Source organism: Natator depressus, chromosome 2 (genome assembly GCF_965152275.1).
Source record: "Natator depressus isolate rNatDep1 chromosome 2, rNatDep2.hap1, whole genome shotgun sequence".
Taxonomy (NCBI): Eukaryota; Metazoa; Chordata; order Testudines; family Cheloniidae; genus Natator; species Natator depressus.
The window spans coordinates 221,099,536-221,669,106 of NC_134235.1; the positions used below are offsets into that span (position 1 = coordinate 221,099,536).

General features: G+C 41.6%; 1 protein-coding gene and 1 long non-coding RNA gene across 6 annotated transcripts; one reads left to right on the forward strand and one right to left on the reverse strand.

Moving 5' to 3' along the window:
* The first annotated feature begins 3,815 nt into the window (after positions 1-3,815).
* On the forward strand, positions 3,816-78,620 carry LOC141981750 (uncharacterized). 2 transcript variants are annotated; one of them, XR_012637898.1, is made up of 4 exons: positions 3,816-3,891; positions 71,425-71,528; positions 72,009-72,092; positions 78,421-78,620. It is a non-coding gene; the product is annotated as an uncharacterized LOC141981750 (long non-coding RNA). The 2 variants fall into 2 exon arrangements; XR_012637897.1 differs by lacking the exon at positions 3,816-3,891 and adding an exon at positions 54,254-54,390.
* Positions 78,621-95,098: 16,478 nt separating this feature from the next.
* Positions 95,099-437,052, reverse strand: ZNF804B (zinc finger protein 804B). 4 transcript variants are annotated; one of them, XM_074945960.1, is made up of 6 exons: positions 436,611-436,728; positions 264,766-264,866; positions 264,408-264,640; positions 145,345-145,488; positions 107,482-107,612; positions 95,099-103,386 (listed from the first exon to the last, which is right to left on the reverse strand). In XM_074945960.1, the coding sequence occupies exons 3-6, from the start codon at positions 264,558-264,560 to the stop codon at positions 99,774-99,776; spliced, it is 4,041 nt and encodes a 1,346-aa protein (XP_074802061.1). In that variant the 5' UTR covers positions 264,561-264,640; positions 264,766-264,866; positions 436,611-436,728; the 3' UTR covers positions 95,099-99,773. The 4 variants fall into 4 exon arrangements, with proteins under 4 accessions (XP_074802061.1, XP_074802062.1, XP_074802063.1 ...); XM_074945961.1 differs by lacking the exon at positions 436,611-436,728 and adding an exon at positions 314,742-314,849; XM_074945962.1 differs by lacking the exons at positions 264,408-264,640; positions 264,766-264,866 and having other exon boundaries at positions 436,611-437,052.
* Between the last annotated feature and the right edge of the window lie 132,519 nt (positions 437,053-569,571).

Genomic DNA, 569,571 nt, shown 5'->3' on the forward strand with positions numbered 1-569,571 from the left:
TGGCATGGCAGCAAACCCCTGCTCCAACTGTCAGCCTTGGTTGACACCAATTTGTTATATGGATGAAAGAAACCGGGCTTCCTCAGCTGTTGGGCATTAACTAACCAGGTTGCATGTTAATGCTATACTGCAGAGTAACCCATGCAGGCAAGGAACACAGACCAAAGGCATTTCCCTGCTGCGCTTGAATAGTATCTGTGTCCTGAGTCAGCAATATGGTTCCCACAGCTTGCAATTTTACAGGATTTAAATACAGGATACATTTAAAGCATGGCAAACACACTTCAACTTATTTTATGGAGCTTGCATTGCACTCATAACTAACAGTCTGCCCTGAGGTGTATGGTAATAGGGTGCTGAGGCATTTGAACCCACAAACCAAGAGATATTTCTTAAAGTTGCCACCAGAAAGTTGGAGACCTGGGAGGTGAGAGAGGGGAATGCAGGGCAGCTCACAGGTAGGGATTAGCAACATGATCACTGTAGCCCTGTTCAAACTTGGAGTTGTTGGAGCCTGTCAGGCTAATCAGCAGCAGACAGTCCTCTACTCTGCAGGGGCCCTGATTGAGACTTGTTTCCTGTGAGATAGATGGAATTATCCTGTTATCAGAAAGCCAGGGTCCTGTTCCCACTTTCACAGAGCTACAGTTTCACCAGTGTTACGAACTCTCAATTATTTTTATCATGAGTCTCACATTTTGTTTTTCTTAAAACTCCTGGAGACCCGTTATTATGTAAAAATCTCAGTTTTCATTAAAAATAAAGTTAAGTTTCTAGTCCTCATGCTTGTGAAAAAAATCTTGAAAATGTGAAACTTAAAGGCTCAAAAACCAGCTGGCAAATAAAAATAGCCCAACATTTATTATTTTCTAAAATCTTGTGATATTTTAAGTTCATCTCATTATTTTTTTCAGGCTTAATTTTTTTTGTGTGTTTAATGTCTTAAGTTGGCAGTCCTGCTGTCCAGATACAGCATATGTTTCAGTGGAAAAGCAGATACAGGCTGCTGATTTGGAGCTGCTGATAATTTTGCTGAAAGGGAAGCATGTGCCCAAAGCACAGGGCAAATAAAAATCAATGTTACTTTTTAAAAATTAAAATAAATCTTATTTAAATTGGATTTTTCAGTTTTGTTTTAAAAAATAAAAATTAAGTTTGTTAAAAGTTAAATTTGAATTTACAACTCTGTCTGAAAGGTTAAATTCACCATAACTTACTTTAAATAAATTGGGGAAAAAATAGAAATGAATTTATGTCAGCCATATCTATGTACTTTTCAAGCTACAGGAAATGTAGACCATTGTTTAGATTTGTTGAGTGAGGACCAGGGCATGGGCAGTCAGGCCTTGTGGTCAGGAGCCAGAAATCAGAGCCAGGGGGCAGCGCCAGAGACAGAGTTAGGAGTCAAGCCAAGGGTCAAAGCTGGAGTCGGAGTCAGAGTCAGGGGACAAGCTGAGGTTGAAGCCAGAGTCAGCAGTCAAGCCCTGGGTCAAGCCAGAGGTCAAGCCAGAGTTGGAGTCAGATTAGGACAGAGGAGCAGGGACCTGGAGTGAGGTTGGAAAGCAGGAACTGGGAGTGGAGGAAGATCTGAGATAAGGAGGGCAGAACCAGGGAGGGCTCTGGATTCTGGTAAGCAGGCAGGGTCTGAAGTGGCACCCAGCCAGAGATTCACCTATTTGTGTAGACAGCTTCAAAAAGAATTTTAGTTCATGGAGAATAGGTCCATCAATGGCTATTAGTAAGGCTACAATTTGGGCTCACAGTCATGGATTTCATAACTTTACTGGACCTTTGTGACTTCTTCAGCTTTAGCTGGCAGCAGCTGAAGCCATGGCTGGAGCCGTGGCTGGGGCTGGGGCGCAGACTGTTCTCACTTTTGAGCCCTGGGCCTCTTACACTGTGGTGTGGTTGAGAGGTATATCTTCTCTTCTGTTCCACAGTGTAGATTCCTAAGGAGTGTAGTGTGGTCCGAGAATCCTTGAGGATGTGGAGAGAAAATCTGTCTTCTCCACAAAGAGTTTGGCCCTTCAAATTGGAAGTCTGTAGCTCTTTGGGCAATCTAGAGAGGTGTAGCGAACAAACAAACAAAAAAACCACAACCCACCTCAGTACCACTGTCATGGAGACTGGGCAGGCAGCTGTTACAGCTACATCCAGTGGTGTCTCTAGGACTGGTCTGGCTATTAACTGACCTTCTCTAAGAATGGTTTGAATCTGTTCTTTTTGTGTTTCCAGTAATGTTTCAGAAACATCCTGGGTTTCCCAAGATTAACAAAATTGTTTTGGCCATGACAGTTTGGTAATTTATGACTTTAAACAGTAATGTTGTTGATGAATACACCATCTTGCGAAGCCTGATCGTATGGAGTTGACTTGGCATTATGTTACTTGCTTCATGCATTAACCACATCCACTATGATGGAGTTGGGTTGCGGATGTTGAAAACAAAGTCTGCCTCTTTGGGTAGAGATGTAGGGTTGTTTTTGTTTACACACTGTTGCTGGTTGGTGTGATGGAGGCTGGCTCTGCCAGATGATTTTGGTAGGATCTAGAATCAGCTCATTAATTGGGAGGACAGTTCTAGATGAAAGGGTAGTGTGCAAGAATTTCTACCAACTTGTGATGTGTATCTGACACCTCCTGTAAGGGAATCTGCAGTTTGTCTGCCACCCTCTTGGTAAGATCCAGAAAGTTATTAAATCTTCACCTAGTGATGAGGGATGGGCAGCACAGTCTCATCTGGGAGAGATGAGGAGAAGTGTGCTGAAGAGGTAGCTTCCTCTTCAGGTTTTTTTTTTCTCCTTCCCCCTTCTTTCCTGTTCTAAAAAAGCTTTTTCCTGGCTCAGGTGCTCTCCTACCATCGCTCAGGTGCCAGGCTGTAGCAAACCATCTGGTGGACTCTCCCTGAGAGACACCAGAGACAGTCGCACCATGTGTGTGTCTATACCCGAAGAGTTACAATATGGCCTTGGGAGGGAGAGGCAGGAAGGCAGGCACGGGCAGTTGGCATGATGGAAGATGGATGACCCTTGTAGTGTGGGCCACCTTGAGGGGCCAGGGAATGATCTCCTCCTGGCCAGTGTCAGATTCATCAGTGAGTAAGGGTGCCGCTGACTGGGGTATTGGCAGTATACAGCCCAGTGCTAAGAGCGATTCTGGGTGCCGGGATGTGTTCGATACCGGGGTCCTGGTACTAAGTAATGGGGATTGTGGTTCTTCCCCAATCATCAGGTCTCCAGGGTATCAGAGCTCGTGTAGCACCATGGGTTCATTTGGTACCACAGAGGGGGGTCCGTGGTACACTGTCAGTACCGATAGTTGGAAGGAGCACTCCCTAAATGAGAATTTTGCCCAGTACAAAAAGTTTGTTGGTGCCACTTTTTTAGAGACGGTATGGTAATTGCCTCTCCCTGGGTACTGAGGCCACAGGGCTCCAGAGTATCTGAGCACCTGTGTTATCATGGGCTCATCCGGAACCCCAGAGGAGTGTCTGTAGTTGGTACCTGTCATAAATATAAAGGGAAGGGTAACCACCTTTTTGGATACAGAACTATAAAATCCCTCCTGGCCAGAGGCAAAACCCTTTCACCTGTAAAGGGTTAAGAAGCTAAGATGATATGTGTGTCCCTATGGGTGCTCCACAACCCGCCCTCCTCCCCTGTACTTCGGAGTTCTCTATAGGGCTCTGTGGTAGAGAAGGAAGTGAGGGGGGTTCGCCCGTGCAGTGCTAAATAGCCTCGGGGCAGACCACGAGGGAGGGAGAGCACATGCGCAGGCTCAACGGGACACTGCTACCAAAAATCTCCGATTAGAGGTGCAGGGGCACACAGACACCTAAAGTGGAGCACCCACAGGGGGACACACCTCGAAGAACCATCGTTACTGCACAAGGTGAGTAACTTCCTCATCTAGTCGCTCCTCTTTGGATTGGTCTCCAGTGACAAACCTGTGTTGTGCCACAGTTTTGTTTTGCTTTGCAGAGCAATAGCTCCCCAGGGCTTCTAGCACAAAGTTGTGTGGTGGTCTTTAGCCCGCCAGGGTTGAGAACATATCATGTGCTGTTTAAATGTCATGTTTTATCTTTTTTGTGAAGATTCAAATGCATTGAATTCAAAAAGTGAAACAGGGTGAGGAAATTCAGTAGCTACAGAAAGTCCTGTCATTCAAGGGTATTTCCTGCAACCCCTGCTTGTTGGCTGGGGCCTGAGTGTGTCGTCTTACTTCTGCAGATTTTCAACTGTTACTATATAACCCGTTGGTCTAGCACTCACAGCTTTTCAGCCACATCTTTCAGTCCACTAGAAAACTCCTCCAGGACAAAGTGCAGACAGGAACGGAAAGATTTTTTTCTCATTATTATAGTAGGATCTGTGTAATTTCTTCCACATTTCTGTCTGCCAAGCTGGCTTTTGTTGCCCCAGTGGTGCTTGTGTTTGAGGAATTCCTGCTGCTGCTGTTGCTAAAACCATTTTGTTTCTTCTCTGTGCTGGGAGACTGCTGCTTCTCCTTCTGTTTTTGTGCTTAACTAAGTCCCAGATTTTTTTTTTTTTTTTTAAAACAGAAATGAGACCAGAGATGTTTCTGCCATTGTAATCCTATTGTTGAGTATCCTGCTGTTTAAGATGGTGATTTTATGGGGAAAGGGAGCCAGAGCTCAGTGTAAATATAGCTGCTAGCTAGGTCTGCATGCACAAAAAACTTCACTGTGCAACAATTTAAGGTTTCTACACAAATAACATAAAAATAGGAAAAGTTAGGGCACCTAATTATATAAACACCATATTCTCTCACTCACAGACATACACCTTACCACTAATACAATTATTATATACCACAGACCACACACTTTGCCCTTAAATCTGCCCTTTCTTGGGATGGCAGTTTTCTAGCATCCTCCCACTACCTATACCAACTTGATAGCCACCTTCTTGGCTGACATGCTGGGAACTGAACTGGAGACCTCCAGAGCTAAAAGTATGAGCGGCTCAAGCTTGAACTAAAAAAAGCCAATATTCTGTACCTGAGGTCTGCAACAGCTCAGATCCTCTGTGGGGGACAGACTCACCAATGGGTTGCATAATTCCTTTGATTAAAGGAAGCTCTTGAACAGCAGTTCAAATACCAGGTGAGCCCCCATTTATGTGATAGCCACCATTTTGGTTGAACTGATTGACTGAGTGACTACAGCTTGAGTTAAAGCTCTGAGGCTGTAACAACTCATATCCTTGGTGGACTGGCATAGAGGAGGACCTGTGAAACACTCACCAGTGGGTTACACCAACATTATTAGTTTTGGATATTTGGTGTACCAACTGAGTCAACTGAAGATGTATACAGGAGATTCACCACGAAAGTGCATGTTTTGTACTATGGGTGAATAATGCAAAAATATTAATTTTCATGTTTAAATGGATTGATTTAATCTGTAATTGTGTGTATTTCAGAGTTACTTTACCATGACAATTCAGCAATCCCTTTCCCTGAGCTAAAAGTTTGTGAAATCATACTTTGTCCAGCATACCAGTGAGAGTAGGGGCTGCTGGAAGGAGGGCATGCCTAGGAGGACAGAGTTAAGGCTGGGGAGCATGGTCTGTGATGAACAGCAGCTGTGGTAAGGTGTGTGTATGTGAGTGAAGGAGGAGACTACATGAACTGTTCAGTCCCCTGTTTTTATGCAGGGATGTTATGTGAATAGCAACATAAACTATTGCACAACTAAGTCTTTGTGTATGAATACCGTAGGTTTTTTTAATGTCTAAGCTGAAAGCCATACCTATATGGAAATGTAGACAACCCGCACTTTTCTCCTTATTTCCAGCTTCCTCCAGTAGTTAGTGGTAGTCTTGGGCCAATCAACTTCCCTGTGGTTAACCACTGGTGATTGTCAGATCCATGGGATAACTCAGTAATTGATCTTGGAGATCTGCCTGCCAGTTTTCATCTTTTACTTCACCTTTTAAGGACTTGAATATGGGGGAAGAGGGGACAGAGACATGGGAAAAGTGGCATACAAATTCCTCTGATAAACAGACCTTTATTGGGCTAGCTCACTCAAGGGTCTGACAAACTTCCCAAGAATATATATTGAAAACATTTAATTGCTGCTTATTAAGTGAGTACCATTTATCCTGTGCACTGAATGAGATAGGGGTCCTGGGTATAGCCAAGGATAAAAGATATCAGGTTTATTTAGGATATAGAGGTGATTAATATTAATATAAGTATTAATTAAGGCAGTAACTCAAAAAATTACAGATCACAAGCCTGTAAGACAATATTTTAACTAAAGTAAATGAGGCCTAAAGCCTAAAGACTTAATATAAACAAGTAACCAGTAAGTGACCCTGTATCACAAGATAGCATGCTACATTAAGTAAGTGTTGCTAAACTGACTACATGTAACTACAAAATCCCTGTTTATATCAGCTTCTGATATTTTAAGTTAGGCCTATCAGCAGATGTTTAACCACAAAAATGTCATGGTAACTAATTGATGTATATGCTAATATGCTTGAAGTAAATGGCCTAATTACCTATGGGAGAAGAGCACCTCATCATTAGTGGAGTGTGAAAGTGTAGACAACGAGAAGGGGGTTGAAACCTTCATAAATATGTATGAACCCCAGTGGGCATCAGCATAATACATTATAAAAACTGTATCCTGGCTTGTGTGCTGTGGGAGGTGCCAGGATAACCCCCACTGGTAGTGGTGATGAAGATGAGGATGAAGATAATGACTGAAACTCTGGGGTTCCCTATTAGCAGAGGTAAGTGAGGGCTGAACACTTTGTCCTCTCTCTTGCTTTGTACTATCACTCTACCTGCTGTTGTATTTCACTGTTTGTGGAATTGTTCATCTGCTCCGTGGGTTGGTTAATAAGGGGACTTGTGATAAATTACAATTTTTTTCTTGTGTGTTCCTCAGATCTCTTTCTAACAATATTGGAAACAATCTCCCTGGTGCTGTGGCTGCTCAGGAGACTTAACCCTTATCGACTACTGTGGTCCAAGAGATTGATCAATATGCCAATCCATCAGTTAGGCTATATGTGGAAAAATAGTATTTGATTATGTAATTGAAGATCTATGTCATAATGCATCTACACAGGCAACCTTAATTCTGACATTTCCTGCCTTTTAAATGCTTGTCTTTGCAACCTTAATAATGTTCTTTTTGTAGTTATCTAGTGTGTGTAATTCCCTAGGTTGTTCAAAAAGCAGACTGAACCCTGCACCAAATTCTATCATGTGGCATCGTATTGACAACAACGTGGGTCATCAGAAGGGAAGAACCTTTAGATCTACTGCAGAGACTTCTACCACTTGAGCTAACTGAGTAACCGAGAGCAATAGTACATTGTCACTCTTTATGTTGGCCAGCACTAGAGGGAGAAGGAACACTTTGCCTGTTGGTTGCACAGATATTTGTTGATAGCCAAGAAATGGTGAGGCTCAGGAAACTTGGTTTCTATTCCAGGTTCTGGAACGGAGTGTACTCTAGTGGGCACAGTATCTCTGTACATTTCCCCCCGCACCCTATGTTGAGCCCCTTCTGCCTCATTCCCTCCAATCTATCCCTGTCCCAGTTCTATCACATTCTCCTTGCCTAGTTGGTCACAATCACTACTATTCAGGCTTCTTATCCCTGTGGCAATTTTATTGCCCAGCATGTACTGATCTCTCCCCACAGGACTCTCTCTCTCTCTCACACACACTCCCAATCCCCAGTCTCTTTGCCCAACCAGTCCCAGTTTCCTCTGTCCCGTCTCGTCATCTGATCTGCGTTTCTCCTGTGAGCCCTGACCTCCATCCTGCAAAATCTCAGTCCCAGTTTCATTCTCCCACCCCACCCCCCTAGTCCCAGGTTCTCCTTACAGGCTCTTTGTCACAATCTACTCTTTTGTCCCTTTTGCATTCAAATTAGGCAGCTTTCTTCTCTACACTGCCACAGGCAAGCAGAGATCATTGAGAGCACAGGAGAGGCAGGCTTCCGGCTCTCAGATCCATTGCCTTCTCCCACTCCTGCCCAGAGCTGCAACTGCATGGAAAATCCTGTTCATTACTGAGTTGGAGCATGCCCAGTGAAGATGGAATCTTCGGGGAATTTAGTGGCTGAAGCTCTAGTTAGCCTCTACTGTGCATGTGCAAACTGTGATTTTTTTTAAAAGGCTTATAACTTGGGCAAATTTGGATGGATTTTCATGGGAACAACTAAAAGTTACCTCCCTGATAAATTTCAAATTCCTGCTCCAAATCATGGAGGCAGTAGAATTTCTTGAAAAAAAAAATCACCAGGATTTTTAATATACACAAAACAACATATTTTCTCCTAGCCTAATTTTCAGAAGTGACTGAATCACTTTGACTGAAATCTTCCAGAAACATTCATCCTGAGGCAGACAGAGAGAATGGAAAACTTCTGCCCAAAGGCAAAGTTATAACCAACTGACAGCAAGGTCCTATAATGGGAAAATGTCAGAAACCTTAATAATAAGCAGTTCTCCCAGCCCCACATATAATAATGATATGGTGTTGCCCCTTCTTTCTGACACTGGTGTTCTATTCTGATATCAGTGATGTCTCTCTGCCATGTGGTAGCAGAATGTTGGGGGTCCTGCCAGATAGCTTTGCAATGGAGGAGAAATTAGTGATGTAGAGTTTGGATATATTCTAAGTGTAGGTGGTTGTATCTGCACATATACAATGAGCCTGGAACAAGAGGTGGTCAGATGGTATGCATATGCAGGCAATGCCTTCTTGCACAAATCTCAGCCCAATACTAGTGTTTGGCTCCAAAAGAGCAACTCTGCCTCAAGGATCAGAGACCAAGGCAGACACCAAACTCTCTTGCTGCTCTCATAGCTTTCTCTATCCTGAATGTGGGTTAACCAAAACCAACAGCATGCAACATGTCTTCCCAAGACTGATCATTGGTTCAAACACTACATCTACACTATAAAAGTAGGTCGATTTTATAGAAGTCAATTTTTCTGAAGCGATTTTATACAGTCGATTGTGTGTGTCCCCACTAAGCGCATTAAGTCGGCCAAGTGCGTCCACAGTACCATGGCTAGCATCGACTTTCAGAGCAGTGCACTGTGGATAGCTATCCCACAGTTCCCGCAGTCTCCGCTGCCCACTGGAATTCTGGATTGAGCTCCCAATGCCTGATTGGGCAAAAACATTGTCATGGGTGGTTTTGGGTACATGTCGTCAGTCGCCCCTCCCTCTGTGAAAGCAATGGCAGACAATCGTTTCGCAGCTTTTTTCCTGGGTTAACCGCGCAGACGCCATAGCACTGCTAGCCGTCCTCATCAATGGTGTTTTGCTCTCTCCACCGTTTCCACTGCAACTCTGCTATCCTGAGAGCTGGAGGCTTCTGCCTCAGGCTACTCTCCCAGCTGGCAGCACCATGTGGTTGCACCTACCCCCACCTACCCCTTGCTCCCATGGCTCATGAAGCCTGGACAGAAGAAAGGAGCAGTTCAACTATAGGCTGAGCAAGTGCAGAATGTGCCTTTGGACGTTTAAAAGCTCGCTGGTGCTGTTGGTCAGACCTCAGCGCAACCAGCATTGCCATTGTTATTGCTGCTTGCTGTGTGCTCCATAATATCTGTGAGAGTAAGGGGGAGATATTTATGGCGGGGTGAGAGGTTGAGGCAAATTACCTGGTGTCCGATTTTGAGCAGCCAGACACCAGGGTGATTAGAAGAGCACAGCAAGGCGTGCTGCATGTCACAGAGACTTTGAAAACCAGTTTAATGACTGGCCAGGCTACGGAGTGACAGTTGTGTGTGTTTCTCCTTACTGCAAACCCGCCCCCTTTGTTAATTTTAATTCCCTCTAAGCCAACCACCCTCCCCCCTTTGAAGTAAAGTAACTATTGTTTTGAAACCATGCATTCTTTCTTTATTAATTAAAAAAATTGAGATAACAGACAAGGTAGCCGCTGGTGGTTTTGGGTATATTTTGTCAGTGACCCACCTCTCCCTCCATGAAAGCAATGGCAGACAATCATTTCTCACCCTTTTTCCTGGATTGCCCGCGCATACGCCATACCACTGCAAGCGGGAGCCCGCTCTGATCACCGCTGCAGTTGTGAGCATTGTAAACACCTCACATTTGCCCTTGGAGATTTTGGCATATGTATTGGCATTACGTCTTTTGGAACGGAGTTCTGATAGCACGGATTCATCTCCCCATACAGTGATCAGATACAGTTCCTCCCGTTCGGTCCATGCTGTAGCTCTTCTGTGCTTCTGGGACTGCCTGGTCCCCTGCGCTGATGAGCTTGCCATGCTGGCCAAACAGGAAATTAAATTCAAAAGCTCCCGGGGCTTTTCCTGTGTACCTGACTAGTGCATCTGAGTTGAAAGTGTTGTCCAGAGTAGTCACAATGGAGCACTCTGGGATAGCTCCTGGAGGCCAATACCATCAAATTGCACCCACACTACCCCAAATTCGACCTAGGGATGTCGATTTTAGTGCTAATACCCTTGTTGGGGAGGAGTACAAAAATCGATTTTAAGAGCCCTTTAAGTCGACCAAAATGGCTTCGTCATGTGGACAGGTGCAGGGTTAAATCGACCTAATGCTGCTAAATTCGATCTAAACTCGTAGTGTAGACCAGGGCTAAGAAAAAGACCTTGGAACACTTTACATACTGCGCTCTCTGCAACCACCTGCCCTAACAATATAATGCACATATGCACAGTCTTCTTTAGAGAAAATAATACATTAATTTGTCTAAAGCTCCTATATATAGTGTGTGAATTTGATTCGGTGCTTGATCAAATTTGCACCTTTTCCAATTCACCGGATGTTATATTGAATTAAGTTTAACAAAAATAATGAGTTATATTAGTTATTTTTTGTTAAATCATGCTACAGCATTATCTGGCACTGACTATACACACAACATGATTCATTGCAGTATGGCAAGTCATCAGGAAAATGGAAAAAATCTATATCCCTCTCTGGAAAATGTGCTTAAACAAAACAGTTGTTTTTATTGTGATGAAAGGTGTCAAAATTGTAGAAGAGTATTACAAGTTATCTTTATGAGAAAGAACAGCCATTGTCCAGAGAATTGGCATATAGCGAGATAAGCCTGCCCTGAGCTGCATAATCATGCTACTGACTCAGAAGCAATCAAGGTTGCCAGCTAAACTGTTTGACAAGTCTGCTAGTGAATCAGATCCTGCTGCTAAGAAAATATCTTTCAAAGCCCAGAATCTAGGTCCTTTATTGACATCCAAGTAAAAACAACAATGACTTTTTGGTTGGAGTGTGGTTGGCACAGGCTTAAGCCATTACTGGATTGTTTGATTTGCCACTGTCATTGTCTTTTTTTCAGGTAGGTCATTTCCTCTGGGTTGCTTATTTAAGTGGGTTTTTTTCTTTGTGATTTTTTTCTGTAAAGCTTGTTTTTGATGGCACTGTATATAATAGGGGTGGGCTGTCCTGCGCAACATATTGGGTGTAGGCCTTCCCTCTGTGTGCAAATGGAATCCACCAGTCAGCATGTGTTGTGTCCCCCTCCATGCCCCATCCACACAGGAGGTGAGTTTTTTTACAGCCCCGGATAGAGAGACTGGTTCTTTAGCTCAAGCTACAGCAATTTAGGTGGTCAGCAGTGGTTAATCCCCAGTGCTGACCAAGATGGTGGCTGTCACCCACAGGGTATGTAGAATTTCTTAAAATGAAACATATAATGGAAGAGCACAGTCCATATCTGTGCTAGTTTATGAAACAGAAGCTAGGGGAATACTTTGCAGCTGTGATGCAAATGTGTTAGAGTGCAGTAAACCTGATTGGGTATATGGTAGTTCTTGCTGGCATCACTTAGGGCCAGACTCTGATTTACTTATTCCTGTTGAGAAGTACCTTAGTCCCATGCTGATGGAATAATGGGTTCCTCAGCATGAGGAAAGGGATCAGAATAGTAGGGGATTCATCTCCATATAGGGGCTAAATTGTGGCTTAAAGTTCAGTCTATGGGCACAGGTGACACATTGGCTATGTGGAAATTGGCACAGGTCTAGTACCTCCAGGAAGCACAATGACACCTGAGATGAAGCCACCATGTATGTCCTCTGAGAGGATGCTATGTGCATATTCCCCCTTTGGTGAAACCAGCTCTGCTGGGTGGAGTGCAGAGAGGGGGACTGTTCTTCTCTACCTCATTTGTGGGGACTAGTGACTGTTGCCTTGAGCTCAGGAAAGTGCAAGGATTGTGATGGTGCCTAGTTCCTGTCTTATGAGGTTCCTTGTGCTTTCTTTTCCACTTCCCTTTAACAGGGCTGGACATAACCTAGTCTAAGCTTTTTGTGACTCTGTGTTAAAGGCCTTCTATGAAATGTTATGTTTTTTTAATTATACGTAAGGACATTGTGTCTAAGTGTACCCCTTTTGCCAGACAGAGTCAGCAGTGACAAGGGCTGGGTTCAATATCTAGGGGTTCCTCTTAACAGCCCAAAACAGAAATGGCTTGAGCCCCCACCCAGTAATCTGGGAAAATTAAACACTACCCCTGGGTGCCTCTAAGAGGCAACACTTGCCCACTCTCAAGCACTGTGTCTATGTTTAACAAAAGAAAACTTTTATTAAAAATGGGAAAGCATTAATTTGGGAAAACCACAACAACCACTTTCAAAAGCATGTAACCACAATTCATAGAATCATAGAATATCAGGGTTGGAAGGGACCTCAGGAGGTCATCTAGTCCAACCCCCTGCTCAAAGCAGGACCAATCCCCAATTAAATCATCCCAGCCAGGGCTTTGTCAAGCCTGACCTTAAAAACTTCTAAGGAAGGAGATTCTACCACCTCCCTAGGTAACGCATTCCAGTGTTTCACCACCCTCCTAGTGAAAAAGTTTTTCCTAATATCCAACCTAAACCTCCCCCACTGCAACTTGAGACCATTACTCCTTGTCCTGTCATCTTCTACCACTGAGAATAGTCTAGAACCATCCTCTTTGGAACCACCTCTCAGGTAGTTGAAAGCAGCTATCAAATCCCCCCTCATTCTTCTCTTCCGCAGACTAAACAATCCCAGTTCCCTCAGCCTCTCCTCATAAGTCATGTGTTCCAGACCCCTAATCATTTTTGTTGCCCTTCGCTGGACTCTCTCCAATTTATCCACATCCTTCTTGTAGTGTGGGGCCCAAAACTGGACACAGTACTCCAGGTGAGGCCTCATCAATGTCGAATAGAGGGGAACGATCACGTCCCTCGATCTGCTCGCTATGCCCCTACTTATACATCCCAAAATGCCATTGGCCTTCTTGGCAACAAGGGCACACTGCTGACTCATATCCAGCTTCTCGTCCACTGTAACCCCTAGGTCCTTTTCCGCAGAACTGCTGCCTAGCCATTCGGTCCCTAGTCTGTAGCTGTGCATTGGGTTCTTCCGTCCTAAGTGCAGGACCCTGCACTTATCCTTATTGAACCTCATCAGGTTTCTTTTGGCCCAATCCTCCAATTTGTCTAGGTCCCTCTGTATCCTATCTCTGCCCTCCAACGTATCTACCACTCCTCCCAGTTTAGTATCATCCGCAAATTTGCTGAGAGTGCAATCCACACCATCCTCCAGATCATTTATGAAGATATTGAACAAAACCGGCCCCAGGACCGACCCCTGGGGCACTCCACTTGACACCAGCTGCCAACTAGACATGGAGCCATTGATCACTACCCGTTGAGCCCGACAATCTAGCCAACTTTCTACCCACCTTATAGTACATTCATCCAGCCCATACTTCTTTAACTTGCTGACAAGAATACTGTGGGAGACAGTGTCAAAAGCTTTAAACACCCCCCTCTCCCCAAGTATGTTGGACAGTGTCCTTTGCCTCAGTTTCCCACCTTGCCATGCAAAAGTCCTCACAACTGTCCCTTTTACATGCCAATCCCCTTTTCCTCTGCTGCACATCACATCACTCACAGTTGGTTGTCCTTAGCGAAGACCCAGAATTCAGAGGTGCCTTCACATGGGTCCATCTCCCATCCCGGGAAGGGGGCTTGTCAAATAATGTCTCCACGGCTACTGCCATTGTTACCTCTTTCACTGCTTGCCTCCGCTGCTGCTTGCCACTTGCTGCCACTTCTGCAATTCCATGTTCTGAGGTTCCCCCACTGAGCCCAGCTCTTTGAGATTTCCGCTGTTAGTGATTTCACTGGGTAGTGCAGAACCTCTGTGCTGCTGCCGCTTCTTTATCTTTCACTGCAGCACTGTCCTCATCCCAGCTCTCAGCCCCGAGACCTGCTCATCAATGGTTTTGGCTCTTTTAATCACTGAATAGCAACAAGCTCCAGCTGAAATAACCCCAGAGGCCCACACTTTCACTAGGCACCCAGATAGTAAAAGAGGCAACAGTATTCAGGTTCTTTGGCATGCCCATGTGCTTATTGTCACCCCAACAGCTTTTAATACAGAAAATGGTGTCCTGTAGGGGTCTCTCGTGCCATGAACTTTGTCTGTGTGCCAAATCCCTTCAAGATTCTGTTCTTTGTTTGGATAGACATTTTTTTCTTGGTTTTCCTTGACTGTTTACAAAATATTTAGAAGATGGATGGCTCTCAGCGGACCTTATCTTAATTTATCTTAACTAAACTGAATTAAGACCACTTTAATTCTGAATAACAGCATCCACACCGTGATTTAATGTGGTTTAATGAATCCATTTTATATTCACATCTTTAGTTAATTCAGATTAATTTTTCTTTGTAACAAACCCTTCTATCATTATTTTGCTATGACCGTAAAAGGCAAAAGTTCAGACGGAACTATGAGGTCTCAGGGCAAAGGTGGGTGAGGCCCATGCACCAGGAATCAAAGTGGAGAGCTGCATAGGAGTTGGCCATTATAGAGACTAGGACATTCTTCTTTCTTAACAGTGAAAAAATTCTTTCTGAAATAACATCCCTCATTCACTTCTGGGGCAGCTGTGCGGAAACAGAAAATAATTAAAAGCAGCCAATCCCTTGGCAGCTAAAAGCAATGAGTTGGTAGTAAAATGTTTGCCCATACTTTATTGAAGGCTGCTTCTCCATTGTTCAGAGAGATTTGAACTGTGGAATGGCCAATCTCCTGATTTCTAATTAGTTAAAGTTGCAGGAGTAGTTATTGAGGCTTTCTTTCTTTCTTTCTTTCTTTGGTCCCCTCTCTCTTTGGCATTTAAATTCTTTTAGTTAAATGTAAGCAATGTGCCAGTAAATGTTCCTTCCTTAAAATATTCTCTTGTTCTGACTCTCTTGATTATGTGAAGAGTAGCACTTGTGTTTCTCAACACTTTATAGCACTCTTCATTTTGAGTACTAGTAGGTGGATATTTCAAACTTTTTGATTAGAAGAGTGTCAGTGATATATTATTTTCTCATCTCCATATAATCTACCCATTACAGTAATAGTGAGTGGTAATTGAGTATCTTCTCCTTTTGGGTGTCCATTGCATACGTACCGTGCAGCTCCCAGAAAATGCTGATTGGTATTTGCAAATGGTCTGTTCTCCATCTGAGAGCTGTAACTACTGGATGCAGCTGCTCGCTGCTTGCCACATTTGTAAATATTTTAAAATATGCATGGTTATCTCTGGTAGATTGCTTTACTTGCAAGATTTACATGTTTTCTGTTCTCCTTTTCATATAATAATTTGCCGCTGTAGTTTCTTCTGTTACTTTATAATGGATTGGAAGAGCCAGAATTTTAGGAACTGAGAATATGAAATTATTGAAATGACTTTAATTCTGATGTTTAGAATTTGAATAATCTCACCCCTGGAGAACTTTTTTCTACTCAATGAGTCAAATTAAAACTCAACACCATTGTGCTCATACGTGTAAACTAGATAAGGGGATTAAAACCTAAACTAATCCATCTAGTATTGCTGAGTGATGTGCAAAAGGTAAATGAAAAATGGAAATAATAAATGATGAAAAGTATTTTTATGAATTCTTTTAGTTTTAATAATCCAATATGTTATAACACATTTTAACAATTATTTTTACTTTAACAATATCCTTGTGAGGGGGTTTATAAAACCCACACTAGAACTGATGGAGTTAAGGAGCAGCTCTGGGCCAGTTGATTCCACCCCCTGCTCCTGCAGAGTCTGTTCCAGCTGGAGGACTAGCTTAAAAGGGAGTCAGACAGTTCAGAAGGGGGCAGACAGGGGAGGGAGAGAAACCTACTCTGAGAGCACCTGAAGAAGGGCACTGCAGACTCCTCTTGCTGGGAGGGATGGACTGCCTCCTGAGCCATGCGGAGCTTAAAGTTCATTTATTTTCTCCCCTTTGTTATCTTGTTAACAGACTTTGAGACTTGGTCTCAAGTTGCAATGGGGGAGGTTTAGATTGGATATTAGGAAAAACTTTTTCACTAAGAGGGTGGTGAAACACTGGAATGCGTTACCTAGGGAGGTGGTAGAATCTCCTTCCTTAGAGGTTTTTAAGGTCAGGCTTGACAAAGCCCTGGCTGGGATGATTTAACTGGGAATTGGTCCTGCTTCGAGCAGGGGGTTGGACTAGATGACCTTCTGGGGTCCCTTCCAACCCTGATATTCTATGATTCTATGATTCTATGAAGTCTTTGGTGGGAAGGTGAATGTTAGGAAGTGGTCTAGGGAGGCAGCCTCAAGGCATTTCAGCGTACTTTAACCTGTTGCCTTTTACAGGCCCTGGGCTGGAGCACAGTGGAGTGGGAGGACCTGACCTCCTCTACCAACCACCTTTGTTATGGGGAGGACAAAGATCCTCACTTCCACCCCGTCCCTCAGAAGTAAGGAGAGGGTGGAGCTGTGATATTCAGACTGCAGTGTGTGAGCCACAAGCGGCTCTTTAATGTGTCTCCTATGGCTCTTTGCAGCACATGAAATTAAAACACTGTGTGATTTAATTATTAGCCAATCTCATAGACTCATAGATATTAAGGTCAGAAGGGATTATTATGATCATCTAGTCTGACCTCCTGCACAATGCAAGCCACCAAATCTCACCCACCCACTCCTGCAATAAACCTCTCACCTATATCTGAGCTATTGAAGTCCTCAAATCATGGTTTAAAGACTTCAAGGTGCAGAGAATCCTCCAGCAAGTGACCAGTGCCCCATGCTGCAGAGGAAGGCAAAAACCCCCCAGGGCCTCTTCCAATCTGCCCTGGAGGAAAATTCCTTCCCAACCCCAAATATGGCAGTCAGCTGAACCCTGAGCATGTGGGCAAGATTCACCAGCCAGATACCCAGGAAAGAATTCTCTGTAGTAACTCAGATCCCACCCCATCTAACATCCCATCACAGGCCATTGGGCATATCTACCGCTAATAGTTGAAGATAAATTAGGCTATCCCATCATATCATTCCTTCCATAAACTTATCAAGCTTAGTCTTGAAGCCAGATAGGTCTTTTGCCCCACTGCTTCCCTTGGAAGGCTGTTCCAGAACTTCACTCCTCTGATGGTTAGAAACCTTCGTCTAATTTCAAGTCTAAACTTCCTGATGACCAGTTTATATACATTTGTTCCTGTGTCCACATTGGTACTGAGCTTAAATAATTCCTCTCCCTCTCTGGTGTTTATCCCTCTGATATATTTATAGAGAGCAATCATATCTCCTCTCAGCCTTCTTTTGGTTAGGCTAAACAACCCATTCTTGAGTCTCCTTTCATAAGACAGGTTTTCCATTCCTCAGATCATCCTAGTAGCCCTTCACTGTACCTGTTCCAGTTTGAATTCATCCTTCTTAAACATGGGAGACCAGAACTGCACAGAGTATTTCAGATGAGGTCTCACCAGTGCCTTGTATAACGGTACTAACACTTCCTTATCTCTACTGGAAATAACTCGCCTGATGCCTCCCAAGAGCACATTAGCTTTTTTCATGGCCATATCACATTGGCAGCTCATAGTCATCCTGTGGTCAACCAATACTCCAATGTCCTTTTCCTCCTCCGTTACTTCTAATTGATGCGTCCCCAGCTTATAACTAAAATTCTTGTTATTAATCCCTAACTGCATGACCTTACACCTCTCACTATGAAGTGAGCTGTAGCTCACGAAAGCTTATGCTCAAATAAATTTGTTAGTCTCTAAGGTGCCACAAGAACTCCTTTTCTTTTTGCGAATACAGACTAATAGGGCTGCTACTCTGAAACCCATCCTATTACTATTACTCCAGTTTACAAGGTCATCCAGATCCTCTGTATGATATCCTGGCCCTTCTCTGTATTGGCAATACCTCCCAGCTTTGTATCATCTGCAAACTTTATTAGCACACTCCCACTTTTTGTGCTGAGGTCAGTAATAAAAAGACTGGTCCCAAAACCGATCCATGAGGAACTCCACTGGTAACCTCCCTCCAGCCTGACAGTTCACCTTTCAGTATGACCCGCTTTAGTCTCCCCTTTAACCAATTCCTTATCCACCTTTCAATTTTTATATTGATCCCCATCTTTTCCAATTTAACTAATAATGCCCCATGTGGCACGGTATCAAACGCCTTACTGAAATCTAGGTAAATTAGATCCACTGCTTTTCCTTTGTCTAAAAAATCTGTTACTTTCTCAAAGAAGGAGATCAGGTTGGTTTGGCACGATTTGCCTTTTGTAAAACCATGTTGTATTTTGTCCCATTTTCCATTGACCTCAATGTCCTTAACTACTTTCTCCTTCAAAATTTTTTCCAAGACCTTGCATACTAACAAACTAACAAGCCTGTAGTTACCCGGATCACTTTTTTTTCCTTTCTTAAAAATAGGAACTATGTTAGCAATTCTCCAGTCATACGGTACAACCCCTGAGTTTACAGATTCATTAAAAATTCTTGCTAATGGGCTTGCAATTTCATGTGCCAATTCCTTTAATATTCTTGGATGAAGATTATCTGGGCCCCCTGATTTAGTCCCATTAAGCTGTTCGAGTTTCACTTCTACCTCATATATGGTAATATCTACCTCCATATCCTCATGCTACATTATCCCTAAGATCCTCATGAGCCTCATTAAAGACTGAGGCAAAGTATTTGTTTAGATATTGGGCCATGCCTAGATTATCCTTAACCTCCACTCCATCCTCAGTGTTTAGCGGTCCCATTTCTTCTTTCTTTGTTTTCTTCTTATTTATCTGGCTATAGAACCTTTTACTATTGGTTTTAATTCCCTTTGCAAGGTCCAACTCTATTTGACTTTTAGCTTTTCTCACTTTATCCCTACATGTTCTGACCTCAATAAGGTAGCTTTCCTTGCTGATCCCTCCCATCTTCCACTCCTTGTAGGCTTTCTGCTTTTTCATAATCATCTCTCTGAGATGCGTGCTCATCCAGCTTGGTCTACAACTCCTGCCTATGAATTTTTTCCCCCTTACTTGGGATGCAGGCTTCCGATAGCTTCTGCACCTTTGACTTCAAGTAATCCCAGGCCTCCTCTGCCTTTAGATCCATAAATTCTTCAGTCCAATCCACTTCCCTAACTAACTTCCTTAATTTTTGAGGATACTTTTACTATGTTATTAACCAATTGTAGTTGATCAATAATAATAATATTTGGTCAGTTGTTTTGCTGTGAGAATAATATATATATAATAGTAAACGGAACAATGAATTCACACTCCTGTGGCTCTTTTGGGTAATGCTGATTGCTAATTTGACTCCTGAACCACTAAGGTCTAAGTATCACTGGGGCGGGGACTCTAAAAATGTTGGCTATTGCCAACTTTCTAACTGCTGAAAACTGAACACCCTTGCCCCGCCCCCTGCTCCGCTTCTTCCCCGAAGCCCTACCACCTGCACACTCCTCTCCCCCCTCTCTCCGTTGCTCACTCTCCAGCTCCCCTCCCCCCCGTGCATGCCCCCTTCTCCTGGGACTCACCTCCTGCCTACAAAGCCAGGCTGGGAGGAGCTGATGTGGAGCCTACCTGCCTGTCCAGTCGGGGTACAGTGAGGCAGAAAGGGGGGCTGGGGCACAGTGGGACATGGTGGGGGTTGGTCCCCAGAGCAAGGGGGTGAGGAGGCGTTGGTCTCTGGAGTGAGGGACCAGGGCAATGGGGACACGGGTTGGGAGAGCAGACAGGAGCCTCCCCCTCCGCCCAGCCGGCAACATCTATTCTTGGAGCCCGAATCGGAAGCCAGCTACTGCTCTTCATCAGGCTTCAGCAGCTGAGCAGAGAGAAGCTTCTCTGTGTGGCTCCAGGCACAGCTGCTGCTCTTCCTATCCCCACAGTGGCAAAGGCCAGTTACTGTGGCCAAGCAGCCTTTTCGTGCCCGGTCAGCTGTGCTGACTGGACGCTGCCGGGTTCCCTTTTCGACCTAACGTTCCAGTGAAAAACTGGACACCTGGCAACACTAACCCATGCTCTGCCCCCAGGCGCCCCCTCCTGCTTCCCACTCTGCGTGCGGCTCCAGTCTCCCCGTGTGGTGGCCCCAGTTGGAGCTGAGGCGCACCGTCTGCCCTCCCGGAGCTCTGGGGCTCTGTGACCACACGCCGCTGGCACTCTGGGGCTGGGGGGAGCTTGCGTAGGGCAGGGGCCAGTGGCCACAGTGTTGGGGGCTCTGGGCCTTGGGCAGAAGGGGCGGGGCTGGGGGCTAGCCTGCCCCAGCTGGCAGTTCATGTGCCGTCTATGGGAGGGAAGTAAACAGGCATTAATTTGGGAAAATGCCACAAACAAGATTCACAAACATAAAACAATGAGCAAAACACCAATTCCAGTGTCTTCTGCCTCAGGTTCTTGAGCCCAACAAACAAAAGTTCCTTTAATGTGTCCCTCCCTTCTCCCTCCACCCCACCCCACTCACAATTGTTGTCCTTGGTCAGTGAAGACTCAAGTTCAGAGGTGCATCTGCATGAGTTCACCTCCCACTGTGGTCGGGGGAGGGGAAGAGAGGAAGGCACCTTGCTTGCCCTACCACATGGGCACTTGCTCAGGCATAGGTTGCCTGCTGCCCTGATGGCCGCTTGCTGCTCCACCAGCTGCCCTGCCAAACTGCTTACTGCTCTTCTGTGCTGCTCTGCTCCGCTGGCTCTCTTACCAACCACTCTGCCAGCCGCCCTGCTGTCTGTCAGCGATGCACATTGTCACTTTCTGCTGCCACCTGCCTCTTTACTGTGATCTGTGTTGGTCAGTCACTTGAGGTTCCACACAGCTCTCAGTGATTTTCAGCTCTTAGTGGGGGAATCTCACTGCTGAGGCAGGCTGGGCAGAAACGCTGTCACACAGCATTTGAGGATTTCAGCTCTAGTGATCACTTCAACAAATGGAGCCTTAATTAGCTCTGCCTTTGAACAGCAGGGAAGGGCAGGTTAAACAATGCCTAGGGCTCTGCCTAAGAGCCCACCCCCTCTCACCCTTCACAGGGGTCTGACCGAGTCCCCTGCCTTGCAAGTTCAGTTCAGTTGAGGATGACCGCCTCAATCAGGACAGGCTAAGTACAGTTCTGCTGCCCTTTACTCATTCAATAAGAATAACAACATTTCATTACCCCTGCATTAAAATTTAATTTTTTTATTAAACTCATGTTAAAACTATCTAATACACAGGCTAAGGAAAGAGTGGCTGTACATCTGGGTATTAAATTATACAAAAGTACAAAGTTTGGTTTAAAAATCATAAAATACATATAGTACATAATCTGCATATCCCAAATTAGGGTTAATAAATTCAGTGATACAGTTAAAAGTGTTAGCATCCAAATATTCAGGCTCATCACTCATAAAAGGTTATACTAAGAGTAGGTTGTGGAAAGTAAATATAGCAATGAGTGCAGATTGTCCATCAGTAACTGAGAATTTAGGATAGGTTGTCCCTCAGTAAATACAATCCATCAGAGAAGTATTTCAGTTACTTTCCTGACTTCACTTCTCAATGGCACTCCAGCACATCTCTCCTAGTATTGCTGATGTCCGGTGATGTGTTCTAAATAGATGTCCCTCAACCACCTGATGGTGTCCGACACCAGGAGTTGCCGTATCAGCTGAGCGTAGCACTGACTGATTCTGCATTCCCGCAACACTCATTTGTTACTGGGGTACCATGCGCCGAGAGCGCCGACTAAAGTGATTAGTAATTCAACACCAGCCAAAACTGGTCACTTTGGCAACACAGCACTGTCTGCTCATACCTAGACAGAGTGGGAGTGTTCATGTAAATACAGATTGGTTCTGAAGCCTTTTCCATCTCTAGCTGTCTCACTAACTCATCACTCGCTGTCAGGGGAGAGCTCATTCAGAGCCTGCTTAAACTTGTGATTCCAATCATCTGATGATTTTAAAAAAATAAAAATAAAATCAGTTGTCCTGGACTGCTGCACAACCTGTACCTTATTGGTTGGATGATTTTCTGTAGTTATCACAGCAGAAGTTCATCTTGATAGATTTGCAGAAGGAATGGGTTGTGGATTTAACAATGACAAATCCATTTGTTTTCTAAAGGACTGTCTGCTATCCAGATAAAAAATTTAGTTAGAACCTATAGATATGAGCACATACACTTCATTTTAGTAAGGAAAATATATATATATATAATACACAGACAGAGTATAGAGCTAAAAGACAGCAAAATATTATCATTATTTTACCCTACCCCAAAGATTTTCACAGCCCACTTACTACCTAATCTGTATTCACTGCTAAAAACATCAAAGCAAAAATATAATTCTTGAACACTGAAAACTAGAGTTGGATTTTGATGTCTCTCAAAATTGCTCATCATTCTGAGGCTTACCCCATTGTTTAGGATGTTGTATAATTGACTTTCATAGGGAAAATAAGACAAGTTAATTCATATCTTAAATGGATTTCGAGGTTATCTTTTCCTGGACTACCCATAATCCTCTATGAAAAATATATTTCAACTTCTTCTGTCTCTCTGCCTTCAGGAACTGGAATCAATCTTATATTTCTTAATCTGAATTTATTTCCAGGTCATCAGTTTGGTTTCTCAGTGCTTTACAGTGCTTAGTATTCTTTGGATAACATCATGTCCATCAACTGTTATCTCCATTTTTTTCAATTTACCTCTAAGCCACTTGCAATCTTAAAGTGAAGATTTCAAACTTTTTATCCACTGTAGCCTGAATTACATCTAACCTTCTACTTTTGTCTCCCAAGTTTTCTTCTATACCTGTTATCATTATTTTAAAAATGTAACTAAGATGTTAAATTGTGAAATAAAAGTCATCTATTATCTTGTACCATTACTTAGAATATAGAATATCAGGGTTGGAAGGGACCTCAGGAGGTCATCTAGTCCAACCCCCTGCTCAAAGCAGGACCAATCCCCAATTTTTACCCCAGATCCCTAAATGGCCCCACTCACAACCCAGATTTAGCAGGCCAGTGCTCAAACCACTGAGCTATCCCTCCCCCTAAAGACAGGCCTCGCTGTGAGCAGGCCTCCCTCAATTTTCTTTTTTGGCATGTGCAATGAAATTTGACATCTCAGATTAAAGTATTTCATCAATGCCTTCCAGAAACACATATCCATAGTATCTTACTTACTAAGCATATTCTGGCTTCTAACAAGGTATGCCACTCTGCTAAACCCCAAATATTCTACACCTCCATCTCACTCAAACCTGGTGTGTTAACTCACTTGGTTTGCCTGCAAATTTACTGACATAAGAGGTCATGAACCTGAGATTTTTAGCAAACAATATCTCTGCTGAATAACCCCACATCACCATAAGCTTCAACTTTCTTGTTATTTTTTTGTTGTAGTGTAACTCATATGGAAGTCTTGTGAGATATTAAAGTAAGGGACAGAGAGTCAGGATGTGTGTTTTCTAATGGATTTGTTGTGTAACTGTGATGCTGGCAGGCCAAATGCCAGTTCTTGCTCAGGCTGCAGGCCTTAGTTAAGAACTGACAACCTCATAGCTAGAGACCAGACCAGGTCACCTGTATGTTAGTTTTGCTCAAAATAGGTATTAGCCTTATAAGAATGTATTTAGTGTTTAGACTCTATGAAATCCTTGAAAGTTGCTGCATGAATCTCACTTGTAATGTCTGTATTCCATGCTATTAGAAAATATGTAAGGTTTGCTTTATAACTTTGAACATGTTTGCCCTAAACCTGTGAACTCAGGCTCTTGACTTTAATGAGACTTCTTGTGCTTAAAGTTAAGCATGTCATGTTCACCTCCAATCCCCAGTGAACATTCCTGGCTCCGACCTTGCCCTCAGATTTCTGACCTGACTGCAGCTTGACCCTTGGCTTTGGCATTTGGCATCTGACCTTGGCTATGACTCTCACCTTCGATTCCTGATCCTGATGCTGGCTTACTGGCAGTTGACTCTGGCGCTGACCCTTGGCTTTGTTCCCCAGCCTAGATGCCTGCTCCACCCACTAGACCTATCTCCTGCTCTGACTATTAGACCAGACCATCTATAACAACTATTTCAAATAACAAAATGAAAAAGAGTTGAACTGTTTCACAGCAAAATACTATCAGAAGTTTTTTCTTCTTCTTCTCGTAGCTTTAATGTTAAGTTAGGAAAAAATCAACATTAGAACTTACAGTTTGGTTGCAAGACATTCTGTGACTGATTCATGACTGATATTAACCGAGCAGTTGAAATTATGGAAGTCATATCATAGCAGACCATGATTATCCAACTTATTTTTTTATGGTACCCAAATGCATGCAGATAGTGTCACTATTTATTATGTGTACTGTGTTAGTGTCTACAAGCTCCAGCCACAGATCAGTATCACATCTTACTAGGTGCTGTACAAATACAGAATAAAAAGACAGGTTCTGCCCCAAAGAGATTACAATCTAAGTACAAGGCAAGAGACAATGGGTGCATACAAATAGATGGAGAGTACAAGAAAACAATGAGACAATATTGGTCAGCATGACAGGCAGCAGTCACACTTCAGCAGTTGTGTAACTGTTGTAAAAAATTGTGGGGGGTTTTTTTTGGAGAGTTTTAAGGAGGAACTTTGAGGACAATGAGGTAGCATTGCAGATATTTATGGGGAACTCCTATCAAGAGTGAGAGGCAGAATGGGAGAAAGCACAAAGGTACTTGTTTTGAGATTTAACAATTGGCCATTGAGGCTGGCATCATTGGACAATCAGAGGCAGAAGTCAACTTCTTAATAGCATGTGAGAGATGGTAGGTAGGGTGGGGATAGGCTTTGAAAAGACAAATTGCTTATATTTGATGTGATGGAGAACGGAGAGCCAATGAGGGGATGTAAATGTACGTGTGACCTGGTCACAGTAATGAGCTAGGAAAATAATCCCTGCAGCAGCATTTTGACTGGATATGAGTTGGGCCAGATTGCATTTGTCAGGGTTGGAAGAAAGGATGTTGCAATAATGGAGACATGAGATGATGATAGCCTGGGTGAGAGTTTTATCTGTGCAGATAAAGATGAAAGGGCATACCTTAGAGATGTTATGCAGAAAGAATTATCAAGATTTAGACACAGTCAGGATGTGAGGATCTAGAGAGAGGCCCGAGTCAAAGATGATGCCCAGATTACAGGCCTACATGAAAGGGAGGATGATGGAGTTGTCCTCAATGACTAAGAATGGAGGACTTGTGGAAAAGAAATGAGGAATTCTCATGTTGAGCTTGAGCTCATGACTAGGTATCCACAACGAGATGTCATGAAGACAGGCTGAGATTTTAGTTTGGATGGAAGGAGACAGGTCTGGAATATAGAGGTAGGTCTGTGAGTCATCAGCATAGAGATGGTAATTCAATTTGTGTTTGTGGATGAGATTACCCAGAAATAAGGTGTCGACGGTGAAGAGAAGGGGACCAAGGATTGAGCCTTATTGAACCACCACAGAAAGTTTGCGGGGGGGTGAGGAGAATCCTCTGAAGGACATGCTGAAGGAGTATTTGAGAAGTAAGAGACCCAGGAGAGGACTGAATCACAGGTGCCATGGGAGGACAAGGTGTGAAGAAGGAAAAGAAGAAGAGTGTGGTAATCAGTGTTGAAGGTGGGGACATAATGAGGATGTAATTTTATTAAGATAATGTTGAAATAAGAAACGGTACAGAGTTCAAGCATAGAAGTTTCTGGTTGTCAGGGGATAAGGTACAGATTATCAAGGGGTGCGAAATTCGATTTAGGAGCTGGTGGAGTAAGGATTACATAATAATCTGCAATCTCCCCGGCTGGGGGTAAAAGTTTAACCGGTCAGAGTACAGACAATGAGATATGGGGGTAAGTTATCCACATAACGGCTATGTTCAGGTGCGGAGTATAGTGAGTGGATACGATGATGGGGATGGGTCTACCCTCATTTGGTGGGATTTAATGTTCAGTGGGTTTATGGTTCCCATTCATACGGTCCAATGGAGAAAGCCTCTCAGTCCCTTTCCCACAGTGGGTGCACAATGTCGTACCGGCTCACCCCTCCTGGTACTGTCGGTGGCCGGTGATGTGCTCGATGTAGATGTCCCTGGACCATCGGATGGTGTCCGAGACCATGAGGCGCCGCATGAGCCGTGCGTAGCGTTGACCGATCCCGCAGGTCCGCAGCACACGCTCGTTGCAGGGGTCTCAAGCACCCAGGGCTCCGACGATCAGGGCGTCCAGCTGCACCTCGTAGCCCTTCGCTCTCAGGGTGTCGGCCAGAGGGGCGTATTTTTCCAGTTTCCGAGCTCGGACTTCTCGGAAGGCCGGGATCCTGTTCTCGAAGGGGACCGTGATGTCAACAAGGATGATCTTTTTCTGGGCCTCGTCGGTGACAACCACGTCGGGTCGCAGTGGGCTGTCGGTACCGGGGATGGCGCAGTTCACGGCGACCTCCCCTAGGCGCGGGGCGATGGCTTTCACCAGGTGGTTCTGGATGGCGTTGTGGCGCAGCTGCCAGGCTCTGGAGTGGGGCTTGCAGCTGCACAGGACGTGGAGCAGGGTCTCGTTGGAGTAGCCGCACTTCCTGCAACGCTTGTCTCGGTTCCCGTGGCGGACGGCTCCATTGAGCGGGACGCAGTTGAGCCGGGCGTTGTGGATGAACCGCCAGTCGGCGAAGCGGGTGAAGCCGCCCCCAGCGAGGAAGTGGTTGCTGGCGTCCCACTTGCTGGTCAGTTCGAAGGCTTTTCCCTGGTCTGGCTTACGCTTCAGGGCTTCTATGTACAGCGAATGGATGAATGCCTTCAGGGTCCTCTCCAGCAGGCCCCTGGCGCTCGGGGTGACGATGGTGTTGTCCTCAGACCTGATCTGTGGCACCAGGACTCCCAGCTCCTGGCGCTCCTCGCACCACTCCCAGCGGCAGCCGATGCGCTTCCCCAGGCGGCGCGTGGCATTGCGGGCGCAGGACCACAGTGAAGAGATGTCGCCCCCGTCTCGGCCGAATTCGCCATCCAGGGAACCGCTCAGGAAGCTGGCGGTGTCTTGGTTGGAGGGGGCTCTACCAGTCCGTTTTTGTGTTGCGTCATGGAGGGCTTTTTGCTGCGATGCTCCTTACCCTGGCATCGGGACACGTCAGGAGGCGGAAGGCATGGGTGATCACCGCGGTGTCACACAGGTCACCCATGCGGGGGACATTGGCACCGCCATGCCTGTGGGTGATATAGACCAGCTCGTTGCTGGCTCTCTGGGGAAGGAATAACCACTTCTTCACCAGCTGCCGGATGATCCTGTCTGCCTTGTTGAGGGGTACCTTTGCCACGGTGGATCCCCTTAGGACGAACGAGATGCGGGGGATCAGGAAGGTGTTCAGGGCATTTATCTTTTGCCATGGTGCTAGCAGTGAGGTGTTGATCTTGGCGGCATCCTGTAGGATCTCTTGGATGGTGTCCTCGGGTGTCTGTCGGACATGGAAACCCGTCGGTGTGCCGAGGTGTCGGTAGGCCTGCCCCTCTGCCAGGGGGATGATGGGCTCGCCCTGGATCTGGAATTCTGTCGCTTGCACCGAGTCCCTTTTGCTGCCATCTATGTGGAGGGATGCGCACTTCTTTGCATTGAAGCGGAGCCCCATCCAATCGGCAGCTCGACTGGTGGCATCTAGCATACGCTGGAGGTTCTCTGGGTCGTCTGTAGTCAGGACCAGGTCATCCACGTAAGCCAGGACGCTCACCCTCTCACCATGGAGGTTGAAGCCATCTGCGCCCTTGGAGATAGCTCACAGCAACGGCTCCATGGCGAGGTTAAAGATGATGGGGCTGAGAGGACAGCCCTGCTTAACTCCGCTCCGGATCGGGATCTCGGTGGTCTCCCCTTCGACCGAGCGAATGGTGGTGCTGCGTCCTTCGTACATCTCTTGGATCACATGGAGGAAGTTCTCTGGCATCCCAAGCTCCTGGAGCGTGGCAAAGATGTGGTGGTGGGGCATGGACCCAAAGGCGTTGGCCAGGTCGAGCCATGCTACCGTACACTGCCTCCGCGCCCTTCTGGCCATTTTGATAATGGTTTGGAGGACAAAGTTGTGTTCATAGCAGCCCTCACAGGACATGAAGCCTTTCTGGGTGGAGCTGATGGCCCCCCCCGCACACCGACTACTCTGTGATCCTTGATGCCAGGCAGCTGGCATAGAGCTTGTACATTGTGGAGCAGAGGGAGATGGGCCTCCAGCTGCTGGGGTCATCCCGCTCACCCTTGTACACCAGAACCATCATAGCCTTCTTCCAGGAGCTGGGAGTCCGGCAGAATCGCTTGCACTGGTTGAAGAGCGTGGCGAGGACCAGGCAGCCGGGATCTCGCTTTTTCAGGAGGCTGTAACGGATGCCATCTTTCCTGGGAGCTGTGTTTTTTGTTTTTGAGAGTCTGGCCAACACTTCCTTGGGCGTGAAGTCAGTTTCCAGGGCACCTGCTTCGTCGATACGGGGCAGGGGGCGGAGGCACTCTGGGCGCAGCGCGCCATACTGGGCTGTGTGGTCGAATGCATCCTTGAAGTAGCTGTAGAGGCGCTCAGATGGGATTGTGCAGTAGGGCGAGGGCCCATCGAGGATCTCTCTCATGGCTCTCTTTGGAGCGGTTTGCCCGGTACAGCTTTTGGATCCTTGAAGCCACTGCTGGATCGTAGCGGCGGTTGGCACCTCTCCTTCTGGCTCCCCTGGTGGTGGTGTTGAGGTTTGGAACAGGCGTTCTGTGGGCAGGCAGGGCGTTCTCCTGGCTGGGATGTCTCCTGGGAGCGGTTTCCGCAGACAGTTCTTGGGTGAGCCTGTCTATGAGGAGGTTGAAGTCGTCAAAGGAAGCTGTCGCTTGTAGCTCCTCGGTCCTGGCAGTCTGCCACGGAGTGGCAGCCCTCTCCACCGGCTGCTGGCCCTCATGGTCCTCGACCTCGTCTGATGCACACTCAACGCCTGCGCAGTCGACCTGCTGTCTATCTCGTGAGTCACCGTTCCCTTCGGTTGGGTGCTGGGGCGGGATCTCTGGCGGGATGCTGGCATTACTAGTGGTCGGAGAGACACGGTCCGGCTCGGGGGTTGCTGGGACACCGCTGGTCCTTCTAGGAGTGGCTGCTGCCTGGGCGGTTGCTGCTGGAGCATGAGATCTGCCGTTGGCAGCGTCCCGCAGGATGGACTCGGGGGCCTCATCTGGTGATGAGGGCCCGGTGGTTTTCTGTGGCTCCGGGGTTGGTTCCTTCAGTAATATCTGGAGCTTGCGGAGCAGTCTGAGGCTTGGCACTGGCTCCCTCGGCTGCTGGAGTTTGCAGGGCAGTTTGAGGTGTGGCTCTGGCTCCTCCGGCGGTTGGGGTTCGCAGGGCGGTCTGAGGTGTGGCTCTGGCTCCTCCGGCGGTTGGAGTTCGTGGGGTGGTCTGAGGGGCGGCGCTGACTCTTCCAGCGACAGGATCTTGAACAGCTATGCGCGATGGGGCACTGATCCTTCTGGGGATGGGGACGTGCTGGGCAGGGGGCAAGGTAGTACCGAGTCGTCTCAGTATGGAGATTTGCTTGGCGACGTGAGAGGGTGAGACGGGTCTCCTGCTGGCGAGGACCTGGGTGGTGTTCCCTTCGGCAGCAGGTACCTTCTCGATCGCAGCACCCCGTTGCGCTGGTCTGGCGATGGGGGCAGGCTTCTTGACGGCAGCTTGCACAATTGCTGTTCTTTGTTGAGGCTCAGGAGCTGCGGGCCGGCGCGCAGCAGCAGGGCTGGGAGCCGGGGCAGGAGGCTGTGTGGTTCCCTTGGGGCATTTCCTGCAGGTGACTTGGTGCATTTTGCATTGCTTCTGCGTCTCGAAGGGCAGGCTGCAGAGGGCACAGCTGAAGGTGACCCGCTTGCCGTGGCATCTCTTCAGGTGCCTGGTGACGCCACCAAGGAGGTGGAAGCTTCGGGGAGGGAAGCAGATGGGGCAGATGAGCACTTCCGCCGCGAGGGGGTACTGCAGGTAGATGGTGTCCTCATTACCTTGCAGCGGGGGGTGCCAGCAGCACCAGCGGTATTGCTGGCTGGTTCATCCTGGTGTGGGCGGGTGGGGTCGAGAGGTCCGGCTGGGCGGGCATCTGGCAGGGGCCTGCGGTCTCTTTGGGTGGTTTCGGAGGCTGGGCAGGCATCTGGCAAGGCGCTGGTGACCCTCTGGGTGGTCTCTGGAGAGATGCTGGTCCCATCAATGGCGATTCCTCTCTTGACGGTGTGTAGAGCAGTGAGAGCACCATCAGCGCCAGGGACCTGGGCAGCTGCGGGGGTGGGAGGTTGTCGCCTGAGAGCCTCTTGCAGCGGCAGAGCAGGGGTGCTCTCCAGTGGTGGCTGGTGCTGCTGGGGAGCGGGGGGGATGTTCCTTCTGGCTGTGATGTCCCGACAGGCTGGCCTCCAAGTGCAGGATCTGTCTGGAACAGCATCTCGGAGGGGGTCCTTCGGGCAGCCACCGGTCTTCCTCTTCGTGCTGCTGGTCTGTAATGTCCTGGAGGCACCGAGGACCTTCTTTGTAGTCACTGCTTGAGAGGCCTTCTGTGGAGCAACAGCAGCGGCGGTACACGGAGCAGCTGAGGGTTTCTCAGGAGCAGAAGGAGAATTTTCTTCCAAGGCAGCAGTGGTAGAATACACCTTCAAAGCAGCATCGATTTTTTCAAAGATGGCAGCCGGAGAATCCATCAAGTGCTCAGCATATTTTGATATAGATAGATCTAGATCTTCCTTCGCTTCTCTCAAAACCCTCTATTTATCCTTTCGTCAGCACTCTGATATTTACTGTGAAGTTTCCCAAAACTGATGGAGGGAAGCCAAAACAAATGTATCCTCCTCAAGATCCGCTCGACTCAAGTCCATAAGATGATCGCCTGCAAGCTCAGGCACGTGAAACGTGGATGGCTCATGAAGCAGAAAGCGGCGTGCGCACCCAGGGGTCATGTAGTTGTTCCTCCTTCACCTGGAGAACCCCCTCACAGAACTCAGGTTACAGCTCCTGTTTTCTAGCTCCGGCTTTGTCCAGGAAGGTCATTAGAGACTTCGGTGAGAGCCAATTCAGTGGACTGCATGGGGTGGAAGCTGGATTGGAGAGGACCTATCATGAAGTTGGAGGAGAAGAATTACAGGCAGTGATTGCAGACAGTACATTTAATGAGCTTGGAAATGAAAAGGAGATGAAGCAGTAGGGGCCAAGGGTGGATATTTTAAGATGGGATTGACTAAAGTTTGCTTGTATTATTTGCTTGTGAGGGGAAGAGCCAGGGGAGAGTGAGCTTTAAGGTGAAGGGTAAGGGAGAGGATGAGAGTGGGCACAAGAGAGATCAGGAGATAGGATTGGGATGAGGTCACTGGATCAAGCAGACAAGTGAGAGGAGGAGAGTAGATGAGAAACTTCTGTGTCCATGGCAGGGGAGGAGGAGCCAGTTGTAGGAGAGGACAGGAAGCAGAGGGGATGGGGAAGGTAACATATTTTGTCAATTTTTACTTTGGAGCAATTGGTGAGATCCTATGGAGAGAAAAGTGGAGGCAGGAGGGTGAAAGGTTTGAAGAAGGAATCAAAACTGTTGAAAATACAGCTGGGATTGCAAGGACAGGATTCACTTAGGGTTGAAAAGTATTACTGTTCAGCTAAGAACACAGCAGAACTTGAGGAGAGAAGAAAATTTGTAATGGAGGAAGTCAGTCTAGCAATGGTGTTTCCACCACAGATGTTCAGCTGTGTTAGAACAGGAGTGGAGGAAGTGGATGTTGGGGATGAACAAAGACTGGGAGTTTGTAGGATGGACCTTTTAATCAGGGGGAAAGAGTCAAAGGTAGAAGAGAGAGAAACATGGAGATAATCAAGAACCATCAATGGAGCAAAGGGAAGAGAGGGCGAGAGCAGAAGAGAAGTCATTAGGCATTGATGGACTGGAAGTTATGGAAGGACTGAGTGCAGGAAGGAGGATGCTGATGGGTGAAAAAAGATCTGATGCTGGTCAGATGAGGGAACTCAGCAACAGATTGTTCAGAAACAGCATGGTTTGGGAAAGACCAAAACAAGTGAATCACCCTTTTGTTGAGTGGCTGAGTTGAACTAGCTCTGCAGCTTGAATGAGAAGATGAGGATGATGAAAGGTGAAGTTAATGAGCAGATGGATCACACACATGGAAGCTGCATTCACCAAGGAATTGGACGATTGTGGCAATTTGTCAGGAAAGGGAGAAAGAGAGCCAGGAGTTGAAGTCAGAAGAAAGGCTGATAAGGAAGGAGCTTGGGTGGATGGTATATGACAGCTACGTGGAGGGTGAGAGGAAAGAAGAGTCACATATAGTGCTGTTCAAAAGAAGAGAAAGCATAGCAATGGGGAGCTGGAGGAACTGGAAGCACATGAGAAATCTAATCCTCACCTCCCCGCACTTTCTGCCATGGTCTTATCTAGGGCAGGGAGTGTGAGTGAAGGAGAGGACTCTGTAAGAGTACAGAGGGCCTGTCAGATGCAGGGATCTGTGGCTCGGTGAGAGCCAAGAACTGAAGGGAGAGAGATGAAGAGATTGTGTCTGGCTATGATATTTTTTAGTGCTGGAGTGAGTCATTCCAGAGACAGCAAGAGAAGGGGAGGAGGGGAATGTTCATGAGATTAAGAATGATGATACGAGAGGGATGGAGCGGTGAGATGGAGAAGGTTGTGGATGCGGGGTCTGGATTCATGTTGGTGAGAGAAACAGGGGATTGAGATGGTGAGGGGAAAAGGAGCAGGTAGAGCTTGTGGGAACTGTAGAGGGGTAAGGGTAACTGGGAAGAGAAAATGGAGCAAGTGGGGAGAGAGGTGAGGGATGGAAGGAGGAGGAAGGTAGATGTTATGCTGCAGAAGAAGGTTGTGGAGAGAGTCCTGGGTGAATGGCAGATAGATGTGATTGCAAACAAATTCAGCAAGGGATCAATGAATGGGAGCCAATAAGATCAATAGCAATGACTCAGCAATTAATCAATCAACTGAGATACATGATCATTTATTTCAGCAGACAATCCCCCAGTGAGTGGAGGTACAGTAAGCAAGGCCATAGCAGCACTGAGTAGTTAGTGTGAGAAGCTCAGGGACAGAGCTGTTGCCAAATTTTTCAGTGAAACATTTTTCCAGTGGAAAATACTGATTTCTCTGAAAGGTTTCTCAAGTACAGGATGAAATTTCTGGTAGAAACCAGAGAGAGAAAGAAATAAGCATTCTGTTTCACAAAAAATGTTGAGATTTTGACATTTGTTTTGGTCCTCACCAGAACAGAGTTTTAAAAAAAAATTGAGAGAGAGAGAAAGTGCATATTTAATGGTTAGACCCAGGTTCAAGTCTTTGTTCTGCCTTATTCACTCTTTCTCTTTGTCAGTTGCTGCCATTGGAGTTGTTCTACTTTGTATAAATAAATACATATTTATTGGGTCAGCAAGAGTGATTGACTCTATAGTCTAGTAGTTAGTGGGAGATGTAGGGATTTGAATCTGGGTTCTCTCTTTCTGCATATTAGGTTCAAATCACTGCATCTCCCACATCAGAGATCAGTGCGTGACCACTGGGCTGTTGGTTATTCTGGAAGTTAGAGGCGTCTGTCTTTTTTGTTGTTGTTTGTTTGTTTAAAAAATATTCATTAGGTCTTGGTTTCACACCACTGCGGAACAGGATTGAAATCTCAAAAATTTTTATGGGATGAGAAAACTCTGTCCCCCGCAGCTCTATTCCCTGAAGCGACAGAGCTGGGGACTCAGGAGCAGGGTGCAGAGGAAAATGGCGGTTGGTCAGTGAGCAAAATTTAGAAAGTAAGTGAATGCATAAATCCTACTAAGGAAGTTTCATTTGGATACAATTCGAAAGTTACAACTTTGTACTTCAGACAAATTTCAAGGAAAAAACTAAAGGAGTACTTGTGGCACCTTAGAGACTAACAAATTTATTTGAGCATAAGCTTTCGTGAGCTACAGCTCAAACTGTCATTAATGTGAGAATTTTCAACATCAATATAATTTCCTCTTTCTACATATTATGAGCAAATATGAAAACATTAACAAATGCAACATGAGCCCTTTGTTGGTGAGAGAATAACAATTAAGGTGTCATAAGGATACCTTAACAGAAAATCTTTCCCTCGTTTCACTGTTCCTTTGAGACTGAAGACAGGGATCCGCCTTTTCACATTTGTATTTTGAGGCAGATAATTCGTTCCTTGGGCACTTTGAACACCACCTGTCTCTACTGAAAAATCATTTTGAAAAAATTATTAGTGTTCTGTTGTGCTTCCTTTTAAAATAAAGAGGTTGAAAAGTTTAATTGACAAGGTAGTAATCATTACATATTCACAGGCATCCTTCATTCTTCACAACTGCCACAATCGAGTAACAATAATTCAGGCCTGCTGTGGGAAGTAATTTTAAATCCATGATGTTTCTCATTTTTCTTCTCTTTTGTTCCCCTTCTCATGTCTTAATGATCTCAAATGAAAACTTATCAGAACACATGTCCACAAAATTGCTATCTTCTTTTCAACTAGTGGGATACACAATGAAGCACACATAGCCCCATGTTTTCTATGCTTGATAGATAGACATTTCCCTTAATTGCCTGCCGTCAGAGATGTTATCTTCTCTTTTTAATAACAAATTATGGATTTTTCCAATAGATGTTTGGTTATATTTTTAACTGTTCACTTATAAGCAAAGCATGTGTTTAAAGCAGATGTCAGTATTTTGTATGATGACTTACCTACTGATAAAGTCACCTCCCATAATTCCAACCCCTTCTTCATGAAGTATGGTGGTGAGCTTTGCTCTCTGGGCTGCTACGGTAACCAGGAAGGCTTACAGGGATTTACTTCAAAACATCCTGGTTATCAGGGCTCCAGCTGTACAGAATAGGCTGATTATCCTGGGTAACTGAGCGACTGGTCTAAGAGAAGGTTACTCTGAAAATAAATGTGCAGCCAGCAAGTCCTTAGTTGTCTTGGTTTATCTTGACACTGGAAATGGTCTTGTTGGCCAAGAGAGTGTGTGTGAGTTGTTGTGCAACTGCTCATCCACTTGAAACAAATTCTCCACAGCCACCAACAATCTAACAAGTCCTGTGGCAATGGGGGACCAGCAAAAGTGACAGGTGATGGGCATTGATAGGAATCTTAGTCGTGATCCTGCACATGAGTGGGTCAGGATTTTGGTTGCGTTGACCTGGGATGATATCGTAGTCCGGCAGCATCTTGACTGACTCGGCTACTCTATTCAGGGACATCACAGTCAACCTCAATCTGAGGAGGGGCCTAGAAAAGGTGCCCTAAAAATTGCTCATTCCGAACATCCCTGACCAGCTTCCTTGCAGCTAGAGGATGTCCCATTATGTGGTCAAAATTCAAACAAGCCTCAAAGTTTATTTTTGTCTCAATGTTGTGACATTGAATGTCCGTACGTTCCTTGATCATCCAAACCAAACTGATCATCCTGTCAATAGACTGCTGTAGTTGCTTGAGAATTTGAAAGATACTGTATTGACACTGAGGTGCTGAGTGAGATACATCTTGCTGAAGAAGGACAACTGATTGAGGAGAGTGCTGGGTATTCTTTTTTCTGGAAGGGATGCCCACAAAATAAATGAGCCATGCTATTCAGGAGTCGGCTTTGCAAAAGAATATTGTATAAATGCTAAACTGATGAATCTCTGACTGCTTCTGAGAGCTGGACGTTACAGTGTACTGATCACAGCTTTTGCACTGACAGTTACTAACTCTAATGAGGGTGAAGAGGACTTTTATTCCGAACTAAATGACCTGATCTGATTGACTCCCCATGAAGACAAGTTGATTGTTTTAGGTGACTTTAACATTTATGTTGGCCATGATGATGCTACATGGCATGGCATACTTGGCAAACATGACGTTGGCAAGATGAACAGCAATGACCTATTTCTGCTGATGTTCTATGCCAAGCATCATCTAGTTATTACAAACACTGTCTTCTGACTCACCAAAAAATACAAAACGACTTGGATGCACCCTTGCTCACATCATTGGTATCTGACTGACTATGTGTTGGTCCAACAGCAGGACCTATGAGATGTGCTCATAAATCGGGTATTAGGCGAAGCTGATTGTTGGACTGACCACCGTTTTATTCAATCAAAGCTTTCCCTGTCTATTTGGCCAACAATGAGTAAAACCCCATCAATTAAGCATGTAAATATTGTCCAGATGAATGATCTGTCAATTGCCAAACAATATTAAACAGAGCTAACTACTGTTTAGAAATTTTCCCAATGATCAGTGATGACATATCTGCTGAATGGGTATCCTTGTGTGACGCAGTCTATAACATCGTTGTGGTTTGTGTTGTATATATGAAATGCCATCATGCAGACTGTTCAATGATAATGATCCTGAAATATTGAATCTCCTTGATGTCACGCGACAAGCACATGCCGCACTCTTAGCTGACCTGCTCTGTGGACTGAAAGAGATCAGATATAGTTTGATAATTTCCATTTGTGACACGTACAACAATTGCTGGATTGCAAATGGAAGGACTGGGTTTTCATCACTGACATCCTGGTGAAAGCTGGTTCGATCAGCATCAAATCATCTGTGCCCATGTTGAGATGCACTGGCCAGATCATTCAAATGCCTGAGACCTGTCAATCAAAACAAGTCTTGTATTCTGAATTACACTCTGGCAATGGTAAGCATGGAAGGGAGATGAAATGCTTCGAAGACACTCTGAAACAAAATCTGTGCAAAGCAAACATTTCGGACTCAACCTTTGAGTAGCTACTGATTGATCATATTGCATGCTACTGCACTGTAAGGCTGGGTGTCCATGATTTTGAAAAGAATCGCATGGAGCAGCTGGAAGCACAGCACCAAGCACAGAAACAACGTGCAGCTCAGTCAACACAACTAGGCAAATGGTTCTGTGGCCAGTGAGGTAAACATTCCTCTTCCCAAATTGGTGTACGGAGTCACACAAAGACCCATTAGTACACACTATGACTGTCAACAACATCAACGTGATCAGCATCATCATCAGTGATATAGTCCCTTTATAGTTTGAAAAATAACATCTTATTCCCAGAATTTCACATCTACATTTGTATGTTCATTTGCTCCAGTTTCACAAGCCAATGAATCTCTAAGGGTACGTCTACACTACAATTAGAAGTCTGACTGTAGCACATGTAGACGTACCTGAGCTAAGGCCTTGTCTACACTACAGAGTTTTGTTAGCAAAAGGCAGCTTTTGACTGCAAAACAGTGGATGTGTACACACTGCAATGCCACTTTTCACAACCAAACACTTCAGTTTTGGTGACAATAGAAAACCACCTTGACAAGAGACATAAGGTTTTTTGCAGCGAAGTTAAAAAGACAAGGCATCAATGTAGACGCTGCCATTCGTTATATCGCCAGAACTGGAATTGGCAGATGTGATTGCAGAGCCATTGGCCGTTATCTTTGAAAACTCGTGGTGATCGGGGGAGGTCCCGGATGATAGGAAAGGAGCAAATATAGTGCCCATCTTTAAAAAAGGGAAGAAGGAGAATATGGGGAGCTACAGACTGGTCAGCCTCATCTCAGTCCCTGGAAAAATCCTGGAGCAGGTCCTCAAGGAATCCATTTTGAAGCACTTGGAGGAGAGGAAGGTGATCAGGAACAGTCAACATGGATTCACCAAGGGCAAGTCATGCCTAACCAACGTGATTGCTTTCTATGATGAGATAACTGGCTCTGTGGATATGGGGAAAGCAGTGGACGTGATATATCTTGACTTTAGCAAAGCTTTTGATACGGTCTCCCACAGTATTCTTGCCAGCAAGTTAAAAAAGTATAGATTGGATGAATGGACTATAAGGTGGATAGAGAGCTGGCTAGATTGTCGGGCTCAATGGGTAGTGATCAACAGCTCGATGTCTAGTTGGCAGCCAGTATCAAGCAAAGAACCCCAGGGGTCTGTCCTGGGGCCGGTTTTGTTCAACATCTTTATAAATTATCTGGACAATGGGATAGATTGCACACCTCAGCAAGTTCGCAGATGACACTAAGCTGGGGGGAGAGGTAGATATGCTGGAGGGTAGGGGTAGGGTCCAGAGTGACCTAGACAAATTAGAGGATTGGGCCAAAAGAAATCTGATGAGGTTCAACAAGGACTAGTGCAGAGTCCTGCACTTAGGATGGAAGAATCCCATGTACTGCTACAGGCTGGGGACCAACTGGCTAAGTGGCAGTTCTGCAGAAAAGGATCTGGGGATTACAGTGGATGAGAAGCTGGATATAAGTCAGCAGTGTGCCCTTGTTGCCAAGAAGGCTAGTGGCATATTGGACTGCATTAGTAGGAGCACTGCCAGCAGATCGAGAGAAGTGATTATTCCCCTCTATTCGGCACTGGTGAAGCCATATCTGGAGTATTGTATCCAGTTTTGGGCCCCCAACTTCATAAAGCATGTGAACAAATTGGAGAGAGCCCAGCGCAGGGCAACAAAAATGATCGGGGGTTGGGGCACATGACTTATGAGGAGAGGCTGAAGGAACTGGGCTTATTTAGTCTGCAGAAGAGAAGAGTGAGGGGGGGATTTGACAGCAGCCTTCAACTATCTGACGTGGGGTTCCAAAGAGGATGGAGCTAGGCTGTTCTCAGTGGTGACGGATGACAGAACAAGGAGCAGTCGTCTCAAGTTGCAGTGGGGGAGGTCTAGATTGGATATTAGAAAAAAACTATTTCACTAGGAGGGTGGTGAAGCACTGAAATGGGTTACCTAGGGGGGTGATGGAATCTCCATCCTTAGAGGTTTTTAAGGCCCAGCTTTGACAATGGGATGGGCTGGCTTTGAGCAGGGGGTTGGACTAGATGACCTGTTGAGGTCTCTTCCAAACCTAATCTTCTATGATTCTGTGAACTGGCCTCCGCCAGTATCCCACAATGCCTGCCACAACTGTTTTGAACTCGGCTGCCCTGCAGGCATGTGCCCCTCCCATTTCAAAGCTCCATGAAGTTCTGACAGCTCAGCCTACTACTCTGCTCCGGGAACAAAGAGCAAATCATTAATGTGGAATGTGGTTGTCTCCCGCATGACAACATGACAAACACAGAGGCAGGCAGGGGCAGATGTGTGTGCATGTGTGCGTGAGACAGAGAGAGGAGCTGCTGTGCAGAGCCAGGGAGGGAGGCAGGGGCTGATGTTGGGGGTGTCCCCCTCCTCCTGCCTCAGGACTGGTTGCTTTTGCTGGCTGTCTGAACTTAGAGACAGCATGCTGACACACTCACTCTCCCCCAACACACACTCTGTCTCTCTCACATACACCTTGCCCATTCTCTCACACACTCCCCCCCACACACACTCTGTCCCTCCCCCCTCCACACACACACTCCCTGTCACACACTCCCCTTCCTTCCCCCCAAACACTTCAGTTGAAAAGCAGCTGGCAATCTAGTAGGATGCCCATGGAATGATGGGATTGAGAAACCTGCATGATGTGGTGCTGTACCTGCACCATGAGGCATTGCAAACCCTTCCCAAAGCACCCTGCTGCCAGTTGCACAGTGGAATAGCTACCCAGAGTGCACTGCTCTCTGTGTCGAAGCAAGAGCTGCGAGTGTGGATGTGCTCTGCTGACACAAGGAGCATAGTATGGACATGCAACAGTGGTTTAATTAAAGCGTAGTGGCATAACTTTTGGCGACAAAACTCTGCAGTGTAGACATATCCTAACTTTGACATAGCTTGTTCGAATAACAATAGTGGTGAAGCTATCCTGGCACGGATGGTGTCATGGCTAGCTGCCTGAATACAACCCTGCCCAGGCCCTGAGTAAGTATTCTGACAGCTAGCCCATGGTGCCATGGTTTCACTGCTGTTGTTATTTGAGCTAGGTATTACTCGCTAGGTATATCTACATGTGCTGCAATCAAATTTCCCAATTGCTATGTAGACATATCCTGAATTTCTAGGCATCTGGAGGTAGGTACCATTTTGCGTTCGGTTCAGATACAGCCCATTACAGGGGAGACACACACACTATACTCCCTCATGGAGATTTCACTTATGTTCTTTCTTCTTTTGAGGTTTTCCCTTAACCTAAAATAAGTCATTTAGACTGGAAGCATACGAGTGCTCTTTGTGTGTGTAAAACATAGCACAAAACATTTTTCTTTGCTATTTAAAATTCCTCTAGTAGCACTGAGGTCAAATGTTTCTGCAACCTTTTGTTGGGCTAGACTTATTTTTCTTCTCTTTCTTAATGAGAATTTATGCTCAGATTCCTTGGGAGGCACAGACTTCTCGGAGGCAGCTGCAGTATGTGATGATATTAATCCAGCTGTACTATTCTAGTCTCAGCAGTGTGGGCAGTAGATTGGCTGCTGGGATTTCAGCATGAGAAGTAGTGACATGTGCTACCTTTTGTATTTGCAGTCACCCAGTGAGCAATAACAAAAGGATTTTCCAGCTACACGTGTTTACTGTATTTCAATTTGCAAAAGTAATTTAGGGAAAGTAGTAGCTGGTTAATTGAGCTATTTTAGTATGTTATGAGGGAGCTGACAAGCTCATTTTTATTAATAGGTTTGATGTAACGTGATATTAAAGTACATAATATTCTGTTTCATTTGATACACTGCATGAAATCACCCTGACATTAGTAGGAAACGTATTTCACCTTTCATCTTATATAAAATATCAAATGAAATTATAAAAAATATTCTATAAAAATATTCTGCAATTGTTGATAGTTTTAAAATATATGGCATGGCAAAATATATCTCTTCTCCTGCCTCCTAGCAAGCCCCTGGTGTCATTACTTAGGTCCCATCCCTCTCTCCCCCTCTTTTCTCTCTCCTTCAATCTCCCCTCTCTGTGCAATGATCAAAGTTTAGTTAATGACCAAACAAATCATACATTTTCCAGAAATCCCATCTGGCATCCTCTTGTGGTGCTGGAAATGATTCCCAAATGCTGAAGTAGACGAAATGCATACCATTTGGGGACCACATCCTTGTATTGCCTGGCACAAGATAGCACATAGGTTCAATTTTCCTTCTCTTCTTGTCCTGACGGATCATCAGGATCCTCAAGTAATTTAGACTGCACAAAATTTGGGTGTAGATCAAATATCCTTGGGGAGAGAAAATACCCATAGAGGGGGTTTAAAACACCATGTGTTTCAACTTGTGGCATTCCTTACTGATCCCATCATGAGGTTTCCCTCTTGGTGATTTTTCTGAGCAAATGGCCTCAAATGATCATTGTAAAGAGAGGGGGAGCCATCATTTGGGGGATCAGCAGGTTATCTCAAGTGCTTATATACAAATGCACAAAGCCTTGGAAACAAGCAGGGAGAACTGGAGGTCCTGGTGATGTCAAGGAATTATGACGTGATTGGAATAACAGAGACTTGGTGGGATAATTCAAATGACTGCAGTACTGTCATGGATGGTTATAAACTGTTCAGGAAGGACAGGCAGGGCAGAAAAGGTGGGGGAGTAGCACTGTATGTAAGGGAGCAGTATGACTGCTCAGAGTTCCGGTATGAAACTGCAGAAAAACCTGAGTGTCTCTGGATTAAGTTTAGAAGCGTGAGCAACAAGGGTGATGTAGTGGTGGGAGTCTGCTATAGACCACCGGACCAGGGGGATGAGGTGGATGAGGCTTTCTTCCGGCAACTCGCAGAAGCTACTAGATCGCACGCCCTGGTTCTCATGGGCGACTTTAATCTTCCTGATATCTGCTGGGAGAGCACTACAGCGGTGCATAGACAATCCAGGAAGTTTTTGGAAAATGTAGGGGACAATTTCCTGGTGCAAGTGCTAGAGGAGCCAACTACGGGGGGAGCTTTTCTTGACCTGCTGCTCACAAACTGGGAAGAATTAGTGGGGGAAGCAAAAGTGGATGGGAATCTGGGAGGCAGTGACCATGAGTTGGTTGAGTTCAGGATCCTGACACAGGGAAGAAAGGTAAGCAGCAGAATACGGACCCTGGAATTCAGGAAAGCAGACTTCGACTCCCTCAGGGAACTGATGAGTAGGATCCCCTGGGGGAATAACATGAAGGGGAAAGGAGTCCAGGAGAGCTGGCTGTATTTCAAGGAATCCCTATTGAGGTTACAGGGACAAACCATCCCGATGTGTTGAAAGAATAGTAAATATGGCAGGCGACCAGCTTGGCCTAACGGTGAAATCCTTGCGGATCTTAAACATAAAAAAGAAGCTTACAAGAAGTGGAAGATTGGACAAATGACCAGGGAAGAGTATAAAAATATTGCTCGGGCATGTAGGAATGAAATCAGGAGGGCCAAATCGCACCTGGAGCTGCAGCTAGCAAGAGATATTAAGAGTAACAAGAAGGGTTTCTTCAGGTATGTTGGCAACAAGAAGAAAGCCAAGGAAAGTGTGGGCCCCTTACTGAATGAGGGAGGCAACCTAGTGACAGAGGATGTGGAAAAAGCTAATGTACTCAATGCTTTTTTTGCCTCTGTCTTCACAAACAAGTTCAGCTCCCAGACTGCTGCGCTGGGCATCACAGCATGGGGAGTAGGTGGCCAGCCCTCTGTGGAAAAAGAGGTGGTTAGGGACTATTTAGAAAAGCTGGACGTGCACAAGTCCATGGGGCCGGACGCGTTGCATCCGAGAGTGCTAAAGGAATTGGCGGCTGTGATTGCAGAGCCATTGGCCATTATCTTTGAAAACTCATGGCGAATGGGGGAACTCCCAGATGACTGGAAAAAGGCTAATGTAGTGCCCATCTTTAAAAAAGGGAAGAAGGAGGATCCTGGGAACTACAGGCCAGTCAGTCTCACCTCAGTCCCCGGAAAAATCATGGAGCAGGTCCTCAAGGAATCAATCCTGAAGCACTTACACAAGAGGAAAGTGATCAGGAACAGTCAGCATGGATTCACCAAGGGAAGGTCATGCCTGACTAATCTAATCGCCTTTTATGATGAGATTACTGGTTCTGTGGATGAAGGGAAAGCAGTGGATGTATTGTTTCTTGACTTTTTCAAAGCTTTTGACACAGTCTCCCACAGTATTCTTGTCAGCAAGTTAAAGAAGTATGGGCTGGATGAATGCACTATAAAGTGGGTAGAAAATTGGCTAGATTGTCGGGCTCAACGGGTAGTGATCAATGGCTCCATGTCTAGTTGGCAGCCGGTATCAAGTGGAGTGCCCCAAGGGTCGGTTCTGGGGCCGGTTTTGTTCAATATCTTCATAAATGATCTGGAGGATGGTGTGGATTGCACTCTCAGCAAATTTGCGGATGATACTAAACTAGGAGGAGTGGTAGATACGCTGGAGGGCAGGGAAAGGATACAGAGGGACCTAGACAAATTGGAGGATTGGGCCAAAAGAATTCTGATGAGGTTCAACAAGGATAAGTGCAAGGTCCTGCACTTAGGATGGAAGAACCCAATGCATCGCTACAGACTAGGGACCGAATGGCTAGGCAGCAGTTCTGCGGAAAAGGACCTAGGGGTGACAGTGGACGAGAAGCTGGATATGAGTCAACAGTGTGCCCTTGTTGCCAAGAAGGCCAATGGCATTTTGGGATGTATAAGTAGGGGCATAGCCAGCAGATCGAGGGACGTGATCGTTCCCCTCTATTTGACATTGGTGAGGCCTCATCTGGAGTACTGTGTCCAGTTTTGGGCCCCGCACTATAAGAAGGATGTGGATAAATTGGAGAGAGTCCAGCGAAGGGCAACAAAAATGATTAGGGGTCCGGAACACATGACTTATGAGGAGAGGCTGAGGGAACTGGGATTATTTAGTCTGCAAAAGAGAAGAATGAGGGGGGATTTGATAGCTGCTTTCAACTACCTGAGAGGTGGTTCAGAGAAGATGGTTCTAGACTATTCTCAGTGGTAGAAGAGGACAGAACAAGGAGTAATGGTCTCAAGTTGCAGTGGGGGAGATTTAGGTTGGATATTAGGAAAAACTTTTTCATTAGGAGGGTGGTGAAACACTGGAATGAGTTACCTAGGGAGGTGGTAGAATCTCCTTCCTTAGAAGTTTTTAAGGTCAGGCTTGCTAAAGCCCTGGCTGGGATGATTTAATTGGGGATTGGTCCTGCTTTGAGCAGGGGGTTGGACTAGATGACCTCCTGAGGTCCCTTCCAACCCTGATATTCTATGATTCTATGATTTGGAAGAGTCTGCCCTGGCTCACCTGGATACAGTGATGTTACAGCTCCCTGAGGACACCTGTATTCACTGCCATTCATCTCCGTTCACTTTAGCTGGGTTTCCACCATGCAGAAGGACTCTTTTAAAGAGAAATTGTAAATTTCAACCTGTTTTGGGGGGAAATGATGCCGTGGAGAGTCTCCTGTCCTTCATTTCTTTGGTACTAATGGACTTTATATGCTTCTCCCTGGCAATATGACATGTAGCTATTGAGTTATGCATTCATTCTTAGTCTGATTACATATTTCATCCATCACGTAGTCCACTACAGTAGATTTCATTTGCATTTACCAAAGTGCCGTGTTATTATGAAAATACAAGATGGTTAAAAGCATCTTGATTGTATGCATGGCAGTATTCAGATGAGCAAAGCACAGATCCAGTCTCCTTGAGAGTACTTGCACTGTAGGTAATCTCTTGCTGTTATAAAGGTAATTGTGTCTAGGTCCCCTGTGTTCAGATAACACTGTGGCATAAAATGCAACTATTTTTACATTTGTTTCACATTACAGTTTATAAAATGTGGAGGCCTTCGGTGAGAACAAGTTGACAGACTTTGAAAATAACAGGCGAGATCCTTGGCTTCTGTAAATCAGTTAATGGAGCTACACCATTTTACTCCTGGACCAACTGCTCTGAAGAACTAATTCGCAGCTACCAATAAAGTATATTGAAAGCTACATTTCTGTTTTCTAGACATTTCATAAAACTCTTTCCTGAATGTGGGACTTTTGGAAATTTTTTGCTGTCATAAATTACAGGGCTAAATTTCCGAAAGACTCTCAATGAAGTTTCTATTTTTGTATCTATAATTCTAAAGGCATTATTGTTTTGATGAGAAGGATAGGAGTTGTTACTGCGGCTGCCTACTATGTGAAAAAGATGCCCCACCCCCTTTTTCTTCCTAGTACAGTTTGGTTTAACTATGTCTATTAAGTAGTCCAAACCCATTGAGATTTATTATATGAAATGCATGAGCTAATGAGACCTTGTTTTCTACTATTTCATAATATAATTTTGCAATAAATAAATAAAATAAAACAAAACTTCTTGGATATACTTTTCCAAGAACTAGCTGTGGGATTGGCAAATTGAAACAAACAGTCCCCAAGAAAATAATATCATGTGGAAGTCTGTGCAACAAAAAGGCTCAACAAAACATAAAAACAGACAGTGCAAGTGATGCATAACTGGCAGGAGTTAATCTCAAAGGGCAATAAATATGCTTGTAGAAAAGGCAAACTGTATATTACAGGTCAGTTGTTGTTTGTTTATGTTTTATTAAACTTTTATACCCAGTTCATACCAGAGATAGGGCCAACCTTCAAACCTTCCTACAGCTCAGATGTGGGAGGCATTGTTCATATCTGGAGTTTTGGCTCAGCCCTTGTAAAGAGAGAAGTCAATCACAAAGTTTGGATCTGATCTTTCCCAAAGTTTTGGAAATATTAGATCTAGAGCTGGATGAAAAAAAAATCTGCAGAAAATTTAAAATTTTGGGGAGAAATTTTAATACTGAAAAACTTCATCTGAAAACCAAAATATTTTAGTTTTCAAATGCTGCCATGGTGCTTCATCAGAGTTGTCGTTTGGTTGCCTCATGTTTCCATTCTCTATAGGCCAGGCTCCTAAGCCGGGCTCCCCAGCTGGACTTCATCTCCTATGATGCCCTGTGGTCTTCCCTTTTAAAGGCAGTCCATGGCCATGGTGCACGAAAGGGGATGTAGGCTAGCTGGGGACAAGGGGGACAAGAGGCAACAGAACTATAACTCTCATGATGCCCCATGGTAGCATTTGCAAATTGAAATATTTTGTTTTTCAGACATTTGGGTTTTTAAGAAGATATTGATGTTTTCTGTAGAAAGCAGACACTCTTCATGAAAAAAATTAATTGAGTTGAAAACCCAATTTACCTTCAAAAACAGCTTTGACAGAAAATTTTTGACCAGTCCTAGTGAGCGCTGTCATCTTGATTTGGGCCACTCTCTAGTTCTTATTACCAGGCCTGCCCAGAAAATGGAATATCAGTCCCACAAATTTCAGAGTATTTGAGATTTTGATTTGTTCTGAATTGGAACCTTGAACCTAGGAAATTTCCAGGAAAAGTAATATTATGATTCAGAAACATACTTGTTCTGATGCCTGTCCCAGGTCTCCCTCTCCACCAGCACAGCACCAAGGGGAGGGAAACCCCAAGGCTAATGATGAGAGGGAGCAAGAACCCCCTCAGGCTGATGGCAGGAGTGGGAGGGGGAATCCCTGGGCTGATGACAGGAGGACAGCCTCCCTTTGGCCTTTGGGGATCCAGGCAGCCTTCCAGGATGGCTGCCAGGGAGGCAGAAATCCTGGGAGTGTTGGCTCGAGAGCTCCCCACCAGGCAGGCTGTGGAGTTTGAGAAACAGGGAGTCTGAAAGCCCTGGGACTGCCAGCTAACTGAAAGCCAGGGCTTCCAAGCTCTTGGCTGCCAGTCAGCTAGCCCAGGAGGACTGCTGAGGAGCCAAGTGGGCAAGCTGGCAGGAATCCAGACAGGTTTCCATTGGAATGTAATTGATGTTGGCATGTTCCCATGAAACATTTCAATTTCAACAAATCAGCGTTTTGCACAGGAAAATTTTCAACCAGCTGCACTTATTACACTGATCTTTGCAGTTTTCCCAATGATACCAATAAAGAAAGCGTATCCAGAGAAAAGCATAGGGACTCGTAGAAGAAATTATACAAAGATTGCATTTTCTCAGACCAGTAGTGAATCTTTCCCATTATGATAAGGTCCTACCTGGTTCAGACATGCACAAATACATTTCTTTTTCTACAGGGGAGCTTATTTACAGAAGAAATGTTCCAGTGAGCCAGGCACTTGTGGATATGACATCAGTGAATAAAATCTTGTTTCCTCTACTGCTGTGCATATCTGTTCTCTAATGATGAATATTACGGACTATGAGAGGTTTGAGAGCTAAAGCAGAAGAGCATTTAGACCATGAGAAACAGGAGGCAGAGTCAAGTCTAAATTAAGATTCTAGTTGTTGCTTTGTTTTGTAATTGCTTTCCTCTTTTGAGAATAATCTTGGACACTGGGGGAAAAAAACTAATCTAAAGAAGGTTGCAGCTCAAAAGCAAAATAAAAAAATGCTATTTTAACGGTGGGCCCAATCCGGCAAACCCTCACACAGACCCACATCAATAGTGCCAGTAATCTTAATGGGACTATTCACCTGAACAAAGTTGCTCACGTACACAAGTGTGCAGGATCGAGCACCGACTGTGTATTCGGAAGTGATTTCTAAGGTTCTAGTGGGTAGAAAAGGGAAAATGAGTGAGACAGAAAAAATAAATATGGGGCATCTCTTTGCCACTACTGATGGTATATTTTTCCCAGTTGAAAGGGAAGAAGCCTCAGGGGACTCAACAGTATGGAGGGGCAAACAGAATTGTGTTCAATAATTTATTCTGCTCCTCTCTATACATGTGTGTGTGTGTGTTGGGGGCGGGGGCTAGGAATCAGGCAGAGAAATGCTAGCCCCACTCCTAGCTCGCACCCCCGACATTGCTTTCTCCTGATCATGCCAAAACTGTGGAGCCATCGCTTCTCCAAAATGTCCATCCCCCGCCACATTCTACAGCTCCCAAGAGTAGATCTGCAGTCTCCTCTCCATGCACCAATGCCCAGGGGAACACTGGGCTGTAATATTTGCAACAAAATGCACAAAAATGATTCTGCTAAAGCACTACAAGGAACATGAGAGTTTGTCAATCACAAGAGATCTGTGAAAGGAGCTTAAATTGTTATAAAGTGGGAAGTAATGTTACAGAGAATGGAAAATAGCTGAAGGATTAAATTAAAACAGTCAAGACTGGAGTAATTGGATGCTCAGTATAGCAGATCCATGTATCTAGGTAGCCAAAAACCATATGTAGCAATCAGCATTACTACTATTCCCCACAGCTTTGCCAACTTGAATTTATTTCTTAAACCAGCTGAAATAGTTTGTAAACTGATTCAGATTACCCAAGTGTGACTGACCTCTTGAAATTTACAGTAACTATTCTTATACATGAGGGGGTTGGTGGAGGAGACAAAGAATTGGCGACTGCTAGTGGCTGTTTTGTCTAATCCTTTATCCCATCAGGTTTTAAACTCAGTGAGGCGGAGGATTTATCCTGAATTGTTTAGCATATTTAAAAGAAAGAAATTATAACATTAGGACTAAAACCATGGAGAAGTCCCTGTATTCAATGGGGGTTTCAAAAAGTTGGAAATCAAGTGAAATATCTCTAATAGGGTAATGGTTGTATAGAACCCACCAATTATTTAGTGCCTATACATCATCAATATGGACAGTGCAATTGACAGAAGGGGACTATCTGTGTGTGCTCTACTTCTGGCTTTATAAATGAGAAACAAGGTGGGTGAGGTAATAACTTTCATTGGACTAACTTCTCTTGGAGAAAGAGACAAGCTTTTGAACTATACAGAGCTCTACACCAGCGCTACAAATGTCTTTGTCCGTGACATAATTAACCCAGCTGAAAAGGAATAGTTCAGAACGAGAGATGCTGTTGCTAGCATATTTAAAATTTTACTTTAATAATAATAATAATAATTAATATAATAATAAAAATAAAAAAACCTTACCTGTAATGTACAGTTAGATAGAAAACCGATTTGAAAAGCAGAGCACACAGATTAGCCGTAGGTGGAAACTTTTCAAATTGAAAAGTGGTTGAAAACATTCTGTAAGGATTAGATTATTTAGAACTTTTGTAGCTCACAAGTATTTGGATTTGTGTATTGAAAATAAAATAATACAACATGTTTTCAGATGACCAGCTGTGATAGGTTATATAAAATAAGCAAACATTAGAAAGTCTGGAAATTAAGTATTTGGCCTATTCCACTCTTCCATATAATTTTTCATCATTCATTCTGACTGCACCTGACCAACATCTACCAGGCAATCTTACTCTTTGTCTTTTTTTCCCTTCCAATATGGAAATAGGGTATTGGATGCACACCATTGACATTATGTACTATCAAATGTGTATTAAATATTTCACAAGGGATTTAGTCCTTGGGTACCTTAAGATATTTCAGCTTCCTGCCTGTTTTCTCATAGTGTTGTGGACTACAGAAATATTTCTATGAATACAATTGGAAAAATTGATCTGTTTGATGTTGCAGGTTTATGTAAGCATATGTAGTCCTTGCAAATTTGTATTTGTAACTGTATTACTAAAAAGCAACTCAACCATGTTGTTGTTAGTGAGGAAGGTACTGTGATTCAGTTTTTATAATATATTGTGAATGGATCCTTGAATAAGAAATAGTCTTTTGTAATTAATATTTTCTTATTTTGACTTTGGCACTTTTTTTGCAAAAATAAGGGGGTAATCTTTCAGTTGGTTGGGTGTTGTAAATTGGGCAAGCTAGTAATGGATGATGAAGGATTATATGGGGCTGGTGAAGTGGATGGATCCATTAGCTGTTCATTTGCAAATATTTTCCAATTCAGGATTTTTAAACCATGTCAAATTTTTGTAAAGTGGTTGTTGGGTTTTTTTTGTTTGTTTGGTTTTGGTTTTTAGTGATAGCTGGATTCCACTGAAACATACTTTCAACTTTAATTCCTCAGCAAGTCCATGTGGTATTGTACCAGGGTGCATGTGTGTGTGTGAGACCAGTGTTCTTCCCAAGCTGGATATAAGGTAGGGAGTGTCAGAAGGATATGCAAGAGTTTCGGAGGCTTCTATACACAATGAAAACTTTAAGTAGTTGAAGTTTTGTACCTTCAAAATTATAATCATTTAAAATATCAACATGATGAAAGGCTCTGCCTTTCCTCCCCCCTACACCTTCCTATCTCTCCCATTTCCCTTCATGTTCCCCAATCTCCTGTGTCCCCTTCATGCCTTATTAGTCTCCTGCTCATCACTGCGTGCCTCTCCTCCTGTCTCCCCTGAAGCACCACCATTCTGAGAATGGGAGCACATTTTCATGTTTGTACCACTCAGTGTGGTCCCCAACCCACTGCCCGCATAGACCATGTCCCTCCTGGTCATCTCCCTCACTCTCCATGCCCCACTTCCAGGCAGCAGAGAATTCAGGCACTAAAACAGATTGGATTTATGCATAGAAGAATTATTATAAGCAAGGCTAATAGCTCGGCCTATTATTAAGGTTGCCATTATAAAACACTATTTTCAGTTGCTTATAACTTTGCGAAACTTTAACCATGCAGTTTGAAATTTTTCATGCCAGGTGTCTGCCTCAGGCTGTTTTTTTTTTTATTTTTTTTGGCAAACTTCAGCCAAAATAGTTCATCCATTTTCATCCAGGCAGTGGTGGTGTTCTTCACAGCTAGCAAATAGTACTGCATGCAAACTTTTCAGCCTGGCCTCCTTGTGCAATAGATAAATTTTTAAAGAGAGCCCAGCTAAGTGCCTCACAGAATGAAAGAGTGAAGAAGGTGACGTGCAGAAATTACGACTGCAGCTATTTAACGTGCGGTTTTACAGCAATCAAAAATAAACCTCATTGTGTTGTGTGTGGTGAAGTGCTAAGTGCTGAAAGCATGAAAGCTTCGAAATTAAACGTCCACAGTCAAAGAACAAGCCTCTTGAATTCTTCAAGAGACGACTGAACAGCTTGAATAGCCAGCAAAAACTGATGTGGAATACAAGTAATGTCAATAAGAATGCTCTTGAAGCTTCAGATCTCATGTTACATGTCAGGCACGTACAATAGCTGAAAATCTCATACTTCCTGCGGCATTAGATACGGTTACAAGCGGGCTCGGCCATGAAGAGGCAAATAAGCTTAAAGCTATTCCTTTATCAAATGATATAGTTTCGTGACATATTAATGAAATGGCATTCATGAGCAAGTGAAAGAAAAGTTAAAATGGTGTGAATTCCTAGCTCTTCAGTTTGATAAATCAACGGATGTTTCAAGCTCAGCACAGTTCTTAGCTTTTGTTGGATATAATTCAGATGATTCTGTGGAGGAAAACATGGTCTTCTGTAAAGCTGGTTAGCCACACAACCAGTGAATGTCTATTTAACATGTTTGTTGAAGCTACCAAATATTTTGAAATTTATTGAAAAAAATGTATTGTTATATGCAGTGACAGTGCCAAAGCAATGATTGGCAAGAACAGTGGACTTGTGGCAAGATTAAAAACAATTATGCTACATGCAATTTGGACCCGTTGCTTCTTATATTGGTTAGCACTTGATGCAAAAGGAATGTTTTGTGAGTTGCATCAGGTAATCGATGAGTCTGTAAAAGTTGTGAATTTCATAAAAGGCTGGCCTCTATCAGCTCGTCTGTTTGCAGCTTTATGTGATGAAATAGGTGCACTGCATAAAAGTCTTCTCTTGCACACTGAAATGAGGTGACTTTCACAGGGAAAAGTGTTCACCAGACTTTTGAATTGTGAGCTGAAGTACTTATGTTCCTACAGCATCAAGTGTCTCCTTTTGCTATATCATTCAGTGATCCATCTTGGCTTCTTCAGTTGGCTTACTTAGCAGATGTCTTCAGTCATCTGAATGAGCTGAATATGAGTTTTCAAGGATGACACAAAAACATAATTGTGTTGGGAGACAAAGTGAGAGCCTTTGGAAAAAAGCTTGGAGCCTGGTCTGTTCAGCTTCAGAATGAAACTTTGTGTCATTTCCTCTGAGAAGCGAGTTCATGAAATTTATTGGCAATGACAAGAGTGTAGACATTAAACAATTAAAAAACATTACGATTGAGCATATACTTAACCTTAAAAAGCTGCTCCAGGTTTATTTCCTTCCTGACAACAAAGAACTTGGCAAGAGATGGATAATTAATCTGTTCAATAAAAGAGTAGTCGAGTCTGCCAAATTTACAGGAAGTCTGCAAGCAAGATAAACTGATCGAGCTTTCATCTGATAAAACACTTCAGTGTTCATTTCCCTCTAAGACGTGTGCACAGAAACATGACTATTCCGAACTTGTAACTGAATCTTTGAAAGTTTTAATCCCGTTCGCAACATCATACTTATGTGAATTGGGATTCTCATCGATGACTGCAATAAAAACAAAGCAACAAAATAAATTATCTGTGGAAAATGACCTGCTGCTAAGTGTTTTTTCAGTTCAACCCAGCATAAAATAATTAGCTGGTACAAAACAAGCACAAGTTTCTTGTTGAATGACTCTGTAAGACTTGTAGCTTGTAAAAAATGAATTCATAGTTTGTTTCTGTGTAAAAATAAACTTTGATTTGGCACACAGATGTTTTTGCTTACCTACAATTGCATTATTCATAATCTACTTAATGATATTTAAGGTGGGGGGGGGTCACAATTTTTTCAAGTCTTTGTAGTGGGGGGGTCACTGTCAGAGTGATAGACTCAAATTACTGAATCTGTTTAGTTTAACAAAGAGGTTAAGGGGTAACTTGATTACAGTCTGTAAGTATCCACATGGTGAATAAATATTTAGTAATGGGCTCTTCAATCTAGCAGAGAAAGGTATAGCACAATTCAATGGCTGAAGGTTGAACCTAGTCAAATTCAGATTGTAAATAAGGCATACATTTTTGACAGTGAAAGTAATTAATCACTGGAACAATTTACCAAGGGTTGTGGTGGATTCTCCATCCCTGACAATTTTAAATCAAGATATGGCTGTTTTTTAAAAAAAGATATATTCTACAAATTATTTTGGGGAAGTTCTATGGCCTGTGTTATATAGTAGGTCAGACCAGCTGATCACAATGGTCCCTTCTGGCCTTAGAATCTATGAATCTATGAATATGAATACTCAGTCTATATGTACTCAGTCTGAGACCTTTCCATTTGCTTATCCAGGACACCTCATCCAGTTCTGGGATAACACTTCATCCAGTCCTCTGGGATCCAAAACACTCAGTTTGACTTCAGCTTGTCACTCACGTTACTTTAATAGGCATGTAACAGCTTGGATGCAAGAAGCTGATACCACAATTTCAATTTACGTCACACACAGCACAGTTTATATATATCTTTTCTAGCTACTAACATCTATCTTTCTTGCATATAATGACCAATCGCTTATCAGTTCAGGTGTTTCTGCCTACCTTGTTTATTATAAATCTACTCACAAAAGTTAGTAGGGTTGTCAACCCTGCAGGATTCTCCTAGAGTCTACAGGAATTAAAGATTATGTCGTGTAACGAAATCTCCAGGAATTCATCCAGCCAAGGTTGGTAATCCTAATAGTTAGTTTAGTTAGTTTCTGCCTCCCTTACTACAACCATACCCACAATAGTGAATTGTTTCAGCAATTACTTGTTTGGGCTTGTGCAGCAGTTACTTGTTCAAGCTTGTCTTATCCCAACCTGGCCCTGATCATGTCAGCCAAGCCAGTCCTGAAGTAATTATGTAATTAAAGATTGTAATAATGCATATGCACAAGGGGACCAAATGAAGGTTTCACAGATATTCTGGCAGTTCCTAACTTCTGAGTGCTTAACTTCATAACATTAATGTTTTTAATGTAGTTTTTGTGAGTGTAAATATAAATACAATATATAAAATATTATAAATATAAATAAATATTGCTAATGAGTTACTGTAAAAGTAATCCTTGGATCTGTTCTATAGGCAAAAGGTCTTCATAAATTAAAACTGTTGACCCGGTGCAGAACTGTTGGGGCCATAAAGCCCTGGATGAAATAAAACCAATATGATACAAATATTTATATCTGCCTGATATAATCTTTGACATTATATGCAGACTCAGGCATTTGTGTCAATTCTCCTTCCTCAGATAATGGGTCTTGGAAATCTCTGGCCCATTGGGAGCATCTAGTTAGCGGGAGAAGAGGTGCAGCATCCAGGCTCTGACAGCAAGTGGATATGAATTATTTCTGCTGCCTGCATGTTAATAGCAATCTCCCAGCAGGTGAGGAGGAATTGTTTCATATCTAGATGATATGTTTGTGATGGGTTGGACTCCCCTTTCCTGGGTTCCACCTGATGTGCTGGGGTCCCACTGAGCCTGCCTGTCCCACCAGCCTGGGTCCGCCGCACTCTGTGCTGCTGTGTCAGGCTCTCAAGACCGCTTTCCAGCATACACACAGGTAGGGACACACCCAGCTGTAGAATCACACAGAATCTGCAATCAGTTCTGTGTGGGAGGGCTCAGGTCGGGGAATTGCCCATCACTCTGGGGCATGTACCCTCTGGAGTGTAAACCCAAAATTATATTGTCTTTCATTGTATTGAGATTTATACAGTGTATGCTCATGAAATTCGCCCCCTCCCTCAATGTGGCAGAAGATATGTACAGCTTTTGGCAGCCCCCCCCCCCGTTAGGAATTGGACAAACTAGGTTTAGAATAAACAAAAAAACAAGTTTATTAACTACAAAAGGTAAATTTTAAGTGATTATAAGGGATAGTAAACAGAACAAAGCAGATTACTGAGCAAATAAAACAAAATATGCAAACTAAGCTGAATACACTAAGGAAAACTGGCTACAAATAATAATTTCTCATCCTAAATGTTGTTTCAAGAAGGTTGCAGAGTTTCTTGGGGTAAACTGCACTGCTTGCAGCTTAAATCTCCAGGGATTCCTTTTACAGGCTGATCTGTCTCGGCTGGACTCAGCCCCCACCTCCCCCAGCTTAGTTCCTTTGTTTCTTCGGGTGTTTTCAGCAGTCTTCCTTCTTGGGTGGGAAGGCAGTGGAGAAGAGCCATTATTAACTCACTCCCTAGCCTTAAATGGGATTTGCATATGGCGGGAATCTTTTGTTTCCCAGTTTTGACCCCCCCCCACCCCCGTTCCTGTGGAAAAGTAACAGAATTTCAAGATGGTATTCTGTACCAGATGACACGATGACATGACCCTGCCATGTCAAAGCAGCATCCCAGGAAACTTCTCAGGAAGGAGGGTGATCAGTATCTTCAAAGCCCTATTGTCCTTCCTAATGGCCTATCCAGGCTGATTGCATATTGTCTGGTGGGTGTTCCCCAAGCACACACACAGTTGTAATTATTACATAGTCAATATTTCTAACTTCAGATACAGAAATGATTCATGAATACAAATTGGATAATCACATTCAGTAACTCATAATCTTTCCAATGATGCCTCACATGACCCATCTTGCATAAAACATATCTTCCTTATGCCATATTCATATCATAATATTTCTATGAAGAATATGGGGCGTAATGTCACAGTGTTCTTTAACAAAAAGTCTGTAATGTGGAGATAGTAAAAGAAGGAACTTGGAAGTTTACAGTGTGTTCTACCACCATCCTCTGTTAGATGCAATTTCATTTCTGCCTATGTGTTTGCAGAAAGACAAGGTAGGTGAGGTAATATGTTTTATTGGACCAACTTCTGTTGGAAGCTTTCAAACTTCACACAGCTCTTCCTCAGGATTGGGGAAGGAAATCAGTGTGTTTGCAGTTATTCCACCTTACAGTTCCTGCCCTGAAAAGAAGATAAAGTCCTCCATTCTGACCACGAATGGAGATTTCCACTTTAGTTCATTGGGGTGGAGACTGTGTTTCTGGTGCAAAAGTTCACCTGCTTGACATTGCTGTGTGTGATTTAGCTGATGACTGTAACAGTGTATATAGCTATGAATCATTATAGAGCAGCATTTGACTTCTGTAGTAAACTCTTGTGAATCCCAGATGCTCATGAATTATCTCTGCTGGGAGGTATGTACAGTACTGACCGGTGTGTACGTGAACTATTGCCCTCTTATCTGATAGACTCAGACCTGCTTGGGACAGTGTGTATGTACTTATCTTACCCTATAGCAATTAACTTATAAAATAAAAGGATTTCTCTAATGATAGATAACAGTCATACTCTGTTAGCTCAAGGGATGAAGGTCTGTGGTGTTGGAGTTTTAATCACCATAAACACTAATGGGGTTTTTAGTCAATGCCCATTTAAGGGGCTTCAGGTTATTACAAGTGGCCTATTAGAAGTTTTAAAAAACACATAAAGGAACTTGTAAGGCTAAGAAACAATGGTTTTATATATCTATAGTACAGCTGGTGAGAAATGACATTTCTGTTTCGCATGAAATTCTAACATTTTGAAATTTGTTTTTGTCACGAATCAGGACAACAAATTGAAATGTCAACACTTTTCATGGATGGAAATTTGTGATTCAGAAACATCAAAATGACCTTGTCAAAATGTTTAGATAATGTAAAATATTATAATGTTAAATATTAAATATTTTATATAGTATAATATAATTTAATGTTAGAATTTAATAGAATATAAAAATCAGAATGAAATCAGAATTTGGAACAAAATACTCCAAATTATTTTGAAAGTTTTCCATCAAAAATTTATCAAAAGCTATACGTTCCCAGAAAATATTTTGATTTGATGAAACTGAAATTTGTTCAACCAACTCCATCCTAAAAGTTTTGAAAACTATGGGAGATTACCCCTTCCCAACCCACCCAAAATTAAGGAAAGAAGAAGATAAAGTATATAAATAAGCCTTCACTGATTCTTATTTATAACCATGGCCCTGTGCCTAGCACACTTCTGGGTGCTGTAAAAATAATTGATGATGATAACAATGAATAATGGCCAAACAATTGAAAAGTTTGTCTGAGCTTCTGTAAATAAATCTCTTTTATACAACCTGATTCAAGATGGGTTAAATGAACAGATGCTTCAGAATCAGACTGTTAAATGCAAATTTGTTTGAGCTGGATGGATCCAAATTCATTGTTTAGTTTCTGTTCTCACTTGACAGAACCTTGATTCAGAATTTAGTATTTGCTAAATATAACCCTGTGGGTGTACATTCTGTCCGTTTATCCCAATAAACCAATGGGGAATGCTAATCAGAATGAATCAGGAAGACTCTTTGACAGTGGGCTATTTTTTATATTGAACTGTTAGTTGGGGTGGAGAGGAAGAGGGCGGAGAACAAAAAGATCCTTTAATGGCTTAAAATTGGGGCTATTGATTAATCGCAGTTAACTCACACAATTAACTCAAAAATGAATTGTGATTAAAAAAATTAATCATGATTAATCACAGTTTTAATCGCTATGTTAAACAATAGAATACCAATTGAAATTTATTAAATATTTTGGATGTTTTTCTACATTTTCATATAGTATTCTGTGTTGTAAATGAAATTAAAGTGTATATTGTTTATTACAAATATTTGCACTGTAAAAATGATAAACCAAAGAAATAGTATTTTTCAATTCATCTCATACAAGTACAGTAGTGCAATCTCTTTGTTGTGAAAGTCCAACTTAAAAATGTAGAATTTTTTTGTTACATAACTGCACTCAAAAACAGAACAATGTAAACTTTCAGAGCCTACCAGTCCACTCAGTCCTACTTCATATTCAGCCAATCGCTAAGACAAACAAATTTGTTCACATTTATGGGAGATAATGCTGCCCACTTCTTATTTAAAATGTCACCAGAAAGTGAGAACTGGCATTTGCATGGCACTTTTGTAGCGGCATTGCAAGGTATTTATGTGCCAGATATGCTAAACATTCGTAGGCCCCTTCATGATTTGGCCACTATTCCAGAGGACATGCTTCCATGCTGATGACGCTTGTTAAAAAAATAATGTGTTAATTAAATTTGTGACTTAACTCCTCGGGGAAGATTGTATATCCCCTGCTCTGTTTTACCAGCATTCTGCTATATATTTCATGTTATAGCAGTCTCGGATGATGACCCAGCACATGTTCGTTTTAAGAACACTTTCACTGCAGATTTGACAAAATGCAAAGAAGGTACCAATATGAGATTTCTAAAGATAGCTGTAGCACTCGACCCAAGGTTTAAGAATCTGAAGTGCCTTCCAAAATCTGAGAGGGATGAGGTGTGGCTCATGCTTTCAGAAGTCTTAAAAGAGCAACACACAGAAGCAGAAACTACAGAACTCGAACCACCAAAAAAGAAAATTAACCTTCTGCTTGTGGCATCTGACTTAGATAATGAAAATGAACATGTGTCGGTACACACTGCTTTGGATTGTTATCAAGAAGAACCCGTTATCAGCATGGACCCATGTCCTTTGGAATGGTGGTTGAAGGATGAAGGGACATAGGAATCTTTAGCGCATCTGGCACATAAATATCTTGTGGCATTGGCTACAACAGTGCCATGCAAACGCCTTTTCTCACTTTCATTGTAAACATTGCAACATTATCTTCTGCAAATGTAAACAAACTTGTTTGTCTGAGTGATTGGCTGAACAAGAAGTAGGACTGAGTGGACTTGTAGGCGTAAAATTTTACATTGTTTTATTTTTGAATGTAGGTTTTTTTACATAATTCTACATTTCTAAGTTCAACTTTCATGATAAAGAGATTGCACTACAGTACTTATATTAAATGAATTGAAAAATACTATTTATTTTGTTTTTATACAGTGCAAGTACTTGTAATCAAAAATAAATATAAAATGAGCACTGTACACTTTGTATTCTGTATTGTAATTGAAATCAGTATATTTGAAAATGTAGAAAACATCTAAAATATTTAAATAAATGTATTCTATTGTTTAACAGTGCAATTAATCACGAATAATTTTTTTATTGTACATTTAATTGCAATTAATTTTGTTAATCGCTTGACAGCCCTACTTAAAATGTAACTAGAATTCACTGTTCTTCTGCCAATTTATAGTTTGCAAATAGCTTCCAGAAACTCATTCCCTTTGGTCTAATTCCATTGCTTCGCTACCTTATAAAAATGTTTGCTGAAACAGTGGGAGTTGTAATATCTGTATTCCTTGTTCTTCTCTTGATTCAGCCTGTTATAGTTCCTGATAATTGCAATTATAGCAGGGATGTTTGAGTCCATATACTTAAAGATCCATTATTGTAGTTTCCATGGCACAGACCTATTTTCTGAGATGTATAATTTGACCATAAACCTTTTCTCAAATCTGAACCTTGACTGACATATTTTTTATCCTGCAAAACAATCTTGGGTTTTTATTTTATTTTGTATTATGGATTATAACTAGCTGATCTTGTGCTGTTAATATAATCCTCCATGCACTTTTTATCTTCATCTGTATAATTTAAAGGGGGGAAATGTAATCTATTCATAGGGCTGAATCCTCTGCTGTTCTGGAGAAGGGACGAGAAGGTGACTATAAACTGCTTTATGAACTATAAAGTGCATACTGGCAGTCCATAGGGATTGCTATGCTGAATGAGATTTGGGAAGAGCACTGTTTTCTCAGACCACATGCCTCCTGCCCCCAGCCTATGTCTCTCTTGGTCCCATCCAGAGGGAGTGGAGAGCAGAGGGCATAGAGCCCACTACTCCAGTTTTACACCACCCAAGAATTTTGTTACATCAGTTTCCCTAATCTTGACTGCCCCTTTAGGGCAGCTTCCGGTCTGCATTGAACTGCCTGAGTAATGCAACACAGAAGTTCCCCAAGCCTTATCTTTGAGACCAGGGTTTCTGGCCCAGGGTTCTCTTTGAATATGGTGCTTAGTTAGTCTCTGTCCTCTCCCAGCATTGAGAGCCTTAGATCTAAGTTGATTTTTCTAAATTGTCTGATATTTCTTTTTGCTGTGTAGGAATTCAATTGTCCCAACTTGCAAGTGAGGATTTCTAGTTTGCTCATTTTTTCCCTGCATTTGTCAAGAGATCAATTTTGCTTTCTAAATTGGACATCTTCATTTGTCCATATCTTAATATTATTGTCGATAACATTGTCTTCATGCTCAACTTTACAGCTTCTGTCTTGTGTTGCTCTTGTGGGTAGTACGGCGCTACTCAACAATTCTGTATCTGATGGATATGGACAAGACATCAGGAATGTGGTTTAACTAGCTGCAGCTTTATTAATTTAACACATCTGGGAACTATCCCACAATAACTTGTCCAGGTCAGCTCAACCTTCCTTCCATCAGCCAGACCACCTGGGTAAGGGCTGCCCTCTACCTAGCCCTCTTTAACCTTTAATTTTGCCCCATCACTGTTGCTGGGCCCCCACTGTCCACTCCTCCTATGAAGATTGAGAATATGGGGAAAAGGTGTTGGCCCCCCACTGTACCAGATATTAGTAGTCCCAATGCCATTCCCCACCTTGTTTAAGGGCCTCCCTTAATCCTGCTTTCAGTTACAGATGCACTGGGCACCAGCCAAGCTGCAACAACATGAATACTTTATAACCTACCCTGTCCACTGGGTCTCTGGGCTACTGAGGAGAAGGTGAAAAACCCATCCTGCCTGGCCCTGTCTGACAGTGAGTGAAGCATTCCCTCCCAGACCTAAAAAAGACAAGTCGCATGGTGGCCAGAGCAAAGACCCCAAAGCAGGTCCTACTCTAATCCTGAATGGACTTGGGTGCAGGAAGAGAGAAAGGCAACAGCTGTAACCCATCAGTGCAGAATAGCACTCACTGGCAGAGGAAAGGTTCCTCCCCTTGGGCTCAATGGGCATCCATTACATTTTTCAAACCAGCCATTCAGCTAGGAAGCTCCCCTTTCTCTGCTGTGGCCCTGCCCCAAAGCTCACGAGGAAACTGAGCACCCCGAGAAGGTGGGTAGACGCATGGGGGCAATCCTTATAGGGGTTCTCTTTCCTCTACTGGCCCAGAGAAAACCTCCCCAGTAAACTCAAAGTCTTTAATCTGAGGTGAGAGGCACGTGGCAGTTAAAATGGTACAAAATGGTGACAGCTGTTTTTGGTAGCAGCTCAGTTGAGTCACACTCCTTCAGTACTTTCCCCTGAATGGCCATTGGTTTCTTCAGTTGTTTCATTTGCTTCTTGTTTCAACATTACTACACTCTGTAGAGGGTTACATTCATTAGCCAAGAAGAGTAATGTCAGGGTATGCATTTCTCCATCACCTGAGTGTGACTTAGATAAAAATGGGGATATCCTTTTGTTTCAATCAGCTTTACTCAGTGTTCCTGCTTGGTTTTTCTTTCTCTCTTTTATGGAGCCATCCAGTGGTTATTTTTAAATTAAGCCATCTTTTTTCCCTGAAGACACTTGCGTTATTATGTGGAATGGGGGCTCCACTATAGTTACAGCTGCAACCAGCTTTTGAGCTTTCTACGTTCTCTGAGAGCAACATGCTTAGTCTGATTCTCTTGAAATGTAGTGTGCCTCATGAGGATGCAGGGTGGGTTTAGTCATGCTGGGGTCACTTGACCAGAGATTCCCAAGATACCCCCCAAAAGCCTCGATATTTGTTTAAAGTTTTTACCTTCTCCCCTCCACCCCCACACCCTGAATTAGGGCTCTGATCGGGCTCAAGGTGGCTTCCATTGCTTGAGTTTCACTCCATCTAGTGCATGGCATCTGCTAACTCTATGGGAGACCCAAACTGTGAATGGTGTTCCAGAAAAAGTTCTTCTTTTCGGCTCACCTAACTACTCTGTCTGCAATATGTGTACCTGTTAGCAGATGGTGTCAGAGAGCAAGGGAGATTATTTAGAATGTTATTGCCTTTCCAAGTTCCAAGAGAATGTAGGTGGAAAGGGAGAGAACCTGGAAATGTGGGGAGAAAGGGGCATGCGTGGTAGGGGAGGGAAAAGGTGAGAGAGACGGCAATATTTTTCTCACCAACCTTGTCAGCAGCTCCACACTCCAAATATTTCAAAAGCATGACCAACCCTCCGATCCAATTACTCCATAGTTCACAGGACTGGGGAGGGGGGCACATCTGGAAATCACGTATGTGGCCCAATGGAGAGAACACTGGACTGGGACTCAGAAGACCTAACCTCTCTTCCTGGCTCTGTTGCTGGCACTGGTGTATGACCTTAATCAGATCACTTCAGCTTTCTGTGCTTCAGTTTCCCTACCTAAATGAAATTACACCAGTAATGTTTCTGGGTTTTTTTTTTAATAAAAAACTAGGAAATTAAAGTTCAAAACCTTTGTTAACTCAGAGTTAAGGTTGCCCGGGGAATGTTGCCCTCTTGCAGAATGCTGATTTCAGCAAAATTTCTGAAAACAAGGAAATGCACAGTTAAGGTTGCTCACATAACCTTAACTCTGCCTTCTTTCAGCAATGTCCCAATATGGACCATTAACACATATACTTTTACTCTGCCAAGTTCACAGTTGCTGAAATGTACAAGCTTTTCACCTTCTTTTGCAACCCATTCATAGGATTCTATATAATGCTATCCTTTCACTTATTCACCATTAAAGGCATTGAGAACTCTCATCTCCCACCTCGCAGTTGGCAATCTCCATGCCAAGAAGACCCCATGTGCACTGCTGCTGCCTCAGCCTAGAGAACTGACTAAAGAAACTGGGTGTAATGGTTCCCTACAGGTACACATGAACTCCTTTCTTTGAACATATACATGGGAGAAGGGAGTTAGATCAACCCACAGATTTCCTTGTATCACAGTCACAGCTCTGGCATGCTCCTCAAGCTACTCTGTGCTATACTTCACCAAGCTGCTGCAAGAAATCCCTCCTCCACTAAATACAACTACACCTAACACAATGAAGGCAGCTGGAGCGCGCACTAGCAGTTCCAAGTGGCTATTGCTAGCTCCCCAGAATTAACAAGGAGCTACACCTAACACACTGAACATTGTGAGACTTAGTATGTACCTGTTTCTCCAGCAAACAGCACATTAACTATAGATGAAATACTATTACCAGTATTGTGGTAGTAGCTGGATCAACCTGGTCCAAGCACTAGGGGCTTGATTCTGCACACACTGAGGTCAGTGTACCAGCTCCCGCTGACTTTTCAATGGTACAGGAGCAGGCTTTCTATCCATGGAGCTACCTAATCTAGCTAATCGATCTGTCATATTTATGTGACCCCCATCACCATAGTATCTGAGCGCCTCACCATCTTTAATGTATTTGTATTCACACGACACCCCTGGGAGGTAAGGAAATATTACTGTTCCCATTTTTTTACAGAATAGTCACTGTACACTTGGTCAGTGACAATCCCTGACCTAAAGTGTGTACAGTCCAAAAACATTGGTGAAATAGACAAGTGGGTGAGGTAGGGGGAAGGCAGGGTAACAGTAAGAAACACTTGTTTGATAAAAAGAAAAGGAGGACTTGTGGCACCTTAAAGACTAACAAATTTATTTGAGCATAAGCTTTCGTGAGCTACAGCTCACTTCATCGGACTCATTCAGTGGAAAATACAGTGGGGAGATTTATATATACAGAGAACATGAAACAATGGGTGTTACCATACACACTGTAACGAGAGCGATCAGGTAAGGTGAGCTATTACCAGCAGGAGAGCGGGCGGGGGGTAACCTTTTGTAGTGATAATCAAGGTGGGCCATTTCCAGCAGTTGACAAGAACGTGTGAGGAACAGTGGGGAGAGGGGGGGAATAAACATGGGGGAATAGTTTTACTTTGTGTAATGACACATCCATTCCCAGTCTTTATTCAAGCCTAAGTTAATTGTATCCAGTTTGCAAATTAATTCCAATTCAGCAGTCTCTCATTGGAGTCTGTTTCTGAAGTTTTTTTGTTGAAGAATTGCCACTTTTAGGTCTGTAATCGAGTGACCAAAGAGATTGAAGTGTTCTCTGACTGGTTTTTGAATGTTATAATTCTTGATGTCTGATTTGTGTCCATTTATTCTTTTACATAGAGACTGTCCAGTTTGGCCAATGTACATGGCAGAGGGGCATAGCTGGCATGTGATGGCATATATCACATTGGTAGATGTGTAGGTGAATGAGCCTCTGATAGTGTGGCTGATGTGATTAGGCCCTATGATGGTGTCCCCTGAATAGGTATATGGACACAGTTGGCAACGGACTTTGTTGCAAGGATAGGTTCCTGGGTTAGTGGTTCAGTTGTGTGGTGTGTGGTTGCTGGTGAGTATTTGCTTCAGGTTGAGGGGCTGTCTGTAAGCAAGGACTTGCCTGTCTCCCAAGATCTGTGAGAGTGATGGGTCATCCTTCAGGATAGGTTGTAGCTCCTTGATGATGCATTGGAAAGGTTTTAGTTGGGGGCTGAAGGTGATGGCTAGTTGCGTTCTGTTATTTTCTTTGTTGGGCATGGGGGCGTCATTTGAGCTCCTCGCCTCAGGTGCCAAAATGTTGTGGGCTGGCCCTGCTTCTTGGTGTGTTGTCCATCGCCCTGTGGTGTCTGGGAAGTTGAGCTATCCTATTCAAAATTCATAAATGCCTATTTTTACTGCACTTTGTAGCAAATCTTTAATGGTTTCCTCTTTGTTCCCACCAAATGATTATTTGGCTGGCTGTCTTCTAATCTCAGTCCACACAGAGCTTTTAAAACAAGAAAAAGATCACTCAACTTGTGTAGATCAGTCATGAGGAAAATGTTTATCTAATTGGCATTAATTCACAATACATATTGCACGTCCTTACTAATTCTCACATTTATTTAGAAGCATGATTTAGCACCGTGCTGTGGTGGTAATCTGACTGAATTCAAACAACGCTTCATCAATCTATAGAAGAAAGTGACATAAGCCAATTTAGCCATGTGTACAATAGATAAAACTAACCTTCTCTGGAGGTTTCTATTCTGGGAAAACAATTATGTACCCTGAAAAACCCCATACCTCCATCAGACCTCTAGAGAAAACTTGTTGTTCGTTTGGAGGACAGGCTCTGTGAAGGCTACTGCCATTGAATTTGGCTTGTCACTGTATTGATTAAAGGGAGATTATTTTTGTGCTTGATGTTGTGCCAGTTTTTCATGTTATTAAATACCTTCAGTACAGCCTGTATCTCCTGTAAAAATCAATGATTATTTTCCCCTCACTATTTCCATCCAGTTCACAGAAGGGAATGGTCTGTACTCTCCTTGCATTTTTAAAGAAAATTAACATAATTAGAAATAAGTCTATATTTAAATATATAACATAGCTGAGGAGGGTGATTGCTAACAAACAAAGGCACTGCAGATAACAGCTTAGCTTGCAATTGTATGTGTGAGTTAGGTCTTTGGTATTATCCAGAATGATTACCTTACTTACTAATTAGCATTTAAGAAGATTTGGGGCTAATTTTGAGGTAATATAAATCGATTATCGCTCCACTGACCATAATGATAATACACCCATTTATATCACCTGAATATCTGGCCCTTTTCATTCTTTGTATTTACTGTTGCTTGCCATAAATACACATGGGGCAGGGGTGTGGGGGGAACAGAGTAAAGCACTTAATAATCAGGAAAAATGCTTTTAAACTGTGATAAGAACGTGTCTCTTATCCTCTATCTCAATCAATAAGCTTACTAGCAGTGTTACAGGGAACTTGGTGGAACAGGGAGAATAGAGTTGTCCATCTCTGGCCTGCAGGTATTTGAGTATTCCATAGTTGGACAGCAGCATCTAGACCAGTGGTTCTCAATCAAGGGTACATGTTGAGGTCTTCCAGGGGGTATGTCAACTCATCTAGATATTTGTCTAGTTTGACAACAGGCTACATAAAAAGCACTAGCAAAGTCAGTACAAACTAAAATTTCATACAGACAATGACGTGTTTATACTGCTCCATATACTATACAGTGAATGTAAGTACAATCTTTATATTCCACTTGATTTATTTTAGAATTATGTGGTAAAAATGAGAAAGTAAGCAATTTTTCAGTAATAGTGCGATGTGACACTTTTGAATTTTTATGTCTGATTTTGTAAGCAAGTAGTTTTTAAGTGAGGTGAAACTGGGGGTACTCAAGGCAAATCAGACGCCTGAAAGAGATACAGAAGTCTGGAAAGGTTGAGAACCACTGATCGAGAATCTAGGTAATGATTCCTAGTTGTGCCACAGAAAGTGTTGTCCATCCAAAATAGTTTGTGTGCTTTGAGCCTCAATATCATCAGTTCATTTCTGACTCTGTCGCTAGATTTTAATTTTCTCCACCATTTGCTGTCAGATGCCTTCTGTGTTACCCATTTAATTCCAGCCTAAGATATCAACTACTATAAGTTGTTTGGCTGTTCACAGCACTACAATAGGCCTTGGTTCCCGACCTCTTAACAGGTTGTTTTGGGAAGAAAGAGAGAGATGCAGTGAGAACTGACATGGGTGGTTTTCAGTAGTTTAATTGTTGCTTGCATAGCAATGGGGATTGGAAAATGATATTATGCTATGTGACAGCAACCCAGCAGCACAGGGGACAGAGCACCAATACCAGGAGCAATTGCAAAAGCTTGTCTTTCTAACTGAGGTTTGATTGTTTTTGCAGACGCCCATCAAAACAAATGAGTGTTGTCCCTATATTGAGTGCGGTCACTCGACAGTGTATTGCCATTGTGCTTTTACATCTTTGCCACAGAAACCTATAAAGCAGCAGCGGCAAAACATTGTGAGCCTGATGGCTACAAATTGCCAGGTGCTCAAGGGCCAAATTTAATTTGCGAAAATGTGTACAGTTGACATGAATTTATACGTAGCATTGTGTATGTTATTTGTCCATGGACACTATCTGTATCCAAACAGTACCCCAAATGTCAATGTGTGACAGTAAAAAAACCACAAAACAGTATCAGTATTACCCAACAAGACAGTCCTTCACAGCATCCTTCCTACAAAAGTCCTGAGTAGAACTGGGGTGGGCTGGAATGGGTTTTCCCATTCTGTGAAAATGTTCAAGGTGTCAAAAATTTTCCCAGTTGCATCAGGATGAAGCCAAGTCCTTTTTACAGAGAGAGCAAGAGCGAGACCAATAGCCTGGTTCGAGCACTCCTCTAGTATGGAAGCAACTAAGGTTCAAGTCCCTGCTTTCCATCAGGTGAATGAGCTGATTAATGGGCCATGGGTTATTCTGAGGTGCACATGCCCTCTATTCTGTCAACTCAGTATTTTCTGACAAAAAAAAACTATTTTGTCAAAAAATTCCCTACAAGCTCTAGCCCTGAACAAAAGATGGGTCATTACTTTTTGCTCCAAATGTCAACACATTCAAGAGACCAGGTGGGTGAGGTAATATATTTTATTGGTCTGAAGAAGAGCTCTGTGTAGCTTGAAAGCTTGTCTCTCTCACCAATAGGAGTTGGTCCAATAAAAGATATCTCCTAACCCACCTTGTCTAATATCCTGCGACCACCATGGCTACAACAACACTGCATACATCAAATTCAAGCTCAGTTGAATCAAAAAAAGGAAAATGAGTTCCAAAAGCTGAGGACCCTGCACACAGTCCTCCTAAAGTTTTGGTATGCAGGGATTGTTACCAGAAGTGCTTTAGATTACAAGCACTGGCACAGGAGAACATAGTGAAATATGATCTGTTGGGTACCCAAACTGTGTAGGGCTGTAAAGATCTCAGAAGCAGCTAAAAAATTTGTGCTGTATACAGTGGACTAGTATAACATATTTCTTGGCTGCCCACCAGCTGTATTCTAAATTAGCGTGACACTTCCAGGTGATCTTCAAGGGTCAGGGTCCGTCCTATTTCTGATGTTCACATTCATGTGGGGCAGATAGTGCCCCATAAATCCTTAGTGTGAGCATCCCAAAGCATTTTGGGGCCATGGGGGGTGGGCAGTGTGAAGGTGTGGCACTATTCCTTGCACAAATGCATGATCTTTCCTTTCTAACAGCCCTTAACATATTTGAAAGCTGGTATCAAGTCCCCTCTCAGTCTTCTTTTATCAAGACTAAACATGCCCAATTTTTTAAATCTTTCTTTTATCATTTGTTTGCTCTCTGGGCTCTCTCCAATTTGTCCATATCTTTCCTAAAGTGTGGCACCCAGAACTGGACAGAGTGCTCTAGCTGATGCCTCACCAGTGCCAAGGAGAGTGGGACAATTATTGTCTTACATGTGACACTCCTGTTAATACATCTCAGAATGATATTAGCCTTTTTGCAACTGCATCAGATTGTTGATTCATATTCAATTTGTGATCCACTATAACCTCCAGATTCTTTTCAGCCAGCAATTTCCCATTTTGTAAGGAAAGGTTACTCACCTTGTGCAGTGAGTAATAGACTCTGATCGAGCTTATCGTTAAGCCAGTGCTTTTCAGCTCCAATAGGTATTCTAAGATTAATGGTAGTGGTGCTGAATCACTCATCAAGTGTCTTCCTTGACACCAGGCGGAGAACCTCTTCCCGCTTTGAAGGTAGGTATTTCTCGTAGTCAGTTTCCTGCTGTTTAGTAACATGTGTTTAACTTGTTCTGAGTAGGTTATTTCGACATGGTGGAACCATTCAGGAGCCACGCTTGTAGGTGGAGTATTTCCAGGTTCTGGTGGAGAGTCTGACCGTTGTGTTGAGACAGCAGATCCGGCTGGCAAGGGAGAGCACACAGGGGGCTCCTCCTTGCCTGTTGATGTAGAACATACAGACGATATTATCAGTCATAATTCAAATGGATTTGTTCCATATGAGGTAGGAAATGTCTGCAGGCATTGTGGACTGTGCACAGCTCTAGCAAATTGATGTGCAGTTGAGTCTCTCCTGGAGACCATTTTCCCTGTATCGTGTGTTGACACATGTGAGCACCCCAGCCTATAGGTGAGGCATCTGTGGTGATCACTGTTGTCGGGGGTTCCTGTTGGAAAAGGATACCCATACAGACTTTTGTGGTCTTATCCACTATTGTAATGATTTCAGGACATTTGGTGGAACTGTGGAACTGTGTAGGTTGTTTTTGCTTGGTATGTACACCGTGCTTAGCCAAACTTGTAGGCATCGCATATGTAGTCTTGCATGTCGTACCACGAATGTTGTGGCTGCCGAATGTCCTAGTAATTGTAGGACAGTGCGAGCCCAAACTTGAGGACTGACTTATACCTCTGAGATGAGGTTTGTGGGGTTTGTAAATCCGGTAAGGGGTAATGACGCCTTGGCTTCTATGGCGTCGAGGTGTGCCCCTATAAAGTCTAGTTACTGGATCGGGTTTATGGTTGATTTCCGTTATTTATTTGTAGACCCAGCTCCCGGAATAGTGTGATAGTGGACTGGACTGCATCCATTGTGTCTTGTAGGGTTAGGCATTTGATAAGGCAATTGTCAGGTAGATGGAAATCATTACTCCATGTTTGTGTAGATGTGCCGCTACCAATGCTAGAGTTTTGGTGAAGACTCTTGGTGCCGTGGATAGGCCGAATGGTAGCACTCTGTATTGGAAGTGTTCTCATGCTACCGTGAATCGTAGAAATTTCCTGTGAGCAGAATGGTGATATGGAAATAAGCATCTTGGAGGTTGAGGGCTGAAAACCAGTCCCCTGTTGCAGCACTGGGAGTATCATACCCAATGGACATCTTGAACTTTTGGGATCTGACGAACTTGTTGAGCTTCCACAGATCCAGGATGGGTCTCCATCCCTTGCTCTTCTTCTGGGTCAGGAAGTAATGGGAGTAGAATCTCTTCCCTCTCAATTGTAGTGGTACTTGTTCCACAGCACCTAGTTGTAGAAGATGATCAACTTTTTGTTGTAGTGGGTGCTTGTGAGAAGGGGCCCTGAAGAGGGATAGGGAAGGGGATAGCTTAGGTGGGCGGGAGGTAAAGGGGATAGTGTAACTTCCAGCACCCACTGGTCTGATGTTATAGTGGCCCAGATGTGGTAAAAGGGATGGAGTCGACAGCAAAAATTGGGGATGCGTCAAGCCTGAGCGTTGTTTCGTGAGGGAGGTCATTCAGACCCTCAACCAACTTTTCAAAATTGCGGTTTTGGAGGTGCTGACTGAGAAGTCGGTACCTGAGATTGAGGTTGTGATGGTGCCCCCCATAAAGCTTTATGGAAATATGCTTATGAATGTATATATATGACATAATTGGAATATGTTTTATGCTACATATGCCATGTAACATATCTTTGTAGAGGTTATGATCTACTGAATCTATTAATCCTATTTGTATGCATGTATCATTTTTGTGTTTGAAGTTATGAATATTGGCTGTATACTTGTCTGATTCTAAGTAGGTTTTAGTGAAGCAGTTGGTCAGCTTCCTGAGAAAAGACTATTCTCAGTAAGTGCCCAATCAAGAAGCCCTTAAGCCAACAATAAATTTGGAGATGCCAATCCACATCTGAGCTTTCCCAGGAATGTGACTTGGCTGGTAAGGAACTCAGTCATGCATAGACATGTGACTTGCCCAGGTGACCCAAAACTCCATTTTGTTGCTGGACTTTGCATAGGAGAGAGGAGGGGTCTCCACCCACAAATGAAAGTCTCTTTAAACCCCTGGGAGACTCTTCCATTTTGTCTTCAGCTGGCTAAAGAGAGAGCCTCTCCACCCCCAAGGATACCTGAAAGAAACTGGAACAAAGGACAGTAACTACAGAAGGTGTGAGCGATTGCTGGACCCAGACTAGACGGTGACTAGTCTGTAAAAGGAAGCTTACTGGAACTGGTGAGGTTTTATCTGTATTCAGTTTGATTAGACATAGACTTGCGTGTTTTATTTTATTTTTTTTGGTAATTCACTTTGTTCTGTCTGTCACTACTTGGAACCACTTAAATCCTACTTTCTGTATTTAATAAAATCACTTTTTACTTATTAATTAACCCAGAGTATTATTAATACCTGGGGGGGGCAAACAGCTGTGCATATCTCTCTATCAGTGTTATAGAGGGTGAACAATTTATGAGTTTACACTGTATAAGCTTTAGACAGGATAAAACAGATTTATTTAGGGTTTGGACCCCATTGGGAGTTGGGCATCTGAGTGTTAAAGCCAGGAGCACTTCTTAAGTTGCTTTCAATTAAGCCTGCAGCTGTTAAGGGACATAGTTCAGACCTGGGTCTGAGTTTGCAGCAGGCTAGCGGGTCTGGCTCAAACCAGGAAGGGCACTGAAGTCCTAAGCTGACGGGGCAGGAAAGCAGGAGCAGAAGTAGTCTTGGCACATCATGTGGCAGTCCCAAGGGGGTTTCTGTGATCCAACCCATCACAGAGGTGTCCGCCGGCATTGTGATCGTTGACGCCGGTGTTGGTTATCATATGGTCGCTGTTGATTGAGGAGTCTCTAGGTCTCTGATATGGTTGGTATCTCCTTCTTTTTGCAGGGTGTGTGTGTAAATCCCCAAAGTGCAGAGCGTGGCCTGAGAGTCCTTCACTGAATGAAGCACCTCGTCCGTCTTCTGAGAGAAAAGTTGTTCCCAGTTGAAAGGTAAGTCCTCTACTTTTGTCTGGAGTTTTTTTGGTATCCCCGCGGCCTGAAGCCATGAGGCTCGGTGAATTACTACAGGTGTGGCTGTCATTCTGGCTGCCGTGTCTGCTGTGACTAATGTCACCTGAAGGGCTGTTTGGATATGAGCTGGCCCTCAGTGACAATGGCCTAGAATTGTGTCTGTTTTTCCTCTGGGAGCTCAGATGTGAACTGGGCAAGTTTCCCATAGTTGTTGTAGTCGTATTTGGCCAGTAGTGCTGAATAATTGGCCACTCAAAACTGAAGGGTGCCGGAGGAATATACTTTGTGTCCAAAAAAGTCAAGTCTTTTGTGTTGTTTGTCATGGGGTGTAATCCAAATTGTGGCTGTTTGTTACAGTGATTTACTGCCTCAGCAACTAGGGAGTTGGGAGGTGGGTGTGCAAATAAAAAGTCTGTCTCTTTGGATGGTAAGTAATATTGTCTATCCGCTCTTTTGCAGGTGGGCGGAATAGAGGCAGGCATCTGCCAGGCTGTCTCCGCAGGATCCAAGATGGCCTTGTTGATGGGAAGGGCAATCTTGGAGGTAGATGTGGGTTGCAGTATTTGTACCAGCTTGGGCTGGTTTGTCTTTACCTCCTCTAGTGAGATGTCTTGGCTTTCTGCGACTCTCTTGAACAGTTCTTGAAACTGTTTAAAGTCATCTGCCGAAGCTGATGGTGGAGGCATAATCCCCCCATCTGAGGAGGAAGATGAATTGTGTACAGGAGATGTGTCATGGTCGGTGCCTAGCTCTGTGTCCTCTCCCCCTTCCTGTGTCTCCGAGGGTTGTGGTGTGGGAGACGCTGGGCTAGAGCGCAGTTCACGTCTATGTGCGGTTAAGCACTGGAATAAATTGCCTAGGAAGGTTGTAGAATCTCCATCATTGGGGATTTTTAAGAACAGGTTGGACAAACACCTGTCACGGATGGTCTAGATAATACTTAGTCCTGCCTTCAGTGCAGGGGACTGGACAAGATGACCTCTTGAGGTCCCTTCGAGTTCTATGATTCTATGATTATATTTTAAATTCTTAAGTGAAGGACTTTGCGCTTGTCTTTATTGAATTTCATCTTGTTCATTTCAATCCAATTCTTCCATTTGTAAAGGATATTTTGAATCCATATTCTGTCTGACAAAGTGCTTGCAACACCACCGAATTTGGTGTCATCTGCACATTTTATAAGCATACTCTCCACTCCATTACCCAAAACATTAATGAAGATACTGAATAGTAGCAGACCCAGGGCAGACATCTTTGGGACCCCACTGGATATGTTCCCCCCCCCCAGTTTGACAATGAACCATGGATAACTACTCTTTGAGTAAGGTCTTACAATCAGTTGTGCATTCACCTTGTAGTAATTTAATTTAGACCACATTTCCCTAGTATGCTTATGAGAATGTAATGTGGGATTGTGTCAAAGGTCTTATTAAAATCTAGATATATCATGTCTACTGCTTTCCACCCATCCATGAGGCTAGCAACCCTGTAAAAGAAGGCAATTAGGTTGGTTTGGTGTCCTTTGTTTTTGATAAATCCATGATGGCTACTCCTTATAATCCTGTTATTTTCTAGGATTTTACAAATTGTTTAATAATTTGTTCCAGTATCTCTCCAGGCATCAAAGTAAGGTTGATTGGTCTATAATTCCCCAGCTCCCTTTTGTTCTGCTTTGTAAAGATAAGTACTATGTTTGCCCTTCTCCAGCCCTCTGGGACCTCACGTGTCCTCCATGAGTTCTCTAAGATAATTGCTAATGGTTCCAAGATTGCTTCAGCTATCTAAAACTTGAACTAAATAAACCCCTTCCTGTCTTGCATTGTTAGAGTTAGTGTGACAGAATGTAAGGTTCTAGTACCTGGCAGGGGAATGCAGAGCTACATAGCTGACTCTTCCTGACAGCCAGAGTAGCTGGGTCTCACTAGCATCAATTCAGGAGGATAAAAGTTAGAGAAAAGGGCTGACATAGGATTTTTGCGGGAAAGTTCTGGCTAATGTTTATATTTGTGTTTTAACTTAAAACAAAGAATATTTCAAGGAAGGGGCAGAATTTTGGGCATGTAACCCAATGTGTGTGTGGTGATGGGACCACTGTGGAGACTGACCTCCTCCACAGATGATGAAATGGGCTTTTACCAAGCTACAGTTGAAAAAAAAAAACACGAGGCATTGAAATCGCAAGCTTTTTTTGGTACTGGGTTCTTAAGGTACAGTAGATTTTGCTTGGCTTCATGTTGTGCTGAGTTGATGAGGTGTTACTGAGCTTATTCTGCTGCAGTGAAACAAAATGTGTGTCAAAATGTAACTAAATATTCAAAGTTTTTAAACAGCACTAGTTTTTCTTCTCTTCTTGAGCTTGTCTCCTCTGCTGTATTTACTAATTTAAATACACAACTTTGCTGTCAGGAAGGGCAACGAAAATGAAATTGGCAACTGTGCTCCCCAATGTACCTATCCTATAGCTTTCTCATTAACGTTTCAGTCTCCGGATTTGGAAGAATCACTGCAGTTGTAAATGCTCTGGGAAATGAACAATTCTTGGCCACCTACTACAAAGAGGGAGAATGCAAATAGTGCTTTGCAGTTACTTGCTGCTTTCGGCTATTAGCTGAAACATGTACAGTTGCTCAGACATAGCCAAGAAAGGCCACCAAATCTAGAGGATTTGGAAACAAAAGATGTGAAAAATGTGTCATATTTTTTATTTTATTTTATTTTTAGTGCCCCACCATCGTTACAAAGGAAGCATTGAGAATCCTATAAATTAGATCTGGGGAAAACAGATTAGGTCATCAGTCTTTCCTGCTGCTGCCAAAGCAAAAAAATGATCTCTGCAGTATGTTCTGAAATGCTTTGTTCATTCTTCCGCCTCTCTTGGGAGATTATTCTACATTCCACACACCTCACAGTTAGAACATATTTCTTAACACTCAGTTTTATTTTTTTTCTCTTCAGTTTAAACCTGTTACTTCTAGTTATAGCGAGAGGTCAAAATGGGCAAGCTTAATGTATGAACGGCCAAACTGGGTCCATCTAGCCCAGTATCCTGTATTCTGATCATGGCCAGATGCTTCAGAGGGAATGAACAGAGCAGGTAATCATCAAGTGATCCATGCCTTGTCACCCATTTCCAGCTTTTGGCAAACAGAGGCTTAGGGACACCTAGTTGCATCTCTGACCATCTTGGCTAAGCCATTGATGGACCTATCCTCCATGAACGTGGCTAATTCTTTTTTGAACCCAGTTATACTTTTGGCCTTCGCAACAACCCCTGGCAATGAATTCCCAGGTTAACTGTGCTTTGTGTGAAGAAGTACTTCCTTAGACCTGCTGCCTATTAATTTCATTGGGTGACCCCTGGTTCTTGTGTTATGTGAAGGGGCAAATAACGCTTCCCTATTCACCTTCTCCAGGCCATTCATGATTTTAGAGACCTCTATCCTATTCCCCCTTAGTCGTCTCTTTTCCAAGCCGGGCACTCCCAGTCTTTTTCATCTCTCCTCATACGGAAGCTGTTCCATCTCCCTAATCATTTTTGTTGTCCTTCTCTGTGCCTTTTCCAGTTCTAATGTTTCTTTTGTGAGATGGGGTGATCAGATCTGCACACAGTATTCCAAGTGTGAGTGGGTGTATGATGGATTTATATAGTGGCATTACGATATTTTTTGTTTTAATATCTATCCTAAAATTCTGTTAGCTTTTTTCACTGCCGCTGCACATTTAGCAGATGTTTTCAGGGAACTATCCATGATGACTCCAAGATCTTTCTTAAGTAGAAACAGCTAACTTAGAGCTCATCATTTTATAAGTATAATTGGGGTTATTTTTTCCAATGTTCATTATTTTGCATTTATCAACAATGAATTTCATCTGCCATTTTGTTGCTCAGGAACCAGTTCCGTCCTGAAGTGACATATACCCAGTCAATGTGGACAGGGCCAGCCCTAGACCAAGTGACGCCCCAGGCGAGGAGCATCTTCTGCATCCCCCTTCATTTGTTAAACTTTGAATACCTTACAGCACCCTGAGCCCAGCACCCTCCAGGCCTGGCACCCCAGGTGGTCACCTGGGTCATCTTCCCCTAAGTCCAGCTCTGAATGTGGGAATGGTCCCCCATTATTATTGGGTTTTCTATTTTTATAGCCTCTCCAATCTCCCTGTGCATTTCACAAGCATGTCACCATCCTGGTCAGATGGCTGTTACTATATTCCTTCTGCTATGCTCTTATTACTCAAGCGTGGAATTTCTATCCATAAAGATTCTACGGGACAGTTTGATTCATTTATGATTTTTATTATATTTGATTCTATGCTTTCTTTCACATACAGTTCCACTCCCCCACCAGCATGACCTACACTGTCATTCTTATGTATTTTGTATCCTGGTATTACCATGTCCCATTGATTATCATTGTTCTACCAAGTTTCTGTAATGCCTATTATATCAGTATCCTCATTTAATACCAGCCACTCAAGTTCATCCATCTTAGTAATTAGACTTTTGGCATCTTAGCAAGCCTGTACACTTTTCTCAAGGTTATCTTGTACGTTGGAATTAGAGCCTTCCTTAAAAAAAAAAAAAAGAAAAAGAAAAAAAGAAAAAGGACTGATTTTCTAAACACCCACAGTTCCCATTGAAGTTAATGGGAGCTGTGGGTAGTTACCGCACTGGAAACTAGCCCTTATAAAAATCATAAAGAAGTGAATTGAGTGTAAACTAACGCAGTGCTGCAGAATTTGTTTGGTTTGTTATAAGACAAAAATTGAAAAAGTTTAATAAATAAAGTGTTTATTAAGTTCTACCAACAAAAGCAGATTATTGGCATTAGAAGTGGCACCTATAACTAGCAAGGTTTACTGGTATAGCTTTCCTAGCGTTGACTTAGGGTATGTCTACATAGCAAAGAAAAACCCACAGCTGGTCCTAGCGCCTGGGTTCCAGCCCAAGCCCAGAAGTCTACACAGCATGGGCCAGTCGCAGCTTTTCTTTGCTACTGAGCTCTGTCCTTCAGCTCCAGTGACAGTGTTTCACAGCCCTAGATGCGAAGGTACAGGGCTCAAACCCATCTCACAGTTCAGATGGCATCAGTTCTACATCCTTTACTCAGGAAAGGGGGCCAGAGCTTTCTCTTCCTGTGCGTCAGGCTCTGGCCAGCCCCTGCTCAGAAGTGCAGGGGTTGGGGAGGACTCAAGGAGCATCTCCGCTTTCGCACCTCTTTGCAGTAATTGGCCAGAAGCCAAAGGGAGCACAGTTGTCCTGCCCTCCTAGCTCCACACAAGCCCTAAGTGTCCAAAAGTGGGAGGAGGTGGGTTGAAAGCAGGCAATAGCACTCTCCTTTTCTCCACATTGTCGTGCAGAGCTGGCCAGGCACAGAGCCTGTCCTCCATGGCAGCCCCACAAGAGGAATTCTTGCTGACTCCTCCAGAATTTCTTCTGTGGGATCTAGCTGAGGTTCAGCTAGTGTGACCAGACAGCAAATGTGAAAAATTGGGACTGGGGTGGGGGGTTATAGGAGCCTATATAAGAAAAAGAGCCAAAAATCGGGACTGTCCCTATAAAATTAGGATATCTGGTCACCCTAGGTTCAGCCCCCATTCAGCTCACCTTGCGAGCAGAGGGCTGCAGCTTGCTCTATTCACTTAAAAACTGCAAAATGCTAAAAGTGTCCATCTGAACTGGTAAGAGACACACATCAGCAATACCTTAGATGTGATAAACGACCCCTTTCCTGGCCACCTGTACTGCTGCACCACATATGCTTCAGGCTTAAATATCATGTGACTACAGTACACTGTCTGAAATACTAGCAATGAGCCTAAATAAAAGTGTCACATTGAATCATGTTATGAGGGGCCATCCTCCAGAAACATCACACTAGGACATGACACAGAACATCTCAATCCAATTCTTTAGCAGTTAAATAAGATTATTTCAGTGTCCTATCATTTCAGACAGGAAAATGATATATTCCTTATTATTTTTTCTCTCTTCTTCTCAGCAACTATCTCTTCCACTCACCCTCTATCCTCCTTCTCCTTTGTGGATTATCCCGTTGTTTATAGACTGCAACCAGTGAGGTTTACTGGGAGGCAGGGGGAGATATTGGAATAGACAAACAGTTCTGAAACCATGGGTCGGGATCCCAAAGTGTGTAGCATTTTTAGACTTGCTACATTTTTAGACTTGCTGCAGCCTGTTTTTAGACTTGCTGCAGCCTGGGGCCAAAGCCCTCAGGCTTCAGCCCTGGGTGGCAGGGCTCAGGTTACAGGCCCCCCAACCTGGGGCTGAGCCCTTGGGCTTTGGGCCCCCATCCTGGAGCAGCTGGGCTCAAGCGGGCTCAGGCTTCAATCCCCACTCCTGGGGTCGTGTAGTAATTTTTGTTGTCAGAAGGGGGTTGCAGTGCAATGAAGTTTGAGAACCCCTGGAATAGACTAATGCAGAATCAGAGATATTGCAAACTGTGTGCGTGAGGTGGCAATTCAGCAGAAGCACCAGTTTGGGTGGTTCTAGGAACACACCCTCTGGAATCCCTGGGGAAGTTCAGCCTATGGTATTGCATGGTAGGGTTACTATTTTGGTGGGGAAGAAAGGAAGATGAAGAAAACAAAATGAAGGGGAGAAGTAGAGTAGGAGAGACCAGAGGAAGGGAAGGATGGATATGAAGGGAGAGGAGAAGGGCACTCAGAGCAAGAGAGGGAAATAAAGAATATTGTTGAATATTTGAGACAGAATTTGGACTCCTACACAGTGATGGCACTTTTCTAGCCTAAAGGCAGCTTTGAGCAGTCATGGAGTCTTGGTACTGTTTCTCATCTGCAGAGAGTCCTCACAAATTTTTTCTTGTCTTTGTTTCCCTGATTTTCCATCCAGTCTTCAAATGGCTACTATCAGGACACTGTCCTCCTCAATTGTTCATCAAGTCTTCCTTCAGTCTCCTGAATATGAGCTTTTCTGTGGGAGCAGTAGACAAGGTCCAACAGCTACCTTTGATAGAGCTGCATGAGGGACTGCGGCTTGCAACTGGCAGTCATCCGCCATTTTGAATCTGTTGTTGCTAACACCGGAGAAGAGAAAATGTTGGAATGGAGCTAAGAAAATATTTGGGGTACATTTCAAAAAGAAATGTGTGTGTATATATATATATATTTATATTTATTATATATAAGCTTAGACAGTTTTAGCCTGTTAATAAATAACAAGAAACCTTTGTAAAGAAGCTAGTTTAAAATATTCTCTCTACCTATTAATTTCAAATCTGAAGATTTTTTTAAAATACTCATTAAAAAATTCATGGAAAGCTTTCATTTGTTTTTTATTGTTGTCTTTTGTTCTGCTCTTCTGCAGTGTGCAATCAATTCTGTAGCCAGTAGTAAAAGAGGACTCAAAAAGGTTAACGTTTTTGTACAATTAACACCTGGACCAGGAATAGCCAATTTATATTTGTCTTTTGGCAATGTGCTCTGCATAAAATGGCACAAATCTACACATTCACTAAGTTCATAACTGTTTTACATATCATGCATCCTGCATTCAGTCACTTAATTCTTCATTTGTGGCAGAATCAAAGTAACAGCATTCAGTCTCTTTTAAGAAGTTGCCTCATTTGAAATTTTTCTGCTTAGAAAGAAACCTGAATGATCACCTATAGAAGTCAGTAAGATTGTTTCCCCCCCCTTTAAATCAAAACTCTTAAGTCAAGAGTGCCTAGTACATTTTGTTTAATGCCAGTGAACAGCAAGGCCTCCTTCCTCCTTATAATATTTCCATGCATTAGTACTAGGTAAGTGCCTTTTTCCATCTGTGTCATCCTCTTTAGCACAAATGCCAAAGAACATGTAATTTAGAATAACCTGATTACTGGAGCACTACTAAATCCCTCAGTCATAATAAGGATGGGCATGATTAATCTGTGTTTGAGACTGAAAATGGAAGCAAAAAGTTCTGAAAGCATTCTGTTCCACTGGCAACCTATAAAACATACTATTTCTGTCATAGCACACATGTATTGGCTAGTCTATTGTTAATCTGATAAAAAATTGTATGTTTGTGTATATCTGTGAGCACATATGCCCCTAGGCCCCTATCCTGCAGCAAGCTCTGAATTCGTGCAAGGATCCATCTGCACAGATCAGGGTCAAAGGCTGTAATGCACCCATCTGACCATGTGTACTAGTAAATAACTGGTTGCTGCATGCACATTGCATCTTAGTGGTGCGCATTAATTAGGTATAATCAAATATACATGCCTGAGTGCCTGGTTTGAAAACCTGGCCTAGTGTGGAAAGGCAAAACATAATTTTTGTTGCCCTCCACTGGACTCTGTCCAATTTGTCTGCATCCTTTCTGTGGTGGGGGGGCCCAAAACTGGATACAATACTCCAGATGTGGCCTCCCCAGTGCTGAATAGAGGGGAATAATCAGTTCCCTTGATCTGGTGGCAATGCTCCTACTAATGCAGCCCACTATGCTGTTAGCCTTCTTGGCACCAAGGGCACGCTGTTGACTCATATCCAGCTTCTCGTCCACTGTAATCCCCAGGTCCTTTTCTGCAGAACTGCTGCTTAGCTAGTCGGTCCCCAGCCTGTAGCACTTGGATCTAGTTTCAGATTTTGGACATTCCAAGGTTCTGGGATGCTTGGACTGAGTTTTTGGGTTGGCCCATCTCTAATGACGGGAAAAGCAAGCTAAACTGCCACCAGAATTATTCAGAGCAGTAATATTCAGACCTCAGTGGTTCAGGAGCCAAATTAGCAATCAGCATTACCCAAAAGAGCCACAGGAGTGTGAATAACAGGGGAAATATTGTGTGTGTGTGTGTGTGTGTGTGTGTGTAATATATATATATTTATATTGTGAAAGGGTCAGGCCAGATGACTACAGGAGAGTGTTAGAAGGCAGATATATTAGTCCCAGATTAAGCAGGTCCATTTTCCCTGGATAAGGTAACGGGCAGTTCCAGAACAAGAAGGAACTTGCTGGAACAAATTCAGGCAGGCAGGCTAATTAGGACACCTGGAGCCAATTAAGAAGCTGCTAGAATCAATTAGGGCAGGCTGGCTAATCAGGGCACCTGAGTTTAAAAATGACCTAACTTCAGTTTGTGGTGTGTGTGTGTGCGAGGAGCTGTGAGTGGGAAGGCGTACTGCTGGAGGACTGAGGAGTACAAGCATTATCAGACACCAGGAGGAAGATCTTGTGATGAGGATAAAGAAGGTGTTGAGAGGAGGCCATGGGGAAGTAGCCCAGGGAGTTGTAGGTGTCGTGCAGCTGTTCCAGGAGGCACTCTAGACAGCTGCAGTCCACAGGGCACTGGGCTGGAACCCGGAATAGAGGGTGGGCCCAGGTTCCCCCCAAACCTCCCAACTCCTGGTCAGACACAGGAGGAGCTGACCTGAACTGTGGGTTCCACCAGAGGGGAAGGTCTCTGGGCTGTTCCCCGACCTACATGGTGGATCAGCAGAGACTGCGGGGATTATTCTCCTTCCTTTTTCCCGTGCTGGCCAGTGATGAGGTTAGCTGAGTGAAGGGCGGGTTTGAGCAACTAGCAAAAGCGGCCAAACTGAGGGCTGCCGTGAATCTCTGAGGCAAGCAAATCTGCCAATAAGTGCAGGACCCACCAAGGCAGAGGAGGAACTTTGTCACAATATATATAATTCTCACAGCAAATAAGTTAATAACTTAGTGCAAGTTGATAACTTAATTGGTTAATAACATAGCAAAAGTGTCCTGATTGGTTAATAACTCAGCTGGGTTAATAATTAAATCACACAGTGTTTTAATGTCATGTGCTGCAAAGAGTCGCGGGAGACACAGTAAATAACTACTTGTAGCTTGAGAGCCACCGTCTGAGGATCACTGATTTAGATGATTGTCTTGAGGAAATGTTCTATATACAGTTACACGGCCTGTAGAGTTACATTTCTGGGCTACCTGGGCACCAATACATCATATAAGTATTATGGGGGTACCTACTTCGCTCCATTGTCTCAGATAAATTAGTTCTTTTAAAATTATTAACGAAAGGTCTGCAAGGGTGGCAGAACACATGGAGCCTTTCCACTCCATGTACAATAGCAGCTCTTGTGCTCCCTGAAGTGCCTGGACTGCTAGTGGCTGGCACCGCTAGGGCTGTGTGAATTATAGATTTCTTGGTTTGCTGGCAGTTCCGAAATATTAAACAAGCACTTAGTTTCAGGTTGACCTGAAAATTGATTTGTTTGACATTTTCAGCAAATGAAAAAGTACACAAAAGCTTCAGTTTTTGAGTCAAACAAAACGTTTTGTTCCACCCCAAGTGAAACATTGCATTTGGATTTTGCACATTGTATTTGCGGTTAGTGCATTTTTAAACAAAATTGAAGAAAGTTTGGAAAGGAAAAGTCATCTTGACCCTCAAAAATGAAACATTTCATTTTGAGTACTTCAAAGTGAAATGTTGCAACTCTTTTGGAATTTTGTGTCTTGTGGGGTTTTTTTTTTGTATGAGCAATTCGGCAAAACCAGCATGAATTTTCAGAACGTTTTGGTGTTCCTGAATCTGCATTTTTTTTAAAATTAAGTTTGGGCTCAGATTTTTGTCTGTCTCTACAACAGTGATGTCAGAGGGTGCAATCAGGTGCCAGAATCTGCAAAGGGAAGAACACATTGTACTGCTTTAGGAGTGTTGTAGCAGGTACTTTTCTCCCATTCACTGGTGAGCTCCTGAAACATTTCCATTCATGCTGGGTTCATACTTGGGGCAGCTAGACCCTCCCACCACTTACACCACGGCAGCTACACTCTGTGTTTAGCATACTAGCTCAATCAGAGCTAGCGTGGGTATGGCTCCTCGAGCTGGATTTTACACTTCCAGGTCCAGTGTAGACACAACCTTAGTTAGGAAGCCTGAGTTCTGTCCCTTGCTTTTCCGCAGTTTTCCTGTGTGATCTAAGGGGTGTCACTTAAAATCTGATTTCATAATTAAGTGCATGTGCCTGATATGCACACACAATTATCACAGTATTGTACACCAGCTGCATAATTACACAAACATGGGACTAGCCTGGTAGTAACTGTGTGAAAATTAAGTGCACGTTGTCACACACATTTCTGCATGCACGTAACTTTTAAAATGAGCCTGTTTATGTCACCCTGCCTTATATTCTGCATCTGTAACCTGGGAATAATAATACTTACCTTCTTTCAGGGGTGATGTGAAATTAAATTCTTTAAAGAGCTTGGATGGAAGGGTTTAGATAAATTAAATATATTACTATATTCCCTCCCTAGATTTATTACTTAGAATTGGGAAGTGCTGGGAAGCCTGGTACTGGGCCGTCATCAATTGTTCTGAGGCCTGCAATATACAATGTTGGCAAAAGGCAATTTCACATAAAATGAATCTCATGTACTTTCTCTTTCCATTCTGCAGCAGTTTATTTGCTTATTTGGAGTGATTTAGCTAGCACATGTAGTGTAATATGTGCTCTGAGCACTTTGTAATTAAGGTTTTGGGTATGATGGGAGCTATCTGAGACATTTTAATCTTCAGACAGTTCTGTAGCAGCTTGCAGTAGTTACTTTGAGGGAAAATGTAGCTAACTGTCACATTTGACCACTGGTTCCATTCTTCCAAGACATCAGTAATGAGCTCCACACGGTCTCCTCTGTACTGCGTACAAAAAAGCCTCTCCATCTTGGAATTAGCTCTCTTTATTTTAGCTGCACTCAGTTTAGTAGCAGCTATTTTGGAGCTTGTTTAGGTGGTTTTCTAAAAACACTGATGTCATAATTGAAATGATGATTTTAGAGCTTTTAGGTATTTGACTCTTTAAATGAACTTTTCAGGGCAGATTTTTGAGATGATGGAACCCAGGCTGCAAGGTCTCAGCTGTAGAAAGGCATGGCATGGCACCTCCTATGGCATGGCACAGCCCATAGGGTGACTGACCTGGATTTCACAAGCATTCTCCACCAGAAGAATTCCTTTGGAGCCCAAACTAGATTTTAAAGCTTCCCTGCCATGAGGTGATATCACTATCTGCCCACTCTGAATGAATGTCCTCATTGTCTCAGCGGCTCATGTTAATGCTAAGCAGTTTCAATACACACACCCCTGTGTATTTGTGGGTTTTTAAATTTTGTATCTAGTCTGATGTCTAGCAACAAGGCAACAGAGGTGGACCACTGGGTCCAAGAAGAGTCCTGTGTGAACTAAGATACCTGTAACAGAGCTTCTAGTGCATTGACTGCTTGGGGAAGATCATGATGCATCCTCACGTTAAGTCTACTTAAGGCAGTCACTTTCAGCTATAATATCCTCGAACTTCTCTTGCTGAGGGATTATAGCAGATGCTTTAGTTTTATTCTGTAAGTGAAGGTCATGACATGAAGAATATAATTTTCTTTTGTAATTCCAACTCATTTTAAAAAGAATTGTTCAATTCCAGCTTCTTTGGCCTCGCATTTTATTTTTCTGTTCTTATTGTTTTAGCTCTACTTGTTACTATAGATGTTGTTTTGGTGGCCCAGACCAGAGATATTCACACATATTCCTTTGATGAAACATTCCATTTGTGCATCACTCATTCTTAGTTTCTTTTCATGCTACTAAAGTTTATCAAAAGGAGACATTCTCTACAGAATCTATCTGGCATATAGAACATTAATGAAATGGTTTCATATTAGCTATGAGCAAAATAGAACTGAAAGCGTAACTGTTTGATAACAAAAAAGGTTCACCTATCTGCCTGGAGAAATGGAAGGTGAGAAATTAATCTGTCATACATTTTGGTAGTGTGTACAGATGCATGTAAGCACCTAACTGAATTATAATTAAAACTGAGAAAATAATTTGCAGCTAATAGTCTATTTGAATTTAGCCTTTTCTTGTTGATGAATTGTTCATTAAATGCTTTTTGAATGCATTTATGGTTATACATTATTAACTGAATAATTTTGGCAAATAATTCTTGCTCATTACAATTCTGTAAGCATTTTGGATCTGAACTGCCCCTGCTGAAAGGTCAGAATTTCCATTGACTTCAATGACAGCAGGAGTACGCTCATTTGTTCAAAATAATAAAATATGATTCAAAATAACAAGTTGTAGTAATTAGAGTTGACGAAAACTTGGAATTACCAGTGTGACAGGATCCCCCCAGGGTATCGCCTGGGACTGTGGGACCGCTGTGCCCCCTTAACTCTCTCCAGCCTGGGCTGTCTCTCACAATACCTTGCTAGTGACCAGCAGCCATCCTCTCCCGGTGCTGTGATCACTCAGCATAACAGCATGTGGAGCCCCACACACAGCTAGATTGCATGAATGATCCCAGAGCCACTCATGAATCATGTAGAGAAAGGCACCAGAGCCAAATCCCCCCAGCTCCAAGCACTGTACCTCAGGAATATACCGTCTTGCACTGCTCAAGATGGGCAGTGCACATTTATTAATTGGGTCACCACTTCATCAATGGAAAGTGGATATGCACCAGCCTTTGTCAAACCTGAGCAGATTTGCCCCACAATTCATACAAACTCACTGATAAAAATAAACAATTAAACAAATTTATTGACTATAAAAGGTAGATTTTAAGTGATATTAAGTGATAGGCAAAAAGTCAGAGTTAGTTACCAAAAGAAATAAAATATAAGCACACAGTCTGAACTCTCAACCCTATTAGACTGGACAGCAACTAGATTAAGCAGTTTTTTCTCACCCCACTAGATATTGCAGTCCTTAATATACAGGTTTGTTTCTTAAACCAAGGCCAATCTCCTCTCTTGGAGTGTTGTCTTCTTCTCAGTGTCTTGGTTGATTGCAGCGTAGGTGGGAGCAGGAGAAGGGCCAAGCATGGGGCCCCTGTGGTCTCTTTTATACCCTCAGTGCCGTGTGCTTGGAGAATGCAAGTCCAGGCATGTCTGGGGGCATAGCTGAGTCTCCAGGCAAAGTTGAGCAATTCCCCTGGTGTGGCCTCATGCAGGTGAGTCACTGAATTGTAGCTCCCTTGCTGGACTATGGCTGCTGACACCCCACCCGGGCATTGGTTACTCTCCTTGCTGTTGTCTCTGGGAAGCTAATATCTGGCTGATTCCCCAATTTACATCATACTTTAGTGACAACCATACAACACATTCACATAACTTCATATGCATTGATGATATACATTTATGGATAGAAAAATGACTTTCGGCAGATCATAACCTTTCCCCTGATACCTTACAAGGCATGCTTTATATGTAAGATCATGATTATATAAAAATGAGGAATATGGGGCTACAGGGGGTTCTGCCAAGATATAGAATGTCACAACCAGTCTGTGACATTTAGATATTTGAGTTTGTTCGTTTGGACCAAAATCATTTTTTTCCAAATTTCCTGTGAACTAGACATTCCAAAAAAATTTCAGTTCGGTAGTACTGACATATGAGGTCTTCAAAACGAAAAAAGGTTCCCTAGGAGTCCAGCAGCGGCTGTGTGAAATTGACATAATTCTTATCAGTCTCACTGCTGCTCAACCCTGTGTATCAGGGCTGAAACTGACAAAAATCATGTCAATCTCATGTACAGCTGGTAGGGCTTCCAAGGAAGCAGCCACGCCATGTGGACTGCTGTGGACTGGTGACCCTAAGGCTTTCAGGCCAGCTGGCTGCCTGAAAGTTGGCCACACCTGTGGCCCCTTCCCCGGGTACCTGGCAGCCCTGGATATCATGGGAACCTGGTTCAAGATGGGGCTCTCTCAGAGTCCCTGGTCCCTGTTAGGAAACCAAACATGCAGGGTTCCATCGGAGCCCTGCCTTTGGTTTGACAAAAATTAGTGAAACCCAGTATATTTCTACCAAATGTTTAAGCTTTAATGAATCTGTTTCATCAGAAATTTCCCAACGAACTGCAGTCCTAATCTGTACTACCTCTCTATAGCGGGTCTCTTCTGCTCTTTAAGATGACTAGTATAGTTAATGGACCAGATCTTCAGCTGGTATGGATCAGTGTAGCTCCAGTGATTTCAGTTTGGATTTCAATAAGAGCAGGTTTGAGTCAAAATGATTAATGATTCAGACACAATACAGATAGCATTGCATAGGCACATACTGAATAAATCCAATGAACTGTTCAGCCACACTCTGCACAGCAAGAGAGACTTTTTGGCAGCCCAAGCATTGCAATAAGTCAAGCAGCTCTGTAAATCCATTCCTTTGTCTGCATTAGAATCAGCCATACTTAGGATCATTTGGGTTTGGTCCATAGTTATCGTAACATGGCAATAATGGGGTACTATGCCTCTTATAACCACACACCACATTGTCAGGCCAGGATTTGGCTGAAAGTGAATATTGAGAGGGACTCTGTACTGATTACTTAAGTTGTACTCTCAGAAATTACTAGATCTGTAAATCTTGTAATGGAAGGGACACACAGTAAAATACTCTCAGTTCTAGAATACAGAAGATATTTTAAGAAAAAGTGTAGTTAAGTTTTGCAAATAGGCAATAATTGAATAAATAAAAACTATGAGGTTACAGAATGTCAGAAACTTGCATATTGCTTTTAATTTTCCAGGCTGCCAAAAGAAACTTTCCTAGGGAATGAGTTGGGGCATGTGTGTATCTGCTTGAAGCCTTTAATGCTACCTTCCTGCAAGATCCCCCAGAGAGCTTTAAAAACAGTGATGGTACATATTAACCCATATATTTTAAACATAAGATGTACATACTCTTGAATTCTGTTGACCTTAATTGGAATCATGTGGCTAAAACTCATAGCTCAGCATTGAAAATGTACCCCTAGCAACAATCTGCTGAGAATATTTTCTGTTTCCAACCCCAGATGAATAACCTTTAGAAAGAAAAGAGCACAACACATTTAATCCAAATAGTTATTGAATGATCAGTTGGGTAAAAGTGCACGGTGATTCTGTACATTCATTTTATAGTGATTGCACAGCCACACCATCATGATAACAGAGAGAGAGGATTTGTGTTATATGGGGATTAGAAGTTTTACAATATGATTAAAGTGTTTATATATTATACAGCGCTAAAAGGATTTTTCAGGTTAACATTAATATATATGTGCTCTGCCCAGCTGTAATAAGAAGTTTGAAACTAAACTTTTAAAATTAAAGTGACACTGTTGGTTTTAAATCCACCATGTTTTTTTCAAACGTACATGTTCTTTTTGGAAAATGGTCAAAATACAGCCACCTATGATTGGAGTGTTGTCATACTATCAGCTCAGTATTGTTACATTATTTGTCTCTTTGGTGTTGATGATAATCTTTACAGTAAAAAAATGATTATTTCCTCTCTCCATTCTGAAAACTAGCCATTTATTCCTACCCTTTGTTTCATTACGTTTAACTAGTTTCTGATCCAGGAGAGGATCTTCCCTCTGATCCATGACTGCCTATTTTGCTTAAGAGCCTTTGGTGAGGGACTTTGTCAAAGGCTTGCTGAAAGTCCAAGTACACTCTACCAACTGGACCACTCTTGTCCACATGCTTGTTGACACCCTTGAAGAATTCTAATACATCTGTTATGTGAATGTCATCTGGTCCTGGTCACTTACTAGTGTTTAATTTACTGATTTGTTCCAAAACCTCTTCTTATTGACATCTCAGACTGGGACAGTTCCTCAGATTTGTCACCTAAAAAGAATGTCTCAGGTGTGTGAATCCCCCTTACATCTTCTGCAGTAAAGAGTGATGCAAAGAATTCCTTTAGCGTCTCTTCAATGGTCTTGTCTTCCTTGAGAGCTCCTTTAGCACTTCAATTGTCCAGTGGCCCCACTCACTGGTTGGCAGGCTTCCTGCTTCTGATGTACTTTAAAAAATGCTGTTTGTTTTTATGTCTTTTGCTAGTTGCTCTTCAAATTCTTTTTTGGCCTGCCTAATTATACTTTTATACTTGAATTGCCAGAGTTTATCTTCCTTTCTATTTTCCTCAGTAGGATTAAACTTCCAAATTTTAAAAGATGTCTTTTTGTTTCTATCCGCCTCTTTTACTCTGTTAGTCATGGTGGCAGTTTTTTTGGTCCTATTACTGTTTTTTTGTGGGGCTGAGGGTACACTTATGGCTTGAGCTTTTCTTATGGTGTTTTTAAAATGTTTCCATGCAGCTTGCAGGCATTTCACTCTTGTGGGTGTTCCTTTTAATTTCTGTTTAACATTTTTGTGTCATTCTTCTTTTTGAAGTTAAATGCTGCTGTGGTGGATTTCCATGCACAACATTTCATTATTTTACATTATTCCCTGTTCTTCTATGTCTCAGGTTCTGGCTTCGTCTGGATTTAAAAAAAAAATCAGAGTGGGTGATTTTGCAATATTGACAGTCTTCTATGATCAGGAAGAACCATAAATCTTCAAAAAGCCTGCTTAGAAATTTCCAGCACAATTTTATAGACACTAATGGTTGGAATAGTTCAGATGAGGTTTGAACTGAACTCCCTAGTTTTACCCATCTTTAATCTTTCCTCCATGTTCTCTGAACCCCTTTCCCACCTCTCTCAGGAGTCACTGTGCCTTTTTCATCAGTTATCACAATTGTCTGGCTATACTGAAAGAAGGACAGGAGACATTTGACATGGGTTTAATTAGGCCGCAACTTTATTATTAAATGCCTGGGACTACCCGGAAGATAAAAATGTACAGTGCAGGTAATCCCATGTTCATTCTGTAATTACCCAGAGGGCTTTAATCAGCTCCCACTCTTTTTCATCCAGGTCCCTACAGCAAATGTATTGCTGGGACCTTACCATACCCAGGGGGCTTCCACCAGCTCCTCCTCTTTTCCCATACAGGTCCCTCCAGGAAATCCATTGCCAGGACCTTACCATTAACCCCCCTTGTAGGAGGGTTAAGGTGGGCTATAAGAATTGGGGGTTAGCTCCCTGCCGTACCAATCATAGGAGTCCCCAACCACCCCCCATTCATTCCTTTAAAAACCACCTCTTTTAAAGTCCTTTTCCAAGCCATTTATCCGGTCACTGTATACCGTTCCTATGGAGTACCTGCCCTGGACATCCACCCCACACTTAAATAATGAGTTTTGACGTATAGCTTACCTCCCTTCATGCCATGCACGAACAAAGCCCTTCCTGAACCCGCCGTGGGGAAGGCAAAAAAACCCCAACTGCACCCAAGCCAATACGGTGGTAAGGGAAAAATTCCTTCCCAGCCACCCTAAAAGGGGCGGCTAGCGTAATGCCCACAGCAGGTCTTGACCAAACCTGGTATTTTACCACATAAAGGGGAGGAAGGGTGCGTCCTTGTTCAGCGTGCTCCATGTAAAGGGAGGCTTCAGGCACAGGGCTGCCCCTTTTAAACCCTGAATTCCTAGGGGATGAGTCAGCGACCATGCTGACCCCTTTTGCAGCAGTTTTCATCTTCCCCGCCCCCCAGCCATAAAGCACAGTTCCCTTCATTCAGCCAGCCAGCCAAATACTGCCCTGCTTAAAGGTGCAGGGCGGTCAATCTCACCTGTTCTTCAGACCTTTGCACACACCCCTATACTAGTTTAATCATTTGTAAATAGCCTTCGCCTGTCTTTACTCCATTTCTTCACCCTGCTTTTTTCCATTCAGGTCCCCCTACTCACTCTTGGCATTTCAGTGTCTCTCTAGCTCTTCTTATTATTTAAAAAAAAAAAGTTGGTGGGTCTGGCAGGTTTGAGTTAAAAGGCAAAATTGTTTCCTCCAACTTGCAAGCTCTGATCATAAACCCACAATAAGATGAATCATTTCCAGTGAAAGTCATATGAAAAATAATTATCCCACAAATTATTTAAGAAAAATAATTCTACATATGAAAAAATTATAATTTCTTTAAGGAATTATACGCATATATTTATATTATACTCCTAGAAGGGAAGCTCATAGTTAAGGATTAAACTTCTAATATCTACATAGGGTAGGACACAGTAGAATAAACATCCTCAGTTCTTTAATTACAGATGGTATTAATAAAAGCATTAAGGATTGTAAGTCACATGGATCTTTTAAAAAAAATTACTGGTAAACTAAAAAGTAGACTAGGGATCAACTTTTTTAATTATGTCAGTGTTCTTCACAGGCAGCTATATTAAATTTCTCAGAAAGTGGAGACGTATACAAAAGAGGTCTGCAAATCTTCCCATATATTTCAGGACTTGTTTCTTTTTTTTAATATGGGTAGGGCTTAAAAAATCCACGTGACAATGGTGAGTAAAAAGATTTCCCCAGAAGATGACCTGGGAATGATGTACAATTTAAGCTTTTGTGTGTTTGTAAAAACAATTTTAAGGTCAAAATTTACAAATGTGGGTATCTAAATTTAGGCACCTACAGAAGTTTAGTCCAAATTTCAGAGGTGCTGCCCATCTGCAATAGATGCTAAAAGTGTTCTGCACCACTTCACAAGAAGCAAACACATACAAGGATGAAAAGGATATTGTTATTATGGGTTTCCAGCAAAGCACACGCTTTTAAATTGTCCACCTTGATATTTCTGTATAAAGTTAAAAGAAAAGGAGTACTCGTGGCACCTTAGAGACTAACAAATTTATTTGAGGATAAGCTTTCGTGAGCTACTTCTCACTTCATCGGATGCATGTAGTGGAAAATACAGTGGGGAGATTTTATATACACAGAGAACATGAAACAATGGCTGTTACCACACACACTGTAACGAGAGTGATCAGGTAAGGTGACCTATTACCAGCGGGGGGGGGGGGAATGGGAGGGAAAGGGAACCTTTTGTAGTGATAATCAAGGTGGGACATTTCCAGCAGTTGACAAGAGAGTGCGAGGAACAGTGTGGGGGGTGGGGGGAAATCCCCATGTTAATTCCCCCCCTACTGTTCCTCACGCGCTCTTGTCAACTGCTGGAAATGGCCCACCTTGATTATCATTACAAAAGGTTCCCTCCCTGCTCCGCTCTCCTGCTGGAAACAGCTCACCTTACCTGATCACTCTCCTTACAGTGTGTATGGTAACACCCATTGTTTCATGTTCTCTGTGTTTATAAAATCTCCCCACTTTATTTTCCACTACAAGCATCTGATAAAGTGAGCTGTAGCTCACGAAAGCTTATGCTCAAATAAATTTGCTAGTCTCTAAGGTGCCACAAGCCCACCTATTCTTTTTGCGGATACAGACTAACACAGCTACTACTCTGAAATCTGTATAAAGTTAGGTAATGTTCCCCTAACAGTAGCTGAGGGTTCCATCTAGCAAACAGTAAAGGAGATTTCCATGTTTCAAGAGAACAGACAGGATGCTGTTCTTTTGTTTTATTGCTTATTTTACCATACATGTGGGATCTCTGCTTTACTGAGATTTAAGTAGTCGAAAACCCTGCTCTGCGGAGTTTAACAATCTACATAGACTATGTTTTTGTGCTTTCACTTTCACTTTGAGCTCTGTAGGCCTGAGGTACGGTAGATTATATAGCTGGTTCAGTCAGATGTGTAAATACAGCCTAAACCATTATCTGAGCATCCTGAGTCCTATGTGACTTATTCTGGGGTCAACAAGGCACAATAGTGAGTATTCCTAACCTTTTCGACCTCCCAGATAGGACATATTTTTTTCCTTTTTGTAACAATCCTATAGAATATGATGCCAGGGATATAATTTTCTATTGAATTCTATAGGGTGGTCTAAAAATATTCTGCAGATGTCATCTATTTCCATTAAATTCTGCAGATTTTTTTCCATAGGGGTTTACAGAAATCAGTTGTCTCATGAATGCTTTGCAAATAATTAATGGAATATGTGTACGTTTTACTCTATTTGACCAGCTATAGGATTATGGAAGATTGGTCGCTATTTGGAAACTCATTGGTTTGTTCAATTAACAATGATTTATTTATAAATCATACTGATTTGCATACAGTGGTTAGTACATACAGAACTGGTTTATATGCAAAATTGATAAGTACATTTGATATATTGGTTTGCAAGTGCTAGATTTATTTTGTCTGAAAAATTTAGTTGCTTATAGGAATGAAATATTGATTTTTATGTGTGATATAGTTTGATGTTTGCACATAGAGCAGGGGCTGCTTGCATTGCTAGTTTAGAGTCTATCAACCTCTTCATCTTGATCTCTGATTTGATGGATTTATAGGGAAGGTCATTAAAAATGACTCTGGGCTGAGTATTCTTCTAAGATGTCTATTTAGGAGCCCTTCTAAACGTATTTAGAAAATAGTTTGGCTATTGTTAAAAGTAGCAGATGTTGAAAATAAAGACCCATTAGTGCTGTCAGGAGGTTTATTTCTGTCTATAATTGCTGCAATTCATTTTTTTCCAAAGAAAGAAACATCTGAATCAGAAGGTATAATGAAAAGTACCGACAAAGTGCTAGGTCTTTTCTAAACAAGTACAGTGCAGCTCTTCCAGAGCCCAGTCCAGTGCTAACTGAAGTCAACAGCTTATGCTCAAATAAATTGGTTAGTCTCCAAGGTGCCACAAGTACTCCTTTTCTTTTTGCGAATACAGACTGACACGGCTGCTGCTCTGAAACCTGAAGTCAACAGGAGTCTTTCCATTGACTTCAGTGGACTTTGGCTGGGCCTCTGACACCCTGATTCAGCAAAGCATTGAATTACGTTCCAAAATTCATCCTCATTCCTGAAAGCACTTAAGCACATTAAAGGCAATGGATCTGAAGCATGTGATTAAAGTTATACATGTGTTTAAGTGCTTTGCTGATTGAGGATGCTTTACTGAATTAGGGCTCTAGAGAGCAGTTTAGTGCCTCATGGCAAACTATGAAAAACCTATCGGGAAGCAATTCTTGTTGCTATTGCACATAGGACCTTAATTATCTCAGCTGTTCTTGCACTTCTCCCCCACCCCAGTAGTCACTCTATTGACCAGTAAAATAATTTCCAGCTAGCTCAGAAATGCTTTGCCAGTTCCCACATATCCCCTGTGTGCAATAAGGTAGGACGGTATCCTGTGCCTTCCTTCAGTAGCTTGAAGAGATACTTGCCTGAGGAAGGGAAGCAGTGTGAAGGACAGGGAGCTGCAGGAAGGGGCCATAATTGTTGGGAAAAGTCACAGTTCTGGAGATTTTCTCAACATTTGCCATTATGCCTCGGTATGACTTCTTTTTTCATGTTTAAAAAATGTTTTTCATGACAAACTCACTGTCCTTTCAGTAAACAAAGATCTAGTATGAACAGAAGCGGAATTGTTTCTAAATGATGCTATGGATGAACGGAGAAGAATGTTTGGATCCAAGTTAGGCTTAAGCTAGGCATGAAAAAGGAAACAGATCTAGGATTCAGGTTTGGCATATGAACAGTATTTATTGCATATGTTTAATGTGCCAGTACTCTGAAATAAACCATGCCTACTTGCTGAAGAATTGCAGTATGTGGTGTCCTCTTCTGCTTATTTGAATTAGTATATGCAAGCTCCATTGATGAACACCAGCGAGTTCTTCCAAGAGTAAGAAGCAACGTACAACCTCATATCCATGCATGTGTTAGGTGCTGTGCTCGGATAGCACTTACTCAATGGGCCCTGATCTCAGTCGAAAGCCTCTTTGGTAATATAAATAATAATATATAAACAGTTTTCCATTTCAAGCCAGTTATAACATTCAGGGACTGCATATTTTTAGTGGAACTGGTCAAAAATTTCTGAATTTTGATTTTTCAATTTTTTTTGGTTAAAATATCAGATTTCAATGGAAAAAAGGGGAAAAAATGCAAAAATGTTCATACTCTGATTTAAAGTTTTTCTTGAACATATTGAGCTAAATACATCCCTGCTGAGACAATTAAGCCAAAGGAGTGACATAAGGAATTCATTTGGGCCGGTTCTTCTCAAATATATAGACAGATCTCATAGTCTATAGCCTGCAGCCATGTATACACACCCAGAGCAGAATTCAATTCATTGCATTCAAGCCTGTGGTACAGCAAACTTTTCTCTATTTTTTGGACTATGCTATGGATCTACCAAAATCCAGCCCTTTGCAAACAACCTGGAAAATGATGTGCTGAAACAGATTACAGATAGTTATTATCATTGTTTTGTTGTTATTTGTACTGTGATAGTGCTAAGAGGCTTCAACCCCATTGTGCTAGGCATTGTACAAACACGTAACAAAAAGGGAGGTCGTGCATCAAAGCATAAGATGAGACACAACAAGTGGATACAATAAACAGTTTTGGGAAGCACAAGGCAAAAATGAGACTCTTGTGATTAGTGTAATAAACTGCAGTCACAGAATAACAGCTGGCCTAACCACGGTAGGCATCTAGAAAGAGGCAAGTTTTAGGGAGGCTTGAAAGAGAATAACGTAGTGGCCTTTTAGATTTTTATGAGGAGCTATTTGCACGCATTAGGGATGGCCTGGGTCAAAGCACAAAGGTGTTGGCAAATCTGACAAATGGGTTACCAGAATAATTCTAAAAAACCCTAATTATTTCAGTGGGCAAACAAATTCCCCTAGTACATTGCTCTATTAAAAGTGTTTGCAAAGAACACATCAGTAGAATAATTTTTTAAGGAATATTTATTTTCAGTTCCATTTAAACAACCCACTTTTGTAACACATACTAAAATCTTTACGAAACATTTTAAGAAATGTCAGCATTATAGCTACAGGGATAAATTCAACATATTTCAGTTCTATAGATTAAAATACAGAATATGTTCACATAATTCTGCATTTTACTTTGTTGCTGCCTTATGCTTTACATTAAAAATACATGACTGACACTTTTGATACCATCAAGCCTTTTTATTGAAAAAAAATATTATTGCATTAAACTACATTCCCAGGAATTCATTGATTAAACTAAAAAAAACAAACAAAACAAAAACCAGCTGCATTGCATGTACAATAGTGCAATTCACTTAGCTACTGTATAATATAAAACACTTTATACAGAGAATACAAAACAAAATTACTAGTTTACATATTATACTAGTCAGAGTATTAGTCAGTTTTAATATAAACTAAACACTTTTAAAATCAATCAGGTCAAATGGCATGTTTATGCAAAACTGCACACCAAATGTACACGTTAGGTATTTTACAGAAATGCCTCAGTTACCAAAAAAATAGACGTTTCATCATTGTGGATCAGGGGGCTCAGTTTTGTTATTGGAATTGATGTTTATTGTACAGAATGGATGACACATATCTCTTTGACTAAGGGCCAAAGAATATATAATTATGCTAAAATACGTATTGATTTTGAGTGCAGATATCACACTTTCCCATGAGATAACATCCCAGCACCACCCACGTACTGTAACTTTCTTTAAAATAATTCTGAGTAAAGTCGGAACAGGAGCTTTCCTGCACACATCAGACCTAAGAATGCTGGTATTAACAAGGTGTATATGGTTTTAAAAATAAGATACTGAAAACCAAAGTGTGGGAATAAATTCAGCAAAAAAGTCATATTGAACTACAACGGTACCAAACATTTTCAAGAAAATCCACCTAAATGCATCAAGGAATCAATTTTAGCCTCCCTTTAAATGCAGCACATAGTGACTATTTTACTTTCATTCCGTTTCTGTTCCTTTTTATCTCTACTTTTCCCATCAATAGCTTTACTTCTGTTTTTCACAGTTCTACTTACTAGGTTTTATTGTTTTAATTTGGGTTTTTGGCTATTTGTTTCACAAGCTTGTCCATATTTATCTGAAGGAATGCCTTTTTCTTGATTTTTTTCTTAATTTGATTCTGTTTCAATTATTTCATTTACTTTACACAAACAGGTGATGTGTATAACTAATTTTTTAGATTTTTATAAGCAATCTGATACTTTGTGGACTACCTTTTTTTGTTTGGTCGATTTTTTTGCTATCATAAATATTTCTTAATTAGTATTGTTGCCTTTAAAAAGTGAAGACTCTGATCCTGAAAAGACTTGTGCATATATGCTTAACTTTACAGAAGTGAACAGTCCCACTGAACTCAGTAGGAGTACTCAAGTGTGCAGAGATAAACATGTGCCTCAGTCTTTGAAGTAAGACCTTGAGGTTCATATGTAAAAATGTATGTGCATTTGCACATATACCTTTGTGCAAACAGTTACTGCGGTTGCATGCACAGTTGAGTATTTAGGCATCTATCCATTTGCAGGTACAATTGCTCAGCATACGCATGCAACTGTGGTAACTACACACGCACACTTTTGCTCGTGAACCTTAGCCAGAGACAACCCATGCCTGCCGATGTGGAGAAGGGGGCACAGTGAGGGCAGCTGGCTTCGGCATTGTTACTGAGCATGCTCAGTCTGTGCGAGCATGCTCAGTACAAGCCACACAGCAAATCTGGGGGGGCACATGACCCCTCATTCCCTCCCCCTCACGCGTTGCCGCCTCATGACATATATTTGTAAAATTTAGCCCAAGTCATTTTAAGTGGCTTGAAAGGTAGTGCATTCCTGAAGAATCCATAATCTAGTTCCCCTCCTTTTTAATTCGCAAACAGAGTTGAAATAGATACTGAGAATTAAGAATTATTAAGAGCCTGCTAATATGTGTTTATACTTACATGGGCGGGGGGAGGCTGATAGACATATTAACTTCTGCACCTTCTTGAATAAGTTTAATTCATGTTTAAAACCCTTATATATCACTGATTATTATTGGTGGTGAGGTGTTTTTATACCTTGTCTGTTTTTCACAAAAAATGATGTTCCGGTTGAAATGGGTATCATTTGAAAAAACCACAGTTGGTTTACTTTAAATTTTTTTGATTGATTTTAAATTGACTAGTCAGTAAAGCCCTAATTCAGCCACGCACCTAAGCACACGTTTAAGCCCAGCCTTGTTAACAAAGCACTTAGCACATTTTAACTGCATAGCTACTTTACTAAAGAGAAATAGACTTAAACACAGGCATTGCTGGATCAGGGCCTAAAATGTCAACATTTGCCAATAGTAACCACAGTGACATGTGAGATATCACACTAATTTCCAGTTTAGTGATTGTATAGTAAATGAATGTGGTTTCTCAGATATCACTGGATGTGGTCACTTAAAATGCTTGCCTTTTTAATAGCTGTGCACTGTCCTTCCCTGATAATCCATATGCTGTGAGCTTTTCCTAGACCCAGTTTGACGTCATCCCTAAGTCACTCTATAACTACCATTCTTAAAGGAGTTTTATAACCAATAGCCCATCTACCTCCCTTGTTTTGGAGATTATGGAATTTTAAAAATTAAACAAAACTATTGTTGAGCCCCTCCCACTCAGTCACTCAGACTGTCATTTCTCCCCTTCCCCTCCTCCTTTTGTCAGTGTGTTGTCTACATAAGTCCCAAACTAACTCTGAAAGAATGGAATCACTTGCATTGACATTAATGGATGCTGGATTGGCCCCTTAAATTGTAATCTCTTTGGGGCAGGAAACTTGTGTTATTAGGCTGTAAAATGCCCACTGAACTGTGGTAGCTATAGAATTAGTCCAAAAGTTTCAGATGTGTCTACTAATTTTGGGTACCCATTCAGAGTCACTAAAGACAGGATTTCAAAGGGGATCAGCTCCCTGGAAAGTGGCTCTCAACATCTCTGAAAATCAAGCATTAGTTGGGTCAAGTTGAGCATCCAGAAATAGTGGCCACACTTGAATGTTGTGGTCTAATAACACCAGGCCACTCTGGAAAATTCATCTGAAGCTGCAGTTTTACTTGATTGTGACTAGATTATTTTCATTCCAGGTTGATTAAAACCAAGTTAAAAAATTCAGCTATAGATTTTGCTTTAAAAACTTGCTTTCTTCTAACCACAGCTACTTTCCTCTCTTTCTACAGCTAACCGAATATCATGAAAAAAAATTCCCCAAAAGTTTGCTATTATATATATTGGGAATTAATTCTGGGAGTGTAGATTATCAACTCTGTACTAAATCCTTTCAAATTCATTATCTTTTTATCCAAATTAACAGGTGTAATCTGTCAGCTGTTTTGTTGGCCAGTGATATTGACAGGCATAGTTGTACTCTAACTATAACCAAGAACTTTATTTAATACAGAGTATCCAGTGATGAGTATTAGACCACCATAAAATATAATCGGTTGAGGCTCCGTTGAAGCACATAGATAACTCTAGGTATTTGAGTACTCCCACTGATGTCACTAGAATTACTAATGTGTGAAGGTTGGGCACTTGGTTCACTGCCTTGCTGAATCACAGCCTTAACTTTGAGAATTTTGGAAATTATGTTAGGAACTTCATTGCATGTTCATTGTTTACCAATTGTTTTTTTCAGTCCAGTTTTATTTCACACTGCTGAGAGTCTTCCACTACAGTTGTCAATTCTGCTCTGCATTATACACATTCATCACTATTCGCTTCAGTGGGGCTGCATAGGACAGAGGTAGAATCTGGCCCTTCTGGTGAAATTCTGGTTCCCTAACCAAAGACCACATACAGAGAATTATTTGCAAAAGGTAACCGTGTTGATGTTGGGCCTAGCTGAGACCAGTACAACATAATTTCCAGCAAACATTTTCTGAGAAGGGGTGCACATTTTTTTGAGAAAAGTATATATAGATTCTTTGGGCACGATTCTCTAGAGCTCTGTTTGGCAGGGGAGAAAACAAAGCATCAGGGTGTCAGGTACGGTTCCCCACATCTCAAGGCCAGCTCCAGCCCCATTGAAACTTAGAGCTACTGAGTTCTGCCAATATTCCAGAGTGAATTAGTCTCTGCAGAACTAAGTTAGCATTACTGCATCTTTCTAGTTTTAGTTTTCACTTGGTGCTTGTCTCCACTACGGGGAGATTGACACTGCTGCAATCAATGCAGCAGGGACTGATTTAGCAGGTCTAGTGAAGACCTGCTAAATCGATGGCAGAGTGCTCTCCAGTCGACCCCGGTACTCCAGCTTTCAGAGAAAAGTAAAGGAAGTTGACCAGAGAGCATCCCTCATTGATGCAACTCAGTGAAGACACTGGGGTAAGTCGACCTAAGCCACATTGACTCCAGCTACGTTATATGTGAATAACGTAGTTGGAGTAGCGTAACTTAGATCGACTTACCCTGGTAGTGAAGACAAGCCTTTGGTGGTGTGAAAACTAAATCAACATTCATATTCTGTCAGCCATACCCTTGACTTTTAAATATTGCTGATGTGCCCCTACCACTTCCCTCCGGATGTGTGATTGATTATGAAATATCAGTTTTCTTCAGATTTTTTTTTGGAGCAAAGGAGTAATAGTTTTGCTAATTTAAATAACTAGAAACCTTGAAAATGTCTCTCAGTCCAGGTAACTGCTGGGTCTAGCTAGAGCAAGAATGGTGGTGAAGATCTTGTCCTTGGAACAATGGATGAATTAAAGGATTCAGATGGAGGGCAGCAGCTGCAGCTGCATTCAGGTGTGGAGTGAATAAAGTAGGGATAAATGCAGTATGTGGCAATGATGGGAGGGTCAGACAGGAAGGGTGGATGGGTGTGGTGGAGACCAAATGCAGTGGGCGTCCTGTCAGTAGAGTAGGGTGGGAAGGAATGATGGTTGGAGCTAATGGGGAAAGTGATATGGGAGTGAAATATGATTCAGAGAGTGGGTGCATGTTGGTCAAGGAAAGATGGCTGCTATGGGGATGTACAGAAGTGGAGACCGCAAAGCGTTGCAGAAGGGTATGGTGGATTGAGGTGACAGAAGCATGATGCTGACTGGGAACAGAATGAACTGCTGGTGTTGCAGAGAAGGCAGATGGTCCTGTGGCAGGCAAAACTTTAAGGTGCTTTGCCAGGAGTTGTTTCTGCATATGCTGCTGGGCTTGCAGCTGAAGTAACCTGTACTTGTCTATTTCATCCGGTGAAAATGTGATAGGCTGTTGAGTTAAAGGAGGGGAGATGGATTTCCTGTACATTTCTAGCTCATTTTCTGTCTCATCACACTTATGCATAGCACTGTCACAATAAGTGTTTACATTTCCTTCCACTCTATGCAAGTTCACGCTTACATCATGTACTTCTTCTTTGGTCTCTGCTGAATTAACAACAGAATATCTATTAGAAGGAAAAGCACCAGGGAAATCATTTGGTACTGGGTCACAGCTTTGTATAGAGGGTTGTACTTCACTAATTAAGAGATTTGATTGTTCCTTTATTGCTGTGTTCCTTTTTATGCTGGGAGCCTGATAGCCTATTCCTATTTGAATTATGTCTTTAAAAAGACAATTATCATAATCAGTGCCTGTTGTACGAATAATATTATTTGTCTGTGAAGCTTCAAAATTGTCTTTCTTTGCACTGCTTTCTAACAAACTGGTTTCATCATTCCTTAAAACATTTTCACTTATATCTAGGGCTTTTTCAGGCATAAGTAACATTGCTACGTCACCTACTGATGATGAAAATTTACTAGCAAAGTGACTTTGTGAGTGATCCTCCAATTCCATTCCACAATTGTTTGAAAATCCCTCTGAACCATGTGCTTGTTCTTGGCTTTTCTTGGATTGCACTCTTTCTAAAAGTAGCCTGGCTGTCAATGACGTTCTCTCTCCCACTGTGTCTTTTGCTGAGTTTTCGGAAGAGCCAACATGAAATTTTTTTGATTGACAATTTACATTCTGCAGATCAAAATGTGTAGATTCTGTTTTTCCTGGTTCAGTGCTGTAACAGCCTTCTGTCTCTTCCTTGCTTTTATTCAAATAATATACTGTTTCTTTTGAGAAGGATCCTGAACTACTGACTGTTGATCTTCTGCAACTAGATGATCTTCCACTGCTTCTTGAATGTCTGGTGGAAGAACTTTTGGAGCGGTGGTATCTTCTATTTCTGCTGTATTTTCTGCCAGAATGTCGGTGTGTATTTCTGCTTTGCTTTGATCTGTCTCTATGGTGTAAACCTCTACGTCTTGAATGTCGTTGATATTTAATTGTATCCCTCTGTGTACAGTTTCTAGTTCTTTGACTTTTACTGTAGAAAAGGTAATCCTCATCTGCATCATCAGAAGAGGAAATAAAGTTGTGCTTTCCGTGTTTACATTTGTGCCTTTCATCTGTCTTGTTTTTTCTTTTACAACAAAAGAGCAAGTGACTTCTCAAGTGATCACTTGATCTGTGACTAGAGGAGCTACTTACATAGCTAGTTGAACTGCTAATGGAAGTGTTGGAATAGCTAGAATGTCTGTCAGAAGATGACTTTTGGGAGGATGCAAATCTCCAGTATCTTGTATAAGCTCCACACCCTTCATTTTCTGAATACCTGCTTTGAGAACTTGATTTATAACTAAGGAAACTTCCAATAGAATCTTTTCCACTGTCACTTACATCACTGCTGCACCTAGGCCAGTTTTGAATGGATTTGCAGTTGTTTTGGTTTTCATGTATTTCTTCAGAATAACTTAAATCACATTTTGCAGCTTTATGCTTTTTAGTCCTAGACACACAAGGCAAAAAGGAAATGCTTTCATTTCCACCACTGTGTGTTCTTTCACAGCTATGCAAATGGTGCTTTAAAGATCTCCTAGATGTTCTGGCATGGAGACTTCTTTCTCTTGTATAATCCTTTTGTGAGACATCAAGGAAAGCAGGCACTTTGGGTATGTTTTCATTCGAATAATGTGAAATGTACTTTTGACCACTTCCATTCATTTCTTTCTCTGTGTCTGAAACAGCTTTTTGCTGGGCCTTGTTATGGGTTTTGGAACCTTTTGTCTTCTTTGGTTTCAGTGACTGAGTATCTTGTTCCGTTGACATTTGCTTGTCTTCTATTAAACCTGAGGTTTCATTTTCATCTGCATTCAGATTTGTAGGGGGCTCACTACAGTTTTCTGAGTTTGTTTCACGCTCTTTACGATCTCTATGGTTTAGAGAAAGTCGAAAGTCAAAATATAATGGATTACAGCCATAGGAAATACAGGGTGCAGTTTTTGTAAACAAAAGAAGTTCTGTGGGCCACTGAAGGGCAGTGCTCCCATCTTTGCTCAGTACATGAAGAAATGGCAGTGCTTTGGGCTTCATCTCATTAACCACTGTCTCACTCGGCAGCATTTCTGTGTTTCCATTCACAGTTCCTGAACTCTCGAAAAATGTCTCTGTCTTGACCACATTGGGATTATAATGCAGCTCACTTGCATATCCCTGCTCAGCTGGGTGTTGTGGTGGGAACGCCGTTAAGAGGTCACTTAGCATGGTATCACTGTGCTTGTAAGGGTTCTGCTGGGTACAAAGATTGCTAGTTTGGCTTGGAGGTGAAATGAGAGTTTCCAACAATTTCTCAGTCTCATTCAACTCACCTTCTTGCGAGCCAGTCAAATCCAAATTTGAAAGCTGCATTTTGGTTTTGCAGAATGAAGGATGAGCGCTGACAATTTCTTCTAATTCTTTATTGCTGTTTTTCTCATTTTCTTTTAGCGTTTTAGTTTTTGCTGCTGAATTGCTTGATGCAATGATATCCATTTGACCTTGTGGGATATTTAATCCTCTATCCACACTTGCTTTTGTATCCTCACGCAAAACTGTGCAAGACTGACAGCCGTCAGGAGTTTGTTTTGTTTTATGGTTAGGTGATTCACTACCATCATACACTTCTTCAGTGTTCTCACTGAAAACTGATGCTGATGACTCTAACTTTAAATGGGCTTTTTTAGAGAAAGAAAAAGAAACTCCTGTCCTGTGACTAATATTGGTGCCATCTGAGAATGCTTGTGAGGCTTGATTTCCAAGCGAACAGGGTCTCTCGGTATGTGATTGGTGCCTGCTTAGTGTAAGCGCCTGTTGTTTCTCTAACATGCTTCTGGAGCGACTTTGTCCTTCACACACAACCATGCTCTTGGTACCTGCTGTGATTCTGCCATTTTTATCTATGAAAATTCCTTCCTGCAGTTGTTGCTTTTCCACCACCAGTCTGGGAGCTTTAAACACTGGTCTGCTGCCTGTGATGCTATAAATAAAGAAATAAAATGAATGGATTAATTAAATAATTGAAATAAGAAATTATTAACATTTCTCATGCTCAGTCTGTTGAAGGAGGGGGTCATTAATGCTGTTGAAAGTGAAAGCTATTAGATTGTTTCTATATTCTATAAATGCAATTCACCCCAGCCTAGGCCACCTCTAAAAAAGCAAGAAAGTCTTTATTCTCAAAAAGAAAAGGAGGACTTGTGGCATCTTAGAGACTAACAAATTTATTTGAGCATAAGCTTTCATGAGCTACAGCTCACTTCATTGGATGCATGCAGTGGAAAATACAGTGGGGAGATTTATATACACAGAGAACATGAAACAATGGGTGTTACCATACACACTGTAACCAGAGTGATCAGGTAAGGTGAGCTATTACCAGCAGGAGAGCGGGGTGGGGAAAAAAACTTTTTGTAGTGATAAACAAAGTCCCCCCCACACACACACACACACTCTCCTGCTGGTAATAGCTCACCTTACCTGATCACTCTGGTTACAGTGTGTATGGTAACACCCATTGTTTCATGTTCTCTGTGTATATAAATCTCCCCACTGTATTTTCCACTGAATGCATCCGATGAAGTGTCTGTCCTTCTAATAAGTGACTGTCATAAATATAAAGGGAAGGGTAAACACCTTTAAATCCCTCCTGGCCAGAGGAAAAACCCTTTCACCTGTAAAGGTTTAAGAAGCTAGGATAACCTCGCTGGCACCTGACCAAAATGACCAATGAGGAGACAAGATACTTTCAAAGCTGGAGTGGGGAGAAACAAAGGTTCTCTCTGTCTGTGTGTTGCTTTTGCCAGGAGCAGAGCAGGAATGCAGGTTAGAACTCCTGTAAAGGGCTAATAAGCAATCTAGTTAGATATGCGTTAGATTCTGTTTTGTTTAAATGGCTGATAAAATAAGTTGTGCTGAATGGAATGTATATTCCTGTTTTTGTGTCTTTTTTGTAACTTAAGGTTTTGCCTAGAGGGATTCTCTATGTTTGGAATCTGATTACCCTGTAAGGTATTTACCATCCTGATTTTACAGAGGTGATTCTTTTACTTTTTCTTCAATTAAAATTCTTCTTTTAAGAACCTGATTGCTTTTCCATTGTTCTTAAGATCCAAGGGTTTGGGTCTGTGTTCACCTATGTGAGGATTTTTATCAAGCCTTTGCCAGGAAAGGGGGTGTAGGGTTTGGGAGGATTTGGGGGGGGGGAAAGACGTTTCCAAGTGGGCTCTTTCCCTGTTATATATTTGTTAGACGCTTGGTGGTGGCAGCAATAAAGTCCAAGGGCAAAAGGTAAAATAATTTGTACCTTGGGGAAGTTTTAACCTAAGCTGGTAAAAATAAGCTTAGGGGGTTTTTCATGCAGGTCCCCACATCTGTACCCTAGAGTTCAGAGTCGGGAAGGAACCCTGACAGTGACCAACTGGGAACAAGAATGACTGCACCTTGTTGTTTTGCATTCGAGATCGGACTTATATGATTATTGGACTAATGGTCTCTTTACTTATGCTTTAAAAATGAGTTTTGCTAGACAAATATCTGTTCTTGCAATCAATACAGTGTAGAAGAACTAGTACATAATACATCCATGCCAAGCATTGTGGACAGGAAATCAGAGTTTGAGTGAAACTGGAAAATATTTTAACTCAGTACAGGGAAAAATTCTACCTGTGTCTAAAAGTATGAGGAGAGGAAGCATGGGGGGAGTCCATTTATTTGCTTTGCTTCTGACACCACTTAAAACCCACAGAGAGGTGGCTCTGCAGGCCTTCAGCAGTGGGAGCCAATAAGGAACGTTCTGGGTTAGCATTAGAGGCATGTTCCAGCGCTGTGGGTGCACATGCCCCTCATTTAGCAAAGGGAGCTCCTATGCCATCCCCATGCCATTTGTTGTGTGTCATGCAAGAATAATCTCTTAGGGGGTGCAGTGAGTGGCGGTGTTCTTTTCAGGGTGCCGTTCTGGTCAGAGCAGAGGTGCCTGCTAATGCTGGTGTGTCAGTATGTATCCATGCATGTGCTAGCAGTAACTTTGAGTCGGCCAGCATTTAGACCCATAGGGAGCTCAGCTCTTGTGGAACTTGCAATACATTACAAAGCACTAGCTGGCGACAGCAGGGTCTCTGTTTATGGCCACCTTTCCCCAGAGCAATTGAGAGCTGGCAATACCACACCTAACCTGGGGGCAGCAAGGCAGCACTGTCCTACCACTCTCTGCACCCACTATTCCAGCCACTGTGGATAGAAATGGCAACTGTTTTTCTTTGCTCCCTATCAAGAGTTAGGGGTAGCAGGATCTTTCTAAAAGCCAATGTATTGTGTCCTTCCCAGCCCAGCCTTGGCCTTACCTCCCTACTTTATCAGTGCGTCTGGGGACGGCACACAGTTTATCCCTCTGCCGTAGAAGGGCATAAAGAGCCTTTTCACAGATAAGTGTATTTCATTTAATTAAGTTGTATGAAAACCCAACTTTACCCGAAGTCTATTCCCCTGCAGTCATTCTTAGTAGAGCAGGCCAGGAATTTTTTCAACTTAATGTTTTTTGACGGAAAATGCTGATTCATTGAAGCCTGATTTGCAGCAGGGTCTTGAAGCTGGGTCTCTCATATCCCACATGAATGCTCTAACCACCAGGCTGTGGCGTCAATGTCTCTCACTCTGTGTCTATGCATTGAGAGGAGGTGTCATTTCCAGCTGGAGCTCACATACACACTCTAGCTTTGACTGGGCTAGCACGTTAAACACAGACGTGTCGCTGCAGCGGCTCAAGCAGTGGGAAGGGCAGGCTGCCTAGCGTACTATCCCATCTGAGACACGAGGCACGTACTTGAGTAACCCCAGTGCTCAGGCCATTTTTAACTATTTTTAACACTCGAGTTTGATCAGTGGGTGTGTCTCCTCAAACTGCAAATTACAGCTTCCGCTCAACGTGTAGATGTGCCCTAAAACTCTCCTGTTGGAGCTGCTCCACTTTGTATAAGTCACTGAATATTTATGGGCCAAAGAAAGAGAGAGAGATTGATGCCATAGCCTGGTTCAGAGCAGGGGCCTGAAATCTGCATCATCTATATCCCATGTGAGTGCCCTACCTACTGGAGTATTGGTTATTGTGGGCTCTTGCACTCATGTTTTTTCATGAGGAATTTCAAAAGGTCTCATTTTTGTTCTCCATCGGAAAGAAAACAGATTCTGAAACCCTGAAGTTTGTCATGAAACAGAACTCTTCTTTTTCCATCCAGCCCTAATGCACAGTGCTAAAGTGACATACCTCAACCTTTTACTCCAAAAAGGTTACATTGGCCTGGAATCGTTGCATAGTACACCATGAATGTTGTTATTTCCACTGTACTGAAAGCTTGGTTTGTTTTTAACATAAGAATGACAGTTTAATTAACCCATTATGGTCATAGATTAACATCTGTTGGAGGTCTGGGAACAACCTACTCTGTTGAAGCATTTAGTGTATGTAAGTGTCATTAAACAAAAAAGAGATTTGTCAGACATAAAGGTTTATTAGTATAAACATTGTACTATACATCTATTATTATCATCAGTTTAACTAACAGTACTGGGTAAATGTAACTGAGCTAATTACATCTGTTTTTCATTCACACAATGATACTGTCATTTACTCTAGGGAGAAAGTACCTGAATAGCCTAAATCTACTAGAAGTAATGAAAGAGGATTTACAGGCTAAACACAGAGACATTAAGGTCTGTTTAGCCTCTTCCTTTCACTCTCTACAAACTACTAAGAGTTATACTAATCTATTCAGGTCAATTTTAATAAGATAAAATGCTGATATTGTAAAATCATCTTCAACTCACTCAATTCAGAGGCGATTAGATTAACAAGCTGCAGGGGAGAAAACACAAAACCTTCAGATGCCAAGTAATTAATTCAAGGACTTTCAATTTTATAGTTTTCACAAAAGGAACATTTGGAGTCAGTGATAACTGAAAATGGGTTACAGTATATGTGATCTCTGTACATTATAGAAAGCAGGACTAAAAGTTAGAGATTTCTTCTGCGAATGAGGAAAGAGAGTGTTAAAATGTAACATAAATTTCAAATACTTGCCATTCAGACTGCTTCCGTAACTCGGCAAGCTGGTGGAGCCGCTTGAGTGCTTTTTCCTGTTTCTTCTCATCTTTCCATGACTTTGAAGCCACATTTCGAGCAAATTCCCTTTGTTTTAAATCTTTCAGTCGCTGTGTGAAAGGAGTAAAAGGGAAAGGATTAAATATGTACGGCGCAAATGCATTTCTTCTTACTACGTTCCCGTGCTCCTGCTGAAGGTAATGTGCAACAGGAGATAATAAAAATGAGCTTAAAATAGTGTCTTAAGTGAAGATTCAAAATACTATTTTCATATGATGTGACAAAATAACGAAACTGTTTATGGCTGGTCTCATACAGGCTTACATTAGATGCAGATACACACATGCACATCCACTTATGGATGGTATGGGTGGATGTACATCATATATATGAACATTATGCACACACATGCATAGTGAAATCCTTGCCCAATTGAATTCAGTGGAAGTTTTGCCATTGGCTTCAAACAGATCAGGATTTCCTCCATCATATGTATAAATCTACTTGTGTAAACTCATATGTGTTTGTATATAATATAATATGTGGCATAGAGATATTTGTGTGGGAATGCATACTCACATGTGAATAGGTGTGTGTGCATGAATGTGTAGTATTTAAAACTCCAGTTGTAATTGAAGGGGGGAAACGGGTGGCCAAAATATTTAATCAGGTTTCTTAAATCTCTTATGATCAAATTCACAACATTTCTGTATACCTGATATGCCTAGATTTCAGAGAACTAATGCTGAGAAATTTATAATGAAGCCATATTATGTGGGGTCTTTGAATTCTTTAGTTCCCCGGTGTTAATATTTTAATTACAAAGTTTTGCACAGGTGATACTGTAGGAAAAAAAGAAAGAAGCACTCAGCACAAGAAAATGATGACTGCATTCTTAGGGAATCTGATGATTGTCTAGCTTAGAACTAATAAAAATCTTTAAAACTCATAGGCTGCAGTGCCCATTTATAAGTAGCTCTGAGATGAAGCCAAGTAGCCCATCTAAATAATAGGTGATAAGGCCTTTGACTGATGGGTTCCATTACTGTATACACAGTATTTTACTGGTTGCCAACAACTGTCAAGTTCAACTGGCAGTGAAGTATATTTGAACCAAACGTTGGGGAGGACAGAGACTGCAAGACCACCTCCCGTGACTGACTGGAAAAAAATTCTAATACAAATTACTTTCTCCCTGGCTGCCTTCAGGAAAACATAATGGCAAGTTTCACCCTGTCTTTAAATGCCCCAATTTTCCTTCTCCACCCAGACCTCTCTCTATGTGATATCACCCCCCAGTTCTTCTACTTCCCACAACTCCTCCATTGTCTCCAGCAAGCCCCCTCACTGAAGACTACCCTCAAATCTCCATCTGCCTCTGAACCCATAACACACTTTCACTCCCCTGTCTGTCTGTTACCAGCAGGTAGAGCGCCAAGGGACACAGGCCTGAGCACTGCTGCTGAAAGCAGCCTCAGACCGTCTTCATCCTCCGCTCTTATGATTCCCCTCCTTCTTCTCTACAGCCCACCAAAAGTTGGTGGATTACACGTTGTCATCTGCCAAGCCTGAAAGTTGGGAGGAAGTGTCCCTTGTCTCTCCTTATATTTATGCCCCAGGATCAGCTGGGCTAAGGAAGAAGTGGAATGCAGTAACTGTGTAGCAGATACTTAATGACGCTATAGTCAATGGCATTAATAGATTTGAGGAATGGAGATAGGGGCTGTCACATCATGATGCTCTAAGGACAAAAGCAGAATAACTATGGAATTGATGGTGGCTGCTGACATCCCACTGCCAGGAGAGGTAACAGAGCTGGCTTACCAAGTAGTATCAGAAGCACTGGTCATGGAAGCAGGGATAACTGTCTTCTAAACCCATTGTGCCAAATCCATCCTTGGAGGTCTTTAATTAAGTTATACCTAGAATGAATGTGGCTAACTGGGTTTCATTCAAAAGCCCTAAGTGTTCTGTGGAAAGTACTCAGAGCTATATTTGAGGGCCACCACTAGGAGTTTCAGACTTAATATTGTAGCATCAGGGTAACTGAATGGAGACTGCAACACCACATAGTCTAAAACAGAGTTTCTCAACCTTTTTGATACCAGGGCCTGGCTTGATACCTTCCTAAACTGTGTCAGGGAAAGCTCAGAGACTCGTGCCAGTGCATGGAATGGTCATTGAGAAACACTGGTCTAAAATAGCCAACACTTTAATGCAATCACAGTCCTCACACAGCAGTGTCTGCCTCCCTATAGCTGGCAATATGTGTTTCAATCCTATTCCCCCTTCTCTCTCCAAACCACACTCACAGTTAACCAAGCTATTGGGGAGGAGGAAGCCCATTACAATATTTATCCCTTTCATATGAAGGGCAAATCTAAAGTAAAAAGGTGCTGAACATCCAGGATCCCATCTGCGTTTTGTAAAATAATAATTAGTATATATTGTTCAATGATAGATCATATATAGAACCTTTAAAAACAAAGTTAGCCCCTCTCCTTACCAAAAAAAATGGGTAAAGGGAAAGCCAAGTGGCATTAGTATGGTCTTACTTGAAGCCTATTAGCAAAGTAACCATGTTAGTCTTTCCCTTCAGAGCGTCAAGGCTAAAAACTGAGTACAGGGCAATTAAATCTAGTTTTATAGGAAAAATTAGTATTAGTAATAATCTGTTTGATATCGTTTCCCCTTTGCTGAGCAACAGCAAATATCTGAGCCTTGCGGTTCAATTTTCCATTGGAGGAGACAGCAGTGACATAGAGTCTGGATATTGTTTTAATTACAGATCTCCATGAGTTCTGGAATGGAGGTGGTCACAAACAGCATGCAGGAAAACCTTTTTCCCCCACAGAAAGCTCATCCAACAGGCAGCAACTCTTCCTTAAGAATTTATACTAATCAGAGACCAAGTACGACTCTTCTGTTTCTCACATAGTTCCCTCTACCCAGAACCTTTCATGACTAAAAGTAACAACACATAGCATGTCTTCTCAAGACTGAGCATTTGCTCACGTGCTAAGAAAGAGAGCTTGGAAGAATATATGTAAAAGCACCACCTGGAGACATCTGACATAAGGTGGGGAAAATATAGTAGCACTCCTCCAACCTCCACCCACAAATCAAGCCCCACCTACTTGAGACACCAATGTCTCAAAAAATCCCTCCATGGCTTATTCATGAGCAGCTAACATGTTTTTAAATACAAGTTTACCTTGTCCATACTAAGGGCAAACTAGTGATTAACATTGTGTTAGTTGATTAACACATTTTCCAACATGATGCATTTTTTCTGTGGACACCAGCCAGCCCTCACAGTAGGTTGTGCACATTCTCATAATATGATCTTTCCTTTCCTTTCCTACCTGCTTTGAACAGAAATGAATTAGTTAACAATGTTGACATTTAAATTATTGTAACTGAATAAACACTACATAAAGAAAAATGGGGCAATTCACACCTTTCAGAGCTATCATTCCACCCTCTCTGCATTCTTGGACAGATGTCACTGCAGTGGTCACATTTGGGTCCAGATTTTTAAAAGCATTTGGTCATTGCTCCACTCAGCATTGCAAGGCCTAAGTGCCCTAGCTAACTAAATACCTTTTTCAGAAGTGACGTCAGGGACTTAACTGACTTTCTAGGACGTGTCTGTCTCTATGAGATGTCAAGTTTAGTAGAACTTGAAGGTGCTCAGTTGAGCTGCCTGGAAAATGGTATTTCCTTCCCACAGAAAATTTGGATGTTTTTGGATAAACATTTCATTCCAAAATGGGCAGAAATAGCAAAAAATTGAATTTTTTCACGGGAAGAAACATTCCAGAAAATTCCCTTTTGGGTGAACCAAAATGGAAACTGTCAGCTTGCTTCCAGCTGCACGACTCTCCAGGCAGCTGCCTTCCTGTGCTGCTCAATTTTCAAGGGATCTGGGTGCCTGGGCAGTTGGGCAGCCCTAAGAGGCAGCTGCCACGGGAGTTGGGGCATCGAGGGTGCCGGGTGTCCATTAAAAGTTTTGACAGAATCGACACATTCACACAGAACATTTCTATTCTGTGAGATCAGAATCTTCCATTGGAAAAGTGTTCCCCTGGAAATTGTTTGACCAGTTCTAGTGCTCAGTACCTCAGAGGACTGGATATTGAAGTTGCACATCTGCTAATCCCTATTTAAAAAATCAATCCAGCTTTCAATTCCTTGAAAACTAACTGTGCACTTTTCACCCACTTTCTTAGATTTCCCCTTTCCCCCATGCTCGTTCCCCATTTCCCACTGCAGTTTGGCACAAGTATCCTGTGGTGCCCTTCTCTTCTGAACACTTCTCACTCTCTGCAATTTATGATAATACAAATTAATGTGTAAAACAAGATTTTGTTTAACCCAAGAAAGAAACTTCCATTTTAAGAATACTTTAGAGACCAAACTGTAGAATAGATTAGAAAAAAAATAAAAACCACATTTTTCTGACATCTCTCCAAACTTAACAAGAACATAAAGTTACTCAAACAATGAAGATCTCATTCTCCACAGAACAATGCAAGTAGCCCTTATTCTTATTAACCTGTTCTACTTGAAGAAAGGGCAAAGAAACACCTTTCAAAAATGTCCTTTGGTGACACTTGCTGTGTTTTAGCTGTCACCATGAGCTGCTCAGTGGCACACACACAGTATTCATGAGGAGAAACAGAAACAGTTTCTACCTGTCAAGGAAACAAAGAACAATGTGAAAGCTAGTACTGTGGAAGCAGGTACTGAAGAGTGGTGCCATTTCACTTCTTTGACAGTCAGGATTATAATCAACAAAGCAAATGGACCAGCACTAAGAATAGAACACCTAACTGTATTTTTGCTCTCTAATGGCATACAGCAAGTGTCAATGAAATAGGAAAAAGAACACAAAGAATATAGCTACAGTAGACAGGTAATTGAGAACTCATTCATGAGAGATGATATCCAAAACTTAGAACAGGTGGACAGAGTCTTTCTCAGCTCATCCACTCCTCAAAATAAAAACTTGCAGTGGCACAGCAGCCATTATATGGTCATCTCAATTCAGTGTGTGGGCTATATTTGTAAAACAATGGGCCTGCATATTGCAATTGCTGCTGTAACCTACTGATGTTAATGACACGTAAAACCATACTGACATGCACTTGAACAACATAAAAATCATTGTGTACCTAAGTGAGAGCACTGAACCAAACAGGCAAACCTGGCAATTAATATCTATTTAAATGTATAGTCGCATTTTTCATGTAATTAGGTGCTTAACTGGGCATCTAAATTGAGATATGTGTAATAAATTATGATTCAGTTAATAGCACTCTAGTGCTTTGTCTTACACCTCCTACAAGTAGCATTACCAAGGAATTATCGATTTTTAAAAAATCTATGTATCATTTTTTTCTAATTTAAAATTTTCCTTTGTGTTGAACGTTTACAACATTGAAAAGATGGCTGCCATAATGAACGTTACTCTTGTTATATAAGCATGGAATATTAAAAACAAAAAATATTCACCATTATGGAAAAATATGAATGATAACACATCTTTGTTATGTTGCAGCCTATATCTAATACTCTTCCTCTTAGAAGCTGATGTGTACTGATTCGCCTCTTACTGTGTCTAATAGCTGGTGTAATAGCTCCATTTATGCCAATGGAATTACACAGGTGTATGTGAATGAGGAATCAGACCCATAGACTAACATTCCAATTATATCTCACAGTCCAAGTGAAAACAAAAAGTCTCCCAAGCCTGTCTTGAGGACCTTTTTATTCTGTAAGACACTGGGCACAGTGCAATGATCTTGCCGTAAAGTTACATAGACCTGATTGTATAAAACCTTAACTGGAATTTTACCATTCTTATGTGCAGTGCATCAAGCCAGACAGTGCAAAGCTCTGGCTAGATGTATGTGCTTCAGTGCCTCTGTCCAACCTGCACAAGTGTTTGTGATTGTTGCTGTCTAGTGGCTCATCTGAAGAAAAGATAGAAGTCCTAATGTTGCAAACAGCTAGTGCCAGTTCTCCTTTAGCGACAATAATAGGGGGCCTGTCTTGTCAGAGTTAAAGTCCTGAGTTTTATTCCTCAAACTGCAGATGAGTGGTTTAACTTCTGTCTGTACATTTGCAGCCCTATATTGATTACAACAGCACCACAAAGAAGTAAAATGTATGATTGTATGTTTTTGGCACGTGTCATGGAAAAAAATGAGGAGATAGAGAGAGAGAGAGAGAGAGAGAGAGAGAGAGAGAGAGAGAGAGAGATCTCTTTTACCCTGTTCATATAGTATCCAGAAGACAGGCTAGTTTTTCAAAGTATATTTTCAGAATCAGCATTTCAAGGGTATAAATATGACAAATGATATTAGCTGTTAAAAATGAAAGGCTGTCTTAAACTCCTGCAAGAATACCCTGCATCACAAGGTGCGGGGAAGATCTGATCTCCTGATCCCTACCCTAGCCCTCTCTCTGCCCCTGGGGGTGGATCTCTGACCTTCAGTATTCACTCTCTCTGGAGGTTCAGGGAGCACAATGCTGGGGAGGCAGCTGACTATCTCTTTGACTACACTGCTAGGGGTGATCTTTGGATCATGTTCCAAACAGGTTTGATTGAGCCCCTGCATACAACTGTCCTGGAGATGTCAGGCCAAATCAATCCAGAAGAGGCATAAATGGTGATGTAAGTTATTCAGCGAGGACTAAATTCAGTTCCCCATTTACACTGATGTAAATCTGAGGTAACTCTATTGACATTGGAGTTACAGTGATGCAAAGAGGAGGTAAAACAGGAGATTTGGTTCCACTTTCCATACCCACTTAATACTAAATGGCAAATTAGTGCAAGTTATATTACTTTGTCACTTACATTCTGTTTTTTATCAGTTTACACCCAATCTATACTAGTAATATTTATCATTTTATAATCCGCTGCTAGCCCAGAAATAAACCTGGGAAGTGCTTCCACTTTCTTCAGCAGTTCACTGAATTTGGCCTGTCATGTACAATGAGATTATCATGTTCGAAAATGAATCCACAAATTCGTGGGTTTTATACAAAGCCATATATGTTTTTACTTTTTAGCATACTGATTACTTTGCTCAAAAGCTGGGTCAGTGTCTTCTAAACAAGGTCATAGTACAAGGGTTAAACATTGAAACTAAAAAGACAAGATGCTTTTCAATAATTTTATTCCTTTTAATGGCCCTAAACTATAAGAAGAATATATTGGAACCAATAACATTATTTGCAAATTAACTTCAAACTACAAACCATCAAATGAATATGATAAAGTTACTACAGAACATAATTAGGCTCTATGTCTGAAGCTTACAGTATTAGCTGTCTAAGCAGTGGGGGTGGGGGGGTGGGGGAGAAACAGCAATGAGGGAATTTGCTTTCACCATGGCAACTGACATTCTAAAAATAAAATTGAAAGGCTATTATGTACAGGAATTAACCATGAGAAATGTAACTTAAAAATTAATGCATAATTTTTCATTTGTTTTAATTATAACAAAGTACTACCACAGATTACTTTAAATGTATGGTGGTGACATTTTGTGTGGTAGACTGTAGTACAGTCAACCTTAGCAGATAGGCAATTGTTACACGGAAAGTTTAAAAGAAAGCATGTATTCTCACAAAAGAAATGTTCCAGTTATAGTACTAAGTGATAGGAGAAGGAAGAAGAACTCAATTATCAACCATGGCCTGGAGAACCTATCCTGCTGAATGAGATGAGGACCACAGAACCAAAGTGGCTGCCTTGCATATTTCTTCCATAGTCTCTTTGTCACTCCTGACCTCTTATTATGGGGCTAGATCCCAGAAGGCATGAGAATACACAACTTACTATGTTTCTTTAGTGCAGGAACTTATCCACTTAATTATGGTGGCCTTCAGAGTCTCCTTGCATCTGAACCTTGGATGAAGGGAGATAAATGTATCCTTAATCTTCCTTAGCACTTGTATATTTCATATAAATTATGAGTTTCATCCTAATGTCTAGCTTATGCCATTTCACCTCCAGATATTCTGCTACAGGACAAGGAGGAAGGTAAAACTACATCATGAGATTGACAGGGCATTAGATTCAATTTGAGAATAAATTCCAAAGATGTTTGAAGAACCACATTATCACGGTGGATGGTGCAGAATTGCTTTGTTACTAACAAAAGTGCACACTCGGGTATATGCCTTGCCAATACAATGCCCACTAAGAAAGCAATCATTGTTGACAGGGAATAATACATTACTAAGAGGTTCATATGGATGCTCACACAGATGTTCAGCCCTGGAATTCATTCTGGAATTCTGGAATTTCCTGAACAATGGTTCCCATGAGTCTTAGAGAGAGAGAGAGAGAATATGTCTTTATACAAGACCCATGGTAGCTATTGAACCTTAATGGAGATATCCATACCTCCCCCGCCTTGGTTAGCTTCTGCATCTGACCATTGATTCATTTACTGACTATCACCAGCAAGGAGTTTGGAGTTGTGGTGCTTTTCAAGCAGGAAGATTGACGATGAGGTAAACTGGCCAAAAGTGTGTTGGTTTGAACTGATAAGCTTGAGAGGTTGTTTTAATATTTAACAGTGTAGGCCAAATCTTGGCCCCGTGCAGAGTTTAAGTAAACAGACATTGTGCCAGAGAGTTCCCTGAGGGTTGGGGGTTAAAGAGCCCACTTTGCAGCCACTCTCTGTCTGCTGGAGGCTTTTGTAATTTGTGGATTTAACATAATGATGGAACTACTTTCTCACACTCCTGCCTCTCTTTCTCCCTGGTCCAAACCTAGGGAATGTTTTACATTCATGGAGCACTGCTCTGCACTGTGAGTCCACTTGTTCCAGTAGCAGTTGAAACGTTGCCAAACATACAGGTAATATAACCCTCCTTTCTTCTACTTGATATTTCCTCGTTTATTCATCCAAGGATTGCATTAGCCCATTTGGCCACAGCATTGCACTGGGAGGGAGCTCATGTTCAGCTGATTATCCACCTAAAGCCCCAACTCCTTTTCAGAGTCAACTGTAAGTATGGCCTACATTCTTTGTCTGACTTTATGTTTGGCTGTATTAAAATACATGTTTGCTTGTGCCCAGCTTACCAATTCATCTAGATCTCTCTATATTAGTGACCTGTCCTCTGTATTATTTACCACTCTCTAATATTTGTGTACTCTGTAAACTTTATCTGTAATGATTTTACATTTTCTTTAAGGTCATTGATAAAAATGTTAATTAGGATAAGGTTAAGACCCAACCCCTGCAGGACCCCACTAGAAATACACCCACTCGATTATTCCCCATTTACAATTACATTTTGAGACCAATCCATCAGCCAGTTTTTAATCAATTGAATGTGTGTCATGTTGATTTTGTATTGTTATATATTCTTAATCTAAATGTCATGTGGTAAGTCTTACAGAAGTCTCAGTACATTTCACCAACACTATCGTCTTATCAACAAAACATATCACCTTTGCCCTCCTTTAATTCTTTATTAATTCAATCCATATCAGCCATTCTATTATTTTGCCCAGTATTGTCGTCAGGCTGACAAGCCTATAATTAACGAGGGCATCCTGTTTATCCTTTTAACATATGGGCATGTTAACTTTTTTTCAGTCCTCTGGAACATCTCCAGTGTTCTAAAACTTATTGAAAACCAACAGTAACAGCCTGACTAGTTCTTGACCAGCTCTTTTAAAACTCTTGAATGCAAGTTATCTGGGCCTGATGATTTTAAAAATGTTTTGCTTTAGTAGATGCTATTTAACATCTTCCTTAATTACTGGTTAAATGAAAAGTATTTAATCTTTATATGATATAGCTACATCATCTGGCTTTCCTCAAATATAGAACATAAATATTTATTGAACACTTCTGCCTTTTCTGTATTATTATTGCCATTTCTGCCATTTACATCTAGTAATGAACCAGTACCATTGTTAGGCTTCCTTTTGTTCTTTAATATACCTACAAACTTCTTATAATCCTTAACTCTGCTGGCCACAGAGTTTGATTTGTGTCCTTTTGCTTCCCTTATCAATTTTTTCATAGCTCCTGATTTATGTTCATTACTGTCAACTTCCCCTTTGTTGGTTTTATACATATATTATTTTTATAACTACTTTCACTTCATAAGCCACACTGGTATTTTTTTAAACAGTGTGGCCTCTCTTGATTGTAGTTTTTTAGGGCATCTAGTAAAATATTCTTAAACAGTTCCAAATTATCATTCACATTTTTTGTCCATATTCTGTCTCTCAAGTGATTTTGCTCATAATTGTTTTCAGCTTTGTGAAATTGGCCTTTTTAAAATACAAGGTGAATAGCTGTTTGGAGTTTATTCTGTTTATACATAACAAAGGTAATCAAGTCATGATCAGTTGTGCTACTGTTGTGTTTAGGTACATCACTACTGTAATAATAATGTATATTTTAAAAATCAGCTTCTAGGAGTTCAGCAACTGTGAATGAGTTCTGACTTATTTATCTACAGCTCTTTTCTATCATCTGATCTAATGAATGTACTCGGCTTGACACAGGGAAGGTACACATGGGGCAGCAAGTTTAGCGTGATAATCTGTTAATTTTAATCTTGATATGTACATAATTGGGGCAACAATTTACATTCCAATCTTTGGCTTGATTTCAGAAAAAGATGAACAGATGTCCCAATCTTGCAAGGAAAATTCAGTAATGACGTAGTCTTCCAATGCCCTGATTTGACCTTTTGACCAACCTTCCAAGCATTCTCCTCAGTATATTGCACTGATTAAAAAAAATGCTGGTTTCATTTATGGATTAATTTTTCAAAAACTTCATTCAGCTCCCACTCCTCACCTTTCCTCCGTTGCTTTCTGTGCTCCACTGTTCAATAGCCCTTCCCTCTTTTTGCCCCATTCCCTCCCACCCATCTTGCTCCTCAATTCAGGAGTGTCGCCCTTTGAAAAAAACATAGACAATAGGATTCTTCCTGCACAGTGAACAATGTATTAATTAAACGAACCCCTTTCATTTTTGTGAAGGTAAACACATTTTAACCCATGGATTGCTCATTTACTGCAAATATCACTTAGGGTACTGGTTTTCTGCAATTTGGACTCATAGGTCACATGGTATTGTTTTTGTTGCCTGATGGAGTGACTGAAGGTTTTATTGAGTGAGGGAGAGATTTCTCTGGTGTGTTTTTTTTTTCCACATGAGTTGCAGCCAGGACACTCACAATACACAGAAACCCTTTAAGTACAGGTGTACACACAGGCACCAACTTTCTGATTTCTGCAGGGTGCTGAACCCCTGCTCTGCCCCAGGCCCTGACCCCACTCCACCCCGTCCCCTATGGCCCCACACCTGCCCTGCCTCTTCCCTCCCCTGATCTGCTCCTGCCCCGCCTCTTCCCACCCCTTTCTGCCCTCTCCCCCAAGCGCACCCCATCCTCGCTCCGCCTCTTCCTGCCTCCGCTCCTCCCCCGCTCTTCCAGTGCCTCCTGCCCGCCACTGAACAGCTGATCACTGGTGAGCAGGAGGCATGGAGGTAGAGGGGGAGGAGCTTATCAGCAGGGTCAACCAGTGAGTGCTGAACACCCGCTATTTTTTTTCCATGGGTGCTCCAGCCCCAGAGCACCCACAGTCGGCGCCTATGGGTGTACATACACATTAAGTTAGACTGTAAAGTGCAATATGCAAATCCTGCCCAGAGCCAGGTCTTTGCCTATACATCTGCCAAAAAAGAGAAAGAAGCCCCCCCATTTTCCTGTGTCAGGGCAGCTCAGGAAAGCACAGAGACTGTACTAAGCTGATCCTCCATCACCAACACCCTAGGAGCAACTCACTGGAAAGCAGATGGCCAGCAGAGAGCAAGCTGCACCCTTTAAAACCCCGTAGAAAATGATTCCTCCCATACTCCCACTTCATGCTGTGGAACTAGCATGGGCCTCTGGGAGGCAACGTCTCTCTCTGTGACAGAATGTTTCCCAGTATTCCCCCAAAAGTGTGTCTCTGCACAACTTCATCATCAAACGAGTGGTGCCTTAAAGGCACATCTAGCCCCTAACATACACACCAATATCTTTAATATTACAAGAGAGAACTGTTTAGTAGCTCTGCAATATGTTTTGCCTCTTCTTAAATTCTTTGCCTTTCACTTGACATAAACATCTTATTAGACAAGTGTTATTCGATTATTGTGTTACAGAGCAACATGGGGTTTTTTTGTAACATTTAAAGTTGATCTTTTGTTTATACAGTGGCATGATATTTTTGAAGTCTTGTTAACTTGCTTCTTAGCCCTGAATTTGAATCCTTTATCATTAAAAGGAAAGATTGTGAGTTTATATACTCAGAGCCACAATCCCCTTAAAATATGCACCAGCACAGATTCAACATGGTGACAGTGACTTTATAGCCTTTTGACTAAGTGAGACAGAATGATATAAGTTCTTCATAGATAAGGAGAAACAGGGCAGGTGATTCCTATTCATCTTACCATTGTATTTTCTGAAATAATATGCCATTGCTACTCTATGTATTATTGGTCTAACTCTTTACAATAACCTTGTGCAGCTCTGTGAACTCTGGAAGTGATGAAGTATTGCATGAAAAATACTCTTGGCCTCTTAGAAGATTTTGCTAAAATAATTCTTATGTGTTTCACTTGGCTAGTAGGCCAATGTAGATTGACTGTAATGAGACTTGCGATTTTGCATACCTGTTCTGAGGCATGGTTAATGTTTGTTATCAGTTTCCAGGACAATTTGTTTTACTTTTAAGTGGAAGACAAAGTATTCTCAGTGTGCACATACAGGATCAGATTCTGATTACTTAAACTTAAATGGTGTTACTCCTGCTTTATTTTCACAGTGGTGGAAATCAGAATCTGGCCCATGCCATCTATTGATCTGGAGAAGCTGAATGTCTGACATAACTCATGCTCAAATAGTATGAGTGAAAGTAACTACAAAGCCAGAAAAGAAAAGAGGATCACAGGACCTGCTGAGAGAACTGAGTTTTGCTGAGAGGCAGGAGTGAAAGTAGGCCGGCAAGGGCCACTAAGGCATACTGGCAAGAATCCTAGAATCATAGAATATCAGGTTTGGAAGGGACCTCAGGAGGTCATCTAGTCCAACCCCCTGCTCAAAGCAGGACCAATCTCCAACTAAATCATCCCAGCCAGTGCTTTGTCAAGCCTGACCTTAAAAACCTCAAAGGAAGGAGATTCCACCACCTCCCTAGGTAACGCATTCCAGTGCTTCACCACCCTCCTAGTGAAAAAGGTTTTCCTAATATCCAACCTAAACCTCCCCCACTGCAACTTGAGACCATTACTCCTTGTTCTGTCATCTGCTACCACTGAGAACAGTCTAGATTCATCCTCTTCGGAACCCCCTTTCAGGTAGCTGAAAGCAGCTATCAAATCCCCCCTCATTCTTCTCTTCTGCAGACTAAACAATCCCAGTTCCCTCAGCTTCTCCTCATAAGTCATGTGTTCCAGTCCCCTAATCATTTTTGTTGCCCTCCGCTAGACGCTTTCCAGTTTTTCCACATCCTTCTTGTAGTGTGGGGCCCAAAACTGGACACAGTACTCCAGATGAGGCCTCAACAATGTCAAATAGAGGGGAACGATCACGTCCCTCGATTTCCTGGCAATGCCCCTACTTATACATCCCCAAATGCCATTGGCCTTCTTGGCAACAAGGGCACACTGTTGACTCATATCAGCTTCTCGTCCACTGTAACCCCTAGGTCCTTTTCTGCAGAACTGCTGCCGAGCCATTCGGTCCCTAGTCTGTAGCAGTGCATGGGATTCTTCCATCCTAAGTGCAGGACAATGCACTTGTCCTTGTTGAACCTCATCAAATTTCTTTTGGCCCAATCCTCAAATTTGTCTAGGTCCCTCTGTATCCTATCCCTACCCTCCAGCATATCTACCTCTCCCCCCAACTTAGTGTCATCTGTGAACTTGCTGATGGAGCAATCCATCCCATCGTCCAGATAATTAATGAAGATATTGAACAAAACCGGCCCCAGGACTGACCCTTGGGGCACTCCGCTTGATACTGGCTGCCAATTAGACATGGAGCCATTGATCACTATCCACTGATCTAGCCAGCTTTCTATCCACCTTATGGTCCATTCATCCAGCCCATACTTCTTTAACTTGCTGGCAAGAATACTGTGGGAGACCGTATCAAAAGCTTCGCTAAAGTCAAGGAATAACACATCCACCACTTTCCCCTCATCCACAGAGCCAGTATCAGCTCATTCGCAGCCGATGTTAAAGCGCTGCTGCGGCAAAGGCCCCTCCTTAAAGCGCTGCCATGGCAGTGCTTTAACATCGCTGCCCCTTTTGCCCCCCCCCCCCCGCCCCCTATCTGTGGCCCTGTCAATAGGGACCTTACCGACAGGAGAGGGCAAAAGGAGCAGCTGCCCGGGGGCCAGTGATTTAAAAGGGCCAGCGGCAGCAGCTGGAGCCCCAGGCCCTTTTAAATCGCTGCCAGAACCCCAGCGGTGCAGGCCAGGCAGCATGGATGGGCTGGTGGGGGAGGCTGATCCCCCCCAGCCCCACCCCTTCCACCCGAGGCTCCGCCCTTTCCAGGGGGCCCAGAGCCAGGCCCCCGTACCGGTAAGTGTTTAATATTACTTTCACCCCTGCTCAGAGGCAAGAGCAATCTGAGACTTAGGCTATATCTATACTACAGAGTTAAGTGACTTAAGTTTCATCGACGATCATAAATCGCTGTAATTACATCACTTCTGCATGTTCACACAATGCTCCTTGTGTCGGCGGAGCACATCCACAGTTAGTGCTCTAGCACTGACAGAGAGAGCAGTGTAACGTGGGTAGCTATTCCACTGTGCAAATTGCCACCTTCTCCTACTAGGAGTTCTGGGAATGGATCGCAGTGCATCATGGGGGTGGGATCACCGCTCCAGGATGCACTTTTCTCCAGCCCATAATTCCAAGGGCTTCTGACTGTGTTTTGCACCATTTTTTGACTGCCCCTGTAAACTTTGCGTCCACCATTTCTGCCTGAAAGTGTGGATCCTGCACTGCTCATCAGTCTTGTGATAAGCGTAATGAACACAACACAGCTGATCCTGCAGTATTTCATGAACCGCGAATCTGAACAGGAATCTGTATTGCCTGCCCTGCTGTGTGCCATGGAAAGAAACAATTCAAGATTGATGCTGGCATTCACAGAGCAGCTGCGGACCATCTCTATTGGGCTCGGGAGACAAGCATTGGGTGGTGGGATTGGATTGTGGTGCAGCTATGGGATGATGAGCAGTGGCTGCTGAACTTTTGTATGCGCAAACCCACCTTCCTCAAACTCTGTGTGGAGCTCGTCCTCACTCTCTGGTGCAAAGACACCAAAATTAGAGCTGCCCCAACAGTGGAAAAGCATGTGATCGCTTTAAGCTGGCAACTCCAGACTGCAAATCAGTTTGGAGTTGGGAAGTCCACCGTGGGGGTTGCAGTGATGCGAGTATGCAGGGCCATTAATCACCTCCTGCTACGTAGCAATTGGATTCTCTAACAGCGGCAGGGCGATAGGTGACACACACATCCCAATTTTGGCCCCAGACCATCTTGTGGTAGAGTACATCTGCAGAAAGGGCAACTTCTCTATGGTATTGCAGGCTCTGGTGGATCACCAGAGTTGTTTCACTGACATCAGTGCGTGATGGTCAGGGAACATGCATGATGCACACATCTTCAGGAACACTGGCCTGTATAGAAAGCTGCATGCAGGGACTTTCTTTCCAGGCCAGAAGATTCCAATGGCGATCTGGACATGCCCATCGTGATCCTGGGAGACCCAGCCTACCCCTCACTCCCATAGCTCATGAAACTGTACACCTTGACAGCAGCAAGGAGCACTCCAACAACAGGCTCAGCAGGTGCAGAATGACTGTAGAATGTGCGTTTGGCAGATTAAAGGGTCCCTGATGCTGCCTTTGTGGCAGATTAAACCTCAATGAGGAAAATATTCCCATGGTCATAGCAGCCTGCATAACAATTGTGAAGTCAAGGGGGAAAAGTTTCCACAGAGGATCTCACAGCTCCTGCTGTGTGTAAATCCTGCTGTCATTATGGTGAGTTCCAGGGGGAAATCATTATGGAAAATGTCTCTAGGGGTGGAGTGCAAGGGTTACTGCGACAGGCTGGGAATGTGAAAGGAATGTATGGTGGGAGATTGGGGAGGGCAAGGAAGTCAGTCAAGCACACTTGCAGTACAGTCAGGGACCTCAGCATCTCTGTTTGGTCCTCCATGGATATCTGCTCTCAATCCTCTATTATCTAATCCTGGCCCTGTCTCCTCTCCTGGCTATCCATATCTAGTTTTTCATTTATTGTCTCTCTCCAGGCTCTGTGCTCACTATTGGCCTGATCTGACGATTGCAGTGCTTCACGAAACATGCCCTCCTAATGCCTCCTTGTTCGCCTCCTTATCTGACAGAGGCGCTCCGCTGGTGTATAGGAGCTGGCCCTCAAGGGCACAGCTGCAGAAACAAAAGAAACAATCCACAGAGTCAGCATTGTGTATGCACTCACAGTCTTGAATCATTAAAGTTACAAACATCTCTTTCTCACTTTCCCTTGGGAAGAACACAGCCTGGCTAGAGCACTAAACATGATGAGTTCTTATTTGAGGGTGGGGTGGGATGCAAGACAGGACAAAGTGTCTGGGTGGTTTCAGAAGGGGATCAGTACAAGTGCCTAGGGACGCTATTCTGAATACTGGTACCATTTTCCACAGATGGGGTGATCAAAGCTGAAATTATACTACTGAGGGTAGCTGAAGGTGTAAGGGTGCATCTCCTGCATGCGTGTGGCTTCAGACTGGGTCGGTATGATTAGGGTTAGGGTTGCTTTGGTTCCTCCAGAAGTAATTGCTGAGTGGCGAGCAAAGTTTCTTACAATGGAGGAAGAAACAAAGCAGCTCTGCCAAGGAATCTTCAGCAGAGGATTGCAGAGTATCTGCAGAAAAGTTCCCTAGAGATCTCTATGGAGGATTTCTTGAGGACTGTGGGATCTCTATGGAGGATTGTGCATTAACAAACCTTTCTGCAGGTCCCTACTGTGCAGTTGCACAGGGCAGCTGCAAACTGTACCTAATGTTAATTTTGAGCCCTTCTCCCACGTGCACCATGTAACAAAACAAAGGACATCTCTATCTCATGTAACCGTGCGCAATTGAAGCAAAATGATTTCTTACTGGAGCACCCCTCTCCTGCTTCAGGCATGCCAGAGCTAGACTGCTGGGACTGGCTAGACCCCTCTAGAGTAAAAAAGAGGTCCTGGCTTGCCAGGCCACTGGATGAGCCTGTCAGCTGTGCCACATCCTTCTCCAACTCGACTTTCTTGTCCACCACTTCGTCCTTGGGGTTGACTCCACTGGCCGCTGGCTTCAGTCCCCCTGTGTATCCACAGGTCTCTTGGTGATGGAGGTGGGGTCGCCGCTAAAGATGGCATGCAGCTTCTTGTAAAAGTGGCATATTTTTGGTGCCACACCAGAGCGATGGTTGGCCTCCCTTGCTTCTGGTATGCCTGCCTCATCTGCTTGATCTTATCACAGCACTGCTGCGTGTCCCTTTCGTGCCCCTTCTCATCCATACCACGAGCAATCTGCTTATAGGTGTCAAAGTTCCTATGGCTGAATTGGAGTTGCAACTGCACAGTCTCCTCTCCCCACAGACCCAACAGATCCTGCAACTCTGATGTACTTCAGGAGGGAGAACCTTTGCTGCAGAAAGCTGGCATGGTCAGCTGGGAAGTTGCAATGTGAACTGTCCATGCTGAGCAAACAGGCAGTGGAATTAAAAAAAAAATTCACAGGACTTTAAAAGGAGAGGTACCTGGCTGCGGAGTAGGACAGCGGAGTAGAAAGTGCTTACCAGAGCAGTCATGATGGGCATTGTGGGACACCTCCTGAAGGCCACTTCGGGTGACATAAGCAAGCACACTGTCTGTACTGACATTATGTCACTCTAACTTTATCGCAAAAATCTCTATGCTGCTCGTTGAGGTGGTTTTATTATGTCAGCACAGCAGGAGAGTTAAATCAGTGGGAGGAGCATTGTTGTATGTACGCCTCAACCATTTTGTCGACGACACCTGACTTTTGTTGACAAAACTTTTTAGTGTAGACAGGGCCGTATTTCAGTATTGTGGTTACCTTGCAAAGGCAGAAATGATGATGTAACCTTTAGAAATATTTTCAGTAGAAAAATACAGTTGTTGATAACTATATGCAGTAGTAAGTGATATTTTCTTACCCCGTCATCATGAGATTATATCTCCGAGCCATGTTTGTAAAGTGCCTAGCACAATGGGGTACTGGTTCATATCTGGGGTTCCTAGGCAGTACCACAATTCAAATAATATATAAAAATAAGTGCTTCTGGTGGGTATTACTTCCTACCCATTTGAACAGCACAAATCTGCAATTGCAGGTACAGGTAGAGAGTAAAGAGAATGAAAATGAATTTTCCACAAGAGTCATTAACATGTAAGTGAAAGCACATTTATAAATGGAGGGTGGGATGAGACGCCTTTCACCTTTTAAGTCCCTGCTCCAAAGCCCATTGCAGTTCAGTGGAAATCCCTGATTTCCAGGGACTTTGGATCAGGCCCTGTATATTTAGTTATTAGTACAGCAGGTCAGGAACCAGAATTTCTGATCTGTGGGAAAATGAGACATTTCAAATTAATATTAATATTAATAATTTCAATTATTAATTGGAATTTCTCATTTAAATTAAAATTTTGAAAGATTTTAATTTGAGATCATCCAAACATTTTGTTTCACTAAGTCATTTTGATTAATTTTGTTTTGACTTTTATATTATATTTACATATAAAATATTATATATGTAAAATATTATATATAACATAGTATTAATATTAATATTTAAATAATATACATGTCAAAAGGAAATAATACTAGCTCAACAAAAAGTTTCAACCTTGTTTAAATAAAACATTTTGGCACCATCAAAACTAAACGCTTTGTCTTCTTCCTAACACAAACTTCATTTAAATCAACACATTCCTGCAGAACATTTACGGTATGTCTACACTACGAAATTAGGTAGAATTTATAGAAGTCCGTTTTTTAGAAATCGTTTTTATATATTCGAGTGTGTGTGTCCCCACAGAAAATGCTCTAAGTGCATTAAGTGCATTAACTCGGCGGAGTGCTTCCACAGTACTGAGGCAAGCGTCGACTTCCGGAGTGTTGCACTGTGGGTAGCTATCCCACAGTTCCTGCAGTCTCCGGAAATGAGATTCAAAAGTTTGCGGTTCTTTTCCTGTCTACCTGGCCAGTGCATCTGAGTTGAGAGTGCTGTCCAGAGCGGTCACAATGGAGCTCTCTGGGATAGCTCCCGGAGGCCAATACCGTCGAATTGTGTCCACAGTACCCCAAATTCGACCCGGCAAGACCGATTTAAGCGCTAATCCACTTATCAGGGGTGGTGTAAGGAAATCGATTTTAAGAGCCTTTTAAGTCGAAAAAAAGGGCTTCATCGTGTGGATGGGTGCAGGTTTACATCGATTTAACGCTGCTAAATTCGACCCAAAGTCCTAGTGTAGACCAGGGCTTAGATTTCAACAAAGCTGCATTTTTCGACAGAAACTGTTCCACTGAAATTTTTTTGATGAGCTCTAGTCCTTAGGCTTTTATGTGGTATTCACGGGAACAGCATCAGACATACTAGATTCAATGGGTATTTACATGAATGTCATCTTCATTTCCTTAGGTATTTCCCTGTAATTTAGTATTCATTAGAGACACTTAAAGAGTCATCATTTTCTTTGACGACTAATGGTGACGTCCAAGTCTCAAGAAATTGCTATGGCAGTGAAATGAAAATTAGTCTTTTTTATTTTTCCCTTGGAGAGGTATGAAAGGATGTTAATTAATATTTCTAACTCACTTTGTCTAATAAATTACTAATTCCACCATTTTATTGAAATCATTGTGATACAGAGACATGGTTTGGTTTTTAAATATTTGTTTCTTCTATAAGTGTCCCTTAAAGACACACTGCACATTTCCTCAAACACAAGAACAGTTGATTAGCATCGCTTTAAAGCTCCACAGGATTCAATTATGCAGCTATGTTATGTATGTTAATCACGACATGGAAGTTACAGATAGTCAAAGTTGGCAAAATATGTCTTACATGCAGATGCTAGGCAGGTGTTCATTGGGCCAGATCCACCTTTGTGTGTGCAAATTGGATTAGAGGAAGGGATTCATCACGCAGAGGCAGGGAAGCCACTGGAGAAGGGAGGCCAGCTTTAAAGTTCTGCAAGCATTTGTGCCAGTAAAACTCAATTGCCCACCAAAAAGCTAACCTAATTGAGGCACAAAATTGACCAAAGGAAAAATCTTGTTTGGATCTAAACTAATAGTCACTGAAGACCTAGTTCTGATACCGTCCTCAGGTTGGGTAACCTTGCTCCACAAGTAACTCCATCAGCATGAATGTGGTTGTTAGATAATGATAACCAATGTGCATCCGATGAAGTGAGCTGTAGCTCATGAAAGCCTCTGCTCAAATAAACTGGTTAGTCTCTAAGGTGCCACTAGTACTCCTTTTCAATGTGCATAAGGTATCATGCCCTCTTTCATTAGTGTTTGCTCAGCTCTACGGAGAACTCTTGTAAAGCCAAATTCAGTGGAGTTGTGCTAATTTACATCAGCAGAGTATTTGGCCCATAAGTGCTTATTTATCCCTCTACTTGGTGCTTTGCCAGGGTCAGTCTGTAAAGCAGTGGTGCAAGAGAAGTGATACTATATGTCTGTTTTCAGACCTGTAAATGCATGTGTTTGACTTTCACACACCACTTATTCACTTAAAATAGTGCACTTTGGATGGATATTTTTATAGGAGCAGTAGCATTCTACATGAGAGTAGTTTGAGGGTATGTTGTACCTCTTTGTTTATTTGTTACCTACGTTAAGAACCATTGGTTTAAAAAAAAAGGCATTTTTGGCATGTACTTTTTTAAAGGGCAGCAAAGCCTATGTGATTCAGCAGCTTAAATAATACCAGTGTGTTGCTAATAAAACTACCCCAAAGGTTTATTGAAAACAAGGACATTAATCTAAACCTAAACGTTTTCTTAGGTCCTTAATGCTTATCCGTCTTCTGGCAGCATTTATGTCCTGTATATATTAGCATGTCAGAATTGAAAATCATAGGGTGAATGCAGACTGCATGCTCAGGCTCAGATTCAAATGTGAAATATTCCAGGTGGTTTTCCTACTGCAAAATATGATCTCCATTTTACAAGATGCTGGGCACTCTGGCCAAAATACAGCAAAGTACTTAAGCAGGTGCTGATCTTTAAGCATTTGAGCAGTCCAATTGATTTCAGTAGGACCTGGGTATTTAAAATTAAGTATGTGCTGTAAGCATTATGACAGGTTTCAGAGTAGCAGCCGTGTTAGTCTGTATTCGCAAAAAGAAAAGGAGTACTTGTGGCACCTTAGAGACTAACCAATTTATTTGAGCATAAGCTTTCGTGAGCTACAGCTCACTTCATCGGATGCTTCATCTGTAAGCATTATGTTGGATTGCAGTCAGAGTGCTTATCACCTTGCACGTCAAACCCTATATCAAATGCATACTGTGTATATTTTATGTTATCCAGGAGACTTTATTATAATTACAATTAACATTAGCATGTGCACCTTATTCAGGAAAGCAACTGGGAGAGTGATATTTTAACTACTGATTTTTAATACTTTATTATTTTTCATTTTGTAAATATTTAGTACATGAAGGTGGACGAACAGGGCTAGCTAATTACGCTGTTATTTTAAGTGGTCTCAAAGTTAACTTCCATGCTATCTTTCTGCAGATTTTCTAATCTGGCTTCCATACTGATCACTCATGGAACAGAAGGTTCTTGAATTTTTATGTCTGCATCACTGAAATACATGTAATCTATCTAATGTCCAATGCCTTTCAGCTTGTGTAGTTCCTTACATCTGTGTGGGTTGAGTGCAAAGCAGGGGTAAAGCACTACATCAAATGTCCTTTAGAGCTTCAATCTGTACATGCCAGCTGAGTAAGCAGTGCTTGCAGATATAGAAGAACTGACTATGCTGAATTTCATTATTTCTTCTTTCATAATTTATGGAAGCAACAGGGCTGGAGACTGCTGAAGTCAGTGTTTGATTATTTAGGTTAAACAAACATATTGCATTTAAGTCTGTGTAGCTGCAGTGAAACCTGTTAATTAGAGCCGGTCAAAAATGTTCTGCAGAAATGATTTGCTGTTGGAAAATGCTGTTTTATTTAAATTGGAACCTTTTGTGGGACTGTGCTGCTGACATTTTATTTAGAAAATAAACTGAAAAAAGTGTTTCAATAAGGTCAAAACATTCCTTTTTCCCTTACTGGATTTGGAATGAAAGGCAATTTTGAAATGCCAGAATTTTGTACAGAATAGAAATTCCAAATTTCCACCAGCTTCACTGTTCATAATGTCAAAATCTGTGGTCAGTGTGCATGTGTTTCTTCATACTGTTCACTGTATATCAGGTGGGGAATTATGAAACTAAACTCAAATCCAAAACAATTGCAACTTTTCAAACCCCAGAACAAGTATTCCTAATCAGACTATCTAGGTTAGGGATGCTTGGTTTGGGGTTTGATTGGTTGCAGTTGTGTTAAATTTGAATTTAGCTTCATAATGATTATAGGTGGTGCAGCTTCACCACTGGGGCTATGCTCCATTGTATGTGTGTAAGAATTAGAATCAAGCATCATCTAACCAAACTGGAAGGGTTTGTTTTGGCTGAACTCAAACCAGACACCACGGGTGCAAGTTCAGTGGTCACCTTTGTTGTCATATTGTGGTATAATGCCATAATAATGTTACCTCAGAAGATCCCTGTGCCATGGGATACCATCCCCAAAATGCAGAAAGAAGCCCCCTACTGGTCCCCATGTGGCTGGCCATTTCCTACTACTTGCATTTCTTCTTTGAAAGGGGAGCTTTATAAAGCCATTGTTGTGATGCTAAGGCTCTGTATATTGTGATGTATTGCTCTATACACATCATCACATTAAGGGTGGAGTTTACCAAACTGTGCAGCTGAACCTTAACCGCCTCAGATCTGCTTATCTTGAGTAAAAGTAAAACCTAGCCATGTCATGAAGGCCCTACTCTGGGTGAGATTTTCAACAGGTGATCTAATCCTGCTCCCATTGAAGTAGCTGGTAAAATTGCCATTGACTTCAGTGTGAGCAGAGTTAGGCCAACACTAAGTGCTTTTGAAACTCCCGAACTCTTAGTTACTATGAGGTGCTTGAAGTCAATAGGAGTTTAGCCTAAGGTTATCAGAATTTGTTTCTTGCATTTCGAATTAAGAAGTTAGAATTCCAAGTTGATTTGCAGGACTTTAACTATAACACTCTTATTAGTTGGAATAGGATTTATGCATTTAAAGATTTGTGCAAACAGTTGAAAAATATAGCCCTTCAGATGCTTCATTTATTTAAGTAACCAATGCACTAGACTGGACGATTTTGTCCATTCTTCCTGCTTGCAAGACAAGTAATACATTTTCAGTAATTAAAAAGTGTACCCTCAGAGAAGACTGGAAAGGAAAATAACACAAACATTAATGTAGAGAACTTCCTCTGACAGACACATCTGATTATTGCTATGCTTTAAATGCAAAATCTGATAATATACTTCTGTAATTCCTTGTATAATGAAATACTTAAGAAATATATTACAGTCATTGGACCATCATTAACAACTATGAAATTAAGTGTCCCGTGGGTTTTTTCCAATTTAAAGAGGGTTAAATTGCTAATTTTCATGTTAATTAGCATTCATTCTGAAGAGAAGCAAATGTAATTCCATAGCATCTAGCATTTAACAATTTAGCTTATCTAGACATTAAATTTAAAGGAAGCTCTGCATTATTTGCTAGAGATTTCTTAAGTACTAATGATTAAGGGAATCTCATTATTCTAACAACATGCAATTTCCAAGGATGAATATTGCTAATTTATATACTTTATCTCTGCATAATAAAAAAAGTAACACAGCACTTACAGTGTGGCAGGTGCATCGGTTCTTATTAAAGAACATTGGACTTCATAGATTTGTGTGTTTAAAATAAAATAATTTTGTATGCTGACATTTAGAATTGGAATTGTTGCCTCAAGACCTACACCTTCACTGAGCTGTGCTCAGGGGCATTTGATCATTCCATTTCTGCTACCCAAGTACATGCATTCACAGTTATAGAATCATAGAATATCAGGGTTGGAAGGGACCTCAGGAGGTCATCTAGTCCAACCCCCTGCTCAAAGCAGGACCAATCCCCAATTTTTGCCCCAGATCCCAAATGGCCCCCTCAAGGATTGAACTCACAACCCTGGGTTTGGCAGGCCAATGCTCAAACCACTGAGCTATTGAAACATCTTCATATAACACAAAAATTAATGCCTCCTTTCTTAATGTTTAAAAAATGAATCCATTGTATTAGTAACTCAAACTGTAGATATTAATTATAAAATTAATTTGAATTGAGGCAAATAAAAGTTATAGTTCAATTTAGTGTTATGCATACTGCTCTCTCTTATAGCATTAGCTGCATACCACCTCTTTTTTTAAAAAAAAAAATGCTGATGTAATTCAGTGAGCGTTTTCCCTTTAGTTACATCAGGGTTTGTGATGTGTCAGAACCTGATGGCTTGTTTCACTACATCATAAATTCATCACTGCTGGATTGCAGTAGGTAGACGATAAGATGCACCATGCAACCCTTCTGGAGCATAGCAGCCGTGGTGTAGAGATGATTTGGGAAACGTAGGGACTCTAAACATGCTAATTGAAATAAGTCAAATGAGAGCTCATAGCATGAAGATAGGATGGTGATTAGGTCAATATAGTATCCAGGAGAAAGAACATACAGAGAGCTAGAAGGCAGCAATGGTACTATATATGTCATTTTTTTCGGGTCCTTATTGAGGGCTCTTGGTGTTTACTATATTAAAAACATACAATTTTGAGCCAATATAAAATCTGTAGTACACTTGCTAACTGACCTGTTTGCCCAAAAATGCAGTTCATCACTGAAATTTAAGGTGCATTTGAATCTCAGGTCAGGAAAATCTGGTGTTCATCTCCAAGTTTCAAAAAACTGTGACATAACCTGGAAGTATTCTAATGCCAGAATAAATTGGATGCCTTTCCTCTTTTCTTCTCCTTTGATTTTTATTTTCTAGCTTCCGTAGCTTAGGTTTGGTGATTTGGGTTTTCCCTTTCATCCAATGCCTTACTAGTTTGACAAACTGACCTTCCTGTCCATAGCTGACAATACAAGCTCTTTCTGACAGGACCTCTTCTCCTATGCTTTCTTCCTGTCTTTCTCTTGTATTCTTGGCCTCCTCTTCTGTTTTCTCTAGGTCTTTCCTTTTTCACATCTCCTTGTTTTTCTTTTCTTCTTCTAGCAACCTCTTTCTCAGACCCAGTTTCTCTCTCATTCTCTCTTTTTCTTTCTCTTTGCTAACTCCCTGCCATTCTCCTTGCTGCCTTTTGTCCCCTCCCTCTCTGGTCCACCACCTTGCTCCTATCCCCATGATCTCTTCATAACCCCATACCTTTCCTTTTCCATACTCTATATCCTTCTCCTCCTATAGTTTCCTGCATTTTACTTCAACTTTTCTTCTGTAGACAAAAGCCTCATTCACTCCACAACTCTGATTCAGTCCCTGAGTAATGTCTACCCAATGAGGCAGTGGTGCTGTTGAAGAAAATGTTATGTGGTCATGTAATTAAAGAATCTATCATAATGCATAAACACTAGAGGGATGAATTAAGATTGCACAGGCAATCTTAATACTGGAATTTCCTAACTTTTGAGTGCTTGACTTTGCAACCTTCATGGTCTTTTAATGAAATTTTTAATGTAATTTCCTATTTGTTTTTTAAAAAAGCAAACCCCCCCAAAATAAAAATTTTATTATGTGGAGCCATACTGATTTCCACATATGTCATCAGCCAGGCTGGAACATTTAGATCCACAGCACAGATAGCTACCTCTTAAATTATTGGAGTAACTGGTAGCTGTAATAGGTTGTTATCTTCTGTATGGACCAGACATTAGAGGGAGATGAAACATAGTGCCAGTGGGTTTCAAAGTTATTTGCCAGGGATTAGAGGAATGTTGAGACTCAGGAATCCTGGGTTCTGGCCATAAAGCTTCTCAACAAAACTTGGAAGAATTTTTTAACATGCATGGGTAAAATGATGTGGTTTTCCCAACTTCATTCTGAAAAGTAACTAAACCATTTTTGCTAAAAATTTCCTAAATAGTCAGCCTGCGGCAAAGAGCTGGCAAGGAACATTTCAGCCCAAACTCTTAAAGTATGGCAAAGTTATAAGCAATTGAAAACAAGATCTTATAATAGATAGCGTTAGGCCACCTTAACTATAGGTGCACTGCCAGCTCTGCCTCTAAAAAACCAATACGAACCATGCACTAATCAAGTTGTAGTTAAATCTAATTTGAGAACAAATAGGAAGAGTATAAATAATGAATTTCACTTCAGCAACTTCTGGAAGAATGAGAACAATTTTGAGTAGCTTTCACTGTGATAAAGCAATTATGGGAAAGGTAGAGTGAGGAAGTGGAAAGTATTCAACAAGAAATTACTATATGTCCCAAGGATCATGCATGTGTGCTACTTAGTCATTATTACATTAGGAGCAGAAGTAGCCTCAGTGAGGATGAACAAGAAAAGGCAAATTGTAAGAAAGAAAAAAAGCAAATGAACAAAATATCAAACACACCAGTGGAAAAGGGGGATTGCAGAGTCAATGTCTGATATAAAGTAAAGACAGGTTTCAGAGTAGCAGCCGTGTTAGTCTGTATTCGCAAAAAGAAAAGGAGTACTTGTGGCACCTTAGAGACTAACCAATTTATTTGAGCATAAGCTGCATCCGATGAAGTGAGCTGTAGCTCACGAAAGCTTATGCTCAAATAAATTGGTTAGTCTCTAAGGTGCCACAAGTACTCCTTTTCTTTTTATAAAGTAAAGAGAGTATGAAAATTAAGCAGAGAATATAATGGAGGGCATAAGAACAAGCTACGATAAGAAATGCATCACTTTTACAGTGAGTGAGAGATCAGTGAGTCAGTGATAGCAGAGGTACTGGAATGGTAGACAAATTAGCTTCTACAAACAGTATAAATGAATTCGAAACTTTGGTTTTCACATGGATGAAAACAAGACTGATGCCAGAAACATAAAGAGTATACCATTTCTACGGGAAGAAAAATACATGCTTAAAACAAGGAGCAGAAATATTGAATTGCAGTGTAAGAAAACAAAATGAATGAAGACTGAGTTTTTTTTAAAAAATCCCTCAAGGATACAACACAATAGCATTTAAAGAAATAAAGGTATGTTGATGAAGTAGCATTGTCTAGCAAGGCCAGGTATCCAGATCATAATCCTAAAGCATCTTCTAGCAGTTATTTTAAATATCATTGGAAATAAATGAGGTGTCAAAAGGCTAAAATAAGCTGATGTTGCACTCAAATGGAATAACAGGCCAAAGTTTCCATATTTTGATTTATGTCTTAGAGGTATCTAGCATGTCTAAGTAGGTGACTATTGTTAATTTTTGTAATCTGAAATAATAAATAAACAAACACAAATAAATAAATAAAGTGTCCTCTAAAGCCCTAATCCTGCTAAAGCAATGCACGTTCTTAACTTTATGCATGTGAATAGTTCCATTAAAGTAAGTGGGACTGCCTATGTACTTAAAGTTAAGCAAGTTCGTACATTTTTTATTGTTCAAGACTGGGGATTATTTTGCATACTTACCATTGCACATGTTATCATTGTACATACATAAAAAGTATTTGCATATAAAAATCTAGTGACTGCTCAAATTGTGTACTTAAATATGTGGTTCGAATGTAAAAATTGGTGCAAATGTAAAATTTGCATTCATCTACTTATGTGCTGCCTACACACCACTATACACACCTACTTATAAACCAGCTGTTTCAATCTATCTTTCCTATCCCTTACAACTGTATTCGCTATATAACTGCTGTAATAGGAAAGCATTAGTATAACAATGGTTCAGTCTTAGCTTCATAAATGGGATATGAAGAATGGGGGAGAATATTATGTGGGTCTCTATTGATTTCAGTCCAGTTGTGCTGTCTGCTACATGGGTGCAAAAAGTTAATTCAGTCCTGGATAGTTTTTGCACATCTGAAGGAACCAAAACTCAATGTCTTTTAAACAGCCCCAATCATTGGTGCTCAACTCACTATACAGGTTGTGACCCCTTTGTGCCAACTAGCATAGGCAAACCCAACACACTGATGTCAGAATATTTAGCCAAACAGCAACTTGTAGGCTATTATATAAAAACTGGAAATATGATGATCATGAATATCATCATATGGTGCATGTACAGGCTTTTTTATAAAGAGTTATGTATGTGAGCTGTATTATGTTCTTGAAATGTATTTTGGAGGCTGCCCTAGACAAAGGCATGTTGTTTTCCCTGTTTGCCTCTGCCTCCAATGCAAATCGATAAAGGTGAGGCCAGAGATTCATAGACTTTAAGGTCAAAAGGGACCATCGTGAACATCTAGTCTGACCTCCTGCACATTGCAGGCCACAGAACCTCACCCACTCCTGTAACAGACCCCTTACCTCTGGCTGAGTTACTGAAGTCCTCAAATCATGATTTAAAGACTTCAAGTTACAGAGAATTCACCATGTACACTAGTTTAAACCTGCAAGTGATCCGTGCCCCATGCTGCAGAGGAAGGGGGAAAAAAAACAAAATAAAAAAACACCCCAGGATCTCAGCCAGTCTGACCCACGGGGAAAATTCCTTCCTGACCCCAAATATGGCGGTTAGACCCACAGCATATGGGGAAGATCTGCCAGTCAGATACCTGGGAAAAAATTCTCTGTAGTAACTCATGGCCTTCCCCATTTTGTGTCCCCTCTCTAGCCATTGGGGATTTTTGCTACTGGCAGTCGCTTATGGGCCACACGCCATTGTTAGCAGTCTCATCATACCATCCCCTCCATAAACTTATCAAGCTCAGTCTTGAAGCCAGTTAGGTTTTTTTGCCCCCACTGCACCCCTTTGGAAGGCTGTTCCAGAACTTCTCTCCTGTGATTATGAGGCAGCAATCCCAGGAAACACGGTTGGTAAATGGGTAGCCTGGACACCCAGTGTAAAAATGGGGTGAATTGCAGGATTCCACTCTGAGAGATGTGCATACCTGTCACTTGGAAGGGATGCCCACAGACAGGGAGACGTTAAAGGTAAAGCTAACCCTGTTACAGCAACAGAGATCATCAGCTGTTGTGCTTGGGCAGCCATGCACAGTAATTGGTTTTAAAGCAGAAAGGCAATCAGCCCCCTTGATAGAAAGGATTTAATCCAAGCTTTTTAGTGTGCCTTTCATGTTCATGAATGGTTAAATTTTCAGGCAGGGCATTACCTGGCCTCCACCTGATGTTGCACGTACTTAAATTTGCATTTTCTAGTTACAGACGGCATCTAATCTTTAAATACATCTGCTTAGCCTTTAAAGAGTGTAGCAGCTGCACAACTTCCAGTACTGGAGTTTTCACCAACAAGTCCCACTGACATTAATAGGAGCCAGCGGTCAAAAAGTGCACAGTTGTATGTGCCTAGGTGACAGATTATGCATGGCATGCACACAAGTGTTAGCATGCATCTACGTGTTTCGATCAGGGCCAGCTCTAGGATTTTTGCTGCCCCAAGGAAAAAAATTTTTGGCCGCCCCCACTTTTTTTTCATGCCCCCGGCTCCACCCCAACTCTGCCCCTTCCCACCCCTTCCCCAAATTCCTAGCCCCACCTCCTCCCCCGGCGTGCCGCATTTCCCCTCCCCCATTGCTTCCTGCGGCTCCCCCCCGCCGCAACCCCTTGCCCTAGCTCACCTCCGCTCCGCCTGCTCCCCTGAACATGCCGCTGCTCTGCTTCTCCCCCCTCCCTCTCAGGCGAGGGAGAGGCAGCGTGTTCAGGGGAGCAGGCGGAGCAGAGGTGAGCGAGGGGGAGCGCAGAAAGTAAGGGGAGGGGTAGAGGAACCGCTCCCCGCCCCAGCTCGCCTCCGCTCCACCACCGCTGCCTCCCCCGAGCGCGCCGCAGCTCAGCTTCTCCTCCCTCCCTCCCAGGCTTGCTGCGCCAAACAGCTGTTTCATGCACAGCAAGCCTGGGAGGGAGGGGGAGATGCGGAGCGGTGGTGGCGCGCTCAGGGGAGCAGGCGGAGGTGAGCTGGAGCAGTGGGGGCACAGTTCTAGGGGCAGCATGGCCGGCGCCAGAATGCCGCCCCTAGAAATGTGCCGCCCCGAGCACCTGCTTGTTTTGCTGGTGCCTAGAGCCGGCCCTGGTTTAGATACAAGCATGTGCACAGGTGTAGACTGAAAGATCCTGCCCAAATAACACAAACGTATTGTTAGATTCCAAACATACTAAGAACTGACTGCATTTTCATTAGGGTGATCATCACCAGCTTTAGTATCTCAAAAATTGCAAATAAATACCTGTGATGTCACCAGAAGCCCCAAGATGGCAATACAGCCTTGTTTTTCTTAGTGGCTTATTTGTATTATTATGGTTATTATTATATAATATATGGATCAGATTTATATTTTACAACTTTCTCTTGCTGGTTTCTAAGGAGGCCTTGTTGTTTGCCAAGAATTATATATACAAAATTGGAACTCTCCAACTACTACAGTACTACAATAAATGAATGGATGAATGTTGTGAATGACCTAGAGCAGTGGTTGTCAACTCTGGTCCACCGCTTGTTCAGGGAAAGACCCTGGCGGGCTGGGCCAGTTTGTTTATCTGCCACATCTGCAGGTTTGGCCGATCGCGGCTCCGACTGGCCGTGGTTCGCTGCTCCAGGCCAATGGGGGCTACAGAAAGCGGCGTGGGCCGAGGGACGTGCTGGCCGCCCTTCCCGCAGGCCCCATTGGCCTGGAGTGGCAAACCGCAGATGAAGCAGGTAAACAAACCATCCCAGCACGCCAGAAGCTTTCCCTGAGCAAGCGGTGGACCAGAGTTGAGAACCACTGACCTAGAGGCATTGAAAGATTTCATTTGATGCCACCAATAAAATGGATATCTCTAACCAAATTTGGTCTCTTTTCTATTGACATATGTATGTAACTAAGGAACTCCCTTTAAGGAAATATGCTGCCTTACATTATTTTCCATTTTACTTATAATGATTTTATATAAATGTGCATGCTATATTTTCAAACAATAGCTTGTATTGCCTTCCATACTAATCCCTTCTTTGAACCAAACTAAGGGTATTTGACCCCTCCAGTATTGGTATACTTTCTATAGCTCCAGTGAAATGGCTTCTAATTCAGTCAATCTTCTTTGCAAAGAATAATGAGAACTCCTTGCAGCAGGGATCATTCACCTCAGATGCTTGGTAGGGAGGCATTGTGGTTTTGTCAAATGGGACACTGCCCAAGCAATTCTGTTGCCCAGGATTCACAGATTTCATAGCACAGGGAAAAAAAGAAATTGCTAGACTTCAAGAATGCCACATACAACTGCAAAAACTCCCTATTGCATAGCTGGTCAGAATTTTGCCACCAATGCTGTAATAATCTTCCTTTTCTCTTTGTTACAGGTAATCATTAAAACATGGTGACCTATAGGTTGCTTTGTTTAGGAGCCAGGGAATCAATATTTGCATAAAGCTGGTCATTTTAATGCGCTAGCAGAGAATTCAAATCCTGCTCTGGAGACACATATGCTTTCCCCCCCAGAAGCTTCTAGAAAATAGTTGGATCCATTAGTTGCTGAGAGTGGACCATCATCACAGATCCTTTGCTTCTGCTGGGAGAGTGAAAAGGCCCTGACGCAGTCTGTAAAAGTGGTGATTATTTAGTCCGTGATAGAATGGTATTCAATATGGGATGAATCCTGAGGTTGTTATTCTGGCAAACCCCTATTGAACTCAATGGGATTTTGCCTAAGAAAGATATGAATTAAAACTGAATAAAGACTTGATAATTTGATAACTGTGTTTTCAACCCCAACCTCCAGGCCAAAGTCCAAAATGTACCCACTTGTATGTGTCAGGCCAGAGAGATCAGCTACTTCTAAACATATGGTTGTTATGATGGTCAAAGGTCCAGGGACCATGAATTCAAGCTCTCAAGAGTACATATTGGAGCCCCTCTGCCCTCCTCTCAGAACAATACCAAACTTGATACCAAGTTTAAGAGCAGATAGCTCACGTAGAGAAGCCTTCGGAGAGATGGGAAGGTCTGCACACAACCAGAATTTCCACACTCACTTTATACTAGTATTTGCAGTCAAAGAACTTAATCTTCAGAAAGGGGATCTTCTCCATGTAGGCATAGCACAGTATATCTGGACTATGTAATAGGTAAGACATTGGTGATATGAACTAACAATAAGATAAAAGAGCTATAGAAATAAGAATGGCTAAAAACTAGTCATAATTACTGAATTATGTATAAATCATATTTGCCTATGCTAGATGGATTTTTGTTAGAAGATACTGCAAAAACAGACATTGGGGGAGAACTTGTATTTGATAAAGCTTTTGATAAAGTACTATACGGTTAACTAATGTATAAGGTTAGGATAGCACACGAGTACAAATTAGTTAAGTGAACAAGGCCAAGCTGTTATGGTTAAACCTTAGAAGCCTTCAGGGATGAGGAAGGTAATGAGTACCATACTAAGTATTAGGGCCAAGACTTTGCACTTTAATGAATGGATGAAATCATAAATGGAAAAATAGCTCATGAATTTCATTTTAGAAAAGTATAATGTTTGGAGATTTTGAGTCAGTAATGATCCAACAAAATCAGTGTTCTGCAGAACACAGCAGAGGAGAAGAACAGTAGGATGTATGGCATAATGCTCCATTAAACCATCAACACCTCTGCTTTTAATCACTCCTGTGCTAAAAATACCCTTCTGTATTTTATTTCTCAATTACTGGATATTACCACAAGCTGTGAAACTGAATCAGATTTGCTGGGTTCCCTAGCTCGAATGTCTCACATTATGTTTCCATATCTGGTGTATAGTAGCTGATCCAGTTCGCAAAGGTTGGCCCATGTCTAAGAGACACATTGCCTTGCCTTGATAGGTACTATATACAGTATGTGGACAAACAATACAATTTTCTTTCCTTCGGCTTAGCAGACAGTCTTTCAAGGTAAAAAGCATCTGCAGTATAATGGGCATCCTCGTACACAACAATACTGTAATAGCCTATCTTTTAGTGGTGGAGTAATGTAGAAGTAGTTTGTCTTCTCTATTATTTTCTGAATGGGGCTACTTTGAAAGTTCAGACCCAAATTAATCAGGGATCAGGGTCCTGGTCAGGATCTTTCATACTCTAACTCTGTGCAGCATCAAGTTTATGGCTTCTTGAGAAATTAATTCCATTTGTTGCTTTCTCATTCGAGTGAATGATGAGCCCCATAACATTTGGGGCAAGGACTATTGTTGAAAGAGTGAGTAGCAACCTACAGATGAGAGGTAAGGGAGCAGCAGGGAATGACTTTTTTGTTCATAAACTATCCCTTTGGTCAATTGTAGAGATTTCTAATGAGCTCTGAAGGGTCACTCTTTAATTCAGCCCCAATTAAAGAAGACTGTTGGCTGTGACAAAAGTCTTTGCAGGTGATGGTGTGAGATACACGAAGTGATGGGGAATCTTCCTTTTTATGATAGAGAAACAGAGGATCTGCTCTATGGGAAGGAAATTAATTTGACATATCAGAAACTTTTCATGTTTAGTGACCTACTATAGAAGTTGAAGCAGAGGGGTGTCCTTGTCCCAGTTCTTCTGCAAACTAATGTTACTGGCCTCTTAGCATAGGGGTGAAGAAGTGAATGGGCCTGCAGGACTAAATTACCCTTTTCCCAAAGTGAGTAGTTACTTCTGAGCTTATTGAAACACTACTGCTTCTGAGCTATATTTGAAAGGGCAGGGTGGAGGAAACTTGCACTGACACTTGATGTACTATACATGTTGTGCATTTAAGTACAGGCTGTTAGTCTTGAGTACTGTCAATCTGGCAGCTTTCAGAGCACTAAATTTAACTTTAAAATTAAAAAGAGTTTTATTGCTTAAACATTATCTTTTATGATGGAAAGCAGCCAAAAAAAACTGGTCGGTGCATCAAAACGGCAGTTTTATTTTGCATAAATCACAGGGAGAGAGTAGTGTTGGGGGATGTGGGGAGGTTGTTGCTATGTGCTGGGACTGGATCGGTTTGAGTTCAGATACAATCCTGACAAGTGGAAAAACACCGAAGGGGGGATATTTATATTAGCTTCACAGGTTTGAGATCTGAAAATGTTTTTGTTGTATATTATTACATATGTTTGTGTGGATGAATTGAGTGGTGATGTGAAGAACTGCTATTGTGTCCCTAGCCTCTATTTGTCAGAAGCTGGGAATGGGCTGGGAGCCCAGCTGTGCCCCCACTCAGGCTCTCAGCTCCCCACTCCCGGATGCAGCTGGGTTCCCAGGGGGGAGCTCTCAGTGGCTCCCAGTGTGTAGTGGGGAGCGGGAGTCCAAGGCGCAGCCCAGCTCGGAGCTGAGAGTGGGGAGCTGGGCAGGTGCAGCCTGGCAGCTGTCTGGAGACTTCCCACTCACTGAAGGGAGCCTGGCAGCTGCACCGGGACTCCAGGCTCCCTGCTGTGAGCTGCGGGGGCATTTGGGCTCCCAGTGATGGGGAGTGGGGAGCCCAGGAATCAGCTGGGCTCCTGTCAAGGAGCTGCCTGTGGATCTGAGAGCCCAGGCTCTTGGCCTCCCACATTGCCCCTCTTAAGTCACTTTTGGTGAGGACAAGCACCACTGACAGAAGGAGGGTAATGTGGACATAAACCACTGCAGTAATTACTAACATAGGTCAACTTCCATTTCAAGTATAGGCATGCCCTTAGTCAACTACATCGTAAACTAGACTCTGACCCAAAAAGTACTGAGCATGCACCATAAATTAATGGGTTAATTTGGTGAGTATTCAGCCCCTCTCAGATTAGTCCCTTTGTCAATAATGTGTCTGCCTTGTAGTTAGAAAGTTGTGAGCTAAAATTCTCTTGAGGTTTTGTCTTGATTAAATATTCTGAATATCTCTCTTCTCTGTTAGATACGGATGACTAAATACTTACCCCTTAATTATCTTTATCACCACAACATTTTCTGCATTTGACTAAATCATTTCAACAAACCTTTTTGTTGCAGAAATAAAACCACATCAGTTACATCAGAAATTCTGAATGCTCACAGATCTTGGCATGACTTTTCGGGGAACCACTTTGTCTGAACTCTGAAATCTTGGTATGAAATAATAGCACTTTTCCTCTTTGCTGCCATTTTAAATTTACATCCAGTTAAAATCAGTAGCAAAGCAAGATGTCAACGGCACATCTAGCAAGACAGCAGGCACCAGCTATGGATGTAGCTAGCATATATAGCAGTGATTAACTTATTACAAAACAAATGATAATAAGCAATTAGAAAGTATTATCTGTTTCCTTAAATGACAAGCTGTGTTGTTCCATAACATCAATTATGGTCTGCATGCAATGCTGTAAGAGCTCCACCCTGAGAAATCATAGAATCATAGAGGTGTAGGAATGGAAGGCACCTCAGTAGGTCATCTAGTCCAGTCCCTTGCACTCAAGGCAGGACTACGTAATAACTAGATCATTCCTGACAAGTTTTTGTCTAACTTGTTCTTAAAAACCTTCAATGACTCAGATTCCACAACAACTCTAGGCAATTTGTTCCAGTGCTTAACCGCCCTGACTGTTAGGAAGTTTTTCCTAATGTCCAACCTAAACCACCCTTGCAGCAATTTAAGCCTATGGCTTCTTGCCCTACTCTCAGAGGTTAAGGAGAACAATTTTTCACTCTCCTCCTCGTAACAACATCTTATTACAGAAAACTGTTATCATGTCCCCACTCAGTCTTTTCTTCTCCAGACTTAACAAACCCAGTTTTTTCAATGTTTCCTCATAGGTCATGTTTTCTAGACCTTTAATTATTTTTGTCACTCTGATTTCTCAGATTTGTTCACCTCTTCCTGAAATTTGGCTCCCAGAACTGAACATGATATTCCAGCTGATGCCTTATCAGGGCAGAGTAAAGCAGAAGAATTCTTGCATCTTGCTTACAACACTTCTGCTGATACATCCCAGAATGATATTCACTTTTTTTTTGCAACAACTTTACATTTATATTCAGCTTGTGATCCACTATAACCCCCAGATCCATTTCTGCAGTACTCTTTCCTAGGCAGTCATTTCCCATATTGTATGTGTGCAACTGATTGTTCCTTCCTAAGTACAGTACTTTGCATTTGTCTTTATTGAATTTCATCCTGTTTACCTCAGACCATTTCTCCAGTTTGTCCATCTCATTTTGAATTTTAAACCTATCCTCCAAAGCAGTTACAACTCCTCCCAACTTGATATCATCTGCAAACTTCATAAGTGTACTCTCTATGCCATTATCTAAGTCATTGATGAAGCTATTGAACAGAATCAGATCCAGTACCATTCCTTGCAGGACCCCATTCGATATGCTCTTCCAGCTTGACTATGAACCACCAATAACTACTCTCTGGGAATGAATGGTTTTCCAACCATTTATGCACCCACCTAAGAGTAGCATCAGCTAGGCTGTATTTCTCTAGTTTGTTTATGAGATGGTCATACGAGATAAAAGCCTTACTAAAGTCAAGATATAACACATCTACCACTCCCCCCCACCACACACACATCCACCAGGCTGGTTACCCTGTCAAAGAAAGCTATTGGGTTGGTTTGACATGATTTGTTCTTGACAAATCCATGTTGACTGTTACTTATCACCTTATTATCTCCTAGATGTTTGCAAATTGATTGCTTGATTATTTGCTCTGTTATTTTTCTGGGTACTGAAGTTAATCTGACTAGTCTGTAATCCCCCAGGTTGTCCTTATTCCCCTTTTCATAGAGGTTATAAGACACATATTTCTGAAGTTGAATCAAAATGTATGCTTTTATTTTTAAAACAAAATGTCTTCTGCTCTTGGTACAGCATGATCAGACTGTACATTGACCATCTGAATCTAAAGGAGGGACACTGGATGTTTGAGAAAGCGCTCCTTCTTTTGGCTGGTAATCCGACAATTAGAGATATCATTATCACTACCCATACTCACCCCTTATCTTACACTGATGGCAATGATCCTTCGGCTCAACTGGTTAACCCTTGAGAATGCTTAAAACTCAAAAATATGTCACATCTGATTTTTATGAAAAATATTAATTTAAAAATTAGCTCTGTGTTGCATTTGATCATTCCCAGGCTAGCTAGTCTCTAATTTGAGTTAATTTAGATCCTGTCCCTTTAAAAGTATCAACCAGCAAAACGGGGAATCATTGAGTCCTTTCAGGAGCCTGGTCTAAATCTGTTATCATCATAGAACCTCGTCTGTGTTAGATATTGAATAAGAACATTAACATGGGAGGCTTGTTTTCCATGGGTCTGATCGAAAATCCATTGAAGTCAATCTAAAAATTCCCATTGATTTCAATGGACTCCGGATCAGAATCAATGTGAGTGGGTCTGGGACACATGAAAAGTTACTACAAACAATATTTCTAACCATGCCATTCAAGGTTATTTCCAATCACTTTGTGCTGTATTCTTCCTTTATGATGGAATACCAATCACATGCATGACTTTCCAAGTTTACCTGCTTGTGAGCATGGTCATAGGAATTGATGTGGTTGTCAAATTCCTGGTGTTTGTGATACTGCTTGTCACATAATTCACAGTAGAAGTTAGCCTTCACATCCTCCAGACCCTTTGCTGTGGCCTTCTCCTTCTCAGCATAACCCTACAAAGGCAGAGGGAAAGGGTAGCATTCTGTTACTAGTAGTATTGCAGATTCCTGAGCTCACACTGAATTAGCCACATTTTATGTTATGCAGTAAGGAACATTTAAAATGTTAGGTCTGCTCCTAACAGACCGAACTGATGATTCACAAAAATCCGCAAAGATATGAAAATACATTTTGATCTAAAGTTACTGACCTCAGACTTTACTGGACATAATTTTTTTCCCAGACAGATTAAGGAAACATTTACTCTCTGGACTAATTACTCTTTCAGCCTGACTTAAATATTATACCGAACGAAGTGCAATAGTACAAGGATGAGGAAAGAGCAAAAAATAATGAGTGGGCCCTTAATCCCCTTACTGTGAAGTAGAATAGTTAAGAGGTTACAAACGAATGTGTGGCTACACACTGGATGATAAACCTATTTGTTCCAATATCTTTAGTTTGCCCCTTCAGGTGTCTGTTTTTTCATATTATTGCTTAGAGGAAGCAAATTTGTACTATATAGTTGCATACTGGGTCAGATTCTCATTTGTGTTCTGCCCTCTTTACACCACATGAGTGGCTCAGAAGGGCCAGAAAGCAGCTGGATATGGCCAGCAGAGAATTCTCCTGGGGTAGGGGAACTCTCGTCTTGAGCAGATCCTGCACTACTCCTTACTGCGCTCAGCTTCAGCATGAATGAGCTTGCCAGGTGGCTGGAGTACACTGCACTGCAAGTAAACTCAGCTGGCATTCAATCCCATAGGGACCCTAGCCTGTCAGTTTAAATGAACAGCCCCTTGGCTGTGTTGATCTGTGACCAGCACTCCGGACAGCAGAGATCCACCCTGAGAATCAACCAGCCATCACTGGCTCTCTAATGGTCCCCTGCTGTGCTGGGAGGAAGCACAGGAAAGCAGGGGTTGTGATCCATTGTTTTTAACATTTGTTGTGTGTATATAGATGGGCCAAGGCCTTCAGAAACAGTGGCCTACAGTTAATCTCCTGAAGCCATATTCAGGCACCTAAACAAATGGCCTGATTTCTAAAGTAGCAGCAGCTCCCAGTATTGGTCATTTTAAAAGTATTTTATAATATATTATTTTCTACACTATTTTATTTAGGAGCTTTAAAAGCAAACTTCCAACAGGAAACAATTATTTGTAAAAAGTTTTCAAAATATCAATTTGATCTCCATTGTTACATTCACAATGACCTATTTGATGCTATTCATATGCATGTAATACATTGCCATGTGAGTCATGTAATTAAGCACTTACTGTAATTTTTATACCCATTTTTGGATGGGAATGTGGCACATTACTTTTTATAATGAGGCTTCCACAACTGCACAGAACTGCTGTCCGGTTTCTATGTGCCCTCACCTGGAATGCAAATTTTGAAATCTACATGACAGGCTTCCAAGGCTTTACTCCATGAAGGTCAGACTTTGCAAGCTTTGAGACTTGAATGTGCATTTTTTTCATAGTAACATGGACATGACCTCTTAGGGCTAGATTCACAAAGGGACTAAGGCACCTAACTGCCACTTTAGGCACCTAAATCACAGAATCAGACCCCAGTGGGATTCATAAAACCCCAGATCAGCTGCCCCAAACTCTGTAGAAAGCTCTATTCACTCAATGCCTAAATTTTTGCAATGAAAGTTCCCTAGGCATCTATATTTCTGCTGGTGCACATGTGCACTCTAGCCCCAGACAAGGTATCTGGATGCCTGAGCCCCCACGTGGTGCATGAAGTGAACCTAGGAAAGATAGGTATTCCTCCATCTAATCTGCCTGTGGGACCTGATTTGGTAGGGGTGTGCTGAGCTTGCCTAGTGGATCAGACTGCTATGGGGAGCTTACACAAAACTGGGAAAAGGGGTTGAGCTCCCATGTAATTTTTAGCCCAGTCATTAAGGTATTCACCTGGGATGTGGGAGATCCCCAGTTGAATTCCTTTGAGAGGAAGGATGGATTTGAATAGGGGTCTCCACACTCTCAGGTGAGTGCTGAACTATGGAATAGTCTGATGTGCAGGATCCCTCAATCTTTCCCGTGGAAGCTGTTCCACTGTGGATAAATAAATATAGCATCATTGGCTGAGAGAGAGAGCAAGCACAAGAATGACCCTGTAGCTTGATGATTAGCCCACTCACCTGGGATGGAGAGACCTAAGATCCAGTCCCCCGGCACCAATTATTTTTTAAATTATTTATGCAGGTAGAACAGTGATATTGAGGGAGCCCCACATCAGAATTTAGAGTGTTTAGAGTGCTCTTCTGAGAGGTGGCCGACACCTGCTCAAATCCTTTCTTCCCTTCTGGGGGCAGGGAGGGGAGGAGTGGGTGGACTTCAGCTGGGGGGTCTCCCACATCCTAGGTAAGTGCCCTAGCCACACGGCAAAAAGTTCTGAAGGTGGTCACCTTCCTCCTCCTTCCCACCCCCAGCCTCTTGCAAAAAACAGCATAGATGCCTAACTCCAAGATGGGTTTGCAGCTGGGAAGCCCAATCAGAGGCAGACACCTCCATACAGCCCAAACTAAGGCATGGAACTCCCTGAGAGAGGTGGAGCTTAGGACACACCCCTCTCCTATGCATCTCCCATTGGTTATCTGAGGTGGGGATCTGCCTAGCATCCTGGTTTTTATGAATCTCCAGCCTTAGGTGCCTGTCTCCTTATCTCCCACAGTTCATTGTGTAGGCATCAAACTCATCCTTTGTGAATCCCAGGGATTTTCTGGGTGCCTAAAAGTTAGGTGTGACAACGCTGAGTGTTATGCATCAACTCCTGGAGAAGTCTCTTTCCTGAGTTTGTCTACTCTTCATCTGGCCTGGATGGGCTCACTGGGTCAATCTCACCTAATAGGTTTGAGGTCACCATTTAGTTTCCTTTTATTCTCCTATAGGAGCTTTTATCTCTCAGCAGGATAGGGTTCAAATGCCCACGTGGGAATGCTGCTCTGTGACTAGCAGTAAGTTTGAAGGTGCGGGTGTGTAGTGGGAAATCTCACTTCTAAACTTTGGCATTCCCATCTCACGTGCCCTATGGATGGCAACCCCCAGCCCTTCCTATGAACTTGGACATCCAAGCATCACCAGTGAGACATAGCTGAGTTCCTGTGGCTCAGGTGGCTGAAAAAATTAGGAAGCTCACATGATCTCCCTAATTAATTCTCAGCACTTGACTGTAAAGCTATTGTAGGAAAATATTCTTGCACTCAAATAGTTAAACTGTTTCATTAGTTATGTGAAATCCACAAAGACCATTAAAAAGCATTTCAGTGATACTTTTTAGCTTTATGTTTCAGACCTATTGTTTTCCTAACATTAATTATTCACTGGGCCGTTGGTATAATTAAAATGCATAAATTAGAATGTGCATGCAATAGCGCTAATTATGCAGAGATGCTTTCCCTGGAAGTCAAGTATTGGGGACAACATATTCTTATTGTAAATTTGTAAAAAATACAAGTTTCTGACTCATTGGCAACCAGCCAGAGCATAATTGTTTTTTTTTCTGGTTATGAACTGTCAATTAAATGTTCACAGCTTCATCATTGCGTGCATAGAAGAAGCAGCCTAATTGTTTGAGGTGGGCTACATTATTCTCTCTGAAACACAACTGAAACTGCTGTTCATGAGCATTCTAAACTGTCAACTTCATCTTCTCAGCAGAAATTAATACACAGTTCCCTTACCATTAAGATGTTTTTAAAAAAGCAACAAGGCAGCTTCCAGGTGCATCCAAAGATAATCACAACTACCTCCATTGCCTTCTTCCTTAATTATGCTTCTCCGGCGTGGAAAAAGATATAATTTCCTGCCTGCTTATCGATCAGATGCAGGGAAATTGAATGCTACAGCACATACTTTATAAAGGTCATGGATTTTCTTTCCTCACAAAGGAGTTAGAACTTCCAGCGCAACACTAAATTGTGTATAGTCAAATGAATTTACACTTCCAGACCACTAATACTATTTCCTCTGTTCTGCAAAAACAATGCTCATGCTTGGGTGCAATAAAAGAATCGTGTGAAGGAAGGCATGCAGAATCATATCTGACATTTTATCTGCTAATATAAAGCCTGATTCCTTCTTAGATCTCTCCTAGGTAGCTCAAGAAAATAGCTCAAGAAAAAGCTTTATATTATGTGTCTGAGGAGCATCAGATTCACTGGAAATGTGTGTTACAACCTAATGAACTTCATTCTGGGTCACAGGGTACATCTTGGTGAGACGTAGGCGTGATAAAAAAAAGCATAAAGGTGAAACTATGCAAGTTAGTGATGCTTGACACATGGACAGTCTGCAGCTAGCAGTAAGTACAGGAGGTATGATGATGATGCAATCATTATAAGTAGAAACTCTTAGACCCAAAGGGTTAATTACCTAATGTATTGCTGAAAGGCAGATAATATGCTGTATAAGGCTATTGGAATGTGTAAAATATATGTGAATGATTTTCTTGGTAGAAACCTGCAGCGCTGTTCCATTTGTAAAGAGAGTAATTACATTCACATCAATTTAGCTCACAGATGCATATTACTGTAATAAATGTTGATATATTGTATTCATTTACAGTGAATCCATCCATTGTGCATTAGACTGGAAGTGCTATCACTTAGCAGTTTCTTTAGCTGTTGCTCTTTATTGTGAAAATGCAATTAATGGTATCTGACATTTCATTTTCTAATATAAGGAAAATCAATGAAAAATACTGTGTAACTGAGTTTTCTAGAATGTTCCTGATGACACCTAGTCAATTAGAAATCATTTATTAAATGCAGAGTTTGTAAGAGATATTTAATAGACTTGCATGGCCATTAAAGAATGCTGACCTAGACAATTCTACAAGTTGTTTCTGAAATTGATCACAAATATCTCTGCTCTATCCAAGTGGACTAAGGTGATGAGCAGGTCGGTTCATACAGTGAAACTTGCAAAGGCAGTTTTTTGTATTAGTCTGGGCATTACTGTAAATATGTTCTGGTGGAATAAATACAAATTAATGGCAAACTGAAAAAACAGAACAAACAATAAAGCCTTAGGCCTTTTTTGTCTAAACATTTCTGAAATTAAATGTAAAAATAGTAGACATCCTGCTTTCAAATTAGCGTTTGTTATTTGCGGTCAGCAATTCGGATGAATGTTGCTTAAATGGAGAGCTAAACAAGTGAGGGATTGCTCTTTCTTGAGGGATGGTGTCTGGTTTGAAGAGCTGTTACAGCTTGCTGGTTTAAAGGTAGGTATATGTACCACATCAGAGACAAGGGCACTATTGAAGCCATTGAGTTGCTGGGTTATCTTCATGGAGTTGTTCCAATGTTTCATTAAGGAGCAAATCCTCCACCTACTGACCAGTAGGACTAGCAAGGAGGCACACTGGGCAGGTGCATAAGGGTCCTGGGAGGAAGTCTCCACCAAAGTTGTCTGAGCTGCACAGAAACTGCTTTAGCCAATGGTTCTGCTGCCCTGTCCCCACAAAGGAAAAGTTCAGTGACCAGAGGATCACCCCCATCCTGATCATGTCTTTTCCCCAAGTGCCTCCATTGCATGCTGTGCCGGCATCTTCTTGAAGCCGTATTGTATAAGGGGTGTGCATAGAAACATGCCCCACCCCCTTTTACAGTAGAACAACGCCAGTTCTGTAAGTAAGACCATCTCTGTGGAGGCCTGAAGTTGGGTTTGCCCCTAGTTATTTACATTATGGTTCATATTTTCAAGGAATCTTGCATGTGCAGAGGAGCTTGTAGATGGCCAAGGTCTGAACAAGGACATGGATTTAGGCAGCATGCCCCAAACTTCAATTTTGAATAAGGTGCTTCTGTGTATCATCCAGCTCTAATGCTCATACCTTCACCTATTCCCAGGACAGCTGCAGCTCCGATTGTCTCCTTTCCACGCTTCCCCCCCCCCCGCCCCACAAGCTACTGAAAAGTATGTTGAAATGGGGTCCAGACAGCTCATTAACTGGGCACAAGTGGAAGAATCCCAGAAGTAATACTCATATATTTGGATAACTGTATGTTCTAGAACTAGGCAAATGCTGCAAGTATTGGAATACACAGGAGATGATCAGGCGGGCTGTGTCGGTGTCTTATCATGGACATATCTTTTCTGTGAATTTTCATGGTTTTCCCTGATAAGACCCTCAATTTTTAACCAAAGAGCTTCATATGGTCGCAGCACAGGGAATTCTTGATTATAGTTCATCATAATATGGTAAATATGATTTTGATGATTTTAATAAGAATTGCTGGGGAGGCTTACTGGTGTAGATGAGGCAAATAAGCAAGACTGATTCATTAGAAAAAAGAAAAGGAGTACTTGTGACACCTTAGAGACTAACAAATTTATTTGAGCAGAAGCTTTCATGAGCGTGAGCTGTAGCTCACGAAAGCTTCTGCTCAAATAAATTTGCTAGTCTCTAAGGTACCACAAGTACTCCTTTTCTTTTTGTGGATACAGACTAACACGACTGCTACTCTGAAACCATTGATTCATTAGAGAGTTTCATTTGCTGGCCCTTTACAGCGGTACTAAATGGCCCAGTAGCCATTTGAAATCATCTCCACTTGCACCACCTCACTTGCAGCTTCCTAACCAATGACTTGCTTATGTCTGAGCACACTGGGTTACGTCCTAAGGCTGGAGTGGAATATGCCTAAAGCATCGTGGGAATCTGAAAATGCCTGAATCTCATTTGAAAATGGGACTAAGACTCAGAACTTCAAAGGTATTCAGGCATCTGACTCCCAGTGGAAGTTAAGGCAAATATAGGAGTTAGGTGCCGATAAGAGCTAGGTGACTAAATGCCTTTGAAGATCTGGGCCTAAGTTTCTTTTGGTATTTTTTTGAAAATTTTACCCCAAATCTTGAAGTCCTAACTCAATTCTTACTCCAGCAAAACTTCCATTGGCTTCAGTGAAAATTTTACTTGAGTAAGAACTAAGTAAGGACTTCAGGTCTTAGGAATTCATTGTATTGAAAGTATCTACACCTATTGCTTTTTTGAAACTGACCAAATGCTATTGCACATTTCTTTAAATGTAGAACTTCATAGAATCTGTGACTCCCTCCCCTCAGGATATTCTAATTTTCATTTCGTTTCACTGCATCTCTCTTCCTTGGAATATCACTTTATTATTGTAGCTTCTGCTCAGCTCATTTCTCCAAGCTTGCTCACAGTCATTTAATGGTGAAAATTTATTGTCTGCACTCTGAATCTATATTACATATTCTACGCTTGTGAGAATCCTCCACGAGAACAAGTATAGAAAGCAATGGTTAGCATTTATTTGACTCCTCCAAACCAAAGTTTTTCTCTACATTAACTATTTGCATGGACAGCTGGTGGAACCCCCCTCTGGGGCGGTAAGCCCCCAGCTCTGCCCCTTCCACCTGCACCCGCCCTATGCCGGAGCCCCAAGAACCCCTACCACCTCCGCCCCCCTGCAGCTGGAGAGTGCCCCCCCTGACCACAGGAGCCCCAGGCTGGCGAAAGCCCCAAGCCTTCACCCAGAGGAACCCGGGCTGGCCGCACCTCCCCTCCTCAGACCCAACCCACCCAGGGGAAATCGGAAATGCATCTGTGATACAAGACACTTTTAGTATGCCCCCTGCAGGTTCCAGGGCAGCTGAGAAGGTGGTATGTGCCTCCTCAGCTGCCCTGGAACCTGCATGGGGCATAATAAAGCAAAAACTTTGCCACAAAACCTGCAACCAGGGATTCGGCGGCCGTGGCAGCACAGGGGAAGGTAGAGACTCCCCTGGCCTATAATACCCACCACCCATGACTATTTGCACTTCACAATGCTCATACAAGGGTGGCAGATACCACTGCAATTTTATAATCAGAGACACAAAGCCAAAGTGCGCCTCATGTTGCCAAAACCAGGATAAAACTTTAGGGGCCAAAGTAAATCCTGGTCTAACTCTTTTGAAAGAAATTGTATTATTATTAATTATTATTATTATTTATTTTATTTATTATGTAGCAAACAACTATGTTTAAAATGTTGCGAAATCTAGCACTCAAACGTTAGGAGATGCCAGAAGACCCTGTGGAGCTTCCAGCCCCCTATGGACATATTGCTTCATAAGGGCAAGATCTTTGCCCTCACTTTGGTATCAGTCTCAAGAACTGGCTTTGGCTTCAGTGAATTACTTCAGATCTGCAACAGTGTGACTAAGCTCTGGTCTACACTGGGGGCAGGGGTCGACCTAAGATATAAAATTTCAGCTATGCAAATAGTGTAGCTGAAATCGGCATATCTTAGGTCGACTTACCTGGCCCTGAGGATGGCGGCGAGTTGACCGCTGCCACTCCCCCGTCAACTCCACTTCTGCCTCTCACAAGCTGTAGTTCCAGAGTTGACGGGGAGCGCATTCGGGGATCGATTTATCGTGTCTAGACGAGATGCGATAAATCGATCCCTGATAGATCGATCACTACCCGCCGATCCGGTAGGTAGTGAAGACCTGCCCTAACTAAGAATATGGTCCAATATGACTACTCCCTCAAGTCAGGGCAACTCGCATGGGCAGAGATTTGCAGAAGTGAGCTCCTACCTGTTATGCAAAAAGTGCAAACTAAAAAAAAAAAAAAAAAGAATGACTGCAAACAGTAGTGACATCATTCACTTTTTCTTTAGAGTCCTGCTTTTGTGCACACTGTCGATCATGACATTATCATCAGGGGTTACCCAGGGTTTTCAGAACCCAAAGCAGTGGTAAGCAGTGGAGTTTCACTCCAGGCAGTGTCAGGAATAAATCAATAGGAACACATTTCTGTCTAATGAAAGATGAAAACAAGTAAGCGTGCTCTTATCTAAAACTACAATTTATTAGATTTAAGCACACAGAGACATAAGCAATAGGTTTAGAACATCCCAAATAATTACCTAGAATCTGAGATGGTATTGAATAATTATGGTAGGTCCGTGATGGCTGGTCACTTCCCTGCCAGGGAGTAAGGTGTCAGGAAAAAGCTCTCTGAGGATAGCTTCAGAGGTCTGGGCCAAAGTACACTCTGTTATCTAGTCTTATAGCTAACTTTTACAAAACACACAGCTCATAGTGACCCCTACCTGGTCATCACCTGTCCTAACTCCAATAAGCTACTTAACAACAAACATTCCTAATAATCTCAGTCATAATAAGCTTCTATATCAAAGGCGCCCAAAACTTCAGGTTTCCATCCACTTATTTTCTTTCAGTCTCAAATTGTTGACTCTTTTCTTCCTTCCTCCTATTCTGATTAGCAGAAACTGCAAACCTCCAAATGCATTTGACCTTGCCTCCGAAGCCCTGCTTGTTCAAATTAACCCTTTACTATGTGGTGATCTATTTTATTAATTCATGGCAGCTGAATACACATAATATGGTTGCAATTAGCTTGATCAAAATCTGGGGTACACATAACCCTCAAATCCAGGGCAACATAATTTTCCATTTAAAGTCAATTCCTTCAATTTGTTCCCCATTTAATCCTCTCTCTCTTCCTCTTCAGTGATCTTTTTTTAAACTTTTTCTCTGATAAGTCCAGCATTATCAGTTAACCTGAAGAGAGTCAGTCCTTCTCCATTTATCTCTTAGCATTCTAGTTCTTCCAACTGCAATTCTTAAGTACAATACACATTTCAGCACAGCATTTAATAGCCTGAGTGATATTGTATCTCATTGGCTGATACCTGTTTTTGAGCTGAAAACCTACTTGACATAATCTTAAGGTCCTCATACATTTCAACCCAACAATTTGTTCTATGAAAAGAACATAATGAATTTTCCCTTATATGTAGTGTCTTTCATACTCAAGTTAGTGCAAAAGTACTTTACTATAATGAGCTAGATACTGTGAAGTAACTGTGTCGGCAAATGCAGCATCCATTATGCTCTGAGCAATAGTTAGCACACAGCCCTTTTTTTAAGTGCCTTCCTCATAAACTGTAGGCTAATCATGTCAAATAGCTTTTTATAGTCCTTAAACATCAATAACTTAAAACATTTACATTCTCTTCCCTTTAAAATAGTTTGATTCAGACATTGCAGATACTGTAATATTAAAGCCAATTCAAATTGGCCAATTCAATGCCATAATGGACACTGCCTTGTATCTAATGTCTGTGGGATTTCATTGCTCTGAGCCATGGTGGACAACTTGCACATTTGTGATAAAAGACTTGTCAGCTATTAATAAAGCCATTTTCTTTTTGAATAATATGTCTAATATATTTTCACTCTACTTTGGAAACTTACCTTTAGTCTTAGCATCTCATGTTATAAATTATCATCTCATTTAATTAAATATATGTAGTCCATCTTCTCTTGCACCTTTCCTTTGTAAGGCTGACTTGTCTGCATGTTGTACTAAATTTGATGAAAAACTTTTTTATGAAAACCCAGTATAACTTGTGTATTAGCTTTACACTGCTGCTTACAGAACTTTCTCCAAAAGAAGTGGCCCAAGTAGGGCCCGAAATCTACACTTCCCCTAAGTTCCCCATATAAAAAGGCCCATTTCTAATTTGCGGTCACGAAAAGCTCAAAATGGGTGTGGTAAAGTAATTGAGAAAAGTACTCAATTCTGCAGTCCTTTAGGTGGGCAAAATTCTCAGAGGTCAACCAGAGAAATAACATTATTCCTTCCCAAAATTAAAGCATAAGATTTGTTGGAGATCTGATAAAAACTGTAATAGTATTTAAAATGTAATGGAAAGAAAGGGATCTATCCTGGTCTTTTAAACCAAACCGTATCACCAGCTGACATCACCGGCACCTCAGTCAATTAACTTGAATCTGAGTTGCAATCTCATTTCGGCCCTGGAATTGCTGATTAACTGCACCATTCTGGTGGTGACAGAATAGATCTCTGTGAAACCCTCTGTTCAAGAGCCCTTAAGCGGAGGAATAATTACCCAATATTGGAGGAAAAGAAAAGACCAACTCTGTCTATCCCTGACAGGATGTGCAGGCATCAAGAAAAACTTATGGTCAAAAGTAGCAATAACAGCTGACAGATTTAAAGGAATCATCATGGACCCTTAATCTTCACCCACTGCCTGGAGAAGATCATTGATCGAGATAACCAAATCAGTCTTTCTGACATACTCAGGCCTAAAGTGTAATTGACAGTGATCAAGTAAATCTGAGAACTCCACTTATTGTCTGAGTTTTCTTCACTACCTCCTCCTCAGTAACTTTCCTCTAACAGGGAGATTTAGAGATATGGTGATAACTGAGATTCACAGCTTCAAGAGATGGTTTCTTCAGTGAGGACTGAGAGATAACTTCTTTAAGATGTGCTGGCATTAAGATGTGCTGGCATCCTGAAAGGAGGTACTTACAATCGACTCCAATATTAGACTAGATTTATATTGTTTTTTGTTTTTTTCCAGATGCTGCCTTCACATCCAGTGTGAAAAAGGGGGCTGGGCTTTACAATGAAATAGACAGCAGAAGAATACAAAGAGTTTTGAGTTGATAGGGAGTGTCTGAACTGCTATGTTGCACTCTATCATAGGTTAATGGTGCTTCTTCTTAGAATGATTGGCCATATGGATTGCACTCTTGGTGCACATGCTCCCCATCCATGCAAGATTGGATTCCTCTGGCCAGTGGTGTCTGCTGGGTCTGGCTCTGCACCCAACCTGACATGGTCTCACGCTCCTCATCCAAGAGCAGAGTGGGCCCAATCAGCCTTCAGGTCCTTCTTACTGCACCTGGCAACAAGACAAAACCTTTGTAGTGTTCACCAGACACCTCTGAACGCTGTGCTAGCTTTTTAGTGGTAGTTAGTTGTGTTAGTCATTTTACCCCATTGGAGAACAAAAAACAAAATGTTGGTCAGCTTTTATTTTAAAGACACACTCTCCCTGTATAGGGACTCTAGCAATATGGCTAGAAGGGTTCAAAATCTGCCTCTAAAGTGAAGCTTCAGTGGCACATCATGATGAACATTCCAGGTGCCTCTTCTGCCTCAGAAAGGAACATATTCCTGAATGATGTTCCTACATTGCTCCTTCTCTAAGCAAAACTCAGAAAGCTAGAGAAGAGTGACTAAAATTATTCCTCATGGGGCAAGCCTCCTCAGACAAAGACAAAGCTAGACCTCAGTCTTCTGGTCTGTCCCTCTTCACGAGCGCCCTGGTGAGCCAAGATACCACCCCAAGCTCCTGAGCTACGTTGACCAACAGGGCCAAGTCACCTGCTTCCATTCCATCACCCATCACGATCTGTGACAGGAAGGAAAGAGCACCTCTCCAGAAATGAGCCAATGCTATGACTGAAGTCAACGGGAGTTTCAAAGTCAGCCATAATTATGAGAAGGCAAATAAATAAAAAAATAAATGCTAAGGCACAGGCCAACAATTCAGGTGAAGGAAGCATTGTGAAGATTATTAATAATGAGAAAAATGATGAGGGTTTGCTTGATGGGGCAGAGTTACAAGAAATATTTTAAGGGAGGAAAGAATTTTTTTTTAATCAGTGACAAATTTCCTTCTCCTTTCTGCTATACTTTAAGCAATACAATAATATGGTATCAAAATAAAGGCAGACTTTGGCTGCACTCTTGAATTCATTGGTGCACAGTCGTTGGTTTTAGGATTAACATTGCAAAACACAATTTATAATTTAAGTATCTGCCAGTGTCTGGGGCACAAAGATCCTAAATAAATATTTTGTTGACCAAGTAAAACATATTCCATCCTCATCTGCCCTCAGATGACTAAACTATAAAATGTGGAGGAGCTAATACTATTATAAATACTTGGTTCGGAATATATTATCCAGACAGTAATGAGCACCGCTAGTGGTGCCATAGAGATCTGTGGCTTTGTGAAATGATTCAAGCAGCTGCTTACAGTTTGAAACTGTTTCATGAGGCCTCCTGGGGCAACAATTAGTCCTGTGAACTCATTCCGTCCCACATTTATTTACCAAAAGGACTTGGAATGAATGGCAATGTAGGTTCTTGGTCTCAGAAAGATGATCTATCCTTGCTTCTCTCTCTTGAAAAAGGTGTTTCAGGCTCTACCGTCAGGTGTTATAAATATATTTGGAAGTCTCAAGTCCGAGGTTACAAGTATTTAACTTCATACCTTTATATAGAAACTGTCTGCAGAGGCTTTCATTGGTCTTAAATATCAACTGATTTTAAATCTAGCAGTTCTTTTCTGTTTTTTTTTCATTTATTTTTAAAATGTGATTCTCTAGTGAATATTAAATACTTTTTTTATTATGGCAGTCAGCAGAAGAGCTTTATAGATTTGATTTTAAATCAGAATTTTCTACCACATACAATCTCCAATAAGTACAGGTGTTATAGATCAGTGTACAATTTTATTAGGTAATACATTCTAGAGCACATGCCCTTAATGAATATAAGTGTGTAGGCTCTCTAACTGGTAAATTAATTAAATAAAACTTTCAATGAATTAACAATGAGCAGATATTTCCTTTCAAGATTTAAAACCCCTATAGTAAACTGCCCATTCTTGAGTAACGCGTAAAACAACAAAACTCTAGTTGTACACTGGCATAATGCCACTGGCTTCACTTGAGTTACTCCTGATTTACATCAGTGTAAATTAAAGCAGAATCTGGCTTAATAGTAACATCCCCTAAACCTAGTTTTATTACTTACCTATTTATACTCATTGTTTGAATTCGGAGTTGGTGTAAGTAAGTTGAGATCTCAGAGAAATGTTGGGGCCATACTCAGTACATGGTGGTGTACATAACATGTTGGGCTGTGCTGGTTAAAAATGTGCATAATTTGTAAAATGCAGTAGTATAACTTGTACTGGTTTGGTATTCAGAAGGTGGGCAAAACAAGCGTAACAGGAAAGGAGTTGATGAGGCCGTGCAGAAGGAAAAGCTTTATCAGATGATGTATAGCAAATAAATGTCTTTCTGGAGGAGAGCTGTTTTATAATGCACTCTGCTGTGAGTTGTTTTTCCTGCTTTGTACTCCCCCACCATGTAAGTTGTCCTGATTTTGCACACCCACTGAATTCCTTATGCAGATTACACACTTTACTGTTTACATCTTTTTTATAAACTAACTTAAACTAGTATTTATATCACCACTGAATTTGGTCCATTATATTTAACTCTCATTTCTGAATAGCCTTCTCCTGTACTAAATATAAATAGCTCATATGACAAAAAGGCATAGACCCATAGATTCCAAGTGACCACTGGATCATCTAGTCTAACCTCCTGTGTAACACAGACATAAGGACATAGAATTTCCCTGAAAAATTCGTAGAGTATATGTAACACCAACAGACCCCTGTTGTCGGCAGGCGGGATCGAACCTGGGACCTCTGGAGCTTAGTGCATGAGCCTCTACCGCATGAGCTAAAAGCTAACTTGCTGTTAGTTAAGGCTGTAGAGCAGATTCTTTTTAGCTCTGTCTTAAGTGGTCTTGGTGCCACTAGATGGGACAGAACACCACACCCAGAAGGTGTGTGGGTTACACATATATTTTAGAAAAACATTCAATCTTGATTTAAAAATTGATGGTGATGGAGAATCCACCATGACCCTTGGTAAACTGTTCTAGTGGTTAATTACCCTCACTGTTAAACACCTACGCCTTATTTCCAGGCTGAATTAGTCTAGCTTCAACTTCCAGCAAATGGATCAGATTATATCTTTCTCGGCTAGATTGAAGAGCCTTTATCTAATATTTTCCCTAAAATTTTATCTAATATTTTATAGATTGTAATCACATTACCCCTTATCCTTCTCTTTGTAAAGCTAAATAGACTGAGCTCCCTGTGTCTATCACTATAAAGCATGTTTTCTAATACTTTAATCATGTTCATGACTCTTCTCTGAGCCCTCTTTAACACTCCTCTTGAATTGTGGACAGCAGAACTGGACAAGCATTCCAGCAGGAGTTGCTCCAATGCCAAATGCAGAGGTTAAATTACCTGTCTCTCAGAGGCATGCACAAGAATAAAAATGTGGCTGCTTTTGGAGGGGCACTTTCTGTGGCCCCTGCAGCCAGAGGAGCTGGTTCTTCCTGGCTCTTCCTTCCCACCCTCACAGGCGGAGGAGTTGCCTCTCCTCCCCACCTGCAGCCGGAGGAGCTCACTCTTCCCACCTCAGCCCCAAAGGAGTTCTGTGCCCCTGCTGACTGGTAAATTTGGGATAATTAGCTCGTACAAATTCTACTCTGAACCAAATATAGAGCTCAAATACACATACATGATTCGAGGTGGAAATAATGGACATTGCCATCACAAAATCTAAGAGCAGACTTTGCACCTAACATAATCCAATGTTGTAAGTACTGTGCATTTTGGAAGGAGACATAATGTTATACTGTTTGCTGTGAACCTGATGGCTAATGAATTGCATTTTCATTAATCACTTCAATTATAAATGTATGGCTACTTAATCCAGGATATTAATAAATTGGAATGTAGCAAAGTGCTGCTTTTATTCAGATAAATACTGCAGATTAGTATGAATGCTTAGAGCTCTTGTTTTTAAAGATTTTTTGCTTTTATTGTTACTGCTGAAAAACATCTTTTTGCAGTTTCTTTAGTTTTTATTTAAGCTGTCATAAAAGAGGCTACTTATAATAATATGTGACTTTATGACAAGTTGTATAATTTAACGATCACCACTTTTGTCCCTCATTTTTCAGTTTTAGCGTCTATCCCTGTCGAATAATGAATATCATAATTTGTGGTCGTACCCAAGATAAAATGTGCAGAGGTCAATGAACTGAAGTAATTTTTATCGTAGTTACTTTTTTTTAATTCTCTTCATAAAGATCATACTTTAATTCTGGCAAACCTTATCACCACTGTTCAAGATGTACTGTACTAAACCATCACAGCAACAAGCACATACTGGCTTTGCAGGCATAATAAACTGTTGCTCTTCCTGAATTTGCTGCGCTCCTCTCCATTTCTTCACTGGCAAATGTATCACATTCTTGCATGCCAAATAGGATAATGAAATTAATTTTATGCTGATATTTCCAACAAAAAAAAGATGAACTATACAATAAAATTATCGAAAACTAAAATGACATAGCAAACAAGATAGCCATACAACAGACACAAAAATGACTCATTTCATGAAAAGAAAAGGCATACTTGTGGCACCTTAGAGACTAACAAATTTATTTGAGCATAAGCTTTCGGAATAAATTTGTTAGTCTCTAACACAAGTACTCCTTTTCTTTTTGCGAATACAGACTAACACGGCTGCTACTCTGAAACCTCTCATTTCATGAAGTAATTTGCAATTACTCTATTTGGAAACACTCCTCCTGCCCACAAATATATTGTATATACAACCCCAAGATCTTTTTTATTAAATAATTCACCAACGTATACTGTAAAGCACGTTGGCTGCAATATTGGAGAGTTAATTCTATTTCCCAATAATAAGATAGAGTGACAGTAGCAGCTTGTTAAGGGTGAAATTACCCCAGTGTAGATGACCTGTACAAGGCCCTGTGCACCACACATTAAAAGTATAAATAGTGCAGAGGGTCTTCTACATTGGGGTGAATTTCATTCATAGTTAGTGTCTGTATGGGACAGATTTGCAAAGTTACTGTAGGGATATATTCCTGAAATAAAGACTGTATATTGTCTGTATATGGTCTGGATTGGATCATTAGGCTTATTAAGCTTATTGTCCCTTTGTCTTCAAACCCTTACAAAATAACCAGAGTAGAATTCTGGATTAGTATTGCAACATGTAGGAATTTTCCCTATTGGTTGGCTTTTATTTTGCTTTCATTGAATTGGGTCTTAGGCATTCTAGTGTGGCGAGTTAGACTGCCTTTGTAAGAGGTCTCCACAACCCTGCAGGGCTGCTGAACTGAATCATTCTCTTATCAGGTACTTGAAACTTGCATGCAAATGCAATGCAATTATTGCTGGATCATTCCAGCCACGGTAGCCAATAGTCTCAGCCAGGTATGTAGTGAGAGAGGCTGGAGCGTCTTAAGGCACAAGGAACTAAGGTCTGGCACATAGAGCTCCTGCAGGGCAAAGCCTAGGAACAGCCAAATCTGGGGAGAAAGTATAGGCTGAAGTTTACGCTGTGGTTGTGTTTAAGTTACTAACGTAGCCAAGCTCCGGGAGGAGATTAAACTTGGATATTACATAGTATGTATGTATTCTGTTCAGCGCAGGGTAGATATTCCACTGGCTCATAACCTCTTTTATCAAACTCCATTCCAAATTCGGTCCTGACTGACACCTCAAGCAACTATATTGCCTTTCAAAGACAATCATTATGAACTTGGTGTGCATCCTGTCTCACACATCACTTTTCCAGGAGACATCTTAGTTGCTGGGTTGCTCTGTAGTTTGTTTAATGGGGAAAGGGTGAGTTTAGCCTTTTTCAGGTTAACTGTTTATACCAATTCCACTTCACAGCCCCATATGACTCAATTCACTCTGTCACCCTGGAGCTGGGGGCTACACGCACAGGGTCACCCTGGGCAGGAGTAAAGAAGCATGTCCATTAACAGCCTGTAGTTTTAAAGCAGTAAAAAAGGTCAGCTCTCAGAATGGGAGTGCTAGTTCTGACAATATAAGAACATGTGCCTTGTGTCACCAGAGCATTAAGGTGACTAAGCTCAGAGATTGATTTTTTTCAAGCAGTCATCAAATGTAGTTTAGGTGCTATAAGCTGTACATTTTGATAACACTGCTGTTAAGTCAATTCAAGCAGAACTGGGACAGAAACACTATCAAGCATCATTTCAATAGTCTGTGGCTGTCTTCCAGAGGTGCAAATGTCATTATGCTGTAGCAAAGCAGTCTATGAACTGGGTTAGGTGAACAGCTGTTATCTACACTCAGGAAAATGAGATCAGTGACAATGACTTCACCTGCCTGGCTAGTTAAATGCCCTGCCTTTCCACACTGATAACACTTGGCATAATTTGTACAGGGAAAGAAGCACGACTTTGTTTGATCCAATTATAGAACCATAAAAATTTCAGAGCTAGAAGCCACACAGTATAGGGCATCCAGTCCATCTTGCAAATGTAGGACTGTTTGGTGTTTAGATACATGGTGCATACTGGAGTAAGTAGTATTGTTCTTTTACTATGCTCTTTTCTGTGAGTGTGGCTGGAAGGTTAAGTTGACCAGGGTGTCATATGGATATTAGGGTCTCTAGGACAAAAGATGGCCTAGAGACAAGATCATCAGCTGCAGCTACCCTTTGCTGCAAAGACTGTTTCCTGTCCAAACCATCCCGATGAGTCGAAAGAATAGTAAACATGGCAAGTGACCAGCTTGGCTTAATGGTGAAATCCTAGCGGATCTTAAACATAAAAAAGAAGCTTACAGGAAGTGGAAGGTTGGACATATGACCAGGGAAGAGTATAAAAATATTGCTCGGGCATGTAGGAAAGATATAAGGAGGGCCAAATCGCACCTGGAGCTGCAGCTAGCAAGAGATGTCAAGAGTAACAAGAAGGGTTTCTTCAGGTATGTTGGCAACAAGAAGAAAGCCAAGGAAAGTGTGGGCCCCTTACTGAATGAGGGAGGCAACCTAGTGACAGAGGATGTGGAAAAAGCTAATGTACTCAATGCTTTTTTTGCCTCTGTTTTCACTAGCAAGGTCAGCTCCCAGACTGCTGCGCTGGGCATCACAGAATGGGGAAGAGATGGCCAGCCCTCTGTGGAGATAGAGGTGGTTAGGGACTATTTAGAAAAGCTGGACGTGCACAAGTCCATGGGGCCGGACGAGTTACATCCGAGAGTGCTGAAGGAATTGGCGGCTGTGATTGCAGAGCCCTTGGCCATTATCTTTGAAAACTCGTGGTGAACGGGGGAAGTCCCGGATGACTGGAAAAAGGCTAATGTAGTGCCAATCTTTAAAAAAGGGAAGAAGGAGGATCCTGGGAACTACAGGCCAGTCAGCCTCACCTCAGTCCCTGGAAAAATCATGGAGCAGGTCCTCAAAGAATCAATCCTGAAGCACTTACATGAGAGGAAAGTGATCAGGAACAGTCAGCATGGATTCACCAAGGGAAGGTCATGCCTGACTAATCTAATCGCCTTTTATGATGAGATTACTGGTTCTGTGGATGAAGGGAAAGCAGTGGATGTATTGTTTCTTGACTTTAGCAAAGCTTTTGACACGGTCTCCCACAGTATTCTTGTCAGCAAGTTAAGGAAGTATGGGCTAGATGAATGCACTATAAGGTGGCTAGAAAGCTGGCTAGATTGTCGGGCTCAACGGGTAGTGATCAATGGCTCCATGTCTAGTTGGCAGCCGGTGTCAAGTGGAGTGCCCCAGGGGTCGGTCCTGGGGCCGGTTTTGTTCAATATCTTCATAAATGATCTGGAGGATGGTGTGGATTGCACTCTCAGCAAATTTGCAGATGATACTAAACTGGGAGGAGTGGTAGATACGCTGGAGGGGAGGGATAGGATACAGAAGGACCTAGACAAATTGGAGGATTGGGCCAAAAGAAATCTGATGAGGTTCAATAAGGATAAGTGCAGGGTCCTGCACTTAGGATGGAAGAATCCAATGCACCGCTACAGACTAGGGACCGAATGGCTAGGCAGCAGTTCTGCGGAAAAGGACCTAGGGGTGACAGTGGACGAGAAGCTGGATATGAGTCAACAGTGTGCCCTTGTTGCCAAGAAGGCCAATGGCATTTTGGGATGTATAAGTAGGGGCATAGCGAGCAGATCGAGGGATGTGATCGTTCCCCTCTATTCGACACTGGTGAGGCCTCATCTGGAGTACTGTGTCCAGTTTTGGGCCCCACACTACAAGAAGGATGTGGATAAATTGGAGAGAGTCCAGCGAAGGGCAACAAAAATGATTAGGGGTCTAGAGCACATGACTTATGAAGAGAGGCTGAGGGAGCTGGGATTGTTTAGTCTGCAGAAGAGAAGAATGAGGGGGGATTTGATAGCTGCTTTCAACTACCTGAAAGGGGGTTCCAAAGAGGATGGCTCTAGACTGTTCTCAATGGTAGCAGATGACAGAACGAGGAGTAATGGTCTCAAGTTGCAATGGGGGAGGTTTAGATTGGATATTAGGAAAAACTTTTTCACTAAGAGGGTGGTGAAACACTGGAATGCGTTACCTAGGGAGGTGGTAGAATCTCCTTCCTTAGAGGTTTTTAAGGTCAGGCTTGACAAAGCCCTGGCTGGGATGATTTAACTGGGAATTGGTCCTGCTTCGAGCAGGGGGTTGGACTAGATGACCTTCTGGGGTCCCTTCCAACCCTGATATTCTATGATTCCTCTTAGCTTGTTTTTGGCTGATGATATGTATTTATTGAATAAAGTTTCAGCTTTTGTGTCATTAAAACTCTATGAGAGAATAAGGTATCTTTTTCGAACGATCCCCTCCTCTGAGCAGTGCAGTGTTACTGAAATAATTGCCTGAATATGGCACATTATTTTCATCTCTGTTACATCTGTTACAGTAGATTCATTCTGACTAGTTATAACTATCTGTAGGGTAAGTTCTGGTGTAAGCAATACTGTGCTGTATACATAGCATGGGTATTTGGTAAGGTATTGCTGTTTTGTTTATGATCTCATCATTTGATACCAGTACCAGTGTGTAGTAAGTTCCCACAATATAGTAACTCATTAGTCAGTAGATTCACCCATTGTGTGTGCACATTGGTGGAGTCTGCATTATTGTAATACCTCACTCACTTTAGGCACAAAAAGGTTCATTAAAGATTAAACTGCAGTAGCGTATTAATTACTGGGGAAAGGAAGTATAGAACCTAGACACTGACCTTCACTACTCAGCCAAGGTATCAACAAACTCCACTTTACATCATCTATTAATAGCTGCAATTTAGTTTTCAAACCCACAAAACTAGTTTATAAAAGGCAGCACAGGCTCATCATTGCAGGGTAGTAATTCAAAAGGAGGTGTAAGTGGGAGTTTCCGTCATTGTCACCAAAATGTTATATTCCAGGCAAATAACTACTTTTAGATAATGTTAGGGTTGCAAAGTTGAGCACTTAGTAATTGAGTGCAGAAGTTGATGGCTGATTGCACAGCCTTAAGCCTGGCCACGTGTATAGGTATACTGTAGTAGTCTTTAACAGCAAGGCCACATGCTATTCCTCACGGGGGGGAAAATCACATACAATATTTTCTACAGCCATCTATGGCTGACTAGGGTACTGAGCCCCTCTTGTTCAAAAAGAGTTCATAAGATTTTTTTTTAAAATGAGACAAGTCTTTTTTTTAACTCTCCACTCACCAAAACATTGTTAAACCAATTTTGGTCCAACTTTCAACAAAACATTCCTCTTGGGGCAGAGACCAAACCTGGACAATTTCAGCATAAAAAGGTCAATGCTTCTGAAAGTAAGGAATGACTGAAAATGGGAAGGGGTAATGGTAACTCGTCTCAGAGTAGCAGCCGTGTTAGTCTGTATCCGCCAAAAGGAAAGGAGGACTTGTGGCACCTTAGAGACTAACAAATTTATTTGAGCATAAGCTTTCGTGAGCTACAGCTCACTTCATCGGATGCAAGCTTATGCTCAAATAAATTTGTTAGTCTCTAAGGTGCCACAAGTCCTTCTTTTCTTTTTGCGGTAACTCGTCTGTTTCTCAACCTTTGTGATAGGGGACATTATGTGCTGTATCTGTTTTCTTTCGTGTCCTCTTGTATAGGAACTTAGCATTATGCTGTTCTGTGATTAGAATAGATCAGTTCAATAGTCCCTCTTTTCCTGAAGCTTCTAATCAAGAGCAAAGATTGTATTCCAAACAGTAATATTAGTATAGCAAGATATAAGAATGCTCTAGCATCATCCAGCTAACTCTCAGCAACTACATTTATTAGACACTACTGTAAAGTTTTAAAAAGTACCTAAGTCCTGTAGGGCCCAGATTCTCAACATATTTAAGTTCCTAACTCCTATTGAAATAGGAGCCTAAGTCCCAATTCATAGATTCCAAGGCCAGAAGGGATCTAGTCTGACCTCCTGTATAAACACAGGCCATGGAACATCCTCCAAAACAGTCCAGATCCAGATCTTTTAGAAAACCAGCCAATCTTGATTTAAAAATTGTCAGTGATGCAGTACCCACCACAACATTCAACAGTGCCTGAGGGGCTTTTGGAAATTGGATTTGGGCTCCTAAGTCACTTAAATGCTTTTGTAAATTTTACTAACACAGCTGAGAACAAGTAAAATAATAAGAGCTTAGTTTTGTACCCACTGAAGTGACATTGACTTTAGTGCATACAGGTTTAGGTCCCTAAAGAGACATTAAACAATGGCAAAACTTTTGTTTGAATTAGAGTGTCTATGATTTATGGTAAATACAATTCTCACAACTTTTTACAACTAATGGTCAGCTATGCTAATTTACACCAGCTGGGGATCTGGCCAAATATCTTTTCTCATAGCAATATCAGTATTGTGTGGCCACATTCACAGAATGTTGGACCATTCAGTGCAAATATCAATTATGAAATACACCAAAAATTAATGCCAGTAGGGAAGAGCTAAAGTTCAATGCAAAAATTCTACCAGAAGAAAAAGCACTCATTCTCTCAGAGATGCAAATGCAAAATCAAAAAGGGGGAAAGGTACAGTTAGAACATTTAATGTAACTCAGTAACAAAAGAACAAGAGAAACAGAAAATCTGGAAAGAATAAAAATAATCTTATTGGGAAAAAGTAGGATGAAGTGCATGATTTATGCCACGAGGACCAAAGGAAACAAATTGCAGTAGACTCAGCTATTTCATCAAACTTCTGAGCATTGACGTGACTCTTTTCTCCAGTCCTTGTGGCACTGGCACTGTAGAGCATTTGTGTATCTCTATTTTTCATACATTTTTTTCTCAGATTTGTTCACATACAGTAATATTTTGTCACTACCCTGCAACTGGAAGTCTTTCTCAAGGGCTTTTTCTGGGACAATTTTTCATTTTACTTTTCCTACATTTTATTCCTTCCTCATATTTTGTTGCTTTCTTTTTATTTGTTCTTGAATTATGTTAACTTTATACCAGGCAGATGTACTTGAGAAGGCATGTTACAAGTTGGGAATTAGCTTTATGGGTAGAAAGTATGAGGAAGATTGCACAGTACCAATCTGCACTGGCTGACTCACAAATTCCTGAGCACTAACAATACACAACATTAATTTTAAAAATGTGTGTATGAGACTACGATGAAATTCATCACACCCTGGCTATGAAGTCAAAACTATACCCTTGCCACAAACCCTACCCTTCTTCATCCCTCACTCTCCAGATGCCTGGTAATAGATGAGATGCTACTATACGATAATCAGGTCAGTCTGAAAGGGGAAGAAAGTTATAAATAAATAAATGTTCTGTCTCCAGAAAAATATTATATGCCTGACAGTCATCTCTTTGTTGAGTGGAATGTGGTGTCGTTGTAACTGCATGCAATGCCTTTCAGTATTGTGACTTCTGCTTCACCACTCATGAGGCTGATGCATGAGACAGACAAGATCAGAATTCATGAAGAAATAGGATCAATATACTGAATGCTTCTCTGTGGTTTTATATATTTCATTTTATAAAGTCCATGTCTTGTGAAAAACTATTTTTTTCCATTGGTTTACAATATCATTCATTAAAGTGCCTAGCTCCTGCTATGGTTGTATACCTATATGCCCTCACAAAATACTGATAACACCTAAATCAGCAATCTGTGACAAAGCTCTGTCCTTGCCTCCGTGGGTCCCGTGTTTCCTGGCGGATTTTGCTAGCCTCAGAGGCTCACTGTGACCCTCCACGTAACCCTTCTCTCTCTAGAGACAAAGGTCACAGTCTACTGAGCCATTTTCATCATAAGTGAGCAAGGGAGGTGAGGAGAAGTTATCCTTCCTTGCACAGTCTCTTGTCTCCCAGTCTCAGTGATTAATTGGGGGGGGGGGTAAAGGGGGGAGCCCAGGCCCACCCTCTACTCCAGGCTCCAGCCCAGGGACCCTAATAGTATCAGCTATGGTAGCTGACCTTTTAGAAACATGACGTACAATTCCCTGGGCTACTTCCCCCACAGCAGCACTCACTTCCTCAAGCTCCACTTCACCCTTACCTCAGGGCCTCCTTCCTTGTGCCTGATATGGTGTGCACTACTCAGCCTCTCCAACAGCGCAACTTCCTCCCACAGCTCCTGACATCCACACCCACCTGACTGACTGGGAGGCTTTTAACTAGTTTCAGCCAGCCCCTGATTGGCTTCAGGTGTCCCAATCAACCTAGCATTCTCCCTGCCTTCTGGAAAGTTCTTAATTGGCCCCAGGTGTCTTAATTGACCTGGAGCAGCTTCGATTTCACTTAACCTGGTACCAGGGATTTGTTTAGCTCAGAGTTAATATATCTATCTCCCACTACTTTTCTATAGCCATCTGGCCTTGCCCCGTCACAGCTCATACAATGGTACTGAAGTAAATATTGAATCTGTGACACTCAGGAGATTAGATTATCAAATTTTCAGGGACTAAACATTGCAAAATTTCTAAGGGATTAAGCAAATTATTTCCCCCCTTGTATATTCCACAATACTCACCAACTCTATAAAGGGCCTAACCTTGGGCACCTGAGCAAAGCCTTTTACCTTTAGGAATTACAAAGAAGTTGGACATGGGAGAAAGATTCCCCATTTCCAACCAGACGTACAGCCCAGTCACCTGCAAGACTAGGCCACATCCACCTGTTGCTATGCACATCTGGGGAGCAGCACAGAATTTGTTACAGTGTTTTTTCTTGTGCCATTTCTTTACATTTGCCCAGATGTTGTGTTATAATGTGATGCATCATGGGTGAAATTCTGCTTCTATTGAAGTCAATGGGAGTTTTGCCATTGAGTTCAGGGGGCCAGGATTTTACCTCATGTTTCATTCCATCAGTGAGATGGAATATATTGTGACATGGCTGACATCATTCCACCTGATGCCTTACAAAGGAACACTTTATCTACGAAATATTATGCAAATGTCTGAGAACTACAGTCTAACCCCCCCCCTCCAATTCCTTAAAGTAGTAGATTTTAAAGGTTGGTCTTATATACTACTCTGTGTATTTTTAAACTGTAGATAATGATTACAATCCCTCTATAGTGGTTGCTGAAAAGCCTTTCCATAGTTGATTAGTTAGTCAGATATGAACTACTGCACAAAATTCTGATCTGCATCCAAACTCACTTCTCAACAGTACCAGAATTTCAGGGTTGTTATGATCCAGAATTTGGGAGCTGTTGGCTCCACATATTGGAGAGGTAAGTAGTAGGCACGAAGTTTGGAACTGGATATGAAATTCTCCACAATTCAGAGGCGTCTAAATCTTCAGTGTTGGTTCAGGCCCATCCCTTTTATGGACACACCTGTGTTGCCAAAAGGCATGCTGGAAATCCCTGTTACTTTAAAAATATTTAGCAGTGAATATCAAACAGCATTGTATGAAGTGCATATACAAGATATGGCATCTCCATAGCAATAGTAAAATACCATGTGAAAGAAAGCTCCTCAGTCAGGACAAAGGCGTGTGACATACAGGGTTAGGATGAAGCACCTGATACTGCAGCGCTAGTGATAGTAGAAAGTTATGATAGATAGTTCAGAGCAGCACTTCACTTATGTTTGGAAATTTGAACACCAGATCTTTGAACAAATGGCAAAAGGATTTGTAAATTTTTAATCATCAACAGCCTTTACAGGCCATTACGCAGGTTCCCTCTTCCTCTCCCCACACTCCTGAGAGAATCCACATAGCAGTGAATCTTCTAACTGCATAGCCCACTGATGGCACAGATGGGCCAAACATCATTGCGCAGAGAGCTGATCCGTGGCACACTGCATAGGGGAAGGGGAGTGAACCTTTTGCTTGGCTCCTCAGAACACAGTTGGGTGGTGGAACTGCTCTACGTCCACTGCCAAGTGTCCCTCTGTGGCCTCAGAACTGTCTGGATTTGCCCCCACATGAAATGTAGCCATTTTATCCAAACCAGAATAGAGCATTTGAGCTATTGCTCAGTTCCATTTCCTCACAATCCAATGTTTAAAGGTGATCATTAAATTGTATTGAGTGACAATTGCTAATCATAATGGCTAGAATACTCAGGATCATGTCTAAAGGCACAGTTTAGCCCATTATGATTAACAATTGCCACTCCTATGAGGCACAATCCACCCTTGCTGCCCTCTTGAACTGGGGGAATTAAATTACTTCAGGTCTTGAGAGGGTGCTGCTTACTCCTACCTAATGACTACCCAGCAATTCTTGCCAGAGAGTAGAAGGATGGCACCAAGATCTTAGTCCCTCTCAGCCCCCTGGCCCATAAGCTCAGAGATGAGTGTGCCAGGAATCAGATCCATACCAGATCAAAGATCCACGTAGGTTTTAATCAGTTGTGCAGGGGTTGAAGGACCTTACACTGTCATCCTCCACTGCCCAGTGTTAATTTGATTTGCTTTTCAGTTTAAAGTAAGGCTAAATATTAGCTCAAACAAATCCCAACACTTTCACTATTTGGGCCGCTGTAGATAATGCCAGTGAAAGACAAGTCATGCATTAGCCTTAAAGAACGTGGCATTTCATTTTTATTAATCAGGCAGTTTTAATTAAATCGCATGTCATCATTCATTTCATTCGGCTGCATACAGGATGATTACAAAAAAGCACAGTGGGGAAGCAGATAGATTAAGATGGTGGTGACCTACACAGTGGACATTGCTGTTTGAGCCATTGTCTGATTCATTTGTCAGTTAACATGGTCTTTTGGTGATTGTTTTAAAAGTTAATGAGCATTATGAACACACGACCCAATTTTTACTCCACTCTACAATAAATAAATAAATGTAGAATCTGCGTATCTTTGGCTATTCCCTTTGCTGGACATATTCCTGAGGAATACAAAACCCACAGACAGCAAGGAAAAACCAGACTTGGATAAGCACCTTTGTGTATAATGTGACTGAGAAGAAAGAGGCTCTCAGGTGTACTGAGTTCTTTGATAATGAAGCAAGTAACTACTTATGTAACACTCAGTATTATGTATTTTACACAGTGCTGTTAATACAGAACTTTACGCAAACAGGTGAGACCATGTGCCTGCCTTGAAGATCAGTGCTATCTATTACAGGCCACATTTTTGCTAGAATCCCCAACTCACCGTCCTTATGTGCATATACAACTTTGTGTGTACATATACTTTCATAAATAAAGTCGCACAAGCACACATAAAGGCCATATTTTGAAAATTCGGCCCACAATTTTAACGCTTCAGGTCCCCTTATCTAACAGCATTCAATTATTTGTGTCAGTGGTGCTGCAGAATGGTCTTGAGGATATAACTGATTAAATGGCACACCATCTAGCAGTGACAGAGCAAGTGGCGCCTTCAAAGCCAAGGTCGTTAGAAGAACTGTCTGGTTTCCTGAAGAAACTGAAGCCAGAAGCAGCCTTTAAGTTTGCATGGAAATGGATTTAATGTATGAGCACTTGTACTTTAATTAACATATTGAAGAAGACCCAGCCAATGATCTTTCACTTTTATAACTATTCCTGCAAAATGGAGTTTCTGAGTACTGTGTCTGCTGATCTTGCTAATCAGGATTTTTTTTTAATTTAAATCAGTTGCTGTTGCCTGTTAACACATTAGAAAAAGATATTTAAGTTTACTTTTTGCTAATTGAAAGAGAAGAAATCATTATGATGTGCAACTTAGATTTTTGGGGGTCAACAGGGCCAAAGTATTTCCTGTAATTCTGCTCAATAGAATGAAGGTCCTGCAACAGCTGTCTCACAGTTCCCCATGGTTGAAATCATGGCCCCACTAAAGTCAACAGGACATAAGCACAGGCTGAAAGTGAAGTATGTATGTATGTGCTGGCCTGATGTTCTGAGGAGGGATGGACTTCAGCTCATGATCAAGTACTTTCCTTACTCAAGGCCCTTGTTCAGTGCAAGGCAGACAAGGTTAGCCACTATTGTATATCTAAAACTAGATGATGAAAATTGAGTTTGGAGTTAGCCTTGCTTTACAGTGAACTTTGATCAGTCCTTCAGTATTTCACCATTTGCTCTGCGGGAAGGGTGGCCTATGCAAGGCCATGTGAAAATACAAGCAATGTGCCAGTATTTCAATATTTATCCCTAAATGTTTTATTGTGAGGATCGTTTGTTGTTTACCATCCCATGACCAGGAGGCAGGGATTTAGAGCCAGTTATCCATCCTACTTTCTTAGTTATTTTTTTAAACCTTGGAGGTGTTTTTAATTGTGTCTTATCCCCAGAGTTCAATAAACTGTCATATTCTAATACTTTTGCAACCAGATCCAAAGTCTAACATGTACTTTATTTTGTTCCACAGTGAGGGATTATATCATCTTCTGTCTAATTCCTAAATGAAAAATTTGTACTTTTCCCCGATAGCTACAAATCTTTTGGGTATGGTTAAATAAGAAAACATATCAAGATGTTTATGAATGTTAGCTGTCATAAATGCAAAAATACTCCTAAGGGATGGTAATTTAGTGTTTCTTTCTTAGGGGATAATGAGTTTAAACACCATTTGGTAAGTCAATAAATGATCTCATTATTTGGAGATGGATACAGAGCCTGCTGAAGATCCCTGTTTATTTTGGTATAATGGCTTCATAGCAGGGCTAGCACATTATAGAGCTAAGTAAGGAAGAAGCAACATTCTGGTTCTTACGGTTTTGGTGTGATGGGTAAGAGATCAGGGAATGCACTGCAATGGGTCAGAGAATTTCACTTATCTCTATGTTAATTTGTTCTCAAATAACTCAGATGAAAGGATTATTTATTATTTTGGGAATTCACTATGAGTGCTGGTGCCTTGGTGAAATGGTAAAGGGAACACAAATAAAGAATATTGGACTACAACTATACATCAAGTATACAGTCAATCTCACTGGAGAAATTTGCATGTTAGAAAGCCATGATAAGATAGATTGCTAGGTTACTTTTTGTTTCTTATAACCATCTGACCTCCCATACCAGGTTGGGTGGGTGGAATACTGTTAATACCTCCATCTCATCTGCAGACTCTAAATTTCCGAGTCATAAATTTAACTTCATTTATAATGTGCCTGCCATCAGAGAATCATAGAATCTCAGGGTTGGAAGGGACCTCAGGAGGTCATCTAGTCCAACACTCTGCTCAAAGCAGGACCAATCACCAACTAAATCATCCCAGCCAGGGCTTTGTCAAGCCTGACCTTAAAAACTTCTAAGGAAGGAGATTCCACCACCTCCCTAGGTAACCCATTCCAGTGCTTCACCACTCTCCTAGTGAAAAAGTTTTTCCTAATATCCAACCTACTCCCCCACTGCAACTTGAGACCATTACTCCTTGTTCTGTCATGGTGTCTAGTCCCCCGTTGTCTATGCAGATGGCTATTTCCACACCCCCAAAAGAGCCTATGCAAACATATGAAACTGTTGTTGAGGTTGGCTGAAAATGTTGCCTCCAATATTTTAGCAATAAAGAATTTAACTAGCAAGATAATTATTTAATCTGAAACCTATTAGAAGTTCTTACAACAATTCAGTAGCAGCTTGTGATGTAGTGAAAACTGTGCTAAAACTATAACCTGTCACTTAAATTTCAAGAGTTTTCTTCTCGTCCTGCTTGTGAACTCGGTAAGGAAATGTGATCTGGGCCCAGCAGCAGTCAGTCGGCAGCCAGCCAGTCTTTAGTAATGTGTGGTGTTCTAGGGAGCAGCTTGCTTTATCTCTCTCTGTTTTGGGGTTATTGTTCTGAATTCTAAGAAATAAAGTGGTGTTACATTGCAACCTTCCAGCAAGAGTATTTATGTTTTTAGCTAACTTCTCTTTGTGTGCCATGAACATAACACAGCTCACCTTCACTGGTGTTTGGGAGAAAATCTGGGGATACATTCAAGAAAGGGACAAGTAAAACATTTTTTAGTTAATATTTTATTATTGGTATTACTTTGGAGATATTGCCTCCCTAGGAATCATAACTCCTCAATGGGAAAAATGTTTCAGTTTAGTTTTTTCTTAGAATTATATTTGTAGCTTATTTTCTCACCACTTACAGTTTATTGTTGTTACAATAATCTGTTTGTGTATATATCTGTTGTTGTTTTAATAGTGTTTTACATCACATTTGTCATTATTGTGTTAACATTTTAAAACCTCTCATTAAAAGTTTTTATTAAAATGGCAACATCTCTCTAAGTTTCTGCTACCTTATATATGCTGTACTGTATGCAACTGTCATATCAAATTAGCTGAGAAAACCTTTTGATTGTAAGTAGCAAATGACACATTGAAGAGCAAGTCAAATAGTAAATAAAATATTTTTGACAATCTGCGGGGCCAGTTTTTACAACATGACATTCCCTTTACTCGTACTGCAGGAGGCTGTCATATGAAAAATTGTTAGCATCATAAAAGTGGGCATTTTGAGGTCTGTTTCCAAACTAGAGCAGGGATAATGAAAAATCACAAGCTATTTTGCCAAAGGAATAGCAATGATTAGGGTTATCATTGTGTCATTGTTTCCAGCAGCCGGATTGATAATTAGATCAATTGTAATTTGGATACCTAGCCTGCCTTCCTATGTACTCAAAACTTCTATTAATTATTATAGTTTTAGTTAATTAACCATTCACATTCCAGCAGCACCTGAGGGGTCCAGTCAAGATCTGGGCTCTGTTGCAGTTGCCAGTGCACAAACACAGATGAAGAGACAGGTAGGAAAGTTTACAGGAGTTTTGTTTCAAGGAAGAGTGGGCCATTAGAAAACTGTTGCTGATCAGGAACATATATAGTTTGTTGGAATTATAGGGCTAAATAGTGAACGTTGAGGGCTTCCAATGAGCTCTGCATGGGCACAGGGTTCTGCCTGTGTGGATTTTATTATAAATTCAACCTAAATTAGCATCTCAAAACATGTGTTTGTGTAAACACCTAGTTGTGCCACAGGCGTGGTTAAAACTACAGGTTCAAATGTCAAGATTAAGTTGAGAAGCTTTTGAAAATTTGGTCCCCACAACAGATCAAAGACCTCTGTATCTTAAATTCATGAGAGCAGGGATTTAACACACTTGAAAACTTTCCCGAAAAGTTGAATGTGGTTTTAAAGCTAAATCTGGATATATATATATATATATATATATATAAAATTGTTAGGAAGGCATGATTAGAGAGTTTTTTAAGATACTTTTTAGTTCTCAAAGTGCTTCACACCTGACTCCTATATCATGCTGGGGTGGGCAGAAGACAGTTAAAGCCTCCATCTCATCTGCAGTCTCAAAATTTACAAGAGTTTTTAATCTTCATTTATAATGTGTCTATCACCATGGTGTCTAGTCACCAGCTATCTATGCAGATGGCTATTTCCAAACGATAAAAAGGTCTGTGGACCTTAAAACCTATTGTTGAAGTTGGCTGAAAATGTGGCCTCCAATATGTACATTCTGCAGATAATTATGACTACTGTAATGTGAATAATTCCTTAAGGAAATAATAAAAATTATGAACGGTTCCACTGCCAGCCTTATAGTATTGGAAAGCTTGTTAAGAAAAGAAATGGAATAAAGATAAATAAGTGTTCTATAAATGAAGATGGAGTACTCATAAAAAGGAAATTGCATTATCAAGTTTGTGCATTGAAATCCTTCCTGTAACAGAGACGGAGCCACAAATATTGCTTGCTACTGTATATCAGGATAGACCAAGATTGCATCTTGGTGTCCATTCTAATGAATTACATCTCTTTGTTTGCACAGAGGCTGTACAAATTTACAAAGTCATTTCATTGTAGTTTGCAAGAGCTCATACTGCATTGTAATTGTAGGTATGTGCTCTGCATAAAGCATAAAAAGTCAAAATACTATACAAGAGCATAGCATAAGGTAGTAATAAGATACTACAGTCTCTTTAAAAATGCCTCTTGCTGTGGTTCTCACTAGCACTGTGACCATTTGGGGTATGTTCATTAATCCTCTTGCTTAATATCAGAGAGGAATATTACTTACATTGTATATTAGCAACAGTGCTGAATTACTCTGGATGCCTGCACTCTCATCCCTGTACATGGTGTTCTGTAGCTTAAATCAAGAGCATTCTGCTCTGAGTTGATGTGAAAAGGCTCATCTGGTATTACCTGTATGACAATGAAATGGATTGTATTGTTAATGTACAAGGCATAACCTTACCTGATGACCACTTTTGTAGACCATTAAAGCAATGGTGTAAGGTTGTTGGGTTTTTGTGGGGAGGGGAGAGGAGTTGGTTGGTTTGGTTTTTGGTTTGATTTTTCCCATCTAACTTTTGGGTGAGTCCAACATAAACCTTGTAACTGGAATTGCAAAGTACTGTAACAAATAATCCTAGAAGATACAGCACACATCAAAAGAGGAAAAAATTCTATCCCTGAGAACTGTGGGAGTAGTTATTGAAATATACATCAAAACAGTCTATTCAGCCACTAAGCTACCACAGTTCTCCCGAATGGTGGAATCTTAGCTGATGATGCTACTAGAATTGATAAATGTACAAGAATCTATACTCTGCAAGGATTGTATTTATTACTTAGTATTGTGAAACCAAACCATTAATAATAGCTAGTATCCAATTATGTAGTACTACTGCAGTCAATAAAGGTACAATTTTAAAAGTATATAGATTGTGTCTATACATTCTATACAAGATTTTAAATACCTATTCATATGCACAGCTACAGAGAGATTATGTAAATGATGGGAAAAGAGGAAACAGTTCATTGCTCCTTTTTGCTTTTTCATTATTAAAAAAAAAAGGTGTGTTTGAAATTGCTCAGAGGTTTGAAATGCTGTTAGTGGTCTCTGCAAAGATGGCGTGGTGGACAGAGTGCAGATTAAACAACCAAAGATGATTTAGAAATGAAATGTATCATATGTGTTTGCAATTTAGTACACAGTTATTACCGCATTTTGGGGGAATTTGTGTATGATGGCCAAAAATCTGAGGGTGAAATGTGGGTCAAACTAGACATTTCAAATGAAAAGTTTTTGAATTTTTTGCAGGCAAATTTTGAAATTACACAAAGCTAAATGTTCTATTCAATTTGATTCAACTCAAAAAATGTAATTCCATTTGGTTTTTGAAAAGCAAAAAATCTGATCACAGTTGGACCCTAGCTCAACATGCTAACAACTCAATGCGCTTACGAGAAGGGACTGCCCATTCGCACCCTTAGAAGGGTCACTCCAGACCGGAGTTAAAGCACATTAACAGGGAGGAATAAGAAAGTTTCTACTGCCACTACCTGTACAATGCCCATTCTGTCAGCAGAGATTTCATTTCCAGATGATCAGTTTAGCAGCTTTCACAAGCATGATATTTTCTAAAAATTAGAAAAAGTGACAAACACTCCTCCTAGTAATGCCACTATTTACTACTTGTGTCTAAAATCTCTCCCTTTTACATTATGCATTCTTAATTTAAAAATGATAGACTCATAGGACTTGCCTCATTGCTACCTCAGGGCATGGGTGGCTTTGTATTGTTAGCTAACACAGCTGTGGTATTAAGCAGATTTATTACATTGATTTAATTATTATCTGAGCTTTTTATATATACTTAATAATATATTATTTAAACACATATGACAATCTTCAAAGAAAAACTCACGTGAAAGAAACTGAGGTCTTTATTGTAGGCCATGCTACCAGCTAATGACCGGCACAGTAAGTGCAGCCTAGGGCTGTCAATCAAGGTGTCCATTGTGTGACCTTTGTGGGTCTGCACATGTGCAAAGGGGACCCCTGGCCAGAGCTAAGAAAGCCTCCGAAGCTTGCTTATGATTATTATTCATATGAAAAGTAGCTGTCTGTCTAACAACAGCTCTTGATTAGTTACTTTGTTACTCAACAACAGTTCGCTCTGTATTGATTGGTTACTTTGTTAATATATATACTGTATATTGTTACAAGTTCTTTGGACTTATCTGTTTGCTGGGTTGCCCCACTGTGACTCTGCCTGACCAACAGAGATTCAGTGTTAATGATTTCATTTCTATAATAAAAGCTGTTGTTTAAAATACTTACCAAAGACTCTGGAACTGGATATTTCGAACCAGGCTGGTAGCAGGAGGAAACTGCAAAGGAGCACTATTGCCTGAGGAGGGAATGGCTCAGCAGTGCCCAGCATTTCTATTTAAACAGTTAGGAACATGAACGATCCTTTTAAACTACTTGGTAGTCAAAATAAATAGACTTTCCTAATAATTGAGGTTGTATGTCAGAGACATTCTTGGTAGGCATCAGGGGCCAAATATATCATTAATGTGACTCCATTGGGGTCAAAAGAGATGAATTTATCCTTTTTGTGTATATTATCTGTTGTTTTAGTAAAGACTCATACAAATTGTTCTCAACAATGCTTAGTTTTATAGGCATGTTACTTTCAAACAATGTTACTATATGTCATTCTGTACCATATTTTCATTAACAAATAATACATAACAATATCAGAAATATACTGGGTCACATTCAGCCAAATGCTGAGTCAAATTAAGCAGAGGCATAAACAGATTTATTAAAAAAGATGACTATGGAGATGGGCATGGTATAAGTATCTGAACACAATAGAGTAGGTATATGTTCCTCAGAAAATATCTGACAATCGATAGATGTGGAAAAATGTATCACATTTATATGCCAAAGAGGATTTGTAGTAACAGGTACAAAATAAAGAATTCCATCTCTAATACTATGAGCACCCAGTTCAGTCCTTTTGTAAAATGGACACAAATCCTATTGGCTTGAAGGTGTCACCAATGCATTTGGCCTATTGTATGCAGCTTAGAGTCAGGGCCTGATTTTTCAAAGGTTCCTTAACTCAGCTTCAGCCTGCGTCTGTGCAACTTAGTGCATGTGCAGATCTGTGCCTGCACTTTTGGTGCATGAAAATCTGTGCTCACAAGTGATAGACTCCAGCATTTGCATACATGGATGATGCAATTTCTTTAATCAAAAACCAGCATCTGCATGTGAAAGCACATCAAGCGTTTGTGTTGCAAGGTGTGTGCAGTCCAGTGTTGTGGGTGGATAACTGGAGGCTGCTTGATGGTAATCAGGATCTAAAAATGTAAAAGAAGTGTACAATAATATAACAAAATTCAGAAAGAACTCATCTTACCTAGGTTTTGCCAGTTCATTTATGCTATATAGTACATAGATCTAGCAGATGCTACACATTTTCTAAAAATCATAAAGCAAAGACACAGATTGCATCAGAATTAATCTTCCATATGGCTTGTATAGTATGTACAGTACTGTGCCCAGTACCATGCAATGTTTAAAATATTCAATCACATAACCTTTTCTAGGGCAGTCAGTGATCCTTGAGCAGCTCCATGACTCCAGCAAGAAAAGAAAATATGACCTAATCGAATGTGGCCTTAAAAATCAGTTTAATCAGGCTTCCCAAGCACTCGTATGTATTAATTATAATTGTATGGTTATTGCAGGGTATTTCTGCAGGGCAGAATTAAGGTTGCCTTAGCTGTGTATTTCCATACCTTAACTGGTTTTGATTTCTTTGAAACTTAACCTTAACTACAGATTTCCTGGTTACATAATGCTTTGCTTTTTTAAATAATTACAACACCACTGTAATGTTTTTGCTGTAGATTACTGACATGTATTTCAATCTTAACTCCATCTAAACCTAGGTTTTGTCTGGAAATTTAAATTCTGCTCTTTCATTTAAATTATTTGAAAAGCTGAGCAGAAGTTATTGTAGCAGAATATTGGTTTTAAACATTTGCTTGCAAACAGAAGAATGTAAGAGAGCAATATGCATTTAATAAAAATGCAAAATTCACCTCAGATGCATCTACCTTAAAAACTAACCTGATTACATTTGTATGATGGGGTACATACTGTACTGAAAAGCAGTATATTGACTGCAGAGCACTGCTATTGAAGGAAGACAATGTACTCTGTTATCATGAATGCAGATGGCAGTGATTGTGAGAGGACAAGAAACTTTTTACTGATTCCGTTTATTCTAGATGTATTAACAAAAGGAAACTAAACACAGAACTTTTCTCTGGAGTTGCTCTCAGTGTTCTTATTTGTAATGACTTTTCATTTAAAGAAATACAGCCTGTAGTGGGGTACTGTTGACCTGAGCCTGGAATGGCAACACTACATAAAACACTGTCAAATATTCTGTCTATTTCACAATAGGGCTATTTTGGTATTGGTTTTAAACATTTTTTTTAAAATGTGATTGGTCCTATTTTTCATGTCTGTGTAAAGCCAACTACACTCACTATCCTACACAGAAATGGAGGTAAAGGTCTCTTATCACTGACCTCCAAAAGTTTATCTAAAATAGCTTTTCTGTGCTCTGTTTCCTATATAATGTCATGACCCTAACACCCAATATCTTAAGACTTACAAGTGCTGAAAATTAAGAATTTCCCCTTCCTCACATTTATTTCTCTGATTAGACACCTTAATTCTGCCTCTAATGCAGCAGTGAATGTCAACTCTTCAGCACTTTAGATCATAGTATACAGCATGGTTAAGAGTGTAGCATTTGCCTAGAACTCTTAACTGGGACTCAAGAGACCCGAGTCATGTTCATGAGTCTGCTACTCTCTTGCTTTGTCACCTCAGAGAAGTTTTCCCTCTGTTTTCCCTTTCTATAATACGATCTTTACCTACTTTGGAACTTAGGGCTCAGTTCTGAAAATACCACCATGAATAGTCCAATTGACTATGCCTCATTGTGGCTCATTTTTAGGATTGGGACTTCTGTCCTACAGTGCAATGTGACTCCACATCGGTCCTACATTGTTTGTTTCTCATCCTCTCTCCAGAATGGGGAAACATGTGCAGTAGAGTGTTCTGTTTTGATGAGTGTGTTGGGGGGGTTAGTTTCGGATTTTTTGGCGGGGGGTGGATAGGGATTAATATTGCTTGTTTTTTTAAAGATATCCTTCATTTGGACCGGCTACTAACGCTTCCCACAGTATGCCAAGCAGTGTCTTAATAAGTGCCTTATGAGGTAGTTTATCACCTGATTTGTTTTATATTCTATCCCTCTGCTAATACAACCCATTACTTTGTTCACACTCTTTACTGGTGTTGTGCATTGTGCAAATGGTTTCAATAATCTTTCCACAATACCCCTCACATCATTTTCCTAATCAGTATGCTGGGTAACAGTTCAATTTAGCATATATTCTGTAGTTTGCTTCCGTGCTCCCAGGCTAATTATTTCACATTTTTCTACATTTAATTCCATTTTCTGTCAGTTGGCCCTGTCACCTACACTCTGGTTGCATTGAGCCTCATTATTTCTTCTGCCTCCAATTTAGTATTATCTGCAAACCTGGAAATTTGCTTTCAATGCCTTCATCTAAATCAATTATATAAACATTATTATGAATAACACGGGTCCCCAAACTGACCTCTGCATTGATTGCAGAAGAATAAGCTGTCAGTTGAATCAAAGCTAACAAATATGTAAGATGATGAGAGAAAAGGTGAGGCAGACTGTGGATAACTTGGAAATAACCATTCCTCATTGTGGGGGTGGAGGCTGGTTGGGGTGGAGAGTGTTTTTATACAGGTGCACACACACACACAGACACTCACATAGAATCCCTCTTATACATATCTAGCAATCATCTTTGCTTCTGCGTCTGGCAAACTTGTTCTTCCCTTCAAACCAGTTAGGTCTTTTCCACTTTTGGTTAGTCTAATTCTGACTTCTGCTGGGTGTTAAAGGTACCTTGCTGTGTCCGCCTGCAGCCATCTGTTACTGGGGATGGGGAAGGCCTGAGAAGGCTCACTGAGCATCGTCCACACTAAACACGCAGAGCCTACAGGCCAAGCCAACTCACTGTGTAACTATAACATCACTGCTCTTAAGTTTCCACAGGTAACATTTTCAAAAGTGCCTAAGTGTCTTATGCATCTAGGAGCCTAAATCCCATAGTAAGTCAGTGGGACACAGGCTTCTTAATCCCGAGAGCACTTTTGAAAATTTTACCCCACGTCTCTAAAAAGAACATTTTTGCTTCCCTTGTTTGTAAACTGTACTGAGCTGTGCACATGGATATACAAGTCCTAAGCATTATTATATGGCACATGGGGCTTGCAGCCACTATTTCTGCCCACAGCCTGGAATAACAGCAGCTGGGGGCTGCAATGAGGTGAAAGTTGCATTCTGGACCACTTCCTGCCCTCCTCAGTTTGACGCCAATCCCATCGATTTCCATGAGAGTTACACATGGAAAAGAATGGCAAATGCTATTTTGTTGTTGTTGAGATATTTAGATCAGGAGAAGAATCATTTAAACAGCAATACTGTAAACAAAATCCACCATTCTCATACCAAAGCCTGCTCTGGAGGGCAACAGTGCAAACTGATCACCAGAGATCAAATCGTGGTACCCTTCCTCAGGCCAAACAGTAACCAATCCTGAACTAGTGTCATTGAAATCAAAGGGTCTTTTTGAGGACCAAGGTGCTATTGTAGATGAATAAGGGTACCATCATAGGATTTATGAGTCCAGTTCTGTCAACCTTGAATTATTTAAGTGGGATTACTCAATGTTTCTAGGACTTTCAAGGTGAATACAGTGTAGGCATGTCAGGTGCAGGGAGAGATCTCTGAATATGATAAATAGTACAATTAAAATGAGATCTATGAAAATCAAACCCTTACGCTTCTCAGAGACTTTTCCTTGGGTCATGTCAGATGCTCCAAGATTCAGCATACTATAGAACAGCTGTCGTATATTTAACTTGGGCTGTTTGGCCATTTAGATCAAGATGGATATTAGTCTGTACTTCAGGAGGGAGCAGATGCTATTGACCATGTGAGAACTTACAACATTTAGATGCTGTCTGAAAAACTGAGATTTTGCCCCTACTATTTTTGATCAAGTGGGATGTTTGCGTACAACTTGGACAATCATCAAAGAAGGCCAGTAGGGAGGTCAATTTCATGCTCTGAGTTAAGAATGGAATCTCTGGAAGTGAAGTAATCTCTATTACCACACTACAGTTGCAGCACTGCATACAAGCTAAAGTCTTGCATCTGAACCTGGGACGTTTATGCTGAGAGGTGAGAGTGCTAATATAACCTTTGGGTGGGCTAGAGTTCACTTCATTGCCCTTCTCCAGTGCCTAAAACCTCTCCAACTCCCATAGAAAAGTAGCTGGAGACCCAGAGTTCAGTCTCTAAGGATTTTCAGCAAGGATTGCACAGAGGCAACCTCCCCACACTCAAGTCCCAAAAGGAACTAAAGAAATGAATGCAATTAAATAACTTTATAAAATCTGATGAAGAAACAAATAATAATCTAATTTTTCAGCATAACATTTTATAATCCACAGACATTATCTTCACAGTTATACATAAACATAAATAAAGAAAACTAATTAAAATCTGAACAGTTCAGTCCCCACAGAAACATAGTGAGAAGAAACTGAGAGTTCCCAAAAGCCTAGGCTTAGTTCACCTAAGTCTCAGTTAGAATCTTGGATCACCAAATCTATACAGTTTTCTGAGTCTAAAACGACATCTTCCCTCCACTTGCTTGTAGGAATCTTCAGCTGGAATCCACGCAGACTCTTCCTCTGCTGCAATTACTGTTACCCAGTCAGCTAACTGACTAACCAACCACTCAGTTAAGTCACAAGTGTATAGATTTAAAGAAAACCCTGCTGCAAAATGCTTCAGAGTTAGGGACAACAGCCTGCTTTCTGCTCCTGGGCTCAGCTTCTCCCAAGTCACACAAGGCACATGGACCTTTGTAAAGCATCTGCCCTGGCTGCTCACACTCCTGGAGTCTGACCCCAGCAACAGGGAACCTATGGGAGCATACCCAAAACTACCACTCCCAATTCCAGAAGCTTCTGGATGTGAAGGGCTAAATCTGCCTAGCAACAATGACCCAGACACAACTCACGCCTATCTCCCCCCAGTGGGTCTCTTAAAGAGCTATCTCCCTATTAGGCACAAACACGTTAGTTGTACTGGGACACTGCGAAGTGGTAGCCTGAGTTCCACAAAACATTCATTCAAGCCTTTGTAGCTCAAACAGAAATTCATCAAAACCCTTAAAAACCTCAACATAGGAATTAAGGATGTTTCAATGGGATGACACTTTAGTTGCACCAAATGATTTTTAAATTGTTATGGTCCTATTTGTTCATATATCCTGTCTTTTGGGGGGCCAGATATACAAGCAGTATTGATTTCCTTCTCATCTCCTACTAAAAATGTATAACATTTACCAACTGATTATATGAAACAGTATGGCAGGGAGCCACTAGAACATTCCGTATCAATTGCAGCTAGAGCTGGCTGCCTGCTCGTCATTGAAAACATTATTCAGCAAACTTTCCCAGTTTTCAGTGAATAATTTATTGAATTTTATTGCTGTCTTTGACCAGTTTTAATTGTAGCCTGTCATGCAGTGCTAGTGTAGCCTAGAAATGAAACTGATAATCCCACCTTTTGCTAGGATATCTAGAGATCTAAGGCATCAAACATCACTGGGTCTAGGTTGAAGTTATGAATCCTGCTGTTTTGAGCTTACAATTACTTTACCATATTTATGTATGTTCTTCTCTATTCCTTCCTTTCATATTTTCTTTTCTCTTCCTTTACCTTTTTCCTCTCTTCTTGTTCTTTGTCAACTTTCTGTTACCTAGCAGCTCTGTGTTCTTGGGGAACCAGGGCACAGTACCCAGACTGCTGATTCACGAAAGACCTGCCCCCACAGCCTCTGCTTGAACCAAATCTGCATCAGAAAAAGACTTACAAAAAGCAATGAAAAGGCAGTGGGAGACACACCTAAACCCCTGGAATAAGGATGACAGAATTAAGGAAACTTCCCTAGCCTCATTTGCATCTAAGATGGGACAAGGAGGCATCTCCCTTAGCATAGAGACTGGAGAACAGAGATTCCAAGGCAAGAACTGCATGGAACTCTGGGAACAGAAAAGCAGGGAAGCACTGCATGATGGGGGATCTCTGCTCCAGAAGTTAATGAGCCCACGCCTGCACACACCCAGCTCAGTAGTTATCAGACCAATTCTAGTAATAAATCCTTTATTGGTATCCAAAATACTGAAGCTCCCTAACTGTACTGTGAGTGCCCTCCAAGAAACACTGCCCAAAGCCAGGAATGATCAGCTCCCATGTCTAGCCTGAACAAAACAACTTAAGTATTTTCCCTTGTTTAGTCATAAACAAATCTAGCGTTCTCCCTTGAACCATTGTTGTTTCTCTACAAAAACCCCTACCCATGCTCAAGTAAGCGTTCTGATGCCTGGATCCAAAATCTGCATCAGTTCCATTGGGACTTCATCTTCTCCTGACTGATCATGCTGGAGGCTCTGCCTGTCTCCAGCACTCTAGACTCTCAGCTACCACCACCATCTAGGACCCCCGATGGACTCAAGCTTCACAGAGTGGTGAGAACCCAACTCTCTCTCTCTCTCTCAGTATAGCCTTCTGGCCCTGACTTGTGTGATCAGTTATAGTTTTCTAAACCTGACTTTTATAATCAAGTTTAAGTTTGATTTAATGTTATAACTGTTTTGTTTGTTTGGCTCCCCTATGGTTATTAACTGGCAATAAATAACTTTAATGATTAAGCTGGTTGCTTCTCTCTCTCTCCCCCCGCATGGGTGTTTTTTGGTTTCCGCATTCACTCTGCAGCAACACTCCTCATATCTAAGCTAAAAGATCCCTGCAGTGACCAAAAATCCTGTGGGGTTTGCTCATCAAGTGGGTTACTACCAGAACAATTGTAACGTAAAAGTGGGAATAGAGACGTGCTGAACCTGGGACATATGAGAGTGGCAGCTTGGAAGTGCTGCCTGACCCAGCCTGCTTGGGTGTACTCTATTCCGGTGCGGTGCCCAAGCTATATGAGGGTGGCAGCTTGGAGGTGCTGTTGGACCCAGCCTGCTGAGTCCAGGGACATATAAGGGGTCAGCTTGGGAGTGCTGATTAACCCATTCCTCTAAGATGCACTCTGTTAATGTGTGTGTTCATCTGATTCTGAGGCTGGAAGAACCCAGCCCTGGAGAACCTAGGGCCTGCAGGATAGCTCCACTGGGAGAGAACTTGCAGCAGGGATAATTAGAGCCCCGTATGAGAACACAAGTGACACAAGCAGTACATTGATAGAAGACAGAATCGCTCCCCCTGCCACCTCCCCCAAGAGTAATCCTAATAAATGAGCATACTCCAAAGTAACAGGCAAAGCTGGTAACACTTTCCGTGGTCCCATCTTTAATGTCTTTTCAATGCCCATTTTTCTCTTGCCTGTGCACTGTATATTTTCCCCTCCCTACCATATTTTCCTACCCTTTATTTATTAATATTATCGGCCAATCAACGTTTTCTCTGTGAATAGGTCCTTCAGCAAACACTTTTAAATGGATGAATTTCCCCTGTGCTGATGCAGCTCAATGGAGTAAATGCACATTTAAAGAGAGAGTTTCTCTGAGCCATTTGAATTCCCTGTAGGTTATGGGTAAATATTAGTGGTTATATGACTCTGATAGTGTAATGGGTCCCTTATGATAGCGTGATTTTCTGTAGCCTCTTCCCATTAGAATTTTAGATTTAGATTTTAGATTAGATTTTCTGCAGCCTCTTCCCTGCCCGGCCTAGAAAAATATGTGTAGATAGATATACAGAGTATGTATCATAACATCGATGAATGCAAAATAAATGGTACCAACTGGAGGAGGAAGAGAAAACTGAATCAATCAATACCTCCATGCCAAGCTGCATCAGCCCATAGTAAGTCATAAAGACAGCTAACCTATCCAAGTGTAGAAAAAACAGATACAAACCCTGATCCTGTTCCTGGAGGAGTCAGAGTCAAAACAGCCATTCACTTAAACTGGGCAGAAGTGGGATCCTTACATACAAAACTGTCTTGGAATGAGGGTGGAGGGTTTTTTTTTTTTTTAAAAGAAAAAAGTAAAGAAATAATGTATGCTAATGAGCTTTGAGCACCACACCCACCCACGCCTTATGTGTCCTTCTGTGCAATACAGTTGCCCATGATGTGGGTTACATGCCTATCAAAAAACAAGATGAAAAAATAGATGGCAAAGCCCGTGGCCTCACAGTAAATCCTGTAACGAAAGAGAGTAGTTGGAATTATCAAATATTCTTGTCACAATGTTGAAGATGTCGGAGGAACTGTCTCAGATTGAGGTGTCAATAAGATGAGGTTTTGGACCAAACTGATAAATTAAACAGCAATAAATCACCAGAATCAGATGCTATTCACCCAAGAGTTCTGAAGGAACTGAAATATGAAACTACTATTACTAACTGAACTACTAACTGTAGCATGTAAACTATTGCTTAAATCAGCCTCTGTACCAGATGATGGAACGTGGCTAATGTAATGCTGATTTTTTAATAAGGCTCTAGAAGCAATCCTGGCAATTACAGTCTGATAAGCCTAACTTCAGTACCAGGCAAATTGGTTGGAACTATAGTAAAGACCAGAATTATCAGAGCTAACATGGCTTTTGTAAAGGGAAATCATGTCACATCAATCTAGCAGCAATCTTGGAGTACCTGGACAAAGGTGATCCCCTTGATGTAGTGAACTTAGACTTTCAGAAACCCTTTGAAAAGGTCTCTCTCGAAAGGTTCTTAAGCAAACTAAGTGGTCATGGGATAAGCGTGAAAGTCCTATGATGGATCAGTAACTGGTTAAAAAATAGAAAACAAAGGGTAGGAACAAACAGTTAGTTTTCACAATGGAAGGCAATAAATAGCAGGGTCCCTCAAGGATCTGCACAGGGACCTCTGTTGTTCAACATAGTCAGAAATGATCTGAAAAAGGAGGTGAACAGTGAGGTGGCAAAATTTGCAGATGGTACAAAATTACTCAAGAGAGTTAAGTCCAAAACTAACTGTGAAGCATTACAAAGCGATCTCACAAAACTGGGTGACTGGGCAACAAAATGGCAGATGAAAGTCATTAGAAAACATAAACCCAATTATACATACAAAATGATGGGTGCTAAATTAGCTGTTACTTCTCAAGAAATAAATCTTGGCATCATCATGGATAGTTCTCTGAAAACATCTGTTCAATGTACAGCAACAGTCAAAAAAGCTAACAGAACGTTAATACTCATTGGAAAGATAATAAAATAGAAAATATCATAATGCCAGTATATGAATCCATGGTATGCCTCGAATCCATGCCCTCACCTTGAATACTGAATACAGTTCTGGTCACCCCCATCTCAAAAAGAATATATTAGAATTGGAAATTTTATAGAGAAGAACAACATAAATGATTAGGGGTATGGAACAGCTTCCATATGAAAAGAGATTAAGAAGACTGGGACTGTAAAACTTAGAAAAGATACGACTAAGGGGGAATATGATAGAGGTCTATACAATGATGAATGATCTGAAGAAAGTGAATAACCAACAGTTATTTACTTCCTCCTGTAATAGAAGAACTAAGGGTCACCTGATAAAATTAATAGACAGGAGGTTTAAAACAAACAAAAGGAATATTTCTTCACACAGCGCATGGTCAATGTGGGGAATTTGTTGCCAGGGAATGTTGTGAAAGCCAAAAGTATAACTGGGTTCAAAAAAGGTTTAGATATATTCATAGAGGATAGGTCCATCAATGGCTTAGCCAAGATGGTAAGAAATGCAACCCAATGCTCTGGGAGTCCCTAAACATGCAACTGTCAGAAGCTGGGACTGGGGAACAGGGAATGCATCACTTGCTAATTGCCCTGTTCTGTTCTTTCCCTCAGAAGCATCTGGCCACAGTCAGAAGACAGGACACTGGGCTAGATGGACCATTGGTCTGACTCAGTACGGCCGTTATGTCTTTATGCAGAGAATCCATATTAAAAAGCCTTTTTTGAATATACAAATGGATAAAAAATATAGCTTCAGTAAACCCATCAACCCAATTTCAACAGACTTCCATCTTTGAGTTAATGTCTGTCGTAGGCTGATTTCCTGTCCAAATTCCTCACCACCATTTTAGAATAACAAGAGTATATACTTCCCTCAGAGAATCCGCTGCATATTTTACATCAAACCCAGTTCATTCTAGGACAGGACTTTAGGAATCGCGCTGTCTACAAACATGTTAGAACTGTTATGCTTTTGTATTGTTCTGTGTTTGTACAGTATCCAGGATGTTAGGATCCTGGTCCGTGACAGGGGCTACTACTTACGGTATCACAAATAATAATGAATAATGATATAATAACTAGATATAATAACAAAGAAGTAGTTTTCAAAAAATTATATGATGGTTCAAGGGAAAGTAATCATATTTGATAAAGATTATTTTGGTGTCTATACATCTGTATTCAATGAAAAAATTATTCAGCCAATAAATAAAAGCTCTACTATTCTTACTGTGAAAACATGATGAATGAAGCTCACACTCATGTACCTCAGTATAGTAGTGATTCTTAATTCTCTGATTTTAGGAGACCCCTGGTAATAAAGTATATGAATATACCCCTTGTTGAAGTATCTGATTGAGTTAAATGGACTGCAAATTTTCTACACACACACACACACTCACACACACACACACACAATTTCACTTCTAGAGAAAGCACATAAAAATTCAAATTAGATGTTTCACCAAACACATACTAGTACATACTTCTCGGTGAACACCATTAAACCCTCTCCCCCGCCCCAAACTCAGATTTAATACAACCATTGCCAGACATTTGTTTTCTATGATTCATTGTTAAGATTTGCTGTATTTGCAGTTCTGATATTTATATTCGTGGAAATGCATCCATCTAATCTTTCTATCATATGGTACATAAATAATACCTTTCTGCGTCACTAGTGCAGCTTTAAAACAATAAATACATCTGCTGTAACATGAAAATTGCACATAGTTTTAGGTTTCAGAGTAGCAGCCGTGTTAGTCTGTATCTGCAAAAAGAACAGGAGGACTTATGCTTATGCTCAAATAAATCTGTTCGTCTCTAAGGTGTCACTCTTGTTCTTTTTACATAGTTTTAGAGAATCTCTTCAGAGTAAAATTAGAGCATTGCACCAGTACCAGCTTATATTAAGACAAATGCTTGTTAAACTGTATTGCTGTATTGCTCATATACAACTCATTATCCGACTCTTGGGCAAATTAACTCATTGGTATAAACATACAATAAAGTATACTCTAGCAAACTGTGAAGAAACAGCTCATATAATGCTATAATTCTGTTCCGTAGCTAAGTATTGTATACCCTAACGTCGCGCAACATGGTTGAATGTCACAGCTGGACAACACATCACAAAAACAACAAGGAGTCCGGTGGCACCTTAAAGACTAACAGATTTATTTGAGCATAAGCTTTCATAGGTAAAAACCCCACTTCTTCAGATGGACAGCTGGACAACACATCACAGACATTCTCACCAACATTTCTTATACTGTAGTAAATGACACCCTACAATAGTTCATTCTCTGAACCTCAAAAGGACACGCTCTTCATCATCCAAATATTATTTATGTATAACCAGTTTAATCTTTACAGTACCTAATTGAAACAATAATCGTGAGGTGTCTAACATATATTCTATGGTTATTTAACAAGGCTTTTATACTGGATGACATTAGCTTCAAAATTATAACCAATTTATCGTACTTCTCTATAATATGGAAAAAAAAGTACAGTACCGGAAAACTACGTAAAATAAATAAATAAAATAAAATAAATAAATAAATACGTATACAGGCCTCAAACCCACACATACTTCTGCTGTACATCTACTGTGAAGAACACAATAGAGAAACAAATCCAGTATAACCATAAGGTCAGAAGACCTCAGGTAAGTTTCTGAATAACTTTCAGGTACCTTTATCATCTGTTAAAAGGACGGCACTGCAGGTATGTAGTTTTTAAACAGAAAGTCAAAATCACAGCTGAAGAGCAGCCCAGAAAATGATAACAGAGCTTTTGCTAGCTCCCTTGCCAAATGTCTGTTGCATTTTTTTGGTAGATTAAGTCATGGGAGATTAAGACAGAAGCTTTGCTCAGGGTACCTACCAGGCAAGAGAAAGCAAAATACTCCACTAAATTTGCAATAATGTACCATGTAAAAGCAGAAAAGCTGATTGGCAAAGCAATCATCTTAAAAATGTCCCTGAAGTCTATAAATATAAAACTATTATATTTTATCCTGGATCTCCATGGTATGAAGACACCCCATTAACTCAATCAGAATAAGGACACCAGGGCCATCCGGATGATAAAGCCGTTTTAATGAAATGCAGACAAAGATTAAAAAGAATTAAAAGTGACAAGTAAAATCCATTAAAGGACAGCCTTTAGCTACTGTAATCAAAGGATTATTATTTACCTTGTCAATGAACAGCTGTGTGCCTATTTTTTCATGCAATACAAAAGACCGTGCCAAGTGTCAAAAAGTCATTATTAATAAGAGGCCTCTATTTTTAATTTATTTGGCTTGTGCATATACATAGATCTCCAAATGAATCATGTACATAATTTTAGAAGCCAAAACGCTGGGTGCTATTAACCAACAGAATTAGCCATAGCACTGTGTGCTATTATTGCACTTACAATTGAGCATTATTAGAGAAAGAAAGGACTCATAGATGGAATTAATTGCAATTTTATTTATCAATGCCTGTAACTTGTGTTGTGTCCAACAGTAGAAAGCACGGGCATATGCAAAAATGTTGTATGTATCACAACGTGGCTTCACTATTTTATCTCTAATTGGCAGCTGTAGTTGATGTAACACAAGATTCCATCAATAGTTCCAGGTTGCATCCTGGGAAATACTGTGACAAAGAAACTTCCAGCTCAGTATCCTTGCAATTAATTGTTTGAAAATGGAAACTAACATTTAAGAAAACCCACAGAAAATAAAACTTAACTTCTCAAATATAATAGAAAAACTTTTGCCCTTACTTATTTGAAGTTAAAGAGGACTTGTATGGCAGCGTAAGTCAGTGCAGAATTAGTCCCCAGACTAATACTTTGCACTCGCACAGATCCTTTCATTTCTGGATTTCAAAGTGCTTTACAAATATTACCAATTAACGTGGAGTAGGCCTTTCAAATGCGGTGGTAAAAATATCAGAGTGGGGTTCCTGATTTGTATCACCTCCTTGACTTTCAAATAAAATTGGCTCAATTTATAAGTAAAACCATGGGGGGCAGGTATAGAGGGGCGCATGCAATGGAGCTAGTTATGTCTCCCTGGTCCTTAGGGCTAGATGCAGTCATGATGCCACTTAGCGCTGCTGCTATAAGAGCTTGTCCATCTGGGAACATTTACTGTTATAATTATGCCTCTATGGGTATGGATATAATTTCCAGCTTGAGGAGACTTACCAGCGCTAGCTCCGATCCAGCTGCTGTGCTAAAAATGGAAGTGTAGCTGTGGTGACATGAGCAGCAGGAGGGGCTAGCTGCCCCTCATACATACCAATCCAGGATGGTAGATATGTACTCGGACAGCTAGCCTCTCCCATCACTCACACTGCCAGGGCCTATGCTTCTATTTTCTTACCAAGCTAGCCGGATTAGAGCTAGCATGAATATCTCTCCTCGGGCTCCAGCACAGACATACCCAACATTTACATTCTTACAACTCCCCATGTGGTACTCTGATTCTGGAATAAGAGTGCATTTTTCCAGTATAGGTTATACTTAATAGGAATACTTTAGCTTTTACTGACCATTCATATTTATTCAGCCCTCTGTGCAAAAACACTTGTCAAATAGAGTTCAGATTGCTATTAACATTCCAGTTCTGGAATAAATAAAGCTGTTTGGCCAAACAACATGCACCATTCCTGGGGGTGACGAGGAGCTAAAGCTGAGACAAGAGCATTCTCAAATAAATAAAGTTGCCAGCCTGTCTTTCTGAACCTGTTCAGCTAAAATAAGGATCAGCTTGGACCTTTGTTTAAAACATCAACCAAATCCACATCTGAAATTGTCCAGAGAAAAGTTGAGCTAATTTGTTCACTTGTTGTTTTTCATCTCCCTATCTGTGCAGTCCCTAATTCCAGACAGCCAAAATCGAAAGTACTGAAAACCATAGAAAAGACTATTCTTGGAGTATTTCTGGCCATCTGGGAGTAAGAAGTGGTAGTACATTTCTTGAGAGCTCTTGTTCTCAGATTGTAAGCAGAAATACCAAGAACCAAAGAGTTAAACTGAAGAAAACTTGAGCTTCATGTTAGATGGTAAAAATGGGATATGTTATGGCGTGAAATTAAAACTAGCTTAATAAACATAAAGCACAAACAAATTTTTGTCAGTGCTTAACATACATTATTACAAGAACTCTCCAAACAATAGATCTAGTGAGAAAGTAGTAAGTGTTTTGTATTAAATTTTTCGAAAGATATAAAAAAAAATGTTCACTTGTCCCCCCCGAGTTTTAAAGGAAAATTCTCTGTTTTCTGATGAAAAAACAAAAACTGGATTTTTTTCAATTTTTGAAAACCAAAACATTTTTGGGTTTTCATGGGAACACTAGAACATTTTTCTACAAAAAATTGTTTTGAAAAAAGGCCATTTTTCTTTGGAAAAAAAAAGTGAAAGAAATGTTTTGACCACTTCTACCATATACTTATTGGGTTTAAGCCTCAGCTGTCAAAGATATAAGACCCAGAACTTGCATCTGTTGTGTGTTTGTCTGAAACAAAAAAGTTTTAGCATATAGCATCAAAACAATACCCAAAGTAATACAGCCATCCCCTTGTGCCCCAGGGTTTGTGTCCTATTGGAATAATGTCAGGACTAATAGAAAATATATGTCAAATACAGTGTGTCCCAGATAGTAATTTTATTGTCCTTTCAAAATACAGAATTATTTCGTTCTCGAAATCGTCACACCCTTTGTCAGCAAAACAATGGTGTCACAAGAGATATGATATTATTCAGTTGGAAGGGGCCTGTTAATCTGGGATTATCCCAAGTGCACACAAATGCAACATATTTCTGGATGACTGATGAACTGTGTACAGCATTATCTGTAAGTGGAACAGTCACAATATTCATTATAAAGGTAATATAATATACTTCACCAGGCTTATGGTCAGAAAAGCAGTCATCATAAAACTATGGGCTAGATTTTTAGCTGGTGTACTCCAGCTTAATGAAGTCATTGGAGCCATGCCATTTACACCAGCTGAGGATCTGTCACAATAAAAGCAGAGGGAATTTTTTAAAATTTCAAATGGCACCCTTCCCGTGGCTTGCCATGCAAATCCGAGTATCGGTTCCTGTTGTTAAACTGCACTTCTGAAAGCCAGTGCAGATGAGAGTGCTAATATTTTTGCCCATAAAAAACTCCACAATATGCAGTGACACATCGAGCATGACATTATTTTTTTTGGTAAATAAACATTTCATAGGGACTCATGCTGAAACTTGTTTGCTGGGTATGGTGGCAGTCATTACCAGCTGCATTATTGAAGGGGATGTGCTTTATAGCTTGGCAAATTGCATTGGAATATACTTCCCATTTTCACCATATGGAATTGCTGACTGAAATCAGGACATCACCAATACCACAGAGAGCAATTCTGAAATCAGACCAAGAGCATGACATTGATGATCTGATATTAGTGCTAAGCAGCCCAAGATGCAACAACATTGGGGATTTATTTATTTATTTATTTTGTTGATGCTTCTGCTAAATTGTGGTTTACTGGTAACATCAGTTTTAATAAACAATCATTCAAGTGTTTCCGTTCTTTTTCTCATCTATATTCCTTGTCAGCAATATAAAATGTCCATGACCAGATTAAACTGTGTTAATACTGGATTTATCTGATGCATAAAGTATGTGTATTTATAGGTGCTGGAACTAGTGGTCCTAGGGATGCTGCCGCACCCCCTGGCTTGAAATGGTTTCCATTCTCTACAGGGTTTACAGTTCGGTTCAATGGCTCTTAGCACCCCATTACACAAATTATTCAAGCCCCCCTGTGTGTACTGCGCCTATACAAGAAGAATGGAGTGATTGATAAAGCACAGCTTGTTTACTGAACTGTGTACTTGCCATGAGCCTGTAAGGTAAATGTGACATACCTGTAGTGCATACCAGCAGAGGCGCAGAGGAAGCAAAATGAGAACACAGAACTAGAAGGCAATCCAAAATCCTCCTATTCATTCTGTATCTTTATATACTCTTTAAATTCAGGGTTTGTCACTTGAGAAGTTTAGAAAAAGAATCTGCAGGCCACTGGAAATAACCTTGTTTTCACCAAAGCACATTATAGAACCAATGTTTTCTATAATCTCTCTCCAGTTTAGGAGCTCTCTGTGCTCATATTTTGTCCTCACTGCAATCATTGCTCCAGTGAGTCACAACCTACCATTCCAGTGAATTATTTTCTTCACCATCTGCCTCAGGAGTGGCTGCAGCAGTAGCTGGAAGATCTTCAAGAAAGACTCTTGGGGGAATTCTCTCTTTTGTTCTCACTTCAATTACTTGTTCTGTGTCTACTGCTATCACTAGGTAAGTGCTATGTTCTTTCCTGTTCCCCATATCTCCCTAACTCTCCATTCCCTGCATTGTGTTTCAAAGCACTCCACTCAATTTGCGCTGGGGTAGAAGAGTTCCTTTTTTTTGGTTCACTTATCCCACCCTAGAATGACATGCCCATGGAAGGATTTCCCCCCCCCCCTGTTTTGAGTTTATCCTCACAATAGCTTTCTGGAGGTCTGTGCATAGTCTTTTCAGAGTGCCTAGAGGAGCTTTCTCATCAGCATTCAAATCTCTGGAGAACAGCTCACTGCAGCGCTAGTTTTTAGTAAGACACATATCCCTTGGCTGTTTGTTGAGGCTCATGCAGTATGTTACACAGGCAGATGTTACAGAGAGCTTCCCACTGATTATGTAGAGTACTAGATCGGAGAGTACTGGTTTAACAAAGCTGTAGATTTTGACAGCTTCTGGACGTACTTTTGTAAAATCAAAAAATCTCTGTAGCTTCTCCATCTTATGTCTACATCTGTCAGCTTTCCCAAGCAGCTCTGCCCTTCCTCTTTAAAGCAGTAGCAATGCCCAGGAATTATTCACTAAAACCCAAATAGTGTGTATTTATAATAAATAGTGGGGAAAATGTGCAGTTGTGGGAATTTTTGTTGTGCGGGGAGAGATTTTTTTGCATACATTTTTTTACCATAAGTCTTACAGCAGCCATTAAGTCTGCTACACCTACTCAGTTGTCTACGTTAATCTTATTTTTTATAAACATTAGCTGGAAATGTCTGCAGACCATCTCACTGAGGTTGTTACAGGACGGTACAAACTAGAACTTTGTGCACCACAAGCTAAATCCAATGCCCACTATAATAAATGAGAATATCTCCACTGACTTTAGCAGACGTTGGATCAGTCTCCAGCATAGCCCACTGGCTGTTATTTTCTGCAACAGCCTGATGAAATGCCTGACAGCACTTCTTCATATGACTGTTCTCTGACTGGGTTTCACTTAAAGATAATGCTGCTGCAGCTTTCCATGAAATAACTCAGAACCTTCAGTCTAGGGTTTCAAAAGTCATCAGTGATTTTGGGTGTCACGAGGTTTAAGTGCCAAACCTGAGTCATTTCAAGGAGCATTGCTATCAGAAACTTCTGAACACACATCCTGTCAAAACCATTCCCCCTCAGCCCTTTAAACCAGTCCTTTCAAAGTGGGCATCCAAAAATCACTAGTCACTTTTGAAAATGTAGGTCTTTATTTTTAATTCTTCTTGTAATTGACCATTTTATATTTAAAAAGCTACTTTCAACCAAATGACTTTAGCCCCCATTTCTTCAAACAAATTAATAAGCATATGCCTAACTTTAAGCATGTGAGTAATAAATAGGTCTATTCACATGATTAAAGTTAGGCACATATTTAAATACCTTGCTGAATCCAGGCATATACTAACTCATTTCTAATAATAGCAAAGCAAAATGCAACTTCCTGTGCTGGTTAATGGCAAAATTAGACTCTAAACTTAAAAGTAAATAATCTAATGAAAGAGAGGGCCCAGGCAATACAAAGTTAAAGAAATAATGAACCAATATGTGGCAAAATAAAAATAATCAACATTGATTGCAAGTTTTTTAAAACATGTCTTAGCATATTCTTTTTATGTTAATAACACCAGTATAAAATTATATTGTGCCATAGTAAAATTGATGCTGCATTTTTTTTTGTTCATGCAAAAATGTTATATTTTATGATCTTTAAAACAATTAGAGAACTATAAAGGAAGAAAAATCATTATAAAAGAAAGTGAACTTGCTAACCCACACTGTGCCTATAAGTTTTTTTAAAATGTCAGTCTTTAAACCTTCAGCAAATATCTTCAATCACATACAATAATGTGATAGGAACATTGCCCAGCCTGAAGCCACAGTTAGAGGGAAAATCCTGCTCAGTCTTCTGTAGCCCTGTGCTGCCGCGTGCTCAGTGTGGACAGAATCTTGGGAATTTGGTTGTGAGGTTTTAGCAAGTCTTCACTGAGCACACGAAACTGCAGTTTTTCAAAGGCTTATAACTTGGGCAAATTCAGGTAGGTTTTCACAGGGATGGCAAAGCCCACCTACCTGCCAAATTTCACATCCTTGCTCCAAACCATGAGGGAGCTAGAGCTTCTGAAGAAAAGGTCACTAGATTTTACTAGCACATGCAAAACAATGTATTTTATCTTAGCCTTGTTCTTGGAAATGGCTGGACAATTTTGACTGAATTGAATATATTTATAGTTAAGTGAAAGCAAGCCAAGGTCTCTCAAGTTTTAGTAAGACGAATAAACTGGATTTTTGTAAAGCACTCCTAGTTTTCTGTGCGTGTAAATGATGTCCTGGCAGCAGTGGCCTTAAAGGGTCAGTAGTATGTCATTTTTCTCTCTTCAGATGGAAGCTGTCCACTGCATTCGTGCCTCACACATTGTGGTGTTGGCACATCTCTGAGTGCCAGCATTTGCCTTTGTAACTAGCTGTTATTAATAATGTTGGACCTCTTAGAAGGGAATGGGGAGTCTTTCCATTGACTTCAATGGGTATTGGAGCCAGAAGCAAGATTTGGCTGGGTTTGTATCATCCTTGTTATATACTGGCTTTTCTTAAATACCTTATTTTTTTAATATTGTTAATAAACATCACCCAGTATGGATGGGATGGCTGAATTTCTGTCACATCACCATTTATTCACAGAAATGTAATGTGCTGTTTTGACAGAGTTGCATGGCATTTTTCTCCCCTAAGGAGAGTGACTAGTGTCCATAAAAGATATTTTTAGATGTATTGTGCCAACTGTTTCTTGACAGACAATTTGCTCACAGTCTTTATTTTACTCTGAAAGGGTCAGAGGTTCTATTTACAGTAAGTTAGATAGTGTGTGTTTTTATTGATTGAGTCTGGATAAGACCCAATTGGTCAGATACTTTTCTGGACCTTATCTGAACTCGCTGAGACTCATGGGTCTCCACAGTGATGGTGTGTCAATTAACCCAAATGTATGCAGGCACCACCACTCCATTACAATTGTGAGACTGCCTCTCTCTCATTGTATCTCAGCATATCACTCTCTGGAATGAGGAGCTGCAAAGACATGCAACAGCAGAAAGTAATGAGAAAGTTTTACTTGATCATTTTTTAACCTACAAAATGTTTCACTTGTTCATTTCAAGTTTGGGCTTAAAATTTGGGTTAACGCTTATGTTATCCAAACCTGACTGTCCATTCCTCCTTGACATTCAAATATATCTGTTATAAAACAAACAAACAAGCCATGACATTGACTTTCTTGAGCAGTTATAATGCACAGAAGATCCCTCTTAGTCTGCCCAGCATGATGCACAACCTACCTGAAAATAAGTGGCATCTTATTCTGAACCCTATTTGTGAACAGCCCTCATGCACGCGAGCAGAGAAGTGTGTGGGCAAGAAATCTCTCCAGTTCTTGAGTAGCCTGCAAAAGGGCTGATCACACTAGCAGTCCCTTGCAGTCCTCTTGCTTTCTTCAAGGCAAAAGTCACCCAGGGAGGAAGCAGGGCCATGTTCCTGCCATGCCCCTACTCTCCTTTTGCACTGGCCCAAGGAGAAGGGCTATTGCCCCACAGGAAGTGCAAACTGAACAATTTTAATAGATGGTGCAGCGCGTGTACATCTCATGTGCACTCAACAGCTCTGGCTGTCCAGAGCACAATCTCTCCTGATGCTCTCGCAGGGGCTGGGGAGCTCTGTACCCCGATACAACTCTCGCAGGGGCTGTGTGCAACTGAACAATATAGGAAAAAATATGTTTTCAGACTTGAACTAGAGGCACAAGTTGCCTTTTAGTTCCCTGAATGAGCTCCAATGAGCACTGACGATTTTACGGTTGAAAAAATAGAGAGACACTCACCAGTTTCCAGCTGTTGGGCTTCAGATGGCAGTTCCAACACAGGAAAAACTCCCAGTTAGTCAATGGCAGTTTGGCATGCATGGGGACTGTGGGATTAGCTCTTCCCATTCCCCCCCCCCCCCACATTGCTCCAAACTAATCTGATACGCGGTTAATAATAATTCACAATTCACAGACCCTTTTCTTTCCTTCTCATGCAAAATGTCAGCTTGCTTTATAAAAGCAGAAGAAAACAATCTACAATTAATTTTCTTGCATGAATTCCAGCATTTTCTGATTTTGAATGGAATTTCTTCCAGTATATTGCCATCTCCACTTTCAACCAATACCAAGGAGAGCAGGTGTGTCTTAGTCCGTTTCTGTAGCTGTTTGTTAGTTACCTGTGGTAGGAGGTTGCTATGGAATGGAATTTGTCTGTATTGGCTATACTGTCAGATTCATGATCAAAGGAACACGATTATTTGTATTATTTATACTACAAAAAAGCTCAAAATTTCGCTAAGTGTTGTGGAAATGTAGGATTATAAAGTCTCTGCCCCCAAAAGATTACAATCTAAAACCTCTATTACATAAAAGTTATTTATACTGACAAAGAAACTGCACTGAATATGGAGAACAGCCATTCCTCAACATTTCTGTTTGCATGAATGCTTGCAAATATTGCAAATATGATTATGGTGTAACTAAGTGGCCATTTGGCATTTGAGAACAATATTTGCAAACACTGGTTTTGCAGTATTCATCAAGCTATAATAGTGACCTCTTTTAAAAATGAAAGGATTGTATGTCTGAGCATGTTAAAAACATCTGTCATTTCCCCTGGCAGTAGGGTAAAGACATTTTATGTCATCAGATGCAGTTTTAGCCAGACAAAATCATGACGATATAGAAACATATATAGTACAGTGCCTGACACAGCTTTATAAAGGAGACATTTACATCATGATGCCATATGGTGTAATTATACAACATATTAATATTAGAACTGGACAGGAACTGGATTTTCTATTTCATGGGAAATTCTGTGATTTTTGAATTTTTTTCCATTCCAAAATGGAACACAGCCAAGAATTTTTGAAACTTCTTGTGGAAAAAAAAAAAATCTGAAAAAACATTAATTTTGGGTTGATCAAAATGTTTGTTTGATACAATCTAAATGTTTCATTCTGATTTTGTCTTTTTTAATTATATATTACATTGTATAATATACAATTTAAAACCTTGAAACAAACAGCTGTTTTGATACAGAAAATTGAAATGTTCTGTTCCAAAAAAGCTAGATTTTATTGGAATACTACATTCTGTTTTGTTTTGTTTTTTGTTTGTGTTAGGGCTGAGTTCTTGGCCCTACACTATCAATGACCTAGAAGAAAACATAAAATCATCACTGATCAAATTTGCAGATGACCTAAAAATTGGAGGAGTGGTAAATAATGGAGAGGACAGGTAACTGATAGTTACTGGATCTCTTGGTTAACTTGGAGCAAGCAAACAATATGCATTTTAATACAGGCAAATGTTAAGATATACATCTAGGATCAAAGAATGCAGGCCATACTTACAGGATGAGGGACTCTATCCTGGAAAACAGTAATGCTTAAAAAGATTTGCAGGTCATGGTCATGGTGGATAATCAGCTAAACATGAGTGCCCAGTGCAATGCTGTGGCCCAAAGGGGTAATGTAATCCTTGGATTCATATTCAGGGGTATCCTGAGAAGTTGCAGAGAGGTTATTTTACCTCTATATTTGCCACTAGTGTGACCACTACTGGAATACTGCATCCAGTTCAACTGTTGATAACTGGAGGGGATTCAGAGAAGAGCCATGAGAATGATTAAAGGATTGGAAAACATGCTTTATAGCGACAGAATCAAGGAGCTCAATCTATTTAGCTTACCAAAAAGATGGGTAAGGGGTGATTTGATCACAGTCTATAGGAACCTACATGGGGAACAAATATTTGATTTAGTGGGTTTTTCAGTCTAGCAGATAAAGGTATAACATGATTCAGTGGCTGGAAGTTAAAGCTAGACAAATTCAGTCTGGAAATAAGACATACATTTTTAACAGTGAGGGTAAATAACTTTTGTAACAGTTAACCCAGGGTCATGGTGCCTTCTCCATCACTGGCAATTTTAAAACCAAGACTGGATGTTTTTCTAAAAGAGATACTCTAGTTCAAGAGGATTTGGGGGTGAGTGGGAGGGAAGGGTGAGAGTTCTATAGCTTGTGTTTATACAGGAGGTCAGACTAGATTATCCATATCCTGTGGAAAAGGATATAATGAAAATTTTATATATATTTTGTATATTTTAATCTATGCGTTATTTTAATATAGATTAATAAAATACATTCTGCCCCACTGTGGCCCAATCCTTTTAATGGTTAATAATAACTGTATTGATTGCCAATTGATATTAATTAATGGACTGCGGGTAATAGGGTGCCTGTCCCAGAATCAGGCTCCACAGAATTAAAACTGACAAATTCAATATCTTGTAGGGAACCACAGAGTGTACGGCAAAGACCCTCACGCTGAGGGCAAAGCAAAGCTATTTTTATTAAAACAATCAGTAAAGACAGAAACGCTCAAAAGCACATAACCAGATAGCAGTAATACGGTATTAGGGATATCTTTGGTGTCATTCCCTGCATATGCTCAGGTACTTATATATTCACATCCTTCTTTGGGGACCTGGTGGTGAGAGACACAGCACCAGTCCTGTCTCTGGCATGCCAAATGAGTCTGATGATCCAGGTTCCCCAATGCCCAAAGATTGATGGCAGATAATGAAGATTTGAACTCTATGTTTAGGTATGTGACCTACCCTGGGAATAGACTGATAAACTCAGATAAATATGAACATTTAAAAGGTTGAAAAAGTGTCAAGGAAATAAGTGTCAGTACAATAATTTCAGGCTGAAAGTGAAGTTTTTTGTAAAAAATTGAGGTATTTTTAACAAAAAAAGATCAATCTTGTAGAAGTTGTCAGAAGAGAAAGGGAAAAAAGAAATAAAATGGTCTGACCCTGGTCAGGCTGAGTTTTTAAGATTGAATTTTTTAAATAAAAGTACTTTCAGCTTCTGATAGTTTCTTCTATATGTTGCTCCCAATTGTCATTTATTCTGCAGCTGTTTTACAATACTCTAGCAGTGTAAGGTCCATAAAATGGGTATACATTAGAGTGGTGTAAAAGGGCCCTTACTGAGACTCAGGACCTTAATTCTCTTTTACTGATGAGAAAAAAAGCCTAAAAGGAATTTGTTTGTATTTATAACTGGAAAACAAATTTCAAAACAAAACAAATACTTATTAACATATGATCAACATTGCCTGATACAATTAACAAGCCACCGATTCTTAACTTTTACATTAGTATTAACTTGAATAATAAACCCATTTGTATGGGGCACTTTATGGAAACACACAGCATTTTAAAAAAAATCTACTAATAAAAAGGTCAAGAAATAATTTTTCTCCAATCTCAGGGAAAAAGTATCCACAGAGATGAAACCAAAGAAATATCTTCCTGAAGTACTTGATCAAACATGGAAGACAACTAATAGACCTCAGGTTTCAGAGTGGTAGCCGCGTTAGTCTGATTACCACAATGATCCCTTCGGGCCATGGAATTTATGGCTATGTCTACATTTGAGCTGGGAGGTGTGATTCCCAGCTTGAGTAGATGAACCTGCACTAGCTCTGCTCATGGTAGTGTGCTAAAAATAGCAGTGTAGCTGAGGTATCATGGGCATACTCACTGGGCCCAAGTATGCACCCAGTGGGCCCAGTGAGTATGTACTTGGTCAGCTAGCTAGAGCCACCACCTGTGCTACCAATGCTACACTGCTATTTTTAGCATGTTAGCTCAAGCAGAGCTAGTGTGGGTTCATCTACATAACCTAGGAGTCACACCTCCCAGATCAAACATAGACGATCTATTTATTTGCTGAATCTATACCAGCAAATCAGTGCTTTATCTCAGTATAGTACATCCCACCCCCATAGCAAAACAGACTATGTCAATGAAGGCACACTTCTGAGGTATCTGACCTCTCACGCCCCTGACTGACATAGCGATGCCAGCAGATGTCTGTTATGTAGACCTTGCCTAAATTTGGAAATAAGATATGGAAGGGTTACAGAAAACATAAGAACCTAAATTCTTTATCTAAAGCAGTGGTGGCAGCCCTGAATGACTTTGGAGAAGCGTACAAGGGACACAGCCAGACTAATATGCCCCTCTGCAGAGAGACGAAGGTGGGGGGTGTCTGGTATGATAATGAGCCAGGCACATGAAAGGAACCTGAAAAGAAGAATAGTGCTGTGAGTCAGGTAGAAGAGGAGGAACGATGACAGGAGACTCCCGAGACTACAAGCGGTGTAACTGATCAGCTGCCTGCAAAGGATCAGAGGGGACAAATGTAAGAGGCGGCTGGCTTTCCTGTAATGACACACAGAGGATCTCTCCAGACTAGATTTTGTAGCATTAAAGACCAGATATGTTATGCAGTTTATTCTTTTCGTTTTCTTTTAAGTTGATCTCTCTCAGTTTTTAATACAGCTTTTCCTACAATCCCTGTGGTTTTCAGCTGTTATTGGGAATGGACAGTTTTGAAGAAGTGAAACAAGCTTTAGCCTGCTGGGGATTCTTGGTCAAAAGGGTCCAAACTTAGGAGTCCTCTGAGGTGTGCTGCTTGCAGGACCATAGTCCACCCAGTGCTGAGGAAACACCTAATGATCACAGATGAAAACCAAGCTGAGATTGGGGAGGGTGACAGTTTCTCATAGCAGAAGTTAAACTTGTAGGTCTACAGTGATTGTTATTATTATGTATATTTCCGTAGAAACTCTAGTCTTAGACCAGGACCCTGTTCTGCTAGGAGCTGTACAGGCTCAGAACAAAAGCTCTTTCCCAAAGACAAGAGACAATGGATGGATTCAGACAGAGAGTTATGTTGGTCACTCCCAAAATGTCAGGAATATATTCTATGTCCAACCTCCAGTACAGCAAAGTGCTTAAGTGGGAGCTTTGCTTTGATCATGTGACTTCAACAGGACTATTCACACACTTCAAGTTAGGCATGTGCTTAAGTACCTTGCTGAATCAGAGCCCTAGCAAACAATACTGATGCTATAGCATTTTGGAGCAATACTGTAAAATAGTGTAGTATTAAGGTTAAAAACCACATTAATACATGGTTATGATATATGGTCTCTAACATTCTTTACTAGCTATAGTAGGGGTGGGCAAACTTTTTGGCCTGAGGGCCACATCTGGGTATAGAAATTGTATGCTGGGCCATAAATGCTCATGAAATTGGGGTTGGGGTGTGGGAGCAGATGAGGGCTCTGGGGTGGGGCCAGAAATTAGGAGTTCAGGGTGTGGGAGGGAGCTCCATGCTGGGGTAGGAGGGTTGGGGTGCGGGGGCGAGGAGGAGGGCTCCAGCTGGGGGTGCAGGCTGTGGGGTGGGGCTGCGGATGAGGAGTTTGGGGCGTAGGAGGGTGCTCCGGGCTGGGACCCAGGGGTTTGGAGGGTAGGAGAGGGATCAGGGCTGGGACAGGGGCGTGGAGGGAGGCTTGGGGTGCAGGCTCTGGCCAGCGCTTACCTCAAGAGGCTCCCAGATGCAGCGGCATAGCCCCCCTCTAGCTCCTATGCAGAGGCGTGGCCATGTGGCTCTGATGCGCACTGCCCCATCTACAGCCACTGCCCCTGAAGCTCCCATTGGCCATGGTTCCTGGCCAATTGGAGCTGTGGGGGCGATGCTTGGGGTGGGGGCAGTGTGTGGAGTGGAGCCCCCTGGCTGCCCCTACACGTAAGAGCCAGAGAGGGGGCCATGCCACTGCTTCTGGGAGCCACATAGAGTGGCCCCTGACCCTGCTCCCCGGCTGGGGTGCCAGACCTGGGCAAGCCCTAGACCTTGCTCTCCAGTGGGAGCTTGAGGGCCAGATAAAATGGCTGGCGGGCTGGATCCAGCTTGTGGGCCGGATCCAGCTTGTGGGCCGCAGTTTGCCCACTACTGAGCTGTTTGTCATCTGTGATTTGCTCTTTTATTTCTCAGACTTTTGGTAGCAGAGTCCTTTTCAGGAAAATGAAACCAAGCAGAAACCCCTTCAAGCGTGTCATGTGTGTTAAAGGTCAACACAGCTGAATATATATATATATATCTTCTGTGCTACCCAGGTAGTCCTTCATGTCCTACTGGATGCCATGCCCTATACCTAGGGAAACACTGTTATACTATTGTAAGACATACAGGTTTAGGCAGACTGTAACAGTGAGCCAAGGGTTAACATAGAAAAAGCAATGAGGAATTGTATAATTATTATTTGCGTAAGGACAGTATCTATAGACTCAGTGACAATGTATGTCTTGAGGTGTTTGATGACATTATAAATCATTTTCACCCCACAGTTTAATGGTTTTGATGAAATTGTGCTACCTAATAATTTCTGATTGCCTACAAATTATTCTATGTATTTTGATGTAATATGAGAAAAAAATATTAAAACAGGGAACATTTTACAGTGGGTAGAAAACATGTCCGAAATGTTCCAGCTATAATTTCTTGGGCTTCCAGTAGTTCTCTCCACACTGTTTGACATCACTCCTTGATTTGTATGTTTCTGACCTATTCACTATTCTTTATTAGTATCAGCTTTTAAAATATTGAATACTTTTCTACTTTTAAGAATCAACATTCCTCCCTGTGCACTACAAGACCAGGGAGACCACTGAGTGGAATATTTTTAACTGTAGACTGGAGGAATCAAAATATTGTATTGAATCTCTTTAAATAATGCAGTTTTAAAAGTATATTCAATTTATTAGTAATAAAAATATCTAGTTCTAATATAGTAGTTTTCTTCTGTAGATCTCAAAGTGCTTTACAGAGATCAATATTATTAGCTCCAATTTACAGATGGGAAAGCGGAGGCCCAGAGAGATTAAGTGACTTGCCAGCAGGTTGGGGCAGATCTGGGAATTGGACCCAGGTCTCCTGAGTCCTGGACTACTGTGCTATCCACTAGAATCCTGGAGTATCATTTTATAACCAGAAAAGTAACAAGCTACTGACTTTGCTGTACTATGTAAAGAATCTCATTTTATTTTCTTATACAGTTACACCACTTAAGTTCCACAGTAGAAGTGTTGGCAACAGGAAGAGAAGGGTGACAAGAAATAACTATGAGTTCAGCAACGACACTTCAAATGCCCATCAAATCAGCAATTATGAATAGCAGTTCTAAAAAAAGGCTCAGGAATTAAATGCAGGAGGGGCATATTTTTGACTAAAGCAATGTCAACAAAATGAGAAGGCGACAGGCAGTGATTCTGACAGCTTGTTGTTAAAGAAAACACTGACTTTGATGCCTTATAGAAAGTGTTTATAGAATCATCCCTACCATGATATACCGGACAGGCTAGTAAATTGTATGCAGTGTAGTTGTAACCATGTTGGTCCCAGGATATTAGAGATAGAAGATGGGTGAGGTATTATCTTTTATTGGCCCAACTTCTGTTGGTGAGAGAGATAACATTACAAGCCACACAGAGCTCTTCTTCAGGCTAGTACATTGGTAGTTTAGTACCTACATGTTAGTTGGCTGTCAGTATATCTGTAGAGACACGTAACGAGGTCCCTGCAGGGCCCTCCTGGCTCCTGCCCCCACTGGGATGAGAAAGTCACACAGAGACCTTAGCGCAGTGCTCACCTGGTGCTTTTATTTACAGGCTGTGCTCCCACCACCTTTCCATCATACACATAGTCCCCTTCTTACAGTCCACTGGCAGGAGAGAGGGGGCACACCATCTCGCTCTGCTTCCCCTGACTGCCTTTCCTCTACCGCAGCTTCCCTCTTTCCAGCTCCTCTCCCTGGCTTCTTTCCCCTGGGGCTTTTATCCAGCCCCACCTGATGAGACAGCAGCTGTTCCAGCTTCCCCAATCAGGGCCAGGTGATCTACCCAGCTCCAATTCACCTCCCTTAATTGGAGCTGGAGTGACAGAGGGTTGGCTAAGCAGTTTTCTGCTTAGCACCCTGTCACAAGACGCTATGGAATCTTGTACAGTTTCCTGATGCAAACTAAGTATGCAAGCATTTTAAATGTTTACCTTGTCTAAAAACTGAACTCTTACTCTAAAATTACATACTGAAAAACAGTATTGGGACCAGATCAGTTAGGTGCTGGGAACATAAGAGGTTTGAAACTTCCTCTATTCTCAGTGGTTTCAGTGGGAGTACAGCACACAGAGAATCTGGTGCTGGGGAGCAATGAAATAAACACAGATGTTTAAAAATTAAAAGTGCAGTGGGACTGTTGAACAGTCCTTTCCAGAAAAGAAGGAGGGGCAGAAAATATGTGCTTTAAATTCAAGGTCTTCCTTCCTCAGTAGAAGACTGCAATGCATATTCAAGCCATTATTATTCCTGAACTGGACTACTACTACTTCATACCACATTTGATATCTGATCACCTCACTCTAAGTTGAAAGCAACTTAATTGTCTTAAAGTCAAGAAGCATTGGGATTTTAGTTAAACTGCTCTGTTTTAAAGGCATTGCACAGTCTTGCTCAGAGCTGCCTAGAAAAATTGTTTCCCTGTGAAATTCAGTGCTGTTTTTGCAACTATGCTCCTATACCACAGTGATTAGCAATAGTATAAAACCTTTAGATAAACTGAGGTCTATTAGTTGTCTTCCATGTTTGATCAAGTACTTCAGGAAGATATTTCTTTGGTTTCATGTTTCATCTCTGTGGACCCTTTTTCCCTGGGAATGGAGAAAAATTATTTCTTGACCTGTTTATTAGTAGATTTTTTTAAAATGCTGTTTGTTTCTATAAAGTGCCCCATACAAATGGGTTTATTATTAAAGTTAATACTAATGTAAAAGTTAAGAATCAGTGGCTTGTTAATGTATCAGGAAATGTTGATCATATGTTAATAAGTATTTGTTTTGAAGTTTGTTTTCCAGTTATAGATACAAACAAATTCCTTTTAAGCTCTTTTTCTCATCAATAAAAGAGAATTGAGGTCCTGAGTCTCAGACCATTTTATTTCTTTTTCCTTTTCTTTTCTGGCAACTTCTACAAGATTGAATGATTTTTTTTTGTTAAAAATACTCAATTTTTTACAAAAACCTTCGCTTTCAGCCTGAAATTATTGTACTGACACTTATTTCCTTGACACTTTTTCAACCTTTTAAATGTTCATATTTGAGGTTATCAGTCTATTCCCAGGGTAGGTCACATACTGAAACAAACTCTATGTTTGGGTATTAGACTTTAACCTATTTTGAGGGGGACTGATTCCCACCCCACACAACTCTCTTCTTTTTCAACCTTCTTCCAGACCTCCCTTGTCCATGAATACCCACACTGAGCAGATCCCTGTGGCATTTGTCCTCTCCTCTTCCAACTCCCCTCTCAAGTCCCACCTCTTCAGTGATGCCTACAAGAAATCACCCACCTAATAATAGCTATAGAGTTAGCTTAGCCTTTTATTTCACTCAGCTGTACCGCAAGGAACCTACAGGCCCATATCCTGTAAGACATCTGCTTAATCAAGTTAGCATAAGTAAATTAGGCCTATGAACTTTAGCATAGATAAAATGGCCCAACAGTTACTCTAGATTTTGGAGACCTGGGAATATAGCTTGCTCAACAGAGGGAGCTGGTACATAATGGTACCAGGCAACTGCAGGAACATTGAACTGATACTGGGCCTGGATATTTCAGGATAGAATCACTGGCAGATGTCTAACCACAAACTTGCTTGAGCAATAGGTGACATATATGATAATGAGTTAAAAGGTATTAATATGTTAACCTATAGGATAAGTGCACCCTGATATGATGAGGGTAATGCAGTTAAATTCGGACATGGAAGGCTGGACATCAGAATGAATATTCATGATAGTTCCAGGCCCTAAAATAGGCCAAGCAACGTAGCAGAGGCTAGCTTTCCATCACTGACCTTTCAGGTCTTCATTATCTACCATCAATCTTTGGGCATTGGGGAACCTGGATCATCAGACTCATTTGGCATGCCAGAGACAGGACTGGTGCTGTGTCTCTCACCACCAGGTCCCCAAGGAAGGATGTGAGTATATAAGTATCTGAGCATATGCAGGGAATGGCATCAAATATATCCCTAATACTGTATTACTGCTATCTGGTTATGTGCTTTTGAGCATTTTTGTCTTTACTGATTGTTTTAATAAAAATAGCTTTGCTTTGCCCTCAGTGTGAGGGTCTTTGCCGTACACCCTGTGGTTCCCTACAAGATACTGAATTTGTCAGTTTTAATTCTGTGGAGCCTGATTCTGGGACAGGCACCCTATTACCCGCAGTCCATTAATTAATATCAATTGGCAATCAATACAGTTATTATTAACCATTAAAAGGATTGGGCCACAGTGGGGCAGAATGTATTTTATTAATCTATATTAAGATAATGCATAGATTAAAAAGTATATAAAATTGTATATATTTTCATCATATCCTTTTCCACATCCTTAATCATATTGCATGCCTTTGATTGCAAGCTCTTAGGGGCAGGAACTACATATTGCTACATATTACTAGATATTGCTGTGCATGAGCATACAAACAACAACAAAAAATAGTATCCAGCCACTCATTCAGGTCACCACACAAGAAGGTTCTCAATTTCCATCTCCACATGGAAATGTCATTGTGTCTCATTAGGAAAGATTGCTTAGAGAATGCAATGCATCATAATAAAACATATCACTCTTGTAAGTGACATATCATTGAATCATTAATAGAAATCATAAGGAAATTTCTTAATAGGTCTCTCAAAGAAGCCATACAAACATCATCTGGTGGCGATCCATAAATGGAGAAAGTAGGCACATTTTCCCTATTGATGGTTTGTAGAGCAGCCACTTATTGGCCTATCACAATCTAGGCCATAGAAGAGATTAATATAATAAAATGGTCAGTAATTTTGAGCAATTTTAAGAACTATTACTTGATCTTCACTGGAACATTGCAACATTTTGGCTTCTCAATCAAACCTTTGAGCTTAACTTCTAAAGCTGGATGAAATTTTATTGACAAAACAGTTTTCTGTCAGAAAATGCAGAGTACTTGAAATCAAAAATGTTTCTGGGAACATGTCGCTTTCAGCAAGAAAGCACTAAAATTAATCATTTCTACTTTCACATTTTGTTTTGATAATATTGAAATGTTTAGTTCTGATAATATCAATGTTTCATTTCAGTAAGGTAAAATGTTTTAGTGTCAACTTTTATATATTAAAGTATTTTATAATATAGATGTTTTGACATTATTTGTATGAGATGTGTTCATCTTATAGGAACAAAGTGATTCAACATTATCAAAACTAAATATTTTCATAGCTACAAATTCAAGTTTTTGGGGATTTGCATTTTGCAAGAAATTTTATAAGAAATTTAGTAAGAATTACTAGACTTCTTAAAAGATCCAAGGATTTAAATTACTATTTCTTTAAAGATCCTAAATCCTAATAAACTTTTTTCCCCTTTAAACTTCTGACCTTGGACTTACATATCCTCGATACTACAAAAGAAAGAATCTTAGATCCAAATGAGTCTGAGCATCATTAAGAAAGGGATAGATAATAAGATAGAAAATACTACATTGCCTCAATATAAATATATGGTACACCCACATCTTGAACACTGCATGCAGATGTCCCATCTCAAAAAGAGATATGGGAATTGGAAAAGGTTCAGAAATGGGCAACAAAAATGATTAGGGGTATGGAACAGCTTCTGTATGAGGAGAGATTAATAAGACTGGGACTTTTCAGCTTGGAAGAGAGACGACTAAGGGGGGATATGATTGCGGTCTATAAAATCATGACTGGTGTGGAGAAAGTAAATAAGGAAGAACTAAGGGTCACCAAATTAAATTAATAGGCAGCAGGTTTAAAACAAACAAAATGAAGGTATTTCTTCACACAACGCATAGTCAACCTGTAGAACAATTTGCCAGAGGATGTTGTGAAGGCCAAGACTATAACAGGGTTCAAAAAAGAACTAGATCAATTCATGGAGGATAGGTCCATCAATTGCTATTTGCCAGAAGCTGGGAATAAGTGACAGGGGATGGATCACTTGATGATTACCTGTTCTGTTCATTCCCTCTAGGGCACCTGGCATTAGCCACTATCAGAAGACAGGATACTCGGCTAGATGGACCTTTGGCCTGACCCAGTATGGCCGTTCTTTTGTTCTTATGATGTTCAGCTGGCACTGGTGCTCTGTCAGCAGGGTTCATTCCTCCTAGATCTTCAAGAGATGCTCTCATATACCCACACTCCCTTACCCTGATCTCTTGAGGAAGCAGTATGAACTCTCACCTTGCCTTGCCTAACCCTTGGGCACTTAGAGTATGGTGTTTGGGTGAGTATGACTCCTTTGAGACTGAAGAGCAACTATTGACTGTGTGGCAGTTTTGGGGGAAGAGGAAAACAGCTGGAGATTTTCATACAAGAACATGGTATGACTTCTGCAAATTCTTCTTTCACAGACATATGGCTCTTGATTTACGTTCCAACCCCAGGTTCTATGAGTTGCATATATTAGTGGCTAAGACTCCTCTATGCAGATCTTTAAAATGACCCTCATTTTACTTCGAGATATTCAATTGTGTTTTTTTTCCTATTAGTATGCCCAGGTGACCACTGGCATGCATCAGTAGTAATGTCAGATGAAACTGAGCATTCCTTTAAAAAGTCATTTTTATATATTAAAAATAAAAGCGAGAGAGAGAGAACTTCTATAGCTCTAGCTTTCTTCAATTTGTCCTCAGTTTATGTTACAGTTGTCTTTGATTTCCATTTCATGAGTTTTAAACCTTTTATTAGAAAAGTGTAGCTATATGTAAGTGTAGAAACACAAACCCTCCCCACACTTTATTTTTTAATCCTCCTTTAAGTAATTAATAAAAGTACTGTTCTTTCAGACCAGAAATCTGAGTATACAATCAAAAGTGGCTTACTCCATGTACACACTATAATTTTGTTAATTAGCTTCCCTCTGGCACCTCAGAACAAAAATCAATTTTTCACTGGATTTTTTTTTCCTCTTTATTGTAATAAATAACATTTAGTATTTGCTGGTACTTTTTAAAAAATGTATTCTGAGGTATTTTTATGGAGTACCAAATTAAATGTTTCAATTAGAGCTGTAGTGAGCTGTTTAGCAAAGATCTGAATGAAACCCTATGGGCTAACCTTAAAAAAGAATTCTTCAGGCCTCTATTTGCATGCACTCTATGAAGATGTGTCAGACTCACAATTTAAATAATCTTTTTTTCTCCAAATGAGCTGAGAGTGATCACATCTCTTTTGCTCAATTACCCCTGTTTCTTCTCATTTCTCTTCTTCCTATTGCATTCTTCTGCCCAGGCCTCTCTGGAGCAACAGATCTTGATCTAGGATCCGTAAGTCCAAGGTCAGAAGTTTAAAAGGAAAAAAGTTTATTTTGGAAATCTTTTCTAATGCTCTTAGTTTTTCCTTTAGTATCCATCACCATATTATCTATCTAGGCCAGGGGTGGGCAAACTATGGCCTGCATCCATCCCTCCAGATGTTTTAATCCGTCCCTTGAGCTCCCCCCGGGGAGAGGGGTCGGGGGCTTGCCCCGCTCCCTGTGGCTCCCAGAAGCAGGGGCATGTCTCCCCTCCGGCTCCTATGCATAGGGGCAGCCAAGGGGCTCTGCATGCTGCCCACTCCCCAAGTGCTGTCCCCGCAGCTCCCATTGTCTGGGAACCATGGCCAATGGGAGCTGCAGGGGCAGCGCCTGCAGATAGGGCAGCACACTGAGCCACCTGGCTGTGCCGCAGCATAGGAGCTGGAGGAGGGACATGCCGCTGCTTCTGGGAGCTGTTTGAGGTACGCGCCACCCAGAGCCTGCATCCCTGACACCTTCCTGCCCCCCAACCTCCTTCGCCAGCCCTGATCCCCCTCCTGCCCTCTGAATCTCTCAATCCCAGCCCTGAGCACCCACCACCCCTCATCCCCAGCCCCACCCCAGATCCCGCATCCCCAGCCAGAGCCCTAACCCCCTCGCTGCACCCCCAAGCCTTCCTGCACCCTGAACTCATTTCTGGCCCCACCCCAGAGCCTGCACCTCCAGCTGGAGCCCTCACCCCTTCCTGTACCCCAACCCCCAATTTTGTGAGCAGTCAGGACCCAGCATACAATTTCTATACACAGATGTGGTCCTTGGGCCAAAAAATTTGTCCACCCCTGATCTAGGCACTATCAGGCCCTCTCACGTTTCATGTTGTTTCATGGATAAAGTAAGTAAATTCATCACACCATGAGATTGTTCCCCACTCACCCACCCAAGAGCATTTCCCTGTTTGCCCAATCTCCTGCCTCTGTTCTTGTTACCTTATCCTCCTCAGACTTGGTTCTCATATATGGTCATTAGGTAGTCTCTTTGTCTGTCAGACTGAAGCCCTGTGAGTGACAAATTTTAGGAGAGGATGTGACAGGGTACTGTTAGCAGCTATAAATAGAGCCTTTGGGAAACCAACACATTGGTCACTTAGAGCACCCAGGTTACTGGGTGTGGTTGGAGTAGGAGGAGATTAGGTAGTTTGAATTGGATTGAAAGATTAGAAGGGATCACTTGCACCTGCAGAGAACATAGTGAGCTAATTAGCTCACTAGCTGGATAGCTGGGAAAAGAAGGCAAGCCCTATAAAATGCTGAGCCAATTCAAACTGGCCCTGTCAACTCTGGTTCTCCACTTGTGAGGTAACTCCCTTCTCTTCATGTGTCAGTATATAATGCCTGCATCTGTAATTTTCATTCCATGCATCTGAAGAAGTGGGGTTTTTACCCATGAAATCTTATGCCCAAATAAATCTGCTAGTCTCTAAGGTGCCACCGGACTTCTTGTTGTTTTTGTGGATACAGACTAACATGGCTACCCCCTGATATTAGACAAGTTAGATGTCTTCAAGTCACCAGGGCCTGATGAAATACATCCTAGAATACTCAAGGAGCTGACATCTGAGCCATTAGCAATTATCTTCAAAAAGTCCTGGAAGACAGGAGATATTCCAGAGAACTGGAAAAGGGCAAATATAGTGCCCATCTATAAAAAGGGAAATAAGGACAGTCTTGGGAATTACAGACCAGAGAGCTTACCTTCAATACTTAGAAAGATAAAGGAGCAAATAAATTAAGCAATCAATTTGCAAACACCTAGACGATACAAGTTGATAAGTAACAGTCAGCATGTATTTGTCAAGAACAAATCATGTCAAACTAACCTAATAGCTCTCTTCGATCAGGAAACAAGCCTTGTGGATAGGGAGGAAATGGTAGATGTGGAATATCTTGACTTTAGTAAGGCTTTTGATACTGTCTCGAATAACCTTTTCATAAGCAAACTAGGGAAATACATCCTAGATGGAGCTACTATAAGATGGGTGCATAACTGGTTGGAAAACCATTCCCAGACAGTAGTTATCGGTGGTTCACAGTCAAGTTGGAAGGGCATATCAAGCAGGGTATTGCAGGGATCGGTCATGGGTCTGGTTCTGTTCAATATCTTCATCAATGATTTAGATAATGGCATAGAGAGTAAACTTATAAAAAGTTTCGGATGATATCGAGCTGGGAGGGGTTGCAAGTGCTTTGGAGGATAGGGTTAAAATTCAAACTGGAGAAATGGTCTGAAGTAAATAGGATGAAATTCAATAAGGACAAAGGCAAAGTACTCGATATAGGAAGGAATAATCAATTGCACACATACAAAATATGAAATGACTGCTTGAGAACGAGTACTGTGGAAAGGATCTGGGAGTCATAGTGGATCACAAGCTAAATATGAGTCAACAGTTTTGCCAAAAAAGCAGACATCATTCTGGGATGTATTAGAAGGACTGTTGTAAGCAATACACAAGTAGTAATTCCTCTGCTCTACTCTGAGCTGATTAGGCCTCAACTGGAGAACTGCATCCAGTTCTAGGTATCACATTTCAGGAAAGATATAGACAATTTGGAGAAATTCCAGAAAGGAGCAACAAAATTGATTAAAGGTTTGGAAAACATGACCTATGAGGGAAGACTGAAAAAACTAGATTTACTTTGTCCAGAAAAGAGAAGACTGTGGGGACACATAACAGTTTGCAAATACATAAAAGGTTGTTACAAGGAGGAGGGAGAAAAATTGTTCACTTTAACCTCTGAAGATAGGAAAAGAAGCAATGGGCTTAAATTGCAGCAAGGGCAGTTTAGGTTGGACATTAGGAAAAAACTTCCTAACTGTCAGGTAGTTAAGCGCTGGAACAAATTGCTTAGGTAGGTTGTGGAATCTTTATCACTGGACATTTTTAAGAGCAGGATAGACAAACACCTGTCAAGGATGGTCTAGATCAGTGGTCTCCAACCTTTTTAAGAACAAGATCACTTTTTAAATTTAAGTGCAACCTAGGATCTACCTCAAAGAAAATGTAGAAATTACAGTAATCACACAAACCCAAACACCCTTGCCCTGCCCCGCCCCGAGGCCATGCCCCTGCCCCACCTCTTCTCTGAGGCCCTTTCCCGCTCACTCCATCCACCCTCTCTCCATCACTTATTCTCTCCCACCCTCGCTCACTTTCACCAGGCTGGGGCAGGGGAAGGGGTGCAGGAGGGATTCAGGGCTGGGGCAGGTGGTTGGGGTTGAGGAGGGGATTGGGGTGTGGGAGCAGGTGCAGAAGGGGGCTCAGGGCTGGGGCCTGGGGTTGGGGTAAAGGAGGGGGTGCGGGCTCTGGGAGGGAGTTTGGGTGCAGGTGGGGGCCCAGGGCTGGGGCAGGGAGTTAGGGAGGTGTTTGGGGTGTGGGCTCCGTCCTGGTGCCGCTTACCTCAGGCAGCTCCTGGCGGTGGTGCAGTGGGGCTAAGGTAGGCTCCCTGCCTGCCCTGGCCCCGCCCCACTCCCAGAAGCAGCCGGCACGTCCAGCAGCAGTTCCTGGAGGGGAGGGGCAAGTGTCTTTGCATGCTGCCACCATCCATAAGCACCACCCCCGCAGCTCCCATTGGCCACAGTTCCCCATTCCCAGCCAATGGGAGCTGCGGGGGTGGTGCCTGCGGATTCGGGCAACGCACAGAGAGCCCTGACCCTCACCCTGTTATTTCTACATGAAGCCCATAACTTCTGTTGGGAGCATTAATATTTCAGAATTCATCAGTTTTTTTTTAAGCCTTACTCACGTTAGCCCCAGTTTAGCTAAGCAGTGACACCTGCAAATCCCACAGAAGTCAGCGGGACTTAAGCACGTGCATATGTGCTTCAGTTCTTCCAGAACGATCCAAATATGAGAGCAAAGAAAAAAGGCTGATTAGAATGTACATTTATTATTTAATAATGTACTTTTTAAACTAAGAAAAAAATGGCAGACATCACTCTAAAATTGAATATGTCTCTGCAGTCAATGGGCAAGGATGGCACAAATGACACTGTTGTAGGATCTCTCACAGATAATAGATGATTTCAGGGAATTCAGTAGCATGAGAAAGAAAACTGTCCAAATGATCTTCTCTGAGATCCTTCCTTACCCATGAGCTAAAGAAGACAGAAGATTCTAGAAGTAAATTACTGGCTAGGTGAGTGGTGTAGGGTGGAGGGCTTTAATTTTGTGGACATTGGTTCACTTTCTACTGAGATGGAAGCCATTTAAACCCTACAGCCTCCTCTCCCCACAAAAGATCTCCTTGGGGACAGGCTGGCTAGAGTAGTCAGGAGGGCATTAAGCTCACAACAAAAGGGGGAGTAGAAAGAGGGAAGATATGAACACAGCACAAAATCGAGATCTTGGGAACAAAATTAATCAAGGAACCGAAGGACATGAAGAGCAGAAATTCTATATGCCAATGCTAGGAGCCCGGGTAACAAACAAGCGCGACTGGAATTGCTCATTTATTAGCATGAATTTTATCTAGCTGGCATTACTGAAACCTGGTGGGATGATTCCTAGGATTGGAATGTGAAAACGGATGTTTATAAATCATTTAGGAAGGATCGAGTGGGCAAAAGGGGAGTGGGAGTGGCACTCTAGAGGGTGCCACTCCCTAGGGGAAAAAAAGGCATTACCTGTTTCTGAGTCACTAACAACTCAGAAGAAAGTGATCCTGAATACTTATGGATCAATATCCTAACCGATGAAGCAGTAGATGGGTTACTAGTTACTGACTGCTACAGATCACCAAATCAAACTTGGGAACAGATGACAAATCACACTAGGGAATAGATGACTAGCTCCTTAAGCCCCTCTCTCAAATGTGCAGCTCTGTGATCATGGGGGTCTTCAGTTTGAGTGACATATGCTGGAAGTCTCATGCTGCCTGTCCTAACAATTCCTACAAAATTTATTATAGATGACAATTTCCTAAATCAAGAAGTATTGCACCCATAAGGGAATTCTATATTAGACCCTGTCTTGAAAAATAAACGGGAACTGATTACAGGAGTAAAATTTAGTGGTACAAATTAAGTACAAGTAATCACAACTTGATCATATTTATGATCTGCAAACGGATCAAAATTAAAACCAGTAATATATACATGGTGCGTTAAAAGGGCCAATTTTAAAAAGCTGAAATCATTTATGATTCAAATCAGCTAGGAGGAAGAATTTAATGAGAAAAATTTGAATGAAATTGGGAATTGTATAAGAACACTTTACTAGGTGTCCAAACAGCCACAATCAAGAAAGAAGACTGTACTGGTTAAAAAACCAACATGGTTTAGAGTGGAAGTGAAGGCAGCTATAAAAATAAGGCAAGTCAACAGTAATGGATATAAATGAGAAGCATAGGCATAGGAATTTTAGAAAATTGATGAGGGAGCAAAGAGACACAAAAAAGACCTATGGTCAACACAGTTAAGGACAATAAGGTGTTTAAGTACACAAAGAACAAAAAGTTTCAGAGTAGCAGCCGTGTTAGTCTGTATCCGTAAAAAGAAAAGGAGGACTTGTGGCACCTTAGAGACTAACAAATTTATTAGAGCATAAGCTTTCGTGAGCTACAGCTCACTTCATCAGATGCATACAGTGGAAAATATAGTGGGGAGATTTTATATACACAGAGAACATGAAACAATGGGTGTTAACATACAGACTGTAAGAAGAGTGATCAGGAAAGGTGAGCTATTACCAGCAGGAGAGCGGGGGGGGTGGGGGGGGGAGGGAGAACCTTTTGTAGTGATAATCAAGGTGGGCCATTTCCAGCAGCTTACAAGAACAGTAGGAGGGGAAATAAACAAGGGGAAATAGTTTTACTTTGTGTAATGACACATCCACTCCCAGTCTTTATTCAAGCCTAAGTAAATTGTATACAGTTTGCAAATTAATTCCAATTCAGCAGTCTCATCTGATTTGTGTCCATTTATTCTTTTATGTAGAGAATGTCCAGTTTGGCCAATGTACATGGCAGAGGGCCATTGCTGGCACATGATGGCATATATCACATTGGTAGATGCACAGGTGAACGAGCCTCTGATAGTGTGGCTGATGTGATTAGGCCCTATGATGGTGTCCCCTGAATAGATATGTGGACACAACTGGCAATGGGATTTGTTGCAAGGATAGGTTCCTGGGTTAGTGGTTCTGTTGTGTGGTGTGTGGTTGCTGGTGAGTATTTGCTTCAGGTTGGGGGGCCTGTCTGTAAGCAAGGACTGGCCTGTCTCCCAAGATCTGTGAGAGTGATGGGTCGTCCTTCAGGATAGGTTGTAGATCCTTGATGATGCGTTGGAGGGGTTTTAGTTGGGGGCTGAAGGTGATGGCTAGTGGCATTCTGTTATTTTCTTTGTTGGGCCTGTCCTGTAGTAGGTAACTTGAATCCTAACAGTGGTATTGGTCCATTACTAGATGGAAATGATGCTATTGTCAATAATGATGCAGAAAAAGCAGAAGTGTTTAATATATATATTTCTAAAAAAAAAAAATTGTGGGTCACAGTGGATAATCAGCTGAACATGAGCGCCCAGTGCATCTCTGGATCCAAAAGGGCTAATGTGATCCTTGAATGCATAGACAAGAAAATCTTGAGTAGGACTAGAGAGGTTATTTTACCTCTGTATTTGGTTTTGGTGTGACTGCAGCTGGAATACTATGTCCAGTTCTAGTGTCCACAGTTCAAGAAGGATGTTTATAAATTGGAGAAGGTTCAAATAAGAGCCATGAGAATGATGAAAGAATTAGAAAATGTTTTTTGTGACAGACTCAAGGAGCTCACTCCATTTAGTTTACCAAAGAGAAGGTTGAGGGGTGACTTGATCACATTCTTAAGTACCTACATGGGGAACAAATATTTGATAATGGGCTTTTCATTGTAGCAGAGAAAGATATAACACGATCTAATGGCTGTAAGTTCAAACTAGACAAATTCCATCTGGATATAAGGTGTAAATTTAACAGTGAGGGTAATTAATTGGAAGAATTTACCAAGGGTCATGGTTGATTCTTCTGTAGCAATTTTTAAGACTGGACATTTTTCTAAAATATGTGCTCTAGTTCAAAAGGAATTATTTTGGGGAAGTCCTGATGATCAGTGGTCCCTTATGGCCTTGGAATCTACAAGATCAAACTGGCTATATATCCAGTAATGCCGTACTGCAATGTTAACTTGGCCCTGTTGCACATACATATGATTCATGATGTTTTCTTTGTAGCATGTAAACATTAATGTGCTACTTTGCTGTATAACACACACATTGGGGCCGAGTTAAAATGTTGATGGAAATCTCGGGACCAATTCACCTGTACTGTAACTCCACTGAAATCATGGGAATTACTCGTGGGCTGAATTTGACCCTCTAACTTTTGGAATGTCCTCATGACTTCTGAGTATACGCTGATAGAAAGTGGTAGCTTTTTTCTAAAGCATTGTTATATCTTTCTAAATTTCAGTATAATAAGATGAGGAATGTAAAATGGCTAAAATCCTAGTTAAGTGTTAATGGAACCAAAACTGTGCCACAAGGTTAGAAACACTAATGAACTATGTTTCATATCAAACACCACATTGAATATGCTTCTAGGCTTTCATTCTGATAACTTAGTTGTCGCTTGACTTATATCTTCTATCACAAAGTATAGATCTGCATACATCTTCCAGCTTATAATCATAATAAAAAGTGAATATTGCTGCTAAAAATACAGGATTTTGTTGTGCTAATAGCACAGTTGGTTCCTGTGGCAGGAAATTAGACATCACACCCAGAGGAGTATTTTGAGCTATAATAAAATGAAATAAAAAAAACTCTCTTCATCGCTATTGGCAGAGCCTAATAAAATGGTTCATACTAAATTGCCTTTGATGCATCTGTACATAGAATTAATTATGCAAGTAATATAATACCTTATCTTTATGGATAATTACAAGAGTAATCATGTTTGCGTCTTTTTCGTGTGTGAACATTTCCAGCATATGTCATTCTATTAAGCAAAATATCAAAAAGTGATTAAAATGTTCAGGATCAAACTTTCCTCTCATTACCTTATGTATGTCCAGGTTCAATTAATCGGAAAAGGGATGACTGTAGAAAGTTAAAGGTCCACAAAGATCTTACAAATTCCTACTCACACAATTAGCCTTCTCCACTATGGAGCTCTGACCAGTTGAGAATTTGCCCCAAAATGCCTGGAATAGCCCGCTGGACCATGTGCACAACACATCCTTACTTTCCTCCTTCAACTCCTTCTTCAAAAATCACTTCTTGTGATTAGCCTTCCATTGCTGGCTATAGCCCAGTGGCCACTTACTGCCTCTTGGTCCCTCCTGGTAGCTGGGGGTGTTTCTGTGGCCATTCCACCTCTATTTCCCCTTCAGCCAGGCCCCTTTTTAAAAAATTCAGTCTCCAGTGGTCTTCTAAGCCCAAATTATTTAATTCACTCTTCACAATTCTCCTCAGGCTGCCAACAGATAGTCAAAAACAGAACACAAAAATCCAAAACAAGCCAAGTTTTTCATCAGTTCTTTAAACTGGATGCAGTCCCTCCTTCCACCAGGCCCAGAACATAGTTATCCACTTCCTGCTTCTGGCAGTCTCAACTACTCTCTCAACCACACTCTTTTCTGCAGCTTCCTGCTGCTTTTAGAGTGGTATCACCTGATTCCTCTCAGGTGGGGCTGATCTTGTAATCAGGGCTGGCTTAGCCCCAGACTCTCCAGACCTCAGGCAAGCCACCCTGTTGCACTCACAATCCTTCATTCCAGACACTGCCCCCACGCTTTAATAGATCTTTTTAACCAATTTTAACCAAAAACAAAATCAGAACTAATACAGTATGTACCAAACAAAAGGCAATTTTCTCACGTTTGCCCTCCACATTCTCCCACCTCCTCCCTTTGTTTATTGTCATCCCTTGCTGTGCTAATTTAGATGGCAAGCTCCTTGAAGTAAGGAGCTGTCATTTTTTATCTGTCTGTAGAACACCATGCACACCTATGGCACTATATAAGTAATGATAATGAGCACACACAGTGACACAGAGTACACTGTAACATAGCTTCGCATGTTGCATATATTGATTCAGAAATATATGCCAGTTTTCTAAGACAGTTAGAATGATATGTTTTTTTTCTTGTTGGTTGACCTCTTACTACGTTCTTTATATAAAGACAAAATATACTATTGTTACCTTCTTGATGCATAACTCAGATTTACACATGCTGCTCTTTAGAAATGAGAAGCTAGTTTTGCAGTCAAATAACATCACTAATTATATATATATATTTAAATTTTACTTTAGCCAATGTAACTTAGGTGAATGGGGAAGCCAGGAAGTGGGAAATCCTAAATCCCTATTCTGCTGGAATTTCCCTGAAGTCAGTGGGAGTTATTAATTTCCTCCGCCAGGAGAACAGGACCCTTTGCATCTAAGGAGGTTAGATAAATTCCAATGACCTACATGTCATTAGCTTACATATATACAAGTTCAATTAATTGAAAAGGGAATGATTTTAGAAAGTTAAGGATCCACAAAAGTCTTACCAATCCTGACTCATGCAATTAGCCTTATTCATGTGTAATCCCATTGAAGTCTATGAGACTATTAATGTAAATAATGATCACTCATGTCAGTAGAGTTTGCAAGACTGGGTTTGATATCACTAGTTAGTATATTTGGTTGAAGAACCTTAACATTTTCAACAAAAAACTATTCAACATTTTGAAGGGATTTTTCCCCAATCAAAAATAATTTTTTAAAGAAAAGATTCATCAAAAATTCAACATTCAGCAATGTTACCCAGCTCACCTAGTAAGTGAGCATCCTGAAACTCTTTGGAGTGTATTGCATATGTGTGGGAGGTGAAGCGACAAATATTGTCCATATACAATCTGATATACTTATTATTATCATGTACTTTTATTAAAACAAAGGGAATAATGTTTACTAGACCTGGCCAAAGTATTAGCTGAGAACTACGTTTTAAGGAAATTTAGCTTTTTCTCTCTGTGAATTGTTTGCAAACAGATCACCATTCTTTTATGAACTTGTTATTTGAAACTGTATAATAACTAGCTTGCTGGAATGTATATGAAGTATGGAATGATAGTTGTGAATATTCAGCTGATTATTCAAGTCAAAATTCACAACACAAATTTGTCACAAGTCACCTAAATCACATGGTACTTGATTTCCTTGATTCAATGTCCTAACACTAGCACAGTTGGTCCAAAGATAGGTTTGGAACCTCTATGCTCTATTGTAGTACAAATAAGGATTAATAATAATTACCTTTATGAAGTACTTCTACTTCACATTGACGTTTATTTAGTCATAAAAATAATTTTGTATGTTGTTTTAGATGTCTTTTGGCTATGGACCCAAAATTCCCTGTTTGTGAATATTCTGGTACAAGTTTTCTTGTGCAATTTTGGTGGGATGAGTTTACCACAGGCAGAATCAAAATCTAAATGGTCACATCGTCACAAAGAGGTTTGCACACTTTATGGACAACTTCTGTAGCTATTGTTGAATCTTTGATTCTGTTGCTTTTCAAGGTGGTTGCAATATGAGCCCCAAATCCAAAAGAGTGGAAAAAGTGATGATAAAGCTCCATGGAAGTAGAAATCCGCAGGGAGAGCCAGAGGGCGAACAGTTGTCCTACTATGTGGACCAGATTTTTCTTTAAAGAAACTTGAACCCCTGCATCTGACTAAGTAGGAACCACAAGCTTTATTTATCAGGACTTTTTCAAATATGCATTTTTTATAACAGCTAAAATCAGACATTTCCATTCTTTGCAGTCTTGATATTACAGTTTGACATGCTATTTCCAAATTGAAAAGTGTGATAGTTTTCTGTAAATGTTTTAAAAGATTAGTTTAGTCTTATCGTATTCAGCAGCTTAGGGTTTCTTTCAAATAAGAATTGTTTTATGTGCTGACTCTATGCCAGAGAAGCTAGCTAGTGTTTTATTAATGTTTCGCAGAGAAGACTCAGTTCAAAAGTGAGACATAAGATGTAGATGGCTCTAAGCGCTGAGTACAAACTGCATGAATACAAAAGATATATAAGCACGTAAACACCACAAAAATGCCTGCTTATTGAGCCAGGTTTGTTTATGACTCATTCCTGAATGGATGGGAATGTACAATGTCCCAAGAACAAAAGTTTGAATGAAAGCATAATAAGTATAAATGTGCAATGTGGCCTAGACACAAGAAATGTCAGAGTAAGAAAGGAGCTTTCTCTGAAGGAGATACAACTGATATATTCAAAATGATATTTACAGCAGTTTATTAATAATATTATTAATAAAAGCAACAACTATATCTTATATTTATAAAACATATAAATGAAAGGGCTTTACAAATGTTAATCAATTCTCCCAGCCCAGAAATGCAGCCACCTCTAGGGAAATCAAGACAGATGTTCAACCGTGCACAATAACTCTAGTCAACTGTTTAAGGAAGGAAGTGAACAATTCCTTATTCAATTAAATCTGGGGGAAAGGGAGGAACTTAAGTAGGAAGAATGTGGTCTTTAAGCATTTGTTTGAAAATTTTCAGGACCTCAGTCTGGGTGGGAGTGAAATTTCACTTCTTTTAGATCTAGGAGTAAATATAATATTTACACCAATGGCAAACAGACAACACAATTGGAATATTGGGATTGTCAGATATGGAATAGTGAGAAGGATATATGAATAGAGTTGACCAACACTCAGGGTTCTCAGTGCATGAAAAGTTTTGCTGGAAAATTTCCAACCAGTTCTAGACATGAAAGAATGCATAAGGAGTTACTGGGAGACTACAGTACGTGCACAGCCCATTTGAATTATTGTTGGCTAAATTAATAGTTATTTAAATAATTATTTAACAAAGGTGCTTTGCACGATATGTGAGGTATTGGGAATTGCAATGCCCATAGGCCTGAATCCCATTTACACTAGGGTCCTTTTATGCCACTCTGTCAATGTAAAGGGCCTTAAACTGGATGCAGATTATGCTGACTTTAAGATCTAGAACAGTGTGAAGTAGGGCCGGCCAGAAAAAAGGATTTCTGTTTTGTGAAAAATCCCAATGTTTTGATATATGTTTCCATTCTGATGAGGAATGAACCCATGACCTTTAGAAATTTTTCATGAAAAAAGCGAGAGAGAGAGAGACCTTAAGATATTCAATAAGCTGGTGGTTAGCAAAGTCACCTGAGATGTGGGAGACTCAGGTTCAAGTCCTTGCTCTGCCTGGGTCAGACCAGGTGAATGCCCTAACTGCCAGGCTATTGGTTATCCTGTGCACTCGCTTGCTCTGGTTTAGACCAGATATTCCATCCTAGACTTGAGAAACCTTCCCAATGAAAGTTTAATCAAAACTGGTATATTTCCATGAAAAGTTTTGGTTTAGATTAATCAGTATTTTCCAATGAACAAACATTTTGTTGAAAATTTCCCAAGCAGCTCTAGTGTAAAGCTACCTTAGTGTACCTGAGAATTGGGCCTTGTGTGTGATTACTGCATCTTTAAGGTCTGGAACATTCTGGCCTGTCAGAGTTCAAAAGATTTGCCAAGTGGAAGATGCAGTTGGTGACACATGGATACTGAACTTAAGAAAAAAATGATGCTGAGGATAACTAACAAATTAGTTTTTGTTTAAAGCCATATGGGAATACATATTGTTGCATGGTTTTATTCCTTTTTACGATAACTATTTTCTTCTAAACTTAATGCAAACATCAAAGAGATTTTATTGACTGGTTGTTACAGATGTATTTGAGCTCTCTCTATTTGACACTCACCAGACTACTGTGAGGGGATCCAAATACTGAATTCTTGAGTGCTTTAAGCTTCCAGAGTCTGAACAAAGTCCAGGCACTACCCTTTTCTGGGCACACTCTCAGGATACAGATCCTCTGTCTACCTTCCTCCTAAAAGCTGACACCTTGATGTCAACTGCCCATCCCCTGGGACCAGTGCTGACCCCTCACACTCACCAGTAGCTTGAATATGCCCTCTCTCTGATTTCCAGCCATGAAAGTGCTTTGGATTTACAGTTTCCCTCTTCCAGGGCATGTGATGTGGTAACACAGAACATACAAACAAACGGACTTTGCACAAGACTGTAAACCCCCATTGTTCTTTACTTAATAACACAAGAAATACCCAGAGCTCATTTCCCTGCTTCAGTTTCCTCACTACTGAGTTGGAGTTTAGGTCTTCTAGGAGGTGTCCAGAATCCTTCTGCTTCAGCTCATGGCTAGACTTCTAACCTCTCTCTCTTTCTCTCTCTCTCCTGGATCAGTTTGCTTTCTCTGACCTTGGTTAGTACAGCAGCTAAACTGGCCTCCCCACTACAGAAGTGTTCCTCTCTCTCCTCAAAACTTGTGTCCTGTGTGTCTCCAAAGCCTTCCCCAAGTTCTTAAATCCATGCCTTGTCCTGTTTGGGAATTTTCCACTCTCCAAGTAGCAGCCCCCTATTGAGGGGTGGGAGAAAACTCATTCTCCTATCTTCAGCCAACCTCAGATTCCCTAAATTGTCACAATGGTACATTTCTATATCAGGTTTTAGAACTTTGGCAGAGGCAGAGTTTAGCCTTTTTGAAGACCTGCCTACAAAATGGAAAATTGTGTAGCTGTCTGAATGGCACAAGGGAAAAGGATCTTAATTCCACTGTCTAGTTTTTCAAAGGACTGCAGTGGGAGATCCCCCTAGGGACAGAGTTTTGCTATCAACATTTTGATAGAACAAATACAATGGTGTTTAAACATACATTAGCCACTTACACAGGCTTTGATCCTACAGTTCTTGCACATCTGGGGTGAACACATGGTCCCAATTGAAGTCAATGGGGCCAGGATTTCATTCCTTGAAGAGCTGCAGGATTGAGCCTGTAGTTTCATACTCATACATTTTTATACCCACAATGTGCTTCATTCTAACTTTTAAATACAAAATTACCTACAGTAACATTCCCCATTGCATTCACTCTTCCTATGTACAGCAGCATTAGAAGCGTAAGCATCAAGGTTCTGATAAGAGTGACAGTGTCCATACAACTAAACCTGAGCCACATTGCTTGACAGAGAATCCTGGTAAAATAAAAATTGCATTTTGGATGCAGTTAGAGACTATGTAAATCAGAGTTCTGTTGATTAATATTCTTTAGGATTAGCTTTTGGAATTCCTGGCATTTCAATAGAACATTTTTTATTCATCTGCTAATGCTAGCTGCTAGCCACAGTTAGTAAGACAGTGCTGTAAAATTTCTCAGCCTGAAATATGTGACAGCCAACACATACTCTTTGTTTTAATGTAATATTTCATTTTTGATGAACTACGGAAAAGACCAATGTGATCCACAATTGCCCCAAATCTCTTTGAAACCCAGATGTATTTTTACTACAAAGTATGTGTTTATATAAAATGTTATAATAAAATTAGAAATATGAAATAGATGTTAGAGACATCCCTATAAACATAGGGAACCTAAGCTTGTGTGGTGAGATATAAAGATGGTGTTGGCATTAATTTTGGAAGGTTGCATTACTCACAAGTGGTGAAGTCATGAGTGGACTGTGGAGTTAAAAAATAATATACCACACTACATCATCATGTATCTTGTATACATCACATATGTTACAGAAATGATACTTCTGGAATGTTTTACAGAGGTTTTAAAACATTTTATTGGGACTATTTCTTGGTTGCCAGTGCCTTGGAACCAGATACTGGAGAGCCTGTCCACATGGGGATTATACTGACATAGAGATAGCAGTATAATTATACAACTATAGTTTTGCCAGTCAGTGTTCCCATGTAGACAAGTCCTTAATTAATATGACTAAAATTTTCAAAGGGGGCTAAGGCATGAGATGCCCAATTACTATCGAAATGTAATGGTAGTTTGTCACCTGATGTCCTCGGGCTCCTTTTAACATCTCAGCCCATAAGTCTAACATGCACAGGGTTCAGAGGGAGAGGAAAAATCAAACCCAATTAACATAAAACCTCCCCAAATGGCCTAAACAACTTTTTCTAGACACAAAAAGACACACTGGTATCTTGAGCAGACTAGACACAAATGGTGGTCTGATTAGAGAGCTGCGAATTCCAAAGGGGATAACACTCCTGTGAATAGCCCTATAGAAATACAAGATACCAGACATTAGAGATATGACATTTTAACATGTAGAAAACCTGTCACTGGTCTGGAGCTAGATCTTCTCTGTCTTGGGCCTCAGGCAGGGTAGTTTGGGGTAAAAAAATTCACATTTGTGGGGTGAATGAGTAGCTATTTCAAACAGAGGTTGAATGAGAAAAAGCATATTGGCAGCTATTTGAGGCTGCTCAGGGGGTTGAAACATCAGAGAAAGTCCCAAGAATATGGATTATGGACAGGTGATAAAGTCATAGGCATATGATTACATTGTTACCACCTGCACATGTATGATGTAGTCTATTTATCTGTAGGTATATAATGCATATGTATATTTTATACCTCTGTATCTAAATATAGGTACAATCAGAGTTTATGTTCTAACTGTATTAAAGTCTAACCAAAAATCAATGTACCTTAGGACTTGGTTCCTTCCTTTCCTCACCAGTGGAAAGTCTACCTAGATTATGGGTGTAGTAATGCAAATTTTCCACAAGACCTGCTCCACAGAGGGGCCCAGAACCATCCAGTTCAGCACACAAAGCGGGCAGGGCCAAGGCACATGAGACGCACTAATTCATAGCTCTCCGGGGCAGCCTCTGCCAGCAGAAGTCACATGAACTCATAGCCAGAGTTCAAAGATTGCCAGGGTCTGGTGGAGGATGGCAGTGACACCACTGCCTGCTCTTCATCTCAAGGGCAGCTTTGATTCCCAGTGCGAAGTGCATCACCCTGGGCTTATGGGGGTGAATCAAGCCTGGTAACCCACAGCTGTTTTAGATTGAAAACTTCTCTATAAGTAATTTTTATTCTGATGTGTCTCTCAAAACATTGTATTCTTACAATATTACGGAAAATTAAAATGCCGGGATAAGATGACATCTTTCTCAGACTGATTGTTGATCATTAGTAGAATATTTAGTGTACTGTGCAGTGTATGGCATGTATCAGGAAATGAAATCTGGACTCTCAATCCTCCAGGGATGTCATGTGTCTGAGTCCAAGGATTTGCAATTAGATCAGTTATGGCAAAAAGCTAGTACAACATTCTGTCATAGCAGCATGGTTATCTTTAGTTTACAACAATATAGTGAATCCATGATGTCGGGGACTCGAACCCCAGACAGCACGGTTCGTTGTCTGACCGCAGAGAGACAGGCAACACCAGCAAAGTCCAAGTATAAGCTCTTTATTGAAGAGTGCACACAACAATAGAGAGCAGCCCGTCTCCAAAGAGAACCACCTACCTCTTAGGCAAAACTAACAGGTTTTTATAGACAGGTCTGTCGCGTCACAGATTATTCATGAAGTAGCCCAAACCCCCCGTTTGTTATTTAAAAGTTCTCTATTATGCATGCATACCTATCCCCTATTGTATATAACTTTTAGCAAGTCGGTATGCCTCCCCAACTTTCTTATCAATCCAATTGTTGAGCAGGAGACGAGGAGTTAAGAACATACATGAAACAGAAACAGGGAGTGGAGACAGTGTGTCTCCTTCTCTAAACAACCCGTTCACAGAACATCTGGTACGAAAATGAAGGAATGCAGGCCTCCCCTTTTTTCTTACTCCCTGCAACTTAAACAAGTGTTCTTTTATTTTATTTATCTCGTTCAGGGACTTTCCCAGCAACCTTTATTGGCCTGACTTTGGTTCGGTTGGCTTAACTGCTTCATATTTAATTTTTCTCACCTAACAATGAGACTAACAACACTGTATCTTTCACATATGAATGCGTTGTCACATTTTGTTATGTTGCATAGCGACTTATTGGCTGGAGAGGAAATGGTCCATGTAAAGGGCATTTGCTGATTTTTGCATTTCCTCTTTCTACATCTAAACAAAGATTGATATGCAAATAGTTGTCATAACAAGAAATCTCATCCAGTAAGGTATACATCTGAAGGGTCATGGGCCAAGAGATTTAAAATACAAGCCTCTTCTTAACTAATAGCCTGTGAAGACTAAGAAAGGTAAATTACTTCATTCAAAATCAACTGCAATATCTATGTATGAAATTGTCTGAATCCAATTGAGAGACTGTAGCATAGCCTTCAGTGATGCATACATACTTCAGAAGCATTCTTCAATGATGGAAGGTTGTTTTCCTAAAATAACAGTAGTTAACATTTTCTCTGTTAGAGACCAATAGTAGCCATTAGTAATACTATCAATGGGAGAGATCCTGCAAGTCCTTAACCAGTTTTTGTTCAGTCTTTCTTTGGGCAGAATTCTCTTTAAAGTCAATTAGAGGTGGGCCTGATTAAGAGTTGAGTAAAAGCTAGGTTAAGGATTTTAAGGTACTTGTATAATTAGGCTTGTGTTTAAAAGAAAGTGATTACTAATACTCTCTGGCCAAATTATGCCCCTAGTTACCCGAAGTTCAAATCCAGAGTAACTCTGGGGACTTTAGTGGAGATAGTTGAGCTTTCATAGAATCATAGAATATCAGGGTTGGAAGGGACCTCAGGACGTCATCTAGTCCAACCCCCTGCTCAAAGCAGGACCAATCCCCAACTAAATCATCCCAGCCAGGGCTTTGTCAAGCGTGACCTTAAAAACCTCTAAGGAAGGAGATTCCACCACCTCCCTGCGTAATGCATTCCAGTGCTTCACCACTCTCCTAGCGAAAAAGGTTTTCCTAATATCCAACCTAAACCTCCCCCACTGCAACTTGAGACCTTTACTCCTCGTTCTGTCATCTGGTACCACTGAGAACAGTCGAGCTCCATCCTCTTTGGAACCCCCTTTCAGGTAGTTGAAAGCAGCTATCAAATCCCTCCTCATTCTTCTCTTCTGCAGACTAAATAATCCCAGTTCCTCAGCCTCTCCTCTTAAGTTATGTGCTCCAGCCCCCTAATCATTTTTGTTGCCCTTCGCTGGACTCTTTCCAATTTTTTCACATCCTTCTTGTAGTGTGGGGCCCAAAACTGGACACAGTACTCCAAATGAGGCCTCAACAATGCCGAATAGAGGGGAATGATCACGTCCCTCGATCTGCACGAGTATAGCTGAAAACAGAATATGATTTGCACCAGTTTTGCTGAAAACAGAATATGGCTCTTACACAGGTAAGTAAGTAAGTAAATAAATAAATAAATATTTACTAGGGGCCTATAGAGAGGTCCTTCCTTAACCAATTACCTATGAAGTTAATGGGAGTTCACTTGAGTTTAAGACTTTGCAAAACAGGAGTATAAACCAGATCAACTGACCCATTCTTGTATAAATATTTGTCACTGTTTTGTTATCCGTAGTCAGTCTTTACTCAGTTTTTACTCAGTCCTTACTCAGGTAAAACACCCAATAAAGTCTAAATAAAGACTAAAAAAAAACTGTAAGAAATTCAGGATATGACCCTGAGTGAATAATGTAATAGGGTCTGTCATCTTCATGATATTTCCCAACATGGATTAAAGTTTAATGACTTAATGTAGGACTGACAATAACAAGCCAGATCTTCAGCTAGTGAAAAATGGCATGTCTCTATTAATTTCAATGGAGTTACTCCAATTTACATCTGCTGAGAATTTTTCCCATCCGAAAGCCTAGAAAATCAGAATGTTTCAAAGTTGTTTTGACATAATTTATTTGAATTCTATTAATATGTTTATAAAGCACTGATTAGATTAGAAATAATACTGAATTGGAATAATACAGGTGTGGATTTCTTGGAAAATAAATTTGTCACTTGGATCTGCTCTGTGGTTTTTCCAAATTATCATAGCTAATAGGAGCAGAGAATTGACACCATTCTGATATTTAGCCTGTACGTAACACTAAGTTTCCTAAAATTGATGCTTTTCAAAATACAATGCAACTCACAAAAAAATAGAAGCTTGTTAACAAGAAAAAAATATATATAAATGACAATTTGCAGAGAGCCATTTATTCAACCTAGGAGTCTAACTCTCTAGATCAAAGTGATAGAAAAGCAATTCTGTGGTGGGAAATTAATAGATCTGAATGAACTTTCCAAGGATCAGTTCATGTGGTTTCTGTGGCTTCTGCCCACTGCAAGTTCATTTGTAAGTGTGATTTCTGTAGAACTGTGCCTCATTTGAAGAACTCCAACCACTTCCTCCATGGAGAACATCTGCTCTCTTACAGGCCTTACGGATGCCCTTCTTCCCCCCACCTCTCAACCTTACTGGAAGAGGATGGATGCCTAAGACTTGTGGCCTTTCTCTTTCCAGAGAGCAGGTATATAGTCATTCCCCCTCTCAGGTTCAGGAAAGAAGGGACCAGAAAGGGTCTTCCATGGGAACAGGAAGTACCTCCTTTAGAGGTTAGCTGTAACTGACCATGTCTCCTGTGTCTCCTTGCAACAGCTGGTAGCCTGAACAGAATGGGTCAAGCATGGGAAATTGGCAACTCACTGATTGACAGATCCTGAGATGGAGGGATAGAGACATGAACTTCAACAGCCTATCCACAGTTAAACCTTGTGGACCTGGATTGTTTGTTCATGGGATTGGCTCGATCCCAAACCTATCATGACTTTGTGTGAGTTACTCTTCTAGACAAACTTTTGCACATCCCTAAAAATGAATCATTCTCTAAATGAATCTCTGAGCCCAGGGTACCAGTACCTAACTAACCTGGAAGGTGAGCTATTAGGTCTATCTCTAGGAAGCATCTGACAGGAGGCCAAGATTTACATGGCCACTTTAAGGCCTGCATGATTATCCATAACTTTCTTTACACTGTATACGTAGAGAGGATTGTATTCATAAGTCTGTTTGCCTCTCCAAACCGTTGACTGATCTTCCACCTGTCTTTCCTAATTAAATATGAAATGTTGCTGGCAAAAAATTCAAATATGTATGCAATGTGTTGTTCCCACAAAAAGGCCTGCAAAATCCTAGCTGAGCAGGCACAATTGCGTATTCATACTTGCACCTCAGGGCAGCTGTGTGGCTAACTGCTCACTTACAGATGCAATTGCTCCATCTGTGAACATGGAATCATGGAGCTGTAGGGTTGGTAGGGATCTCAGGAGGTCACGTAGTCCATCCTCCACATGCTGAGGTAGGATTAAGAACTCAATGAGGACACAACTGCTTTGAAAACACTGGATCTAGCAATCTACCTTCTGCTAACAAAGTCTGATATTGTCCATCCTAGCAACAAAATCTGGCACGTTTGAGACAAAGGAGAAAACCTGGCAAAAATAAATCCATTGTCACTACTGGAATATTTACAGTGTAATTAGAAAAGAGAGAATTGTGTGGCTAAAAATGGATATGTGCATATGGTTTTTTGTTTGTTTGTTTTTGTCACTTAGCATAATAAGAATAATGCGCCAGTGGCAGAAATGATGGGAGTAGGCTGTACTGATTCCCAAGCCGGTGCTCGTTTCTCTAGACCACATTTCCTCAGTCCAGACAGCTGCTCTATTGTATGTCTAGCATCCTAAATGGGCCTTTTTGGTGGGCAGAGACTGCCAGGCTGTAGGGACTCTGTAATCAACTCCTCTCCACCCAGGGGGCGTTCTTAGGGGATAGGAGTTTGAAAGCCACTATGGCAGATCCAGACCATCTGTTGTGCAAACCCTCCTGGGGCCAGTTCTGCTAGCTTCACAGCTGCTTTCCACAAGTAGAGCTGCACAAATCAGCCAGAGAAGGGTCAATGCATCTGTGACTCTTCAGAGTGACATAAATCTCAGAGTAGTGAAAAGAGAACACAACAGTATGCTTAACTCGCTGTATGAACCCAGTAATAAACTGGGGCATTGTGATTAGGAAAAGCCACAGGAGTGGCACACCATCTTCAATGGCTTAATGCTTACCATGCATCTCTAAGTGAAGCATCAGTGTTTCAGTACAGACAAATCCCTTCTCTGTGTTTATTATGCAGATGGACATGCATGTCTCGTGTAATCATCTTGGCCATCTTCCTAACATTGGGCCAAAGCCTGAAATGTTGAGTCAGTCTTTAACAAAGTCCTAAATTAGACAAAATTGACTGTGAATTTGGGGGGGGGTTGCTTGAATAAAGACAACATTTCAGGATCTGGCCCTGAACTTTTAGGGTAAATTCTACCCCAATACATAGCTCAAATAGCTAGGCTCTTGAGGGAGCCATCCTGAGTAAAGGAATCCTGCCTTCCAATCCTTCTCTGGCCGGGGAGGCAAAGGGGAAAGTAATAATGGGATGGGGGAAGATATAATTAAGTGAAGAGTTTAAAGAGAATTAATAGGGAGTCAATTATAGAGGAGGAGAGAGAATTAAGTTAGGTGCGAGTTAAAGAAAAAAACAACCAAGAAGAATCAAAGACTTAAAGAGAGAGTTCAGAGGGAACTCACAGAGAACCAGGGATGAAGGAAGTAAAGACACAAAGAGAAAAAAGATAAGGGTTGCCATGGGGGGAGAAGATTTATAATTATGGGGAGAGTCAAGGTGGAAGAGAGGGAAATAAAGAAGGGGAGACAGAGAGAAAAGAAAGACAGTTCAGCAGGAGGCTGGAGAGAATTAAAGGTGAGGTAATTAGTGAACAGAGAGACAAAATGTAAGGGGGAAAGATAGGATGTACTAGAAAAAAAATAAAGGAAATCTGGGAAGAGGGACAAACAAGGAAAGGCATAAAATTGAGGCATTTAGAGAGGGGAGAAAGTGGATTCGGAAAGAGAGAGTATAGAAGGCAGGAAGAAAGAGAGATCGGCATAAAACCTGAAAATTGAGCTTAGAGTGAGGGAGGACAGATAGTAACACTTTGGATGGGAAAGAAAAAAAATGTGAAAACTCGGGAGAGTATAGTGACAATGGGAAGGGGAGAAGAGATAGGTTGCCTAGGGGCATATGGGGAACCAAAGTGGGAGGGGAAGAGGGAAAAAATAAAATACTAAAAGGTAGATAGGTCGATCGAAAGAAAGGCAAAATAACATGGAGATGAAGGTGAGAAGTGAGAGGAGGGGAAAAGAATGGAGTGATAAAATGGAAGTAAAATTACACTCAGCTTTAAGATTAGGGGTTTGATTCTTTTCATTCATCTTCCTACCCATTCTTGTCTCCATTATCTGGTAGAACGGGGGAGCTGAAAGGAGATAGGAAGAAAGTACTTTAAGCCTTAAACCTAAGAAGGTACTTAAGAAGGAGTGAGGATATCTTCGAATTGGTTACGGCCTGGCAGGTATTGGGCACAATAACTTTTCAGCCAGTCAAGCCCAGGGGGCAGAGGTTAAGATTGTTTGTGGCCCAATGGTTGGGGAGCCTGCACATTAGCCTGAACATAGTATTAACCAGCAATTTATTCTCCCCCTTCTTTTGAGCACTGATTAAAATATTAGTGAGAGAACAGACTGCAAGGAAACAAAATGTGACTTTAAAAGAAAAGCATCAAAGCTAAAAACTGCACTCATAAGCAATCAATCAGAAAGCAATCCTATCTCTGCAGAGTGTGAGCGGAATAGAAAATTCTATATGTAAAGCTAGTTTGAGCTTCATGTCATACTGCATACGCGCTTGTTGTCAGTAGTCATAAACATCGATAAGCAGAGCTGAGATAGTTCTAGTATATTTAGTATCTCATTTTTGTATTTACCCATACAGCGAAGCTTTATAACCATTTTATAGTCAGCAGCAGCAATCTCCTAATTCCCTGGAGTCTGTTCTCAGTTAATTGCACTCATGAGTACAGCTAGTTTAGAATTACTATTCTCCAACAAATCCTCACAACTCCATGGCCAGGCTGTTGCTGGTATGAGTTAGATAATATAAGTTACATTATCACCTTAAAATTCTCATCTAATATCTTAATGGATTTTAACATTAATCTGCTGAAACACCTTGAATCTCGCATACAAAGGAAGAAATAGTAAAAATATATTTTAAGGAAAGTTCAAAAAATAGGACGTGAAACTTTGCAGGGGAGTTGCCGGTGATAATCGATGAGCTCTGTTTCTTTTTAAGGCAATGTATTATCTCGACCTGTTGGAGATGGCTGATTCTATTAACCACTGGTTTTATGGATTCTTTCTTAATAACAAGACTAAAAAAAAAAATGTTTCAAAGTGTCCAGGGCCAGATTCTTAGTTCTGTTGGCTTCAGTGAAAGAATGCTGATCTACACCTGCTGAGGATCCTGCCGTAGTTGTTTTGAAGGAAGTGGTAGAAGTCTAGATATCTTGAAGTCTGTTCTGTCAGAGATTCTGTTGCTAACTGCCTGAGCTTGAAAACTCTCTTTTTTCGTATACCCTACCAGTTTCTGTGAGGATGTGTATACCATTTCTTCAAATCTGTAGCAGGAAACCAGACAGTAGAAGGTTGTGGGAGGCAAAGTTGTTAGTGTTAATATTGTTTCCTTATTCTAACAAAGTCCCGACTACTAGATGATCACTCTTGTATTCCGCCTTACTGAGTCCAAATGCTCTGCTGTTTGCTATAGAGCCTGCATAAAGGTTTCCACTCTTAATCCAGGTCTGGGCCAGTGCACCCTTTGGTATAAGATTGTGACTGCCCCTCATGTGCAGGAGAGCGGGCCATGCAAGAACCACTCACAAACGGATCCCCTTGGCTCAGAATGCACATCACTCTGAAGAGGGAAAATAGAGGAGGAGGCTGGGCCACGATCTTGTCTAACGCACAAACTTACCAGCCAGTGAAGCAGGCCAATGACACTGAGGGAAGCAGGCTGCCCATCAGTGTTCCCCAAAGTATTCCCTCCTGGAGCAGGGCTGCTCTGATCTGCCCTCAATGCAGAGCAGTGGCTAAATGCCATAATTTGGTCCCTAATTAATTACAATTGCAAACCATGCTAAAAGAAATCCTTGGTATTTATATGGGAAATGTGTGTGTTGTCTTTTTTAGTATCATCGCAAATGCTCTCATTTTAACAAGACTGTAACAGTTCACAAATAATAATTGTAATACAATAATGCTTAGATGCTCCCCTCAAGACTACGGCCCTGTTGTGCTAGGCGTTGTTGGTAAATACAGAAAGAGGCAGACCCTGCCCTGAAGAACTTGCAGTGTAAGTAGATGTGACAAAGTGTGGAGAAAAGGACAAAACATACAGGCAATGTGAACAGTGTGGTAGTTTGCAAATGTCATATTTGTTCCGTTATGCGTGGTTTTGTTTATAGGTAAACACTTAAGAAGTACAGGCTAAGCATATCTTGATGCACATAGTCTTTTCTCTTACCTTACAAGACAATTTTCATCTCTCTCACTGCTACTTTGCTGTGTCTCTCTTCTTCACCAACCCTACATCCCTTATGGAGTGCCCAGGTTGTCCTATCCTCTTTCCCCCTATTATATCCTACCAACCTGGTAGCACCACACTGCTGTCCCCATTCTTCCATGTTCGGTCAACGGGCTAGGACTCCCTACTTGACCCCATGTGATGGAAAACATTCACTTTATTGATTAAGGCCTGATCCACAGCCCATTAAATCAATGGAAAGACTTCCAAATGACTTCAGTGGGCTTTACATTGGGCCCTTAAAAGATAAAGGGCCCTACTCTTCTCCCATTTAAATCAATGGAAGATTTGCAGTTGACTTCATTGGGAGCAGGAGTGAGCTTTAACTGACAGAGTCTCAAAGGCGCTCCCTTTTCAGTTTAATGCTCTCAGCACTTTTCAGGGGGTGCTCACCACCTCACAGGGTCAAGCTCAAAGTGAGGGGGTGATGTCTAGAAGTGATCACTCAGTTTCATCAGCTTTTAACAGGTGTAGTAGCACTGTCACCTCTAAGTCAGATAATTTTCGCTTTTCCCTCTAGCCTCTTTTCATACTCAATAGCACAGCCTAAAATTAAGGGGACAGTGGACAATTCTGAGTGATTCTCTATTAGAGGAGACTTTTATATTTTAAGGATTTCTTACTTTAAAAATATAATCTAATGTAACCACTAAAAATATTCACAGCTGCATAAAAAAGCAAGTAGATTGAACAATAGTAGTAGCCATGGTTACATGCATACCATCACTACGCTGTGACCCTACAATTCATTCCTGTGAATAACACAATTATAGTCTAACATAATACAAAATAATCTCAACCAAAATAAGAAAAAAACATAGCATTGTAACAATTTAAATCAACGAGGCGTCTAGCTTCATAATAAAACCAGCACACCCTGCATGACTAATTCAAGTACTTCACATGTACACCTTCAATTTTAGAATCACATTCCAAGCAACAAAATGAATAAGCAGATTTTTTGAAGTAGGAAGTTTACAAATCATTGTAAAAATGGCAAAGAACAGCCTATTTAGGGGGGAAACCCCCACAAAATTAGATTTTCAGCACCAGATATTTCCATGAAAGAGGATGGCTAAGTAATTATAATTGGAGTCCCTAATTTGCATTGAACCTTCTTGACTAGTACATATTTCATATTATAACCGTGGTGTACCATTGCTCTCTAGCATCCATTGACTATATAAAGCCTGTGGAATTTTCCCAAACCAAATTTTGGCTTTTTATAACTTACATTGTGTACCAGCAAGTTTACAATATTGTCTTTTATACAGTGTCTTTCAAAAACTGCAGCCCAAAATGCCCTGTAGAGTTAAATATAGCAGAGGGAAAGAGGCATTGTCAAGGGAGAGAAGATGTTTTGAGACTTAAAAGCCAGAGATAGTCAAGGAAGGAGAAATAGACAGGCAGTTGCTTCAAAATGGCAGGAGGGGCAAAGAAGAGAGTTTTACAGCAACACTGCTAAGTTTGTATGAAGGGAAAGAGAGGGGCCTAGCACTCGGGAGAATGGTAGTGAGGCTGGACTATAGAGAGGTAAAGTCCAGGAGATAAGAGAGAAAATATATAGAGAAGTTTTTGAAAATGAGGGCCACAAGCCTGCAATGACCATCACATGGACAGCTATGTGTGATCTGAAGAAGAACAGTCCTGTGATTAGGACACTAGCTAGGATTTAGGAGACCTGGGTTCAAGTCTCTATCCTTCCACAAATTGCCTGTGTGATCTAGAGCAAACCACCTAGCCTCTCCGTGCTTCAGTTCCCAATCACCAACATAGGAAAGTGCTCTTCTCCCTAGCTCACTGGGGTGTTACATGGATAAATACATTAAACAGTGCAAGGCGCTCAGACATTATGGCAACCCGGGCTTCCTAAAATAAGACTGCTGGATCAGCACCTGGAAGAGTGATTTTTGAAAGCATCCCAAATTGAATGCCAAGAGCCCGTGAAGGTGTCTGAGTCCAGGGATGATGGAGTTGTGTTGTTTTGTATATGCGAAAAAGGCAGGCAACAGCATTCACAGTGGAACTGTCCACTGAAGGCAAAAGGAATTCTTCCATTGACTCCTCTGGGCTTTGAATCAGGTGCAAGAAGCTTACTTGTAAAATGCACTTAAAAAACCCCTTGGTCTTGTACACAAAAGCATGGTTCTCTCTCTAAACACAACACTGCATATTGCAATCTCTGCACACCTAACAGCACAGCTCATAATACATTTTTCCTACTGTAATTTCTTAGAGCAGCTGAGACGTGTTTATAAGTGAAAAAATAACATCGGGGTACCAATTATGCTCTGAGAGTGTTATCTTCTGTGTGGACCCAGAGAAAGAGCCACAAAGCAAAGATGAAGGCATTTGGTTTACATAGCGTAAGGAAGATGACACATCATAAGAGGCTCCTGGGATGATAATACTTTATTAGAAATAATGATTTTTCGTAAACATAGATGCCATTCTCTCCATGTTTTTGTTTACAGCACTTTTTGAAATGGAGTCCACCCCTTGGAATCTACCAGGAGGAAAGCTAACATCCTTATCGGCTAGTCAGGATTCTTCCCTGATGTGTCTGTGAGCTGGTGACAGACATTAAGTTGAATTTACCCAATTAGTGGAATCCTGCTGCTGAAGTCATAGGGCCAAATTCAGAAGTGATGTATAAAATTGGATGCAAGGGAATCTAAGGGATAATAAGTTGGTTTAACTTACACATAAAAAGGAATGGAATTGAAGGTATAACGCAAGAAAAGCAACCTCAGGAAGCCGTAAGAAGATGTATATTAATATAGCCTCTTCTCCCCCCTTTGCCTCCCCACTTAAATACTTACTTCTGGCTCCTTGGTGGGCGAATTACAGCATTTTAGAGTCCCATACACCCACTTACTGATAGGTAACTCACCTCTGAATTTGGGCCATTGTGTTTGTGAATCTTCCCACACTGAATATTGCCACGGTCACAACTAGAGCTGGTCAGAAAACAGAATTTCCATTTCATGGGAAATATTTCAAAACTTCTTTTTTTGTTCCAAATAGGGACAAAAAGTTGAAATTTTGACATTTCTCACTGAACAGAAATTAAAATAAAAAAATCTGAAAACATTTTGTTTTGAAAATGTCACCAGTTCAGTGCGATAACATTGAAACATTTTGTTTCAATAAGATAAAACATTTCATTTCAACGATTTCAAAACATTATAGTATAAAATATTAAATATAGATGTTAAAATTAATAATACAAAAGTCAAAACAAAATGCAACAATAAAATAAAAAGGACTCATAATGAAATGATTTTCTTATTGAAATAATACAGTTTGCCATTTCTGAAATGCACTGAGAAAGTCTAAATGATTTGTTTTGACATTTTCCCTTCAAATTTTGTCAAAATCACCATGTTTCTGCAAAACATTTAGATTTGAAACTGCATTTTTCTTGACAGAAAATTGTCCCACTGAAAATTTGACCAGCTCTAATTACATCTCAAACCAGAACCAGTTGTAGTGCTGGGTGCACAAAAAGGGAACCCTCCTTTTGCCCCTCCTTGTGGAATATTGCTAATGCCATCTCAATTAGACGTTTGTCGTTGCGTATCTTGCAATTTTTCATTGATTCCAGGAGTTGCACATGACAGCTGACCCCGTTCCCTTTGCTGACTATTGTATCTGCCTAAATTGGAATTCAGTTTTTGCATATCATACACCCTTGTTTGTGAGTTGCCCAGGACAAGACTTGTACTGAAATAACATTACATTTTAAAAAGTCCTGGATGTAGCTTGACTAGTTGGGAGGTAAAGCTTTAAAACTGTCCTGAAACAGCCTCAGAAAATGTTCAGTGCCAAAATCTGGATCTGCTGAAGTGAACAGAACTTGCACTTGTAACTGACATTGGAACTTGGCCCTTCAGTCTTAATTTTAACACATCTGTTTACTTGGCCTATGGTCCAGTCATATTCCCATGGAGTTTTTCCACTGACTTCAGTGGGAGCAGATTCATCCAGAGGTCCTTATAATTGTGGATGCTTCTGTAGTGCTTATTTTATGTGCACAAATGAGAATAAGAATGAGACTCCAAAACTCACTTGTTACCTAAGCCAAGATTTAAGCCTAAATATGATTCAATTTAATATAGTATTATGAAAGAGTTGTTTAATGATGACTTCTACTTGTAGGTCACTGCCATATCACTTACAATAGCTTTTGTATCTTACTTTTAACAAGCGCATTCTGAATTAGCATTTTGATTTTTGTCTTGAATTATTCCCACATATTACATTTTTGTCCCAAAATACAGCTGCAGCCATTTGTGCCAGGCAAAAAGGCATTCAAAGATAAATGAATACTTTAGTGGCTCAAGTGAAAGGCAGTACAAAAAGATCCTAGAGAGAGTATAAAATTGTTTAATGAATAAACACTTCTGCCTTTATGTATTACTCTAACATTTAAGGGCTACAGCTGTCATGGCTCAATTCCGCGGGATGAATGGGAAGAAATGTTAATTCTTTTGGCAATATTCACAGGCTTGTTAATCCTAGCTGAGACATTTCCTCTTATAAAAAGTAACCTCTTTAATCAGTCTGGTGGTCTGGGAAGAAGTACAGATATACTTCTGAACCTCTGGGATGCAACTCTGGCCAGTAGACCTTGCTTAACATGCATTCTCCAGACAACTGTGTGATCCAATAAAAACATGTTTCCCAAATCAAAGCTAACATCTGAGGGCTTCTTTTGTCACTTAAGCCATGCAGAACATCTGGTTCTGACTTGTGAACTTGTAGAATGTTGATATGGGAGTGAATGAGGGCTGGTTTATGACTAGAGGCACCACCCTGAATTGAGAAGATTTTGGGAGACTCAGAACAGCCAAGCTGCAGCAGGAATGCGAAAGGGGATTCTAGTCTACTCATCGTTGTTACTCCTGGGTCTCTCCAGGACAATACACAATGGATGCACTCTGCATTCCCACCTGTGCCCAGCTACCTCGCTGTGAAGTGGGGCCAGACTTCGGCCCTCACCCTGCCCCTTCCTGTTAGGGCGGGTAGCACTGGCTGCAGCACTAGTAGAGAGCAGTGGCTCTGTTCCACAGCCTGAAATGTCTGGTCACTGTGCAGGGCCACATGCTGGGATGGTTCCTCTCATCCTCTCCCCACTTTCATGCACACCTGCCCAGGCTGAGCCACAAGCTGGCCCTAAACCTGGAGAGACCAAATGCCATTTTCACAAGTTTAGATAAATTAATATGAGTGAAAATGCTTCGAGCCGGGATCCTAGGGGGAGCCTGCTCCTACTGTGAAATACATGGACATGCATTACTGTGGCTTTTGCTATAAGAATCTTCACATTTATTTACAAATATATTGATGAGTCTGCTTTTCAGGCTGCCGAGTCGAGCTGATATAAAAATGTTGGGTTATTTTTAACCATGAAAAATTTTGATTTTTTTTTCTGCAAGAATTTCAATACTGTTGTGAGCTGGGTTAAAACTGATCTGTGAACAAACACACCCTTCATTTAAGACAGCTGGGAAGGACAGTTAAGGGGAGACACCTTAAACGAGGCATAATGGAGTGTTCCCATTCACTAGCACCGCGTGGGCAGGGGGTTCCACTGGATATTGTTCTGACTGGGGGTGAGCCTGTCTGTGGGTATGTGGGAGGGGGTGTTTAATGGGGAGGGGAAAGAGAGTCAGTGGCCAGAAAAAATCCAAGCCACAGCCTGTAACCTCACTGTAACCCTGGAAGAAGCTTAGCAGAAAGTTCTGGATTGAGGGTGCTGGATAAAGAAGCTTGGGCTGTAAGCAAAACAAGCTATCCCCTGGTTTTGGTTCATCCTGCATTTGGAGAAGCAGGACTTTGCACTTTCCTTGTAAGTAAACAAGACTGCATCAAATAAAATACCAGGCTCCATCATCAATTTCTACTCCCATCTGGAATATCCCCAGGGCCCTGAACTTATAGGGCGACTATATTTCCCTATGCTGAATATGGGACACTTGGTAAAATTACTCGTATTCAAGTGAGTTCAATGGCAATCAATCAGAACTATGCAGTACAAATGTTCAAATTAACATCAAGTTGACTGAGCCCCCGTTAAAAAGAAATACTATGTAGTTGGATTCTTTTTATTTACTTTCTTATCCTTAAGGCTTTAGAGTTCACACAGGGAGAGGTGACACACACATAGTCCCAGACATGGGGGTGACTGACTGACCTGAACCTCCCTGCCCAGCACTCTCTGCCTTCCATGCCTGGCTGGGCCTCCAAGACGGACCCGCCTCTCCTGGTACCTGGTGCTGTGTCTTCCCAAGGCAACATGTGGCGGGGCCGGGGGCATGCCAGGTCACATGCTCCTCCCCCAGAATTTTGCCAGGTTTCACACTAGAATGGGGCCAGCAGCAGCCTTTTGGCACTGTGCAGGAGGGAAGGGACAGAAGCTACTTCCAGCCACGGTGGGGGGGGGAGGCAAAGGGGCACATGACCTGGCCCATGATTTGCAGAGCTCATCTCTTCCGCTTCCCTCCCTCCCCCCACCCCTGGCTAGAAGCAGTTTGTCCCTTCCTGCCCGCACAACGTCAAAAGGCAGCTAACATCTCCAGGCTGCTGTTGGCCATTGACATAAGGGCTCAGAGAGGGCTTGCAGGCTAAGATGAGATCCCGGTTGGAGCAACAACTACAAAATGTCTGGACAGATTGGGAAATCCAGCCGAAATGGCAAAATAGATTGAGGTGACCAACAATCTGATTGCCATTGACCAGAAGTTTTCCACAAGATAATGGAGACCAGCAAACTGAGGGGTGGGAGTGCAAACTGGGAACTTGCTAACAGAGATGAACTGCAACAAGGACATAAGGAGCTGAAAATACAGCTGCAGAAGGAAATCAAAGAGTCACAGATCACAGTGGAAGGCAGCCCCCTGGACAAGGAATTGAGGACTTGGTTAAGTGTAGATATTTACAACTGATTTCTATCCTGTTTGTAAACCTCAGAGGCCCAGAAGGGAGAATTTGAGCAGTCTGAGCTCAAATGATGCAAAAGCCCACTGTCTTTGAGGGAAAAGTCTGAGAGGCTTATTTGGCCCAATTCAGCATCAGATGAATGGCTGGCCCAGCTCTGACTGCGCTGCAGAACTTACCTCCACAAAAGAGATTGATGCAAACCCTTCACATGTGGCTTGGAGCTACCATCAATCTCAGCTTGCCAAGGCACAGCTAAAAGCAAGGAGAGGGAAAGAAGAAACCATAGCTGAACTGGCAGAGGACCTGTGGAAATTTGTGTTCCTGGAATACCCAAATATCACAGAGTACATAAGAAACATAAACATAAGAATGGCCCTACTGGGTCAGAACAAAGGTGCCTATAACCCAATATCCTGTCTTCTGACAGTGGCCAATGCCAGGTGCCCCAGATGGAATGAACAGAACAGGTAATAATCAAGTGATCCATCCCCTGCCACCCATTCCCAGCTTCTGGCTTACAGAGGCTAGGGACATTATCCCTGCCCATCCAGGATAAATTGTCAGTGAACCCAATTTACAAATGCACATCCCAACTTAGACCTGTAGATCAAGATCAATGAAAAGAGACCAAAGATACTCCAGAAGGCTGTGGAATTTGCCACAGAACTTGAATCTTTCCTTGCAGCAGTGCACCAGAAGAGGAAGCTGCCACTAGTGAGGAAGATGGAGTCTGAATGCCATGAGTCCTGTAAGTACAACTCTGTATCTAATGTGTATAGGGAAAGGGGGATTCTGATCTAGTTCATGACCTTATTGATTAATTAGAAAAACTGGTAAGTTTGGTTTTTAAAGGGGAAACTAGCAAATTTTAAAAGAAACAGTTCAGTTACATGCAGTTCAGTTGCATCACTTGAGCTGACAAAACTGGCCACAAAAAGGATTGTTATAAATGTAAGGCAGGCCAAGACAAAGTGTTACAAGTATATAGGGAAAAGCCTCTCTCCAAGTTCAAGAGATGGGAGAACACCAAGCTGAAGGGGCAAAGCTTGATGGTACAAGGATCATCAACACCACTGTTTTTGTTTAGAGCTGGGCAGTTGAACAACAACAATGGGAGTTTGGCTACTGAGTGTGTAACAGAATCTGTGAAATGCACAGCAATGTTTGACACTGGCTGAAACAACAGATATTAGACCAGATATGCTAAAACAGCTAGAGAATCAGGGATCCAAAACTGAACAACCTAAAACTGTTTTGTGGGACTACTGACAAAAACCCAAGGGGCCTGTGGAGTTGGCGGGGTGGGGGTGGTGGCTACTCTCAGCAAAGTCTAAGTTCTCCTAAGAGATTTGAGTGGAAGTAAATTCTTTTGGGTTGGGGACGTGAAGACATTCTGACATGTATATCGATGTAAATAGTTAAACTTGCACCATTTGTAAATTGTTATTTCTTTTGTTTCTGTTTGGGCTTGGTTATTGGGTCACCATTTTAGGCCTCATCAAGGTGGTAAGTGAAGCAAAGGTTGGGATGTTGTTACAAGCTGGGTTAAAACCTCATTGAAACTGATGTCTGAGTGCACCCTTCATTAAAGATTGCTGTAAGGGATGTTAAGAGATGACACTTAAAACAAGGCATAATTTATGCCCAGAAATTAGCAGCATGTGGGAAGATGATCCGACTGGTATTGTTCGGAGTGCGTGTGTGCATGCGTGTGTGTGTGCGTGCGAACGTGCATGTGCAAAAAAGTCTGCCTGGGGGAATCGGAGACAGACAAGAAACATAGACTCAGAGACTGCAAGAAAGCCACGCAGCAGCCTGTAAGCAGGGTGTGATTCTAGAAGCCTAGAGAAAGGTTTTGGGTCAGTGTGCTAGCTGAAAGAGCTTCTTTGTTTACAGCCCAAGTTTATCTCCTGGGTTGGGTTCCTCCTGTGTTGGAGAAGGAAGGCTTTGTACATTCCTTGTAAATAAATAAGAGTGCGCCAAAGAAAATACCAAACTCTATCATCAATATCTACTTCTTGTCTGGAAATCCCCAGGGCCCTGAATTCTGACTAGCTGCTCGGGTCTAAAAGGGGTAACAATACTGAAATATTTTGGCTGAGAACCAATTTTGATTTGGAAATGCTGCCACAGTGTCTCCTAGGTGTTTTAGTTTGGATGTTTCACATTCCCATTCTTTACTATGGGCCAGGCTTCCTGGTTGTACTGCATCTCCCATGAAGTACCACAGACAATGCATCCTGGGAATCCCTGACCATGGTGCATCATGGATGATGTAGTCTGGCTGGGGACCCCACTCTATGGAGAAGAATGAGGACACAAAGCAACTACAACTCCCATGAAGCATCATGGGAAGCATTTCCAGATCAAAATATTTTGGGATTTTTGTTGTTGTTGTTAGTTTTTTTTGTTTTTGTTTGTTTGTTTTTGACTGTTTTAGTCTTTGAACATTCAGTTTTTCATTGCAAAAATTATTTTTTCCATGGAAAGAAGACACTTTTTGTAAAAAATTGTTTTGTTGAAAACCAAATGGTCTATCAAAAATGTACACGTAAATTTGACTAACCTTACTTCTGAGCACCCACTGCTCACATTGACTTCACTGAGAATTGTGGATGCTTAGCAACTCTGCAAATCTGGGTGCTCAAACTGATTTATAAGTTATAAAGCAAATATGTATTCCCAGGATTGAGCTCTATTCTAAAAATGATACCAAAGAGAGAATTCAATAGTCTGCAGCTTGTTTGATGCATCTTGTTGTGTGATCTAAACACTGTACTAAGGCATTATAGACGAAGGTTCTTAGTGATTTTGTAAATTTACATAATCCTTTGATATCTTGGTGACCTCAATCCCCTACTGCAGCTACAGAGCTGATGGTCTGCAATAACATTCTGTGTATTGTAAGCTCTTGTCAGGTCTCATACGTACTTTGCATTCTGCACAGTTCTTATGAGTGCTAACTGGTAATTGATATGACTCAGACACTTGAAAACAAAAAGGGACTATCCACTGCCTCTCAGCAAAGATGATGTTTTTTAGGCTTAGCTCAATTGTGAATTATATTGTTGTGGCATACCATTACCTTTCTGTACGTTGGCAGAAAGCATTGACTTTGGGGGTTGAGCAAAGGAGGCTCAACAAAAATACAACTGGCCCTGATTTTCAGATGGTACATATTTTCACATTTTCAGATGGTAAGTGTGGGTTACTACTAAGTCTTATTTAACTTTTCATGCATTTTATACCTTTTAAATTAGTGGCCCCTGATATATACAAGATATAATATCACTAGAGAGGTAAGTTGTGTTTTATTTTATCTATCTGTGTTCTTACATTATTACCATATGGCTAGAGAGAGGTTGAATTTGAATTTGAAGCTAGGCCCTAGAGGTGCAGGACTCTGTGTGCTCTATAGAGACCAGAGCCAACCAATCTCTTCTAATTACAGATAAGTCTTTTTAAAATGCTCTGTGCCAATTCTGCTCTGTTTCTGTGAAATCATTGGAGATCCTGGTGTATAACTGAGGATGGAATCTGGCCCTCTGTTTTTAGAAAATATTTCAAGGAAACACATTTCCATTACTTTGTTCTTGGTGTATGTTTACACCTCAACAAAACATATTCACTGACATCCATTTTTTAAAAATCTCGTTTGTTTTATGCTGCACTAAAACATGTCTGCTATGCATTGAAACATCAGGAACATTATATGAGAGGGCATGACATCACAAGTCAATGACAATAATTCACCGTGGAAATTTGCATGGGAAAAGAACAGGACTCTCAGAACTGCAGTATGTGCTTTGCCAGCTTGTTATCGTCTCTGTTGTCACAAAAGTGTTGTACGCAGCAGTAATCGAAACATTTGAATTTACTGATTCCTTTGTCTATACAGATTGCTGTAAAAGTGCTATTTTCATCTGAGTTTGCATACAGCTATATTTTCCCTTCATGTAAGGAAGAGGAAGGATGGTTCAGTGGTTAGGGCAGTAGCCTGGGAGTTGGTAGACCTGGCTTCAACTCCCTGTTACATCCCAGACTTCCCGTGTGACCTTACATAACTCACTTAGTCTCTCTGTGCCTCCTTTTCCCATCTGTAAAGTAGGGGTAATAGCACTTCTCTTCCTCACTGGGCTGTTGTGAGGATACATTAATGATTGTGAGGTACTCAAGTACTACAGTAATAGGGGCCATGTAAGTATCGTGGATAGAGTATCAACTCTAGGTAGAATAGAATAATAAAACCTCTTTGATTACATGCACTTACTATTTCATTGGATGGATTAAATGGACCAACACATTCCATTTTGGAGATTAAAAAATAAAGCTCAAAGCAGCAGAAATCACACAGCATTTTATAGAAATTCTCTTGAACACAGGTCGGCCCATTTACACTCACTTGTGTTTCTACTATCCAATTTTCTCATAGAAATACTGAAACAACCTAATCAAAAATGACAAATTAGTGAACCACAGGACCCTTTTCATGCTTTGACAGCCACACTGGTAGGGCAAAACACGATATGTGCTGCTCTATCACTTTATTGAATGTAGAGACACAAAATGCTGATCCTAACACTATACAAAATAAGCCATTCACCCCTTACAAGCTGTCACTCTATTTATGCATTTCCACTTTTGGATGAAACTTCTCAGTATGTAACTGGCTAAGTGTGACCCCCCCTTAAAAACAGCTACTTAACACTACTAAACTTAACTTGGGCTGTACTCTCTGAAATTTGGAAATACTGGGAGCTCTAGGCTTTAATTAGTTTGAAACTGTCTCTAAGAATTCTATATTCATTTCCATTTGTAGTTAGTACATTTAAGGCCTCAACAGATGTCAGAATACAGCTGGCCAAGTTATTTGTTGTGAACAGAGCTGGCAAGGAACTGGAACTCCTATTCCATGGGAAATTCCAAAATTTAACAACAACAAAATTGCTCCAAAACCGATACAAGACATGAATTTTTGAAATTTCGCACAGAACAGGAATTCCAATTTCCATCTTAAAAGAGTCAAAATGACATTTCATTTCAACTTTTTCTAAATGATTCCAAGCTCCTTGAGTTGCCCAGAGCACTGGCAGCCCAGCAGGCACGGAGCAGGACAGCTCGGGGAGCCTGCAAGCCCTGGGAGACCCAGTGCTACCCCCAACAGCAGGGGACCCCAGAAGCCTTTGAAGTCTCTGCTCAGAGGCAGTTTGCCTGGTGGGCTCCCATGGCATTGAAAAGCCTTGGAAATCTGAGGAGTCAGGTGGTCAAACTGGCAGGAAACGAGGCAGGAATCTGATGGAATTTCATTAAAGTCACCACATTCCCGCATAATGTTTCAGTTTGAACACTTGTGGCCAAAAAGTTCCAGGGGAAAAATTTTGACCATCTCTAGATAGGAATAATATTTGTTATGAATTTAGCCCATTTTATGGTTAGTGAGTCATTCATACACCAATCCTGATTTTCTTTGAATATGTTTATTTGTAAGTATTCTTCAAATAGTTTGGATGTATATTTTTCAAATTCCAGATTGCCACAAACTGCTTCAGCTATTGATTATTTGTTATTATTTGTGATTGGTTACTGAAGTCATGTGTACTGTTTCTGATCCCTGATTAGATTAGATTAGTTAAATGTTCTATGTATGGGAATAACAAAGAGCAAATGGTGAATAGTACAGTTTATAGAAACACAGGGATAGACCATCATAGGCCTAAATAGGGTAACTGGGGGACAAGAAAGCCACATTTATTCCCTTGTTTTCTCCTGCTCAGATTTTGACTCAATCCACAGGAGAACAGTGGCTACTTGCCTGATACACCCACCCGGCAAGTGAGTGTGGAGACTGAGAAGAGCCCCCATTCATCCCACCCATGCAATCCCTGCCATTCACCAGCCAGGCACACCAAGGGGAGAAAGCTGCTCCTTGAAAAGGGGTTAAATCACAGCTTCCCCTACCAGACCAAGAAGGGAGGACAGGAGGAATTGTGACTGAGTCATAACTGGAGTTGTGTCAATAATTGATTTTCTTGGTTCACTAGCCAAACAAAAAATAAACATTTTTTTTAATTTTTAGGCAAACCAAAAAAATTGATTTTATTTTATGTTGAAAAATAGTTAGTTTTCAAGGTTTTTTTAAAGATTTTTAAAAAAATAAAATTGAGATAAAATTTGAAATGAAAAGTTGTCTCAAATCAAAATATTTTGATTTTTTTCCCAAACTGTGTTTTTTTAGAAAAACAAGCTGGTGAATTTGACACAAATTTGCAGAGTGTTTTGGTTGACTCAAATCTGTCTTTTTCAGTCATAATTTGTCCTCTGGTATGCTCTTTGAGCAGTACAGCTATGTGTTCCCCCTGACTCAGGGCACATTGTTTAGCCTGAACTGAATAACAAACTTAATAGATGGTTTATTAAGCCTCACGGATCCACAGTGATCCCAAGGAGACCAGGGCCATCTGCACAAAGGCTCTCTGCCTGGGTGTTGGCTCTAGGGTACCCTGCTACTCTCTCATGTGTTCCCTGGCATCACAATTGCAGTATCATGGACTCCCCTGCTGACCTTTGCTCCAAACCATGGGAATGCCCCACTTAGAAGCACCTGAAATAATTAATGCTGCATTAACTGTTGACCCGTATTCCTAACAGTGTCCAGGAGCTGCAAAGGAGAAGGTCCTCACACCAACATGATAAGATTGTGCGAAGGGACTGAAAAAAAGCAAGATTAAAACAGAGTTCACTTAACAACTGAAGAGGAGGCAATGGGAGGAGATGTGTTACAGAGTGACCTCATACAAGCAAAGGAAGAAATGAGTTTTGCTGAATCAGTCCATTAATTCATCTAGCATTTTCCTAACTGTGGCACCAACATGCTGTCAATGGTTTAAATAACTAGTTGACTATGGAACATTGTGAATGGGAGAAAATGCCTTCTTAACAAACACAGGCTTAAATTCCTAAGACAGAGGTTTGATAACCTACATCATTATGTTTGCTTATATGGCTGCATATATTGTTAATCATCACAAAATGATCCAGGCCTTTTTAAAATCAATCAGTATTTGTCTCAATGGTAGTGAAGTCTACAGGTTGGCTACACCATGAATAAAGTAGTATTTCCTTTTGCTGGTTATAAGTTTAGTACATTTCAGTTCATTGACTATCTCCTTTATAACAATTCAAAATATGTAACTGACATTCCAGGTTGATGCATTTGGAAGGTGAGCTGTGATATGTTGACTCTTCAGTTTTCCTTTCCTCCAGTAAAGAATAATGAGCCAAATTCTTCAAATTGACAATTAGGAAATATTTTTCCTCTTGCATTGTCAACCAAAACTAGCACTCCTAACCATTGCTTATTGAGACTTAGGTTTTAATTATAACTTCTAGTGATAATTATTGACCTTCTAAACATACTGTAAACAGACACCACCTTTCTGTGTTCATCAAAATCCAGGAGATATGTGAAGAACATATCTTTAATATTTATGAACTGCTGTGTTTAGCTAAATGATAAAGGTACATTTTAGTGTTGTAACATTTCTTACTGCACACTATGCTACTTTTAAACACCTGCACTAAGTTACACAATTAAAGCTGAGAATTCAGAACAACGTTGGCACTTCAGACTTCTTCATGTAAATGACCCTGATGTGATACTTTTGTTAAAGAAAAACAGTCAAAATAATAACAGAAATAAGAGATAGAAAATCCCTGCTGTATAAGATCATGTCCATCCCCCTATAAGGCTAATGTAGTGCCAATCTTTAAAAAAGGGAAGAAGGAGGATCCTGGGAACTACAGGCCAGTCAGCCTCACCTCAGTCCCTGGAAAAATCATGGAGCAGGTCCTCAAAGAATCAATCCTGAAGCACTTACATGAGAGGAAAGTGATCAGGAACAGTCAGCATGGGTTCACCAAGGGAAGGTCATGCCTGACTAATCTAATCGCCTTTTATGATGAGATTACTGGTTCTGTGGATGAAGGGAAAGCAGTGGATGTATTGTTTCTTGACTTTAGCAAAGCTTTTGACACGGTCTCCCACAGTATTCTTGTCAGCAAGTTAAGGAAGTATGGGCTGGATGAATGCACTATAAGGTGGGTAGAAAGCTGGCTAGATTGTCGGGCTCAACGGGTAGTGATCAATGGCTCCATGTCTAGTTGGCAGCCGGTGTCAAGTGGTGTGCCCCAGGGGTCGGTCCTGGGGCCGGTTTTGTTCAATATCTTCATAAATGATCTGGAGGATGGTGTGGATTGCACTCTCAGCAAATTTGCGGATGATACTAAACTGGGAGGAGTGGTAGATACGCTGGAGGGGAGGGATAGGATACAGAAGGACCTAGACAAATTGGAGGATTGGGCCAAAAGAAATCTGATGAGGTTCAATAAGGATAAGTGCAGGGTCCTGCACTTAGGATGGAAGAATCCAATGCACCGCTACAGACTAGGAACCGAATGGCTAGGCAGCAGTTCTGCAGAAAAGGACCTAGGGGTGACAGTGGACGAGAAGCTGGATATGAGTCAACAGTGTGCCCTTGTTGCCAAGAAGGCCAATGGCATTTTGGGATGTATAAGTAGGGGCATAGCGAGCAGATCGAGGGACGTGATCGTTCCCCTCTATTCGACACTGGTGAGGCCTCATCTGGAGTACTGTGTCCAGTTTTGGGCCCCACATTACAAGAAGGATGTGGATAAATTGGAGAGAGTCCAGCGAAGGGCAACAAAAATGATTAGGGGTCTAGAGCACATGACTTATGAGGAGAGGCTGAGGGAGCTGGGATTGTTTAGTCTGCAGAAGAGAAGAATGAGGGGGGATTTGATAGCTGCTTTCAACTACCTGAAAGGGGGTTCCAAAGAGGATGGCTCTAGACTGTTCTCAATGGTAGCAGATGACAGAACGAGGACTAATGGTCTCAAGTTGCAATGGGGGAGGTTTAGATTGGATATTAGGAAAAACTTTTTCACTAAGAGGGTGGTGAAACACTGGAATGCGTTACCTAGGGAGGTGGTAGAATCTCCTTCCTTAGAGGTTTTTAAGGTCAGGCTTGACAAAGCCCTGGCTGGGATGATTTAACTGGGAATTGGTCCTGCTTCGAGCAGGGGGTTGGACTAGATGACCTTCTGGGGTCCCTTCCAACCCTGATATTCTATGATTCTATGATTCTATGATAAGTGCAGGGATGTTTCCTATAATACATTTCTAATATGATGCTGGGGCTAGTGTTAAATATCTCCAGGCCCAAACCAGTGAGAGTTTATTCTGGTTGCATTAACTCCCCATGTAAAGGGAGTAGAGCACAGATCAGTTTTAGGTAGAAGACGCCTGGCTACCCAAGAAGCTCTGCTGCTATGGAAGAGAGAGGTTCTGGAGAGAAGCATAGAAGTGGCCTTCTTTGGTGGCTGAAGCTTCCATGGCTCACAGATGCCCAAGGTCTTTGAAGGGAGCAATTTTCCGGTACTCTGTGAGATAAACCAGTTTTTTTGTTGCTGTGCTGTGGGTTTTAACAATATGGCCCTTTATAGTTAGTTATTGTCAAGGAATATGCTCAGATAGAAGCTTTCGCAGCTTTTAAGGCAAGAAGGGGACAATTAGGATCATCTAGTTTGACCTGTTGCATAATACAAGCCATAGAACATCATCCACATCAAGTCCAATTACAACTGGTTGAACTGGAGCCCATCTTTTAGACTGACATAGAATCTTGATTTAAGGATTCCAAGTTATGGTGAATCTATTTCACCACTTGGCAGCCTGTTCATACATAAGAAGGCCCTACTGGGTCAGACCAAAGGTCCATCTAGCCCAGTATCCTGTCTTCCGACAGTGGCCAGTGCCAGGTGCTCCAGAGGGAATGAACAGAACAGGTAATCATCAAGTGATCCATCCCCTGTCCCAGCTTCTGGCATACAGAGGCTAAGGACACCATTTCAATGGTTAATTATTCTCAGTGATAGAAATATGTGTTTTATTTCCAATTCAAAATAATCTAGCTTCAACTTCCAGCCTTTGGATCTTGTTATGTTTTTGTCTACTGGATTAAAGAGCCCTCTAGTATCTTCTCATCATGCAGGTGCTTATAGACGATGAACAAGTCACCTCTTCTTCATCTCTTTGATCCCCTCGGTTCATTGAGCTCCTTAAGTCTCACTGAAAGACCTCTTTTCTAGACCTCTGACTGTTCTTGGGACTCTTCTCTGAATGCTCTCCAGTGTTTCAGCATTCTTTTTAAAGGAGGGATGCCAGATCTTGCCAGACACAGTATTCTAATAATGATCTCACCCATGCCTTACATAGCAGTAAAACTAACTCCCTCCTTCCATTTAATATCCTGTTTATACAGCTAAGAATCACATTGTACCAGCATTGTACTAGCAGCTTATTGGATAGTCCACTGTGTCCCCTAGTTTGATGTGTGCTATAGGGTAACCAGATATCCCGATTTTATAGGGACAGTCTCAATATTCAAGACTTGTTCTTATATAGCACCTGTTACCCTCTGCCTTGTCCCAATTTTTCACCCTAGTGTGCTGAAACCTTCTTCTCAGGGTCCAGCTTTTGACTACCATTCAGCCTAGCTCCTCTGACATCCAAGCCCCAACCCCAGTCTATTGGGAGATCAGAACTTCACTTTGGCAAATCTTCAGAGGTTTGCCAGACAGAGAAGCTGCCTCGATAGTAAAACAGTGAGCTCTACTTCACAGACTACTTTGGCTCCAGCTCTCCTCAGAGACGTCTGTTGCTGATGGGCCTAAGGCATGGTAGGAGGGGTCAGAGAGAAGTGAAGATTTGCAGGCAAATTTGTCTGAGAAGCACAGCTTCCAGGTCTGTAATGGAGGCAGATTTTCTATCTGGTAAATGGTTCACCAGAGTGAGATCCCAATCTGATTTAATCTTATCTCATCCATCAGACCAGGACTTAAAACTCCCGAAGACTGTCATGTAGCAGAGGTGGGTAGGGGAAGGACTAGAGCAGCGAGTCAGGATGGACAGCGTAGTGAGCCAGGCACACAGCTTAAGAAAATGGAAGAAGCTGGCACTTCTAGGCTATCTGTCAGCTTTTCTTTGCAGAGCTAAATTAGTTTGTGATGAACAAGGGAAATAACTCTTTTTGTGGTAAACTGAAACATTGGAGAGCTGGCCTATGTCTGAGAGTTTGTGAGGATGGACGTGTGGTAAAGTTTAGAGTTTTAGTGACTTGTCCTTTTTCTTGAAGAAAGAAGAGAGTGGCTGTAAGGACCAAAATTTCAAAACTGATTGTTAAATGTTATTTGAAATGTTAGGGACTAATTTATCCAGATGTCATGGAAAATCTAAACTATATTCTGGTCATTAATTATAGTAGATTCAGACACTAAATTCAATCACTGAATTGTGAAAGGGACTTTAATCTTACTTCCAGAGAAAACTACCTTAACTATGCATTTACTACCACCACTTTCAAAATGAAACCTACCCATTCCACTCTTTGGACTTTGCTTAGTTTAAGATGTTCACACCTTGCTGAGCATTTTGTGTAGATAACACATTATGTCTGTGGTATTAGTAATAAAGTATTTATACTGTACACATACTATGCACATGCTGCCACCTATTTACTCTTTTCAGCTGGATGTGTGTGTGTGAATTACTAACAGTGGTATCCAATGCCATTCTTTGGTAATGAGAATTGTAAACAACATCTCCCTTGTCTTAGAAAATATCAACCAACAAAAAAGATACTATTATGCATGGTATTGTAGTTTCCGGGTCAGCTTTGATCTGTGTCTTGTGTTATTTTGATTTCATCCTGATTCATCTATTTTGAGTGCTACTTGATTCTATGCTTTCATGATCAATAGTCTTGCTTGTTTTCTTGTTCTTCCCCTCCCTGCCTTGTCTAGGTTCCTAATGAGCAGTTATACATTTCAGACTTGTAAAGACTGCAAGTTAGTATTGTGAGAAAGAACAATTCTGATAACAAAACAAGTTATGAGAATGAAGCAACTTGCAAAGCCTTCTGAAGAATGTCAATGACTCATCATCTAAATTATGGAACACTTCAAGACAAAATGTGTCATTACTTTGTGTTGAGGCACAGTGCACATTAAGTTCAATCCATTTAGAAGAACATGAGGCTCTTCACTAGTGCCAGAGCATGCATATACTATGGCAACACTTTTGTATGGAATGTCCATCCAACTGTGTGGGTCCTATGGGGAAAAAACAAGTCTGGAATCAGACCTGCTGCTGCAAGCACTTTTGAATATCTGCCCTAAATGCAAACACATTTACTGGATTTCCTGAGCAAGCAATCTGATGTAATACAGTGCAGAAGAGGTTAACAAACTGAATTTAGACTATTAGATTTTGAATAAAATATTTAGACTTTGTTAGTTTGAAGTAAAGAATTTACAACAGCAGAAGGACAGTTTGATGAGTCTAGTTTCACAGAAGTTTATCATTTGAGTGAAGGTTTGCTAGTTTCGATACCTTGAAATATGTGCACTGATGTTGCTGCCTATATTCTATTCAATGCCAAAAAAGCCTCCACCAACCCCAAACAAAACCTATGTTAGTGATAAAATCAAGGCTAGGGTTCAGAGCCACAAAAGCAAAGAGCTTTAGAACTCAGACCCCAATCCTGTATGTGGGTTGTGCCCTGCCCTGCATGATTCTCAGTGCAAGAGTAGACCCTATGTTTGTTCATTCTCTCTCTCCATCTCACCCCACTCATTCTGGAATCAGCCCAACTCCTGGATGTCCACATCAGGCACCCTCCCACATTTCCCTGCCCTACATTTCTATGACTCTATGTGCCAGCCAGTTTCAGACTTCCTGGTGGAGCCAGGATTGTGGGAAGCTGGCACTGTTGCATCCTGCTCCAGACAGACTTTCCACTGCCAGGAACCCACAGCCTGACAGCAGTGCATTTAGCTGATAATGTTGAAGTAGTGCAATGAAAATTGCTCTAAGACAGCAGTTCTCAAACTAAGGGGAAGGTCTCCCGAGGGAGGCATGGGAATGTGTCAAGGGAGGTGCGAGCTGGGGAGGGTTGTTTTTTTTTTTTTTTTTAAGAGTTCTGGCTCTGAGCCCTGGGTAGCTGGGGCTCATGCAGAAGGGCCATGCACACCCGGGAGGTGGAAATAAAGGGGTCAGCGGGAGCCCCATCACCTGGGCTCAGGATCTCCTTCCCCTGCGTCCAATCCCTCACCTGGAGGCAGTGGTGCTCCAGTTGGCAGCCCCGGGGTGGCAGCGGCAGGGCAGAAACACGAGTGGCGATGGGACAGTAAGTTTGCTGTGAAAAGTGATGACGAATATCATTTTTCACATTGCCTCCCTCACTGCTGCACTGCTGCTGGCACATCCCTGCCTTCAGAGCTGGGTGCCCAGCCAGCAGCCGCTACTCTCTGCTCTGCCTTCAGAGCTGGGTGCCAGTATGTGTAATTGGGAGGGAAGGGATGTAAACAACTATAGACACAAAGACGGGGGGGCCTGATCAACTAAGTTTGAGAACCACCACTCTAAGAAACACACATCCAGTAGCATCCCCTCTCTAAATCACATGTATAGCATATATGTTTTACTTACATAATACAAAATGCTGCAAGGTAAGGTTGTAGTTCTTGCATTTTATTGCTCTATGAAGTATGCAAGTGAAATGAACTTGAGCCATGTGCCCAGCAATTTATTGTTAGCTGCAATATTTTCTCCTCCGTGCTGCTTCTTAGTTTGCCTTCATTTGTCTTAAAAGGGAAGATAAAGAGAAGTGCCACTTTAAAGCCAGTAATTGTTTCTTAATGGCAGACACTGTCAAATTAGCCTTAGCACCCATCTAACAGAAACCTTTGATGCGATTTGCCCAACTATTAAGGCTATTAGTTGAAACTTGAAATTGATTAATTTTGCCCATTGCATTAACCTTCTCTTGCACGTTCATCAGTTTCTTATATAAAGCAAAGTAAATGCACCTTGCTGTTTAAACATTTTAAAAACCTGAACACATGTAATCTTGTTATAAGTAGAACGGTACTAATAAGTGGGTGACTAAGACTGCCCAAGAATCTTCATCACTGGCAACTAAAGAAGCTTTTGTAATAGACCATATTAGAAAATTAATTTGATACTATATAGCAAATGTAATTAGTAGCAAGCAAGTTTCATATTGCAGATATATGGGGATCTGTGGCCTATAAAGCAAAGATAAGGGGGAAAAATGTAAAGTACTAGTACCAGTGAGGCAATATAGGATTTCTGCTTTAACAAAAACTTAATTTATCTAAAGCTCAGTAGACTGACATGCCAGTAGAGAAAACTCATAACTGGAAAGTAGAAGGATACTACTACAGAAGGGAACTGGAAAACCTGGGACTATATCCTGCCATTATTTTGTAATATGGAATTTATTTGAAACCAATAGTAGCTCTGCATAAAAACCTAATGGCAGGGTATGGGTAAAACCTTGAACCTAATGAAGCTGTACAGATCAGTGTTCTGCACCAGAAAAAAAGGTACAGCTTGGATTTCCATATGAGAGCCATCTGTTCAGTTCCTTATGTGCAGATCAGGAAGACATTTCAGTGTAACACACACAAGATATCTTATCCTGAATTCAAAATTTATGTTCTTTATATTTCTTCTGCGTACACAGAAAGTTGTTTGAGATAAAGATGCTTGAAATGTCATCTCATCTGCCTGCTACAATCTCCCCAAGTTACATAGCAAAAAATAAAATGCAGATTTTAGTTTTATAAATTAAGCCTGTAGGACCAAATGTCTGTTTCATCTCGGTAATATTCAACTGGACCGTATATGCAGTGCAAGTGTTCAGGTACTGGGGTCATGAGGGGCATATAAGTACTTGATCTGCAACCCAACTATCCATCCAAACAACAGTTTGAGTTGGGTGTTGAGCCTGTTCATAGTCCAATAATGGAAACAAATTCTCTATTAAGAAATAGAAAAACTGTTCCCTATCAGGCATCACTCACAGACGGTATTTCCAAGATTTCAGCCTGATACATGTTATCCTTTACAGAAAGAGGATGTATCGTAATCACTGTACCATTCACAATCACAAAATGTCACCTTCTTAGCACCCTTTTCTCTGCTTCCTCCACTCTCTTCCTTGCTGCAATCTGTGATTAACACTTGGTGTTTCAAGAGAATACACAACCAGGTCTTGCAGTTTTGCTTTCATATTTTTCTTGTTGTTTATCTTGGTTTTTCTCTGAAATTGCTTTTGCTTCTTGGGGACTTGAGAGAAGATCTGTTTTTTAGACAGCATTTTAAAAACAACTTAGTTGGGCTTTCTGGCACTTCTGTTTGGCAGAGGCAGAGAAATAAGCCAACTAATTTTTACTATCCAGTGACCCACTGCATGTAGTTGAGTAGTAACCTGTAAAAATTAATAGAGTCACGGGGTTTAAACTATCAGCTGTCCCTGGTTCCAGCATAGAACTCCAGGATAAAATAAGGGGTAAGGAGGAAGTGTCTTCTGAGTTGTGCTCCTAACAGGGTTTGTTGGACAGGGAGAATTCCCAGCAAAGACTGGCATGCTATGATGGTGAGTTTGAATCCTGCATTAGATGGGGGAGGTCACAGCAGAGGGTGTGCAGAATCAGGGTGGAGACAAATCCTGCAAGCAGCTGCATGGCTGCTGTTGCAGGAGTTCCATGTTAGCCAGTAGGGGAAGCTGCTAGCAAGGAACTCCAGTAAATATTGTCACAGCTGTGAATACTGAAAAGAACCATCCCTGAATATTTGTGTGCCCTAGGGTGGGGGACAAGACCTTTTTCTGCTGATCACTTGTTTTACTTGTTCAAAGACAAACTGTACAAAGGAGTACCTGACTTACACATGAACATGCTAGTTATGAGCTGAAACTGTGACGAACTTATGACTATAGGAAGAACCTGGGGGGGGGGCCTAAAAGCCTAATCACCAACTACAGCCCTTGTCAGAATGAGGGGTTAATCTCTGGTAAGCTTATTAGCATGCACGTACATTCTTTTATTGTTCTTAATATGTTTTCCTCTGTAATTCTTTTACCTTAAGAATAAATGTGCTTGCTTGGAAAGAGCTGTATGGTAGTTTAACTGTAACAATTGCACTGTTTACCATCGCTGAGGAGAAAAGAAAACCCTGACTTTGCTGGGAAGGTCACAGTACAGGCAGGGAGCTGTGCACTCTGGAAATATTCTGTTCAGGAGGAAGAGAGACATGACAGAGGAGGAGCAGACTGCCTCAAGTGGGTGCCCTTGCTGGACCACGGAAGGTGGAATATAGATGCAGTTGCCCAGAACTGTGACACTTATGGCTTAGTTTTGTGGAAGGATCATAGGATTTCACTTCATATTTAAGTTTCCTTTAGGAATCCCTTTCAGGATTCTATTGTCAAGAAGTGGTGGTTTTTAGTAACAAAATGCATTAGTGGCTCTGTACATATCACACTGGGAATGATTTTGAAGCAGTCCTGAGGGAGTCATAAGGGATTGTTTTTAGCAAATGATAGTCATAAGGGAGTCCCTTGTGCTATCACTCAAGTGTTTTAGTACTCAGTAGCAGAGAATGTAGAGGTAAAAAAAGCATTTTGGCATCAGATGTGGTACTAGCGGGAGCATAAGTAGCTGTTGGATGTGTTAAGGTAGGTGATCTACTGATTCCTTGTTCACTTTATGCTAAATGAATTTGTCAATGTGAAATAAATCTATTAACCTGCAGACTTTCACTGTTCCTTTATACAGCCCTCTGAAAAGAACGTGTATGTGAGGATACAGCTATTTATTAGAGCTGCTTTAGTACGTATGACACCAGTTCTGCTGTATAGAAGATCCAGAAGAGGTTTTGAGGGGGAAGTACTGAGTATCTTGAGGAATGTCAGCAGGAAACATGCTGTTGCTACCAAAACACCAAGCCTCTATGGCACATGCACACTGGTATTTCCCAACCCCACTGTGTTCCCAAATAGTTGGAAGTGCCCAAATATTCGCAAAGACATCCCGTTGTTTTAAACTGATTGGGTTGTGCTCTCTGACACTGGGTTCACACCAAGTGACTGATATTTTACAAGATATACAGCAATGCTGACCTCCTGTCTATATGGTGAAAGTCACCCTTGTGCAGAGTGCCATCTCAAGGCCTAGGCAATATGAAGTCTCACTTAAATGGCACGTAGGCCTGGTGATGGCCAGAGGTGAACTCCACCATGTAGAGGTGGAATGATCCTTTGAATAGTTATCTTCTGTAAAGTTTAAACACAACTAATTGGGGGCGGAAGGAGTCAACTTTTTATAATACAGGTCTAGGAGGCCTTTAGAAGAGAGGTATCTTGTTTGAGAAGGATGAAACCTTTTTGCAGTCAGTAGAATATAAACATCACACTAAATGCCGAATACTTCTTTCTGAAGCTTTCTGAAGCAAAATGTAAAGAACAGTATTCTCCTGAAAAATTTACTGTTTGGTATTCCCTAAGTGCCTGTGAAGTCCCCTTTTCACAGGAGATATAGCTCAGAAAAGATTTATGAAAAGTGGCAGGGCAACATCAAGGCCTTAAAACCATTAATTTAAAGTGACTTTCTCCGTCATTCTCTAGTATAAAGTGCTGAGCAATCATGATTTCTTTTTACTGCTTGCTCGCAGTAATATAGTTTGTGTCATTGTACAATCACAGTTGCTTGACATTAATTATACACAACTAAGATACACTCTTTTTTTTTTTATCTCAACCCCATGAGGGAAAATTGTGTGAAGAGGTACAAGATGCACTGAACAGACTAGCTGTTCTTACTGATTTTCATTTCAGCTGTGCACTTTTTTTAAACCCTGCTTTGAAAGCTTTTTCATTTTCAAAGCTGTAAAGGGCTCACTGCTACATTCAGAGCTGCTTACTGTTGGGTGTCTTAAAATATAGGATGATAATGTAGAAAGAGAGTCCCTCAGGACTGTTTACTTCTGTGTAACTACACTTAAATGACATGGCAAGGATAACAATCTGATCTTAACCTAAAACCACAGTAATAATAAAATAGAACCATATAATGTAATGTTGTGTCTCTGGAACAGGCATAATGCAGCAATTTTAAAGCTAGTTGCAGCTACATTCTATTGTTAGCACACTAGCTCAATCAGAGCTAGCACAGATATGTCTCCTCAAGCTGGGAATTACACCCCCAGCTTGAAGTGTTGACAGGCGCTGTGTGTATCGAATGTGAGTTGGTGTAAAAATTCCAGTTTGTATAACATTATATATTGTACAGGATATAATGCCTGATTCAAAGCCCACTAAAGGCAACAGAAAGACTCCTTCTGAATTTAGTGGCCTTTTGATCAGGCCGGTACAGAATATACTTAAATTCATATTAAGGCACCTATATCAGTGGCTTGATTTTCAGAGGTGCAATATTTAGACGAGTGTAGAGGTACTAATACTTTAAGGTACATTGAATCTTGATGTTTGCAATTTTATTTGATTAAAGTGTATTACAATTATTTTCTGCAAAAATATAAAGATAAAACAGTAACTTAGTTTAGTATTAGTAATCAGCTGGGTGATTATGCTACAATATTGTATCTTATATTGTGCCAATGTGTGTTGTGTTCTTCCATAGGTAAGTTCTTGCTGACAATTCATGCTTATTTATTAGTTCCTTATATGCTTTATGATTCTAGCATACATGATAAAACTATCCATTTCTAAAAGTTTTAAAAAATAGACAAATTCATCACTTACCATCTTGAATGCACTAATTCCCACTTTGGACAAAAGTACTTCAAAAATAGTCATACACTTCCTTAAATTCTTCAGTTGTTTAGCTAGTGGGGTTTGTTTTCTGTTTTGAGGTATCCAAGTTGCTGCCATGGGGTTGCTTGACTTCCTGTTCATGCTCAGACATTCCAAAATTCAATAACCTGGGGATGTTAGTATCACCGCTGATCAGTGATGGAGGAGGGAGTTTAGTCTGCCTAAAAGAAAAACGTAAGTCAGCTGTTCTTCAACATTGAGTGGATCTATACCTACAGGATACAAAATAAGAATATTAAATAAAACAAACAGAGACCCGCTCAGTATTGAAGAAAAGCTGACTTACCATTTCCTCACAGGTAGACTCATGCTGTAGTGGTGCTAATGATGTCACTAGTCCATTGCATGCTGGGAAGTCCAAAAAGCCCAAGCAACAACTTCAGTAACCTAAAGCAGAAAAAAATGCAAAGTAATAAACTGAAGCATTTCAGAATTTCATGATTTTGGGGAATTTAGGGTACTAAAATAAATTAATAGATTTCAGTATGAGAAAGGACCATTGCAATCTGATCATCTAGTCTGACATCCTGCATAGCACAAACTATAAAATTGTACCAAGTGATTCCTACATCCGCCCCTTACTTTTGGTTGAACTAGAAGATATTTTCATGGAGAATCCACCACATCCCTTGGTAAAAAGAAAAGGAGGACTTGTGGCACCTTAGAGACTAACAACTTTATTTGAGCATAAGCTTTCATGAGCTACAGCTCACTTCATCAGATGCATTCAGTGGAAAATACAGTGGGGAGATTTATATACACAGAGAACATGAAACAATGGGTGTTACCATACACACTGTAACGAGAGTGATCAGGTAAGGTGAGCTATTACCAGCAGGAGAGCGGGGCTGCGGGAAACCTTTTGTAGTGATAATCAAGGTGGGCCATTTCCAGCAGTTGACAAGAACGTCTGAGGAAAAAGTGGGGGTGGAGGGGGGGAATAAACATGGGGAAATAGTTTTACTTTGTGTAATGACCCATCCACTCCCAGTCTTTATTCAAGCTTAAGTTAATTGTACAATACCCACCTGCTGAAGTGAAGAAACAGATTGACAGAGCCAGAAGAGTACCCAGAAGTTACCTACAACAGGACAGGCCCAACAAAGAAAATAACAGAATGCCACTAGCCATCATCTTCAGTCCCCAACTAAAACCCATCACTCTCACAGATCTTGGGAGACAGGCCAGTCCTTGCTTACAGACAGCCCCCCAATCTGAAGCAAATACTCACCAGCAACCACACACCACACAACAGAACCACTAACTCAGGAACCTATCCTTGCAACAAAGCCCGTTGCCAACTGTGTCCACATATCTATTCAGAGGACACCATCATAGGGCCTAATCACATCAGCCACACTATCAGAGGCTCGTTCACCTGCACATCTATCAGTGTGATAGATGCCATCATGTGCCAGCAGTGCCCCTCTGCCATGTACATTGGCCAAACTGGACAGTCTCTACGTAAAAGAATAAATGGACACAAATCAGACGTCAAGAATTATAACATTCAAAAACCAGTTGGAGAACACTTCAATCTCTTTGGTCACTCGATTACAGACCTAAAAGTGGCAATTCTTCAACAAAAAAACTTCAAAAACAGACTCCAATGAGAGACTGCTGAATTGGAATTAATTTGCAAACTGGATACAATTAACTTAGGCTTGAATAAAGACTGGGAGTGGATGGGTCATTACACAAAGTAAAACTATTTCCCCATGTTTATTCCTCCCCCACCCCGCGCTGTTCCTCAGACGTTCTTGTCAACTGCTGGAAATGGTCTACCTTGATTATCACTACAAAAGGTTTCCCGCACCTCAGCTCTCCTGCTGGTAATATCTCACCTTAAGTGATCACTCTCATTACAGTGTGTACGGTAACACCCATTGTTTCATGTTCTCTGTGTATATAAATTTCCCCACTGTATTTTCCACTGAATGCATCTGATAAAGTCAACTGTAGCTCACAAACGCTTATGCTCAAATATATTTGTTAGTCTCTAAGGTGCCACAGATCCTCCTTTTCTTTTTGCAGAGACAGACTAACGCGGCTGCTACTCTGAAACCTGTCATCCCTTGGTAAGTTGCTCCAACATTTAGTTATCTTGACTGTTAAATATGTGTACTTTATTTACAGTTCGGATTTGTCAAGCTTCAGCTCCAGCCACTGGATCTTTCTATACTTTTGTCTGAGAGATTAAAGACCCCCTCTACTAGCCAATAAATAGGCAGGGCTATATTGCGTGAGTGTAAAACATCATTTCCATTCTCTTTTAGATTAAGATAATTTTGTTACTTGTCAAAATATAGGTTAGAAAGCTCTAAAAATTCAGGGGGGTTCTATATGATTCCCATTTCCTCCCATAAATAATGTAACAACATATAGAAACTGCCTTTATGCCATCAATAGACTATTAAACCAAATTTCCTTCTTTCAAGCGTTTGTTGCCTAGGAGGAAAAACTTAGCGCCAGCCTTCTACAGGTAAAATTTGCAAGGCATTGCAGAACAAGCACATGTTTCTGAGTAAAGCAGGATTCATATATATGGAACCACTTCACCTTCTTCATCCTGCCCTGAAACTTTGACTAATAGTAATGAAAAGGTTTATTCCCATAAATAAGCCTATTGCTGTGACTGTTAATCCACAGATTTCTTGAGTACAAAAATATGAAACAGTTATTAATGTATAACACTGAAAACTTTTGCTTGGGTGTCAAGACGTGGCATCAAATACAGACTTCAAAAGAGACGCATGCAAATTATAGTCATTAGTGTTTGAATCTTTTGCAACCAAGATGTTGCAAAAGAAAAATCTCATTAATATGTGGGGTAACAGGAAGACGCACTGTACATGCTCTTTGTCTCCAAAACAGATTAGTTGTTGAACAGCTGAGAAAAATAGAGCCACATCGGCATAGTTCTTAGTATAAGCTAAAAGTTGATTGTGTAGAAGTCCTTTCTCATCTTGGCTGATTTTTCACAAAGAATCAGATTATTTGCTGTTTGTACAATCTGGCTTCATGAATTGGACTTTTAACAGGCTGATTGATTTTAAAGGTGAAATCCTAATTTTTATCACCTTTGCCAAGGGTATTCAAGTAAAATAAATGCCCAAACCCGTACCCTTACCTCTCATTGTTCTCAAACATGGCTTTTGTGTAGCAACTCAGTTGTCATAAAGAGCGCCGCTGCAAAGTGACCCTAAAGCCACCATAGGCAGTTATGTGAGTTTCACCCCAGTAGGGACTTGTCCCATGGCATAGAGCCAATGTAGAGTTCCTAAAAGGGTTTGAATGTTTTCTTTGTTAACAACGCATAGCAACAGTATATTTGTTTCCCATGTCCTTTCACGAAGAGGTTATGAATGTCATTAACAGTATCAAGTGTAAAGGGAGACCACTCTCCATTTTTAAAAATGCCTCACAGGTTCGAGAGGGAGTAACTTCGATTACATGAGAGAAATCTTCAAGGAAAACATCAAGAGGATATTTTTATTTTGAGCTTTCCCCTGACTCGAGATAAAACCACCGAATTGCTTTTCATCCTTTATTGAATGGGTGAATAGTTGGGAATTGGTGAGCTTTTCCAAGTCAGTCTAAAGGGCATTGTTCCCCAGTGTTAGAGAACAGCACTATGATCTGATCTATTTAATATATTGTAGGAGTCTAGTTTACTGAACTTCAATTGGTTTAACAGTAATGTAATAATACACAAAGGGCGGAAAGGGTGGCAAACCAAAACAATTCACATAATTATTTCAGATGAAATGGCAAATAGCTTCTGTCAGGCTCTGCCAGCCATTCCTGCTAGAAAAATCAATTTTCATTCCCTTTTATAAGGTAGTTAGTTTGAAATTAAAAGCAAATAATTAAACTAGTAAATTCAGCATTCTCTACATTTTAGAATGAATAAAAGGTTAAACATTTCTAGGGAACATGTACTGTTCATGGTCAGTTGTGACAGGCCTCTTTGGGTCTCTTTTTTTTTCTTTTTACTCTCTCTCTCTCTCTCCTGGTAACTTGCATGCATGCGGTGTTTGACTCTATAAGTGGACTGCTGTAGTGCGTGCCATATAACACAACTAAAGTATCTGCTCGATTGCCCAAAGTAGGTGAAGAACATGGCAGTGGCAAATGTTGTCAGGAGAGGGCAGAAAAGATGCCGCTTATCTGCTGCTTCATGCTCTGGGCTAGTTGTTGGTTGATGCACAGACTGAATTCAAACTCCTTATTTTAACATTAAGATTTTAAATGGGTTCCAAGGATCCTGGTTGGTTTCTCATGACCCATCTTCCATTTCTGCCTCTGTATTTATAGGGAGTGAGATTTTTAGTCAGAGTTTTGAAGCAGATAGTCTAGTATTCTGGATACATGATTGGCAGGCAAGAACTTGGAGTTTGAATCTTAGCACTGATACTGAACCTATGGGCACTTAAGCAACTTGCCTAAGTATTCTCCCTATCAGTAATCTCAATTATTTGAAACTTTGTTATCTGAAACATGGGCATGTTGCCCGATATCTCTGAAAGTATCCAGAATTTTATTATAATCCATACTTTTTATTCGGTGTCTCCCATGATTATTTGGATAATCAAGGTCTCATTGCATGTATGTGTTAGGTGATGTTATTGCACAGATAGACTAGGTAATGCTCTTACTTTTGCATTTGCAGGCTCAGGTTTTTATGGAAGATCACCCTTCCATAACTGAGACTACCAAAGACTGTTTCTTCTCAAAGTGGCATTAAGCCTGATCTTTCTCTGTAGAAGTGTCTACAGAAAGGCCCAAGAATTTAGTGGACAATAATACGGAAGGATCTGGTCCCATACTTACTGATATAACCAGTGTTGCACTCACTCACTACTTACTTATATAGCACCCATTACAGAAGTATGTGAGCAGCTCACAAACAATAATTAACGTATTACAACACCTGGATTTACTTTCCCCATTTTATAAGTGACGAACTGAGGCACAAAGAGACTAAGGACCTGATTCAGCTCCTGCTGGACTAAGTGATTTGTCTAACTGCGCTCAGATCTCCTGAGTCCAGTCAGTGTCTTAACCACTGAACCACCAATCCTCTCCATTGGGCAAGGTTCTGGGAGACCACTTTGCTTTAAGTTATTGAAGATAGACAGACAGAAATGGGCATACCTCCAAACACAAAGCATTTTGGATAGTCTGGCTATTCTGCTACCAGTGCCACTGCATATTTTCAGAAGGGACATCATATCCAAAGAGACAATCATGCTAAGGCTGGGGAATATCTGCCAGTTACTTCTAAAAATGAGACTTTAGTCCTTGGCACACTGTTCTGTTGAAGCTGAGATATTATTCCTTAAAAACCACTCCTGGTCAGAGTGTACTTACAAGTGTAATTATAAGTTAGTTTTAATGATGTGCCTGCATAGTTTGGTTTGGTTTTTTGTTATTGTCCAAGCAGGTATTAAAGATCCTGGACAGATTTCCTGGACAGACGTCAGGATATGCTTCTACGGGCACAATGTTCTGAAGATTCAGAGCAGGCCGTGCAGCGGGGACAGGAGGACGGTGAAGAAATTTGGCAGCATGTGACCTCCAGAAGAAGAAAGGGGAGCGTCCATGTACCAGCAGCGCAGATACAGGTAAGCAACCATTTCCATGTTCTCTCCACAGGTACTAATGTGGAGAGTGGACTAGATGATACATCTGAGGGAAGGGAACAGAAGGAGACTCCGCCGATTGGAAGGCATGAGATGCACTGTCCTAGGGATGGGGGTTCCACGACCACCGCTCCCAAGAGGAGGAGGCAGCGGGTGGTGGTGGTCGGGGACTCTCTACTCAGGGGGACTGAGTCATCTGTCTGCCGCCCCGACCGGGAAAACCAAGAAGTCTGCTGCTTGCCAGGAGCTAGGATTCACGATGTGACGGAGAGACTGCCGAGACTCATCAAGCCCTCGGATCGCTACCCCTTCCTGCTTCTCCATGTGGGCACCAATGAAACTGCCAAGAATGACCTTGAGTGGATCACTGAGGACTATGTGGCTCTGGGAAGAAGGATAAAGGAGTTTGAGGCGCAAGTGGTGTTCTCGTCCATCCTCCCCGTGGATGGAGAAGGCCTGGGTAGAGACCGTCGATTCATGGAAGTCAATGAATGGCTACTCAGGTGGTGTCGGAGAGAAGGCTTTGGATTCTTTGACCATGGGATGGTGTTCCAAGAAGGAGGAGTGCTAGGCAGAGATGGGCTCCACCTAACGAAGAGAGGAAAGAGCATCTTCACAAGCAGGCTGGCTAACCTAGTGAGGAGGGCTTTAAACTAGGTTCACCGGGGGAAGGAGACCAAAGCCCCGAGGTAAGTGGGGACGTGGGATACCGGGAGGAAGCATGAGCAGGAGAGCGCGAAAGGGGAGGGCTCCTGCCTCATACTAAGAAAGCAGGACAAACAGCAAGTTATCTCAAGTGCCTATATACAAATGCAAGAAGCCTGGGAAACAAGTAGGGAGAACTGGAAATCCTGGCACAGACAAGGAATTATGATGTGATTGGAATAACAGAGACTTGGTGGGATAACTCACATGACTGGAGTACTGTCATGGATGGATATAAACTGTTCAGGAAGGACGGGCAGGGCAGAAAAGGTGGGGAAGTTGCATTGTATGTAAGAGAGCAGTACGACTGCTCAGAGCTCCGGTATGAAACTGTAGAAAAACCTGAGTGTCTCTGGATTAAGTTTAGAAGCGTGAGCAACAAGGGTGATGTTGTGGTGGAAGTCTGCTATAGACCACCGGACCAGGGGGATGAGGTGGATGAGGCTTTCTTCCGGCAACTAATGGAAGTTACTAGATCGCAGGCCCTGGTTCTCCTGGGAGACTTCAATCACCCTGATATCTGCTGGGAGATCAGTACAGCACTGCACAGACAATCCAGGAAGTTTTTGGAAACTGTAGGGGACAATTTCCTGGTGCAAGTGCTGGAGGAACCAACGAGGGGCAGAGCTCTTCTTGACCTGCTGCTCACAAACCGGGAAGAATTAATAGGGGAAGCAAAAGTGGATGGGAACCTGGGAGGCAGTGACCATGAGATGGTCGAGTTCAGGATCCTGACACAGGGAAGAAAGGAGAGCAGCAGAATATGGACCCTGAACTTCAGAAAAGCAGACTTTGACAACCTCAGGGAACTGATGGGCAGGATCCCCTGGGAGAACAACATGAGGGGGAAGGAGTCCAGGAGAGCTGGCTGTATTTTAAAGAACCCTTATTGAGGTTACAGGGACAAACCATCCTGATGTATAGAAAGAATAGTAAATATGGCAGGCGACCAGCTTGGCCTTAACAATGAAATCCTTGCTGATCTTAAACACAAAAAAGAAGCTTACAAGAAGTGGAAGATTGGACAAATGACCAGGGAAGAGTATAAAAATATTGCTTGGGCATGCAGGAGTGAAATCAGGAAGGCCAAATCACACCTGGAATTGCAGCTAGCAAGAGATGTTAAGAGTAACAAGAAGGGTTTCTTCAGGTATGTTAGCAACAAGAAGAAAGTCAAGGAAAGTGTGGGCCCCTTACTGAATGAGGGAAGCAACCTAGTGACAGAGGATGTGGAAAAAGCTAATGTACTCAATGCTTTTTTTGCCTCTGTCTTCACTAACAAGGTCAGCTCCCAGACTGCTGCACTGGGCAACACAGCATGGGGAGGAGGTGACCAGCCCTCTGTGAAGAAAGAAGTGGTTTGGGAGTATTTATAAAAGCTGGACGAGCACAAGTCCATGGGGCTGGATGCGCTGCATCCGAGAGTGTGAAAGGAATGGGCGGATGTGATTGCAGAGCCATTGGCTATTATCTTTGAAATCTCATGGCGATTGGGGGAGGTCCCGGATGACTGGAAAAAGGCTAATGTAGTGCCCATCTTTAAAAAAGGGAAGAAGGAGGATCACCTCAGTCCCTGGAAAAATCATGGAGCAGTCCTCAAGGAATCAATTCTGAAGCACTTAGAGGAGAGGAAAGTGATCAGGAACAGTCAGCATGGATTCACCAAGGGCAAGTCATGCCTGACTAATCTAATTGCCTTCTATGACGAGATAACTGGCTCTGTGGATGAGGGGAAAGCAGTGGATGTTTTGTTCCTTGACTTTAGCAAAGCTTTTGACACGGTCTCCCACAGTATTCTTGCCAGTAAGTTAAAGAAGTATGGGCTGGATGAATGGACTATAAGGTGGATAGAAAGCCAGCTAGATTGTCGGGCTCAACGGGTAGTGATCAATGGCTCCATGTCTAGTTGGCAGCTGGTATCAAGTAGAGTGCCCCAAGGGTCGGTCCTCGGGCCAGTTTTGTTCAATATCTTCATTAATGATCTGGAGGATGGTGTGGATTGCACCCTCAGCAAGTTTGCAGATGACACTAAACTGGGAGGAGAGACAGATACACTGGAGGGTAGGGATAGGATACAGAGGGACCTAGACAAATTAGAGGATTGGGCTAAAAATAAATCTGATAATGTTCAACAAGGACAAGTGCAGAGTCCTGCACTTAGGACGGAAGAATCCCATGCACTGCTACAGACTAGGGACCGAATGGCTAGGCAGCGGTTCTGCAGAAAAGGACCTAGGGGTTACAGTGGATGAGAAGCTGGATATGAGTCAACAGTGTGCCCTTGTTGCCAAGAAGACCAATGGCATTTTGGGGTGTATAAGTAGGGGCATTGCCAGCAGATCGAGGGACGTGATCGTTCCCCTCTATTTGACACTGGTGAGGCCTCATCTGGAGTACTGTGTCCAGTTTTGGGCCCCACACTACAAGAAGGATGTGGGAAAATTGGAAAATGTCCAGCGGAGGGCAACAAAAATGATTAGGGGACTGGAACACATGAGTTATGAGTAGAGGCTGAGGAAACTGGGATTGTTTAGTCTACGGAAGAGAAGAATGGCGGGGGGGGGGGTGGCATTTGATAGCTGCTTTCAACTACCTGAAAGGGGGTTCCAAAGAGGATGGATCTAGACCGTTCTCAGTGGTAGCAGATGACAGAACAAGGAGTAATGGTCTCAAGTTGCAGTGGGGAAGGTTTAAGTTGGATATTAGGAAAACCTTTTTCACTAGGAGGGTGGTGAAGCACTGGAATGCATTACCTAGAGACTAGGTGGAATCTCCTTCCTTAAAAGTTTTTAAGGTCAGGCTTGACAAAGCCCTGGCTGGGATGATTTAGTTGGGGATTGGTCCTGCTTTGAGCAGGGGGTTGGACTAGATGATCTCCTGAGGTCCCTTCCAACCCTGATATTCTATGATTCTATGATCCAATGAATTGTCAATATTTGCATTAATTGGCATTTATATAACTTTTGACAGTTAAACACAGATGGTGAGTGCTGAAGGCTGTTTTGCTTATGTACATATGCCAGCACTGCTATATAAGTCATTGGTCTCAAACTCTTGGAAAAACAAAGCAGTGAAAAGTATCATCTAAATGCAGCACAATTACCTTTACAAGAAACAAGTTCCTTTCAATATGACAATTGCAAAGCACAAAAAATTACTTTAATATGTTATCCAGCAGCAATCACTAGCTACCTAAATAGAACAAACAGCATAAAATAAAAGAGGGTGTCAGGTCCAATTCCTATGAGCAAGTAACCACATGAAAAAAACCACCACCCCTTCTGGTAGTAATTGGAAGCCCTACTAGGAGGGTTGGAAGAAAGGTTATTGTTCAGATGAGCCTGGACACTGAATAAGATTGGATGTCTTTCTACAAGTTATGATCTAGCTCAGCCAGAAGCGATGGACTTGTTGCAGGGATTACTGTGTGAAATTCCATGGCCTCTATTATGGAGGAGATCAGACTCCGGGATCATAACAATCCCACCTGGCCTTCAAACAGAGGAACAACTCTCTTCGTTCTAGATAGGAGAAGTGCTGGTGCCTGTGCTGCACCTGTGGCTAACGTGGACTTCGGGCTCCAGCCGTGTAAATCCAGCGCCTTTCACCACTTCTAACATTACGTATTTTTTAAAATTATTTTAAAAAGTGAAAATAGCAACTAGCTAAAGCAAGACTGGATAAATATTATCATCTGCGTTCGCAAAACCAGTGCCATTATGCTCATCAATTTAAATAACTATATGAAGCAATTAATGTGGCCACCCACAATATTCCAAAGTGGATAACAAAGTTAATCAGTCACGCTAGGTAAAATATGCATGTTACAATCCTCCACATCTCTTTATCACCTGTGCAGCAGCTGACATGCCATAAATTAGCCTCCATACAATAGGACACCATGAATGATTCAGACAGTATATTGCAAAAGTCTAGACACACATCCCCACAAATGTGATGTCAGCTGCCTGAGAATTTGCTGTTGAAGTCAGTTACATATTTCCGGTAGGCACGATGGCCCATATGTCTGTCTAGCATAAACACCTCCCGGAAGCAAGTCATCTCTGACAACACCAAATGCTCCTGGCAGCTTGCTAATCTCCCTTTGTCACTTACAGGGATTTTAGTTGTTTTTTCCTTCACCTCATTCAAATCCTTCCCTAAAACTAAAAGTCTTCTGATATTTTGCAGAAGGGGAGGGAAAGTCAGAAATGAAGTGAGGGGAAAGAGCGGTGATAAGAAAACAGTGGGACCATCAAATCTCTCCATGAAATCACATTTTCTTTTTATTGTCCCCCTGGTCCTTCCTCTCTCTTTTGACATTCATCATTGTTTTGTGGCCCTTATTTTTTGTGTCAGGTTGCATTTAGATTGCAAATTCCTTGGAATGGGACCTGTGTTTTACAAAGTGCCCAGTAAAGTTCTGGGCCCTCAAGAGATGCCTTGTCTCACAGTTTTTTAATTAAAAGATTCTTTTAACAAAATATTTTCTACGCAGTATTTTTATTTTTGTTTATTGTGTTTTTCACTGGTCCACTAGTGCTGGCACCCTACAGTTTATTTTCAATAATTTTGTAATTATTATTATTATTATTATTATAGGAGAGTCCAGAGGCCTTGATATCAGAGCCACGTTCATTGCTATCAGCACAGGAAAAGTGTGAGCATTGTTATGCCTAAAGCATTAATCAAATGTAAGTTACCATCTGAAAACTTTATTCATGATGCATGTAACTCAAATTTTCCTATCATTTGCTCTGAATCCTTAATTATTAAATTTGATTTCCATGAAAGTGACCGGCTAATAGCACAGGCTCAAGTCGGCTATAATGTCAATAGGGGTAGTAAGTCAAGATTCAACCAGACTCATATGATGTCCCCAAATACTGCTGAAAATAATTGTGACTGATTAGTATTGAGTACTAAGTATGAACCAAATTCAAGTTACTTATTCTAAAATTATACCCTGCTTCCCTATCCAGGCTCCAGTTCATCAAAGCATTTAAGCATATGCTTAAGCACTGTGTTGAACTGCTGGGAATTAAGCTTTATGCTAAGCTTTAAGCATACACTTAAGTGCTTTGCTTGAGTCAGGGCCTAATTGGCTGTGTTTGTGCAGTGTGGAGACTGGGTCCCTGCTCCTGAGGAGGATTTCTTGAAGCTTCTGTAATCTGAATAGTGTGACATTAGGGGTAACCAAAGGAATGAGGTGAGACACATTGTCTAAAAGTTCAACAGATTTGAATGCAGCCAGAGCCCTCACTCAACAGTGCCTGCCTTTCCTAAACCAGAGAACACCACCTATCATAGAAACACTTCGCGCCATTATCCTGTTCCTGGGGAATATATCAATATCTCCCTTATCCTGGGGAAATCCTGTTCCCTCACATTCTTTCAAATACCACCCACCAGCTAAGGGAGCGGAGATACGCTAATAATTATGGTAGATTACTGAGGACTAGCAACACAAGGTCTGAAAAAAAATGGAAGCACCAAGTGTTCTCATGTTTTGAGAGCAGACAGGGTAGAAAGCAGCGGAACTGGGAACAGAATGTGGAAAGAGGGGTATCCCACAGGGATTGGACTCCATGGTGGTGATGGTGGGGTGGGCATTTGCTTTCCACAGACTTGTCCTGGGCTGGTGGAAAATGTTTCATCAACAAACTGTTTTTGACAGAAAATTTGGTTTTCAATCAATTTTTTTTAAAGTGCTACTTTCCATGGGAAATGTTGGTTTGTCATAAAAAAACCCAACCCCCACAAAACTGAAAAGAAATATCACTGTGGCATATTGTGTGAGTTGTAATGTGGCTGCCTAGAGGACCCATTCTCCTCTAAGGGGCAAGCTGGATTGCATCTCCAGTGATGAACCATGGCAGCTCAGCAAGTGGGGAAATCAGGAGCTGTAGATGTACATGGGAGATGCAGTCTGCCCAGGAAGTCTAGCCCAGAAAGGAGAATGGGCACATGGGGTAACTGAACTATAGGTTCCATGAGGCCCTGCAATTTTTTGTTCCAGCTGAAAGTTTTGATTTGCCCCTGAAAGTCATTTTTTTACAGAAGAAAAATTCCAAGCAGTTGTACTGTCCTCCTTCAAATTTGGAACTAGTAAGAACATAACTTAAAGCTGCTCCCAGTGGCATTCATTTACACAGGTTCCACATCTTACATCAGAAACATCAGGCAGGAGCCTGTGAAGCCCTGTGCTCAGGCCCTAGTCTTCCTTAGCTCTCAGACCAACAGACTAGACATCCTACCCCCTCTGTGTAGGGAAGAGAGATGGGCAAACCACAGTGGAAAAATCAGGTGCAAATTCAGGAAGTCCAAACTCTCTGGGTTAAAGTCCCCCATGCAGGAATAGCACATGTGGTAGTCTGTCACAGAGTGGGCTAGCCCTTTAAAGGGACTTGGGCTCAGCCTCACCTCTAGGGCCGAAATTCGGGGCAGGCGACCCAGGCGTCTGCCTGGGGTGCTGGGCTTAGGGGCACCAGGCTTGGGGTGCTCTTTTTGTTGTTAGTGACAAAAGACAAAATAGAATGTTTGAAGTATGTTTCAGGTATTCCATATGTGGATTCATTTTTCACTAACCTCCTGGAATGTTCGGGGCCTTTGCAGAATCTCATGGAACCTTCCAGACTTTCTGAGAACTACATTTTCCTTAAACCTTCTAGAATGTTGTCAGCCACGCCCTCACACATATATAAGGGGCGGGACATTGCCAGTCAGTCAGTGAGATATAAGAACTAAGTGAATGAAGTGAGAGCCCAGCTGAAATATTGTGAACCTTGTTTTATTGTGTAATTGTGAAAGTGTACCTGTGTTTTAAGAACTGAAGAGTGTAAATAGTGATTAATAAAGGACATATTTAATGAGACATCAGAGATATCTATCGAACCCCTATCTACATAACAATATAAAAGAAATACTGTTACTACTTTTGCCATGCTTAACCTGTAATGTTTGATGACTTTCTAAAACTGCGGAACATAGTCTTTTGCTCTCCCTAATACTGTCTGTTTTCCCCCATAGAAAATAAAAGATGCCCCCAAAGAAGCCTTCAGGAGCTCCGTATAGGAAGCAAAAAGCTCAATTGCAATCTAGTTTGCAGCAAGGGGCAAATTTGATGGGAAAATATCTGAAACAGAACAACATAGACCGGGCTTAGGCAGTAGCAATTGTCCCAGTGCAGAAGAAACTGAGGAGCAAAGGGTAAATGATTGAAGTCCTATTACTAAGGAATTAGCCGATTTACTTGAAGATAAGAAATGGAAATGCGAGGAAGCTGATGGAGAAATGTCCAGTTTTCTTGGCAGCATGAAGGAGAATGCTGATAAAGAAAAAAATGGTTCACATAAAAGAAGAGAAACGATAAAGAAGAATCAGCCTTGCATGATGACAGAAACAGCAGTGAGAAAAATTGCACACCACAGATAGATACATCAGATCCTGCTTTATGGCTGGCCAGCCTAAATTCTGCCAATATTGATTGGACAATTTTGAATGGGCTGGGCAAAATCGAGGTTAGAACATTTCCAGTAAATGAGCAGAAGAGCCATGTCTCAAAGTCACACTGCGAAAGAGTGCTAGAGAATGGTGAGAAACTGAATCAACATTGGCTAGTTTACTCAAAATCAACTGACCAAGTGTTCTGTTTTTGTTGCAAAATATTTGTCAAGAATGACAAATTGTTGTTTGCACTTGCCGGATACAATTACTGGCATAACTTAGCTGACGCTCTGAAGCAACATGAAAAGTCACCAAGCCATTTTACAGCCTACAGCAAATGGATGGAGGTCAAATCCAGGCTCAAGCTGAACAAATGCACAGTTGCAGAAAACCAGCGCATTATTAATGTAGAAACCGAGCATTGGAGGAACGTGCTCGAGCGTCTGATCTCAATTACTCTCTTCCTTGCAAAGAATAATTTGGCTTTCCAGGGCTAGCTGGATAAGTTGGTCACTGAACATAATGGTAATTTCCTTGGTTTGATAGAGTTCCTTGGGAAATAGGATGTCATGCATAAGCACCTATGTCGAGTAGTTCGTAAAGAAGCTACGGACCATTACCGCAGCAAAACAACTTAAAATGAATTGATTGACCTTATGGCAAGGAAAGTGCTTGACAACATATTGATGTGGCTCGGTAAAGTGAAGTACTATGCCATAATAATGGACTGCACTCCCAACATTAGTCACAGTGAAAAGATGTCATTTACAGTAAGATTTGTTGACAACGAGGATGACTGTATCCAAGGAACACTTTATCTGTTTCTGGACTGTGGAAAAGGCCTAACAGAACTCTTTATGAATGTTTTGAGTAAGAATAAAATAAAGCTTCAGGACTGTCATGTTCAAGACTATGACAATGGCGTGAACCTGAAGGAAGAAATGGTGATGTTCAGGCAAAAATCCATGCACTGAATCCAAGAGCTTTCTTAGTGCCTTGTGGCCACCATTCCCTCAGCCAGGTTGTATCAGATGCAGCAGCATCTTCTTTAGATTCAGAGTCTCTCTTCAGAGTACTGCAAAGGATGTACGTCCCGTTTTCAGCATCAACTATCAGGTGGAAAATCCTCATAGACAATGTTACAAATCTGACCATGAAGCCACTAAGTAACACTCACTGGGAGAGCCATACTGACAATGTAAGGCCAGTGAGGTAGCAAGTGACTGAGGTTTACGATGCCCTGATGGAACTGATGCAATTGAGTAAAGCCAAGGTCAGAATCTAAAACGAGGCACAAAGCCTGGCAAACTGGATCACTGACTTCAAATTTCTCGTCTCAGTTATGATTTGGCACCTGTTCTAAGTAAACGTTGGAAGCAAGGCCTTACAAACTCAGTCAATGGACATCACAACCACTACTACTTTGATAAGAAGCTGCCTTGATTTTATTGTGGCCTACAGAGACAATGGATTTGAAGATGCCATCACTGCTGCCAAAGAAATGTCAGAAAACTTAGGAGTTGACCTTGTCTTCAAGGAAACTGATATTCATCGGAAGAAGAGACAATTTGGTTATGAGGGGAGAGATGAAGCTTGGGAAAAAATCAAGAGGCTTGTATGATCTTAGTAAGCTGCTGGTGGATGGGAAAAGACTCTTGAACCATTGAACGGATCTTCACCAGATGCTGGCACATGGACATCAATGATAAAGACCTCTATGTCGAATTGGACGTCATCCATCACATTTAACAACACAGGAAGCACTCTCCACTCCAAGTTCTCCAATTCATTCATGATGCAGAGCTGAAGGACACTTTTCTTAATGTGTAGATAGCTTTGAGGATTCTGCTCACACTGCCAGTCACAGTCGTGAGTGGTGAGTGCAGCTTTTCGAAGTTCAGGCTCATTAAAACATATCTTCGATCGACGATGGCCGACGAGACACTGACATCACTTGCTATTTTATCGCTTGAAAATGCCATTGGCCAGTCTTTGGATCTCTCTGACGCTGTGCTTCAGTTCACAAGGGCAAAGGCAAGAAAAGCGACCTTTTGAACTAAAGGACTAGGGTTAACATTCTAAGGCTGGTCCACCCAATATTGGTGCACAGTTCAATTTCTTAATGTTAGTACATTTCAGTTATTCTTAAAATTAAAAAGTATCTATAAGCTTAGAGGAAAAAAATATTTGCTTATATATGGCATGAATAAATACAGATGTACAGATCCTTGTGTGCAAATTTATCATCTTATGACAGGGATAAATCATGCATGCAAATTGTGCATCAGAGTCATGAAATGGACTACAAAACAATAAAAACTAAGGTATTCAAAAGTTTAACAAATGGAGGGGTGGGGTAGCGCCGAAGATGCTCCTCACCTGGAGCACCATTTGGTCTAGGGACAGCCCTGATCATCTCTGCCTAGTTATCTGCATCCCAAGAGAGGGATACGGGTTGGTGGTTGGGTGAGAGGATCAGGCATCACATGACGAAGCTGGAGGTAGTGCTTCCTGCAGAGAGAGAGAGACCTATAGGGAGTAGGTAGGATCTCCTGCAATAAAGTCAGGTGGGTGACAGGTGTACTTGGGTGGTTCTCTATACTGGTTTAGGAAGCCCAAAGCTGGATCCCTGATAGAAGTGATCAGTCAGACTTGTGAGGCCCTGGCATAAAGGTGATTGAGTTGGCCTGGGAAAGGGTCAAAAGAATGTGGGAATCCTGCGCTGAAGGTGAATCACTGAGATGAATTTGTTTTGTTGGACTTCTTGTTTACTGCCACAAGGGAGGATAAGCTTTGCAATTTGGTTGGAGGACTAAATCATTCAGAAGGACTGGAACTGGCCCATCCAAGAACAGGAGATTGAGGTGTCTGAAGCTGGAAGAGGGAAAACTGAGGCACAGAGCACTGGCTACAAAGAGGGTGTAAAGTGACCTTATCACATGGACAATTATGAAATCTGTTGAGAAAGTAAAACAGTTTTAATGAGAATCGAATTTTTGTTTTTGAAAAACAGCCCCATTTAATCTAAAAAAACTTTGAATGAAAAATATTGACTAGGTCTAGATAATCTTGACATTGGACAATGGACCTTCACAATTCCAAAGAGCGTGCGGAAGCAACAAAAGCAGACGACGTCAGCTTTCTGGTCATTTGAAATGACAGCACCTGAATAGTAGTTGAGTTACATTGCACAGAGTCAGTTCAAAGATGCATCTCCTACACATATGAATGAGGCTTCAAATCTGTTAGACTATTTGGTATCTAATAAATACAATGGGAATTCCAATGACCACCCTTATTTCTCAAAACTATATGTTCACATCAGAAATAATTTATATCTTCACATTTATTTAGACTTAGTACTAGATTCTAAGTTATTCCTTTCCCACAGCGTCAACCTACATTACTTTTTAACTGCATGGAAGTATACCTGGCTTACAGTGGAACTATTATTTCATTAATAAACAATGTTACCATTTGGGGAATTAAAAGGGATTAGTTCTGTCCTGATATTTCCATATTCAGGTATTAGTGCATTAGATACATTTGGCCAGGTGAAACTTAACTTGCTGTGCTTTTTTTCAAACTGAAACAAGATCTCTGCCTTTCCACATTACTATATTTGTTTTCTGTGCAAGCGGTAAGATAAATGAAAGTCACAGCGGTGTCAATTAAAAGTAACTCAAATGTCAAGAAGAGGTATCCATTACAATTGAAGTAAATAATGGAACATAAAATATGCCTGCTTGAAATAGAACAGGTGATCACCAGAAGAAATGAATCAGCTAAATAGTAATTGCTGTGGAGATGATTGTGATATTACAAGCAGAGACAAGGACTTCAGGTAAGCAATAAGCAGCAGGGTAGATGAACTCTTGAGAAACAAATTTCCTATTCATGCAAGTTTCTCTAGAGGCTTAAAGTTTGGTAAGAACCCCCTCCCTCTGACAGAAAATATATATTGTATACATAGAATTGTTTCTTGACTGGATCTTACTTTGAAAGTTTAATAAAACACTATTATGTAAGTAAGTAAATTCATGTTTCTCACTCTCCACCACCAAGTTTTGATTGATGTTCTGAGATCCACAGTTCACAGTCTGAATTTTCTGCCAAGGACTATATTGCCAATAGGCCCCTCTAGAATGCACCGTGGCTTTTGTTTATTTATAATATTAAACAGTTTGGGGGGAAACATATGGTACAAACATATAACAGCATTATTCAACCCAAATAGCAATAATTTGTGTTGAGAGAGGAATCTTCTCTAAAATAACTAAACTGTATCCACCATTTCTGTCTACCAGCCTGATGCTTTTATGCAGCTTTCGTGCTTGGGTTTTTGTTAATATAAAGTATAATATAGTGAATGAAAGATAATATACCACCAATTTTCCCCCACACTGATACATTTTGTTAAAATCAGCCTAATTTAAAGGAAGTGTGTTTCACATTGACTTCAATGGGAGTTCACCCACACATGCCAGAGTTAAATTTAGTCCATTCTTCTTTAAATGTAAATGCGAACTTATTATTTAATTTGAAAAGAAAGGGATAAGTGTAGAGCATAACACAACTATAAAGAAACTCTTCTGCCAAGGAATACTTCATCCTGTATATGCAGCTTACACACTAAAGGACTGCAATTCAACTGACTTGTTGAAAAAAAATACAAGTCAAACCTGGCTGATATAGTGGCTGAACACACAGGCAGCAACATAGACTCTACTGAATTATAAATGTCATGGTTCAATTCCCATGTCACTGACCAGACTGGGAAGAGTAAAGCAATGGCTAGCAATAGCAGAATATTATCTATCAAAGCATCCTGCATTAATGTCACTGCCTTTCAGTAAAGAGAAATCTGTTCATTAACCTGCAAAACATTCTGCCCTCAGTTATACCACTGCAAATTCGTTATAGTTAGTGAGGTTGTATGAATATGACTGAAGGCAGAATTTGGCTCTGACTTCCACAAAACTAGCAATTATTTTTACTTGAAATAATTAAACTATTATCAACCGTTATGCAGATTCTTCTGTTCCATAAGCATAGGCCACTATCAGTTCAGTTACAGGAGCATGGCTAGTAGCTGTTACAGTATAGCCCCTATGACACACAGAGCTGAGCTGGTCTAAAGCTATCCTGGAGAGGGCAGTGATAAACTAGCCAATTACTTACCATATATTGACCAACAATTATATAACCTCTTTTGGAGCTAAACCAGTGGTCCCCGTTTGTGGGGCACGCCCCCCTAGGGGGCTGTGAAGGAATGTTCAGGGGCATGACAGGGCCCGGACCAGCCCCCAAAAGAGGCAGGGAGGGAGCGCCACACAGCCCTGCTCTGCCCCCAGCCATGGCCCCAGCTCACGGCCCCAGCCCTGCCCCCAGCCTTGGACCCCAGCTGTGACTTCACTCCTGGCCCCAGCCCTGCCCCCAGCCCCACTCCTGGCCCCGGCCCTGCTCCCAGCCCCAGACTTGCCCCCAGCTTCAGCCCCAATCTTGGCCCCCTTGCTCCTGTCCATGCCCTCCCAGCCGCAGCCCCACTCCTGGCCCAGGCTCATGGGGGGTCTGAAAGGGGTAAGGGGAGGTGTGATGTGAAAAGTTTGATGACCACTGAGCTCAACAAATCTGGTACCCTTATGCATTTTCCAAGGCTTAGGTACCCACACCAATAAACCTCCTGTGTAAAATTCTGGAGAATGGTCAATTCTCAGCTGTTTAATCTAATGGGACTCGTTGTTTTGTCCCTACTGAGTACTGTTGACAGAATCTAAGGTTCTGTTTCAATTTATAAAAAAATCAACCTGCTACTTTAAAGCTCACCAGAAAGTGCTGGTAAAGCTGAAGACTTGAAAACTGATGAGAGCAATGAACAGTCATACTCAACAGTGAGTGAAAATGACATACAAAGAAAAATTTAGAATAAACATGATTAGACTTAACAGAAGTTTTGTTATCCGGGGACAGATCACTCCATCTCACCGAAACCCGCAGAAAGCAAGGTTCCTACATGGAGTTTTCTGTAAAATCTCCTCCTCCAGGAAGAGGGGCTAAGACAAAAAAAAAAAAAAAGGTTTGAGGGAAAGAGAAGAGGTCCCAGGGAACTATAGACCAGTCAGCTTAACTTTGATACATGGAAAGATACTGGAACAAATTACTAAACAATCAATTTGTAAGAAGTGAGGATAATAAGGTGATAAGTAATAGCCAACATAGATTTGTCAAGTACAAAGCATGCCAAATCAAGATAATTTCCTTCTTGGACAGAATTACAGGCTTAGTGGGTAGAGGTGGGAAAGCTATATCTTGATTTTAGTAAGGCTTTTGAGAGTGTTCACGTGACATTCTCATAAGCAAACGAGGCAAATGGGGGTCTCAATGAAATTATCGTGAGGTGGGTGCAAAATTGGTTGAAAGACCCACTCAAAGAGTAGTTATCCATGGTTTGCTGTCAAACTGGGGCCCTGCAGGGATCTGTCTTAGGTCTGGTATGAGTCAATATTCTCCATTAATAATTTAGATAATGGAGTGGAGGGTGTGTTTATAAAATTTTTGAACAACAACAAAGTGGGAGGGGTTGCTAGCACTGTGGAGGACAGGATTAGAATTCAAAAGACTTTGACAAACTGGAGAATTGGTCTGCAATCAACAAGATGAAATTCAATAAAGACAAGTGCAAAGTACTGTACTTTGGAAGGAAAAAACAAAAGCACAAATACAAACTGGAGAATAACTGGCTATGTGGTAGTGCTGCATAAAAGGATCTGTGGGTTATAGTGGATCACAGATTGAATGTATAAACAATGTGATGCAGTTGAGAAAAAGCCTAATATCATTCTGGGGTGTGTTAACAAGAGTGTAAGACACAGGAGGCAACTGCCCCACTCTCCTCAGCACTGGTAAGGCCTCAGATGGATACTGTGTCCAGTTCCTGGTGCCATGCTTAGGGATGATGTGGACAAATTGGAGAGAATCCAGAGCAAAGCAACAAAAATGACAAAAGGTTTAGAAAACCTGACCTAGAAGGGAAGGTTAAAAAAACTTGGCATGTTTACTCTTGGGAAAAAAAGAGGGGGTGCAGGGAACCTGATATCCTTGAAATATGTTAAGGGCTTTTATAAAGAAGAGGTAATCAATTGTTCTCCATGTCCACTTCAGGTAAAACAAGAAGTCATGTGCTTAATCTGCAGCAAGGGAGAGCTAGATTAGATATTAGAAGAAAAGTTCTATTTATAAGGAGATTTCCAAGGGAGGTTGTGGAAACCCTGTTGTGGAGGTTTTACAAACAGGTTAGACACACACCTGTCAGGGATGGTCTAGGTATACTTCAGGGTGGATAAAAATCAATGATTTTTTTAAAAATAAAAAAAATTGGATTTTTTTAAATTTAAATTGGATTTTTTTGATAAAATGTTTTTGAGAAAAAAGCGATCTAAAGATCATTTTAATTAAGATACATTATAGCACAAAGATATCTCATCATGGAATAGGGATTATAAATTCTAATTCTATAGTATGAAACAATATATTCATGTAATGTTTAAGAAAAGTTTTGTAAATGAGTTCCAATAGTTCATGGATTAGGGACCCAATCTTATGGGGTTCCACAGGCTTCTGTATAGATTATTTAGGTTAATCATTCTATCTACCCAGTGGGACTCAGTGCTCAGTCTAGAAGATACCATCAGAGATGTTTAGTTTTGCAGTTCTCAAATTGTGGATTTGTGTCTCTAGAGGTAACATGCTTGTTAACAGCAAAAATGTTTTAAATAAATAAATACATAATATATAGAGGTGAGAAATAACAGACCTCAACTCTATTGTCCCTCTGCAAATTTGTGTACACAGAGTCAATCCCTTACCTCTCTCTAAAAGTGCAAAGTTTCAGAAAGTTCAATGAATAGAAGATTGCTGTGGGCGGAATAGATCTGGACAAGGAGAAGAAGTCTGGAGATAAATGTGTGAAGTGATGGACAGATGCTTTTTTGTCTAAATTTTCTATGTTTGCTGTTGAAGAAAAAAAATCCAGAATACTTAACGTTGTTGTTTTAGTTAAATAAAACAATTTAAATGTCTGTCTGGTGATGTTCTCTTCCTAATACAGCATGGCAAGAAAATCCTCCAAATATTAATGATTAACCTATTGAATTGGAGATAGTTCACCTCCCAATGACTTCATAAATATCTGCTTCAATTACCTTTGGTAAATGAAATAACCAATCATTCATTTTCTGATATAGCTGTAAAACTAATCTGAAAGATTTCAAAATAAATCACTGTTTAAAAATGTATAATGTGTATCTTCTAAAAATGAAACCTACATCTATCTCTGAGTTGTGAAGAATATGTATTAAGGTTATAACAACCAACAAGAATGCACTTTTATGTGGAAAACCATGAGTAAATCAAGTCTTCCTGACTAGTGATTTAAATCATGATTTAAATCAAATCCACCCTGGTATACTTGGTTCTGCTTCAATGCAGGGCACTGTACTAAGACCCCTGGAAGCCCCTTCCAACCCTAAATTTCTATACTCTAATTGCAGGAGGAAAGGGATCTTTGGTGAAGGCTGTCCCTGATTTCTATGACCCCGGAGCTGACCTGTACAGACTGCTATGCTTTTCTGGAGCTTTGCCGAGTCATCGTCCCCCTGACAACTCTGCTCCTCCAGAAGCTGCAAAGCTATCGGCAGCCTCATCTGGATGCTCAATAGCAGCTGCAGTGAGAGTCAAAGGTCCCGCGGTCACTCAGAAAAGAGGCACAGTTTCAACATGTGTTAACAGCCTAGTTTAGATAAAGCACACAGCAACTTCAATACATGTTAGCTGGCTGAGATAAACCCTAGCGAGGAACCTAGACCAGCAATGTGTTAAAACGACAAGTCTTATCTACACTAGGATGATAACATGTGTTAGCTGACATGTTAAAAATGCACCTTTCCCCCTAGCATAGATGTGGCCAGAGGGAGTTACATAGTTCTAAGCTGTATTAAGATTTCCATGCAGTATACAGCCAGCCTCTTCCCACCCTCTAAACTGTGTGTACCCCTGTGCTCCCTGAGCACCCTCTGAATGACAGCTGCAGGGTTCCAGCGAGGGAGAGGAATCACAGGAACTTCACTCCTTTCACAGTTGTGAAAGGTCTCTCCATACATGGAAGAGCCTTTCCAGATCCAAACGATTAGCTAGGGATGGTCCTGAACCAAAAGCCCAGATCTGAAAAAAAAAATCCCCAAATTTTGGAGGTGTTAAAAATCTGGATGCAGCGTCAAATTTTGTGGTGTGAGCCAATTTCTGTAACAGCATTCACCATTAGAAAATCAGCCTTCACCACACAGTGGAATCTGAGATGCTGTACTTTGAATAGGAAGTACTGGTATTTTGAAAATTGGTATCCTGTGAATTAATCTCAAGCAAAAAAATCCTCCCAAGATATTTTCTCCTAACTCCTGTATTAATTCAGCGGGAAGACCTCTCTTTTTTCTGCATCACTTTCTTGACAGATGGTCTCTCTAGTTTTATTTCACCTGTAGAATTTAACCCATAGACCAAAGTGCTTTTTCATTATTTTATTCCTATCTGTTTTCAAAAAAGATGCTGTACACTGAAACTGCCATTTGTCTGAGACTACTAGAAGAAAATATTTTACACTGCATTACACAGATCTCCAATAATTTTTTTCAAACTTTTGGGTGCCTAAAACTTAGGCTCCTTAATCTATATTTAGTTACCAAAATAAAAGTGATCTGAAAACAAACCCACACTATAAATAGGGGTCAGGAGTTCTCACTACCTCTGAAAATCAAGCTACTTTTATTTAGATACCTCTATAGGGATTTAGGAACCTAACTTTAGGCGCCCAATTTTGAAAATGCTGATTTCATGCTCTAGGGTAGGAGTCTCAAAAAAGCTCATTGTTGGCCTAATTCTGCTCCCATTAAAGTCAATACTAAAACTCCAGTTGAATTCCATTGGTACAGAGAGATCAGCATTGAGTGCTTTTGAGAATCCCATCTCTAGTAGGTTTGTATTATTGCCCAACTGAATACGTGGTAATATTTGGTAAACAGAAATGTCCAAATTCTATTTTCAGTCATACTGCTTGTAATGGTGGAATAATTTCACTGAAGCTAATGACGTTACTCTGGAATTCTAGAGGTGAAAGTGAGAACAAAATTTGTTCCAAGAATTCCAGCAGGTTTGTATGCATATCTCCCTTTAATATTAATAGGGGTTAATTATTCTGTCCAGAACACAGAGGCTGCACATACAGTGTGCAGGCTTATAGATCAAACCACTTAAAGTTTTTTAAGAGAGAGTGCACTACAAAAAGAATAGAAGCTAGATTCTGATAGGACATCATCAAATCAGAAGCAGGATATTGTCCCCTCTTGTCCTATTGTTCCTGTGATTGCCAGGCTGTAGCCTAGCTTAATTGAACGACCCTTACAAATTCCAATTTATAGTACAAGATTAGCTGTTGTGGCTCTCACTTTAATGGTATGCCAACAATCATTATTGCTGTGATTTATAAATGACTCTCACAGGGGCAAGGAGTGCTGTATTAAAAGTTTTATTCCACAAAATGGAATTTAGTGAGCAAGAGCACTGGGTTTTTTTTGGTAATTCTGCTTTGCAAAAGTCTTTCTTTTTACCAGCTTTCTATTATGTTCTAAGTCAGGGGTGGGCAAACTTTTTGGCTTGAGGGCCACATCTGGGTATGAAAATTAATGGCGGGCCATGAATGCTCATGAAATTGGGGGTTGGGGTGTGGGACGGGGTGAGGGCTCAGGCTGGAGGTGCAGGCTCTGGGATAGGGCCAGAATGAGTTCAGGGTGCAGGAGGGGGCTCCGGGTTGGGGCAGGTGGTTGGGGTGCAGGGGGGGGGTGAGGGCTCTGGGGTGGGGCTGGGGATGAGAGGTTGGGGGTGCAGGAGGGTGCTCCGGGCTGGGACCAAGGAGTTCGGAGGGCAGGAGGGGGATCAGGGAGAGGGAAAGGGGTTCAGGTGCAGGAGAGAGTCAGGGATGCAGGCTCCGGGCGGTGCTTACCTCAAGCAGCTCCCAGAAGCAGTGGCATGTCACCTCTCCAGCTCCTATACGGAGGCGCAACCAGGCGGCTCTGCGCACTGCCCTGTCCACAGGCATTGCACCTGCAGCTCCCATTGGCTGAGGTTCCCGGACAATGGGAGCTGTGGGGGCGGCGCTTGGGGCGGGGGCAGCGTGAGGTGACCCTTGGCTGCCCCTACATGTAGGAGCCGGAGGGGGGACATGCCACTGCTTCTGGGAGTCATGTGGAGCAGGGCAAGCCCCTGACCCCGTTCCCCAGCTGGAGTGCTGCAGTGGGGCAAGCCCCGGACCCTGCTCCTCTGCGGGAGCTCGAGGGCCAAATTAAAATGTCTGGAGGGCCGGATGCAGCCCCTGGGCCATAGTTTGCCCACCCCTGTTCTAAGTGAACCAGTTGTCCTGGAATAAATATTTATCTATTTTAGGGTTTTCTATTGTACCACAGTATCTAAGCGCTTGGCCATTTTCTTAGCAAAACTGTAAATAGACTTCAAAAAATAGATCCAGCAATACCTAACCTATTTCACCATTTCCAATTGCTTCGGGTCAGGCTCTCACAGAGTAAGATACTAATTAACACAAGTAAGAGTGCCCAGAGCAGGCTCTAAATGATTAGAAATGGTTATACAGGGATTGATCAAGATATGTTCATTTTGGTTTATTTACAGCTTCCCTATTACGGTATAATGAATAAGAATGAGAATGAGAAACTTTAACATAGAAACGGAAGTAAACCCACACCCAGTAAGTCAGTACATAAGTAGTAGAGTTTATTCTAGTTTATGTTACTGCCTATACATTTCAATTCAGAAAATATAGGGCCTCTATCAAATGGATTCTGCCACCCTTTCTCACCCTTACTCCTGCCAGTGGTCCCAGTGAGTTCTGTGGCAGAAAGAGACTACTGAATGAGATTAACGTAAGCGAGAAAGTGCTAGTCAGACGTGAGTACGGATAACAGAGTTGGGCCCATTGTGATGAACGACACTAGTTACAGTTACTATAGTATGTATTTGCGCAGTCAGTGGTAAATGCTGCACTATCGCAGACATTGCACTGCACTGGTGAATCCAAGTGTGTCAGAGCTGTATTGCATGCAGTGGTGCAGCTGAGGCTCACTCCACGGAAGCTAGAGCTTTGCCATGTGAACTCAGTGAGAGCACCACTGTGTTCACAGTTCTACAGAACCAAGTGCGCTCCTGCAGCTCCCACTGACTTGCTAGGCTCCAGCGCTTCCATTTCATTTTGATCTTTAAATGCATTTTCGACCAGCAGCAACCCCTCATTACGGATATAGCCATCAGTTTTAACATTTTTAGACAATCGTTTTTAACTGACTATATTTAAAAAAAAAAATCAATTCACTACTGAGTGTAATTAGAGATCTCCCAGGACAGCAACAACCACTCTGAAATGTAACCTAACAGGTGTCCTGTGTATAAATAAGCAAAAATGACTGAATTTTGCCTTTACAGTAAAAGAGAAAAACCCAAACGCACCTGAGCAAAAGTTGGAAGAAAAATAGTTTGTGAAAGAGAAGAAAAACAACTCTATTATTTTATATACTACTTTTTTTTTCTTGCCACTGTTGTACTTTTTCTTACCAACTCATCCTGTGTTTTCTCTGTCTCTCAAAATATTCATGAGTCAATATGTGGCACATCCATTGGTAGGAGAACTCTTAAGACTTATTTTTATAAAAACCTTGCTTTAACACACTTGAATTTAGAAGCAATTCTTTTAGAAATAGAAATTAACCACAACTGATGCAATGACTTTCATACCCATTGAAATTACACTCTTTAAACATCCTTTAAAGTCTAATTGTGAACAAAAAAACAACTTGTGTTTTCTCTGGACCAAATTCAGCCCTGCCCAAAACAGGTTTAACTCCCAATGAAGAGAAGGGGAGTTGCTCCTGTGTCAGTCAGAGTTTGGCCTTAATTTGCCCATGGGCTTAATTTGGCCCTCTGACCTTTCACTTTTAGGGTCCTTCCAGTCAACGACATTTAGAGGCATTGCAGATGTGTGCAGAGGCAGAGGGGCTATGTGTACAGAAATTCAGATAAAGACAGAAATATTTATTAAGCTTACTGACAAAGGCAATTCAAAGTCAGCTCTTCAGTCTGGGAGCCCAAGTCTCCACCCTCAAGAAACTCCAGGAACCCCTAAGGTTTAGTCTTCTGTTCACAAGTGTGGCAGTAGGCAGTATCAGATGTTTCAGAGAGAGATGTAAGAACCCAGTGGGGGACAGTTATGGAAGAATTTGCCGATAGATAAATGTCTTCCTAGCTGACATCATTTAGTGGTTGTTATTATTACCATAGCATGTAGGCACTCCAGTCTGGCACCAGGACCCCACTGTGCTAGGCACTGTACAAACACAAAACAAAAAGAAAGTCCCTGCCCCAAAGAGTGTACAATCAGCTTAACTCTGATGCTGCAGGGCACTATATTTTTAATGTTATTCTTTCCAATGTAATTTTAGAGGTCCTCATTATCCATATCAATATCTATTTATTTTTGGAATCTGACCAAGCTCTTCCCTCCAATGACATATAGTGACAATGAGTTCCATAGGTTAATTAGGCTCTCTTGAGAAGAATATTTCTCTTTATCAATTTTAACCCTTTTTCCCCCCCTTTTTCCTGTCAGTTTCAATGTTCTCTTGTTCTTGTCCTGGAGGAAAGGGTAAGTGGGAGCACCCAGCTTACGTTCTCTGTTTCATTCAATAGCTGGTTTTAATTGTCTTGAACTTCTGTAACCAGGTGTTGCAGCATATGCAGCACCTTATGTGAAAGAAAGACAAACCACATATTGACCCGAAGGACCAGAAACACTAGGCGCTAGAAGGTGAATTAAGAATGATCTGTAAGCTTCTAGAATCACATTTTATAAAAGTAACAGAAAGGCCGGAGGGTAATAAAAGGCAGTCAAACAAAAGATCCTGCAGAAGGTGAATGACATGAGGCAGCAGTCTGACCACTGTTCATTGCCTGCTGGCTAAATAAAATGGGACGTAACTTATTGCCCGATGGCTTTTCTGCCAGTTTGATAACATGCACCACAAAACCAATGATATACCTGAGATAGGATGAAAATATAATTGACCTCTGGGCAGACGACTTAAACTCCCTCATAGAGTTCCACCACAACTTCAACAACCACCATCCGTCCACTAAACTCTCTCTGGAACACTCCCACACCAGCATCAACTTCCTGGACAATATGGAATACCCACATATCACCACACCTACATTCATTCTCACACACACACACTCTCTCTCTCTCTCTTTTGGCCACTGGATGTTGTTCTTGGCTCACTGTAGCCCTTGGTGTGTCTGGAACATAGGTACACAGGGCACTATTATCCATTATCACAACATGTACAAGTATAAATATTGGATACCAGTACTATTTTCCCAGTAATATAAATCTCCCTAGTAGTTAACTAGTTACAAATGTATTTACTAGTATGTTGGTTAAGACTGCAAGAATCATTCATGACACAACCTTAGATAAGATGCTACTACAGCTTAATACTGTATTTGGCATCATAGACAATTTACTTATTCTTGGAACTGAATGATCTGCGGTTGCAATAGATTATCTCATTGTAAGCTGCTTTCATGATGGAAATGTGTGTACAGTGTCAAAAAACTAACTCATTATTTGCTGTTGGTTCTGTGTTTTTCTTGAGAAACAAAAATGTTTAACTACTCCTTGATACAGCTGAATAGTTCTCTTCAAAGTAGCACAATCTGTATTTTAAATATCATATCATGTGATAAAATAATAAAACCGTGGCCACATAGGAACTTCAGTCATAGTGGAAACAGAATTCTGATCCTTTTCCAAACTGAGGCTGCTAACGTGAACTAAATAAGAATGGCAGTTAGTTGTTAGGCCTGTAGGCCTGACCCTAATATGGACTATACTCATTCTATCCAGCAGAGGGCAGTAATATACACACACACACGCACACATATGTAGCAGTGTGGATGTTGCTGCTTGGGTGGCAGCTGGGACTCTCATGCCAACCTGACCTCCTGGGTCTGAACTCGGGTGGCTAGCCTGGGTGTTCGCCAGAGCTGCAATATCCACACTACTATTTTTAGTGCATTAGATTGGCCCCAACAGCGCGAGTCTGTCTACCCGGGCTGGGAGGCTCACTCCCAGCTGCAATAGAGACACATCCTGACAGTTCACAGAAGTTCAAATTTTGCTTCTGACACCAATGTAACAAATCCATGTCTACCTAAGTACCCTGTGGTTCTTACTGTGGCTGTTTAGATCTTACTGGAAGCAATGAAGATAGAACAGATTCTCCTGCACAGACCGAGTGGATGGCAGTATATAGCACATGCCACAGTCCAGCCATTCTGATTCCTTTCAGTAGGCAGAAGTGGTATGCCTACACACTAGCCAGTTCATTACAATATTATTAGGATTCTCTTGTGGAAAATATCTGTTAAAACGTCTCTTGCTTTTCATTGTGGGACTGTACTTATAAATGCAATTTTTATACATGCTGCATGGGTGTAATTCACTAAAAAGTCCTGTCCCAAAAGTTAATTAAATATTTAATACATACTACACTTTTCATCCATTAGTATTCATTTCCAAAAGCACAGGACACCTCACCCATTAAGTCTAGATACATATAATTTATTCTTAATGTGCGCTCATTATTTTCTGTGAGAATATGAGTGTCTACACAAAGCTTTTGTTCAATATCATTCCATGCATAGGCAAATAGGTTTTATAAATAGCACTGCTTCTGTATTTAAAATGTTACATCACGCGGGTTCAGGTTCCAAGCACCTGCATTGTTAGATTGCAAGTTTAAAATCTGTGCCATCATAAGCTGATTCATGAGCATCCATTCAGATGATAAGCTGTCACATAGGAGCCAAGTGCTGTTTTAAAAATAACTTCCTCAGGCACAGTCCAAATCTACAGAACTGTCTCATATCTGCGCTTTTCCAAACCTGACTTTCAACAACCCTTTATTACCTAAGAGTTAACTATTTTATTGACTAGGTTAATGAAAATATTTGCTTATGAAATTTCATAAATATCATCTTTATATAATGATGGTAATTTATACAGGGCAGATAAACTATTCCTATCTGTAAATTTTTGAGATTTAGGTAGAATTGTTATGCCAGGAAGTAAAGCCTCCTCTCAGCTGATCCTACATTCTATCTCCAGTCAATAATTCCCTAGTGCTAAACATTGGCTAACTATCCTGTGCTAAGAACAAATCAATAAAACTCCTCAATTAATCAATAAAGCGCAGCAAGATGGGATTTCTAAATGTGTAGATTTGACTCACATATTCAGAGTAATGGCAAGAGAACTAGCTCTCTTGTCCTTAAAAGCAGTCCCATTGAAAAAGGAGTAAAACACATAATCTCCCATATCTCCTGAACGCACTGCACTATCACTAGCCTACTGGGGTGGTCCACACATACATTTTCCACAGCATTGTTGTACAGTCTACGGACCCCAGCATTTCATGAAATGGGTAACGCAATTTATGGAACCGGAAAGCTGGATGACTTTCCCTTCACTAGATGAGAAGTCACAAATTCCAATCCCTGAAAAGACACTCCAGATTTATCAATATAGAAAGCTTTGTCTAATTTAACTTTCCTTATTACTTTGGGCAGCAGAGGCAGAAGGGGGGAAAGTACACAAACTAGCATCTTTGATCCCTTTTTAAAAAGACAGAATTGGCTACATTTAGCTAATGTAGAACCATTTTCCAATGTGTACCTTTTCACAGTCTGAATAGTGTATCAGTGGAAGTATGACTATCTAAAGTATTATTTTCAAAGGAAAATCAATTGGCTGGTTATGGAAATTCTCAAACTGTCCACTGAGGCATCATATAAAAGCTAGCAGTTAATCAAATACCTTTCTATGTTTCTTGGAGTCTTTTCTCCTGTATGTTTGAAGTGAATGCAGCTATCAAGAAAGGTGCTAAACTGACAGCCCTGGATGCTGAAGTTCTTTATTTGTCTGAAGACTGGATGCAGCACAAGGAGTGCAATTATCTCTACACATGGAGAGTCCAGGGTGAGAGACCTAGTCAGTCTCACCTTGGTCTATCATATGCTGACACTTCATAAACTAGTGTAGGCTAGTGCTATTTATAATAGTATTATTGGGACACAGACAACTGATGCATTGGCAAGTGAGTTACTAACTTATTTTATATTAAGGGCCATCAATAGGACTACTTGTCCAGTACAGTGCCACTCAGCAGGACAGAGCTGTCACAGGCTGGTGCTAAATGAATAGTCATGAGAGGGCCCTACTGAGCTGCATTGGATTCAGCCACTAATCTAATAGTAAAAGGTTCTATATCGTATTATCAGTCCCGAAGCCATGTAGTTCCCCTTCTGAATCCTTTCTGTGAAAAGTCTTGTTCTGCAAAGTAGGAAAGAGAAGTGTGTTCAGAATGGGAGAAGGACTTTTCAGTGCTCGGGCCTATGAAGGTACAGGCTTTATGGAGCAGGGATACCTCAATCCAAATTGATAATCTGGTCACTGGCAAATAATCAGTTGTTTAAAACCACAAATTATGTACCTCATCTCATGAGAATTGAAGGGTATTTCTAACGGATATGAAATTGTTTGCCAGAGTTGTGCAGGATGCCAGGCAGTCTTCCCTGGCTGCATGTAACCACTCCACTTGACTTCAGCTGGAAAGTGCTTTCTTCCAGCTGCTGTGTGTGTTCTGTGTTTGTGAGTGAGAGCTACCACAAATTATGAGTTCACACATGTCAAATGAAAGGCTAAAATTTGTCATACTAAGAGAATGACAGGAGAGAGTCGAGTGAAAGGTCACAAATCAAATGCTGTCAGAAGTTAAATGTAGATGAGTGAATCAGCCACACACAGTTAAATGTAGATGAGTGAATCAGCCACAAACAGATATGCCTTACCAATATCCATTGCAATATCCACACTCAAACATCCCCCACTGAAATATTCTAGACCCATTAACATGATTCCTTTCACAGTGCAAACATGTTCTTTATGCAGTGGTGCCTCCAGAGAAATTACAACCGGAGGGATTTTCTTTCTTCTCAGTAGCACTGTCAGAGGAAATTATGCTAATAAGTCTGCACAGAACCCTTCAAAAACAGGAAGAATGCTCCTTCTTGGGAGGAGACGAATGAGAACTCAAGGAGATTTTGGTTCTGGCTATTTGTTTTTGCTTCTTGCTTGAAGCACTCTGAGATTATGTTAGGAGAATTTAAACGGTAGAACCAAAAGACATTTTCCATTTATATTTCTGGCAATTTAGTGTTTGTCAAACTGGAAAACATCCAGATTAATAGAGCTGCTAAACTCCGAAGCATCCGGTTTAACAAATTAGTCTGGATCAAAGACAGAGAGGTCTGTAGTGCCCTCCGCAACTTTTTCCTGCCTCCTGGGCTGCACACCAACTCACCTGTCTAGTAGGGCTTTAGGGCCTGATCCCAAACCCAATATGAGGCTTTCCATTGACTTCAGTGGGCTTTAGATCAGACCCTAGGGTCTTGGTCCTGTAAATAGGAATGTTGCCATTGAATTTAATGGGAGTAGGATCCCTTGGTGAGGGAAAGCTTGGCCAAGATACCTGGAGTCCAAAATAGGCTGAGGGGGGGAGACCAGTGGCACAGAATCTGGCGGGAGGAAATTGGTCTTGGGGGCTGAGGGCAGGAAACAGATGTCCTTCTTGAGACCTGCTTTACCATGGCATTTCAAAGAACATTCTGGAAAGTCTATTTTTAAAGTTAAGAAGGTAACAAGCCCATCAATGTCATCTGAAATCCGGATCTGCAGCAGGGCCTGAGATAAAGGGAGACGGCAGGACCCAGATAGACTCCGGTGGGCACAGTAGTTCTACCGAGCACACACTATAGATTCCCTACTGATTTCTATACTTACTTGCACTCCATCTTTTTTGAATACATGGGGCACATTTAGGGCAGATTGGTTTAAATCAGCAATTTAAATCACCAGCTGGAAAGTCTCAATTGAAATAATAGATTTTAATCAACTTTTCCATTTGTCCTTGAGTTCATTTTCTAAGAAAGGTGCATTCTCATTGGTTGATATAACCATTTAAAACATGTTGATTTACAGCCAAATACAACCTTTACACTAGATTTGGTACACCTTTTTGCTACCTAGGAGATACATTATAACTGTATACATTCAAGGTTTATATTTTCAGATTCTTATTGATAGTACATTTTATTATCACAGGAAATTGTGAATGATATTGCTTATTTACTAGATAATTAACTTTTTACTCATAATTTGTGTCAAGCTGCAGTTGGATGGTAACTGCAATTTAATTAAACACACAAACCAGCATATACGTTTATTTTTATTAGACAAAATAACCTTCAATGTTGTGGCTATATAACTTCTCTTATCAAAACATGTTTCACATGTACAACTAAATCAGTTAGTGACTTAATTTGATTATTTCAAGTCAGCCTGGGAAAATTTTCAAATATGCCTACATAAAAGTGACTGGAGCTTACGTTCCGACTTGCCTAAATCTCTTTAAAAAAAGGGACAACAGGTTCCTAAGTTATGTAGGCAGTCCTTCAAACTTTTAAAACTACTAGATCTCATTCCCTCCCTCTTCAGTTTTCATTCGTAGACTGGAAGAGAAAGACAAGATTTTCTGCCTTTTTAACTCCCAATCAATTTCTTAACTTTGAATGAATTAGTCCAAATGAAGAACATATTCTTTCTGTGCCTGCAGAAGAGATTACTGCTGTCAAAAGCTGGTTTAGCACTTCAACTAACTCTGGTTACAGATGCTTAGCTAGTGACTTCCAACAGTTTAGCGATCTGACTTTCTTTAAATCATCCTCAGCAAACATGAACTGCTTAAATTGTTCACCTCCAGCCCTGAAATTTATTATGGCTGGCATGACTGATGGGTGATTATTAGATGCCCATGTCATAGCTGCATCTCCTTCTTCAGCAGTAAGTCATCTACCCTGGTACTTTGGTTTGAGAATATTGTCAAGAAAATGAGGTAGAGTAAGTGCTTGATCTATCTGCTTCTTTACTGCCTGAACTGTAATGTTGTGGTTTGATATTTCTTTCTAAAATGTCACTTGAAGTTCTTTCGAAACTTTCACAGCATCAGCAATACATCAGCAATCTTTCTGCAGTTTGTCCAAGGCGATGTCCAGGGGAGGTTGTGAAGCCAAAAGTATAACTGGGTTCAAAACAAGAATTTGATAAGTTCATGGAGGATAGGTCCATCAATGGCTTTTATTCCAGATTGTCAGGGACTCATTCCTATGCTCTGACAACTAAACCTCTGACTGCTAGCAAATGGCACTGATGACAGGATAGCTCACTCAATAAATTGCCCTGTCTTGCTTGCTCCCTCTGAAGCAACTGGCCCTGGCCACTATTGGAAGAGAGGCTACTACTGGGCTAGATGGACCATATTGGCTTGATCCAGTATGGCCACTGTTATATTTTTATGGAAATAGGTTCAGTATAGTCAGCATATCTTCTACACTTCTCTTTAGTCCAATGCTGAGTACTTTGGCTGCGATAGTTCCATCTATTTTGTCATGATTTGCTTCACAAAGTGTCATAAGAATAGATCAGAGTTCTTAATAATAGCTTAAAATAATCAACCACTGAATTCCATCATACATCTTTGGGGAGAGTTAATTTGGATCCTCCTGCTCTCTTCAGTGCAGCTGAAGCAAAGTGGGTGTTACAGAACTGTTTTGCCATTTCAACAACATTTTTCTTTATTCCTGGAGTGGTATTTAAATCTTTGGCTAAAAGGAGTATCAAATGAGCACCGCACCTGCATTTTATAAGCTTCAAGTTCCCTTCATTATCTTCTTCTAGATTTCCTCTCACCCTTGCTACATTTGCAGCACTGTCTGTAACAAAGCTATGCATTTGATATTAAAATTTTTGTTCACAGTTTGTTATAATTTTTACTGCTACTTCTTTTGAGTATTCTACTGTATGGGCATTTCCTGATGTATCTATTTTTCATGTAAGATATATAACCCCATCTTCTGTTGTCACACAAGCCCATATTACTGAATAATTGTGTACAATACTCCACCCAACAATGAATTTCCAGTCCATGTTTTTTGCACACTGTTCAATTTCCTTCTCATACACTGTATCTAGCAGCCTTCCAGCAATGTCTGTTCTGCTGCGTGGAATGTAGTCAGGTCGTAATGACTGAACCACACCAGTGAAATGTTTGTTCTGAACAAGATGAAAGGGACAATTTGTTGCATAAATTAAATGAGCAATCTACGCAGTCCTGTTGGAATTTGCTGGTCCTGATTATCAACTCATCCATGGTTTAACTAGATGATGAAGAAAGTCTTTTTTTCCCAAATACAGATAATTTTCCATCTGATGTACTAAACAGAATGAAAAAAAACAGTTTGAAATCTTAAATATTCATAAATTCCCGCTAAAACTTTACCTTTAAACAAGAACTTTTCACCTGGGATGTTTGATTATACTGAGCAATAAAAAAAAAATTCACAAGTCCAGCAGTAACAATAAAAATGTAATTACCAAATACTCCCACCACAAACCAACATACCACTTGTATTTTGAGCACAACCTTTTGGAAATTCATAAGTAACTAATCAACCCAAAACTCACATTTATGATGACAATCTAAGTTATCATTTACTAGGATAGTTAGACATGGTAGGCAGTCCATAAGAATGGTGCGAAAATAAATTTACTAACCAGTTGATCCAGATTGTTCAGACATTTTCACTTATCATCCTCAAAGGCATTGCCTTCTAAGGAGCATTTTTCATAATGCTGTCTAGTTCTGCCAATCAAGCCTCGAGTCTCTTTGTTTGCACTCTTTATATTTTGCACATGTTCCTTTTTTACCGAGAAGTACAGGAATTTCTTGACATCTTCCCAAATAGGGTATTTTCTGCTACCTGCCACTATGACAGTTATTTTTAACTCAGGTCCCAGGTGTTGAAAGCAAAAATCTAGAAGCTGCACCGAGCAGAATGTTGTCCATTCATCCTACAGTGTCCAGCTTTGACGCCAATCTTGTTCCTTTCTGGTTTTATATTCTGCTCTTTCCCACTTATGACATATCTCCTCCACCCCACCCCCAGAAAAACAAAAGAACTAACAACAATCCAAAATGTCTGCTTGTGTAACCCACATACTATTTGTACTACAGAACTTTATTTGGTTAGAGGCAGAGGGGGAGACATTTGAGAAATTAATAGATTTCTGATTATATCTCTTTCTACAGAGAGAGCAAAGCCATTTACTTGAAATGCCGAGCTGTCCAGAAGCAAGGTCTGCTAATTACTGGGTAGATCAGTGTTTTTCCATGAGCTGCAGAGTAGGTTTCCATGGTAGATGGTGTTGCGGAGTGTGCACACCATGTCCTATTTCAGGGTGAGGTGGGGTTGTGATATCACCGTAACTACCATCTATCAGACCATCCTCAGGCTGGAGGCAGCACAGCTCAGTGTTCAGGGATAAGATGGCTGCCCTCGGACAAAGGGCCAGGCAGACTAATTTCTGGAGTCTATACAGCCGCCCTTGGGTTCAGCGCTGTGCGGCCTAGTGGCCAGAGTCAGTACAGCTGCCCTTGGGTTCAGGGCTGTGCGGCCTAGTAGTCGGAGTCAGTGAAGCAGGCCACCACCTAGGGGTGAGGTGGGTGGCAGCTGGGGTGGGGGGGACCTGGGCCTGTTGGCAGTGAGTATGGTCACGACCCAGTCAGCGAGGATCCTACTGCAACACACTGACTTTCCTCGGATGGGAGATACCACTCACCCCACCGCCCTGGGCCACCTCCTACCATGAGTCCTGGAGCTGAAGTCCATTCATCATCGTCAGGGTCTCCTAGCTCCCTGATGTCAGTAGCTTGTTGGGACTCTGATTCCTGTCGGCTGGCTGTAGGCAACCATTCTCTTGTCTGGACATCATGGTCTCTGGTTCCTGCAGTCAGGGCCTGAGGCAGCTCCTGGGCTGGAGCCTCCACCGAGTGTCCTTCCTCCCCAGCAGTTAGCCTAGAATGAGCTCCCTTTTATACTGAGGCTGCAGTTGGAGGATGCCCAGCACTGTCTGAGGGGCGGGACTTCTGCCGCCCATAATATAGGGCTAATTCTATCTCGCCTAGTGCGGGGTATGTATACCCCGTCACAGATGGAATCATAGATATCTATAATTTGATAACTGAGCCAATCAGAGAGAAGCTATAAAATAGGCGTTTGAGATCACCCAGACGGGTGCTCAGTGGGTAATCCTGTTGAGATACATGATGGTGTCTCTCGGAGTCTGCTGGGTCCCAACACTTGTGATGACTTTTCCAGTTTCTTGCACCCTGTAGCGCAGCCCACGGGTCCCCACAGGATGAAACCCTTAATACAGCATATTGTGCCACATTTATAAAGCTTGACCTCAAAAGTTAGATGCTTTTCCCCTGATTCTTTCTTTATATAGAAAAGGAACCTTCAAGTCAAAATTTTTGATAGAGACTCATGGAGTCAGCATACTTTTTATTTAAATGTTTTAAGAGATTGTAAATTTAGTCCTTAATATAATTTGTGTTAAATACAGATTTCATTTTAAACAGGTTTATTTTAAAAAATAAAAATTTACTATAATTTAAATAACAAAATCAGAAAAATCCAATTTAAAAAAAAATCCTGAATCCATTTTTTTTTCAAAAAATCATCAATTTTTATCCACACTGATATTACTGCACACAAATCATTCTCCCCTTGGTTCTCCACCACCGGTAAATAAATACACCTTCGAGTTAATTGGACGGGTTATCTTTGATCAACAAGTCTCTAGATAAAACGCCAAATCCTCAGCCCAGATATACTCCCTTGTTCTGCTGCCATAATCGCAAAACTGGCAGCATAGCTTTAAGGATGGGCTGTGCCTGGGTTTGGGGCATGGCTAAAATGCTGTAGGAGTGCCAATGATCCCTGACCGATGCTTTGCCTCCCAGGGGCCATTTGAGAGTACAAATTAGAGCAGCCCTGAAGCTGCAGTAACTTGTGCTGGAGCTGGAACCAACCCAGCAGCCCCGGGGTTTCAGAAGCTCAGCAAATGCATACAGACCCCTTTGCTCCCCATACATCCTGCAAAAGCCTTGCCTCAAACAAAAAGAGCCCACAATAAAAGGAATATAAGTCTTTATTCCCTTTGGTTTCTCCTGGGCAGAATCTACCATATTCATATTTTGCACCCTTAGCTACTTCAGTGATGTGCTCTACAGAAAACCCTAATATTCACTGAGCACAAATGCATAGGTGCTTGTCTAAACGAGATGGAAGTACAGTACAATAGACACTAGAAGCCGAACATAATTTCAGCTGAGAGGAGACCTAGACAATGTGTAATGAACTGTGGTCACATGTACACCAGATTGGTGAAGGGTATGACGAGAAAAAATGGCTTGAAACTTTTCATTCTGTTGTAAAATAGTAATGCAATTCCTTCAGTGTATGAAAAATAGTTTTTGCATCACTGTAATACATATTTCCTAGCTATTGTCTGGAGCTGTTTGCATGTTTAAATATTTATTGTCATCTAAGGTGACATTTCAATGAGATAAACATAACATTTATCTCATCTAAGAGACAGCAAGACATTTACTCAAGCACCTCCTGGAACTATGAAAAGTAGAAGGTTGGAAAATGAATCCTCTTAGATGGACCGACTCTGCTTTCAGTCTTGAAATCAAGGGAGTAGCCATAGCTTTCCCATCAGTGGAAATAAGAGCCAGCCTATTCTTTTACCTCCCCATAAACTAGGCATAGGCGTTCAAGCCACAGACGATCACAAATACTGGGAAAATTACTCTGCTTATCACTGGTGACCAAAAATTACTTTTCGAAACAGAGAATGTCTTCAGTGACCTAGTAAAAAAAAGTAAGAGATAAAGTTGATGTACAGGTTAAGTCTGCTGTGTGCTGAGATAGCCTAAGGCAAAGTCTGCACTTTATCAGTTTCACTCACTATGTTTATTCTTTTTATCTGTTTGTTTTATAGAAGTTGCAGTATTTGCTTGACACAGCAGCATTTTTATATCATAAATGTTAATTGTTTTGTACGACAACTGAGCATTAAATTATATCAATACAAGGAAGAAAAAACTGTATCTGAGAACAGGCAAAACCCAAGGGATATACTGAGTAATGCAGAATGGAAAGCATTTGTGTACTAAAAAGCCACCCCTGCAATGACACCAATGCCAACTATGCCAGTAAAACCAAACCCTTGCTGCACGTCAACACACGCTAGGTAATTAGTGCTGTTAAGCAAAGTGCGGTATCAACAGATCATGTAATACATAGTAATCAAGCCAAATTGACTGCTGGAGATTTGAAATAGAGGGGAAAAAAGACCAACAAAAAATAAAGTCCAAATGAAAGAAACTTACTAGGTCACATAAATATGAAGCCAAATTGATTGATAGGGAACAGGAACATTAGCAAGGCAAGAAAGCTCCATATACCTGACATAAAAACTTCTAAGCAGACATAACCACAATACAGCATGCAAATGACTTTCATTATTTATAAAATTTGAGACAACTACAGTGTATTGCATACTGCGTAGGCTATCAGATAAGGCACTACGATGTAGAAGTAATATAATATACAAAAGTGGGATAAGCCTACTAGACTCTTAGTGTGATTAAAAAATATAGATTGAATGACTGAGACACAACAGACAAAGTTAATTTGACATAAGAGAACATGCAATTAGACATACTGGGTGACAGAATGTTCGTTATTCCCAGAAAGCCCAAAAGAAAGCAGGAAGTACCAGTAATTTCATGTGAAAGCCTATCATAGTCCTGTACTAAAGGGATGGATTATTATCCAATTATTTGTACGCTTATCGGAATGGAACCTCCTAAATCCTGATCTTTTGAGGTTTGACAAAGACTAATAAATACAGGAACAATGGCATAAAACTCCTGTGTTTATCAGTAAGGGCTTCCAGCCTGCCAGGTGAGAAGGGGTTGAAAGATGAGTGTGAGGCAAACCCACAGCCAGACCAGAGCTGCTTACTCAACTGCTATGATTCCCTATTTCCGCTCTTCCCTGAAGTTACGTCTCCAGGAAGAGTTCCTCGAGGCCATGTCCAGTGGCTCCCTGGATGCCTTTGAGGAGCAGTAGGTGCTGTCCGGGGTTCTCTGCTCAGCATCCCCTTCTGGCACACTACTTTTGACTCTGTAACCTTCACTCCGCCATCCCTGGTTTTTTTCATTTGTTGTCCCCATATTTACTTGAGACCTGGGTTCAGTAGCTCCTCCCCTTAGGCTGGGGGAGGGACCTTTAGATGTGGGCAGGCGCACCAGAGCTTCAATAGGTGCCATGACTCACGCCTCCAGAAGAGCCTGCACCCTCCACCTACCCTGGGAGGTGCACCCCTGAGAGCGGGGACACAGGCCAGGGGCTGCTCTTGGGACACCTGGCCCCCAGCCCAGGGCAGGTGGAGGGTCCAGGGCTCCCCACAGCAGCCCAGGCTCTCTGGACAGCTCTTACCACTGCCCTGCTCCAGCTTCTGGACTGTCCAGGGGGTGGGACCTCAGGGGGAAGAGAAGGAGCAGGGGACAGGGCCACAGAGCGGGAAGGACTCCTGTATGTGTCCTGTTTTTGCATTTCGAAAAGTGGCCACCCTAGGACATACAGGTACATGGCGGCCACTTGGAGAAGTGGGGAACTGACCATTGTTAAAAGTTTCGGCCATATTCTTTGGCAGAGGCTGTTAGTGCCCCATCCCATAACAGAGAAGGAGAGAGAGAGAGAGAGAGAGAACAGAGTAGTTGTACTCTCAGTAGAAGCAATAGACAGTATAATCACACTATCTCATGGATTATCTATAACTCACCAACATCCTCTAATAAAAAATAGTTCAAAGGAAAACAAATAACATCAGCTCCAGTGTCTGCTGTGAAAGAAAACCCTCTAAAACCTTCCAGGAGAGGAGCGGAGGAAATAAAAGAAAGCTTTTTTGCCATAAAAACACATTCTAAAAGATACCTATGGTATTAATGATGCTTTCCTTTTCTGTTCCTCTGCACCCTAACTGTAACTTCACACTCTCCTTAAAATATAATATAATCAGATGTAAAAAAACTCACACACTCATAAAAACCAAAACAAACAAGTTCTTCCTCCCCCCAGACTTCCACAAATAGCCCTGCTATCCAGGATACAGTCGCCCATTCCAGAGGGATGGCCTGGCATTCCTTGTTTCTAGACGTAAACTTTTGCATTTAGCTGCATTGGAACACATTTTGTTTAAATGGGACCAGGTTAACAATCTACTATCCAGACCACTCCGTATGCCTCTCCTGTCCTCGCTATTTACCACTCCACCAACCTTTGTGTCATTCACTAATTTTATCAGCAGTGACTTTATACTTCCCAGATCATTGATGAAAAAATTGAATCGCACCAGGCCTAGCACTGATCCCTGCAGAAACCCATGAGAAACACCCATTGGATGATGATTCCTCAATGACCTACCGCTTTTTGAGATCGGTTAGTTAGTCAGGTTTTAATCCATTTAACATATGCTTTATTCATATAGTACAGTGCTTTTTAAAAAAAATCCGAATGGTGTGTGGTACAAAGATGATTGTCATCTTTGACTACAGGATGCCCCAAACTAACGGGATATAAATACTCTGCTGTAATCATTCTAAGATAAAAATGCGTGGCTCTCCTTTAAGTTCAAACACTGAAGATTTCAGAAGCTATGGGTTTCTATAAGTATGCTGGATTTTTAAACTCCCTAACTCAAGGGTGGGCAAACTATGGCCGGCGGGCTGCGTCCAGCCTGTCAGACCTTTTAATCTGGCCCTCGAGCTCCTGCTAGGGAGTGGGATCGGGAGCTTGCCCCACTCCAGTGCTCGGGTCGGGGGCTTGCCCCGCTCCATGTGTGCCGTGGCTCCACACAGCTCCCAGAAGAAGCGGCATGTCACCCCTGCGGCACCTACGTGTAGGAGCAGCCAGGGGGTCTGCATGCTGCCCCCACCCCAAGTGCCAGCTCTGCAGCTCCCATTAGCTGGGAACCATGGCTCCATGTAGGATCCAGAGGGGGGACATGCCACTGCTTCCGGGAGCTGCTTGAGGTAAGCACCGCCCAGAGCGTGCACCCCGACCTCCTTATATGCCCCAATCCCAGCCCTGATCCCCCTCCTGCCCTTCAAACCCCTTGATCCCAGCCTGGAGCCCCCTCCTGCACCCCAAACTCCTCATCCCCAGCCCCACCCCACAGCTCACACCCCAGATGAAGCCCTCACCCCCTCACACAGTCCAACCCCCTGCCCCAGCCTGGAGCCCCCTCCTGCACTCCAAACCCCTTAGCCCCACCATGGAGCCCTCTCCCCCACACCCCAAACCCCTGCCCCAGCCCAGAGACCCCTCACACACCCATAAGCCCTCATTTCTGGCCCCACCCCAGAGCCCGCACCCCCAGCCCAGAGCCTATACCCCCTCCTAAACCCCAACCCCCTGCCTCAGCCCAGAGCCCTCTCCCATACTCTGAATCCCTCTGCTCCACCCCCAGCCCACAGTCCCCTCCTCTACCCCAAACCACTCGTCCCTGGCCCCACCCCATAGCCCCCACCTCCAGCCAGAACCCTCACCCCCTCCCACATCCCAACCCCCAAATTCGTGAGCATTCATGGCCCGCCATTTGCATACCCAGATGTGGCCATCAGGCCAAAAATTTGCCCACCTCTGACCTAAATTGTTTGCCATAATTAAATAGCATGAAAGTCAGAGCAGTCAATGCAAACAGCACCATCGTATAAAAAACTAACACTTTTTACTCCAAATGACATCTCTGTTGGAATTCGTAAGTCCCGTTTCAGAAGACCACTCTCTCCTGCTTCTGAAAAGGATGGAGGAGCTAAATATGGGTCAACAAAGAGCTAAATCAGACAACTAGATATAAAAGACGACACAGGCACAGATAACAAAGCAAGAAGCAAAATCTACAAGAAACTGACAGTTCATATAGAAAGAAAAACTCAGCATAAGGAATGAAGCAGCACTGGAAACAAAGCAGCAAATTGGTCAACTTAGAATAAACTTCAGCCAATGAAGGAGGAAGATAATGCAAAAAAAAATGAAAATCAATCAGACTATGTCCCAGCTATGAAAAGGATGTCTGAGATTTAATTTAGTGGCAGCTTCAGTACAGGGGGAAAATAAAATACCCCTACAACCTCTGTTCTTTTAAAAGAAATATTGAGGGCCTCAAGGTTATGGATCGATGGAGGAACAAATTTGGAAGTTCAGGGTCTTCTGTATTTAAAGGAACACCACCAACACCCAGGTGGAAATAAAAATATACCTGCTAGCCTTTGAAATTATAGGGTTGAACTGAGTTGCAGTGGTGTAGTTGAGACCAGAATCTGCTTTATAATTTTCAATAAGTGTAAGAAAGGAGAAAGCAGTATTGCATTTAAATAGTTCTCTGAAGATAGAAGCTTCAATACAAAAGCAGACAACACATGGATCACAGACAACAGTGCATGACTAAAAAGGATCAGAGATAACATTATAATCTTTCATACAAAGAGCCAAGCTGTGGGTGACTTCTCCATAGGTGTGAAATGTGGGAGAGGGGACAAGGCACATGCCTTCCACCCTTTTGCCCATCCTCCAAGTGGTTCAAGTGGATTGAACAAGGCAGAGAGGAGATATGGTTGCTCACCCCCAGGGGTGAAAGTAAGTCGAGTGACTTACCGGTACGCTGGGGCCAGCTCTAACCCCCGCAAGGGGCGGGGCCTAGGGAGGAAGGGGCGGTGCTGAGGGGGTCAGAGCCAGCCCCAGCCCACCCTGTAAGGTAAGTGCCCCTCCCTCCTTCTTGTCCTCCTCCCTCTCCCACCAGGGTAGCAGCAGCAGTCCGGGGCTCCGGGGGCTATTTAAAGGACCGGGGCGGCAGAGGCAGCTGGAGCCCCGGCCCTTTAAATAGCCCCTGGAGCCCCCGCTACCCCAGGGCTCTGGGGAGCTATTTAAAGGGCCTGCGGCTCCCCTGCTTCTACCGCCCTGGTCCTTTAAATAGCCCCTGAAGCCCTGGAGTAGCGGTGGCAGGGCTCCAGCGGCTATTTAAAGTGTCGAGTCGGTAGAAGCAGGGGAGCCCCGGGCCCTTTAAATAGCCGTCGGAGCCCTGCAGCCGCTACCCCAGGGCTCCAGCAGCGAGGCTCTGGAGGCAATTTAAAGGGCCTGGGGCTCCAGCCACTGCTGGGAGCCCCAGGCCCTTTAAATTGCCTCCTGGGGAAACTGGGCTGCCCCAGTATGGTGCACCGGCTCTTGCCGGTATGCTGTATTGAGGCGTACCAGCTTACTTTCACCTCTGCTCACCCCTAAAGGAAAAGAAGGGGGAACTCCCCTCTGATTTTACTAGAGAAGAGGCAGCTTCCCCTCTCCCACCCACTCAATTAAGGAACCAGCCACAACTGAAATTATTACACTCACCCTAAAAAGAACGAGGAGTACTTGTGGCACCTTAGAGGCTAACAAATTTATTTGGGCATAAGCTTTCGTGGGCTAAAGCCTACTTCATCACCATGAGTTCAAAAATTTCCATCCCACCATCAACCTCAGCCTGGACCAGTCCACACAAGAGATCCACTTCCTGGACACTACAGTGCTAATAAGCAATGGTCACATAAACACCACCCTATACTGGAAACCTACTGACCGCTATACTTACCTACATGCCTCCAGCTTTCATCCAGACCACATCACACGATCCATTGTCTACAGCCAACCTCTAAGATACAACCGCATTTGCTCCAATCCCTCAGACACAGACAAACACCTACAAGATCTCTATCAAGCATTCTTACAACTACAATACCCACCTGCTGAGTGAAGAAACAGATTGACAGAGCCAGAAGAATACCCAGAAGTTATCTACTCCAGGACAGGCCAACAAAGAAAGTAACAGAAAGCCACTAGCCGTCACCTTCAGCCCCCAACTAAAACCTCTCCAGCGCATCATCAAGGATCTACAACCTATCTGAAGGATGATCCCTCACTCTCCCATCAAGCTCCACTGACATTAAGAGCAGACAACACATCACAGGAGTGCTCAGCACCTTGGAAGATCAGGCCCTGCGATGGGACATTATACTTCCATAGTATTTCAGATCAGAAAATGCAAAACATACCTGATGCAAATTATAAGCTAAGAGTCCATTTAGGAGTCACAACCTTGCAAAAATATACTTGCCACACAAAACAGTTGTCGGAAGTGCAGCTATAAGCATTGATCCATAACTGTATAAAACATGAAAATGTCTACAGTGGAATTCAGCTATTACAAGCATTTAGCATAATTAGACTGCCAGCTTAGAAGCTGCCAGTGGAGAAATGAGACAAGGCATTACAGCATGCCAAAGTACAGCACAACACAAAATCCCCTGCTCCTTATGTATTACCGAGTGCTCCTTAAACCCTACATCATGCCCTCCCTTAGGCTGAAACAAAACCATGAGGTTCACAGGGTGGAGTTTCTCTGTTAAGTGGGAAAGAGGTTGCAGCCTTGCAGAAGGCAGCACAGCCTCCAAACCCCACCTGAGGCTGAAGATCTGTAGAAAAGGAAACTCCATCTTCACAGATATTGAGAGTGACCACATGAAAGGCCTGCCCCTCCATTCTTCAATGCAGGCTACCAATACTCCACAGCAATGATGCTTCCATCCTCTCATCTCTCCCACAGTGCCAGTGTCCTGTGCTCCACCAAGGGGAGTAAATGGCAGGAAGAGAGTTAATGTGGCTCCTGGTAGCATGATTGTCTAGTGTTTCTGCTGAAAAAGCATCAGGTGTGGAAAGATGCCTGGAGATCACCTATTCCCAACTCCCATCCGGGACCTATGGAGTCCAAACCATGCAGTGCGGTTTGTAGGGGCCTGGGAAGGAAAGAGCATGCTGCTCATGTTCCATTCCCGTTTACATGGTTTCAGAGCCTTTTGTAGCCTTTTCCTTGGTCCATTGCTCTCCTCCATGGCAGATTGCAGGATAGGGCCCAAGAGTAGACAGTTGGATTGTTATTTTTGTCTGGATTTAAAGGAAACTGTATGAAGTTGATTTGTTGGGGGCTGAGATGCTGAAGGGTTTGAGGGAAGATAAAATGAAAATGAGTACTGTCTCAGACTAGGATCATAATATTTGCATTCGGAAATGAATTACTGGGTCAAAATAAAAAAAAATCTAGGTATTGCAAAGGCAGCAGATCTTTTTTATCTGGATGTAGAGAGAGGAAATATGTTATCAAACAAATATGTCTGCATTCAGGAGCTTCCAATTTTTCAAATAAAAGGGGAGCAAGCTGTTTGTTGGTTAAAAAAGGCTGCAGTGTTCTGATCTGATATCAAAATAGATCATCCACATACATCATCTTGAGAGAAAACAGTAAGTGGGGAAAAAATGAATGACAGTACAGATACTATGACTAAGATGGAAAGGCACAAATCACCAGCCAGAATTGTGTATTGTTAAAAGGATATTTCAGTCTGTGATTTATAACCACAAGAATGTGCCTAAGACTTCTCTCATCAGCATGAGTCAAACAAGTGCAGTTATGCATTTGCAAATACTTAATCAAATTAAATTAGACAAAATAAGACAAATTCATATAGCTAAATATCCCCAGGATAATATTTCTCCCTAGTGCTATACTATACTATTCAGCCTGGGGTCTGAACCCACCAAACTTTTGCCCTCCTCATCTCATCACTCCAGCCACCTACTACACCTCCTGAAGTATTCATCCTTCCACACCCCTGAGCCCCTCCCTTACCCCCTCAGTGCCCCATCTTCCCCCTCCAAATCCAAGGCTTCCCTAACTGCCAGTCTGACTGGACGGGAACAACCACAATTAGAAAAAAAATCAAAGTACTTCTTTCCCAGCTGCCTTTTCTCCATTGCTTACCATCCGCTCACTGTAGGAGTGGGAGAAAGAGGAGTTGGTACAGGAGAGCTAACAACAGGAATTATTAGTCGTGGGAGGTCAAGGAGGTCCAGTGAAAGGGAGAGAAGCTGAGGATTTGTATTCCCCAGACAGAGAGCTGCAAGGAGCAACATCATGTTCCTGTAGCTGGTGACAGTCATTTAGCAGCCTGCTGCACCCCATCAACCTTCCATCAGGACAGAGCATGACACGACTAGGGGAAACATGTGCCTGCCCTGCCTAGCCTCTGGGCTGGCTTCCATTTCAGCTGAGTTTCATTTCCCTCTGGTCCTGCCCACAGCTTCTGTATGGTGGCCTGTAAGGTCAGGACTACAATCAATCGCGAGAGTAGCCTACCTGACTCTGCTTCAGCCCTGAACAAACACTTGCATTAGGGTGGGGTAACTTACCTTTGACCCCTCTGGATTTAGGGTCAGTATCCACAGATCTGCCCCTAATCCACTTCTGTCATTATGAACAGAGAGATGGAGAACTAGCTCTCTCCTGGTCTGTGTAACTACTTGCTCTGCTGAACAGATAAACTTCAAAAGGGGTTTCAGCCCTTTTACTAATGATTGGCATGGCCCCACACTCCAGCAATCTCAATCAACAATTATCAGCTCCCTGACTTCTCCCTTTAAGGTAGGTTACTACATGCACAATACATAAACCCATGAATATATTAAGTGCACTTCAGATTCTAGTATAGATATTGAAATGACAAACATTGTGCTTTACTGATGTGGGTGTTAACCTGTGGGTTCCTGGCTGTCCATTCAGTTGAAAGGTAGGAAATCCCAAATTTCCAGCTAGCCTTAATTCTCAGTTCTTCTCGTATGAGTACATACATAAATGTTTAAAAGATAATTTAACCTATCTACATTGCCATGTCTTTGCTCATTCAGTTATATTTTGCTATCATTGTAGTTTTTATATGTTGCACTGTTTGAAATTATTCTTAACTGCATTTCAAATTATTTAACTGGTGATTTCCAAACCAAAGGAAAGCCATACATCTGGCTACCAGATGCAGAGTGAGGCCAGGAAGGGGGGCGGGGGATCATCCCTGAATGACATCATGACGCCTGCCAACCACTGGCAGCCCTCCCTTGTTGGAAGGGCTTCTATTCGTCAGTTCCTCCACTTCTAATAAGCATCTTTGAGTTCAGCTGAGATGAAAGCTCAACAAACTTTTCAGAGGTTGTTTTTACCATGTTAAATTCCCATAATTCACTTGCTGCCAACCAGTTGGCAAGAAATCAAGCATAAATTAACCATGACTCTTTGGTACAAAGGAAAAACATAAATTGCTACTTTGGTACAGGATACTGAATTAGGTGTGCAGCAATTATGCAATTCTCGATGGTCATAGTGTGCTTAAAAACGCTATTTAAATATGTAGTCTGCCAGTCATGCAACTTTTTTGAGTGACAAATGCTCAAAGTGGTAATCAAGCAATATCCTACAAGCAAAGGATCATGCTGGCACTGTATCTGAACAGATTAATTTGTTATAGAACATGAATAGTTTTGGTGGGTGGCAACGGCAAATTTGGCAGACCATAAAGTACTTGTCCTTAAAAAGGCTCCCTATTCTGGGAGAAATGTCATCGAGGTGTGGAAAATTAGCAGAGATAATAATGTTTTAATTGCCAAAACATTTCTTCTATGCATGAGCAGAGCTGGTCAGGTATGTTCCAGAGAGACAGGGTTTCAACAGAAAATGCAGATTCATCAAGCCCAAAATGTTTCACTGAAACGCAGCTGGTTTGAAGAACTTTTGACAAACCAGTCAGGTTTTTGTCAGAAACCTGCCTGGTTTTCTACCAGTTTGCTTGGTACTGCTGTGGGATGCCAGGGCTTGTAGCGTTCATGGCTCCAGGGCAGCCCCACCAGCCCCCACCACACAGATTCTCCCAGGGGCTGGAGACCCAGGGGCTTCCCAGGCTGCCCAGTTCCCACAGCCTTGGGAGCAAGCTGTGTAGAGTCTGGAAGCCTGGAGAGCCAGCTGGCATGGCAGCCTGGCAGCCCTGGGAAGTCCCAGCTCAATCAGGGCTCTCAGAGTGCAGGTTCCTGGCTCCTCAGCAGGGAGTCAAGGGATGGGCTTCCAAAATCCGCAGATCGGAGGCAGCCCCACCATACAGACTGCCCTGGGCTGAGTACCACAGGGCTTCCAGAATCCTGGGCCAGCTGGGTCCCCAGGCTGTGAATCAGAATAAACTCACATTTTAAAATGCCAAAGTTTCCCACAAAATGGAAGTTCTGAGTTACGACTAGCTCTAAGTATAAGTGTCAAATAGTATCCAATAGATGCCTGTACTTTTACGAGTCCAAAGAGGAGAAGCACTGAATTGTGAGTGTAATTCAGGCAACAGAACAAACTAGTGAATAAGTACACATCCTTTGCTCTCTGTGTAATGGGCAAAGGGGGTGTTGAGGGAACATTATGTTTAACTCTATTACACTCCCCCCCCCCTTTTTTTCCCCTGTACTCAGCTTAACTCTTTGCTGAAATGTAGGCCCCAGTTCTGTATTTTCCAGACTTTTCTAAAGCATTACACAGAGTTAAATCTCAGAGTTATTGTACGTAAAACCCTGAATGTAGGGGTAAAATACTGTTCCCAGTCAGCTTAAGAGAGATACAATTTTTCGGTAAAAAAAGGCATTTTAATAATATAAAAACATTGTAATTAGTATTAGGAATAGTTTTAAGAAAAAACTATTAGGCAATAAACCTACTGGTGTTCTTTACATAGATTTTGTTTTTATAAATATTTCAGTGTTAGGTTTGACAGACTATTTAGACTTTAGAACACACATACACACACATCCCCCTCTGATCTCCTGTCAGATGTTTTCTCTGTTTCTACAGTGAAGCCTCAAAAGGCATGTGTGCATGTCACAGGGGGACTCCAGGACCTGTGCAGAATTGATTGCCTCCAAACAGCCCAGAATCAACACAGCAAGCAACAGTCCGAAGCTCTTCACACCCAACAGTCATTTCAGTTCCTGACCCAAGAGCCTACTATCTCTTTGATTACCAAGAAGATCAGGGGTCTGCAGACTGCATCCAAAGTGATACAGGCATTGAGATGCGATTCTGCAACTTCCATATTTATAACCTTTTTCCCCTGAGCTCTGATTGGATTAGCTCTCAGATGGTAGATGTGTGGAGGCTTCAAGGCTGCTTGCTTTGCATATAAATCCTCTGCATGGCTTCAGAAACAGCTATGAAGCATGTCCAGTAACTATCAAATCCCTCCTCTAAAAGACTCTGGGCCTTTCTAACTAAGTTACCCTGGCACATGTACAGAGACAGAAAGGATTCAACTAAAACCCGTGTCCCCATCCCACTGCTTCTCTCCATTTCTTTGGACTTAAACAAATCAACTACCTTCAAATGCTGCAGCATAATAAGCATTGGGGGTTACATCTGCTGGAGAGGCATGACAGAATCTGGAGTCCTCTGAGGAAATAAGGTACAAATCTCCTGGGACCAAATTTATCTTGCCTGTAACTGTATAGACTTAAGTGGATTTACACCAGAGATGTACTTGGCTGCTCCTGAAAGACTAAGACAAGGGTGAATATGATGAGTGAGATGGTACTGTAGTGATATATTATTGAAAAAAAATAACTAATCATAATGAGGTATATAAAGACCAACAAAAAAGAACTGCTTCAACCTAGAACCTTTGATGTTTGACTTTCTTTGAATAGGTACACAGGGAATAGATTCTTTATATCTGGATAAAACCTCTCAGCACCTCATAGACAGGGATATGCTATATATGGCAGTGGGAAAGTTACAACTATGAGATTTAAATAGGAGACTGAATATCCTCAGAAATATAACAATTCATAATTTAATTATAACTTCAGACAAAGGGCCCAATTTTGCTCCCATTTACTTCAGTTGACTACATTAGGTCTGAAAGCCAAAATATTAATCAAAACCAAATACTGTGTAGACCAGCATCAGAGGAACAGAAATTCTGTGCAGGAGTACCTGTTCCTCTGCACAGTCCTCTGTACATGCTCATGCAGAAATTGTTGGGTGGACCTTACAGCACCGTCCTGAAAAGGCAAAGCTTTTGCCCACAGGTTATGGGGATGGAGTAGTAGAACCATCACCATCTAGAGGGGAGTATAGAATCTTGGAGATGAAGAAGTAAAGGGGGATTTGGAGACTGGAGACCTATGATAGGGGCAAGTGGGGAGGATTATGTCCAAGTAATAGGGGTCTGTGGGGTTAAGAAGAGAGCTGGGGTTGTTAGGGAGAATGCAGAGGAAACAAAGTATTGGGAGATGGGTGAGAGCTGCTTGGAGATGGAGGGGGGAGATTATAGTATATGATGAGAGAGCTGGGAAGGGAAGGATTAGGAATCTAACGAGGAACAGAGAGATGGGACTAAAATGGCTGGCAGGATCCTGAGTCTGCTTAGACCTGGCATTGTTGATAAACAGAATGGAGGAGCAGAATTGTCTGTAATACAGACCTCTATGCTTGAGGACCGCTGCTAAGTAACCAATTCACAGCAACTTACACTGTAGGAGTCCTACCAATTGAGAATAGCATACAGTAGTCACTTTCCTCACTAGCAACACCTTTGATGTCCCTGCCATTAGGAGGAGGAGCACTATGCTGATGGCTATGCATACTGGATATGAAGAGTAAACAAATGCAACAAATAATCAGTGCATGACATTAACACAGTCTACACTTCTTCCTTTAGGATATAAATGAATACCTGTATAATGGTTAATACTAGGTAAAACACTAAGATTTACAGGACTACACTTGAGACAACTTCACAATTGCCCCAATAACATTGAGCTGTAGCTCACGAAAGCTTATTCTCAAATAAATTTGTTAGTCTCTAAGGTGCCACAAGTACTCCTTTTCTTTTTGCGAATACAGACTAACACGGCTGCTACTCTGAATACTCTCTGTTTGTGGTTACTCAGCCATTGGTCTAATTGTTTAAAAAGCATTATCCATACCATATTTATTCTTTAAGACCATTATCCTCACCACATATCTCTTTAGCCTATGATATAGAGCACTATCAAATCCCTTGCTGAAGTTGAGATATGTCTACTTTATTCACCCTTTCTACCAAGCTTATTATCTTGTTAAAGGCAGAAAGCAAGTTAGCTTGAGATGGTTAATTTTTATGAATCCATACTGCCTTACTGCATTATCTTCCTCAAAGTGCTCACAGATTGACCACCTTGGTGTTTGTTCTAGTATTTTAACTACTGTTTAGAGCCTGTGACTTTCAGGACTTGCATTTTTTACCCTCTCTTTCTTAAAAATATGTAACTGCATTTGGTCCCTCTGATACTTTGTCTTGAATTAACAAGTTAAAACTTCACACTGATTGTTGGCTACCAAAAGTCATTCCCATCACAACCTAGGTAAAATAAGTGGATGACTTCGGTCCAGTTTCTAGGGGGCCATTGTCTGTATCTTGGTAACATTATCACAGCTGATACCTAGGGCTTCAATCTTTCTACTGCCGCTGCCTCTGATTCTCTTCTGTTCAGACTCTGATATCGTGCTGAATATGGTATCTGAGCTCCTGACTGATCACTTCTGTGGATAAACAGAGAGCTTCATTTTTCAGTGCTGTCATTCTGACCCTTTTTAACATTACTAAAATTCACTTTGAAAAGAGAAAGAAGAGGATGTAGGCAGAAATGGCTATTAATTGAAGTGTCTAAAGATCAACAGACAAGAAAAATATTTTGCATACCTCACCTACCTTCCTCAAAATTGAGCATTTAATCCTTCCTGAAGATATTGACTCTGAGAGAACTACTGTGGATGAGTAAGCTGCATTAGAAGACGTTGGCTGGCTGAATACTTTCTAGAGGCATCCCAACCAATAATTATGTCAAAATATAACACACTACCTGAGAGGAAGAGAATGCATTAAAAATTTTTAAAACCTGTAAGGCACTGGATACCCTCTGAGGTACGTAATAGTGAAATGCTTAAACTGTATGAATAGTTCATGTATATAACACTTATTAACATTATAAAAATACTCTGTAAAAAATAGCACATATGAAATTTATGTCACATCATTCAAAACTGTATGGGCAAAATCCTGATGTTCTTACTTTGTTTTTTTTCATACATTTCTATCAGTGAGATGTTTTTCTGAGTAAAGATGGAGTAAAAGCCAAGTAAGCACTCCACAGTCTAGCTCATTGACTTCACGACAAGTTTTTCTTAAGGCGTGACGATAAGCTGAGAGCTGAATTGTGCCTGAAAGGCACAGTCCTGCGTGTGTGTGTGTGTGTGTGTGCGCGCACGTGCATGCCTGCACAGGCATATATATAGAAGAGCCATGATACAGCAGGAGCCCCAAGAAGAACTGTGGCTGGCTGACTGACCGACTGCACAGGGACTCCTTGTGGAGCACACACTGTACTGACAGCTCTTGCTCCCCTTTGAAAGGAGGCAGCATGCCTTCCACTCTGCATACGGCAAGCTCTGATCCCCACTGCACAGGGGCTAGGGCCACACCTCCCCCATTCCCTGTGGGGAGGGTAGTCCCAGTGGCCTTAACAGCACAGCTCTGTGACTCTGCTCCTCAGGCACGTTTTTTATTTACTGAGTAGCTAGACCCTGCACCTGAGTTCAATAGACATTCATGATATAAAGCATCAGAGCGGTAGCCGTGTTAGCCGGGATCTGGAAAAGCGGCAAAGTGTCCTGTGGCACCTTATAGACTAACAAACGTATTGGCGCATAAGCTTTCGTGGGTTAGTCTATAAGGTGCCACAGGACTCTTTGCCATTCATGATAGAGTTTACAGTAGAGGGGAGAGGCTTCTTTGTGCAAGGCCAGACACAGCCTGGCCCTGCGTAAGGACTTCAGGATTTGGCTCATTCTAGATTTCTATGGTAAAAAGGAAATGGTTGTCAATAAGCCATAGCTGTCCTCTTGGGTTTAAAATGCAGTAGTCAAGCACATTCAGGTGTTTACAGAATAAAAATCCCTTTGAATGTACAACGAAACAACCCAAGAACATACAAATATAAGATATGACTATATCATGAATGTCTAACTGGAACACACGTAATCTGCCATTTTTCTGACACATTATTTGTCAACAAGGAACAGAGAGAGAGAGACACCTGTCTCAGAACACTCTTATCCATACTTGGGAATCAGACAACAGAACATATGAGTTGATTTCTTGACCCATATGACACAGCCACTGTATAGAAGGCAACTCAGTGATTCATTTTAGTCTGGTGAAGAAAACGGTATTGTCAGCAGGGGCAGCGTGTTACTACCAATTACATTATTAGTCAAAGTACATTAGGCTGAAGAAGAATTTGTTTAAACTGAAGTTTCAGCATTTCTGATTCACTATTCTGGACTGATAGGTTACTTGCAGCATCCAATAATGGCAGAACATTATGTCTTATGGTAGAATGTTATAATGGGTGGACTCAGGGCTGCAGAAATGAAACAGTCCTAACTAAACCAGAGCTGATGAAAATCTACCATCCTTTCGTGGCTGATTAAATTGTGAGACTCAAATGTAGATCACCTACAAGTCCCCAGTACTGTAAAAAACAGGTTTCAGAGTAGCAGTCATGTTAGTCTGTATCTGCAAAAAGAACAGGAGTACTTGTGGCACCTTAGAGACTAACAAATTTATTTGAGCATAAGCTTTCGTGGGCTACAGCCCACTTCATCAGATGCATAGAATGGAACATATAGTAAGAAGATATATATATATACATAGAGAGAAGATGGAAGTTGCCATACAAACTGTAAGAGGCTAATTAATTAAGATGAGCTATTATCAGCAGGAGGAAAAAAAAACTTTTGTAGTGATAATCAGGATGGCCCATTTAGACAGTTGACAAGAAGGTGTGAGGATACTTAACATGGGGAAATAAAAAACAGAATTTTTGAATCACACAAGTGAAAACATCAATATAATTAATACTATTTTAAACTATTTTCACTACAATTACACCACTCTTATGTCAGAATGAACCTTGAAAATTCATAAACATACAATTATCCCAAATTACAGGCATTTTCTGAAATATAAATTTTATTATAACAGTAATTATCGTATTAGTTTCATCCACCTCACAATCTAATGATGGAAATGGCAAACTTGTGTGCCAAGTACTAGATAATAATTTTGATATCATGCAGGGAGCCACGACACTTGTGTAACATCAACAGAGCCTGGTTGTCAGCGGGTGGGATCAAACTGGGGAATTCTGGAGCTTAGTGCATGAGCCTCTACCGCATAAGCTAAAAAGCCAACTCTTAGCTAAGGTTGTAGAGCAGACTCAGTTAACTCTCTCTCTTTAAGTGGTCTCCGTGCCACTAGATGGGACAGAACACCATACCCAGACCGTGTGTGGGTTACACTTGCAAACATCTCCTGCCCCTGGAAAAATCTGGTCTAGTTAGTAACCAAATACCGAATCCCTGAAACACTGTTTCTGCAGGTGTTGGTGTCACACTGCCCTCCATTATGGTATCATACCATAACCACTTTGGAAACATTATATTCAATACAGTGTGCTAAATTTTCACGAAATTAAGCCTTTTAAAAGGCCTTGCTTGTGTGAGGCTTGCTTCTACTGAAAACAATGAAAGTTAGGAGCCTGAGTACCTTTGTGGATCTGGGCCTTTGTGCCAGCATTTTACACTAACAACAAGTAACTGTGGGGACAAAGTGTACTTCTAACTACTCAACGTGTACCCACAATTAAACACATATGGGCACAAGTACTTTGAATTACATTTGAATTCTCAGTGCAAATTGTACCTGCAATTTTTTTGGGGGGGAGGGGAGGATGAGGGGGTCAAATTGTTCCAACAAACCAGAATAAGAACATAAGGATGGCCATACGGGGTCAGACCAAAGGTCCATCTAGCCCAGTATCCTGTCTTCCGACAGTGACCAATGCCTGGTGCCCCAGAGAGAATGAACAGAACAGGCAATCACCAAATGAACCATCCCCTGTTTCCCCACTCCCAGCCTCTGGCAAACAGAGGTTAGGGACGCCATCCCTGCCCATATTGGCTACTATCCATTGATGGGCCTATTTTCCATGAATTCTTTTTTGAACCCTGTTATCCAGGATCTGTTGAAAACCTGGACATTTGTGAAACATTAACCTATTTTTCTTTAGGACAGTTATTAGCTGAGCCAATAATGTGTTTTTAATTTGAGCTCTCAGAAGGTAGTAGGAGATTATTTGTTTTTTTATGTAGCTGTCTTCTGGGGACCCCTATCCTCAAGTATGGTAGTGTCCACTTGATCCTTTCTCCCACTTGGCTGTATCCCACCTTAGCACCAATGGGCCCTGATTTCTTTGTGCTCCTTGGGCTGATGTCTATTGTGAGACTTCAGCCCAATGACCTCCGGCGATAAATTGCATTCTCAGCCCAGACTGTCTCTACCTAGTGCCAGATGAATAAATTAATATGAAGCCCTATGATTTTTAGAATATTACAAATCAAAAGAAGTCAAGAACCAACCAAGTTAAAAAAAACAAACACTATATTAGTGGGAAGGACAAGGTTAATATAAAAAGTATAAGGATAGGAATTCAGTAAAGGGGCAGAGGAACCAAAAGGAGAAGATTATTGAATGAACTGGCTAAACCCAACAAAAATAATCAGATCCTCCCTAAATATTCAAATACCCATACAAAATATGAAAACAGGTGAGTGCAACTCAGAACCTGCCCACGGGTCCCAGGTGGCTGACACACTGTTCTTGTGATGAAGCTTTATAGGGCAGGCAGAGCAGAGGTAAGTTTGTCCGGTAAATCAATCAAAGAAAGGCTGTAGGCCTGACGGTGGTGGTGTTGTACCATGCACACCTTCACCTCCAGGTGAGCTTTCACCTGCCTATGCATTGACAGAACAGAATTTTCTTCACCACTGGAGTCCTTTCCTATCTTGCTCAGTGAAATATCCCCAGTATACCCTGGTAAAGCATCAAGACAGATCCCTGATTGGGTTGAGTAGGGGAAAGGCAGCTTTCCCTTGCTTCCAGAGCAAGGCATCCTAATAGGTGAGGCCTGCAAATGATCTTCTTCCTCGGAATATGGAGTCTGGGAGATCTCGCTCTCCCTTTTGAGTCTAGCATGTGACTGATGATTGTGTTAGTTAAGGCACTGGCCTCTCTCACTGCCCTATAATTTCAACAGCCAAGCTGTTTCAGAAACAGCTAGATGACAGACAACTCCCCCTGGGAAGCTGTGTGCTTCTAGTCAGCTGGGTCTCTCTGGGTGAGCTGCAAACTAGGATTCTCTCACTTACTCTGTCACAAGCAACTCAGGATGTCTGTCTCCATTCTCTTGCTAGTAGCCATCTGCCTTGCCCCAAACACCGAGTCTGTCCATGCTTAGCGCACATCGCTGGGCAGTCTCAGCGATATATAGGCTATCAGGGCTTGCTCTTGATTGCCCTGGCAGGTCATTAAAGCCTCTGGCCTGGTAATCCTTCATTTCCTCTCTCCCACCCACAGTGCTGGTTGGTGTCCAAGCACAAACCAGGCAATTTCAGTTTCTGCAGCCTCTGCAGCGTTCTCTTTGTGAGCTGCTGGGAGCTATATTTCTCAAGCCATCCAAATGGCAAGGGGATTACATTTATGCTTCTGATAGAATTTGTATTTATTTTTATGAGCACCTTAGTTCTGTTGGGGGGGTTATGTAAACAGACTATTTATTGATAATGTCAGTAGTGAAGGTTGACTTCATCTGCTTTTCTCCAGACTATTTGGCTATTTGACAGTAGATTTCAATACTCTGTGTGAATGCACAAGCTTCCATGCTTCAACATATCATGTGATTATACGCTAAGAGGGTCCGTCCTAATTACAACTGTTTTCCCTGGAAAGAAAGACAAGTGTAAATTCGTTGGTACTATGTTTAATCAAAATTGGGTAATATTTTATGTTTTCCTACTAGCCTGGTTTAATAAAAAATGAGTTGGAAAAGTTCAGCTCTCCTTGTCAAATCCAATTCACAGCTTCTTTGACTGCTTTGTGTTTGTTAATTTTGGTTTAGTAATAATTTCACTGGCAAGCCACTGCTTGCTTTGCTTCCTAATCCACTAAATATTTCACACCAAATGTATTCAAGCAGCTTCTGTGTTCTCTTCATACCGGGATTCTCAGATCCACAGAACAGATCAAAGAGAAAGCTACAGCTCTAAACCTAAAGCAAGTTTGCAGGCTAATCTTGTTGCTCTGAAATAGATTTTTTTAAACTGTATCTTATTGTTGATCTGAAGAGCCATCAGAAACCTCAAAACAGCTGCAGTGTTAGATGACGCTTTAGAAAAGAAGCTCACTGGCTTCTATATATGGCTCTAAATGTAGGATTCTTAAGATTTAGCACTTCTTTACAGGCACATATTCTTGCTTCTTTTGCAGAGCTTTTATGCAGCTGTTGAAGTGTGCATCATACATGTGTAAGCAACTGCAGCATAGACTACATGAATAGTGTGTAGACAAACCAGAAGCTGGCCTGTGTGCAAATTTAAAGAGTCAGGGGTCAGAGAAGGTGCTTAGCACTGCCAGCCATGCTGGCACAACCCAGAGGGTGCATGATTGGGCCATATGCCACTGAGTGCTATGACGGCAGCCTGGCAGAGCACCTGCATATCTTTATAGGTGTCGCAAGGAGCACCCGTACAATGATCCTCTGGGCTCCTTAGGCATCGTGTCTTGAAAAGGTATGCAAGGGCTGCTCCTAATACAGCAGAGGCATAATAAAGATTTGTGTTTAAAGAAACAAAACAAGCTTTGTAATCCATCTGTTGTCATTACTTTTTAAGAATAAAGCATTATTGTTTAAAAAATGTAAAGGATTTAATTGGCTGTAACAATGTTGTATGTTATTTGGAGCAAAGTCCATGCAATGTATTACTTGCAAATCATTTTGCCTATTGTAAAATTCAGTACTTTATCTAGCACTATATTCATTAATATGATGTGATCTGACTTTCTGGTGAGATTTTTTTTTTCTCTTTACATTATTGTGAGTGACTGTCGCATTACCTCTACAGGGATTCTGGCTATTTGTGAGAATGTGAGAAATTCCTGTAGCGTTATCCTGTACAAGTGAGCATCACATAAGCTGAAGCTGCCTGGGGTCAGGTTTCACTTCCATGACAGATTTCTTTGCATTTGACCATTTTTGGATGGAGGTCGAGGGGGAGCAGAAAGAGAGATGTTCAAGTTGCTCTACAATGGCAGTTGATTGTGCTCAGCTCTATAAAGATCAGGCCCTTTGCAACAGAACTCCATTGTCTGTTTAACATACAAGGCACTCCTTGGGATTCAGGTAAACAACTGGTAGGATTAGGTCCTAAATGAAAAGGGAATGAAGCCTCAAGGGTAAAAGATGGGATGATCTGTTTCTGAAGACCTGTTTAGGAAGAGGACAATAGTACATACTGAGGAGGGTCTGGATTCCTAGAGCACAGGAAATGCTTCTCTGATGGGAGGCAACTGGCATTCTCCAAGTAAGCAGAAGGAATACCAACCTCCTGGATTCATAATGACAAGACCCATTAGATGGACTTTAAGGTAGGAAATGAGGGGAGGATGAGGTTTTGCTCGACACTCATAAAAATAGCATGAATTTTCACGAATTTAATGTAAAGGAAGCAGATTAAATTACATGAAGGAGGAAATGTACTGAAGTATCTACGCACAAATTCAACCCATATGAGAAATAAGCAAGAAAACCTATATGTGTTACCAAAGGATAGAGAAGCATAGCAGGCTGACTGATTTAAATTGGAATGGAGATGGGTACACTCTATATACCAGTGAGCAGAGAGGGAATGGTGGCACTATCTATAAAGTATCTACATTGCCAAATGACTTGAATGCTTTGCTTACAATATGTATATTCTGCATGCCACCTCTCTTTTATCCTCTCCAGGTAATTCATGAATAGACTGTGCCCTTTTGTCTTAGAAAATATTACCTTAGTTTAATTCTTACTGAGAATTCTCTGTCTATAATAGGAAAACATGGCATTTTGAAATATCCTGGGTAATCAAGGCAATATGCATGAAGATTAACTATGCTTTAAGTACTTTCGGTCATCCTCTTTTAATCTGATATATTGAACTCAGCCAGGATAAATATTTTTAGCAGTCAAAATTTTCATTCCATTTGCTGTCTTGTTCTGTCTCCGACCTTTTAATCTTTATTTACATTAGGGTTGCCAACCCTGCAGGATTGTCCTGGAGTCTCCAGGAATTCATGATGAATCTTTAATTAAAGATTATGTCATGTGATGAAAGCTCCAGGAATACGTCCAAACAAAACTGGCAACCCTAATTTACATATCTTGAGGCTTTACAAAGTTTATGCAACCTAATCACTTTCTCCGAGCAGGCGCTATAAATCAGCCTCAGATCTTTGTGCTTGGGGTTTTAATTTTCTAATGCTAGAAGGCAATAAACCAGCCAAAATATACCATGAAAATGAACACATTCTGGCTTTTTAAATGACATGTATAATTATATTTTTATTAAAATAGAGTTAAACATTTAAGGCACAAACTTGCATCCCTTACTCATGTGAGTACTCTTTATTCATGCAAAAAATCCGATTAGAAATTGACATTATAGCTGTGTGTGTGTTGAGGCTGGATGACTCCAGCTGTCACTTGTGTGATCATTGCATGTTTACCCAATGAAAGAATTTTGCCACTATCACTTGAGACAGATCCCAGGCCATCACAATAATATTGTGAATGGAAGTACACTCTACTGTCAAAGGGAGTGTTATGAAATGTTATGTTGCAAAAGAATGTGTACACTCAGAATTTCAGGGCAAAATGAAAAGCAAAGTTATAAAGAGATGCTGTTCATAAAAATGCAGAGCCAACTGAGAAATACACTATGCAGTAATTCAGCATAACTACTGTACTGTAACTGTAAAACAAGAGTTTTTAGAAAATGTTGTATTTTGACTGACATCCTAAAAATAACATTCTTTTATATTTCTATTCTGCAAATGGACCAAAAACAATTGTAAATGAAACTAATGTTAAAGCATGGTGAAATTTTGTATTTAATTTTTCAGAGGTAAACAATAGGGGACGTATTGTTTTAAGTATAGTTCACTTCAGCTGACATCAGAGAGAGCATTCAGTAATCAATAACACAAGTCCCCTGGATACCATATATTGTAAAGAAAAATGTTTTGTATAGTTGAAAAAATGAATCCCAATATACGTATTTCCTTTCCAGGAAAATTCAAACAGTCTTCAAACAGAATAAAAAAGCAGTTAATTCCTTTCTACCATATATTATTTTATACAAAAGAAGTTAAGAGAATATTGAAGTTGCACAGTTAAGCACTTCATAGTTGGGAAATGCCAGAATTAAGGCTGAATGTGTATCCTTAATGCCTTGTGTATATTAATTACAGTATAGCATGAGGGGTGATCACATTGGGTATGTCTATGCAGCAAAGAAAAAACAATGTCTGGCCCGTGCCAGCCAGGCTTGTGGGGCTTGGGCTGTTTCATTGCTGTGTAGACTTCCGGGCTCAGGCTGGAGCCAGAGCTCTGGGACCCCCCCACCTCACCGTATCCTACAGTCGGGGCTCCACCCTGAGCCCAGAAGTCTACGCAGCAATGAAACAGCCTCGCAGCCTGAGCCCCATGACCTCGAGTTGTCTGGCATGGGCCAGATGCGGGTGTGTAGTTCCTGTGTAGACGTACCCATATTTTATGTATTATTTGTAATGCACAGCTCTCAAAGACCCCAGTCAGGATCAAGGCCACGTTGTGTGAGGTTATACAACAGAGTGTCAAAGAGGTACCTTCCCCAAAGAGCTAATTTATGGGAAAGACATACAGAAAATGATTTACCCATTTATATTGATCAAGAAAAAACCTAGGGTCAAATTCACAAGCTAGCATCTAGTAAATGGGTGGTACAGCAGTCTCAAATGTTAAACTTCATTATCAGTTCTGCAGATTAAATTTATATTGTAAGCTCTTTGGGGCAGGGACCATCTTTTTGTTCTGTAATTGTATCATGCCTAGCAGGGCTCTTGGGTGCTACTGAAATATAAATAAAATAATAAAAAGATATGATAGTCTGGTTAATGTAAACCCCTATTAAGACACTAGCACTAATTTAATTAGAACAGGATCTATGTCCAACAGTAAATATGAGGTGGTACCAGGGACCATCCCAACAAATTCCAGCCATCTAGGCATTTTTCATGATTTAATATTTATATTACAGTAGTGCCCAGAAGCCAGTAGTGGCGCACCCCAGGCAGTGCATGTGGAGCAGGCAGCATGACTCCTGGTACGGGTCTGTTTTTTGGAACTTCCTGTGTTATGTTCTCCAACGGATCAGGGACATTACACTCAGCTCAGTTTTGGGACTCCATTGTGGTAGGTGCTGTATAAATGCTTATGAAGAATCAGTTCTCACCCTAAAGAGCTTGTGGGAGAAAATCTGCACAAAACTGAGCTCTTTTCCTTCACCCATGTCTCCCTTGAACACAACATAGGCTCCAGTCCTGCAAAGTACTCTATGCAGGTGGACCACTTGAGCTCTGAAATGGTGCCAGCATCCACCTGCATGAAATAATTTGCTGGATTGGGAACACAGAATTTAGCCCTTTCCCTCTCCTCTCAAAAATGCTGGGGTCGGGGGGGGGGCGCATTGAGAGGGTATGGGATGAGGTTGGAATTATTTGTTCAAATGGGAGACAGCTGTGAGGAGGGAAATTTCAGAGAAAGAACAGGCACAAATATGGAACAAAGGGGCACTGTCCTCCGTAGTTAGGAACATTGTTAGAAGACCCAGTTCCAATGTTTCCTCAGTCCTACTAAATGAGACAAACTTGTGTATGTGGAGAAGAAGATTTTCTCTGTATTTGGTGGACATATTGGGCTGTCTTAGAGCAAATACATTTGATACCTCCTACAGTCCTCCAGATAGTCTAGTATTTGGGAAAGTATCTGGCCTGCAGACTCCATTCCATGCGAGTCTCACACTTACAGCAGGGAGACTGGGCTATCCTGACAATTACCCACTGGAAATGCAGGATCATGGAGATCTTTACAAAATAAGACAATGGAGACCAAAAAAGGTATATCTCTAGACCTCTATTTGCCTTTTATTCAGAAAAGGAACAGTCACTTCCTGTTAGGACACAACAGCTTCAATCATTCTTTGAATATTTATAATTATCTGAAACAGATCCTTGGAAGCTCAAAGTCTAGTCCAGATTCACCGGGAATACAAAAATGAATAGTATTGTGTACTATGTGCATTGTAACTCAGACAATACTTAGAAATGTATAGAGATACTTATTATGCTCCTGAAAGAAGATGTATATTTCCTTAAAGGAAAGGTATGAAATCAAATACATGTGTGTATGGTATTGTTTCCACCATATCTTATGTTATGTCCTTATGTATCTGTTGACAAATTCAGAAAAAAAATACAAAGTTTTTTGTTGTTGTTGTTTTAAAGAAGGAACTTATTTAATCAGAATCGAGAACTATCTGTCTATGCAACAGCAAAACCCTGTCCAATGCCGTTTAGGAAGCTGACATGATGGAGCCTTCTTTTGTATGCAATTTAGATGGTCCACAAGAAAGAACCCTTCTGCTGCGAACCATAGAAGCATTAGAGTATGGCTTCCGCCTAGGTGCCTATCAGAGCAGACCTTTCTTGTGAGTTGATCTGGGTGGGAGCTTTTCAGCTATGGTGTGGGGGTTTTTTTGTCAGAAGATGCTGATTCATTGAAACCAAAACTGTTTGTGGGAAAGGGTAAGTTTTGACGAATTTCCCATTTCAACAAAACTTTGAAAAAATTTTTTGAAATGGTCAAAAAGCTCTGTTTTTTGACATTTTTGAAATGAAAAAGTTCCATTTTTTTTAAAATGACTTTTAATTTAAAGATGTAAATTAACTTATGGTTAAAAAAAAGTTTTAAAAAGGTCAAAATGAAAATGAAACATTTCAATTGAGCCAAATTGTTGGGGTTGGTTTTTGGTTTTGGTTTTTGAATTTTGGATTTTCATGTCACAATTTATTTTTTTTTTTAGATTTTGCCTTTTTGTCCCAATTTAAGATGGGAAAATTTTCTGAAATTTTGAAAATTCTGGCAGGACAGAAAAAACTTTTCCTGGCTGCCTGTACCTTGAGCACCTCAGCAGACTAGACTTTTCCTATGCAGCTAAATAATCCACGTACTCAAGAGCAGTAAACCCTTTCTTTTCTAGAGCACTTTAGACCCAGTCCAGCTCTCATTCAAGTCAACAGGAATACTTCCACTGACTTGAATGGGAGCTGGATCAGGACCTTTAAATTTAGGGTCAACTGTGTCTTTAGGGCAGTGTGAAGCCAAACTTCCCCTGGGAGAATGCACCCTCTGCTATGAGATATCATTTAAAGGGCAGCAGTTCCGCTGGCTGATCCATAGCAGAAGTGGAGCCATGACCTCACCTGTCCTGCCCATCCCCAACCACTTTGTGCTGGAGTGCAGGACAGTGGTGCTGGAACTAGAGGTGTTGCTGTGCATCCTGGATTGAAGTAGTAATTACAAACACCAAGCACATGGTTTCCATCATTAGCACTTCCATTATAAAAATTGTCCTAGCACCCCTCGTGCAGAGGCTGCAGTTTTATCACTTTGCTGTTCACAAGTGCAAAGGATGGAATCTTGTGTTCTACCCCACCCTCACTTGAGCGAGCACTAGTTCTGGAGCTTGTATTATTACTATTATTACTTTAGGGAACAACAGATGTCCACATCTGATAAAACCCTATGAGAAGACACCACAGGTGGAAAACTGTGCATGCAAATTGCTGTAATGTAAATATTCCTGTGATGCTGGCAGACCAGGTGTGACCTCATGCCAAGGTCACTGCGCTCACTGAACACTGACAAATGCATAACTGGAAACCAATCTGGATTGCCTCTGTGTTAGTATTGTTAAAATAGATATTAGACTTGTAAGAACACGTTTAGACTTTATTGAAGGCTTATAGGATGCTGCATGCATTAATCATACATATACCTTATATATACCTTACTTATAAGGTAATATTTAAGTGTTTGCTCTGTAACTATAAAAATATTTGCCAAGACTGTAAACTCCCCTCCCGAGGCAGGGGAGAGGCATTGCCGAGTGCAAAATACTAATTTACCACAAGAGATGTCATCTTTTCCTCAACAAAAGAAGGCCTATAGACACCTGGCAAACCATTGTGGAACATTAATGAATAAAATATGTTGTTGATTGCTTCCCTCACACCCACGAAGAGGATACTGCACAAGCCCTTGTCCCATCACAGACTGATCACTGGGGAAGGGAATAAAATTCCTGTTAAGAAGAAATCGTTATCCCCGTGCTGCTTGAACTCTGAGGGGTGAAGAATTCAAAACCTAAGAAAGGGATCCACAGCTGTTTAGTTTAGGTTAGCCCTAAAGGACATATAAAGCTTGCATATTACAGCACCTCCTATCATCTTTTGGAACCCATCACTGTATCTCATTTGTGTGTGTATGTTTACCTGCTTTAACCGTGTAAATAACTCTCCTAATCATTTTTTCCTACTTAACAACCCTTTAGTTAGTTTATTATAAAATTGGCTACAACTATTGTCTTTGGTGAGAGATCTAGTGTACACCTGACCTGGGGTAAGTGACTGGTCTTTTGGGACTGGGAGTAACCTGAATATTGATGTGATAATTGGTGTAAGGGACCATTTACAATAAAGGCAAGTATGCCAGGGTGACAAATAGACCAAAGTACGCAAGGGGACTGTCTGTGACTCCATGAGTAGGCTGTTACAGTGCTTGAAGAGTTCACACTTGTTACTTGGTTAGTGAAATCTGAGTATAGAACTCACAGACAGTTTGAAGTTTGTGCTCTGTTTCTCAACAGTCTGCCTTGAGTTTGGCACTCACTGTCATGAGCCACTCCAGACAGCTTGACAATTCTGCCATGCATTTAAGATGCAAATAAAAATGGCTTGTGAGATGAGAAGAACATCTCATTTCATTTAAAAATATTTTTATTCATGTACTGCAGGACTATGGAGGCTGCTCCTTGTTAAGACAGGGCACTTTCTCCCCTCACAAGTGGTGCTATAATACCACCTAAGCCTGCTCTCTTCCTTAAAATGGAGTCAGACTCGTCCCAGACTGTATGCAATATGCAGGAAAAGGAGGGTTGCTGTGCATGGATACTGAAGAGCTTGTCTACATGAGTTCTCTGTACACTCCACCTCCCCGCAGCTCTGCAACTCCCTGGCATGGAGCTGAGTTTATACTTTTTGTTTTCTGTTTCACAGAAGGCAGATGTCTTCCTGGGTACTTCAGTCTAGTGTTTCACTAGTAATGAAAGAGGTGCTGGGGCTCAAGCAATTTTTCTACATTCATAACTGATGCAGCAAGCCCAGAAGTGCCAGGGCTATGAACTGCCAAGCCTAGATGTGCCGGGGCTCAGTCCTGGCAAGAGCTGGCACAAGTTAAGCACTGCATCAGCCCTCTACACAGCCACCATAAACAGTCTTCTAGGGCTTACAGGCCCCTGAAGACTGTCTATGATTTTGTTTGGATAGGGATCTATGTTCTTTCACTTTCTTGCCTACTCATGGTTTTGTTACATATACTTCCTGAACATTTAGCATTCAGCACACTGTCTGATTTTCATGGTTTCCAGGCCAAATGATGTTTTTTCCCCTCACTTTCATATTTGTCAGTCTGCTCATGGTTTTAAGATCACCTAAGGCTGAGTGTGTTTTCTAAAAGGCTATCATGGTCATCTTCATCAAATTATTGGAAAGGAATGAAAAAAGCTGCATTAGTCAAAGTGCCAGATTTCCATTTTAAATCCTCTGCCCTGTTGACATAAAATGAACAGCAATGCACAAGATTACCTTAGAAATCTAACAAGGATTGCTTAACTTCTAGAATATCAATCTAACCCAGTTCTGCTAATGCAGCGTTTCTCAAACTGGGGTCCACAGACCTCTGGGGGTCTACGAGGGCACCGCCAGGGGCTCTGTGGCCCACTGATCAACTACTCCCCCTCCCTCCCAGTGCCTCCTACACGCCGGGGAACAGCTGTTCAGTGGCATGCAGGAGGCGCTGGGAGGGAGGCGGAGGAGCAGGGATGGGGCATGCTCAGGGGAGGGGGTGGAAAGAGGTGGGGAAGAGGAGAGGCAGGGGTAGAGCGGGGGTGGGAAGAAGTGGGGGGGGCGTCTTGGGGAAAGGGGTAGAGTGGGGGCAGGGGCTGAGGCTGAGCGGAGGGCTTAGGGGTCTGCAAAAAAATTTAAATCAAAATGGGGGTCTTTGGGTTGCTAAAGTTTGAGAACTGCTGTGCTAATGCATCAGCCTTGACAGGTTACTCATGTACAGTATGTAAAGAGTAAATCACAACGGCATCTTGCATTGTAGAGCTATGAACAGAAGGTCAAATTCTGCCCTTACTTTAATCCATACTGAATGTGATTGTCCTATTTGTATGCATATATCATTTTTTTTAATCTAAGGTTAGGACTATGAACTATGTAACAATTACAACTGTGTTTCCACCTGGGGAACACCCACCAGACAGAATGCAATCAGTCTGGATGGGCCATTAGGGAGAACAATAGGACTTTGAAGATGCTAATCTCCCTCCTTCCTAAGAAGTTTCCTGGGATGCTGCTTTGACACTGCAGGGTCAGGTGATCATGTCACCTGGTACTGGACACCATCTTGACTTCTAGTGTTTTTCCACTCAAAGGGGGTGGGGGTCAAACTGGGAAACAAAGGATTCCCGCCAGATGAAAATCCTATCTAAGGCTGGGGAGTGAGTTAATCTTGGTTCTTTCTTCACTGAATCCCCACCCAGGATAACTGTTGGAAACATCTTAGAAACAAAGACAAAGGGGCAAGGCAGGGGCGGGGGAGTACTGAACCCGGCCTAGGAATGGTGTCTGGTCCGTGAATGATATACCTGGAATTTTAAGCTGCAAGCAAGAGCAGTTTGTCCTCAAGAAATTCTGCAACTTGCCTAAGACAACAGTTAGGGTGAGAAATTACTATTTGTAGCCAATTTCTTTAGTGTATTAAGCCTAGTTTGCATGTTTGTGTTATTTGCTCAGTAATCTGCTTTAATCTGTTTGCTATCCCTTATAATCACTTAAAATCTACCTTTTGCCGTTAATAAACTTGTTTTTTGTTTATTCTAATGCCAGTTTGTGTAATTCATAACTGGGGAGAGGGGGAAGGGGGCAAAAACCTGTGCATATCTTCCTCCACACTGAGGGAGGGGGCAGATTTCATGAGTTTACGCTGTATAGATTTCTGTGCAGTGCAAGAGAATACAACTTTGGGTTTACACTCCAGAGTTTACACTTGAGTGCTGGGCAATCCCAGAGCTGAGTCTTCCGACACAGAGCTGATATGAGTGTCTGTGTCCTTTTGCAGCTGGGTGTGGCCCTACCTGTGTGTGTGCTAGAGGAGGCTTAAGGGCCTAGCACAGCAGGACAGGGGGAAGGAGCCCAGTCTGGTGGAACGGGCGGGTTCAGTGGAACCCCAGTACATCAGGTGGCACCGGGGAAGGGGGGCAACCTGTCATGGCCAGATTCTGCCCATTTTCATAGATTTTAAGGCCAGAAGAGACCATTAGCCTGATCTCTTGTATAACACAGGCCAGGGAATTTCATCCAGTTACTCTGCATTGAGCCCAATACCCTTGTTGAGTAGCACTTTACTCCATGTGTTGCCCTATTCAATTGATGGGACTAACAGTGGAGTAACAGTGACAGAATCTGTCTCTTAGATTGGCCTCCAGCAGTATTTGGGGTCAGAGTCTGAAATCAATGGCACTACTCACGGAGTAGAGTGTTACTCAATGTTAATAAGAGTGGTAGAATCTGGCCCCAGATAAAAATCTTCCAAAAATGTGTTGAAAGTAAACTAATTAATTAAATAAAGAAATAAACAAAAGAAAATGCAATCCAAGACTAAATATTGTCATGTCACTTGGTACAGTGCAGCTGCCAGGACTGCTGGAGCCCATCAGTTCATTGCCATCTCCTGCTACCACCACAGTGCATCTTCACTCAGAGGTTTTCTCTTGACCAGAGGAGAACGCAAGAAGGCCCTAAATACCGTGCCTTTGACAAAAGAAGAGTATAATTCTGTGACCAAATCACTGAAGTCAATTTCTATGGGAAGAAGTGAAGAAACTGGTTGTAAAAAGGGAGGAAACTGACGCCTGAGTCACTGGAAAGATTTGGGGGTGATGCAGCGAGAAAAGAGGCACAGTCAGGGAGATCAAATAAAGATTCAAAGTTTGGCTAAGCTCTGGCTGCATATACATATCAAACTGCCTCATTTTTTGAGGGTTGCTCATTAGGGCTGTCAAGTGACTAAAAAAATTAATTGTAATTAATCACGCTGTTAAACAATAATAGACTACCATTTATTTAAATATTTTTGGATGTTTTCTACATTTTCAAATATATTGATTTCAATTACAACACAGAATACAAAGTGTACAGTGCTTGCTTTATATTTATTTTTGTTTACAAATATTTGCACTATAAAAAACAAAAGAAATAGTTCACCTGCACATCTACTAATGTGATATATGCCATCATGTGCCAGCAATGCCCCATCTGCCATGTACATTGGCCAAACCGGACAGTCCCTACATAAAAGAATAAATGGACACAAATTGGACCCCAAGAATGGTAACATACAAAAGCCAGTGGGAGAACACGTCAATCTTCCTGGACATTCTATAACAGATTTGAAAGTAGTTATACTTGAACAAAAAAACTTCTGAAACAGACTTCAAAGAGAAACAGCAGAACTAAAATTCATTTGCAAATTTAAAACCATTAATTTGGGCTTGAATAGGGACTGGGAGTGGCTGGCTCATTAGAGAAGTAGCTTTGCCTCTCCTGGAATTGACACCTCCTCATCTATTGCTGGGAGTGGACTACATCCACCCTGATCAAATTGGCCCTGTCAGCACTGGTTCTCCACTTGTGAAGTAACTCCCTTCTCTTCATGTGTCAGTATATTTATGTCTGCATCTGTAATTTTCACTCCATGCATCTGAAGAAGTGGGGTTTTTACCCATGAAAGCTTATGCTGAAATAAATCTTTTAGTCTTTAAGGTGCCACCGGACTGCTTGTTGTTTTTAAAAGAAATAGTATTTTTCAATTCACCTCATACAAGTACTGTAGTGCAATCTCTTTATCATGAAAGTTGAATTTACAAATGTAGAATTATGTAAAAAAACACCCCTGCATTCAAAAATGTTTACATTTGCAGAAGATAATGCTGCCAACTTCTTGTTTACAGCATCACCTGAAAGTGAGACCAGGCATTCGCATGGTACTGTTGTAGCTGGTGTCGCAAGTTATTTACATGCCAGATGCAGTAAAGATTCATATGTCCCTTCATGCTTCAACCACCATTCTAGAGGACAGGTGTCCATGCTGATGATGGGTTCTGCTCGATAATGATCCCAAAGCAGTGAGGACCCTCAGATGTTCGTTTTCATCATCCAAGTCAGATGCCACCAGCAGAAGGTTGATTTTCTTTTTGGTAGTTTGGGTTCTGTAGTTTCCGCATCAGAGTGTTGCTCTTTTAAGACTTCTGAAAGCATGCTCCGCACCTCAGATTTTGGAAGGCACTTCAGATTCTTAAATTTTGGTTCGAGTGCTATAGCTATCTTTAGAAATTTCACATTGGTATCTTTTTCGCATTTTGTCAAATTTGTAGTGAAAGTGTTCTTAAAATGAACAACATGTGCTGAGTCATCGTCCGAGACTGCTATAACATGAAATACATGGCAGAATGTGGGTAAGACAGAGCAGGGGACATACAATTCACCCCCAAGGAGTTCAGTCACAAATTTAATGAATGCATCTTTTTTAACAAACGTCATCAGCATGGAAGCATGTCCTCTAGAAGATGGCCAAACCATGAAGAGACATATGAATCTTTAGCATGTCTGGCATGTAAATATTTTGTGATGCCAGCTACAACAGTGCCATGTGAACGCCTGTCCGCACTTTCAGGTGATACTGTAATTAAGACGTGAGCAGCATTATCTTCCATAAATAGCAAACCCCTTGCTAAACAAACTTGTTTTTCTTAGTGATTGGCTGAACAAGAAGTACAACTGAGTGGACTTGTAGGCTCTAAAGTTTTACACTGTTTTGTTTTTGAGTGCAGTTATTAACAAAAAACCGTACATTTGTAAGTTGCACTTTCATGATAAAGAGATTGCACTATAGTACTTGTCTGAGGCGAATTAAAAAATACTATTTCTTATGTTTATCATTTTACAGTGCAAATATTTGTAATAAAAATAATATAAAGTGAACACTGTACAATTTGTATTCTGTGTTGTAATTGAAATTGATATATTTGAAAATGTAGAAAAAATCCAAAAATATTTAATAAATTTTAGTTGGTATTCTATTGTTTAACAGTGCAATTAATTGCAATTAATTTTTTTTTATCGTGATTAATTTTTTTGAGTTAATCGTGTGAATTAACTGCAATTAATCAACAGCCCTACTCATCATTACTATCAACAGCTCTAAACCCAGAAGATTAGACTCAGGCAAACTTCTCAGGCAGAATTCTGGGTTTTCACTGACCGGCAACAGAACAGGAAAAGGCAGCATGCTCAGGTGTGGAACCCTATATAGAGTTGGAGGACAGATGCACAACAGTTCTGGATTAAAGGAGGAGCCCCGCTGCCCCTGCTGCATATAGGAGCTGGAGCCAGACTAAGCTGATTTTTTAAAAAGGCACATAGTGGTTTTATTGTAAGGAAGCAGGTGTTCTGTGGCTTACCTTGGCATTAGCAAAGTAAAGCAAATGGGGGAATCAGTATATTAGTCCTCATAAATGTCACAGACCCACTTGGGCAACTGAAATGCAGTGGTCTGTGCTTCAGTGCCTGTGGCAAAGCCAGGGCAGCGTAAGGAAGATGTCAGAGTCCTCTGCTGCAACCATTCCGTGCGGCAACCCATTCGAACACGCTTCTAGTACTGTACGCCCACATAGAGCAACACGAGCGATAGACTAGATCCATCAGGGGCATGACATTTCATATCCCTTGGAGGAAAACATAATAATCCATCGATATTGACTGACTGGAAAATGGTCCCAGGCATACAGGCAGCCTCTTTAAGTTGTCAAAACAACCCCCACGGTAAAGCAAATGAAAACACCAGGAACAAAATTACCAGAAGAGCCAATTAATCCTAATCAAGAGCAGTATAAAAATCATGACCCTAACTACTATAAATTAAATTCAAAAGAAGGCTTGAACCTGCTTTGGAGCCTACCCAAGATCTCATTAGTCTCAAGATGCACCTCTACTTGAAAAGCCAGTATACACTCAGGCTCCTACCCTAAATGGCAGGCATTTGATATTGCATGGTAGCTGGAAAGCTCTCAAGCATGGATTTCTGTTAAGACAAGAATATTAGCACAATCCCCTTGCTAAGCAAAGCACTAATTTATTCAAATGTCTGACCATATCCTGAGGAAGGATCAGCATTCACAGTTCTGCAGGCATATAGGTCCTCAGGTTGTTCTCAGAGCTGCTGAGAGCTGATAATTTCTGTAAATAATAGTTGCACAGCCATGTCTATAGTTTTCAGTAGCCAGATGGGAAAAAAACTACAGACATCAGCACAAAAGGATGGTGAACCCAACTGCGGAGAACAGTCTATTGCGAGATTGCCATTCTAACAATCAAAAGGTCCATTGAGTACAACCCAGAATCTCTTGATCTTCTCTGCAAAAAATGTAACAAGCTCACCACAGAAATCATATGAGGAAACTAATAGTAGTGAGAATCAGTCTAGGTTAATCAGAGTGTGACCTACAGAAAAGAGGTCAGCTGGAGGGTTCTATACCTTGTCTATAGCTGAGAACGAGGAAAACCTCCCATGGCCTCAATGTTTACATGGTACATACAACAAGGGGCCAGGAAAGCAAGAGCTCCCCATTACAGCTGATAATAACTATTGTTTAAACATCTACAACCCGTACAAAAAGGGCGATTTAGTTGGTAACAGAACCACTAAAAGAACTGCAGAAATCAAACGGAATCAACAACCTACAGGACCAGTCAGAAACAGAGAGACATAGGCATTGATCAGGGGTGAATTAGTAATTTCTGTGCTGAAATGCTCAAGATCACTGAGCTCAGGTCACCAGCAAAATATTCAGCCGAGGTTGAAAGCCTAGTTTAAGTATATAGCTAGTATTATGGGAGTATTCCTCAGCTCTCCAAGGAAAATCCAGAGTCCATCTCTTCCTTGAAGATACATTCTAACACACCTCCAAAATGACAATAGAGACAAGAATCCTCTAGGATTCCAACAGAAAGACGTTCTAAGGCTATGAAATGCCTCCAAACAACCTCAGAACCTACGTGCCTGCAGAACTGTGAATTCTGGTCCTTTCTCAGGATACAGCCAGACATTTGAATAAACTTGGCTCAGCTGTTGGCAATCAGGATGAAACATACCTCTATTATTCATATACTAATGAGACACATAACAAAGGGTCACATCAAAACAGAAATCTGTGTATCAGTAAAAGTCTAGGATGCAGGGCAAAGAGTAATAAAGGTGGTCTGTGTCTGGCTGTAGTTTGTGGAGGGGAGAGTGAAAGATGCTTTCCCTCTTACCCTGCACACTTCATGTAAGAACCAGACACAGCACCACTCCCTAAGCACAGAGGAGTGCAGGGACCACTCCTTCCTAATAAGTCACATCAAAGTTTTATGGAGGAGACAGTGATATGGGATGCTGGTCAGCTGCTCTGGTAATGAGAAAGTTGAACCATCCAAAGGGATGGTAAAGTGTGTAGACTCCCCCTGTGTACAGGCATGCTGGGAGCAATTGTGACTCATGAGGCAGTATTCCTTTTAGAATTCTCCTTGAGGCACAACAGCTCCAGACCTCCCCCATTGTGTACGAGTGCCTATTTGTCACAATCTGGCCCCAAAGGTGCCTTCATCATTGGTCAACAAATCATCTACTGCCAGGGTTCCTGGGTAGAAGGCCTGCAGCATACAATGGATAACAGTGGTGCAGTTGCAAATGCTACGTGCAGTGATGATCATGAGTCACATTTTTCAGCAGGCAGTAAGCATATCTACAGAATATTTCCCCACAATCCCAGGCAGACCTGATTTTGTCATGTCCCATTTTTATCACTCTAATTTCTAGCATTAAACCATGGTGAGGAAATATCACTGAAATCCTAGGTTCCACTTATATATGATTTCCACTTTGTTTGGGGCCTATTGTGTCCCCAGTTGGTCCATATTTCTCACATCTTAAAGGACCATCATTACATATCTGCTCTTTGATAGACTGAAAGGGATGGCTGATGAGGATCACATACTCACATTTTTCTGGGACATTGGCTTAATTTACTTTAACATTTCTGCGAGCAAATCTAACTCTTAGCAACAAATATGACCTTGGTAACACAGAAAACCAAATACAGAGTATGCAACCTCACGCTATAAAGTTTTAACACTTTGTGCCAATGATATTAATAAAACACGACACATACTTCTTTAGTTATCACATTTTGGCAATCTTTGGACTTACTGAAATGTTAATCAAATATGAATTGTGCTCTCAGATGAAAAAGACAGAACAAGAATCTTTTATAAGTAGAGCATTTGCAACTTTTCACTTAGACCTGATCCTGCAAACACTTATGCACATGGTATACTTTATGCACAAGTTTCAGAGTAGCAGCCGTGTTAGTCTGTATTCGCAAAAAGAAAAGGAGTACTTGTGGCAACTTAGAGACTAACCAATTTATTTGAGCATAAGCTTTCGTGAGCTCCGATGAAGTGAGCTGTAGCTCATGAAAGCTTATGCTCAAATAAATTGGTTAGTCTCTAAGGTGCCACAACTACTCCTTTTCTTTTTATGCACAAGTAGTCTCATTGAAGCCAATGGTTCAACTTGTGCGTAAAGTTGAATGTTTGTAGAAGCAAGGAGCCAGTTTGTAGCTATTTCCAAAAACAATGGGATGGGTGAAAAATGTGCCCATCAAAAGTTAGTAGATTTCAATATAATCTACAATTTTACAAGTTAAAAAACATTGTGGGCTTTAAAGATGAATGTGTACTTATTTGACATTTCTAATGCTATCATAAACTCAAACATTGTTGCACCATATTTAAAAGACAGAAGACAGAAGCTAATATACAGCATTTTTCATACTGTGAGGCTAAGTATCCCTGAGGAAGCCTTGACCTCTTCCAAAGGAAGTGCAAGCCACAGTAGGAAAAAATCAGAAGGGAGCAATATTTTTCATTTCTTGCTGCAGCATTATTACTGAGGGTTCAGCAAAAGTGGAACAATCTATTGACTACTGAAGACTAAATACATGAATATTATCTACTCAGTAGACAGTTTTGCTAAACTCTACATAGCAATGACCCACCAAAGAATATACAGACAAATACATCTATTTTTTCTTTCCACATATTTTCCAAGGGAATTCTCCTTAATCAATTGTTAAAATGTTTCCATTAGAGAAAGCCAGTAATTACAGGAAAAATATCATAGTAGTATTTGATGAACCCTACTTCAGGTATACATCAGGGGAACATTTATAGAATTGTATTTGAAAAAGCAGTTCTTGTAATATCATTCCTCTGAAAGACTCATCTTCTGTGAGACAAACAAACACTAACCTCATTCATGCACCCTAACCACGCCATCATTCCGTTACTGAAGAAGAGGGGTAGATCAAACTAACTTTAAAAAAACCTAACTCCCCCTGTGGGCCCTCCAGTGTATCCTATTCTTTTCTATATTCAATTTTTGGACACCAATAAAGCAACTACTTAAGCATGTGCATAAATGAGGTTGTGGTCCTCTGGAAAAACAGTATGTGATCATGTAATTAAACTCTGTACCATCATGTATATTCACAGGAGTACTGAATTAAGGTTTTCTCAACCAAAAGGTTGAAAGAATGTTTAACATGGACAAAACAAGGTATTCTCCCCTAACTTTGTTTTTCATAATGGCTCAACAGTTTTTGCTGAAACTTGAGATAGAAACCCGGCCTGGAAAATTTCAGCCCAAATGGTTATTGTTTTGCTATGTTGTAAGTAACTGAAAACATGGTTTTATAATGGAAAGTATTAGGCAACCTTAACTATAAGTTTCACTACCAGCACCACTATAATTCTGGAAGCATTAGTTGCAACACCATGAGTAATGTTGAATTCCATTTTGCACTGAAATTAGGCATTCAACTGCTTCATTTTGTATGAAAATTATAGAGAGAGTATCCTCCTCAGACTTACAGTACTTATTCTTTGAGTACAGAATGAGTTTTCTGAGAATTTACAAAATCAATCAATCAATCAGTTTAAGTTCAAGTTAATTAAAAACTGGATCCTTTAAAAAATGTAACCTGTGTCAGTGTTTTGTTAGTTTCAAATGACTGTAACAATGGATAATTCAGATACTTCAAACTTTCCATATAGTTAAAATTAATCGAAACCTTATTGAATCTTATTGAAACTTATTCATGGACTATATTTGAAAACAAATCAGGCTGTTATTATTAACAATTATTTTAACAATTATTTTGTCTAATTGTTATTATTAGAGAGGCTCAAGTCAACAGCTCAGGTAACTCTAAAGTGAGGTCATTGTAACATCAGAGATAACCCAACCAATCACCACCCTTCCTCTACAGATAATTTGCAAGCACCAATTCTGTTGGTTGTAATGATTCAGCGATATGAGGGAGACTTGTCCACATATGCCAAGAATTCTCATTGGCAGATTCCATGGCCAACTGTCACTGCACTTTAAAGATTCCATGGCTGCATGCTAGCTTGGTCAGCAGTGCTTGAAAGGCTCCCCACAGCACTGCTTCCTTGACCCCATGGCATAGTAAGACAGTACTGCCATGGGAACTGAGGCAGGGAGTGCAATGGGAGCCTTTAAAGAAGAGGGATATTTGGACTCAGGGACTGAACTTCCCATCGCTCCTTTCACACAGCACCAGTCTTTCAACACAGCCCTCCAAACCAATAAGTCTATTGCAAATTAAGGAGCAGATTCATCCATACACTTTGGCTGCTTTGTGTTGTTCTGGTGATGCAAAGCAGCTGTACATCCAGCTTAACTGGCTTGTGGATTCTGGCCATTTTGCAATGCTCTGGCATACCAGTGAACCTGGCATTAAAGTCTTTAAAAACTGATTTAAGACTTCATATCTTCAAATCAATAGAAGTATTGTATGGTAGCATTCACTTTGGATTTCTTGTTTAGTATTTGAATATGACATTTATAATAATATTTAAAAACTAAGAAAATTCCTAGACAAAAACCTAAGTTAAGATGGTGTTAAGGTTGAGAGTATGTATTTATAATATAAGGGTAAAAATCATTACAGGGATATTTTAATTATCTCAACAACAAGCATTAAAAACTCAGGAAATTCACAGTTAACGTTACACTTGTAAGAAAATCAAATATGTAAAGTGTTATGCTCTGATACACTCCCAAATAGAAATCCAAAAACATACAGAAATGAAGCAAAATATACAGATAGGTTGTCAATGAAAACGTAATAACCATGAACTAGTTAGCTCAGCAACTGTCTAAAAAAACATGATAACAGCCCAAACAGCTGATATATAGCAGCGGGCCATGAGTAGCTGCACACACCCAATGTTATGCATGCAAACACATTCTTAAACAGGATCAGGAACACTGAGTTCAGGGAGCAAGAACCCAGAAACAGAACAGAAACAAGGAGCAGGAAGCAGGGAGGCAACACACATCAGTCATCACACTTTGCTTCCTTCTCCCGCAGAGGTCAGCTGTGCCTGGCTGAAGACACCAGGTGATCCCACAGCCATAGCTTATACTTCTGATTCAGCTCAAGGGGTGGATGCTGGTGCTGTGGTGCAACATCACCCAACTGCCCACATGACATAATCATATGCAGAAAGAGCATCCTCTTCCCTATCTGTTGGCCTTTCAGGAGGCAGTAGATCTCTCTAGTGAACAACGTATTCTCCCTGTGGTTCTTGCCATGCTCTATACCCTGCAGCCCGCAAGATCACATCATGAGTATTGAAAATGCTTCCAGACCCTTGCACAACAGACGCTGAGTGTCCAGGATAGAATGCCTGGACTCTTCCATGGATATGCTTGTTGAAACTCAGATATTTCCTAGTCAGCTTCAAGGACAGCAAAGGGTTGGGATGAACCTTTTCCATCAGCACAGAAAACTTTTTCTTCATAGGACAGCTGAAGAGCTGATGGAACAGGGCCTCTCCAATATTTTCATGAGGTGTATTCTGAATACTGTATAAAGCGTGACTTAATGCAATGGGGAAGCATGTACCTTGACATTCCTCCAATATACAAGCTACATGCTTCTTCAGAGTCCATGCAGTCTCTCCATTATCCCATTTCCTTGGAGCTGGTATACAGCAGATTTATAATGTACTGTACCAATACTCATCAGAAAGCCTTCAAACTCTTCAAACTGAAAAATGTGTTCCATTATCTAAAACAAGGCTTTCTGTAGGCCAAAACTGCAAATAAAGTGGTTAGGCAAAAACTGAACTCCTTCAAGGTACCTTGTGACATTATGAATGCAAAGGGGCAATGTGACTAATAGTCTATAACGGTGTAACCATGCAGTGCAATCGAGGAGCTAGTAACATCCATTTAAGTTCTCTGCCATGGTCTTTTTTCAACAACTGGTTTCAAAGGAGCTAGAGGAAAAGTAGTTCTATGCGTTGTCACACGAGGCTCAATGTCTGAGTGCAGCCCTAGGCCACCAAGCATAACTACAAAGAAGTTCTTTCATCTTCATTACTCCCAAAAGTCCTTCATGAACCACATCCAGGATTGCTTGTCAAAACACTGCTGGAATGATCACTCTGTCTCCTGTGCATAAGACATGTTGAGCAGCACGTCTTCACCATGAGCTCAGAATGAATTTTGTAGAATGTAGACAACATTTTCTTGTAAAGCACATATCACCTTGCACAGTTCAGCATCTTGAAGAGTGGCATCAGCAGTCCATCCTAAATCAATTGTTGTATCTTTCTGTAAAAAGCATATGGTGCACCATTTCAGTATATGAGCTTACCAACCTAGCAGAATCTCTTGAAAGAGCTTTGGCAAGTAAATGATATCTTCCTTTGATACATACCAGATCAAAGTCATACTTCTGCAAATGAATAATCCAGCGCTGCATCCTCATGCTTGGCAGGTCAATGAACTTATGATAGAGGCCCAGAATATCATTATGCTCAGGAAGAGTCTTCACAAAGACAAGAATGTCATCCAAATAGCAACATACTCCCTGAATATTATCCAGGAGTTGAGAGACCACTCTCTGAAATACCTTTGGAGCACAGAGTAAGCCAAAAGGGAGTCATTGATAGCAGTATCTCCCAAATGGCATGCTACAAGTCAGTAAGAGCTGCAAACTTCCAGCCACGGGTATTTGTCAATAATCAGATTGGTAGTCTAACAGAGAGAAAATCCAGGATCTGCTTACCTGGTAAATTACCTTTTTGAAGGTTGGTAATTGAAACTGCTCACCTTTCACATATTTATTAAGTGCCCTAAAATCTGTGCACTCAAATATCTTCATTCTTCTTATATACGATCACCATGGCTGAGCGCCAATCTGTAGGCCTTCCATCTCCCAAATGATACCATTATCTTTTGTGAGCTGCGCTTCTGCTCAGACCTTGTCCACAAGTGCAGGAGGTACACAATGTTCAGGCAGTACAAAGGGCTTGGCATTCAAATCCAACTGCAGAGAATATGCATATCCCATGGACAAAACACCATCACCTTTAAATAAATTACAGCATATCTGAATGATACTTTGCGTATCCACTTCTACTCTAACCAGCAAAACACCACTGAGTTGTCCTGTGCGAGTTCATGCATAATGCCAAGCTGTAAACATAGACCATAGGACAATAATGGAACAGCATTCACAGCCATGACTTCAACAATGTAAAATTTTGCAGTCAAGGCTACGCCTTTGTAGACCACAGGGCATACAAGTTCACCCACTGTCTGCAAGAACATCTTGCAAGAAATTTAACATGGTAAAGTACGAAATACACTGTTAAGGTACCCAAACAACCTTGACTCCACCCAGAAGTGATGCCATAAGGGGAAAATATATAAAAGAAAAGTTAGTCTTTAAAAACCAGTTTAATCTGGATTCAAACATTAAAATGTCAATCATGATCATATGGTTACTGCATAACATTTCTTACCTTACCACTAACCTAAACTCCAAATTTCCTGGGTTTGTAATGCTTGGCTTGGGGAGAATTACAATATCCCTGTCATATGTTTTTATCTTTAATTTACTGAAAATTTTGGCTATTTGGGGGATTCAGAAGCATCCACTGAGAATATTTCCCTTATTCTAAGTGTCAATGGCCCTTTAATGGGTTTCAAGAATGTTTGCCTGTTTCAGAGTGGCTGGCATTGATAGCACAATTATTTTGAGCTAGTTGAATCTGATGGAAAGGCTTCTGAGGCAGAAGGATTGCTCTAAACTCAAAACTCTGGAATAGTCCTTTTAAGGCTGGCTATGACTTCCAGGGACCGAGAACTTTTTTTTCAAGGCTGGGAAAGTATAACACACAGCAGAGGGGGCTAGACTGAGCACCAAACTCTAGAACTATTGTTTGCTGTTGCCTGTCACTCAAGCAGAGGAAAGAACACCTAGCATTCAGCAATTGGTGAGCTGATGGATGCATAATAGCCTTTTGTTCAGTTCGAAAGCCATAATTATTTAACAACAGGTTTTATTTCCTGTTGGAGGTTTGATATGAATATATATATTATGGTAGCGCACGGAAGAGCTGCATATATATATATATATATATATATATATATATATATATATATATATATATATATATATATATATATATATATATATATATGCAGCTCTTCCGTGCGCTACCATAATAACAGGCTCTCACACAATAATAATTGTGGTATCATAATGTCAGCTCTTCCATCATTCCTTTGAATGACATTTTTAGCATGACTATTACTTTTTAAATGTTGTTTTAAATAACGGTTAGATTTGGAAGGTGACATCTGAAGTGCCACAGGGAAAGGCATTATGTACAATCAGTAATCTGCGGAAAGGGACAAACTGCAGTAAAGTGTGTATGTTTGCAGATAAATAAACTACTCAATACTAAACAGGAAAATAACCATACCCAAAGTGATGTGGAAATAATGGAGACATGATTAGACACATGGTCATCTCATTTAGTATGTACAAATCTAAAGAAATAAGTACTAGGTCAACAAATGGCAAAATGAATTATACCTTAAGGAGAAATGCTTTTCTAAACTGATTTTTTAAAAGATCTGGATGTTGATAGCGGAAAATAGTAGCAGCTAGGAAAGCAAACAGAATCCTGAGGTATCTAAATAGAAGACGAGAGCACAAATTAGAAAGAGAGTTAATTTTGGCACTGCATAAACAGCTGATGGAACTACACCTAGATTATAGTGCATAATTATGGGTTCCACGGGCTGTTTAAGCAACTGATTAAAGTAATGAATTACTTTTAAATCATGAGTAGTAGTATGATTCCTTTTCGGGATGGAGAGTGAGCTATATTATTGTCAGCTACTTTCCTTGGCATTCTTTTCACTTTTGTCCTCGAGAGTGATAATTTAACAATAAAATAGTTAAACTCTACTCACTGTGTAACTCAATGCAAAAATAAACAGCAATTTACCATGATGAGTACTCAGGTACTGTACCATAGTGATGATAGGCATGATATAAGAACATTAATCAAAAGACAGGCACACAAATAATAAAGTAACCAATTATGTATTTGTGATAATTTTTCAGACCCAACAATCCTTTATTTGTGACACCTTTGATTTCCAATACTTTTAGAACCAAATGGATAATACATTGCAGGAAGAATATTGGAAAATTGAAAATGATGTAAAAGAAGACAAAGGCTGAGGTAGTTATGAGGAGAGGGGAAGAAAATTAAGCTTGTAGTTACCACCAACATGTCCCTAATGATATACACAGAATATTTCCTAGCTATCTAATTGTGTATTTTATACTAGTCTGATCATCATGATATCTGAACAACTATTTCAATTACTACAAATGTCTTCAATCCCTTTCAAGGGTGGAGAACCTTAACCTGCTCTTCAATTCATCCTGCAGCACTAGTTCTGTTTTCCAAAATGGCCCACCTTGCATTCTTATTCCATCCTGAGGTCCAAGCCATTTGACGCTGCATTTTGAGTATGGGTTAAGACAATTCATACCCAATACCCATATCTTTATCTTATAACAATCAACTTATTTTTACTAAATAAAACCATGGATACAGAGGACAACCCGCTGAGTCTGAAGATAACTTAGGGCAACCAACTAACAGATGGTTCTATTAGCCTTTGGATGGTTTTAATTGGTTTATCATCATTATACCTGACAATTGATTCATACAGCAGGATTGCTATAAATCTTGACCAGAGTTTTTCCTGTTTCACCCTATCTGGGCATATCTGACTACCTTTCAGCACCTAGAGTGTCCTCTCATCCTTACTTTTTTTAAATTTCACACTGTAAAAGCCCAAATTTCATTTGCTCTGACCAACCCACAGATCCCCAGTGCTGTTTATTATCTACTCTAATCTCTTCACCATAAAACAAGAGCAGATTTGTGGTCCTTTCTTCTCCACGGAGAGGCAAGAGAGAGAGAGGAGATGATGTTAAGGAGGAGAATGAGACCATTGTATCCAGCGGATATGCTCAGAAGTGCTCAGATAGGTCCTTGCATGACCCTTACTACCATAGGTAGATAGATAGTTGAACCCAAATAAGCCTGTGTATTTGCAGTAATTTTGTGAAAAGGAGTACTGTCCATCAATTACTTAGTCAAGATAATCTAAAGTTTTTTTCCTGTGAGACCTTACATCAGATTTAACAAACAAATAACATCATAAAAATTTAAATGCCTGGTTCTAGATAGACTAGTGAAATTCAATAAGTCAGACGTCTAAAGTTAATTGTCCTTATTATATTTTCTTTCTGCCCTTAGAACTAATTGATACTTTTCAAAATCAGCTCATGGTTTCAAATACATCATATCCAATTTAAATTTTCCATATGATTGCACACCATTATATTACCTTTCTCAGATAGACAAGCAAAACAAGAATATGATTTGCATGATATTTCTGTAATAAATTATCCAAACCTTTGTGCTATGGATCATTGCCTTTTTTCATCTTTTTTCCTCTTATGTGTTTATTGACTTATATTAGATCTGATTACCTTTACTATGTAAAAAGTAATAAAGCTAGCAAGAATTCACTCAAGTGTATAGTGACATGTCTTTGAAATGCAACCAAAGCGGGAACCAGATTTCCAATATGTAAAATCTGCTTATGCTGTTGTAGGGAGCTTTCATCCCAAATCACCTGCAATGAGCAGAAGATTAAACCTCAGCAATAAAAAAGTGTAGAGAGCGAGTAAACTAACTCTTTAAAGGCCTGTGCCTACTCCCATAGAAGTAAAAGGGAACTTTGCCATTGACTTCAATTAGGATGAGGCCCTAATAGATGTTCATGACGATAAATAGATCCAGTTCTGAGGAGTGGTAAGTATCCACTCCACCTCTAACTAACCTGGGCCCTAAAGCTACACCCCGTAAGGCTGTCTGTAAATGAATACAGTGAATACCATGACCAAAGGCATCCCGGCAATGTGCCATTTGCATGGAATACTATAAATGATTCCTATACATCAGGAAATCTCAACAGTTTCCAATGGGAATTTATCCATGTAACTGGAAGTAAAATTTGGCCAAAATATGTGAATTTTACTTATCCTCTTACAGACACTACAGCAGTCTATCGGAACATATTTAAAAGCCAGGATGCGTAGCCTGATTCTAATAGTTCTTCCACAGAAAATGACCCTTTCAATGTGGAAATATATAAAGAGGGAAGAAACATTGCACACTAATAGAAACCTCATGGCTCAAGGGTTGCTATAACTCAGATTAATATGACCCTGAAAAATATTCTTTTTTCAAACATAAAGAACACTACTAAGACTTATAACATAGATTTTTGATCCTGGTTGACTCTTCATTATTTTACATACACTTTTATTTATTTGTATTCCGGGGGGCAGGGGTGGGGGGGGGGGAGAATGCTAGTCAGGGGCATAGCAAGAATAGGTTAGGGGCCCCGTCCCCAATTCCAAAATCTAAAATGTTGCAGGCTTTACCATCTTGGAAAATCAGAATATATCCATCTAATCCATAAATACACAAACACAATATGCTGGCTCTCTATACACAGAAAAGTTCTATTTGCACATTTATACAAATTGCTCCCTGGCAGTGATGTAGTGCTAAATTTTACTGTGCAGGAGCCCTGCAGACAAGATCACAAGTTGGTAATTCTGTCACGTGTGAGACAGTCTCCAAAATCTATCTTGGGTTTGGCATAATCTTCAGATAAAGCACCCACATTCAGAACCTAACTAAGATTTTACCTGTTTATCTAATAGAAAATCTGCACGACAGCAATTGTGAGACAAAACAAAACACCACAAAAACCACAAAACACATGCAAACCCAGCTTTTATATGCCAAACTTTAAACTAAGGCCTGGTCTACACTGGGGGGGGGGGGAGGATGAATCTAAGTTATCCAACTTCAGCTCCGTGAATAACGTAGCTGAAGTCAACATACTTAGAACTACTCACCGCAGTGTCTTCACTGAGGTGAGTCGACAGCTGACGGTCCCCTGTCAACTCCCCCTGCACCTCTTGCTCCGGTGGAGTACCGGAGTCGACAGGAGAGTGCTCGGCAGTGGATTTATCACGTCTAGACTAGATGTGATAAATTGACCCCCGCTGTATTGATCACTGCCCGTCAATCCTGCTGGTAATGTAGACAAGCCCTAAGTAGCAAGGTATATCCAAAGCACACATATAGTCAAAAAGCCCGGTCACTTGAGTTAGTATTGTGTTACTCCAGTTTCAAATGGGTGCAAATCTACTGGAACTAAATGAAAGGAGCTACACCACTGTAAAAGAGAAGTAATGCAATGGGGAATCAATCCCTAAATCTTTATACCTGAACCCACAATTTTGCCTATGGAAAAACTTGCAATTCAAGCACAAACAGCATTTGCTTTGTATTCACCAGTCATGTGCACCAAATGCAAAAAGGTGTTGTCACAAATATACAGACCACTCTTGAAAATGTGGTCTCCGTGTCAGAAAAACAAAACATAAGAATCCATACATCCATTCAATTAAAAACAACCCTATTAAAACAACTATATCCTCAGCATTTTTCAAAGATCACAATAGCTAATCCATTTTACATCACAGTCACTTATGATATGTCTGCTTCTATACCATAGAAATGTTACTTGACCAAGATAGAAAGCCAGACTCACCCACATCTGTAACATCATCTAATTACCTCTAAGGGCAGGTCCACACTACCGCTGCTGGCCAATCTAAACTACGCACTGGAGTTAAGTTAGTAGCATAACTCAAGTCAACGTAGCTTAAATCTACTTACCGCGAGGTCCACACTACGCTATGTCAATGGGAGATGCTCTTCCACTGACATTGCTTTCGCCTCTTGTTCAGGTGGAGTACAGAAATGGATGGGAGAGTGCTCTCCCATTGATTGAGCATATCTTCGCTAGACCAGCTAAATTGATGCCACTGCATCAATTGGAGCAGCACCGATTTAGCTCCATAGTGAAGACAAGTCCTAAGATGCACACACTATTCAGATTGGCTTTGACCCTACCCCATGTGCAATAAGGTTCACTGGCATGCTCCATCTACTTTTGGACCACTCCATCACCCAATTTAACTGGCTGATTAGATCAGGTTGACAATGGTTTGTCAAAAAGCTGCATAGGACCTAGAGTGCACCAGTGAATCTAGCCTAGTTAAGAGAAAGGCAAGGTGGGTGAGGTAATCTCTTCCATCAAGAGAGATTGGTCCAACAAAAGCTATTACCTCACCCACCTTGTCTCTCACATCTGCTGGGACCAATATAGCTACAACACTGCAAACGACAATAGTTAGGAGAAACACATTCTAACAGAGTAAAGAGACTAATTGTGAAATGGGGCCACTCCCCATCTGCCTCCTGCAATCTTCCCCCCACCTTATTCCTCCTCCATCCAACAGGGCTGGGCACCCCTCCTTGTCCATTCCCTGCAAACCTTCCTGGCCTCCTCCACCCCCCAAGCCAAGCCTGGAACCTGCTCCCCATCCATCCTCCACAATTTTCCCCCAACCTTCCCCTCCACTGTCCAATTGCCCCCACAACCTCCCACGGCACCTGACCTGCCTCCCACACCCTACATCCCCCACAGCCCATCCCAGCCTGCACCCCCCACCCAGCCCCCAGCAACCCCAGACCTCCCAGTCCACCCCTGCACCTTTCTGGATGAGCTCCTCCCTGTTGAAGTGATGGCCTCAATATGAGTCCAGGGTGGCAGCAGTGATGGGGCAGGGGCTAGCCGCGCAGCAGAGCCCACAGGGAACAGGCACAAAGGGACAGCGAGAGCTGGGTGCTACCGGGAGCAGCCCATGCTGGGGGCAGGGAGCAGCTGGGGAGGGTATGGGGGCGCTTCCCTGGCAACCCAGCTGGCAGGAGGTCATTTCCTGTGCCTTTAAGCTGCATGGGGGGGGGGAGTGCTTAGAATGATAGATACAAGGGTTGGAAGGGACCTCAGGAGGTCATCTAGTCCAACCCCCTGCTCAAAGTGGGACCAATCCCCAACTAAATCATCCCACCAGGGCTTTGTCAAACTGGGCCACTTGCTGGCAGCAGGCTGCTTCTCGCTTCTCAGAGCCATGTCTGCCTATAGACATGTCTGCCTATAGACTTTGTGGGCTCCGGTATGACTGCTCCACTTGCACCATTAAAGCTAGCCCCTGATGCTAGTCAGATAAATCTGCATGGAGACTTACAATCTGAACATAAAAATGTTTAAAATTCAGGATCAGTTTTTCCCCCATTATTTGAAGATAGCTACCCACCCTTGACCACTTTTAAACAGGTCTACAAAAGTAAGAGTAATGTTGCGATTTGAAGTACAGCCATGGGAAAAGATTTTTTTTAAATTAATTGTTCTTAATTCTGTTTCATTTCACACTGACAGTTTTTTATTCTCTTTTAAAATTTATAACATTCCTATAAGCAACTTGAATTGCAATTAATAAAATGTTTCAGACACAGAAAGAGAGATCTGAATATGTTAGAGACAATAAGTGTCTGATTTTCAGCAGGTCAGGAAGGAAAATGCATGAACAGAAAATGTGTGTGCATTTACACCCTAATTTGCACATGCAATATCCATGATTGCATTCAGATAAGCATTTATGTGTCTAACTAGTCATTTGTGCAGCAAATACTTGGTGTAATACCATGTAAATTAGAAATGCGTATTCGTGCACATCTTTGCATGCACAATTGCATGCCTGACTTTAGAAAATCAGCTCCTATTTTGCTGTGATTCACCCACCAGGTGGGTGCGGTTTTTGTATTACGGTGGAATCTCAATGATCTAGACTGGCTCATGTCTAATTAACACATAATCAGTATTCACTTTGGCCAGATCGGTACCACTTAGCAACATACTTTTGCTGGTGTGCAAGGGGGTCAGAGAAATAACAAACAGGATAAACTCAAAATGACAAATGAACAGCAAATCCTGAATAAAATAAACTTGGAAATATTTTTTTGAAAACAAAGCAGTTGAATGAGTTAAATTCTCCCCAGCAGCAAACAGTGAATACCCTGACACTTTAGAAGACAGTGCTATAAGAGTTACTCAGAGCCAGATTCAATAAAATCTTCATCCAGCTCCTGTAGCATAAAAGGATGTGGAAACCTTGAAAAATCTTTTTTTTAGGGATTGTGCAACCTTGCCCAGAAGTCAGCAGCATAGAAATTGGGCAGAATTCAACAGAATTTAGCGATCAGTTATGTAGAAATACAGGGCTAAATTCAGAAATGGAGAAGCAAAAAGGGATTATATAAGTAAATTAGTCTTTTACATGGGGCAGAATGTACAAAACAAGGGCCTGATAATAAGAGGAGCTGAACTCCCACCATTCCCCTTGATTTCGGTTGCAAATAGGACTTCCGTAGGAATTCAGGTTTCTCAGCATCTCTCAAGCCCTAGCTGTTAAAACAGGTGTAAGTCCCATGGCAGTGGATGAAGGACGGGAGAAAAAGAATGTGATTGATGGATGTGGAGTGTTGCACAGTGGAGGCTGCAGAGGCCAATAGAAAGCTGATCCCTGACTCAGCAAGCTGCATTTGTGACAGGCAGACAGCTAAACACAGAGGAAGAGAAAACGCAACCTTTGTAGCTGCTCAGACCACTTTAATAAGAAATTCCAGAGAAGGTCACCTAGATATTCCAGGACAATCAGAACCCTCCCTTCCCTGCTCCAATGGGAGAAATATTTTATTATATAAATATATAAAATGTGACTAATACCTTCAGTGTCTGCCCAGGTACAATTATTTAATTATAACAATTCCCAGCTCTTATCTAGCACTTTTAATCAGTCAATCTCAAAGCACTTTACAAAGGAGGTCAGTATCACTAGCCCCATTTTACATATGGGGAAACTGAGGCACAGAGCAGTGAAGTGATTTGTCCAAGGTCACCCAAGAGGCCAGTGGCTGAGCCAATAATAGAACTCCAGACTTCTGAGGGCCAGTCCAGAGCTCTATCCACTAGGCCACTCTGTGTAAAGGAGACTACTAAAGCAGTATAATATTACATCAAACATATGCATGAATACTATGTAAATGATATATTTAAGAAAAATAGATGGCTTACAATATATTTTCAATATCTGTCACATGTTTAAGTATTTTACAAAGCTGTCAGATTTGTAATCTGTTTTTAATAGTGTTAAAAAGCTGCTTAGTCCAATAGCAGCCTTTCTTGAGAGACTGTGATCTAACGTCAGCTTTGATTGTGCTGCAGGAAATGTCTAGACATGAGCCATGAGCAGTGCTGGAGTCCTAAAGCAGGAAGCACCAGAATGCAGGCTAATGGGAGGCCCCAGGAGGAAGTAGAGGAGACAAGAACCACCTGGGGAGTCGTAGAGGGAGCTGGGAGGAAGACAGGGACAATGAGGGAGCTGGGGGAGGCCCAGGGAGCAGGGGATGAGTCCCTGCAGAGTCTGTCCTGTACATGCCTTCCCTCACCTGTGCCTGGCTGCTTTTCTCTGTTGGGGGCTGTGCTGTTGGGGGCCTGGGACCAGCAGAAGTACTGGAATGCTGTTTGGGCTCCTAAAATCAGTGCCAAAACGGCATTCTGGAGCATTCCAGCACAACTCAAGCGCTGGTTATGAGTTAAAATAGAGGTCAGGATTAATTTCTCAATGGTCTCGTTAGTCACATTTTGAGGCTTGCACCACAGCTGAATGACTTCCCTCTCCAGCCCTACTGTGTCCACACCCGATTTTGTAGCTTTCACCTTCCAGTCTCTGAGTGACCACTAAACTTCAGCTCCTCTTGCACAGCTGATAAATTCCAGATTGCTGCAAGTTAGACTACTGCGGTACTTACACCCTTTTTCTGACTAATTTACATCCAATGCTCAACCCACACCACCAGGAGCATTGGCGGATTTAGCTCATTTAACTATTGCTGGAAGACCTAATCCTGCTGCCATTGCTCAGTCCTTACTTGGGCAAAACTCTCCTTTACCTCAATAGGAGCTTTGCCCCAGCAGTGGCGCTAACACTGGGTCCTTACATTTTACACTGCCATGTATAATTAGAGATTTAGTACTGTACACAAACCTATACCCTATTGAAACATTTGATGTGTGAAAAAAATGTTCAGTGGATTTTTAATCCATATTTTATTTTTATATTGATACATTTAGAAAACAATCTAAAGAAAACGCTACATGTATGACAAAGAACCTCAGACTTTGTTTCTGATGTTTATATAGCAGGGAAGACAATAATCTTAGGGGTAAAAAAGGCATTGTTTTAAAATAGTCAAAACCACAATATGCAATTACTGATAGAATTCTAGTTTTCTTATAAAATGTCGGTATTTTAAGATAAATGTGTTATTCAGACACCTGACTATTGTGACAATTCAGGTAATAATAAGCAGCATGAATATCTTGTTGAGCAGAATTTCAGTTCCTTTCCTGATATCTATCCACAGTGCTCAGTAGAGAACCAGGAGAATCAGGTCCCCTCAAGGAGTGCAGAACTACAAACCCCACCTGTTCAAAACCCACTGGGGGGGGTGTCATGAAATTAGCTTAAAAATCCTGAGAGTTAAAAAATTATACAAGTAGGGTTCTATTAATTTGCTTTCGAGTGTTGCAGTGTCTAAGATTCACATTTTCAAGCTATTCTCTGCAAACACAACTTAGTTCTTTTTTAAATGAAAGCTGAAATTCTCAGATAATAAACTGATTTCAGCAGCTGGGGAAGCACCACATCTCACAAGACTAGTGATAAAATCACTGGCTACATAGAGTGTGGTCTGTAGTTAGGTCTCGTCTCATCACCCTCCCCAAACTGACGAGCAGGTGCTTTTCTCAGCACCAGAGATCATATGCTGTTCTTTGTCAAAAAAGTGAATCCTCCACTTGAAGTATATGGCTCTGTTTGGGAAGTTCCCCGTGGCAGTGGGTGCACCAGGCAATATCTCTCTATGCCCACACTGTACCTGCTAGCATACTATACCAGCCATTTAGTATAAACCGGATTATCTTCTCTGGAGCCACATGCATAAGGGTAAGAAAAAAGAAGGTAATGTCACATCTTCAGTGCTGCTCCCTTCTCCTGCATGGAGCTTCATGGAGTTTAGTGTGGGGCAACAGACAGAGGATGTGAAGCAAGAGAAGTGCTGCTCCTGCGGGCTTGTCCCTACCAGAATCTGCAGATTTCCGCATGGAAATCTGGGCAAGGGGTAATATACTTCAGAGCTGTGATTTTAGTCCCCCCGCTTCCCTCTCTTGGCTCTGTCCCACATGATGGTGAGAGGGGAATGGTTCATCTGGCCCTCTGCTTACCACTCACTGTACAGAACACTAGATTCTCCCACTCTTAGACCAAGCTCTGGGCCACAACACCCTGTGTATCAACCATGCCTACCCAGAAGGTCTGACTGGGTTCAGCACCTGTGGATCTTCCCTTGAGAAGTCTGTGTATATAGTGACCAGACAGGCTTCTTATAACCAAAATTCTGTTTATTCTCCCAAAGGATCAAAGTATAGAGAGAAAGGATTTTAGAACAAACAGTCTCAACACATCTCTCTTATCGAAGATTTAGCTTCCCCGGATAGCAACCTACTCAAGCCTACCATTTCTTCAGTCACCCCACCAGGTGATTGTGCATCAGTTTGGCTTCCCACAACAGCTCCCCAATGGCTCCCTCCTCTCTTGAGGAGAAAGTCAGTCCCTTATTCTCCAGCCAGGGGTCCTTTGTTCTTTTTAGCTCCCAGGCTTTTGCGCTGCTTGTCAGAGTCAATTCAGTAAGTTCAGAAGTAGGTCGACCCGGACTCCTCAGAGCCAGTGGCCAGAGGCTGCTCAGGGCAATCTGCTTTCTTAGGCAAAACTTCAACGTGTCACCCCTCTCCTACCCTTTAAAAGAGAGGGTCTCAACCATGGTGCACATCAGACTTTCAGGGTGGGCACAGGAAGCCTTCTGATGGGGTTCCAAGGTTCTAAGGGCGGGGTGGTGGGGGGGGGTGCAAGCACCAGGTCTCAGTGCTACTCACTCAGATTTGGCATGACCAAATTTGAGAGACTGGCATTGTGACCTGGTGCATAGGGTTGCAGTGCCATTCAGGTTTGGCATGGCCACTCTAAGCAGAATATATCACCTTAGGCAGCTGCCTAACTTGCCTATAGCTAGAGTGGTGTCTGCCATTTTCCCATTATAACCTGCAAGCGTTTGCTGAAGGGTTTCTTAGCTTGAGCCACTCGTCTTCCCTTCCTGCATGTTTTCCTTACAGACTGCTGTTAAATGAAACCAATATATTCATTTAATAAATATCCCAATAACCAGGTCAACATACAGTATTAATAAATTGTAACAGGGTGGTTCTGCATCCATCACAGCCTCTATTTTAAGGCACTTTAAACAAAAAACTCTTTGGACTATGAATTTACATGCCCGAATATGAACTTTGTTTTGGAATAGCTGGTAAAATTCCATTTAAAACTGTCCAAGTGAGACAGAACCTCATTGCGGTGTATGCAGTGCACATTAGCACAGTATGTTTCCTATAGGCAGAATCAAGTCTGCTTTAAGAGTTATATTCTATAGCCTTATGGTTAGTGTGCTCACTTAGGTGATGAGAGACTCAGGTTTAAGTCCTTCCTCTGAAGTTATTCTTGTGTCGAAGAATCTATCTCTCACTCACCCTTCGAGCAGAATTTCCATCCTGGACATGAGAAACCTTTCTGATTAGATTTTCATCCAAACCAGTTCGTTTCCACAAAACTTTTCAGTTTTGACTACTAAACAAAATATTTTGACTGAAAAAAGTTTCATGAAAAAGTATTGACCAACTCTTGTTTCACTGTATTCACATTGCTGTCTCTAATTTTCCCTTCTGTGGAAAAACCCATGGGAGGGAGGACCGGGGGAGAGAAAATTCCACAGGATTTTCTTCATTGAGTTTTTCTAGATTGTAATATATAAGGAGGGCTGGATTTGCCACCTCAGGAAATGTTCAGCCCGCAAGCCCAAAATACACTGGTGGCCAGAGCCATCCTTTGGAGGCTGGCAGCTTCAGTAGCACCAGATTGTCAGGGGCTGCCTCCACAGCCTCCCATGGAGTTGTACTTTGCAGAAGAGAGTCACAGAAAAGCAAATACAATCTGGGGTTAAATTATCTTTTTGCTTGATCTCCCAAATCTCCCCGTCCAATTGCCCTCCTACCTGGATACATGGAGGGTGAGCTTCAGGGTCTGGTGTGAAAGAAGATAGAGGAAACAGTATCATTGTGGTGACCGAAAAACCCTCTTCCCACCACTCACCAAACACACTCCATACACACAGGAGGGATTAGAGCCTCACGCTTTAAATTGATATCAGGGCAATGATCCCCCACACCTCCCCATATCTGGGTTGTTTGCAATTTCTTCTGCAGATCAGTGAGGAGCCTGCTTTTGCTTAACCAAAACAAATTATCTCATTTCAGAACATCCTTTTTGTAAAACAATACAATTTAGCTAAAAAGGAAAATATTTCTTCTCATCTTTCTTTTTTAACAGGAATAGGGATCGTCCTCTCTTCCCCTACTGTCTGTCTCTTTCTGTCTGTCTCGGTTCTTATGTGGCCCCTATCAACATGCTCTACCTTGCTTCTGTGTACAAGGCTACCCATTATTCGAAGTAAACTAGCAGGATTGAACTGCTAGAAATACTTTGAAACACTGCATCACACTGGTAAAACAATTATTTATAGAAGAATTATTTACAAAAAATATTGTGTTTCATTGCTCTGTGAATAGCAGTAGTTACAAATGTTCAGAGTTGCAGTGTTCATAACTGATCTGCCCAGCACCTTTGAAAGATTCTGTACTTAGTTAGCTTTCTCTGTCTAGAGGGATCTAAACTTAGATGTCATGTTTGCATTCTACAGGGCAATGCTTCCAGACAATATTTTAAACTGCACAGCCCAACAGATCTGTATACTTTACCACCTGCAGGGAAGAGCGTGGCCAATTTACCAAGGAACCATCTCAACTAACAATGTGTAATAGGACACCTAATTAGAGACATTTGGTGCAGAGGTTCAGTCAGTGACATTATATATATATATATATTTTGATTTTGTTAATAATTAATTATAAGTGTGCATCTTTTCTGGCCATAGCAAATAAGCACGTGTAAGCATTTCCACTACAACCTTCCATCAAAGAATTATAACAACCGTAACAATTTGCTTTGGGCTGAAATTTGGCATTCATGGTTTTAGAAATGTGCAGAACTTACATTTTAAACTGGGAACTAGCAAGTTTTTGAAAGGGCTAAAGTGCTTATAGTACTCAATTGTACATATATACTTACATTAAACAGATGACATCACATAGTCAACATTTATCTACTGTTGCCACACAATATCACTATCATTTCTCTATATTTAGAATAGGAAATAACTACAGTAGCTAAGATGCTACTGTATGGTAACAGTTGGTAAATATTTATTTTTTAAAGGTGACCTCTATATCGTACATCATAATATGTATTTACCTAAGTGAACAAAGTATGAAGGGCCAGATTCTACCATCCTTATTCCCTTCTAAGTAGTGCCTTATTCTGCAAGGAATCCTACTGCACAAACCCAAAAGCAGAAGTTGAGCCTCTACCAAACTACTGAGTACAGATGCAGGAGTAGAGTTGCCAGCTTTGTAATATTTAAAAACCGGACTCTCCAGCACGAGTTCTGTAACTTCCCCCACCCTTTCCCCGGAGGCTCCTCCCCTGTCCTACATCTTCCCTCCGAGGTTCCACCCCTGCCCCACCTCTTCCCCCGAGGCCCTGCACCTGTTTGCTCCCTGATATTCCCCACCCTCACCAATCGCTCACTGGTTTTTCTCTCTCCCCCGTACCATCTGCCTGGTTCGGGAGGGATGCACCTGCAGAGCCGGGGCTGAGACAAGAGCTGCAGCCACCCAACACAGGTAGGAGGCAGCCCCAGTAGACCCGGCGCCTCCCCAAATCCCCTACTCGCAGTCAACGGACACTTTCAGGTCCCCTTTTTGACCGGACTTTCCAGTCAAAAACCAGGCACCTGGCCATCCTATGCTAGAGCAGAAGTTTTAGTACAATCATATTGGTTACAAATAAATTGTCATAATTGAAACTTAAAAATTGCATCTGTGGTCATGAAGCAAAGGAGAAATAGCAATCTCATGTAGTAGTTAGGTTTTTGGTTTTTGTTTTGGAGCCAGAAACTGCCAGCATTATTTATCCTCAGTAATATTTTTTTCTTTGAGGACTCTTTCTCATTATGAGCTGGATCTGATTCTCATCTCACTTACACCAGTTTTATATCAGTGAGACTTTCTGGACTTTACTAGGAGCTCCTGATTTACACCAGTGAGAAAGGAAAATCAGGTTAATTAAATTCAGTTTACTCCTACTAACTGTTTGCTCACCTCAGTCACAACACATGTAATTTATATTATATATCAAGTCTTTTAGAAATGTATTCTTACCCCGAGAGCCACAGGAAATGATTGGCTAGATTTTGATGAAAATGTAAATGTTTCTAAAGGTTAACAGTATGACAAAGTAGCCTGTTTCCCTGATAAATGGAAAAATAGGTTCACATTATAATTTTTCACTCAAAGGTGAGACAATTTACAAAGATAAGATATAAAATCTACTATACAAAGCAATTATATTTTTCATAAAAACTGTCAAATATGAAGCCAATCACCTATATTAAAAGTTTAATAGAAACACACAAATTAATATTCAGTGTACAGTAACATATAGCAATCTGTTTGCCCAGTAAGGAACAAATGATAAAAGTGTATGGTTTTGTTCCTCTGCATCTCATTAAGCTTCAGGGAAGGTTTCTTGACTTTGTTAGATGGTTGCATTTTCTCCTCAAAATAAATCACATTAACACAAAAGAGGTAGTGAAAAAAACAAATTCAATTAACATAGAATTGAAAAGTAATGCAAAAAGGAGATAAGATTGCACAGGTAACTCTACTACATACAGTTACAACTTCTAAGCTATCAGGAAGATTTGGACTCAAACAAGGGGTTATCTCCTTGCAGGGAAAAAAAATGACCTGACACAAACAATGGATACCTTATACTTGTCTTTGTGTTCCACGTGTACACCTTTGAATAGAGATATTAAACGGCAATAGCAGGACACAGTTACAGCTCTCTGATCCCGCACCCTACTCACAGAGATGCAAGGACCAAACTCGTTCATACCCACAGCCAGTCAGTTTGGGCCAAATCAGAATGGCAGCATTTCATAAACACTTTGCTCATGCATAAATGACTACCAAGGAGCAGGACAGTGAAGAATCAATTCCATAATGTAGCCAGAGGTCACACAGCTGACAAGTATCAAGATAGATTAGGGGAGCGTTAAAAAACAAAAGAAAGACTGACTTTACAAACTACTATATTTAAACAAAAATAACATTGTAATTTTTTTAGATTAAGTTTCTGGTTTTTGTTTCTTACTTTTTAAATGATCATTGTATCTGCATTTATGTGCACCCACTGTTTGAAACAAGAAGTTGCATAGGCACAAAAACAAATGTGCAGAGTATCACAATTCACAGTGTTATATATAACTGATTCGTAATATATTTGAACTCCCCATGATTTTTAATTTAAATTAAATAAACATTAACATAGCCTTCTATGATATTAAACAGAGCCTCACTTCAATGAAGTTCCAATTTTTTAGTTTATCATACATTTTACACTGAGGGTTTTCATTCACGGTAAAATTTTGCCCATTTAATTAAGTGGATTTTTGTCAGAAACGTCACTGGTGTAGCCCTGCTGAGCAAGGATTGAAAGTCTATCAGCCACTCAGTGCAATTTTAAATTCTTCTCTCTCTATAGAACTAACAGCTGCCAACATTCTGCTTGCTGTTTGGAAAATGACTGAGCCGGGGAGGGTGATAAGATAAGTCTGCTTGAAAAATAATTTTTTCCCTTTGACTGGATTCAAGTTTTTAGGACTTTAAAACTTGAGTCCATTCAGAAAATCTTGCTTTCTGAAAAAACAGGTTTTTCTCAGGATAGTCATTTCCCTGACATTCTCAGGTATCTTCAAAGGTACATGAGTGCACAGTGTTCCTTTAGACGGAGCTAGAAAATGGACAGGGTATCCGTGATGTGATCACATCTGGTCCACAGTGTAGATCCCAACTGTCATGTTTAACCAATAGCATTCCAGAAATTTTTAATTCTGTATTATTTTATTCAATGCCCAGGGAGCAAGAGTAGCCGGGGTGCCTTTTTCGTTTCCATATGACTAGAAGATTTCAGTCGAGAGGATCTTGTCTCTGTTATCCAGACCTTTGTCACCTCCGCACTAGCTTACTACACCATGTTCTACGTCAGTCTACACTTCAAGGTCACATGGAGACTGTGGCTGGCTGCTTATTTAGTTGTGTTTCACAAACAGCATATAATACCTGTGCTCCATAACCTAAACTAGCTTCTAGTTCATTTCCAGGTGTAGATTAAGGTGCTGATTTTGACCTACATAGCCCTTCATGGTTTAGGACCCGGCTACTTTAGATGATGCCTCTCTCCTTACCCTCTTTCCTGGCAGCTGATATCAGCTGAGGTGCTTGAGCTGACAGAAAATACTGCTGTATCTTTTGTTGTAACTCACATTGAAATCTAACTTGTCTCCCAGAAGCAGTCCAGTAGAGGGATAAGAGGGTTACCTTGTTCAATGCGGTTTCTCATGTCTACTACCTGTCTTGTCCCTCCCCCTATTAGAGGCAGTTAGGTGTCAGCCTATAAGATTGCACTGGCCAAAGTTCTGTCTCCTCATATATGATCTCACTGGAGGCTGTTCTCCATTGTTATCACATTGCTCTTCCTTTAGGGAAAAATTAGACATGAAGCCCCACCCTGCAGCTTTGGTTATATATGCCTTATCCCTGCACTTACAAGCATAGTGTCCCCTTGCCTTTGGGGCTAACACACAGTCAGGTCAAAACAACTAAGTTCCCAGGTTAATCCACTGTGTGTGGTGCAGCTTTGCTGCCACAGCTTATTTACTGCTCATTTCAGCTCATGTTCATTTACTAACCCCCTGTGCTCATGAGAGTTCCCTTCACTCCTCTCTCTGTTCCACTCTCAGATCGTAAGGTCCCCTGGCTGTTTCCTCAGAGGCTCTGTCCAAGACTTCTATGCTGCTGCTTCTGTCAGCAACAACCTGTTCCCCTGATAAGCTTTCTGCTTTTCATGTCCAACTCCCAGGCTGCCTAGTGGTTGGCTTTCCTCCAAAGCTAGCTCCCAGCCTTGTGCCTTGAGCCTGTTGCTAATTCTCACACACAGCACTCCTCTTCAGCCTTTTCCCCTCTGGATGTCATTCCCTTATCTTGCTCACTAGATATCACGGAGCCCTCTACTGGCAAGATGCTGAACTGGGTCTGAACGATCCCAGAATGATGTAGGAGTCAATCCTTTCCCTCCAGTGCATTCTGAAGGGGGAGGAAGTACCCAATACTGAGCCAAAAGGTTCATTACAGTATTATTCTCTGTTATCTCAACAGTTCCCAAATGTATCATCTCTGCAAACTTAATTAAACCAATACTTATTCCTTCTTCCAAATCATTAAAAGATATTAGATAAAAATGGACTCAAAACCCTGTGGCACCACTCTACACGCTTACCTAGAAATCAGTAAATTGTCATTCAATACTGACAATTTGTTTACAGTCCTTTAGCTTTAAATCCATGAGACAATCTGAACTAAGCTTTTTTTAAATAACATTTTGAGAGACAGTACATCAAATGTTCTATTAAAGTCTCAGTATATTACATCTAGAACATTCTTTTCCTCCCTTATTGTTGCAATTTGATCAAGGCTTGATTGTTTTGGTTTGTTGGTTAAAAACCCAAGCTGCTAGTGGCACAGTTAGCTTCTAAGAATTTATGTAACCCATAGTGAACTTACAGATCTTTTCTCTTAATACTTGACTCAAATTCATAAGGATTGGTGGCTTCCCCACGGGCCTTCCAAGTAAAAAACTTTCATAAATACTGTGCTAGCATAAACAACTCTGAAACCTACAATATTCATTAGGTAGCTCCACACATTGGAATTCAGTGAAATGTCTTATAATTAGCATTGGTGGTATTATGGTAATCACACATGATCATCCAAAGCTAATGTATTAAGGATTTCCTTTTAGGAAAGAAAACAGATCTTTCAAGTAATGATATCTATGCTTAATTTTGATAGACATCTGACTATGGTGAAACACTACACCATATTCATGAAGCCTTTATTCAGACTAACACTTTTATTTTTATTTTTGTTATCGAATAATAATAAAAATGCAAAATGTTCTCATCGTACATCAGTTTTTGTTATGAATCCACAGAGATTTTGTTCATTTCGGGAAGTTTAAAAAGCCAGTTTCCCATAGGCTACGTCTACACTTATGGGAGCGTTAGAGTGCAATGGCTACATGTGTAGCTACATGCGGCAGCGAGGAGGCAGCAGGGAAAGGCTCCAGCAGCTCCCCGCTATGGAGTTTTTCACTGTAGCAAGGAAAGCCTCCAGCAATGGGGAGCCTTTGCCCACTGCCTCCCCGCTACCTGAGTCTTCCTCTGCAGCTTTCCCCACACCAGAGCCCTTCCCCTGTTGCCAGACATTTCACTATGGCAGGGAAAGCCTCCAACAGCAAGGAGGGAGCAGGCCACTACACTGCTAAAAACAGCAGTGTAGATGTGGGAGGCACTGCTTGGGTGTGTAGTGTGCAGAATACATACTATAGGGTTCGGGTGTGTAGGGCACTCTACTCACCTAAGCCATGTCTCACCATGTGCACTGCTACTTATAACCATACTAGTTAGGCATAGAGCCTCTGTACTCTACAAGCCACCATAAGTGTAGACGTAGCCATAGACATCTTGGGCCAGATTCTGGTCCCTGGTGAAGCCTCTTTATGCCACTGTCCCTGGAACGGCACAGATTTAGGAGTTGCAAAGTTGCAAAGTTTAGGAGTTGCAAAGTTGACACTGAACAACCTTTGCCTCCTCTTTGCTGAGCTGTGCCTTCTGTGTTGTGCTACTTCAGAGGTGCAGTACAGAATCTGTTCCTTTGGATTGTGGTTATGGAACAGATTCTCAGCTGGTGTAAACTGGCCTAGGTCCAATCTGTCAATAAATCTCGCCCACAACATTTGTGAAAAGGCAAGTATTTCAGATATCTTTTGGAAACTGTGGGGTCCAGCAAAGAGAAAAGTATGATATACCGAGTATATATTTACTCAGATACCCTGTTTCTATAAAAAGAAAAGGAGTACTTGTGGCACCTTAGAGACTAACCAATTTATTTGAGCATAAGCTTTCGTGAGCTACAGCTCACTTCATCGGATGCATACTGTGGAAAATACAGAAGATGTTCTGAAGTGAGCTGTAGCTCACGAAAGCTTATGCTCAAATAAATTGGTTAGTCTCTAAGGTGCCACAAGTACTCCTTTTCTTTTTGTGAATACAGACTAATACGGCTGTTACTCTGAAACCTGTTTCTATAAAGACTGACAAGGCAGTATTGCAGGGCAGTTTGCCCCTGTAAGGGCCTGCAGAGCCAGGAAGCAGCAAGTCCTTGCCTAAGGAGAATCCCAGGAGACAGGTGCAGGGAACCAGCTGATCCTGCTAACCAGCAGCTAATGATTGGCTCTGATTCCCTATAATGGAGGACCTCTCTCCCCAAAGGGGGCTGGGCCAGAAAAGACAAACACTTCCCTGGCTGTCAACACTGTGGTCCTACTGAGGCTCAAGAAGGGCTGGGAGCCTTGAACTACTAGGGGGGCAGGGAACCCTGAATTTAAGTCCAGGTCAGCGCTATCACTTCTGTTATTCTTCCATATTTTTCCATTTGTGTGGCAGAAGAATAAAAGAGCCTGGGTAGAAGGCTAAAACAGAGTTCATAGAATCATAGAAGATTAAGATTGGAAGAGACCTCAGGAGGTCATCTATTCCAACCCCCTGCTCAAAGCTGACTGCGTGTGGCTGTCTGTTTTTTTGCCCCAAAGCTGGTGGACAAATCCATCATACTACAGCAGGTTACAGGCAGGATCAATTAATGAATGTCATTACTGAGGCTTGGGAGTTCTGTTGCTATCTATGTATAGTATTGCTATTTGCAGTGTTATAATGAAGTGCCACAACATCTCCATTTCTATCTCCAGATCTGGAGTTTATAATTCAATCAACAGTTTATTAGTCAGAGTATTAATACTAGATGTACAAAGTTAGGTATAATAGAATTGGTAGTTAGATAAAATGTCGCTCAAGCACATAGGAAATAGCAAGCTTCTGTACATTTCAATTTTTTAAAAAAGATGAGAAGATGTTTTAAGAAGGGTAAAGGGTCGATTTTTGACCTGCCTTTTTAATATAGATTATTTGCATTAGAGTAGTAAAGTTGAATCCTAAAATTTCCTGATTATACCAAAATAGGAGGCACATATGAAAAGAGAAAAATTCAAAAGGATTTAGACAAGACACACATAGGAAAAGTCCAATGCAGTTTAATGCCAATGAATGGTAAAATACGGAGTCAAAACCAAGGAAGTAAAACTGGGAAAATGCATGGAAGTGAACAATCATACATCATAAGCCCAGGAGAAAATATCTAAGTATAACTGAGAAAATCTTGGTAACCTTTAGCCTATCACATCAATCCAGGAAATGAGTAATGAGGTATTGGCTTCTATAAGCAGAAGGATAGAATTTAAATCAAAATATGTGATATTGCTACCATACAAAGTAAATGGCAAAGTATGTCAAATGTATTCTATTTTTCTTATCACCTAATCATAGTAAGATTTTTACATAAGCTATTACCAGCAGGAGAGTGGGGTGGGGGGAGAGAAAACCTTTTGTAGTGGTAAACACCCATTTTTTCATGCTTTGTGTGTATAAAAAGATCTTCTATACTTTCCACAGTATGCATCCAATGAAGTGAGCTGTAGCTCACAAAAGCTTATGCTCAAATAAATTGGTTAGTCTCTAAGGTGCCACAAGTACTCCTTTTCTTTTTACAGTACTAGAGAAGGTGCCATAGAAAGCAGGAAAAAAGGTAGCAGGTCTCAAAGAATCAAGACTGTAACTCAAAAGTGATAAAGCAAGTTGGGTTTATTCCCCTTATGCAGAAGGAAACTTGGATCTGACCTAAATGAATCTTAAATTTTGGAAGGCAGATAGTTAAAGCTAGAAAATAAAATAAAGAGAATTGAAACCAAACTTTTCAGGGACTGGAGAATGAAATATACTGAAAGTAAGTAGTATTTCAGCAGAGGAAGACAGAAATGCCTGGTGTACGCTACAGAATTAGGTCGGCATAAAGCAGTTTACATTAACCTAATTCTGTAAGTGTCTACACAAAATAGTACCTCCCACCAACGTTACTTGCCCATTACACCAAGCAGTGTAATGCTTAGGTCGATATATTTAGGTCAATGCAGTGTCAGTGTAGACACAGCATTGTTTACAGCAACGGTTGCTGCCTTTCAGAAGCCTTCCCACAATGCCCCACAGTCAGTTAAATTGGTGCAAGCGCTCCTGGCGAGGACACACGCTGCTGACACAAGGAGCGTAGTGAGGACATGCAAAAGCAATTTAAATTACTGCAGTGGTTGTACACTGATGTAATTTAGGTCGACTTAATTTTGTAGTGTAGACTTGCCCTGAGACACATACAGCTGAGTCTTGCTAATCTGTACTTTGCTAAATCACACACTTTATAAGCAGCACAAAAATTAATAGCCTCTCTCCACCTCTCAGCAAAGATTTAATAACTGGAGCTATAATGAGATCTCATTTTAGTAAGAATATTCCAGTACACTTATAATATTGGGATGACCTGGGTTGGATTAAAAATAAAGAAGAACTGATGTTGCTTAGGAAAATGAGAACAAAGCTACCAGTGCCCTTTTAACAGACTGAAGAGAGGACAGAGAAGAATGAGGGGAAATGCAGACACAAGACTGTGTTAAGAACTTGGCAAAGGAATATGATTGGTTGGGAGGAAGAGTCATAAGCATATAAACAAAAACAGGATGGGTACGAGTTTGGCCTGAGAGAGAGAACAGATTGTTCAGCAGAGAAGAACTAGGGGCCAGTATACAGGCAGACTGTTTTATAGCCTGTTTGAGCTCAGAGCAATGGAGTAATTCCAGGGATGAATTTGGACCCTTATTTTCTAGAATAAGATTAACAGATTCATCATTTTTTAAGGCCCAAAGGGATCATTGTGATCATCTTGTCTCACAACCTGCATAACACAGGTCATAGGACTTCCCTGTATTAATTTCAGTTCCAGGTCAGGTAGCTGTACTTGAATTAAAGCATGAAACCTTTAGAAAAATCTCCAGTCTAGATTTAAAAATTTGCAGTGATGGAAAATCTAATGCAACCCTTGGTAAATTGTTCCAATGATGAATTGCCCCCACTTTTGAAAATTTGCACCCTATTTCCAGTCTGACTTTTTCTAGCTTTAACTTCCTGTCTTTGGTTCTTGTTATATCTTTGTCACTGGATTGAAGAGCCCTCTGTCCTCTATACAATTACCTGGACTTAGCGAAGTCTTTATTTCTTGGAAATTTCAGGTACGCTCTCTTTTTGTAGTTACAGTGAAGTCATAATATTAATAGCAAATCCAATAATGATGCATATTTAAACATCTTTATTTTATTCTCTCAAATCTAGCAGATAGAAATAACCATGACATATAGATCCAGCTTCTAAACAGAACTGCTCCTCCTCAAACACACAGTCATATCTCTAAAGGCTCTTTCATTCATTCAAGACATTACTACTGAAATACCTATCAATAGGTTGTAGTTAACTCTAATAGTTTAACATTACATTACTGACTGTTCATCCTAAGCAACTTACATATACCAAACATACACTTTTTAAAAAAAGAAAACATTCTGATTTCTGACAGTGTTCAAGTAAATCCAAGCGTAACAGGACTACAAAAAGAAATCTGTCCATAAACTAAAAGAACAGACAAACCATAAATGTTAACAAAACAAAAAAAACATTGTTGCATAATTGTGAGAGCATATTGTTTCTGATGCCAAGACAGAGTCCATTTAGAAAATGTTTGTTCAGATGGAGCAAATCCATTAGAAAAGGGCCATATCATGAAAGTGAGCAAGCCACCTCTTAGAGGAGTGGAAGTATCAGAAACATTACAGATAAAAGTCTCTTAGTCCACCTCATAAGCACCTAAATATTACAGTAGTGCCCATGAATGACTAGAAAGGAAAATGACAGACATCCCCTACAAGGATAGAATTTTTTTTTTAAATGCCTTCATGGATGGGGCTTCTACCATTATCCTTAGGAGTCTATCCCATAACAACATATATCTCAGTGTCAGGAAGTCGTTCCTGAGATTGACCAAAATTGTCCTTTTTTATTAAAATTACATCCCAAGTCATATTCCTCTTCCAATGTGGTAAATATGGCACTGGGACTGTTCTAACTGAAATTGGTGAGCAGAATTCAGCCATGATACTACAGCCTCCTGAGTATCTTTCATATCTATATACAGTTATGTCACCATCAGTCATTGCTTACCCAAGCTATACATATTTAGGGTTTTTTTTTTCCTTTAAGTCAATCCATCCAGCCCCTTAATCATTTTAACTGACCTTCTCTGAACTCCCTCGAGTTGATTTTTTTTGTTTGTTTCACACTTTTGGATAAGAAGATGCTGAAAATAAACATTGTATTCCCAGCTTCATAATTCAGATTCAATTTGCTGATGGAGCAATAGTGCTGATGAGAAAAGGCAGCAAGTGAATAGCTAAATTTTCTACATATGTATAGATCATAAGATATAATATCTGTCTTTCCCACCCCTTAGTTTGATGTTTAGTTACTTACTTGCATCTGTTATATATGCAAGTGTAATATGCTGAGCACCACTTAGGGACCTGTGCATTTTAAGTTTAAGGAGTTGAATTCATTCCCTTCAGCGTTCAGGTCTTGAACAGTTTCCATTAACGCTTTGATCCTGGAAGTACTTGCATGGTGCGCAGAGAACACGAGGCTGTCAGACCCCTGTGTAAGTACGGCAGGCTGCTCACACGTGCACATTAAATTAAGCACTAGGTGTCTTGCTTCCCACTGGAGCAAAAAAGGCAGAGTGTGAGTGCGTCTCAGAAGACATGCAACAATCCTCATCCTTAGCCTTGCTCTACACTATGAGTTTAGGTCGGATTTAGCAGCATTAGATCAGTTTAGCCCTGCACCCATCCACACTACGAAGCCATTTTTTCTGACTTTAAGAGCTCTTAAAACCGGTTTCTGTACTCCTCCCCGACGAGTGGATTAGCACTGAAATCGACCTTGCTGGGTCCAATTTGGGGTAGTGTGGACGCAATTCGACGGTATTGGCCTCCGGGAGCTATCCCAGAGTGCTCCATTGTGACCGCTCTGGACAGCACTCTCAACTCAGATGCACTGGCCAGGTAGACAGGAAAAGCCCCGCAAACTTTTGAATTTCATTTTCTGTTTGGCCAGTGTGGCAAGCTGATCAGCACAGGAGACCATGCAGTCCCAGAATCGCAAAGGAGCTCCAGCATGGACCGAATGGGAGGTACTGGATCTGATCGCTGTACGGGAAGATGAATCCGTGCTATCAGAATTCCGTTCGAAAAGATGAAATGCCAAAATATTTGAAAAAATCTCCAAGGGCATAAAGGACAGAGGCTATAACAGGGACCCGCAGCAATGCCACATGAAACTTAAGGAGCTCAGGCAAGCCTACAAAAGAACCACACAGGCAAATGGCCGCTCCAGGTCAGAGCCCCAGACATGCTGCTTCTATGATGAGCTGCATGCCATTCTAGGGGGTGCCCCTACAACTACCCCAGCCCTATGCGTGGACTCCATCAATGGACTCTCACACAACAGGGATGAGGATTTTGGGGATGAGGAAGATAAGGAGGAGGAGGAGGTTGAAGCACAGCAAGCAAGTGGAGAAACCATTTTCCCTGACAGCCAGGAACTGTTTTTCACCCTGGATCTAGTACCCTCCCAACCCACCTAAGGCGGGCGCCCAGACCTAGAAGATGGAGAAGGAACCTCTGGTGAGTGTATGTTTGTAAATATAATACACGGTTTAAAAGCAAGCGTGTTTCAATGATTAATTTGCCCTGAAGACTTGGGATGCATTCGCGGCCAGTACAGCTACTGGAAAAGTCTGTTAACGTGTATGGGGAAATCCTCCAGGGACATCTCAATGAAGCTCTCCTGGATGTACTTCCAAAGCCTTTGCAAAAGATTTCTGGGGAGGGCAGCCTTATTCCATCCTCCATGGTAGGACACTTTACCACAGCAGGCCAGTAGCATGTAGTCTGGAATCATTGCATAACAAAGCATAGTAGTGTATGGTCCCGGTGTTTGCTGGCATTCAAGCAACATCCATTCTTTATCTCTCTGTGTTATCCTCAGGAGAGTGATATCATTCATGGTCACCTGGTTGAAATAGGGGAATTTTATTAAGGGGACATTCAGAGGTGGCCGTTCCTGCTGGGCTGTTTGCATGTGGCTGAACAGAAATCATCCCGGCTGTTAGCCACGCGGTGGTAGGAGGGGTGAAGCAATCATCCCAGGGAATTGGGTCTGTGTGCGTGTGTGTGTGGGGGAGTCAGTTGGGTTTGTGCTGCACATAAACCCAAAAACCGCAGCCCCTCCTTTTAAATGGCCAACCCATTTTAAAGGGCCAACCCAATGGGTGCTTGGTATGTGAAATGAGGGCATTGCTGTTTGAAACCATTCCCACATGTTAGGAAGGTTAAAGAAGCCAAAAGACTGTGGCTTACCATGTCTGCCTGCAAGCTGAATTCTGTTGCCCACCGATCCTGTGTGTGTGAGATCTCTCACACCATACTGGCAGGCCCTCGATATAAGAGGCAAAATGCGACCTTGTAAAGAAAGCACACATGCTATGTAATGTTAACAGCTTGGTTCACCTTGAAAGAGTCTACCCATTGTTCTCTAAAATGTCTCTTTTTAAAGACTAATCTCCCTTTTTTCCCCTCCCGCAGCTGCAAATGTTTCATCGTTCCATGTATCATCTCCGTCCCAGAGGTTATCAAAGATTAGAAGCTGAAAAAAATGCACTCGCGATGAAATGTTATCTGAACTCATGCAATCCTTTCACGCTGAAAGAGCCCAGCACAATGCATGGACAGAGACAATGTCAGAGTCCAGGAAAGCACAAAATGAATGCGAGGACAGGAAGGATGAGCAAGAAGAGAGGTGGCGTCAGCATGATGAGAGGAGGCAGGATGCAATGCTGAGGCTACTGGAGGATCAAAGTGATATGCTCCAGCGTAAGGTGGAGCTGCAGGAAGGGCAGCAGGAGCACAAACCACCGCTGCAGCCCCTGTGTAACCAACCAACCTCCTCCCCAAGTTCCATAGCCGCCTCACCCAGACGTCCAAGAATGCGGTGCGGTGCGGGGGGCCTCCGGGCACCCAGCCACTCCACTCCAGAGGACTGCCCAAGCAACAGAAAGCTGGCATTCAGTAATTTTTAGAGTGCAGTGTGGCCTTGTCCTTCCCTCCTCCCCCCCTCCACCACCCCACCCAGTGCTTCCCTCCTCTCCCACCCCTCACGGGCTACCTTGGCAGTTCTCCCCCCATTTGTGTGACGGATTAATAAAGAATGCATGAATTTGAAACAACAATGACTTTTTTGCCTCTGCAAGCGGTGATCAAAGGGGGGAGGGGAGGGCGGCTGGCTTACAGGGAAGTAGAGTGAACCAAGGGGGTGGGTTTTCATCAAGAAACAAACAGAACTTTCACACCATAGCCTGGCCAGTCATGAAACTAGTTTTCAAAGCTTCTCTGATGCGCAGCGCGCCCTGCTGTGCTCTTCTAACTGCCCTGGTGTCTGGCTGCATGTAATCAGTGGCCAGACAATTTGCTTCAACCTCCCACCCCACCATAAACGTCTCCCCCTTACTCTCACAGATATTGTAGAGCACACACCAAGCACTAATAACGATGGAAATATTGGTTTCACTGAGGTCTAACCGAGTCAGTAAACTACGCCAGCGCGCTTTTAAATGTCCAAATGCACATTCTATCACCATTCTGCACTTGCTCAGCCTGTAGTTGAACATCTCCTGACTACTGTCCAGGGTGCCTGTGTATGGCTTCATGAGCCATGGCATTAAGTGGTAGGCTGGGTCCCCAATGATAACTATAGGCATTTCAACATCCCCAACGCTTATTTTCTGGTCTGGAAAGTAAGTCCCTTGCTGCAGCCATTCCCAGAGTTCCTAAAGATGCAAGTGTCATGTACCTTTCCCGGCCATCCCACACTGATGTTGGTGAAATGTCCCTTGTGATCCACAAGTGCTTGCAGCACCATTGAAAAGTACCCCTTTTGGTTTATGTAGTGGCTGCCTTGGTTGTCCGGTTCCAAGATAGGGATATGCATTCCATCTATCGCCCCACCACAGTTAGGGAATCCCATTGCAGCAAAGTCATCCACTATGACCTGCACATTTCCCAGAGTCACTACCCTTGATAGCAGCACATCAGTGATCATGTTGGCTACTTGGATCACAGCAGCCCCCACAATAGATTTGCCCACTCCAAATTGATTCCTGACTGATCGGTAGCTGTCTGGCATTGCAAGCTTCCAGAGGGCTATCGCCACTTGCTTGTGAACTGGGAAGGCTGCTCTCATCTTGGTATTCTGGCGCTTCAGGGCAGGGGAAAGCAAGTCACAAAATTCCATGAAAGTGGCCCTACGCATACGAAAGTTTTGCAGCCATCGGGAATCGTCCCAGACCTGCAACACTATGCGAGCCCACCAGTCTGTGCTTGTTTCCCGGGCCCAGAATTGGCATTCCATGGCATGAGCCTGCCCCATTGCCACCAGGATGGCCAAATTGCCAGGGCCCGTACTTTGAGAGAAGTCTGTGTCCATGCCCTCATCACTCTCCTCACCATGCTGCCGTCACCTACTCGCCTGCTTTTGCAGGTTCAGGTTCTGGTTCTGCATATACTGCTGGATAATGTGCATGGTGTTTAGAGTGGTCACAACTGCCGCGGTGATCTGAGTGGGCTCCATGCTTGCCGTGGTATGGCATGAGCGGGAGAGCAGAGTGGCAGTGGAAGCGGCGGGTGGATGACAATGCTGACAGCAATATGGCACCCCCATGGAAAAAGGCACGAAACGATTGTCGGCCATTGCTTTCACGGAGGGAGGAGCAAGGGGTGGGCTGGCAGCAGACTGTGCTGCTGGCTGGGAGAGCAGCCTGAGGCAGAATGGCCCCCTCAAAGATTGAACTCACAACCCTGGGGTTAGCAGGCCAATGCTCAAACTTCTGAGCTTTCCCTCTGCCTCGTAGTGTAGAGCAGGGCTAAGGGTGAGGATTGTTGCATGTCTTCTGAGACACACCCACACTCTGCCTTTTTTGCTCCAGTGGGAAGCAAGACACCTAGTGCTTAATTTAATGTGCACATGTGAGCAGCCTGCCGTACTTACACAGGGATCTGACAGCCTCATGTTCTCTGCTGCGCACCGTGCAAGTACTCCAGGCAGGACTGAGTCTCCATTAGACAAAACTTAAAGAAGAGAATGACCGGAGTCACTCCCATTTATGTGCAGGTGCCCTGACAGACCTTACCAAGGTCTGCCAGGAGCACCCATGTCTGCCCAGGCGCCCCGACCAACCTCACTGAGGCTGGCCAAGAGCACCCAGGAGACGACGAGGATGGCGACTAGTAGTACTGTACTATCTGCTGCCACAAGGCAATGAGCTGCTGCTGTGTAGCAATGCAGTCCCACGTCTGCCAGCACCCAGGAGACATACGGTAACGGTGAGCTGAGCGGGCTCCATGCTTGCCATGGTATAGCGTCTGCATGGGTAACCCAGGAAAAAAGGCACAAAACAATTGTCTGCCATTGCTTTCACGGAGGGAAGGGGGGGGTCTGATGACATGTACCCAGCAACACCCGTGACAATTTTTTTTGCCCCAGCAGGCATTGGGATCTCAACCCAGAATTCCAATGGGTGGCGGAGACTGTGGAAACTGTGGGATAGGGATAGCTAACCACAGTGCAATGCTCCGGAAGTCAATGCTAGCCTCAATACTGTGGACGCACTCCACCGACTTAATGGTCTTAATAGTTTTAAGTGGGGACACATACAATCGACTGTATAAAATCGCTTTCTAAAAAATAGACTTCTATAAATTCAACCTAATTTCATAGTGCAGACATACCCGATATGAACTCCTCTCTTTGGCCTTACTCCTGTTGTCAAGTAGGAGTAATTTTGCCTTTGTACAGCATTATTCTCATTAATGGAGACCTGGGTTCCTGAGCTCCCTGACCTGCTCATCCCTTTTTACCTTGGGTTTATCGATTACCCTCCTCACCTGCACTACATAGGATTGAGCCCAAAGTGGTGTTCCATGCCTGAAAGGAAAAAAACTCTCTGTACATTAACAACCCCAAATGATGCTGACAATTACAGATCAGGAAACTTTACTCCAACAACTTTGCACATTCAGTTTAGCCAACCACCTGGAAAGCTTCTTTTATAACTTCTGTTCCCCTTTAATGCCAATTTAGTTGTAGTTCCTGGTCAACATCAGCAACACACATGGGCAGTCTCATAAGATGCTTTTTGAAATCTGAAATGTGGAAAGCTTCTTGTACTGAAATGATATATAAGCAGGGTCTGAATGGGCTCTCCCCTGACATCTAGTGATTAGGTGGGGGGAAAGATGCCTGGAGCAGACCATGTTTGCATAGACACTTCTATTCTGCCTACGTGTGAAGCAGATGTAGCCACTTTGCCAAAATGATGAATTTTGGCTGGTTTTGGGTTACAAATCAGTCTGTATTTGAATGCAGGGTAATGAAATAATATTATCCTTACTGTATGAGTAAAGGGCAGCAGAACTGTACTTTGCATGCCCTGACTTGCTAAGCAGGAGATAGGGATGCCAAATTGCAGTGAAGATGAGAGGGGGGAGAGGGACAGGTGTTCCTATCTCACGATGTGAACTCTACCCAAAGAGTTGCTATATGTCATTTGACCAGCCACTCTTCAGCACTGAATGACAGAGATGATTAGAGTCAATTGAGAGTCCTTGTTTCTGGTTGGTGATTCCCAGAGCTATCATCATTGCTGAGCAGATATAGCTGCTAAGCCTTAGACCTTGTGTGGGGCAGTGAAAGACAACAAAGAGACTGCACTGGCTGTGAGGCTTCCTGCTGAAATCACTAAGAGTTGGGTGAAGTGGCTGAACCTCAGAACATGGCCTCATGGGAGCAGCAAGCAGTGGCAGTTAGTGACAGCAGTGACCGGCAGCAACAGAGAACCAGCAGCTGTAATGAATCCGTAAATCCAGAGGTTGCACCCTCTGACTGGAGAATTGCTAATATAGTTCCTATTTTTAAGAAAGGGGAAAAAATGTTCCAGGAAACTACAGGCCTGTTAGTTTGACCACAATTGTATGCAAGGTCTTGGAACAAACTCTGAAAAAAAGGAGCTAAAGACAAAGAGGTAAATGATAATTGGGATAAAATACAACATAGTTTTACAAAAGGTAGATCATGGCAGACCAACCTGATCTCTTTCTTTGAGAGGATAACTGACTTTTTTAGACAATGGAAATGCAGTACATCTAATCTACCTGGATTTTAGTAAAACATTTGATGCAGTTCCACATGGAAAATTATTAGTTAAATTGGAGAAGATGGGATTTAATATGAGAACTGAAAGGTGGAGAAGGAATTGGTTAAAGTAGACTACAACAGGTCATACTGAAAGGTGAACTATCAGGCTGGAGGGAGGTTACTAGTGGAATTCCTCAGGATCTATCTTGGGACTAATCTTATTTAACATTTTTATTACTGATGTTGGCACAAAAAGTAGGAGTGTGCTAATAAAATTTGCAGATGACACAAAGTTGGGAGATATTGCCAATACGAAGGCGGACTGGAATATCATACAAGGGGATCTGAATGACCTTGGTACCTGGAGCAATAGAAATGGGTGAAATTTAATAGTGCAAAGTGCAAGGTCATGCATTTAGGGATTAACAACAAGAATTTTGCTATAAACTAGGGATGTATCAGGAGGAGAAAGACCTGGGTGTATTAGTTGATTACAGAATGATTATGAGCCACCAATGTGATGTGGCTATGAAAAAGGTTGATGCAATCCTAGGATGCATCAGGTGAAGTATTTCCAGTAAAGAGAGGGAAGTGTTAGTACCATTATACCTCATCTGGAATACTGTGTGCAATTCTGGTCTCCCATGTTTAAGAAGGATGAATTCAAACTTTAACAGGTGCAGAGAAGGGCTACTAGGATGATCCGAGGAATAGAAAACCTACCTTATGAGAGGAGACTCAGAGAACGTGGCTTGTTTAGCCTAATCAAAAGAAGGCTGAGAGGAGATATGATTGCTCTCTATAAATACATCAGAGGGATATATATCAAGGTGGGAGGGGAGTTATTTAAACACCAATATGGACACAAGAACAAATGGCTATAAACTGGCCATCAACACGATTAGGCTTGAAATTAGGCAAAGGTTTCTAACCATCAAAGGACTAAATTCTACTACAGCCTTCCTAGGAGAGAAGTGGAGGCAAAAAACCTAACTGGCTTTAAGACTGAGCTTGATACGTTTATGGAGAGGATGGTATGATGTGACTGCCTACAATGGCATGTAGCTGATCTGCGACTGCTAGCAGCAAATATCTCCCATGGCTGGTGATGGGACACTAGGTGGGGAGGGCTCTGAGTTACTACAGAGAATTCTTTCCCAAGTGTCTGGCTGGTGGGTCTTGCCCACATGCTCAGGGTCTAACTGATCTGTATTTGGGAAGGAATTTTTCCCCAAGGCCAGATTGGCAGAGACCCTGTGGGATTTTCACCTTCCTCTACAGCATGTGGCAGGGGTCACTTGCAGGTTTAAACCAGTGTAAATGGTGAATTCTCTGTAACTTGACGTGTTTAAATCATGATTTGAAGACTTCAGTAACTTAGCCAGAGGTTATGGCTCTATTACAGGGGTGGGTGGGTGAGATTCTCTGGCCTATGATGTGCAGGAGGTCAGACTAGATGATCATGATGGTCCCTTCTGACCTTAAACTCTATGAGTCTATGAGCAGCAACAGTAGCCAGTGGCAGCAGCAGAGAAGCAGTGGCCGCAGGGGCCAGCAGCAGCAGAGAGATAGCAGTCAGTGGTGGACAGCAGCAGCAGCAGAGAGAGGGGACAGAGAAGAAGCGGCAGCAGGGAGCCAGTTGCAGAGGCAGCAACAGAGATATTGCTCAACATCCCTATGCCCATAGGTGGAAGTGGAACCCTGTGAATGTACCTTTGAACTCTGGGTCTTCGCTAACCAAGGACAGCCAGCTGAGTGGGGTGCAGGGGAGGGAGTGGGGAGTGTCATGTTAAAGGGACATTCATTTATTGGACTTTCCCACTATAAGGTGGGAAACTGAGGCAAAGGACACTGCCTAATGCACTGTGGGGTTGGGGTTGCTTATGGTTGCATGCTTTTATTGTGGGTGTGGTGTTTTCCTGAACTAATGCTTGGTTCCCTTTCCCTTTTAATAAAAGTTATCTTTTGTTATACACTGACTCAGTGCTTGCAAGTGGGGAAGTATTGCCTTTTAGAGGCATCAAGGAGTGGTGGTCATTTTACCCAGATTACTGGTTGGACGCTTGAGCCAGTCTTGTGTTGGATTATTAAGAGGAACCCCTAAATATTGAACCAGGCCCTTGTTGCTGCTGACACCACCTGGCAGAAGGGATACAAATAAATAGCAGCATATGCTGCAAGAAGACCATTAGACTGTCTGGGTCTTGAGGTGCTCAAATCCTGCAGTTATAAGTATTTCAGAAAAGCCAATAACAATTATATGAGATGGAAGAAAGAACTAAAAGGAAGCAGAGAATTCTTTCTTGTCTAAAGCTAGTTTTATAAATGATTTTTTATCTAACCCCAGTCCTGAAGCATGGCTCAAGGCTTCTCCCTGTTGCCAAATGATATACTAGGAGTGCAGTCCAATATACAAGGAATAAAATAACTATCACAATCCACAAAGTAAACTTTATTAGGTATAGGGAACAAATGATAGCAGATAAGGAAAGAAACAGAACAACCAAATAGCAACAACACATTAAACCCTCCCCTTGCCAACATTTACGGCAGACCCAAACCAACCAGCTCCCTTTCAGCACCTGCCTAGGTAGATAGTGAGTTGAGAATGAGTTCCTTACTGGGAGATGCAGCACTGTAATCATCACTTGACTTAAAACTCACAGGCACAATAAATAGACATGGCATGTCTTACAAGGTCTTCACCCCTAAAAGGATAGTATCCCCCTGCAGCTCCCTGTCCTGGAGTGGGATGGCCACTGACACATCCCCAGAACACAAGACATCCCTTTGTTTGTTCCCATTCCCACCTGTGTGACCCCCCTCTCTGCCACCAATTGCATGACCACACGCAAACTATGTATGCAAGGTTATGCTGGTGAGGGCAGACTGACACACGCTGCAAAATGGCATCCTCAATGCATGATATCAGACAAAACCATATCTAGTTTTGTATCAGTACTGGACAGGGAAAGGAAAGTTAGGCTGGCACTTGGTAGCACTGATCAGGAATCACTCCTCAGCCTCCAGGGTTGCTGATCTTTGCTGGGCTGACACCCTTCAACAATAAAGTAACCACAGAGTTCAAAATTTCCCTTTGGGTAGGAATAGGAAGCTCAAAGGTGACCTCCCAGGCTTCAATGAGTTCTCTCAGCTCCACTCCAACTACAGCCAAAACCAAAAGTAAAACCAAACCCTTTGTCTCAGAATTCTGGCTTATGATTGTTGTTATGCCCGTTTTATGAGGAGTTTGACCAGATGCTGGGCACTGCACCCAGCACAGAGCCAACCAGGGTGCAGTACGACCTGGTCAGCCAGAAAGGTGTCCTGCTGGCCCCAGAATCCAGCATGGCGACTGATGGAGCTAGCGGCAGGCACTGAGTGGGAACAATGAAGTCACTGTGTTGCTGTAACCAGTTCCAGGGACGTTATTTGACCCCTCCGATGTGGATGTCTCTACCTCCCTAACACAACACCATATGCATGGCAAAAGGGGAAAGAAGGGAAAAGAAAACAGATGGGAATTACAGACCAGACAGCTTAACTTCAGCACCTGGAAAGATAATGAAGCAAATAATTAGGCAATGAATTTGCAAACATCTAGAAGGTGATAAGTAATGGTCAGCATGGATTTGTCAAGAACAAATCATGTCAAACCAAACTACAAGTGTCTTAGACAGGGTAACAAGCCTTGTGGATGGAGGGAAGCAGTAGATGGCGTATTTCGCCTTTTGTAAGGCTTTTCATAATGTCTCGCATAACCTTCTCATAAACAAACTAGGGAAATGCAACCTAGATGGAACTACTATAAGGTGGGTGCATAATTGGTTGGAAAACCACCTGGAGAGTAGTTATCAGTGGTTCACAGTCAAACTGGAAGGGCATATCAAATGGGGTCCCACAGGGATCAGTTCTGGGTCTGGTTTTGTTCAATATCTTCATCAATGGTTTTGATAATGGCATAGAGAGTACACTTATAAAGTTTGTGGATGATACCAAGCTGGGAGGGGTTGCAAATGTTTTGGAGGATAGGAATAAAATTCAAAATCATCTGGACAAACTAGAGAAATGGTCTGAAGTAAACAGGATGAAATTCTATAAGGACAAATGCAAAGTACTTCTGGGGAAAGGGATTTGGGGGTCATCGTGGATCACAAGCTAAATATGAGTAAACAGTGTAACACTGTTGCAAAGAAAGCAAACATTATTCTGGGATGTATTAGCAGGAGTGTTGCAAGCAAGACACAAGAAGTAATTCTTCCACTCTATTCTATGTTCATAAAGCTTCAACTGGAAAATGGTGTCCAGTTCTGGGCGCCACATTTCAGGAAAGATATGGACAAATTGGAGAAAGTCCAGACAAGAGCAACACAAATGATCAAAGGTCTATAAAACATGACCTTTGAAGAAAAATTGAAAAAATTGGGTTTTCTTAGTCTGGAAAAGAGAAGACTGCAGGGGGACAGGACAACAGTTTTCATGTACATAAGAGGTTGTTACAAGGAGGAGGGAGGAAAATTATTCTTGTTAACCTCTAAAGATAGGACAAGAAGCATTGGGCTTAAATTGCAGCAAGTTAGGTTTAGAATGGACATTAGGAAAATCTTCCTAACTGTCAGGGTGGTTAAGCACTGGAATAAATTGCCTAGGGAGGTTGTGGAATCTCCATCACTGGAAATTTTTAAGAACAGGTTAGACAAACACCTGTCTGGGATGGTCTAGATAATACTTAGTCCTGCTATGAGTGCAAGGAATGGACTAGCTGACCTCTCGAGGACTCTTCCAGTTCTACAATTCCATGATCCTACAGCCAAAGGACATGCCATGGTAGGGGGTTTCTGTCTTGTACATGGTTTCACTGTTTGCATTTGTTCATGAACTTTGTTTTTATAGGATTTTTTTTTTCTGAAAGGTCCAGTTGTTACTGATGTTTTTGGTGTGGTAATGACAGGGGGCCTGCCTGGGAATGCGTGAATGTTGTACTTCTATAATACATATTTATAAAGGTTATTTCATCAAGAAAGTTTATTTCTATCTCTCTTTCACACCATATGTGTATTCAAAATAATAAAGATAAACGCATGCTTGGGACAATTAAGAATTAGTGTGCAAAGACTATCCCTCATATAGTTATCTATAGCAATTCATACTTCAATCTCTTCCTTACATGAAGCCATACTGTGAATAGCTCCCCCCTCATTTCATAAGTGCATTGCATGGCACTAAAATTCCACACCTCTCCCCACAATCAATGAGCCCACATACAACCCGCACCCCCACAAGCCATTCATAAAAGTACTATTCCCCCTCTTCCATTGGGCCATGCAAGTCCATAATGTGAGAACACCAAGCATCCCAGACTTGTGTAGCCCAAGTGCATCTAGCCCCAGCTGTGGTAGGTGCACGTTTTGGCTGAATGTACCAATTCAGCGGCCCCTCGCTGTCATAGGCCCATTCAGGGGGAAATGACTTACCCCTGGCATCACAAAGATTGTGAAGGGCACAGCAAGCCACAGTAATGCAGACAACATCAATGGCACTGGCATCCAAATGGGTTTGTAAACATCTCCAAAAAGATTTCACATCAGCTCAAGGCACATTCAATAACCATTCTTCACCTGCTGAGAGTGTAATTAAACCATCTTTTGCCAGAGCTCTGAAATCAGGGTATGGTTTCAGAAACCAAGGCAAAAGGAGGTATGCAAGATCCCCCAGTATAATGGTAGGGACAGTAACTATATTTATGACAATGTGATTTCGTGGGAATAGTGTCCCAGCCTGTCCGTGAATGTAGACTCCTGATCAGTGGAAAACCGATGAATCATGAACTCTTCCAGTGTAACCCACGTTGACATTCGTAAACCGACCTTTGTGGTCCACGAGGGCCTGCATAACAATGGATTAGTACCCTTTGTAGTTTATGTGCTTCTTGAGGAGGACAAACTATGGACATGAGTCCCATCAATGGCTCCTGCCACTTTGGGGTAAACCACACACCTGATTGCTACAGAAACTTACACAGCCACTTAATCCAAACTGGTTTGCAACAGCTCTCTAGCAGTCTGGGGTAGCCAGCTTCCAAACAGCTTTAGCAACCCACTTCTGAACTGGCAGGAGTGGCCTCATGCATGTGTCTTTATGCTGGAGGGTAAGGACTACCTGCTCACAAAGCTCTAGAAATGTAGCTTTCTTCATGCAAAAGTTCTGGATCCACTGCTGGTCATCTCAGGTCTGCATGGCAATGTGATCCCATCAGTTTGTGCTTGTGGCCCTGCTCCAGAAGCATCGATCTATGTAGGGAGCATCAGAGGCTATACTGACTGTACTGAGAAACATCAGTCAGTTTGTCTGCCATGCCTGGGTACTCCTCCTCCTCTGCCACCTCTTCCTGCTCCATCATAAGCTGTGTCATGTAACTTTGTTGGGTCAGAAAATGCCACCAAAATGTCCACCAGCATCTCACAAAAGCTCTGCCCATTTCCTGACACAGGAGTGAAAGCTCAGGCAAGAAAGCTCTTCAAAAAGGAGCCTTTCCATGTGCTGGATCCAGCAGCTGGGAGCACACAGACCAAAATGGCAGCTCAGCAGGATGTGCTGGCAGGCTGTTCAAACTTCCTGTAATGTGCAGGGTGGGCAATCAAATTTTCCCACAGTGTACCACAGTCAAAGGACTACAGTAGTCACATATTGGGCAGGTGCTAGTGCGTCTTGGATATGGCTGGTTTGACTCAGATCTGCATGTTGCAGTGTATGCACCAAAGCCCCAGGTTCAAGCCCAGGTCAGAAAATTCTTAACCCAGAGTTAACAATCACTGTAGATGCTAAAGCCCTGGGTTCTCTAACCAAGGGGCAGCTGACTCAAGTCCCACTCACCCTGGGCTTCCATCGCAGTGTAGATATATGCTTAGAGTAATATGTCAAGAACAACCAGCTCAAGAGGGCATTACATTTAGTAGAAACATAATCTCTCTATACAGGTAAATTATCCCTTACAACAAGGAGGATCAGTGAGGAAAATTCATCTGCCAAAAATTCAACCAGATCAACACAAAGAACTTAATATTAAAATATTAGTGGACTTTCACATTATCTATCCTATGCTGGAAATATTCTGTGATCTCTGTTTTCTTATAAACCAGAAAGTGTTGCCCAAATTGTTGGATATACAAGCACAATTTCCATATAAGTGTATTTTATTTTTTTGTGTACCTTCAGATGGAATTTGGCCTTTTGTAATTAGTCAGACTAGCGAATTAGCAGAGGAAAATGCTTCGTTGCCTGTTCAGCTGTCCTGTATGAGACAGAATAAAAGGCAAAATAGCTGGAGGCCGGAAAGGGTCTTGGAAGAATCTTAGTTATCTTCAAATGTCTTCTTAATCACCCAGTTGCTGCTTCAGGCAGTACAAGGTGCTCTTTCTTTAGCAACTACAGTGCCATTGTGAAACTTGCAGCAGTTTCAGTGAGGATGTGCATTTTACATTAGTTTATACTATTAACTGAATTTAACCTTTGGACAGTAGCTAATCTTGGATGGCCTCTATGGAATCTAGAGAGTGTTGTGACACAGAGAAAGCAGGGATTCTGGATGTCAGGCAGCATGCCAGGTCAAGGCTCCTCATGAGTGAGTCTCAACTGTCTCCACCTGACAGAACTCCCTCCTTCCTTTGGCCTTCCCTTGCAATGTGTCCGGATTCCCCACACAGCCAGTTTGCATACCATCCCTTGGTAAGGAAACTACTAAGGGAAAGCAAATGCAGGTAAAGCAGGGATAGGGGAGAAGTAGAAAACTAGAATAGATTCCAGATTAGCTCCTGTAGGGTGATGGGGTCACCAGGAAGAGTCAGGTGGACTAAAGAAAGAGAGATGAAGGCCCAGTTATCTGGACTTCCAAGTTCACTTTGCATGACTTATACAGGGGGACTTTTGGTCAGCGTCAAGCATAAGGAGAGGAAGATGGTGTGTCAGGGGCACAACAGAGCAAGGTTCTGCTACACCCAGTTCTCCACTGGCATAAATGACCTCACATTAGCAGGTTTCAGAGTAACAGCCGTGTTAGTCTGTATTCGCAAAAAGAAAAGGAGTACTTGTGGCACCTTAGAGACTAACCAATTTATTTGAGCATAAGCTTTCGTGAGCTACAGCTCACTTCATCGGATGCATACTGTGGAAACTGCAGAAGACATTATATACACAGAGACCATGAAACAATGGTCTCTGTGTATATAATGTCTTCTGCAGTTTCCACAGTATGCATCCGATGAAGTGAGCTGTAGCTCACGAAAGCTTATGCTCAAATAAATTGGTTAGTCTCTAAGGTGCCACAAGTACTCCATCTTGGCCAGCACCAGGAGGAAGTTGATGAGGCAGTCCCATGACTTCCTGGGGGCCATGGATAGGGTGTGCATAAATGAGGACATGGGGGAGAAGTGCAGCCAGAATAAGAATTTCCTTTTCTTCTCTCATTAGCAGTGTGAGTTAAAGCTGTACCCCTGAAGCTTTAATTTGCATTGGGGTTGCGTTGGGCAGCAGAGAATCAGAGAGCCAAGACCAGCTACCTGCCAGGTCCAGTGCAATGAAGAATCAATCCTGGAAAGAATCTCTTTTGTTGTGAAGGCGTGAGAGGAAAAAGGAGTGGAGAGAGAGGCAGAGCTCAAGTTAAAGAACCGGAAGATATGTAGTGAGGAGGGCTGTACTCCTTCCCAGTATTTCAGAGCGGTATGCATATGGCATGCATACTTGTCTTTGTTGCCCTAAGGATTAACTAAAAGCAACAGCCAAAACAAGCAGATACCGTTCCAATTAGAAATGTTCCCCTCGCCCCACTCCTGGCACACTCCCTCTGATCCAGGGATCAGCAACCTTTGGCACACAGCCCGCCAGGGAAATCCACTGGCGGGCTGGGACGGTTTGTTTAACTGCAGCGTCCGCAGGTTTGGCCGATTGCAGCTCCCACTGGCCACGGTTTGCCGTTCCAGGCCAATGGGGGCTGCGGGAAGCAGCATGGGCCAAGGAATGTGCTGGGGGGGTCACAAGGTTATTTTAGGGGGGTCGCAGTATTGCCATCCTTACTTCTGCACTGTCTTCAGAGCTGGGCAGTCAGAGAGTGGCAGCTGTTGGCCGGGCGCCCAGCTCTGAAGGCAGCGGCCCACCAGCAGCAGCACAGGAGTAAGAGTGGCAAAACTATACCATGCCACCCTTACTTCTGCACTGCTGCCTTCCGAGCTGGGTGGCCAGAGATTGGCAGGTGCTGACTCAGGGCCCAGCTCTGCAGGCAGCAGCGCAGAAGTAAGGGTGGCAATACCACATCATGCCATCCTTACTTCTGCGCTGCTGCTGGCGGCGGCTCTGCCTTCAGCACTGGGCTCCCGACCAGCAGCCGCCACTGTCCAGCTGCCCAGCTCTGAAGGCAACGCCGCTGCCAGAAGCAGTGCAAAAGTAAGGGTAGCGGTACCACGACCCCCCGTACAATAACTTTGCAACCCCCCACCCCACAACGCTGTTTTGGGTCAGGATCCCTACAATTACAGCACTGTGAAATTTCAGATTTAAATAGCTGAATTCATGAAATTTACAATTTTTAAAATCCTATGTGAAATTGATCAAAACAGACCGTGAATTTGGTAGGGCCCTACCTATGAATCCTAAACATCTCTTTCAGCGGTATGAATACTCATAGCAATTAATTCACAAACAAGCCATAGAACAAAACACATTTGTACAAACCACTCTTCAAAGTGTAAACAAAGAAAAAGTTAAATATCAAATCTTATTCTCAGATAATCCATGGACAGAATAAAGGGATAGATTTGTTGGATACATTATTTACTATTAATAATTTGAACAGCTCCATCCAGGGATACAGTTGAGATATTGCTACAAATGAAAACGTTCATATTTTCAAAGGATCTTTGATGACTGATGGAATTGTGTTCAGAAAAATAATTAAACTTTTTATAATAGAAATATTTTACTGTAGACTTTGTCATGTCTCTTTTCTCTCCCTATCTGCTCCATATGCTTCAGGTTTCTGAACATGTTTTAACCTTTAAATATCTATTTCAAAGTGCAACAGGGCAAAGTTGTCTGTGAACCACAAGTATAGCCTAAGCAAGAGAGGGAGAGGGATAGCATAAGTAAGAACTAGTACCTGAACAACAGCTCTGTAACTTCTCGTGACTATGCTCTGCCTTCCACACTTCCACTCCCAAAAGACACATTTAACCAAAGCTCCATGATTTTTACTATTAGCATTCCAGTGCAGTGCTAAGTTACTATTTGGAGTTGCTTATTTTCCTGAGTGCATCTCCTGTGTTGACATATATGGAGATGTTCTACATCAGCATTTAAAATAACTGTGCCAAACTAAAATTCTTTATTTCAACACTGGTAATGATGTTTCTCTCTTAACTTTCCTGATTCACTATACATAGTGTGCAGTATCAAAGTCATAACATAAATAGTAGATATATTTTGTAGGCTCAGAATATTAACATCATGAATCAGAAGTTTTAATTATGACAATACGATTAATCAACTCAGGGCCAAATTCACCCATGGCATAAGTAGGCACAATTCCATTGGCTTTAAATTGATTGTTCACATTGAATTCCACTGGCTTCTTCCCAGGTTGATTTTGACCCACAGACACAAATGGCTTCAGTGTCTGGATAATACTTGGAAGAAGAAGAGTCTTTATTTGTATAAATTTATTCTGCATTAAAACTGTAATTTAACACAAGTTTCGTGTGAATGCTGCTATGCAGTGAACAAGATAAGTCACATGAGATAGCATCCTGTCACCTGCTTCTTGCAAATCACAAACAAAACATTCCACTTGTAGTTCTGCTAGACAGGGTGTGCAGGAGGCCAGACCTAATACCTGTGTATTTTTAGAAAGAATATATTAAGGCTTCAATATGACACAAGATGAGTGGGTAGTGGTAGTTTTTGAAAAAAACATCTACTAGCTACCCGTTTGAATTGAAAGTTCCTTTTTGGCACCTCTGTCAGCATCTTGATAAATAGGCAGTATATGTTCACTATCACACGAGAACTACTACTGTAATATATTCACAGATGTAACTGAGCTATTGTAGTTGATAGTTATTTGATAATCTTATTAAAGGGGCTATTCAGGTTTATCCCATAACCTCTTCGGTCAACAGCCGGTTTATGCCCTGAAGCACGAGTGTTTTATATCCCATACAAAAATCTTGTCTAATGTAAGTGTGGATGTTCTTCCTATTCATATACATGTCTCATCCTCTTTTAATCTTTCAATATCTTGAAGAAATGAGTTTGATATCTTATGGCAATATGCTGTGTGAAAAGATATTTCCTTTTATCTGTTTTAAAATTAAATATGTTGCCAGTAAACTTTGGTTGCTTACATGTCCACAGAAAGATGAGGAAGTGGGCTCAAGCATCGTTCACTGAATAAATGAGTTCACTGAAAAATTCAAACCAATATTAGTGAGACTGTTTTGCATTAATTACTCAGTTTTAGGGAGCGCCATATTTTCTGGGTGTATGGCTGCCTTATACCAAACATTTTTACTGCCTTGAGGTCCCATAGGATCCATCATTGTTTAGGGATTTTCCAGATAGCAAAGCCTATTCCAGTAGTGCCTATTGTCATCTACAGCTGGTCATGAGGTAGAAATCTTTTCTTTCTGATTCATATCTCACAAATGTCATACATACCTTTGTCACCTCTACTTCATTCTTCTTCAGGCCAGCTTTGAAATCCATTCAGAAACTACTGCTGAATCGGATGAGATATAATTTCTGTGCTCCACCCTTTGCCCTGGCTTCCACTTCATTTCTGAGCTCCATTCAAGAAGCCGGTGATTATTTACAAACCTTTTATGGATTGAGAGACAGTCTGCAACCCTAGGCATGCCACAGTATGTAAGATCGACTTATAGAAGGCTAACGGCATATTGGCTGCATTAGTAGGAACACTGTCAGCAGATCGAGGGGAAGTGATTATTGCCCTCTATTCGGCACTGGTGAGGCCACATCTGGAGTACTGCGTCCAGTTTTGGGCCTCCCACCACAGAAAGGATGTGGACAAATTGGAGAGAGGGCAATGAAAATGATCAAGAGGTTGGGGCACATGACTTACGAGGAGAGGCTGAGGGAACTGGGGTTATTTAGTGTAGGATTCATAAAGGTTTATGCGCTTGGCAACATTCAGGGCACACCCGGAGTGTTGTGTAGGAGTAGTGCACACACTGCTCCATCCAAGGGCATCAACCTTGGAATCTCGCCAAGATGACATGAACCGTGGGAAGCCTCTCAGGACTGGGCTCAAGGCCCGAGAGCAAGGAATGCGGTAGATAGAAATTGGTAAATAAGAATGTTAAACAAAGCCAGTGTATTCCTTTTATCTGTTGGAGAATGTAATGCGCGGGGGGAGAGAGAGAATAAAGGGGAAGGTGGAAAGCTGACAGGGAGAAGCCTGTTAGCAGAGACCAGCCTGCTTGCTTGCTAAAAGCTGTGTTCTGTCTTGTCATTGAACCGCCACAATTTAGTCTGCAGAAGAGAAGAGTGAGGGGGGATTTGATAGCAGCCTTCAACTACCTGAAGGGGGGTTCCAAAGAGGATGGAGGTCGGCTGTGCTCAGTGGTGGCAGAGGACAGAACAAGGAGCAATCGTCTCAAATTGCAGTGGGGGAGGTCTAGGTTGGATATTAGGAAGCACTATTTCACTAGGAGGGTGGTGAAGCACAGGAATGGATTACCTATGGGGGTGGTGGAATCTCCATCCTTAGAGGTTTTTAAGGCCCAGTTTGACAAAGCCCTGGCTGGGATGATTTAGATGGTATTGGTCCTGCTTTCAACAGGGGGTTGGACTAGATGACCTGAGGTCTCTTCCAACCCTAATCTTCTATGATTCTTCTAGGATAAGGCTATTGGTGTAAATTGCTAAAGTAAACTCCTCCTGTGCTAATGGCAGGGCTTCCATAGTTGAAGGTCCCACCTTTGAAATTAAATATCCATGACTCTTTACCAGTGAGCTTGAGGGGCATGACACAAGATATGGCTTTTTTATTTTTTTCTTAGATGTTTTATATATTTATTTTAATTTTGCAAATATGTGCCTACTTGCTATGGAAACAGGTGCTTTGCAAATCATAAAGATAAATAAGCAAACGTCTGAAAAAGTAACTCACCAACTCACTTTTGCTCAGTCCTGCCACACAGGATATTATGCTCTAGCATAAAAAAAATAGGTGGGTGGAATCATGCATACAAATAAATCTGAATATAGCACACATGGGTACAAATGACAGGATATGCTGTGCACATTCATACTGAACAGACAGGGGGATGGAAATAAAACATTTAATTGTGTTAGTGCACATCACACATTCAAAATTCCTTTCACTGTGATAACAGATCAGCGGGCTATGTCATCAATAAAGTAAAAACTCTGGAAAAGTAACAACGGCAGAGATTACACTGGAGGCACTTAACATTGACAAATTGTGCTGGCATAACAGTTTATTCAGAATGTATTTGGCCATCTTGAGTTGTCTGGGAAAAAATTAGACATTTTTAAGGCAGTTTGAGCTTTCAGATTCTTTGTTCTGCTTCATAGGTTTTTGGATTGGTGGTATGATTCTGACTGTCTAGCAGGAAGAGCTTTATAATACATATTGTAAGATTTTACATATTTTGTCACCAATAAAAATTACAGTCTTTGGTTTATTTGTTGCGTTGCAGCGTGCACTGAGTAAATCAAAACTTGCCTGAAACTTATGCTTCACATCATCCACTTGAGACTATAATGTGAGTCTCTTATATGATTTTTTCCTAAGTGCTCTGGTAAAAGCATACCCTAATCTCATGTTACTAATCGAAGAAAATCACTTAAAGATCTGATGCTCAATTTACATAATATAAAATACAGCAATGTCGTTGCAGCTGAAGTAAAGAACAGATAATCTCCCAAATACTAGAAGGTACCTTCCACTGAAATAGTTAAATGCAACAAGCACAGAGGGGCCAAACTACCTGTGAAGAAGCTGAGTATGTATTTTTACCCTTCCGCACTTAACCTTATGAGAAGGAAAAGGAAAAATAGCATAAGCAGCTCATTTTTTAAAATGTCCTAACCTGATCTAGGGAAATATAATTGTGATTTTTCTTACCTCACTTTTAATTTCTATCTTATCTATGGCCACATGCTTCCCTTTGCTTTGCTGAGGGTGGCAAAGAGAGGCAGGTGAGTCCCCAAATGAGTGGAAGAGAGTGACTGCTGGTTATTGTTCTGTTTGAACAGCACCTAGCACAAAGGGGTCCAGGTCCATGACTAGGTAAAACAAAGAATAAATAATCGGAATAGTAATAACGGCACCTAAAAGCATGCTGCCTATGTCTCAAGACACTGTGAATGATCCTCTTTGCAAAATCCTATGAACTGAGGCCTTGGAGATGTTTTGGAGGAAGAAAAGAGGAGAAGCTGGGGAAACTAACAGTTCAAAAGCTGTCACACTACCAGGGAGGTGCTGTTGGAGGTTATGAGGAACAAGGAAGCCAAAAGCAGATTGTGATTTTCCCTTTGAAATCCTCTCCCATGCACCACATTTAGCAATACTTTCCTTGAGGCTAGACTAATTCTAATTCTGTTACTGAGTTTGTCACTAAAGCTATATTGTGAGCCAAACAAAACAGCGGCCTACAGCAATAAAAAGTAAGATTAGCAGATCAAAGCTTACCCAGGTCTTCAGTGAGACTTCCAGGACTGCCAGGATTAAAGAGGCTAGGACTTTTCAGCTTGGAAAAGTGGAGACGAAGGCAGGATATGATAGAGGTATATAAAATCATGAGTGGTGTGGAGAAAGTGAATAAGGAAAAGTTATTTACTTGTTCCCATAATACAAGAACTAGGGGCCACCAAATGAAACTAATGGGTAGCAGGTTTAAAACAAATAAAAGGAAGTTCTTCTTCACTCAGCGCAGTCAACCTGTGGAACTCCTTGCCTGAGGAGGTTGTGAAGGCGAGGACTATAACAGGGTTTAAAAGAGAACTGAATAAATTCATGGAGGTTAAATCCATTAACGGCTATTAGCCAGGATGGGTAAGGAATGGTGGCCCTAACCTCTGTTTGTCAGAGGGTAGAGATGGATGGCAGGAGAGATCCCTAGATCATTATCTGTTAGGTTCACTCCCTCTGGGGCACCTGGCATTGGCCATTGTCTGTAGACAGGATACTGGGCTGGATGGACCTTTGGTCTGACCCAGTATGGCCATTCTTATGTTCTTATTGAATGTATAGAAGAGGCCATTTGGGGAGATAGTGAGACTAATAGGACTGTAGTGCCTTCAGATAACACCTATCTGGTAATATGTTATGGGGGTGACCTTATAATATGTTACATTAAACTGAAATGATATGACTGCACTGCAACAGGCTTGAGAAACTTTACAAATCACATGTGGTGTGTAAACCTCTTGAAGAACATGCATTTATATAATTTTTTTAAGTTACAAATGTATCTATAAAAATACAATATAATTTGGTTGGCATGAACACTGTAGAGCCTATTAACATATGAACTTTAATAAAATCACCCAAATTTCTTTCTGGATATGTAATCTGTCATTTAAAGTGCGCACTTTTGTGTCCTACCACTGAGTAGCTAACTATGGGACTTAGACATCTTATTGAGGCACCCACCTTTGAAAACACAGTATTTACTTTAAAAGAAACTTGGGTGTGTGATTTTTCTCTCTTTTTTATTTTTTGTTTAATTTTCCAAAAGATACTTCATATAATGGCATCTACAGTGAGTCTAACCTTCACCCATCCCCACATCCCCAATGGTATCTCTGAGCAGTTCCTTAAATTCTGCTGAGATATTTGCAATATTTTATTTTCCTTTCTAGTCATTTTTGAACAGAACAATTAAAACAAATCATGCTAGTGCAGTTCTAGAAATACCAATGAGCACAACAGAGATAATAGAACCATATATTCATCCATGGAATACCAGACTGGCCACAAAACAGCAGCACTCTAATTGACAGGTGTATTAAACTTCTGCAATATTCAAAGTCTAGAGGCAAATTAAAAGAATTAAAAAAATATAAAACTCTTATTAAGATAAATAGTGTAAAGTTAAATCAAGTCTCCTGCTTAGACCCATTTCAAATACAAAAGAGCTAAATACAGTAGTTCTGGAAGATCAAACATTATAAGGTGATAATTAATCTTAGAATTAAAAAATTATATATTATGGAACAATTTTTAAACTGAAAAACAACAATTCATTTTTCTCCATAAAGAATGAACTTGAACAAGATGTAAACCTTCTATCTTAAAAAAACTTTTTCTTCAACATCTTTTTTGAGCTACATAGCTAAGGATCAAGGCCACGTTAAGGTTTTCTGGAGCCCTTTGCAAATCAGATCAAAGAAAAGGGCATTAGAGGCATCCTGGCTTATTTTTTTAAAATAACATTCATGGTCAATGGATTCAGAAGTGTTCCCTCTCTTGTTCTTTCTGATTTACTTTACATTTACAGCCTGTAATCTTAAACAGGAAAATTTCTTGACAAAAAATGGGAGATAGTAGACCAAGATAAAATACCAAAGGTTTTGTTTTCTAGGTAGAAATAATTTTGAAGTTAAAAAGGGGATTCTTGGCCTCTCTCTCTCAATCCCTCCCTGAATTCTTCTGGATCATATTGGAATTCTGTGGTACAATTCTTTGCCAGACAGGGAAAGAAAAAGCCAGACTGAATATTAGGTCTGTGCTGATGTTGAACTATTTCTTCAGTAAGACAGATTTGCCTTTCACAACAGGATAAATGAAAGTTGAAGAGAACATGAATTTAGAAGCTGCACCTTTATAATATCATAGTGATATCTTCCTTTGTTAGCATAAACCTGACATTGTCACCCTACTACAGGGCAGTACAGTACATGTATATTAATAAAAAAAAACCTACCAAAACAAGACTCTCCAGTGCAGATGCTTCTCCCCCTGAAGAGAGGATGAGGGAACAAACAACACGTGACAGATATGTAGTCACAATGCTTAATGCATTAATGGATGGTGCTCAGACAGTATGGTGATGAGCGTGGTATAAAATCCGATTAATATAGAACAGAAGAGAGCAGAATAGTTTCCAGATTGGTTCAGAGAAACTATTAGAAGAGCATTTTTTCCAGCAGGACAAAAATCTCTTCTCTGCTTTATTTCTGAACACAAAACCAGAATTTTAGGAACTGCGAAGCATTGCACTACCGGAAAAGCAACATGCAGGACTAGACCTTGCCATGCCAAAGTCTTCTAACAAAGAATGTATTTGGCAATGACCAAGCATTCAGCTTACAATTTCTGGCAAATGTACGGTCTGAATTTCAATCTGCATTCCTGTACATATAGAGGTCATAAAGCTAGTGATTTTGTCATGAATGTTCTTGAACATGCTGCCAGGCAAGGATTTTGTAATAATAAAGCAGGTTGAGATACTTGGGCACATTATAATAATACTTTGCACTTATGTAATTAAATGTGATACCAAAAGGATAGGAATCCTCTGATTTCTTGGGACCTCACAAAATATATTGAACATATTCATCCAATAACTTTTTGGCCATTCCAAATCAAACAAAAAAGATTGACTTTTCCTCAACTGTGCCCAGTTGGCTTCTAACAATGGATTTTCCTTTCCTTCAGCAATTTCAGGTTTAAACAAAAGAATTGCAGTACATTGATTCATACCCCATGAAAATTTGAATTCGCCTTTGGGATGAACTTCAGAGCTCAGAATCATTTTGTCCACATGAACAGATAAACTTTCCTTTATTAATAAAGCTAGTAGATAAATGCAGCTATAAAAGTAATCTTCCTTCCCACCAGTTTGATCACATCATTCTCCTCTTTGAATCCTTCCAGTCACTTTTTTTTTATCTTCTACATCAAGTTGAAGAGTCTGATTCTCAGCTGAAGTAAATCAGTGTAGCTTCGACTTAACAGATCTGAGCCAATGTGCACCAGCAGAATACCTTCACCTTCAAGGCCCTGCAGATTTTAAACTCTCTCAACATTTCTGCTGTCCTCTTCTCCGCTGCCACTTCTGCAACTCTCTTATTTTTCTCCCATCATCTTTTCTGTATCTTTCTCTTACTGTGGTCTCTCATCTTCTGAAGAATGGGCTCGGGGGGATCACGTAACACAAACTGACCAGTGGGTTACTAATGCACAGCATTAAAACACATTGTAGATGCTACATTAATAATTAAAATAGTTCATTGCATAGTGCACCTGGCTGAGCATAAAGCAATTAGAAAAATGGTGTTAACTGTTATGTAGAGAATTTAATGATAATGACTCAAATTTGGGGAAAGTTAGTGCCCTAAGAACGAAATGTATTTTTCAGGCAGTTGAGTGTTAGCTGGCATGCTGCTTCAGGAATTTCACAATACCTGGGTGAGCTATGCTGCGGGTCTCTCTCAATCATGCCTTTTGAAGCTGATCCACTTTTCATAAATGATTAAATAGTCATTGTAGCAAGGACATGCACTTGGGACTCCCACATCGCAGAAGGGTACATTAGCCACTAGGCTAAAGAGTCACTCCTACTCTCTCTCTGGCTCAGTGACTATTTAATTATTAATACACAATAGCTTCAACAGGAGATACCTGCATCTGAATATCCCATAGCCCAGTGGCTAGGACACTCCTATTGTGTGGGGGGCCCAAGTTCAAATTCTAGGCAGAGGGGGGGAATTGAACCAATGTCTCACACATCCTATGTGAATGCCATAAGTGCTGAGCTAAAGTTTAAAAGGGAGGCAGATCCTTCTCCTGTTCTGTGAATGGCACCTACATTTCCCACCCCCCCCCAAAATGTGCCCAAAACTATTTGGAGAATTTGTGTCAAATTGTGAATAGTTTTGGTGCTCCCAAAAATGCTTTATTGGGAGGGGGGCAAATTTACTATTTGCTGAAAAAAACTGCACAGCTTTACTTCATGGTTTGCATAACAAGTAACCATTCTTGTTCTCTATGCCACTAGGCAGAGAAAACCATCCAGGTGTGGTCACACTGTTGGGCACTTCAAGTGGCAAGCTCTGCTTAGCACAACCTCCTTCCGCCAAAAGCTTCCTGAGCTTCCTGTGACAAAGCCTTCTCCTTGACCTGATCCTCCATTGTCCAAACCCTTCTGCAGTACGTGTATGACAAGCCCTCCACCATTCCATAGTTGGTCTATGGCCCTCCACAATATTAGAAAATAGTAATCTGGCCTTTCTACCTGTCAATGTATGTGAGCCATGGCTGGCAAGCTCTCACTACTTTCATTTTAGCTCCTTTCAAACACTCCTCCAAAGAAGGCATCATTATCCTGACCTTACAGATTTGACATTATTACCCGTTTGTGGTCTTGCTTGCAGTCTTTCCCCTCAGTGCTGTCACCTAAGCTCACTGGTCTAGCACAGTGAGATTCTCTGGATACTCAAAATGCATAATTTGTTTGAAAATATAGTTTCCACTTTGTGCATATATATGGCAGGGGTGGCCAAACTTACTGACCCACCAAGCTGCATGCGACAATCTTCAGAAGTTTGAGAGCCAGGGCATGCCTGCCGGGGCTTGGGGTTTCAGCCCTGCTTCTGCTGAAGCCCCAAGCCCCAGCAGGTGTGCCCCATGGGGCTGAAGCCCTGATACACCCCTCCCTGCTGGACCTAAGCCCCTACCCCACCACCCCGTGCAAGCAATGGTCCTGAGCTCCCCCCACCCCAGTCTGCTGGGTGGCAAATGGGGAAGGGCATGGGGGGGGAGCAACTTTGGTCACTCCCTGGAGCTTGAGGAGGGAGGAGGAAGGAGGACTTGCTGCCTTGCAGGCTGAAGGCAGCAAGCACCCTGGACAGAGCAGTGCTGCAGGCAGAGACCGAGGGATCTGCAGGCTGAGGCAAGGGCAAAGAAGGTGCTGGGGCTGTGGGGAAATGGCCCAGAGAGATCTACAGAGGAGTTGTAGCAAGTGGTTGCCATCTATAGGGTCCCTGGGCTGGGACACGGAGTAGTGGGTTGGCCTAGCCTCCCCCTCGCCCGGCTTGCCACTGAGGAAGTGGCCAGACATTGGACTGCAGTTGCCACTGAGGGAAGTGGCTGCACTGTCAGACTGCAGTACATTCCCCGTCCCCCCCAGAAAGGGGGGAGCATAGAGTGTGGCACAACCAGAGGGCTGTGTCATGAAGAGGACGCCGCAGTCCTGGGAGTGATGTGGGTCCCTGGAGCAGAAGTGACAACGGTGAGATGCCACCAGAAGAGGGTGTACTGGCTAGCAGAGCTGATCCCTGGGACATCCAGCAGGGGGTGCTGCAGTGGTGAGTCACACCCTGTCACACATCCTATCCTTTACTTACACACAATTATATTTGGTAGTACCATCTACCTATCTTCGGTACTTACAGGGCCCCCATTACAGTAGTCTCTGAAAGTGACTCAATAGTCCTGTGACGTACAGAAGTACTATTAGACCCAATTTACAGATGAGGAACTGCAGCTCAGAGAGGATAAGTGACTTTCCTGAGGTCACACAGGAAAGCTGTGGTGGAGCATGGAATTGAACCTTGGTCTCTTATGTCCTAAACTAGTGCCCTCACCACAGGACGACTCTTCCCCTCACCTTAAATATGTACAATATTAAGCTTACTACTAAAGTTGTGTGGCATTTGCAACTCAGAATCATCCTTTAAAAATAATTGGATGAAAAACTACATGTTCATGCAAGCAAATAAGACTTACTTTCACAAATTTTCCATTGGCACATTTCTTCTTTTGTACTATCTGAATGTCCATGAATATTTTCAGACAGCTTTATGCAAATGCATTTTGCGTTTCAAGTGAGTTAGTTGGACTGGTCATATTGTAGAAGTCACATGGTTGATGCCACAGGGTATTTCTTCTGGTTCCCTGATTGGCTTATCCCACTATGTATTTCATATGAATCAGCAGAAGCCATTCTTAATCTACTTTCTCCGAGGAAGAGGCTATATTTAGTATGTCCTCTACAAATCTTATTAAAAAAAAAATACAGAAAAAAACCCTAAGCCCACATTATCTACTTCTTTTTTATTCTGATAGACAGCTTAGTATTGTACCTTTTACATTCTTCTAGTTCTCTCCAGCTGGTGGGAACTGCATTATTGTTGGTTGGTATTTTGCATGTTACATCTTATACTTTTGCAAGGGAAATTAGGGGACTGGTATTTAGTTTTACTGTATTACTGGCATGAATTAACTCCTATAAACAATTAGTTCTGCATTCCAGAATTCCTTCACCATCTGGGCACAGATTTATTGGAGAACAATTTGCGGTTGCTTCACATGTGTGGGCATAGTAATCTCTATGTATGTGCCAGGACCACCTCCCTTGCACAATGTTTACACTATGCCTATTAGACACCCTGTGCCACAGGGTAAAAGGACCCTATGCCTTGGAGTGCATTATGCTTAGTCCTGTATCAATAACAGCTGCATTCACAGCCTTCTCTCCCTCTACTACAATACCAAATATATGTATGTAGGTATGTAGTCATGTTGTAGCTGTGTATACACACACACACAGACACATATTCATATATGAATATACGTATACACATAGCTACATAACACAAGACATCTGCAAATTCCTCCTAATTCTTTGCAAATTGAACATTAAAAATAAGAGTTTTGCTACACTGTTTGACATATACTGAGAATGTCAGATAGAGAAGAAAAATAAATGCATGGCAGAATAAAGTGGTTGCTTTTATCATTGCAAGTGTTATTTAGCAAGCACCATAAGTGTGTATGGTGCTTTACAAAACATTTAAATACACAAAGCCCCTGCTGGTGCCAAGATCAATTCTGGAAGGACTCTCAAAAGTAATGGGTTTCAAGCAGAGGGTTAAAAGAGAAGAGTGAGAGCCCTTGTATGGGAAGTGGGAGGCTGTTCCAAGAGAAGAGGGTAGCATGAAAGAAGGTGCATATCAGAGAGGAAGGAGAGAAAGGAAGCAGTTCTGAGAGGAACGGTTTAATATTAGGAAAATTAAAGTTTATGGCATGTCCCGCAGCGCAGCAGATGTGATCTGAAGATGAAGATAATGAATAGCAGTTGACAGTATTCTTGTCAGCAAGTTAAGGAAGTATGGGCTGGATGAATGCACTATAAGGTGGGTAGAAAGCTGGCTAGATTGTCGGGCTCAACGGGTAGTGGTCAATGGCTCCATGTCTAGTTGGCAGCCGGTGTCAAGTGGAGTGCCCCAGGGGTCGGTCCTGGGGCCGGTTTTGTTCAATATCTTCATAAATGATCTGGAGGATGGTGTGGATTGCACTCTCAGCAAATTTGCAGATGATACTAAACTGGGAGGAGTGGTAGATACGCTGGAGGGGAGGGATAGGATACAGAAGGACCTAGACAAATTGGAGGATTGGGCCAAAAGAAATCTGATGAGGTTCAATAAGGATAAGTGCAGGGTCCTGCACTTAGGATGGAAGAATCCAATGCACCGCTACAGACTAGGGACCGAATGGCTAGGCAGCAGTTCTGCGGAAAAGGACCTAGGGGTGACAGTGGACGAGAAGCTGGATATGAGTCAACAGTGTGCCCTTGTTGCCAAGAAGGCCAATGGCATTTTGGGATGTATAAGTAGGGGCATAGCGAGCAGATCGAGGGACGTGATCGTTCCCCTCTATTCGACACTGGTGAGGCCTCATCTGGAGTACTGTGTCCAGTTTTGGGCCCCACACTACAAGAAGGATGTGGATAAATTGGAGAGAGTCCAGCGAAGGGCAACAAAAATGATTAGGGGTCTAGAGCACATGACTTATGAAGAGAGGCTGAGGGAGCTGGGATTGTTTAGTCTGCAGAAGAGAAGAATGAGGGGGGATTTGATAGCTGCTTTCAACTACCTGAAAGGGGGTTCCAAAGAGGATGGCTCTAGACTGTTCTCAATGGTAGCAGATGACAGAACGAGGAGTAATGGTCTCAAGTTGCAATGGGGGAGGTTTAGATTGGATGTTAGGAAAAACTTTTTCACTAAGAGGGTGGTGAAACACTGGAATGCGTTACCTAGGGAGGTGGTAGAATCTCCTTCCTTAGAGGTTTTTAAGGTCAGGCTTGACAAAGCCCTGGCTGGGATGATTTAACTGGGAATTGGTCCTGCTTCAAGCAGGGGGTTGGACTAGATGACCTTCTGGGGTCCCTTCCAACCCTGATATTCTATGATTCTATGATTCTATGACATTTAATACATGCTTTTTTTAAAAAAACTACATCATTTCGGCTATCCCTTTTCCATCACCACATCTGCCCAAGTTCATGCAATGACTTTTTCCCCTTGTGGTGCAATACTCTACAGCACTGGTTCTCAAATTGGGGCGCCACTTGTTCAGGGAAAGCCCCTGGTGGGGCTGGGCCAGTTTGTTTACCTGCCGCATCCGCAGGTTTGGCCGATTGCAGCTCTCACTGGCTGCGGTTCACAGCTCCAGGCCAATGGGGGCTGCAGAAAGCGGCGTGGGCTGAGGGACGTGCTGGCCGCCCTTCCTGCAGCCCCCATTGGCCTGGAGCGGCGAACCGCCGCCAGTGGGAGCTGCGATCGGCCAAACCTGCGGACACAGCAGGTAAACAAACTGGCCCGGCCCTCCAGGGGTTTTCCCTGAACAAGCGGCACCCCTAGTTTGAGAACCACTGTCTTAAATAGTGCATAAACCTTGAGCTGGCCTTCTGGCAAAGGTGAATTTTACCCTGGAAGAGCAATTCTACACTGTCACTTCCAAAGACTGTGAGTAAGTGGACAATTTTGTCCTTTTAAGCAGAAAACAAAATATTTGAATGTGAATTTTGGATGTACATCACTCCGACCCTCTCCTTTTTCTTCCTGATTGCTGGTAGAGGTCCACACAGTTATACTCCTACATCAGTGCAGGTGTGGGGTCAGCTGGAGCAGCAGTGGCTGGAAGAGAAGGTAAGGGTCTTTTCATACAACATCTTCAAAGACCTACAATCCTAAGGCACTCAGAGATAGATGGCAGCTGGGTAGCCTATTTTCTCCTGAACTACTGCTATCTACCTACCTAAATTAGAGTTTTATTAAGCTATTGAATACTTTCCCTGATCTCTGTGAGGAATCCTTGTTGACAGTGGATTTAGCTGTATGAGGAAACATTTAAAGAGCCATCCTGACATTCAGAAGATTTAAATGTTAGTACAAATTATAAAGCAGCACTATAAACTACTCAATCCATTTGTCAGACACCGTGTGACAATATGCCTGGAGGAATGGAGCATTAATGCCTAAGGCCTGATTTTTGAAAGGTGCTGAGTCTTGTATCTCCTGCTGATATCAAAGGGAACTGCAATGTTTAGTACTTCTGACTATTAGGCCCTGGATGTACAGTAGCTTACATGCCGTTGCCTAAAAAGAACAGTGTAAAGTACAAAATATACATACACTACTTGAAAAAAACCCTTTGGGTTCTTTTCTTTCTTTGCTGAGTACTTTAAATTACAACTAAACATCATAATTTAAATCACAGAATCAGAGATGCAGGCTGGAAGGGATACTGAGAGGTGCCTAGTCCAGTGCCCAGCAGAGTACACCTAGATCATCACTGACAGGTGTTTGTCCAACCTATTCAGAAAAACCTCCAACGACAGGGATTCCACTTGATAACCTATTCCAGTGCTTAACTATCCTTATTAGTTAAAAAGTTTTTTCTAATATCTAACCTAAAGCTCCCTTGGTGCAGACTGTGGTGTTCTTGCGTTTGACTTCCTTCAGTGGGCTCACTTTTACATGATACAAATGACAGGTGAGGAACCATTCTTCATACATCAGTATATGGTTGCTTAGGGTTTGTCTACATGAACTTTTAATCTGTGGCAAGCTGGGATGTGAATCTAACCCACGCTACCCTGCTGCTCTCTAAGTATCCAGGTGGATCCTGCTGACGTGTACTAACAGTTCTTGCCCTTTGATCTACTCCTGTGTCAAAGCAGGATAAGATCAATGAGCACTAAGGAACTGTTAGTGTGCACCAGCAGAGTCAGGTTAATGCAAGGTAGATTCACATCCCAGCTTGCCAGAAACTAAATGATTGTGTATATCAGCTCTACTTTAACCAGGCAGGCACTTGTGCTAATGATCCTAGACTAGCCTTTGGATATGTAGTTACCATCCTCTGAGGTACCTGAACTGCCTTGTCTTAGAGAGCACATTCTTACTTTGATATCTTGCAGCTTTGCATCCTAAGAAATGTCTGAGCATTATCCATTGGAATGTATCTGTAAACCTTTCATCATATCTATAGATACACTGGACTTTTCTTGGCAATAAAAAGTAGTTAAGTGTTTACCTTTGCTTTCTGAACATCTATGGCAGGGAAGTGACGTTCATTATGAGCATGAAGTTAACTTCCCAGCTCTCGGACACATGAATAAACTAGGCAATATTCATTCTATTGTTGGTTAAGGAACTTCTTTGAGATTGAGGACCGAAGTGCATTCTTTGGCATCAGTGTTAGTAACAACCCTCTATAGACCTATATACTAATTATCAAGGGACCATTCAGGCTGCTATAGTTAAGGGTCTTCCTACATTTCTATTTAAGTCTCCGTTTTCAGAGGTCTCAACTCTGGCCCAAATGTTTTCGTTACTGCTCAGAAGGATAAAGAGTCCTCTGATGATGGTGCACCAGATATATATCTACAAATCACACCCTCGCATTCTTAACCTGTACCCTGCAACTCCCCCAGTGGTTCAAATGTAAGTTCTGGTGTCTATAATTTTTCTGCTTTTCTGTCTCACACCACCATGGAGCCTCCTTATCTGTCTGTAGAAAATAGGACCACGGCAAATCAAGCCAATGGTACATCTAATCAAGTACCCTGTCTCTTGAGAGTGGCCGATTCGAAATACTTCAGAGGGAGGGGCAAAGAACACCACAATGTACAATCAGAGAATAACATACTTTAAGTTGCTTCCTACCTTTGTACTCCCTACTCCCATCTGCTTTGGCCTTGCTGGCACAACACTAGTTTAGAGTTCCCTACCTCATGTCTGGGCTTTCCCCACCCTTACCTGCTCCTGCCAGTTGGGCACTGGTGTGCAGTCCACTCTGTCCATATTTAGGCTCCTAACTAAAGTCCTGACACAAACCCATTGAAGTCAACAGAAGAGACTCCCACTGGTTTCAGTGAACTTTTGAATAAGACCTAAGAGACCTTATCATGGAGCAGGTCCTCAAGGAATCAATTCTGAAGCACTTAGATGAGAGGAAAGTGATCAGGAACAGTCAGCATGGATTCACCAAGGGCAAGTCATGCCTGACTAATCTAATTGCCTTCTATGATGAGATAACTGGTTCTGTGGATGAAGGGAAAGCAGTGGACATGTTGTTCCTTGACTTTAGCAAAGCTTTTGACACTGTCTCCCACAGTATTCTTGGCAGCAAGTTAAAGAAGTATGGGCTGGATGAATGGACTATAAGGTGGGTAGAAAGTTGGCTAGATTGTCGTGCTCAACGGGTAGTGATCAATGGCTCCATGTCTAGTTGGCAGCCGGTATCAAGCGGAGTGCCCCAAGGGTCGGTCCTGGGGCCGGTTTTGTTCAATATCTTCATAAATGATCTGGAGCATGGTGTGGATTGCACCCTCAGCAAGTTTGCAGACGACACTAAACTGGGAGGAGTGGTAGATACGCTGGAGGGGAGGGATAGGATACAGAAGGACCTAGACAAATTGGAGGATTGGGCCAAAAGAAATCTGATGAGGTTCAATAAGGATAAGTGCAGGGTCCTGCACTTAGGATGGAAGAATCCAATGCACCGCTACAGACTAGGGACCGAATGGCTAGGCAGCAGTTCTGTGGAAAAGGACCTAGGGGTGACAGTGGACGAGAAGCTGGATATGAGTCAACAGTGTGCCCTTGTTGCCAAGAAGGCCAATGGCATTTTGGGATGTATAAGTAGGGGCATAGCGAGCAGATCGAGGGACGTGATCGTTCCCCTCTATTCGACACTGGTGAGGCCTCATCTGGAGTACTGTGTCCAGTTTTGGGCCCCACACTACAAGAAGGATGTGGAAAAATTGGAAAGAGTCCAGCGGAGGGCAACAAAAATGATTAGGGGACTGGAACACATGACTTATGAGGAGAGGCTGAGGGAACTGGGATTGTTTAGTCTACAGAACAGAAGAATGAGGGGGGATTTGATAGCTGCTTTCAACTACCTGAAAGGTGGTTCCAAAGAGGATGGATCTAGACTATTCTCAGTGGTAGCGGATGACAGGACAAGGAGTAATGGTCTCAAGTTGCAGTGGGGGAGATTTAGGTTGGATATTAGGAAACACTTTTTCACTAGGAGGGTGGTGAAACACTGGAATGCGTTACCGAGGGAGGTGGTGGAATCTCCTTCCTTAGAAGTTTTTAAGGTCAGGCTTGACAAAGCCCTGGCTGGGATGATTTAATTGGGGATCGGTCCTGCTTTGAGCAGGGGGTTGGACTAGATGACCTCCTGAGGTCCCTTCCAACCCTTATATTCTATGATTCTATGATTTTCTAAAGGACTGACCACACAGTAGTTCTCATTGAAGTCACATCTGCTAAGTGCTCAGCCCTTGTAAAATCAGGTCGCTAAATTAAGCTCCTACATGTTGATTTAGGAGCCTAACTTTAAGCACCTTTTTTTAAAAAAAAATCATGGTCACTAATTTTTAATTTGCAGTAACATTAGATTTTTTTTCTGGACTGCATGAATCTTGAGGTGTTCTATGTTAGGGATTGTTTTATGCACAATGTTTTGCTGATCCATTTGCCACAGCACTGTGGTGTTATACTCAGGTAACTAATTAAGCATCTGTATTGTGTTCTTTGAGTTCTGGAAGGAGCTTGTTTAAATAATTTCACTGGACCAGATCCTTCCCTGCATTAGGGCAGCTTTGTCCTGCTCTGGCGATGCAAAGCAGCCCTGAACTTTTCTTAGCTTGTCACTGGAGGATTTCTCATGCACAGAGGAATCCTTGGGTAACAAAGAGAAACTGTAGTGGCTCCTGCATCTACCCTCCCAGCTGCTGGTGCAAAGATTATGACTAGGACCATTGGCAAGAGGCAAGATTGTTCCCAAGACTGGCACCCAGACAGCCCTAGTATATGGGGAGCATAAAGGTAAGTCAAAGCTACCACTGGCCCCTCAGTTAAACTGCATGGAGCTCTCCTTGGCTGTAACTCAGGATGTGGAATTTGTCCCTTGGAAATCTATCTTGTTGGTTTTGCTTTTTTGCAAAGTGTAAATTTCATTGACTTAAAGTTTCTCCCCTGAGCGCAGTGTAAATAATGGTGAAAAGGGGCCTTCATAGAGATGAGAGGGACACAGTTAGGTCAGCAAATTAATTGTGAACATAACTTATAGTGTGCACAACTAGTTTCTATTTATTGTTTATTAGAGTTGTTCTAGTGCCCAGAAAGCCCAGGCAAGATTGCAGACCCTATGTAATAGGCATGGTACACACACATGCAAAAACATGGTCCTTGCCCTGAAGACTTTACAATCTGATAGTGATGAGCAGACACTTCAGGTTTGTGATCAGTGTCACATTTGACTCCAGGGCAAGCCATTTTAAGAAGATGACAAATTAAATTAAGGGATATACATAACAATGTGAAATGCTGCAACTAAAGAGTAATAAGCGCAAAGTAAGAACAACATTAGCAAGACAAATAGGCCAAAAGAGAGAAATGCAGGCAGGTGTAAAATGTTACTATGTGGAAAATTTCATGAATCAAAATTAGTTCTTGGTTCTAGTCTCCAATAATTTAAAAGGTAAAAATGAAAATATTGCTTTAGGTTTCAAAATATTGAACAACAAATATTTGTAATTATATATATACACACATACAGAGAGAGAGAGAGATTTATAATGTCAGACATTGTGAAGTATAAAGTAGATATTTTTAAAAAAAAATCTATGTAAGCTGTTGGAAACTATTAAAGTTATAACTTATAACTGGGGTAAAAATGGGAACTTTAGGATTTGCATTTTCTCACCTTTTGAAATACCTTGGGATATAAATTCAAGGAAAAGAGGTGACTGGTGGGAATGGGGTAGAAGGTAGATTACAATCTGAGATTTAGAGTCAATAAATAAAGCTACATTTTTATTTGCCGGCTATTATTGTCAGATACCCTCAGCATTTGGATGAAAAAATACTGGCTCCTTAGGGAAAATTCTTCCACACACACTCACCCCTTTTTTCCCCAATTTTCTTGTGATTTTTATATATGCTGCCGGAGATGCTGCATGATCTCTTTACTCAATTTTTTATTATAGCATTTAGGGCCTCATCCTGCCAAAGCTTGCTAACTGCCTCCCCATCCAGTTTTGGAACAAACCTGGAACTAACACTGTAGAGACATGCTCAGATCTAGAGATTCAAATCCAAATTCCTCCTTGCCACCTCAAATTTGAAAGGATTCAGATCCAGCGTTCTAATTTTGTCTCATGTTTACTATAAGACAAAGCACAACTAACACTAAAGACACCACTGTACATTTAAAAATGCCAAATAAGCAAACAGCTGTTGTCGCAGATATCTACTTTTATTTTCTATATCATTTCCTGAACTGAGAAAGCTTAAATTCCAACCGTATGAGATGAGATTCATGTATTTTTCAAGTGTCTGATAATTCTAGAGAAAATAATCAAACATAAATTGTTAACAAGCTTTAGCTATAAAATTAATGTATAGGAAACAGTTACAATACTTTATGTTTACAGCTAGCATGCTTCAATATATTTCAGCTGTAAGAGTTCTCTGGTTTTATGTCTGCAGCATGAATGTAAAAAAGCTGGCACCCAGCACCAGGATATCAACTGCCTACTCAGAGAATGATTAATTTAAGATAAATAGATGCTGGCTTCAGCCACGCTGATTGTATTTCCCATCCTGATGCTGCAGCATCAGTGTTTCCACTCAGAAGTTGTAAAACATATTCAGGAATCATTCTTCTCCACTCACAAATGCATCACAGATATTATCGAGCTTTCTGTACTTTTAGGCTGAACTTAATTTTACTTATGCCATCAGCCAAATAGACACAAATCTTTCCTTTTTATTTTAATTCATAAACTTTAAACTCATGTTATTCTGATTTTTTCCTGTTTGATATCTTGTACAAAAGCAAGAAATTCATACAGCCTAACTCTAAATACAGAAGCATAATTAGACCACTTGAAACAAAGTATTACATAAATTGTAGCATAATTATAGCATACTAACTGAAAACATCAGTAACTTGGTAATAGTCAGGCCCAAATGGTATACCCAAATGACAACATCTGCATAGAGTAAACTGAGATAACTTCATGTATCTGTTTTCTACCATGAGGGATGGAATTTTCCCTGTGAAAGAAAGTGAAGCAGAACCTTGCAAATACAATGGTGCTCCCAGGACAACTCCTAAATGGGACGGGGGGTGAATCTGCATTGTTGAGGAAGGGCCATTATGAATGTAATACATCCTCTAGCCATATTACATTTCTGAAGGAATCTCTTCGTGACATGATATATTTCACTTCACCTTTGTTCTTGTCTCAACAAGGGTCCCCAGGTCCCTCTCTGGTGTCAAGGCATAAGTGAGGTAGAGGAGATCCATTCATGAAGTGGACCTTGTGCACGTAGATCAAAAGGGCATAGCCTGGCCTATAGTCCAGAGAACTTCATGTTTGTAACATGATTTGTTTTGGGACCCAGTGGAGTTCTGTTTGTTGACAAGCAGGATCTGATGTCATTTAGATTTTCAGGGGATGGTACTGTAGGTATGGCCATTTCTTGGTATGAGCGCAGCAACAACTGGGAGCTCAGAGGAGAGAGAGAAGAGTGGGTGAACTCCTGTTTAATCCGTTCATTTTGTGTTGCATCTGAAAGCCTGGAAAGTAGGCTGGAAGAATTTGTTTAGGCGAGGTTCTAGTGTATTGGAAATTTAGCCATTTCAAAATATAATTTTGCTTTGAGAGTCTTTTTCTTTTATGGTCATCTTTGTAGGTGATACCATGGCAATAGGGAAGAGTTCTCACAGCTAATTTCAGGAGTCTAAATATTTCTGGATCTGACTGTGAACCCCTTAATCCCCGGTGAGCAGTTACTTGCCTAAGTAGTTACATTGTAGTCAACAGACTAGAGCTTCAGCTATGTGTAGGTCTATTGAAGCCCATTAGGGAAAAGGGAGATACTAATTGTTTGCCTTCTACAGTCTTAGTAAGTAATCTTCTGTTTTTATTTGTTTTCTTCAGGTGGAGAATTTCATAAGACAAAATCTGTCAAAGGATAAGTTGTAAATTGTTTAAAATTTACTTTAGGAAACCCAAAACAAACACACATATGTGCATGCCTATATGATGACAGAACCAGAATCCAAAGTTCTCACTTAAAAAAAACAAACAAAAAACTTTAAGTTCCAAACTTTACAGATATATTGTGTAGTTACTGACTGTAATTGGTGTTTTTAAATAATATTGTATTTGTTTGTTTTTTTGCTAGAAAACATTTTATTTCAAGTCTGTTAATTGTTTCTGCAACAAATTCAGATTCTAGCAACTGAGAAATTGGATGCAAAAAGCCGTAACTGTAGCTCAGTATCAACAGATCTGACAGAAAACTAACAGGTCAGGTATTGGAAATAACCCCTTTTGACTTGGCAAGGGTGTTAGTTTTTTGAAAAATTCCTTTGTCTCAAAAAAACAAAAATCATCCAACTGGCACCTGAGGGGAAAGGCTGAAAGTGATTTGTATTGGTTAATCCAAACTCTTGTTCAGTCCCAAGGGTTCTTGGGCTGTTTCAAGTTTCCGCGGCAAGAAAGATTCACACAAGCAGTCATCTCTATTATTAAAGAGACGACTTTCATAAACACAGAAAAAAATATACACTATCATAAAGAAAAGACAGAATGGCTATGGATTCTGGTTTTGATTCACAAAGGAGTAGTATGTGGAAGGGGGTGTGCACTAGATTTAGGAACAGCACTGTTTAGGACCTGCACCTATGTTCCACATAAAACAAATATGACCATGGGGAATTTTTTCTCTTTTAACTTTGAACATGTCTTGGAGCAGGATCTTGTATAGAATTTATTAATAACTTAGTTTTTAAACATGTAACGAGGGGCAAACTTCAAACAGTCAAGGATGAGTCACTGAAAAAGAACAAATCAGACTGAACTCACACTATAGCAACTTCCACAATAGTTGTATCAGTCAACACTACACTTATGGTAAACAGATCAAAAAAAAATTGTCAAAACAGTTTTCCATCAGCAAAAGCCATTTTGATTACACAATTTTTTCACAAAATAACATCAACTTAACTGGAAAAAATATTCAAAAATATTGAAATGCCTGATTTCAACATTTTTGGAGTGGAATGTTTTGATTAGTTTTTTTAAGTTCTGAAACATTTTGTTTAGAAATCATTTTATATTAAAAAAATTAAAAATGGTCAAATCAAAACATTTTGACTGACTGAAAATGAAATATTTTTGCAATTCAATTTAGTGAAAATTTTCAAAATTATGGCCATGCCCAATTTTGAACAAAATATTCTTCAAAATATCACTTTTTTCATGGGATGGAAAATTTTCTGAACAGCTCTAGACTTATGCAATGGATCAGGTAAGAAGACTTTTAGTTGGCCAAAAAGAAAAGCAACCAAAACATCATATGTATTTTTAAAAACATCACATTGCTTAGTATTTGGATTCCTTTGAGTAGCTCTGAGCATTTTCTTTTTTATTTAAAACATAGAATCATAGAAGATTAGGGTTGGAAGAGACCTCAGGAGGTCATCTAGTCCAACCCCCTGCTCAAAGCAGGGCCAACCCCAACTAAATCATCCCAGCCAGGGCTTTGTCAAGCCGGGCCATAAACCTCTAAGAATGGAGATTCCACCACTTCCCTAGGTAACCCATTCCAGTGCTTCACCACCCTCCTAGTGAAACAGTTTTTCCTAATATCCAACCTAGACCTCCCCCACTGCAACTTGAGACCACTGCTCCTTGTTTTGTCATCTGCCACCACTGAGAACAGCCTAGTTCCATCCTCTTTGAAATCCCCCTTCAAATATTTGAAGGTTGCTATCAAATCCCCCCTCACTCTTCTCTTCTGCAGACTAAATAAGCCCAGTTCCCTCAGCCTCTCCTCATAAGTCATATGCCTCAGCTCCCTAATAATTTTTGTTGCCCTCCACTGGACTCTCTCCAATTTGTCCATATCCTTTCTGTACTGGGGGTCCCAAAACTGGACGCAGTACTCCAGATGTGGCCTCACCAGTGCCAAATAGAGGGGAATAATCACTTCCCTCGATCTGCTGTCAATACTCCAACTAATGCAGTCCAATATGCCGTTAGCCTTCTTGGCAACAAGGGCACACTGTTGACTCATATCCAGCTTCTCGTCCACTGTAATCCCCAGGTCCTTTTCTGCAGAACTGCCACTTAGCCAGTTGGTCCCCAGCCTGTAGCAGTGCATGGAATTTTTCCATCCTAAGCGCAGGACTCTGCACTTGTCCTAGTTGAACCTCATCAGATTTCTTTTAGCCCAATCCTCCAATGTTAAGCACCTGTGAAAAGTGCAAGATGTACAACCTCAAACTAAAATCCTCTGTTTAGTCACACAAGAGACAACCACAGACAGCATCAGGGCAGGCTTCACCACATTGCACACCAGAGTGTCCCAGCTATGAACTTTAGGAACCACGCCCATGGATGAGAGGGTAGAGTAGTCCTCATGCCCATTTATTCCCTGGCAAAGAGGCTGCCAGAAAGGCTGCCAATTAGTACCAAGTGTAGAGCTGATTTGGGGATATGAACATCTGGCCACAAGAAATTAGCCTGAAGTCAATAAGTCATTTCATGTAAACTACCAAACAGCCATCAGATGATGGTAACAAATTTCTACTTGAATCCATGTGGGCAAGACTAACTCCATATCAAATTGCTAAAATCATTATCAGCAAGTATTATTTAACTATGTACATGATTTTAATATTTGTTTCCCCCGCCTAAAAAAATAGTGGAAGCTACATCATGGGAATATGTAATGCTTATGGCCCCTCTGGCCATTGCTCCTTGCCAATGCACTGTATGAGGTAGCACCTCCCATCCCTACCAGCTAAGATTGTCCTGCTGGGCACCCTGAACTGATGATGCCAGGTTGTATACTTGACTGCAAGGGATGGGTCTTCTTCCCTTCCTTGCTCCTTTCACGGGACTGTGCTGGCTAGCATGCTGCATTTGGAGAATATGGAATAACAGAATTGGGTTGCTGTCCCTGCCCCCAATGCAATCAAAAGCTGCTGGATCAGTCTGAGGATTCTTTTGCTTCCCTGCTACAGTTAACTGCATTTCGGCCTGCCACCCACTTGAGAGTAGTTTATATGTAAAGTTTCTAAGGAGTTGGAGATATACATATATTATGTGTCCTTACAGGTCAGGTGTCACTGGTTGGCGTTTAAGGAATTAAAGTATATTGCAACTGGTTGATGTGAAGCTCTGATGTGGTCTTATGTGAAGGTCTTGAGTAGTCTTCGGGCTACTGTCACATCTCCAGGTTGGCAGGTGGCCTTTGCCAAGGATAGCAGGAATTAAGCATTCAGAAGAGATTTCTAGCTACCCCCATAACTACATCCAAAGTTGAAGGATGGACAAAGCTATAGAGACAACTGCAAGGTAAAGCCCGTTCTACAAGCAGGCTCAATTTGGGCCTCAGGAAGCCTCTATACTTCACATAGTTCCCATCGTTAGAGCCCTGCAACTCTGCAGATATCTACTCTATATCCATGGATCATTTTTGCGGATCGCAGATTGGATGCAAATACAAATTTTGTATCCATGAAGAGCTCTACCCATCATGTACCAGAATTATTTCAAGGGTCAAATTCTAGTCTCAGGTGCATCCATACCAATCTATTTACAAAAAGAAGGCAAAAAATGTGGTCACCGGGCGCAAGAAGTCAGTGCATGGATTCATGTGTTTCAGCATCTCAGATGTCCAATGAAAAAGTACATGAAATAGATAGTAAAATGCCCACTGTAATGTCACATAAATGCCCACACAGACACCAGCATATGCTTGAGTACTATAGGGCATGTGAACATAAGTCAATAAGATCAACAGAGGGGTCAATTATGTAAATCTACAGATCAGAGTATGTTGCTGGTAAAGCATATTGTGAAAGAAGAGGCAGACAATCTTCAACATAAACAGAATTGAATAACATCAGGGGCATCAACTGGGTTAACCATGGGCATAATGAAGGAAGATCTTAGTGTTTTTTTTATATTACACTCATCAACCTATGAATTCAGGTGCCAAATGCCCTGTCTTGTTATGTCTTCCAATAAAAACAGTCCCTTTATTCACACCAATAGTATATATTTTCTGTATGCAGCAATAATTTCAACAAACAAACCAAAAAACCCTAATCCTGGATCTTGCTGGTGAGAAGGAAGAGGCACATCACTTTTGTAACTTTTTACTTTTGTGAAGCATTCAGCTATTGTGGAGAAAAGTGCCAATATAAGAAACTGTATGGATAGACAGAAGTTAAGATCAAACCATTAGGTTATTAAATAAAAGTCAACAGTAGTTTTTCATCAGTGAATGACAAGCTGCTCCTGAATTCACTATACAGGCTATGATTTTAAATACAAATTGTCTTGGCAAACATCCAGGTGACTGAGTATCAAATTCACATATATTAAAGAGAATTGATTTATTTTAAAGATGTGTGAACCTAGGTTTTTTAATTTAACTTCTATGTGTGGAGGGGAGAGAGGGGTTGTTATATTTTTTAAAAGACTGAAGTGTAGCAATGGAAATATGAAGCTGTGCAGTTATGTTTTACACAGCTTCATAAACTGTAGTCCCCTGTATAATACAAAAATTCTCCCTCCATAATTTTCAAGTTGTGCAATTGTCATTAACAATTCTACAAATTTTTAAACACCCTCTGCAAGCACACATCTTAACTGGGGTACTATGGAGTCCTATGAGGCACCATAGAATTGCAATGCCATAAAACTGCAGTCCACGGAATACATAAAAACCTAATTGATGTGTATTTTGTTGCACAGACATGAGCATGAAAGTTTAGTAGTTTAGAATTCTTATATTTTATAAAATTTCAAACTTGCCCCGTCACTATTCCTTAGTATGGTCAAGTGATATGTAATATTTTATGTTTTAAAGTTTAAGCCATGTTTAGTTGTGTGGGGAAAAGTCTTATTTTTTAAGATAGGAAGAATATACATTTTGCCACATGGCTAATTTAATATCATGGACTATTGTGACCAAAACAGAGAATTTTTCAAAATGTTACAAGAGTGTGAAATTAGGGGATTATACTGAAAGTAATGTCTTCATACTAGTCCTTACTCATAAAAGTAGTTCCTTTGACTCCAAAAGGAACTACTAGCAAGAATAAGTGCAGGATTGGGTCCTTATTTCTGAAAGCTAAGATACATTAACAGTGATGTAGTTTCCATATCACAATTATCACAGTTGGGAGCATTATTAAGTGTCTGCTCTGTGAATCCGCCTACAGGGAGTTCTAGTATTAGTGGCAGAGAATTGGATGGCAGCGCAAATGGATTGGAGACACGCTGCCAGGGAGCTGATGAGGAGGAAATAAAAGTCTGAAAGCTAGTTTGAAGGCAAAGGGTCTCATCCAGATGGTTACGTGCCTCCAGCTGATCTCCTGAAATCTGTGGATTTGAGGGGGGTCAAATCCTCTTATTGTGTGTATATGGCAGGGCAGATAAAATCCCTCCCCCAAAGAAAGAATTCAAAAGGAACCCCATGATGGGAACATCAGTTTCCAGGATCTTACTTAGATATTTTCTGCATAGGCATAGAGGCATAAGCCTCTATTAGGATTTATATTGCAATATAAAATGCTTATTTTCTATAGCCTTCATCCTATTGAAGATGGTAAGATCCTGCAATTATCAGCCAGCAAAGAAAAAGACGACTGTCTTTATGTAAACAGAAAGTCTGTCGGTTGTGCATTTAACTAGCCCTATGATTAGTAGTTTCCCAATATTCCACCATCAAGAGCAGCACAGAGCTCTCTGGATAGCTCACCTCTAAGGCTAGCCTGAAGCATGCCTGTACTCTGTTTCAGATTCAGTCTGTTTTTACCCATTAATGTTTTTATGTCAAGTGTTCTAACCATTTAAGCTGATTTCACAAACTGTTACAATAGATAACCATTAATGTCTGGATCACAAATAAGCAACTTTTACTTAGATTGCCAAGCAGGCCAAGGCTTTTCTTAGTGATATTCCAGGAATGCAATACTCAAGAAAATGAGAATATAAGAATGGCCATACTGGGTCAGACCAATAATATGCTGTCTTCTGACAGTGGCCAATGTCAAGTGCTTCTGAGGGAATGAACAGAACAGGCAAGCAGAGGGATCCATCACCTGTTGTCCATGCCCATTATCAGAGGCTAGGGACACCGAGAGCATGGCATGGCATTGCATCCCTGACCATCTTGGCTAGTAACCACTGATGGACCTATCCTCCATGAACTTATCTAACCCTTTTTTGATCCCTGTTATAGTTTTGGCCTTCAAAACATCCCCTTGTAATGAGTTCGATACATTGAGTGTCTTTTATGAAGAAGTACCTCCTTTTGTTTCTTTTAAACCTGCCACCTATTAATTTCATTGGGTGACTCCTGGTTCTTGTGTTACGTGAAGAGGTAAATAAAACTTCCTTATTCACATTTCCCAAACTATTCATGATTGTATAGACTTCTATCATATCCACCTTTAGTTTCTTTTCCAAACTTAAAAGAGGGTTGGAATGATGATCTTTTAAGGGAGAGAGTCCCTGTCCCAGAGCACCCTTTATTCCCTAAAATGACAAATCCTGCTTCTGCTATACCTCCTCCTACCCCAATTACCTCCTATCTACAGATTAATCAAACTCCTCCACAGAGTGTGTTGACCCTATCCTAACTGGTAGGGGAGGTTAGCCAGAGTCATGTTGGTGTAACAGCTGCTACTACCAGCTGTCAGTGTAGACCCTGGTTGTTGGTAAGGTAAGAATCACATACACAGCTGGGGAGGGCCAACCTGGATCCATACTGATGCAGTGATTCCCATTTCTGGCTCCAATTAGAATCTAGTTTATTGGCTTTCTCTAGGGAGAGAGTGACAATATACTGATGCTCCATATCTGAGAGTCTATTTTCCACATCTTTCATTTCTCTGTGATCTCTATTTTAGAACCAGTGGCATGCTGCATAAGTATAATCTTGGAGGTGGCCTCCCACTAGTAGCAGTTGCAGAGTAACCTTACTTTGCAAACAAAACCCAGGACATTCACATTTTGCATACCATCTTCTCCTTTTTTCTTCCTTCTCCTGTTTTCCTCTCCTTTTTTTCTGTTTCCTGCTCATTTTCTTCCCTTACCCCAGTTCTTCCTTCGCTTTCCCTTTTCTCTTCCCCTTCCCCTCCCTCAGGCACTTCTGCTTTCCACTCCCCTACATTAGCAGACCCAGGATTCTTCCTGCTGAAGTGGTGATGACCCAAAGATCTTCTCAGAATGCTGGCAACTGGGACACATCTTCACAGCTCTCTGTTGTCCAGTTGACAGTCAGTGTCAGTTCCCCATTGCAGTTTTTGGAAGCCAGTAGCAGAAGAGGAGGACTAGCTACTGTCTGGCTGTCAAAAATGCTTACAGCAAGACAGCACTAGTGGAGGTTCAGACAGCTGAGCAGGCAAAGACAGCTGACTATATCCCAGGGTTATACCGAAACTGGAGTGGTCCCTCAAAACCTGGGACATCCCCATAAATTGTGACATCTAGCCACTTTAAGCAGGTGTGGTGGCTTCCCTGGCACTAGGTTGGAAATATTTATGAAGTCTGGATAATAAACTAAGCAATGAGGGGGCAAATCCAGCTCTCATCTCTATGAACATAGCAGTTGCCCCAACAGTGAAACTGGCAGTTTCACTATGAAAAGGGGGTGGAGATGGGATTTAGGAGGAGGGGTTGTAAAGGGTGCACATCCCCTATGCAGCAAAGGGCCTAGCACCACGTGTAGTCAAAGAGTGCAGAAAGGCAAAGAGAGGGGCCTGGGCAGGGTTAGAGCATTCACAGCTAGAGTCTCCAGTCCTCCCACACATGGCAAGAGCCATAGTGGGCTATTTCAGCCATAGAACCGAAGTAGCCTTCACAAACAAGATGCAGAGCCACTCCGGGTGCTGGGTAGAGAGGCGAACAGATACTCTGCAGTGATAAATGCCAAGCCTTTTACTTCATCCAAGTGCAGGATCCTAACATTGGGCCCTTAAAATGTAAAATGCCCTCTCCAGTCTCCTTACAGATAATGGCTGTCGGTTAGTCCCTACTACATCTTCTGTAAAAGGAAATGATCAGAGGGTAAGATGAGCTTAGAACTCTGAAAATAAAACTAAAAGGATTACAGTAATATCAATAATATAAGATGGATTTTCCAAGTTTGATAACAGTCACCCAGTAGATTTCAAAACAATATGAAGAAGGCACTTGTGCTGTAGTAAACAAGTCACGTTACCAGATCTTCAGCTGGTGTAAATCAGTATAGTACCAGTGAAGTCATTAAAGCTACACCAATTTATATCATCTGAGAATCTGGCCTTTGCTGTCCAAAAATCTGTTGTTTTTTTTTTATTTTAAGCCTGATAAAGATTTTTAATTTTTTAGAACTCTATTCCCCTCTCCCTCCTCAGCTAAATTTCCCATTGGCTTTGCTCTGGTGAGTAACTACAAAATACCGTAATTATGCTTTTCACTGAAATTTGATTTATTCCAACCAGACATCCTGGACCCTGAAAGCAAGTGACACTGGTGCAATCATGAATAATCAAAGTATGTTACATAATAGCACTCCATAGTGAATGAAGCCAGAATTGTTCCTCATAATAGCAGTATGAGGCAAGTGGAAATGAATTGAGTCAAACTGTATGCCACCATAAGAGTTTGCAAACCAAAGAACTGCTGAATAGCCAAGTCATCTGATGACAGTGAGACTACATGATAAGCAGCAGTGTACCACTGCTCAATAGTATAAAGAAGGTAGGCACTGTGCAAGGAATCCTAAAAATAGAGGCATGATTTTGGAATTTAATTTGTACTGTGGTAGCACCTAAAGGTCCATGTCAGATCTTTCTTATTAAAATTTCTATAACTGACCCACAAGGGGTGCCTTTTACCATGAACTTGGGAGGGCATAGTTATCTTGTGTTCACCAACTTTAACTGACTCGCTACCTCCTAAATAAACTCTGAGGGCCAGTGCCATTACTAGTACACCCATGGGAGGTCTTGGATTTCAGCTAAACCAAGAACATGGAACTGGGACAAAGCTTCACACATGTTATAGTGCGAACTCTGGACATTAACTAGGCTATTTGTTTAAGGATTCCTTAAGCCATTCTTCTATTTTGCAGCTTACGGTCTGAGCACTAAAGTGGAGTTTTCTTTTATAGAGCTGTGCATCTGTGTTGTGTTTTTGGGGATTCCTGGGACAGCACAGAGGTGATTCCTCATATTAGAGCAATAAATTAGGTTACTAAATGGTAATATTGTACTAGTGGGTAATTAACTGGGAGTCCTAGGTTGATGAAACCACACCAGTGCACATAAGGTTATATTGGTCTTCCTGTCCTTCTGCACTTCACTATATTGCTCCTACCCCCTTCTGCTTCTCCCAGTGCATTATTTGCCACACATTCAACTAATACACAGTTATACTGAGTGTTCAAATCCTTCTCCACCTTGACCTTTCACTACTGTCCAATCACAGATCTCCTTCTGAGTCACTGCCATGTCAGATTTCGCATGTCTAAACCTGAGCCTTTCTTCCCATTGTTTCTATTTTTGTTGACAAAACAACCATCCTCCTGACACCCAAGATAGCAACCTCTAGGTAATCTTTGACTTCTCTCTTTCCTTTCCCCCCACTCATCAAGTCCCTGGTATAACTGACAGTTTCCCCCCCCTTTATGATATCTCCAGTAGTCATCCTTTCCTCTTTCTCTCCTCCTGAAACACTAGTCCATACTCCAGTCATTTCCCACTGTGATTACTCTAACCTCTCTATTCTAATTCTCCCCTTCTTTGAGTCTCAACTCTGGCTTACACTCTTTCCAAATACCATTCAGGCATTTTCTTACTTTCAAAGCATTCCACAACTCCACTCCTGCAGCATCTCTGTCCTTACTACCTCCTAAAACTCTACTGTAATCTACCTACACACCACACAATCTTCCCTCCACACTGCCTTTTATCTTAGAGACAGAATATGCTCTCAGGTGCGCTTGCAAAAATCTGGGGTAACTCCACTATATCCATTGAGTTACTCCAGATTTACACTGTGAAATAATAGCAGAACTTTATCCTTAGTGCTCTCTTTAAAGCCTCCCGATTTGCATACATCAAGCCCACTCTCTCTCCTCTTTCCAGTCACTTCTGAAAAACAACCTGTTCTGCAAACCTGCTGGTAATATCAGCATGAGATGCTTTGTTCACTGCACTGTGCCCTTTAGATTGTAAGTACGGATTGTCATTTTTATCAAATATATTCTACCTGTTGTAAAGGACCATGTACAGTTATGGCATTATATGAATAAATAATAATCATAGTGCTCTGTGGGTTATTCTGTTTTTAATATGCATGTATAATCAAAATTTATGAGTGCCTCTAAACAGAAAATTGACACCTTTATAATTCATAACATGCTGCATATACATTTTAACTCTGAGGTTTGACCCCTACAATTTACTGTACAGCATATGCTATAATCAGAAGCCTAATTTTAAAGAAGCTAATGAAGTCTAATGTCTAATGCATGCTTTTGCCACCACTATTAGCCACATGATAGTAATATAACCATGCAGTAGACCCTCAGAATTACGAACTGACCAGTCAACCGTACACCCCATTTGGAACTGGAAGTACACAATCAGGCAACAGAGACACCCCGCCCCACCAAAAAAGAAGCAAATACAGTACAGTATTATGTTAGCCATAAACTACTAAAAAATAAAATGAAAGCAGCATTTTTCTCCTGCATAATAAAATTTCAAAGCTGTATTAAGTCAATATTCAGTTGTAAATGTTTGAAAGAACAACCATAATATTTTGTTCAGAATTACAAACATTTCAGAGCTCTGAACAACCTCCATTCCTGAGGTCTTCGTAACTCTGAGGTTCTCCTGTAAGTACATAAAGATGATATCAAAGAAAGCAGTTTTTGTTATACTGTATAATATGAGAGAAGTACTTTTTTATTGTAAGGAGACAGCTCCGACCCACTTTAAATGTTTAAAGGTCTTGCATGTATGACACCGTAATTACTGCATCAGTTATCACTCAACTTGCATGAAGAGACACTAATTAGGATTCGCATACCTGCTCTCAGGCAAGTGGAAGAACAAGTTTACCTGAACAGACCAAGAAAAGAAAGGCAGTCAACTGCATCTCATTCTTACTGATCAGCCTGGTACATTTTCTTGCTGTATTTTTTGCAACTGTTTCAGAATTGAAGTATTAAGCAAAAGAAACAAACAAAATTACTAGTTGAAACTTTTAGAAAAACTGCTGGTTTTGACAGCCTGAATGTCACAACATAAATTGTTAAACTAATGAGCTCCAAACCCTTGTGTGATCCTGTACTGAAAATTACCTGAAAATTACTACTACTTTACACTTAATACCTTAATCATAACTAACTGGCGGCTTTCCTTATTGTTTGTTTAAATTGTTCTCAGAATGTAGAATTTAACTAGCTCAAAACCACTAAAAAGGCTTGCAAATATCACTTTGTCCGACTCACTATCAAATACAATCACTAAATATTTAAATATGTTAAGCTGTTGGGACCCATGATTTTCATCAAAATATTGATTGTTCCTCTGAGAATCCTATGCAGAGAGTAAGCAAAACAATCAGTGCTACTGCAGGGAAATATTTCTGCCTTACCACAGTGGGTGAACCATGTTTTTCTGGGGTGATGACGGAGAGGTTGGTAAGACTTCATTTGAGTGAACTCTGCACAAACACAAAGATTTCTCTCAGTGACTGAATTTTTCTGCTCATGGGTGCCAAATAAATAAGTGTACATACCATAAATATAACCTCCCTTACTAGAGCCTGAAACATCAGCCTCTTAAATAGACACAGTTGTCCAAGTTCTGCCCTGAATTACCCCCATGTAACCTCACTGACTTCACAGAGGTTCTGCTTGTGTAACTAAGGGTAGAGATTCTCAATGGAAAAGGCCATAAAAATTGTGTATACATAGACGCTTTTTGTGATGTTACAGGTCTGTGGCCTGTAACATTTGAAAAGGATCAATTTCTTCATACATTGACTCAACTATGGTATAATCTCAGATAAATCCAATATATAAAACTAAAGTTTCTTCTACATACACGTTTCAAATGTGCATTTTAACCCCCCCTCCCGCCCCACGTTCTGTGTGGGTTGACCTAACATCTCTCACTTGTCCTCCTTTCCCTTCTCTTCTTCCCTGTCTGTTCTTCCCCCTTCTACATACACTCCTGTGTGTGCACAAACATTCTCCTAAACTACTTCTATGAGGGGAGGTGCCCACTTTCTCATGTGACCTTCAAATCCTTCTCAATTTTTTGAGTCCCACCTGCTCTAGTGATCTCACTCTGTGCAGTTTCCACACCATAGGCTGCCAAAACTTAGAATGACAACAAGCTGTGTTCTCTACCCCTTCTGCAAAAAAAAAAAAAAAAAAAAAAAAAAAGTTAAAACAAAACAAAATATTTTTTCTGGGTCGCTACATCCTCAGAAACAGCCTGATCCACTAACATGTAACTTCTGAAAAGGGCAGAATACTGATGGTGTGCAGCGATCCATGAAAATGTTACACTTATGTGTTAAGGGTAGAATTTTGTTGAATTTCCCTAAGAACATTTTGATAAATTTCTGTTCCATTCCTTTAGACTGGTACAATTGATGAGAAATGTGAACATCCTGGCTCACAGGCAGCGTAAAGCAAGTTATATTGTATCCTCTGCTATAAGAATCACAGATTTATTTTTCTGATGTATAAAATATGCCTTATTAACATACCTCGGGTGCATGTACAAGTTTAACATACCATTTTTTACCTCTTATCTAAGATGCAAGAGTAAAAGGACATTCCACAGATATCACCAGGCACTCAAACCTCTCCACTCAAGCAAATATTTTAAAAAAAAGAGATGGGTCTTATACTGTGCCCTAATGCTCAACAGAATTGGGCTTTGTCAGATGAGAAAAGGAAGTGAATTTCAGAGTCAAGCACACTCTACTGAGAACACCTTCAAGACATATAAATAAAGGTTATCAAGTGTCTCAGCTAACCTCATCTGCTACTGTAGTATGTGGAGAAAAAGAGGCAGCAAGAACATTATAGATCAAAGTCAATTTACTACCAGAATCTCTTCCCCCAAACAAACAGCATCACCTCCATTTTATCCAAATTGAGCATCAGTCAGCCAATTTGTTCTCAGTCTCTATTTATCATCCAGTCATGAGAAAAATATAACAGAATTACGTATCATGTACATACTGATGACACTGCATCTTAAATTATTATTATTTGTTAGTGCTGGCAGAGTGCTTGGCACTGAGTAACCCACAAGGAGTTTACAGTCTGGCTTAAATAAGACGGGATGCAGTGGTAATGGAGGAGGGAGGTTCATGCAAATTAATGTAATGAGAGAGTTTGCTTTCAAAAGCCACACATCATGCTAGTTCCATTAATTCTGTTATATTGAATGGAAGGTTATAAGGTCATTTCAGGCATGAACAAGAGTGGGCAAAGGAAGCCCTGAGTTGGGCATTGTTGGCAAACTTAAGTGAGGAGAGTTGTTAATTATGCAATAAGAAGCAAGTGTTGCTACATAAGCGGGTTGGAATTCTTCAGCGCTTCATTGGGGAGGAGGAGAACTGTAACATTCTTTTAAATTGTTACATTACTTAGTTTTGGTGAGTCTTGTTTACAAGCTTCTTAAGGGGAGCATGTGACCAGGCCCACATAAAATGTTATTAATGCAGGCACATAATTTTTCTGCACTCCAGCACTCAGGATGGCAGCAGAAGAGGCAACTCTTTGATTATATTGCATGATCTTTTCTAAAAACATTGGGGTAAATTGTGCCTCGGTGTTACCCAGAGCTCCCTGCTAACTGGCCTGATATGACAGAGGAGGCAGAGGATGGGGCAGCATAGGCTTTGTTTCACCTCTTCCCTACCCCTCCTCTATCCAAGGGGTTATACCAAGAAGCCATACCTATGCTCTAGGAGGTATGACACCCAGGAGTGCTAGTAAAACCTTATTTTCCCTGCCCCAGTCAGGACATGGGTCAGGATTACACCAACATCTCACATTACAGGAGTCAGAGTAGTCTGGCTCCAGTAGTTACTGTTAGAGGGATGGCTGTTTTTGTTGATCTCTGTAGAGCTGACAACAAGAGGAAGAAGGTTCCATGAACCATTCTTATCTTGTGTATTCATGCAGGGGCAGGCCACCTGGGTGTAGCCTGCTCACTTTCTTTCCAGTGCACACTGTGCAACTGACAGGATGATAAGGTCCTATGAATGTAAACTTTCCTTCTCTGGCTTTCAAGCGGATTTCTCTGGTTTTGGTCTTGTGCTATACAAACATTAGCAAGGATCTATGAGCTAATTTTGAAGAGCAGATGGTTTTAAAGCTTTTCCTAGAAATCAAATGTTATTTAAGATTTTAAAACGTTACCTCTCTAGCTGAAACTTGCAATCTGGGTAAAACCAATATGCACATTTAACAGTTACCAACTGAAGGACTAATCCTACAGCCTTTGGGCACCCAGGCTGTGCCATATGAAATCAATGGTTCCTTCAGGTGAGACAGAAATACATACCCTGAATAGACAGTATGAGCTTTAGAGATATCCAGTGTGAACCATTAAAAGGACCAAACCCTGGCCTCACTGGAGTCAGTATCAATACTCCCAATTACTTCACAGGATGAAAATTTGCCCCCCATATATAAGAGGAGACTTCCAAATCCACATTGCACAGATGTTAGGCTTTGCGCCATGCCTAGAATGTTATCTTTTCCCCTATTTCTTATGGCTGTTGAGGAGAATGTGGGCTGTGATAGCTAAGTTTAGGGGCAGTCCTTTGGTTTATGTTGTATTTTTAAGCTGGCTGGGTGCCCATAGTTATATTTTAAAAATCTGAAGTGATAAACAATAAATAAATAATATAATGCATTACTGAGCAATTAAAGCTGCTACATTGTAGAACAGGGATTAATATTCCTTGGACAGGGTATTCAAGACACCATAGAAATAAACTGATCTTCAGTAGGGAAGTATACATCCAGAAGGTTCACATATTCAATATTTATTTTGATACTGTTTTCATTTCATAGGGTATGGATATGATTTCAGCATAAAGAGGCACAAGTTTATGATTTTTCTATCAATTATTAATAACTAATAGACATTTTTCACTCACCACAGAAGGTAAAACTACCTAAAACAACATCCACATTGTGTATAAATCATTCTGCAATGTTGCTAAGCCCCTCTTAGGTTGTCTATTTGCCATAGAAAATAGCTTAGGATAGATTTACCACTTCAGCAGAAGTTTAAAACTTTTATTCAAGGGCTCTGTGTATAGCACAGATCTTACTTGGTTGAGGTCACTAAACTTCACCTTTCCATTTGAGTTTTGGTTTCCTTTACTTTAAAACAAAATAGAATGAATGCTATATAAGACCATATGCTATACAGATGCATGCTGTGTAACATCCTTACTTCTATGAAGAAACAGTATAGTGTAGGTTTATAAAGGCTGTTAAGCATTTAGACAGCTAGGAAAAACCGGACTTAGCTGCATATTCATTCAGTGACATCACATGGGGTGTGCATTCACCAGTTGATACATGTAAACTGCTTGGGTGTGCATATACACTAATCCATTGTGTGTGCATATTGAATTGTGTATCTACATGACTGGACTTCTTAATTTTAATTTTTCTTTTATGAAAAAATAAATCAGGAAAATATTTCTTACTATCTCTAGGCCAACTCCTGATGCTGCTGCCCAGCAAGTGTGGGACCCAGCCAGGCTGAGAGGAGAAGTTACTACCTGGGTAGGGCCCACAGAGCTGCTCCATGGCTGCCCAAGCCTTGCTCACTCCTCAGACTCTGCCCCCCCCACCACACTCTCCTACATTGCAGTAAGAAAAGGAGGACTTGTGGCACCTTAGTCTCTAAGGTGCCACAAGTCCTCCTTTTCTTTTTGCGGATACAGACTAACACGGCTGCTACTCTGAAACCTACATTGCAGTGAAGTTCTCAGAGTCACACTGGAAGGAACGCAATGCCTCTCCTACCTAACATCCCTGAGGGAAGCATCCAGCCAGATGAGTGAAAGATAGTAAAAGAGAAAGTGGCCAGCTACTCTCCCACAGCAATGGAGTCACCTGACCACCTTGAAGTGGAGTCTTCGGCCACCATTGGGGCTTACTGGGATCAAAGAATTTCTCCACTCAGTGGGCAATCGAAGTAGGGAGAGAGCATCACAGGCCTCCTGGAAAATCCTCTGTAATACCCATAAGTGCTGCTTCGAAGACTCACACTAAATCCCCTAATCCAGCGGTTCTCAAACTGTGGGTTGGGACCCCAAAGTGGGATGTGACCCCATTTTAATGGGGTCACTAGGGCTGGCTTAGACTTGCTGGGGCCAGGGGCCAAAGCCCGAGCCCCACTGTCTGGGGACGAAGCCTGAGGACTTCAGCCTTGGGCAGTGGGGCTGAGATTACAGACTCCCTGCCTGGGGCTGAAGACCCTGGGCTTGGGCTTTGGTTTTACCCCCCCCCCCGCCCGGGGCAGGGCTTTGGCCCCCCACCCAGGGTGGCAAGGATCAGGCAGACTCAGGCTTCGGTCCCACCTCCTGGGGTCATGTAATAATTTTTGTTGTCAGAAGGGGGTCATGGTGCAATGAAGTTTGAGAACCCCTGCCCTAATCCATGAGCTCCCTCCCATCAGAACCACATTTTGCACAGATCTTGTCTAGTAGAGAGCTTAGAACGACATAGGTAAAGGCAATAGTCCGCGAGTGAGGAAGCCTAAGCAGCTAATTTAAGAGACACTCTCTCCCTGCTGGAACGCCCCCACAAAAAACATCAGCGTTCAGAGCTTTTCACAGATCACATCGTTGCACTCCTAAACAACTCCTAAAGTCCGGAGGAACTGGTGATAAGTACAGACCAATTATCTGTATTGTTAACTTTTAAAACACATGCAAATCATGATTACAAAAAACACCACCACAAATTTCCACTGAAAATGTCATTGAAAAATACGTGAAATGGCAGAATTATCAGACTGATGAAGAAGATGCATATTCCTGGCATATATATTCACTGGGAGATAATTGCCTGGGCTTGAATTTTCAGTACTCAGTGAGATCACAGTCTTTATCTAGGTTATAAATATGAATTTAGACATTTATTTAATTTTTAAAGCAAAACTCCTTCTGTAAAAATGTTCTCCTATCAAAGATAATATGTAAGGAAGTTCTGTTTCTTATACTTTGTAATCGAGTTTCACAAGCCTTCCTTACATGATACAATCTAAGCTGGAAATGCATGCTGCAGATTTATTGCCGATTACAACTGAGAATTTTCTCACCAAGATCAAATACTTCTCTCCAGTTCAGTCTGGGCAGAATATAGATAGAACATTTCTGTTGACACAAATGTACTAAAACTGTTCTAGAGGGTATTGTGGGAAAAACATCAATTGAAAAATTGATAGCAACTTGAGTTGATTAATGTATGCATTGTTTCAGAGCTGCATGCAATCTTCTTGGCAATAATTCTATTTTCCTACTTAAGCCAACTTGCCAATTATCATTATGCATAACTATGAAACTGGGACAAAAAAAACTTTGATGATAATGTTCACATCTCATCTGGTATGCACATAAATTTAATCTAGTATAACAGAAAACCCAAAAGCTGCCCTTTTATTACCAAAGTAGTAATGGTTATCTTGAGGAGTATAATCATAAACCAAGTATTTTTACACTGTTAACTTCTGAAATGTTTTTTTTAAACATATGAGTGAACAACAGAGCTAGTGGAATACTGCAAAAACAGTGTTCATAGATGTTCATTTGAATTTCAAAAACCTGTTTGGTTCAATCATATTAAAGTCCCTATTTATTTGCTGTTCAGGAACATTTGCATGGATGGACTTTTGCATGCATACATGTTTGGGGCATTATTGTTCTTCCTTATGGGGATTACTTATATCCTGCAGTTGGTGAATCAGACTCTTAACGATGCTACACTTGAGGTTGAGGGTTCCAGTTTTCCGCAGGCTCACTTATGTACATCTAGTGGTCTTTGGCAATGACTTTACACTTTGAGGGCAGATTTTGACTCTTTATGTAAACCATAGCTGACTTAGGAACACAATATTGTTTTGCGGTGATGTCCTAGATCGGGGTGGGCAAACTTTTTGGCCCGAGGGCCACATCAGGGAATATAAATTGTATGGTGGGCCATGAATGCTCATAAAATTGGGGTTGTGGTGCAGGAGGGGGTGAGGGCTCTGGTTCGGGGTGCAGGCTCTGGGATGGGACTGGTGATGAGAGGTTTGGGGTGCAGGAGGGTGCTCCGGGCTGGGATCGAGGGGTTTGGAGAGTGGGATAGGGATCAGGGCTGGAGCAGGAGGTTGGGGTGTGGGGAGAGGCTCAGAGGTGCAGGATCCGAGTGGTGCTTACCTCAAGCGGCTCCCGGAAGCAGTGGCATGTCCCTTCTCTGGCTCCTGTGTGGAGGTGCGGCCAGGCGGCTCTACACACTGCCCCATGCACAGGCAGTGCCCCTGCAGCTCCCTTTGGAGCACCAGAGGGGGCCATTGGAGCACATAGGAGCCGGAGTGCCAGAGCAGGGACAAGACGCGTGGTCTGGCCCCCAACCCCACTCCCCAGCGGGAGCTCACGGGCCAGCTTAAAACGGCTCATGGCCCACGCCTGTCCTAGATCATGAGCTGTCAAAGAAGGATCAGAGTTTGTGGTATGGTTGTGATTCCCATGATGCACCATCTCCCCTCACAAAGAGGGGAGAATGTGGGCATCATGGGAGATGAAGTTCAGGTAGGAACCAGATCTTAAACAGGAGAGTGGGAGAATAAGACAACTAAACTGAAACTCCCACGAGGCACTACAGGGGAATTTCAGAATAGAAATTTTCCAGTTTTTGATTTTTCACCAAAAAGACAATTTTCCATAGGGAAAAAAATCCTAACAGCTCACCTCTCTTCTCCTGCCTCCTCACCAGATATCCTAACACAAGTGACATTTCTAGTTCTCAAAGTATGTTTCCCACAAGAACTAGGTGAGATGGAACACAAGGACTTAAAGGTGCTTAACAAGCATTATGTGCCAAACACAAATCTTCTAGCTGAAAGAGATAAATTCTATTGAATAAACCAAATGAAAAGAGAAAATATCTCTGCATTCTAGCCAGTCTTCAAAATTCTTTTTTTGTTTTGTTTTGTTATTTTGATAACTTTTTACAAGAAGCCCTTACAAATCATTTGTTCTTGGGATAAGGAAACCTGAATTAGAGAGACTACTGAGCACAGTTCATACAAAGGATCTTATCCTGAAATGAGACGACTCACATAAGTAAAGTTACTCACTTCAAGGGCACAAAGAAGCACAACACCTTGAGAAGCACCTTTGCCAGTTTTCCAGGTGAAGGGAGCAAAGTCTAGTCCATGGGCAAAGATGACTATATAGTTCACCACATCCCAGATAAGCAAAACGGATGTGTCAGTGTTTCTGTCGCTGGGGAACCAGAGTCTGTTTCTTCAACAAGCTATAGTGTAGGAGCTATGGTAAGAAGGGACAGCATGCTGCCCAGGCCTGAAATGCACCACAACAGTTGAGAAAGGACTGTGCTGAGAAGAAGTAATTAATGCTTACCAGAGTGAACCACCAACCTAGCTACTTGAGGAATGGCGTACTTCAGAAACTGTGCCTCTTCATTCTATATCATTTCTCAAAACTGTATGTAACACAGAATAAACTGAACTGAAAGGCTGGGGTGAGTGTAAATATACATGAATTGAAAGTGAGAGTAGAACGTGGATACAAAGGTAACAACACCTATGGTTTCTGAAGAAACAAACATTTATTGATGCAAAACTGAGAGAAGCTGATCTAATTTTACAAAACTATAATCAGGGAACAATAAAAGTATCAGGATGGCAGGAGAGCATGTCAAAACATAAATGCACCTGCTTATCAGTACAGTTAATTGTGGATGAAGGAAATGGCCCTTTGCTGATAGCAGACATTGGCTGAAGAAGGTTAAATTGGATTGTAATGCCATGCAAAATGTGTTGAATCCAGTGACAGAATTAAAAACAAACTATGAAGCTGTATATAACACATATACAGGGTTAATAAACGGTATAACAGCAAAGCTGCATGTGGCTAAGAGTGCATTTATACATTTCTAAAGGCCTGTCCTGTTCTTTATGCTTTGCAGGAACTCATAGAAGGGCAGCAAGAAGAATTGAAAAATCGGGAAATCATTTCACCTGTGAAGTTCAGTGAGTGGGCTGCATGATTGTTTATGCTCCCAAAAGGGGTAGAAGTGTTAGAATTTGTAGGAAATACAGCACAACTCAGCAGGAGACACAGGAAAACCTCTGGTGTGTAAAATGTCTGAAGTTTAGAAATATCTAGATGTATGTGGGAGTGACTTTACCTGGTTATTGCACCTATGCCTACAAAGGTGCATAGTTTTGTAAGTGTGCTGTATGTTTTCCTTCGGGGGGGGGGGGGGGGAAGAGTTTCCTGGCAGGTGGCCACAGTCTACTGCTCCTGAGATAGCTCTCAGAGACTTTTGTCACAGAGGAACGTAAATACCATTTTCTTTTTTTCTTTTCTGTTGTTACCTCCCTCTGTTTTGTTGCTTTTTGATTATTTTGTAACTTTGATTCCATTTATCCTGCCTTTTCACAGAAGCTGAAGAAGAAACTCTACAAATTAGTTTATTTGTTGCAGCTGTTGGTTCATTGTTTGTTCCTTTTTATGGACTGTCAGCTACTCACTCACACTTACTTCTCTCAGGGGGATCCCTCCTTTCCAGCAGCCACCATCTATTTCTAATGTCATATACTGTGTGTTGGACAACTGCCTGGCCCTTAACTTGCTTTCTTAGTGTGCCCCATAGTGGTGCTTAGTGCAGGTCCCTCCTTCATGGTGGCCATGAAAAGGAACTTTCTTTGTTCAGGTCCAAAGTAGCTAGCAGCTCCACAGTAAGGGAAAATTAAGAGCTTCCTGTGACCTGACCCAACCCTGCTGTTTTGTACTTGATTCCATAATTCCACCATCCTCACACCATCTCCTACTTCCTGAGATGTTTTTAAAACTCCCACTGTTGCTACTTGCTACATAGAGGAATGGGGAGAGGAGACAGTTGTAGAGTCCTTATCGCACCTGCTTGTGTGCCTGTGCCCACCTTATATTATTTCTAAGTATGTTTGAATTATTTTTATTTTTTTAATTATTGGAACAACAGTGCATACGCAGACTCTAGCCTCTACCTACAGAATGAGAGGTGCATTTTTGAAAATTTAGCCTTTTAGAACTGAGAATTCACTTTGCACATTGGTGAAATGAAGCCACTGTTGAAACATAATATATCAGCCCTTTAACCCTTACTACAAAACAGTGCGGGGAAAGGAGGTGAAAAATACTGTATTCAATTGAAGCTGCAGGAAAATTTATCAAAGAAGTTGAAATTTGGCTAAGACATTGGATTTAACTCTGCTTTTGCAAAAATTACCAAGGATTTTTTTACTAACCATAAGTAATGTGGTTTATATCTCAAAGTTTGTATCTGAAAACCTTCAAGCCGCATAGTGCACACTAACAGCTTTGGCCGAGAGCTGGGAAGAGAACCATCAGCTGAATCACCAGCACCACTTCCTCAAGAAGCCTGAGTTCTCCTGAAAGTTTCATATCCAAGTACTTACCTTGCTAAGCCTGTGAGACCTGACAGGATGACTTTCTGAGAGGGTTGGCCACAGATCAGTATCACAGTATATCTGTCACAGATGAAGAAACTACATACAATGCATGGATCAATGTAAATTCATTCAAGGCCATAAAAATCCTCCTGAGAATGTTACAAATCCCTTGTAAATGCTTGATTTTGTGTTTGGATCTCACTGCATTTAGCTAAGAGATGGGGAGGAAGTCTTGTAGTCAGAAAATTTCCTACCACCGACACATGAAAGGCTCAAAACCTAAGTTATTCCAGCTAAGGTCAGAAAGACTAAATATCTTAATGACAGAAGGGCTTCTCTTGGACAAGATATTTCTCTTCTCTGTTCAGACCACCCATTCTTTTCCATCACCTTGACATCATATTTGAATCTGAAATTTTGTGGATTTCCCACGTTCTTTGTGTCCATTAATATACCTGTACTGCCTCTAAAACACTGACCATATACAACTCCATGTGTGCTACTGAGTCTACTCCACTTCTGCTAAAATCCTCACCAGTACTTTCATATCCCGCCTTTTTTACTTCCATATTTGAAGGTCCTTACATAGCCCCTTTCCCCTAAGAGTGAGGGATGGCGGGGGGCAGACAAACCATTATAGTACAAATCCTATGCCACTTCCCCTCCCCTGAATCAATGTCATATCACCTTCCTCTATACAGACAGAATGCACATCTACTAGTAGTCTCCCACATATTGCCACGCTCATTATGCCAAAGGACCTTCTACAGACATGGAGGAGGGGCTGGATTTGCTTACTGAACAATAGCAAAATACACTAAATAAATACTATGAAAGAATCCAATCTGAGAAACCCTTGTTCACATAGCCATGAAATTTGATAAAGGTATTTAAAATACTGTTCTCATTTCTGAAAGCATAGCCTTAAGCCTACTGACATTTCACGGTCTGTTAATACAGAACTCTTTAAATATAGAAAAGTACACATTATACATTAAAGACTATGTAGACTCATGCATGATTATACTGTATCAACCTAGGATTGCTTAATGGTGCAAATTATAAATATTGAATATTGAAGACTATTGCCATAAAAAATTACCGCAAGACATAAGCCTATATCTTTCAAAGTTAAATTTTAAGTTATTAAATAAAATCACAAATACAATATAGTACAGAAGACATACATGTCTCATGCTCAAAACTTCCCTTCTGAAACTGTAAATCATAACTCATTCCAGGTTATAATACAGATTACAAGGAAGGTTTCAATCCTGCAAATACTTAAAAGACATGAGTAATTTCACTTATGAATAACAACACTGGAGTAAATTGGAGTTTTGTGTGGGTAAAGTGAGCCAGTCTTGGCCTTGAGTGACCACAGATGTAATTATGTAGGTACTGGTTATTACTCTGTTGTTAAAGTTTGGTTCAATCTTTCCACTTAAAATAGAGATTCTTGGATTAAGTGTAAAAAAATAGTGTTAATGCAATATTCAGATTCAGAAATTAAGCACTCAGAAGTATAGAAATTCAAGACTTAAGCTTACTCCCAACATTAACTCAGCAAAATTACACATCCTATACACTTTATGGTGTATGTTAATAAAAAGCAATGATACATTATTATTTACAGGTAGCACTGAGAGCAAGAATAGAAAAATTAAAAAACTACTACTTCCTAAAAAACCTTAACTTTTGAATTTTCTGACATCTGAGTGCTTGATTTCTCCACCCCATTTCTTTATATCAGCATTTTCTTTTCCTTTTTGTTTTTTTTTAAAGGAATAGCACATTAATATATAGATATAGATTTGATTGGTTTGGTGTGATTACAGTCCAATAAAACTTGTAAATTTCTTGAACTAGACCAGGACTAAAGTCAGTGCAACTTAGCTAAGTTTTTATTTAACGATGTTGCTACAAGTGAGAGGAGCAATTCTTTATAAAGATAATTTATCATACACCTGTGTTCCCATCACCTGCCTACTAAGCCATCTCCCCATAGAATCATAGAATATCAGGGTTGGAAGGGACCTCAGGAGGTCATCTAGTCCAACCCCCTGCTCAAAGCAGGACCAATCCCCAATTAAATCATCCCAGCCAGGGCTTTGTCAAGCCTGACCTTAAAAACTTCTAAGGAAGGAGATTCTACCACCTCCCTAGGTAACGCATTCCAGTGTTTCACCACCCTCCTAGTGAAAAAGTTTTTCCTAATATCCAACCTAAACCTCCCCCATTGCAACTTGAGACCATTACTCCTTGTCCTGTCAACTTCTACCACTGAGAATAGTCTAGAACCATCCTCTTTGGAACCACCTCTCAGGTAGTTGAAAGCAGCTATCAAATCCCCCCTCATTCTTCTCTTCCGCAGACTAAACAATCCCAGTTCCCTCAGCCTCTCCTCATAAGTCATGTGTTCCAGACCCCTAATCATTTTTGTTGCCCTTCGCTGGACTCTCTCCAATTTATCCACATCCTTCTTGTAGTGCGGGGCCCAAAACTGGACACAGTACTCCAGATGAGGCCTCACCAATGTCGAATAGAGGGGAACGATCACGTCCCTCGATCTGCTCGCTATGCCCCTACTTATACATCCCAAAATGCCATTGGCCTTCTTGGCAACAAGGGCACACTGCTGACTCATATCCAGCTTCTCGTCCACTGTCACCCCTAGGTCCTTTTCCGCAGAACTGCTGCCTAGCCATTCGGTCCCTAGTCTGTAGCTGTGCATTGGGTTCTTCCGTCCTAAGTGCAGGACCCTGCACTTATCCTTATTGAACCTCATCAGGTTTCTTTTGGCCCAATCCTCCAATTTGTCTAGGTCCCTCTGTATCCTATCTCTGCCCTCCAACGTATCTACCACTCCTCCCAGTTTAGTGTCGTCTGCAAACTTGCTGAGGGTGCAATCCACACCATCCTCCAGATCATTTATGAAGATATTGAACAAAACCGGCCCCAGGTCCGACCCCTGGGGCACTCCACTTGACACCGGCTGCCAACTAGACATGGAGCCATTGATCACTACCCATTGAGCCCGACAATCTAGCCAACTTTCTACCCACCTTATAGTACATTCATCCAGCCCATACTTCTTTAACTTGCTGACAAGAATACTGTGGGAGACCGTGTCAAAACCTTTGCTAAAGTCAAGAAACAATACATCCACTGCTTTCCCTTCATCCACAGAATCAGTAATCTCATCATAGAAGGCGATTAGATTAGTCAGGCATGACCTTCCCTTGGTGAATCCATGCTGACTGTTCCTGATCACTTTACTCTCGTGTAAGTGCTTCAGGATTGATTCCTTGAGGACCTGCTCCATGATTTTTCCGGGGACTGAGATGAGGCTGACTGGCCTGTAGTTCCCAGGATCCTCCTTCTTCCCTTTTTTAAAGATTGGCACTACATTAGCCTTTTTCCAGTCATCCGGGACTTCCCCCGTTCGCCACAAGTTTTCAAAGATAATGGCCAATGGCTCTGCAATCACATCCGCCAATTCCTTTAGCACTCTCGGGTGCAACTCGTCCGGCCCCATGGACTTGTGCACGTCCAGCTTTTCTAAATAGTCCCTAACCACCTCTTTCTCCACAGAGGGCTGGCCATCTACTCCCCATGTTGCGATGCCCAGCGCAGCAGTCTGGGAGCTGACCTTGTTAGTGAAGACAGAGGCAAAAAAAGCATTGAGCACATTAGCTTTTTCCACATCCTCTGTCACTAGGTTGCCTCCCTCATTCAGTAAGGGGCCCACACTTTCCTTGGCTTTCTTCTTGTTGCTAACATACCTGAAGAAACCCTTCTTGTTACTCTTGACATCTCTTGCTAGCTCCATGACTTAGTCTAATCCAGCGGATCTCAACCAGAGGTCCGGGACCCCCTGTGGTGCCGCAAGCAGGTTTCAGAGGCCCGCCAAGCAGCACCAGCATTAGACTCGCTGGGGCTCAGGCCAGAAGCCAAACTATTTATTTTTAATTATTTTTTTAAAGTTTCTTGTTCATTGTGCCTGTTCTTCTGTCTGATACTTGTATCAAAACAAAAGTTACTTCTGGGTTCCCAAACAATCTTACATGATTATCTCAAAGGAATTATATGCTAATGAGAAATAAAAATGTTACATTTATTTCATTTGGTGCCTAGATTCAGAGGACTGGTATCATACCCCACTGTGGAGGGTTGTAGGCTGAAAGAAAGGGAAACAAGTTGAAAACAGAGGGAAATAGTATATTCCAACTATAGATTCATAGATATTAAGGTCAGAAGGGACCGTTATGATCATCTAGTCTGACTTCCTGCACAATGCAGGCCACCGAATCTCACCCACCCACTCCTGCAATAAGCCTCTCACCTATGTCTGAGCTATTGAAGTCCTCAAATCATGGTTTAAAGACTTCAAGGTGCAGAGAATCCTCCAGCAAGCGACCCGTGCCCCCTGCTGCAGAGGAAGGCGAAAAAATAGTATATTCCAACTATAATTTTAGGGTGCATATTTCCAATTACTTTTTTCCAATTTGAGCACTGATAAATTGAATACAAGGAAAGTTCTACTAAATATAAAATGAAAAGGAGTACTTGTGGCACCTTAGAGACTAACAAATTTATTGGAGCATATACTTTCGTGAGCTACAGCTCACTTCATTGACACGAAAGCTTAAGCTCAAATAAATTTGTTAGTGTCTAAGGTGCCACAAGTACTCCTTTTCTTTTTGCGGATACAGACTAACACGGCTGCTACTCTGAAACCTAAATATAAAATGTTACAGTTAAACTATCTCCCACTTAGATAATATTGGATCCTTTTGGGGGACTGGGTGGAAAGGGTATTCACCACTTTTTACCTCTCTTTATAACTTGGATAGAAATATCATTTTAAATACACCACAAATAATCTATTCATAGAGTTGTAACACCTTGTGCTAGGAATGCATAAATGCAAGAAATGCAGAATTGGGCCTATGTATTAGAATGCTATCAAAGTAGTTTGAAAAACATTTACTATGGATATTAGATAATCTATCATTGAAAAGTAGGAGAAAAAAATCCATATGTGTTTTCTATTTCTCTGTTGCATGGCACATACAAATATACATATTTCATGCACGCAGAGACACAATTCATTTGTACATGCAGTCATAAACAGATAAATTGTTACTGAGGATTTTTACAAGACCTTCTGTTACAGAGTTTTACATGAAATACTGTGAGCTTGATTCTGCTATTACTAGCAGTGATGTAAGCCAGGAGAAGCTCCAATGAAATCAATAGACTCATACTGGTGTGAAACTTGTGTACATGAGAATAGAATCCAGCTCATTGTATAAGGAATATATATATATATATATATATATATATATATATATACACACACACACACCTCTACCCCAATATAACGCAACCCGATATAACACAAATTCAGATAGAAAGCGGTAAAGCAGTGCTCTGGGGGGCGGGGCTGAACGCTCTGGCGGATCAGCGCGTCAGCATGTCTGGCTCTGACATGCTGCTCTGAGCAGCGTGTTAAGGGTGCTGGGCCAGGGCCGAGGAGTTGAATAAGGGGCAGAGGGTCTCGGGGGCTGGTCAGGGGACAGGGAGCAGGGAGGGTTGGATGGTTCAGAGGTTCTGGGGGCAGGGCGGTCAGGGTACAGGGAACGGGGGCATTGGATAGGGCGTGGGAGTCCCGGAGGGGCCTGTCAGGGGTGTGGATAGGGGTTGGGGCAGTCAGGTGACGGGGGGGGGGGGAGGAGTTGGTTCGGTCAGGGGTTCTGAGGGGTCAGTCAGGGGGCGGGAAGTGACTATTAATAACGGAAATGCTCAAGGCCAAAGCAAGTTCAATATAACACAGTTTCACCTATAACACGGTAAGATTTTTTGGCTCCCAAGGACCATGTTATATCAGGGTAGAGGTGTATTTTTATAAATATTTAAAGCCTGATCCACAGACTTCCACTGACGTCAAAGGGGTTTGGATCAGGCACTTAGGTCAGAGATCCTGAAACAGTTCAAAAAGTATTAGACTGTGGTGAATACAATACCAGCAGTTTTACTATATTGGTGATAAAAATAAAGCAATGGAAGTAAAATCCCCACATGTGAGGTCTCAGCACCCTGCCCTCTTACACTGTGTAGATTTCAGTTATATATGGAATTATTATTCAGATGACTCTATTGAATTGTTTTTGAATTATGAAATAAATAGGAAGCAGGGACTTTAATTACAACTGCATTTTCTAAAGTACAGACTGATACACATCAATAGGGGGAAATCTGGCCGTATTTAAGTCAATGAGAGTTTTGCCAGGGACATCAATGGGAACAGGATTTCACTTATTGTACACTAGCAGTGTACTATAATTATAAGCTCTGTTTATGTTTTCTGAGCTTCAGTATCCATATGTAGTTTACACCTTCAGCTTTAATAGGTTTGTGAATGGAACAATTACATTTCAGTCACTGAACAACTTAAAAATAATTATGTCACCATAATTATTCAGATTAAAGCATTACAAAGATACCGTGCACTCTAGTCATTCTTGTAACTAACAAGCAACAACCGGAATCAGACCTACAGTACCTTCTCTTGATATGATTCATAGAATCATAGAATATCAGGGTTGGAAGGAACCTCAGGAGGTCATCTAGTCCAACCCCCTGCTCAAAGCAGGACCAATCCCCAATTTTTGCCCCCGATCCCTAAACGGCCCCCTCAAGGATTGAACTCACAACCCTGGGTTTAGCAGGATTCTCTACCTTATTTCTACAGCCCTCTTAAGGAAGGGGAACTAGTACCAAACCTGTCCCATGAATTCTTAGTCTTTAAGGTCACCTACCATGTCAGATACTAAGTGGTATAAAATGCCTTTTAGCAACCCAGAAATGTTTTGTTTAAACATCTTGACAGCCTATATTTTTAGCAACCTACCCCCAAACTTGATAAATTCTATATCATCTTCCAGGATTGGTCTTGATAGGTAGTGCTTTTACCCCAAAGTCAAATAGATGCGACATACAAGTTCAGTTTTAACAGACAGGAAAACAAATAGAGGTTGAGCATTCCTCTGTCTACACATTGCATAATCTACTAAGCCATTATACCTGAAGCTGAGCAGGCAAACGTTACAGCGCCTCATCTCACCGGCTAACTTTTCTGTAAAACAAAAAGCTGCTGCAACTCACCAGTCATCTACAAAAATAACCCCAACAGCTTTCAGTTTGTTTCACCTGGCTACAAAGCGTTAAGGAGGATATCCCCCCCCCCCCCCATCAAAGCAACAGAGCCACTGCAAAACCCCTTCATCTCAGCCGCTCACATCACAAATAACTGTCTCGGGAGAAACTTTTCCAAGTGGCACACAGAGGCAGAGTGACAGAAACAGCAGATCTCTGTCAAACACGCAGATGACCGACTCTCGCTCGTGCCTAGGCAGAGCAGTACAGAGACACCCCCTCCTCCCCGCTCCCAGTGCGCGGCTATGTGTTGATACACGATCCTGGTGCGTCCCCGTCCCCGTCCCCCCCCCCCCCCCGGTGTGTCTACCTGACGGAGTGTAAGGGAATGAGCAATGCCAGTTACCGGGGAGCGAGCGCCTTTCTTGCAGAGCGGTCCCCTGAAGACTCCTTTAATGCCACGGTAGTGCCCGTTGCTGAGATGCCTGGAGCTGATGACCAGGTAGCACGCCATGCGGGTCTGGGCGCGCTGAGGACGGGGCAGGGGCTCAGCCCCGCCGTGCGCTGCTTGTGGGGGGGAAACGCGGGCTGGCCCCTCCTCAACACCAGCAGGAGCAAGTGCTACCCCCGCTGGGGACCCCGCCAGCGTGAAGCGGCGACGATATCTCCCCCAGCGCCCGCCTTGCAGCTGCCAGCAGCAGGATGCGCCGAGGGCAGCAGCGGCAGCCCGAGCGCGGCGAGGGGAGCCGGGAAGCGGCCAGTCCGCATGCTGTTCCGCGGGGCTCCGGCAGCTCCGCCAGGAACCAGGACAGGGCGCAACTTCCAGGCCGGGGGCGGCACCTCGCTAGCCCCGCACCCCCCAGGCGCGGGCACCGGCAGGCGCAAGCCAGGCGGGGGTTTCTCCGCGGCAGCCGGTCCCCATGGCCGGTCCCACCGCCCGGCGGGGCGCTGCCTGCAGCGGGCTGGCTCCGAGTCCTGGGCACCAAAGTCCTTCAGGTGCCGCCGCCGCTGCGGCCGGCGCCTTAGCGCGGGGCGGGGCGGCGCCGGGAGAGCCCCTCAGCCGGCCCGCGAGCGAGGCAGCAGGTGGGAGCTGCCCCTGGCCGCTGCGCTGCCGAGCGGGCTCGGAGCAGCAGGGACAGCGGCGCGAGAGGCGCACACGGGCGGGGGCAGCACGGCCGCGGCTGGCCCCTGCGTAACGGGGTCAGCCTGCGAGGAGCCCCCGAGCGCCGGCACCATCCTCGGCCCAGCGCCTTGCCCCAGCTCCTCTGCTCAGGACCGGTACTGTCCTCTCAGCCTCTCCCTCAGTGCCTGTCTCTCCGCCCCCCTCTCACTCCTTCCCGCCCCCCTTCCAGGCTGAAGGCAGCCGCCACAGCTCCCCAGCTGGCTAGGACTGAGCTCCTCAAGCCCCCCGGCTGCGTCCAAGGTATGGTATCAAAGGGGGACACGATGGTTTCCCAGCCATTCCTACCAGATGAGTGGCGCTGAAGTGCAATGGGGCCCTTCCCTGTGAAGCAAACCAGCCGGGAATCAGGCTGCTTGGGGGGGTTGGACTCGGGCTGCTTGAGACGGAAGGAAATTCCTCTCTGCAGCCACCTGGTGTAGTAGCCCGGGCCCCCGCAGCCGAAATTAGGCTTTCTCCTTTGCCCTGGCTGTACTGGGGAGGGATGAATGATCGCCGTCTCCCAGCAGCCAGCTACGAGAAAGGAAGAGATTCCTGCCACTGTTGACTAGAAGCACAGATTTACAGGGGACAATGATGAGAGAGGCTAAAGTTGCACGTGTCTCACAGTTGAGCAAACTGCCTGGAAATCTTCCCAACTTCTGTCTCTGCCCTTGTCATGATTTCCTTCTGCCGCTCCCCCTCCACCCCCCCCCCCAAAAAAAGCTCACGAGTTTAGGTGGCTGGCGTCACTTACAACCTAAATAATTTACATAGTACTATAAGCATGAAACGTTTCCTGCATTAGGTAGCTAAAACAGGTTGTCACTTTCCTCTTTGCAAGGTACACTCACCATAAATCTCCTAGCTTGCTATGCAAACTGAGCTTCATTTCATCAATGGATAAGCATTGTCTCAGCAGATGAACTATAATTCAGCTAATTCATTAAAAAATAAACCACGAAGTGTTAGTAATTACCTGTAAGCTGCATATTTGTTTCCAGAATAGTGTTCTATATTTTATATATCCAGTATAAGTAGAAACTGCTTAGGAATCCTCCCTTTACAAACCCAATAAGATCCTCTGTATTTCCAAACATAGTGAATTAAAGTAGTAAACCTGGCAAGTTCTAGTTTAGGAATCTGAAGGTGTATATTTCTTTTGCACAAGACAAATGCTGTAATAAGGATATCAAAACTTAGAAGATCACATGGCTGTGACAGTTCAACTGTCTTGCTTTGACTTTCTCAATTAAATAGTGTTAATAAGGTATTCATGTACTATATAATCTTGATTGAACATACTTGAGAACATTTCACGTACTGTATTTAACACTAGATTTAATATATAGATATGTACATACATACATACACATATATACACACACCTAGAGAGAGAACAAAATAGGGCTGACAGCCTTGCAAAATGAGTCTTAAAAGGCATCTTTAGAACATAAAAATTAACTATACAGAAACAATAATATTCTACATTTATGTAGTGTTTTTAATCCTAAAGGATCCTCTACGTTTTTTAAAACTATAGGCATAGAGAATTATTGAAATTAAAGGATCCTGGGGTGAAGAGTGACAACTAGTCACCATACTGTCAGTTATTGGGGGTGTGGGTGGGGAGAAATGCTGGTCAAGCACACAAGTGAAAATGCTATATTTGGGCCCATTAATATTTATATATTTTATATTGGGAAAAGTGACTTGAGTCCATTAATATTTTTATAAAACAAACCAGACTTTGGGACCAAGTTGAATTGCATCTGAAATCAATGTCCAAACTATCATTGACTTTAATGGAAGCAGGATTGAGCCACTGTTTTTTAAGTGTGGTTCTACTATGGAAATTAATATGTGCAAATGGTAGTCTGTTACCCAAAAGGCCTGATTTCTGTGTTAACTAAGAATGACATCCTTTTATGCTAGTGACAAAAATATGTTTTTAGTATTTTTCTCCTGTTAGCACTCCATAGCTAACAGAGCTGTGAGAGTGAGCCAGAAATTATTCTTTCTATGATTTATACAGCTGATTAACAGAATTGTTAACCACATTCCAATGGCAGAGGTAATTCTTCCCTAATTTATTTCTTTGCAACCCTATTTCAAACAATAGCATTGCAAAGATGTAACTTTAGGTAGAATTTTGGCCTGCAGCTTGACTTTCAGATGCAAGGCTGAGTTTGCAGATCTGGCAGTTAGAAAAACATCTTTCTCAGCTGTGAACTGAGTAAATTTGCTTTGTGTGTCATTTATATCATGGAGAATCATTCTCATTTTCCAGATCATGAAAGCAATTTAAGGGCCCATCTGAAAGACCCACACAGAAGGCCAAATTCCTTCAATCCATAAAGTGCCATGAACAGCCTCCCACACTGTTGAAGTGGTGCAATTCCACTGTGAAGTTAAAGAGCGGATGTAGAGCAGTTCACACCTTCTACACCCCAGAGACCTGTACTCTTTCCACTCTAGAAGGCAGAGGGGTTTGGTGGGTGGCAACGACACAGCTGGATTGGCTAACCCATACCACCTGTTTAGGGAGCTACAGCCTTGAACATATAGCAGTGGATGTGCAGTAGCTTCATGGCCTGGTAGGACAGGGAGAATATTTTCCTCGTCAAACCTCACAAAACTTGGCCAGTTCATTCCCCGAGGTTGTGTGTAAGGAACATGTTTGGCCACAGAGTGGAGTGCACAGTACTCATTTTATCCACCTGGGAAGGGCTCAATTGACTCTGCTGTATTTTGATAACTAAAATTCATTTTAGGCTCATTCCAACTTGCAAGATCGGGGAATAATAAATATTGCTAACTGGATCTATTTTATGAACAACTTGGTAGATACAATCATGAGGAGACTAATAGTTGTTAAATGGAACAACTAGAAATTTTCAGTCTCTAAACAGTACATCAAGGCTGTGGAGGTACTGTGCCATCCTTTCACTAATCACAGGTAATCCAGAATTTTGATTCTTAATTATATTCAAGATACTTTACACTGTCTGGGCCTAATTCTCCACTGCCTTGGACCACGTGTTGTCATTTCTAGCTGTGTAAATTGGTGTAAAATGCTACTATTCTGCTTTGGTAACATTTTACACCCACTCTATGCTCCCTTTGCAGATGTGTAAGTGACTTCTCAAGATGCAAGGAAGCAGGGAATCAGGTCATCTGTCTGTAATGTTAACTGGAATAATGAAATGTTCTCCAGCTCATCTGTCCACTCAATTTACACAAGGTTGGTATTATTAATAAGTGCACTTAGCATTTATTACCTTGAAATTGCTTTATAAACGTTAATTAATCCTTACAGTCTCTTGAGAGGTATTATTATCTCCATTTTACAGAATCAGATCCTGAAATCCCTATTCAAGCAAAAAGTCTCATTGAAGTCAGTTTTGTCTGAATAAGGAGAAGCTAAGACAGAAAGGTTTAGACCAAAATTTTCAAACTTATGTCTGAAGTTAGCTACCTACATAAGTGTTTATCTTCACTGAAAAGTTAACTCAAGTGTTGTTCCCAACTCAGATTCTATCCACACACTTTTAACTCAAGTTAGCTAGCCCCTTAGGGGCTATTGGCTAAATTCCAAGTGAACACAACTCATCAGCAGCTAACATGATCTCTCTGCCGTGGGGATGCAGGCTAGTTCCACTCGAGTGCCACTATTCCTCCAGTGCCTTCCCACATTTCCTTCTAGTGCCCAGAAAGGATAGACAAGTCCTCCCATAATTCCCTGGGAAAGAAATGAAAGAGCAGCTCAGTTTAAAGCAGTGCAAAGAATGCCCCCCTGGGATATGCCTTCAGAAGTCTTTAGTGCCATACCCGAATGAGTACAGTGAGAGTGTGGATACACAGCTTGAGTGTTATTTCAGTGTGGCAACTCTCACTCAAGTGAGGCTAACTTGAGAGAGTTAATTCTACAGCGCAGTCATACCCTCCAAGTGATCTGATTTTCACAGGTGCTGCTCTCCTCTGAACATCTATTGAAGCTTTAGGAACCCTGAACTTCTGAAAATTAGACTACATACTTTGGTGCCAAAATATATCTGTAAATGCTTGACTTTAAGCAGCCAAGTTTGATAACACTGGCCTAGAGTACATGTTACCTGCTGCCACAGAGGAGATAAATATTAAATCTGGGATTAAAATGTTTGAGTTCCTTGCAACTAGTTGATGCCCATTACTAGACCATAACCCTAAACACCCTTGTATCTATATATTTTTAATATCCTTAAAACAGTGTAGATAAATTAGGTTGTTTTATTCATTGGTTACTGTGGAAACTGACATCACTTTACCTTGGGTGGAGCGTTTGGAAATCCACAAGTGCTGACTAGTCAGTTTATATATTATAGCTTGCAGTTCATTCCATAGTTGGTAAAATGCCACAGTCTGAATGATGGTTGTACTAAAGCAGGAGAGTGGTAGGCCCATTTTCCTTATTGGCCGCAAAATCCCACTGACTTTGAGAGGGGTCAGATGTAGTAATTTGTGTAGCTGACTGAGAATGTAATTCACCCACTTGAGCTCTAACTCTGCTGTGACATGGAATCTTTTCTGTGGCTTTGGGCAGCCACTCTGCATCTGTTTCCCCATTATTGATAAAAAAAAGTGAGATGGTACTTATTTTACTCACAAGGCTACTGTGAGGACTAGTTAATTAAATAAAATTTTTAATAAGGAAAGTGTTAAATATTACATAGATATTAGCCACTCAAACTGGCCATTTCTTAACCAGCTAAGTACTGAACAGTTAATCTATTATTTTCAGAAGAATGCTGAATAAATCCCTTTCACACCAGTAAGCAGTTCAGTTAAGGACTCCACAGCAAAATCCCAATATTTCCAGTGGGTAAGAGTGTCCGCTGATATCATGATCCTTTCGTTTAAGAAGTAGTATTCATTGGTTTCTCATCACTGTTAGTTGTGCTGTGAATTAGGAAAAGCTAAAGAATAATATGTAGCCACCGGGGTGAAAATTGTAGAGAATGACTCCAATGTTACAATTCGGTCCTATCTTTATAGCAAAGAGGTTCTCTATATAAAGATGAGATGTGAAAGTGATGAAGATGTAGTAATGTTTTCATACACTTGCCAGTTTAATATGTTTTTATAAATATTTAATACATCAATCTCTTTATGAAGAACGAACATGCTCTGCATGTCAATATATCTCTTTATATTACATTTGCCTAATAGTAAATTCTATAAAGAAAATTTCATTAGACAGACATCTGTAAGAGAGGTAACTCAAATTTTGATTTCTCTGTGATGGTCTTTACTCTGTTCAGTCTCCTTGTATTTGCAAACTATATATGTGCTGATGGTCTGGATATCGAAAAACTGCATAAAGCTGCTTTATTATATTCTTGTCCATATGAATGGGGAACTAGAACTGAATGTTAAATGCAAAACAACTCTATTAAAATGACATTAAAGCTTAGATGTAAACAGAAGGAAATGTTGTCTAAGCTGTTACTCTTAGCTCTCCCATATTATGCAGAGAAAGAAAACTGTGGAAGTACAGGCGAGGCGACATCTCCTCCTTATTCCAGGAAGAGTTAAATTAAAATCAGGGTATATTAACCAGCACACCTTTTAAATCTGGTGTTAGGCAGGGCTGGGTCTTGACCCCTGCACTCTTTTGTTGGGCAATGGATTTCATAAGGTAGCATTCCATCAGCTCCATAGGCATTAAAATTGGTGATTTCTTGCTCTCAGACCTTGACTATGCTGATGACGTTGCTCTTTCTAGTACAGAGCCCCGATAGGTTTTGCAAGGTACTCCAGCTAATGGAGGAGGAGTCGACTAACGTTGGCCTACATGTTTTGTAGTCAAAGAGAAAGCTGCACCCATCTAAGATCAGATCCACGCATGACTCCAATCTCTTTGAATAATCAAACTGTCGAAGCAGTCTCCAACTTTTCCTATTTGGGTTCTCTACTCACGAGTTCCTCCAACTCTCACATGGAGGTTCTCCACCGGATTGGCATTGCAGCATTTGCCATGGGTCGTTTAAAACCAATATGGAGTCAACATCATCTTGGCATGACAATCAAGTTCAGGATCTATTCAAGCTGTATCATCTCTGTACTGTTGCATAGTTGTCAAACATGGACACTATGCTCCTCAGACTGGGCAAAGTTGGAGGCTTTTCATACAAAATGCTAATGTCATAAATTGAGCATAAAGTTGAATAATTTCATTTGTAAGGTAGATGTTTATGGTCACTCCAGTCTACAGACTACTGGGGCTATTGTCCACAGTTGGCTTCTTACACTTTTCAGACATGTTGCGAGCATGGCGCAAGACATTCCAGCGAACACCATTTTACGGGTGGCTTGTAATATCTGGGATAAAATTCTACCAACCGAGGGGTGGAGGCAGCACATAGGTAGACTCCCTATTACTTGGATGCATCAAGTCTGCCCTGACATTGGACTCTTAGCCAGGGCAGGTAGGGAGCCTGCCTTAGCCCCGCTGCCCCATGGGGCTGGCAATCCCGTGGGCTGGATTGAAAGACCTAACGGCCAGATCCAGCCCACGAGCCATAGTTTGCCCTCCCCTGCACTAACAGATCCTCTGTGGGGCCAGAACTCCCTAACCGTTCCACAGTGGAGCAAAACCTGCCTACACAATAGAATGATGAAGACTTCCCTCCTTTGGATTTTTCCTAGAGGTAAGGGCATTCGATCTCCTCCTCTCCTGGTATTATCTGCATTGATATTTATGTTACATGAATACATGACATCTTGACCATGTATCTGCCCTAATATTCACAATATTGTCCCCATTGACTGGCACTGAGTTTTACTTTATCTTGACATTTTAGTCATCATCCATGTTGCCCTGCCATCAGACACCCACAAATTGTCCACACACATAAGTTAGTTTAAAAGGGTACCACCGAAGGCTCAGGGGACTGTGAACTGGCCGTCGTGCCTGTAATGTTTATGAAGGACTCAGGAGTCATGTTTGCCAGTAAAGAAGGTGCAGCACTTTTTATTAAGTTCACAAGAATGCAACTCAGGAAAAGGTGTGGAGAAGTTGGTGGAGGAAGAATGCTGAAGATGCAAAGCACATGACTTTTCTGCCACTCCTGTGGCAACAGTTCACATATATTCCAGCCACAGGAAGCAAACGTATCAGTGAAGGGGGACCATCCACTTCTTTATGGGTGGGCACTTCACATGGCAGTTCACCAAGTGCCTCTGGCCAGAGGCCTGAAAATGAGCAAACAACTATTTAGTGTGAACACAATAGGAGAAAAGTTAATGTAAAGTCTGCTAAACAGCCACTAATAAATCTGGCTTATGTCTCTCGCCCTCAGCCAGGAAGGGACAGAGATATTTTAAAATCTGGAATCAATATACAGCCAAATATAATGTTCTTTATTATGAAAAAGAAAAAGGCTTAAAGTGGCCATAAATCTCCATGCCTGCTTATTTCCTGCTCTCTCTCTCTCTCTCCCTCTGGAGTGCTCCCCCCACAACCCTGTCAAAGTACCGTTGGTATTCCAGTCCTTGCTTCCCTTTAGCAGTGGCTGTCAATCACACTGAACTATCATTTTGGGGCTCGGGGCATGATATTGGCAAACTTCCACTGAGGACTAAATTTAATCAACAAAACTCACATCCACTAAACTAGATGTTTACTCAGGCACCACTTGGACTGCTGCACGACCTACAGCATCCCTATATATTTCTATAGATTTTATTATGCACCACCAGGAGACCACGGTGTAAGTTATGCACGTATCATGGTGACAGCATTTTATCAGTAGTCCTTGATAGTTCATCAGCAGACAACCTTTAAAGAGCTTTTACAAACAAAGATATCACACACCAGAGAAATTTTAGGTTGACGGCAGTTTTGCCAGTTGGCGTTCTTCATAATTCTGATACTAATTGAACATGAATATCCCTACATTATTAGTTGTCTATGAAACAATAGTTTTAAGATTCCTTATTCCTGGATCATTGTAGAATGTCATTGTACCTTGGAGTAGAACAGGGGAGGAGACAGAATTTTGCAATGATGTAAACATTTCAATGATAATTGAAAACAGAAAAACAAATGAGTGATGAGATCAGTGTGTGAAATTCTCCTCTGTGCAGAGAGCTAGAAGAAGAACAGCTCCCCTGTAATTCCAATTTACAACCTCAAAAGATGGCTAAAGTGGACTTCTGCTGGCTTCCTCACAGTGGTGAATTTCACCCTAAGTATATTACAGTGACAACTTGCTTTGTGGCCAAGGGTGTCACAGTACTGAAGAGCAAAAGTAAAATAGATGCTTAATTAAATATAAATTCAGTTTTTATTTTTGCAGTAATTTTGGGTTCTAATTATAACAATCTAATTTGTAAACAACACATGCTGAGGTTTTGACAGTGAAGTTCTGATGAAACATAGTGTACACATTTTAATTACATACAGTTCTAATAGAGTGAGCACTGCAGCATTTCTGTCATCTTTGAAATGGTAACAAAATGAAAAAAGTTTTTGAAATATGAGCGTGAAGGTAACGAGATCAATAAATGTCAACTAGAAAAAGTAATCACAACTCTGGAGACTCACTAACCTTTCTACAAGTTCCAGAAATAATAGACTAGCTTGGGATGAGGAATTCTTTAACCATGAGAATCAGGTACAATTAGAAGAGGAAAGAACCAGGTGAATTTAACTAAATAATTCTTTTGTTTTTCTCCTAAGCTCTTCACTAGTCTAGACTTCTGTCTACTCTGGTCTTGAAATCCAAAAGTGTAATGAATAAACATATGGATAACTTTATTGTCAGAAGTAAAAAGGAAATAGGAGCGTAGCATTTCATATTGAGGGTATGTTTCTGCTCCCATTGAGGTAAATACTAAAAATCAGCTGATCTCCATAGAAATTGTAGGTTCTCAGCACACCTCAGGATCTGGCACTAAATTGGCACCTATATATAATTTATGCAAACTCAGTATTTGAAAATGAATTAAATCAATATTAGAAATTGTATGCTATGTTTTAATGCCCCGTGGTAGGATCTAACTTGAATAAGAGAAAATTTAATATTCAAAATGTTAGATTAAATAATATTTGAAATGGGAATATTGGTATTTATTTAATTTTATTAAAATGTGCAAGTGGCATTGAACCTTAGGTGAAAAAGCAAAGAAATAACATTTTGTTAAACCTATGAAGAAAGGCAATAAATTCCTCAACATGAGGCATACAATCTTCTTGAAAACATTAACATTTAATGAAAGAATGTTCAAAATTCACTAAGGATTTATATTACAAATAGATGGATTTCAGGGAAATTTACTTAAAAAAAAGAAAGGAACAGAATACACAGGAATCAATCCATAATGTAGATAACTTATTAGAGAAGCCCTCTTCTCTTTTCAGAGTAGCAGCCGTGTTAGTCTGTATTCGCAAAAAGAAAAGGAGTACTTGTGGCATGTTAGTCTCTAAGGTGCCACAAGTACTCCTCTTCTCTTTGTATCCATGCTATTGAGTCCCACCACATGGTGGTGACAAAAAGGTAGACTGAAGCAAGTATATATTCTCCAAAGGCCTAGGGCCAACTTAAAGGTGCTTGCAGAACAAAAACAAATGCAGTTTTTATTTATCATTTTCATTAATAAAGTTACTTCTAAATGCTACTGTGTGCATTGAACCTGCCTTGGGACACTGCCAATATACATTTCAATTCTACTGTGCTTGCCAGAGATGATTATGTGAAAAGCATTCTGCAGATTATGAAAGAGCTCAACATAGAAGCACACACAGTACATGAAAGTGGGATTTTCAGATTCTCAGTTATATCTCTTTTCTCTCTCAGAACATTTTCCTGTTAGAATCATAGAATCGTAACACTGGAAGGGACCTTGATAAATTATCTAGTCCAGTCCCTTGCACTCATGGCAGGTCTAAGTATTATCTAAACTGTTCTAATATTCATATGTCCAATTTCCTTAAAAAGAACGAGGTGAAAACATAGGCCCCAGTCCTCCAAACACATACTTATTTGCCTACCTTTAAATATTGAGTAATACCATTGGCTGCACTGGGACTATTCACATGAGTAAAATTATGCACATGCGTAAGTCTTTGCAGAATTGAGGCTTTAGACTGGGAAGAAGATGTGCAGCTTGTAGGCAACCTGAACCATATCTAATATCAAACTAGTTTCATGCTGAGGTACCCTGTTTTCACTGTGGGACCTCAGAACAGAGAATTATGAAAACAGGGTAAATATGTTCTGGAAATCTGTGATTATTCATTTCAGAGCTAAATAAAGCTATTTTCTCTTGCTCGTATTTGCTTGTCACGTGGCTTTTAAATACTCCTGGCCAGACACTGCTTACATGCTCTTCTATGTTTCTTACACTACATGTGTATATTATATATATGTTTTATGTGGGAGAGGCATGGTCAGGGCAAAAATCACAGTGCTGTACCCAGGGACAAAGCTTATGCATGTTTTGAAGTCCATATGCAGATACTGTGCTAAGTACAAGAGTAACTTATAATTCACATTTGAAGATGTCAAGCACAGAAGGCCGTGACAGTGCAAGGACTGCGTATGTGAGCAAGCAAATGAGGGAAAACATGGTTGATGGAGAGGGCTAGCTTTACTATTGAGCTGTGTGTTTGCCTCACTGGCAATATGTGGGCAAAAACAGAGTAGTCTCTGAAGACTCATGGTAACTCAAGAAGTACCCCCCTCAGGCCAGGTCAATACATGGACTGTCTGCAAAATATAGATGGTGGGCCAAATTCAGCTTCACCTCAACTCCATTGAATTAGATGAGCTTACTCTATGGATGGATGTAGCACAATGCTACATGAAAGATTAATATGTTGTGTGTTCCCTTATCAACTAGAAGCAGGAGGAAGTTCCTTGGGATAGTACAGTCTGCCACTGTCAGTGTTACAGGCTGGTTGGCTATTAAGGAATAGTTAAGACGTATCCCATAACTTAGTTTGTCCTTGCTCTCTAGCAGAGCTGGTCAAAATTTTATGAATTATTTTTTCACCCTTTTTTAAAAAAAAAGCCCTTTTCAACAGAAAGACTTTTTGTGAAAAAAAAGGGACTATCAGACTGTTCCATTTTTTGTAAAAATGTGGGCCTTTCATATATTTTTGATATTTTTTCCCAAAATCATTGCAATGTTTGGATTGTTTGTTCATTCACCAAACAGCAGGCTTTCTTGTGTTCCACTATTGTACCTATTCTTAACATAATCTCTCATTTACATCAGTGGCCTTTATCCCACTCTGACCAAGTCAGCCCCTCTTCACATTCCTCCATTGGCTCCCTCTCAGCTCCTATATCTTGTATAATTTTCTCATCCTAAGGCCTGACTCCCAGGTCTGATAAGGCCATTTTATGCCACATTAGTGTCCCAAAGAGACCAGAAAAGTCCAGTGGAGAATCCTCCCTGAGTAAGGGGCAGTCTACTGACTAAGGCTGCTCTGCTACCTCCTGTGTTCTTACCAGCCCCAGTGTAAAGGGAAAGGGGAGGCATCTAATGCCACTGGTAAAAGACAGGGTTGCTGCTGTACAGGCCCTAACCTGTGCCAGGATTAGGCGGCCTTGAATCAAGGAACTGCAACCAGCCTTCCATCCACATTATCTCAGCTGTGCTCAAAAGGAATGGAGAGCCATGCTCCAAATAAATGACTTCCCCATCTCCAGTTTACATTTCTGATTAAGTTTCCCCATCCCACTGACCCTACAGAGATGGGGAGAGAGCAACTGCAGAGTTAGTCAATAGAGGCTACTCTGACATAATCAGAAACCCATCCCATACACATGGCTTGTTTCCCTCCATGCAGGGAGATAAAGTCCATAGTGGGCAAGGAGTACAGTCTGTCTGTGAGAGTCCATCTACTCAAGCCACCTCTTGTGCAGGAGAACACTGGCTCTGCTTGGAGAGGGGACCTTCTCAGCCACAGAGCTGGCTTGCCCCCTAAATGGCATCCTTTCTATATTCAAAACATACTGCTTCAAAGCAGCATTTCAGAGACAGAACCTCAAAAAGAAAACTGTTTGTCAAAACCAAATCAAAAGTGATGTATCTGCCCCACATTGAGCTTAGACCTTCAACCGATAACCTAGTCTGTAAGAGTCTGAACTGTAGCATCTGTCTGAATTAGAAAGAAGTTATCTTCTGTGTTCTGTACAGCACCAATCATAAGGCTCTCTTCCGTGGCGAGTGCAAAGCTTCTGTTGTCATGTGGCACTCATCCAGGTTTGCATTTTAAAGCAGAGAGAGGTGTTCACGCAAATGCGCACACACACACACATTAAATCTGTATCTGTGCTAGTAGTCAACTAAGGTAACTGAAGACTTCTGCTTTGATATTTTAGCTTTAAGAAATATTATTTAATAGTGCAATGGAATTATGGTAATCGAGAGTGTCTGCTGTGATAGGTATGTATAAGTAGTTAGAATTCTGGAAGCCTAAATACTATTATTTATTTACAGTATGAACAATCACTTTATAGAAGCACAGTGCCTCCCTGACTCCTTCAGGAAAGGCAAGTTCTTTCTGCTGTCAGCCAGGCAGAATGAAGGGGTCAGATGGAGAAAGGACAGCCCTAGCTGACAACTGCAAAATGGAATCTGAGAAAAGTCAGAGGGGTTTTGCCCTACTAAGCGTTGTGGGTTCAGGTCCTATACCTAGGCAGATCTGTATAATCATAATATTTTTGGATTTCATTTTGGGAGAGTACTAAAGAAGATCTATTCCTCAAGTTTACCACAAGATGGAGGCACTGTAACTCTCAACCACTCATTAAGCAGTCAGGAAGATGGTGGGTGTTGTACAGACTGCAGGATTTCACAGAATCTATTTAAGAATGCATTCTAAAATAATTATGACATTGCCATTATTTTATTATTAACACATTTCAAATGAACTGTGGGTCATTTTAATATATCAGACCCTTGGGACTGAAATTTGCTACACAGAATACATTATCTGAAAATGTGATAGCTTCAGATTTGCATTTCTGGCCAAAGACTAGAATTAAAAATATCTGTAAATATTGATTCTGCATCTCAGATCTACCAATGTGGCTGGACATGTAAATTCTCTTGATTGACAAGCAACAGCAATCAATACCAGTGTCAAAATTGCTGGCATTTTCCATTCTTCATATGCTTTCCACATCCAAGATGATTTTCCCCCCAAACTGAGCAACCTGGCACTCAGTATAAAATATAATAGAACAAAAAGCAAGTTGTTCTCTGGTACAGGGATGGTGCTGATTGTGCCAACAGATTTTCGCCCTATGGCTTTAGGCAAAGCATCCATGATAATGTTTGCTTGAGCTATCAGCGGATTTTGACACCAGTCAGTCAGTCATAAGGTACAGGACTGTTGACTTGCCTATGAGACTTGGATGGAATGGACAGAGAGTCAAGTCAGGTGGGCTACAGTTGTTTTTCCTTTGACAGAGCCCAAAAAGTTGTAATGAGGAGCTGCTCCTCTTCCCTAAAAGCTATCTGCAGTGGGATTACACAGGGCTAAATCCTGTTTTCCTCTCTCTTGATCTATATAAAGCCACTAGAAGAAATTGTTAGACCCCATGTATTACAGTGCTATCAACCGGCTAACACCCCATGCTGCCCCTTCCCTTCTTCAAGAATGAACAATATTGTCTCCTAGCTGTTTTACCGTTTCAGCGGGTGGGGGTGGAATTTGAACTCTGGATGAAAAATAGCTGGCTCAAGATGTATTGGGATAAAATTGAGAGAATACTAATCAGAAAAGGAAAGTACTTTGAGGATCTGGTAGAGGGCATCTGCTTGCCAATAGTTAAGGTAGTGTCTCAGGGCCCTATGGATGCTCAAATAAACTATAACAGCTAGAATGTGGCTCTACCTAGCTAAAAATATTCACTCCTTGCTTTGTCTTGCAGACCTGGGCATAGTGGTCCATACTTTTTGTGTTCCTAGATTAGATTACAGAAACTGGGAATGGGCAACGGGGAATGCATCACTTGATTACCTGTTCTGTTCCTTCGAGGGTGACCAGACAGCAAGTGTGAAAAATCGGGACGGGGGTGGGGTGTGTGTGTAATAGGAGCCAATATAAGAAAAAGACCCAAAAATCGGCACTATAAAATCAGGCATCTGGTCACCCTAGTTCCTTCTCTCTGAAGCACCTGGCATTGGCCTCTGATGGAAGACAGGATACTGGGCTAGATGGACCATTGGTCTGACCCAGTATGGCCATTCTTATGTTCTTGATTTGGCTACAATGTGAAGGCTATTTGGAAGCTGCAACTGCCCATTATGCTGCAGCCAACTGCTGAAAGATAAAGAATAGGTGAGAGAAAATAGCACCGATGCTCTGCATGTTCTCCTCACCCAATTCCAATTTCTATTTAAATTATATTGGGCTAACCATACAATAGAGGAAAATATTGCTATGAAAATTTTGAGTTCAAATAAATACTAACATCAGTTGTGCTTGCCTTTTGTGTTCACTTTCCCACAAACATTAGAGCACTCCAGTTTTTCTAGCACAGTATCTCTTGACTTCTGTAACTAGCCAACATAACACATTTCTAAGTCTGAATATCAAACAACCACAATATGGTACGTGTGCTATTCAAACTGAAAGAAGAAATTCATGAACAATTCTGAAGAACAACAATTAAAGAATTTCAGTATCTGCTCACTAGCATTTTGCAAACAAACATTGGAGGCAAAGTTGTAAATCATTCACCTGCAGTGTCATGATCCTCAGAGTACCTAAATTATCTGGCACAAAGTGATCTTGGTGACCGCCTAAACTAGTGTAACGGTATGGAAAACTGAGCCGCTTCAGATTTAGACTTAGATATGAAGACTCGCACTCCTACACCTTGCACTATACCTCTGAATTTGGCCCACTGAGTGACAGGAGTCTAAGCTAGCATAAATCACAAACTGAGAGGACAGAAGAGAATGTAGCAAGGAAAGCAACTAACAGGAGTGTGTAAGAATGTGTAAGTTAAAGCGGGGCAAACTTTTTAATTTACACCTTCTGTCCTAAACATCTTTGCATTCACATATTGCTATTGGTTATAAGTAGATCAAAGAGAGTCCAACTGTGAATAATTGGAGTCTAAAGGCTTTGTGGCAAATTGCTGGTACGATTATAATGGGTCCCATGCTTCCCCTTCTGGGGGTGGGGGGGTTCAGGGCGCAGTTTCCTGCCCCTGAACTAGGGTATCTACTGTCCCACTAGTAATCCAGAGAAGGGTAGTGGAGAGGAAGGGACCTGGGCCCGCTCTCTACTCCAGGTCCCAGCCCAGGGGCCCTAGGGATAGTGGTAAACCACTTGAACTAGTGCTTCCTTCCCCTGAGCTACTTTCCCTCTCCTGATCTTCAGCTTGTGGGGCTTCCTGCCCTCTCTCTGCACAAGCCGGGTGTCTCTTTACCTAGGGTCTTGGTCTTCTAGCCAGCCATGGCACTTCTCCAAACTCTCCTCTACTTCAACTCCTTCCCCTGGCTAATTGAAGCAGGGGGGTTTTATCAGGTGACTAGCTTCAGGTGCTCTAATTGGCTTCAGGTGCTTTTAATTAATCTATAGAAACCTTTCTTCCCTCTACAGGGAATAAGGCTTCTCCTCATCCTGGGACTTACATATCTCTCCTATATCACTCTCCTGCTGCCTTCTGGCCATGCTGTATTACAGCTTGTCTACATGGTGCATTAGCTGGGGTATAAATTCTAGTATGCACTAGTATGTCATGCACTAGCTGTCTGCGCGGACCCCCTGCTGCACACTAAAAGTTCTCTAGTGTGCATTTATGTAGTTCCATTTCAAACCGTACTATGTCAATGCACATTAAGGAACTTTTAGTGTGTGCCAGCGGGGTCCACAAGCATGGTTATGGCACATCTACACTACAAACTTTTGCCAACATAAGTTTCATCAGCATAAGGCTCCTGCAGTTAGTATATCACTTGTCTGTGTTCATGCTTGGCTCCCTGCATACTCAGTGCTTGTTTTGATGCACAATGAAGTGCACCGTGGCTACGTATCCCAGTGTGCAACTGTCCACCATACTGCATGCACTGTCTTTTGTGAAGTTTCGGCAATGCATGATGGGGCAGAAACAAGTTATGCGGGGTGACTGGGATGGCAGGGTCAAGTTCCCCATCATGTAACTTTCTCCACTCCATAATGGCATCTCATGCCCATAATTTTCTCACCTATTTTTAAAATCCCACAAACCTGTGCAGAATTTGTCCTGTCCGCCATCACTGACAGGGCATGGAGTCTACACAGCTCTGCACTATTGCCATGAGCATTTTAAGCACAGGACTCACAATCATCCGATATTTGCAGAGATGCAAGAAGAGCCACAGGGAACATGACAATTTTCTGGAGGGCAGATTGCTGTGGGACATAGCAAGAACCAATTCAAGGATGTTGGTGGCATTCATAGAGTAGCTGCAAAAGGTGGAGCACTGCTTCTGGGCTTAAGAAACAGTCACTGACTGGTCGGATCACATCATATGCAGGTTTGGGATGATGAGCAGTGGCTGCCAAACTTTCAGATGCACAAGGCCACATTCCTGAATCTCTGTGCCAAATTCACCACAGCCCTCCAGCATAGTGGACATAAGAATGAGAACTGCACTGATAGTGGAGAAGTGAGTGGCGATCACACTGTGGAAACTTGCAACACCAGATTGCTACAGATCAGCAGGAAATCATTTTGCAGTTGGAAAATCCACAGTAAGGGCCATTGTTACGCAAATGTGTGGGGTCATTAGTCATCTCCTGCTACACAGGAGACTCTTGGCAACATGCAGGATATAATGGATTTATTTGCAGCAATGGGGTTTCTGAACTTAAGTGGAACGACAGATATCACATATATCCCTTTTTGGCACCAGACCACCTTGCCACAGAGTACATTAACATAACTATTTTTCTATGGCTATGCAAGTACTGGTAGATCACAGGGGATGCTTCACTTATAGCAGTGTGGGCCGGTCAGGGAAGGTGCATGACACTTGTATATTTAAGAACACAGGACTGTTCAGAAAACTACAAGTAGGGACTTTCTTTCCTGATGTGCAGATTTCCTTTGGCAATGTTGAAATACCAACAGTGATCCTGGGGGACCTAGCCTACTCATTGCTTATGAAGCTGTAAACTGGCCACCTCAGCAGCACCAAGGAAATAGTCAACCACCAGCTCAGTAGGTGCAGAATGACAGTTGAATGTGCTTTTGGTAGATTGCAAGGGCACTAGCATTATTTACTCACAAGATTGGATCTCAGTAAGAAAAATAGCCCAATGGTTATAGCTGTCTGCTGCATCCTGCATAATATCTGTGAAGAGAAGGGAAAGTTGCTGCTGTGTGGAGGGCAGCGGCTGTCTGCTGAGTTTGAGCAGCCAGACACAAGGGTTATCAGAAGAGCACAATGCGGCACTATACAGCTCAGGGAGGCTTTGAATGAGCACTTTAACAGCAAGCCACAGCAATGTGTTGTGGTGTACTGTGCTCTACCTGGCCCCGCAGTTTGGTGGCCTGTTAGGAATTGTGTAGTGCTTGGTGCACATTGTTAGAGGGCTTTCCGTCAACCCTCCTACTTCCCTGGTTCTTGCCACACAAGCAGCAAAAGACCAGAAGTCTGAAGTGCAGACAATGCAATGTTTATTGGGGTTAATTTCCAGCAAGCATGATTTCAATCCCCCTACCTACTTCCTGGTTGACCCCAGTTTATATAGTAATATTCTCAGCTATCCCTTAACCAATCTAACATTGTAACAATTCTCTAACAAATTATATCCCACTACCCTAATTAACTTACACCTACCAAAATTGATTATACAGCAGACAGAAACAATTAGAGAACCAGACAAATTAACAATAGAAAAGTGGGGGCCACAAAGATAAAACAATACAGAAATGAGGGTTTCACAACCACAACCACTGATAAGTGATTTCTTGCCAGACAGGATGCTATCAAACTAAGTTTTCTTTAACCATCTTTATCTGGTGGTGATAGGCACTATCAGGACAGGATTGTATTCCTAACAGCCCAATACCACCTTATTTCAATGTGACTGGTTTGGAATGTGAGGATGTGACCATTCGCTTCCCAGCTTATGGCTGCCCCTGCTGCTTAGCCAAAAGCCTTAGCCTAAGAACAAGGTCTCAGACTATCCTAGTGAGAGAAGGCCCATACACAGGCAGACTTGTGATTTTGATTCTTTATCTTATACCTCTGTAACTAGCTAAGTGATAAAAATACACCTAAATTCTTAAAGTATAGGCCTTTACAGGCAGGCCTGCATATCTATATTCTAACACACATCTATAAATGTAACAATGATAATGCACCTACTAATTTTGTGGTGCTTGCTGTACATTTATGATTATTACACTGTGTTTGTCACTGATCCAACAAGTTATGTCAAAGTGCATAATCACATGTTACGTGGGTGCCTTCAATACTGCCAGCCATTCTGCAGCATATATTGGGAACTGTAACAAGTTCAGCACTCACCTCTCACAAGCACCCCGCAGTCTAGTGCATGTGCCTGCAGTCACTCAGTTTGTGGAATGGAATTAGCAATCCAGGAACATGATCCTCCCTCTTTCAGCTCCAGGCAGCCTGTGGACATGCAGACAAGCCCTAAGCTACACAATTTTACAATCTGGTAAACTGATTCAGCAGTCACATGTGACCTCCCGCTCCTCTGAAATGGAGTTCCATCTAAAATAAATCTGTCAAGCAGCATGGCCAGAGTACAATGTTTGGTTGTACCTCCGCTTCATTTTTAGAAACCTTGTGCCCTGCTTTCCTGGCCCCACAATATCTTAGATTTTTTCATCATATTTATTGCAAGTAAAAATGAAAGTGTCCACAAGGAAAACTGAAATAGAGAAGGAGCTATTTGATGCAGAGCCAGTACTGTCATAGAAGAGAGGATAAGAGGGGACAATGGGGCAGGAAAGCCCCCAGAAAATTCAGTACTTCTATTAATTGCTGTTGTGACTATTAGTTATGAGTCCTAACTGGTGGACTCTGTGGTTACAAAATTCTATGTGCTCGTGAAAGGTTCATTTGCTCAACAGCCAAAACTGCAGTGTGCACTATGATGGTTCTGTACAATGCAGAGATACACTTCATTATGTGATAAGAAACTACATACAATAGCAAGAAATTGCAAAAGAGCAGTGAAGATGCAAGGTAGAACCCTGTAGTGATTGCAGGCAATACCTAAATCAAAGATCTAGCACTGCAATTCTTCACAAATGAGGATTAATTTGAATCAATGATCTTAAAGTAATTCTCATTGTCCCTGAGATGATGATGATCAGTCCTGCAGGGCTTTCAAAAGTATACATAGATTGGGTGCCAAATATGATTTCAACTACAGAGCTGCTGTCAGATCCATATTACCTCTTGTTTCCAGTGCATTATTAGAAATTGAATTAAACATAAGTTGCCTCTGATTACACTGCCAGACAAAAAAAGTCACCTGGTGTGGGAATATAAGTACAGTAAATTGATCAAAGAATTTAACTGAGTGTCTAGAATTAAATTGAAATATTTCCAGTCAGTATTAATCATTTTGCCTTGGACATACCAGCATGCAACAGTGGTAGTATCAATAACTCTCCTGTGCCCCAGCATATCTTCTGTATAAATATAAAAACCTAATGTATAGAGGTGGTTGGAAAAATTCTGATGAAATGTGTTTTCAGAATTAACCCATTTGTTGAAATCTAACAGATTTGTGGAGACAGTTTGATTTTGACTAAGTTACTCAAGCAGCCAGGCAGAGGTCCTTCAGAACCCTGTCAATCAAGTTTTCTGCCAGCTTTCCCACCGAGCTCCTTGGCATCCTGCCTGGCTGACTGCCTCCAACTTGGAGCCATGAACCCTAGAAGCCCTGGGGTCCCAGACAGACTGCCATGGAGCAGGGGCTCCATTCCCTTTCAGGAAGAATTTCAGATCTTGGGTTTTGCTCCAATGAACGAATTGAACAAAAGTAAATTTCAAAATATTGCATTCTTCTGTGAAAGGGAATACCTTTCTCTGCCCAGCTGTATTGCTGTATAATTCACCTTCTAGATTACTACACTAGAGCCATTGTGGACCCAAAGTTAAGGTTGGGTCCTATTTAGCACTTAAAGCCTCTGTTTTTTAAATGACACACAGTGTATCTACTAATACCTTTCAGCACTTAATCTGAGTAAATCTTTTCATATTTAAGTAAATCTATGAGCTTTCGAGTTGTAAGAAGTTACAAACTGGCCAAAAAAGTTCACATCCAAGACTTTTGACTTTTCAGGCTCCTCTAGCTTAAAAGCCATAAACTGTAGCAAATCAAAACAAACCTACATATGAGAAATAGCTGATCTCTCGGGGGTGGAGGGGTCAGACAATTTTTTTTAATTAACAAAAATGCATTATTCATCATATCTGAATTTTATGCACTGCAGTTAGCAGAAGGAAAGCATTTTCGATACTGGCTACTTCTGTTCTACAAAGCAGTAGGCAGAAGCCTTTTTAAATGGCTTAGGACAGGGATATAAGTCTGCCTTTTGTTGTGTGTCCCTAGTAATGGTCCCTGCATCCAAAATTTAGGGCTATCATAACATATGGGGAATGGATTTAACTAGTCAAGGGGCATGTGTGTTGCTACAATGGAGATTTTTGACAAAACAGCTTTGTCAAAACCAGGATCTCACAATGTGGAACAAAGCCAAATGCTGAAACCTTGACAGTTGATGAAGAATAGAATTCTTGTTTCTGAGCCAGCTCTACTTAGGATCTTCACAAAAAAGCCCAGCACTTAGAAGAGAAGCCCAACACTGCCTGTTGTCGCAAATCCCAATAAGGTGTGCCCTCCATCTGAAACTGGGAACTAACATGGTGGAAGGGAACATGTTTTCTTACTCCAGCAGCATATGCAATATGTTGTAGAGGAAGATCGTTGACAAAATAGCAGCTACTTTCATATGTTAAGGGCTGTTATAAAAAGACCTGTGATCAATTGTTCTCCATGTCCACTGAAATAGGGCAAGTAGTAATAGGCTTAATCTGCAGCAGAAAAGATTTAGGTTAGATAATAGGAAAAATCTTTCTAGCTATAAGAATAGTTAAGTTTGGAATAACCTTTTGAGGGAGGTTGTAGAATCCCCATCACTGGAGGTTTTTAAGAACAGGTTGGACAAACACCTGTCCGGGATGGTCTAGGTTTACTTGGTCCGGCCTCAGATGACTTTGAGGTCCCTTCCAGCCTGACATTTTTACAATTCTGTGAAAAAGTGAGCTTTATGAAAGCGCCCTTTCCTGAAAGTGGAGCTCTTGAGCCAGCTGGTCCATCAAGGAGCTCCAAGTCCCAACAATCCATCAACTTCAGAAAGTCTGGTGTTTGTAAATGCGGCCATTGCTAGGCTAGGAATGCTTTCTTAACCTAAACACTGGGAAATGAATACATGAAAACACTAGGTTATATGAGTGTTAAGGGTGGTTTCTATATAACTTAGCACAAACCCACTAAAGTAAGGAAATAAAACTAGGCATCTAAGAATATTTAACGCTACTTGTTTATCCGGAGACATGCCTTGTGCCCCTAAAACAAACACTATACACCAGAAACAACACACCACAGCCTAGGAGGGAGTCCAGGCTTCCAGCACATCCTTCCCCAAACTTCAGTGAGTGTGGCTTTCCAGAGACATTCAAACGAGAGTCACATCTGTTTACGGTGGCTGGGAGTTTGCACAGACCAACTTTAATATGCTCCACCACCCATATGTTTTTGTGTATTAATTACACAAATTAATACAGTGTATACTAACCTCTTCTGCATGGATTTGATTGACTGCCTGGTGCCTGCAGACTCCAGGCTGTGTATTTCTCTGTTGGCAGAAAGGCAAGCAGCCTTTATCCATCACTCCATGGGGGGCCTCAGATCTAGCATGCACAATTGAGAGCATAGCTTATTGGGGTGGGAGGTCAAGATACCTTAGAGATGTCCTAGAGACGCATTGAGTCAGCACAAACTATTACAAGTGCTATCATAAACATCAGATATAAAAATAAAACTGTCTTCCCTTGGTGAAAGCCCTTAGTGATGCCCCAAACTGCTCGCCTGCCCCCCACTAATATAGGAATATAGTGCAGGAATATAGAATTGCTATACTGGCCCAGACCACTGATCCTTCTGGTTTGGTATCCTGTCACTGACGGGGACCAATACCAGATGCTATAAAGGCCAGTTAGCGATCTGTTTACATGGTTAATCTCTCTTTATGTCTGAGCTACACATCAATTTTGTACTATTTCAGTTAGGAGTGCAATTTAAAAAAAAAATCACAATAGTTGTACAACTCCTAGCATGGATGCAATTACACTGCTAAAAAGGTGCCTTATAATGGTATAACTTACTCCCTTTTCCATATGGAAATAGCTACACCAGTGTAAACATTTTTATACCAATAAAACTGCATCCCCGCTGGCTGAGAGGGGGAGTCGTGCCATTTTAATTACACTGGTGTACTTAAAGCAGTAACACTTTTGTGTTTAGACAAACATTTAGAATTTATTTATATACTGCCTAATGCCACTGTCAATGTCCTTGTTAGGACTGCTAGTGCCAATGTAGGATTCCGGTCTGTATTTTTGCCTGAGATAGTATTTTATGTTTTGCTTGCCTGTTTGATTTTTTGATACACATTCATGCTTACTAATATGTGTAAACAAAGGACAAAGACACTGTGTATGTTGCTTCTGCCTAGCCAGATGGGTTTGTTAGTATAATGGGAACAGATAAGAGCAGCTAAAATGTTACTGGGCATGGTGGGAGTATAATACATGGGAGCATACTTTAAGACTGCCTCAACTCCTATCTCAAGGCAAGGTCAAGCAACCAGTTGGGAGGGGCAAGGGGAAACTGGGGGACAGTAAAACACTAAAAGGCCAGAGAAATGCCTGCTCCAGACTGTAGCATCACCCCTCACTTCTTACCCCTGCCATGGGGTATAAAAGAGGTGGGATGAAGACTCCAGACCCACGACCCCCCAAAACAGAACATGACTATAAATTGTAAGGGCTGGGACTGTGGGTGTGCATTTCAGGTATAATTATGCCTGCTAAGGAGAGGGGGGAAGGCACACTGGGAAACAAGGCTCAGTGGCGTCAGGGTTATGGGACACATGCTTGCTGGAAACTAACCCCAATAAGTATCACATTGCCTGCACTTCAGACTTCTGGTCTTCTGCTTTCTTTCTGCATGACAAGAACCAGGGGAGAGAGTGAAGGGAAAGCCCTCTAACAGTCCTTATTGGCCACGTAAATGTGCAATCCTTTCCTGAATCCTCCTAAGCATTTTTGCTCAGTGTGAGAAGGTGGCCCCTTCCTGAGGTGCCCTCCTGAGGCAAGCCATGGCATAATTAGTGCATGTCTCAATTCCCCTTTTCTTCCAGAGCCCCCAATAACTCCACACAGGCTTTCCAAGTATAAATAGCCCTTTGTGGGGTTAATTTATTACAAAAGTGCCACAACTATACTACAATTACTTAGTACAATCCTACCAGTCTCTCTTTCAAGTCCCGACAGCCTATCACCACCAAGTACAACTCAGTATCTCTCACTACAGCTCATGGTGACAGATGTATGGCTCTGCCACCTCTCACCACACAGTATTCAAATATGCAAAGATTTCAACCTCTTTATATTAAAGTATCACTCAAAAAATGTCAAACACTAGTTAAAACTTTCCAGTTACCTGGGTAACAAAGTGTGGGTATTTAGGCTTGAACTCTGCCGTCAAGTACCCTGACGAAACACCACTGGGTCAATGTAAGTGATGGCGGAATTTGCCTCATTCTCTAGCAAATATGACCATTCTGCAAACTAAACAGAGGGGCAGCGGTAAATCAATTTTTAAGTGATTCAGGAAGGATATTGGTTTAAAACATTCTTTGAAAGTCCACCATTTAGAATTCTGAGTCTTTGAAATCGTAAGCCAAATATGAAAATTAAATTGTATTAACGATAACTTAAACTATTTGCTGATTAAGCAGAAGACAGAAGAAGACGAACAAAGTATAAAAGCAGAACAAGCACAGGGTGAAGGAGAAAAATGCAGAACAGGTATAAAACCGGTGGGTCACAAAATTACAGCTGAAAGCAGCTAGAAAAACATTATGTAGCCCTCCCAGTACTGCCCTCTCATAAACCCATTATGTATAACTCACTGCCTTGATAAACTACACTTATATTTCCAGTGAAATGTGCTGGGAAACAACAACATTGACCATGGACCCACTGAAAGTAAAAAAAAAACCCCAAAGCACTCTTTGAGGGCCAATCTTAAAATAATTAGAGAGTGTCCAACTCTTTCTAGGAGACGTTTGTTGAATATCGTTCCAAGAGCACAGCACTATTTTTTTTTTAAAAAAAAAAGCTTATATGTCTTTAGTGAGGATAAACCAGACATTTTAGCACAAAACCAAGTATGTATCGCTAAAGTTTTACCTTTGCACATATTCTGAAGTTATTATATAATAACTTCCAGGCACTATGGTAATAGAGAAGTTATCTTATATTACCATAGTGCCTGGAAGCCCTAGCCACAGACAGACCCCATTCTGCGAGGCAATACAGCAATTGTTTGACTTACAATATTAGATTCTTGTTTCATTTGAATTCACTGTAAAGTGGTGTTATACAGTAGGTCTGGATTTATTTATGATTTATAATGAGCTTGTTACATTAAGTGGTTGTACTCTGTACACTGGAGTATTTTTAAGGCTTAATAGACACTGCACTAATAAAGACGAGCACTACACAGGTATATTTTTCTTCTGAAATGGAGCCAATTCCAGGAATAATTCCGCCTTATTTAATTATGATAACACTATCCTAATTAAAATTAGAAAACAGCCTCCAAATACCTTCTGCCTGGAGAAGATCATGTGTGATATTAATACCATAGTAATTTCTTACTCAGTAATTGTACAAGTACAGTAGATGGTTATTAATAAAGATGCCCTTTTCACCATACACACAAATCAAGCCAGTCACTGGAGAATATAATAAAAATGAACAATTAGAGGTCTCAGAGATAACCACATAATTTGTTAGCTCTTTGTCATCAGTTCTATCCAGTTAAAATATGAAGAATAAATGTGTACAGAATTAAGGAGGCTTTTGTAGACTCTTATGTGAAGATGGGATAGTCGAAGGATGAACACTGCATGCATTCCTCCTGGACAAAAAAGCAGTTCTAGCACCAAAAATTTAATTTAACAGAGAAACATTGCATTGAGAAGAGGCGGAAATTTCTATTGAAAAGTGGATTTGATTGGGCCATATCATGAGCCTGGGAAAGTTTCCCTGAATGCATGTGTGCATTGGGCAACTGGTCTGCAGCTGTTTCTTTTGTAGCAACAGAGTAAGTTATAATCACATATCCATATTATGGTAGCACCTAGGAGCCCAGTCAAGGATTGTGCTATTCCATACACAGACAAGTGTAGGGAGACCCAGAGGGATGTCCTCCATCCAGTCCTGGCCAAGACCACTCATATCTCTGACTCCAAACAGGAAACACAAGAAAGACAGAAATCAGCAGCTCAGTGACAAAGCAAGACAAGCAATAATAAAGTGAGAACACAAAAAGTTATGGAAGTAGTTAATGAAAATCATAAAATGAAGCTCCACACTTCCTAGAGCACCTCCAAAGTTGATGGTGCTCTTCATAGATTTACCTGCTCTGGAATCTGCATAGCAGGATGTAACCCCTGTCTCTTGATACATGCAAAGCTCAGCACACAGGACAGTCATTCAAAGCATTCTGTGATGAGGTATCTACTGATTGGGTTTCCCAGAGGCCCCCCACACACAAAAGCTGATATAGGGCCAATCAAGTAGAACCACAACCCAGTTTTCTCACCAGGTCTCCAGGGTAGGAAACCAGGCCAAAAAGCAGTGTTGTGACCAGTGGGAGCTGTGGGGGTGGCACCTGCGGGTGCTAGAGCAGTGCGTGGAGCCTCCCTGGCTGCCCATGGGCCTAGGGGCCACAGGGACCGGGCGGCCGCTTCCTGGGAGCCACGGTAAGTGCTGCCAGGACCCCACACCCCAAACCACATCCCACCCCCAACACCCTGCCCCAGCCCAGAGTCCCCTCCCGCACCCACACTCCCTCCCGTAGCCTGCACCCTGCACCCCCCAACACCTCAACCCCCTGCCTCAGCCCTGAGCCCCCTCCTGCACCCCAAACCCCTCATCCCCAGCCCCACCCTAGAGCCCGCAACCCCAGTCAGAGCCCTCACCCCCACACACACACCCCAACCCCCTGCCCCAGCATGGAGCCCTCTTCCACACCCTGAATCCCTCATTTCTGGCCCCACCTGGAGCCCACACCCCCAGCCCAGAGCCCATACCTCCCCCCACATCCCAACCCCCTGCCCCAGTGCAGAGCTCTGTCCCGTACCCCAGATCCCTCATTCCCGGCCCCAACCAGAGCCTTCACCCCTCTCCCGCACCCCAACCCCCTATCCCAGCCCGGTGAAACTGAGTGAGGGTGGGAGAGAGCAAGCGATGGAGGGATGGGGTGTAGAGCGAACGGGGGTGGGGTGTCAGAGAAGGGGTGAGGCAGGGGCGGGCCTCAGGGAAGGGGCGGGGTAGGGGTTGGGGCAGGGGTGTTCAGTTTGTGCAATTAGAAAGTTGGCAACCCTAGTGCAGGTACTTTTAAAAATTACTTTAAATCTGGGTAAGGGGAGAGAGAGCTCTTGTTTGTTTTTTTGGACGAGCAACCCTCATTGCTGGTGAGAGGATCTGACCCTGTAACAGGCATTGGCTCAAATCAAAACATATGGACATATTCAAGTGTGTGCTAAATGCTATAGGTGCTATGCATCTGCTTCAGAAAACTGTTCCATGCATTGTGAGATAAGTGCAAAAATCCACAGGCCTGCAATGTTTTCAGTGCTTTGTGGATGCAGTGCATAGCATGCATCTAGAACAGCATGCTTCCTGTGGACACACTGCACCGCTGGAGCTAGCACTGGTTCACTGGCATCAGTGCATATTGCAGTGATGCAAGTCTCCAAAGTAGGTACACCTGTGGACTGTTTGGCATACACACAGCAGTACACAGTACTAAAATAGGTTACTAGTATATCTGAGATCGTAAAAAAAATTATTATAAATTCTCGAATGTCATTAGACTTGAATTTAGGGTAATGCACATGTACAATATGGCAAAGTTAAGCCTGTAAATATAAACGGTCATTTCCCAACTTCTGAGCAGAAACCAAGCAACCTTAACATTCTTTTGTCAATAACCTTGCTAATAGATCCAGAAATAGCTTTCTGCAGAAAGCACAAGCTCCCAAAAGTTTTGACGGCTGAAGAAATTTTGGGCTAGATATTCATTAAGGAAATGGCTATTTATTGCATTAAGCAAGGTAAATCTTGTGTCTACTTCAGGAGGATTCTTTCATCATCTTTGTAAAAATATATGTTTAGTTGTATATAGTATCTTTGTCTAGCCTAAACTATGTATTTTGACATTTGCGATATTTACCATCTTTACTGCTGTATATTGCTGTCAGATTACATGTCACGATAGTGAACTCAGAACAAGGCAGACTAATTTCTTCAGCTTTAACTAATACTATTTATGTCAACAGAAGGATTGCTCTCCCTTAATGATTTATCCCATGCCCCATTTCTGTGAGTAGAAATCTAAGGGCAGGGATCATTCTGTAATAAATGTCAAAAGCATGTTTTATCCAAATAGCTCAACATACTGTACTGACAAAATTTAGTTAGGGATAATTTACACTCTTCAGTGGCCAAAGCAAGCTATGGGTTTTCTCAAATTGCTTATGTCTATAAAATAAACTCAGTTTGCATGAAGCAGAATTTAGAGCATTATTTCATAAATCTGTCACTGGAGATTAAAGTAATCTTTAATTTACGAATGCTGCTGCCAGTTCTCTGTGTTTACTTAGAAAACCCAAGAACTCAAAGATATTTAGGAGCCTAACTCCCATTTATTTCGAGGAGTTTGCTCCTAAATACCTTTAAGGATCTCATTTCAAGATTCTGTCATCTCTCATGCACTATAGAGATGTTGACTCCTGCCTTTGACTGACCGTTATAGGACTGGGAGGAACCTTGCATCGAGGCAGGACTAAGTATTTACTAGATGATCCCTGACAGGTGTTTGTCTAACCTGGTCTTAAAAACCTCCAGTGATGGAGATTCCACAACCTCCCTCGGTAATTTGTTCCAGTGCTTAACTACTCTTACAGTGAGGAAGTTTTCCCAAATGTCTAACCTTGCTGTAATTTAAGCCCATTACTTCTTTCCCTGTGCTCAGTGGATAAGGAGAACAATTTATTACCCTCCTCTTTATAAGAATCTTTTACATACTTGAAGACTGTTATCATGTCACCCCCTCAGTCTTCTCTTCTCCATACTAAACAAATGCAATTTTTTCAATCTTTCCTCATTAGTCAGGTTTTATAGGCCTTTAATAATTTTTGCTATTCTCCTCTGGACTTTCTCTAATTTGTCCACATCTTTCCCAAAGTGTGGTGCCCAGAACTGGACACAGTACTCCAGGCCTTATCAGTGCTGAGTAGAGGGGGTGGGGGGGAATGACTTTTTGTGTCTTTTTACAGCCCTCCCACTAAATACATCCCAGAATGATATTTGCTTTTTTGCAACAGTATTACATTGTTGGCTCATATTTCATTTTTGATCCACTTTAACCCCCAGACTCTTTTTTGCAGTACTCCTTTCTAAGCAGCCATTTCCCATTTTGTATGTGTGCAACAGATTATTCCTTCCTAAGTATAGTACTTTGCATGTGTCCTTATTGAATTTCATCCTATTTATTTCAGACCATTTCTCCAGTTTGTCAAGATCAGTTTGAATTCTAATCCTGTTCTCCAAAGCACTTTCAACCCCTCCTGGCTTGGTATCATCTGCAAACTTTATAAGCATACTCTCTTTGCCATTATCCAAATGATTTATGAAGATATTGAATAAAACAGAACCCAGGACAGATCCCGGCAGGACCCCACTCAATATGCCCTTCCAGTTTTACAGTGTACCATTGATAATGACTCACTGAGTATGGTTTTTCAAACAGTTGTGCACCCATCTTAGAGAAAGCTCATCTAGACTATATTTCTCTAGTTTGTTTATGAGATGGTCATGTGAGACAGTGTCAAAAGCCTTACTAAAGTCAAGATATGTCACATCTACTACTTCCCCCCATCCGCAAAGCTTTTTGCTTTGTCAAAGAAGGATATTAATATAGCGTGACATAGTTGTTTTTAACAAATCCATGTTGACTCTTACTTATCACTTAATCTTCAAGGTGTTTACAAACTGATTGTTTGATTATTTGTTCCATTATCTTTCCAGGTACTGAAATTAAGCTGACTGGTCTGTAGTTCCCTGGGTTCTCCTTACTCACCTTTTCATAGTTAGATACCATATTTGCCCTTTTCCCGTCCTCTGGGATCTCTCCCATTCTTTACAACAGTGGTTCCCAAACTTGTTCCACCACTTGTGCAGGGAAAGCCCCTGGTGGGCTGGGCCAATTTGTTTATCTACCGCGTCCGCAGCTTCAGCCGATCGTGGCTCCCAGTGGCCGCGGTTCGCTGCTCCAGGCCAATGGGAGCTGCTGGAAGCGGCGGCCAGAACATCAGCCCGGCCCGCCAGGGGCTTTCCCTGCACAAGCAGCGGAACAAGTTTGGGAACCACTGCTCTACAAGTTCTCAAATATTATTGCTAATGGCTCAGTGATCTCTTCAGCCAGTTCCTTAAGTATTCTAGGACATATTTTGTCAGGTCCTGCCAATATGAAGCCATCTAACTTGTCTAAGTAATTCTTAGCTCATTGTATCCCTACTTTAGCCTCAGATCTTACTCCATTTACATTGATGTTCGCTATGTCAGTCGCCCAATCACTGCTAACCTTTCTGGTGAAAACTGAAATAAAAAAGGCATTTAACACTTTCGCCATTGCTGCATTTTCTGTTATAGTCTTTCCCTCCTCATTGAGTAATGGGCCTACCCTTTTCTTGGTCTTTCTCTTGCTTCCATTGTATTTGTAAAATATTTCTTTTTACCCTTTATGTCCCTAGCTAGTTTAATCTCATTTGGGCCTTGACCTTTCTAATTTTGTCCCTACATGCTTGTGCTGGTTTTTTATATTCATCCTTTGCAACTTGTCCTAGTTTCCTGTTTTTGTAGGACTCTTCTTTGAGCTTCAGGTTGTTGAAGATCTCCTGATAAAGCCAGAGTTTTCTCTTATCAAACTTCCTATCTTTTCCATGCATCTGAATAGTTTGCTCTTGTGCCCTTAATAAAATGTCTCTTTAAAAACTGCCAACTCTTGTGAACTCTTTCTTCCCTTAGACTTGCTTCCCATTGGATCTTGCCTACCAATTCTCTGAGTTTGCCAAAGTTTGCCTTCTTGAAGTCCATTGTCTTTATTCTACTGTTGACAATCTCAAATTGCCCACTTGTTACATGTTATAAACAAGCACCTTTATACTTTCTCCCATGTTGCCCTGCATGCTTGGAAGAATTTACCCATAAACATCTACAATGCTACCTTATTATCCTCCTTAAAACTCTCCTTTGCCATGATGCCTATGAAAAACTTGACAGTGATTAGGCCATTGGTGAGCCAAGACCAGTGCCTATGATGCCAATCAGTATTGTCTCAATGTTTGCTTGTATTCCTCTGTGTCTGTATCCAACTGTTGTCTCTTGTTTTATATTTATATTGTAAACTCTTTGGGATAGGAACCATCTTTTTATTCTGTGTTTGTACAGCACGTAACACAATGAAATCCTTGTCCATGACTACGACTCCTAGGAGCAATGGTAATACAAATAATAAATTACCACAATATAATAAACAGCAATACTATGTTTGGTAAAACCAATTATGTCATTGTGTCCTGCTTCCAGATGCACTGAAGAACTATGCAGTAGTTCTGGTGGAACAGGTTACAATTTCATTAAAGTGAAGGACCACATAAATGCTCATATTTATACAAATACTTTGTTTAATGCAATCTCCATGAAATCCCCATTAAAAAAAGCCTGTGGCTATCAGATTGTGTGACTCAGCACAAACGTACCACCACATTAAGTGGGAGTTATGCATACATCATAAAGAACCACAGTTTTCAAACATCACTGTTTGTGCATGTACAACTTACAGGTGTGGTTACTGCCACATGTAGATTTCTTTGCACTCTATCACTTGTGCATCCAAGCATATTTTTCATATGTCAATTCTGTCATCTACATACACAAATGTTAGTGCATAATAACTATACAGGAAATTTGATGGGCAAACCTGTTCATGTACAAATGGAGCCCAGATTGTAGTCTTCCTGAAGAACCCCTCCCCTCAACCAACAGACTCTTGGTTGAAGTTAGTCTCCACTGCCCACTTGGTTCAGAAATTTAATGAGCTAAATTACTTAAGATATACCATCTCCTCAGCATCTTAGCTACAACAGTCAGCTATTTGCCCCTGTCAAATGTCACCTGATGGTGGCTTTCTGTACTACCAATCTCTTTAGTTGATTGAAGACAAAAATGTTTCAGCATGATCGAAATAAGACAATTAGTATTATAAACATGAGAGCTGATCCTACATTGCTTAACAACATTGAAAGTCCCTTTTGTCATTGTAAGGACTGCACAGTCAAGCCCATAAGACGAAAGAGCTTGGGTTATCCTGCCTTCAGAAAGTTGCCATCATGGATGGAGTCAACCCAGTGCTGAAGAAACCCAAATCTGGAGTGGGTGAACTGAATCACAAACTGTACAGAACCTACATAGGGGTTACCTTATCCTGATCACCAATTAATTATGTTTTAATGTTTATATTATTTTATTTTGTGGTAAGTTACTATTCACAGGGGTAAAACCTCCTAAATCTGTTAGTGTTAAGTAGAATAATGATTTTTATGAACCAAACAGATATGCAGGCATGGACAATACACATTATATTATAAACATGTTTCATTATTGTAAGTATCAGAAAACAGATTGTTTTAAAAATTAACATAAGTTTAATATTTTCTACTTCTTTGCATTAAGCATTTCAGTCAGTACCTTTTCCGATTAAATCCAATAAGATAATTACAGAGCACTAAAAGACCTTTTCACCATTTCACCTTTTTTTTTTTTAGTAATTTATTCATGAAAACCACAGCAGATGAAAAGACCAGTGTCTCAAAGCCTGTGCTGCTGTGAATGGCAGCATTGTGACTCAGCTTACTGTGAAGCTAGCTGCAGATCCTTCTCTCTCTCTCTGTGTACACTATGGTTTCATCTTTTCAACTGACAAAGCAGAGAAAGTGTAAATACTAGAGCAGGCTGGGAAATTGGTTCCTCTCAGCTCCATCGGAAAATTCCAATCTTTCATCAAAACAGTGAATGCCAGAATGCCAACAATGTTCTTATTATTGGGGTTGTTGCTCTCTCTCTCTCTCTCTCGATAAGCCCTAGTAAATTCCTTGGTTTTAGTACTTTCTTTAAAAGGGTAACTAAATTTCGAAGACTAGGAATTTTGGACTCCTAAGTGATCTTCACCCAGGAAAACTCTCCTAATCACTTGCTAATTTTGTGCATGTGATGAATAGCCAGGGACTAACTCAAACACTTAAAGCTGAGCATGTATCTTCAGTTCTTTAAAATTGGGTCCATGAGTGAAGATCTGAGGAGGACATTTTTAGGAAAAAAATCATAGGGTTTTTAGGATCATCATGTAAAGGGCAAAAGTCAATAGAAACAGAGGGAAAAAAGGGGCAAAAATCAAGGCCTGAAATTGACGGATTCAACTGGGGCAGTATAGATTATGTTTGGCTGAATCCAAACTTCTGGATTTTGGCCCTCAGTGCATCAACAAGTACCCTTTCTGTTCTAAAATCATCTAAAATACCACAAGAAAGTAGGCCAGATATATCTTCGCATGGTGCTCTCTGAAGGGTTTGTACATGTTGGAGGTGATTCCTTATAATTACGTTAAGGTTAGTATGGAAAAATGCTAGTCTAACCTGCCTGTGAAATGGCCAAGAAATGTGCCCTGTACATTCAGAATCCGGCACATGCTCTTTCTTGGACACACAGTATCAGCTGCCTTGAGACAAACGTGAATCCAAAGGTAAGAAATGTCTGGGAATTAGAAAACTGTTCTTGCCCATTCAAATGGTGCAACAAATCTGTTGGACAGATAAAAGAATGAGGGTTTGATTCACCTTAGCTTTGCACTTTGGGTTATCATTTACACCAATGTGGGAGCAAAATTTGATCCTTATGTTTCCCAATCCCTTATACATCCTTTAGGCTTACTCTACCTTGCTAACTTCAGCCCAGCTGTCATTGGCCTTTATATGTAGGATGCATTTATGATACTATATACATATTTTCCCCACCATTATTAAAAGTAACTTTCCTGGTATTCAAAAGATACCTTGGCCCACTATGCAGTAAGAGGACAAATGAGTGTGCTAAAGCATTAAAACTATTTTTTTTAAGGCAGTGAGTGGCAAAATGCAGAGAACATTCAAGCCATTATTTTATAAGTCCCCTTCATAGACTCTCCTTTGAAAGGTAACTATTCTCAGAGGGAAATGGTTCAGGCCGAATTAAATGGCACAAAGCCATTTGTAAAAAAAAAAAAATCTCAATAATCAATTCTGTATCAAAGGGATGACTAGCAAAAGAAAAAGGCAGCCTCAAATAAAAGGCTGTTGCTGATGTTTTAAAGGAAGACTTATTTAAAGCAGTCTTTTAAAGAAAATATTAAGTACTTAAATATACCCAGACTATATTAGAAGTACTACACAGTGTATGTAACAAAAAGATCTTTGCACATTACAGTATGAATTGAAAGAGTGCATGCACTGAAATCTAATTCTAGCCCAGAATAGTCACAGCCTCACGTATTAGATTGTAGGCTCATTATTTCCAGGAGCATGATTGTGGTATTCAAACAGCATATGCAAGTTAAATCTACTGTATGATGAGTTATGATTATTAGGCCAAATGCAGCTCAGTAACACTGGTGTGAATCGGAAGTAGGAATCTTTGAATTAAGAATATTCATTACAAATGTAGCCCCTTTGTACCTTTATGCATCATTCACAAGCTTATCTAAATTTCTTCATATATATTTGTTATTTTATTCACTGAATACATTGGATGAATAATTGTAAGAATAGGGATTGTTTGTGGATTGTTCACTTAGCCTGGAATTTCCAAAGGCATCCATCTCATACAGGTTTCTTTGGACATCCCAGTCTTAGACTATTAGCCAGTTTTGAGGTTGATGTTGTATAGTTGACTACCTAGTCTCATAGTATTGTTTCTGATGCCCAAATAGCTGGCCATACTTTTTTAAACTGCGAATGGTGAATAATGAACAACAAAGTGAATCAAGAACTTCCAGTATGAACTTTCTGAATGAGTTGTGATTTTTCTAAGGTTTATGAAAATTTTCGGGATTCACAAATTCAATAGTTGCCTGGATTTTAACAAATAAGACTCCACATGTAGCAGGGCTCAGATTCTAAGTGAATTAGTAACTAAGTATTTTACTATTCAACCAATTCTAATTGGAGTTGCTCTGGATTTACACCGTTGTAATTCAGAGCAGAATCTAGCCCACTACCATTTATATTAAATTAACATGGGGCCACTGGATTCTAGCCTTTGAAGCTTTTACATGTGCTTCAGAGTCTAATTTAGCAAGTTATTCTAACAGTTAATAATAATAGTAGTTACATGCAAAGATTATGTAGAATTTTAGGCAAATAGAGACACTTATTCTTTGCTCACAGGGTTTACAAGCTGAAAGGACAGGTGAAACAATATAGCTACAACAAACCAGAAGAAGGTAACTATAGCATTGCAGTGATTTTTAAATTGATAGGCATGTAACAGCATATATTAGTGCAATCTGACCCTTTTTAAACCTCAAAATACTGACTTTTTTATTCTCTTTTTAGAAAAGAGAAAAATTCAGAACAAAATTTAATTCCAGACAGTGACTTGAAGGTTTCAGCTTCAGATTTTAAGTTTTCCTCAACCATGGGCACAATTTGAAATAAGTAAGTGCCACAATTTCTAAAGTAGAAGACTAGATTAGGTAATCCAATTATTTTGTTTTAAACAAAAAGAAAAAAATTCAAGTCAGAAATGACACAAGAACACTAACTTCATACCAATTCAGAAAAGCTTTTAAATCCTATAGACTTTTATTTTTATTTAAATAACTAAAAGATGCCTATCCAAGGCTTTAGGTCTCCTAACATAGTTAATAGAATTAAATCAGTATGATCAGTTCAACAAGAACCCAGCCAGATACATACGAAAATTCATTTCCACCTCTTCACTCTTGGAAGCATAGCCTCCATGTTTTCTAAAAACCCCTATATAACCATGCTTTAGTGGGTCACAACTGAGGATGCCAAATTCAGGGTGAACTGCTGAGAAATAGGGCAAACAACCCAAAACTGGTGGTTATTCTTTTATAAAATATACCAAACCAGCCACAAAAGTAAACTCCTGTTTCACCACACTGACTAACAAGAAAACATAAAGGCATTCCAGTTCTTACATCACCATGAAAAACACTTCAGAGATGAGTTGTTCTTTACAGCCAGTCTCATCAAATAATAGGTTCTTCTGATCCCAAAGGATGAGCCACACACCCAGGTAAATATATAATCTAGATCTTACCCAAAAATCACACTAGTGCCAATCCTTCTGTATCTAAAATCAAAAGGTTTATTCATAAAAAGAAAGAAAGAAAGGTTAGAGTTAAAATTGGTTAAAGGAATCAATTACTTACAGTAATGGCAAAGTTCTTGGTTCAGGCTTGTAGCAGTGATGGAATAAACTGCTGACTTAAGTCAATTCTCTGGAGTACATCCACAACTTGGATGGGTCATTCAGTCCTTTGTTCAGAGCTTCAGTTTGTAGGAAAGTTCCTCCAGAGGTAAGAAGCAGGATTGAAGACAAAATGGAGTGTTTCCAGTGCCTTTTATAGCTTTTGCCATGTTGAGGGCATCCCATTGTTCTTACTGTGGAAAATTTCAGCAGTGAGATGGAGTTTGGAGTCACATGGGCAAGTCCCATGTCCATGCCCAGTTTCGCTCAGTCATTGCAGGAAGCCATTACCTACACTCCAGACAGCACATTTACATGACATTCCACTCAGTTTAGATGGGCATCTCCCATGGTCAATTGTCAACCAAGTGTTTCTTAATGAGCCACTTAATTTGAATAGTCCCTTCAAGATGTGCTGGCTAGCTACCTTGTGGGCGGTACCCCAGGAGCAAACATTTGAAATCCAGGTATAGAGCCAATACTTATAACTTCAAATACAAAAATGATACATGCATTCAGATAGTATAATCATAACCAGCAAATCATAACCTTTTCATAGACACCTCACTTGACAAACTTTGTACAAGATTTGCTGCAAATCTATAACAGTGGTTGCAACAATGATCTATATGGTCATATTTATATCAGATAATGTCACACCCTATCAAACAGAAGGCTTTTTCCAGCATGCTCAGAAAGTCACTGGATTTGGGCTATTTTGAAATAAGGGAAGGAAGAGCTAGTTCCAGAGCTAGGAGCCCTGACTGAGAGCATCTTGCCTGCCTTTTACACTGGAGTTCCCCCTACTGACCACAGCTGTGGTAGCATGACATGGAAAAGGAGGTGATCACTTATTTGCACTGACTTCTGAAAAACACAAGTTTTTGTAGTTTTATTCAGTAAAATGCATATTTCTAAATATAAAGTAGAGTGCTGACAAACATCAACTGAGCTACTGAAGACTTGTAATAAAACAGCTTTTAACACATTAAACATAAAAGCAATCTTCAGTTTTTAACATCTATTTTCACTAATTCCATCCAATCTACCTGAACATATTACAGAAGGCAATTTTTAACTCTGCTCATACATGAGTACAATGATAAGTCCTGTCATTGTTGCATCTTAAGTATATTTATAAAAATAATGGCTCTGGCAGCTTAATTACACGGAACAAGCTTTTTCTGTAGATTTGTTTTAATTTATAAACCCCTTTTTCATGCCAAAGTATAACCTGGGACATACAAATAGCTCCAAAAGATGGAGCAATCGATTATTTCATTATGTATTGAAGCCTTGATTCAGTAAGGCACAGGCCTATACTCCATTGAAACTATTAGTGAAAATAAGTTTTTTTAAAACCGGAAAAACTGGTCTTCTGCTTAATATTTTAAAAACCATTTTATTACACATCTTTAGCCGCTCCGCTAATGTTTGTCAGCACTTTATATTATACTTAGAAAATGCATTTTACTGAATAAAACTGCAGAAACTTTCTGAAGAGCTTATTTTAAATACATCACACAAATAAATTGAATAGTGTCTGTATGTCATTGTAACCGCTGGGTGAGTTAGTAGTGGGGACTGAACATGGAGCCTCTGGTTCGAGAAGTAAGTCTCTTTTCAAGTGTCTGAGCTAAGAGGCACAGCTCTATTAGGCAGAGCTGTAGCAGACTCAACCTCTATGTAGCCCAGCCACCACTGCATGGGTATGGGTTACACTACCTCCTGAAAGAATATCTCCAGCCATTAAACAGCTGGAAAGATACATTAAGGTCACTGCATCTAGATGTCATCATCAAGAGTCCAGAATATCAGATCTTTGTTCTAAAACAAATCAGAGATTATAGAAACAGCCAACATTTTCAAATCCAACAGTCTAGATTTAAATACTAAAATCCACGTTTAGACCCCCATGCTTTGATTAGTTATATTTTGGCACTACTGCAATATATTCATTATATTTGTATTAGTGGCTAATTTTTCAAGGTTCCATATACGCCTAGCACTCACTCAATTCAATTGGGACCGTTGGGTGCGCACCACTTCTGAAAGATCAGGCCACTTTTTAGGTGCCTATACATTGATTTACTAACCACACACATTTTAATCATTTTTTTCCTAGATACAATACGCTTGGTCCAAATATTCACTTGCCACCTGAAGATTCAGCATTCACAATAATACCATATCATTGTAGTTACGTTAAAGGTTATTTGTAAATGATGTACAGCAAGCCTACCATTGTAAATGTGTTAGGAGTGCTTCAAATAAGCAGGTAAAGGGAACATTCACCAAGTTATTAATAATTTAACTGTGCCCCTTGTTCTTTTTTGCTGATTCAGAGGGTCACTGATCTCTGCTTGGTGTGATGTCCCAACATGCACTAGGATGATAGAATTTTACGACCACTCATCACTTCTAAATCCTTATAAGAGTTAAGATATTCAAATTATTCTGCTCTCTGGAGTTGGTATAGTCACATCATGAGGATGTTTATACTGAAGTTGACCCCTATGACAATCTGGTCAATTGTTCTTGTAACTGAAATGGCCATAAATTTCTCTGCAGCAGAGGCCAAAATGACCAATTAAACCCAGCAAAAGGTCCATTCAGGATCCCGTGTATTGGTGGCAAAGGTCAGACTACATTAAGGACCTAGCCAGAGATAGATCAGGGTGGCACTCAAAGGAAGCCATGTCTCTCTTTGGAATTTGCCATGATGATGATTCAAATTATTATAGCATGTATGAGCCTTAGTCATGGACCAGGACCTCATTGTTCTAGGAACTTTAAAAATACAAAACAAAACAAAAAACATTCCTTGCCTCAGAGAATTTACAATCCACGTATAAAAACAAGAAATGGATACAAATACAAGGGAGTACAAGGAAACAATGAGACAATATTGGTCAGCATGATAGGTTTTCTGTAGGCATCATTTTGTGGGGAAGGGAAGAGCCAGAAGAGAGCAAGAGATTAAGGAGAAGAAGAGTAAGGGAGGGGATTTGCGTGAGCAATCAAGAGATAGGATCACTGGGGAAAGTTGAAGGACTAGAGGAGGAGGAGAGCAGATGAGAAATTTCAGTGTATATGACTGGGGAGAAGGAGGGGAGAGTTGTAGGGGAGAGAAGGAATGGCCACATTGTATTCTATCAATTTTTTCTGAGAAGAAATTGCCAAGATCCGGTGCAAAGAGAGCAGTGTAGATGGAGGGTTTGAGGTGTGAGTCAAGGATGGTGAAGAGACAGCTGGGAATCAATTAAGTTGGAGAAGGAAATTTGTTAAGCCATGAATACCGCAGAACAGAGAGAAGATCATTTTTAATGGGGGAAGTCAGCCTGGTCACAGGATTTCTTAGAAAGATGGTCTGGAGCATGAGAGGAGGAGTGGAGAAAGTGGATGCTAGGTGTGGGCCCGGGTAAAGGATGGCAGGGCAGACCTTGCAATGGGAGAGGGGGGAAAGAGTCAAGGGTGGAGGAAAGTGAAGCATGGAGAGAATCAGCAACCATATCAGTGGAAGAAGAGGAGGAGAGGGCTAAGAGCAGATGAGAAGTCATCAGTGCTATTGGACTGTAAATCATGGAAAGGCCAAGTGACAGGGTGTGCAGGAGGCTGATGAGCAATACTGAAAGAGACCAGGTCATGTTCAGAGATGTAGAACTCAGAAACAGAGAGATCTGAGAGAGCTGTGTTTGGTGAAAACCAAGTCAAGTGAATGGCTCTTTTGGTGAGTGGGAGAGTTGAACCAGAGCTGAAGGTTGGATGAAGAGATGACAAGGGCAAGGAAATGTGCAGCTAAGGAGTCAGATAGGTCATCACCATGGAACTTGAAGTCACCAGGAATGAATGTGGGAGATTGTGAAGAGAGAAAGAGAGACAGGAATTGAAATCAGAGAGAAAGGCTGATAGGGAGGAGCTGGTTAGATGGTAGATGACAGCTACATGGAGGAGGAGAAATAAAGTCAGATACAGTGTTGCTCAAAAATGAAAAGCTGGACGCAACATGAATGGGAGACATGCCCCAAACTCCCACCATTATCTGATCTAGGGTGGGAGTGTGAGAAGGCTTCTTTAAGAGACAACAACTGCAGAGGCAGTGCCAGAGATCTAAATTTGTCTGAGAGCCAGGAGCCGGAGGGAGCAAGCTATGAAAAGATTATGGATGACTGAGATCTTCAGGAGCTAGCAACAAAGGAGCCAGCAAACAGAGCTGAAAATGGGGGATGGGAGGGCGGTGAGTAGGAAGGTGTGTGAGGCGTTCCCCGCCACTTCCTTCCTTGACAGGAGTTTAGAAGGGAAAGCTATGACATACACAGAGGCAAAAGTGGTAGTGACCCAAAGAATGGAAGAGACAATGCAAATGGCAGGATGTGGAGAATGTGCAGAATGTACATTATTCTGGAGAGGGTACCTGAAAGGTGCTTTGTATGAAGTGCCACCAGAGAACTGCTGGAAGAGAAGATCCAAGGTTTGGAGATGCAGCTAGAAACTATTATTGAGTTTAGAATGGGGATGTGAGCAGATGATGGAGGGACCGAGAGAGAAGGGTGAAGGGCAAATTCAAGACTTGCAGGTGCATCCTGGACAAGAGAACTGTCAGGATGAAGACAATGGCCCATAAAAACCTGTGACTACAAGAACAAGGGGGAGAAAAAGATAATCTGACAAAGAAGAAATAGAGCTGAGGAACAGGTTCGCTGAGTTGGAAAATGAAGGGGAGAGGCAGGCAGTAACAGAAGATGGAAAGGCATAAGGGCAGCCAGGGGGCTCTGCACACTTCCCCCACCCCAAGCACCACCCCTGCAGCTCCCATTGCCCGGGAGTCACAGCCAATGGGAGCTCCAGGGAAGGCACCTGTGGACAGGGCAGCAAGCAGAGCTGCCTGGCCATGCCTCCACGTAGGAGCCAGAGAGGGGACATGCCGCTGTTTCTGGGAGCTGCTTGAGGTAAGCGCTGCCCAGAGTCTGCACCCCTACCCCCCCACCACACCCCAACCCCTTGCCCCAACCCTGATCCCCTTCTTGCCCTCCAAACCCCTTGGTCCCAGCCCGAATCACCCTCCTACACCCCCAATCCCTCATCCCCAGTCCCATCCCAGAAGCCTCCCCCGCCACACACACCCCAACCTCCTGCCCGAGCCCGGAGCCCCCTCCTACATCCTGAACTCATTTCTGGCCCCATCCCAGAGCCTGTTCCCCCAGCCAGAGCCCTCACCCCCCCCCGCACCCCAACCCCCAATTTCATGAGCATTCATGGCCTGCCATACAATTTCCATACCCAGATGTGGCCCTCAGGCCAAAAAGTTTGCCAACCCCTGATTTAGTTTAGACTAAATGGAAGGAGAAATAAAAATAGGACTGAAACCAGAGTCCTTGATTTTAAAAAAAAAACTTTAAAAAATTGAAGGAATTAGTTAGGAAAGTGGACTGGACTGAAGAACTCAAGCGTCTGAATGTGGAGGAGGCTTGGAATTACTTTAAGTCAAAGTTGCAGAAACTATGTGGACTCTGCATTGCAAGCAAGGAGAAGGGCTGTAGACCTAACTGGATGAACAGCATCTCAAACAGGTTATTAAGAGAAAGCAGACAATCTACAAGGAATGGAAGAAGGGAGGAATCAGTAAGGAAAGCTACTTCTTGAGGTCAAAAAGTGAAGGGATAAAGTGAGAACTGCCAAAAAGCCAAGCAGAGCTGGACCTTGCAAAGGGAATTAAAACCAATGTTAAAGGTTCTTTAGACATTTACATAAATAGAAAATAAGGAAAGAAGAAGAAGTGGTACTGCTAAGCACTGAGGATGGGGTGGAGATTAAAGATTATCTAAGTATGGCCCAACACCTAAAAATACATCACCTCAGTTTTTAATAACAATAATGAGAAACTAGAGGGCAGTAGCAGGGTGCTAATGGGAACGAGGATAAGGAAGTAGAAATTACCACTTCCAAGGTGAAAGTCAAACTCAAATAGCTTAATGGGACCAAATCAGGGGGCCCAGATAATCTCCATCCAAGAATATTAAAGGAACTGGCACATGAAATTGCAACCCCAATAACAAGGATTTTTAATTAATCTGTAAATTTAGGGGTTGTACCTCAGGACTGGAGAATTGTACATATAGTACCTATATTTCAGAAAGGGAATAAAAGTGATCCGGGAAATTACAGACCCATTAGTTTGACTTCAGTTGCATGCAAGGTCTTAGAACAAATCTTGAAAAAGAGTAATTAAAGACATACTGGTAAACAGTAATTGGGATAAAATACAACATGATTTTACAAAAGGTAGATTGTGCCAGATCAACCTGAGCTCTTTCTGTGAGAAGATACATGATTTTCTAGACAAAGTAAATGCAGTAGATCTAATCTATCTGGATTTCAGTAAAGCTTTTGATACAGTTCCACAGGGGAAATTATGAGTTAAATTGGAGAAGATGGGGATTAATACAGGAATTGAAAGGTGGGTAAAGAAGTGGTTAAAACGGTGACTACAACAAGTCATGCTAACAGGTGAACGAACTATCAGGCTGGAGGGAGGTTACTAGTGGAGTTTCTAAGGATTGGTCTTTGGACCAGTGCTGATGGGCTGTCACACCTGCCATGCCCAAGCTCTAGTTGACCCAAAGAAACTTCGGATGAAGTGTTCTATCTCAGTTTGGTGAATGGGTTACCCACTAGTACCACAGACATCAACAAAGAAACTGCTACTTGAGAGTCCACCCGCAACTTTTAGTTAAATTATATAATGTCTTATGTTAGCCATTCAAACGATAATGTATATATATTTGGGAAGATTTTTAAAGTAAGGTGGAGAAATGTCCCTTTAAATGTTTGAGTGCTCCCTCTTCCCCAGTGCAAAGCCTCACTTTGGTGTTGATTTCAGTTTTTGCTGTCAGAAGAACAATAAAGTCACCAGAGATTTCTATCAGCTCCCTCTATGTTTGTGCCGATCTCCTTCTCGGCTGGGTTCAAATAAAATAATGAAAATGCTTGCGTACCAAAGACAGTGTTATAAAGAGGCCTGCTATAAATTACTTTCTGTTAGCAATTCAACAATCAATGTGATTAGTAGTAGTTCTTTAGGTTTTCATCTAAGTGTTTAAATCTTAAACACAACCCCTAGCAATCATATTCTTTCTTATTAAAAAAAAGAACCTGTGAAAAGTGACTTGAAATAGCTAAAATAGCCTTTGAAGTTCTCACATCATTGCTGATCAGGAAAAAGAACTGAAGTGTGATACATGGAATTTCATCACATTAAAATGCACTGAAAACTTTAAAACCTTGTGGTATGTGTCATAAATGCGAAAGGGTACACAACAAATAAAACTTTCCCTGAGGAGAGCTACTCTTTTGAGGAAGAAACTGCCAACCAAACCTGAATTTAACTAAAAAGAAAAAAAAGCAACAGCCTGCACACACATTTCTGTAGCTGCCTGAGGGATAAGCAGATGAAAAACAAAGCATTTGTTGCAGTGTTAGAACTTTTTGTCCTTTGACAATACTTTTCTCCACAGTTTTTTCAATATGCCTTTTGGAAAAGGTTCATGCAGTATCTAAGCCAAAACATAAAAAGAAAATCAGGTGAAAAATAAATTAGAGTTTCTTTTCAGTGCAAATGCACCAAAAAAGTTTTAAGTGTATGCAAGATGTGACTTTAGGAACAGTGAATGCAGTTAAATATAATATCATTAGTACTTCAACTTTATTTGAGGAATTCTCACATTTTTATATTAGGGTTTTTTTTAGTTCCATACCCCTGTTTTACTTGATGGCATTAATACATTTTCATTAAATAAATATTTAAAGAGCTATATACCTGGCTGCATGGAAATGCTGACCAGCCTAAAGCATTTGTTAGCCAGCAATCAGTCAAAATAAGTGTGACTGGTTGTTGCATATTAGTCCAGGGCATTAGTCTACTTCTGCTGGCAATGATAAACAATGCAAATAATCTGATCAGCCATTTAGCAAATGTGGCAGAATTAACCAGTCTTGGGGAACATGCATGCACTAGGCATTGTGACAAAGTTCCTGCTCTACCTTGGTGGATCTTGCGCTTATTGGCGGATTTTCTCGCCTTGGAGCTTCACAGCAGCCCTCAGCTTGGACGTTTTTCTGAACCCACAGTCCAGGTCGACTCCTCCTGTGTCTAACCAGGAGTTGGGAGGATTTGGGGGGGAACCCAGGCCCACCCTCTACTCCGGCTTCCAGCCCAGGGCCCTGTGGAATGCAGCTGTCTAGAGTGCCTCCTGGAACAGCTGTGCGACAGCTACAACTCCCTGGGCTACTTCTCCATGGCCTCCTCCCAACACCTTCTTTATCCTCACCGCAGGACCTTCCTCCTGGTGTCTGATAATGCTTATACACCTCAGTCCTCCAACAGTCCACATTCTCACTCTCAGCTCCTAGTGCCTCTTTGCTCCCAGTTCCTCACCCACACCACAAACTGAAGTGAGCTCCTTTTTAAACCCAAGTGCCCTGATTAGCCTGCCTTCATTGATTCTAGCAGCTTCTTGATTAGAACACTTGCAGCCAATCAGCCTGTCTGTCTTAATTGTCTCCAGAAGGTTCCTGATTGTTCTGGAAACTTCCCTGTTACCTTACCCACGGAAAAGGGATCTACTTAGCCTGGGGCTAACATATCTGCCTTCTATTACTCTCCTATAGCAGTGGGTGCTGTCCGGGGTTCTCTGCTCGGTGTCCCCGTCCGGTTCCCTTCATTTGACCCTTTGACTGCACTCCTGTCCCTGTTGTTCATTAGTTGTCCCCCGTAACTATTTGGTTTTCCAGGTCCTGTGGACTCCCTTCTTAGGCTGGGGGGGGATCCTTTAGCAGTGGGCGGGCTTTGCATGCCCACTTCCTGGATCCCAATAAGATTACTCTCCTATAGCCATCTGGCCTTACCCTGTCACAGCATATAATAGCCAACTGTAAGTGCTACAGAAAGAAAACACGCCTGAAATACCCAATCATATCAGTACACAATATTATCTATAATGTTTGTACATTCTTGAATTTCCTCTAATGCACAGCCTGTTTCCAGCTTTCAGTGATGAGTTGTCTTTTTCATCTGACCAGATCACATGTTAAAATAAAACACTGCTCAAAACAAGTTTTAATGACTATATGAAAGCTAGAACATACATCAAGACTTCTTCCTTTCTTAAGCTCATATAGAGCAGTGTAAAAGGAAGACTCAAACAAGCGACAAACTTACTTCTGCTTACACGTTTCATTTACTCCATATCCCACCACTCAAGCTGTAAATTTGCCTCTCCAGGTCTTCATGTTCATGGAGGCTTTAGTCTAAGAATAGCTTCTTCTGTTGCAGGTTCTCCTGATATTTCCAAACTGTCCTTCAAAAGATGAGTAATAGTAATTACTAATACGGTTCTATCACAGAATGTTGAAATATCACATTAGTCTTCACATTATATAGATGCAATTTGTGCAATTTAATAAGATTAACTCATCTTGTTCTCCTTTTCCTGACTCTGCCTGCTTGTCTTTAGAATGTGAGCTCCTTGGAGTAATAAAAAGAATGATTGCTTGACTTTCAGATCCCTGTTTGAGTTTTCAGCGATGACAGAATAAATAGGATGGAGACAAAGGTGACATGACAGAAGCATATCAAAATATCTCATAGTATGGACAATTTTACTTTAATTTTGAAGCACTCTTTAGGAGTGACTTAGCTTACCTTTTACAAATGGAGAAGTGATAGAAACAGGTAAATATTGAATAATTAATTTTCATGTGTTTTCTATAAAAACAGCAGGTTTAATTTCTCCAAATTCTAGTTAGGATTATGTAGGCTTCATTTAACAAAACTTTGTGCTATGCATATTTGAATCATGCTCCCAGCTATTTGGAGGAAGTTAACTGAAGCATGAAAATGACATTTAATATTTGATAGGAACAAAGTAAAAATATCATCTGTCAGATTATATTTGTATATATATATATATATATATATATATACACAAATGATTATATATGATTATAAGGCACTATTTTACATCTATTACCAAACTCAGTGTGATAATGCAAGTTACAAATTACTCCCTTTTCATTAACAGTTTTTGTTTTATAAGAGGCAGGATTTCTGTTTGCTACAAATACAGGAATTGCTATTTTCACCAGTAGGTGGTGAAAAAACTAGCAATTTTTTATATTCAATACATTACAAAATATGAATGTGATGCGGCAACGTAGCTAATAGCTTGTTTCGATTATTTAAAATTCAGCTGTGAGTGATTTCATATTTGAATATTTTGAAAAAGTGGGACAGAATCATGCAGTTAGAAATAGAAGAGACCTCTTCCATCTTTTCAACCCATCCCCTTGCTAGATCAGTCTGTAATCTCTTAGGACTGGTCTACACTACTGCTTAAATTGATGTAACTTAAGTCGCTTGGGATATGAAAAAGACACCCCCCTTAGCAATGTAAGTGACATCGACATAAGCTCTGTCCACACCAGTGCTAAGTCAGCGGTGGATGCTCTCCTGCAGACATAGCTTCCGCCTATTGTGGAGGTGCATTAATTATGCCAATGGGAGAGTGCTCTCCCATCGGCATAGTGAGTCTTCACCAGACACGCTACAGCGCACAGCTGCATCAGTGCACCTGCACTGACGTAGCACTCTAGTATAGACTTGCCTTCAGGAGAAGACATTCCAAATTAATATTTGTCATTACACCTTTGGAAAAAATAAGAGCCACAGAGTGATCATGGGAGGCTAAGAAGCATCACAGACCATGAAATCTGGTCTCCCCCCAAGAAATCTGGTCTTTTGTGTGCTTTTACCACATACTATACATATGTCATGGGGAAGAACAGCATTTCTCAAATTGGGGGGTCCTGACCCAAAACGGAGTTGCAGGAGGGTCACAAGATTATTTTAGCGGGTCATGGTATTGTCACCCTTACTTCTGTGCTGACTTCAGAGCTGGGCGACAGTCACAACTCTCCAGCTGCCCAGCTCTGAAGGCCGTGCCTCTGCCAGCAGCAGCGCAGACGTCAGAGTAGCAGTATTGCAACCCCCCTACAATAATCTTGCGATCCCTCCCCATAACTCCTTTTTGGGTTAGAACCCCTACAATTACAACACAGTGAAATTTCAGATTTAAATAGCTGAAATAATGAAATTTACCATTTTAAAAATACTCTGACCATGAAATTGACCAAAATGAGCCCTGAATTTGGTGGGGCCCTAATCATGGGACTACCCACATCCTTAAGTACCTAGTTGAACTGGGGTCTGTGAGTAGGAAATGAATTCTTTCAGTCCCCACAGCACACACACACACACACACACACACTTCCTTGCAGCTCTCTGCTCCTTTTTTACCCTATTTTCCCTCTTCTCTTTTTGATACGTGTTCCTCTCTGCCCTCTTCCAGCCCTCAAGGCATCACTGTTCATTTCAGAGTGTGCATGTTTTTGATTTTTTATTAAATGGACATCTTTTGCTTCTGAATGAACTACAGCTCTTTGTGAAGCCTCTATAGGTCTTGCTGGGAGTCCTGCTGGTGTTTTTGTGAGTTAAAAGTAGTTTGATTAAATATTACACTTAAATATTACATTTAAAATGAATAATTATAAATACAAAATGAAATGAGCACAGCAAATTGATTTTTGAAAAGTTTGAATACTAGAAACAAGTCATAGTATATGGCTTTAAACAGAAGGATTGTGTCACTAACAGCAGCAGGAACCAATGATGATTTACATTACACGATAAAAATGATGTGAAAAGAACATTACGGTTGCAAAGTCAAGCACTCCAAAGTTAGGAAATGTCGGAATTAAAGTTGCCTATGCAACCTTAATTCAGCTCCCTTGAATATATGCATTTTGACATACCCTTTAATTACATTATCACACATTAGTCCACCCCCTCTAACACACACCTCTTCCTCATTCAGTACACAGGATGGACCTGCTTTGGGGATGAATCAGGGTTGTGTATTGAAGGAAACCTATCTGTAGGACTCCTGCCTCATTTGTTGCAGAAGTTGGAAGGTGAGTAGTGAATGAAGCAGAGGATTTCAGGAAGAGGAGGGACAGTCTCAAGGTTAAGGCACCTGAATATGCCCTACAGAACTGGATTCCATCCCTGCCTCCGCACCACAGCATTGCCATGGGATGCTGGGCAAGTCACTTCAAACCAAACTGTTCAGCATTGCTCACTGTTTGTGTCTTCCTCATTTTCTGGGTACCCAACTTGATATCTTGGGATCTGATATGCAGAAGTGCTGAGCACTCGCAGCTGCAGAAGTGTTGCCTGAACTTTTCCCCAAAAAATTCAGCCTGAGGCAGACACCCAGCATGTAAAATTTCAGCCTCAATGGTTAGAGCTAGGCAAAGTTATAAGCAACTGAAAGAACAGCATCTTATAATGAAGACTCAGGAGACATTCATAGGTGCTCCTATCAGCCGAAATCACAGTATTACAGGGCTAACTTGCAACATTCTAATTCATGCCGAACAGTAAATTGATCCACAAGTGATCCCATTGATATTGCTGCAACTGATTGTAAGAAAAGATAGTACTTCATGTAAACTTATCATGAATCAGATTAATAGTTATCCTTGATGTTTAAATCAATTAATCAGCTTACTAATTAGTGTATTTTACCTTATACTTGGGGGATGTGCAGGATAGGTCGGGCATGTTTTATAAAAGTCATCATGGAAGGTAGCTGTGAAGAGGGAGGCCACCCAAAATACATTATTCAGATGCAATAAACAGCATGTCAGACCAGTGGTCATAATTCATAGATCTGAATTTTAAGAAGTGATTTACATGACTAGACACAAATATGATGATTCCTCCACATAGGCAAAGCACCAAGCAATGAAAAAATAAAAAATGATGGTGTAAGTTGTCGCACTAGAGCAGTAACAAGCTTTTCATTTTTACTTTCTGAATGTGAACTTTGATTTTTACATGTTTGAGAATTTGCAGATATGGAGGAAGGAGATTTTGCCATTTTGACCACTTGAACACCATCTTTACTGTAACTATGACACAGTTTCACCCTGAGCAAAATCATGTTTTTCTCAGGGTGATGTTTCAGTAAATCATCAATAAATATTGCTATTTATGCAATGAAGCAGTTGGTCCCATCTTCAGTAACAAAATCAAAAATAAAAAGCAAGGTGAACCAGTTGTCATGTGAAAAAAAGATCAAAGTTTTACATTTCCATCAGTTTTTCTGGCTGTCAGACTGTTTTAGCAAAGCCGTATTCAATGCTTCACTTATGCCTCTACTGTTCCCCTAAAAACTGTCTTCCTCCAAAACTCATGGTTGCACCTGTTGGCTGCATTTTTCAGTCATAGATCATTTGAAAAGGCTTTGTCTTGACCTTAAATGGGAAGAATGATCAAAAGATTTTACCACTGCTCCATAATACTGCTCTGTAATGGTTTTTCTTTAGAAAAAATGCTCTCCTGGCCTTTACTCTTTTTCAGCAGCAGAGGTAGGAAATATTCATGGAAGAAGACCCACACAAAAAAACCCACTGAAAGGGGCAGAATAATGGAACCTCTTTCTTGACCCTTTTTAGAGCAGCTAGGACCCTGAGTCAAAGTAATAGAGACCTTACCCTTAGGTTCAGGGTGGGGTAAAATATCATACAACCACCCCAGCATGACAGCTAGGAGGATTTAGATGGAGGCATCAAAAGACACAGAAAGAACCCTTCCAATTTCCTGCAGCTGGGGTTGATGGGAGGAAAGGAGAGTTTGGCTTCTTACAACAGAGCCACCTCCCCTTTCATTCCTATCTACCCATGACTAGATCAGTAGGTTTAATCCTGCAGCTATGTAATGGGGTTTACAAGCCCCATACTGAGCATAGGCAGAAGGGAGAGGAAGGTGTCTCCTGGTTGCAGGCAAGCAGCCTGATCACACTCCCACACAGCTGCCAGAACTGCCAATTATGGAGACAGGCACCCACAGCTGTGACCAATAGAGAAAACAAAAGCTGCTATAAATAGGGTGACCAGATGTCCCAATTTTATAGGGACGGTCCTGATATTTGGGGCTTTGTCTTATATTCCCCCTTGTCCTGATTTTTCATGCTTGTTAGTTGGTCACCCTAGCTATAAAGGTGAGAGTCCACCTACTCCCTTGACAACTTTGAGGAGCAGTGGGCGCTGTCCGGGGTTCTCTGCTCGGTGTCCCCGTCCGGTTCCCTTCGTTTGACCCTTTGACCGCACTCCTGTCCCTGTTATTCACTAGTTGTCCCCCGTAATTATTTGGTTTTCCAGGTCCTGTGGACACCCCCCCCTTAGGCTGGGGGGGGATCCTTTAGCAGTGGGCGGGCAAAGCCCACTTCGTGGATCCCAATATGGCTATAAAGGTGAGAGAACAGAGAGGGAAGAGGAGGCCTGAGATAGCAAAGGGGCAACAGGTGGTGTTGGAGAGAAGGCTTTGGATTCTTTGACCATGGGATGGTGTTCCATGAAGGAGGAGTGCTGGGCAGAGACGGGCTCCATCTTACGAAGAGAGGGAAGAGCATCTTTGCCAGCAGGCTGGCTAACCTATTGAGGAGGGCTTTAAACTAGGTTCATCGGGGGAAGGAGACCAAAGCCCTGAGGTAAGTGGGAAAACGGGATACCGGGAGGAAGCACAGGCAGGAACGTCTGTGAGGGGAGGGCTCTTGCCTCATACTGAGAATGAGGGGCGATCAGCAGGTTATCTCAAGTGCTTATATACGAATGCACAAAGCCTTGGAAACAAGCCAACAAGAGAGAACTGGAGAGAGAACTGGAGGTCCTGGTGATGTCAGGGAATTATGACGTGATTGGAATAACAGAGACTTGGTGGGATAACTCACATGACTGGAGTACTGTCATGGATGGTTATAAACTGTTCAGGAAGGACAGGCAGGGCAGAAAAGGTGGGGGAGTAGCACTGTATGTAAGGGAGCAGTATGACTGCTCAGAGCTCTGGTACGAAACTGCAGAAAAACCTGAGTGTCTCTGGATTAAGTTTAGAAGTGTGAGTAACAAGAGTGATGTAGTGGTGGGAGTCTTCTATAGACCACCGGACCAGGGGGATGAGGTGGATGAGGCTTTCTTCTGGCAACAGCAGGAGTTTGCCTGGGACTGGTAAGTATCCGAGTGTGTGTGTGTGTGTGTTCGCTTGCTGAGGAAGTATCTGAGCGTGTGTTTGCTGGGAGGGCAGTGAGAGAGCCTGAGTGAGTGTCTGATTGGCTGCTAGCCTGCAGGGGGCGGGCTTTAGGGTGTCTGTGTGTTTGCGTCAGGGAAGCCTGGCTGTTTAAAAATAGCCAGAGCCTCGCGAACCAGCTGAGCGGCAGCGAACCAGCTGAGCAGCGGGGACAGCAGAGCAGCTCACAGCAGGAGTTCGCCTGGAGTGAGCCCAGTGAGGCTTACATCTTGCAAACGTCTCTGAGGAAGCTCATAGTAGGTAGGTGATATGGAAGGGGGGGTTCAGCTGTTGTGACCTGCACTGAATGTGCCATGTTTGTCTTTCTTCCACAGGACAGAAGCGGCTTTGTCTGTACAAAGTGCAAGCTGGTCTCCATATTGGAAGAGAAGATTGAAGGTCTGGAGCAACAGATAACGACCCTGCGTTGTATACGAGAAACTGAGGATTTTCTGGACAAAACTCAGGCTAGGCTTCTAGGGGCACAAAGCTCTAAAGATATAGAGCAGGTTGCACAGAGGAGCCAAGAGGCCAGTGAAGAAGCTTGGCAACATGTGACCTCCAGAAGAGGTAAGCGGAATGTCCGGGTTCCAGTAACACAGACACAGGTAACTAACCGCTTTCATGTTCTCTCCACAGGTACCATTGCGGAGAGTGGACCAGATGATATGTCTGGGGGGAGAAAGCAGAAGGAGACTCCGCTGGTTGGAAGGCATGAGATGCGATGTCCTGAGGTTGGGGGTTCCACGACCACCACTCCCAAGAGGAGTAGGCGGGTGGTGGTGGTCGGGGACTCTCTCTTCCGGGGGACTGAGTCATCTATCTGCCGCCCTGACCGGGAAAACCGAGAAGTCTGCTGCTTGCCAGGGGCTAAGATTCGCGATGTGACAGAGAGACTGCCGAGACTCATCAAGCCCTCGGATCGCTACCCCTTCCTGCTTCTCCACGTGGGCACCAATGATACTGCCAAGAATGACCTTGAGCGGATCACTGCGGACTACGTGGCTCTGGGAAGAAGGATAAAGGAGTTGGAGGCGCAAGTGGTGTTCTCGTCCATCCTCCCCGTGGAAGGAAAAGGCCTGGGTAGGGACCGTCGAATCGTGGAAGTCAACGAATGGCTATGCAGGTGGTGTCAGAGAGAAGGCTTTGGATTCTTTGACCATGGGATGGTGTTCCATGAAGGAGGAGTGCTGGGCAGAGACGGGCTCCATCTTACGAAGAGAGGGAAGAGCATCTTTGCCAGCAGGCTGGCTAACCTAGTGAGGAGGGCTTTAAACTAGGTTCACCGGGGGAAGGAGACCAAAGCCCTGAGGTAAGTGGGAAAGCGGGATACCGGGAGGAAGCACAGGCAGGAATGTCTGTGAGGGGAGGGCTCCTGCCTCATACTGGGAATGAGGGGCGATCAACAGGTTATCTCAAGTGCTTATATACAAATGCACAAAGCCTTGGAAACAAGCAGGGAGAACTGGAGGTCCTGGTGATGTCAAGGAACTATGACGTGATTGGAATAAGAGAGACTTGGTGGGATAACTCACATGACTGGAGTACGGTCGTGGATGGTTATAAACTGTTCAGGAAGGACAGGCAGGGCAGAAAAGGTGGGGGAGTAGCACTGTATGTAAGGGAGCAGTATGACTGCTCAGAGCTCCGTTACGAAACTGTGGAAAAACCTGAGTGTCTCTGGATTAAGTTTAGAAGTGTGTGCAACAAGAGTGATGTAGTGGTGGGAGTCTGCTATAGACCACCGGACCAGGGGGATGAGGTGGATGAGGCTTTCTTCCGGCAACTCACGGAAGCTACTAGATCGCATGCCCTGATTCTCATGGGTGACTTTAATTTTCCTGATATCTGCTGGGAGAGCAATACAGCGGTGCATAGACAATCCAGGAAATTTTGGAAAGCGTAGGGGACAATTTCCTGGCGCAAGTGCTAGGGGAGCCAACTAGGGGGGGCGCTTTTCTTGACCTGCTGCTCACAAACCGGGTAGAATTAGTGGGGGAAGCAAAAGTGGATGGGAATCTGGGAGGCAGTGACCATGAGTTGGTTGAGTTCAGGATCCTGACGCAGGGAAGAAAGGTAAGCAGCAGGATACGGACCCTGGACTTCAGGAAAGCAGACTTCGACTCCCTCAGGGAACAGATGGCCAGGATCCCCTGGGGGACTAACATGAAGGGGAAGGGAGTCCAGGAGAGCTGGCTGTATTTCAAGGAATCCCTGTTGAGGTTACAGGGACAAACCATCCCGATGAGTCGAAAGAATAGTAAACATGGCAGGCGACCAGCTTGGCTTAATGGTGAAATCCTAGCGGATCTTAAACATAAAAAAGAAGCTTACAAGAAGTGGAAGGTTGGACATATGACCAGGGAAGAGTATAAAAATATTGCTCGGGCATGTAGGAATGAAATCAGGAGGGCCAAATCGCACCTGGAGCTGCAGCTAGCAAGAGATGTCAAGAGTAACAAGAAGGGTTTCTTCAGGTATGTTGGCAACAAGAAGAAAGCCAAGGAAAGTGTGGGCCCCTTACTGAATGAGGGAGGCAACCTAGTGACAGAGGATGTGGAAAAAGCTAATGTACTCAATGCTTTTTTTGCCTCTGTTTTCACTAACAAGGTCAGCTCCCAGACTGCTGCGCTGGGCATCACAAAATGGGGAAGAGATGGCCAGCCCTCTGTGGAGATAGAGGTGGTTAGGGACTATTTAGAAAAGCTGGACGTGCACAAATCCATGGGGCCGGACGAGTTGCATCCGAGAGTGCTGAAGGAATTGGCGGCTGTGATTGCAGAGCCCTTGGCCATTATCTTTGAAAACTCGTGGCGAACGGGGGAAGTCCCGGATGACTGGAAAAAGGCTAATGTAGTGCCAATCTTTAAAAAAGGGAAGAAGGAGGATCCTGGGAACTACAGGCCAGTCAGCCTCACCTCAGTCCCTGGAAAAATCATGGAGCAGGTCCTCAAAGAATCAATCCTGAAGCACTTACATGAGAGGAAAGTGATCAGGAACAGTCAGCATGGATTCACCAAGGGAAGGTCATGCCTGACTAATCTAATCGCCTTTTATGATGAGATTACTGGTTCTGTGGATGAAGGGAAAGCAGTGGATGTATTGTTTCTTGACTTTAGCAAAGCTTTTGACACGGTCTCCCACAGTATTCTTGTCAGCAAGTTAAGGAAGTATGGGCTAGATGAATGCACTATAAGGTGGGTAGAAAGCTGGCTAGATTGTCGGGCTCAACGGGTAGTGATCAATGGCTCCATGTCTAGTTGGCAGCCGGTGTCAAGTGGAGTGCCCCAGGGGTCAGTCCTGGGGCCGGTTTTGTTCAATATCTTCATAAATGATCTGGAGGATGGTGTGGATTGCACTCTCAGCAAATTTGCGGATGATACTAAACTGGGAGGAGTGGTAGATACGCTGGAGGGGAGGGATAGGATACAGAAGGACCTAGACAAATTGGAGGATTGGGCCAAAAGAAATCTGATGAGGTTCAATAAGGATAAGTGCAGGGTCCTACACTTAGGATGGAAGAATCCAATGCACCGCTACAGACTAGGGACCGAATGGCTAGGCAGCAGTTCTGCGGAAAAGGACCTAGGGGTGACAGTGGACGAGAAGCTGGATATGAGTCAGCAGTGTGCCCTTGTTGCCAAGAAGGCCAATGGCATTTTGGGATGTATAAGTAGGGGCATAGCGAGCAGATCGAGGGATGTGATCGTTCCCCTCTATTCGACACTGGTGAGGCCTCATCTGGAGTACTGTGTCCAGTTTTGGGCCCCACACTACAAGAAGGATGTGGATAAATTGGAGAGAGTCCAGCGAAGGGCAACAAAAATGATTAGGGGTCTAGAGCACATGACTTATGAGGAGAGGCTGAGGGAGCTGGGATTGTTTAGTCTGCAGAAGAGAAGAATGAGGGGGGATTTGATAGCTGCTTTCAACTACCTGAAAGGGGGTTCCAAAGAGGATGGCTCTAGACTGTTCTCAATGGTAGCAGATGACAGAACGAGGAGTAATGGTCTCAAGTTGCAATGGGGGAGGTTTAGATTGGATATTAGGAAAAACTTTTTCACTAAGAGGGTGGTGAAACACTGGAATGCGTTACCTAGGGAGGTGGTAGAATCTCCTTCCTTAGAGGTTTTTAAGGTCAGGCTTTACAAAGCCCTGGCTGGGATGATTTAACTGGGAATTGGTCGTGCTTCGAGCAGGGGGTTGGACTAGATGACCTTCTGGGGTCCCTTCCAACCCTAATATTCTATGATTCTATGATTCTACTAGATCGCACGCCCTGGTTCTCATGGGTGACTTTAATTTTCCTGATATTTGCTGGGAGAGCAATACAGCGGTGCATAGACAATCCAGGAAGTTTTTGGAAAGTGTAGGGGACAATTTCCTGGTGCAAGTGCTAGACGAGCCAACTGGGGGGGAGCTTTTCTTGACCTGCTGCTCACAAACAGGGAAGAATTAGTGGGGGAAGCAAAAGTGGACGGAAATCTGGGAGGCAGTGACCATGAGTTGGTTGAGTTCAGGATCCTGACACAGGGAAGAAAGGTAAGCAGCAGGATACGGACCCTGGACTTCAGGAAAGCAGACTTCGACTCCCTCAGGGAGCGGATGGGTAGGATCCCCTGGGGGACTAACATGAAGGGGAAAGGAGTCCAGGAGAGCTGGCTGTATTTCAAGGAATCCCTGTTGAGGTTACAGGGACAAATCATCCCGATGAGTCGAAAGAATAGTAAATATGGCAGGCGACCAGCTTGGCTTAATGGTGAAATCCTAGCGGATCTTAAAAACATAAAAAAGAAGCTTACAAGAAGTGGAAGGTTGGACATATGACCAGGGAAGAGTATAAAAATATTGCTCGGGCATGTAGGAATGAAATCAGGAGGGCCAAATCGCACCTGGAGCTGCAGCTAGCAAGAGATGTCAAGAGTAACAAGAAGGGTTTCTTCAGGTATGTTGGCAACAAGAAGAAAGCCAAGGAAAGTGTGGGCCCCTTACTGAATGAGGGAGGCAACCTAGTGACAGAGGATGTGGAAAAAGCTAATGTGCTCAATGCTTTTTTTGCCTCTGTCTTCACTAACAAGGACAGCTCCCAGACTGCTGTGCTGGGCATTACAACATGGGGAGTAGATGGCCAGCCCTCTGTGGAGAAAGAGGTGGTTAGGGACTATTTAGAAAAGCTGGACGTGCACAAGTCCATGGGGCCGGACGAGTTGCATCTGAGAGTGCTAAAGGAATTGGCGGATGTGATTGCAGAGCCGTTGGCCATTATCTTTGAAAACTCATGGCGAACGGGGGAAGTCCCAGATGACTGGAAAAAGGCTAATGTAGTGCCAATCTTTAAAAAAGGGAAGAAGGAGGATCCTGGGAACTACAGGCCAGTCAGCCTCATCTCAGTCCCCGGAAAAATCATGGAGCAAGTCCTCAAGGAATCAATCAATCCACTTACACGAGAGGAAAGTGATCAGGAACAGTCAGCATGGATTCACCAAGGGTAGGTCATGCCTGACTAATCTAATCGCCTTCTATGATGAGATTACTGGTTCTGTGGATGAAGGGAAAGCAGTGGATGTATTGTTTCTTGACTTTAGCAAAGCTTTTGACACGGTCTCCCACAGTATTCTTGTCAGCAAGTTAAAGAAGTATGGGCTGGATGAATGCACTATAAGATGGGTAGAAAGTTGGCTAGATTGTCGGGCTCAACGGGTAGTGATCAATGGCTCCATGTCTAGTTGGCAGCCGGTGTCAAGTGGAGTGCCCCAGGGGTCGGTCCTGGGGCCGGTTTTGTTCAATATCTTCATAAATGATCTGGAGGGTGGTGTGGATTGCACTCTCAGCAAATTTGCGGATGATACTAAACTGGGAGGAGTGGTAGATACGCTGGAGGGCAGGGATAGGATACAGAGGGACCTAGACAAATTGGAGGATTGGGCCAAAAGAAACCTGATGAGGTTCAATAAGGATAAGTGCAGGGTCCTGCACTTAGGACAGAAGAACCCAATGCACAGCTACAGACTAGGGACCGAATGGCTAGGCAGCAGTTCTGCGGAAAAGGACCTAGGGGTTATAGTGGATGAGAAGCTGGATATGAGTCAGCAGTGTGCCCTTGTTGCCAAGAAGGCCAATGGCATTTTGGGATGTTTAAGTAGGGGCATAGCGAGCAGATCGAGGGACGTGATCGTACCCACATTGGTGAGGCCTCATCTGGAGTACTGTGTCGTAAGTAGGGGCATAGCGAGCCCCTAGCGAGCGTGATCGTAAGTAGGGGCATAGCGAGCAGATCGAGGGACGTGATCGTACCCACATTGGTGAGGCCTCATCTGGAGTACTGTGTCCAGTTTTGGGCCCCACACTACAAGAAGGATGTGGATAAATTGGAGAGAGTCCAGCGAAGGGCAACAAAAATGATTAGGGGTCTGGAACACATGACTTATGAGGAGAGGCTGAGGGAACTGGGATTGTTTAGTCTGCAGAAGAGAAGAATGAGGGGGGATTTGATAGCTGCTTTCAACTACCTGAGAGGTGGTTCCAGAGAGGATGGTTCTAGACTATTCTCAGTGGTAGAAGAGGACAGGACAAGGAGTAATGGTCTCAAGTTGCAGTGGGGGAGGTTTAGGTTGGATATTAGGAAAAACTTTTTCACTAGGAGGGTGGTGAAACACTGGAATGCGTTACCTAGGGAGGTGGTAGAATCTCCTTCCTTAGAAGTTTTTAAGGTCAGGCTTGACAAAGCCCTGGCTGGGATGATTTGATTGGGGATTGGTCCTGCTTTGAGCAGGGGGTTGGACTAGATGACCTCCTGAGGTCCCTTCCAACCCTGATATTCTATGATTCTATGATTCTATGAACAGCCCTGCAGCAGGCTGCTTCTGAGAAAACAATAAGGAGACAGAAGAAGACTGTAAGCTCTGGAACTGAAGGGCTGATAAACTCAATTTAAGGTGAAGATCCATGAATTGATCTAATTGAAAACAAACTGAGGAGGGTCAGTTAGGAGATGCTGAGACCCCTAGAAAGACCACACCAAAAGATGATGACAAGATAGTAAACAGCTACATTTTCCAAACCCTGATCCTGGACAAAATAGAGTTAAGAAATGTGTCTGTTTGGAAAGAGGGAAAAAATAAACAAGCCATATTTTTGTAGATTCTCCATTGATTAATGTTCTTTAGTATTTGCTGTTGGAGACATTGGTGTTTTCACAGAGTATTGATTATTCTTCAACCCTAGACACAGTTATTAAAACAGCCAGTGCTACTGTAGGCAAATATTTCTCATGTCCAACAACCTTTAACCGCTAACAAAAGTTGTTTTTGTTTTAATGGACTTTAATTTCTGAGCTACAAGGAAATAGAAAGATCAATATGGTCTGTACTTCTCTAACAATTCCTTGGAGCCAACATATACATTGTGTTAACAGTAGGAAATGTAATAAGTAGATATCCATTCTGACAGCACTTCATTTTAAATTTGATTAAAAAACCCTTTAGGATCAAGAGTATATCTCAGAGGTGGAAAAAAATATTCAGGGTCCAATCCTGTTGCTAGTGAAGTCTATAGAAGTTTTTCCATTGGCTTCCACAGGAGCCAGACCCAATACAGCAGTATAATCCATTCACTGATGGACTTCAGAACTACTAGGCAGTGTCGCAAATTGCTAGTTCAAGATTTTGTATTTGTCTCTGTATTTGCCTTACGAGGTTGGTAGTAGCATAAGTCCATACAACTTGATGTGAAATCAGTACAGAAAGCAGTTCACAACAATGTGACAAATGCTTAGGGCAGTTCTAAAGTGAATTATTAAACGGAATGATCTAAATTCCTCCCTCAGAGGTCTCTGTGTCGCTCCCATTTAATTCAATGGGTTTATTTTGGTTTCCACTAAAGATAAGACTTGTCATCTTAACCTAGCAAATACCTGAACCAAAACCCCAGACATGAGCTCTCGAGTTCTGAGAGAGCTAGAGGACAGAATCTACACCAGGCTGGGTGGTCCCAATTTGTATATTAGCCAGAAACAAACCGGCAGATTTTTCAGAGTTCAGAATCTGGATCTGAATTTTGCAGCTCTAATCTAAAGGGGCAAGCCTGCAAGAAGCGCATGGGCATGCACTTTTAACATAAGTTATCTGTACTACATGCACTCCTTTGTTTTTTGATACAGAAGTTCAACTGATAAGACATGTTTGTGCAGCAACAATTGTATCGGCACATCCTCTTTATCATAATTGTGGCAATAGTAGTTTAGCAATAGCATGTTGAAAACCTGACCTCTGTTAGCACATTACAATTTCACTCTCTGTCTCATGAAATGTTCAGTACTGCATACTGTGCATAGAACATAGCATGAACTATGTAATATTCATTTTGTGCATATATTCTGAAACTTAATTCTGTAACAATGGGCTACACCAGCAGTAATTTCATACAACTATTTTCATGTATAAATTGGCATGAAGGTACACTAAATGACTTGCAGTCAGTGCTCAGACAAGACTCTCGTGCTTGCATCCCCATTCCGGAGTCACTGCTAGCTTGAAACCTCTGCTCCCCAACCACTCCCCAGGCTAAACTGAGCCAAGAAAGTCTTGCTACATTGCAAGTTGCAAATGAGCCAGAGTTTCCCATTTAGGGCTTTGTTCCCCCTTGTTTATCAGGGCATCAATAAAATGTAGTGGCATAAATATAAAACTGTTTATATAAATTCTGTCCTTAAAAGTGCATTTCTCTCTTGCTATTTTATTCCCCTCTTCATATTATTTTCCGTCTCTCCTCCCATTTTTTACTCTCTCGCTATCTCTCTTTTGCTCCCCCTTGTGCAGATCTCCCCCATCTCTAGTTACCCCAATTCCTTTGTTTCCATCAACTTATTCCTACTTACCTCCAGAAGACCTCCATGCCACATCCACTGATCCGATCTCTTCAAGGTTCTGTTATCCCCAGTGAAGATCTTCCCCCCGGCCTCCATCTGATAAAGGTGGATCTCTTCTTTCCCTACTCCTTAGGGTGTGAAGAAGGGAAAAGTGGGAAGATGAGAATATGCTCCATGAGGGAGAAAACTAATTGAATTTGTATCTCAGATAGAAGAGATTGTTTCTGCCTGCTCTTAAGAAGAGAGTCAAGCAGGAGGCCAGAGGCTAGCAAGGAGTAGCTGCTGCATTGGTCTTAGAGCATAATGCAGTAAAATCTCATTCCATGAGCAAGTTAATGACAGGTAAGAGAGGTGTCATTTGATTCATAAAAATCTATGGAAACATAATTTCAATGGTGTCACCCTTTGTGATGTGGCAACTTTTAATTATACTTTAACAAAGGGATGCACTGACTTTTGTTAATCCCAGGGAAGTGAGCCTTGACATGCAAAATTGAAAACATTTATCCATCAAACTAATCAATAGTCTCATCTCCATCTAGGGCACGACTGCTAGACACGTTATCACCCTGATCCTGATCCATGCTGCACTCATACATCTCCATACAAGGCAGGCTTCTGGCCAAACATTTGCATGGTAGTGAGCATCTGGTCTATGCAAATAAGCATTTGTTTAGCTGAAGGATTGATTTGAAAGCTCATGGTAATTCATGCGTACCTGATGTGATCAGGAGATTCTCCAAGACTCAGCTATGCCTGATAGAGGAGGATAGTTTTGGATGTGCTCAATCATCCCAGAGCCATTCAACAGCTTGATAATTTGCCCTTTTGATAGCAGGTATAAATGTGCCCCTTGTCAGTGGAAATTTTTCCCCATTTTTCTGCTTGTTGGAAAACGTCCACCAAAGTAGCTCTGCAAGTGTTGTAATGTTGGTCTTCAAATAGTAAACTCAGTGTACGAATGCCTTCAGTGCGTTTATGGCCTCATCAGTGTCTGTCTCAGCCACTCTGAGCACCTTCAGAGTGAGGAGAGAGTCTTTGGAGGCTGAATCAAAGGCCCTCCAGTAAGATAATTTGGTCTTTCCAGCCTGCCTTCCAGTAGTGTTACCTCCCAGCAGTGACACGTCTTTTAATGTCCCCCAGCAGCAGGCACAAAAACAGAACCTTGTGGAAGTCTTACCTACCATGTCACAGAGAGCTCTAGAACATCTGTGTCATGTGCAAAAATCCGGAGTTTAGTAGTTCTTTTCTCTGTGGCACTAATGGCATGCAAGATAATTTTAGTGTCAACCTTCTCATGGGAACTACGAAGAAACTCCACTGAACAGAGCAAGGCACCAGCTTCGTTATGCCGTGTGATGACAAAACTCTTCCAGCAAGGTAGATTATGCATGTTCCACAAAGTTGTCATGTATGTGTGGCAAACCTGCATGTCACTCAAGCACCTGTACATGAGGCTTTGTGAGAAAATGGCAGCCTTGTGTTCCACTAGCTTACTGTCAGACTTGCTGGTACTGGAAGTCACTGCAACCACCAGTGCACCAGGTAAAGAAGTAATAGAGGTTATGCAGTATTGTTTTTTTCAAGTTTGGCATTGGCATTGATCCCTGAAACCATGTACTGCAGGACAACAAAGTTTAGCAGCTGCAAACAGAGTCCTCACATCAGCGGTTTCTTCCACTTTTGCAGCTTTCAAGGATATGTGCTGTGATTCATTTTTGTGGATAGGATTGCTAAAAACTACATTCATATCCCACAGTTCATCTTCAGTAAGTGCTTTAAGAGTCTTTCTGCTAAGCATTTGTTCCTCTTCAATCCTGTCCAAAGCACATATTTCTCTGTACTTAGCCTCTGCATTGGCCATAGCCACCACTGTCCCAGCCATTAGAGCCTCTGCGAGGCAATTTATGAACTCCAGCTGAGTCACACAAGAATGCAATGTGTTACCCTTGATGCGATATGCAATATTTTAAGTGTGGTCATCTTTTGGGGCAATGCATCCACTTAACTTTACTTTCCACACAACGTTCTTGCTAAGAGTGACTGCTTCATACAGTTTCCCACCTGTCTCATATGTGCTGAAATTGTGCTTAGTGGATGCCTTCGGGCTTCCAGCATACTGCAGAAGAAGCAGGTATTCTTGAAATGCATGCCATGGGACCTAATATAAGGCAAATATCACTCACAGCTGGAACTTGTCCTGATTACATCAACTGTTCCTGAAGCTCAGTGTATTTTTCTCGCCAAACTTGCCAAATTCAGTGTACAGGTGCACTTCTTATAGCATGGAAGGTGCTACTAAGCATTGTGTTCAACCAGGTCTGCCACAGTGGTGTTCTCTAAAAATTCAGCTACTAGATGGTACTCTTTGTCTTTCCATGACACCTAATAATGATTAAGACCAAAGTAACAACAAGAATTTTGTACAAAATTACTTTAGGATTGTAATTAATTATGTAATGTAAGTTATGTATCTATGTGCATCCACTAGCCCCTTATGTGAAAGACAGAAGAGCTTTAGTTTGCAGGGCTGCCAAATACCTTGTATGAACATTTAATCCCCCTACAAACTGTTTCTAGAGGACAAGACATCAACAACATGGGTAAATACAAAGTAAGTGTGTTCTAGTTGCAGAATCTCTAAGTGTAATGATTACTACTACCTCTGTCTTCAAAAGGGATGCGGGAGGGAAGTTACAGAAAAGCGGGGGGGACTTAATAGTTTTAACCATGCTGTTAACATAATGGTAATGCAAACTCATATTTGGTTTCTGTGACAAAAAAACTAACTTAACACGGAATGCTTCTCCCACTCATACTCCAAAAAAACAGCTAAGTAGAAACATATTTCCCAGCAGAGCAATATCAAACATTTATGCTTTTACAGCTCAGCTCGTGTCAAACATGCAGAATGCAGAACAACATTCCCAAGTTCAGCTTCATGAACAAATTGCTGAAAATGTTTTATACAAACAAACTGGCTTGACACAAAAAATACTAATGATCTCACTAATTAATGAAACACAACATTCCATTAAAGCAAAATAGGAAACAACTATTGTGGTTTAACATACCCATGCTAATAGGATCTGAATGTGTACAATTCCTTAGCTCTGGAACTATGTCAGATTTTTTAATAATGCAGAGCATGCTAACCAAACAGGCCACAGATAAATGTAGGAAAGTGATATCGCTATAACCACTCAAACCCCATTTCTGAAAAGACCTGTCCGTAATACAAGCAGTTCAGCACACTGGGGATTAGAAAAGGAGTTTTCAATAAATTTGCAGTGGCGTGGATGTTAATGTTTATCACTACATAATAATATTACTCATACAGTTTAAGTGGGAATATAAAATGCTTGAGTAGTAATTTGTACATAGAAGACATTAAAAATAAAACTTTTTTCCTCTTGTACTGTCACAGTTATTGACAATACACCATGGAAATTTGGGCTGTTATCTGACTCTTGAAAACTATCATTTCCTTCTAGAGTGCTCATGAAAAGAACACTCCTTTATAAAGCAGTAATCTTCTTGAGTTTCTGTAAAATCTACTTTTCCATGTTTCTTTCAGAAGGTACTGTCATCAGCATTATCTTGCAGATAGACATGTTACAGATGCACCAGATAGATGTGAAACCTACCACGGGGTCCTACTAAAGTTAAGTTTGTGCCCAGGATGTGATTGTAGTGGTGTGATCGGATACATTCATATGTGAATTGAATTAACTCTTATCTGAATTAGCTCCTGCAGATTGTTTTCTCCAGCTATGAGTATGGGGGGAAGGAGGAAGAACCATCAGGGAACTAGTTGTGGCTTCCTAATCCCACGCTGACCAGCCCCAGTGCAGGTTAGAACTACAAGGGAGAAACTAACACTACTCTTTAAGGTCCTTTATTCTAGTGGAAGATCAGGCCTAGGAGAACTTTGTTCCACCGTATCCCCTCACTTTTTTGCCCCATCCCACCCACAGAATGTCCCCAACAAGCAAAATGTTTACAAACAAGGGCACTTCCTGTTTAGTCTCATCTGAAAGACCCCACACAGAGCACACGGCACAGTAATAAGTTATTCTGCCTCAGAAAGCTGAAGGGCCCATTGACCCCTCTCAGTTTTTGACCTGGTTCAAGAGGGTAATGGAATCTGTGGCATAGGCCACAAGGTCCTCCTGCATAGATTGTACAATGTGTAACCCTGTTGTTTACAAAGACACCTCTTGTAAAAAGTCTGAATTTTCTGCCGCACAATTTGCTGCCCTTCAGTTAGAAAGGAAGAATATGGTTAACTCCTAGAGCAAGATGCTAGAATGGAATCAGCATCTTCCAGTTCGCTTCTGTCAATGGTAACTTATTAATCTTTTCAATTTACACATAGCAGAGGGCAGACCGTGGACGTTTGCAGTTTTTTGTTCAGATACAGTGAATGTGAGTCTGTAAGAAAGTCATCTATTACGTTACATTTTTCAGGACAGAGGGGTAAAATCTGAATGGCCAAATTCAGATCTTGGTTGCTGTGGTGCAATGCTATTAAAGTCAGCTCAGGTGACCAACACCAAAATTTGGCCCATTATTCCTACAAACAGTGTAAAAGATGTGTAAGAGAATGTTTTTGTTTCCATTAATTTTGGATTTCACATTTGATAAAAACACACTTAATTTGCATAGTAAGGCCTCACTCTAGTAAAGCATTAAAGCATGTGTTCAATATAAGCACATGAATAATCTATTGGAGACAGCAGGACTTCACACAAGCTTTAAGTTAAGCACCTGTGTGAGTGCTTTGGTGGATTAAGGCCCAACAGAATTGTCATATGTAGTCTCATCAACAAATCTCTGTATTGACTATAAAAGAAGTCAAGGCTGGGCAAAAGGGGCATGTCTAGTGCTTCCCTGCATCCAAGCACACAAAAGCTGGCAACCTGCATAATTTAGAGCAGCATTGAGGTTCTCTATCTTATACCAGGAGCCATCCTGGAGCACAGCTGGCCCAAGCTCAGGTGTCTTACAGCAACCTTGGGATGAACCCTGCAGGCTAAGTTGTGCTGTGTCTTTCTCAGCCACAGCCAAAGATCTGGGTCAGAGGCAGATACACTCTATTGCAACTGTTTAGTTAATGCAAATCTTTTTTGTACCCATCACACAAACATATGCCAGTGACATAACTTATGAAGTAGTAATAACAGGCACTGCCAATTTCCCACAGGTGCTGTGTACAGAAGATTTATAAAAGCATCTACTTCAAGTATCTGAGAACAGGAAAAGGTATGTGATCAGTGGCTTAGTGCTTAAACTCTGTTCCAGACAACCAAATTGCACATGCTTATGTCAGCAGTTAATTTGGCTCTAGATTAATAAGAGGATCTAGGTATTGATCTGATTCTTATTAGTGCTTCACACTGCAAATAAAGCCACAGTTTCCAATATGCAAGGGCCTGATCCTCTTCCCATTGAATCAAGGCAGTTTTGCTATTGACGTCAATAGGAGCAGCAACAGGCCCATACTTGTAAAGTCCCTTGGTTGTGATCTCTGACTTTTGTTTCTCTGCAGCCAAGAGAGGCTCAATAAAAACATTATTCAACTCAGTAAAAATAAATCTATTGCCTTGGATTTTATTGCTTTCCTCGTGGTTCTTGTAGGATATTATTCCAGCAAAATCCTATTCTTTGGTCTCCATCTCAGAGTCAACTTGTGACTATTGAAATCACCCTTTTGACTAATTTACGCATGCACCCCTGACTTATTATAGCATTGTCCTCCCATTCCATCCACTCTTCACCTTTCTCTAAATCATTTAGAAATTGTAAGCTGTTTGAGGAAAGACAGGTTTTGTGTTATTTATTTATATGGTGCATAGACAAAAGGACTCCAGTCCAAACAGAGGGCCCCCAAGGTGCTACCACAAAAGAAATAATCATAGTTAATAAGATACTTCTATTGTGCTTATTTATCTAAGTTGTATTTGTTTGAAAGGCTACTAAGTTTAAAGCTATCAGGATGCAACAGACAAGTTTCTAAAAAGTTTTGTATCTAGTTAGACAGGTATATAACATTTTAAAAGCTGTGTTGTAGCACACTAGAGCTGTGGGTGAAAGGAGCATTAGACCTCAGATTTCTCACTAATAAAAATCCACACTTCTGTAGCCAACATGATGTATCATGTTTGGACTAGTATATGAATTACTTAATGCATCAAATAGAGGGACAAATTAAGGGAATTGGTTTTAAGTACTACTCCCCCTCCATTAGAGCCCAGCATGAACTTTCTCTATCTTTTATCCAATGCATGATTTGTTTTAATGTTGAATGAGTCATGATACAGTATAACTTTACATTAGGAAAGCAGGATCCTTTTTATTACTTTGGTTAGATAATTTAGCAAGAGATCATTTTTTCCCCTTGTGCCCCAGATGAAGCTCTGACATCAGCTATTTAAATCGAGAAAGTATTTAATACTTAATATATCAAATTAATGCATAGTTTTTTAGCCAATTATCTATGCTCATTCCATATATTAAAATGGTGTTGTGCCCACACTTTTTCCATGGGATTTATGGGCACCTGAAGCTGCCATTACAATTCAGGGGCATGATTCAGCTAAGTGTAGAGTGCCCATGATTGGATTGTCCAAAGCTAGGGAGAATCATTATTCAGAAATCCCATGTATCCTTTTTTCAGAGGGACATAGACTCTTACCTTAGAATGAGGACACACATACCCAACAGACTGCTGTACAAAACTAGATATGCCAGTCATGGCCCTACATTCCCATTTGTTCTAATTTGTTTAGAATTAGAAATGTTTAAAGGTGTATTATACTCAAAATATACTGGCACTGTCTTACTACCTGGTGGGCTATAAGGTGGATAGAAAGCTGCCTAGATTGTCAGGCTCAACAGGTAATGATCAACGGCTCGATGTCTAGTTGGCAGCCAGTATCAAGCGGAGTGCCCCAGGGGTCGGTCCTGGGGCTGGTTTTGTTCAACGTCTTTATTAATGATCTGAATGATGGGATAAATTGCACCCTCAGCAAGTTTGCAGATGACACTAAGCTGGAGGGAGAGGTAGATACACTGGAGGGTAGGGATAGGGTCCAGAGTGACCTAGACAAATTGGGGGATTGGGCTGAAAGAAATCTGATGAGGTTCAACAAGGACAAGTGCAGAGTCCTGCACTTAGGATGGAAGAATCCTATGCACAGCTACAGGCTGGGGACCGACTGGCTAAGCAGCAGTTTTGCAGAAAAGGACCTGGGGATTACAGTGGACGAGAATCTGGACATGAGTCAGCAATGTGCCCTCGTTGCCAAGAAGGCTAACGGCATATTGGGCTGTATTAGTAGGAGCATTGCCAGCAGGTCGAGGGAAGTGATTATTCCCCTCTATTCAGCACTGGTGAGGCCACACCTGGAGTGTTCAGTTTTGGTCCCCCCACTACAGAAGGGATGTGGACAAATTGGAGAGAGTCCAGCAAAGGGCAACGAAAATGATTAGGAGGCTGGGGCACATGACTTACGAGGAGAGGCTGAGGGAACTGGGGTTATTTAGTCTGTAGAAGAGAAGAGTGAGGGGGGATTTGATAGCAGCCTTCAACTACCTGAAGGGGGGTTCCAAAGAGGATGGAGCTCGGCTGTTCTCAGTGGTGGCAGATGACAGAACAAGGAGCAGTGGTCTCAAGTTGCAGTGGGGGAGGTTTAGGTTGGATATTAGGAAACACTATTTCACTAGGAGGGTGGTGAAGCACTGGAATGGGTTACCTAAGGAGGTGGTGGAATCTCCATCCTTAGAGGTTTTTAAGGCCCACCTTGATGAAGCCCTGGCTGGGATGATTTAGTTGGTGTTGGTCCTGCTTTGAGCTGGGGATTGGACTAGATGACCTCCTGAGCTCTCTTCCAACCCTAATATTCTGTGATTCTATCATAGATACAGTCCAAAGCCTGCTTATATTGTAGTCCCATTAGCCATCTCATTATGAAAATAACATAATGGTCACTCTTAATGCATGGCAAATCATTTTAGACTGGCATACTGAAAAGATCTCTGCTATTTTTTCTTGTTTCAAATGTAACTGCAAAATCTCTTTTTGCAATTCTTTTCTAATAAATGATAGTTATCATAATGTCTCTCTCTTTCAGATGAGATGTTAAACAGATGTCTTGTGGAACTGTGGCCTTTAAGGATCCCATTGCACTGGAAGACTGAGCCAAGGCATCTTAGCTCAATTCCAGTACGAGTCAGTGTTTCGATTTAACTTAACTCCTACAGTTTAAGGCCCTGATCTTGCAAGGGGAATCTGACTGCACAGAGCTCATTGCAGTATCAGGGCCTAAATGTGATAGGATTCAATATCTTATTTTTTACTTCCAAAATTGTTAGGACCTGCTGCAGTAGAGTGCTAAACATTTTCATGTGCCTCTTCAGAATGGCTACATTTCAGTAGTGAATGATTTGATTCCTGTACATATTGTATATACTGTTATGCTGGGTTTGGGTTAAAACTCAGAAACTGGTGGGCATCTCTGCAACCCTTTGTTCAGGATAAAAGTAGGAAACAAGCTTCTTTATGGAAAACTGAAACTATAGGAATCACCACCGAAAACACAGGGCATGCGGGGCTGGTCAGAAAATGAGCTGTGTGGGTGGATGGTGTTCACTAGGTATTGTTTTCTGGGGCTCTGTGTGTGTGTGTGAAGATGCAGTGAGAAACACACAGCACCAGACACAGATGCAGAAGCACTGGTGGTGTGACCCTGAGAAAAAGCTAATAAAACTTTTGGGCTAAGAGCTATGAGCAAATAAACTCTTTCCTGTTGTTTATTCCTGCTGTGTTCAGGGAAATACAACTTTATGCACATTTTGTAAATAAATAGGACTGCATCCAAAAAAACAACAACCTGACTCCATCATCAATTTCTCCTCTTACTGAGAACAACCTTTTAGACCTTGAAAACCAGTTAGCTGCCCAAGTCAAAAGGGCTAACAGTATATTTTAAACACAAAAGTCTATGTTAGAAGGATGTTACGATGGCAAAGTAAAGTACTCAAAAGCAGAGAAATCTCTAAGATTGCCTGTCCTTCCACTGAGTTCGGTTTTGTCATCTTCATTCTTTAACCATTTATGACTGCAGTTTGCCTAATAATTTGTTAATCTTTCTCCTCAAAGATACTGCATTACAAAGCTGGGTAAATACAACATCCCTCAGACACTGATCTAAAGTGATGTCATACTTGAAGAAAATTTCTATTGAATGGGAAAATGCATTGAAAAGGTTATCTTGTGGATTTTTGAGGAACATTTCATTTTGACCTCAGACCTAGCAGCGCAATTCTGCTTCATGTGAAGTGTTTGAAGCAGAAGTAGTTATGTCTTATAAGTTGGGCTATTGTACAAAGTTTTCAGAGTAACAGCCGTGTTAGTCTGTATTTGCAAAAAGAAAAGGAGTACTTGTGGCACCTTAGAGACTAACCAATTTATTGGAGCATAAGCTTTCGTGAGCTACAGCTCACTTCATCGGATGCATACTGTGGAAAGTACAGAAGATCTTTTTATACACACAAAGCATGAAAAAATGGGTGTTTACCACTACAAAAGGTTTTCTCTCCCCCCACCCCACTCTCCTGCTGGTAATAGCTTATCTAAAGTGATCACTCTCCTTACAATGTGTATGATAATCAAGTTGGGCCATTTCCAGTACAAATCCAGGTTTTCTCCACACACCCCCACAAACCCACTCTCCTGTTGGTAATAGCTTATCTAAAGTGATCACTCTCCTTACAATGTGTATGATAATCAAGGTGGGCCATTTCCAGCACAATCCAGGGTTTAACAAGAACGTCTGGGGGGAGGGGTAGGAAAAAACAAGGGGAAATAGGTTACCTTGCATAATGACTTAGCCACTCCCAGTCTCTATTCAAACCTAAGTTAATTGTATCCAATTTGCAAATGAATTCCAATTCAACAGTCTCTCGCTGGAGTCTGGATTTGAAGTTTTTCTGTTGTAATATCGCAACTTTCATGTCTGTAATCGCGTTGAAATTGAGAGATTGAAGTGTTCTCCGACTGGTTTATGAATGTTATAATTCTTGACATCTAATTTGTGTCCATTTATTCTTTTACGTAGAGACTGTCCAGTTTGACCAATGTACATGGCAGAGGGGCATTGCTGGCACATGCTGGAAATGGCCCACCTTGATTATCATACACATTGTAAGGAGAGTGATCACTTTAGATCACATATCACATAAACCTGTGAAGTCATAAAGAGAACACATATCCAGTGCAGTAAAAAGATAGGTGCTGTACTTTAATGTCACATGAGAAGGGGTATTCCCTCATTTCTGATAGCTGACCATCTAAAAGTTATTACATAACCATTGTCCGGGGCAGTATTCTCTCCCCACATCAGGTCCTAACCTATAGGGCTGTGTGTGTTTATTGGCATGAACAGAGTAGTATTGTTGCCTTGCACAGTTACCACACAACTAATGTTATATCTTAATGTTTTGCAATATTTTGAGTACAGAAGGTGGGCTATGAAATAGAGCTGGTTGAAAAGTCTGTGAAAGAGTTGGTATCCATAGTGGTCTCCATACCCAGGACCCATTAACTTATATTTTCCTTGCCGTTCTAAAAATGAAAAAGCTTCACGCAGATTCTGTAAGAGTGATGTGTATATTTTTGCTCAAAACTAATTCAGCTTATGTAACACAAAAATATTATTTCTTGAGATTTTACAGCAGAAAGACACAAACAAAAAGATGTTCCCTAGAGTATACACCATTCTCCCTCACAATGATGGCATCTCTGCCTTCCTCAGATATATACAAGATAACGGACAACACTCAGATATCCACTCCAAATACATGGCTAAATTTCAACACCCACAACAATATTACATTCAACAACAAACACTTTGCCCAAACCATGGGAACAGCCATAGGTACTAGGATGGCTAATCTCTTCATTGGCCACCCTGGAGGAAGAATTTCTGGACAAATGCACCACAAAACAAATGATATACTTGAGATACATTAATGATATTTTCATCCTCTGGACAGATGACCTAACATCCTTCATAGACTTCAACCACAATTTCAACAACCACCACCCATCCAACTCTCTCTAGAACAATCCCACACCAGCATCAACTCGCAGGACACGACCATCAGCTTCAACAATGGAACCCTACAGACAACTATAAATAAGAAACCCATGGAGTACCACACTTACCTCTACAGATGCAGTAAGCACCCGAAATACACCAAAAAATCTGTTATCTACAGTCAGACCCTCAGATACCACAGAATATGCTCCAAGGAGAAAGTCTGGGATACACACCTAAAACACACTTAAAACCGCCTTCACCAAACAAAGACAGGTTTCAGAGTAGCAGCCGTGTTAGTCTGTATCCGCAAAAAGACTAACAAATTTATTAGAGCATAAGCTTTCGTGGGTCACAGCCCACTTCATCGGATGCATAGAATGGAACATATAGTAAGAGATATATACATACAGATGAGTTGGAAGTTACCATACAATCTGTGAGAGGCTAATTAGTTAAAATGAGCTATTATCAGCAGGAGAAAAAAACTTTAGTGATAATCAGGATGGCCCATTTAGACAGTTGACAAGAAGGTGTGAAGATACTTAAGGAAATATATTCAATATATGTAATGACCCAGCCACTCCCAGTCTCTATTCAAACGCAAGTTAATGGTATCTAGTTTGCATATTAATTCAAGCTCAGCAGTTTCTCATTGGAGTCTGTTTTTGAAGCTTTTCTGTTGCAAAATTGCCACCCTTAAATCTTTTACTGAGTGGCCAGAGAGGTTGAAGTGTTCTCCTACCGGTTTTTGAATGTTATGATTCCTGATGTCAGATTTGTGTCCATTTATTCTTTTGCATAGAGACTGTCCATTTTGGCCAATGTACATGGCAGAGGGGCATTGCTGGCACATGATGGCATGTATCACATTGGTAGATGTGCAGGTGAATGAGCCCCTGATGGCGTTGCTATTGTGATGAGCTCTTACGATGGTATCACTTGAATAAATATGTGGACAGAGTTGGCATCAGGTTTTGTTGCAAGGATAGGTTCCTGGGTTAGTGGTTTTGTTGTGTGGTGTGTGGTCGCTGGTGAGTATTTGCTTCAGGTTGGGGGGCTGTCTGTAAGCGAGGACTGGTCTGTCTCCCAAGATCTGTGAGAGTGAGGGATCATTTTTCAGGACAGGTTGTAAATCTTTGATCATGCATATATACAACCTATCCTGAAACTTGGGTTTGAATAGAGACTGGGAGTGGCTGGGTCATTACACATATTGAATATATTTCTTTAAGTTAACTTTCCTCACATCTTCTTGTCAATTGTCTAAATGGGCCATCTTGATTATCACTAAAAAGTTTTTTTCTCCTGCTGATAATAGTTCATCTTAACTAATTAGCCTCTCGCAGCTTGTATGGTAACTTCCAACTTATCTGTATGTGTGTGTATGTGTGTGTGTGTGTGTGTGTGTGTGTGTATCTTACTATATGTTCCATTCTATGCATCCGATGAAGTGGGCTGTGGCCCACGAAAACTTATGCTCTAATAAATTTGTTAGTCTCTAAGGTGCCACAGGTACTCCTGTTCCAAACAAAGACAATCCACCAGAGAAGTGACTGCATCATGGAATGGGTCACCCAAATACCCTGAGAAAACCTGCTTCAATATAGGGGAAAAAAACCTTCCGACTGCAGACCCCTAGTTGTCACCTATTACGCCACACTGGAACTTAATGGGGTATCATTAAACAATTAAAACCCATACTCAATCTTTCCTGAACCCCTTCTTCTGACGTTCAAAAAAACCAAAAAGTCCAATCTCATCAAGCTCATCATCAGAAGCAAGCTTCCCACAGACTAGACTACACCAACTCAAAGCAGCATCGGACCCTGCCAGAATAATAGATGCAAAACCTGCAGACATATATCCACTGCTACAGTGATCAATATTCCTCACAACACGCTTTTCAAGATCCATTGGTCCTACACATGCTTATCACAACCTGTGGTGTACCCCACACAGTACACTAAATGCCCCAACAACAACTATGTGGGTGAAACCAGATAATCACTACAGTCTCAAATTAACTCTCAGAAAAATGGTAAGAGACAAAAACACCATATCACCCAGGTCACAAGATGATCACTTCATATCTGATCTCTCAGTCCTCAGCCTCAAAGGAAAACTGCACAACACCTTTCACCAACAGAAGTTGGTTCAACAAAGGATATTCCCTCAACCAACTTCAAAAAGAAAAGGAGTACTTGTGGCACCTTAGAGACTAACAAATTTATTTAAGCATAAGCTTTTGTGAGCTACAGCATCGTGAGATGCATGCATCCGATGAAGTGAGCCGTAGCTCATGAAAGCTTACGCTCAAATAAATTTGTTAGCCTCTAAGGTGCCATATGTACTCCTTTTCTTTTTGCGGATACAGACTAACATGGCTGCTAGTCTGAAACCTCAACCACCTTGTCTCTCCAATATCCTGGGACCAACACGGCTCAAAACTGCAACTTACAAGAGATGTAGTGTGAAAGTACTCTGTAGCTTTTGATCACACTAGCTATCCTCCACAGTGACATGAGTATCATGCCTTTTCTTCAGTATCAACTTCAAAGTTACCAATAGCTGTGTAGAATTGGACGTAAACTAACATTCTAATTATTCAAGATATGTTTACTTCCCTCAATCAGAGACCCGCTGAATAGTTCCCAGTTACTAGATTTGGTTGAATACCACAATCTGAGGCTACCTCTAGACTAAAAGTGCTACAGCTGCACCCATGCAGATGTGCCACTGTAGTGCATCTGGTGAAGATGCTCTAAACTGACAGGAGAGAGCTCTCCCATCGGCTTAATTACTCCACTTCCCACAAGAGGCGGTAGCTCTGTTGGCAGGAGAAGCTCTCCCACCAGTATAGTGCTGTCTACACCGGTCCTTAGGTAGGTATAACTTAGGTCGCGCAGGGGTGTGGATTATTGACACTCCTGAACAATGTAAGTTATACTGAAGTAAGTTCTAGTGTAGACAAGGTCAGAGTGGGCTGATTCCAAGATGTGCCAAAATAAGTTAGGAATGCTCTACTTTGTGCCAGCAGATATAGCTCTTGAGGGCTCTCTCTGCCAGCCACGGTCCCTGGAGAGAAATGCACCCCATTCCTTTTCCTGCCCCAAACCCTCCCTGAAATACCCCAGAACAAGGGAACTCTCAGCTGCTGCCTTAACAAAGCTTTCCTTATGAAGGGCCATAGCTCTACCTCAGTGTTTAACATTCATTCAGATTCCAAGTGGCTGTTCAGTTCAGCTATGTTCATATCTCTTATAACTTGATATTCATGAGTATTCATACAAACAGGTTTTGTTCACACAAATGCTTGCTGAAGGGCTGTTTTTCATATGAATACCTGTACTGGCATGGAAACAAAAGGTATTCACTCATAAACAAGAGTAATTGCTACCCATTATTCACTACTTGTCATCTCTTATTCTCCTGTTTAAGAAGTTGTAGTCATACCTTACAAACAGAGAGCCGGATTCTGATACCCTTATTCAAGATGTGTGGCACCATTGACCAAATTGGAGTACTCAGGGTAAAGTACTACTCCACAGGAAGAAGTGTAGCAGAATCTGACCCAGAAAGTACAGCTTATCCATAATACACAGGATGAAAATTTTTCACTCAAACTATGTTGCAGAAGTTTAAACTAACTATGTTGCAGAAGTTTAAAAATCAGAATCAGTTTGTAAACAGTCCACTAAACAGATAAAAAGGGCTACATTCACAGAATGATTTATTTGCCATGAATAATTTGATACACTCTGCCTATTACTTTTCCTTTTTTTTGAACTGGTAAATATTGCAAGTAACGACATTCCTTAAATAGACACTATTAGCGGATCTCCTACAAGTCCACTTTGAGAGTTCATTTGTGCTATGTAGGTTAAGGCGCTTAATTTGCAGAGTAGTAGAGAATATGCAAACAGAAGTCCAAAGCACTGGAGTAGAAATGAGGAGCATTTTGGAAATATGGGTTTAACTTGCTACAACACTATATTCTATATTTTGTGATGAAAGAGATCCAGGACCTGAACCTGTATGTAGAAGATGAGCACCCACAAATTCTTTTAAAGTCAATTATGTTCAATATCTCTCTGAATCAAACACATTTCCCCACTGTAAATATTCTTAACATCTTTCTTACAAAGCTGTTATTAATAATCAAAATATTTTTCATATAAAATAGTGCTGGTAAGAAGATGCAGTCCAAACCAGTAAAAGATAAATCTACCCAACAGATGTCTATATGTCTCTAAAAGTGTTCACAGTGACTTCTAGAGCTGAACAAATAATTTATTCAGTAACTTTTTCTGTTCATGGGATGAGAGAAACAGATTGTAATTTTCTCTACTTAGTTAATTGAAATTATTCAACTTTTTTTGCTTGTTTTTTCTTCAATGTATCATTTTTTATTCAAAATTCTAAATCTGAAATTTGAGTTGTATGGTTTAGTTGTGACTGGTCACAGAAGTCGCATGCTATTATTTCTGTTCCTTGTTCGGTGGAATACAAGTCTTATAAGCAGGTGCCTGGTGTCAATTCTTAAAAGAAATGAATTTGAAGTCTGTTTTTCATGAGTATTTCCGAGTATAACTTTCAGAGTTTACTTTCTCTGAGCATTCCTGTTAGTAAAACCTAGATATATTCATGAAGAGTAGACACAAAGAGGTGGTGAAAATGGCAAAAACAAATTTGAATAATGTTAAAAAAGTGCTTTGTAATAAATATTTGAAGAGGTCTAACGATTTAGTCCACTTTCCCACAAAAGCTAAACTAAATGTCAGAACTGAGTGAACTATTCTGATTACCATTAATTATGAATTTAGACCCCTTTTTGGCTAGTGAAACATTAATGAGTTAATCCCGATTTCTGCAAGGGTATTGGTTATTCATAATATTCACCAAGAAATTTGAAAAATAATTTTTAGCCCATTGGCTATAATGCAAACCAAATAGTTGTTATTCATTACTTGTGTTGTTTAGTCACACAAAAGTCACAAGGCATTGTCGCCCAATCAGAGAGCAGAAACAAAGTTTATAAAGTGAATAATGAATCATAGATAACAATGATTTTAAAAATACATTTTTGGAGAAATCATTCATGCCAGTTCAGTGAGTTTCAGGTTAATTTGTTACCCAAATACTAAATAACTGAAGCATGGACTTTCCTGGTCTGACTTTGGCCTGTCCACTGCCTCAGTTTCTGTCAGTATACTGCCTTTTATGATCACCTGTCAGCTTCCAGTGCTTTTAAATCACTGAGGTCACTTAGTCCTGCGGCTAAGTCAAAAAAAGCCCACGACTTCCAGAGATAATCTGAGTCCAAAGAGGAAATAAAAACAAAGTCTTCCAGCCCGTATTGTTGGTCATAATCTTTCTTCTCAGGGTCTTTCCTCTCCACCTTAGCCCTACTCTTGTCCTCAGCTTCCAGCTCTCCTGGGCTTCAATTAGTCCTGTCTTCCCTTGTTAACATGCTTCCCATTATGTTGCCTTTGTTTTCATTCCCTCCATCTGGAAAAGTGGACTAAACCAGGCCGAGCCCCAAGGCTCTTAAAGGGTAGCTCACCCTGTGATGATCACCAGAGACATGAATGACAGTGACATAATCTTGGCATTTTTATTCAAAAAATATTTGTGGATCAGAGATGACTTTGTTTCAACAGTTTTAGTATCAATTTTAAAACGTATCTTTTACCATATTCCCCATATGCCCATAATTAAATGAATGGCCATGGCTGTGTTTGGTACCAAAGATTGAGTTTAATTATTGCTTTGTGCTATGAAAAACATTCATATTTCTGGTGAGAGATAACCGTGCATGGTGCTAAAATTCATCCTCCATAATGCATAGGTTAGCCCCCTGCAGCAGCCAGATAACATTTTTGAAGCAGTTGAGGTACTGAGGGGGTGGCAGTATATTATGAAGCCATTTATATTTTGTCAGATTGTTAACAAGATTTGTGTTATCTGCACCATGCAATAGGACTGTCTCAGCAGAATCCATAATAACTTCTTACTACCCATGCCAAATTGTTGGTGCATTTGGCAAAGAGAGGAAAGAAAACAGAGAATATTACTTACCCCCTTTAGACAGCCTACATGAATTGGAAGTGAAGGGGCCCTAACCCTCTTTATGCTGTAGTTTAATTAAATTCACACTACATCACCAGCCCATCAAACACTTGCATTACCACAGATCTTTAAATATTGTATTTACTAAATTCTTGACGTCAGAACAGAATACATGGTACATGCAATTCTGGCTACCAAAAACACATTAGATTATGCTTTTTTATCAATCCTGCACATGCAGATTATATAAATAATGTCATCACAAGAATGATTGGTTACAATGATTCCATTCTTACCTATCTTTTTAGTCTGAATACTGAAAGACACTATGTACCCTCAATTTCTGTTGCCTTCAGCTGGAGTTCAAGGTACTCAGCACCATGCAGCTATTGGTGCTATTCTATTGGGAGTAACACATATAAGCTATGCCAGTGTTATTAGACCTCTTAAACCTAAATACTGCTGGCACGCTGCCCTAGTCAGGATTTAGCCCTTTTTGAAACTAAAAGTGTAGTCTCCCCCTGCACTTAAAGGGCACAGGCATGCTAAGTGCTGAGCACTCTCCCCTCTAACCTGAAAAGTGTGTGCAGTACTTTAAGTAGATGAGCACTCCTATCGAGGTCACTGGCACTACACACATGCTTAAAGGGCTCTGCTAAATAGGGGCCAGAGTGCTCTGTGCTTTGCAGGATCAAGCTCAGAGGCGGGAAGTTAAACACTTGCTCTGCTTTGGGTTTCCTAATTTAATAGAATGGAAACAACCAAACAGGCAAACACAGTGTCCAAATAAAGCTAAGAGAAGGGAGACAGAGGTTCAGTAAAACGCTCTGCAATTCTATGTATAGCACCAACATCTGCCATCAGGTTATCTGTGGGGGATTGAACACAGGCTCTAAGAGAAATAAGCTTCAAGTACTTGAGCTAAATGACCATCTTCATTAGCTTACATGCAGTAGCAGACTCATAAACCTCTGTCCATGGTTGAGCCACACACTGCCCCAGCTAGGGAAAATCAGTCTGAGTTTCAGAGGTCCATACCTGTTCAACTCCACATATGGACTATTGCTTGTAATGGAGCACCCTTGGAAGAGTCATCTGAAAGGAAGGAACACAGACTCTCTGGATCAAAAAGCACAAGCTGCTATTACCTGCATTGACCAGGTCCATTAGCTTGAATGCAGTACCAGATACTTAAACCTCTATACATTATCCAGCCAAGAGAGATGGACAAAGGGACACGCTGTTAGTGTGGGTTACTGCTGCATGGCCTTACACTGTAAAACTTTGGCTCCTTTTACAGGGATAAGAACACAAATTTCTTTACTTCCTTTATTGTGGGAAATCAGATGAGGAGGCAGACCCCATGGACCTCAGGGAGCGAACTCAAAGTGCACTGAGGGACTGTCCCCTCCTCACTGCCCTCTTGGCTCTCCCTCTATCCCTACTGGCATGTTTGTCATTCTCCAAATCATCTCATTCCCACAGCTAAGCCTTACACACATGCAGAATTAGATTTAAAACAACAGTACTGTATTTCCACCAGGATAGATGAGTCACATGCTGGGTGGAGCTACTGCTTCTTGGCCCTACCACCTCACAGCCCAATCAGAGCCCAGACTACACAGGAGATTCTGGCAGAGGAGACTGGGCAGGTGGGGGCAAAGTATGCTGAAGAAGCACTGTTCCTCCTTTCTGTACCTCCCCCACCTGATTTCTCCTGGTTTATGGTGTTCTCTACATTTCCATCAGCATAAGTGGAGGGCACCAGACATCCCTAAGCAAGCACTTAAAAATTGTAGGTGTATAAATGTACTTATTGAAACTAAACATTTTCAAAGGTTCCTTAGTTCTGTGACTCCAAGATGATGCCTTCAGACTATGCTGGTGGAACCATCCAGATCTGTAACTGACTGAGCCAAGAATTATATCTCACCTTCTAAATGAGAGGAAGTAAGAGTGAAACATGACACAGGTGATAAGAAATATATTACTGCATTCTGCGCATGTGAAGACTGCCTGCCACTCCCCACAAGTGAAAGAATATCTCATGACAATAGCAGCCATGGATATTGATTGATTTCAGTAGACAGAGCCTTTTCACCAGAAACTCAGTCGCAAGTTCAAGACTAACTGAAGCCATTTGGTTACTTGACCCCAGTTGGGCTGTTAGTTACAAACCCTTTGCAGAGCAGGTTAAGCTTACCATGAGCTTCGTTTTAATTATAATACTGACTTTCACTATGCTAAAGGTAATATCAATGTTACTGAAATAACACCTAGCCATTTTTATATGATCATTTTAAAATGTTAGCAAATAACATAGTATAAGTTCCAAAGTCATATTATGGCATTTTCATATATGCCCTTTATTCAAAGAAGTTTATGTTCAGTAAAAGGATTTTTGTGTCAAGATAAAACTAGATATAGCAATTAAGTAGCTAACTATATCATTTGCTGGTATCATATTACTCTTAGTAAATATTTAAAAATTATTGTGGTAATTGCTTATTAGCTCTATAAATATTGTTGATTTTTAGACTGGTCTAATTCACTTGATAAAAAGCTTGATATGAATTATACAGTTGCTAAATGAGCCCCATGAGTAAAAATGTAAAAAGGGAATGAAAAATCTGTTTTTAGATTATGGTTAAGGTTTTCCGCCCCACTCTGGGACTAGAACTACATATTTCCACACATGAGTTTACAGTGCTTGACCCTAAGGTCCCAGCCCTTTTTAAGACTGTAAGTGTTTCTAAGCACTTGTCTCAGTTCCTTGCATTGATGTAGTTGTATCAGAATTTCCTAGACATTTTTACATGCTGGGGAATACCAGTGGGAGATCCTTCTTCTTTTCTCCTGCACAAGGCAGTAGAAACTTTCAAAGAGACATTTTTCAAAATCCCATCCCCAAGCAACAGCACTTTAAAATTTACTATAAATCCCTGCTCAAGTTCTTCAATTCTTGCTCTCTCCTTTGTTTGTAAAGAAAGCAAGGCAACTTTTCCAAGTGGCATAAATACATGAGAAAGTTCTCTTTTGAATAAGGCCTTATCTTCACTAGAGAGTTTTATTGCTTTAACTATGGCCGTGCAGTTAAAGTAGTACAATTCCCCCCACAGCGTGGATGCAGTTATATTGGTAAAAATGTGTTTTAAACCTTTATCACTATTTCCCTACAGGAAAGGAGATAACTCATACTAGTATAAAGGTGCTTTATACCTCTATAGCATACACACTAGGGGTTGTATCAGTCTAACTATATTGGTAAAAACAAAAGGAGTACTTGTGGCACCTTAGAGACTAACAAATTTATTATTTATTATTTATATTATTACAAATTTATTATTAAGGTGCCACAAGTACTCCTTTTATATTGGTAAAGAGTCACACTCCCGAACTGCATAGTTAGACTGGTACACCTTCCTAATGTAGATCAGTCCTAACTCACTCTAGTACATACAGAAAAATCTTGAGGGCTTGTGCTATTGAATCTTGTCTGGTAGAGCAGCTGCAGGTGCCAAAAAAGCATTGCCACATTGGCACAAAGTGACACTGATAGGTGGATGTGAACTGACACTGTGGAGTCACAGTCATCAGCTGTGAGGAGCTCATGCTTGGCACAGCTGAGGTGGGGAGGAATAATGGCCGCTAGAGCTCCCTTAGACTCCCTTGATCCTGGGCCAGCCAGGGGACCAAAGTCGCCCTGGTGCAAGTTAGAGCAGCCACAATGTTTCTTTGACTTGCAGGGTATGTCTTCACTGCAGAATTAACCTGGGTCCAACCACCTGGGTCTGGGAATCCAGATTAGCTTAGCCTGAGTGTGAACAAGCCACACTAGAGTCATATCCTGTAGCTGTGTCCACACTGGTGCAGTACCACCCAGATGGGGCAGTAGGATTTTAGGGGGCATATCCCATGGTCCTTAGCTCTTCACTAAGCTGTGCCACTCTATTAATTGTTTTGCAGTGTACAATGTCTGCCCTTCCTGGGCCCCGCACAGAAATGTTCTTAGCCTGCCATCTCGGTGAAGAGCACTTCTAGCTCAACATGCTCCAGATTGCTGATTGTCTCATTTACTTCCTACTGCAAGAAAACATTGCTGGCATATATGTACTATCCTGAAAGACAAACCAATATCCCAAATAAAATAATGGAACAAATAGTGAGAGAATAAGAAAAAAATCATCCAAAATCCAGAAAAGAATAAAACCATGAGCAATAAACAGCACGGAAAGATAAGAACGGATCTTACCAAACAAGCTTAGAGGCTCTGCTGGTGCAGCACATAACACAACCTCAAAATTAGTAGAGAAAGGAAAATCAGTGCATGGATTTAGGCTTGTCAGAATCTGATTTTTTTAAATATAATTTTGACAGATATCAATATTTATTTTTAAGGATTTTTTCCAATTTTGATCAATTTACATTTTCACAGTTGCACAAAATTATGGGTTTTAAAGCATTCCCCCCCCCCCCGCAATTTTTATCTATTTCAATTTTCCCAGTAGTGGGAAATTATGGGAGGGTCAGACAATTATTTTGTGACAGCAGACATTGAAATTCATAAAGTTAAACCTTTATAACTGTTAGAGCACCAACTGTCAACATCACATGTCAAAATATACAAAGTAAGTATCCTTAAATCAAACTCTGATAAGGTCTCAAGCAGAATTTTTGTTACTTTGCCTATCTGTACATTTCAATTATTATCGATGGAAGTTTTTCGTCAGTTTATGTATGCAGTGAAATCAATGTTTATCAACATTTACCAATAAAATTCTAATCCTTCCAAACCAGAATATATTTGAATATAAATAAGGCATTTGAGACAGTGACTAATGAAATCTTGCTCATGAAATTAGTGCGGACTTGGATATGAAGTGTGTCACATGGATTACAGACTGAAAGACTGTAAATAAATGTTTATTCCCACACAAAAAAACTTTGTGAAGATGGAATTAAAGGAAAGTGTCAATAATTTAAAGGGAAAAATTAAGCGTTGCAGTTTTAAAAATGGAACTGATAAAAGGTAGGAAATATGTTAAAGTTAAAATTTAAAGAAAAGATTTGATTGTAAGGAACTTCACACTTAAGGAATCCTGAACCAATCTAAAGTTCCTATATATCCACTACCTCACGCACCTTTTATGAATAGTACAGAATCTGTGACAAGTACCTTGTATGACAGCTAGTTACTCTAACAATTTATCCTTGGAAATTCAGCCAGTAATCTTAGAATCATTAAGACCCCAATTCAGCAAAGCATGTGCTTAAACTCCATTGACTTCAGCCAGAATGGCTGCTTGTTACATCTACTTTGCACTGGTGAAAATGGCTACACAAGGTGCAGGGTAACAGAATGTTACCTATGTACACAAAGCCCTTTGAAATCAACTGGAATTTCTTCACTGTCATCAGTGGGTTTTGGTTCAAGTTCCATATTATTTATAAGTCTTCATGCTTTTGGTGTTTTAGGCAATTGCACTGTTTGCGGAAAAAAATGTAATGTGAAACATGGATTAATATATTTAAATTGGTGACTGAAAGCATAGGAAGTCTAGAGCAGCAGAAATTCTGTATTTTTTTAAAAAGGAGGGTGCTATCTTCTATCAACTGGAAAGTCTTAAGAGAATGATTTTATACAAATATTTCTTGAAAACAGAAAGAAAAATTATTTAAGAAAAGAAAAGCTAGGCTGTAATCCTCTAATATTGGGAAACTGAATTACCAGTTACTAGCACACTAGGATATTTTGAAGTAAATTATAACTGATAATGAGCTGTATTTTTTTTTCAAAATAGACAATGGGTGTTTTGTTGCATTTGAATTCATACTAGAACGCTAAGAGCTCTGGCCTCCATATCCATTTAATCAGTCATCAAGCTGTTGCTGTCTTCTGTAGACCACTGGAGACTGGGGAATCCCAGTTTGGATTCTTTGTTCTTCAAAACACTATATCATAGCAGTGAGTTCTCTTATCTATATTTAATGGAATATCTCCCAAAATCTCAGGGTGACTATGCATGTATACAGATCCCTCGGTATTACAGAATGACTGGTAAAAAGGGTATTCTTAGAGGGTCAGATTAGAGATATCAAACAGCACAAAAGCAAAGCAACGAAAGAACACAATAGAAAGAGAGCAGGAAAAGGGATGCTTATAGCAGCATCTTACCATTTTCCATTGTAATTTATAACATATGCTTTGGCTTACCAGGTGTAATTTTTTTAAACATGGTATTTTGAATGCAATAACATGTGCCCATCTTGTATGTATATTGCGTTTCTTATTCATTATAGAATAAGGTGACTGAGAGCAACTCTAAAGGCTGTGCTCATGCCTCATTTAAACATCACAGTCTTCACAGATGAACAAAGTGTTAGATGCCAAAGTGCGGGGGGGGACACTCCACAGTCATCCACTAACCAGCAAGAATTATGCTATTCCTGAAGCAACTAAGGTGACAGGGATATACTATTTTACTCACTGACATGTCATTAGGGTGAATCAGCCATGTGCCCCTCTAATTGTTTCTTCCACAGAAATAAAAAATTGACTGGAATTGTTGCATTAACAGTTGGGTTCAATTGTCTTAGGTACCGAAGCTTCCATAAAACTTTTGTTTATCTGTGTTAATAGATGATAGGATGCGTGGCACTAATATCTATTGTGGCAAAATACCTTGTTCGCCTCAGTAGGCTCAGTCCTTTTTAGGCTTGGAGACTCAGGTATGGGGCAAGGTGAATCCTTATAGGTGGCACAGAGTCCTGCTACTCCTCTCCTCAGTCAATCGCTTGTGCTTGTTTTCCTTCCCTTCTGGGGAGTGAGTGCAGCCTCCCTACTGGGAAGGTCTGGTGTCTTTCTGCAAACAGCCTACTGGAAACTTTCCTGCTCCTCTCACTCCCTCACTCTCCCCCTCCTACCACCCGGGGGAGGGTTTAAAAGGTCCCAAGTAGTTGGAGTCAGCGGAACCTAATTGGTTCCCTAGCAACCCCTTTTCCAGCTGAACCTTATTGCCCCCTGGTTCTCCCTCCTCAGTGGATAGGGAGGGGCCTTTTAATCCCCTGGGACTAAATACTACCCCCCTTTTGTAGCTGTTTGTCCTGGGTTTACCACACTATCTCTATAGCAATCAACTTACTACCAGAAAATAAAACACATTGTACAGGAAGTCTGCTTTTTATAGTTGCTAGATTACAGGCGAATTAATGCTAGGTCTCATTCTTGAAGCAGGATACCCATTTCTCTGAAGGCCCCACCCATTACAAGCTTTCTCGCACGTGCATATGGCATCTCAAGAGCAACATTCTACACATACAATTGTAGGTCCATAAGCCATTTTGAGGTCTCTCTGTGACATTGTGTATACCATCCATTTCACACCTAAGGTCAGGTCAGAATTGAAAACCGGCTTCTGCTATGACCATAAGCGGTACAACCTGTACTGGTCAATGCCGAGTGATGGGCGGCAGTTAATTAACCCAGAAACTTCAGGAAGTGCCAATGACTTCGGGCTGATGAGTGCCTGAGGAAGGTAGTGGAACCCATGATGGAGGAAATACAATTCAAAAGGCGGATGAGCAAATTCACGCAGTGTTTTTGCCAACAACATCCACACAGGACAGATTGGGCCCTTCTGCTGTGATTGATAACCAATCTAGGAGTGAAGCGCCAAAAGGCAGGCAGATGGAAGATCTCCTCTGCATTGGCAACTCCTGCAGTGTAGCTAGTTCCAAATGTAACGACTCCCATCCTTCCTTTGGTCCAAACCAGCGAAGTCAAGAGCGGGAAGCTGACAATGCAACACCTTCATATCAACTGCCCAGGCTGTTGCAGCCAAGTCACATGGAGAGACTACTCCATTCTTGCAGGCAACATGGACACAACACAGAAGGTGGCAGTTATGGGTTATAAGCTCTCACCTGATTGGAGTAGAGGAGGGCACCATGGGTCACCTTCGACGGTGGGAGGAATCACTGCATTCTATTGGTCAGCCACCACCCGCCACAAAGCCGGGCAGCCCCTGGACTGTTAGGTGCTGATCCACCATGATCTGTCTGCCTCACGGGAGGGTGTGGCGCTAGACCAAAAGTTGAAAGGAAAAAGGAAACCTGGCACCACGCAAAAATAAGAAACCAAGAACTTTCTGGCTTGGAAGCTGGAATGTCAGGACCATGTGTCCAGGATTGACAGACGATGATGACCTACAATACACAAGCAGCACACAGAAACCAGCTTTGGTAAACCGTGAGCTGTACAAACTCAATGTTGACATTGCAGCACTTCAGGAGACAAGACTTGCAGATGCTGGTTCTGTCCAAGAGGCCAATACACATTCCTGTGGCAAGGTAGAAGCAATGAAGAAAATTGTCTGCACAGTGTCGGTTTCGCTGTGAAAAACAAGTGGGTAAAGCGCCTAGAAACACCCATTGGGAAGTCAGAACGTATCATCTCACTTAAACTTCAGATGACCATCGGCTCCGTGAACATCATTAGTGCCTTTGCACCAACACTCAAATCTAGCCTCAAGCAGGATACATTTTACAACTCTTTGCATCAAGTCGTTAAAAAAAACCATAAACTGAGCAACTTTTCTTCCTTGGTGACTTTAATGCAAGAGACGGTGCAGACAACAACTCATGGCCAGTTTGTGTACATTTTGGCATTGGCGAGATGAATAAGAACGGCCAACAACTTCTTGAATTCTGCTCCCAAAACCAAATGTACATTACCAATTCATAGTTTACAGGAAAAGATCACCACAAAGTGTCATGGTGACATCCACGATCAGGCCACTGGCACCAATTAGACCTTGTTATTGTCAGGAGGAAAGACCTACCCTTACTGTAGAACACTCACATGTTCCACAGTGCTGACTGTGACACTGACCACTCCTTAATTATTAGCAAAGTGAAGTTTACAGTCAAGAAACTACATAGAGCAAAACCTAGGAGCAAGCCCAAAATCAATGCTATTAACACCAGAAACCAGAGGAAAAGCCAAGACTTTGTGAAGGCTTTTGAACTTAGCATGCATGGGAAGTCATTACCAGAGAAGGCAGAGGAATTTTGGGAAGATTTAAGAACAACAATCCATGAAACAACTTTAGCTACATTTGGGGGAAGAGACAATCAAAAAAGGACTGGTTTGAAGAAAATGAAGCGGAACTATTACCTCTCATCAACATTAAGATGTTGGTTAAGATTAAGCCTATCTGGAACACAAGAAGCAGCCAACAGAGAGCACCAAAGTATGACTACGACATGCAAAATCTGAGGTGCAGAGAGCAAGCAGATGCTGTGCAAATCGTTACTGGATGAAGCTCTGCGAAGAGCTACAGACAGCCTCAGACACAGGAAACCTCAAAGTCATGTATGATGGCCTGAAGAAAGCTCTGAGTCCCACTGTCAACAAGGTTGCCCCTCTCAAATCGCACAGCAGTGAAATAATTACAGATAAAAGCAAGCAGTTGTTTCATTGGGTTGAACACTATTCAGAGCTATTCTCACAAGAAAGAAACATCACCAGCGAATCACTGAACCAAATACCAACTCTACAGGTCATGCCAGACCTAGATGTGGAGCCCACTGTAGAAGAGCTAAACAAGGCCATTGATTTGCTATCAAGTGGCAAGGCTCCTGGAAAAGATGGCATCCCAGTGGAAATCCTCAAGTGCGGGAAAGACAGCTTATTACCATACCTTCATCAGCTGCTACTTAAATGCTGGAAAGAGTGTGAGGTACCACAAGAGATGTGTGATGCAAACATCATCACTTTGTATAAAAATAAAGGTGAAAGGGGCAACTGCAACAACTACAGTGGTATCTCACTACTAAGTGTAGCAGGAAAAGCTTTCACAAAAGTCATCTTAGTGCACCTACAACAGCTGGCGAATCACGTCTACCCTGAATTACAGTGCGGATTCAGGGCTGGAAGATCAACTATAAACATGATATTTTCTCTGCGACAACTCCAAGAAAAGTGCAGAGAGAAAAACTGCACCGTTGTACATCGCCCTTGTGGACCTAACCAAAGCATTTGACACAGTCAGTAGAGCAGGTCTATTTGCAATACTAGAAAAGATAGGATGCCCACCGACCCTGTTAAGTCTTATACGTTCATTCCACAACAACATGAGAGCAACTGTCCAGTTTGACGGGTCCACTTCAGACAGCTTTGAGATGAAAAGCTGAGTGAAGCAAGGATGTGTTCTTGCCCCTACATTCTTTGGAATCTTCTTCTCAGTAGTCTTGAACTGTGCATTTAAGGAATATAAGAACATAAGAATGGCCCTACTGGGTCAGACCAAAGGTGCATCTAGCCCAGTATCCTGTCTTCCGACAGTGGCCAGTGCCAGGTGCCCCAGAGGGAATGAACAGAACAGGTAATCATCAAGTGATCCATCTCCTATCACTCATTCCCAGCTTCTGGCAAATGGAGGCTAGGGACACCATTCCTGCCCATGCTGGCTAATAGCCATTGATGGACCTATCCTCCATGAATTTATCTATTTCTTTTTTGAACCCTGTTATGGTCTGGGCCTTCACAACATCCTTTGGCAAGGAGTTCCACAGGTTGACCATGCAGTGTGTGAAGAAATACTTCCTTTTATTTGTTTTAAACGTGCTGCCTATTAATTTCATTTGATGACCCCTAGTTCTTGTGTTATGAGAAATAGTAAACAACACTTTCTTATCTAATTTCTCTACATCAGTCATGATTTTATAGACCTCAAACATATCTCCCCTTAGCCATCTCTTTTCCAAGCTGAAAAGTCCCAGTCTTATTAATCTCTCCTCATATGGACATGAAAGATGGAGTGTATCTCCACACAAGATCGGATGGGAAACTCTTCAACCTGTCCCGAATTAAGTCAAAGACCAAAGTCAAAACGGTGCTAATCAGGGAACTTCTATTCACTGATGATACTGCCCTCATAGCCCACAATAAAGATCTACTACAAGAACTCATGGACCGCCTTTCAAGTGCCTGTCAGGCATTTGCTCTCACTATCAGCATCAAGAAAACTGTTTATTAGGACAGGGGGTTCTACAAGATCCTTCAATTACTTTAAATGCAAACCAGCTAGAAGTAGTCCAGAAGTTCAGCTATTTAGGTTCTACAGTGACACCAACCTCTCACTGGATGAAGAACTAAATGTTCACATTGGAAAGGCTGCCACCTCCTTTAGCAGACTAACTAAAAGAGGATGGAACAACTCAAAGCTCACCATCAAGACCAAAATGCTAGTATACCTAGCTTGTATCCTCAGCCCTCTCATGTATGGTGGGGAAACATGGACAACTTATGTTCATCAGGAGAAAAGGTTAAACAGTTTCCACCAACACTGTTTACACCACATACTCAACACCAAATGGCAAGATAAAGTCACCAATGCAAAAGTTCTTAAAAGGGCAAATTTACCAGGTGTGACAGCCCTGATCAAGCAAAGACTACTGCACTTGTTGGGCCATCTGAATGGGTTGGAAGATGGAAGCATACCCAAGGACATGCTATACGGGGAGATATCAGAGGGAACAAGAACAACAGGACGCCCCAAGCTTCACTATAAAGACACATGCAAGTGAGATATGAAGGAATTTGGAATTAATCGTGACCAATGGGAAGTCTTGGCAAGTGATCATAACAACTGGCGCCATCATCTCCATCATGGTATCAAAGTCCATGACAGAAGCTGGCTCCTACAGCTTGAAGAGAAAAGAGCCCATAGGAAGCAAGCAGCTCCCAACCAAGATACATACATTTGCAATAACTGCCAAAGATCATGCAAATCTCAGATTAGATTATTCTGTCACATGAGACATTGCAAACCATCTACATCATAGGCTGCAATTCCCACCATTTCTCACAGATGAAAGGATGCCACCATTTCACCACTGAATCCATATTTGGGGCACTGTGTTATGATGTTTTTGCTGGTTTGGATGTTTTTGCTGCAGTCACACAAAAGGAAGTTTTTGATTTCCCACTTGTGCATCAAGTAGCAGTATCTTGCATGGTTTGTTCAGATGTGATTCAATGTGGACCAAAGTATGCATGGCAGGTCAAAACTGGGCAGGTGGCTTATTGGGTCAGTGATAATGTGCTTAGTTGGAATGGTGGATGATGTCCAGACACTTTGCTATTCCCAAAGACATGAGGTGGTCACATGTGGGCCATAGCAATTTTCTCAATTTCACCCATTGTTGGGGTATGTTGCCCACAACCTTCTTCATGGGAATTTCTGGGTAGTCTTTGCACATTTAAGTTCTTGTTCTGTGGCTCTGTCTCGATGGATAGCTACAGGTTTGGTGTTTGCTAATATAGAAAATCACATTAAAGCCGTTGATTTTAAAGTTTCCGTGATGATTCACATGGTCTGATTCAGCTGCCTATCCATAAGTTGGGTCTGACAGTTTCTTGTCCACACCAGTGCACAGTACCCTGCAACTGAGTACACCAGGACCACGGCTGATGTTCGTAGCACTGCAGCAGTTGATCCCCAGCTTGTTCATGCTAACTTTAGGATAATATCAAAGTGAGTCTTCACTTTGGAGGCTTCTTTCTTGAAGTTGTCATGAAAGGTGAGTGTGCAGTCAAGAATGACACCAAGGTATGTTGGCTTTACAACATTACAGTGATGAGCCTTTACTGCCTAACATAATTTTTCAGTTATTATCTTTCATTGTGTAGTACTGTGCATAGATGCAAAAATATATTGACTGTTTATTAGTTGTGGTCCCTTCCCAAAATGAAGAGAGAATGAATATAAAACACTGCCATTAAGAAGAACTGTTACTACAAATACTATTGCCAAGTTTAGCCATAGTTTTGATATTGCACAGTTTAGTCCCAATCTAGATTTTTCCAGTAAAAAAATCTAAGCTTCTAGTCTTTAAATATTCCAAGCATTCCATCAGCCGGCTACACACAACACTATTTGATGGATCTTTGGTGGATCTTTGCAATGAAAAGTCAAATAAATCAGGGTTTCCTGAAGCCAGCCAACACCCATTTTTAACAGCCAACACCCATTTTTAACCACCACTACTTTTGTCCACAATAGATGCTAGCTGGTGTTTAACTATGCACTAATTAACACATTAGCCAACGTGTTTGCTAAAAACATACCTCAATTTCCTACTCTTAGTAAAGGCCTTAAAGGTCAAATACACAGCTTGCTTTATGCCTGTTTATTCCCTAGAATGGGCTAAAAGCCTCGAGAATGTGATTTTTCAAAGGAACCTAAGGCCTTGACTTCATTAGAGAAAAAAAGGTGTTTTCTTACCATGTGTTAGTCAACACATGATAAAATTCAACTCGAAGCTGAGATTCAAAGGAAAACCCACAAAATGAAGAACAAAGGTGGGAGAACAAAGTGAAGGAGATCCAACAACTCACTGACACCTATGACATGCACAGATTCTTCAACACCACCAAAGTCTTTTATTGTCCCAACACCCAAGGGCTAACCCCCGTCAGATCCAAGGATGGAGCCAACTTTCTCGGGGACAATGAATCGATCAGTACTTTGAAGAGCTACTGAATCATGACTCCAATGTTGACACAGAACCACAATGCAGATTCAGAACATCTCAAGGTACCACCGACATGATTTTCACTGCCTGCCAACTTCAGGAAAAGTGTCACCAGCAACATCGACCTCTGTACATGGCTTTCATCGACCTCATGAAAGCATTTGACTCCATCAATCATGAGGCTCTGTGGAGAATTCTCCTTAAATTTGGATGCCCGCCAAAATTTGTTGCCATCCTCCAACTTCTCCATAACAACATGTCTGTGATGGTCATCAGCAATGGATCCAAAATGGACCTCTTCCTAGTAGAGACAGGAGTTAAGCAAGGCTGTGTCATTGCTCCAACCCTTTTCTCCATCTTCCTTGCTTTCATCTTCCTTCTCATCGCTAACAAGCTCCCCTCTGAATTTGACATCCAATACAGAATGGACGGCAAGCTCTTCAAGCTCAATCGTCTTCAATCCAAGACAAATCTAAATCAGTCATTGAACTCCAATATGCAGGTAACTGTGCCCTGTGCACCCACTCAGAAGATCTTCAAAAAATAGTCGACACTTTCTCTGAGGCCTACAACCAACTCAGCCTCACACTCAACACCAAGAAAACCAAATTACTCCACCAAAAAAGGCTCTGAATCACCAGGACGCTGCTTCTGTAATTCAGATAAATAAAAAGACTCTTGAAAATGTTGTGCACTTCCTTTACCTCAGCACTATCTGTCGCCGAAAGCAGACATTGATGAGGGAATTCAACACCGCCTTCAATGCATCAGTGCAACTTTTGGACACTTGAAAAAATGTGTCTTTGAAGATCGTGACATCAAGAATCAAATGAAGCTTCCTAAGTACGAGGCCATTGTTATCCCTGCTCCCTTGTATGTTGCCAAAACCTCGGTCATGTACATTAGACACCTCAAGACTCTTGAATGATACCATCAGTTGTGCCTCCGCAAGATCTTCCTAATCAAGTGGGATGACCAACGCACCAACATCAAGCCAAAACCTCCAACAATGAAGCTATGATCATCCACCTCCAACTCTGTTGGGCTGGTCATGTTCTTTGAAAGCCAGAAAAAAAACTCCTGAAGCAGGTCATATTCTCACAACTGAGCCATGGCCAACAGATGAGGGGTGGACAAAAAAAGTGTTTCAAAGACACCCTCAAAGCCAACATGAAGTGCAATATTGGCATAAACTTATGCAAAACCCAAGCGCTCGACTGACCAAACTGGAAAATGAGCTTGTGGCAAGGATCCCAGTATTTTGAGATCCAATGGCAATAACAGAAAATGGAGAAATGAAAGAATGCACCACAGCCTGCCTCAACACTCCATATCTGCCCCTTCCATTGGGAAATGTCTGCCCCAATTCTGACAAGATCTGTGGATCCCAGATGCGTCTCATTAGCCACCTGCAGATCCACCAGCAATAACTGGCTATCATTTTATGGAAGACAATCATCGTCAAATTTCTAGGGATCACCACCGACATGTATGTGTGTAGGGAGCAGGTTTCCTGGTCCTGCTTGCAGGTTGGGGGCTCTGTGGCAAACTATTTGTCTGACTCAGGCTGGAAATAGCCAGTTTAAATTAAAGTGAAGTAAGTTGCACTTGGCTGCCTTAGGGAGCAGGCTGTTTTCTCCCTATGTTCAGGGGCTTTTGTGTGTTATCAGTCTGTATTCTAAGAAGCAATGTAGTGTTATACTGCAACCTTTCAGCAAGAGTATTTATGTTGTTATCTAGTTTGTCTGTGTGCTATGAACATAACAGATTTTACCTCATGCTAGTAACCATGTTAGCTAACGCATGGCATGAACACACCTTTTATCCTAGTGAATGTCTTGTCTAAATAAGGTGTATATTTTACCTCTGGGTAACTAATGTGCATGAGCTATAGTTCTGATCTTACCTAGTTTACCTTGTAGTAAAACTAAAGTGACTGGTCTTCAATTTTTTTTACCTCAGAATAGCTCAAGGTGTTAGTTATGCTGAAAATATAAATACACCAAGAGAGAGATAAATAATACTCCTGATTACCTGAATAGCATGGGGGACTGGGATTATATTCAGATAATCAGAAGTTGTAATAATCAAAAGGCAGGAGCCCTCAGTCTTTCTAACAGTGGATCTTAACTGTACATGAGAACACTTAACTTTTACACAATCCGATTTAAATTATTTTTTCAAATAGAATATTTCAGATGTATAAATTCATCAATTCCAAGGCCAAAAGGGACCATTGTGATCATCTAGTCTGACATCCTGTATAACACCGCACATAGAACTTCCTCAAAATAATTCCTAGAGCATATATTTTAGAAAAACGTCTAATCTTGATTTTTAAATGGTTAGTGATGGAGAATCCACCACGATCCTTGGCAAATTGTTCCAATGGTTAATTATTCTCACTGGTAAAAATTTACATTTTATTACCAGTCTGAATTTGTCTAGCTTCAACTTCCAGCCATTGGATTGTATTATACCTTTCTCTGATAGATTAAAGAGCCCATTATTAAATATTTGTCCCCCATGTAGATATTTATAGACTGTAAGTAAGTCACTCCTTAACCTTCCCTTTGTTAAGATACTTGAGCCTATCACTATAATTCATGTTTTCTAATCCTTTAATCATTCCTCTGAGCCCTCTCCAATTTATCAACATCCTTCTTAAATTGTGGACACCAGAACTGGACACCGTATTCCAGCAGAGGTCACACAAGTGCCAAATACAGAGTTAAAATAGCCTCTCTAAAACAACTCAAGATTCCACTGTCTATGCATCCTAGGATCTCACTAGCTCTTTTGGGCACAGCATCACACTGGGAGCTCATGTTCAGCTGATTTATCCATCACAGTCTTTCACAGTCACTGCTTCCCATGGTAGAGTCCCCCATCCTGTAAATATGGTCTATATTCTTTGTTACCAGATATATACATTTACATTTAGACATGTTAAAACACAGATTGTTTGCTTGTGCCCAGTTTACCAAGTGATCCAGATTGCTCTGAATCAGTGACCTGTCCTTTTCATTATTCATCACTCTCCCAGTTTTTACGACATCTGAAAACTTTATCAGTTATGGTTTTATGTTTTCTTCCAGGTCATTGATAAAAATGTTAAATAGCATAGGGCCAAGAATCAATCATTGCAGGACCTACTGGAAATACACCCGCTGAACGACTATTTCACGTTAACAATTACATTTTGAGACCAATCAGTTAGCCAGTTTTTAATCCATCTAATATGTGGCTTGTTAATTTTATATCATTCTACGTTTTTGATCAAAAGGTCGAACAATACTAAGTCAAAGACCCTAAAGAAGTCTAAGTATATTACGTCAATATATAACTATAAAAAATTGTAATTTCATCAAAAATTATATTAAATTAGTTTGACAGAATCTATTTTCCATAAACCCATGTTGATTTGCATTAATTACATAGCTCTCCTTTAATTCTTTATTAATTGAATCATGTATCAGCTGCTCCATTATGTAGCCCAGGATCGATATCAGGCTGACAGGCCTGTAATTACCCAGCTCATCCTGTTTACCCTTTTTACACATTGGCACAACATTAGCTTTTTTCAAGACTTCTGGAACTTTCCCTGTACTCCAAGATTTATTAAAAATCAACATTAATAATCCAGCAAGCTCTTCAGCCAACTCTTTTAAAACTCTTGAATGCAAGTTATCCAGACCTGCTGAGTTAAAAATGTATGTCTTTAGCAGATTCTGTTTAACATTCTCCAGAGATACTAGTGGCATGGACAGAGTCCTATCATCACCATATGATGAGACTATATCATGTGTTTTTCCCCAAATGCAGAAAAGAAATATGTATTGGACACTTTTCTGCATTATTATTGATAATTCTACCATTTCCATCTAGTAATGGACCAATACCATTGTCAGGATTCTTTTTATTCCTAATATATTTTAAAAACTCATTCTATTATCCTTAAGTCTTCTGGCTATTGATTTCTCCTTGTGTCACTATCAATTTTCTACAATTCCTACCTTCTGATTTAGGTTCATTACTGTCAGCTTCCCCTTTTCTTCCATTTGTTATATAATATTATTGTTTAAAGTTGTCTTCACTACTCCTCTAAAGACAGGTCTGACTTTTTAATCAGTACAGTCTTCTTCCTTTATTGTGGCTTTTGGGGCATCTAGTAAGTTGGTCTTAAATGATTCCCAATTATCATTCACATTATCCTGATTAAATTCTTCATCCCAGATTTGGCTAATAATTGTTTTCAGCTTTGTGAAACTGGCCCTATTAAAGTACCAAATGTATACTTGTATATAGAAACTGGGAATGAGCAACAGGGAACGAACGGGTCACTTGATAATTACCCATTCTGTTCATTTCCTCTGGGTACCTGGCATTGGCCACTGTCGGCAGACAGGACACTGAGCTAGACTGATCATTGGTCTGACCCAGTATGGCCACTCTTATGTTTTTATGTTCTTATATATTGCTAGTCTTCAGTTTATTCTGCTCCCACATTATAAATGTGATCAAGTCATGATCACTTATACTAAAGTGACCATTAATTTTTAGTTCTGTGATCAGTTCCTCTTTATCTGTTAAAACAAGGTCTAATAAAGAAGTGTTGGCTGCAACACTTTTTGTACTCTGCCTTGGTTACCCCTTTCACAATAAAACCCAAAATCATATGAAACTCAACCGGTTTGGAGAGAGAATGATACCGGATAAGCTTCAGGAGAAATGTATTGTACCCTGTAAACCTTTCAAAGCCAAACACATTGCAACTTCTGGAGAGGCATGACGTCTTTGAGACTGAGTTCCATAGTTTCTTTTGGGGCTCTGTAAATGACATGAGGTAGTTCTTTTGGATTGACTAATACCTGCACAACACTTGGAGATTAACAAATTTAAACTGGGTTTGTTTTGAATTTTGACTTCAACCCATAGATTAACTCAAATTTTAATGCAAAACCCAAGAAGGACTTGATAATAGACCAAGCCATAACTTTGTAGTGCTAACAGCAGATTCTGACTCCTCCTTAACGGGTGTTCAAAGAAGGGAGAGATCACAGGGAGCCTATCTCACTGGGCCCCTGCACAGGCAGCAGCCAGAATCCGGGTGCTTGTGCTTCCTGAGTGCAAAATATGGGTATTAGATGAGCATCAGAATGAGATAATCCAAAGAAGAATGAGTCAGGCTGGCGCTGGGTGAAACAAATACTGTTCCCTGTCATAGAATGCAATCGTTGCCACTGCAGCCTGTACATCTCCAGTACAGAAAAGCAAACTGGCTGCCCCAACACTCCATAAGCCAGATGTCTTCAGGAAACACCACTGACGAAGTGCCTCTCCTCACCTGTATAAATGCAGAAGTAGCTGTAGGCACATCAGAGGTTTTTAGTTTTCCCTAGGAAACTGAATAAGGCCCAAAAGCCAAATTCAATATAACTCCACATTGCTATAATAAGTGCCAGTCAGGACTGGAGTCCCACTGTGCTGGGAGCTGCACAAACATATAGAAAGACAAAGGGCTAAATCCACAAAGGTATCAGGCATTGCAGCACCAGACCCCTAGGCTTTCTGCCCCCAGTGGAATCCTGAGCCCTGAGTTATGCATACAAGCTCCCCATACAATCCCCAGGGAGAGGAAGAAGGGATCCCTAGAAGCCATAAAGCTGAGCAGGGTACTGCCTAAACTTGGCAGGAATGAAATGAAGAGGAAAGTGGTGGGGATTAGGCTTAGCTGCTCAAAGATATTTTGGCACCTGACTGATGGGTCAGAGGGAGGTGCCCCCCCCTTCAGGATTCTCAGCTGTGAACGTTTCCTGGAGTTAGGCATCTAAGTTAGGTCAGCCGCTTATATAGTCTATATCCTAGCACTGTAAATCCAACTGTTCTCACACTGAAACAGAGAGAACCCACACACACACAAACTCCATTACTGCCAATAGCTGGGAGATGTGGTTTCAAATCCCTATTCTGCCTGCTGTATAGCAGGGACTTGAAAACAGCTCTCCCACATCCATGGTGAGTACCCAAACCACCCGGCTACGATCTAATTATAGTGGCATTAATAACTTTGCTAGGTTTTCATCCTTCTTACTAGGAAAATACATACAAGCCTCAGAAAGTGAAAGGAGAGATTCCTGACACATACAGTACTATACAATGCCAATCAAAAGATAAATTAAGTTGTACATGAAGCAGAAGAAAATTTCTTGTGACATTACCCTATAGGGAGTGATAACAAAACTATAATTACATTACAAAGAGAGAGGTGAGTTTTCTGTATTGAATGTGATGAGAATAAGACATTAAAATCTTGCAGATGGATGACAGATGACAGGAAATAAAATTAGGTTTACACTAATCTAACATAATGTTAGGCTGCTGTTATTGCTCAAGAGACTAGGGTGTTGTGTATGAAAAAGCTAAAGTGACCAAAATGTAACTGGCAGTAAATTATGATTCACATGATTTACTGACTCACTGTGACCCTTCGGCAAGTTGTTTTGGGCCCAGTTTTCAAAAGGGCAGCCATGCAACTGCACAAGCAAAAGAGCTCCCACATGTGCACACCATATTCATGATTGTGTGCACACACTGGCATGAGAAAATGGCTGGCTATGTGACTGAATGACCCATCAATGGGAGTTTGCCTGCGTAAGGGCTGAGTGAAAACAGAACCTTGGGATTTGGCCCATTCTTTTCATTATAGTGCAAACTTGCAGCAGCTGCAGGTTAATATGTTATATGGATGTGGGTTAACTTTAATTTCAAACAACTCCAGGCTCTCATAGAGCACCCTTTCAATGGGAGGTCCTGAATTATTCCTCCTTTTAATTCCTTTTTTTTTTAATTGCTAAGGGTATGTCTACGCTACGAAATTAGGTTGATTTTATAGAAGTCGATTCTTAGAAATCGATTTTATACAGTCAACTGCGTATGTCCACACTAAGCGCATTAAGTTGGCGGAGTGCGTCCTCACTACCGTGGCTAACATCAACTTACGGAGTGGTGCGCTGTGGGTAGCTATCCCACAGTTCCCACAGTCTCCACTGGAATTCTGGATTAAGCTCCCAATGCCTGATAGGGAAAAAACATTGTCGCGGGTGGTTTTGGGTACATGTCGTCAGTCGCCCCTCCCTCCATGAAAGCAATGGCAGACAATCGTTTCGCGCCTTATTTCCGTGCAGACACCATACCAACAAGCATGGAGTCTGCTCAGCTCAGCATCACCACTGCTGTTGTGTCCTGAGTGCTGCTGTCAGCAGACAGTGCAGTATGACTGCTAACTGTCATCATCCACTGCTTCCGCTGCAACTCTGCTCTCCTGCTCTCCTGGTGCCATGAATCCACCTTGCAGGTCCTCTCGTTGTTCTGAATAAATATCTATTCTCGTGGCATCCGTCGTCATCCACTGCTTCCACTGAAACTCTGCTCTCCTGCTTTCCTGCAGACGCCATACCACAGCAAGCATGGAGCCCGCTCAGCTCAACACTGCTGTTGCGAGCATTGTAAACACCTCGCACATTATCCTGGAGTATATGCAGAACCGAGCTAAGAGACACCAGCACAAGGACGATTTTGATGAGGACATGGACACAGACATTCCTGAAAGCACGGGCTGTGGCAACTGGGACATCATGGTGGCAGTGGGGCTGGTTGACACAGTGGAATGCCGATTCTGGGCCTGGCAAACAAGCACAGACTGGTGGGACCGCATAGTGTTGCAGGTATGGGATGATTCACAGTGGCTGCGAAACTTTCGAATGCGTAAGGCCACTTTCCTGGAACTCTGTGAATTGCTTTCCTCCACCCTGAAGCACAGGAATACCAAGATGAGAGCTGCCCTGACAGTTTAGAAGCGAGTGGCGATAGCCCTATGGAAGCTTGCTATGCCTGACTGCTACTGGTCAGTCGAGAATCAATTTGGAGCGGGCAAATCTACTGTGGGGGCTGCTGTGATCCAAGTAGCCAATGCAATCATTGACATACTGTTATCTAGGAAATGTGCAGATCATTTGCTGCAGTGGGTTTCCCTAACTGTGGTGGGTTGATAGAATGCATATCCCTATCTTGGCACTGGACCACCTTGCCAATCAGTATGTAAACTGCAAGGGGTACTTCTCAATGCTGCTGCAAGCACTGGTGGATCACAAAGGACGTTTCACCGACATCAACATGGGATGGCCAGAAAAGGTTCATGACGCTCTCATCTTTGGGAACTCCGGGCTGTTTGAGCAGCTGCAAGAAGGCACTTACTTCCCAGACCAGAAAATTACCATTGGGAATGTTGAAATGCCAGTAGTACCCCTTGCTCCCATGGTTCATGAAGCTGTACACAGGCAGCGTGGACAGCAGTAAGGAGCAATTCAACTATAGGCTGAGCAAGTGCAGAATGGTGGTAGAATGTACCTTTGGATGTTTAAAAGCTCGCTGGAGCTGTTTGCTGACTAGGTCAGACCTCAGTGCAACCAACATTCCCATTGTTATTGCTGCTTGCTGTGTGCTCCATAATATCTGTGAGAGTAAGGGGGAGATGTTTATGGTGGGGTGGGAGGTTGAGGCAAATCGCCTGGCATCTGATTTTGAGCAGCCAGACACCAGGGCGATTAGAAGAGCACAGCAAGGTGCGCTGCCCATCAGAAAGGCTTTGAAAACCAGTTTCATGATTGGCCAGGCTTCGGTGTGACAGTTGTCTGTATTTCTCCTTGATGCAAACCCGCCCCATTTGTTGATTTTAATTCCCTATAAGCCCACCACCCTCCCCCCTTCAAAATAAAGTAACTATTGTTTTGAAACCATGCACTCTTTCTTTATTAATTAAAAAAAAGAGAGATAACTGACAAGGTAGCATGGGTGGGGTGGGGTGGGGTGGGGGAGGAGGGAAGGACAAGGCCACATTGCTTATTGTAGCCACACTACAAATCAAACTGTTTGAATGACAGCCTTCTGTTGCTTGGGCCATCCTCTGGAGTGGAGTGGCTGGGTGCCCGGATCCTCCTCCCGCTGCGTTCTTGGGCATCTGGGTGAGGAGGACATGGAACTTGGGGAGGAGGGGAGGCGGTTGTACAATGGATGCAGCGGGGGTCTGTGCTCTTGTCGGCTTTCCTGCAGCTGCACCAGATGCTTCATCATGTCCTTTTGCTCCCCCATTATCCTTAGTAACGCCTCCTGCCTCCGCTCTTCGCGCTCACTTAATGCTTTCCTTGCCTCTAACACTGAATGCCTCCATGCATTCAGCTGTGCCTTATCAGTGCAGGAGGACTGCATGAGCTCAGAAAACATGTCACCGCGAGTGTGTTTTTTTCGCCTTCTAATCCTCAATAACCTCAGGGACGGAGGTGATAGGGGGAGCCTAGAAACATTTGCACTTGGGGGGAGATAAAAAGGGAGAGTAAAATTTAAGATGATACATTTCTGAGAACAGAAGGGAGACTCTTTCACAGTGAATCAAGCAATTCACAGCAGACAGCACATGTGCTTTAGGTACAAGGTCGCATTTTGCCTTTTATATTGAGCGCCTGCCAGTATGGTGACACATCACACATGGCTGGGCAACAGAATGCAGCCATGGTAAGGCAAACGGTACGCAGGGTTGGCTTCTTATGCGTAACATGTGGGAATGGTTTCAAACTGCAGTGCCATCCTTTCCCATAGCAAGCAATGGGTTGGGTTTCACATTTAAAAGGAGGGGCTGCGGTTTTCGGGTAGATGTGCAGCACACACCTCTATTTCAACTAGGTGACCATGAATGATATCACTCTCCTGAGGCTAACACAGAAAGATATAGCCCGAATGTTGCTTGAATGCGACCAAAACCCAGGACCAGGACCATTTGCTGCTATGCTTTCTGCTGCAATGATTCCAGAATACTTTCAGAGTACCTCCAGGAGAGCTTCATAGAGATGTCCCTGGAGGATTCCCGCTCCATCCCCAGACATGTGAACAGACTTTTCCAGTCGCTGTACCGGCCGTGAATGCATCCCAATTCTTCAGGACAAATCAAATATTAAACGCTATTGCTTTTAAATCCTGTACTGTAGTTACAAATGTGCACTCACCAGAAGTGCCTTCTCCAGCTTCAGGGTTGGGGATCCCGCCTTCGGAGGGTATTGGCTCCAGGGTGATGAAAAGGTTCTGGCTGCCGGGGAGAACAGATTCACCGCTTGTCTGCTGCACATTCTCCTCCTCCTCTTCCTCATTCACAAAATCCTCCTCCCTGTTGTGTGAGACTCCCCCCTTGCAGGTGTCCATGGACAGTGGTGGGGTAGCGGTAGGATCCCCTCCTAGAATGGCATGCAGCTGATCATAGAAGCGGCATGTATGGGGCTCTGACCCAGAGCGACCATTTGCCTCCTTTGTCTTTTGGTAGGCTTGCCTCAGCTCCTTAACTTTCACTCGGCACTGCTGTGTGTCCCTGTTGTAGCTTCTCTCCAACATGCCCTGTGAGGTTTTGGCAAATATATTTGCATTTCTTCGTTTTGATCGGAGTTCTGCCTGCACAGATGCTTCTTCCCATACAGCAACCAGATCCAGTGTCTCCCTTTCGGTCCATGCTGGAGCTCATTTGCAATTCTCGGGGGCCTGCATGGTCACCTGTGCTGCTGAGTTCGCCACACTGACCAAACAGGAAATGAAATTCAAAAGTTCCCGGGGCTTTTCCTGTGTACCTGGCTAGTGCATTGGAGTTCAAAGCGCTGTCGAGAGCGGTCACAATGGAGCACTCTGGTATAGCTCCCGGAGGCCAATACCGTCGATTTGTGTCCGCACTACCCAAAATTAGACCCAGCAAGGTCCATTTTAGTGCTACTCCCCTCACCGGGGAGGAGTACAGAAGTTGATTTTAGGACCCCTTTAAGTCGACAAAACGGGGTTGGTTGTGTGGATGCATTCATTTTAAAATCGACCTAATGCAGCTAAATTTCAGCTAATCCCGTACTGTAGATCAGGCCTAAGGGTTTTTGTATTCCCTGATGATGTTTATAAATGTCTTTTCAGGCAAGGAGAAACTGAGGGTATGTCTACATTGAACTCTAAGCCTGGGCTCTGACTCAGATTTCGAAGATTCATAGATTCATATATACTAAGGTCAGAAGGGACCATTATGATCATCTAGTCTGACCTTCTGCACAACGCAGGCCACAGAATCTCACCCACCCACTCCTGCGAAAAACCTCACCTATGTCTGAGCTATTGAAGTCCTCAAATCGTAGTTTAAAGACTTCAAGGAGCAGAGAATCCTCCAGCAAGTGACTTGTGCCCCATGCTACAGAGTAAGGCGAAAAACCTCCAGGGCCTCTTCCAATCTGCCCTGGAGGAAAATTCCTTCCCGACCCCAAATATGGCGATCAGCTAAACCCTGAGCATATGGGCAAGATTCACCAGCCAGATACTACAGAAAATTCTTTCCTGGGTAACTCAGATCCCACCCCATCTAATTTTGAGCCCAAGCCTCCCTTCTGTCCACACACAAAGCAGTCTGACTCAGGTCAGTGAGCACACAAGAGACAGATCCTAGGATCCTGTTCGGGGGGTGGGTCACAGCCTGAGTCCAGCTATGACTTGGGTCCAACCCCTGTCATTTTGCAGTGTGGATGCAGATCAGGCCACAGACCTAGTCAGAAGGTCTGAGTAGGGCAGTATGGACATGTTAGCACTGCTGTAGACACAGGTCCAGCAACAATAATCCCAGGTTTACAATGCAGTGTGGAAACTGAAGCATGGGCTTTGAAACACGTAGTCCACAAGCCCAGGTCCCACAGAACAAGGTTTACAATGCAGTGTAGATGTACTCAGAGTGACTGTTACTTCCTACCACAAAGAGCTTACAATCTATGTATGAGTTATGTGTGTGCACAGCACCTAGTAAAATGGCACCACAGTCCTAACTGAAGCCAGTAGGCAGTACTGAACTACTACTACTACTTATTATAATAATAATAATAATTAATAATAATTCAATTTAGCTTACAGGGAAACAATGAAATATACTATGCATAAAGTGCTATCAAATGTCCCAACTAAACGGATTGAAATAGAGAAAATAACACTTTTTTTTTTTTGCCAATAGTGTCCGCTTAGCTACACAATCACAGCAGATGAATTGAGCCACACTGTCTTTTTAATAGGCAAAATTATTATGGACTCAAATTGTAACTGAGAAGGGATCAGGCAAGCCCCCAGGATGCCCAGCAGTCATTTGAATAGTTACCTTTCCCAATCAGATTTTGGAGTTGGCTCCTGGAAACTCCCTAATCTTACAGCCAATATATGTTTGTTGTATATTGCACCAAGTTCATTTTACCCTTAAGTGCAATTGTTCATTTTTCTCCAGGAATAAATTGTCATTAACTCTTCATTCCAATCCCATAAATGTCTTTCTCTTGAACGTTTATTTGAGAGCCCAGCTGTAAACCCTTTTTAAGTAATGCATGATATAGGGGAAGGATGGTCTTGTGATTAAGGCCCTGGACTGAGAGTCAGGAGAGCTGCGTTCAGTTCCTGGCTCTGCTAGACTTCACAAAACAGATGAGTATTGAGAAATGATTTGAAGCAGGAAAGGCAGAAGCTTGGTGCAGACTAACTTGTAGCCTGTTACAAGCAGGGGCTGAAGTAAAGTAGCACCCACTACCACCACCACCAATAAGCCTTGGCTGGTGTGTTAAGAGCTCCCTCTCCTGTTTCAATCTACTTGAACTACTGGTTCCCCAGCCTGAGAGGCAGCATGGAAGAAAGTGCAGTCAGCAAAGAGAAAGAGGTGAGCATAGCAGTGAAGTTAAATGTGTGAGTTAAAAGATGAGATGTAAGAATGGCCCAGTTGCAGGCTAACATATTGTTATTTGCAAAATCCTTTTCACCCACTTGCCTGACGTGAGTACTATATTTTTGATTGGCTAGTAAAATAGCATTCATTTTTGTCATTATCACAATCACGGTAAGAGTAGAGGAGCAGCTTTTGGGTCACAGCTAGGAAATTTTGCATGATTTTTACATAGATGCATAAAAACTGATGGTGTTTTATATGTACTGCCATCTGGTTTTTATAGCTTCTCTTTGCTGGATGTTTTTGTTTTAATGTATTTGCCCCTGGGAACACTTTTCTTTAATTATGAGCTTGTTAATAGAAAAACTTCTATTATGAACTTTTTAATATATCTAAATTGCTGTGGATCCCCTGTTCAAGAGGGCCTTGTTTCTGATGAGATGGTAAATAAAAATAAAGTTTATAAAAATAATTACTATTGGCCAGATTTTTTTTTTGACTGAGCCCCCAAAGCAAAGAATTTTGACTATGCAAAGAATTGACTATGCAGAGAATTTTGGATAACTCTAAAAATCAGTCCCTAAATGATGCTAATGCTGTGATTAGATTATGAGTCCCTTTGGTTGCACACTATGGGGGAAGATCATTGACCTTGCTGACATAATGTGCCCATACTCAGCTCAGGGCTCACAGCCCATGTCACAAACAATTATCATCTCACATTTCTGCCCAGGGCAGCAGGTGCTATGGCTTGACTAGCATATTCTATTCAAACTACATAGATGTCATTTAACCTTGAACCTGTGCCCAGACTTTGAGGCTGGTGCCTCTACTAATTAGCTATTCCAAATTTAGAAGCAAAAATTAATTAGGAAATTCATTGTCTCTAAATGCATGCCTTTACGAAACGTGACAGATCCAGCCAGGTGTTGCTGAGCACCACTTTTGGAAGGTAGGGTCACCTCAAGTCCCGTCAAAGTCGATGGAAGTTGAAGTCACTCAGTATCCTGCAGCATTGGGCTCTTAGAGTGTCACAGCACTTACTTCTCTGCACAACTCTTCTCAGACTCTGATTCCAGTCATGGGGGTTCCCTCCTGTGAACAGGTAGGAGGGGAGGGGTGAATAGCTAAGGGGGGTTGTTGGAGCCATCTCTGCATTGCACCAACCACAGTTGCCAACTGGGCACACAGAGGAGCAAGCTGCTCCAGGAAAAGGGGTGAAGGACGTTACTCCGAAGACAGAGCAAATAGTGAGCAGGGTAGTAACCCCCTGAATCACATTCATTATCTGTCCTAGTCCGTGGTTAATGCACCTATGCACTGCACCTTACTTAGGGTGGCTTATAAAGTTGCGGCCTAGACGATAATCATCATTAAAATAATCTTTATTAATTACAGGAACCCATTGCAGCATTAAACAAATGCCAAGTCCCCCATGGATTTTAAATGTAGATGCAATAGCCAAGCAGAAACTTGTAAGAGATGTGAATCGATACCGCAGAGGTGCAATATTAAAAATAAAATATTGCAGAGAACCCCTCAAATAAAGATGTTTGTAATTGGTTAATCAATCACTCCCATCCAAATAATAGGTTTTTTACATAGAATCATTAGATGTTTTCTTTGTAACAATGAACAACCTGCCAAATTCTGAGAGTCCCAACTGTGTAAGATGATTTTGCCAGAGAGCTGTGCATGATAATTAGGCTTCCATGTAGCATTAGATAATAGACAATGCTAGAATCTATTAAAATATTTATGGTGCTCAGAACAATGGAAGACAATCAAGTACTCAGAAAGGATCTAAACAAATTGGGGAATGAGTAATAATGGCAGATTGAATTTAACATTAGTAAGTGGGAAATAATACATATAAGGAGAACTAATCTAAGATTTCAGCATACACTGGCACTAAGTAGCTGGAACCCTCTGGGGAAAGGACCAAAGAGGTCATTGTGGATTTTTATTATTTACATCCATATAAAACAAGTACTGATGGAGCAGCCAACGTGCTGACAACAGACTGGGAGAGAGGGATTCAACACAAGGGTGCTATATTGTTTCATGTGTTTGTTTTCGTATACTAACACATAGCTACAGAATGGATTCTTGCCCCCGAAGCCTTGCTTTCACTCTATGTATGAAAACTATTTTCTATTCATCATCTTTCTAGGAAAATTAAACCCTAATACATCCCCATTCATACACACCCATGCCTTTGATCTTCCTCTCTGCCTCTTCCATGCACCACCTTCCCCAGGGTCATTTCCACCCCTCACTCTTGTATATCAATAATTTGGTGTTTCACTGACATCACAGGTAGGGTAACGTGACTGTGACTGTGTGTAGCCACTTTTGCTGCTGGAAGATGTCCTCATGGGGTAATGGATGTTAGAACATTCATTGGCTCCTACACAAGTGGTCTAGGGTAGGCGCCAGATTGCAGGTGGACTGCCAAGGGCCTTGTGCCCACTCTCCAGGCAGCATGGGTGCTTACTTGGCCCATGTCCCACTAGTGCCAAAGTTTAAACATTCTTTGTATAGTTCAAAGAGGGGCTCTGAATTGCTTTCACATAGGTCAGTGGGTAACTGCACCTAGAATGTTGCATTGTGAAGGAGGAGATTTCACAGAGGTGCTGAAGAGAGTATATGCTGCATCCCGCCCAAGGGTTGCACGTCAGCTGTCAGACCTGGAAGGCTGGGGCACTAATCTCACTCACACTGGTGTATATTTGAAGTCAGTGGAGTTATGCCAGTGTAAAACAGAGGTAAGTCAGAGGGTAATCAGGGCCCTTGTGCCCCCAGGAGCTCCCATAGAAGCAGTATGCAATCACATCATCACTTACCATGGGCTTCATAACAGTACAAACACTGAGTACTTAATTTGTGGAATTAATTTTTTTAAAATAATGATTTAATCAAATAGTTCAGTGGGATTTAAGAGGAGCCTGCATGAACATCTGCACAAATATAACTCAGAAAGCTAACTCCATTGTAGGAGGAGAGATCGTGCCAAATTAATGATCCAGGAAAGCAAATTCCATGCCTAAGGGAATTAAATAAATGATCATCCTTGGGGTAAAATCAGCAGGCAATTTTTCCCTTCAAAGTTTGCATAATTAGCCAGTTACGAATATATGTGTGATGGGGGATCCAAGAGGGGTCCTGAGCTATCTGGTAAAGAATGTGTCAGAATCAGGTTAGCAGGCCGACCACCATCTGGCAAATTCTACTGTGTCCCTAGATAATGGAGATGGATGATTCATGCCTTCTTCCTGTCCGATGCAGGGCTAGACCCAATCTAGACCTTAAAATTGTAAACCCCATTGAGCAGTGACTGTGCTTTCCTTGCTGTCTGTTCAGCACCAGGCACAATGACTGTTCTCAATGAAAATAATAATAATCAATGCCACACCATAAAACCTTTCCCCCGCTATAGTATGTACAGATACTCCTATAATTTATCCTCATTAGTCTAATCTACCTTTAGTATACTTTACATATGTTAACGTTTCGTGTAGTGTTCTCATATTATTATGACTGATTATCAAGAATGCATTGAGTTTAACAGCTAAGCACTCAAGGAAGTCTAACGTTTATATTGTGTTCAAACCACAAGGACAAGAGGGAGGAAGCTGTTGGTGTAAGTGCATGCCTTCAAATGAATACTATTTAAGACAGAATGATCTGAAAACATAGATGAAAGACAACAAAGCTAATGCATATTTGTGATGAGCTCTTTTTGGCTTTCCACATGGTATAAAGTCTGATTTTTATTGTTTTGGTGATGGATACTTCAGCAGCCAAAAGGATATCTAACTTCAAGAAAGAGACCTGAATGTGATATGTATTTTATTTTTTAATCTCTGCAGTCCAAATATCATTCTGTACATGTGAAAAAGGATGAAAGAGTGAATAACAGAGCAAAAGGGTACTGAAGCTAAAACCTTTCATATATGTTTGTGCATATGTAATTTGTAAGTATTGATTATTTTATGTAATAAAACCTGCTCCTATAAATTTGACTCTCTGGAGCAGGGAAATTAAACCAGACTTCACAAACCTCCCAGCAATAATTGAATAATGAGCTCAATTAGCAAATCCACTAAATTATTTAATGAGTTTCATGCATATAACCACATTATCTCATAACTTCCTCATCCCTCCTTCTAAGTACTGGAGCTTTTCAGAGTAATTCAAGCCAGAGGTCATCATAAGCAATAGGTAATAATCTGCAGAAATGGGATTTCAAGGGTAGGAAGTTCATCAGTTTGAATTGAGTTTTTCTGGTAAAAATATACAATTTGCCTTCCAGTCCTACTATGGCTAGCACAACACAATGCAGCCTTTGATATGCACTCAGAAGAGCTAGTTATATCGACCCAAATCCTAACCTCCTCATTCAAGCAAAATTCCTATTCACATCAATGAGACATGATGGGTGAGGTAATATCTTAATGGGACCAACTTCTGCTGGCGAGAGAGACACGCTTTTCTTTTATTCAAGTCTGTACTCTGAGTACATTTCCCAGACCTGAGGAAATGCTGTGTAAGGGTGAAAGTTTGTCTCTCTCACCAGCAGAAGTTGGCCAAGACAAGATATTACCTCACTCAGCTTGTCTCGCTGATATCCTAGGACCAACACGGCAACAACATACTGCATATTGATGTAAGCAGTGTCAGGATGAGCTCCACCCTGACATCTGGTGGTGAGGTGTGGCAAGTTGTGGAAAAAAACTTCAGGGGCCGATCTCATTTGCATAGGCACACCCACCCCGCCTAGACTGAGGCCATAGCTGCCCAAATGGTCACTTCGGCTGCTGTGGGATCCCCAGTGTCTCTGTTATTGGGGCAGGAAGAATAAATTGTTATTACCCTGATTATGGGAACTGTGCTTGGAACTGTACTTGGCCTTTTGTTATGATGGAGGGACTTACCATCAACTAAGTAGCACTCGCTAGGCAAGGGTCATGGGTTCCAAAACTGTGTGAATTAAGAGAGGTTGGGGACAAGTATTAATACTTGGTGGCATGGGCCCCTTGGTGAGGGCCTTACATGCTAATTGCACTTCCTCCTCTCTCCACTGTAGAATATCAGAGCTAATTTTGATTTCATTAGAAGTCTAGTTACAGGCTGCTGAGCTCACTTTGGGCTAATAGTGCACCAGCACTGAGGCTCCCCTACTACAAGCTGAATTCACCAAAGAGCTGAACTGACTAAGAGCTGAAATCACTGAGCATTGTGTTAAGTAGTGGGGGAGCCTGAAGATATATCGTGGAGCAGTTTGCGGGACGGCTGGAGTGCCTTGTGGACCGGCTGGTGGAGCAGTTCGTAGGACGGCGGGAGCTGTTGGTGGGACGCGGAGCAGTTTGTGGACCAGCTGGTGGAGCAGTTCGTGGGACGGCGGGAGCTGCTTGTGGGCCGCAGAGCGGAGCTGAGCGAAGGAGTTCGTGGGGCGGCTGGCGGAGCGGAGCGAAGGCCTATGGAGCTGTGGGGCGGTCAGCTTCAGATCGTGTAAGGTGCCTCTTACCCCCGTCCCATCTCCACCCAGGGTGGGAGGTAAAGCTCCGCAGATAAACTTTCAAACTCTGGGGCTGCCCTGACCAGGGACAGAGACTTTTGGGTCATTGGACTTTTGGGACTTTGGGTGATTTGGGGTTGCTGGACTCAAGAACCAAAGGGAAAGGGGCATGCCCCAATTTGCTTGGGGTGGGTTTTTTTTTGCTCATGGGTTGTGTTATGAATCCTGTTGGTGGTGTTTCCCCAACATAATGCCACATTGTTTCTCTCTGTTATTAAAAGGCTTTTTGCTACACTCAGACTATGTGCTTGCGAGAGGGGAAGTATTGCCTCTTGGAGGCGCCCAGCGGGGGTGGTATATATTTGTCCCAGGTCACTGGGTGGGGGCTCGAGCCGGTTTGCATTGTGTTATTGGAATGGATCCCCTAGATATTGAACCCGGCCCTTGTTGCTGCCAACTCTGACGGGCAGAAGGGTTACATTAACATCAATAAGTTTTGCCTATACCTTGACTAAGGAGTTTGAATTTGAAACAGAGTTTGTCATTTACAGTGTAAGTTGCCCTGCCTTTGTGGTGCAACATTACCAGTGAAATTTATAGGATCAGGGTCTGTATCTGACAAGGTACACCAATTTTATCGTCAAATACATGGGTCCAACGTACTGAGGAGGCAGTGGGAGCTGCAGGGCTGCCAATTATACAGGTTTTCCACTTAGATTGCAGGTCTTCAGACCCATCTATGGGGGAAATATGTCAGACTACAGGACATCCCCCCCTCTGATTGGCTGTTCTTCCCCACCTCCTGGTAAGGGCAACCAATCAGATTTTCGTCACCTCTTAAGGGGCGTCCCCTTCCCACAGTACATGAGCAGACAGAGCTTTCACCTCATCCTCTCCTTAAAGCACTGTTCCTGAAGCACTAAGCCCTCCAGATGGCTCTGCTGTTCTTACTGTCTGGCTCTCAGCACTGCCCTTCTCCCAGGGCTGTAAACAGCAATCCTGCCACCCCATACCAAGGTTGGGGGGGGAGGGGAGTGGTCAGAGACTTCCTCCTGTCTCCCCACCCAGTCCTGGTGTGTGAGAGAAACTTCTTGTTGTCCCTTTCCTGGGAGGGAAGTGGATAAAGAGATTCTTCTTCCACCTCACCTAGGGAGTGAGGGAACACAACAGCAAGGGAAGAAGCTGAAGCCCAGTTCTAATGAGAACAACAGGGCCAGAAGCAACAGCAGTAGAACATGTATGAAAATGTATGTTGGGGCACACAATTGGCATTGGGATTGGAGGGGCAGATTAAATCATAAGACAGGGGTCTCTGTATACATGTGGAGAGCAGATGAAAACACAAGCACACATCTCAGAGTGTGTAGGGGGGGACCCCTGCACAAGTAGCAACCACTCTAAAGAGGCCTTGTTTAGACTGGGGATATTTGCCCCAAGGAAAGCCATCGGTGGCCTGCTTGAAACAAGAGTAACTTCTACTGGTGAAAATTGTGGTTTTGCCCATCTGCACTAGAGGATGCACTGGTACAGCTTGATAGCAAGGGAAAATCCCAGTCTAGAAAAGGCCAAGTGTATGCAAATTAAAATGTACTTGTTTTTGCCTAAAGAGCATGGCAGGTAGGGTGGCTGCACCCATGTAACTAAGGGCAGAATTAGGCCCTCTCAGAACAAAATTAGTCAGAGGGCTGTGTAAATAAATTTGGTGGACTGCTTCCATTGCAGGCTTTATAATGAGTGTTCTTTGAATTTAGATTAAAACAACACTAGTTCTTTATACCAGTCAAATGTAATTGCATTTCATACTTCGTCATGCAAATAACCACATTTTTAAACAGTTATTGGTGGTGGAGGGGACTTCAGAACTATGCAATTAAGCATTACAGCTGAGAATCAATGACATCTTGGCAATAATTTCTGTGGTAACACAATTTGGAATAAGCAAGTCGTGAGAAGTGCAAGCCACATTACACATTCCAGGGATGTGATCAAATGCTATTGACAAAAAAAAAATCCATTCCACTGAAATTCTCTATATTGATTTCAATTTTTCATTAACTATATTAAAACAATCTGCTCAGTTAGTGCTTAGATATTACAGCGATGGGCACTTTACAGATATTATAGACTCTGGAGTAACTCCACTCAAGTTTCAGATGTAAATGTGTGTAGTTACTCAAGATTTTCATCTGGATTATACTGAAGTCTTGTATCAGCTGAATAGCCAACAAACAGAAGAAGTAGCAGTTTAGTATAAGAGTTCAGCCTAGCTACATATAAAAGTAGCTCTGCTTTTTAACTTAGATTTCCCACATATGCTGGCCAGAAGGAATTTGACAGTGATGTATTCATTGGAGAAGAAATAATACAGGAACTATGACCTCTTTAGACTCAATTCACTAACAGTATTGATTTCCTAATGGAGTCTGAAGTGAATTTCAGTTGATTGACATCAAGGAGGAACAAAAATTGTCACTGTACTAAAAAACAAAGCAAAGAGAATGGTAACCTTATTCTGAAACAGGAGGTGATGTGCTGCTGGATGAGAACTCTAGGGTTAACAGTGCATATTCCAAAAGTGGTGTTTATTCGGTTTCCAGGAAGCCACCCTAGTTGATATTTCTTTCTAAGTTTATATAACTCCCCTTCTTAGTCTGTGTAAGAAAGCGGCAAAGTTCCAATTATCTAAGGCTAGATACTGTGCTCCAGCTGCTAAATAAATTTCCCTCAGTTTCCTTAGATCAGAATATGAGGGCTCTCCTTTTCTACAGCCAACAAGGAGGTTATTTTTTATGATGAATAGGATCATAATAGCCTCAAACTTTATTTTACTATAGCATGGGTCTATATGGAAAGGAAAGGTTTTCATAAAATTGATGAGTGTCTTAGTAGAATGAATGTGTGGGTATCATCTCCCAATGAATGTCAAGTTAGGCCACAGGACTGGTGTGAGCTTACCCCATCCATACAGCTTGCTGAAAAATGCCATTTTCCATTGGAAATTAAAAAATATGATAGGTTTTTGTTCTTTGGTTTTTCAATTTTCCATGAAGAGTTTCTGAGACATATTTAATTTTTGAAACCCATTATTTGATTAAAAAAAAGTTTCTTTCAGAAAAACAAACATATATACCCTTTTTACCAAAAACCAAGCTGAAAGTTAAATAACTGTTTAAGCAAAAAGAAAACTTTTTCTTACCAAAATCCAAATAGTTTTACTAAAAACAAAACTATTGAAAAACTGAAAAATTTCAGCCAAAATGAAAATTTTCATCAAAACATTGTTTCAGTATTTTTTGACTAGTTCTACTCATTAGTGCCAGCCAATCAGTACTAGTAAGCAAGCAAGATTTCTATGACTGAAAACTGTAGATGGCTACTGGCATTAGCAACCTTGTGTGTATAGAACTTACTTCCAACTCTAATTTGCAGCTGTAACTCCTTGAGGTTTTTGCTGATATACTGAAAAACATGTTCTGGAGAGTCCAGTATTTATATTGTAATGTTTAACCTGAAACGTAGATATTTCTTGCTGAGAAGTATAATTTCCTGAATCTCATATTTTTTTAATTCAAACTTTTTTTTAAATGTTCTGGCATTATTCCCTCCAGATTCCTCACCAGGACTTGGTAACAACCAAAAGAGTCCAGCCCAAGGAATCTTTCCAAGATTTTAGAGCTTCCTGAATGCTGGGACAGGCTTAGGGAGTGTAATAAATGCTATGTGAATACTCACACAACACAGACATGTTTTAATTATAGGCATCCATAACTAATAAAGTGCTTTGATTTAAAGACCTGCCAGTAAAAAAGGGACAAAACTAAATTATTACATAAAAAAGCAGCAGACAAAGGGAAAGGAATAAATCTGTCACATTCATTTGTGCTGAGAAATTCTACTTCTACCACCACCTCCAGCCAAATTACAAGCCAAAGGAGGTAACTGGCACAGACAGATTCTGCACAGAAACTCAGCAGAAATCCCATATTAAGCAAATTAACACTGTTCCAGGGTTTCTGGTTCATTTACAGAGTTGTGGGTTGTTGGTGTTCTTGCTTTGACGTAACCAAAATAAACCAGAGTAGCAAAGCCTCTGTGAGTATTCCCTTTAGGCATCTAGTGTCTAAACACCAAAACAATGTCTGGTTTGGAGCTCCAGACTGGGTTTTCAGTCTTATCTGGCGGGGTCTCCCTTGAAATGTAACATAACAAGCTTCATTCATTTACCTGAGGTAATCGGGTGCCATGCCACCAAGCCTAGTTTGAACGGCCTGTCCTGGAGTTTAGTCAGCAACCCCTCACCCCCCCAGCTTTTTGTAAGGCCCTGAAAAGAGCACAGCCACGTTTAAAGGCTCAGAGTTCAAACTAGGCTTTGCACACGATTATCTCAGGCAAATGTATGAAGCTTGTTACCTGTTACATTGGAAGGGAGAGACTGCCAGATGAGACTCTGAAAACTCAGTCTGGAGCCCCAATCCATATACAACAGGTTACAGGACAGAGCCTTTTGCTAGGGGTACCAGTGGGCAAAGAACATTACATCTCAGGGGCTACCAGTGGACCTATATACCCGCCTCACAGTAACTAAAGAAATAAATGTTTCCATCAGCAGACTTCACATGGGGCAAAGCTAGCCATCACATTCTAGTACTGAACTTCCAGTGGGACGTGTATGTCAGCCAGACTTTCTTTCCTGGTATCAGGGGGTAGCCATGTTAGTCTGTATCCACAAAAACAACAACGAGTCCAGTGGCACCTTAAAGACAAACTGATTTATTTGGGCATAAGCTTTCGTGGGTAAAAAACCATGAAGAAGTTAGTCTTTAAGGTGCCACCCGACTCCTTGTTATTCTTTCCTGGAAATTTTTATCTCAGCTTGATTAATCTGTCTGAACAATCTACTGCTAATAAAAGGCTGTGATCAAGAGACCTAAAAAAAAAAAAGCAGCCAGAGGCAACTAAGGGTTGTTATAAATGCAGCCACAGCCATGCTATTGGGAACTGTCCTTTCTATGGACAAGAATACTGATGTGGCAAATGGAATCATTTTGCCAAAATGTGCAACTCTGGAAAGGAAAAGTCCCAGGGCAAACACGTTTACCCTCACAGAAGCAGATTAGTACTCACAAGATCTGTTCCTCGGTATGCTGAATACTGAGTCTCCCCAGGATGAGTGGAATGTGGATTTGCTTATTAATGATCACAAAACCATGAGATTTAAAGAGCCATAGGCAGTGTGATATCTTTAAAGCTATAGCAGTCTTTAAGAGTTGAAACACTTCACTGCTGAAGTATCTGGCTGATAACCTATTCAGGGAAAAATTGCAAGTATGTGGCAAATCCACCTTGGACTGTGAGTATCAGGATAAGAAAGCATGCTGGCATTTCAGACGGTGGAATTTGACTCACAAGCTATACTGGGCTTTCAGGCAGTGACAAATTCAAATTTAGTGTCAATATGGTTAAAGAAAGAATAAGACATGGCCAAAATATATTTAAAAAATACAAGGATGTATTGGAAGGTTTAGGGTGCTTGTCAAGAAAGCACATCATAAAAATGCACTCACAAGTACCACCTGTAATTTATACACCTTGTAAAGTTCCAGTGGTGTCGAGGGACACAGTAGAAAAAAATTGCATTACATGGAACAGTTGCAAGTAATAACAAAGGTGCAATGACCTACAAAATGGGTCAATTCTGTAGTAATTGTAGACAAACCAGGTCAAGATGAAATAAGAATATGTTTTGATCTGAGAGATATGAATAAAGCAATACTAAGGGAATATTTTCAATTGCCTACAACAGAAGAAATCACCAGCAAGTTAGCAAAGTAGTTTTTGCTACTGTAGTTAGTGTTCACTGTTTTAAACGCCAGTAGTGGATTTTGGCAAATGGAGCTGGATGACAAAAGATTTAGACTCTACGTTCAACACAACATTTGGCAGGCTCAGGTTCACCAAGCTTCCTTTCAGTACCTGTTTAGCTTCTGAGGTGTACCAAAGAGCAATCCCAACAGACATCTGAAGGTATCGAAGGTGAATTTTACATAGAAGACTTGCTGGTGTGGGGAAGTATCAGATGAGAACAAGATGAAAGGCTCAAGAGACAAGTGTCACAAAAAGAACTTGCAACTGAATTACAGCACATGCAAATTGGCTCTGACAGAGGTAAAATATTTGGGGCATTGCTTGACAAAAGAAGATCTAAAACCTGACAACTCAAAAACTTCTGCAATAACTGAAATGGCCACACTGACCTTCAAGACTGAACTGCAACCATTTCTTGGAATAGTTACTTATCTTGGGGAATTTATCCCGCACATGTCAACAGTAATAACTTTAAGATACCTGTCAAGATTGCCTGGATGCCAGTGAATGAGGTAGTATATGAACACCACTGCAAAATGTATGTGGCGGCATTACTTAAAGGACCCCCAGGCCAAAGTACTTTAATATTGAAGAACTGGTTACTGTATCAGTGGATGCAAATTTTACCAGTTTAGGGGCCACACTGCTACAAAATGGAGGTCCTGTTGCTTATGCCTCTAGAGCTCTGAGAACTACACAACAGAGCTATATCCAAATGGAAAAGGAAATGCTGGCAATAGTATTTGACTGTACTCAATTATAGCAGTTTATCTGTGGAGGGGAAAGCAGCTGTGGAAACAGACCACAAGCCTCTGGAGGCCTTTGTACAATGTTCCACCAAGGATTCAAAGATGGTTGCAGAAATATCAACAGGAAGTTGGATACAGACCAGGGAAAAATTTAGCAATTGCTGATGCTTTACCCAGAGCATACATGTTGCGGGACTAAGTTCAGAGGAAGATGATGTTGCAATACATCTCATGATGTCTTATTTGCCTATTTCAGAACAAACATTGAAGGAATTTCAAGCAGCTACAGCAAATGATGTTGTGCTGCAAACCTTAAGATGAACTATTTTGTAAGGAGGATGAAACAAGAGACCTGAAACGTGGTCAAATTGAGGACATGGCACAATCTTGCAACAAGTCAAACCTTCAGAAACAAAACTCATAAGGAATCAATGCTACCACATGAGGTTGCAAACAGACTGTGGCAGAAACTTGGCGTGGATCTGTTTGAGTTTCAAAGTGAAGATTATCTTATTCTGGTTGATCATTATTCAAAATTCTGAAGTCTGCTTGTTTTAGGACACCACAAATACATCTGTCATCAGACACTGCACATCTATATTTGCAAGGTATGGATACCTGAAGAACTCATTAGTGAAAAGACCACACAGTTTTGCTCCAAAGACTTGCAATTGGACTTTATTCACAAAACAAGTAAGTTGTTGCCACAATTGAATGGAATTGCTGAGAGCAGTTCAAACTGTAAAAAGGATTCTTTAAAAATATAGTCTGGATAACACTGACCGCTATTTTAGCCTGTTAGACTATTTGAAATACACCTATAGGAAATTTAGGCTCACAGGCTCAACTCCTCATGGGAAGATATTTAAGGATCAGATTGCCAACTTCATCACAGATGTTTCAACTCAAGCTGATACAGAGGACAAACAAAAAAAAACCAAATTGAGACTATCAGAGCAGAAATGTTTCTTTGACCAACATGCAAGCCTTTATCACCACTGGAAAATGGACAGACTGTTTGTATTTGTCAATAAGGAGCATGGAAACCTGCAAAGCTGATAGACTAACACACTGCTCAAAGATCTTATCTTATTGAGACAGAGGAATGAGATGTCAGTTCAAGAAACAGAAATATTTGATGAGCACTCTGATTGTCTTTGTTTATGGGGAGGTGGTCAGGGGATTAGGCCCTTCAACATGCAAATAGGGGATCGACAGGGGAGTCCAGGTCCTCCCATTCCACTGGTTTCCAGACCAGGCCCCTGTGAGTGCAACAAAAGGGTCTGAGACCCAGGAGGACCTTAGAGATGTCCTCTCTGGGCCACTTTCTACCACCTTGCTATTCCCCAAAGTTTGCAGTCTGTAACAAGAAAGTGTGGAGGCAGTCAGCTCCCAGCTGGCACCTCTTCACAGCCAGGTGTGGTGTGGTAGCTCTCTTGCTCAGGGCAGCAGCTGCCTCCTCTCATGTCTTGGCTCTCCAGCCATTTGTCAGTTCCAGGTCTCTCCCCTTCAGAGGTAATCCACAAACAAAACCAAGGGAATCAACACAAATAATCTGGGTTAGTAGGCAAAAGGGGGAAATGCCTCTCTCTCAGGGTCCATCAGAAGCAAGTCCTCCCTTCTCTCAGGGAGGAACCTTCAGGCAGTTGTTGACAGGACAGACCCTGCCTTCCCTCAGCCCTTTTCTCAGGAGCTGTAGGGTAAAGGTCCTTTCTCTTCCCTGGCCTGCACACAAGTGAGCTGTTCTGCTCCCTTTTAACTCCTTCACCACTCTGTGCATCTCTTGCAGGTGTGGCAGGATGGGGCTAGCTGAGCCCAGAGTTGCTCCTTAACCCCTTGTTGGCCAATGTGGGGTTTGTGTACCCATCACAAGCACCAAAATAAAATAATTGTGCAGGAAAGGAATGAAAATTTGGAACAAACAGAAACGATGTCAACAGCCAACTGAGAAATTCAAGCAAAACCAGACCAGATTACTGAATCTATTGAGCCTCAAATGGTCAGTTCAAAATACAGAAAAAACAGGATACTGATAATCCTGTTAAAGTGTTCACTGTTACTTCAAAAGTCTCCAGTTATCTTCTTTATGTTATAATAGCAAGTGGGGAACAGCTATTATATTACCTGTGGACTAGTCTAAACTAGAAAATTATGTTGATTTAACATCACTCAGGGGTGTGAAAAATCCAAGCCTGAGCAGTGTAAATAAGACGACCTAACCCCAAGTGTAGACAGCACTAGGTCGACAGAAGAATTCTTCGTTGACCTAGCTACTGCCTCTCAGGGAGATGGATTACCTACGCTGACAGGAAAAGCCCTTCTGTTGGTGAAGATAATGTCTGCACTGAAGTGCTACAGCACTGCAGCTGTGTTGCTGCAGCATTTCAAGTGTAGGCAAGCCCTGTCTTGTTTCTTCTTGAGTCTGTTTCTATGTGCTTTTCCTTATCCTTCTTTGCTCTTTTGTCACACACACCCCATATCCCCCCAAAACAAAATCCAGCAATCCCCTCCATCCAGATTCTTAATTTCTGAGCAGTCTTGCATTTGCCTTTGTTTTGCACAGGGAGATATTCCTGTGCTGGGGTTTGGAGACTGCAATTATGTCAGTCACCTCTTTACATTCATCCTGAATGAAAGGTGATGTTTATGACCAACCCATAACAATAAGGTTTGTGACTGAGCAAGGCCAGATGGCTATAGAAAAGTAGTTGGAGATCGATATATTAGCTCCAGGCTAAACAAATCCCTGGTACCAGGATAAGTGAAATGGCAGCTGCTCCAGGTCAATTAAGACACCTGGGGCCAATTAAGAACTTTCCAGAAGGCAGGGAGAACGCTAGGTTGATTGGGACACCTGAAGCCAATCAGCGGCTGGCTGAAACTAGTTAAAAGCCTCCCAGTTAGCCAGGTGGGGGTGCATGTCAGGGGGAGGAAATTGCGCTGTTGGAGAGATTGAGTAGTACACAAGCCATATCAGGCATAAGGAAGGAGGCCCTGACGTAAGGCTGAAGTGGAGCTTGAGGAAGTGAGTGCTGCTGTGGGGGGAAGTAGCCCAGGGAATTGTACATGTCATGTTTCTAAAAGGTCAGCTACCATAGCTGATACTATTAGGGTCCCTGGGCTGGAGCCCGGAGTAGAGGGTGGGCTGGGCTCCCCCCTCCCCACTTTGCCCCCTGATTAATTACTCAGACTGGGAGACAACAGAGATTGTGCAAGGAAGGATAACTTCTCCTCTCCTCCCTCGCTGACTTATGATGAAAATGGTTCAGTAGACTGTGACCCTTCTCACTAGAGAGAGAAGGGTTACGTGGAGGGTCACAGTGAGCCTCTGAGGCTAGCGAAATCTGCCAGGAAACGAGGGACCCACGGAGGCAAGGACAGAGCTTTGTCACAGGTTTAATACAACCCACAACAACTGTCCCCACTTTAGCTTCACCCATTGTCCTGGTGGACCCTAAAATGGTGAAACCCAGCATGACCCATGCCAAATAGAAAGAAAAGAAACAATTTAACAAATTACACATGAGAGAAGCCTAACTATTTACATATTTGCAGTGTTTTTCTGTCAGGATATTTTCATATCACAAGCACAATGAATTTTTTATTCCCACCCATATCTCTTTGGGATTTCTGAGCACCTGCTAAATTTCCTTTCAACCACTCAGGAGGGGCCTCTTTCAGTGAGCCCTCTGAAGAACTGCCATTTTTTTCTGTGAAATCTGCTGGCTGAGACAGACTCTTCCTATTTTGTTCTAATGGGGAATTAATTGCTGTTGTGACTCTTCAACCCTCAGCTTCCACAGCTACAATCTTCATTTCAGGAGGCAGCCAGGCTGAAATCCTGTCTCCCTGATATCTCTTTAGGTTGTGGAATCATACCAGAGCTCCTCTTTTAAAAAAAGTTTCCCTATGTGACCTTACATCATTCAACTTTTTCAATAATTTCTCACAGGAGAACTTGAACTTTTGTTGTGATAAGCCACCAGTCCCTCAAGTCCTTTGAGTTCTTGCATCAGTATTGCCCCCAAGCACTAAGTATTAGCACTTGTGTCTACAGCTATGGCTACATGGCCCCGCAGTTTGGACTACAGGAATGTGAACTGAACCCTGTACTAGCATGGCGGTGAACAGCAGAGAGGCTAACAGAGGGAGTTTGCCTGGGATCTGTCTGAGAGGCGGTATGCTAAAGGCTGCATTAGGGAGGCTGTGTTGGTGAGTATCTGAGTGTGTTGTGAGGACAGTTTGACCGTGTGCTTGATTGGTTGCTTGAAAAGTGTGAATTGGGAGTGCTTTGTTCCACGTGAGCCTTGAGTGGGCCTGTCTGTTATAAAAAGCCAGTCAGCTGTGAACCAGCTGAGCGGCAAACAGCAGAGAGGCTAACAGAGGGAGTTTGCCTGGGATTTCACCTGGGGAGAGCCCACTGAGGCTTACATCTTGCCGGCTTCTCTGAGTAGTCACTACAACTCCTGAGGAAGCTCTAGAAGAAAGGTAATATGGATAGGGAGTGTTCAGCTGTTGTGACCTGCACTGGATGTGCCATGTTTGTCTTTCTTTCACAGGACAGAAGCGACTTTGTCTGTACAAAGTGCAAGCTGGTCTCCATATTGGAAGAGAAGGTTCAAGGTCTGGAGAAACAAGTATCGACTCTGCGTTGCATAAGAGAAACTGAAGATTTCCTGGACAGACGTCAGGATATGCTCCTATGGGCACAATGTTCTGAAGATTCAGAGAAGGCTGCGCAGTGGGAACAGGAGGACGGTGAAAAAATTTGGCAGCATGTGACCTCCAGAAGAAGAAGGGGGAGGGTCCATGTACCAGCAGCGCAGATAGAGGTAAGCAACCGTTTTCATGTTCTCTCCACAGGTACTAATGCGGAGAGTGGACTAGATGATACATCTGAGGGAAGGGAACAGAAGGAGACTCCGCCGATTGGAAGGCATGAGATGCACTGTCCTAGGGATGGGGGTTCCACGACCACCGCTCCCAAGAGGAGGAGGCGGGTGATGGTGGTCGGGGACTCTCTCCTCAGGGGGACTGAGTCATCTCTCTGCCGACTCTACTGGGAAAACCAAGAAGTCTGCTGCTTGCCAGGAGCTAGGATTCACAATGTGACGGAGAGACTGCCGAGACTCATCAAGCCCTTGGATCACTACCCCTTCCTGCTTCTCCACATGGGCACCAATAATACTGCCAAGAATGACCTTGAGTGGATCACTGCGGACTACGTGGCTCTGGGAAGAAGGATAAAGGAGTTTGAGGTGCAAGTGGTGGTCTTGTCCATCCTCCCCGTGGATGGAAAAGGCCTGGGTAGAGACCATTGAATCGTGGAAGTCAACAAATGGCAACACAGGTGGTGTCGGAGAGAAGGCTTTGGATTCTTTGACCAAGGGATGGTGTTCCAAGAAGGAGTGCTAGGCAGAGATGGGATCCACCTAACGAAGAGAGGGAAGAGCATCTTCGCAAGCAGGTTGGCTAACCTAGTGAGGAGGGCTTTAAACTAGGTTCACCAGGGGAAGGAGACCAAAGCCCTGAGGTAAGTGGGGATGTGGGATACCGGGAGGAAGCATGAGCAGGAGAGCGCGAAAGGGGAGGGCTCCTGCCTCATGCTAAGAAAGCAGGACAAACAGCACGTTATCTCAAGTGCCTATACACAAATGCAAGAAGCCTGGGAAACAAGCAGGGAGAACTGGAAGTCCTGGCACAGTCAGGGAATTATGATGTGATTGGAATAACAGAGACTTGGTGGGATAACTCACATGAGTGGAGTACTGTCATGGATGGATATAAACTGTTCAGGAAGGACAGGCAGGGCAGAAAAGGTGGGGGAGTTGCATTGTATGTAAGAGAGCAGCATGACTGCTCAGGGCTCCCGTATGAAACTGTAGAAAAACCTGAGTGTCTCTGGATTAAGTTTAGAAGCGTGAGCAACAAGGGTGATGTCATGGTGGGAGTCTGCTATAGACCATGGACCAGGGGGATGAGGTGAACAAGGCTTTCTTCTGGCAACTAACGGAAGTTACTAGATCGCAGGCCCTGGTTCTCATGGGAGACTTCAATCACCCTGATATCTGCTGGGAGAGCAATACAGAGGTGCACAGGCAATCCAGGAAGTTTTTGGAAAATGTAGGGGACAATTTCCTGGTGCAAGTGCTGGAGGAACCAACGAGGGGCAGAGCTCTTCTTGACCTGCTGCTCACAAACCGGGAAGAATTAGTAGGGGAAGCAAAAGTGGATGGGAACCTGGGAGGCAGTGACCATGAAATGGTCGAGTTCAGGATCCTAACACAAGGAAGAAAGGAGAGCAGCAGAATACAGACCCTGGACTTCAGAAAAGCAGACTTTGACTCCCTCAGGGAACTGATGGGCAAGATCCCCCTGGGAGAATAACATGAGGGGGAAAGGAGTCCAGGAGAGCTGGCTGTATTTTAAAGAATCCTCATTGAGGTTACATGGACAAACCATCCCGATGTGTAGAAAGAATAGTAAATATGGCAGGCGACCAGCTTGGCTTAACAATGAAATCCTTGCTGATCTTAAACACAAAAGAGAAGCTTACAAGAAGTGGAAGATTGGACAAATGACCAGGGAAGAGTATAAAAATATTGCTTGGGCATGCAGGAGTGAAACCAGGAAGGCCAAATCACACCTGGAGTTGCAGCTAGCAAGAGATGTTAAGAGTAACAAGAAGGGTTTCTTCAGGTATGTTAGCAACAAGAAGAAAGTCAAGGAAAGTGTGGGCCCCTTACTGAATGAGGGAGGCAACCCAGTGACAGAGGATGTGGAAAAAGCTAATGTACTCAATGCTTTTTTTGCCTCTGTCTTCACGAACAAGGTCAGCTCCCACACTGCTGCACTGGGCAACACAGCATGGGGAGGCGGTGACCAGCCCTCTGTGAAGAAAGAAGTGGTTCGGGACTACTTAGAAAAGCTGGACATGCACAAGTCCATGGGGCCGGCTGCTCTGCATCTGAGAGTGCTAAAGGAGTTGGCGGATGTGACTGCAGAGCCATTGGCCATTACCTTTGAAAACTCATGGCACTCAGGGGAGGTCCTGGACGACTGTAGGCTAATGTAGTGCCCATCTTTAAAAAAGGGAAGAAGGAGGATCCTGGGAACTACAGGCCAGTCAGCCTCACCTCAGTCCCTGAAAAAATCATGGAGCAGGTCCTCAAGGAATCAATTCTGAAGCACTTAGAGGAGAGGAAAACGATCAGGAACAGTCAGCATGGATTCACCAAGGGCAAGTCATGCCTGATTAATCTAATTGCCTTCTATGATGAGATGACTGGCTCTGTGGATGAGGGGAAAGCAGTGGATGTGTTGTTCCTTGACTTTAGCAAAGCTTTGACAGTCTCCCATAGTTTTCTTGCCAGTACGTTAAAGAAGTATGGGCTGGATGAATGGACTATAAGGTGGATAGAAAGCTGGCTAGATTGTCAGGCTCAACAGGTATCGATCAATGGCTCCATGTCTAGTTGGCAGCCGGTATCAAGTGGAGTGCCCCAAGGGTCGGTCCTCGGGCCGGCTTTGTTCAATATCTTCATTAATGATCTGGAGGACGGTGTGGATTGCACCCTCAGCAAGTTTGCAGATGACACTAAACTGGGAGGAGAGGTAGATATGCTGGAGGGTAGGGATAGGATACAGAGGGACCTAGACAAATTTAGAGGATTGGGCCAAAAGAAATCTGAGGTTCAACAAGGACAAGTGCAGAGTCCTGCACTTAGGATGGAAGAATCCCATGCACCGCTACAGACTAGGGACCGAATGGCTAGGCAGCAGTTCTGCAGAAAAGGACCTAGGGGTTACAGTGGATGAGAAGCTGGATATGAGTCAACAGTTGCCATTGTTGCCAAGAAGGCCAATGGCATTTTGGGATGTATAAGTAGGGGCATTGCCAGCAGATCGAGGGACGTGATCGTTCCCCTCTATTCGACATTGGTGAGGCCTCATCTGGAGTACTGTCCAGTTTTGGGCCCCATACTACAAGAAGGATGTGCAAAAATTGGGAAACATTCAGCAGAGGGCAACAAAATTGAGGAAACTGGGCTTGTTTAGTCTGCGGAAGAAAAGAATGAAGGGGAGATTTGATAGGTGCTTTCAACTACCTGAAAGGGGGTTCCAAAGAGGATGGATCTAGACTGTTCTCAGTGGTAGCAGATGACAGAACAAGGAGTAATGGTCTCAAGTTGCAGTGGGGGAGGTTTAGGTTAAATATTAGGAAAAACTTTTTCACTAAGAGGGTGGTGAAGCACTGGAATGCGTTACCTAGGGAGGTGGTGGAATCTCCTTCCTCTGAGGTTAAGGTCAGGCTTGACAAAGCCCTGGCTGGGATGATTTAGTTGGGGATTGGTCCTGATTTTGAGCAGGGGGTTGGACTAGATGACCTCTTGAGGTCCCTTCCAACCCTGATATTCTAGGATTCTATGCTGCACTGCAACTCCCGTGTGTAGGTGCAAACTAAAAGGTACTAGTTTGCATTAACACAGTCCTCTTTTAACAGGATTAAGTCCAGGTCTACACAACAAACTTATATCAGTATAATTGTCGCTCAAGGGTGTGAAATCCACACCCCTGAGCAATGTAGTATACCAACCTAACCCCAGATTAGATGGTCTGTTAATGGGAGAGCCTCTGAGGGAGGTAGATTAACTACACTGATGGGAAAAGTTCTCCGGTTGACATAGTAGCGTCTCCATTAAAGCACTACAACGCTGCACCACCACAGCGCTGTACATGAAGACAAGCTCTATGTTCATGCAAAGTAGGTTCCCTTTTAGTTTCCGTGCCAGCGTCCATACAGTGGAGTTACGCGGCAATTCACACCCCTTAGTCCAAACTGTGGGCCATGTAGACAAGCCGTAAAATGTTTCAAAATTGGTAGGCTAGGACATTAATCGTCACAAGAGTGTTTTTCAACTGTGGAAAATATTAAATCACACTCTGCTGACCACTGAAATGGTTTCCCCTTCTCACTCAACCTATGCAGTGGTTTTGCAATATTGGCAAGCCCACAAATGAACCTTCTATAATAGGAATAGTCATAGAAAACTCGACACATTAGTGTCTAGGGAATTGGCCAGTTCTGCAAAACCTCAATTTCCTTTTTGTGTGTGTGTGTGTGTGTGTGTGTGTGTGTCAGTGGAAATTCCTCCCTGTACTTTTCCTCAGAACCAGCATTTCCAATATTCACTAGTTCACATTTTGCAAGCGTGACTCCCTTTTTTAATTTTTAATTTTTTTAATATCTGCTGCTTGTCCAAAATATTCATCAAATGAACAGAGATCTGCTCCTGTAGCTCTGAATCAGGAATGCTAGCAGTCTAGATTCCCCTCTGCCCCCATGCAAGACCCTGTGTCTCTCAATTGATTTTTAACTACTCCCCATCTCTCCTTTGCTAGAAAGTAACCATAGCATGTAGCTGCTATAATGGTTTCTTCCTCAGGAGGCAAGACAACTTGTTCACTACAAAGTAATTATCTACAAACTCTGTCTCACTTGGACCATATCTGTAAAGGGAATTTCCACAGACTGAAGTTGCAAGACATTTTCCCAGGCATTGATTACACAGTTATTAGCCACCATGAAATCCAAAATTAGTAGCTCATCCACTATCTCAGCTATCCAGCCTTCTTCCTTGAATTCCAGAGGTCCAATTTTCCCAGTTTTTGGACAGGCACACTTGCCCAGTCACTGTATCCATTTGAGACCAACAAGGTATTTCAATTTTGAATCCCATATTCTGTAGGTTTTTTAGCATGCTGGCATAATAACAGATATGGTTGAGCTAGTGTAAGCTCTTTCTGTACATTTCACAGATCATAGATCCTATTACACATTCAGTAGCCAAACTCTCATTATTGTTGTTTAACTGTCCAGATCTAAACAAAAACTGCAGGGCTGATCCTTGTGCTTCCAAGATTTGCCTATTCAGCGAGGTGCATAGGGTGACCAGATGTCCCGATTTTATAGGGACAGCACCGACATTGAGGGCTTTTTCTTATATAGGTACCTATTACCCCCCACCTTCTGTCCCAATTTTTCACACTTGCTATCTGGTCATCCTAGAGGTGCACCCCCATTTCCCAAACAGGCAGAGTGGCTTTAACTAGACACTTGTGGTACTGTCTTGGCCCACCTTTTATTTGTCCTTTTTATGGCCAATTTTTTTACTGTCAGCATTTAACTGAACTGCTTCACTTAATTTTTGCATTATTGCCAATTTCTTTGTTTTATCAACTGTTTTATAAACTTTTTTCTATTAGTGCAGATGTGTCACACAGGATTAGAATCCTCTTTTCCATCATACATTAGACACAGAGATGTTCTCAGAGGGCTCATGGTGAACTACTGTCATCTTCCTCACTAGTGACTACCTCTTCTTCCTGTGCACCATTGCAAGGAGTGATTCAAGTTCAGTGGCAAATTCCACCGCTTCTCAGAGTGTCTTTGACCTCCATTTGTTCATGCTGAAAATGCAGATCAAGTCCAGCTGAGCATCTATAAATCAGTCCCCTTCCAATGTATCCTGGAAGTCCTCAGTGGTACCTGGTTATACAGGAATACAAGTCTCTCCAGGTCCCCTGCCAGTTCAGATGGAGTTTATTCTTTCCTTCTCTTAGCTCTTAGCTGTGCCCAGCCAGCTCAGATTGATGGCTAACTCAAAACCGCATGTCTAGGGCTTGTGTCCGGTCTGGGTGATCCAGTTTATTTTCTTGGAGTTCTGCAGCACCATCAGAGTTGGACCACCAAGTTGACTGCTAGAAACTCCCCTTTCCATTCCTCTTCCCAGCATTCATTTGGGCTATGATGTTGAACTGAGCCAGATAAGCCTTCCAATAAGTTTTCCCTCAAGGACAGTGGATTTGTGAATTATTTGAGCTGGAACAATCCAACCTCTCCCCTCAGATATTCTGTGGGTTACAACAGGGTAGGAAACAGTTGTAAATGCTCAGTCTTCCCCAAGTCCTTTGACTGGCCCAATTCCACATCCAGACGACTGACTTCCACTGTGGTCTGTGACCCTTTAATTTCCTTTAGAGCTAATTTTTAACTCCTTAAATCCTTGCTGCAGCTCATCTCTGTTTGGCAATTTCTAAGTTGGCCAAAACTTTCCTGGTCTCCTCTACTTCAGGGAAAAACTTCTTGTCAATCAGTATTGTCATTCAAGACTGGAAATTCTTCACGTGGGTTTTCCAGTCTGTCTGGGAGCTCTGTAGTTTTTGCTTCAACAGAGATTTCAGCTCTTCTTTCAGTCATTTTTCATTCCTTTTTGAGTAGCTTCCAACTCTTTTTAGACCTTGCTTCAGTTCCTTTTGGCCATCTTTGATTTATGCAATCAGTGACATCATTTGCTCCATCTTGGTTCAACAGGAGTATCGACTCACAATTTCTCTCCTTGGAGACAGGATCCAACATTTAACACCAATGCTGCCATTTTTGATCCACAGTGCCAAACTCAGGTTGTTGCAGGTGTGCCAGTTTGAAGAATAAACTGGTGATAGCTATTTTCTTTGATGCAATCTTGCTTATTTACAAGGAACATACAAAGTCCTGTTTTTCCAAACATAGGAGGAACCAAAAACGGGAGATAGCAACTTTGCTTATAGCCTGAAGCCTCTTTAGCCAGATCCAGACCCAGAAGCCCCCTCTATAAGCTTCTGTCAGGGTCATCACCGTGCTTGCCGGATCGTGTCTGTCTTTGTCTTGCTTCTTTCCAAATCTGTTTCTATGGACTTCTCTGTGGTATCTCCCACACACACACACACCCCCTAGCCCTCCAAACAATACCCAGCCAACCCTTCTGCCTAGGTTCTTCAAAATTCTGAGCAGCCTTGCATTTGCCTGTTTTAAGAAGTGTTTGGATTTGGAGACTATTATTTCAGTCACTTCTTTACATTCATCCTGAATGAATGGCGGTGGTTAAGCCCAACCCATAACAACAAGTTTTAATCCAACCCACAATAATATTCTGCACTTCTATAATGCCTTGTATCTAAAGGTCGCATTACGCTGGTAAGGCTCACTAGTGTGCAGTGCATTCTGGCCCTGTCCCTGACATCCTTCAGACACTGTGGACAGGAGGGCTGATGAAGAGTTGGTTACATCACTTTTATGCCAGTTGCAGATTTGTCCATGCTAAGGCAATCCTTTGTTGCACATTAAAGGCAGCTTTGAGGTCCATTCACAGTTCTTAGATGGCACAAAGGATTCTTAGCATAGGCCTGCACCTGGCCCTGGACATGTTTTGCATTATTTAAGCTTTGTCTATTTCTGTTGGCTTTAGTGGAGATCACGTGTCTAAAACCCCATGCCGATTTGAAAGTTCACCTTGAAGTTTGCATTCATCTCCCTGTTCCTTTGTGACTGTAACCAAAGCCAGATTTAAAAACCCTGGGCTTGATTCTCTTCTCATTGACACTTATGTAACTCCATGGACTTCAGTGGAGTTTGCACCTGTGTCACTGAGAGGAAGATGAGGCCCCTGCTTCCAGATGTAACTAGTAGATATATTAAACAATTGTGCAAGCTGGGCCCACAATTCTGGGTTCCCCGTCTGTTGTCACATTTAGTAAAGATGACTGACAGCACACAGGTAGTCTATGCTTTTAATTAGAAATAATCTCACACTTTAATTTATTAAAACCTTTCCAACACATCTCTTTATTTGCAACAATTGATTGTTCCCTCCTGCCTCATTCATTTTATGTACAATCTGCATCACACCCAGGGAAAATATGAAAGCCTTTTAACTGTCAACATAAACATCCTTGCAGTACAGAACAGCAAAAAGGTTTTTGAAGTGAGGGAGGAAGTTTTAGTTTAGTGCTACAATTCTACTTAGTGATAACAATGATCACATCATATAGCATCACAACCAAACCTGGAGCTTTATAAAACAGTCAGACACATTCTGTATACCAGAGACTTTACAGTCGAAGGGGTTGATCCTGACAATCCTTATTTGCACTTCTTACTCCTTCAAGCAGTCCCACTGAAGCCAGCAAGGCTACTCACATGAGTAAGGGTGTCCTGGACCAGGCATAAGACAAGATGCAGGACAACAGTAGAAGTAAGGGAGAGCAAAGAAACTATTGCTAAGAAGAATGATTTAGGCAAAAGTTATTGAAAAAAATGGACATTTATACAAAAAGAGAAATGGAGAAAAAGTAGAAGACTGTTCCAAGAAGAAATCCCCATGTATGGCCTTGAGTGGCGATCATATGAAGGGAGCTGGATTAGCAGCAGTATATGAATAGAATGAGACAATTTAGAGCTGTAATTAGGAAGAGATTATGTGGGGCCTTGAAGGTGAGACAAAAGTGAAAGAATGTAAAGACTAGCAATGGAGGAAGATTACTTTGGTGAAGATGCTTTGGAAATAAGAATAGGTGAGAGATGAAGAAAAGTCACAAAGAAGACAATAAGTACAGTGAGAAATGACCACAACAAGTAATTTTCCCTGCAGAATTGGAAGCAGTTTTTTTAACAGGAATATATTCCACTGATAAAATACACTGTGGACCAAATTTTCAGCCTGGATTTCACCAGGCCTTTTTTGTCCCTGAAATCATTGTAGATTGTAAGCTATTTGAGACAGAGACTGTGTTTTTATTCTGTCTGTACAGCGCCTAGCACAATGGGGTCCTGGTCCATGCCTATAGCTCCTAGAATTATGGTCATAAATAATATATTATCATAATTGTAGGTACAGTTAATGGTACAGTTTTGCCCCCACAATAATTTGTGTGTGAAGTTTGGGTCACTTGGACAACTACATATCAAAAAGCACCCAAATCAGGTACTTTACCATCATCTAGGCATATTTCATGGGCACAAATAACTGCAGACAAAAAATTGCACCCAGGATTATTTGAATCTGAAATTTCTGAACAAAAAAGGAAGACTTCTTTTGAAAATATGTCCCCACATATTTAATACTAGCACTGTGCTAAATATATTTATTAATTAAAAAACCCTACTAAAAACAGTGTAACATTCTGCTTCCATTATTTTGAATGGATCAATTTAGTGAAAAAAACCATGAGACTTATAGTTTTCAGTCAAACATAAGGTTATATTTGAGTGAAATATGACAGCAGTTTAGGATGGGCCAACTTCCTGCAAGGTGGAGACTCTCTGGAGTTGCCTCAGATATTTGAAGAGACCTCTCTCAAGACCAGCCTTATGTTTTATCTTTTCTTTAGGTTTAGTTTGGATATTGCAAGTACTGGCATAATATTTTCTGAGACATCCTGTATCACCTCATCAGAACTATTCCATATCTATATCAGGACCATAGCCAGTCTATTTCTACACAGCCCTTGAGATTTACAAAGCCTATGGCCCTCTGTTTTCCTCACTGGTGCTGATGTGTACCTGACTTTCCCTTTCAGCTAAGTGCAGATCAGTTATTATCAGCTGTTAGGGAAAGTTCAATTCTCCAGTCCATTGTGTAAACTAATTGTTTCTCATGTCCACAGGACACAGCCATTTGAAAGTGAGCAATGGGAATTAAAACAGCTGGAGCATAGATTGGATGAGATATACTGCAAACCAGCCTGGACTCTGATCTTCTGTACAAGGATTTTATCTAAATGGGCTGGAGAGCTATGACTGAGGCCAAGTGATATACTCATGGACTAAATGAGAAACCACCTAGCTAAATTCACTTAGCCTGTCTTGCCCAGTTAGTATTCCTTTAATTGTGATGCTTTTGTTATTTTTTCCCAACTAAGACAGATCAGCTGCAGATTGGTGTCTCTTACTTGATCACTAGCTGAGTTGTCAACTTCTGATGGATGAACTACCTCCCTTTGGTTGTATTTGATTTGCCTTTTGAGAAGGACATTCATGGCTTTCTGAGATACTTAGATCCCCCTACGGCAGCGCATGTGGATGTAACTTTTAGCCACACCCATGCAAGGGTTCCACTTGCACAACTTGTGAAGGGTATAACATTATTATTATAGGAAGCAATGTTGTCAGGGAATAGGGGACTAATTTATGACTCAGGAGACCTGGATTTTGTTCCTGTCTCTGCTACTGACCTGCTGCATGACTGTGGACAAGACACTTCATATCGCTATGCCTCAGTTACCTCATCTGTAAAATGGGGATAATTACACCTATCTACTTTGTAAAGCACTGTGAGAGCTGCCGCTGAAAACTGCTACATATTATTTGTTACAAAAAGTATTTCACTTTGCCTTATATAAGAGGAGATACTATGGAAGGCTGAATTGAGGTTAAAGTTTGGAGATGCATGGAAGCATAAGAAGGTTGAATTCCTTATAGAAATCAGCAGAGTTTCTATTTGGGCCTGAGGCTTTGTTGGGTTTTAACAGTTCCTGCTTGACTAATTTCCATATGTGTAATAGGGGCTTCCAAATGTGACTGTGTCAGGGCTAAATAAAAATAAGCTTGGTAGCTTACCAAAAAATGGTGCCAGAGAGATGAATCTTTGGTATAGGTCTTGACAGAGGGTATAGGTCTTGACAGACTTGTGTATAAAGTCCCCAAGCCCTTAGTTGGTTCAGTCATTTGACTTTTTTACTGACAGATCTGATTTTTGCTGGGTTCGTTTTCAAGGTATTTTGTGAGGAAGTGACTCACTAACAGCCTAGAGACAGCAGAGAAAAAAACCTAACCTAGTGCATAAGGGATGCAAAGCAATGTAAGTCTTTTATATTTTAACTTAGCATATGTATTTGTTTTCTGTCTTTTTTTTCTTGAGGGATTTTGGGAGTGACTCTCTTAAAAGTTTGTTACCTTATTATTTCCCTAATAATAATAATATACCTAATAATGGCTACCACACCTTCCCTACTGTAGACTGTACCAGATACATTGGCAGTAATGTTGATGTCAAAAAAAGAGGTCATAACATTAACACTTACAGTGTAACCTATCAAGATATTTAATCCCCAAATTAAGGTGCTGAATCTATAGGACTAAGGGCCAATTCAGCTCTCACGGAAGCCAGGGGCGGGGGAGAAAGGGGTGACTTCCAGTTGATTTTAAGGGGAGTTGGATCAGGCCCTAACTGAACAGAAAGATTTTCATGCTCTTAAATTCTCCTTTGCTACATTGTGCAAATGAAAGAGCATCAGAAAGTCACCAATTACAAAAAGAAAGTGCAACTGACCATGATGACCAGTCTATTGTTCACTGTCCAGGTATAGTGCAAATAGGACTCTGAAATGTTATTAGTAACAGTGATGGACTGTTTTTAAAATATTTTTATTTGGGTTATATCCTTGTAAAAGAAAGTAATTTTTTTATCATAGTGTCTGAATTCTTCACTCCTCTATCTATTAGCATCCACCTCTACTGAATCACCAAGAGCATTTCCTACAGTACTTTGGTTTTATTTTTAAAGTTTTTTTTTAAGCATTGACTAGATCCCAAGTTGCTTAGAAAATTAACACACAGAAGAGCAAAGAAGCTGGAAATGTGTGGTAGTTTTTGAAGCATGGCTAAAAGTACATTCAAAACCAGAGCAGGAGTGGTAAGTGAAATAGATATTCAGTGATGTTAACTAGTACAACCATAAACTTTGGATCCAGATCACCTATATTAAGCCCTCCCCACCAAAAATCAGGAGATTTTGGATCTG

What these genes read in the sequence shown, in the direction of transcription:
- ZNF804B (XM_074945960.1), bottom strand. Translation starts at nt 264,560, where the DNA reads ATGAACAGGAAGTCAAGCAACCCCATGGCAGCAACTTGGATACCTCAA. An exon ending in ATGACCATGCTCACAAGCAG is followed by an intron (nt 107,613 to 145,344) that starts GTAAACTTGGAA and finishes CCTTTCACACAG; the next exon opens with CGACTGAAAGATTTAAAACA. An exon ending in TTACGGAAGCAGTCTGAATG is followed by an intron (nt 103,387 to 107,481) that starts GCAAGTATTTGA and finishes CTTTATTTATAG; the next exon opens with CATCACAGGCAGCAGACCAG.